Source organism: Sus scrofa, chromosome 1, assembly GCF_000003025.6.
Source record: "Sus scrofa isolate TJ Tabasco breed Duroc chromosome 1, Sscrofa11.1, whole genome shotgun sequence".
Lineage (NCBI taxonomy): Eukaryota > Metazoa > Chordata > Mammalia > Artiodactyla > Suidae > Sus > Sus scrofa.
The window spans coordinates 269,805,253-270,361,656 of record NC_010443.5 but is presented as its reverse complement, the minus strand read 5'-3'; the positions used below and the strand labels follow the sequence as shown (position 1 = coordinate 270,361,656).

Below are 556,404 nucleotides of genomic sequence, written 5' to 3'. Positions count from 1 at the left end.
AGCTCACAGCAGCAGAAGGTCAAAGGGTAGTGCTTGCGGATGCCAAGAAGTCATAAACCTTCACCCCAAGGACCTAAGAGCAGCCCTGGTCCCAAAGAAAGCAAGATGCTTATCCTCGGGCTGATACCAGGAACAAGCAGGACAGTGGATTTGAGTCCCCAAATAGCCTGTGACCTCACAAGGATAGAGTGGGAGCCAAGTCCCTAGACCCAGGTGACAGCAGAACTCATGGTCAGGCTCGTGGTAGGTTGAGTTGGCTGCACTTCTGGCTCTTGATTCCCCCATTTGTGGAATTATTGGAGATGGGAGGGGGCTGACAAGATGGCCTGCAACGGTTCTTGCACCCCGCCCCCACACACACACACTCTCTAGAACCATCTCCCGGGTCTCTTGGAAACACAGGATGGATGCAGGGGCGTGTTTGAGCTCCTCATAGCAAAGCCTCTCCTCCCCCCCATTGCCATGGAAACAAGCCCTGGGAGGGTACCCGTCATCCCATCCAGATGGCCCAGCCAGCCTCCCTGGGTGCTCAGTGATCCCAAGAATGTAACCCCCATCACCCAAGTGACAAGGCCCCGAGGGCCGAGCATGAGCACAGAAGGCCAGAGAAAACACCACCCAACCTCATCCATCAACTTCCATCCCATCACCCCAACTTTACAGGCCACCTGGGAGCCCACATTTTTGAACTCAAGATAATCCACATTTTTCCCCTGTTTCCAGAAGGCACGATCTCAGTGGAATTATTTGTTTCCTAACAGACCACATGTTTGCTATGGAGAGCACCGCAGGGCTGGCCCATCCTCTTAGAGGAAGTACGCATTGCTACGGCTCACCCCACCGCTCTCAGCCTTGGCTTGGCAGTCCAGGCCCGTCCACTGTGTCTACACTGGGATCCAAGACCAGCTGAGGGGTTGGATCAGAACCCAGGGCTCTGGACACATGGCTGGTCCAAGAAAGGCAGCCCCTCCTTACCCATGGGCCTTCCTTATGCTTCCTTCTCTCTCTGTCCCTAAATGCATCCTGGTCTCAGCCACATCGGGGGCTCTGTGGTTCTAGCCACCACGTCTCACCTCGTCCCACCCCAGCCCTCTTCCTGAAGGAAACTGCTTGTTTCCTCTGAAAGGGTAAAAACGCTAGTGATGGAGATGCATTTGTCTGATCCAGTGCCAGACACTCTGAAAAAAACGCCTCCTTAGATCTCTGCTAACAACCGCCCAGCTCAGGATTTACCCTTCACGTGACAGGTGGGGAAACTGAGGCACAGGGAGGTGAGGTCTTGCGTCCAGGCTGGACTTTGCACACACACCTGCCTCTCTCCAGAACCTTTAGGGAGTTCTCGTTGTGGCTTGGTGGGTTAAGAGCCCAAAGAGCATCCATGAGGATGCGGGTTCGATCCCTGCCCTCGATCAGTGGGTTAAGGATCGGGCTTTGCTGTGAGCTGTGCTGTAGGTCGCAGAGGTGGCTCAGATCCCACATTGCTGTGGCTGTGGCTGTGGCGTAGGCTGGCAGCTGCAGCTCCGATTCAGCCCCTAGCCTGGGAACTTCCATATGCCAAGGGTGGGTGCAGCCATCATTTTGAAAAAAAGAATCTGTGATCAGCTCCTGCGCTCCACAATACCTGAAGAAGTGGTGGGGGGGTTGCTAATTTGTACAGGATTCCCAGTAAGCGGAGCTTCTACAGCAACTCCTCAGGCTGGACTCAAGTTTCAGCCACTCAGCACCTTTCAAGGTCCATAAGGTCTTACCCTACCCCTATTTAACCAAAGTGCCTGGGGAAAAAGGGGAGAGAAGCTACCATCTAGATAAGCAGGCAAGTCTGTTCATCCTTCTGTGGTCGCATGCCCAGGGCCGAAGAAGTAGCAGCAGTCTCAAGGCCTTCTTTCTCATTTCTAGAAGGAATTGAAAAATGAGGCAAGGGCCCCTGGAGGACACAGGACTAGCAGGGAGTCGACCGCGCTGACAAACAACTAGAAAGATGCAGCTACTGAAGATAAGGGGGGGAGGAGCCAGGGAGTCAGAATCTGCAGAGCTGTGTGTGGGCTCCAGGCGGCCAGCGCTTGAGTGAGTTACTGCCGAATCCAAGCCCTCTGTGGGACCAGCCTCCGAATCCTAGGTACCATTGGGAAGGACTTGAGATGGTCCCAACAACTATTTCAGCCGCTTAAGAGTTACAGGAACGGTTGCTCATCCCCGTGCTTTCAAGAACAAACACTTCAGACAGCTACACCGCAGCCAAGGACTGGGGGACTCGCTCCCCACCCCCACCCCAGACCTGGCCAGGGGTCCCTGGGATGGAACTCATGGGTCACTGAGCCCCTGATGCTGTCGTCGGGCGGGGAGGGGGGCCGGGGGAGTAGCCGCCTCATTGGCAGGAGTCATTTCTCCCTGTGCTGTGTGCTAAGCCTTGTTGTCACTGATGTCCATGATATCACCTTTGTCATTGTCATCAGCGGCTGGCAAGAATATCCAGAATGACTTGAGGTTTACTGTCTGTCCCTTTTATTCTTTTATTCTCTCTCTTCCATAATTAAAGTTTCCACTGAACTGCTTTGTGCATTTTGGCAAACACCCTTGGCTTCGTACACCGAAGTTTTCCCACTTCTTCCTGGAAAGCCTGGCTTTCCCCCTGACCCCGACTATGAGGTTCAGGTGTCTACGCTCCTCCCACGTGATTGAGGGAGTAGTGGCTCATTCCCCTCTTTAAGGGAAATTCTGATGGGCTAGGTCACCCCTAGGGTCCCATTCCCCTGGCCAGTGGTTGGGCTGGGAGAGGGCATTTGCTGCAGTTCTGGCCAGTGGAACATGAAGGAACCCTGCTAGTGTGTCTCCGGAAGAGACACGGAGGAATGAAGTCAGGGAGCTCCCACTGTGGTTCAGGGAGGTTAGGAATCCGACTACAGCAGCTCAGATCACTGTGGAGCTGAGGGTTCGATCCCTGGCCCAGGGTTAAACATCTGGTGTCAGAGTTCCTGTCGTGGCTCAGCAGAAACAAATCTGACTAGTATCCATGAGGACACAGGTTCGATCCCTGGCCTTGCTCAGTGGGTTAAGGATCTGGCATTGCTGTGAGCTCTGGTGCAGGTTGCAGACACGGCTCGGATCTGGCGTTGCTATGGCTGTGTCACAGGCTGGCAGCTGCAGCTCTGATTGGACCCCTATCCTGGAAACGTCCATATAATACAGGTGTGGCCCTAAAGAGACCAAAAAAAAAAAAAAAAAGAAAAAGTTCTGGTGTTGCCCCAGCTACAGCATATGTCACAGCTGCAGCTCAGATTCAATCCCCAGCCCGAAAATGTCCATGTGCCACAGATGTGGCCATAAAAGAGAGAGAGAGAGAAGGAAGTTAAAGGACTTACACTACCTGCCTTGAAGCCTTATTCGAAAGCAATAATTAAGAGCGAGTGGTATAGCCAAACCGAAAGAGGAATCAGCCAATAGAACGGAAAGGAGGGTGCTGAAATAGATCTGCACATCCACAGGCAATTGATTTTTGACAGAGGTGCCGATGGGAAAAGGAAGTCTTTGAGCTAATGGTGCTGGAACACCTGGAGATCTGTATGGAAAAGGAATGAACCTGGATCCCAACCTCACGCCCCACCCACAAAAACTAAGTTGAGATAATGCATGGGCCAAAATGTAAAAGCTAAACTACAAAGCTTCTAGAACAAGAGGCACAAGGAAGGAAGGACCTCTCTTTCCCTCAGTGATGCTCCCGGAACTTTGCAGCCTGAAACTAGGAGGAAGTCAGCCTGATGAGAAGGAAAGAACAAAAGGAACAGAGCTCTGGAACTGCCCTGCGCCTGCCTTTCTCGCCACACGCAATGATGCACTTCCCTTCAGAGTTAAGCCAATTGCAGAGCATTCTCTGTTACTTGCAGCCGAAAGTAACAGAGACAGCCCTGTCCTTCTGTTTCCCCCTCATATGATGTACAGCTTTACCCAGTTATTTCTACTCAGGCAGTAAGCAAACAAAAAACCAGGTATGGAGTTCCCTGGTGGCTTAGCAGGTTAAGGATCTAGTGTAGTCACTGCTATGGTGCAAGTTCAATACCTAGCCTGGGAACTTTTGGATGCCACAGGCACAGCCAAAAAGAAAAAAAGAAAAAAAAAAAAAGAAAAACAAACCAACAAAAAAACCAGGGACAGTGATCTTCATAGGTTAAAGGAATTAGCAAACAACTTTTCTTTACCAAACTTCTTAGTGTTGTCTTTGGAATCTAGCCCCCAGAGCAGGTGCTGAGGTGCCCTGAGGAAAGAGCCATGACTGTCCACTGCAGGAAGTGACCCCTGAGAAAGTGTCCTCCTAAGGACAGGTACCACATGTGACTCAGTCTCCTCCATGTCCCCAAGCCCTAGCACACAGGGCACATAGCAGGAGCTCAATAAATAAGTGTGGGATGAATGGACAGATAGAACAAGAAAAGTCCAAGCCCTTTCATTTATCATTTGATAAACTCACAAGCTTAATCAGCACAAATAAAACACCATTGGGAGTTCCTGTTGTGGCACAGCAGAAATGAACCCGACTAGGTTGCGGGTTCGATCCTTGACCTCGCTCAGTGGGTTAAGGGTTCAGCGTTGCCGGTGTAGATCGAAGACGCAGCTTGGATTCAGTGTTGCTGTGCCTCTGGCGTAAGCCGGAGGCTACACCTCTGATTTGACCCCTATCCTGAGAACCTCCATATGCTGTGGGTTCAGCCCTAAAAAGACAAAAAAATCACCTTTGGAATTCCCTGGTGGCCTAGAAGTTTAGGGATCCAGCATGGTCACTGCTGTGGTTTTGGTTGCTGCTGTGGCACGGGTTCAATCCCTGGCCCAGGAACTTCCCCATGCTGCAGGTAGAGCCCAACACAAACAAACAAAATAGTATCCTCATTTCTTTAGTAATTCTCCTTAATTTACATTCTCCCATTATTAAAATAATTTCCACCAGCTGTTTGAAGAACGAGATCAGAATTGTGTTGGGGACAGGGGCTCTTTACTTTGTAAACCAACCAAAATTTTAAAAAATTTTCTAAAGCCTGTGATTCAGTTTCCATTGTGACTCAGCAGGTTACGGACCCAACTAGCATCCATGAGGTTGCGGGTTCAATCCCAGGTTAAGGATTCTCCATTGCTGTGTCTGTGGCGCAGGCCAGCAGCTGCAGCTCTCATTCAACCCTGAGCCTGGGAACTTCCATATGCCGCAGGTGCAGCCAAAAAAAGAAAATATATAAATAAATAAATAAATAATTTTTTTAAAGCCGGTGATTCCATAAAGCCCCACCTGCCTCCAAATCAAGCCCCCTCTTGTCACAGCCATAGTTTGCCTCCTATCAGGCCTGCATACCCACCATCAAGACCGTGTACCCTGTGTTAAGTGGCACAGATGAAGAGATACAGCCCAGAAGTCCCAGTGATACAGCCCTTGGCTCAGACGAGACATCCCGAACCCTCTCCCATCAGTACATTAGCTTGGACTCTTCAGCAGACCGGCTCTTGTCAAGCAGAAGATTCTGAAAGCCTGTCTCCAAGGTAATGGAAGGGAAGCTTGACAGCCAAGAAAAACCCCTGCACAGCGTTTCCAGATGCCAGGTCAAGACGAGCAGGGCAGTGGGAATGTAAGATGGAGCAGCCCCTGTGAAACAGTTGGGCAGTTCCTCAAAAAATTAAACACAGAGTCACCATATGGTCCAGCAATTCCACTCCTAGGTGTATACCCTGAAGAATACACAACAGGTGTTCAAATGAAAACTCGTACACCAGCGTGCGCAGCAGCATTATTCACACCAGCCAAAAGGTGGAAGCAGCCCAAACGTCCATCACAAATGGATAAACAAAATATGATCTATCCATACAATGGCCTCTTATTCAACACTAAGAAGGAAGGGGGTACTGACATTTGCTGCATAAGGGGTGAGCCTCGAAAACACTGTGAAAGAAGCCAGACGCAAAAGGCCACATGTTGAATGATTTCATTTATAAGGAATCATATCCATGGACACTGGAAATTTCCAGAATGTAAAGTAGACAAATCTATGGAGACAGAAAGCCAATCAGTAGTTTCCCAGGGCCGGGGGTGGGGACTGAGGGGGGTGACTGCCGCTCTGCAGGCCCGGGGGTTCCTCTTGGGGTGATGGAAGTGTTCTAGAATTTGTTGCACAGGATCGTGAATGTACCATCTGTCACTGAACCGGGTGGTTTAAAATAATTAAAATGGTTGGAGTTCCTGTTGTGGCTCAGCAGGTTAAGAACCCGACATGGTGTCCATGAGGATGGGGGGTTCGATCCCTGGCCTCGTTTAGTGGGTGATGGATCTGGTATGGCCACAAGCTGCAGTGTAGGTCAAAGATGCCACTTGGACCTGGCGTTGCTGTGGCTGGGGTGTAGACCTGCAGCTGCAGCTCCGGTTTGACCCCTGGCCTGGGAACTTCCAGATGGGAGTTCCCTGGGGGCCTATCAGTTAGGAATCCAGTGTTGTCCCTGCTGTGGCACAGGTTTGAGCCCTGGTCCGGGAATGTCTGCATGCTGTGGGCGTGGCCAAATAATAAAATAATTGAAATGGTGACTTTTATGTAGAATAAATTTCCTATTTGTCTCAGCGTATTTTCCATTCCACTTCTACACAGGGAGTCACTCAATCTGTTTCTTCTTAAGATCCAAGATATAATAATCTGTGTGAATGTAATTGTGTTTAAATATATTTTATTCTGTAAAAAAAATAAATATTAAATTAAAAAAATAAAATAAAATGGTGACTTTTATGTTATGTGTTTTTCACTACAGTAAAAAGCTTTGTTTAAAGGAATGGCATGGCTGCCGGAGGAGGGTCGGTGGGGAAGCAGTAGCGCGCTCCCCATGGCCAGGGGGTCTGGCGAAGGCAGCTGGGGCCTCCCTCTGCCCCTGCAGTGAGGGCCATGATTCTCCCACCACCCTGGACCCCGGCCCCCTCATCTCCTTCACCTTCCTTCCAACTCACGCTGCCTCAAGGAACCTCCCCAGAGGGCTCCACAGGGTCACAGAACTGATGTCCATCAAGAAAACAGATCCATCCTAGCAACCGAGTTACGACAGCTGACCTTTGAGTAGAGCAAAGAATTGCCAAAGAAATCAGATTAAAGATGTTTAAATTAATGGTGCCTGGAGCTGCCTCCCCAGAAACCCTGTTTGGAAAATCTGAAGGAGAGAAATAATGCTCTCGCCAGCCCAGACATCAAGTCGTGACCTTAGCATGAAGAGGAGCTGCTTGCCAAGTGCCAAGATTTATGGGGTGGACTCCACTGCAGAAGGAGATCTGATTACCTCTCATCTGACATTTAGTAGAAACAGGCCTACTTCGCAGGAACAAAAGCCTCAGAACAAAGTGGTTAGTGGCTGTTGCACGAATAGATGATATATACCCTGCGGGTACATTTGTTTTGAGTGTTGGCCGCCTGCAATACGAAGATAAGTTACTCGATTTCCTATCCCCTTGCAGCTGAAGCATGGGTATCATAGGCTCTGCCCATTAGATACACTCATGCTGCCCTTTGGGACCAGAGCCAGACACAAAGAAGCTGGTGACCCCTTGGTGGCAGTGGCAGCAAGATAGAGTTCCTGGCATGGCAGAGGCAGTGGTGCTAGCCACAGCCTCTAGCCATCAGACTGGGGCTGCGATGGCGTTAGGGGCTTGTTTCCACCTAGTTAGCACCAAGCGTGATTTGCTAGCTCACGTGTGAACACCCAGTTTCACTGCTGAAGTCAGCAAAAGCTTGCTCCTCTTACCTGCAATTAAGAACACTGCACCACTCCTTCAGGTAATGGACTCCAACAGATTGCCCTCAACCAAAGAGAGTCACGTGACCCAGAGTGAACTAATCTTGTTATCCCGTCTCTCCAGCTCCAGTGGTTGGTCTAAAAGATGGGCATGTGACCCAAGTGGAGCCAATCAACATACTTCCTTGGGATTGGTCCAGAGTCAGGCATGTGACCCAAGGGGAGCCAATCAACATACTTCCCTGGAATTGGTCTAGAGATGGGCATGTGACCCAAGGGGAACCAATCAACATCTTTCCCTGGGACGTTTCTACTGGGGAAGAATCTCTCTTGCTTCTGGGGTGACGTGACTCAAAGGCTGAGAGTGGGGTGGATGCTGGCAGCCATGCTTCCTGCCCCCAAGAGGGAGACCATCTGCAGTAGGAGAGGAAGAAGCCAGCAGAGACCAGAAGCAGAGGGAGGAAGAGAGAGAAGCCTGACATCCTTTGAGTCCCTGCTTTCTCCCTGCTACTTTCTATGGTATGACCGTATGAATTGATAAGTTCCCTTTTCTTGCTTAGGCTTGTTTGGGTTGGATTTCTGCCATTTATAACAAAAGTCTGAAATACTGAAGGTAGAGAAGTGTTGCTTTATTCAGGAGATGGGCTCATGGGCCTGTCTTTCTCTTGAGATAGCAGCTGACAATTAAAAGGAGCAAAATCCCTGAGCCATTGGCAGAGCAGGCCAGTATTAGTCAGTCAGCAAACACTGAGCATCTTCCTAATGTCAATTCCTGGCCTAAGGTCTTTTGCTTCATGTAAAACAATCTGGCATCCAGCAAGCACTCAATAATTTCTGGATACAGCAAGCTCTTGTTATCATTGGTTCTAGTATCTCCTTCCCATTTACACCTCCGCGGGTTCAGGGGGAGAGGCAGGAGAGAGTGAGTTCAGGATCTGGGATGGGTCATTTTCCCCTCTTTTCCCCAACATCTCTAATTAAAGCCCCACCCCAAGTGGTTCCTCCTAGTTACAAGAACTTCACAAAGGGAAAAATATATTTTTTGATGTAACCAGACAACTGTGCTCTGAGGGAGTTGATGACCTGCTCTTGGAGGAAGTGATCCACTTTAAATATGGTACTTTCAAAATTAAGGAGTTCCCTGAATTCTGATGTGTAACCTTCTTGCCAAGTCTCCCCTGCTGGCTCAGGGAGCACAGTTCTGTGCCTTCTGGGCCTGGAAAGAAAGAAAACCTCCCCAAAGCTCCTGTAGGGTGTCCCCAAATTATTGCATTGAATGACAGCTTGACCTTCAAGCCCAAGTTGGCAGGATATCGGAGCCCAAAGAAACACAAGTGCAACCCAAAGGCATCAAAGAGTCAAGTCAGTCTTTATGGAAGACTCTTGGAGGATTGGCAGAGGGGGAATTCTACCTCATGATATCTTGCTCAACTCCCTTAAAGTCCCCTTTCATCATGTTTCCCCTGAAGCTCTCTCATCCTCCCAGCTGCACCTCTAAATTTCTTCTGTCCACTCTCTTCCAAATCAATTCTTTTCTCCTTCAGAGCAATGAGCTTTTCTTTTTAGAAATGCAACTTAATTTAGCCCCTCTAGACTTTTCCCGATTTCTCTATCTAATACCCCTTATCAACTCACAAAATTTTAGAGAAAACAACAAAATGTTCATTAGGAGGTCACGAGGGAGGAGAGGCAGTGGATACCCAGACGCCATCAAGCTTCCCACCTCAACAATGTCATGAGAAAAACATAATGGAAAATAAGTGCGAGGCATTATGTGTATTTGGATGTACAGAGGTGACGTCTGAAACTCAGCTGTTAACCATGAACTTCCTCTTAGGAAGCAGGGGGACTGAGGAGATTCAAACCCACGTGTGTCCGCCTCCCAAGATGGTGCAATGAACAACACCAGTGCAGCCCTGAGAACTCAGCCTTTTGGTGACCAAGCCATCTTGTCCTTCAAAAGTGTCATTTTTGACCCCTGCTTGACCAACTCCTACATGTGGTGACTTGGTCTCTCTTAGCAATTGCTAGAACCAGCAAGGATACAGAATAACTGAACAACATCATCAACCACCAATATCTAATTGACATTTATAAACCCCTCCACCCAACAATATCAAAATATACAGACTTTTTGATTGCAACTGGGACAGTCACCAAGATATACCAGTTCCTGAGTCATAACAAACCTTAAAATATACAAAGTATGTCCTCTAACCATAGTGGAATTAAACTAAAAATTAATAAGAAAATTGAAAAGACAATGTATCAAAATATTTGGGATGCAGGTAAAGCAGTGCTTAAGAGAAAGTTCATAGCATTAAATGTTCATATTAGTACATAAAGGTATCAAATCCTCAAATCAATAATCTAGGTTTCCATTTTAAGAAACTAGAGAAAGGGACTTAAATCCAAAGCATAAGGAAGGAAACAAAGATAAGAGCTGAAATTAATGAAGTTGAAGTCAGAAAAATGATAGAAAAAAAGCAGGGCAACCAAACTTGTTTTTTGAAAACAGCAATAAAATTAATAAACTTCCAGCAAGACTGACAGAGAAAAAAAAAAACAAAAATGTATCGATATTAAGAATGAAAGAAGAGATATCACTACGGGCACACAGATATTAAAAGATTAACAAATAGAACAATTCTGTGCCCATAAGCCCAATAATTTTGATGAAATGGACAAATTCCTCAAAAACAACAAAGTACCAAAACTCACCCAAGATGAAATAACCTGACTCATCCTATAACTAATAAGAAATTAAATTTGTAGTTTAAAAACCTTCCAAAAAGGAAACGTTCCTTCTTGCCCAGATAACTTACTGGTAAATTACACCAAATATTTAAAGCGGGGCGGGGGTGGGGGGGGGAGTTTACCCAGTCAAAGAGAAGGGAACACTCTGAAACTGATTTTATGATACCACCATTATTACCCCGATACCAGAACCAGATAAAGACATAAAATATAAGAAAACTGCAGACCAATAGTTCTCAGGAACACTGAATGCAAAAATTCTTCACAAAATATCAGCAAACCAAAGTCACAAACATATAAAAATAGGAGTTCCCGTTGTGGCTCAGCGGTTAGCGAACCCAACTAGCATCCACGAGGATGCGGGTTCGATCCCTGACCTCGTTCGGGGGGTTAAGGATCCAACGTGGCCAAGCACTGTGGTGTGGGTCACAGCCACGGCTTGGATCCCCTGTGGCTGTGACTGTGGGGTAGGCTGGCGGCTGCAGTTCTGATGGGACCCCTAGCCTGGGAACCTCCATGTGCCAGGGGTGCGGTTGGGTCCATCTCAGGGACATAGGAACAATTCAATGCTCAAAAGCAATCAGTGTCACCCACTATAGGGACAGCCGAGAGGAGAAAACCACGTGATTCTCTCAATCAATTCAGGGAAAGAATTTGACAAAATGCAATATCCATTCTTGAAAAAACTCTCAGCCCGAGAGGAATAGAAAGGAGGGAAGATGGGATTAAGATGGCAGAATAGAAGGACTGGAGCTCACCTTCTCTCCTAAAAACACCAAAATTCACACCTAAAGGCTGAGCAGTCTTCAACCAAATAGACCAGAAACCTTAAAAAGGATATCCTACTCCAGAAGACAAAGAGGAGGCCACGTCAAGAGGTAGGAAGGGCGATTATGCGATATAAACAACCCCCATACCTCCCGGGTGGGAAGCCCACAGACTGGAAACTAACTGGTTCACAGAGACTCACCTACAGCCGTGAGAGTTCTGAGCCCCACATCGAACCCTCACGTGCGGGGATCTGGCACAGGGAGCAAGAGCCCCTGGAGCATCTGGCATTGAACACCAGAGAGGCTTGTGCGCACGACTCCACGAGACTGGGGGAAACGGAGACCCCATCCTTAAAAGGTGCACACAGACTTTCACGTGCACTGGGTCCCAGGGCAAAGCAGAGGCTCCATAGGAATCTGGGTCAATCCTGACGGCAGTTCTTGGAGGACCTCCTGGGAAAACAGGGGTGAATGTGGCTCGTTGTGAGGGAAGAACATTGGAAGCAAAGCTCTTGAGACTCTTCAGCAGCTGCCTTTCTCCGGAGAGGGCCAATTTAGGAAAATCTGGCCCCACCCATCAGCACTGAGAAGCCCCAGGGCAAACAACAATCCAGGTGGGATCACAGCCCTGCCCCTCGGTAAATAGGCTGCCTAAAGACTCCCCAGGCACACAGGCACCTCTAATCCCATCCAGAGACAAAGCCCCACCCACCAGAGGGATGAGAATCAGCTCCACCTGCCAGTGGGCAGGCATCAGACCCTCCCATCAGGAAGCCTACAGCAAGCCCCCATACCGACTTCAGCCAAAAGGGGGGCAGACACCAGAAGGAAGAGAGGCTACAATTCTTTTGTAAAAAGGTCACCACACCAAAAACTTTAAGACAGAGAACTATTAACTCAGATAAGGGAGAAAGAAAAAAAAACCCCAGAAAATCAGCTAAGTGATGAAGAGATTCTCAGCCTCCAGGAAAAAGACTTTAGACCGTTGATGCTGCAGATGATGCAAGACATTGGAAATGAACAGAACTAGAAAGGAACTGACCCACCCCGATAAGTGGCCTCTACAAAAACAAAACAAAACAAAACAAAAAACAAACAAAAAAATCAACCCTACAGCTAACATCCAACTCACTGCTGAGGGGCTGAGTGTCCTCCCCCTAAGACTGGGGGCAAGGACACAGTGTCCACACTTGTCACTCCTTTTCAAGGTCACGTTGGAAGTCCTAGTGAGCAAGGCCAGAAAAAAGTCAGGGGAGAGGGGTGGCCACAGCCTGGAAAGAAAGAACCAAGACGGCCCTTTTCAGATGACATAATTGTCAAAATAGAAAATACCAATGAATTCACCCTCCCTCAAAAAAATCCTAGAACCCATAAGTGAGTTTACTAAGGTGGCCGGGTCAAGAGCCAGGCACAAAAATTCCTCTCCTTTCTATACACTAGCAATGAACACTTGGAAATTAAAAAAAAAATTAATGCTGTTTTGTAATAGCTCCCCCCAAATAAGAGATGTAAATCTAACAAAACATCTATAGGAGCTATATGCTCACAACTACAAAGTGTTAATGAAAAGAGAAAAGAAATCCTAAAGGGATGAAAACACATATTATGTTTATGAAAACATATTATTGGCAGACAATATAGTAAAAATGTCAGTTCTCTACAGATTTATCTACAGAATTAAGGCACTTCCAATACAAATCCCACCAGGCTCTAGATGAAATGATTCTAAAATTTATACTGAAAGACAGGGAAACTAGAATAGCCAAAATTATTTGGAAAAAGAAGACGAAAATGGGAAGATTCATGATATTCAATTTTTTTTTTTTTTTTTTTTTTTGTCTTTTGTCTTTTTTAGGGCCGCACTGGCGGCCTATGGAGGTTCCCAGGCTAGGGGTTGAATTGGAGCTGTAGCCTCTGGCCTACACCACAGCCAAATGGGATCCAAGCCGCATCTGCAGCCTACACCACCACTCACAGCAATGCCGGATCCTTAACCCACTGAGCAACTACTCTAGTGCTATAGTGATGAGAACAGACCAGTGGCTGGAGAGGGAGGGTGTGTCTACAAAGCCATAGCATAAAGGAATTTTTTTTTTTTTGAGGTGATGGAACTGTTCTGGACCCTGCTAGTGACGGTTACACACATTTTTAATGTGTTAAAATTCATAGAACTTTATTTACATCAAAAAATAAGGTTGGGGGCGTTCCCGTCGTGGCGCAGTGGTTAACGAATCCGACTAGGAACCATGAGGTCTCGGGTTCCATCCCTGGCCTTGCCTTGCTCCGTGGGTTAAGGATCCAGCATTGCTGTGAGCTGTGGTGTAGGTCACAGACGTGGCTCGGATCCCCCATTTCTGTGGCTGTGGTGCAGGATGGTGGCTGCAGCTCCAATTAGACCCCTAGCCTGGGAACCTCCATATGCTGCGGGAGAGGCCCTAGAAAAAGCAAAAAGACAAAAAAAAAAAAGGAATTCTCATGCAAGTAAGTAGTGTTGCATGGCCAAGTTCATTGGCAAGAGACTCAACAGAATGCAGAAGGTTGGGGTTGCACATAGCTGCTGAAAGAAGGGACGTGGAGGTAGACTGATAAATTGGATATAACACTGGGTTATTTTCTTTGAGGTTATTTTCTACCTGGTAGAAAAGAAAACCTATGCCCCTTGTCTGAGTCTAACAAATTAGCCTCTAACAGGTTTATGAAATATCTGATCCTTAACTGATGCCCACTAGGAAGTCAAAGGAAGTTACAACTCTGGAGCATCAGTCGACCCTTGGATGAGCTTGTTAGAAAATGCCCTACCATGACATGAAAAGGACGCCCAGCCTTCTTTTTGCCTTATTTCCACTTTTCAAATGGCAGTGGGAATCACTGTTACTTTTTTGCCATGTTCATGGCATGCATAAGTTCCCAGGTCAGGGATTGAACCTGTGCCACAGCGGGGACAGCGCTGGATCCTTAACCCACTGAGCCACCAGGAAAATCCATCACTGCTCTTCTTTTTATTCACCCTCAGTGAGCACACACTGTAGCTGAGTTTCTGCACACATCCATAATTATTTTCAGTGGAAAATTTTCCACAAGCCGGTATCTGAGTTAAAGAGAGTATATTGATGGCTTTTGTATTGTATATTGTATTGGGGGGGGGGTTGCTTTTTAGGCCGCACCCGTGGCATATGGAGTTTCCCAGGCTAGGGGTCTAATCAGAGCTCTAGCTGCCGGCCTGCACCACAGCCACAGTAGCTCAGGATCCGAGCCTCGTCTGCGACCTACACCACAGCTCATGGCAATGCCGGATCCTTAACCCACTGAGCACGGGGTTAATGGATTGAACCCGCAACCTCCTGGTTCCTAGTCAGATTCCTTAACCACTGCGCCATGATGGGAACTCCAAGAAAATACAATTTTAAATCTACCAAGAGCCCAAGTATAATGTTAATGTCCATTTACTCAGCCTGTCTGAGCCTCTGTTTTCTCATCTGTTCAATGGGGATAATAAAACCCAACTCCAAGGTTTGTTACCATCAGTTCCCTGGGATCACTTCCCACCAAACTCTTTGCCCTTGAAGCCTTGACTCAGGACTTTTTCTGGGGGATCTGACATTAAGACAGGGACTAAAGCTCACACGAGCGGTGACCACCCAGCACAGTCCAGAGGGAGAAAACGTCAGCCTTTAGACCTGGAGATTTCGGAGTTCCCGTTGTGGCTCAATGGGGTAAGACCCCGACATAGCATCTGTGAGGTTGGGGGTTCCATCCCCAGCCTCCATCACTAGTTTCAGGGTCTGGCGTTGCAGCAAGCTGCAGTGTAGGTCACAGAGTGGCTCAGATCCCATGTTGGCTATTGCTGTGGCTTAGGCCAGCAGCTGTAGCTCCGAGTCCATTCAACCCCTAGCCTGGGAACCTCCATATGCTGAGAGTGTGGCCCTAAAAAGCCAAAAGGAAAAAAAAGAAAAGATCTGGAGAATTCCTGGGCCCTGCCCGCTAAGTTCCTAGAAAGGAGCTTGAGCTTCTCTGACCCGGAGTCTATTGTGTCAAAGGCCCTTCTGCCCACAGTGGGGCTTCCTGAGGAGGCCTGCCTGGGGAAGGAATAGCAACGGAGGTCATTGTCTCTTTTGTGGGTTGTTTTCTTTTCTTGTTCTCCCATTTTTATGGAGATATAATTGGCACATGGCACCGTAGAAGCTTAGGCTATACAGCACAGTGATCTGACTTGCACACGTCCTGAAATGATGACCGCAATAAGCTGAGTGAATTCCCATTGATAGGGATGCAGTAGACACAGGCATTTTTATTTTTATTCATTTTTTATGTTTATTTTTTTTTTTTCGTCTTTTTGCCTTTTCTAGGGCCGCTCCCGCGGCATATGGAGGTTCCCAGGCTAGGGGTTGAATCGGAGCTGTAGCTGCCGGCCTACGCCAGAGCCACAGCAACGTGAGATGCAAGCCGCATCTGCAACCTGCACCGTAGCTCACAGCAACGCCAGATCCTCAACCCACTGAGCAAGGCCAGGGATCGAACCCGCAACCTCGTGGTTCTTAGTCAGATTCGTAAACCACTGCGCCACGATGGGAACTCTGACACAGGTATTTTTAGCGGTCCCAATAAAGGACCACAGATAAGGAGGGAAACTTAGGGGCCATCAGGAGATCACTGTAAGTAAACGAATTGCTCAAAAAAGCCAGCAGAACAAGACAGTTTTGATTCATTAGGGGAGCCTTTGAGAATGGCCTCCGGTCATTGGGTGGGGGACGGGACGAGGCCTGCATGCATATTCAGACCAAGGGCCGGAGTTTGAGGACCACTCTTCTGTGGATTTGAATCCACACCTTACTGGATACTAAGGAGGAGCTCCTGCTCCCAGAAAGGAAGAGGCGGGCTTTTCCAGCCCCCACTCCCCTGGGTTGAGAAAGCTCTGGCCCACGAGATCCTCCTCGGGGCAGAGCTGCCGAGCCTGCCCACTGGCATCTCTCACAAGCGTCCTCTCCTGATAAATCTATTTCTTACCATCACTTTGTCTCTCGCTGAATTCCTTCTGCGCAGAGGCATAAAGAACCTGAACCTCAATAAGTCCAGACATCGGGTGAGTGAAAACATGGGTTCAAGTCCCAACCTGGGTTTAGGCGGGGTTCGAGTCCTGGCACGTGGGTTCAGGTCCCAGGCTGTGTTCTGGCTAGGTTCAAGCCATTTATGCTGTCAGTTTCACCATCATATCATATAGATACAAAATTAAAGTATATTGGGTGTTTTCTTTCTTTCTTTTTTTTTTTTTTTTTGTCTTTTTTCTTTTTAGGGCCACGCCCGCAGCATATGGAGATTCCCAGGCTAGGGGTCAAATTGGAGCTGTAGCCACAGCAACACTGAATTCAAGCTGCGTCTGTGACCTACACCACAGCTCAAGGCAACGCCGGATCCTTAACCCCCTGAGCAAGGCCAGGGATCGAACCCGCAACCTCATGATTCCTAGTTGGATTCGTTTCTGCTGAGCCACAGCGGGAACTCCAGGTGACCCCTATTTGAAAGATTAGGGAACACGTAATGGGGACCTGCTGTGCAGCACAGGGAACTCTACCTGACATTCTGTGATCATCTATATGGGAAGGAATCTGAAAAAGAAGGGATGTGTCCACGGATAACGGAATCATTTGCGGTACAGCAGAAAGTAGCCCAACATTGTAAATCCATCACACTTCAAAAAAACTTTAAAAAACAAATCTTAGGGAGCACATAAAAAGAAACATGTGGAGTTCCCTAGTGGCTTAGTGATTAAGGATCCCGGGTGGTCCCTGCTGTGGCACGGGTTGCAGCTTTGGTGCAGGTTCGATCCCTGGCCCAGGAACTTCGACATGCCATGGGTGTGGACCCAAAAAAAGAGAGAAAAGAACATGCTACAATATGGGTGAACCTCAAAAACATCATGCTAAGTGGAAGAAGCCAGACACAAGAGGACAAATGCGACCTGACTCCATTTCCACGAAGCATCCAGAAGAGGCAAAGCTGCAGACAGAAAGCAGACTGATGGCTGCCAAGGACTGGGGACAGGGGACCGTGGGAGTGACGGCTGACTTGGAACAAGGCTTCCTCTTTGGGTGAGGACTGTGTCTTGGGACTCGACAGACATGATGGTTGCACGTCATGAAGGTACTACGTGCCACTGAATTGTTTATGCATCAAAATGGTTCATGGTCAATGTCAAGCTGCATTAAAGTTACCTTGTTTTTTACCAAAAAAAAAAAAAGATTCAGGAGAGGAACAACGTGGCTGCCTAATGTCTAACTCAAGTGATCAGAGTTTATACTCCGGTAATTCCTGCTGATGTGTAGTCAGTAATATATCGTAACAGAAGGTAATGCTCAAACGTCATCGGAAAAGAGATCTTTTTTCCTGTGTTTTTGGTATGATCTGTTAACTATTTAAAGTCCATTCCATTGATATAATTCCGTTTGGTCTTTCATACTTGTAGCTGTACCCATGGCACTACAGTGTTAAAATTTTTTTGTCTTTTTTTTTTTTTTTTTTTGTCTTTTTGCCATTTCTTGGGCCACTCCCATGGCATATGGAGATTCTCAGGCTAGGAGTCGAATGGGAGCTGTAGCTGCTGGCCTACACCAGAGCCACAGCAACTCGGGATCTGAGCCTCGTCTGCAACCTACACCACAGCTCACGGCAACGCCGGATCCTTAACCGACTGAGCAAGGCCAGGGATCGAACCCTCAACCTCATGGTTCCTAGTTGGATTCGTTAACCACTGAGCCAAGATGGGAACTCCCTATTTTTTCAATTGTAGAACACACACACACACACACACACACACACACACACACACACACACACACACACACACACACATAAAGATTAGGAACAGAAGCTCTGTCACCAGCTGGTGCTCCTGCTGGATTTGAACCTCAGCTGGTTGACATGAGGCCAGGGCGTGGCTATGGTGACATCCTGCCTGTGGTGGACGGCGGAGAGAGGGACTCCAGAAGTGGCCCTGTGGCTTCCTGGCTGGCGCTCCCTGGAGAAGCTCCTTCCACTTGTAACAAAATCAAGACACATTGCAAGTCATTTCACTTCACTTTATGGGAAAACTTCTATCATCCTTCTCCGCCCCCGTCCCCGGCCTCCCCCATCTACCTAACCCCTCAGCCTTCCTCTGGCCTGAGTGCTGCTCAGCCCACTTTGTGCTGGATATTGATCCGGGGATTTTCCAAGTGTCGATTCTAGAAACAGAGACTGCCAAGCAACGGGGTTGTATCTGATGCAAATTCAGCACAGGCCCTGGGGCCAGCTTCCCTTCGAGTCCTCCGGGCTCCAGGAAAGTGGGGGGCAGGGAGCAGCAAGGTCAAGGTCAGGTCTAACCCCCCTCCTTAGATGCCTTGGCAGTTTTGCCTGTGAGGCAGCAACCATGAACACCCAGGCCCCACCTGAGCCAGGGGCCTTTCTCCCTGTTGTTTGCACAGTGTCCCTCCTGCACCTCGAGGATTCCAGGATGCTACCTGGGCAGGTGTGGGGCACCTGTAGGCAAGGCAGGTGCCATGTTAGCACCTCCCTCTGCTACCTATTGACTCAGCATAGGCTCCCGACTCAAGGTATTTTCCTCTTAGACTTGGTCCCAGATCCGGATCTGGAGGGCAGTTTCTTGCCTTTTTTTTTTTTTTTTTTTTTCATCTTTTGTCTTTTTTTTTTTTAGGGCTGCACCCGCAGCATATGGAGGTTCCCAGGCTAGGGGTCTAATCGGAGCTACAACTGCTGGTCTACACCACAGCTCACAGCAATGCCGGATCCTTAACCCACTGAGCAAGGCCAGGGATGGAACCCGCAACCTCATGGTTCCTAGTCGGATTCGTTTCCGCTTCGCCACAACAGGAACTCCTGGAGTGCAGTTTCTCCAATGGCGGGAGCGGTGAGAAACAGAAGCTGAAAGCCCTATTGCTAGACCACAATTGGATCAAATGAAAAAGCAGCAACTTTGGGGCAGGAAGAACTGGATAATAAAGCTAACAACTTCCATATTTTCATTTTTTTTTTTTTTTTTCCTTTTTGGCCTCCCCACCGCATATGGAGTTCCTGGGCCAAGGATCAGATCTGAACTGCAGCTGTGATCTATGCCGCAGCTTTGGTGATGCTGGATCCTTAACCCATTGTGCCAGTCCAGGGATCGAACCTGCGTCCCAGTGCTGCCAAGACACCACCGAGCCTGTTGTGCCCCAGTGGGAACTCCACAGCTTCCATTTCAAAAGGGCTTCAGACCCATCACTTTATAGGTTCTCAGCGACAACCCTATGAGAAATGGGCTTCTGGCTTCTATCATCCCCATTTGACAGATGAGGAAACCGAGGCTCAGCAAGGTTCATACTCAGGATTAGCCCAGATCCCACAGCTAGTAGGGCCACAGGCAGGACTGGAGCCCAGGGGAAAGACATAACTCCGTTATGCTGGGGAGAAGGGAAACTTTGGCTGAAGAGGGAACTCCTTCCCCACCCCTGGCCTTCTCTGCAGTGTTTAATTTACAGCCAGATGGTACAGCAAGTGGGGTGCCTTGGAGATGTCTTGAAACCAGCCAGAAATGCTGAAGAGTGCGGGCTTTCCCATGCCCCACCCTGCCCCTGGAATTCCAAGCCTCCCCAGGCCACGCAATGGTCCATCCAATCCCTCCTTGTGGAAGAAACCCTTCTCTTGCCCTGTCCCAAGACTGGCCAGGAGGGTGAGGGTGGGGTCAGGGAGTGGCTGGCCCGCTGCCCCCACTGCCGCCGCCACCGCCTCCGCCTCCTTTGTTTCCTGGAGAGTCCAGGACAAGGAGTGGCCAGAAGCCGGCCAAGGACACCCAGCTAGGGGCCAGCAGCTTCAGGAAGCCGAGGAGAGTCAGACTTGTCTTCACATCAAGTGACATTTCTTCCCATGAAGACTTAGCCCATGGCCTAGTGGAAAATTCCAAACTCTGGGAAGTTCTGGTTCCAGGAACCTGGAGAGAGAGGACATCGGGCCAAAAGTGATGGATCACGGTAATGGTTATGGCTTTGTGTCCAGTGAGGCCTGGCCTCAAATCCCTGCTCTTCCATGCATTAGCTGTGTGACTCCAGGCAAGTCACTGAACCTCTCTGGGACTTGGTTTCCTCATCTGAAAATGTGGCTGAGGACGGCAGCCACCTCACTGGGTACAGGAGGACAGCACACAGGTGCCGTGGTGGCAGAAGGGCTGAGGGCTCAGCCCCAGCCAATAGCTCCCTGCTCGCTGTCACATGACGCTGAAGGGAGCACTCTGCAAGGTGAGCCCCGTGATCAGCCGCATGGAACAGCTCCAGGCCTGTCTCGGGGGGGGGGGGGGGGCACCTTGGGACTCTGCCTGGCCGGCCACCTCCATTCCTGCACCCTGGAGGCCCTCCCACCTGCTCCCACAGGTCACACCTGATTGGCGTCCCCAGGCAGGGAGGGCTCTAAGGCTTGGGCACTGTTGGGGACCAGTAGCAGTTAGCAGGTTGCAGGTAGGACCTTCCTGGCTGGGCCCAGCCCATTCTCTCCATCTTTTGTCTCCCCCAACCTCCTGCCTCTGAGATGCTTCTCGGTCCAGATGCAAGCACCGCCCCCCACCCGGCCTCCTCCCCACCCGCCCCGCCCCCGGATGATCCCTCGCTGGGCAGCCCCCCCCCCCCACCAGACCTTACCTCTCAAGCATCTGAGAGAGACCAGAGGCAAACGGCCACTGCACAGACCCGGACATAAAAGAAGCTACCATCCCCCCACATCCTGCTTCTGTCCAAAGACATTTTTATTGGAGTCTGGAAGCTCGCAACAGCCGGTAAGAAGGGACAGGCCCCTTCCTCGCTGGGCCCCGACAGCCTTGTGTGGAAAATGCGGGCTGTAATACTAGAATCGGCCTCAAGGGGGCGCTGCTGTAAGGAGTAAATGAGATGATGCCCGAGATGCTAGCACCGTAATGGTTCTGGTTTGCCGCTGTCTTTATCATGCGCTAGTGTGTCATGATCACTTTGCTGATAGTTAAAATGGGTGAGTTATAGAGAAGAGCCATTAGGTCAGGCTTCCCAAGAAGCACAGAAAGAGGGTGATAAGCTCAGACCAGGCCTGTGCTGGTTCGGACTCCTGGAAGGTGGCCTGTGTCCCTTCTTTCTGTAGATTCATATCGTAGAAAAATCTGATGCTTCACTGCCACAGAGGCACTGGCCACTAGCTCCGTGTGGCTTCTTCCCTCTTCCCCGCGTGGCTTTCTCCTGCAACCCTACCTCCGCATCTTTGCACCTGCTGTTTCCTGCCTGGGATGCCCCTCCCCCCACCCCCTCTTTTCTCTCCCCCCTCCCCGCGCCCCCGCACGCCTCCCCGCCATCTAGATCCAGAAGGTCCTTAAGGCCTGCCTTGCCCCACCTCCTGCATGACGCCCCCTGGTGGCTGCAGGTGAAGAGACCGGCTCAACCTCGCCCCATTGTGGGGCCCTTGTTTGGCACTGCCCATCTGGTAGCTGGCGTTCATGACCTTCTGGGGTGCGCATCCTGCTTCTTGAGCCACAAGCACGTTCATCAAAGGCCTGACATTGTGGCCTAGGGTACACATCCTAGGCTCTGGCTCATCCCTGTAGAAGCCGGGAAGGTGTCCAGTTAGCTTTCAGCTGCTGCCTAGAAATCGCTTAGGAAAGAGCCAGCACTTGTACAGCAGAAATTCACACAACATGGTAAATCAACTATACGTCAATAAAACTTAAAAACGAAAAATTAAAAAACAAAACAAAACAGAAAAGGATTTCTCCTGTGTCACAGTGGGTTTAGGATCCAGTGTTCTCAGTGCAGCAGCTTGGGCCCCTGATGTGCGTGGGTTCAATCCCCGGCCCAGGAACTTCCACGTTCTGTGGGCTCTGCCAAAAAAAAGAAGAAAGAAAGAAAGAAAAAAGAAAAGAGGAGTTCCCGTTGTGGCTCAGCGGTAGTGGACCTGTCTAGTATCTGTGAGGATATGAGAGAGGATCCCTGGCCTCTCTCAGTGGGTTAAGGATCTGTCATTGCCGTGAACTGACGTGTAGGTTGCAGACATGGCTCAGATCTGGCGTTGCTGTGGCTGTGGCGTAGGCTAGCAGGTGCAGCTCTGATTCAGCCCCTAGCCTGGGAACTGCTATATGCCGCAGGTGCGGCCCTAAAAAGACAAAAAAAGAAAAAAGAAAAAAAGAAAAGAAAGAAAACAGCCAGCACTGAGTTAGTTGGTCTGAGGCCTTTGGATACATGACATATTGAGCCTTCAGCACCCTCAAAAATTAAAGTGGACCCCTCCACAATATGATAGAGACTTCTTCCCCCCGCCTCTGGGGCAGCCAACAGTCCAGTGACCAAAAGGGGCCCCCTTGGTCAGGTGGCAATTCTCCACTCTTCCTCCCTGGTCTCTAAACAAAGCTCTTTCACGCTTCATCACATTTGTTACCTCTAAGATCTGCTTATGTTGACAGTTTTCTCTCAGGTCTCTGGGGAAACAGCCCAATTTCTGAAATATGAGTTTGGAGAAACTGTGGGGAGTTCTGCCTGTGCCACCATGCCCCCATCTTGAAGCCCCTGGTGAGGTCCTTCTGGCGCCCAGTGTGCGGCCAGCCTGCAGGGTGCTGGGCTCTGCCTAGCCCTCACGTCCTCGTCCTTCGGCAAAAGAAAGCCCTCCCTCCAGGCATCCTTCCCACTGGGACCCTCAGCCCCCTGAGCCCATGGAGGAGTGGACATGGGGGAAAGATGAAAAAGGAAGAGGGGGAAGGAACGACCTGGGAGAGAAGAGGTCACAAGGGGAGCGCCTTGCACTGCATGGTTTTTTACTAAATCCCTCTGGCAGTGGTGCCAGTGTAGATGCAAACATGTGTAAGCGGCATCCACTCATTTAAAATGACCCAGTGGATCACTCAGTGTATTAAGCTGAGTTCAAATGTGGCCGAGACCCCAGAGGACTTAATCATCTTAGAGCTGTGTTTCCCTCCCTCCTAACAATCCCAGTGCAAATGGTCCAGGGCTGGTGCGGCCGCTTCACGGCGTCACAGAAACAGCCAGGAAAGTGGTTTCGGAATCGGAGGTCCAGCCAGCAGGAAGGGGGAAGAGAAAGGGAAGTTGGGTTCATTGCTCTCATCCCATTGGTGAGAAGCAAGTCACGTGGCCACCCCCAGCTACAAGGGATGCTGGGAAATGTAGTCCTTTCTTCCACAAGCAGCCCTGGGCACCACTGTAGCAGGGTTAAGGTATACGCGAACAAGCAGAAGGCACCATCCTACCTATGCAAGCTCACCTTTTCCTAAACTTGGGACCTTCCCAGCCTCTTCCCAGCCAGGGAACTAGGGGCTACAAAGTTTCTGACCCTGGAGGTGAGCCAGGCGCTGTCACAGAGGGACATGCCCCAGTGGCTGGGCCGGCTGCAGTGGACCCCCCCAGAAAGGTGGCAGGGAGGGGGTGGCCACATCAGGACAGGGGTCTGCATTGCATTCCTCACCCTCCCGCCCACTGCCCACTTGTCTTTTTCTTCTCTTCTCCATGCTTGGTGATGCCCTGAGCTGGGATCCAGGGAGTAAGATTTAGGGAGATGCTGTCTATCATGCAGACGTGCATTTGGGGTTTGCAGAGGGCAGGAGGGATAGGCTCACAGTGGGAAAAAGTGGGGAGGGGGTTCACCCATGCTGTCACAGAGAACAGCAGCCAGTCTGAGCCAGCCTGGTAAATTGGTTGGCCCAGATGCGAAGGAAGTGGCCAGGGCTATGCCTCCTCTGGGCTTCCACCCAGTGATCTGCCCAAGGTAGCCTGAGTCAGGGGGAGGTCAGTGCAGACTGCAACCTGATCCAGAGCAAGGGACGACGACCCATCACGTGCCCACAACATCGGGGTCTCCAAACCTCGTCCCCATAGACACCTCTCAAGCCTGCCTGGAAAAGACCAGAGCCACCACCAGGGACAGCTAGCACCCACTGAGGGCTCCCCATCCTCAGGACACACTGCCCCAGACACCTTCACCTTTGAGCTGGATCCTGGGCTTCCCAGCGCTTTGGCTTTGAATGCTTCAGAGGCATCGTGGCATCTGAGCACGTGTGCATGTAAATTACCTCCAGTCTCCACCTCAATGACAGTCCCTTAGTATTTGAAACACCCTAGTCAGGCATCTGCTCTCCATTAACCTTTTCAATATGCATTGTAATTAAAATCTACACCACAGAGTTTATTCATTAGCCAAAGGATGTTAGGAATCATTTTTCATAAGAGAAGTGTGTGATGGAGAGAAATCGTTGCCAGAAAGATTCCAGGGAACGGAACATCTTTGTACCACCAAGGAAGACAGCCCACAGCCTGAGGTTTTCAGAGCTGTGCTCTGGGGCCCCTGGGGTCCCTGGGGTGCTGGGTCCCCCCACTCTCTGAACAGGCAAGTCTTTTGTACCTTTGCACCTTCTTGCTAGTAAATATTTGAACATTTAGCAGAATTTGACCTAAGATTTGCTTTTGTTGTAATGTTGTCTGGGGGGGGCTGTGGCATCATTGCCTGTCTCTAACTGGGGTCCACATTTTTACCAGAAAACCCCATCAGTTCGAATACACGCCCAATGTCAAGCGGTGGAGGCTGGCTGAGAACCAGGTCTGATTCTGGAAGCTGTGCCCCCAGCCACTCTCCCATGCTGCTTTCCCACGCTGTCTTTGATTCCCTCCCGTGTGTCTTCCAGCACCTTCTCTCCAGGCCCTGCCAGAGCAAGGTAGGACGCTGGGTGCCCAGTGTGGGCACGGAGGGCACCATCGTTGCCCTCCCTTCTCTGTGGCTTCAGCATCAAAGTGAGAGTTATGTTGGGCCCTCTGGCTTTGTCTCCCAGGTGGCATTGGTCTGATGAGTCCTTTCTCAAAACCAACTGTGAAACGCAACCTGTTTTTGCAGGTGGTGGCTCATTCCAACATTGGCTGCTTGATCTCATCAACCCACACATGCAAGTGCCTTTCAAGAGCCTTTGCCCAAGAGCGGTGCCCTGACTCTAACCAGCACCCATGCTCTTGATGGAGCATTGCCTTTTATGGTTCTCCTAACTCATGTTTCTTCAGTAAACTCTAGGAGGCAAAGACCATTGCCTCCTCGGATCCCCCACCCACCCCTAATACCAGGCACATGAGGGGCCCACACCACGTGTATTGATCAATCGCTTGGTTGCTGAACTATGAGAAAGAGGAGGCCCCTCCAAGATGCCAGGGTCCAGGCTGAGGGCAGAGGGTAGCCACACTGACAAAGCATGGGGTGTCTTTCTGAGACAACCCCCCCACCCCACCATGGGAGCTACTCACCTCCCCACCACCCCTCCCAACACACCCTTCCCCTTGGTTGAGTAACTAGGCCCTGGGCTCTCGGTGCCTGACATGTGACAGGTGCAAAAGTCACCGGCAGGTGAATGATGAGCCTGAATCCCTGGCAAGTGGAGGGCGGACTCCTCTTTAGAACCCAGCTGGACATCCCCAGGGGTCCCCAGAGTGGGGTTCCAGACCAGCGGCATCAGCACAGCCAGGGAACTTATGAGAAATGCACATTCTTTTTTTGTCTTCTTCTTCTTTTTACGGCCATACCTGTGGCACATGGAAGTTCCTGGGCAAGGGGCTGAATTGGAGCTGCAGCTGCCAGCCTATACCACAGCTGCAGCAACACTGGATCCAAGCCGCATCTGCGAACTACAGCACAGCTTGCAGCAACACCAGAACCTTAACCCACGGAGCGAGGCCAGGGATGGAACCCACATCCTCAAGGACACTGTGTCGGGTTCTTAACCCACTGAGCTACCACAGAAACTCCCTGAAATGTACATTCTTAAGACTCAGCCCAAACCCAGCTCATCAGAAACTCTGGATGTGAGGCTGGCAACGTGGGTTTTCTCAAGCCCCCAAGTGATTCTGACGACACCCAACTCTGAGAACCACTGGTTTCGGCCAATGTTTTTAAACATCGTTAAATCTTTCGAGAAGCCCTTTAGAGACCCCCAAGTGATGAAACAGGTGGGAATGGAAATGCTGGAGCGATATGGAGGGGAGGGGGTTCCCTCTGCCAAATTCCTGGCTTCCTAGAAACACTCCTTGAAACGTTCTGGGTTAATCATTATTCCCAAGGTTCTCAGTCTGCACATTCTTTCTCTTGGGGAAGCTGGGCAGACAACCCCCAATGCAAGAGGAAGGGTGTCACAGGAGGAAGAAGAACCCTAAAATGAAAACACAGAAGATACAGACAAAGCAACAGGTCCACACAGGGAGGCAAAGACAAATCAGGAAGCGTGTTTAATTGACACGACAGGGATGACACACAACACGACAGGAGCGCAAGAGGAGGCCTGGGCATGCCCTGTGGCCCCTGTCCATCCCGGGGCCTCGCCCTGCCCCCACCTGCACCACCAAGGCAAGGGCCTGCCCCTCCCCCAGAGACACACACTGGTAGATTCAGACAGGACTGCACCCCCAAAAGAGGCTCAGAGAGGGTTGGGAAGGCAAACAAAGAAAACCAAACACCCAGAAAACATTGCTTTTTTTTTTTTTTTTTTTTTTTTTCCGCAGTAACAGTTGCTCAAAATCCATTCCACAGTCACAGGCTCTGGGTGGGGGCACCGTGACAATTCAGATGGCCACAGTGGCCTTTCACCTTGGCCAAAGGCTTTGATGATGATACGGCTCATAGCTGCTCCCCACAATGGCCCTGCGACATGGGCTGAGCAGACTCACTCCCATCTGACGGATGGAGACACTGAGTCCCAATGAGTAGAAGCGACTTGCCCAGATTCCTGGAGAGCGCCGGTCACTGAGTCAGACTGGGAGCCCGTGACAAGGACGCACGAAAACAGAAATGTACCACCTACTGGGGATTCTGCGTTTGTCCCGATCTGGGGGAGACAAAGCCTGCAATGCCTAGATGCCAAGACAGAAGATGGGACGAGCTGTTTATTCAACAAAAGCCTTTTATTCGTTCAAAAATCAACCATTGCGTTTATTCCGCAGATATTAAAAAAGGGTGGGGCGAGGCTTCTCATCACAGCGCCTTTGATGCTAATTCACTTGCCATCCCCCGGGGTTGATCAGGAAGAGAGGCGTCTGGGAGACATGCTGCCAAAAGGTGGGGCAGGAAGCCCAGGGTCTGGGTGAGATCACAGCCCCCTCTTCACCTCCCCATCCGCAGCCTCCCCTCTCAAATCACCTATGCGGCAGGTCAGGGCCCCCACATGCCGTCACGGCTCATCGCCACCAGGGGGCGTGCCCGCCTTCCCTTCCATCCCTTAGACACTGAAACCGCTGGGAATCAGGTGGCTTTCCTCTAGGTGAGCAGTGGGGCTTTTTCTGCCTCTTCCCATCCCCCAACCCCCTAGAGAAGACACAATGTCCCCGAAAGCCCAGGTGCATCTGTCATCTAGGCAGTTGGCTGTCAAAATGAAAAGCGTTTCAGGGAAAGAGGACACACAGGTTTGCCTTTCGACACGACTCTAAACATTGCCTGGTGAAATACTACAAACTCGCGGCGTTCTCTAAGTACCATCAACACGGAGTGAGCAGCGGACACGGTGAGAAAGAGACCAGGGCCACTGCAGATGGGCTGCCCAAGGCTGGTCCCTGCTCCTGGGCTGGAGAGCAAGGGTCAGCAGAGGGACAGAGAGCCTGGCTCCCGGCTGATCAGGCAGCCCCAGAGAGCAGCAGCTGATGGGGGTGGGCCTCAGGTGCAACATGGGGCTGAGGAGCGAGGCCCACAGGCTGCTCAGGGCTCCCAGGGTGCTGCAGCTAGAGATCCGGTCAGAGGAGGGGACAGAACTGCCCCCTGCCAGCAACCTTGGGCAAAAATGGCCAGTGTCCAGCACCCTGCCAGGAAGAAGAGCGGCCTCCGACTGGCAGCTCTGGACCGTCTCCGGGGGTGGACTCGGTGTGCCTGGGGCGTGCATCCATGGTACTGCCAGCTAAGGCCAAAAGCCACACCCATGGCTCCAAAACAAAAGGCCAAAAGGCGAGGAGGTGGGAGGGAAGCCTTGCACGCAGATCTCCCTGGATGCCTGGGGACGGACGCCTCAGCTGGCGGGCCCCGCATGCTTAACCCTGGCTCATTCTCGGCCGCAAGCCCTTTACCGCGATGCCTCCAGGGCAGGCTGCACGACAGCCCCTGCCCACTGGGCCGGAGAGGCAAATCGAGGCTCAGGCGGAGGCCAGAGAAGTCAGCTGACCTGGAGGAAGGCCCCGCTCCCCTCTCCCCGCCGGCCCCAAGCCACCAAGCTCACCTCCTGCCCTAGGGCCCCAGGTCAGAGCCAGGCTGAGGAACTGCGGGATTTGGTGGTGAGTCCTGGGCCTCCTGGGCCAGCGGCCGGAGCAGGTCGGTGACTGCAGGGGCCTCAAAGAACCCAGGCTTCAAAGTCGCCTGTGAAAATGGAACTACTGCACCTGTCTCTGCAGGATTAGGGGTAGGGGGCGGGGGGGGGGCTTCCATTGGAGGCAGAGGGCAGCCAGAGGGCCCGCGAAGGAACGCAAGAAGGAAGAGGTAAGGGCTGGCCTCGCAGTCCAGCCTACAGGAGCGGACACACGAGCCCCCCACTGGCAGAGCTGCTCTCAGGCAGAGGGTCTGCTGGCTGAGGACTCACGAGCTAGAGAAGCTCTGGCCTCCTGGGGAAGAGCAAAATGGACGCCAAAGAAAATTCCAAGTTGGGGCGAGGGCCAGCTTCTCCTCTCCTGGGGCCGCGATGAGCAGAAAAAGATGGATGCTGACTTTGCAAAGGAGAAGCAGGGATTCTAGACTCCGGCCCGGCCCTGCACATTCTGGGAGACTGCTTCTCCCGCTGGAAGCCTTCCCTGGGTGAGGTCGAGCTTGGGGCTGCAAAATAGCTCCCGAGGGCAGGAGGAACCAGGAAGCACCGCGGGGAGGGACCAGATGTGTCATCTGAACCCACACACCGCGACCAGCGGCTGCCATGTCCCTGGAGATTCATGCCAAGGGACAAAACAGCAACCCAGACAGTGCCCACATCTGCTGGGCTCAGGAAACTCAGCCACAGACCGCAGAATCACCAACTGCAGGAAACCCAAGCTTAGAATTAGCATCAACCAGAGGAGAGCCTTCAGATCCGCCAGTCCAGGCTTCTTGGCTCTGCGGCTGGGGCAGCTGGGGCCCAGAGAGGGCAGGGGCGTGCCCCCAGGCACAGAGCAAAGGGCCAGCCTTGGGCACCTAGTTCCTGGTCCAAAGTCATCTGGCTTTCCTGCCGACAGTTCTGAGGCTGCCCTGTCTCAGCGGCAGGCAGGGCTAGAAGCTTCCTGTGAACACACATGGGCCACGGCCCGAGAAGCTACGTGAACAGGATTCTCCAAGTCCCTTCTCTCCCTGCTCCTTCCCAGCTTTTGAGCTAAAAGAAGGAAGGGCAGAGGGATACTGTCCACACTGGATGAGGGAGCAGGAAGGCGGGAGCCCCTATTCTCAAAAGCCGCCAAGGACGGAGAGGCAGCCTTTACACCTGTCACCCCCTCTTCCCTCGCTCCTTAGGTACCCAGGCCCCTGTCCTGGCTCCCAGGCTCAGCACAAGCCCCGCCATCCCCCACGTCACCGCCAACACCAAAGCGAGAGCCGAGAAACTGAGAGATGGTCCCTGTTGGACCCAGAGGACAACACGGGACAGAGAGATGTGGGAACTGGGGGCAGAGAAAGAGTTCTAAAGAGGAGACATTCGGGCTGGGGGAACAGTGCATTAGCCATTTCAGAAGCCCACCTTGCCCCTCTCCAAACATGAAGCACAGTATCTCAAAAGAAGAAAACAAAAAGGTTTTTGGCTTCTTGGCCGCTGCCAGCCACCATCCTCCCAAGCACGTGTAAACGGTGGGCTCCGCATCCCCGGAGCGCTGGACACACGAGGCAGCAGCAACAGTTAACAACCAATAAATAAAAGAGATCAATTAGATAGGTATATATATATAAAAAAAAAAACCCTCACTTTTCCCACAAATAGCACAATACTGTTATCACAAAAAATCAGCATCATCGTAATTCATCATCCTAGCCACACAGGTGGTTTGGCTGCTCGAGGATGAGACGACAAACCCCGTTCGGCAGGCAGGCGCCCCCCGCCCCGCGCCACAGCCCCGAGGGACCGTGGCCGAGGCCATGACCGCAGTGGGTTCTCCGGCTGCAAAGGTCGAGGCGGGAGGCAGAGTTCTCCCCGAGGCCTTCTCCCCATCTGTCAGTCTGAATCTTCTAGGACAGAAGGTAGTTTGTTTGTTTGTTTGTTTTTCCTTTTTCAATTGTCTATTTGAAATTAGAAAAAAAAAAAGCACACACGCAGGAGAGCAGGAGGGACCGAGAGGCTGCCTGCGAAGCAGCCGAGTCCTTGGTTTTGCAGAGGGCTGGAAGCCTTTTCCCATCCGTGGTGGTGTTTTCTGGACAAGCAAAGGATGTTGGCAATTGGAGCCGGTGGCTTCAGGCGGCGGGTGTGTGCGGGGCAGGGCAGAGGAGAGCCGGGCCTCGCCGTCCCGGGGCAGCCCGGCCGGGTGTGGATGCGGAGAAAGGCGGGATGGGCACGGGAGGGTGGCGTCGGGGCGGAGGCGGCCTCATGGCACGGGAGGAGGCGAGTGGTTCCCAGGCATCTGGAAAACACAAGCAGGCGGAGCGGGTTGGGAGCTGGCGGCCAGGGACACAGAGTCAGCGGGAGTCAATGAGGCGACAGGGTGGCATTCCACGTCAAAAGTCCTAAAACTGCTCACACCTTCCGATCCACACATGGGGTGCTTCATATTTATCCCCAAGAAATAAAGCAGAAGCTCCCACTACGGTGCAACAGGATCAGAGGTATCTTGGGAGCACTGGGACGCAGGTTCAAACCCTGGCCCAGCACAGTGGGTTAAGGGTCCTGTGTTGCTGCAGCTGTGGTTTCGGTCGAAACTGCGGCTCGGATCTGATCCCAGGCCCGGGAGCTCCATACTGCCACGGGGCAGCCAAAAATGAGATAAAAGAAAGAAGGGGAGTTCCCGTCGTGGCTCAGAGGTTAACGAATCTGACTAGGAACCATGAGGTTGCAGGTTCGATCCCTGGCCCCGCTCAGTGGGTTAAGCATCTGGCGTTGCTGTGAGCTATGGTGTAGGTTGCAGACGTGTCTTGGATCCCACGTTGCTGTGGCTCTGGTGTTGGCCGGTGGCTACAGCTCCGATTCGACCCCTAGCCTGGGAACCTCCACATGCCGTGGGAGCGGCCCAAGAAATGGCAAAAAGACAAAAAAAAAAAAAAAAAAAAAAAAAAAAAAAGAAGGAAAGAAGGAAGGAGAGAAGGAAATAGCAAAATTAAAAGAGAGGGCGCACGCTCAGGGTCCCCTGTCAGGGGATGGATAAGTACAGATAGAGCCGCAGGATAGAACAGTTTGCACCTGTTAAGAACAAGGTGTGCCCTGGCCAGTAGGCACATGGAAAGATGCTCAGCAGAATTAGTCATCAGGGAAGTTTGGGGTGAGTGGATGCAAACTATTACATTTAGAATGGATAAGCAATGAGGGCCTGCTGTAGAGCACAGGGAACTATATCCAATCACTTGTGATAGAACATGATGGAAGATAATATAAGAACAAGAATGTATATATACGGATGACTGGGTCACTTGGCTGTACAGCAGAAATTGACAGAACATTGTAAATCAACTATACTTTACAAAAAATTTTTAAAGACTTCCCGTTGTGGCTCAGTGGTAACAAATCTGCCTAGTATCCATCAGGGCTCGGGTTCGATCCCTGACCTCGCTCAGTGGGTTAAACATCCAGCATTGCCGTGAGCTGTGGTGTAGGTCGCAGACTCGGCTCGGATCCCGCGTTGCTGTGGCTGTGCTGAGCTCCAATTCGACCCCTAGCCTGGGAACCTCCATATGCTGCAGGTGCAGCCCTAAAAAGCGGAAGAAAAGTAAGTTAAAAAAAAAAAAAAGAATTAGTCATCAGGGAAATGCAAATCAGAACCACAATGAGGAGCTCCCTGGTGGCTCAGCAGGTTAAGGATCTGGTATTGTTACTGCAATGCCCTGGGTCACTGCTCTGGCACAGGTTTGATCCCTGGTCCTGGAACTTCTGCATACAGAAGATGTGGCCAAGAAAAAAACAAACACAAAAAACCACAATGAGACACCACTTCACACCCAATAAATAAACATGAAAATAACAAATGTTGGTGAGAGTGTGGAGATGTTGGAATCCTTGACCAATTTCTAGTAGGAATGTAAAATGATGCAGCTCCTGTGGAAAAGTTTGGCAGTTCCTCAAAAAAATTAAATACAGTTACTATATGACCCAGCAATTTCACTGCTAGGTATGTGCCCTAAAAAGTTGAAAATAGGTCCTCAAATCCATGTACGCCGATGTACAAAGCAATATTACTCACAACTGCCAAAAAGTGTAAACAACTCAGAGGTCCTTCCATGGATGACTGGATAAGCAAAATGGGATCTATCCATACAATGGAATACTACTCAGCCACGAAAAGGAATGGAGTACTGACACATGCCACAACAAGGATGAAACCTGACACATGAGGCTAAGTGAAAGAAGCCAGACACAAAAGGTCACATACTATATAATTCCATTTGTATGAAACTTCCAGAATAGAGGCAGGAAGCAAATTATAGTTGCCAGAAGCTTGTTATGGGGGCAGGGGTCAGGGAAAGGAATGCTTAACCGATACGGAGTTTTACCTTGGAGTGAGGCAAATGTTCTAGACCTGGATAGAGATAGTGGTTGTACAATATTGTGAATGGACTAAATGCCACTGATGGTTTGGTTTGGCTTGGTTTGTTTTTTTTTTCTTTTTAGGGCAGTACCCATGGCGCATGGAAGCTCCAGGGCTAAGGGTCAACTCAAAGCCACATCTGCAACCTATGCTGTAGCTCGTGGCAATGCCAGATGCTTAACCCACTAAGTGAGGCCAGGGATCGAACCTGCATCCTCACAGACATTCTGTCGGGATCTTAACCTGCCAAGAGGACCTCTGAAATGCCACTGAATTGTTCACTTTAAAACAATTAACTTTTGGGGGCGGCAGGGACACCCGTGGCATGCAGAAGTTCCTGGACCAGGAATCGAACCGCATCACAGCAATGACGAACAGTTAACCCACTGTGCCACCAGGGAACATCTAAAATGGTTAGTTTTAGGGAGAGTTCCCATTGTGGCGCAGAGGAAATAAATCTGACTAGTATCCATGAGGTTTCGGGTTCAATCCCTGACCTTGCTCAGTGGGTTAAAGATCCCGTGTTGCTGTGGCTGGCGTAGGCCAACAGCTGCAGCTCTGATTCGACCCCTAGCCTGGGAACTTCCATACGCCACAGGCGTGGTCCTAAAAAATAAAATAAAAGGTTAATTTTATGTTATGTGAATTTCACTTGAATACATTTTTTTTTAAGCAGCAGTACGGGGGACAGTCATGTTTGTTACTGTCTGTACCATCCGCAGTCCTTCCCATAAACTGCTCCGCCCCTCTGTTTAAACTGAATGTCCCTGCTCCCCACTGCACACGTGCAGGTATCTGATCCAAAGGGGCCACTTTCGGAGTTCCCGTCCTGGCTCAGTGGTTAACGAATCCGACTAGGAACCATGAGGTTGTGTTCGATCCCTGGCCTCACTCCGTGGGTTAAGGATCCGGCGGTGCCGAGACTGTGGTGTAGGTCGCAGACGCGGCTCGGATCCCACGTTGCTGTGGCTGTGGCGTAGGCTGGCAGCTGTAGCTCCGATTCAACCCCTAGCCTGGGAACCTCCCTATGCCAGGGGAGTGGCCCTAAAGAGCAGAAAAAAGAAAGAAACAAACAAACCAAACAAAAAAACAACACGTGCAAATATGATGAAACTCATCAAATAAACTGAAATCCATAAATCAATGATTACACCTATTTTTTTAAAAAAACTTCACCAGTCACCTCTCGAGGATGTTAGAAATTCAAACCGTTTTGAAAACCGATAAAGAATCAAGTATTCATCCTGCCTTCCTCAACATATATCCAGACAAATCTACAATTCAAAAGAGGCAGGACACCCCTCTGGTCACGGCAGCACCACTCACAATAGCCAAGACGTGGACACGACCTAAATGTCCATTGACAGATGAATGCATGAAGACGTGGTACATATATATGAAATGGAATACTACTCGGCCATACAAAGAATGAGATAATGCCACCTGCAGCAACAGGGATACAACTAGGGATGCTCATACTAAGAGAAGTCAGTCAGAAAGAGAAGGGCAGATACCATATGATAGCACTTAGATGCAGAAGCCAAAATAGGGCCCACACGAACCTAGCGACAGAACAGAAACTGACTCACAGGCATGGAGAACAGACTTGTGGTTGCCGAGGAGGAGGGGAAGACGGATGGAAACCCAGGGTTTGTAGAGACAGATTAGTACACTGAGAATGGATTGGTAACGGGGTCCTGCTGTACAGCACAGGGAAGCGGGTCTGATCTCTTGGGAGAGGATCTGAGAAAAAGAACGTATATATTGGGTCACTGGGTCATTCTGCTGTCCTACAGAAACTGACAGAACATTGTAAGTCAACTATAATAAAAAATTTAAAAAAAAAAAGAAATTGGCACAACATTGTAAATTAACTATACTTTAATTAAAAAAAAAAAACTTTCTGGAGTTCCTGTTGTGGCGCAGCAGAAGCAAATCCCACTGAGGTTGCAGGTCTGACCCATGGCCTCGCTCAGTGGGTTAAGGATCTGGCTTTGCCGTGAGGTGTGTAGGTTGCAGACACGGCTAGGATCCTGCCTTGCTGTGGTTTGGTGTAGGCTGGCAGTTCCTGCTCTGATTCAACCCCTCGCCCTGGTTACCTCCATATGCCGTGGGTGCAGCCCTAAAAAGCACACACACAAAAATAAAAAATAAAATAAATTAAATTATTCTAAAGAATATCTATTTTGGAGTTCCCATCGCAGCTCAGCGGTAACAAACCCAACTAGTAACGGTGAGGACGCAGGTTTGATCCCTGGCCTTGCTCAGTGGGTTCATGATCTGGCGTTGCTGTGAGCTGGGGTGTAGGCCAGCAACTACAGCTCTGATTCAACCCCTAGCTTGGGAACTTCCATATGCTGAGGGTGCAACCCTAAAAAGACAAAAAAAAAAAAAAAAAAAAAAAAAAAAAGAAGAAGAAGGGAAAAAAGGATATCTATTTTAAAACAAAAAACAAACCAAAAAAACCCCCCTAAGCCTCGAAGTAACCAAGCAGCTGATGAGAGGAAGTTTCCCTTTGTAGAAGTAATCCCACCAAAAGGAAGGAAAAACTATTCGGACGTCCACAGGTTGCATCTTGTAAGCAATGAATGGATGCGGGCAGCGATCAGCAATGCTGCTGACTTTACCAACGTCAGGTGCAGCCGGTGGAAAGGGGACCAAACACAACCCCGGGCCAGCCTGCAGACCAACTGCCATTTCCAGAGAACAGGGAACAGAGAGCCTGTTAATACGACCCTGGGGTCCGGCAGCAAATCCCAGACTGGGGGGACTCTGCAGAATGAGCTTGTCTACAAACAACAAGAAGGAAAGGGAAGGAGAAAAGGTATTGATTAAAATAAGCCTAAGACACCTATCAGGTGCAAGATGGAAATAGCACGGGGATTCCTCAAAAAAACCAAAAGTAGTGTTGTCATATGACCCCCTGATCCCACTCCTGGGCATATAACCGGACAAAACTATAATTCGAGAAGCTCCGTGCACCCCCGTGTTCACAGCAGCACTGCTTACAATCGCCAAGACATGGAAGCAACCTCAATGCTCATCAGCAGATGAACAGACAGGAGTTCTCGCTGTGGCTCAGCGGGTTAAGAACCCAACTAATATCCATGAGGATGAGAGTTTGATCCCTGGCCTCGCTCAGTGGGTTAAGGATCCGGCATTGCCGCAAGTGCGATGAAAATCATGGATGCGGCTTGGATCTGGCCTTGCTGTGGCTGTGGCATAGACCTCAGCTGCAGCTCTGATTTGACCCCTAGGCTGGGAATTTCCATATGTTGCGGGTGTGGCCCAAAAAAGGGAAAAAAAAAAAAAAAAGCCAGATGAACAGGTAAAGACGTGGGATAGATAGATATATATATATATATATATACCATTATTCAATGGAATATTACTCAGCCATAAGAATGAAATAATGCCCTTTACAGCAGCATAGACGGGGCTAGAGATTATCCTACTAAATGAATTCAGAAAAAGGAAGACAAATACCATATGGTATCACTTATGTATGGAATCTAAAATATGACGCAGATGAACTTACCTATGAAACAGAAACAGACGCACAGATAGACAGAACAGACTTGTGGTTGCCAAGGGGGTAGGGAAGCGACGGAGTGGGAGTTTGGAATCAGCAGATGTAAACTATTACATATAAATGGATAAACAGCAAGGTCCTACTGTATATATAGCACAGGGAAATATATTCAATATCCTCTGACAAACCATAATGGAAAAATATGAAAAAAAAAAATATATATATACATACACACACACACAACTGAATCACTTTGCTGTTCAGCAGAAACTAACCCGACATTGCAAATCGATTCTACTTCAATCAAATAACATTTAAAGAAAGAGACCTATCAACCGATTGCCGTCCATGGACTTTATTCAGATTCTGCTTCCAGTAAACAAAGTGAAAAAAATTATTAGACAATCGGTAACTGGACTATCAAATGCTGATGCGAGTTTATTACGGAATTATTGATGATTTTTTGGCCACTGCCTGTGGCATGTGGGAGTTCCCAGGTCAGGGATCCAACCTGCGCCACAGCAGCGATGATACTGAATCCTTAACCTGCTGAGTAACCAGGGAACTCCAAATCGTTATCTTTTAGAAATACGTTTTGAAATATTTGTATATGAAATGATACGATGTCTTGAATTTGCTTCAAAACAACTCAGTGTGGGTGGTGTGTGGGCGAGGGTATAGAGGGTACAAGACTGCTGTGAGTTGGTGTTTCTGAAGTTGAAGTTAAGTGTTGGGTACAGAGAGTTACACATTCTCTCTACTATTGCATGACACTCTTTCCATCATAAAAATTGTTTTAATACACCCTCAAGTTTCCAACAACCAAAGTGCCCCACACTACAAGACTGGTTAAGTGATGGGCCAGCCATAAATGGAATACTATGCAGCTGTTAAAAGTGATGATCTCCAACAACATTTAGTGATGCAGAAAATATGCATGATCTCAGTTCCTGAATAATTCAGTGAATTATATAACAGCAATTTATCTAAGAATTACGATACATGAGGAATCCAAGAAGGCAAATAAATCACAAAAACAATGGAACACAAACTGGATATAATTACCGTCAGGCAGGCTTTAGGGACGTCTGAGAAAAAGAGGATGGCAATTTTCGGCAAGAGTGATAGAAAAGGGGATCTTGCCACCCTGAAAAGCTTGTCATGGAAATGATGTGTTGCTTGGCCTACGTGTTGCTGGCGAGGGTAAGCTATACGTCTACATAAATTGTGCTAAGGAAATCCGGTGTGGACACAACAGCATGTGAACGTTAAGCCAAGCTGGGTAAAACGTGTTAAAAATCTCTTGTAGTGCTGTGTCTCCAAAAGGAAAAACAAATGTTTCCTATAAGTTGTTCATTAAAAAAAAAAAAAAACCGGAGTTCCCATCGTGGCGCAGTGGTTAACGAATCCGACTAGGAACCATGAGGTTGCGGGTTCGGTCCCTGCCCTTGCTCAGTGGGTTAACGATCCGGCGTTGCCGTGAGCTGTGGTGTAGGTTGCAGACGCGGCTCGGATACTGCGTTGCTGTGGCTCTGGCGTAGGCCAGTGGCTACAGCTCCGATTAGACCCCTAGCCTGGGAACCTCCATATGCCGCGGGAGCGGCCCAAAGAAATAGCAAAAAGACAAAAAAAAAAAAAAAAAAAAAAAAAAAAACCAATAACATATGGTTATGAATTCACTGCTGCTGAAGAAACACAAACATAATCATAGGAAACTGTGAGACAAAAACAAATAGGGTGATTCAAAAATAATCACACCCTTTAAAGGGACGAATTACACCATATGAGTTTTCCTTGGGGGGAGACATCAAGAACCTATGTTTGAACCACTTTTCCATGGCCTGGAGGAAATAAAGCAGCTGTCATATGACAGTTGCCAATGAGGCTACTGCTGCTAATTCACAAAAGGGGGCTCTGAAAAATTAGACAATGGATCAGTATGCACCATGGGACCCAGAGCTGCAAACCGAGTGTTTCTAAGATTATAGAAATAACTGTCACAGTTCCCTTACAAATTGGTTTGATTATATGTTCCTATGTGACCTAGTTACTGAGTATTAAGTTTTTGTAAGTGTTCAATTCTTTCTGAATCACTCTGGACACAAAATGTTCACAGTGGTTATTTCTGGGTTATATAAGAAGGTTTTTTAAAAAATAAACTTCTTATTTGAGGTTTTCTTTTTAAACATGTCTTCTAATGTCTCTTCCATGAAAAAGGATGCCTTGTGTAAAATACGAGCAACACTAGACGCTTCAGGACAGCCTTCCTAAGCAAAATATCAGCAAATCAAATCTGATGATACCTAAGAACACATCATGGGTAGCTTCGCATGAAAAAGCAATCAGTGTAACTTACTAACAACAAAAAGTGGGGGGGTGGGGGAGCCATATAAACACCTTGATGAATGCAGAAAGTGTTTTTGATAAAATTCAAAATCATTCATGACTTTTAAAAACTGTAATTAGCAAACTAGAAAAGAAGGAAACTTCCTAAATCTGATAAAAATCTATCTACAAAAGACTTATAATGAACATCCTAACTAATGGTAAATTATTGAAAGCTTCCCCCCACAATCCAGAGTGAGACAAGAATGCTCACCTTCATTACTCCTATGCAACTGGAGAGCCCAACTAGGGCAAGGAAGCAGGAAAAAGGAACAAAAGGCAGAGGTATAGGAAAGGAAGAAATAAAACACAGAAAACCCAAAAGAATCAAAGGCAAACCCTTAGATTAAATAAATGATGTTAGCAAGACCATAGCCATATGATCAATTTAAAAAAAAAAGATTGAATTTAGATAAACCAGAAAACAAACAGAAAACATAACTGTAAAATTACTATTTAAAATACCATCAAAACCATCAAATACCTACAAATAAACCTACTAAAAGATGTGAAAGACCTTTTAGCCAAAAACGGCAAAATGTTATACAGAAAAAAATTTTAGAGACTGAAATAAACAGAGATATACCATGTTCATGGACTGGAAGAGTCAATGTTCTAAAGATGCCAAAATTCTCCCCCAAACTGAACTGTAGATTCAACTCAATCCCAATCAAATCCTCAGCTTGTGTGTGTGTGTGTGTGTGTGTGTGTGTGTGAGGACATTTATAAGTCGTTTCTAAAACATACATAGAAATGCAAATAGCCTAAAGTAACCAAGGCATTCTTGAAAAAGAAGTGATGAGATGCTGCGTCCCAAGATTAGGTTATAAAAAGACTGTGCTTTCATTCTGGGTTCTCTTTCTCTCCCTCCCTCCTAGGAAGCTCACCCTGGGGGAAGCTTGCTGGGCAGCCCTGTGCAGCAGGCCACATGGCAAGGCTGCCACAGCAAACGAGTGTGATTAGGAGGGGATCAGCACCAGCCAAGACTTCAGATGAGACTGCAGCCCTGGCCAACAGCTGATCATTACTGTCCCAGTTTACCTGAGACAGAGGGGTTTCCCAGGACATGGGACTTGCAGCGCTAAATCCAGGACAGTCCTGGACAAACTGGGGTGGTCGGTCACCCTCCTGACAGCTTGACAGCATCTTCATGGGAGACCTTAAGTCAAAGGCTCCCAGTAAAGCTGTACCCACATTCCCGATGTTTGTTCTTCTCAGCTGCTGCATTGCAGTACCACAGTACAGAGCAACAGATTTAACTAAGACAGCGCTTCCCAAAAGATGACGATAAAATGAGGGATGCACAGGCGCCAAGGGGCCCGACCTCAGCAATCATCAGAGAAATGCAAATTAAGGTGACCACAAGCTATTCCCACACGCCCACCCAGATGGCTGAAATTTTAAAAGACAGAGACCATCCAACATTGTTGGCAAGGCTGTGGAGCAATTGGCGGACTCACAGGACATGAGTGGGAGTCGGAGATGGTACCACCACGTTGGAAGACGGTCTGGTAGTATCTCTAAAGTTAAACATACACGTATTCTACATCCCAACAGTTCTCCTCTTAGATATAAATCAGCAGAAAGCATCATTCATCCACCACAAGACACCTACGACAGTGTTTCTAGCTGGACAGGACCCCAGGGGTTAGTTCTCTGCCAGCAGACAGACGCCTCTGTGGGCGTGTTATCATCCAGCAGATCCAAGTGGGTGAGACAAGAAACTCCGTTTGAGCTACTGAGCAAGAGAGCCAGGAGCTGAGGTCTTCAGCCACCCAGACAGAGGAGGGAGGAAGGAGAAAGCCCTCTTTGCCCAGGACCCTGGCCCTGGCCGAGAACTGTGATTTTCAATGGGTTTTCAAGTCAACTCTCAGGCTGAATCTGGGTCTATGAGGAGTTTCCTGCGGGCTCAGCAGGTTAAGGATCCAGCATGGTCACAGTTGTGGCGTGGGTTCGATCCCTGGCCTGGGAACTTCCACATGCTGTGCAGGCAGCCAAAAAAAAAAAAAAAAAAAAGATCAAAGAAGAGTATATTATTATTATTATTATTATTATTATTATTTTGGCTGCAGCCCAAGGCATGCAGAAATTCCTGGGCCAGGGGTCGAACCTGCACCAAGGCTGTAACCAAAGCCACAGCAGTGACAATGCCAGATCCTTAACCCACTGAGCCACAAGGGAACTCCGGAAGCTGGGTACCATTCAAATGACAAAAACAGAGGAGCCCTGGCTGATCTGAAGACCCTGCCTCCTGGTCTCTCCCTACTATGGAGGCTCCAACTGGGCAGACCCCCAAGCACCCCCAGGAAACCCTAGGTGTCCTGTGGCTGGGTTTGCCCCCAGCACCCCCCACCACGCCCCACACCCCCTTCCACTCACCCCACTCTGGGCCTTGGACTATACCAGCCCGTCATAGAGGGACAACGCCTGCACGATGGACGGGTCTGCCTTGGAGCCTTCCTGGAACTCCTGCAGCGTCAGCTTCCCGTCGGCGTTCTGCAAGCAGAGAGAGGAGGCTGGAGGTGAAGGGACAGGGGCCTGGGCCCTGGATGCTCCCTCCTCAAGCCCAGCCCAGGGCTGGTCCCAAGCGAGGGTGGTCAGGCGGGAGGCAACGCCCTTCACCAGGGGAGAGGAGTCAGGCGTGGACAGACCCGGGCCCATGCAGCCTGGGTGACCTTGGCCACACCACCCACCTCTCTGGGCCCTGCTTTCCTCGTCTGGGGATTGCACAAAGTGGCACGGCTTCTTCAGGGCACGGGGGCGAGCACTCCTTGAGCTCAAGCTGTGCACAGTGCTTGGCAGACCGGAATCGCCCCATCACTGCTGTTCATGCCCTGAAAGGGCGGTTAATCCCACAGGGCCGAGAGCCTGATGCACGTCTCTGGGGTCACCTTTGGAAGGGCATTTAAGCCGTTCCTGGAGCACGCAACCCTGGACCCCGGGAGACCGGCTAGCAGGCTGGACGGAAGCCATGTAGAGGGGCTTTAGTGGGTCTCCTGTGGGAGGAAAGGGTTTGGGCCAGCGTCCCGTCCCCTGAAGCATCTTGCAAGGAAACCCATGAGTGCAAAAGAAAAAGGCCTTAGAGACCACCGACCCCACGTCCAGCCCCCAGAGACGGAGAGAGTGACGAGGGTTCCAACAACAGTGTCGACGCCGAGTGCCCCGCTCGTCACCAAGGACGCCTGCTCTCCGGGGTCCTCAGAGCCATCAAGGAGAGGGACCGCTCCTATCACCCTTTTATAGGGGAGGCTCAGTCACCTACCCAGGGTTCCCTGGCTGCTAACCAGGGAAGCCAGCTTTGGGCCCGGTCTGACTCCAGCGTGGGCTTTGCTTCCTAAAATAAGGGAGGTCTGAATTGGGGGCGGGGGTAGATTTCACACTTTGGGTGTTAAAAACTTTGAACGACCCCGCCAGCTCCGCGGCAAAGTTCATGTTCTTTGCTGCACACTCTGTGGACACGCCTGTTGATTCTGACCAGGAGCTCAGCGCCGTCTGAGCCTGCGTGTCTCTGACATGGGCTGATCTCATTTTTTTTTTTTTCAAGTAAGAAAGTAAGGCTTCAGGCTCATAGCTTCCAGGGCAAGCACCTGTACCCAGCCAGCATGTCATAATAAACCCAAGGTCACTGTCATTTGTGTTCTTTTACTTAATTAAGGCAAGCAATACCAGGCTTCCTTACCATCAGAATATCAAATTCCCATTTCAAACAAAGTGATTCCAGGTTTTTAAAAAAGTTTGATAGAGGGAGTTCCCATCGTGGCTCAGTGGTTAACGAATCCGACTAGGAACGATGAGGTTGTGGGTTCGATCCCTGGCCTTGCCCAGTGGGTTGAGGATCTGGCGTTTAGAAAGAAGGCTTTCTTAGAGTTCTCGTCATGGCTCAGTGGTTAATGAACCCAACTAGTATCCATGAGGCCGAAGGTTCGATCCCTGGCCTTGCTCAGTGGATTAAGGACCCAGCGTTGCCATGAGCTGTGGTGTAGGTTGAAGATGCGGCTCAGAGCCCACGTTGCTCTTGCTGTGGTGTAGGCCGGCAGCTATAGCTCTGATTCGACCCCTCGTCTAGGAACCTCCATAAGCCGTGGGTGCAGCCCTAAAAAGACAAAAAAAAAAAAAAAAGAAGGCTTTCTTAACCTGGGGTCTTTGGATAGAATTCAGCAGGTCTGTGAACTAAAATAGGGAAAAAGGAGGTCTTTCTTTTCACTAACATCTAACTGAAATTTAGCGCTTCCTTCCATAATGAATCTAGGTGACAATCCCCCATGGAACCAGAAGTACCTGTGACTTTGTCAGCTGTGGAGATCACAGCATTTTTGTAACACATCACAGCTGCTGCAAAGCATCAAGAAGACAGATCAGCACTTTGAAATTCGGGCTGGTTAAACCCACCACTCAACCTTATCAGCCACCGTTGTGGCTCAGTGGTTAACGAATCTGACTAGGAACCATGAGGTTGTGGGTTCGATCCCTGGCCTCGCTCAGTGGGTTAAGGACCCAGCGTTGCCGTGAGCTGTGGTGCAGGTAGCAGATGTGGCTCGGATCCCTTGTTTCTGTGGCTGTGGTGTAGGCTGGCAGCTACAGCTCCGATTAGACCCCTAGCCTGGGAACCTCCATATGCCGCAGGTGCGGCCCTAAAAAGACAAAAAAAAGGGAGTTCCCGTCATCGTGGTGCAGCGGAAACGAATCCGACTAGGAACCATGAGGTTGCAGGTTCAATCCCTGGCCTCTCTCAGTGGGTTACGGATCTGGCGTTGCCATGAGCTGTGGTGTAGGTCGAAGACACAGTTCGGATCTGGCGTTGCTGTGGCTGTGGTGTAGGCCAGCGGCTACAGCTCTGATTAGACCCCAGCCTGGGAACCTCCACATGCCGCGGATGCGGCCCTAAAAAGACAAAAGAAAAAAAAAAAAGAAGAAGCAGCTCATATAAAACCACATCACAAATACTTTTTAAAAAATATTTTGAGGCATTCTCTTGTGGCACAGAAGGTTAAGGATCTGGTGGTGTCACTGCAGCAGCTCAGGTCACTGCTATGGTACCGGTTCAATCCCAGGCCCGGGAACTTTCACATGCCACAGGTGTGGCCAAAAAAAATGGGATAAGTCTCTTCCAAAATAGCTTTCTTTTTGACCCTACGAATGTTATCTGATGCACTTAAAAACATTCTGAGACAGCTTCTCCAGAATGTCAAAGGGGTCTGTGGCAAAAACTGAAAAGGTTAAGAAGCTGAGTTAAGGAAAAAGGGTTGGACGAACTGACTTAAAACCCTGCATGTCTGCGGGCTGGACCAGTGGCCATCACACCAGGGGTCTCACCTTGTCCATCATGGCAAAGATCCGGTCCACCCTTTTCTCGGGGGTGTTCTCCTCCTCTGGCAGCTCCACGGTGTTGCCCTGTCGGGGACAGGCGAGGTGGGGCCGGCTCCTGGCCCTCTGCCCTCTGGGCCCTTGGCCCCCAACCATGCCCCCCAGACCTGAACTGGTTCCAGGTGAAGACTGCGTCTCCCTCCCACTCCCTGCCGTGCCCCCATCCGCCCTCTGCTCTGGACCAGCCCCATCAGCAGCCCCCGCCCTCCCCCAAGAGGCACAGAGCAACCCCAGGCAGTGACCCTCACTTGCCAGCTCCCACCCCAGGCAGGAGGGCGGCCGCGTGGGGATGCCGCCTCTGGGCCAGGCCCCATCGCTGAGTTTGATGCCCTGCTGCTGCCCCCACCCCCACACCCCCAGGGCCCAGGCCTCTCACCACCATCTGGTAAATGGCATCCACAATGTCCAGCATCTCGTTCCTGGTGATGTAGCCGTCGTTATCCAAGTCGTAGAGCTTGAAGGCCCCTGCAGTCAAGCAGCCAGGGCGAGTGAGCCCTGATCCGGGGCTGGGCTGGCGGCCGCTCCCCCTCCCCTCGGCACCCCGCCAACAGCCCCGTTATTCATCCCGCCAAGACAGACAGGGGACACACACACACACCATGTCACCTAGTTACTGAAAAAGCGTAAATGTAAAAAGGAGGGGGCAGAGCTCTCTTGTGGTGCAGCGGGTTAAGGATCTGGCCTTGTCACTGCAGCAGCTTGGGTCACTGCTGTGGTGCAGGTTCGATCCCTGGCCTGGGAACTTTCATAGGCCGCAGGCACAGCCAAAACATAAACCGAGGGGGCTGGGTCTGTAAGAGCTGAGGCCTCGGAGGCTGATGCTGAGAGACAGAAGGGAGCCCAGGAGCAGCCCTAAAGCCACCCCTCTCCTTCCCCACCCCTGCCTCTGCCTCCTCTCGGCCCACCCCCTTTCCACAACTATGCTGGATCCAGCTAGGGTCAACTTGGAAAAGAAAATAATATGCCTAGGGAGGGGGGAGGAGCTTTGGCATAAATAAAATCCTCTTTTATTCCTAAAAAGAGAAAGAAAGAAATTGCAGTGCTTTCTCGGTGCCGATGCGATGCGGTGAAGTTGTCTCAGTGGGAAGTGAATCCCGGCCCAGCTGCTTTCATCTTCCTGCTAGATCCCCTCTCGCGCCAGCACGGGTGCAGCCTCTCCCCCAGTAGCCTTCTCTCGACCCTCCTCAGGCCTCGCACATGCTGATCCCCTGCCTGGAACCCTCTTCCCGCCCCCCGACCCCCTGCCAGCTTCACCCTTCCCAGCTCGGCTCCCAACTCATAACAGGGTCAGTTCCTCTCTGATCGGCTCACACCTCCCTCTTCCAGCCCCGGCTGCAGTTTTATGGGCTCTTTTGGATAAAGTCCCTGAGCTACAGGGACAGCCACGAGAGCAGGTGCCCCTCGATCTCATACACCTGTGGATTCCGGGCCTCCAGCCCAGCACAGACATGAGGCCACGTTAGGTCAATAACTGTTAGGTGAACCAGTAAATGGACACACGCCGTCAGTCATCCAAACAGCCTCCCGAGTGCTGGATCCAGCCCTGGAACCGGGTCTGAACCGCACGCTGCCCGGCGCCAGGTGCACCTTCGAGAATGCCCTGTGCTCCTGCCCCATCTGTCCACCCGCCTGGCCGCCTCCAGGAAACCACCTCCGACCTGGAAGGGCAGGACGTCTGTGCCACCCTCAGTCCTGGACAGACGGCCTGGCCCAGAGATTTGGCCTCCCTCCAGCCCAGGACGACCCAGCGGCCGCCCGACGGAGCCCAGCGGGCAGGACTTACACCGCAGCTTCTCGTCCAGGGTTCCCCTCGAGGTCACCGACAGCGCCTGGATGAACTCGGAGAACTCAATCCGCCCGTCCTGCGGCAGGGAGAGAGGGATGGGGGTAAATGCTGAGCTGCCCGGTCAGGACGCACCTTGGGCAGGTGGTGATGGGCAGAAGCAGGTAGCTAAGCAGACGCAGGGGTGAGGGATGGGGAAGGAGGGGGAGGGGAGGGCCAGAAATGGGACCGACCAGGCAGGAGGGACAGGGTAAGGCCAGAGGGAGAGCTTGACTCCACATCTGGCGGGAGGAAGAGGCACCCCCAGCGCCCGTGACCCTCTCTGGGCAGGAGCCGCCCAGAATCCCCTCTCTCAGACCCTTGGCCTTGAACCACAGGCACAGAGGCTTTAGAAGGTGGGGCTCTGGACTGTCCGATCCTATTTGTTTTGCCGATAAGGAAACTGAGGCTTGGAGAGGACAGAGTTCTTCCCAGGGCCAGGCAGGGTGGCCGTCAGCAGGGGCCACCTGCGGAGAAAGCCAGGGCGTGACCGAGTAGAAACAACCCACACGCCCAACAACACGGAGTGTAGAAACAAGTTACACTAAGTCCACCGTGAACACCAGGGAGCCAGGAAAAACGCCGGTGTGGGACCGAGGCCGGAGAACCACGGATGCCTCAGCGGTGGACCTGCCACCCGTCAGGGCGTCTGTCACCAGGAGGGGACAGACTCCAACCCAGACAAGCCTCGAAAACACGATGCTTGGGCATCAACGATGCCACATTATGGGATTCTCAGTTTCCTCATCTGCAAAATGGGGGCATTTAAAAGGCATCCTTTACAGGTAGTTGCTTGTTAAGGTCTCGCTACAAACAATCCACATAAAGGCCTTAGTACATAGAAAATGTTCAGTAAATACAAGTTATGATTATAAATCCTGTCATCATTCCTGAAGACACTTGCCTTTTGCGCTTTGTAAGAAAAGAGTCAAGGAGTTCCCATGGTGGCTCAGTGGTAACAAACCCAACTAGTATCCATGAGGATGTGGGTTCGATCCCCGGCCTTGCTCTGTGGGTTAAGGATCCGGCGTTGCCATGAGCTGTGGTGTAGGTTGCAGACGCGGCTCGGATCCCGCATTGCTGTGGCTCTAGTGTCGGCTGGCAGCTGTAGCTCCGATTCGACCCCTGGCCTGGGAATCTCCATATGGCGCAGGTGCAGCCCTAAAAGCAAAAAAAGAAAAAGAAAAAGGTCAAGGCGTACCTATGTGTGCATGGGTGTGTACACACATGTCTGTGCACAATAGGCATGTGCACACATGTATCTCTGTGGGTGCCTTGTACATGTGTGAGTTTATGCAATGTACACACATGCATGCATTTGTATGTTACATGAGTGCACGTGTGTTCGTGTTTGTGCACACGTACATTTGTATGCATCTTTGTATATGCAAGCGTGCATTTGTGTGTGTATGTGTGTGTGTGAGTGCACACGTGGTTGTTCCTTCTGCAGAGGGAACATCAGCAGGTGCGCGTGGGTGTGGAGACGCTGCGGGTACCCGGGAAGCAGGCTGCCTCAGGAAGGGGAGGCTCCGGCTGGTGCAGCCCGTCAATCTCCAGCTCACCTTGTTTTCATCAAAGACATTGAAAACAAACGTGGCGAACTTAGTGGGGTCTCCAAACGGGAAGAACTGCTTGTAGATCTTCTGGAAGCCCGCCGCGTCCAGCTGCCCACTGGGGCAGTCCTTGATGAAGCCTTTGTACCTGGAAATAGAGACCAGGTGAGAGAGTAAAAGAAACGCCAGCATCACGCCCACCTGCTGAGAGCTTGGGCCCCGGACCCAGGAGACTCTGAGTGCCTGTCCAGACAGACAGTGCCACCTGGGCTTGGGAGCCCAGACCTGGACACCACAGGCAGGGGGCTCATCCCACCTCTGCCTCTTGCTGGCTGTGTGACCTGGGACAGGTGGCTAGACCTCTCTGAGCCTCGTCTGTACCAGGAGGATAAGAGTCACTTGGCCACTCAGCCCCCCGTTCCACCCAGGGGACTAAAGCCAAACTCAAACGAACAGCCTCCCTGAAGCCTCGCTCTCTCTCGCACGAGGCACTCCCACCTCCCCCACCTTCTCCACTGAGCCCCTCCCGGCACTACAGAGCCAGGCAGGCTGGCAATGCTGGTGGTGCTGGTGGGCAGAGCCACCATATGGGGCTGGCAGCTGGCTCCTCCCACATGACTGCACCCCCCAGCGTGCACACACCCGCTCCCCTGCCTCTGTTCCCAGGGAACTGTGTAAACAGCAGCCCAGCAAGCTCGTGGCTTCCAGTGCGACCTGTCCACACGGCATTCCCAGTGCCCACCACAGGACACTCAGATACCCGGCCAGCTGAGGGCAACAGGGCTTCGAAGCCCAAAGCCAGGTTCTGCCACTTGCTTGCTGTGCATCCTCAGGCAAGTGCCTCCGCCTCTCTGAGCCTAACCCTCCTCCTCTATAAACAGGAAGAGCTATTGCACCCATCCTGTGGGGACTGGGTAAGATGATGACGTAGCATCCTTGGCACAGGGCTAGACATAAAAACAAATCAATGTTGGAGTTCCCGTCATGGTTCAGCACTTAATGAACCCAACTGGTATCCATGAGGACACGGGTTCAATCCCCAGCCTTGTTCAGGGGGTTAAGGATCCGGCGTTGCCGTGAGCTGTGGTGTAGGTCGCAGATGCGGCTGGGGTACAGCATTGCTGTAGGTCGGCGGCTACAGCTCCAATTCAGCCCTTAGCCTGGGAACCTCTATATGCCACAGGTGTGGCCCTAAAAAAGCCAAAATAATAATAATAATAACCAATATCATGATTTTTAGTGTATGTTTCTTTAAATCACTTCACAAGTTGGCTCCTGCATGTGGCTCGGCAATTCCAGTCGGGCCACACATTCCTTGGAGGAGGATTCCCAGCACAAAGGGAGGCTAGAGAGAAGGATTGATTGGCTGTTACCCGCTACCAGCTACGACCTCCGCTGGGCCTCTCCCTGCCAGAAACACTGCAAATCTCATTCTCCTGGAACGCCCATAACAGCCCCATGAGCCAAGTACTTACGATGAAGCCTATCTTATTTTACTTTATATTTTTTTTTGGGGGGTGCACCTATAGCATATGGAGGTTCCCGGGCTAGGGTTCGAATCAGAGCTGTAGCTGCCAGCCTACACCACAGCCACAGCAATGCCAGATCCAAGCCATGTCTGTGACCTACACCACAGCTCACAGCAACGCCGGATCCCTAACCCACTGAGCAAGGCCGGGGATCAAACCTGCGTCCTCATGGATACCAGTTGGGCTCATTACTTCTGAGCCACAGCAGGAACTCCATGAAGCCCATTTTAAAGATGAGGAAACTGGAGTTCCCGTCGTGGCTCAGCGGTAATGAACCCGACTAGATTCCATGAGGATGTGTGTTTGATCCCTGGCCTTTCTCAGTGGGTTAAGGATCCAGCGTTGCCGTGAGCTGTGATGCAGGTGGCAGACGTGGCTTGGATCTGGCATTGCTGTGGCTGTGACATAGGCCGGCAGCTGTAGCTCCAATTCAACTGATAGCTTGGGAACGTCCATATGCTGCAGGCACAGCCCTCAAAAAAAAAAAAAGACCAAATAAATAAATAAGTAAAGATGAGGAAACGGAGGCTCCGACACGGGGAGATGTGCACGTCTTCGCAGCCCAGACTGGAGCCAAGGCAGGGTTTGACGCAGACGGCTGACGGGGCCTGACACTCAGAGACACGGGCTTGCCAAGGACGTCCCCGCCTGCCCCAAGGTCCTTGGGCCCACCCAGGGCACCCGAGAAGACTCCACGCTGCCCGTCATGTCCAGAGAATTGCTGGTGGTGCCGTGACTGGGGACCAAACAGAAGGAGTGTGTGGAGAAGCCACTGTCCCCCCTCCCGTCAGAGAACCGTCTCAGGGGCCTGGGCTGAGCAAGGGACACACGCAGGGCACCAGAAAGAGGGAGCCTGGGGAATTCTGGGGCTAAGTGACTGAGGCCAGAGGTCAGAAAGGAGCAAGGCAGGACCCAGAACCAGGGAGGAGTCCAGACCTGGGGGCCTGGGCAGGAGGAGGGGACCCATGTGTGGGCACAGCCAGCCCTGGAGGTCCGGATGGGGCCATTCCCCTCCCCTGGCATGTTCCCCCAGACCTTCCCCCCACCCCCCACAATGGCTGTGTTACTTGAGTGAGTCTAAAAGATTATTAGAAACAATAAAGGAGAAAAAAAGGCACCCAGAGCCACTCCTGGCCTGGTGGAGGGGGACGGAGGTGGGGCTGCCTCGACGGGGCGTGCTCGCTGGGAGCTGTCAGCACTTTGAGCGCCTGCGGTGGGCTCAGCAGGTGGGTGCAGGGAGGCTGCCTTGGTGGGGAGCTTTCAGGGGGCCTGTCCGGTTTCCCCTGCAGAGGCTGTCACTGTCACTGCGGGGCCGCAGCCCCCTGGGTGCCATTAGCAGCAGCGCCATCCCCACCAGGCAAGGCCCATCGTGAAGGGTCACCCCAGCCTCCTCTAGCCAACCTCCCCCACCTGCATCCCACACCCAGTCGCACTGTCTACAGCTTGCTCTGCCATCTGGCCTCCAAGCCTGTGGACCTGCAAGTCCCTCTGCCTGCAAAACACATCGCCCTTCTCCTCATCTGGCTAATCCTCTCAGCCACCAGGTCCCAGGAAACCCGCCCAGACCCCCCCAAGGGGGGCCCTGCTCACCTGTCCCCTTCCCTTGACTGTCCCCAGCACAGCAAGAACCACACTGCATCAGGTTTGCCTCCAGGCTGTGTCCCCCACCTGACAGTGAATTCCCTGACACCATGGCGCCCGATGCCTGGCCCGGGGGGGGGGGCTCAGGAAATGTCCAGCGAGCTGAATGAATGAATGAATGAACCCACAAAGAGAGAGGGGTCCGGCATCTTCTTCCTGAGCCTCAGGGACCCTGGAAAGAACCTGAGAACTCCGTGCAGATCCTTAGAGAACCACTGATAGACTCCCGCTCCTCTGTGGATTGATAGGGCTCTGGGAGGCCCAGAGAGGGAGAGAGGCTGGCTCAAAGTCACACAGCAAGTCAGCAGCAGAAACAGAGTTGCTCCCATTTCGTCGGCCCCTCCAACAAGCCAGGTGGCACTGCCCCCACTGCCGTGTAAGGCCCAGTGCCTGCTCCCCAAGCATTGCCAAACCCCGCTGCTCATCATCAGAAGGCAGGGGACACCCCATCTCCCTGGAGCAAAGAGGAGGAGGTCTGTCCCAGACACCCCAGCTGCCCCAGGCCCCTCATTTGCTCTTCATGACCTCGCATTCCCAAGGTCAGGACTTCCTGCCACGGTGGACCCGGAGGAGCAGGCCAGGCCCCTCCCCCACCCCCTCTCCCCCCACCCCACCCCCGATCCAGCTGAGCGGAGACATTCACCCCAGGCACACACCCCCTCCCCTCGGCGGGCACCCAAGGGAGCTACTGCTTAATTACCGAGTTCCCACCCGGAATTCCGTCCCAGGAAGAGAGATGAGATGACTGCACGCCCCTGACCCCCCTCCTCCACCCGGGCTCAGGTTCCAACAGGACTGGGCCCCCTCCCTCTCCTCCCGCAGCCCCCCTCTTCAGAAGCACTGCCGCCTGGAAGCCTGCTCCAGGGCCTGCCCTGTGCTCCAGTCCTGGCCCGTCCTGTCTCACTGTGACAGGGCCCCAGCAAACCCCTACTCTGCAATGCCTCCCAGTTTCCCTGCTGGCAACACAAGTGGCTTAGACTAAATCAGGCTGGTTCTTGGTGATGGGGCCTGGCCAGTGCATTACAGGGTGTTCAGCGGCGCTCATGGCCTCCAGCCCATAGAAACACCCCCACCCCAAGTTACGACAATCAACAGTGTCTCCAGGAGTTCCCTGGCTACGCAGCAGGTTAAGGATCCAGCATTGTCACTGCTGTGGCTCAGATCACTGCTGTGGCACAGGTTCGATCCCTGGCCTGGGGAACTTCCGCCTGCTGTGGGCACAGTCAAGAAAAAAAAGGGTCTCCAGACAGCGCCCAATATCCCCCTGCAGCAGAACCACTGGACAAGATGGTCTAGGGTGGAAGCGGCCCACGAAGTGAGGGGAGGGTTTTCCACAGCGTCTGCCTTGCAGGGGTGGGGGTTCTGCATCACGGCTGCCATCGGGGACCCGCTGAGAGCCGGGCACGGTGCTTCGTGATCTGCAGGCACCATTTCACCCAGGCATCGGGACAAGCCCAGGAGGTGAGGCGCTTTATGTCCATTGCACAGATGGGGAAACTGAGGCTGAGGGCCAGTGAGTCCCCTCCTGGCTCAGGGTCTTACTTCTGCCCCACCCACTCCTTCCCCTCCTCCACCCCGCCTTTCTCAGCTTCAATGCATCTCCCCCAGGAAAGCCCCCTCTGGCCCCCCAAGACTGAGCCAGGTTCTAGAACACACTCTGGTCCACACGCTCACCGCACCCTCTCCCAGCTGTGCCTGTGGCCTGTGTGATGAGGGCACCACAGGGTCCATCCAGGAAGGACCCCAAACTGCAGGGCCCACTGCTGCGCCTGGCACATGGCAGGTGCTCCGTAAATGCCGAACAGCCGCACGCCCAGCAAATGGGGGCCTAGAACTGGAGCCCTGCCACCGCCTGTGTGCAACGAGTCATGGGCCAAGGCCCCAAGCCTGCATGGCCTGCTTTCCTCAGCGCCTTTGCCTGATTCCTGACCAGGGGCGGAAGGGACAGCAGTCCTGACATTGTCGCTGGCACAGGTCAGGCAGGCGAGAAGGGAGCGGCCCAGAAAGCGCCCTCCTATCCCAATTCTCACTGCAAACTGGCAACGAGACATGAGCAGCAGGTCAGGGTTGCAGATCTCAGGGCCCAGCCCCAGAACCTCCGGGGACCACAGGAGACAGAGGGCCCTGGGGTCCAGAGTGACGAGCCACCCAGGAGGGCACCCACTTGAGACAAGGGCTCCCAGCGTGCAGTGGGAAGGAGGAGGCGAGGGATCTGACTATCACTGTTCCTAATTCTGCGCTTAATGTTTCGCTGGCTGCACCGAACATGCGAGAATTCTGTCATATGAAAAAGAGAACTTCATTGTTTTAAATGTAAAGAATTGAAAGAGGAAGGCTCAGGCTTATCCAGTCAGACCTGGCTGCATCCCAGCATCACCCTGCCCTGTGTGCAGCCCTGGGCAGGCGGCTTCCCCTTTCTGTTTTTGTTTTGTTTTGGGGGGGTTGTTTGTTTTTTAATTTTTTTTGTCTTTTTTTTTTTTTTAGGGCCCCACTTGCAGCATGTGGAGGTTCCCAGGCTAGGGGTCGAATCGGAGCTGTAGCTGTAGCCTACACCACAACCACCGCAACACCAGATCCGAGCCACATGTGTGACCTACACCACAGCTCACAACAACGCCGGATCCTCCGCCACTGAGCCAGGCCAGGGATGGAACCTGCAACCTCACTGTTCCTAGTCAGATTCGTTTCCGCTGTGCCACGATGGGAACTCCTGTTTGTTTGTTTTTTGTTTTTAGGGCCACACCCACAGCATATGGAAGTTCCCAGGCGAGGGGTCGAATCAGAGTTACAGCTGCCAGCCGACACCACAGCCAGAGCAACACAGGATCTGAGCCGCATCTGCGACCTGCAGCTCAGCTCACGGCAACGCCAGATCCTTAACCCACTGAGCAAGGCCAGGGATCAAACACACATCCTCATGGATACTAGTCAGGTTCTTAACTCACTAAGCAACAGCGGGAACTCTGGCTTCCCCTTTCTGAAGCTGTTTTCTCATCAGTCAGGTAGGAACCATTATAGCACCGCCTTTCAGGCCCCGAGCGAGCCTTGGCAGCAGTTGTGAATGCTGAGGACAGCCAAGGACAAACCGAATGTCCACCCTCCACCAAACCCCCCCCCGCCCCACCCAGGCCCTCCCCCACGTACCCTCCTGGGCCCTGTCCTGCCAGCTGTCCTGAGAAGGAAGGTCAACACATCCTCCAGAGGCCCCGGCTCTGGCCCCAGCAGTGCTTGCTCATCCCCGACCCCCTGGTACATGGGCAGACCTTTTGGGGCATGTCCTGTGCCAAGGCCCCCACGTCCCCTCTCCCCCAGTCACGCAGCCTGAGGAATTTATAGGGAGACCGCCCCTCACAAAACCTTGCTCAAGAGCAGGGGGTCGTAACTCTCTTTGAGACCGAGCCCAGGACACAGCACAGCCCCTGAGCTCCACACACGCAGGTGCCAGGCACCAGAGCCCAGGTTGACACAGCTGTATGCCTGGGAACCCGCTCTCCACGGCAGGGTGGAGACAAGAGAAGAAAAATCCTGGCTTGACAGCTGCATTCTTACACCTCTTTAAAAGAGAACGGGAAAAAAAGAAGCTGTCATTTAATGAAAACACTTAGGACTGCATGCCACTTACAAAACACTCTCCATTCCACACTGGGCTTCCTCCCCATAAGCCTCCCACCCAGCTTCTGACACCCACTGTGCCAGCCCGTGTCCCCCAGGGGACGCCCGCACCTCGTCTCCCCCAGTTCCTGTTGCCTCCAGTGTCCTGCATGCCCTGGCACATAGTAGGTGCTCAGTAAAGATTTATGGAAGGAATGAACCAACAAATGCATGAATGAATGAGTGAGCAAGTGAATTAATGAGTAAATGAATGAGTGATGCATGAATGAGTGATGAGTGAATGAATGAATCAGTGCGTGAATGAATGAATGATGAAGGAAGGCAGACCCTACTCCTTGACCTTGGGGTCCAGTGCCAGCTCAGCTTCCCATTCTCTGTGGCCCCGAGCAGCCCCAGCGCCGCCAGGGCCTTGGTTCCCCAAAGGGCCCAGCCTGCTAGGATTCTCCAGAATTCACCACTCCTGGTTCCTACAAAGCCTTGCTCTCTGGGACCCAGCTTAAAGCAAGCACCGCGCTGCCCTCCATGCCCACCTCCCTCCCTGCCAAGGGTTAAGTACGGCAGATGCTGCTTCCTGCCTTGTGAAAAGTGGGGAATAAATAGATGGATAAATAATAAAGCATGACCCCCTGCTGCCATCAGCCAGACGCAGCTGGGACCGCGCAGCAGTGGCGGCCTTGGCAAACGGTTCTCCCATTATCTTGGCAAACCCCTCCCTTCCCTGGCATTCCTCTCCCAGAAGATCCTGGAGGAGGGTCCCCAGCACAGCACATCCACGAGGACGGGCCTGTCCCCTCCTCCTTGCCCCTCCACCTGTCCTCTCCTCACTCCCCACCCTCCGCCACCTTCAGCTCGGGGGACATGGGGGGCCTTCCCAGAGCTGGCAGGGCTGAGCCCCTGCAGCCTGAGCCGTGGAGGCCAGTGAGCTGGACCCTTGCTGCCCGTGCGCGCACACACACACACACACACACACACACACACACACACACACACACACAGAGCTGTGTGACTGCGGCAAGGGTCTCCACTGCTCAGAGCCTCAGTTTCTTCATCTGTAAAATGGGCTGCTCCTGGACTGACCCACAGCCTCGGTCTACATAGCAGCACAGTGCCTGGCTCACGGGAGGCGCCTGGGGACCTTCAGGAGAGGTGGCCTCCTTCCCCACACCCGCGACTGGGGACGATGGCCCAGGGTCACAGCTGGCCCCGCTGAGGAGGCTGCAGAACCCCTCCTGCCTCCACCCACTATTTTTATTACTGTATCAGCGGGTTATTTAGTTATTATAAAGGTAATAAGAGCATTTCAGAAAACCTGTCATATAGAAAGTAGGAGAGAAAATAACACCCGCAACCCACGATGCCACCCGCCCCCGACCCCACCACCAGCCCCTGGCCGGCTTCCTTCCATCTTTTCCCTCCGTGTTCTTCTCATCGTGGACCTGGGTCCAGGGCACCTAGAGTGCCCTGCTCTTTCCTCTCAGGAGCGTGCTCCTTCCACTCTCCAGGTGATGGATCGCAATGTCACAGTCGCCTTCAAGGGCCTGGGACCTGCTATAGTTTCCGAGGCAGCATCCACCGTGGTTCCCAATCATCCACTGTGGCCCATCAAGCTCAGAGCAGGAAATGAAACGGTCAGGAGGAAGGGATCTGGGGAAGGGGGGCCTGGGGCTGGCTGCCTACCGATGCTGACCCCGCCCCAAGCCCCCAGCCTCTCCTCCTGCCAAACACAGAGCTGGGAGATGACGTGAGATGACGTCATGGGCGCCTCGCACAAAGCCGGGTGTGAGGTGAGGGCCCAGCCGGCACCAGCCCAGGCTGCCCTTCACCATGGCCCAGCCTGCGCTCCTGACCACCTGGGGCCTGGGCTCTGCCCAGCTCTGCTCACGCGCCCTGGGTGGCCCAGGACAAATCACAGTGTCACAAAGACCCCTGGGCCTGGCTCCTCTTTTGTGCAGCAGCTACTAAAAGTCAGCATAAAACAACACAATCCCACACCAGCCTAGCAACACAGGGGCAAGGTGGTCCGTGCAGAACTCTCCCGGGAGGAGACACTGCAGCGAAGACGGCAGGATCTGGGACAGAGGGAACAGCAGAGGGAACAGCAAGGGTGGAGGCCCTGAGGTAGGAAGGAGCCGGGCAAGGGGTTGGACCTTTATGCTAAGTGCAGTAAGAAGCCACAAAGGGGCTTTAAGCAAGAGAGGGAGAAACGCAGGAGGAAAGTGAAGCTGCCCTGGCTACATCCCCAGCCACGTCACAGGGGGAACAGGAGAACCCTGTCCATGGTGGCCCCGCTGCTCTCCACATGCCCCTCCCTCCTGCCTCTCAATCCACACCAGATGAGCTGGTCCTAAATTGTTTGCTGCCCCAGTCGGCTGGGCTCGAGACCCTGAGCTTTCCCAAGGGAGGGCAGGCACTCCCCGGCTATCAGGTGCCAGAGAGCCATTTAAAATGTGAAGGGACCCTGGCTGGAGGCCATGGTGAGAAAGGGTCCTTTGAAAATGGGCTACCTGGGATGCAGGACAGAGGGGAGAGCAGCCTGCGTGGATCTGGCCTCTGACGCAGCTGGCTTGGTTCTAGTCCCACATGAACCAGTGTGGGCTGATAACACACTGGTTCATTTCACGTACTAAGAATAATTACACTGGATGCCCAGCACACTGGAGGAGACTCATCCAGAGTGCCCATAATCTGGGATCCATTACCGATGTCTGCGGCAGGCACAGGCTGGGAGAGGGTGGTGTGCGTGTCACTCTTTAACCATTCCTGGTCTACCTTTGCCCTGTGGGGTGTAGCCATTCTAGAACACAACAGTGAGGTGGGTGGTGGCCTGACCCAGGAGGAGAGAAAGGCATTGGCTCAAGGATCTCCCAGCCTTGAAGGCATCCCCAACAAGAACCAAAGGGCATTTACTTGGGTGCATACCACTTGGTGGCAAAGAAAAGATTTTTTTTTTTTTTTTCCATTACAAGTTCTTTAGAGAGGGGTCCTCCAGCAAGGACTAGGCATCACAAGGGCTCTGGTTCTGCTGTAGGAGCTTCAACGTCTCTCTGCAGGCCGGCCTCCTGCGCCTCCCTGATGGTCTCAAACTCACCAAGCTTGTCCCCAGCCCTGAGGCTGTCCTTGCTCTTCCATGTGCCTGGAACACTCTCCCATGGCTGAGCCCTGCTGTCCAGGTTGTAGCTCAAGTGTCAGCTGGATGAATGAAGAAAAGCCCCTCCACCTGTCTGGGCCTCAGTTTCCCCAACTACACCACAAGGAGGGGACCCTCCTCTCAGGATGGCTCCACAGTCATCTGATCAGGATTATCAGACTATGAGCAGGAGTTCCCTTGCGGCGCAGTGGAAATGAATCTGACTAGGAACCATGAGGTTGCGGGTTTGATCCCTGGCCTCGCTCCATGGGTTAAGGATCTGGTGTTGCCATGAGCTGTGGTGTAGGTCGTAGGTGTGGCTCGGATGCTGCGTTGCTGTGGCTGTGGTGTAGGCCAGCATACGTAGCTCCAATTTGACCCCTAGCCTGGGAATGTCCCTATGCTGTGGGTGCAGCCCTAAAAAGCAAAAACTAAAAAAAAAAGAAGTATGAGCATTATGAACAACGCAGGTAGAAAGATGAGTAGACTCTGTTCCAAATGCTGTGTACGAACTAGTCATTTATCCTTCACGATATTCCTGTAAAGTTTGACTCTTATTAGCCTCATGCTTTGGATGGGGAAACTGAGTCACCGAGCAGTCCCATAGCTCGTCCAAGGCTGCTCAGCCAGACTGCCAGCCCAAGCCTGGCTCCTGAGCCCGCCTGGCCACTTCGCCTCCCGTCTTTCCCCAGGAAGGCCTGGGGGACGGGGAGGATGCAGGGCTCAGGTGCGCCCCGCACCCCCTGGGGCTCAGGGGCCTCATCTAGGGAGCGCCCCGATGGGACACTCCTCTGGGAGACTAAGGACAAAATGAGGCCACATCTGAGAGCAGGCCTGGCACACAGCGGCACCGTGGAAGCGTCTGCCAGCTCTCAAGGACAGACCTCGCCCCGCCCTGACTTTCTCGGAGCCTCAGCTGAGTTTTCTCATTGCCATGGTGACGATAAACCATGTCAACCCCAGGACAGTGCCCAAAAGTCAACGACAACGCATATGGGATGTGCTTGGGGTGCGTGTTGGGTGCTGAGCACCAGCTGTGACCTGGGGACACAGCAGTGAACAGGGCAGAGCCGGCCCTGGAGGCCAGGAAGGCGGGCAGAGAGGATGCAGGCGTGTCACTGCTGTGTGTCCCAGGCGGTGACACTGGGCTGTGGGAGGTCAGAGGAGGCTCCTAACCCAACTGGGGGCTGGGGGCAGGCAGTATTTCCAGAAAGAAGCCGGGAGGGTGAGGAAGTGGTGGCCAAGCAGAGGGAGCGGGGGAACCGCCTGGGCAAAGGTCAGGAAACCCCAGGGTTAAGGTTAAGGTTAAGGGTTAAGGTTTTGGGAACTGACAGTAATTTGGGCGGGCCAGAGGGCAGAGGGCAGAGGGAAATGGCTGTGAGACTGGAAGGGTCAGCACAGCAGGGCTGGACGGAGCCGGGCCTCAGAACCGCATAACCATGCCAAAGGCGTGGACTTCACCCGAGGTCCAGGGAGAGTTTAGGCAGAAGCCTGCCATTGTCAGAAATTTGTTCAACAAAGACCCCTCTGGCTGCCCTGTGGGAAGGAGGGAGATTATGGTCAGATGGGGAATCCTGGAAGGCTTCCTGGAGGAGGTGACTTGGGTAAGCCTTGGAGGGTAGAACTCAGATGGCCCAGGAAGGCAGGGTGGGGCTTTCCAGGAGGGAAACGCGAGTGACAAAGGCCCAGGAAGGCAGGGAGAGCCTCGGGGATAAAGACCTAGATGCAGGAGTATTTCTGGAACGCTCACCTGGGGAGGTGGAGAAGTGGATAATGAGGTCAGAAGCAGGTCAGGCCCATATGGCGGGTCCTAGGGTGGGGGGAGGAAGAAGGGGGCGGCAGCTGCTCCCTCCACATCTGCTCCCCCTGCCACACACAGCTGGCTCGCCACCCAGGTTCTGCCCACCTGGCCAGGGTCTCCAACAAGGGGTCAGCAGAGCCGGGCAGGGCAGCCACAGCTCTGCCCCTCTGCCACCTGGATTCAAGGGCACAGAAGTCTAGGGGGTGACCCCTGAGGGAGCCTGGCCCTTCCCCCAGCAGCGCTCCCCCAGCGTCCCAGGGCCTGAGCCCTTGCCGTGACCCAGCACAGCTCGCTGTGACAGAGGGCACATCTGGAGGCCTGTTCCCCACCTGAACTGTGGGCAGAATACCACTGTCAATGGCTGTCACCTCTTGGGCCCTGTGCTATGACCTTTACAGGGATTGTCACCCCAATGCCTCATCGTTGCTGTCGTCCACATGGGGAAACAGAGGCTCAGAGGGGTTGAGTCACTTGAGGTCACCAAGATAGGAAAAGGTCACTCAGAGAAAGCCAGGACTCTAGAGTCCATTTCTAAGCCACCAAACCTGACTGGAAGGTCTCCAAACTCACCTCCTGGCCCACTTACCCACCCCTAGCTCGGGTTCACTTTACAGTGTGTGAGTCTCCCATCTGCTCCACGTTCCACAAGGACAGACAGTGCACCACTCTCCCCTCCCTGCCCAAGGCAGGCATCACTAATCCATTACAAATCTCATCAATGCCTCACTGCTAGACCTCCCATTTGCTCCATGACACACAGCCTCAGAATCCTTCTTAACACAGCACTCCAGGCAGCTCCTACAGATCGATTAGAGCTGGCATCCAAGAAGAAGCCTGTTTTGCATCAATCGCTTTATAGACAGGGTGGCTGAACTTCCCAGAGAGGGAAAGAGACGTCTCAAGGCCATGGGATGACTTAGTGACAAAGCCAGACCTGGGATCCAGGCTCTTGACTTGCTTGCAGTCCAAACCCCTCCCTTAAGTGAGCAGGGTCTGGAATTAACACTGGTGGTCCTTAGAGATGCCACACAAGGCAAGGCGTCCCCTCCCCCTGACCCCCGACCCCCGACCCCAGTTCAATTGGACCCATATCAGTCCCTCGTGAGCAAAGGCAGCCAGGACCCGCTTGGGAATAAGCCACTCTCTGGGGAGCCCTGTCCTGGGCAGCTGGACTGCTGTCCCATCGGCACCAAGCCCCCATCCCCGCCCCCATCTGAGAGTTCAGGGAAAAGCAGCTACTCACCACTGCTGGACCTCCTTCTCGGTAACTGCAAGAAAAAAGAGAGAAGAAGATTTTTAGCTCAGGGAGGTGACCCAGGAGACAGACAGACACAGGGGAGCCTCCTTCCCGCCCTCCCTGCCCCGCCCCGTGGTCAGTCTGCCCGTGTCTGGACACCGGCCAGCTCTGAAAGGAGAAGAGGCCTGCACGCTGCCCCTCTCCCCACCCGACGAGCAGTCCCATCGGGAGCTCTGCGTCCCCCTCCCCCCAGGGGAAGACACTGCCGGTCCCCTCCAGACGCCCCCTGCGCCGCTGGGAGGACAAGACAGATCAGCCTCAGGAAGAATTGCTGCGCCCAGGCCAACACTGAAGATAAATCTTCCCTGGGCACAGGGTCAGAGAAGACACTGGCTCCTCCAGGCACTCAGCTGCCACGCGGGCATGGGGCGGGGGGCAAGACAGAAGGGTGGAGCCCCCTCCTTGCCCAAGCAGCGCCCAGAACCCTCCCCGCCTCCACCAGCCCCTCCAGCCCCTCTAAGCAGTCCGTCCCAGGTTTATTTTACAGGCAAAAGGAGAACAGAGCTGTGAACCAGAAGCTGGAACGAGCCATAAAAAGTAGCTGAACCTCCAGCCAAGCCCAAATAGTCATTCTCTACTGAACCATGAAACAAAACAAAACAAAAAAGTGATTTTTTTTTTTTTTCTAAAAAGTACTGAATCAGTTCAGGTTGGAACAAAACCAGTCAATTTCTCTAAAATCACTGAAGGCGAACATCGAACCACCTCAAAGGCCTCACTCCCTCTTGGGGGGGAAGGGTGACCTTGGGAGAGCACCTCTGTCTCCTTGGGCTTCAGTTTCTCGTTGGTAAAGTGGAAATAATAGTAATTGTAGGAGTTCCGTCGTGGAGCAGCGGAAACGACTCTGACTCGGAACCATGAGGTTGCGGGTTCGATCCCTGGCCCACTCAGTGGGTTAAGGATCCGGCGTTGCGTGAGCTGTGGTGTAGGTCGCAGACGCGGCTTGGATCCTGCATTGCTGTCTGTGGCATGGGCCAGTGGCTGTAGCCCAATGAACCCCTAGTCTGGGAATCTCCATATGCTGCTAGTACGGCCCTAAAAAAAAAAAAAAAGAAAAGAAAAAAAATAGTAATTGTACCTGCCACCCGAGCTGTCCTGGGCATTCAATCAGGACAGGTGAGAAAACCCTGAATCCCCAGCATGGGGCCTGGCACTCACATGTGCTCAATGCAGGCTTGTGGGGTGAATGAATGAATGAACAGACGGGAAGGTGGGTGATGGGTGCTGGTTGCAGGTCAGGTGAGTAAAGGAACTAGAGTTTCTTCCCAGTGAAGTGGGAGGGACACCCAAGGGGGTCCCCTGAACCCTCTGTGTCTGATCAGACTGCCGGAGGCCACTTTGTAAAAAACGATTAAGGCAGGTTCGTAAGAGCTGCCCAGTCCTGAGTGCCCTCTGCGCTTTGGTCAGCTGCCCTGACGATGCTCCCTGGGAAGCCATTACTCTGTCCTGGCTCCAAATGGGGAAACTGAGGCAGGAAGGAGGCAGGAGGAGATGTGGAAGGGGGAGGGTCTGAACCCAGGTTTGGGGCTCAAGTCCGGCGCCCTTAAGCTGGACCCTGGGAGTCAGACCCTGGGGTGGGCTGGAAGCTTCTGCCAGGCCCCTCCTCCTGGGTGCTCTCCTCCCACGAAGCCAACCAGAGGCCGAGGAAGAGCCCTGTCCATGAGCAGGACGCTGCAAAAGAATGCAGTTTTCCGAGAGTGAGTTTTGGCAGAGGGTGGGGGTGGGAAGGGAGTCGGGGGCGTGGAGAGCGAAGGTGTCCCCATCTATCGTAAACCAGCCTGGGTCACACTACACCTGTCACCCACACCTGGCAATGAGAGGCAGCAGGGCCCAAGGGGCTCATGTTTAAAGACCCAACCTGCAGACACAGGAGATGTATCCTAGCACAGCTGGGAGCTTAGGGGCTCATACTCTGGAGCCAGACTGGACGGCTTGAGTTTATTATTTTTTTTTCTTTCATTTTTTTTCTGTCTTCTATATGGATGTTCCAGCCTAGGAGTCAAACTGGAGCTACATCTGCAACCTACGCTGCAGCTTGTGGCAATGCCTTAACCCACTGAGCAAGGCCAGGGATCGAACCCTCATCCTCATGGATACTAGCCGGATTCTTAACCTGCTGAGCCATAACAGGAACTCTTGGATGGCTTGAATTTAAACCTAGCTCCACAGCCTACTCGCTGTGTGTCCTTGGGCTAAGTACTCCCCTCTCTGGGCCTCAGTTTCCTCATCTGTTAAATGGGCTTGTTGTGAAGATGCAAGTGCTTAGTGCTCTTCACGGGCATAAGAATCCCATAGATAAGTGTGATCCCGGTTTCCCGCTGAGGAGACAGAGGTTCAGGCAGGTCTGCTTACTTGCCTGAAGTCACCCGAGGCAACTGGGTGGGGCCAGGGGCCAGGACCATGCCTCCAGACCCCAGGATGGATGCCCAGGTGGAGCCCCCACGCTGCTGCCCACCTCAAGTCAGCCAATGAGCTGTGTGACCTTGTGTGACCTTGAGATCAGCTGATATGAACAGCAGGAGCTGGGTGGCAAGGGCTTGAGTGGCAGGACTACAGTTGACCTTAGGTGAGGTCTCCTAGGGTCAGAGAAGGCTTCCCTGGAATCCCCCTGTCCCAGCTCCTAAGTCCCAGCCCTCTCCCGACCAGCCCCTATCCGGTCCCCAAGCAGCCTTCCCCAGCCCCGGCCTCTCAGCCTTCCCTGTGTCCTTCAGCACCCAAGAGCACCCAACCAGCCCCCAGGATGCAGACATGGTTGGCCGTCCCCTCCCCCATTAGAATGGTCCCGACACAGAACACCGAGTGGTCAGCAAGCAGCCAAGCCCCAGGGGCGGGGAGCTGGGGAGGGGGAGACCAGCCCTGCCCCATGCTTGAAGCCGTTCATTAACCTTTCGCAAACAGGTGTCCCCTGGTACCATGCCAGGCCTGGCACCTGTCACTGCTTCACTCCCTGGAGCCTTGGAGCGTCTTGGAGTGGGGTGGGCAGCAGTCAGTCCTCAGGGGGTCCTGACCACCTGTCCCCACAAAGGTCAGGCAAGCCTGCATCCAAACCCCAGCGCCTCCACCCCCAAGTCTAATCAAAGGATAGGACCAGACATACTCAGATGCGGGACACTCTGCAAGTCCATTGGCCAGAATACTTTAAGGAGTCAGGGCACAGAAAGTAAAAAGCAAGCAGGGGACTGTTCCAGAAAAAGACTAAGGAGAGAAGGCCGTTAAATGCAGCTTGCAATGCCTGGACTGGGTCCTGGATCCGGAGTTAAAGACCCGCTACGAGGCGTTCCTGTTGTGGCTCAGCGGTAACGAACCCGACTAGTGGCCATGAAGATGTGGGTTTGATCCCTGGCCTCCACCAGTGGGTTAAAGGATCTGGTATTGCCATGAGCTGTGGTGTAGGTCACAGATGCTGCTTGGATCCCACATTGCTGTGGCTGGGGGCAGGCCAGTGGCTGCAGCTCTGATTCAACCCCTAGCCTAGGAACTTCTATATATGCCTTGGGTATGGCCCTAAAAAGACAAAAAAAAAAAAAAAAAAAGACCAGCTATGACAGGTCTGCCAGATATGATGGGAAGGACGGTGCGGGGACCTGCCCACGTGCGGGCTGTTGGATGCCCAACAGACTCGGGTCAATTTCTTTAGGAGCAGGGACGCACGGAGCTTGGGTGGGAGAAGGTCCTTTTTCCTTGGAATGTGCAAGTATTTAGGATGAGGGTCGGGCTGCCTGCAGCCTCTGTGGGAGGTTCAGAAATACACACACACGTATTTAGAAAGAGAGAGGAAGCAAATGTGGCAAAATGCTGACAGCTGGCACTATTAGCTCAGCCTTGCCCTTGATCTTTCAAAATCAAAGGCTGGGGGGGAATGTCAGTCCTCAGCAGCCCCCCACCTGTGTGCCCCCTCACAGCCCAGTAGGGGCCGAGGGTCCAGCTCCGACCGCCACGGGCAGTGGGAGGGAGGAGGGGGCTGGGGGACAGTCATGGGGTCCCTCTGCCTCCACCCCGATACTAAAGCGACATTCCCAGGCTCGGGCTCCCAGCTTGGCCCCATCCCCCCACCTCCTGGAGCCTCCATCCAAGTGTGAAATTAACAGGCACCCACCCGCGCCACGCTTGGTGGGTCCGCGCTCAGGGCTCAGGGCTTGGCAGCAAAGAAGGGCAACCACAATACTACCAGTCCTGGTCCCCTGCCCACCTTGAACCCCTCAAGCTCCTCTAACCAGTCCCCCCCAGGGGCCTTTGTACCTGCTGTCCCCTCTGCACAGAACACGTGCCCTCACCTCTTTCACCCGGGGCACCCGGCACCCTTTTTGTGTCCCTTTTCTAGGAAGCCCTTCCGAGACTCCCTCGGGAACCACCCTCATGTGTGAGAATCCCTGTTGTCTACACAGCCTGTCTTCCCATAAACCACCCAACAGGGGGTCACGTGGGCGCTGCCTGTGGGGCCAAGCCAGGGAAAGGGGGCCACTGGTAAAACAGCTCTGGTTGTGTGGCTTGGGGTGAATGACCGCACACCTCTGAGCCTTGGTGGGCTCATCTGTAAAATGGGACAGATAACAGCTCTGTCTACCAGGAGGAGTTTGGACTTCACGTGCCTGGCAGGCTGTCGGGCACCCAGCAAGCACCCAAAAGCAGCACATTTTTCCCTCCTCTTCCCAGCTGGATGCCAAGCCCCCAGAGGCCAAGGAGCTTTTCCAGGCGTGTCCTAGCATCACCCTCGGAGCTCAGCCCGGCGTTTTGCACACCAGAGGCAGAGAATAAACCTTTGTTGATTCCACCGTCATCACCAAGCCACTTGGCTGGGCTGGGAACACATCCGAAAACATTTCTCACAACATATTTGCCTTCACAGTTACGACTGGCTTTGGCCAGTTTTTAAAAAACGAGCTGCTTTCCTCCAGCCCGCTCCTGACTCCTGGCCAGAGGCATCCAGGGGCCCTAGGAAACCAGAATTTACAACCACCAGGAAGTTCCCGTGTGGCACAGCGGGTTAGGATCTGGTGTTGCTGCAGCTGGAACTTCCCTGGCCCAGGAACTGCCCCATGCCTCGTTCAGGTGCAGCCAATACATGAACAGGTCCATAAATAAAACCACAAGGCTGAAATGGCAGGGGGCTGACCCCTTGGAGGCTGGGTTGCTCCAAACAAGTTACTGAACCTCTCTGAGCCTCAGAGTCCTCCTCTGAAGGATGGGGTGTAAACTCCTACCAGGCAGAGCCATCGGGAAGATGTCTTCAGAGACGGATAGAAAATTCCCAGCTTACTGGGGGTGTGGGGGGGTGCTGGATGTCCACTCCACGCCCCCCACCCGCTGACCTCCCTGAAAGCCGTGGGCTTCAGAGCTCGAGGGGGCCCAGTCCCTGTCCCCACTTGCCCGCTGACCCCCAGCTGTGGGGGTGGGGGGTGCCCCGGCCCCCCTCTGCCCCCAGAGCAGCATTCCTGAGGCTGGTCCTGCCCCTCCCCTCCTCCCGCAGCTCTCGTCTGCCAGGAACGAACACAAGAGCCAGTCCCTGGAGCCCAGGATAAATGTTGAGTCTGATTTTGATTTCCCTAAAGCAAAATACCTCTCTCCTGATTGAAGCTCAGCTCAAACATGGTGGGAACAGAAGCAGGGGCTGCAGCCCCCACAGCAGCAGCGCCGGTGACAGCAGGAGGGGGGTGGCTCCCCTGGTGCTGGCTCTTTCAGCCCCCCTCCATCTCCGGGGACAAAGGCTGCGTGGTGAGTGTCTATGCCTCCCCCACCCCCACCACAGCCGAAAGAAAACCCTCAGCAAGGGGGCCCTGGGTTTGAGTCACACACAAAGAGAAGGTGGGGGCTGTCTGGACCTGGTCACCCCGCAACCCCTTGTCACTAAATAATCCCACCCTCCTGTTCATCCTGACACCCTTGCTTTTTTTTTTTTTTGTCTTTTTAGGGCTGCGCACACACGGCATATGGAGGTTCCCAGGCTAGGGATCGAATCAGAGCTACAGCTGCCAGCCTACATCACAGCTCACAGCAACGCCGGATCCTTAACCCACTGAGCAAGGCGAGGGATCAAACCCGCAACCTCATGGATCCTAGTCTGACTCCTTTCCACTGCACCACCACAGGCACTCCCGTCCTGACACCTGTGACCACTGACTGTATATCTCAGAGTCCCCACCTCAGCGCCTTCCTCTGGGGGGCAGCGTGTGCTCCGTGCACGGCTCACTCCAGGCTTCTAGCTCCTCTTGACAGCCCAGGGACCCCTCACGCTCCACCTGGCCCAAATGGACCCCCATGGCAGACAGGACCACCCCTCCTGGGTCCCCACTCTGTGAACACCCCTCTTCCTGCCCTAGCAGGCCATCCCACGCAGCTCCCTGGAAAACACGAGAAAATCCCCACTGTCCAGGGCCGGCCTGGAGTCCCCCAGCCCAGCCCAGGGCTGATCCAGCCTCCTCCCAGCCTCCACCTCCATCCCCCCTCCCCTCTGGTCCCCACCCAGCAGCTGCCAGCATCCCCAGTTTGGTCAGGTCCCTCCCCTCCTAGCAAAGCTTCTGCAGAGAGGAGAGGGAGCCTGCTGGTGGGCCAGGACATGCCCTCTGCCTGCTCACAGCAGCCCGATTCCCCACCCCACAGACAGTGACACACACACACACCCCCACCAGGAACGGGAGCTGCCCGTGTAGCCTGGTGGTCTTGGGGGAACAGAGATTGCAGGGCTCTGCCCTCCCTTCTCACGTGACCTGCCACTTCCTGGATCTGGGCCTCCGTGCCCCTGTCCCTGAAAGAGGAAATGCATCCTCCTCCTGCTCAGAGTGGCATTACCTGTGCCAGGTGTGAAGGGCCACACTGGGGAGGTGGGGGAGGGCAAGAGCATTAAATGCCTGAGGGGTTTCCCACCCATAGGGCTGGGTGACGGGACACCTGCCGCTCTCATCCTCCAGGAGCTATAAGCCCCCCCAGCTGTAGAGACCCACGGACCACACCCCGAGGCCAGCCAGCATGGTCATGGCACCTTCGGGCAGGCAGCCCAGGAAAGGCACTGGGCTCCTGGGAAGGGCGGGGGACTCCTGACTGCCCACTGTGGCCACACTGCTTCCCGTGTCTGGAAGCTCCAAAGACCAAAAGGCCTCCCAAGCTCCTGCTACCGCCGGAGTGACCTGTGGGCAGCACATCGTCAATGATGACAGAGGCCCTCAGGCTCCAAGCCCAGGGAGCAGCCTGTGGACACCCAGAGGGGCAGCATGGAAACGGGAGGGTGGGGCCCGCTCTGGGCTGGACAACCCGGGCTGGGACCCAGATGCACTAAATGCCCCGGGTGACCTTGGATGCGGGCGGAGGCTTTTCCGCAAAACGGAGTCCTCCAGTAGAGCTGCCGCAAGATCAGATGTGACGCGGTCACACGGGAGCTGAGTGCCACGGTCACTGCCACTGGGATGCTCGTTCTGTGCCTCGGCCCAGTGGGAAGGAAACAGACCCACAGCCCCGCACCCGCCCCAGGCCTGTTTTCCATAAATGCCCAGCTGCAGGGGAGCTGGGCCCCAGGGCCAGCCTGACTTTCATCAGAAAGGAGGCTTGGCCTCCTGCCCAGAACTCCTGGGCACTCTGGGCTGAGCTGGGTGCTGCAGGAGCCCCCCTGACCCCAAAGGAGCAAGCTCCCCAGGGCCCAGCCCCCACAGCCCTCCCCTGGGGACACAGCACCACCCCCACGGGGGTGGCAGCAGCCCAGCCTCCCTGGCACTCACAGCCCACAGGCCCTGCCTGCCTCGCTCATGCCGCACCCTCCTGGGCAGGCTCGCCCACAGGGACCCAGGACATCAGTCTGCCAGCCGCGGATAGACAAGGATGAGAGCTCTGAGCCACCGCCACTGCCGCCAGCCCTGTGCCCAGCCCTTCACACGCAGGATTCCAGAGACCCTCACGTAGCCCTGGGGTCCCCAGGTTCAGAGGGAGCCACTAAGCTGAGTCTGGGGTCACTCAGCTGACCAGGCTCTGACGGCCTCCAGGCTCTGCTCCTGACCCTTCTCCCCTTACACCCTCAGGGTGGCCCCAGCCTCCGCCCTAAGAGGGGCCAGAGCGCTGGGGTCGCAGGGTGGCAGAGCAGTCCTGGGGCTACTTCATCTGCAGAAGAGACCGTGGCGGAGGTGGCAGGGGAGGTGCTGGGGGAGCTTCAGGCCTGACTTCAGGAACCCAGAGTGGATGGTGGTTCTTGGATGGAGCCAGCACCCCGGCTCCAGGGACCTGCTCTTCATCACCTTGAACTTACAGGCCTAGCGCACCTGACCATGGCCCACAGAACCTGGGCTCTCCCCCACCTCGGGCCTTGGCAGAGACGGGTCCATCCACCATCTGGTCGCTGTGTGACCCCAGTCAATGCACTCCCCTCTCTGAGCTGTGGTTTCCTCCTCCATCGCAGGGCTGCTGTCACAGCCAGCAAGGGAACTCAGCGCAGCACGGGATGAGTGCTCACATGGAGAGACAGGCTATCCTCAGTTTTCTCATCTGGCCAATGGGGTAACAACGTTACTCCAGCTGGCTCACAGGTAGGGGACAGTGCTTGGTCCCTGGAGCTGGGCTCAAGGAGGAGTTCAAGGGCCCCCCATAGGTGCCCTCCCCAGGGTCCCTGAGTGAAGAGGACCCCTCCCAGGAGTGGGAGGCAGAGCCCCAAGAAACTAGCGAAACAAGCTATAGTGCAAATCTTTCTGCAGATGTCACACCCTGGCCATCATCTACAGATGTTTGTTTCACTTTATAAAGTTACACAACTCATTTTTTACTTTTTTTTTTTTTTCGCTTTTTAGGGCCGCATTTGCAGCATATGGAGGTTCCCAGGCTAGGGGTCCAATCAGAGCTACAGCTGCCAGCCTACACCAGAGCCACAGCAACGTGGGATCCGAGCCGCGTCTGCAACCTGCACCACAGCTCACGGCAACACCGGATCCTTAACCCACTGAGCAGGGCCAGGGACTGAACCCACATCCTCGTGGGTCCTAGTCGGATTCATTAACCGCCGAGCCACAAAGGGAACTCCCGATTTTTTGCTTCTGTATAAGCTAACCTTTCCCCAAAAGTTTTCAAGTAAAACTGCAGGAAGACGTCATTTGTCTTGTGGTTTCCAGGAATAGCAAGAAGAAAGAGCTGCCATTTACTAGGCATGACTGTCTGTCCTAAATGAGGCATTTCTCGTGCCTCAATCTCATTTGGTGCTGGGGCCAAGGATTTTGATTATTCCCATTATTTTTTGTTCCCTTTTTTATTTTGTTTTGGCCATCCCTGCAGCATACAAAAATTCCCAGGCCAGGGGTTCCCATCGAGGCGCAGTGGAAACAAATTCGACAAGGAACCATGAAGTTTCGGGTTCGATCCCTGGCCTTGCTCAGTGGGTTAAGGATCTGGCATTGCCATGAGGAGTGGTGTAGGTCACAGACATGGCTCGGATCCGGTGTTGCTGTGGCTGTGGCGTAGGCCAGCAGCTGTAGCTCCAACTCAACCCCTAGCCTGGGAATCTCCATATGCCTCAGTGTGGCCCTAAAAAGCAAAAAAAAAAAAAAAAAAAAAAAAAAAAAAGGGGAAGAAAGAAAGAAATTCCCAGGTCAGGGATTGAACCCATGTCACAGCAGCAACCCAAGCTGCGGCAGTGACACCACCAGATCCTTAACCCACTGCGCCACAAGGGAACTCCATTATTCCCATTATACAGATTGGGAAACAGGCTCCAACCAGTGACGCTGCTTGCCCAAGGACCAAAGTCAGTCTGCAGTGGAGCTGGAACCAGAACCAGGGTCTGTGTGACTCCAGAGCTTATCCCGAAGTGCAGTGTTTGATATAGCACACATAAATTGACTACACTCCAAAAAAAATTTTTTTAATGAGAAAGTAAATAATAAATAAAACATCACACAAACGCATCCTGAAAATTACAATTACCTTCTTTAACTCCTGTCTGACTCCTGAACTGCATCGTCTGGTCTCTTCAAAGAGGCCCTGGATCTTTGGCTTCTCTGAATCCTCAGTAAAGGGCCCCTGTGGCTGGGAAGCAAAGGTCGCCAATACCAGCTGATCTATTAACAACTCGCCTTGGGAGTTCCCATGGTGGCTCAGCAGGAACAAACCCGCCTGGTGTCCATGAGGACACAGGTTCGATCCCTGGAGATCTCAGTGGGTTAAGGATCCGGCGTTGCCACGAGCTGCGCTGTAGGTCGCAGACGCGGCTTAGATCTGGTGTTGCTGTGGCTGTGGTGTCGGCCGGCAGATGCAGCTCGACCCTCTAGCCTGGGAACTTCCGGATACTGCAGGTGCAGCCCTAAATTAATTAATTAATTAATTAAAGGCGTTCATTTAAAAAAAAAAACTTGCTTTGTCTGAGCCACCCAGACCCAAGGCACACTGACGCAGGTTCAAATCCCAGCCCTCCCACGTCCCAGCTCCGCGACACTGGACAAATCAGTTAATCTCCCTGAACCTTGTCAGAAAACTGAGGAGGAGTAAAACCTACCATTGCTATATACACATAGAAAAGACTAGAAGGAACAGGTGAAAACGTTAACGACAGTGACATCAGAGACAGGGTACAAAGAATGGTTTAGTTCTCCTCTTTGTGACTGCCTGTATTTTCCAATTTTGTCCTTCCCCAGTGGCTGGGGGCTCCGTGGGCGGGACCTCCATCTGCCTACATCGCAGGTGTAGAACTGCGTCTGGCACACAGTAGGTCCTCAGTGTGGATTCATTCTTACAGAATGCACCTGTGGATGAAGGCAAAGCAAAGCTTTTCCTGCCTAATAAATGGACTTGCCCTCGTGGCTACACATGCTCTGTCTGTCTCTCTCTTCCACACACACACACACACACACATACACACACACACACACACACTAAGATTCCAACTAGTCTCTTGTTCAAGCCATCTCCACTCCCAGACTCTGAATCTTCCAGAAGAGTCGTGGGTCCTGAAGGGCGTGAACCACACCTTCAGCTTCCTTTGAGACCCTGAGGAGAGGGTGGCATGTGGGGTTTTCTCAGGACTCCTGGCAGGGAACCTCCCAAACATTTCAGAGCTGAGCTGAGCCAAGTGCTCAAGGATTCGGTTCAGCCAATTTCATGAATACCTTCCAAGCACCTGCCAAGGTCAGAGGCTATGGGAGACACTGAGGCACCTGGGCAACAGGGGGGGTCTTTTTCTGAATTGAGTCATTCTTTAGCCCCTGTGTGACCTTGAGAAACAGAGGTCACCTCTCTGAGCCTCAGTTTCTTCACCTGTAAAATGGGGATGGTGGTGGTGACAATACCTTCCTTCCGGAGTGGTTAGAAGGAACAGGCAATATTTTTCGCCCCTTCATTCACCCGAGTAATTTCTGAGCACTCACACAGGTGCAGCAGTGACCCAGACACATGTCCTTGTCCTCCGAGGCCCTGATATAACAGGAGAGACAGACCTACCGCATGAAATGCCTAATTATCTGCTGTGATAAGAAGTGAAAGTGTCCAGTGGGAACCCAACACAAGCACAGAGCGGGTCCTGGCATGCTCCCCAGGGCAGGGCGCTCAGGCTGACATAAAGGACACACAGACCTCAGCGGGCATAGGAAAGGGCTTTCCATCAGGAAGGGGCCGATGTTCAAAGCTCAGAAATGACACAGCGCTGGAAAAAAGCATTAGGCAGAGGGAGCACCGTGTGGTCCAGCAGAGGAGCACAGCAAGGGTTCCAAAATGTTAACAATTGCAGAGTTCCCTGGGGGCCTCGTGGTTAAGGACCTAGCAAGTGTTCACTTCCTAGCCTGGGAACTTCCAAATGCCACGGGTGAGGCCAAAAAATGCCCCCTCCCCCCAAAAAAACAAAACCAAAATAACTCCCAAAATGTTAACCATGGCTGCTATGACTGATAAAGGCGTCACAGCACCCAAAGGCAAGGCTGGATGACCAGGGCCAAGAACAGGAGCACCTGCAAGGGGCCACTAGAAGCCAGGACGGTCGCCCCCCTCCTATTCGCCTCGTCCTGGGTCCCGTGGCATCTGCCTCCGCCCACTCACAGCCCCCACCTCCTTGCTTCATACCCGGCCCTGGGAGGGGGGGGGACATCCCGGGCTGGTCTTCATCACAGCTCAGGCATGAGCCGGATCAGTCACCACCACGGCGGGTGAAGGTCACAACTGATAGAACCGGGAGAATGGGAGCGGGGGCGGGGCGGCGAGAGCCGGGGAAGGATGCCCAGCCAGGGAGAAACGAGGCTACCCTGACAAGGACACGGACATGAATGCGCAGGGGATGTACCTGCAGTGGGAACCTTGCGGTCACGTGGTCATCAGGCCCCAGTGCCGCCCCCACCGCCAGCACTCCCCTCCCCCTGCCGGGCCAGGATGTAGCAAATCCCCTCCAGAGATTAACCAGCCGCACCTGAGCCGCAAGGGGGTGGAACGACTCCAGCAGGGGCCCCCAGACTGTTCCAGGGCACAAATCCCTGGGCATCTGGCCCGAGAAGTGGAGTCCCAGGTGGCACTGCAGGCTCTGGCTCCAGCTCCGACCCTTTCAGAGCCCAGCTGTGCGGGGAGGCACAGAAGTGACCCACCAGGGTCCTTGTCCTGGTCCTGGGCAGCAGGAGGACCCTGGCACTGGGACGCCAAACAGTAATGGCACACAGAGGCCTGGCCAGAACCCACCAGAGGCTGGACTGTGACCCTGACCACAACACCTGCTGGTGCCTCCTCTGGCCAAGGCAGGCCCCCATCCCCCCTAGCATGCCCGGTGTCCCCATATGGCTCACCTGTGTCCAAAGACTGGCCCCAGAGGGTCCCCTCCGGCTGGGGCCCTGCCCTGCAGGTCAGCCGGCCCTTCTGAGGGACAGCTGCAAAGCCTCTGGCTCGCCACACACCCCCTCCACACTCCTGCCCCTTGGGGTTTACAGGGCCCCAGAGCTGCCACACTTGATGCCTCCAGACCCAGAACACGCCATTCCTTCTGTCTGAAATGCTCTCCACATCTCGCATAAACCACCCCCAACCATTCTCAACTCCTACTCCTCTGTCAGGTAGGGCTGCCAGATTTAGCAAATAAAAATACAGGATGCCCGATGAAATTCAAATTCACCTAAACAACAAGTAACAGTTCAGTATGTCTTGCAAGCCTCCCCTCGGGCCTCCAGGAAAACACCGCCTCCTCCTGGAAGCCCTCCCAGGTGCACCCCCGACCCGCTGGACTCTCATAGCCCTTGCGCCATGTCCTGTCGTGTTTCCCCACCAAACCATGAATGCCAAGAGGGCTAGAAATCCATGCACCCAATCTGCCCACAAGACCTGGCACGAGACAGCTGCTCTACAAATACTTTCCGCATCAGGGAGGAGGGGTGGCAGGGCGGCCCTAGGATGCTCTTGGCCAGACTCGCCCACACGGGCACCCAGGGTCCCCAGCCGTTCTCCCACCCCTGCCTGGGCCTCCTTCCCCAAGAGGGACCCACCGCACGTCTCATGCCCATGCCCAGCTCCGTGGAACCGGAACACAGGAGACGCGAATCGAGGTGAGGGCAGCGAGCAGGCTGCTCTCTTTTATTCTGACGGCAACCATTACTTTAAATTAAGATCTGGGCTGCTCGGGCCCAGCCAGGGCCTGCTCAGGGGCAGTCTGGAAACAACGATAGCCCAACGTGGCTGCGTGGGCCACGGAGCCCCGGAGGGTGGCCGGGCCACGGGGATGCGGGGGACAGGAGCCCAGCCAGCGGAGGCTTTGAGCTCCGCGGAGCTCCTTCCTTGCCCAGCACATACACACCATGTATTTTTGAACAGAAGCGAAGCACTGGCTTTTTCCCCCACAGTGCCAAAAATAGCCCCATCTCCCGCCTTTGAACACGAATTTTTTGGTTTCCTACAAAGAGACAGGAGCGCGGGGCGGGGGGGGACCGTGCCGGCTGGCTGGACCCCTCCTCGTCTCCCCAGCCCCACTGGTGGAGAAAGGCTGGGGTCCTCGCTAGGCCTGACCAGCTCAGCCTCCCGGAGCCTGACTTCCCAAGACCCACCCTCCCAAGACATGGCAAGCCCCCCATCACCCAGGCCAGGAAGTAGGAGGAGGCCAGACAAGTGGAAGGCCAAGACTCAAGATGGATGAGAAGGGGCGCTGTTCGTTCACTAGCTGGTTCGTTTATGGATGTATTTTTGCGTTCTTGCCAACGATTGTGCCCCAGGCTCCGGCCTCAGAGCGAGGCTGCAGCCATGAGTCGAGGGGAAACCAGGCGCAGTCCCACCCTCGCGGCTCACAGCGGTGGAAAGAAGGCAGCTCAGACGCGTCTTCACCACCAGGCCAGGGGAGGGCCCTGGCTGGACCCAGGGCGCCTCTGGGAAGGGGACCTTGGATACTGCTGGGCGAGGGGTGCTCCTGCCCAGAGTCTGAGGGAGGAGGCAAACGGAATATGCCAGACCTGTTTTTTTTTTTTTCTTTTTAGGGCTGCACCTGCAGCACATGGACGTTCCCAGGCTAGAGGCTGAATCGGAGCTACGGCTGCCGGCCTACATCACAGGCACAGCAACACCAGATCCGAGCCGCATCTGTGACCTGCACTGCAGCTTGCGGCAACGCCAGATCCTTAACCCACTGAGCGAGGCCGGGGATCGAACCCACATCCTCACAGACACTATGGCGGGTTCTTAACCCGCTGAGCCACAATGGGAACTCCCTGCCAGGCCCTTTTGCCAATATCTTCACACTCACTCCACCCACCAACCTGGGGGGAGGGGTTATCAACATCTGCCCATTTTACAGATGCAGTGAGGAGGCTTAACAGAAAAGGGCCTGGGCCAAGATCCCAGAGTGAATGAGATGAGCTGGGGTTGGCACCCAGGCCCCAGGGGTCCCCAAGAAGGAGCTCCTGACACTGACAAGCCAGCTCAGCTCCTGCGCCCCTCCCCCCCAGGTCCCTAGAAGAGAAAGCAGAGGTTCCCATAGGACATGACCACAGGGCTGGGAAGTGGAGACCAGGGGATTTGAACCCAGCTCTGTCTGCCTCCAAATCCACAGTCCTTTCTGGGACCCGGATCAGCTTTTTAGTTTTTTAAAAAAAAAAAAAAAAAAAAAAGAGGCCACTTCCTGTCCCCAAAAGTTCAGAGCAATGGGGGAGCCAGGGGGGGCTGGAGAAAGAATGCCACTTCCTAGCTGAAAACCCAAGCCCGAAATAAAGAAAGCAGAGTGCTATTTCTGCCTTGGGTTAAACATTCCTCAAAGCCACATTCCTCCGCCCTCCTCCTTCTCCCCTGCCAGGGAATCCGAGCACAGTGGCCTGGATGCCCCGCCAGCTCCCCAGGGCCACTTCATGAGACCAGGAGTGCCGGGACCAGCAGCCGCCCTGCACCCAGCCTGGGCACCCCCAACCCAGGCTCCCTAGGTGGAAAGCACGCCTCCTAGGTGGCACCGTCAGGATCCCCTGGGGGCTGAAAAAAAGTGACATCCCTTCTCACAGAGACGGGGACAGCTGGGGAAATTGAGATGCCGAGAGGGGTACCCAAGGCCACAGAAAGCCAGGCTGGAGCCAGGACCCCAGACTCTTGACTCTCTGGCAAGTCCCCCTCCCATCAGATTGCAGGTCAAGGGCACGGGGATGTCCTGCCCCGGTGGGCAGAGAAGCAGAACAGAGCACCACGTGGACAAACTTACACAGAGGGACTTACAGGCCTGCACTGTGCGCAGCTCCAGGCTGTGCACTGAACAAAAATCCAATCCACCAGACGTGTCCCAAACCTCAAGGAGCTCACAGTCGCCCAGAGCACAGCCACCAGACCTCCAGACCCTAAGGTCCCCTCTGGCACGGTGCCTCTGAGCACCACGTGGCACCTGTGAGGGCTCAGTCTCTTCCTTTGTCCAACAGATGCTTCTTGAGGCAGCCAAGGCATGCCAGGCACGAGCAGGGCAGGACGGCCTCCATTGCTTCATCCTCGTGCTGCCCCCCTTCCCAACCCCAGCTGGCGGGGTCCCCGTGAGGGCAGGGAGCCTCATACGGTGGGGCACTGCTCCAGAGTTCCCAGCTTGGAAGGCTTCCTTGAGGTCAGCACAGCGCCCCCACATGGTCGGCACCCAAGGTTGCCAGAAGGAGCAGAGGTAAGAAAGCCTCAGAGGCCTGGGTGCCACCCGGTCCCTCATCACTGCTCCCTGAACGTCTTCCAACCCTCCTCCTCCACCTCCCTGCAGGCCTCAGCTTGGCCTCCCCCCAGAGGAAGCCAGGCAGGGCTGCCCCAAGGCCCTGGCAGGAACCGGAACGTTAAGACCAAGAGGGCTGTGAGTTCCCAGCTGGAAGGATCCCACCACCCCACTGGCTGACCTCACACCCAGCCCAGGAATCCAGGATGCTCGGCAGTGTCTGACACCCTGGCAGCTGCTTGGATGCTCTCAGAGACGGGGCACTCACTACCCTCGGCAGCCACTCCAAGATCACGAGGCTCACAGAGATCATGGGAGGTGGGCATGTGGTGGGAAGGGCATGGCTTTGGCAAGATCAAGATCTAAGCCTGAGCCCCAGCTTGGCCACCGACTGGCTGGGAGGCCTTGGGCATGTCCTTGAACCTGCCTGGGCCTCCACTGCATCATCTGTAAAATGGGCATAATAGTCCCTACTTCCAGGGTTGTGATGAGAACACAAGGAAGGAAGATCTGTGCTCAGTACACCTGGCACCAAGTGCCCACCGGGTACCCGAAAGTCTTCACGACTGTCTCTCCTCCCAGTGCTATTTGCCCACCGCTTGAGGGCTGAGGGGCTCCTGGAGGCCACCAAGGCCAGGGCAGTAGGGGACTGAGACATGGCAGCCACATTACCTGGCCGAGGAGCAGGCAGTTGCGCCATCAGGCTTCAGATTCGGGTCCCGGCCTGTCTGTGCCTCCCCCCCATCCCCACCCCCGTGTGCATCTGCATCACAACCTGCTCAGACCTGCCCTCACACACACCAGCGTGCCAGCTCACCCACTCCTGACACACGCCACGACCCCGTCACTCACCCTCGAGCATGCCCACGTGAGCCCGGGCTGCACACCCACGCTCGCTCACGCTCCCCTGCACGCCTCCAGCGCAGCTTCTCGGGGCCCCCCCGGGCCCCCCCACCCCCCACCCCCACAGGGCCCCTCACCACAGCCAGGGGTCAAACTCCTCGGCGCCACTCACCAGGTGTGTGGCCCCAGGCCAGCTCCGGTGCTCTCTGAGCCTCAGTTTCCCCATCTGTAAAGTGGGGACCACACAGGATGCCCGGGAGGGGTGGGTGATGAACACAGGAGCACTGGGCTGGGCCTGCGTCACACGTGCTTAATGCCAGACTCCCGGCCTGGGGACAGCCTCTGATCCTTACACATTGCTGGTAAGAGTTCCCCTCGCCACGGAGGAGCTAAGGGGACGCCAGAGCCACGCCCGTACTAGGTGAAGTAAGCCAGAAAGAGAAAGACAAACACCACACGATAGCGCTCATTTGCGGAATCTAAAATACGGAACGGATAATCCTGTCGAAAGATAAACAACAAACAAACACACAAAAACCAAAAATGGATCAGAGCCCAGAAGCGCAGACTTGGGGCTCCCAAGGGGGAAGGGGAGGGAGTGGGATGGATGGGCCTTTGCGGGGTGTGGGCGATGCACACTGTAACATCTGGAACGGATGGACTGTGGGCTCCTACTGTCCGCACAGGGAACTGTGTGTGACCGGGTCACTCTGTTGTACAGCAGACCTGGACGAAACACCCTAAGTCCACTACACTTTAACGATGATGATAATAACGAAGGGGGATAAAACCAAATTCAGTGTTTCAGCTGTTTCTCACGTTACATGCAACAGCCCTGTGTTATGAGACAATTTTTTCTTTCTTTTTTTTTTTTTTTGGCCTCACCCGTGGCATGCAAAAGTTCCCAGGCCAGGGATCGAACCTGAGCCACAGCAGTGACACAGCCTTAACCCACTGAGCCACAAGGGAACTCCTGTTATGAGGCTATTATCATCCCCAATGCACAGATGAGAAAACTGAGGCATCCAGAGATTTAAGATTGTGACGGTGGCTGAGACAGCCTGAGAGCCCAAGTCATCAGACACCAGAGCCCAAGGCTGCTTGGCCCCGGGGGACCCAGGAGCAGCCACCACAGAAGTCTCACCATCTGGGTATCTTAACTCATACAGAGAGGGAAACTGAGGCCCAGAGATTCTTTTTTTTTTTTTTCTTTCATTTTTAGGGCGCACCTGCAGCATATGGAAGTTCCTAGGCTAGGGGTCCAATCAGAGCTACAGCTGCCGGCCTACACCCCAGCCACAGCAATGCCAGATCTGAGCCATGTCTGCGACCCACACCACAGTTCACGGCAATGCCAGATCCTGAACTCACTGAGCAAGGCCAGGGATGGAACCTGTATTCTCATGGATGCTATGTCAGGTCCTTCACCTGCTGAGCCACAACGAGAACTCTCAGGACTCATGGTTATAAAGTGAGTGTCCAGGCTGTGATGGTTCCAGGACAGAACCCCAGGCAGGTGCGTCTCTGGGCCTCCAGACCCACGTCCACACAGGATCCTAAACCCCGCATCCCAGAGCCGACCTTCCCACCCCAACTCCCAGGGCAGAGTAATCCAGCCTCCAACCAGCCAGGCTAAGCACAGAAACCACCCGAGTCTGTCACTCACTCCCAGTTCAGCCAAGGGCCCAGGACAGCCTACCCTGTGACCTCCTGGGGGGCGGGATGGCCAAGACTCCCGGTCCCCTGAATCTGACGGCCATGCAGCCTCCTTCTGATGAGGGCGTTTACTGAGCCCTAACTGCGCGTCAGTCCCTATGCCTGATGACACCAGGCTCCCAGCACTCAGAGGGGTGGGGGGCTCACCGGGGTCCCATGGCCAGCAAGCTGACCCTCAAGCCCTCACCACTCTGCTGTCTTGCCCCAGAGTGGGGATCTGACCCCAACTTCATGTTACCTGGACACTTGGTGTGTTCATTTATGACAATCTCTGCCCTGTAGATAAGCCACACTCGAGATGTGCAGTGTTTCCTATCATAATGAACGGAAGAAAGACCCTCTTTTTTTTTTTTTTTTTTTCGCTTTTTAGGGCTGCGCCCACACCATATGGAGGTTCCCAGGCTAGGGGTCTAATCAAAGCCAAAGCTGCCAGCCTGCACCAGAGCCACAGCAACTGGAGACCCGAGCCACATCTGCGACCTACACCATAGCTCACGGCAACGCCGGATCCTTAACCCACTGAGCAAGGCCAGGGATCGAACCCGCAACCTCATGGTTCCTAGTCGGATTCGTTTCCACTGAGCCACGACGGGAACGCCCCCTCTTTTTAATTTATCTGGTTTTTTTCTTTACTGGAGAATAAGAGTTTTGTAGGACAAGATGAACCCTATCAATTTCAATGAAGAAAGCAAGGCATTCCCATCTGCAACCCAACGGCCAAACCCATCATGGCACCATGAGAGGCACCAACAGCAATCAGCAGTCCATTCCTGCCCCGTGGACTTGCCATGTGACCTGGGAGAGCTACTTCTCTCTGGGACACAACTGGTCCATTAGCAAAATAAGGGCACTGGACTACATGACCCCAAAGTCTCCTTTAGCTCAAAGATTCCAGGATTCCCATCATGGCTCGGTGGTAACAAAGCCAACTGGTATCCATGAGGACTCAGGTTCCATCCCTGGCCTTGCTCAGTGGGTTAAGGATCCAGCATTACCATGAGCTGTGGTGTAGGTCGCAGACGCAGCTCAGATCCGGTGTTGCTGTGGCTGTGGTTAGGCCAGCAGCTGCAGCTCCGATTTGACCCCTAGCCTGGGAACTTCCATAGGCTGCGGGTGCAGCCCTGAAAAGACAAAAAAAAAAAAAAAATTCCAGAACTCCATTTCATAGTAATCAAATAAATGAACATTGAGACAGTGAGCTACTCTTTTCTTCCCCTTAAAGTTGGCCATTATTGAGAAAAACAATAATACCCGGTGCTGGCAAGGATGCAGGAAAACAAGCACACTCTCATCCACTTTTGCTGCAAATATAAATGGGAACATAATTTGTGGAGAGCAATTGAATAAACTTTTCAATCAAAAGCCTTTTAAGATGTGTCCAGCCTTTAATGCCACTACTTCATTTGGGGAACTTTGTCTTCAAGAAGAGATATGTGCAAAGATTTTCTACAAAGATGTTCATGCCAAGATCTAGTACAGACATGCTTGTCACAGCACCATTTGTATCGGAGGAAGCAAAAGTAACCTAACTGTCCAAAGGCCGGGGATTAAATAAAATATGTTGCATTCATATGAGGTCCCATGTAAAAAGCATGTTTTAGAAGGGCAGTTAGCGATGGGGCAAACATTTGCAATTGTCGGATTTTTAAAAGTTCAGAAGTATATAATCCAAAAATAAAAAGGAAGTGATCCAAAATTTACAAGCTGTACCAAGCCCTGTGGAGTCTTCCGTTTAAACACATGTCGGATCTGCCCTTGACGTCATCCCCACGGATACCCCCGTTCATTGCCATGATCTGCCAGCCCCGATTACAACCTCCCCTCGAATCCATCCTTTGGACCAGGGGCTAGGATGATGTCCAAACCCAATCTGCCGTGTCCACCACCTCCGTCCACGAACTCCCACCCATGTTGGGAAAGGACCAAACCCCTTCCTGCGGCCTTTGGGGCCCTGGGTGAGGGGTGGCGTGAGCCTGGCCCACCGGCCTGCTGCATCGCCCTTGGCCTGTGATCTGCCCCAGAAGGGCTCAGGCCTGGCCTTGGGAGCAAAGGAAGCTGCATTTGATCCCAAGGCCAAGGCCAGGAGAAAGGGCTCTCGCCTGACACTGTGAGATGTGAGATGCCAGAACTCTCTGGAGTAAGAGTGGGGACAGATGGAGCCGGAGGAGGCAGAAAGAGCCAGAAAAGGCGTGAGGACGAGGAGGCCCCCAGGGAGTCCCTGCCCCTCTCTGGCCTCTGCTTCTCTCAACAGGGGGTGGGCTTTAAACCACTGGGACCCATCCTGCTCCAGAGGACAGAGGACTTGCCCCCAAGGAGCAGTGGCCACCAGGAGAGGTTACAAGGGTGCCCTCGGAAGCAGGCACCACGCTAAAGCCTTCAAATGCCTTAAGTGGCCCTCCCATCACTGGGGCCCCTGCGATGCTCGTTTTCAGGGGAGGAAGACGAAGCTCCGTGAGACAGGGCTGCCAAGGAAAGGCCCAGAACCTGGACATATCTGGCCCCCGGGGTCTACCTCCCTCCTTGAGGCTCTGTGATTAAACAGCCCCTATGCTCCTTCCGGCCCACGCTCGGACCTCAAAGCCTTCTCCCCTTTAGAATCACAGGGTCACGTGGCCGAGCTCTGCAGATGCGCAAACTGGTGCTCAGAGAGGGTAAATGACTTGCCCAAGGTCACGGAGTCCGAGTGAGGACCCAGCCCCATTCTCCAGGATACTGAGTTCGTTTCTAACATCAGACTGGCGACGTCTTACCCAGATGCACAGCCCGGCTTGCAGAGTCTAACCTCGATCCCTCCTGCTGCTGCTCTGTTTAGCCTTCCGCGGAGTCAGGGCCTCCAGGTCTTACCCATGTGCACACGGGGTGCAGAGGGATTGTAGAAGCCACCTCCCTCCCCACCCCACCCCACCCCAGGGCCTTCTCTCTCCTGGGTGGCCCTGGCACCCTCCACACTCCAATTCCCTCATCTATCTTAAGACGGGTGCCAGATACACCCCCCCACCCCCCAAGACAAAGTCTTGTGCTCTCTGGTGGAGCTGAGTTGGGTGGGGGAAGGGACAATCAGAGAACAGTCCTTCTCTAGGAAAAAACCCTCATGGGACCCTCTGCAAAGTCAGAGAGACCGGTAACATCCAGCCTCTCTCAACCAGCCTCCTAACCCCAAGCGGGGGTCCCGTGGCTCTGGGTCCCAAAGGCCTTCACTGCCAACCCCCCCGACCCCCCTCTCCCTCCAGATGCTCCTCCCTCCACCCTTCTGGGCATCAAGGGAAAGGCCGCAGGGTCTCAAGCAAGGCCAAGGCCGAGCCAGGGCTGACCAAGGGTGACAGGGAGGAGGGCACCTCCTCTGAGTCCTGGACAGAGGGTCCATGGGGAGAGCCAACAAGCTGGACTAAAGTGGACCCAACCACCTTGGGCCCAGAAGCCTTTAAAAAGGATGCGGCTCAGACCACGACAAAGGGCACAAGCTCGGTTTTCCGGACAATCTGGCTGGTCTCCACCTGAGAATAGGATTATGACTCTCTCAATCACGTCTCCATCTCTGTGCCCAGCACAGAGTGGGTATTCAAGGAATGGCAGGTCAGGGCAGCTTCAAAATTACAAGGGGGGGCGGCGGGAGAGGGGCTGCTGCTGGACGTAAAACAAGAACTTGCTAGGATTTGTGCCAACTAAAGGCCCCACCTTTCTTTTTCTTTCTTTCTTTTTTGGGCCAAATCCTAGACACGTGGAAGTTCCCAGGCCACGGATCAAATCCAAGCTGCGACCACAAGCTACACCACGGCTGTGACAACCCAGGCCATGAACCCACTGTGCTGGCTGGGGGGTCAAACCCATGCCTCTGCAACAACCCAAGCTGCTGCAGAGATAACTCCGGATCCTTAAGCCGCTGGGCTGCCGCAGAATCTCCGGGTCGCCCTTCTATGCCTCCTGTGTGCCAGGCACAGAGACCAGGGCAGAAGGAAGCTTCCTCTGCAGAGATGAACTTCACCCACGAGCTATATTTACTACCGGTTCAAGATGAAGCCCAGCCGTGCAGCCAAAGCAACGATGTGGGAGTTCCTGGTCGTGGCTCAGTGGTTAACGAATCTGACTAGGAACCATGAGGTTGCGGGTTCCATCCCTGGCCTCACTCAGTGGGTTAAGGATCTGGCATTGCCGTGGGCTGTGGTGTAGGTTGCAGACGAGGCTCAGATCCAGCGTTGCTGTGGCTCTGGCGTAGGCCGGCAGCTACAGCTCCAATTCGACCCCTAGCCTGGGAATCTCCATATGCCACGGGTGCGGCCCTAGAAAAGACAAAAAAAAAAACCCAAAAATACAAAAAAACAACGATGTGAACGACAAGTGCGTCATGCATAAGGACCCCTTACCATACGCCTCATGCCGTGCTGCATGCAAAGCATCTTGTTGCCTCTTCATGTGCCCTCAGAGCCGGGTACCCTGAGCACACCCATACTGCAGATGAGGAAACTGAGGCTCGGCTAGGTGAAGGGCTGGCCTGTCCCCTAGCCTGGGCACCCAGGGTGACAACATCTCACCAACAAGCTGAACCAAAGCGGGCTGCTGGCCACACCGAGCACTATTCTAGGAGTCCCGGCTGAGCGGGACCTCCATCTCTTGCAAGCTGCCTGTCTCCCCTGGATGGAAACTGGGCCAGGAAGGGTGAGGGCTGGCTTACAGGGCATCAATGTCTTACAAAGTCTTGCCTGCAGGGGAGGGGAAAATATCGGCTCTGCCGTGGTGAGCCTGATGGATGGAGGGGTTGAGCCTGGCCAAATCCAGATGCGCCTAGCGAGGGCCGCACAGCTGGGCTTTGAGACCCCCTTCTGCTTCCTCACACACATACAGCCCACCGAGTCCTTCCCGGAGAGCAGGAGACTCACGACCAAGGCTGACAGCCAGCACTGACTCGGGTGTGCACATCAGGCAGGGGTGGGGGGTGTCCTCTCTGAGCCCCACTCGTCATTGTGGCTGGCTGCGGGACACCCAAGGTGGCCTAGGACACTAGGTGATGCTTACACATGCCAGGACCCCCAGAACCCGTTGTGGGTCTTCCACTGGGACTCCTCGGAACCAGGGTTGGCATGACAAACACTCGTCAAGGATACAAACTCCTGAGCCCGGACTCTTAAGATTCTGAAATCTGGGGGGGGGGCGAGCAGACCCAGGCACCTGGCTATGCACGGGTTCTCCAGGAGATCCTGTCACTTGAGAGGCCTCCCTGGGGGCTCCTCTCCAGACCCGTACGGTACCCAGAATCCCCTAAACAAAGAGCAGATGGCTCCTCGCCCTGTCACTAGGAAGCCCATCTGGGGGGCCTTAGGACAGGCTGCATGGAGGCTTTCTCTGCTGTTCTGCTGTGAGACTTTTCATGCAACAGATACCTGTGGCCCTACTAAGACCGGTGCCACCAGACCAGGGCTTGCGCTGGAAGCTGGTATCAGCCAGGGAGACAGACAAGAGGCTCTTGAGCCCACTCACCTCCCCAGCCCAAACCCTGCAAGAGCTCCAGAGGAAAAGTACCTGGCTAACCATCTCCCTCACCGAAACTGTTCCATGTCTCCAAAGGCCTTTAAAAACAGGCCGGCCCAGCCCCGCACCACAGGGCTGGTTCCTAACCTGGCCTTGTTGACTAACTTCTCCCCAAAGTTGAATGATCTGCCCAGAGAGGGGGACGGGGGACAAAATGGCTGTCCCAGGCGCCTTCCCGTCCAGGGTCCACTATTGCCGGCTTAGAGCAAGAATCGGAAAGAGACGCAGGGGAGAAAAACCCTTCTGCGCATCTCAGCCTGAGCTTGGAGGGCTCCCAAGGGACATGACTTGGGAGCCAGACAGACCTGAGTTCAAGTCCTGGCACCACCCAGGGACAGGCCTGTGGGGTCGTGGGCCACGGGGCGGTGGTGAGGATTCAATGCACCCCTGTGATGCAAGGCGCTCTGCGCGTGATGTGATCCAGAAGCAGGAAGCCTGGCTTCCCTCGGCTCACAGGTGGCTCCCCTGCTCCCCCCATGATGGGCCCAAGCCCACCCCTCCCTTTAGAGCCCCCTCGCCCTCTGCCTCCCCAAGCACAAGGGCCCCGGGAAGCCCCATGAGCAGACAGCTACGGGCCACGTCTGGAGGGAGCCAAAGACCCAGCACATCTCACAAAACAGCAGCCAATCTAGGAAGGCCCGCCCACCCCCCCTTGGGAAGAGCAGCAGGGATGGAGTCCCTGGTCCTCAGAGCCTTATCACCCCTTCAAGGGGGAGCTCTAGGGCTGTGAGCGCCTTGCTGCAGAATTCCACTGGAGAAGGGCCAGCACCCCTCAGCAGACTAGTACCCACCCAGGAAAGCCCCCTTCGGGCCAAGCACATCGGGGCGGGGGGCATGGCGCTAAAGTGTAGGCTTGGACGGACCTGCAGATGTGCCCAGAAGGCCAACGGAGGGGGGGAGGGGGGAGCAGAGGTTGTGCAATGCACCACCAGAAGCTGCCTCCCAAGCCTCACCAACGCGTGGGGTTGGTGGTCGATGGGCCGCCCCCAGGGAGGGTGCCCAGCGGCTGGACCCACGCAGCTGCCTGGGTCCCAGAGCCCCTGCCCCCTTCCAAGCCAGACACCCAGGCAGAAGCCCTTCCAGACCACTCAGCAGCCCTTCTCCTGACCCCCCCCCCCCAAAGAAAGATTGTGCGATCAGGGCCCAGTGCCTTTAACCCCTGGCATGCTGGGGCATCTTCCCTTTGCAGGGAAGGGAGAAGTCTGGTGTGGAGAAACTGGAGCCTGGAGAGGAGCGAAGTTGGGCAGCAGAGATCCTGAGACATCTGAAAGTGACAGACCCTCCTCGCAGGGGTGCCCGGGATGATCAAATGATGCGATCCGCCCGATCACCCTGGGCTGCAGAAACCCATTTCCCGGTCAGGCTGATAGAGACAGAATGGGGGAGGTGAAAGAGGGCCGGAGGAGAATTCAGCCTGTAAATCCTGCAGCCACCAGGGTGCCCAGGACCCTTCACCTCCACCGCTGCCTCTGCCACAAGCTCCCTGACAAGTCTCGCCGTCCCCCCCTCTCCACACACACACGCGATCGGGCCGGGGAGGGGGCGACAGGCCAACCTCGCAACAGCGGCAGCGGCGGCGGCGGCAGCTGCAGCAGCAGTGGCGGCAGCATCGTGATGCATGAATCACCCGCCCGCTGCTGCCCGTGCCAGTCCGCTGAGCGGCCGAGTCGGAGCCACCTCGCCACCAGGCGCCCCCTCCCCGGCCCACCGCCCCTCGCCCTGGCACGGCCCTGCCCTTTCGGACAGCTCTGCAGGGAAGGGGCCGCGGTGGGCTGAGGCTTCCCCCTCCGGCCTGGGGTGGCCCGGCGCACACTGACAGGCGGCACACGTCCCGGGCGCGCGTGGGGGCGGGGGGTGCCCTAGAACAATAGGGCCAGGTGCGGGGCTGGGGGCGCGGCCGCGAGCTTTCCGAGGGGCCCGGGGCGGGGCCAGGGCAGGGGATGGCCTAGGCCGGGCGGCGGCGTCGAGGGCAGCGGACGCGGGGGTGGGGGCGGGGGCTGGGCCCCGCGCGTTGGGGGAGGGGCGCGAGGGGGCGGGGACGCGCCCGGGAGCGCGGGGCGGGGGTCCCGGCGCGCGCACTCACAGTAGGTTTTCCTGGTCAGCTCCTCCACAACTTCAGGCTTCAACTTGCTGTTGGATTTCCCCATCCTCGGCGGCCGCGGCCCCCGCGCCCCGGGCCGGACCCCGTCGGGGCGCCCAGCGAGAGCGGCGGGGCCGGGGCGGGGCGCGCGGGGGGCCGGCGGGCCGGGCTGGGCCGGGACGGGGCCGCGCCTTTGTCTGCACCGGGCCCGCGGGTCCGGGGCGCGGGGCTCCGGCGCGCAGCGCTGTGCGGCCCGGGGCGCGGGGCAGCCGCTCGGCAGGCCCGGGCCGTCCGGCCGCCGCCCTCTCCGGGCGCCGCGGCGCGGAGCTGCGCTGGGCTGGGCGCCGACGCGGCCGCGGTGTCGCCGCGGTCGTCCCTGGTTACTGAGCTCCGCGGCACATGCTCGCTGCTGCGCTCCCTCTCGCCGCCGCCCCTGCGCTCCCCGCCTCCCGCCTCCCGCCTCCCGCCCGCACCGGCGCGCCAGGGGTGGACCCGGAGCCGCCACTCAGCGCCCGGCGCCACCTCCCGCCCCGCACCCGCCCGGCCGGGCCTGCGCCCGCGGATCGGCGGGCCCGCAGCGGGGCGCCCCCGGCCTCCTGGGTCCCCGGGCGGGAGGGCGAGGTCATCCCCGCCGCCTCCCGCGCTGCGATCCGCGGCGCTCCGGCCCCCCCCGCCCCTCCCCCCGGGCGGAGCCGGGCGGGGGAGGGCCCGGAAGAGCTGACGTGAATGAGGCCGAGTCCCTGCCCGGAGAAATTCATTCATTCGACACGGATTTGCTGGGGACGCCGAGGACCCGGACAGGCTCGGTCCCGGCCTCACGGGGCGGGGGCGGGAGAGGGGAGGACACGGCTCTGCAGAGTGTCACATGTGGTGGTGGGGGGCACCTCCCGCGCCTGGAAAGGTGACCTCCAAGCCCAGGGGAGAGGGAGGGGTGGCTGGGAACGCGTTCCAGAACCAGAAAACCTGGAGGAAGGAAGGATGAGGCCCGAACCCCAGGGAAAGCGCCTCTCCGTGCCCTGGGCTGCAGCCACAGGCCTCAGGGTGACAAGAGCCGGGGAGAAGGGCCAGGGCCGGAGGGGACAGGCCTGCCCTCTCCCCCAGGAGCTGGGCCTCTGGAATTTCAGCAAGGAGGTAGCGGGGTCAGATCTGCCGCCTCCACTTCTCTGGCCTCAGTGTGGACAGGAGCTCAGGGCAGGAGCTGTGGCCCAGATCGGTGGCCTCAGGATGGACACCCGGATGGACAGAGGCATGGGGGGGAATCTGCGTGGCTTTCCCCGGCCACCCCACCCATGATGGCAACATGTTGTGACCTCTCCCAGCCCCATCCTGGCTCTCTCTTTTCTTCTCATTAGCAACTATCATAGACCTCACCCTTCACAGTGTACGTTCTATTCTGTTTTTTTTTGTTTTTTTTTTTTTTTTTTTTTTTTTTTTGTGGCCTGTGGAATTTCCTGGGCCATTGACCTGCAGCAATGCCAGATCCTTCAACCCACTGCGCCGGGCCGGGATTGAACCCCCACCTCCTTAGCAACCCGAGCCGCTGCAGTTGGATTCTTCACCCACTGTGCCATAGTGGGAACTTCCGTCTGTTTTATTCTATTCATTGTGTCTTGCTGTCTCCTCTTCTAGAGTATGAGCCCCTACCCCCTGGCGGGGGGGATTCTTGTCTTATTTGCAGACGTATCTCCAGCCCCTGGAAGGCACCTGACTAGCAGTGGTCATTCAGCAAAGGTCTGGGAATGAGTGAAGGGCCGACAGAGACAGGTCACCAGCGCTGGGGGCCTGGGGGTGAACAGAGTGAGGCCGGAAGCGGCAGCCCTCCCTCATGGGCAGTGGGGATGAGGTGGTGGGTGTGGTCTTTTTGTCCCCCCTCTTGGCACCGTGCTCAGACCTCACAGCACCCAGGAAGCATAGAAGAACCTGGAAGACAGAGCCACCCTGCCTCTCAGCCCCCACATGCCTCCTCCCCCTCCAGCCACACTCCATTGAGTATCCCCCCCACCCCTGTCCAAAGGCCTTGACTACTGGGTCTATCTGGGTCGAGCCCCAGGCTTCAGGAAGCCTTCAGATGGGGGTATACTTGCTGGCCTCCTGGGGCTGATTCTGTAAAGGAAATGGGCACAGACCCCCCAAGAGCCAGAGGGATCTGGTTTAGCTTTGGGAACGGGATGTCCCCACCATGAGAAATGACTCAGAATGATCAGCAGGGAGGGACCCGCGGTGAGGGGCTCGGAGCTGGCCGGAGCAGCCCCAGCGTCCTGCCTGGGAGGAGGCAGCCAGCGTGGGGACCAAGGCCTGGTCGCCAGACAGTGATGACAGTAGCAGTCTAAGCCCTGTAGAAATCCAGGGGCTCCTCTGTATTTCCTGCCCACTGCCCATGTGCCAGGCTCTGGGGACACTGCCATGACCATTTCTTCAGGGAGCCCAAGGACCCCTCGCCTGCCTACCTTGCCTGCGGTCCCCAAATCACACTGATGACAAACACCATGAAAGGAACAGGGAGAGGGCTCTGGGGGACCATGCACAGAAACTCCTGTGGGGGCGGGGAGGTTCCTGGGGCTCCACAGAGTCCCTCTGTCATTCGGCAGGTATTCACTGCGCACCCACTGTGTGCCAGGCCTGGAGAACATAAGCAGAACCTCTGCGGTCTTGGGGCTTACAGTTAATGAGGGGAGAGTGATGTAAGCTAGAAATAGGAGTTCCCACTGTGGCTCAGTGGGTTAAGAACCTGACTGGTATCCACGAGGTCACAGGTTCGATCCCTGGCCTCGCTCAAGGGGTTAAGGATCCAGCGTTGCCCTGAGCTGTGTGTACGTCGAAGACAACTCAGATCCCGAGTTGCTGTGGCTGTGGTGTAGACCAGCGGCTACTCCAGTTTGATCCCCTAGCCTGGGAACTTCTATATGCCACAGGTGTGGTCCTAAAAAGACCAATACATAAATAAATAAACAATAAAAAAATTCATGAGTAAGTATATTCTGTCAGAGGTAAAACTAAAATGCTCACAATAGGCAGGGAAGGGGTGGGGTGGGAGGTGTGAGATGTTTACTGGGGCAGAGGCCCGACTCGGGAGGTGCTATATGAACAAGGACCCAAAGAAGCGAGGCGCCCGGCAGTGGAGCTCAGCCTGTGGCCCGACAAGGACACAGCGAGGTGTGGCTTAGGGAGCAAAGCAGAGATGGAGATGAGGTCCCCGAATGGAGTGGATGCAGGTGGGAGAAAAAGAGAGCCTGAATCAAGGTCAAGGACGTTGACTTGAGCCACTGGAAGGATGGTTTCCATTTGCTGCAGTGGAGAGCGGCCAGGTTTGGCGGTGGGGAGAGGAGTCCAGTTCTGGACCGAGAGGTAGGAAGTGCTTTTCATGAGACATCCCGGTGGCGATGCCGAGGAAGCAGGCGATGCCTGGAGGTCACGGACAGATGCAGCCTGCAGGAGTCAGCTGGGAGTCATCCTGGCGGAGATGGAATGAAAGCCCTGCGACAGGATAAGATCACTAAGGGACTCTAAGGGTCGGGGAGACAGAGGGGGTGCTGGCGGGGAGGTAGGAGGGCACAGGAGGCTGGAGTGTCCTGGACGTCACTGGAAGGAGAAAGAACTCATTTCAGGAAGAGGGAGGTGGATACACGGGTCAGGCAAAGGGCGGGCAGGACCCTATGACGTGGGGCCAGCATGTGGGAAGGTTCTGGGCCTTGGGGCAGCCCTGCCCTCTTTCCTGACCTGGATTTCAGCCCAAAGGGTCCCAGCTTACATCCAAATGCCTTATCCTAAGCGGCCCTGGACTAAGCGCTGGGAAGCACGCTCCACGCCCTGGTCGTCCTGAGAGCAGTGGTTCCTGTTCTTTCTGCCGCGGGAGTTTGGTGTTCAGGGTGAAGGGAACTGTGCCGCCAGGTATCGAGCCAGGGTTTCACGACCAAACTCCCACTTTGAGAGCCCCTTCTGGCTGCTGTGGCTTAGAGGGCACAGAGGCCGGTGAGGAGCCAGGGAATCTGAGGGGCAACTGGTTAGATGGGGGGTGTGGGAGGTGGGGGAGAGGAAGGGATGGAATGGACCCCTGGGGGGGGGGGAGGCCCCACAAGAAGCAGATCATAAACCAATGCCTATAGAAGAATTGAATCAAAATTGTTGAAAAAATAGGAAGAAAGGAGTTCCCTGGTGGCTCAGTGTGTTAAGGATCTGGCGTTGCCACTGCTGTGGCACTGGTTCCATCCCTGGCCGGGGACCTTCCAGATGTCACAGACATGGCCAAAAATAAAAAAGCCATCATTTCCCGCCTGGTCTCTTGGTTCCCCACCAAGCTGTCAGCACATCAGGGCTGCCCTCCTCCCCTCCCGTATCACAGTGACCGCCTAGACCTGTGAGGTCCCACCCGTGCAGCCACTGAGCACGTGAGATGTGGCCGATTCAGTGGAGGTGTGCTCTAGGCATAAAGTGCACACGGGATTTCAAAGGTTCATACAAAATAAAAAGAATGGAAAAAATCGCATTAATGTATTTTTATAAACAGTAAGAACCTACTGGATAGCACAGGGGGGCGATACCTAATCTCCAGATAGAGCAGGATGGAAAATAATATTTAAAAAAAAAAGTGGAGTTCCCGTCATGGCTCAGTAGTTAACAAATCCGACTAGGAACCATGAGGTTGTAGGTTCGATGCCTGGCCTCGCTCAGTGGGTTAAAGACCTGGTGTTGCCGTGAGCTTGGTGTAAGTCTCAGATGAGGCTCGGATCCCGCGTTGCTGTGGCTGTGGTATAGGCTGGCGGCTACAGCTCCAATTCGACCCCTAGCCTGGGAACCTCCATATGCCTCGGGTGTGGCTATATATATATATATATATGACTGAGTCACTTTGCTGTGCAGTAGGAATTGGTACAACATTGTAAATCAACTATACTTTAATAATAAATAAAGTAAATAAAATTTGTGCAGGGAAAAATAAAGTTATACTTCCTGGAAAAAAATATATTTGATTACACATTGAACTGATCATACTTTGGATATAGTGGGTCAACCATATTATTACGAGTTCCCATCGTGGCACAGCCGAAATGAATCCAACTAGGAACCAAGTGGTTGCAGGTTTGATCCCTGGCCTCGCTCAGTGGGTTAAGGATCTGGCGTTGCCGTGAGCTGTGGTGTAGCTTGCAGACTCGGTTCAGATCTGGCATTGCTGTGGCTGCGGCATAGGCTGGCAGCTGTAGCTTCGATTGGACCCCTAGCTTGGGAACCTCCATATGCCGCAGGTGCGGCCCTAAAAAAGGACAAAAAATATAAATATATTATTAAAATTAATTCCACCTGTTTCTTTTCTTTTCTTTTAGGGTTGCACCTGCTGCATATGGAATTTCCCAGGCTCGGGGTCCAACTGGAGCCACAGTTGCCAGCCATCGCCACAGCCACAGTAATGCCAGATCTAAGCTGCACCTGCAGCCTGTGCCACAGCTTGTGGCAATTCGAGGATTCGTAACCCACTGAGCCAGACCAGGGATTGAACCCACATTCTCATGGACACTATGTGTAGTTCCTAACCCACTGAACCATGATGGGAATTCCTCCACCTGTTTCTCTCTCTCTCTTTTTTTTTTAAATGAATCTACTAGAAAATATAAAATTCCGCACGTGCCGCATCATATTTCTCTCATGCACTGCTGTCTTGAACATTCCTTTTAGTCTCCATTGAAGTATCCCCTCCAGGGAGTCTTCCTGGGTCCCACAGATGAGCTCATGTTCCCCTGGTGTCCCCCTACGCAGTGGCACCTGGTCCTGGGTTTTGCAGCACTTTCTGTGGTTTAAGGAGGTGTGTCGAGAGAAGTCCTTTCTGGGCAGGTGGCTATACATCCGGCTACCCGGGTATGGCAACTGCCAGATGTTGGCGGGGGGTGTCCTGGAACTTGGTCCAGAGGACGGGGAGAGGGAGGAGGGTCCCACCGGGGAACCTGCGGCCTGAGGCCCGGGTTTAGGCTGGTCCTGGTTCTCTAGGCATTGTGTGGTTTTGGTCGAGCTCATCCCATCTCACAGGTGAACTGGATCTTCTCATGAGGTTTCTAAGGATCAAAAATGCTTTGCCCAAGCACAGGACAAAGAGTTCATAAAATATCTTTACCCTCTTAAGAACTTTCTCAGCTAATAAGAAAAAGATGAGCCCTTGAAAGAAAGTGGGGTGATACAAACCTCCCATCAGCCCAGAAACGGTCCCCCCAAACTCATCAAAGAGACACAAAACAAACTGGGGAGCAAAAAGACAATGATGACAACCCAGGGTTGGCAAAGGAGTAGAATATGGGCGGCGGGGGGGCAGGGGGTGCCCGTTGGAACTACCTTTCTGAACAGCATTTTGGCAGTAAATATTAATATTCTCTGACTCAGCATTTTCACTTGGAGGAAATTATCCTAAGCCAACAATTAGAGCTCTATACAAATGTTTAGCGTCAAAGATGTGACTCTGGCACATTTACAACAACAACAAAAATGGAAACACTGTATAATCCACTCATTCTACTCCTCAGCATTCAACTGGACAGAACTATAATTCAAAAGGATCCATGCACGCCAACGTTCATTCCAAGTGTATTTACCAGAGCCAGGACATGGAAATGACAAGTGACTATCACCAAATGAATGGATAAAGAAGAGGTGGTACCTAGAGACAATGGAATTCTACTCAGCCATTAAAAAGAACGACATAATGCCATTTGCAGCAACGTGGATGCAACTACAGAGTCTCATAGTATGTGAAGGAAGCCAGAAAGAGAAAGACACAGGCGTGCCTGTCGCAGCTCAGCAGAAACGGACCCAACTGGCATCCACGACAACGCAGGTTCGATCCCTGGTCTTTTGCTCAGTGGGTTAAGGATCCAGCATTGCCATGAGCTATGGTGTAGGTTGCAGACGCAGCTCGGATCCCGCATTGCTCTGGCTGTGGTGTAGGCCAGCAAATACAGTTTTGATTCAACCCCTAGCCTGGGAACCACCATATGCCGCAGATGTGGCCCAAAAAAGACCAAAAAAAAAAAAAAAAAAAAAAAGAAGAAGAAGAAGAGAGACAAATACTATATGATATCCCTTATATGCGGAATCTAAAATGTGACACAAGGGAGTTCCTATTGTGGCTCAGTGGGTTAAGAACCCAATTAGTATCCACGAGGATGTGGGTTCGAGCCCTGGCCTTGCTGTGAGCTATGGTGTAGGTCACAGACGTGGTTCAGATCCCATGTTGCTGTGGCTGTGACTTAGGCCGGCAGCTGCAGCTCTGATTCCATCCCTAGCCAGGAACTTCCATATATCACGGGTTCAGCCCTAAAAAAGACCAAAAAAAAAAAAAAAAAGATGCAAATGAACTTACGAAACAGAAACAGACTCATAGACATAGAGAACAGACTTGTGGTTGTCAAGGAGGAGGAAGAGTGAGGGACAGATGGATTGGGAGTTTTGGGTTAGGAGATGCAAATTATTATGCAGAGAATGGATAAACAAAGTCCTACTACATAGCATAGGGAATTGTAGTCAATATCCTATAATAAACCATAATGGACAATAATATGAAAAATAATAGGTATATATGTATAATTGAATCACTTTGCTCTACAGCAGAAACTACCGCAACATTTTCAATAAACTGTACGTCTTCGACCTACACCAGAGCTCACGGCAACATTGGATCCTTAACCCACTGAGGGAGGCCAGGGATCAAATCTTCGTCCTCGTGGATGCTCGTTGGGTTTGTTACCTCTGAGCCACAGTGGGAACTCCCATTTTTTAAAAAAATGGAAACAACCTACATAGCCAAAAGTGAGGGATTCATCTGTCTATACCAGGAATTTTGTACAACAAGGTTAAATTCTAGCATGGATGGAAAGAGCATACGAGACAGACCTGTTAACAGAGCACAAAGATTCCGTCAACTGTGTGATGAAAAAAAAAAACAAAAAAAAACAAATATCATGTTCTTTATTGTATATCTTTCTCTCTCTTTTTTTTTTTTTTTTTTTTTTTTTTTTTTTTTTTAACAGCCATACCCAAGGCACATGTAAATTCCCAGGCTACGGGTCAAATCAGAGCTGCAGTGCCAGCCTTCACCACAGCCTCAGCAACTCGAGATCTGACCCACATCTGCAACCTACACCACAGCTATCGGCATTGCCAGATCCTTAACCCACTGAGCAAGGCCAGAGATCCAACCTGCATCCTCATGGACACTGGTAGGATTCGTTTCCGCTGAGCCACAACCAGAACTCCCTCTTTTTTATTTTTTATTTATTTATTTTTTGGGGTCACAGCAGCTCCATGTGGGATCTCACATCCCAGACTGGGTATTCCACTAAGTATTAAACCTGGGCCACAGCAGTGGAAGAGCTAAATCCTAACCATTTTATACCACCAGGGACGTCCCATCATTGCGCTTCTTAATTAAGTAGCTTTTAATCATATTTCTTTCTCTGAATTACAAAAAGATTGTCAAAAGTGTATAATCCCAGAGTTCCCTGGTGGCTCAGCAGGTTAAGGATCCAATGCTGTCACTGCTGTGGCTTAGGTCGTTGCCATGGTGCAGGTTCAATCCCTGCCCAGATGTGGCCAAAAAAAGCGCATAATCTAGTATCTCCTAAAGAAAAAACGGTCTCGGAGTTCCAACTGCAGTGCAGGTGGTTAAGGATCCAGCGTTGTCTCTGCTGGCTCAGGTTGCTGCTGAGGCGCAAGTTCAGTCCCTGGCCTGGGAATTTCCATATGCTCAAAGGGAGATTCCCCCCCCGAAAAAAAAAAGGAAAGAAAAAGAAAAACCTGTCTGCCTATGTCCTGTGGGGAAAAGGGTTTCCTACTTGAAGGCTTTGGGGAGATATTGAATCTAAGCCTCAGGGCATATTTGCATACTAAAGGCTCTGAGAAGCTCTGCAGGCAACAGGCTAGGGGTCGAATAGGAGCTGTAGCCACCGGCCTACACCACAGCCACAGCAACGCAGGATCTGAGCCGCACCTGCGACCTACACCATAGCTCATGGCAACGCCGGGTTCCTAACCCACTGAGCAAGGCCAGTGATCGAACCCACAACCTCATGGCTCCTAGTCAGATTCGTTAACCGCTGAGCCACGACAGGAACTCCAAGTTGTAAGCATTTCTATGCTTATTTTTTTCCTCTACTCGCCATAGGATTTGAAGAACCGATGTCCTGTGGCATATAATGACCAGGAGGAGCCCGTTGTTTTACGAGTTCTGACTCCCATGGGAGAGATGAGGTCATGAGGAGGCGGGCCAGATGGCACTGAGGCGCATTCACAGGATGGGCACCGCTGAAACGAGTCCATCAGCCACCAGCTCCCTGGCCACCTCAGGCGTCCTGCAGGTGCCCGGCCCGCCGTTGGATCCAGGTGAGGCACCTGCCCTGTCCCCACAGCAAGCTACAGGGGGCCCCCCGACTCCAACCCGTGGGCGGTAGCTGCTGGCGGACCGTGTCTAGAGGAATCAGCCAGGCAGGGACACAGCCGCAGAGAGTGGCGGGGCCACCATGGGTCAAGGTCACTGGGTCAAGATCGCTGGGGAGGAAGATGCCCCATGTTGCCTCTCAGTGTCTGCCCCCTTGGGAAGAATTCTCTGGTATTTCCCACCCTTCTTGCCTGCTGGGGAGCTGGCTCCATCATTCACCCCGCGTGACTGCCACCCAGTCAAGGCAAATGGCGTTTGGAGAGGACCAGGGGCTCAGGAAGGAGCAGAGGCCAGCCATCCATCCGTGTCAGAACTGCCCACCACAATCACAACCTCACTGGGCCCTCTGGTCAGCAGCCTTGTGTTTTAGGGGCCTGTGGACGTCTCTGTTGGGGAAGCAGGATGGAACAGTGGTGAGCACAGGCCCTGGAGCCGGACTGCGCTTACGGCTTATGTGGCTTTAGGTAAATGATTGAAACACCTTAAGCCTCAGTTGCCATATCTGGAAAGTGGGCATAATTAAAAGGCCACCTCGGAGTTCTCCTTGTGGCTCCGTGGGTTAAGAACCACATGATCATGACTAGGATTCATGAGCATGTGGGTTCGATCCCCGGCCTCACTCAGTGGGTTAAAGATCCGGTATTGCTGCAAGCTGCAGCATATGTGGTTCGGATCCCGCGTTGCTGTGAGCTGGGGTGTAGGCCAGCAGCTGCAGCTCTGATTCAACCCCTAGACTGGGAACTTCCATATGCCGTCGGTGTGGCCCTAAAAAGAAAAAAAAAATACTGCTTCCCCACAGAATCGTCATGAGATTTAAGAGATGTAAGGAAATACTTCGCACTACCAGTAAAAGACTGACGGTTATTATTAATGAACAGTACACATGTTTAATGATATTTCATATCAACAATATTAAAATTATGGTTATGGACAAAGAGAAATCACTTAATGACGCTGTGGAAAGGCTCCTGAACCTTGTCCCGCCTGTGTCCTGAGCCTCCGTCTCCTCATTTGGAAGTTGGGACTGTGGCGTCCCCAGGAGGCTGTGGCCTCGCAGGGCTGTTGATGGGCCTTGAAAGTGGGGCTTTGCCGTCGAGGAAGGCGCAGGTGTCACAGGGAGCAGCTGGGCCAGTGGGTCTGTGAACGAGAAGCTGGTGCAAAGCCCTTCCGGCCTGGGGACAAAGGCCCCCTCCCCAGCTTTCTCCAGGGCCCTGGAGGTGAGCAGGGGTCTTTCAGTTCCTGAGTCCGCAACCATCACGACCACCACGCGGCGGGACAGTCATGAACGGGCAGTGTCCTGGTCCTCAGTCTGTGCCCTCTGCCCTTGGGCAGACGGCCCTTCTCTGAACCTCACCCTCCCCAGGGAAGCCTTCAGTGAGGGTCCTGAGTGGGGCTCATCTCACAGCGAGGCAGGTGGACACACACACACACACACACACACACACAGGGGCCAAGGGTCCCCTAGTGCTCGCCTGGCCTTGCCAACCCCACTAAAGGCTAAGGGTGAGTCTTTGGGTCTCACCCCTGCTTGCCCCCTGGACCAGGCTGAAGCAAAGGGGGGAATTTACCAGAAGGTCAGGAGGGGCCAGGGCCCCTCCCTGATGGTAAAAGCAGCCCCGGACAGTACCAGTTTCCCGACGACCCAGCTCCCAGGTGGCTCTCAACAGCCACCAAAGCAGCAGCAGAAGTGGCAATGTCTGTACACACAGAAGTGCTCAGGGGACGGCTGGGAAGGGGCAGGACCAGGAATCTCCAGGCCGTGGGCTCCACCGGCAGAGACAAGGAGACAGTGTCTTCAGGCCGAGATGGCCTCTGGCCTCTTCCTCCTTCTCTGCAGCCCTCTGCCAAAATTCAGTCCCGAGAGAGAATGTCTGATGGCCACACTGGGGTTTGGGGACCACCCTGGATGGGGGGTGGGCAGGGAACTTGCCAGACAGCTCTCCTAGGGCTGTCCCCAGAGGAAGTCCCCAAAGGAACTTGGATGTGTTTTCTAGAAGAATGAAGGAGGCGTGCTGGGGCATAGGGTGCACTCGGAAAAATCCCGTGGATCATTCTCAGGACGCTGCTTCTCCGGGACAGCTTCTGCCTCTGCAGACGGCTTCCCCTCGGCCTCCGGCCCCGGCTCGGCTTGGCCTTAGCTTCCCTCCCTCTCACCTGCCCACCGACCGACTGGTGAGTCACAAGGCCCGGGCCGGGGGAGAGGATCTGATTGGCTCACGTGCGTCAGGTGTTTGTCTGGTCCAATCAGCCCCGGCCAGCAAGGGCCGGTCACAGTGTTACTACAGCATCAGAGGGAAGCAGGACAGACACCCCAGAACCACTGACCACAGAATTCAAGAAGCCTCAAAGCTCAGAGCCACGCTCTGAAGCCCACCAGGTCCAATGCGCCCACCTCACAGACAGAAGAGAGAAGGACTAAGACTCGCTAAGGGGAAGGGTCTGGATCCTGCGGCTTCTGCCAGGCGCGGTGGCGCTTCCAGGACCCAGTGGGCTCTCCCAGAGTCAAGCTCAGACATGCCGGGAGCAGGAGCGGGGAGGAGGAGCAGCTTTCCTGGAGGCCAAGACCTGGAGCCCATGACCACAGGGAGCTGCCCACTGCCTGGCCTGCCCCAGCTCATCAGCGAGATGTGTGCTGGTTTCGGAGCCAGGCCGGCCCCTCCTTACCCCAGGGAGAGCCAGAGCCAAGAGCCAAGATTCGGACTCCTTTGGGCAGATCCAAGGGACACTTCTGAGGGCAGCCCTGACAGCCCCTTGGGCCTGGCCCAGCTCTCCCAGGGTCCCACTGTCCCCCGCCCTCCAGTTATTTCTGCGCCAACCCAGGGGCCCCAGGAGAGATGTGTCTTGTCGCTGCTGCCCGACCAGGGCCCAACCCAGAGCGGAAGCTCAGACAACACTGATGAATGTGGTTGGTGACTCTTCAGCCCCTTGACTCCTCTTTGGCCATGACATTCAGTCCATCCGTCTCTTTGAGGTCGCCGTGCCCTGAATTCACTAACGCGCAGGCCACTGCCTGGAGCCCACTGACTTTTTTCCTGTTCACGCTTGGTCACTCTTATTCCCTGGACCTCAGGTCGCTCATCTGAACAGTGAAGGGCTCCAAGGTTCCTTCTAGCCAGGACATCGTGTGCTGTAACAGTTCCAAACTGGGGTGCAGGTGTTCCCATCGCGGCTCAGTGGAAATGAATCCGACTAGGAACCATGAGATTGCAGGTTTGATCCCTGGCCTCGCTCACTGGGTTAAGGATCGGGTGTTGCTGTGAGCTGTGGTGTAGGTCGCAGACGCCGCTCGGATCCTGCGTTGCTGTGGCTCCGGCGTAGGCTGACGGCTACAGCTCCGATTGGACCCCTTGCTTGGGAACCTCCATAGGCCGCAGATGCAGCCCTAAAAGCAAGAAAATAAAAAAACAAAGAAAAGGGTCAAGGCGAACTGTTTGGTGGAAGAGGCTTTGCAGGAGGAGGGGCCTCACTCCACACAGCAGTAAGGAGCCCCAAATCATGTGCCCCCAACCCCCATCTTCTGCCAGCATTGGCCCAGGGAGCCATGACCACTTCGCACCCAGGCTCCCCCCCCCCCACTGTGCTCGCATGCGATCTGGACAGAGCCGATGGCCGAGCCCCTCCGTAGCGAGTTCGGAGTGGGTCTGGGTTTTTCCGGCCCGGTCCGGAGAGGGAGCTCCATGGGGACACTCGACGAGTGACCATGATGCAGGTTCGATCCCTGGCCTTGCTCAGTGGGTTAAGGATCTGGTGTTGCCGTGAGCTGTGGTGTAGGTGCATACGTGGCTTAGATCCAGTGTTGCTGTGGCTGTGGTGTAGGCCGGCGGCTGCAGCTATGATTCAACCCTCAGCCTGGAAACCTCTATACGCTGCGGGTGCAGCCCTAAAAAGACAAAAAAAAAAAAAAAAAAAAAAAAAAAAAGAACAGCCTCTGCTCCTTCTGACTCAGAAATGCTTCTGGAGCTGGCACTGCCCCTCCCCCACAGGTTAGATGTGGGCTGGGGGCTGGGGAGGGACACCCTCCACCCCACTCTGAGATCCAACAGTGCACCCAACCCCAAGTACCACATTGCTGACTGCTGGTTCCCAGGCGGGGGGCAGAAAGGACAGAAGTGACTCGCGGCTCTGTGGAGGCTGGCCTCTCTTGCCCTCCTGCCAGCCCAGCGGCTCCAGCTCTGGCTCCTGGTGGGTCTCTGCCTCGCACCCCTTGAACGATGCTTGCCAATGCCGCCAAGTTGATGGCAGAGCCCTGCTGGTGACAGAGTGCTACCTGGGCCTGGAGCCTGGGGAGAGACTGAAAACAAGCCAGAGGCAAAGAGCGGGGCAGCTTCTGGCTCCTTCAAAGGGCCTGGTGGCTTCGGGTGACCTCAGGGCAATTGGTCTCTGAGGGCGAGGTCTGGCCCTTAGCCGGGAAGGCCCAGGGCGCCAGGGCAGGCTGTGGGGTTGGGGAGGCCCTGTGACAACCAGGCACCTGATGGTCTGAGCAGCCCCGGGTTCTGCCCTGCTCCGCTGCATGGCTGGGTTTCCCAGCAGCCCCTCCAGAGGAGTAAATACAGCCTTGTTAATAATTGCGTCTGAATCACCCGCACAGCCTCTGGGCGCTCCGTGCTAGGAGTGGCCCACAGGGGCCTGCAGAGGCTCATTATGTAGAGATGATTGAAAATCAATAAAGCCACCCGCAAATGGGTTTTATGAGGCTTGGACCTGGACAGAGAAAAGGCAGGCACCACAGAGACACAGGGAGGGCAAGGGATCCCGCCTGTGGATTCTAGATGAGCTTTCTCTCCAAATCAACAAAGTCAGCTTTATCCCAGGCTCAGCCCTGGGAGGCTTGTTGCTTCCAGCCAAAACCCAGAGCGGTGGGTAGAAAGGACACAGCCCAGGGAGACGGCACAGCTGGCCTTCCAGTCCAGCGCTGGCAGCCTGGCCAGGAGCAGGTCAGTGGCGCCCTGGGACCTCACCTGGGCTGCCTCAACTGTGGACCCAGGCGAGCTACCTCTCATGCTCTCAGTGTTGGGTCTGGGGTCAGGGCTGCTAAAATCCCACCTGGCTGCCTACCCTCAGGGCACCGGTGATGGATGGACGTCATTAGCAGATGCTCAGGAAGGACACTGCATAAATCATGCCCTCCCCTCCCATGACAGCCTTTCCACTTCCTTTGCTAACCATCCACTTCTCATCTCAGAGCCCCAACATTTTCTAGAGTCTTCCAGAAACCTACAGGGAGATTGCAAAGGTTCCTCAGGGCTTCCCAATCCCTTGTGCTTCCCTTCTGTCAGAGTGTTTATCTGCTGGAGCACCTTAGAGTAACAGAAAACCTGACCTAAACTGGCTAAAGCCTAAAGGGAACACTATGGACTCAGGTAACTCAGGAGTCCAGCAGGATCTGCCTTCAGGTGAGGCTTGATCCCGGTTCACAGGCTAAGAGATGATCTGGGTTTCCTCTCTCCACTTCTGGCTCTGCATCCTCAGGGTTTGAGGCCATTCTCAGGAAGGCTCTCCTATTTGTCTGCAGGTGGAAGCTTAGGCATCCCACTTGCTATTTGCATCTTGCCAAGTGACCCATTTCCTCCCCACCCTACCCTGCCAATCGATGTAGGGGGAGGAGGAGACAAGGGACGTGCTGATCAGTTTAAACCAACTGGGTCCAAGCCTGGAGCCAGGAGTAGGGGGTCAGCCTCACCCAAACCACAGGCCTGAGAAATCTGAAGTCCAGTCTGGGATAGAGAAGAGGAGATAAAAGCGTTGAGAGCAGCCAGGCAAGGACCCCACATCACTCCCTCGGGCTGTGCTTACCAGTGCTCTGGCTGAGTAGGGTGCAGTCCGACTGTGTTCCCTCCCTGTGACAACTTGCCCATGCCTTCCCACTGCCCTCAGGGAAAGGCCAGCCTCCTTGGCAGAAGGCCTCCTGGTGCAGCCACATCAGCTTTTCTAGTCTCATCTCTCTGCTCCTGACTTCAGATTCATGATTCCAGCTCTCCTAGATTTGTCCAAGTATGCCAGGCTCTTCCATCACCAGCTAGCACATGCTGTTCCCCCTGCCCGAACACCTTTCCACCACCCGCCGCTTCAGTGAGCTAATTCATCTTATACAAAATGGCACTTCCTCTGTGAAGCCCTTCTTGACCTAGCCAGGGTTGGGTGCGAGGGCTCTATGCTCCCACAGACACCCCTCAGTTTAGATCACTGGTTTTTTGGTTTTGTTTTTGTTCCCTTGTTATTTTTTAAATGGCTGCACCTGCAGCATATGGAAGTTCCCAGGCCAGGCAGGGATCGAATGAGAGCTGCAGCTGCCAGCCTACGCCAGTCACAGCAGTGCCAGATCCAAGCCGCATCTGTGACCTACACCGTAGCTTGTGGCAATGCTGGATCCTTAACCCACTGAGCGAGGCCAGGGATTGAACCTGTGCCCTCCTGATTGCTGGTTGGGTTTGCTGAGCCATGATGAGAACTCCTGGATATTTGTATTCAAGTTTTTCTGTGAACATGTCTTCATTTCTCTTGGCCATGCACCTAGGAAGGAAATTGCTGGGTCATACGGTAATTCTATGCCTCATCTTTGAGGAACCAAGCTTTTTCAAAGCGGCTGCATCATTTTACATTCCATCAGCACATGTATAAGGGTTTCAACTTCTCCACATCCTCACCTTAACCCGCTGAGCCACCAGGGAACTCCTGCAGTGAGTTTTGAAATTGAAAAGTGTGGGCCCATCAGCTTTGTTTCTCTTTGGCAAGGCCGTTTTGCCTACCCTGGAGCACTTGCACTTGCCTATGAATTTCAAGATGGGTTTGTGAATTTCTGCAAAGAAACCAGCTGGGATTTGGGTAAGGATTACACTGAATCCGTAGATCAATTTAGGGGGTGTTGTTGTTTTAACAGTCTTGTTTTTTCTTTTTTCTTTTTTTTTGTCTTTGGCATTTCTTGGGCTGCTTCTGCGGCATATGGAGGTTCCCAGGTTAGGGGTCAAATCGGAGCTGTAGCCTCCGGCCTGCACCAGAGCCACAGCAACGCGGGATCTGAGCCACGCCTGCGACCTACACCACAGCTCACAGCAGCGCCCGATCGTTAACCCACTGAGCAAGGGCAGGGACCGAACCCGCAACCTCATGGTTCCTAGTCGGATTCGTTAACCACTGCGCCACGACAGGAACTCCCAGTCTTGTTTTCTGATCCATGAAGGTGAGATGGCTCTCCATTGCCTTTAGCTCGTCTTTAATTAAGAAATAACTGGTTTTCCTTTATTGACCTGCATCCTCCTTTCTTGCTTTTGTGTGTTTATGTGTAACAGGCCGAGCAGACAGGCACTCCACTGGGGCATGGCAAAGGCCGGAAGTGAGGCGAGAGTGGGGGCCAGGCCACCAGCTGCAAGGCAGCAGCTGATGTAACCCTGGTGAGGGGTGCAGGTGGCTGGCCCGGCCACTGGCAGTGGGGAGAAAGAAACGGGTAGGCTTGAGCCACAGAGCTGGTGCGAGGTGAGGGACAGGCAAGCGTCAAAGAGGACGCCCGTTTTTGGCCTGGACCACACTTACCAGGCGTGGTAATTTCATTTTGAAAGTGTGGCGTCAAAGTGCCTTTAAAACAGTCTGATCTGGCTGGTGCGGAATTGGAGAAGGGGGGTGGGGGCTGCAAGGCGATGGGAGCCGAGGGGAAGAGACCCTCTGTCACACGCTGACCCAAAGGTCGCAGGAGACTCTGGCCAGCGGAACCCAGACTGTGGTGCGGGGGTGGGGGATACCGGAAGGCAAAGAAGCCGGCCTGAGGAGCTTGGCCTATAAGGGTGGGGTGTGGCTTAGTCCAGGAGACTGGTCTTCACACTTGAACCAGCTCTACTGCTGACGGGAAGGGGCCAGCTCCCTTGGAGAGGAGGAAGCGGGGGCAGCGCTCCCCCACAGGCTCACCTCTGCCCCAGGGCCCTACGGTCACTGTCACTTACACGGTGGCCCTGCAGACACTGGCATGTTGAGAAGAACTGCCACCCCCAGTGGGCTCACAGACCACAGCCCCGGCAGGAACGAGACCAGTGGCCACGCCGACTGGGCCTTGGTTCTGCAGATGCTTCCACCAGCAGATTCTCATTGTTTATGAAGTCCAGCAGCCCTGGCAAACTGGGAAGGAGGGAGCTCCTGCCTGGGGCACACCAACCCCTCAAAATACACCCCCAAACCGCAGAGGCAGCTTCTTCTCAGGTGGGGGGGGAGGGATGCTCAGAAGTGCCCGCGGCTCCAGCCTGTGCAAGCGCAGGTCCGTCTGCAGGAAGAAGTCAGCACTTTCTCACCCCACTTAGCAGCCTCATTGCCACGTAGCCCGGGGGGCTGTGCAGCAACCAGCCTGCTGCCCTGACAGATTCCCAGGGAAGGGCAGGTCGCCCAATGGCAGCTGTGCCCTGAAGGAGCCCATGTGGGCGCTGGGAGGACAGAGCAGGGGTGGGGGTGCGCAGGGACTGGGGTGTTGGCTGCTCCCAGTAGCAGATCTGCTCCCCACTTCACCTGCTCTGCTGGCTTATCAGGCAGAGAAACCAGAGGACAAGTGAGCTGTGTTCAGGTCCAGGCTTGAGCTCCCTGGTGGTCTGGTGGTTACGACTCTGAGGTGCAGGCAACTAGGCCTGCCTGGCTTATGTGCAGTCAGGCCTGAAATGCATTTCTAACCAGGGCAGGAGGAAGCCAACGCTGATCAAGCGGAGCAGTTCAGCTGCCCCCCCCAACAGCAACAGCCCCTGCCTGCACCCCCACCCGAATGTCACTGCGACCCCGCCAGGCAGGCTCAGTCAGGACAGTCTTGCCGCTGACTGTGGGCCCAGCAGGAGTCTGTGCGGGTGAGCGCTCGTAGGTGTCCCCTGAATGACGGGACAGGTCTCAAGAAGGGAGCTGGGTACTTCAGCGGTTCTCAAGGTGGGATCTGGGACCAGCCAAGGCGGCACCACCTGGGAGCCTCTTAGCAAGACACTTTCTGGGGTCTCACGAGAGACGTACTGGATCAGAAACCCTGGGCCTCCGATGCTTGCTCAAGCTCGAAAAGCCCTGGATTCGATGGTCCCCAAGGTCCTTGCCATGCCTCTCCTCCGCTGTCCCTTCCCAAGTGGCCTCAGCACCTCGCACCCTGGACAATCTCACCTGATTCCTGGGCTCCACTCTGAGAACGTCCTGCCCCCACTCCTCAGGCTTCAGGCCAGACACCCTTGGAGACCTAAGGGCTCTGCAGAGTCGGGAACAAGCTGGGGGGAGCCCTGGGGAAATGACACGGACTCCGAGGCCTCTTTCTTCTGAGCTTCTGCGATACGGCGAGCCAAGGGCCATTCTAACATTCCCAGGAACACCCAGCAGCATCCAGCAGAGCTCGAGGCCGGGCCCCTGACTCATCCTGAGCACCCCACAAGGTCGGTCAGGTGACCTGGGTGCTGGCCGCAGCTCCGACACCAAGGGGCAGGGGGACGTGGAGGCGGGGACAACCTTCTCTGGCTCCAGGTTTGGCAGGTCCCTGGCCTCCTCTGATTCTGAAGGGGGGCAACCAGCTGGGCTCTCTGATAACCAGCCTCCCAGGGGTGCACCCGAGCCTGTCCCAGAGTCGAGGCTCCGTCATCTGCCTCAGGAGGCAGCAGTGCCCAGGTGCTGACACAGGTGCCCCCTGCCCCCCACCCCCCCGGGGGGGGGAGGGACACCCGTAAATCCCAAGCAATGTTCAGTCTGTTCCCAAACAAAGCCTCTGGAGCTGAAGTCACGTGTGAGTTTCGATAGCAGCTGCCACCGATCTGCTAAGACACAGGGAACTTCTCTAGTAGGTGTCACTATTGTCAGTGGGAGCCAGTGGGAGGCAGTTAACTAATTTAGTGAACAAAAAAGTCACAAAGAAAAAAATTATTCGAGGGAGGTGGAGAAGAGACAGCAGCCCAGAGCCAGCGACTCGCTCAGATCACAAACACACATTTCCGTCTTCCAATCTTTATCTTACACGTTTGCGTCAGAGCAAGAGAACCCATCCCGTGCACCCCCGCGACCGGAGGGCCCCCCCCCACCACTATGTGTACACGAATGCTCTTCAGTGACCTCAGTGTTAAAAAAATACTGAAAACCCCTTCTGCATCCCACTCTAACCTGGAAAGCAAATGATATTTACAGACGTTTTCTCCCCCGAGTGAAACTTATCTCTGGATGAGCTCTGTCTGGGCTTCTGCGGTCACGTGACTGGGCAAATCCAATTTATGATCCGCAAAAGCTGCTCAAGGCGTCAAGAAACCCCCTTGCGTGGCCAGGACTTTGGGATCCACTGGCTTGAGGCTTATGTGCTAAGAAGGCCGACCGTCTGGCCCCTGACTGCTTTGGCTGCCCACACAAGACCTCAAAGCCTGCCTCAAAGTGAGCCTGCTGGCCAGGGAGTGAGCCGGCGTTTCAGCTTCACCGCGGCCTTGACCCGATCCAGAACTCCTTCCGCAGACTTGAGGCCACTGGATCAGATCCTCGCAGTCCGCTCTCCTCTGTCCCCTCCCCCAGGCTCCTCCATCACACAGCCCCTCAGGGGACACGCATGTCCCGAACTAGCCCTGAGCCGTGGAAAACCCCTTTCAAGCATAAGCCACGTGGAGCGGGTAGAGGCACCGCCAGGCGACGGGGAGGACCGCGTTCAGCGTGCCGGTCAAGGATGACGTCCCGGTGGTGGTGGCCACGAGCGTCAGCCTCAACTTTCAAGACCTCCTGCCAAAACTGGAGTGAAAGGTGGATCTTCTAGAACGTGTGCTGTGCTTTCCGATACACCAAGAGGGGTCAAGTCCAACTTCGTCAGTGGTTAATGAACTTACTGAAATCTGAAGAGAACGAATAGCAGCAGGCACAGGGGCCCGGGCCTCAGGGAAGCCGGGGCGAGGCCTGGAGTGCGGGAATGGGAGTGGGGGGCTAGGAGCCACTCCCTGTGAAATTCAGCCGCTCGGCTGCCGGAAGCACAAAACCAGGGGTGTCCTGTGGAGTGCACGGAGCAGGGCCAAGGCCGTCATCGGACAGCTCGGGTCCTAAGAGCCTTCCTGGAAGGAAACGCTCCAGGACGGGGCGAGGGCCAGGGCCCCTCACGATGAAAACTGGCATCTCTGACCCGTTCACGGTCAGGAAGGACTAGACTCTGAAGGAGTGAAACAAGACACATACTCAGTGCGGGAGCAGGACATCACACGGTCCAAAGCAATAATACGCGCTCTTGGGATACAATTCCCCTTAGCTTGGAAAACACACCCTTCACACAGCTGCTGGGGAAAACGCTGCGATGCACCAAAGCCTTCCGCCTGAGCCCACGGGGCGTCCATGGGCGTGGGCTGAAGGGCAGAGGGACGAGGGGGGAGACAAGAGGGGGACAGACACAGGCTGTGGAAGGAGAGAGCAGAGATCCTGGCAGATCACAACGCGGAAGCGGCCACCTCTCTGTGACAACCACGTGGAGGGACTTAGGAAGAGACTGGGTGCCACCCTGGCTGGCTGTACACATCCAAGGCAACAAAGAACTGGAAATTGACTCTAAAGGGGTTCCCTGAAAGAAACTGGAACGGACTCAAGCTACCGCCTTAAAACCCTCTCTCACACTAGAGCAAGCTTCTCCTCCCAAGAGCAGGAGCCGCTGCGCCGCTGGCCACATTCCGCAGCATTAAAATGCACTGCTCCTCAAACTTTACAGCACTGAGGGGCCAGAAATCGGCTCATGGAGTCTTTGGCTGCTGGGAAGAGCCAGATTAAGACATCAATGATTGTTCTCGTTGTCCAAGAAATATTTTGCTAGCAAGATACACACACTTTATTAAAGGATCCATTACTTCCTAAAAGTTCACGGCCTCGGCACTTCCAGTCGAGGGCCCCTTTCTCAGAGGAAGCGTGGGTGTTTCACGTGGGCGGAAACGGAGTGGGAGACAAGGCAAAGCTATAAAGACCAGGGGTCACCCTGTGATGCGCCCCAAGCCCTGAAATCCCGCAGGGGCTTATCCATTCCACCGCTGGGTCACAGGAGCCCACGTGGACTGTGAAAACCAGGCTGCGAGAAGCAGGCTGTCCGCTGGTGAAACTGCAGGGCTTGGGACCCCAACCAGTCATCTTTACTTAAGAGCAGAGCTGACTGCTGGTCCAGCTGCTACTCGATAAAGAAAGAACACATTTTCACAGAACAGGAGGACAGCTCACACACACTTTGGTAAAACCTGAACTACCATCTGTCTTCCCAATCTTGGGCTGGGGCCTGACTTCAAACCTGCAGCTGCAAAACCGGATCCAGGCAGATGACCTGCCTGTTGGGAAGGCTGCGTGTGGCCTGCTGTCACTTCTAGACCACTGCTAGTCTCGTCTGTACCTTCCTGTTCCAGAAGGGACAGGACAGTCAAACCGCGGCAGCTCAGCCACCCTGAGTACGAAGAGGCAGCTGGAGGTGCCACACGGGATCTGAACGGCCGGCTGGCAGAGGAGCCGAGCACCTGCCAGAGGAGGAAGGAGCAGCAGGGGCCGGTATCGGCCCCCAGGCGCACCTCCTCAACCTCGTCCCTCCAGCCCCTGTTTCCAACATGTGCATGAGGACGCCTCCCTGGAGACCCTCTCTGGGGGGAGGTTTCCTCAAACCCTTGATTCTTGCCAAGAAGTCTACGGCCCCATCCAGAGCATCTGCCTGCAAGACAAAAAGCAAGCTCGTTCCTCTGTGGGGACACGGAGGTGGTCTGGCCGCAGCAGGAGACGCGATGCTGAAGCACTGGGGTGGAGCCGAAGCACCGGAAAACCAGGTCTGAACAACACGCCCACCACCCTCCCTGCCACAAGCTCCACCTTCACAGAAAAGGGTCCCTCCGACGAATACTGAGGGCGGACTTCCCTGCCTGGGAAGATGAGAAGACACGCGCACCCTCGCTACGAGCCCCGCGGAGCCTGTGCAGCCGCCTGCTCTTCCTCCACGCTCGGCAGGACTGGCCTCAGTGAAGGTCGCGCTGGGCAGGGGACAGAGGGCTCATCAAAGTGCAGGAAAAGAAAGTCTGCTTCCTCACTGGTCACTTAGGAAGGGACAGTGGCACAGGAGAGGGAGAACAACTGTTTTCGGAGACTCTATGGGCTCCCAAACCAGGGATACTGAGCACCGCCCCTAAACCTCGTGGCTGCTGATTGACCCTTTCACGCCAGAGGCAGGAAACCCACCACCAGACACGGTCGCTGTGCAGCTCCCAGAAGGCCGGACCAGCAGGGGCGATGTGGGCTTCTGACACCTGCCGGCACCCCCCTGCGCTGGGAAGCCTGCCTGATGGAGCTGGGTCTCCATCGCCGGTCTCAGGCCCAGGCAGGGCAGCCAAAGCCTCGGGAAGAAACGACTGGCAAGCCCTGCCACGCCCTCGGTCACAACACACCTGCTGAGCTCGTCCCGTCAGTCAAGTGACTGAGCGTCCCGCTTCTCGGCCCTTCCCCTCGGGAGCTCGCCCTGCTCATCTCCAGGCTCTGAAAGTCTGGAAGGCGCCTCGAGGAGATTCTGCATCCCTGAGCCCTGAGAGCAAAACGGCGCAACCACACTCATCTCCTGCACGTTCGTGCTCCTGGCATCCAGGGCCGGGTCTGCCTCCCGCCTGCTCAGACGCCCTCCCTGGCTGAGAGCAAAAGCTCTTTCCCAGCAGCGATCTCCCTGCCCTTTCTGCCCCCAGCTGCTCCTTAAGGAAAAGTCCTCCCGTTGCCCCGTGCCCCGCGCCGGGCAGTCGGGGCGCCAGATGTTGAGGGGAAGGTTGCGGGGAGGGAGGCTTTTCGCGCTTAAGAGCACACTCCTGCCCCGCTTAGGCAGCTCGGGATCCGCTTCAATCAAGAGGACAGCTTCCCACCACCAGGGAGGGCCCGGACCCGGCCAGTGACCCTGCAGCCCTGGGCGACCGCCGTTTTCCCGGGCGCTGTCAGAATCCGGGAGAAAGGTCTGGGGCGACAGGCAGGGCCAGGCCCACCCACCCAGGCAGGTTCTGACTCTGGTTCCCAAACTGACCTCGTCTCCTGTTTCTAGGCCGCTCCCCTCCCCCTTCTCCGGGAGTCCGTGTCCCCGCTCGGACTTGATCACCGCCACAGGCTGGGCTACGCCTGTGTCTGCCTGAAGAGTCCCAGTTAAAAAACCAGAGATGTGAGTTAAAAACAAAGTCTTGCCTTTCCCCTCGTCTGCAGCCCCGCTCCCACCTGCAGGAGAATCCCAGCGGCCTAAGCCGGCCACAGATCCAGCGTCCATGAAAGAGAGTGAAAAGTTAGGTTTCCGTGGCCCTTTGCTCTCAGCCACGTGCTTGGTGGTGTCACCGCCGGGACGTGCCGGCCGCTCTCGTTGACCAACGGGGCTGTGAATAAATGAAGAGTCTCCTTCGACGGCGCCCGCCTGCCCGCCCGGGAGCGGCTCCGTCAGGCGGTGCCTTCCCAGTCGCCCGGGGGCTCCAGCGAGCCGTTGGTCACCTTCTTGACTTTTTTCACGTTCTCCATCACCCCTGGCGTCGTCACTCTGGATGAGGGCAAACACAGGAAAACATCAGTCTTAAAGTAAAGGCCGTCCTTGGCTCAGCATCGCGGCTAGGAGGGGAACGGGCACTGGCTCTGGATTCAGGCCGACCCAGGTTCAAATCCCGACCCGCCCTTGGCTGGCTGTGTTGCTGTGCCCAAGCCACATGACACCCCTGGGCGGCAGGACAGCACGTAATCCCCAGCTCCCAGACTGTCACGAGGGAAAAGGGAGGCCCTCCACGGGGCAGCGTCAATACAGGCTGTCGTCACGGCCAACCTTTCTCTCTCTGCCGTGGCCTCCGCAGCTCGGCTGCTTTTATGCATCACTCACGATTATGAGCCCACTGCCCATCTGCACCGTCACTAACACTCTGAAAAAAAGCTAACCGGCGGTAGACATTTTAACAACCAGCCACAATGGACCACTTCTGGGTCCTGGGCCAGAACCACGGGTTCAGAGGAACCTTCTGGGCCCAAAGATTCTTTGACCATTAAAGGCAGAGAAGCGACTACTTTCTGCAAACCCAGCCTCCCTGGTCTCCGCAGGGTGGGGCCAGGCTGACGGCTGCCAGTGACCTGCAGCTCTGCCTCCACAGTGCGCTCTCCGGGGCAGGGCCCTGACTCCCGGCGCCAAGGAGGTGCCACTGAGCCCTTCACGGAACACGTGGATCAAAAATGGAAGAACAGGGAGTTCCTGTCGTGGCTCAGCAGTAACGAGTCTGACTAGCATCCATGAGGATGCAGGTTCGATCCCTGGCCTCACTCACTGCTGTGAGCTGTGGTGTAGGTCATAGACGTGGCTCAGATCTGGTGTTGCTGTGGCCAGCAGGTGCACCTCTGATTCGAGCCCTAACCTGGGAACTTTCATATGCCGTGGGTGCAGCCCTCAGAAGCCAAAAAAAAAAAAAAAAAAAAGGAAGAACACTGGCCCCCAAGAGCATGAGCAGCTGAGCGTGGCGGCCCCTTCCAGAGAGAGAATCCCAACATGACGTCTCCTGGGAAAGGGGTGCTTAGCAGGAGAGCCTCTTGCCTCACAAGATGTGAGCCAGACAGATTCTAAGGAGCTCTGTATCCAGGAGGCAACCGAGAGGCTCTGCAGCAGGAAACGCCAAGCAGAGATCCCGGCAGGCAGAGCACCGGGGATTTTCAGGGCAGTGAGGCAGCTCTGATTCTATTAACAGCAGACACACATCTGTCCAAACCCAGAGGGCGTACGACGCCCAGAGTGAGCCCCAGCGTAAACTTCGGACTCCGGGTGAGAAGCATGAGTCAGCACAGGTCCATCAACGGTAAGAAACACAGCACTGCGGACAGGACGCTGACCGTGCAGGAACCTAGGCCTATGGGCAAGGGGACAGGGGAAACCTTTGCGTCCTCGGCTCAATTCTGTCCGATGGTGAGCGCCTAACACTGCTCTAAAAGTAGTCTGTTAAAAACAAAGACCTTGGCCCAGCAGCTCCCTCAGTCCTCCAGGAACAAAGAGGCGCCCACGTCCTCCCATCGTGGACCAAAGGGAACTCCCTGGTCAGTAAAGCGAATTCAATCCATCAACCCACAGGCCCGCTCCAAGGACCCTACCTATCCCCCCACCAGCTTCCAAACCCTGTAACCTACCCAGGGCCCCTATTCGTGACACATCTAGAATTTGCCCAGCTGGACCCAACAGGAGGTTGGTAAGGAAAGAAAATGTTCCCTCCTGTCCTTCCTGTCACCCTGCTGCTGCTGTGACCAAGCCTCAAAGCCATCCAGTCCTCCCCAGAGCTGGGGCTCTTCTCAAACAAGAGTCCTCTGGACTTATGGGTTATCTGTGCTTGTGGTGAAGTCAGGACAAGGTGTGCTGCTGGGACATGGCCCCTGTGGGAACCGAGGGACTCTGGCAGAGGCTGTTAGTGAGCAGAAATGCAGCCCCCAAACGAAGGGGACACGGCAGCTGAGAGGACCCGGCGGCGTGGCTTCCTGTCCCTTGGGGCGCCTCTCAGGCCTGACTGACCTCGCTGGGAAGAGCTCCACGCGCCCCAGGCAGAAACGAGCTCCCGGGGCCGCTTCTGAAGGGGCTGACCTTCTCTAGAAGGGGTCATGGGACGTGGTGTGGCTGTAGGACCAAGAGAACCATAAGCCTTTCCAGCTCCAGGAGAGCACCCTCTAGACTCCTCCAAAGCTGTTTTCTTTCCTTTTGGTAAAGAAAGACAACCTAGAATTTTCCAGAAACACTCCTGGTAACAGCCAGAGGTTCTGTGCTACGGCACCGTGTTGAACTGGACAGAGTCCAACACGTGCTGCTGCTGAGGGCGGCGCACAGGCACCACGGCCTGAGGCGGCCGGAGCACCGGGCTCGGGAACAGCCTCTGCTCCGTTTCTGTCCCTGAGAAAGTGCTCCGTGCCAGGCGGTGGGTGACTGCGAAGACAACGCTCACACTGTCAGGACAGGCCCGGGGTGGGGCAGACAGACAGCCGGGAAGAGCCGGAACTGGTGCTCTGCCCAGAAGGGACAGTCTTCCAGAGCTACACGCGAAGCCACTTCGCACAGACAGGAGTGCCGGGTGCAGGTGTGCTGATGCCTCGGGGTGAGAAGGCCCACGGGCTGGAGGGCCTGGGGGTGCTGTGAAGCCTGTTTTGAAAGACGAGGAGCAGCGGCAAGATTGGAAGGGTGGGAGAGGGCAGGAGAGCTTTTCTCAAAAGAAATCTAGGAGCTCCTGCTGCGGTACATGGGTTAAGGACCTGGCTTTGCTGCAGCTGCGGCTCAATTCCTGACCTGGGAAATTCCATAGGCCGTTGGTGCGGCCAAAAATGAAAAAACAACAAGAACTCTTAACAGGAAAAGGCACGGCAGAAACACAGAAAGCTCCCTGGTGTGGTCAGGGAGTGCTAAGCAGCGGCTGGCGAGGGCAGGAGGCAGGAGAGCGGAGAGCCTCCTGCTGCCGTGCCACCAGGGTGCCGATGGGATGCCTATGCTGGGCTTCAGGCCTGGCTCCCGCAGGAACCCTGGGGGGTTAAGAGAAAAAAAGCAGAGATTGGGAGTTTCCTGGAGGCCGAGCAGTTAGGACTCGGTGCCTTCACTGCTGCAGCCCAGGTTCGATCCCTGGTCTGAGAACTGAGACCCCACATCAAGCCATGACACTAGGCCTCCAAGAAGTGGTCACTTGTCCCCCATGAGCCGAGGAAGAGGGAGGCACTTCTGACGGGGATGGGGTGGAGGGGGCGCCGTCAAGGCCCACAGGGCATGAGGGGAGAGGCGAGCCCAGGATGCCGGCAGGCAGGTGGACAGAGGACCTGAAGCTCAGGACAGGCCGGGGCTGGAGCTGAAATTGGGGAGTGGTCAGTGAGCGGAGGGTGGAGGGAGCCTTGGGAGCGAGTGAGCACCCAAGTGAGAAGAGGCAGAGTGGGTGTCCCGGGCCGGGGAGTGAGGGGCGCCGGCACAGAGGGGAGGCACAGGCAGAGCTGGCGAGAGCAGGGGTCAGGGTGAGGCCTGGAGCAGAGCTGCGGCGGTGCCAGAGGCCGATCAAGACACCCAACAGCGGCGATGCCGGGTAGGCCGCTGCGCCCTGGCTCCCCAGCAGAAGCTCTGGCAAGTCAGAGGGATGCCAGGCGGCCACCTGGCCAAGGGCCGCAGGTACGCCTGGCGGCGGGTGACCCTCAGCCCAGCGGTGAGAGAGGAGACCGAGGGGGTCAGAGGACACGGAAAGACAGCCTCATCCCGGCAGGAGGTGGGGCTTCGTCCACTTGACAGCTGCAGGCACATCGCCCTGCGTGTCCTAGTCTCGGTACAAACTCGGACGGGGGACAAACAGCTGAAGAGCCGCCCTCCGACCACCACTGTGCACCACAGACAACCTGCTGAGAGTCCCTCCATGCAGCCCGGCCGGCTCTGCGCAAAGTTCAGGTCAAGCAACAGGCAACAGTGATTTTCCGTCTACACTCGAATCCCGAGGATGCAGGGCCGCGCACCACCAGACGGGAGAGGGCGAGGCCTGCCCTCCTGCCCACCGCCTGCCCACCCTGAGCGGAGATGCCCTCCTGTGGCTCCAGACGAGCACCTCTGTCGCAGCACTGTCTACGCTGTCACACTGTTCCCACAGGAGCCTGGGGGCTTGGGCATTGGTTGGTGCCCACACCTGTATCCACAGCACTGATGGAGCTCACATCGGGCATGAGCAGACCCCACAAGGGGGCAGGCCAGCCCCTCTGGCCACCAGGTTTCCAGCAGAAGCTGCCCTGCTCAGGGAAATGGCCGAGGGGGCCATTCCTGACTTCAAGGGGGCACTGGCCCCAAGGGTCAGCGGCTCCAGGGCGATCAGAGGCAAGGGGCAACCATGCGAAGGGCTAAGCCAACAGAGGAGCTCCCCGTGGGGCCAGGAGAGCGTGACATGGAGAGGCAAGCAGACCAGAGCTGAGCGGGGTGGGGGGAGGTGGCCCCAGAGGAGAGAGAGAGCAGGACCCGGCTGCCCCCCGCTTTCCTTCCACGGCGAAGTGGTGACCCTTCTTTTCCTTGCAGAGCCCGTGTGTGACCAGCAGGGCCTACGAACGTGGGCTAGACGGGCAGAGGGCCTCAGGGCCGGCTCCTTCTGCCACACAAGACTGCCCGCGGCTGGGGCCGGGCCAGCCGGCCCACAGACGGATCTGCTTCCGGAACCAAACTCAGCCTAAACGAAAACCGTCTCTGGCCTTGGAATGTGGAGACGCGTGGGTGAGAGACGGGTCTGTTGGTCTCTAATCCCCCGTCTCTACATTACTGGCCAACGCACTGGAAGGAAGGCAGGAGGTCCTAAGAGGCTAACGGCAACCCCAAGGCTGGCGTTCTGGAACAGGAACCCTGGAGAGACACCTCCTGGGCCCTGGAACCCACTGCAAGCATCTCTTCCCGCTCGCAGTTCGCAAGATGCTACAAATAATCCCAGAACGATGCAGAGATGCTTCCTGTCCCACGTGGGGGTCAGACCTCGCCCCCTCCTTCAGGAAACACCCTCCGCGTGGCTGACAAAGAGCTCCCGACCCCCGGGGAAGCACGGGCCAGAGCTCTGCTGGCGCCTGGCTTGGGCTGTCTCTGGGCGACTTAGGAAGGGCCGTCCAGGAACAGCTCCCCCTCGCGGAAGAAGGAGAGGACAGCCTGAGGCGGTGGCCCCAGAACCTGGCAGGCCTTGCCCCTCACCTGCAGGTGGGTAGAGCTGGCAGGCTGGCAGCTGCGGCCTCCATCTCAGGCCTGCCCTGCTCTGTCCCATCTCATTCATTCACAGAACACCCCCAACGGCCGAGTTCCCAGTGAAAGAGAAACCCCAGAGCGATGTGCTTGCTGACTTAAAGGTACCCGGCCTCGGTGGGCTCCTCCACTTCCTCTTCGGGGGCTCCGCTGGGCTGGTGCTCAAGGGACACCCCACCCCCGCGCCCCACGCACACCTTCCTTTGTGCAGACTGTCTCTCCAGCTGCTCCCTACGTGGCCCTTGCCACCAAAGAGAGGCTGACCTGACTACTGCAGAAGGGCGCACACGAAGCCAGCCACGGAGGGCGGAGCAGACAGAGCGCGCGTCCCCTTGTAGCAGGAGTGGACACCAAGGCAACCAAAGGGTCACCCTGGCTCGACGTGGGCCCACCTTTCCCAGCTCCACTGGCCTGGGGCCCGTCTTCTCCTTCCCGTGTCCCTCTCCTGATTTTCATATACACAGGCCCTCTGGTGGAAACAGTTACCGTTACCCCTTCATACTGTCCGAGAGAAATGAAAACCGAAACGGAATTTTTAAAAATGTTGCCAGTGGGAGTTCCCACCATGGCTCAGTGGAAATGAATCTGACTAGTATCCCTGAGGTTGTGGGTTCGATCCTTGGCCTCACTCCGGGGGCTAAGGATCTTGCACTTATGTGAGCTGTGGTGCAGGCCGGCAGCTGTAGCTCCGATTCGATGCCCAGCCGGGGAACCTCCCTGTGCTTCGAGTGAGGCCCTATAGGGACTCCTCCCTTGCTGGGGGTGGGGGAACATCAACTGAGCAGAATTCAGTCCAGCGGAAGCTGCTAGGACCCAGTCATTCAGCTTCCCAATGTGACGCCAGAGCAAGCCTGCCTTAAATGTTTATGGAATCGTTTATGGAAACTGAAGGTTCGCTAAGGGCCCCCAGGCAGGGGAGAGGGAAAACGCACCACGTCTCAGGTTACTTCCTGATGCTGCTGCTCACCAAACGGACTCTTTAAAAAAAAAATAGCTTCAGCATTTTGTTTGCCACTAAGCTTGTTAATTATAACTATACAACAAAAATGTACAAAGAACGACGTTGCAGTTTTTGGTTAGATCTAAGTGAAAGGCATTCACTAATAAGGAATCTTTGGATGTGAATACTCCAGAAATTCTAAGCTATCTGATCAGGACAAGGGTCTCTGAATATTACGTTACTCTGGAAGGTACCAGCATACCTTTGATTAAACTCAGAGCTTTTCGAAATAAGCCTTAATTTTAAAAAACTAGGAGTTCCTGTCATGGCACAGCAGAAATGAATCTGACTAGGAACCATGAGGTTGCAGATTCAATCCCTGGCCTCGCTCAGTGGGTTAAGGATCCGGCGTTGCTGTGGCTGTGGTGTAAGGTCGGCAGCTGTAGCTCCAATTGGACCCCTAGCCTGGGAACCACCATACGCCAGGGGGGCTGCCCTAAAATACAAAAAACAAAAAAACAAACAAAAAATTTAAAAACTATTCATATTCAAATTCATTTTATTTATTTATTTATTTTTTGTCTTTTTGTCTTTTTTGTCTTTTTTGTTGTTGTTGTTGTTGCTATTTCTTGGGCCGCTCCCGTGGCATATGGAGGTTCCAGGCTAGGGTTGAATCGGAGCTGTAGCCACCGCCTACGCCAGAGCCACAGCAACACGGGATCCGAGCCGCGTCTGCAACCTACACCACAGCTCACGGCAACGCTGGATCGTTAACCACTGAGCAAGGGCAGGACCGAACCCACAATCTCATGGTTCCTAGTCGGATTCGTTAACCACTGCGCCATGACGGGAACTCCTTTTTTTTTTTTTTTTTTTTTGTCTTTTTGTCTTTTTTGTTGTTGTTGTTGCAAATTCATTTTAAAAGACCTTTTTTTTTTTTTCTGGAAACAATAAAAAGGAAACAACGCACACTGAAGAATGTGGCCCTGAACAAGGCACCGTAAAAAACAAATGTCCACTCAACTCCAGACGAACTGGTATTTGTGCCTCCTCAGCCAACAGTCACTTGCTCCGACTCTGCTACTGACATCTGACAGTTCTCCTGCCCCCCACCTCCGCTCCTATAAAAGGGGGCTTCTTCCTCTATACAGGGGGCTGTTGTTTGGGGACCACCAGTGGGCTCTGCTCCATTTACTGCTTCCACAGAGGAGCTGAGCACATTCCACGGTCCCAACCTGCCGGCCGGCCGGCCCAGAGGAGCCCGCCACAGCCGGAGGCTCAGCCTCGGAACTGGGGAAAGGCCACCGGGGCTGGAGGCAACACACCTGAAAGAGCCCGACAGGAAGGGAGAAAAACTCAGCCTTGAAGCTGATCATCAAACAAAACTGACTGCCCCGGCCCATCACAGGTCATCCGTGAACAAGCAAATATTCTCCATCACTAGTCACTTCTCCAGAAAATGACTGCCCTTTCCCAGAACACAGGACCCTAGAGTCACCGACCCTGTGACTCACTTTACTGCTCAGATACAGGTCTTGTCACTGTGCCAGCTGTGAAAAGCCACTCAGTTATCAGATGGCAAAGGACATGTGAGGATAATGAGCAGACTTACAGATGACTCGAGCGATTGCATTTTCAGAGAGAAGCTCCCAAGAGCAGACCCGACAGGAAGTGGGGTCGCCCATCCCCAGGAGGTTGGGGTTTTTTTGGCCGTACCTGCAGCATGCAAAGCTCCCAGGCTGGGGGCTGAATCGGTGCCACGGCAGCAACCCGAGCCACTGCAGTAAAAATGCCTTAAGCCACTGCACCACCAGGGAACTCTGATCCGCAGAAGTTCTGAATAAGCCAAGTATACCCCCACGTTCCTGCCACTGAGTTATTGGAAGCAAGCTCCAATGATGCCTAATGGGATGGCAAGTTCGACTTTTCCCTGAAAAGACTGAGTGATGCCTGGCAGATACTGTCCCTCAAACTGAACACAAGAGCCTGGGGCTTCAGTGTCCATGCCCTTCTAAAAATAGAGGTACCACCTCTGGAGCAGCGAAATTCAGGGAGCAGCTGCTCCAATTCACACCAGGCGGCTTTGTGGTAATAAAGGGGTGAGGGCAGAAAGGAGGTTTCTTACACAGACTCCATTTCCAAGTCATCTTCTTCCTGAGACAGCTGCAGGTAGGGGTTGTCTGAAGCAGGACGGAACTTATAGCCCGTTAGAACAAAGAACACCAGCGTGGCCATTTCATCCAGGAGCTGCAAGTTTTAAACACCCCCCCCCCCCCCCAAATAAAGGGATTAGAACATTATCATCTTTTTTTTTTTTTTTTTGTCTTTTCAGGGCCACACCCTCAGCATATAGAGGTTCCCAGGCTAGGGGTCTAATCAGAGCTGTTGCCTCCAGCCTACGCCAGAGCCATAGCAGCACCAGATCCGAGCCTCATCTGTGACCTACACCTCAGCTCACGGCAACGCCGGATCCTTAACCCACTGAGCGAGGCCAGGGATCGAACCCACAACCTCATGGTTCCTAGTCGGATTCGTTTCTGCTGCGCCAGGATGGGAACTCCTAGAACATTATTCTCTACCAGGCAGTGGAACCAAACAACCTGACCTGACCCCAGCGCCACCCCGCCTAACCCACCGCTTGCTGATCAGTCACTCAAACGCCAGAGCTGACTGACGGGGAGCATTTTCCTGAGAAGATCTGCCGAAGCCTTAGGCCAGGGGCATCCGGCCCAGGGATGATGTCTGCAATTCCCTGCTGTGCCGGGATCTGCACTGCTGTCTTTTAAGAGCTCATTAGATACAGGCTCACATCTTCCTACGGTGTCCAACGCAGCAAGTGAGCACGTCTAGCAAAAAATCCCCAGATCATCGGATGGCTGCCCCGGTAGTTTAACTACAGTCAGCAGGTTGCAGAGACTTTCTTACTGAAATAAGAATGCCCGGCAAAGAAGCGGGGCGGTCTGGACTCCAAGCTATGCTGAGCCCTAGAACCGAAGGGTGAGGCTGCACTTCCTTTAGCTTTTAATTATCCAGGCGAAATCTTACGCTGCCTGAGGCTTTTCTCTTCAAAGACTTTTAACACTGAAAACTAAAATCAATAACGCAATTACTTCCAGATTTCTCATGTAATCCAGCAGCTTTTCTGGACAAACAGATAATCTGAACTGTAGACCAGAAGAGACAAAAGGTCTTAGTGGCCACTGCCGGATAAATCTGTAACAACCTCAACAATCTCCAGGACCTCGTCCTCAGACAGGAATTGTCTGGCTCGGGCCCCCGGGAGCAGCATACCTGGTAGAGCCACTTCCACTGGAACGGGACAGCAAGTTTGAGGAGAAAGGCAATGATCCTGGTGAAGTATATGTAACACACGATCTATAGGAAGGGCAAGGAAATGAGAGAAAATCAGCAGAGAGATCACAGTACCATGTTCGACAATCTGCTCTCACAAAGTAACGACAAAAGAGAGAAAAGCATTACCTGAAGACAATTACTTGACGCTAACAGCGCTAATTAATAAACGCAGGAAAGAGGGAGCTGCCCTGCTAGTGACCCGCGAGAGGATTTTCTCCCTTTCTCTGGGTGACCAAGACACTGACTGATGACAGTCAGGTCTCGGGGTGGGGGTGGGGGGTGGAGGGGGGCAGGGACGGACCCAAAACCCTTGGCAGTGATGGCTCCCAACTCCCGAGGGACCCCTTGCTCGCCTTGCCCTCATACATAAGCCCTTGATTTCATACCCCCGAGGGCAATTTTTTTTTTATTCCCAGGCTCTAAGAAATGTTTTCCAGCAGGAACACCGAAACAGAGCCACGCGGGAGAAAGAGTGACTTCAGTCTCTGCAGCAGATGCTGTCACCGCTCGCCATCCACGCGCAGAGGCAGTGCCAGCAACACTAAGCACTCCAGTAGGGACAATGTGACGAGGCGCCAGCACGCTGACCTCGAGAGAGTGGACTGCTCGCTGGGACCCTGGCCCGGGGCAGACGGGCTTGCAGGGAAAGGGCTATGCAGTGACAGTCAATGCCAAAAGCACAGACGTAAGACGACAACTCAGACACTTTCGTGTAGGAGTCAAGAAGCAAATTCTGAAAGATCCATACTTTATATATCCCAAGAAATTCTGAACCTAATAATTTGGAGCAAGTCCTGCCTTTGGTGCTAAGCTTACATGGACTTTGCATGTCCATTCCAGTCCTATTTTTATTTACTTATTTTAAAAAATGTTATGGCCACACCCACGGCACATGGACGTTCCCGGCCAGGGACTGAATCGAGCTGCAGCAATGCAGGATCCTTTCACCCACGGCAGGAACTTGCGGTCCTGTTTTCAGATGTGATCACATTTTTGTAAAAAAAGCAAGTCAAAGAACAGCTAGGTGGAGTCCTCCTGTGGCACAACCGGTTAAGGATCAAGTGCTGTCACTGCAGTGGCTTGGGCTGCCGTTGAGCTGAGCACAGGCTCGATCCCCGGCTGGGGAGCTTCCGCATGCCATGAGTGCACCCCAAAACAAGAAAAAGAAATAACTATTGAACTGTTAACCATAATACTTAGGGGAAGAGGAAGGAAAGGGTAAAGGGCAGAAGGTCAGGGTCAAAAAAGGCTTTTGCTACGTTTCTATAATCTTGCATTTTAGAAATATCAACTGCGGGAAGTTCCCATCGTAGCTCAGAGGAAACGAATCTGACTAGTATCCATGAGGACAAGGGTTCAATCCATGGCCTTGCTCAGTGGATTAAGGATCCAGCACTGCCATGAGCTGTGGTGTAGGTGCAAATGCAGCTCAGATCTCACATTGCTATGGCTGTGGTGTAAACTGGCGGCTACAGCTTCAATTCGACCCCTAGCCTGGGAACTTCCATATGTCTCGGGTGCAGTCCTAAACAGACAAAACAAACAACTGTGTGTTGCTTTCCTGAGTTTTTTTTTTTTCTTCTTTAGGGCCGCACCCGCGGCACATGGAAGTTCCCAGGCTAGGGATCCAATTGGAGCTACAGCTGCTGGCCTACACCACAGCCACAGCCACAGCAACTCAGGATCCCAGCCACATCTGTGACCTACACCACAGCTCAAGGCAGCGCTGGATCCTTAACCCACTGAAAGAAGCCAGGGATCGAACCTGCAACCTCAGGGGTCCTAGTTGGATTTGTTTCTGCTGTGCCACGATGGGAACACTGCTTTACTGCGTATTTAAAGCCAAGCTTAAAACTAAAATTTTAAAAGAAGTAACTCGGACGTTTAGTTTTTTTTTTTTTTTTTTTTGGTCTTTTGTCTTTTTAGGGCTGCAGCCTCAGCATATGGAGGTTCCCAGGCTAAGGGGCAAATCGGAGCTGCAGCTGCCAGCCTATGCCACGGCCACAGCAATGCTGGATCCAAGCCGAGTCTGCAGCCTACACCGCAGCTCACAGCAACACCAGATCCTTAACCCACTGAGCGAGGCCAGGGATCAAACCCACATCCTCATGGGTACTAGTTGGATTCATTAACCACCGAGCCACGATGGGAACCCCTCACATGTTTAATTTCGCAAGACCAGAGCCACCGCTTGGTTTTACCAAACGAAGCCCGCGAAGCTCCAGGGAGCACCCTTCCTGGGCTCTGACCAATTCTTTGGAAGTTCACCTGCTCTATTACTTCAGCCAACCGTATTTACAGACTCAGGAACCATGTACTCACCAAGACGTAGTAATGTCTGAAAAGCTTCAGCTTTGCTAAGTTGATAGCAGCTAGGGAGAAGAAAAGGACAGAAGGAGACGCTCGTTAACGTCTCTTCTCATTTTTAAAGCCCATCCCTTTCAGGCACCCTCTTGACTAAGAGGCCGGCCGGCCGGGTCGGGTCCAGCACGGATGAGTTCTGCCTGAGGGCACACCCGTGTTTCTGGAAATGCAGCTCTGCGGGGTCTCCCGATCACCAGGAGCTGAGGGAGCAGCCGGCTGGGGGGTCCTGGGGCTGCACTGTATCAGCCAACCAGTGGGGTCAGAAGCATTAACCAGCCATACTGGGGGTACAGTAACACCACAGAAACTACAGACACTACAAATCGGGCCTCCTCCACCCCAAAGCTGTCATTAAAGACTGCAGCTCAGCCCCTGTGGCTGACAGAGCCGCTCCCACACTGAGACAGTTTCGGGTGGGTCCTGAGCCCCAGCTGCGGGAGCCTCAGCTCACTGAGGGTGTAAAGTCAATTAACCCACCAATGTGTCCTGCAAATTCCACTCAGATTTTCACTAGGTGTCTTGCAACAAAGCCCTTAAAACAGACATCCCTGGCTTTGTCTCACCTTCAAGCTTGCTCAAGGTCAGGGAGCCGGGATAGCTAACTTCCTGCCACTGCCAAAGGCCATGAAATATTGATGACCACAGAGGGCAGCCTGGCTCCCTCCCCATCAGCAATCCTTTCATTCATCATAAACCTTCCCGCAGGAGGCAAATTAATTTTGCTTAATAGCACTTAATTACTGGTTCCCTTTAAGAACGGACTGTGGGTGGTGAAGGATCGACTTTCCTCTGTCTCCTTCCTCTGGCTCATGATTAGTGGGGGGCAGTCGAGCCTAGGATTCCAAAAAGAAACTCCTGGAATCCTAAATTAATCTTCAAGATGATTATCAACTAACGGTATCTGCAGGAACCTCCTCCAAGGTTCCATGTGGGGCAATGAGGGAAGGTTCAGACAATCTGAGAAAATCTAATTTCCAAAATTGAGAGGCTCTAACACCCACGGCTGGAGCTGCGATGACCCCATGCACTCACGCCACCTGCAAAGAAGCTAAACCATGGAGGCAGATCAGCCGAGGCTTTCTTATCTAGCAACCCCTCAGGTGGGTGGTCTTGCTAGTTTTTAAAAAATTATTTTTTTATTTTTCAATAAACTCTAGTTCTCAGTCCGTTTTCATCTCCTCTGACCCCAGGCCAGGCTCCAGGATGCAGCAGAGACCATGGCCTCTGCCCTGGGGCAACTGCCGTCCCCCTGGGCATGAGGGGCCCTGGGTCACTGGCTATCCACCCACAATGCTTGGCGCACAGTGCCGGGCGGTCTGGGGGACAGGAGGACAAGATCTCAAAACTGAGACGTGTTGGATGACTCGCACATTTGTTTAAACCAGTGTTCCTTTCGTGTTCCTTTTCGTGTGCACGTCCCTGCTCCCACTGGCAGCGGTCAATGAGATGGCCAGGTCCTGCTCCACTCTGCCCACAAGCCCAGGTGGCCTCAGAGAGCCGGGGCCCTTCCAAACGAGCAAACCACTCTTGAATTTGGATGCGCCATCCTCTCCTTTGTCAATAACTGAGAAAGAACAGCACCAACAATCAGATCATTTAAACAATAAAAACACGTTAAAAGTCTCTTCTGAATTTTGCTTGCTGAAATATCCCCTGGCAAACCAATTCTGCCTTCGCTTCAACAGAGCCATGAGACCAACAGAGAGACGTGGCCGGGCAAGGGGTGGGGGAGGACAGGGTCCCCAAGGAGGCGGCATCCACACAGAGGCCCAGCAGAGCATGGGAAGGGCAGGGACCAAGGTTCGGAGAGGCCGGCGTCACACCTGGGCCTCGGCCAGACCGAGGGTGGGGCGAGAAACCCGGTCAGACGGAGACGACCACCAGCAGCCTCCTCCTCAGGCCGAGGCCGGGCAGGACCTTGATCAAATCTACACTTCAGCACGTCTTCTGGAGAAGGGGTGGGAGAACCAAGAATAAGGGCCCAACTGAGGTCATGACCCTTGAATTTGTGGAGGTTCCTCTGAGAAGCGGCGAGGCATCTGTCCATACAGAGCGGGCAGGGAGCAGGCGGGCCCCGCCCTGGTGGCTGGCAGGGGAGATGGCGTTGAGGACATCGGAGAGAACTCTTCAGGTGAAGCCTGAGGGGTCCCCTCCCAGCCACAGGGAAGGGAATCAGGGGGCAGAGGGAGAGCTGGCTGAGAGAGAGTGGAGGGGTTAAGGTCCTGCCCCTCACAGCCCCTGGAATCTGGGTCAGACACTCGGAGTGAGGCAGGCCAGGAAGCGCTCTAAAAACGAGCCTGTCCGCCACATCCAGGCGCCGTGAGGACACGCCAGCAAAGCAGTGATGCCATGCCATCCCAGGGCACGAGCCAGGATGGGGAAACGCATCTTGGGAACAACCAGTACTGACTCTGCTCTGAAGCCCCTAGTCAGGACAGACAGCAATTCCAGGCAAAAGTAAGACATTTATTGCAAAAGCTCAGCTCCTGGGATCAGGCTCCTGGGTCCCACATGGTGTTCAAGTTACAGCCAAGGCAGCAAAGGCAGGAAGCAAGCTCGCTTACTGTTATAAGAAACAGGAGTGGGTAACAGCACAGGCCCTGCACATCTGAACAGCTTGGGTTAAAATTCCAACTGCGCTGCTTACTGGCTGTGTGACCTCAGATAACTCACTTAACCTCTCTGAGCCTCAGCTCCTTCATCCGTAAACAAGAATAACACCACCTACCACTAGGGTTGTTGGGGGGATTGATGAAACTACCTGGAACACCAACAGCACACAGCAAGCACTGGATCAATGTCTGATGTGACAGTACTAGGATTCCATTAGGATTCCAGCCGATCCCTGAACAACATGGGTTTGAACTGCTCTGGGCCACTCAAACGTGCACTTTTTTCTCAGGAGTCAACATTACGATACTGTGGGGGCCGCGGTTTGCTGAACGCACAGCTGTGGAACCACAGATACAGAGGAACCGTGATGATGGAGGGTCGACTCTAAGTTACACTTGGATGTTTGACTGTGCAGAGGGCCAGGCCCCTAACCCTGCCCTGCTCAAGGGCCGCCTGTCTGCCTTCTCAGTCCAATGCCAGAAGAGGTGCTGGGGCTGCCACGTCTGGCAGGAACCCAGGCTCTAGTAAGTAAAACAGGACGCAGTGGTGGCCCCGGGATCTCCTGGAAGCAGGGCGGCCACACGCGCACACGCTGGGTGGCCTGACAGCAGAGGAGGACCCACCCCCAGGCTGCGACCTCGCCAGCACGAGGCAACGGGCAGTGAGCAGCAGGGCGAAGCCCGGGATCTCAAGCCTCCCTTTTGCTTTTCTTCCAAAGAAGCCTTCCCCAGAGTTACGCACGCTGACAGCCTGTGCTCGCTGGACCTCGGCTGCGCTGGGCTCCCACGGGAGTGAAGGCTCACCCAGGCTGGGCTGGCTGTTTCTCACCCCGCCACGGGGAACAGCAAATATGGTAAAAGAATGAGCATGGGGAGAGCAGACGTACTTCGGACGGGAGCCAGGAGACCTGAACTCCGGTCCCTGCACCACTGCCAACTCCGGGTGCCTGCGCCTGGCCTGCCTGCCGCTGCCTCTCTGGGGGGCCCTGGTCTCCTTCAGAGGAGAATTTCTTCACGGCAAATGCTTCCTAACCTGGCTGAGCACCGGAATCACCCCGAGAGCGCTCCTGAAGGACGGACGCCCCGGCGGCCTGACCCTGGAACCGAGCCCGGCTGTGAGGCTCGGAGCAGCCTCCCCGGGACGGGAGGGCAGGGGTTGGGGGCAGGCCCAGCTGCTTCGGGCGCGGCTACAGGCTGCCTCGGTGTGGCGTCCCCTTCCTCCCCTCACTCTCAGGCCCGTGGCCAGGACTCCGGGCTTTGGCAAGTGCTTCTTCCCACGAGACCTGAGCAAGTGCCCCCCAGGCAGGAAGCGCCGGCCCAGGGCCCTGCTTCTGACCAGTCAGCTCCGCCGCAGGAGCCGAGGAGCACAGGCGCCCGCCGGGAGGCAGCGTCACGCCTTCCGCACATCTTCCCCTTCCCGCTTGCATCAAAGAGTAACCAAGCGGGCCGTCAAAGAGCCCCTTCCCCGGGCCCCGGTCTTCCCTGGATGGTCCTGGAACTGTGACAACGATAAAAACCGCAGAGCTGGGCGTCCCATCTCCTGAGCAGTAACGGTGCGCCAGGCCCCCCTCACGCACCGTCTCATGAACGCCTCCCAGGAGCCTCTGAGGGCAGGGGCGCTGTGACCACCGCCTGAAGGACGGAGGACTTGGGCCCAAAGAAGTTTAGGAGGTGACCAAGGGCACCCAGCTTGCAGGGGGGGAAGCCAGTGCTCCACCCCAAGTCCCTCCTCCAAGCGCCAAGCTTCTAAGGCCCACCCTTGGTGGCAACCTGGAGCCCTGCAACCCACTGACAGCTCAGGGATGGGCTCGCAGCCCAGAATGCCAGGCAATGCCCAGGAGCCGCCGGCCAGCCTGAGGACTTAATGCCAGGTGATCTATGGGAGGCACGAAAGCAAAGCCCCACGACAACCACTTAAAGGGTAAAACGTCCCCAAACAATCCTTCCCCAGGCACAAGGAAAGACTCGAGGCTTAAAAACATCCGCACCGCCCATCATCTTTCTCTCCTGCATCCTCCCCGCCACGCTTCAGAGGGAATTCTGAGTCCAACACCAAAGTGAAAGAACCCAGTGTGATGGCGAAGCCTGGGTGGCATGAGAATCGCTCTGACTCACCCTCCAGTCACCCCTTCCCACCTCCTGCCTCAGCTCTGGGCCCCAAGCTCACACTGCACGGGACCCACGCGGGCGGCCTGGCTTCCGGGCCTCTGCTTGGCCCCGAGTGGGGGAAGCTGCCCGTGTCCTGCACAGAACCCAACAGCTAAGGGCCATGCACCTCACTGCGGGCAACACTTTACCTGAGATGACTAATAAAAAGTAGCAAAGAAAGAAAGAAAAATGGCCCAAGGGAGTGGCTGCTGACCATCCCACGTGAGGAAAATAACTGCAAGGGATTTTCACTGTCAGGTCAAGCCAGGGTCTCTGACTCCGGACTCCCTTTTGCTCCAGAACTACACCCAAGGCCCTGCTAGATGAGGGGCCGGGGCCACGCTCGTCTCTGACTCCACTCCTGCCAGCCCCTCCTGTCTGTCTCTTTTTTGCTTGTTTTTTGTCTTTTTGCCTTTTCTAGGGCTGCTCCTGCAGCATATGGAGATTCTCAGCCGTCGCCACGGGCCTACGCCAGAGCCACAGCAACGCGGGATCCGAGCCGTGTCTGCGACCTACACCACAGCTCATGGCAACGCCGGATCCTTAACCCACTGAGCAAGGCCAGGGATCAAACCCGCAACCTTTGCTGTTGGCTGAGGATTATATTAACTCCCTGGTTACTTGATTATTTCACACTGTTGATCAGAAGCTGTGATTAGGCTGATGACACTGAAGGAAGCTGGGGTGACCTGCCGAGAATAAGTAATGAAAAGAGCTTTCGGTGATTGAAAGAATTAAAAATCACTGTATTAAGCCAGTCTAACAAAATACACTTTTTTCTCTCATTCTCTCTTCACGACAGTCCACGGCGCTATGGTTTCCATGCTTCCGAGGGTCACGGACTTGCCTGAAGATCTGCCGAAGGCCACAGACCCCTGCCCTGCCCCGTAGGCTGGCACCACCCCCCGGGGTGAGGCCCTCGCGGATGCCTCGGCAAGAACATCGACTCAGGGGCCGCCCCACACTCGTTGGAGGTGGCCTGCGCCCAGGACAGAATCCTCTGAGGGCCTGACACAGGCCCCCTCACCTCACGCCATCGGCCTCGTGCGCCAGGGACGCTCTGCACAGGCGACAGGCCTACCGCCAGGCATGGTGGGTTCCAATACAACTTGATTTACAAAAACCGGTCGGGGATGTTTCTCTTCCTCTCTCATCAGTGGGTTTTTATGAATGTACCCAAATAAAACACTTTTTTTTTTTTTTTTAACCATGAGTTGCCTAGGACATCTTAGAGTCGTAAGAATATGGCCAAGAAAGTCTGAAGTGGACTCGGCAGGCGCAGGAGAAAAGAACCAGGCAGCCCTGCGCTCCTGCTCCCGCTCATCGTGACCGCCAGGCTCAGGAAGCCTGGCCCGAACACACGCCTCTCAAGCTTTCAGTCTCAGGACCCCTTCACACTTTTAAAAATTACTGAGCACCCCAAAGAGCTTTCGTTAGCGTGGGTAGCGTCTATCCATATTTACCGTATTAGAAATTGAAATAAATTTCCGGAGTGCCCACTGTGGCGTAGCGTGTTAAAAACCCAACACGTGTCTATGCGGATGTGGGTGCTGCAGTCACAGCGAGGTGGCACTGTCCCCAAGTTCTCTGCAGGGCAGACTTTAACCATGGGGACGTCACTGCCCTGACTCTGGAAATGTCACGAGTGCAACCATTTCTTTTTGGCTTTTTTAGGGCCACACCTGAGGCATATGGAAGTTCCCAGGCTAGGGGTCGACCTGGAGCTACAGCTGCTGGTCTACACCACAGCCACAGCAATGGGATCTGAGCCATGTCTGTGACCTACACCACAGCTCACAGCAACGCCAGATCCTTAACCCACTGGGTGAGGCCGGGGATCAAACCCACATCCTCACGGACACTAGTCGGGTTCATTAACCGCTGAGCCATGACGGGAACTCCCATTTTTCCAAGTACAGAGTGAGATATGCATTTGTGGATTAGCTCAGAAGCCTCCCACAGCCTAAATCAGCTCAATGAAAGAATATCAGCCAAGAAGGCACTCCTATTCTAATCCCCTCTGTCTCCTTTTCAAAGGGCTTGTGCTACCTACCGACAAGAAATGGGGGCTTTCCTAGTGGTATGTCCCCCCACAATGGCAAATGAAAGCTCTCAGTGCCCGTGTGACCTCTGGCTTTCACGCTGGCTCCCTGCTGAAGAGGTCCTAGGCTGTCACCTGGTGGAAAAAACAAGACACTGCGTGTGCCCCAGCATTCCTGTTCCATAGGGGTCAGGGTTCTCTCTACTACAGACGGTGAGGGACAACTGTGACCCCACCCAGGGCTGCACCTGCTGGGGTAGACAGAACACCTTACTAAGACCCTTAGCCACGGCTCGACTTCCCGTGGAATAAATGGTCACGGAGACAGGTAACTCCCCCAGTCACCCCAAGGCCTCTAAAACAAGGCAGAGACGGCAGAGAGCAGTCAGAGGAGCAGAAGGCTGGAGAAGGGGGGTGGGAGTGCCGAGAAAGGACCTGAGGACTTCACATGGGGACCCGGGGCGGGGGCGGGGGTGGGTGGGTGGGGGGGCGGTAAAGCCAAGAAGAAAAGCACAGATAAAATGCATCAGCTAGAAACATTTAGACACTACCAGCCATAGAGGCAGCAAAATGCACCCAGAATTACTGAAGATGTTAAAGTGAAAATCAATCATCTCAATACACTAAGCTAAGAGACAGACCTATGCATTAAGTTACAGAACTAATGAAATCAACCTTTAAAATAATGTGCATAGAAGGAAAAAAAAAAAAAAAAGACAAGAATATGCCCCCCAAATAAGTACTTCCAGAAGGTGAGGTTTTGTTTTTTCTGTTTTTTTTTGCCTTTTTAGGGCCGCACCCGCAGCATATGGAGGTGCCCAGGTTAGGGGTCTAATCGGAGCTACAGCTGCCGGCCTACGCCACAGCCACAGCCACATGGGATCTGAGCCAAGTCTGCGACCTACACCACAGCTCACAGCAACCCCAGATCCTTAACCCACTGAGCAAGGCCAGGAATCAAACCCAAAACCTCATGGTTACTAGTTGGGCTTGTTAACCACTGAGCCACTGAGTTTGTTAACTCACCAGAAGGTGAGTTTCTATTTTCTACTTTGGCATTCTCTGTTGGCGGCAGGGTGCTAAATTATGAAGCTTCTAATTTGTGTTTTATTTCGTACAGCTTCTCCTTCCCCCACTCCAAGAAGGCAGAAGGGCTCTCGGAGATGCGTGGCTCAGAGGAAGGCCACGTAGCCGACTGAAAAGCAGAAGATTTCTGTAGGCAATGCGCCCGCTTGAGCTCCATGAAAAGAATTTACCCCAGAGGGCATTCCAGAAGGGGACCAGGGGATCCAGGGCCTCTGAAGGAAGAGAGAATAAAGCATAACAGAGCGATTTCCCAGGACTGGAACCAAAGTGAGCTGGCACACTCTATAAGCAGGGAGCCGGGCGGGCTGCGGGAGACCGGGTTCTGAGCACCGCCTGGGGCTCCCAGCCAGCGTGGCCCTCACACACCAGGCTGCTCACAGCAAGGACCCAGACAGCAGGACTCCGGACAGGAACTACTGTGGCCAAAATGCGGACACGTCCCCCCCGGTACTGTGCTCTCAGTAAGAACCCCGGGATCGTGCCTGACACGGGTGAAGCCTTGAAGTCAGGTTTAATTCAACTTAAAGAAAATAAAGTGAGGAGTTCCTGTTGCGGCGCGGCAGAAACAAATCCCACTAGTATCTCTGAGGAGGCAGGTTCGATCCCTGGCCTCGTTCAGTGGATTAAGGACCCGGCATTGCTGTGAGCTATGGCGTAGGCTGCAGAGGCGGCTCGGATCCTGCATTGCTGTGGCTGTGGTGTAGGCCGGCAGCTGTAGCTCAGATATGACCCCCTGCCTGGGGAACCTCCATATGCCACAGGTGCAGCCCTAAGGAAAAGAAAAGAAAAAGAAAAAAAGAAAGAAAGAAAGAAAACGAAAAGAATGTGCCATTAATTGTATTGAAAGCATGGAGCAAGATTTGTACCTACTATCTATTTTCCAAGTTTTCCAGAATGAATCCACATTACTTTTATAATCAGAAAACAGGTCAGCAACAACACTGCATTTAACAAAAACAGATGAAGACTCTGCCCTAAAGAACGTTACTACCAGCACAGGGGGTATGACTTCACGGGTCCAGAGGCAGCTGGGACCTTTGAGAGAACACAGCTCCTCAAGCCTGGGGTCTGACCTCCGCGCTTGGGCCACGGCAGCCTGCAGCCGCGGACCGTATTCAAACAGGCTCAGAAACACACAGAACGTTTTCTCTGTGGAGTCTTCTCGACTCAGGAGGCACGGATGGAAAATCAAGAAGATGCAAAAGAGTTAGAATGGCACAACTATTTTAAAAAGCCAGAGCGTTTTATAGGTTCTTTCTGGCACCGGTCTCTTTTTAAATTAATCCCGACACATCTATTTTGACAGCGTGTTAAATCGGCAGGAAGGGATGCCTGACACACAGCCATCCCCGATCCATTCTACCTCCTGTTCTCACCGGGAAGTGTTAGCTGGTCCTTCCAAGACGAGCTTTTCTCCTCCTGACTCAGTTTCAGGAAGGTGAAGGTCACAGTCACGAGTGGAAATGCCACGAATCACCTCGGCGAGCAGCCACCCCCAAGCCTCTTGCACAGCTGGTGTCAGGAAGGCTCACCGCCTGCCTCACTGCCACCAGCCCCTCTTACCAAGCCCCTAGGGCTCCCCCAACCTGCCTCCCAGGAACACAGCACCTTGAGCCCCGGCCTCCCCCTCCACCTCAGCAGGGCCCAGGCACGTGGCTTTAGGAGAGACGGAAGCTACAAAGCAGCACGAAGGAACTTGCCTTTTCCATCTGTTGCCGATGCTTCTTGTAAATGCCTGATTGACCTAAAAATGAACATGTGGAAAACAAAAGGTTAGCTGACAAGTTTATATTCCTGTTTCCAGTGGTGGTAACTTGAGGCCTTGACTTCTTCCAATGTAGACCTAAAAGGTCGGACTAGATGATTTTAGAGCCCTCTCCCCAAACAGCCGGATCCCTGAGTCAGTGCTTCCGCACGTCTGCCGTTCAAGCCTGAAGGTCAAAGACGCCCTCTGCTGGCTGGAAAAAGCCTGGCAGGGCCTGGGTGTGCCTTTTTCTACCTAACCCCTCAGTCCCACAGCCTTATCCCCAGGCCAACACGACTGAGACAATGGAGCCTCACCGAGCCCACCTGCTACGTGGGGAGAAAGGAGCCTGTACGAAGGTCACAGGCTGACCTCTGATGTCGAGGTCTAGGAGCTGCGCACACAAGGCTTCAGGCAAACTCAGTGTTTCACTGACGAGGGACTTATAACTTTACTGACAAAATGCCAGCCTCCAGGGAGGCCTCTCCGGCTGTGAGGTGCTGGTAACTAACTGCCATCACCACAGTTCAGACTCGGGAACGTGAACATGATTAAAGAAGCTGTAGACCGTAGTTCTAGGCAGAGTTCAAAGGCAGAGAAGGAAGGACTGCCTGAGGTGTGGTGGGGGGTGGGGTGGGCACAATAGACACGGTGCAGGTGCAGGGGGCGGAGGGCCGGGGTCACGCAGGCACAGCTGTCCACTCTCTACGGGACTCCTGAGTCATTTCTCCTGGAACCTGCATTGTCTGCCTACCTGTGAGAACTGAAGGGAGCAACATGTGAAAAGCAGCACAAAGCTGGCTGAATCTGAATGTTTGAAATTTTTTCCATTATTATTTTTTATCTTTTTTTTGGGGGGGGACATACTTGCAGCATATGAAAATTTCCAGGCCAGGGGTCAAATTGGAGATGCCAGCCTACACCACAGCCACAGCCATGCAGGATCCTTAACCGACTGAGTGAGGCCAGGGATCGAACTCATATCCTCATGGACACTAGTCAGGTTCGTTATCTCTGAGCCACGACGGGAACTCCTCAGTATTATTTGTTTGTTTATGTCTGGCCATGCCCACAGCATGTGGAAGTTCCCGGGGTCAGGGACTGAACCCACACCGCAGGTGAAACCAGAACCACAGCAGTGACAATGCCAGATCCTTAACCCACTAAGCCACGAGGAAATTAGTTCTTGAGTTTTCTCATTTTACGCAATTTTCAGAATATTTACCTCTCAGGATCCTGCTGTTTGGGGGTTAGTATAAGAAATGACACGTAAGGACCCCTTGGCGCTCCACGGTCCCTCCGGGGACTATTCCGGGGCAGGATACGGGAGGTTTAGAGAATGAAGGGACTCAGCCCTCTCCTCTGTGCTGCTGCTGAACTGCGACATGCACACGAGCGACGGACGAAGGAGGTGGGTTAAGAGTGACTCGGACTGGCTGGAATGAGAATTCGGCTCCACTGGCGCCACGTTCTAAGTACTTAGAATAACTGAACAATCCGACACACGCCCGAGCCAAAGACTATTAATCCACTGCGCAGGGCACGGTGATGCGGACACCTCCTTCTGAGAGAAGGCAGTAAATCCGCATTTTTAAACTTTATTCCAAAGAACGGATTGCTTTCAAGCAGCCATCGAACTAGATCATTAGGAGGGGGCTTGGTCTCTGTCAGCCCGTCTTCCTCCACTGAAGCAAGAGCTTCCTTCACTTTGACGAGACCTAAGGAGGATATTCTTCTCCAGCCACTGACCTGGCACGAACACCAGTCTACACTCAGAGCGCCACTTGGTTTATATGCTATCAGCACAACAGAAGCCTCTAAAGCCTGCCACCTCCGCGAAGGAAGCAGCCACCCTGAACACATCCAGCCTACACGCTGAGAACGAGCGCTCGTTTTACATTAAGGCCCTTGCTCAGTTTCCATCTCACTTGGTGAGAGGAGGCTGCTGAGGGAATTTTCTCACCTCCCTTTCCATCAGATGCATGCTATTTTATGCTGCTACTCAGCCCTCAGCCCCAGCTCTCCTCCAGTGTCTAAACGGCTACAGGCCAGTCCCGATGCCAGCTGAGCCCCTTCACGGCAACCTGGGCACCTGACAGAGACGCAAATGCCCAGGTCTTGCCCCTGGAAATGAATTCAGGTCAGTCTGGGACCCTGGACGCTGTCCTCTTCCAACGGATGCCCTGTGCGATTCCGGCGGGTCTGGGTGTGAGAGACAAGCGGGCGGCCCAGACGGCCCCCGCCCAGCACTCACCACACCACGGGGAAGAGGATGGCTCCGCAGCACAGCAGGTCCACCAGAAACAGGGAATCCTTCCACAAGCCGTACTCGGTCGTCCCTTCCTCGGTGGACTCTATGATGATGTAGGCCACGTTCGCCAGGACCTACAGGACACAGGAGGTGCTGAGGCGCCAGGGCGTGGGCAGATGGTTGGCATGGGGACCCCCAGGCCTACAGGCCCCAACTTGGGACCACGGCGTGATTTCCAGCTCCACACGCCCGGGCAGAGGTCTGCTTCCCCCCAGTCAAGGCGCCATTTCTGTGCCCTTGTGTTCGGGCCGTGGGCTGCAGCAGCTTGGGGGGGGGGTCTCAGCTGCCAGCCCAGGGGTGGAACCCGGGCTGCAGAGATCAAAGGGCCAAGTCCTAGCCATTAGGCCAGCAGAGACTGCCCGGTGCCCTCTCCTGAGCTTGCCTTGCCCTGCTCCAGGGAACACTGAGGGAGTGATGCATGCGTGCGACCTCTGACCTAGGTCACACGAGGAGAGACTGCACCTGCCTGGCTCTCACGGGACACAGCTCTGGAGCCCTGAGCTGACTTGTTAGGAGTCTGACTGCCCTGCAGCCACCACACCGGGGACCAGGAAGAGAGATGCCTGGGAGATGCCCAGAGGACACCTGGGAGCCTCGCTGCTCCCACCTCACCTGATCAAGGCCTCCCCGCCCAGGAGACGGAGGCTCATGAAGACCTGAAGGTGACAACACCCCCAGCGCCATTTGACTGTAGTTGCACTGATTAAGCCACTGCCCAAGGTGAGAGGGCAAATGGTTACTGTGGTGTGAAGTTACTGGGCTCAGGGCAACTTGCTACACAGCCACAGGCGACCGGGACACTGCTCTCGGGGCACCTTCGGCCTCAGCAGAGTCAGAAACAGGTGGCACTCTGCATCAGATCCACCACGATGCCCATGCCCTCAGGCTGCACTCTCCCTGCCCCAGGGCTCCGGCTCCCAGGGTCAGATAACGGGGTGCTTTATCAGAGACCAGAGCAGCAAGGAGGGCCGGCTTCAGCCCTGGGCGTGCGTGGCCACGCCCATCCGCACAGGAACAACCCGCTCAGCCTGCTCCACAGCGTGTTTCTCCCCACCGCGCTGCGCTCTCAGCATCCACACCCTGCTTCAATTTCCAAAGTGAAGGCTGTGCCTTGTGTGTTCAGTGCTGCCATCAAGCTCTCAGCAGGCCATGCTGGCTAAGCAGACGGCGGTGTTTTAAAAACTGAGGTACGGAGCTCCTGTGTGGCACAGTGGAAACAAATCCAACTAGGAACCATATGGTTGCGGGTTGGATCCCTGGCCTAGCTCAGTGGGTTAAGGATCTGGTGTTGCCGTGATCCTGCACTGCTGTGGCTGTGGCATAGGCTGGTAGCTATAGCTCCAATTGGACCCTAACTTGAGAACTTCCATATGCTGCGGGTGAAGCCCTAAAAAATCAAAAAATAAAATAAATAAAAATTAAAAACTGGTACTACTGAGCATAAGGGAGCATGATTTATGAGATATTCTTTCGAAGATCATCATTAGGCTGAAAGCAGAGATGACAATTCCATGAGAAGTCCACGGTCCCCAATACTCTGTCTCCCTACAGGTAGCTCCCTACACGTCTACAAAAATGTGACACCTGGCGCTAGGACGTGGGAAGGGTAGTTTCTCTTACCATCTAGGACTTAGCAGCTAAATCATCACGGAAGCCATCTTTCACCTAATACAAATGCAAAAACTAGTTTGAAGTTTCACTGTCCTACCTCAGACCCCGCCTCTGGGCTCCCCCTGAAGCCCAGTCGCTCCTAAACGTCTGCGTCTATGACTCCGCCCATGACTGACTCCGCCTATGACGACACATGGGAAACAAAGCCTTTCCCAGCTGAAACGGCTGATGGCACTGTGTGCATAGTTCACACTCTTAATGGGAGGCACAAAATGCCCCCAGAGGGGCTGCTGTGGAACCAAGTGCCAACAATGTCCTTGAAACTCCTTTTTTTTGGTCTTTTCAGGGCCGCACCCAAGGCATATGGAGGTTCCCAGGCTAGCGGTCTCATCGGAGCTGTAGCTGCCGGCCTACCCAGAGCCACAGCAATGTGGGATCCGAGCCGCGTCTGCGACCTACACCACAGCTCACAGCAACGCCGGATCCTTAACCCACTGAGCGAGGCCAGGGATCGAACCGGCAATCTCATGGTTCCTAGTCGGATTTGTTAACCACTGAGTCACGATGGGAACTCCTGAAATTCCATTTTTACTTCGCCCACTCCCTACCCAGAAATGCACAGTGACTCTCTGTAGCCAAAGGGAAACAGCTGCACTTTCTAGGCTGATGTTGGAGGACTTTGCAGGCTAGTCCTTATGTTTAAATACTTATAATTTCCTTATATTTAATTTTTAAATGGCCTTGTGTCCTCAGTGACCTGCCCTGTAACTGTGGGCTGTCTTCCTTCTGGGGAGCACAAGCATTACGTCACAGTTCCGGCTGGGCCAAGAGGATGCAAACAGGAGGGGAAGGGGATGGAGCAGCAGGAAGACGGGGAGGAGGACCGTGGCCCATCACGTCCAAGCTCTGAGACCTTGGCTGGCGGAAGAACTCAGCACAGCAGAGTGGCGGCCCTGGCAGCTGAATGAACGGCCAAGCGCCGTGCAGCCCCTGGCCTCTCCTGCTCACTAGACGGCACTGTCAGGTCTGCCTCTGTCCTGGTTCTTTCCCATCTCTACCACAAAGCCCTTCTGGTCATGCAGAGGGGGGCGAACACTCTCTCCTTGGAAACCTACAGCAACTGGTCTGTACCATTCCTCGCGCACTAACCTATGTCCCTTAGCATTGAATGGGAAGATAGCCCAGCTGCCAACATCGCCAAACTGCCCATCACCAGCGTCGAGCCAGCTGACCTGGGGCCTGGAGAGCCGTCCCCTTCCCTGCGCAGCTGCCACACTAGCCTGGGCTCCGAAATGATCAGCTGTTGCGAACAAGTTTACCCAACAGATGCCCTCTGGTCGAGCAGCGCTGGGCAGCTGTGCATCTCAGCTAGGATCCCCCTGCTGACTCCGCGTCCCTTTCGTCCCTGTTCTATCCCCAGGAAGACTTACACGCGAGCCAAGGCTCCTCCCCTGAAGGGCTCTCAAGCTTGTAAAGCTGGCCTCAGCCCAGGGCCCTACACATACGAAGCATTTAATAAACGTCGGGCCCAATACCTAATATTCTACTCACTGACGTACGTCATTCACGGTTTTAAAATATTTTATTAATAACACCGCCGGGTAGCTGAGTGTCTCTGCTAAGAGGATCAGCTGGTTACAGGGCAAACAGAGGCAGAAAGTAGGCAGCGTGTCTCCCCGACATCTCAGCAGCTCCCTCGTCACCCACCGGCCCAAGGACGGCGGATGGTGTGGCAGCTCCCAGGGCGATGACCCAAGGTCTAGGTCATCAAAACTCAGGTCGAGACGCCCAGTCCTCAATCCCGAGGGCAGAGGCTGGGGTTTCCGGGACAGCCGACGCCCCCTGCCCACACAGGCCTGAGCTGGGCCGTGCTTGGGGTCAGGAGCGAATGAGACCACGGGGTGAGGGCCCCTTTACCTGGAGCGGGATGACGATCATGAAGATCTTCTTGTCTTTATCAGAAAGGATGTGCTTGATGAAAGCCCAGCCGGTGCCAATGAGCGCGATGGTGATGAAGAGCAGCGCCCCCTTCAGGCTGCAGAAGGGAAAACTCAGTGAGCACCAAAGGGTCTCTTAGACTCACTCTAAGAGTGAGAGCTACAGCCCATGCTACGACTTCAGGGATTTCTTGCAGAAGAGAGGCACCACTTCTCTCCAGGCTCCGCACCCCACTATCTGACCGGCCGCTGCTGCAGGGGGCACCCCCCCACGAGCAAGCCGATAGCCCCACGTCCTCAAGTCGGAACGGCCACCTGCTCGCCACACACCTCTGACCTGGCAGGAACCCGCCCCCCACCCCACGGCTCCCCCGGCTTCTCTGGAAGGTCGCGTCACGGCAGGGGCGTCTCCCGGGCCCCCTGCGGACTCACAGGTGAGTGATGTAGTACACCACGGCCCAGCCTTCGATCGGGAAGCCCTGGGAGGAGATGTAGTGGTAGTCTATCTGCAATCAAACAAGCGCCTTTCAGAGGCTGACCCACCACGTGCCTTGCGAAGCGAAGCCGGAAATGCCCCGGAGGACGGCCCTCCTCCCACTGCCGAGCGCTTCACCTGCCCACTCGCAATCAGGCACATGCGCGCTGGCGGACCAACGGCAGGTAGCTTGAGAAACCTGACACAAGGCTCCCTGTCACCAGCACCTAGCAGGATCCCTCTCGTGAGGCAGGGGATCCATTCCGGCAAGTGGCTGCCTGTTCTTTTCTTTAAAATCTCCAAATGCCACAGGCTGTTCAGGGTCCCCGCCAAGAGCTCTATCTTTCCTAGCCCTGCTACTTACATAAGGAAAACGGCCAGTCCCTGAAAAACCTACATGGAATCATTCAGCTTCAAATATGTTTTCCTTGAAAAAAAGACCTGTAAATGAGACTTCCCATCCTGGCTCAGCAGGTTAAGAATCTCATTAGTATCCATGAGGATGGAGGTTCGATCCCTGGCCCCGCTCAGTGGGTTAAAGATCCTGCATTGCCATGAGCTGCGGTGTACGTCACAGATGTGGCTTGGATCCCAAGTCGCTAGGGCTGTGGGTACTGTAGGCCGGCAGCTGCAGCTCCGATTGGACCCCTAGCCTGGGAACCCCCATATGCCACAGGTGCAGCCTTAAAAAGCAAAAAAAAAAAAAAAAAAAAAAAGAAAAGAAAAGAAAAAATATGTACCATTAGAAATTTAGAGCTAACTGAAGCCACAATCCCCAGATGCTTCCCGGCAGGACTCCCACAGCTGACACTGGTGCCTTTGTACATCCTTCATGGCTGTCTAGATATGAAAGCGACTTAAGGATCCTATCGTGCTATCTACATGGTTTCAGGAAGAATCTTTTACCTTAGATCCAAACGGGATTTATCCAAATTCCTGTCATTTCTGAAAACTATAACTGGATATATCATTACCTTTTCTATGACATTTCTTTCCTTTTTTTTCTTTTCAGGGTTGCACCTGAGGCATGTAGAGGTTCCTGAGCCAGGGTCAAACTGGAGCCGCAGCTGAGGGCTACAGCAACACCGGATCTGAGCTGCATCTTAGTTGTAGCTCACAGCAACACAGGATCCTCAACCCACTGAGTGAGGCCAGGGATCAAACCTACATCCTCACAGACACTGTGTTGGGTTAACCCCGTGAAACACAACGGGAACTCTCAGGGCAACATTTCTAAGTGGAGTAGGACCCTGAGCACATGTCTGGAGGCTGTCACCCTCACAGCTGTGGCCCTGGGTGCCTCAGAGGCCCATAAATGGGCACAACTCATTCCCATTTGCATTAGTACTAAACATACAAAGCTTAAGCTCAATTCTTTTTTTTGTCTTTTGTCTTTTCTAGGGCCGCACCCGCGGCATATGGAAGTTCCCAGGCTAGGGATCCAATTGGAGCTACAACTGCCAACCTACACCAGAGCCATAGCAACACCAGATCCGAGCCGTGTCTGCGACCTACACCACAGCTCACAGCAACGCCGGATCCTCAACCCACTGAGCGAGGCCAGGGATCAAACCTGCAACCTCATGGTTCCTAGTCAGACTCGTTAACCACTGCTTAAGCTCAACTCTTATGCCACTGTCTTCAGAGCATCAGTTTTCTCTCAAATAAATATGCTGACACTGAACTTCAAATCAATTGGGAAAGGGGATTACTTGGAAAAATAAGTCATGAGAACAGTTCAGCAGGTGGCACTCCTAGCTCAAGAAATGACGGGAGGGGGCGGTGTGCGGAGTGGGGAGGAGCAAAACCAAAAACATAAAAACCAGCAGGTGTTTGGAGAAACCGCTGAGTGTGCAGGGCATGTGTGAAGAGGTCCTGAGTCTAGTGTTGAGGAGACTTGATGATTTATACCCGTGACCGGTCCCTCCCAGACCAAAGGCGGCTTCAGGACACCCACTGCTGTGCCCTGCCCACTGATTTATTTTTCCTGCTGGTAAAGCCTCTGTCCCTCACTTCCTAAAGGACCCCCGAAAGAAGGATACATACCGCATGGAACACCAAGGAAAGGGACTTGGTGAAAGGAAGGGCCGCCATCAACCAGTGAATTTTAAACACATCGTTCCTAAAAAAACAGAGGGAAAAGAATTAAAGGAACAGGCCATACTCCCAAAGGACAGCCAAAGCTCTAGAAATCTTATATTTATAAGAAGGCAGTGACCATAATCTAAGCAAACCACAACCATGAAGCTTTTTTAAAAAGTGGCTGCTGCCAGCAGCAAAGGCCTGGAACGGAACCCGAAGTCATTTCTGAGGTATGGTTCAATGCCGTGAATGCAACCGAGTATGAACTGAGGGTGGGAGGGAGGGGTTCCCAGCCCTGCCCAGGCCACCCACTTCCTCTCCAGAAACCACCTTGGAAAGCCCACAGCGGTGAGAAGGCGGCAGGTGGACCTATGAGAACGGCATGAAATCCCCGAGAAGGCGGAGGTGACGAGGTATAGCTGCAGGGGAGCCTGCAGCCCCGAGGAGAGTGGGTCTGGAGCCAGGCCAGAGGGATGGTCACAGAGAAAGCGCTGGGTCCTGCCCCCTGGTCTCCTCTCACAGCTGGGACCTGTCCAACACACCAGGCCACTCCTCCCTCGTCCCCCACAGGCACCAGGTCACCTTCAGGCTGCCAGGCATTTGATTCCTCTACCCTCTCCCGTCTCGCCCTGGGTTAACCTAGTGAGACACACAAGACCCAGATGGAGGAAAACTTCAAACTCTATTAAACAAACAAGGATGTGAGTAAGAGCTCCAGGGGGAACTCCCACTCTCAGATAGTGAGACGGCCGGCAAAGCCGCCACAGCAACAATGGGGAACGGGTGAAGCATCAGACAAGTAAACCAACAGAATAGACCAGAAAGCTCAGAAACAGACTCATGTGTGTACGGGAGCTTGATAACATAAGGTGACACCATGTTGGGGGGAAAAGAGCAGGCTGCTTAATAACTGGCACTGAGGAGAAAAAATCAGCTCAAACCTACCTAAGAAATGAAGAAAAAAGTTAGCTTAGGAGCTCTCCTATGGTGCAACGGGTTAAGGATCCCTGCTGTGGCACCGGTTCAATCCCTGGCCTGGGAACCACATGCCTTGGGTGTGGCCACAAAGAAAAAGGAAAAGAATACAGAATAACTTTTATCTTAACTGATAGCTATGTGGGGTTTGTTTATTTGTTATTTTATAGTTTTATTGACATGGGGGCAACCAAAAAATAATAATGGTAAAGTTAGTGCTCAATAGCAAAAAAAAAAACCATGTAAGAAATGAAGAAAGCTGGATCTCTGCTTCACATTTACCCCCCAGGTGGGGTCTCGTGCTATACATAAAATACACATTTTGTGACCCTGGAGTAGGAATGGACCTCTTGGGATCCAAGAGGCACTGCCCAAAAGACTAAACTTAGAGAGCTTCGACTCCATTAATACGAAAGATTTTTTGTCAACAATTCAACTGGGAGAAGAAATTTTCAATGTCTATGACATACAAGGGACTGATACCCAAATACACAAGGAACTCATGCAAATGAACAACAAAAAAAAGGACAGAAAATCCAACAGAAAGAGATGCAAATTCAAGCCGTCACAGAGGGGAAACCCAGAAGGTGAACAAGTCCCTGCAAAGAGAACTCACATCACTAACCAGAGAAATGCAAAGGAAAAGGAGGGACCAGTTTACACCCATCAGACTGGCAAACAAGTAAGAGGTGGGTGTCGGTGGGGACATGGCAGAAGTACAAGCTGGCACAGCTCACGTCCTATCGGCAACCCGGGCACCGCCTTCTGAGAATGTGCCTCTGAGGCTGCACAGAGCCATCCAGGCACAGGGAGGAGGGGGAGTGGGAGATGAAGACAAGCTGGGGGTCCACCATCAAGGGGCGGGCAAGGGCAACGTGGGGACCCCCGCTGTCGGGGACGCGCCGCAGCTGAACGTTAATGAACCGGATGTACGCACGGCCATGGGAGCAGATCTTCAAGAGGGTGCCCCTGAGTGACAGACGTACCAAAGACACCACCCAGGGACAGCACGGTTTACCTAAGCTAGAAATACACGCGCCCCCTAAACACGCCTTGTCCGTGAGACCAGGCAGATGCCCAAGAGCACGTACTAAGCACATCGAGGGCAGGCTGGCAGTGGACGGGAAGGGAGGGAGGGGGGGACAGGAACGGAAGAGGGGAGGGCCTCGCCCAGAACGAGAGGGAGGGCGTGTGGGGAGCTGCCGCACACCCCGGTTCCGGTTCCGGTTCCGGGCTGCGTTCTGCCCTGGTACCTTCCTGCCCCAGGGCCTACCTACCTGAAGGTCACAGGGCAGGCAAGGCCAGAGCAGCAGGCTCTCCTGAGTAGCAGCGAGACTCAGCCAGAGCGCAAAAGCGTCAAGGGCTGTGCGCGCCCGCACGCCCGAGGCCACCGCCACCTGCGGCCGAGTCACAGCTCGAACGGCTGGGGCAGGCGGGGACGCAGAAGGAGAGGACGCGGGCTCTGGAGCCACGCCGGCCTGGCTCAGATGCTGCTTCTCCAGACGACCGTAATCGCGCTCGGCCTCAGTAACTTCTGCTGAAAATGGGCGGGCCCTGACCTCAAGGAGCCACAACACCCAGGGCCTGGCTGGGCACAGAGCGGGCACCAAGAGCCATCAGCTGCCCACGTTTCCTTCCTGTTGCCCCGAGACTCCTCTCCCTGGGCTCTGGGGCCCACAACAGAACTCAGAAAAAGTGGGAGGCCAAGATCTCGAGGCGCCTCCAGCCACGAGTCTCTGAAATGCGCTGCAGCCCTGGAGTCACGGCCGCGATGTGACTGGGTGACCAACCTCACGGCTGGCGTGAGGCTTCTGGAAGAACACGGGGAAGGGGCCGAGGGCTGCAATTAGGCCTTTCTGCAGGTACGTGACACTTCAGCAAGAAGTTGAAAGTATGTTGTACAAAGTGGGTCAGCCTCATTTGACCACAGCTTTTTCAACTGCTGCCACGATTTTCTGTAACTGAACCAGTGACGATGACTGCTGTATCACGAAAGGGAAATGAAAGTCCCCGGACGTCTGGCTGAACTCTTTGGTGAGTACCCCATCTTTGCAAGAGACCCTGATCTGCAAAGCCCTCTCAAGACACATTATTTCGGGGGAGTCAGACCGCAGACCTAAGGATCTAAGCCGTGGGCAGGAAGGCAGGGCAATGATCATCCTCCTCGCTTTGTGGCCAAGGAAAAAGAGATTTAGGGTAAAGCGAAGCACACAGGCAGCAAGAGTCAGGGTTTACACTTGAAATCAGGCTTCTGACTCCTAGTTCTTACTTTTCTGATAAAGGCAAAAGCAAAACTTTCTTTTTTTTTTTTTTTGTCTTTTGTTGTTGTTGCTATTTCTTGGGCCGCTCCCGCGGCATATGGAGGTTCCCAGGCTAGGGGTCGAATCGGTGCTGGAGCCACTGGCCTACGCCAGAGCCACAGCAACGCGGGATCCGAGCCGCGTCTGCAACCTACACCACAGCTCACGGCAACGCCGGATCCTTAACCCACTGAGCAAGGGCAGGGACTGAACCCGCAACCTCATGGTTCCTAGTCGGATTCGTTAACCACTGCGCCACGACAGGAACTCCCCGCAAAACTTTCTTTAAAACAAACCAAGACCTCCGCCATCACCTTTTATGGCCTGAATTTGTAGGATTCTCTTCTTACTAATGACTGCCTAATCTCTAGTCCAAACATGACTATGCGGGGTCCTTCACAAGTAAACAAGACGCTCCTTCCAACAAAGAGGAACTGGCAGCTGCATCCAGCAGAGCCCAGGGCCCAAGCCGAGCATGCCCACTGGAAGAAACTCCGGCCACCAAAGATGAAAGACGCCTCAATTCCTGCCCACTGCTCCAGAGAAAGAGGTATCTGGTATTTGGGGGGGCTTAATTATTGTGTGAATTTATTAAAACCATATTCATATACTGTCATTTACACCGTTTATGAGCCTTACGGTAACAAAGACTTCAGATATTCTTTAACTGCAAAATAGTATTTTGTTTTCAATTTTGGAGGAAGGGATAGAGAATTAAATACTAGCGCCACACATATGCAGCTGCTCTCCTCAGGTACCAAGAACAGGAAGTTAAGGCCTCAGGGGTTTCAGAAGAAAGGCCAGGCCAGGCAGGTGGCTTTGACAAGGTTTTCTCAGGTGACAGGCCTCCGGGGCTCAGTCTGGGCTGGGGCGTTCAGGACTCGGCAGCAACCCCACGCTCTCACCCAGGCACTGGGCCACTGTCACTCTTCTGCTAAGACTGAATGCCCCTGAACAGGACCCCTGGCTTCACTCTGAGTCCTGGATGGTGGTGTCTTCGCTGTGGAAACACTTTGCCTATATACTTCATTTTGCTTGTGTATTACTGAAATACTTGGATTTGCTCTTTAAACAAAGCGATGGGAAGTGAACAAACACCGAGGCATGCAAAGGCCTCCCACAGGCAAAGCTCCTGGACAGCCTCCCTTTGTCTGGGAGGAGAGGCCCTTTGAAGAGAAGGAGGTTGCCGGTGCCGGACCCTCCGGGCTCAAAAGACAGCAGAAGGTCAAAGTACACAAACCCCGAAGCACTCCTGGGTGAGGCGCTCAAGGAGATGACAATTTACCGTCGTTTGCGAAGGATGTGGATCCAGACAGTCCCAGAGAGAAAAAAGAAAAAGGCCATGGAAATGTATAATTTAGGGAGAGGAATCTCTCCCGCTGAGAGGTAGCTGTCAGGATTCTTCTCTGTGATCTCGATCTGAAACCAACATGAAATTAAGTTTTACTTTTCAGGAACACATCACCCACACGCGATCCCCGATCACACATTCAGCCATTCGTAATCCTGGCTGGTTCGCGGAAGCCTAAGAAAACGAGGACCAGAAGATGACAAGCACGTTCTTTTTGAAACTGAGTTAGAGGAGACTGACAGGCACAACCACCACATTCTAACTGCACAGGCTGAAGTGTAAAAACATCCCGCATGCCTTTCTATTTTCTCATTTAGGAATCTTCCCCGGAACCATGCTGCCCACCAAGAGAAATGTTACTCTGGCCACCTTTTCCTCTCACTCTGCTTCAGTGTTGTTAAAACTACTCTTACAGGGAGTTCCCACTGTGGCTCAGCAGTAAAGAACCCGACGAGTGTCCATGAGGACTCGGGTTCGATCCCTGGCCTTGCTCAGTGGGTTAAGGATCCGGTGTTGCCGCGTGGGTTGCAGACATGGCTCAGATCTGGTGGTGCTGTGGCTGTGGTGTAGGCCGGCAGCTCCAGCTCCCATGGTACCCCTAGCCTGGGAACCTCCATACACTGTGGGTTCAGCCCTAAAAAGCAAAAAACGAAAGCAAAACCAAACCACTCTTACAAAGAAAGAAATGCCTCACATCTTACACGGCTGACAAAACGCATGTGGGACAGCTTCCATGTGGTACTCACATCAAGGCTGAATGAAAACTTGTCATTAGACCTTATTTTGCTTCCAGGGCATTTATGAAAATAAAGACTGTACAGGCCTTCTTGGTCATCAGTGCTGATGTTAAAGAAAAACTGAAAGGGAAGAAGAAAAAAAAATTAAGGTGCCAAATCCTCAGCTAAAATGTTTAAATCCTAGAAATAAATCATGAACACGATGAACAGGAGAAAAGAGACCACTTATTTAAATTAATCGAACTCTCCCAGAGCAGAGTCTAAACAGACGTTTTCTAATGTCCCTCCGAATGTCCTGGTACAAACAGTTCCACGCCAACAGGAAAGCTGACGCGACTGTACAGTGAGTACCTATGAACTCACGACACAGATTCCACCATGAGCAGCTGCCGACGTTTGCTTTATCACATCGCTGTCCAGCAGAGACGGGGTTTTGCAGGAGTTTGCAGAGCTAGCCTAAGAAGTAGCTGTCTAGTCTTCAAGACAGCATATATGGTTGTTTTGCTCTCTATGTAAAAACAAAAACTTCTGGGAGCTCTCTTATGGCTCAGCTGGTTAAGGATCAGGCATTGTCACTGCAGCGCCTCGGGTCTCCGCTGTGGCGCTGGTTTGATCTCTGGCCCAGGAACTTCCACATGCCGTGGGTGCAGCCAAAAGAGAAAAGAAACAAACAAAAAACCTTCTGAAAAGAGAAGAAGAGAGTTCCCGCTGTGGCTCAGTGGTAACAAACCTAAACAGTATCTTTGAGGATGTGGGTTCGTTCCCTGGCCCCATTCAGTGGGTTAAGGACCTGGTGTTGCTGTAGGTCACAGACACAGCCTGGATCTGGCACTGCTGTGGCTGTGGTGCAGGCTGGCAGCTGCAGCTTGGATGCGACCCCTAGCCTGGGAACTTCCATATGCTTCGGGTACAGCCCTAAAAAGACAAAAAAAAGAAAAAGAAAGGAGGGAAGGAAGGAAGGAAGGAAGGAAGGAAGGAAGGAAGGAAGAAAAAGAAAGGGAGATTCATCTGATAAAGGTAGAGAACCATATTCTCTCATCAAAATGACCCGTCTGATTTCAGGCCATAGTAACAGAGGCTACATCTTCTACACTGAGACATTTTTCTTTGGTTTTCAACATATTTCATGCATTCAGATGAAATGTAACATAAATCAAGAAATGTTTGGGAGTTCCCTTCGTGGCGCAGTAGAAACAAATTGACTAGTATCCATGAGGATGTGGGTTTGATCCCTGGCCTCGCTCAGTGGGTTAAGGATCCCGTGCTGCCGTGAGCTGCGGTGTAGGTCGCAGACTTGGCTCAGATTCTGTGTGGCTGTGGCATAGCCAGCAGCTGCAGTTCTGATTGGATCCCTAGCTTGGGAACTTTTGTATGCCAAGGCTGCGGCCCAAAAAAAGGAAAAAAAAAAAGAAAGGAATGTTTTATTTACATAATAAGTCCACACAATGTGACTCCTTGGTCAGTTCTAGAGAACATTTTACTGTAAGCCTAAAATGTATGGTTTAGGGCTACAGACATAGGTGGTAAACTGTAAAGAAAATGAGGAAGTGGTTAGGATAACGTTTTTCATGACAGGTTCCTCCAGAGCTGAGAAGAAACAGGAGGACACGTGGAGTTTCTGGGGTGTTAGCGATGGCCTGTCTCCTGTCCCAGGTGATGGTTACAAGGGTGATTATAACTCTCTGTACTCAACGTAAGTAGTATGTACTCTTCTCTATGTACTGTGCCTCCAAATTAAAAAGGATGGTGGAAAAAGGGAGACATCTGACATGAAGACGGAAATAAAAGACCAAGAATATTCAAGCTGAAACTAATCTGTTAAAGCACGTCCCAAACTCACCACCGTAAAGCGAGAGCATGTATTTCTGTCCACCCAAGGCAGCCAGAAAAAGAAAAGTTTTCTCAATGTGTTAGTAACTTTTAACTCCAAATGTAAGACTCAGATGAAGTTTCTAAAAAAAATGTTAAAAAAAACCAAATAACAGAACCATCACGGTGGATCGGAGGAGGCACCTGACCCTTAAAGGAAAAATAAACAGAACAAAATAAAGCAAAAACGAAAACTGCAGAGCTGGGAGAACGCTCGACAGTCCCCTTCCTGCTTCAGGTGGATAAACCATCACGCCTATGCTGAGGACGGCGCAGAAACTCCATCCAAACCTGTACTGTCCAAATCGGGGAGGACCCCGGCTGGCAGAGCAGCGAGAGCCACCTACTGATTCCTCCACAAGGAGAGAGAAGCCAGAGAACAAACACGCTGTCCGTCTTAGGTGCTGCCTGTTTTATGCATCCCGAGACCCCAGTGAACTGGCTGTTTCAACCAATACTCCGAATCACCACGAGTGCTGCTCTCCCCTCGACTCTCACCCTGACACAAAGCATCAGTTAACTGACAAACGTATATCCTACAAACGCTTTCCTTCTGTGACTTAAAAAAAACAACTTTCTGGAGCTTCCGTCATGGCTCAGCGGTTAGCAAACCTGACGAGCCTCCATGAGGATTCGGGTTCGATCCCTGGCCTTGCTCAGTGGGTTAAGGATCCGTGAGCTGTGGTGTAGGGCACAGACAGGCTCGGATTCCAAGCTGCTGTGGTTCTGGCGTAGGGTGGTGGCTACAGTTCCAATTGGACCCCTAACCTGGGAACCTCCATATGCCCTACAAGGTGTGGCCCTACAAGACAAAAAACAAAATAAAATAAAATAGGGTGACTGGGGGGAAGCTTTGTAGACAAGGTAACACTTGAGCAAAGACTTGGAGGAGGAAGAAATGAATCATGCAGATTGCGAGGGACAAACATTCCTCCAGCGGGTACAGCTGGAGCAGAGCCCAAGGTGGCCTGTGTGGCTGGAGCAGATAACAACCAGGGTGGGGAGGAAACAGGAGCTGAGGTCACAGAATTGACAGCAGCCAGACCACGTGGGCTGGGAGGGCAGTGGAGGGGCAGGGGCTTCCACACTGAGACAGACAGGAGGCTGCTGAGGATTCAGGGCAGGTGAGCAGCCCACGAGCTCTCGGTTAGCTGTTACCACCGACACTCAGAGTTCCCGTTGTGGCTCAGTGGGTTAAGAACCCAACTGGAGCCCATGAAGGTGCAGGTCTGATCCCTGGCATCACTCAGGGGGATAAAGATCTGGCACTGAGCTACGACACAGGTGCAGATGTGGCTCAGATCCCGTGTTGCTGTTGTTGAGGCTGTGGGTGTGGCTGGCAGCCGCAGCTCTGATTTGATTCCTAGCCTGGAAACTTTTATATGCCGCAGGTGTGGCCCTAAAAAAAAAAGAAAAAAAAAAATGACTGATGGTCACCAAACTTACAGAACATATAAACTGTTGGGCAAAAGAATCTATGGTGAAAGAAGTCAGGACAGTGGATGCAGGGGTGGGGGACTTTCAGAGGTGACAACAGTACAGACTCCTGAGCGGGTTACATGGGTACATGCACTCAGGACGCATGCATTTCACCCTAAGCAAATGACACCTCGAGGAATGAAATCTGGTTAGAAAAGAGGCAGTGATTCTTATACATTAATGATACAAGATTATTTGTATAGTGCTTGACAAAGCCCTTTATTTTTTTTTATTTTTTATTTTTTTACAATACACCTAAGAACCGTATGAGACAGTGGCCATCATTTTCCACTTTCAGATGATTAAGGAGAGAGGTTCAGAAGTTACGTGAGTTGTCCAAGGTCACCAGCTAGTACGTGGGCTCTGAGAGCCAGTCCAAAGTCCTACTCCACACCCAACACAACCATGCTGCTGCCAGAAGCAACTGCGACGGCTGAGCAGGTCACTCGGGCCTCTGGGTCTCGATGACCCACCTCTGAAGGGACAGCACCACCCAAATGACCACCAAGGGTCCTTTCAGGTGTAGACTTTTGTGCTCCCGACAGACTCCTGGGAGACTGGGCGTGTGCAGGGTGCTACGGCCGTGGACTCTCTGAATGGAATTAAAGAGGCAGAGCTGTGGGGACAGCTGGGAGAGCCGGGTTGGAATCGGGGTCTTGGCACTTGCATTCACATTCGCAAAGTTATTCTCTCTCAGAGACTTACGATGGGATACGTGGTGGGTAAATAAGAGCCACTCTGGAGGTCTGCTATGGAAGGAAGAGCTACCGTACGTATTCAAGTGACTGGACAGGCGGCGTATCTAAATTCTTATTCCCAAAGTCGAAATTCCTTTCAAAACACACCCTTTTACATGGCAGAGATAAATTCCACAAAGCTTTCCCCAAAGAGACTACATACCTGAAATGAAACTGCCCCATCATTATTACGAACGGAAAAGGATTTCTCGCCTGTTGCCTAAAAAAAGACATAACAGCCTATTTTAGGATAGTACTGGTAGACAAAATAGGCTAATAAAAATAAGAATTAAAAAAAAACAAACTCCAAAAGCCTCAATATATTTTCTGGTCTGCAAATGCTTTCCGAAAAAGAAATTCCCCATCTTTTCAAGGTATTTGAAATCCCCTTTCACGGAGAATAAGGTAATTCTTTAACCATTTCCTTTTCTCAGCTACCTCCTCTCTCTCCGGTAACCCCTGATTCCCCACTGGAGCACCTCTCTATTCTTAAGGCTTCGGCTAAATGGCAGATGCCAACCGACAGATCAGTGGTTAGTTAGGGACAAGGGGCTGACAAAGGGGCAGGAGACACTCTCAGGTTGATGGATGTGTTCACCTCTTGGTTCTGGTGGTGGTTTCACAGGAGTACATAAGTCAAAACGCATCGAACTGTCCCTTTAAATATGTGCAGTGTACTATATATTAATTATACCTCAATGAAGCTGTTAAAACAAAACAAAATCAAATACTGCCACTTGGATGCCCCTTCACTGAAAAACCAAGACATCCCAAACCAAACGTGCCCGTTTTTCCTTCTGCTACTTCTACTCCCTACCCCTCTGGGGGGAAAATCCACCTCATCTCCTACCCTCCCGCCACCCCCAAACGGCGCCCCCTTATTTTACCTTCCAAAGCTCTGCTCCAGCTCAGACCGTCATCGCCCTAGGCCTGTATTATCCCGACAGCCTTCGGCCAAGACCCTCCAAGTTCACGGTCCCTCCTCAAGGCTGCCCTGTGAGTTCCCATCAGGACGACGACCTCCCCCTTGGCTTTAAGCTTCACACTAGAGCCTGATCGAGAACACACGCCGACTTCCTATTTTCTGTGCCTCCACACCTTCAATTTTCTGGCTCGCTACCATTTGGGTCCCTCTGTCTGCTGCTTGCAAATACCTACGACCTTTTACTTCCAACAGGCCAGTGCCCGCCTCGCGAGAGGCTCATTTCTGCCGCTGATGCGCTTCCTGCCCTCCCTTCTCCTCTCCCCAGACAACCCCCGACCTCAAGCGCTGCAGACACCTCCTCTCTCCTCACGCCAGGGCTACAGAGCTCAGCGCTCAACTTGACGGTCAAGCTGTCCGAGTGTCATCTGTCCCAAGAGAAGGCCTGCAGACGGATGTGTGTGCAAGTCCACAACTACACACACTACACTCAGCAAAGCTGAGCGCACAGGGTGGGGGTAGTTCTTACCTTTGAATCCACTGTACTCCTTTTGGACTTTCCACTGTCTGGAATCAGAACAATTTAGAAGAGATTATCATGAGCGCTCCTAAGGATATTTAGAATCTCTTTATTAGACTCTAGCTTGTCTAATATCAAATAATTCAAACAATCAAAAAGGGGAGGCCACATGCTATCATGTGAACTGCCATTTCCTCAGAATCCAAAATACCCTTGGGCTATAGAAGCCACAAATAGGAACCTGTTCCATTATAAATGTAGTCTAACAAATGAGAATATTCAGGGAGTTCCCTGTGGCACAGCAGGTTAAGGATCCGGCATGGTCACTGAAGTGCCTTGGGTCCGATCACTGGCCCAGGAACTTCCACATGCTGCAGATGTGGACCCCCCCCCCAAAAAAAGATACTACTCAGCACCAAAGATGGAAATCACTCCCAAATCACCTAGTACAGTTACTGCCAGAGACGCTACGTAGAATGACCTCCCTTATTTTCTATGCAATTACATTTGAAACCATCATTGTTTGAAAAAAAAAAGATATACATATATGAGATGTATTTACATACATAGAAAAACAGCAAATAATATTAGCTTAAAGCACCCTTTTTTCCGCACAGAAAGGAGCGCTAGGATTGCTAATGACTCCTTCATGGAACAGAGAGGGGCATCTGTGTCTCAGTTCTGTTGAAGATACTCCTTGTGAGGAAGACAGCATCTCAAACTCCCTGCAGGAAGGCAGAGAGTTTCAGAATAAGAAGAGGGCAAAGAAGATTTTCTGCCCAGGGAATGGTCATTTGACCCCAAGGAACCTGGACAAGGAGGTGGTGGACATACACGAAACTACCATCACACGAATGTGACACTTCTGTGTGCCCTCCCATCTGGGTTAGAATTTTGACTAACTGAGGAAAAATATAAATAATTACACAATAAATAGCAAGTTATCTTTAAAGAACCCATATAAAATTATGAGATAAACCTGACGGTTAAGAAAAGACATGACCAATATAAACTGGCTAATCAACATACGGAAAAAAGCGCACTGGGCAGTAAGAGCAACTTAAAATCAACCTTTCTGCCCTTCACCTTAGGATTAAAAAACAAAACAAAACGGAGGCGTTCCTGTCTTGGTTCAGCACTTAACAAACCTCACCGGGATCCATGAGGATGCGGGTTCGATCCCTGGCCTCAGTCAGTGGGTTGAGGAACTGGCGTGGCCGTGAGCTGTGGTGCAGGTCGCAGACACAGCTCGGATCTGGCACTGCTGTGGCTGTGGCATAGGTTGGCAGCTGAAGCTCCGATTTGACCCCTAGCCTGGGAACCTCCATATGCCGCAGGTGGGGCAAAAAGTAAATAAATAAAAACAAAAAGAGTGGATAAGCAATGCGGTCCTGTTGTACAGCAGAGAACTACACCGTCACCTGCGATAGAACATGAGGGAGGACAGTATGAGGATGGATGTACATGGAGGGATGACAGGGTCGCTCTGCGGTACAGCCGAAACTGACACAACACTGTAAGTCAACTATACCTTAATAAAACAAACTTTAAAGAAAGTTAAGCTCTCCATGAGAAAAAAGTTCTACAAACAAAGGTATCTGATACAGCAATGTTTCTTTTTTTTGTTTTTGTTTTTTAATAAATTTTATTGGCGTATCGTTGAGGCAAGGTTTCGTGTTTGTTTGGCCAGGCGCAAAGCATGTGGAAGTTTCAGGCCAGGGATCAAACCCACACCACAGCAGTGACAATGCTGGATCATTAACCCTGCACCACAAGGGAACTCTCAGAAATGTTTTATGATAGCATCAAAATGGAAATATGTCTCCTTAAGGTGAAAGGCTGAGCACGTTACAATATTCATTTAATGGGTATCTGATAAGTATGAAATATCTTAACGTTAAGTGAACAGGGATATTTATAAAATTATAAACATGACTATGATTTTTTGGGTTTGTTTTATTTTCTGGCTGTGCCTGTGGCATATGGAAGTTATCGGGCCAGGGATTAAACCTGTGCGGCAGCAAGTGACCCAAGTCACAGCACTGGACAACCCCCAGTCCTTTAACCACTAAGCCACCAGGGAACTCCAACTATGCATTTTAAAAATCGAATGTTTTAGGAGTTCCCACTGTGGTTTCCACAGCTGGGGGGTAAGGCATAGCCCGGATCCAACCCTCACCCAGCCCAGGAACTTCCATGTGCTGCAGGTACAGCAAAAAAATAAATTAAAAAAAAAAAAAATCAAATGTTTTACACTTAGGAAACAAGTTTAGAAGGAAACATAAATTACTAAAATTCTAACACTGGGAGTAAGAAGAGATGACTATTCTTTTTTCATCTTTCCCACTTTTTTTTTTTTAATTTGTTCACCTCGAAAATTAAAAAAATGCTAAGATCGTATTTGATTTTAGTTAGGAACAAAAAGAATCTATACAGCAGGATCCAAAAAAAAAGAGAATGCTAGCTTCTACCTGACAGCTTACCTTGTTTCTTCTGCGTCTGGCTGCCTGCTGAAACAGGGCTAAGGGCAGGCTCCGGGCTCTGACCGAGGACCTTCTCGTCCTTGTTGAAGATGATCTTTGGTAACTGGGTACCGGCTTCTGGGGGAGATTTTACTTTCACTCTGTATTCAAATAAGATAGAAGAAGAAGAGTTCAAAGAAATGCTTATGACCGTGAAATGTCCTAAGCCAGGCATTGGTCCACCAGCTCAAGGGCCACCATCTCAGGCAGACCCAGGATGCCCAAGATGCAGACTCTACCATCCGCACTTGGCAGATGCGGACGCGGAAGCATTCTACCGAAAGCTGGTCGGCAGCGGGACGAGGCCCCGGGCAGCCTCACCCTAAAGCTTAAGTTCGTAGCACCCATATGGTGCTGATGTGTCCATCTCCCCCCAAAGTATCTGCAGTGTGTTCACAAGGTGGTGCAGTGGGGAGAGCAACGGGAGATGAAAAGCCAAGAAGATGTTAAAGCAAAGCCTTGGGGAGCACGCGAGGGGCAGCGAACACTCGTAGCAGCTTGCAACCCCAATTTTATCTGCCCCATCCTGCCTGGGGGGCCGGCGAGCTCCCATGCCTGGGCAGACACGTGACCTCCACCTGCTGGGCCACTTGCATCAAGGGGAGCACTGCCAGCACTGCCTCCCCCAGGCGGGCTGCGAGGCACCTGCGCCGCTGACCGCGTCACGCTATTTCACGCCGCCCTGCCCTTGCACATGACACCCTGGTGCCTGAAGTGCTCTTCCCTTTCTTACTCATCCGTGCCGTCTGTTCTGGAGAAAGTTGGTCGTGCCTACACTTCGCTTCTCTTCCAACCGGTCTCTGCCCGACTCCTAGTTCGCTGTCATCATCTGTCTTGCTGCCCTGGCTGCCTCCCTCATCCATAAACTCCTCCAGGACTGGCCCTCTGTCGCCCCATCTCGACTGTAATCTCCAGGACTCAGCAAAGTATTTGCCGTGGGGCCGACACCCAGTGTTAGCTCCACTACCAAATCCCCCCTAACTCTGCTCAAGGATTGACCGGAAGGATTATTAGCTTTACTTACTCACTTCTGGAGATGTTTAGGATTAGAAGGGTGACAGAGGTGAACTGTTTCTTTAAAATACAATAATCCACATCTTCATCCTGGGAAAGGAAGACCCAATTACACATCACCTTATCCACTCACACGAGAACTAGAACAAAATGTTTTTAGGCACAAAGCAAATAAGGGGCCCAGGCTGCGTTCCCCCAGCACAACGGTGGGTGAAAGCTGCCACCACCTCAAGAAAACAGCAGTGACAGAGGCAGGTGTCCCTCCCAGTGTCTTGGGCATGCGAGTAGAGACTGACCAGGTCGTGCCTTCGATGCTCACCAGGTAAGAAGAAAATCCATCATTCTTTGTACGGTCTAGGCTGAATCCAATCTGAGAGGGTAGAAACAGGAGAAGCAAATAACCATGCGATGCGTCCGCCCTTTCCTACTCCTCGGGCAAAAGCTGACTCTCCTGGCCTGGCCTCCTCTCGGTTATCTCAACATTTATTTTGTAAGAAGGATCAGTTGCTACGGAAATTATTCAAGAACTACAACTGAGGAGTTCCCGTCGTGGCTCTACGGTAATGAACCCAACTAGTATCCAGGAGGATGCGGGTTCCATCTCTGGTCCGCTCGGTGGGTTAAGAATCCAGTGTGGCCATGAGTGTAGGTCGAGATGCAGCTTGGCTCCGGCATTGCTGTGGCTGTGGTGTAGGCTGGCAGCTGCAGCTCCAATTCGACCCCTAGCCTGGGACTTCCATATGCTGTGGGTGCAGCCTTAAAAAGACTAAAAAAAAAAAAAAAAAAGAATTACAACCTAAGTGTTAAAAGTGAAACTATCCAATGCCTGCTCACAAGTTAAGTTTGTCTTATGGTCACACCCACAACATGCAAAAGTTCCTGGACCAGGGATTGAACCTGTGTCACAGCAGTAACAATGCTAGACCCTTAACTGCTATGCTACCAGGGAACTCCTCACAAGTTTCATTTTCTCTGTATTCTGATATGTCTCACCTAAGCAAGAGAAAAGGGTAAAAGCCTTGATCTCCTGGAAAGGCACTTACAGTTGCGTCCTTGTCTGTGGCGCCTTCAGGCTCATTCACTGAAAGGCTACTGACATTCACCATCATGTACCCATTCTTGAAGAATCCAAAAGTGTTCAGATGAACCTTATGCCTCACGTCGTCCTAAAAGATGTGCAGTGGTGGAATTAGTAACATGGAGAGGTGAACGTGATTGTTTAACTTATTCACTTGCTTGAAAAACCATGGTACTGAGTTTCCTGCCAGCCAGCCAATGCTTCCGCACACTCAGTAATACATACAGCTGTGCTTCACATCTTGCCCCAAAAGCTGAAGAAGACTCAACAGAAATGTGTAAGACAGCAACAACTGTTTGCAGGAGGAAGCACACAAGAAATCTGATTCGTTCCAATGTGTCTGTAAGGGTCCCAGAGGCAGACTGGACGGCCTGCTGGAAGGTGCATTCCAGAGAAGGAGAAAGAACGGTTTAGGTAGGTTTAATTGCAAACACCAAGCGCCTATGGCGAGAGGCTGTGGATCAGACCTTCAGCAGAAAAATCAAAGGGGACCCTGCTCATTTTACTGGCCCCCCTCCCACTCAAGGAAGGGAGCTCTGTGAGAGTCCGCCACGACGGGCGGAGGCGACAGGTACAGGCCAGTTCTCTCCCTGCCTGGGTCGAGGGTTTGGCTCCTGCTTCCCGCCAACAGCTGTTCAAAATCCAAGGCTGCGGGTCTAAATCTCCATGCCTCTGGGCAGCCCTGGCCTGTGTTACTCTGCCCACTGCGGTTTCGGCTCCTTCTCTCCCTCGCCTTTTTCTGGTCCTGGGACTGCCCCTGTCTTTCTAGGAGCCCAGCCATGCATCTGCCGGACTTCCACTTCTGGGTGGGACGGCACAGCCCGCGGCAAACCCGAACTCCCAGGGAGGAAAAAAAAAAGGCCAGATAAGAGACTAGAAGTCATCTGCTAGAAGACACTGGCAAGCTGCCAGACCCCAAGACCCGGAGAAGCCAAAGCTCCCAGCCTTTCTCAGGCTTCTGAGGTTAATCCCCACAGAACATGATCTGAGTGGATATCTTCTCAGTTCTCCCAAAGAAGTTGCAAAGCTACTACCATTCTAGATGCGCAAGAGAGAAATTAATTCAACTATATATGATGGATCCCCCAGGACATTAGGGCTTAATATTCTGGCAAAATCCCCAGATGAAACAGGCTACAGAGGAAGAATGAAAGAAAATGAAAAAATTCCTGCCCCACGCAACAAGGATGAATCTCACAGACATAATACTAAGTAAAATAAGCCATAATGACCACAGATATAAGAAATTCAGGAGTTCCAGCTGTGGCTCAGCAGTTATGAACCCCATAAGTATCTATGAGGATGCAGATTTGACCCCTGGCCTCACTCAGTGGGTTGCGACTTAGATCCTGCGTTGCTGTGGTTGTGGTGTAGACCAGCAGCTGCGGCTCCAATTCAACCCCTAGCCTGGGAACTTCCATATGTCGTGGGTGCAGGCCTAAAAAGACAAAAAAAAAAAAAAAAGAAAAGAAAGAAAAACGAAATTCAAACAAGGGGGAAATACTCCATGGTGACAGAGGTCAGGACGGTGGTTGGTGATTCCCAGGAGGGACAGACTTTGCAGTCACTTGCAGGGGAGGGGCCTTAAGGAGCTTCTGGAAGTGCCTGGGTAACATCGCCGGTTGTACAAGTGTTCTTACGCAGTAGAAACTCACTGAGTCGTACGCTTACAAAATGAGTATTTTTTTTTAGCATATATATCATACTTCAACAAAGTTTAAATATTAAAAGCATGCTTGTTCTAATTTATCCTGCATTTAGACGCTGTGCAGGAAAATGGAAGCTTTGTTGTCATTTAGTCCAGCTCGATGTATATTTTCTAGGTTTTTTTAAGGAAAATGTTACAATTTCAACCATACGACAGTTATTTTTTTCCGTACAAACAGTACACTCCTTCACTGTTTTCTCTCCCTTTATTTTTTTTGGCCGCACTCCCAGCATGCGGAAGCCCGGGCCAGGGACCAAACCCCGTACCACAGCAGTGACAACGCTGGATCCCAAACCCACTGAGCCACAAGAGAACTGAGCCTTTTCTTACTTTTATAAAGCATTTCACCTGATAATACAATGCCATTAAAAACATGTTTTTGAAGACTGTTTTAAACAGTCCTACTGGCATCACAACTCCACGGTTTCAGCACGTCCCAAACTGGGTCATAGGCCAGGAGCTTTCCCACGAATCTACTCCTCGCTCAGCCAGGGAGTTAAGAGCAGCGTCCCCACGACAGGGATGAAGACGAGTTCAGAGGTGAAATGACCACCCTAGACCGTGCAGACTGCAAGAGGCAGATCTGAAGTGAAGGCCATTTGCATACCACCACTCCCTCACGTGGGAAAGTAATCACAGCATCACACCAAATGCAGGTTAGATCGCCAGAAGCAATGTCCACGCTCCTAGACACACGCAACATACCAAGGCTCGATCACGAAGAAACAGAAAATCGGAACAGACCAATAACGAATAAGGAGACTGAACTGCTATTCAATTGGTCAAGGGAAAATGAACACTGATGCATCTCCGACTCCTCCAAAAACCTAAAGAGGAGGGAACACTTCCACACTTATTTTACAAGGCCAGAATTATCCTGATACCAAGCCTACAAGGACGCTACAAGAAAAAGAAAATTATGGCATTCCCGTCGTGGCACAGCGGAAGCGAATCCGATTAGGAACCATGAGGTTGAGGGTTCCATCCCTGGCCTCGCTCAGCGGGTTGAGGATCCAGTGCTGCCATGAGCTGTGGTGTAGGTCACAGATGCAGCTCGGATCTGGCATTGCTGTGGCTGTGGTGTAGGCCGGCAGCTACAGCTCAGATCAGACCCTTAGCCTTCGAACTTCCATATGCCACAGGTGCGGCCTTAAAAAGACAAAAAGACAATAAATAAATAAATAAAGTGTACCATTCAATGGCTTTTTTTAAAAAAAAAGAAAAGAAAATTATGAGCCAATATCCTTGATGAACAAAGGTGCAAAAATCTCCAACAAAATACTAACAAACTAGGAGTTCCCGTCGTGGCACAGTGGTTAACAAATCCGACTAGGAACCATGAGGTTGCGGGTTCGATCCCTGGCCTTGCTCAGTAGGTTAAGGATCTGGTGTTGCTGTGAGCTGTGGTATAGGTCTAAGACATGGCTCAGATCTGGCATTGCTGTGGCTGTGGTGTAGGCCGGCAGCTACAGCTCCGATTCGACCCCTAGCCTGGGAACCTCCATATGCTGAGGGAGCAGCCCTAGAAAAGGCAAAAAGACAAAACAAAACAAAACAAAAAAATACTAACAAACTAAATTCAAAAGCATATTAAAAGGATCAGACACCATGATCAAATGAAATGTACCCCTGAGATGCAAAGATGGTTCAACAAATATAAATCAATAAAATGTGGAGTTCCCGTCGTGGCACATTGGTTAACGAATCCGACTAGGAACCATGAGGTTGCGGGTTCGGTCCCTGCCCTTGCTCAGTGGGTTAACGATCCGGCGTTGCCGTGAGCTGTGGTGTAGGTTGCAGACGCGGCTCAGATCCCGCGTTGCTGTGGCTCTGGCGTAGGCCAGTGGCTCCAGCACCGATTCGACCCCTAGCCTGGGAACCTCCATATGCCGCCGGAGCGGCCCAAGAAATAGCAACAACAACAAAAGACAAAAAGACAAAAGACAAAAAAATAAATAAATAAATAAATAAATAAAATGTGCCACACCACATTAATGAAGTGAAGGGGGAAAAATCCTATGATTATTTCAACATATACAGAAAAAGCATTTGACAAGTACAACATCCATTCATGATAAAGACTCTCAACAAATTAGGTATGTAAGGAATATACATGAGCATAATATGGCTGTAACATGACAAAACCACAGTTAACATAATACTCAAAACTGAAAAGATGAAAACTTTCCAAGAACAGAACCAAACAAGGATGCCTACTCTCACCACTCTTAGGCGACAAAGTACTGGAAGTTCCAGCCAGAGCAATAAGGCAAGAAAAACAACAGGTATCCAAATTGGAAAGTAAGAAGTAAAACTGTCTCTATTTGCAGATAATATGATCTTATATGCAGAAAACACTAAAGAATCTGCCAAGAAACTACCGAGGAATTCCCGTTGTAGCACAGTGGAAATGAATCCGACTAGGAACCATGACATTGCAGGTTCGATCCCTGGCCTTGCTCACTGGGTTAAGACCCAGCGTTGCTGTGAGCTGCGGTGTAAGTTGCAGACAAGGCTCGGATCCCACGTTGCTGTGGCTGTGGTGTAGGCTGGCAGCTGTAGCTCCAATTAGACCCCTAGTCTGGGAACCTCCACATGCCCTAAAAAAAAAAAAAAGAAAAAAAAAAAAAAGAAACTATAGAAATTAATAAATTCAGTAAAGTTGCAGGACAAAATCAATATATAAAAATCTGCAGCACTTCTTATACAATGACAACGAAATATATGAAAGAGAAACAGAATCAGTTCCATTTTCAACAGCATAAAAAACAATAAAATATTTAGGAATAAATCTCACCAAAAAGATGAAAGATCTATACACTGAAAATTACAAAAACACTGATGAAAGAAATTGAAGAAGACACAAGTGAATGGAGAGAGAAGCTATTCATGGACTGGAAGAATATTGTTAAAAGGTCCATACTATCCATACTATGCAATGTAATCCCAATCAAAATTCCAATGGCATTTTCCACAGACATAGAACAATTCTAAATTCACAAGGAACCACAAAAGACCTAAAATAGCTAAAGCAATCTTAAGAAGAACAAAGCTGGAAGCATCACACTGACTGATTCTGAAATATATTACAAAGCTGTAGTAATAAAAACAGTAAGGTATTGGCATAAAAGAAGAGACACATAGACTGATGGAACGGAGAACAGAGCCAGAAATAAATCCACTCATTTATGGTCAACTCTCTTAGACAAAGAGGCAAAGAAAACACAGGAGGGAAAGGACAGTCTCTTGCATAAGTGATGTTGGGAAAACTGGACAGTCACATGCAGAAGAATGAAACAAGATCCTTTTCTCATACCATATATAAAAATAAATGTAGAATGTACTAAGGAATTCACTGGTGGCTCAGTAGGTTAAGTATCCAGCATCATCACTGCTGTGACTCTAGTGACTGATGTGATGCAGGTTCAATCCCTGGCCTGGAAACTTCCGCATGCCTCAGGCATGGCTGAAATCAGTAAATAAAATGGATTAAAGACTTAAATGTAAGATCTGAAACTATAAAGCTACTACAAGAAAACACAGGAAAAAAAGCTTCTTAGCAGTGGTCTGGGCAATGATTTTTTTGGATAGAGGAAAAATATTTGCAAACCATATATCAGTTAAAGGGTTAATACCCCAAATTCACAAGGAGTTCAAACAACTCAACAGCAGCAAATAACCTGATTTAAAAATGGACAAAGGATGTGAATAGATATTTCTCAAAAGACATACAAATGGCCAACGGACATATGAAAAGTTGCTCAACATCACTAACCATCAGGAAAATGCAAATTAAAACCACAATGAAGGATCACCTCACACCTGTTACAATGGTGATTATCAAAAAGTCAAAAGGTAACAAGTGTTGATGAGGATGAGGTGCTGGAGGAACTTTTTTTTTTTTTTTTTTGGCTGCACCCTAGGCATAGAGAAGTTCTCAGGCCAGGGATCAGACTCAAGCCACAGCAGTGACAATGCCAGATCCTTAACTTGCTGAGTCACCAGGAAATTCCAGTGGAACTTTTAAACACCGTTGGTGGGAACGTGAATTGGAACAGCCAATATGGAAAACAGTATTGTTTCCTCACAAAATAAAATTAGAACTCTATATGCTCCAGCAATCCCACTTCTGGGTACTTATCTAAAAGAAACAAAACCACTATCTTGAAAAGATAGCTGCAATCTCATGTTCATGGCAGTACTATTCAAAACGGCCACAATAAGAATTTCAGTAGTTGTCAGCAGATAAATGGATTTAAAAAAAAAAAGTGGGAGTTCCCATCGTGGCACAGTGGTTAACGAATCTGACTAGGAACCATGAGATGGCGGGTTCGATCCCTGCCCTTGCTCAGTGGGTTAAGGATCCGGCATTGCTGTGAGCTGTGGTTGGTGTAGGTCACAGACGCGGCTCGGATCCCGTGTTGCTGTGGCTCTGGCGTAGGCCAGTGGCTACAGCTCCGATTCGACCCCTGGCCTGGGAACCTCCATATGCTGCGGGAGTAGCCCAAGAAATGGCAAAAAGACAAAAAAAAAAAAAAAAAAAAAGTGTGTGTGTGTGGACTGTTTTCAGTCTTAAAAAAGAAGGATATCTTGTCATTTGTGACAGCATAGATGAACCCGGAAGATGTTATGCTAAACGAAATAAGCCAGACACAGAAAGACAAATACCTCGCAATCTCACTTACATGAGGAGTCTAAAAAAGTTAAATTTAGAGAGCAGAATGGTGGTCACCAGGGGCTGGGGGAAGGAAACCGGAGAGATGCTGGTCAAAGGGTACAAAGTTTCAGACGCTTGTTCTAAAGTAACTACTGCACAGAGTGGTGACCACGGTTTACAGTATCGTTTACTTGAAATCTGCAGAGAGAGTACATCTTAATTGCTCACACACATAAAGATACAAATGGTGATGTGTATGCTAATGCGCTTGACTGTGGTAATCACTTCCCAACGTATATCAAACATCACGTTGTAGGAGTTCCCATTGTGGCACAGTGGGAACAAATCCAACTAGGTACCATGAGGTTGTGGGTTCGATCCCTGGCCTCGCTCAGTGGGTTAAGGATCTGGTGTTGCCATGAGCTCTGCCAGGAAGGTCACAGACGCAGCTCAGATCCTGCGTTGCTGTGGCTGTGGTGTAGGCTGGTAGCCGTAGCTCCATTTCGACCCCTAGCCTGGGAACCTCCATATGTCGTGGAGTGCAGCCCTAAAAAGAAAAAAAACAAAAACAAAAAACTATCATGTTGTAAAAAAAAACAAAAACAAAAAATCACATTCACACTGTATATTTTAAATACACAATTTGTCAATTTCTACCTCAATAAAGCTAGAAAAAATATTAACTCCAAAGAGCAGAATCCAAACTATATACAGTAAGAACTAAATTTGTTTAAAAAAATTAAAAGGCACATATATTTACAATTATTTATTTATAAAGGATTTGAAAGTAATTCATCAAACCATGAAAAGATTAGTATCAGTAGGATGACAGGTAGTAACTGATTCGTTATATTTTCTAAATTTCTAACAAAGGCCATGAAGTCACTATAATTACCAAAAAAACTCATTTGGGGGGGAAACACACATTCAGCATATAGAGGTTCCCAGGCTAAGGGTGGAATTGGAGCTGTAGCTGCTGACCTACACCACAGCCACAGTGACACCAGATCCGAGCCACAACTGTGGTCAATGCCATAATAGCTTGCAGCAACACTGGATCCTGGGATCGAACCTGCATCCTCATGGATACTGGGAGTATTCTTAACCCACGAAGCTGAGACGGGAACTCCTCAGTTGCTGTTTTTAAGTTCCACCATTTGCCAGCCCTCACCTAACCTAACCTCCAACAGTCCATTTTAGGCTACCATGTCACTGCATCAAATAAGACATATAAGGAAGTGACTCCGTACACTGTATTTCACTATACAAACTGTAGAGATGGAAATTTTGAGATTAAAAGGGACCAGGAAAGTCATACATTCTAATCATTCGTTCACCTTTATTTGATTTAGCTCAAAGTAAATAAACCAATATGTACAAAATATCACTAATGGCTGAGGCCCAAGAAGTGACACTCAGTCTCAAAAAAAAAAAAAAAAAAAACCCCAGAGTTTCTTTTGTGGTTCAGCAGATTAAGTACCCGCCTAGTATCCACGAGGATGTGGGTTCAGTCCCTGGCCTTGCTCAGTGGGTTAAGGATCTGGTATTGCTACAAGCTGTGGCAGAGGTCGCAGATGCAGCTCAGATCCAGGTTTGCTGTGTCTGTGGTGTAGGCCAGCAGCTGCAGCTCTGATTCGACCCCGAGCCTGAAAACTTCCACATGCCGCAGGTACGGCCCTACAAAGACAGGGGGAAAAAAAAATCTCCAACAGCCAGCGCTAACTATCCAGGAACAAGAAAACTTCTCCTTCCACCACAGGGATCAGAGTTCTGGGTGCCCTGGGACAAACGGCCCACCCACTGCGAGTGTCTGAGGATGGGGTGTGAGTGGAGGAGAGAGAAGCCTCAGCGCTCACATCGCTCCCTCCAGATACTCTCTAGGTAAGGGGCAGCGAAGTCAGTCTCTTGGTGGCAGAGTGACAAAGCAAAAGGAGGCAAGACAAGGAGTTGCCCGAGTAGAGTAAGGATGACAGCACCTGACACGAGGAATGAAGACTCAGTTACATTTTCCACACCTACCCTATCATTTCCAACAGCACTGACCCAGCAGTAAGTTTTGTCTGTTTCTCCAAGGATCACAGAGATTTCGAGCACCTCACCTTGAACCCAGGACTGTGCTAGGAAGAGCTTTATCACCATTCACTCTCATTGCAACACTATGAGGTCGTTACTGGCATGTTCATTTTATGGATGAGGAAACAGAGGCTGAGAGTGGTAAAACTTGCTTAAAATTTTCATGGTAGTAGGTGCAAAGCTCATGAACTGGCTAAGTGTCTCTCTGTTTTCACTAGACATATCCATAACCATAAACATCATATAGCATCATTCTATTTTTAAAATTTGGGGAGTTCCCGGTGTGGCGCAGCAGAAACGAATCCATTAGGAACCATGAAGCTGCAGGTTCGATCCCTGGCCTCACTCAGTGGATTACGGATCTGGTGTTGCTGTGCGCTGTGGTGTAGGTTGCAGATGTGGCTCAGATCCCTCGTTTCTGTGGCTGTGGTGCAGGCCAGCAGCTACAGCTCCAATTCCACCCCTAGCCTGGGAACCTCCCCAGGCCTCGGGAGCAGCCCTAAAAAAAGAAAAAAAAAATCTGGATAAACTGTCACAATGCATACTTCTGGCAACTTGTATTCTCAGACAACACTGTATTCTCTGAGGCCCCATCTGTGTTGACACATTGAACACACTCTAATTCCTCACTTCATCAGCGTGTATTCCACCATACCTACATCAGGATACATCCACTTCCCCAATGCATTACCTGAGCATTCAGGTAATTCCCAACCATTTGCTATGGCTCCCTGTACATATCTTATGCATTATCTGCATGGGGATCGAGGAGAGAGAGATACATATCCAGATGGGCAATCCTAGGACACAGAAATGACTGGAGGAGGAGTTCCTGTGATGGCTCAGCAGTAATGAACCTCACTAGTATCCATGAGGATGCAGGTTCAATCCGTGGCCTCGCTCAGTGGGTTGGGGATACAGCATTGCCATGAGCTGTAGCGTAGGTGGCAGATGAGGCTTGGATCCGGCGTGGCTGGGGTGCAGGCCAGCAGCTACAGCTCTGATTCAACCCCTAGCCTGGAATGTCCATATGCTACAGATGAGGCCCTAAAAAGACAAAAAGAAAAAGAAAAGAAAGGAAGGGCAATGAGACTAGAGAGGAGACTGGCTCAAAGGAAGACTAGGAGTCTCAGGGTTTTGAGTACCCCCAGCCCAAGGAGAACTGGGTGCTGCTGATGGGTTTCAAAGCAGAGTGACAGGACTGGGTTTGGCTTTGAGGAAGATTATTCCAGACACAAAACAAAACATACACTGCAGTGATGCCAGGACACCAGGTATGAGGAGGCCACCCTGCTTCAAGAGCTAGAAGAAAAAAAAGAAAAAGGAAGAAAAAAAAGGAGTTCCCATTGTGGCCCAGCAGAAACGAATCCAACCAGGAACCATGAGGTTGGTTGCGGCTTGGACCCCTGGCCTTGCTCAGTGGGTTAAGGATCTGGCGTTGCCATGAGTTGTGGTGTAGGTTGCAGACGTGGCTCAGATCCTGCGTTGCTATGGCTGTGGCGCAGGCCAGCAGCTGTAGCTCCAATTCAACCCCTAGCCTGGGAACCTCCAAATGCTGGGAGGGTAGCCCTAAAGAGTGGGGGAAAAAAATAAAGCTGCAAGGATGGCTTAGACCAAACAGTCACAGTGGTGATGACAGCAGTGAGTGGACTGGAGAGCTGTTTATTTACAGCACACAGCTACGGAGCGTGGTGATGAGAAGAATAAAAGATTTCTGACTTGAGAACATGAGCAGCTGGTGGTCCCAGTTACTGAGAAAAGAAAAACTGAAGAAAGAGTACATATAGGTTGAGGGTGAAGGGAGCCGGAGGACGGGCTGGTTTCTGACATACAGAGGTGCTTAGGAGACATCTAAGCACAAATGGGGGTTAAGAAATTGGATATACCTGCCCGGTGACCAGAACAAAGGTCAGATCTAGAGATGAAAGAAGAAAAAAAACACGGAGCTCCTATCGTGGCTCAGCGGAAACGAATCTGACTAGGATCCATGAGGACACAAGTTTGATCCCTGGCATCGATTAGTGGGTTAAGGATCCGGCGTTGCTGTGAGCTGTGGAGGTCGCAGACGCAGCTTGGATCTGGCGTTACTATGGCTGTGGTGTAGGCTGGCGGCTACAGCTCCGATTAGACCCCTAGCCTGGGAACTTCCACATGCTATGGGTGTGGCCCTGAAAGAAAAAAAAAACATTCCCATAATTGCTAAAGACAACTACTATTTTGGTGTAGTTTCTCCATTTTTCCCTTACTTTAAAAGATTGTTTTACACTGACAATCCTGCTCTTTTCACTAATTAGAACACAGGAGGAGTTCCTTGGTGGCACAGCAGGTTAAGGACACGATGGCCAACCCCGCCACCACCAAAAGAAACCCTAAAAATTAAAAATTAAAAAAAAAAAAAGAAATCTTTTATGTTCCCCAGCAACTTCACATTTTAAACCACTTTCAAATATAAAGCAAGTGGAGTAATGATGCTTTAGTTTCTCTCACAAACTGAAAATTTTTTTTTGTTTTTTTGTCTTTTTGCCTTTTCTAGGGCTGAACCCTCGGCATATGGAGGTTCCCAGGCTAGGGGTCCAATCAGAGCCATAGCCACTGGCCTATGTCACAGCCACAGCAACGTGGGATCTGAGCCACATCTGTGACCTACACCACAGCTCACTGCAACACTGGATCCTTAACCCACTGAACAAGGCCAGGGATTGAACCCGCAACCTCAAGGTTCCTAGTCGGATTCATTTCCGCTGCGCCATGATGGGAACTCCCAAACTGAATTTCAGTAAATACCGTAACATTAACTGAGCTAGCTAACAGTCACTTACCTAACCAATTCTTTATTTTTGGCTTCATCCGAGGCATGAGGAAGTTCCCAGGCCAGGGATCAAACCCACACCACAGCAGCAATCCAAGCAGCTGCAGTGACGCTGGATCCTTAACATAGGAACTCCCTTAGTCACTTCCTTCAAACAGCTCCCCAAGTGGTAGTCCACTGACCGTAACAGCCCACAAATGTGTTATATTTGGCAACCACTGTATGTTGTTTTTGTTTTTATTTATTTACTTTTTTTAGTGGATGCTTTTTGTCTCTTTGTTGTTTTTACATGATGATTTTAATTTTTTTCCATCATAGCTGGTTTACCGTGTTCTGTCAATTTTCTCCTGTACAGCAGGGTGACCCAGTTACACATACACATATACATTCTTTTTTCTCACATTATCATGCTCCTTCATAAGTGACCAGACATAGTTCCCAGTGCTTCATAGCAGGATCTCATTGCTAATCCATTCCAAAGGCAAGAGTCTGCATCTATTAACCCCAAGCACCCCATCCATCCCACTCCCTCCCCCTACACCTTGGCAACCACAAGTCTATTCTCCAAGTCCATGAAAAGGTTCATTTGTGCCATATATTAGATTCCAGATATAAGTGATATCATATGGTATTTGTCTTTCTCTTTCTGACTTACTTCACTCAGTATGAGTCTCTAGTTCCATCCATGTTGCTGCAAATGGCATTATTTCATTCTTTTTCATGGTTTAGTAGTAGTCCATTGTGTGTGTGTGTGTGACATCTTCCTAATCCAATCATCTGTCGATGGACATTTGGGTTGTTTCCATGTCTTGGCTATTGTGAATAGTGCTGCAATGAACATGTGGGTGCATGTGTCTTTTTCAAGGAAAGTTTAGTCTGGATACATGCCCAAGAGTGGGACTGCTGGGTCACATGGTAGTTCTATGTATGGTTTTCTAAGGTACCTCCATACTGTTCTCCATAGTGGTTGTACCAGCTTCCATTCCCACCAACAGTGCAGGAGGGTTCCCTTTTCTCACACCCCTTCAGCATTTGTTATTTGTGAACTTATTAATGATGGCCATTCTGACTGGTGTGAGTTTTTGTTTTTATATTTGACTTAGTTGCCAGCTAATTTCAAATGAAAGCGCTGAATTTCTAGCTTTTCTTAAAACATACACACACTCCAGCATATCTAGGGCACATAGGAAGGAAAGCAGATGAACATACTAAACTATACTGCATGCAGGGAAATAATCAGCAAAATTTAGTCAGGGGGGTGGGGGTGGGGAGTGGAAGGGAGGAGTGAGAACCCCTAAGTCATGAGACTTAAGAATACTTACCAATCATATTGTGAGGACAATATTTAGATTCTGATTTAAAATTTTTTTTGTTTTTTGTTTTTGGTCCTTTTGGGGAGGCATATGTTAAGTTCCCAGGCTAGGGGTTGAATCAGAAATTCAGCTGCCAGCCTACACCACAGCCACGCCAGATCCAAGTCACATTTGCAACCTACACCACAGCTCAGGGCAACGCTGTGTCTTTAACCCACTGAGCAGGGCCAGGGACTGAACCCAAGTCTTCACGGATACTAGTCGGGTTCGTTGCCACTGAGCCACAATGGGAGCTCCTTAAAAAAATTTTTTTCTATTTGGTTTTTTTTTTGGTTTCTTTCTGGCCTCACCCAAGGCGTGCAAAAGTTCTTAGCCAGGGATTGAACCTGCATCACAGTAGTACCCAAGCCACGCAGTGACAACACCAGATCCTTAACCAGATGCACCACCAGGTAACTCCTAAAATGGGTGAATTTTAATATATGTAAACTATGCCTTAATACAACCATTTCAAAAAATTAAAGAATCTAAAGAAAGAACAAAAGAGAAAAAATTTGGAACTGAGAAAACGAGAATGATAGAAAATGTAGCATGGGGGAGTTCTGCTGTGGGCATGGCCAAAAAAATAAAACAAGGAGTTCCCATTGTGGCTCAGCAGAAACGAATCTGACTAGGAACCACAAGGTTGCGGATTCGGTTCCTGGCCTAGCTCAGTGGGTTAAGGATCTGGTGTTGCTGTGAGCTGTGGTGTAGGTCGCAGACTCGGCTTGGATCTGGCATTTCTATGGCTCTGGTGTAGGCTGGCAGCTATAGCTCTGATTCAACCCCTAGCCTGGGAACCTCCATATGCTGCCAGTGCAGCCCTAAAAGACAAAAGGAAAAAAAGAAGAAAGAAAAGAAAATGTAGCATGGAACAAGAAAAGTGAATAAAAATGAAAGGACTTGTTTCTAATTTAAAAAAGAATTCAGGGGGAGTTCCTGTCGTAGTGCAGTGGAAATGAATCCAACTAGTATCCACGAGGATGCGTGTTTGATCCCTGGCCTCACTCAAGGGTCGGGGATCTGGCCTTGCCGTGATCTGTGGTGTAGGTCGCAGACACAGCTGGGATCCTAAGATGCTGTGGCGCAGGCCAGCAGCTGTAGCTCTGATTTGACTCCTAGCCTGAAAACTTCCATATGCTTCAGGCAGGCTCAGCCCTAAAAAGCCAAGAAAAGAATGCAGGAGTTCACGTTCTACAGGCAGTTGAGAATCTTTTTTTTTTTTTTTTGCCAAGCCGGTGGCATGCTAAAGTTCTAGGCCCAGGGATCCAACGCGTGCCACAGCAGCCACTCCAGCCACAGCAATGACAATGACAGATCCTTAACCCACTGAGCCACCAGGGAACTCTGAGAATCATATTAATCAGGATAATTTGTATTTACAAACAACTGATACCCAAAGTATGGAACATGGGTCTGGCCAGGCTTTTTATTCCCGATTATGTATTCTTTAAACTGTACATTCACAAAATATAATGCTTTGTTAAAGAAATGAGTCTTAATAAGACAAACTTTCTACAATACCACACTTCTAAGAAAACTGTCTATTATGAAAATAATGTACAAGGCTTTGGATCATAATGATTTATTCTTCCATTCTCCAGATATCATAACCTGCTGAATCGCCTGGGGGCACGTTTTGAGTTAAAAAGCAAGATCCAAGGGATCATCCTAGGCCTGTCATAAATCTCTTCCCTAGACACAGGAGAGAGAGGGGTAAAAAGGCAGAGCCTCTAATTAGAAACATATTTTTAACGCTGGTTTTAAATTCCTGGTCTCGTCTTTCAAGCGAAATCTGAATTCCTCCCGGAGATTCCAGCTTTGAGCAGTCCAGAGAGAACACGAAGCCCAACTGGGAAACTGAGGCAAAGGTTCGGCGTACCTTCCAACGACCAGGCTCAAGGGGACGGACAAGTGGAGACCGCGGACAATCCAAGTCGGGGATGAAAGTTGGAAGTGACGAGGAAGGACTGGCTGCCTTCGAAAGGAAGCTAGGGAAGCCAGCAAGGATTACAAGCGCGGCCTCCTGAGTCCTTTAGGGTTACGCCGCAGTTCAGCCCCTTCCCCACACTCAGTTCGAATCTTCCTGCCACTTCCAGACAGACGGAGGACTCCCAACATTCCCACAGTTCCCAACAGACGCCTCTCCGAGGGAAGCCGCGCCGGGAGGGCGGGGGCCCAAGAGTCCACAGCCCCTCTCGCCTGGGCCCAAGTCGCCCCCAGTCCCGGAGCGGCCGCGGCCTCCGCCCCCCGTCCCGGTCCTGCCCGGCCGCGGTGGGCCTTACCTTGAGCGCCAGGTGGTGGACGCGGCCCAGGCCGGGCTCGGCCAGCAGCTGCAGCAGCCCCAGCAGCGGGAGCAGCCGAAGTCCGGCGGCCAGCAGAGGACTGCGTGAGCCCGAGAGGCCGACGGGCGCCGGGGCAGCCATGTTTGTTCCAGCATCACCAGTCGCTTCCTCTCCCGCCCACTTCCGGGGTTAAAGGTCGGCGGCCGCCGGAAGCCGGGAAGAGGAGTTCAGCTGCCGGAGACGGGGACCAAGACCTTCTTCGTGGAGTGTTTGGCCCAGGAAGTCGCTGATAGGCCTGAGCTGGCCATTTCGGGGGCCGTTCAGTTGGCCTCTCCTGTGCAGACTTTTGGTTTAGCCCGAAGACGTTGCACACCCGGTGGGGAGGGTGTGCCGGTTGCCATGGCAACGGTCGCTGGGCGGGACCAGCTCAGGCCTCCTCTCCGCCCAGGGGAGCTTTGAAAGCGGTGGTGGATCTGCGCTACTGGGCCCGCGGAGGGACCCGGCTCTCCAAGGGTGGGGATGCCTCCAAGTTGCCTAGCTATCGATGGGACTGACTCCTCGAACAGCATGACTTGTCATAGGTCTTTTGGGTTTTCTGAGGCACGTCACACTAAAATTTCAGACTAAGTGATTGTGATAGGAATTTATTGCGCCCTCATCAGGCACTTGTTAGGCCTGTCGTGTGCATTTAAACTTGGAACAGTCTGATGAGATGGGAGATAATGAGCATTATCCCCACTTTACCGATAAGCAAACTGAAACTCTTGAGAAATTAAGTCATTTGTTCAGGTTGAACAGGGAATTTCATGGGAGCTGCTAAATACTGTGTTATAGTGCTTCATGCTATTTCATCCTTTGTTTCTAATCTTTGGAATTTGGAGGACGATTTTTTTTTTTTTTGTCTTTTTGCTATTTCTTTGGGCCGCTCCCGCGGCCTATGGAGGTTCCCAGGCTAGGGGTCGAATCGGAGCTGTAGCCGCCGGCCTACGCCAGAGCCACAGCAACGTGGGATCCAAGCCACGTCTGCAACCTACACCACAGCTCACGGCAACGCCGGATCGTTAACCCACTGAACAAGGGCAGGGACCGAACCTGCAACCTCATGATCCTAGTCGGATTCGTTAACTGCTGCGCAACGATGGGAACTCCTGGAGGACGATTTTTAATAGGATTCAGTAGTTGGTTCCCTCCAACTCACTATATTTTTTACCAAGAAGTTATAGAACACTTTTATTAAAATTGCCAGTAGACTAGCTAGGTTTATTTATTTGTTTAGGTTCTTTTTTTAGCTTGCCACACACACCACTGCAAGTAATGCATGCTCTTTGTGTGAAGTCATTTAAGCAAAAGAGGATAAAATAAAAACCACCAGGAATAATGGAAAAACTGAAATCATTATTAAAAAAAGGAAAAAGAAACACCAGGAATCACGATACTGAATGATTATCGGTATACTAAAGTGTTTAATGACTGAATCAGATTTTAAAGTTTTTAACTGGAACTAGGACCTGGAATTACTATGATACATTTTAATGGAGATAAAGTGCTATATTCAGGTTAAAAAAAATCAGTTGGGCAAGTAAAGAATAGAGGAGGTGGCGTTCCTACTGTGCCTCAGTGGGTTAAGAACCCGGCAGAGTATCCATGAGGATGTGGGTTCCATCCCTGGCCTTGCTCAGTGGGTTAAGTTTCCAGGACCCTACCCCAAGCTGCAGCTTAGGTTGCAGATGCAGCTAAGATCTGGTGTTGCTCTGGCTGTGGCTTAGGCCGGCAGCTGCAATTCCTCTGGGAACTTCCACATACCACAGGTGTGGCTGAAAAAAAAAAAAAAAATTTCTAGACCTTTTAGTTGGATACAACCTTAGTAAAAGTCATGAATCTATGAATTTTCCCCTTGAATCAAAAACCAGTGGTTTCTGTCACACCCTCTGCAAGGACAAAGGTAGAAGACTAAGGTATCGCCAGGAAGTTAGAAAGGCAATATTTACTAATTGGTGGATTCTTTCTCCAACCTCTGATCTTCAGCCATCTATTATGAATCTTACTTCTTTGAACAGAATTGTCATTTGATCTTAGTACCTCACTTTACAGATGAAGAAACGGAGAACAAGAAACTTTCTGTTTTGGAAATCCACAAAAGAGATAATAGTTAATTTATTTATTGAGCAATTAAATTTGCCAAATATGCTGCTAAGTACTTTGATGTATACATTATCTCATTTCAGATCACAAAATCTTGGTAAGGTCTACATTTTTGTTCCTTTTTAAAGATGAGACTTGTTTAGATGCATTAATGTATTCAGGGATGGCCTGCTCATTTATAAATGACCCAGAGGGACCTCCCATCCAGCCCCACCCACCAAGCCTAGCTCTTAGTCTCTGCCCAGCAACTGTTATAAAAAGTTAATTTCGAAGTTCCCGTTATGGCTCAGTGGTGGTAACAAACCCAACTAGTATCCATGAGGACGTGGGTTCAGTCCCTGGCCTTGATCAGTGGGTTAAGGATCCGGCGATGCCGTGAGCTGGGGTGTAGGTTGCAGACGAGGCTCGGATCCCCTGTGGCTGTGGCTGTGGCGAAGGCTGGCAGCAGCATCTCCGATTAGACCCCTTGCCTGGGAACCTCCACATGCCATGGTTGTGGCCCTAAAAAAAAAAAAAGACAGACAAACAAAAGAACATAGTAGGAGTTCCCTCATGGTCTAGTGGTTAAGGATCCAGCATTGCCACTGCTGTGGCTCAGGTCACTGTGGCACAGGTTTGATCCCGGGCCTGGGAACTTCCACATGCCTCAGGACTGGCCAAAAAAGAAAGAAAGAACATAGCAGACATATAAAACAATTGATACTTTCTTTTAGGTGTCAAGAGGAAATACCAAAGACAGCTGATTTTCACTTCCGTATGAAACTAGTTGTTAAAAAGAATGGGAATTTTCAAGTGCAGTTTCATTTTTAAAGGCAGTTTGTAATTTTTTGGAGTATTATTGTACCTTTTAAAGTGAGGTACATTTTTAAAAATCTCTGGTTGTGAATTGTATATACAAGTCTTCTAAAAACAGAAAAATCAGGTGGGATCTTAACTTTATTTAAAAATATAAAATTGATGAGATGTTTAGCTAGTTTATAGACCCTCTTTATCCTTTAGTCTCTGGAAAGCGGTTTTACAAGGGTTCAAAGCTGGGTTCTTATTCCTTCATTCATTTCCCTTGGGAATTATCATGTGACTTTCACCGGGTCATATGCCAACACCGTCGGTACAGAAGTTTATGAGGAATAGCTTCTTCAGATATTTGAGAACCATAATGTGTTAGTCCTTAGTTTGGATTTGAGAGAAGTAAGAAAGGGAACATTAATCGCAAAGACCTAAAGTGACATTTTTTTTAGATAGTTACTTCTCAAATTTTGTGAAAACTGCTATCTTGGCAATTATATTTAAGCACATGATTTCAGAGTTTCAAGAAAAGATTATTTGCATAATCATAATACTGTAACAGGGAACAGACAAGTTGAGTAACAGAACAAGTTAGGCCTGCCTGTCCCTGGCAACATTTTCAAAGAGGCATTAAACTTTAAGGTATTGGAGTTCCCGTCGTGGCTCAGTGGTTAGCGAATCCGACTAGGAACCATGAGGTTGCAGGTTCCATCCCTGGCCTCACTCAGTGGGTTAAGGATCCAGTGTTGCCATGAGCTGTGGTGTAGGTCGCAGACACAGCTATGATCCTGAGTTGCTGTGGCTCTGGTGTAGACCGGCGGCTACAGCTCTGGTTGACCCCTAGCCTAGGAACCTCCATATGCCGTGGGAGTGACCCAAGAAATGGCAAAAAGACAAAAGCAAAACAAAAAAAAACTTTAAGGTATTGACTGAAAAGGCCTGGAGGGGCTGGAAAGACTCTCCTAAACCTGACTTTCAGCCTTATGCTCTTGGTCAAGTGCCTTTTCTTTCCATTTCCCCTAGCTTTGCAAGATCTGCCAAAGGTTGCCACTAGTAGCAGAATTTGTAGTTTGAACTTAGTGTGATTAATACTATTTGGCATGAGTTAGAAATTTCCGGAAATACTGAAAGTGATCATTGGGTTAATATTCTCCAGTTATGATTGCCGTTTGTCTTTCTTTTTTTTTTTTTTTTTGTCTTTTTGCCATTTCTTGGGCTGCTCCCTCGGCATATGGAGGTTCCCAGGCTAGGGGTCGAATCGGAGCTGTAGCCACCGGCCTACGCCAGAGCCACAGCAACGCGGGATCCGAGCCACGTCTGCAACCTACACCACAGCTCACGGCAACGCCGGATCGTTAACCCACTGAGCAAGGGCAGGGACCGAACCCACAACCTCACGGTTCCTAGTCGGACTCGTTAACCACTGCGCCACGACGGGAACTCCCCGTTTGTCTTTCTTATCAAAAGAGATGACATTTCAGACCAAAAACCTTTGTAAATACCGTATACAGAACTAGAAGTCAAATTGAAGCCTGGCAATACATTCAGAAGTCAAATGTCACTTTCATTCTTTGACTTGAAATGTCATTTCTCAGGATGTGGGGGAAGCCCACGGCCTCTCTTTGCAGAGAGTGTCCTGACACATCTTCAGTCCTTGCAGGTTGAAGAGAAACTTCAAGTTCACTTCTCTGTTGGCACCGTGTATGACTTGCTCGGCCACAGGCCAGCCGGTTTTTCCTGATTTGAGGCACATCTTTATAGACCAGGGGAATTCCATCATCAAGTACAAAAATCGGTCGCAGTTTTAAGATTCTATACACCATGGAGCTCCTACTTTTATCCCACTCCAATTTTTTTCCACTAGACTGCTTTCTTGGGCCCTTAGTAAGTAGTTTGAATGCTGAACAAGTGGAGAATTTTAATCTTGAAACTGATCCAAGCTGTTTTAAAGGGGAAAAAAAAAATCCTGAAAATTTCATTAGGAAGAGTGCTTCAGGAGCTCCCACTGTAGCTCAGCAGTAATGAGCACACCCAACTAGTATCCATAAGGACTCGGGTTCAATCCCTAGCCTCCTTCAGTGGGTTAAGGATCCAGCCTTGCCATGAGCTGTGGTGTAGGTTGCAGGCGCAGCTCAGATCCTGCATTACTGTGGTTGTGGTGTAGGCTGGCAGCTGCAGCTCCCATCGGACCCCAACCTGGGAACTTCCATATGCTGCAGGTGTGGCCCTAAAAAGACAAAAAAAAAAGTGCTTCACCAATGGACAACCAATCAATTGTAGTCTAGGCAGTCTGTCTTGCTGCGTCAGAATGGCTTTAAGGATTGCTTTACTTAATAGGGGAAGGAAAAGTCCTCCAGAAAACAAGAGGAAGGGCAAGGGAACCAGTACCTGTGCCATCATGTGCGAAGTATTTTACATCATTTTTTTTCTTTTATTCTTTGCAGTAATCTTTGAAACAAAGCAGCATTATTTCCATTTTATGGAGGAGGAGACTAAAGCTTAAAGGAAAATAATTCAACCAAAGCTCTACAGCTTTCTGTGCAGGGCTGTCCAGTCAGCCTAACACCAAAGCCTGTGCTCATTGCCAGCTCCCTGCTTTCAGCCTCACAGCCACTTATGAGGTCCTGGGGTGGGGGTGGGGGTTGTTTTTTGTTTGTTTGTTTGGCCATGCCCCCGGCATGGCGACGTTCCCCAAGCCAGGGTGTGCCTGATCCTTTATCCGCTGAACCACCAGGGAACTCAAAGAGTTCCTTGTTGTTTTTGGTTTTTGTTGGTGGTGGTTTTTTTTCTTTTGGACCTTCACATGCATCTTATTTTTTTTTTTAATAAATTTTGTTGGAGTATGGGTGACTTACAATGTTGTATGTTTCAGGTGTACAACAAAGTGAATCAGCCATTCCTATACATATGTATTCACTCTTTTTCAGATTCTTCCCTCATACAGGCTATCACAGCATATTAAATAGATTTCCCCAAGCTATATAGTAGGTCTTTGTTACTGACCAATTTTGTATATAGTAGTGTGTATATGCCAATCCCAACCTCCTAATTTATTCCTCTCTGCATGAAATCCCTGTTTTAAGTGAAGCTCTGAGAGTTTAATTTGCCAAAGGCCACACACCTAAGGAGTAGTGGAACACTAGGATCCCAACTGAACAATTATAAAACCTAACCCCTTTAAAACAGGTTAGAGGAGTTCCCGTCATGGCACAGTGGCTAACAAATCCAACTGGGAACCATGAGGTTGTGGGTTCGATCCCTGGCCTCGCTCAGTGGGTTAAGGATCTGGTGTTGCCATGAGCTGGGGTGTAGGTCACAGATGTGGCTCGGATCACGTGTTGCTGTGGCTGTGGCGTAGGCCGGCGGCTCCAGCTCCGATTCGACCCCTAGCCTGGGAACCTCCATATGCCTCGGGTGCGGCCCTAGAAAAGACAAAAAAGACAAAAAATAAAAAATAAAAAAAATAAATAAATAAAACAGGTTAGAAATATCTATACAGCTAAGCTCCTGAATTAGATTTTTTTCCTTAATGAATTTTATTACATTTACAGGTGTACAACAATCATCACAACCAAACCCTGTCCATCCCAAATCCTCAGTACATCCCCCACCCCCAACCTGTCTCATTTTGAAACCATAAGTTTTTTAAGGTCTGTGAGTCAGTATCTGTTCTGCAAAGAAGTTCATTGTGTCCTTTTTTCAGATTCCACATGTCAGTGATGGCATTTGACGTTGGTGTCTCATTGTCTGACTGACTTCACTCAGCATGATAATTTCTAGGTCCATCCATGTTGCTAAAAATGCCCATTATTTCGTTCCTTTTAATGGCTGAGTAATATTCCATTGTGTATATGTACCACATCTTCTTGATCCACTCCTCCGTCGATGGACATTTAGGTTGTTTCCATGTCTTGACTATTGAAAATAGTGCTGCAGTGAACATTGGAGTACATGTGTCTTTGAGAGTCCTGGTTTTCTTTGGATAGATGCCCAGCAGTGGGATTGCTGGATCAAATGATAGTTCTATTTTTAGTTTTCTGAGGAGTCTCCATACTGTTTTCCACAGTGGTTGCACCAATTTACAATCCCACCAACAGCATAATAGGGTTCCTTTTTCTCCACACCCTCTCCAGCACTTATTGTTTGTAGACTTTTGGATGATGGCCATTCTGGCTGGTGTAAGGCGGTACCTCAGAGTGGTTTTGCTTTGCATTTCTCTAATAATGAGTGATGTTGAACATCTTTCTTTTTTTTTTTTTTTGGCTTTTTGCCATTTCTAGGGCCGCTCCAGCAGCATATGGAGGTTCCCAGGCTAGGGGTCGAATTGGAGCTGTAGCTGCCGGCCTATACCAGAGCCACAGCAACATGGGATCCGAGCTGAGTCTGCAACCTACACCACAGCCACAGCAACACTGGATCCTTAACCCACTGAGTGAGGCCAGGGATGGAACCTGCAACCTCATGGTTCCTAGTCGGATTCGCTAACCACTGAGCCACGACAGGAACTTCTTGAACATCTTTTCATGTGTTTTTTGGCCATCTGGATGTCTTCTCTGAATTAGATGTTCCTTACTTGCAAGCACCATTAGAGCTACCAAACAGCCATAACAGAGTTGTTTACTCTAACTACATGGCAACTACTCAAGGTCTCTATTTGTCTAGATACCTTATTTCAGTGCTAATAACATCCATGGGTTCAGATTATTCAGTGGAGATGTGTATAGCGGCCTGCCAAGATCATAACTTGGTAGATCAGTGTTCTCTGGATGCCACTGAAAGGTAAAAGGGCTGTCTGGAACCCAGTCAGAACCCCTAGATAATTCCAGCATTTACACTGTCAAGATTTACAACATCTCTTGTGAAAACTGACTCCTAAGTAGGTCAGTCCTTTGTTCATAGAATTTTTTATCTTAAAAATCACTCCCTCTTAGGAGTTCCCATTGTGGCGCAGCAGAAATGAATCTGACTAGTCTCCATGAGGATGCAGTTTCCATCCCTGGCCTCGCTCAGTGGGTTAAGGATCCGGCATTGCCATGAGCTGTGGTGTGGAATGCAGATATGGCTCGGATCTGTGGCTGTGGTGTAGGCCACCACCTGTAGCTCTGATTTGATGCCTAGCCTGGGAACTTCCACATGCCATGGGTGTGGCCCTAAGAAGCAAAAAAATAAAAATAAAAATAAATAATAAAATAAAAAAATGACTCCCTTTTACTGTAAAGGAAACTTAGTGGATTTAGTTCTTCCTAAAAAAATTCTGTGCTGTATTTGTTTTATCTTTTTTCTGCTGGCTTATTTCTCTTCATCCTGAATCCTATTGATTTCCATTGTTTTAAGATCAGTGGTGTTTTTTTTTTTTTCTTCATTTCTTGGAGATTCTGACACTTTCAAACCTTTTTTAGTTGCTGCCAAACTTAATGAAGTTAAAGATATTTGCAGCATGGTCTCATTAACCCAGTTCCATGTAGTTCTGCTGCTGTGGCTTTTAATGGGTTCCTATGACTACTTCCTGCTTACTCATCTTAAAAAGTTTCCTTTTAATGTGGTCTCTCTCTCTCTTTTTTTCTGCTGTCCCCCTCCCCTTCTTTTTCTTCTTTGAGCAGGCGCAGGTTGTTTTTCCTCCTGATTAGCATCTTTTCACAAGTGGTCACTGTTTTTGAGAAGTCTTCTAGAAGGCAGTCAAGACTCGATCACTGTATTTGAAAAAAAGAGTCCAAACCTGGGCAGGAAGGGAAATTGAGCATTTCAGCATTTCCAAAGAGCTAACTAAACTGCAATATTGTTTGTTTGTTTTTAAATTTTGATTGAAGTATAGTTGATTCATAAGGTTGTGTGGGTATATTGTTTGAATTTCTAACCCCTCCATCTCACCCTGGCTATTAGTTTACCTGGGAGGTAAGTGGTTGGTGTTTTTATTTTAGGGCTGCACCTGTGGCATATGGAGGTTCTCAGGCTAGGCGTCCAATCGTAGCTGTAGCCGCTGGCCTACACCACAGCCACAGCGACGCCAGATCTGAGCCTCGTCTGTGACCTACACCACAGCTCACGGCAATGTCAGATCCTCAACCCACTGAGCGAGGCCATGGATCGAACTTGCATCCTCATGGATGCTGGTCAGATTCATGTCCACTGAACCACGACGGGAACTCTGGTTGATGATTCTGATGGTTACATATATCTAACAGGCTTGGAGTAGATTTCCCAGACCTGGTAACTGTAAGAACAAAATATGTAAACACACACACTAAAAATGAGGGGTGGAGGGAACTTGTAACTGAAAAAAGACAGACCAAAACAGTTCTGACAGTTTAAATTGATTGTAATTCTGTCCAACAAAGGAAGCCGACTTGGTTTATCTGCAAGAGGAGGAAAACCACCCTTGCTCCACTCTCTCCTGGAGTATGACAAGCTAGCCGAGTCTGAGGGTGGTGGGATTGAAGAGAAGCATCCCCGTGAAATATTTCTAAAATGGGGCCCAGTTTAGAGTCGACGGTTATTCAGAAAAGTTGGTAGCATTGGCTGTGGGAGAAAGAAAACTGGGGAGAAAGGGCCTACGGATTCAGAGGAAGGAGTTGGAACCCAGTTCTCCATAGCTTGTGGGGAATGTAATAATGTGTGGACCCTCGGGATACGGAGAAAGGGAGTCAGTACCTCCCTAGAAATTAGCTCTCAGCTTACCAACCACGGGCCAGGTATCAGGTGCTCTTTCCTTGATCCTTGTCACCACACAGTGACATGGCTCTGTCATTCCGTCCATCTGAGCTTTCAGGAGAGGTGGAGGCATTGCCCGAGGCCATCCAGCCAGTAAGTGCCGGAGGCTGGATTGGAACCAAACACATTATCTGTGGACCCAGCGCCTTTCCTTTTACCCACTAAGTGGCAACGTGATTTCACGTCTGAGTCTGAGAGTTTCTTGGCAGAACAAGTTGGAAATCACTGGTTTCGGAGATTAGAAATCACCGGTTCCGCGCCCCTGGATCCCTTCCCTGGCCACTCGAAGCGGCTGGGTCGCTCTTTGCCTCGACATCCCTCTCTGTGCAGCACAGACATCGCCCCACTCCCAGGCCCCACTCCCACCGCGCAAGGCTGCAGGGCTCCTCGGGCCTCCACGGTTCCCAGGCGGGGGCAAAGACCATCCCGAGCGAACTCTGGTCGGTGTAAATGGCTGCCAGGGAAAAGTATTGTCCTTAAATCCAAAGCGGCCCTCGACGCAGGGGAGCAACCTCAGGCCTCGGCAGAGCACCCTTAATAACAGGGGCCGGCTACGTTCAAAGGCGGGTGGTTGTCCTAGGAGCAAGAGGGTGGCTGCTAATAAGCAATAATAATGAACAAAACCCGGCGGGGGGAGCCCCGGGGTCCCAGGTCCCGGCAGCCCTCCCACCTCCCTCCGAGGCCTTCCGGACCCCCGGGCTACGCGGGCGGGGCGGAGGGCGCCCGGAGGGAGGCTGGGCCGGGGGCGGGGGCGGGGCGCGCGCGTGCGCGAGCTGTCAGGCCGGCCCCGCCCCCGGCGCGCAGCCCCGCCCCGGCCGCCCCTCCCTCCCCTCCCCCTCCCCCTCCCCTCGCTCTCCCGGTGTAGGGCGGGCGGGCGCTGCGGCGACCGCGGCTGCTGCTTCCTCGGGCCATTTTGCTGAGGAGAGACGGGGAGGAGGAGCCGCCGAGGAGACCCGAGCCGAGGAGCGGCGAGCCGGAGGAGGCGGCGGCGGCGCGGGCACGGGCTTTCCTCGATCGCGGGGATCTCCAGGGGCGAAGGGATCGCCGGGGAGCGGGACCGGAGAGCCGCGCCTGCCGCGCGGCGCGCCCCTTCCCGCCCCCTGCACCATGAGCTGGGGCACCGAGCTCTGGGTGAGTGAGGGGCTGGGCCCGCCGGGCGGCGAGGGAAGGTGCCTGGCGCGCCTGGGCTGGGGGCGCGGGCCCGGCTGCCCGGGTGGGGGCGACCGCGCGCTGGTCGGGGTCCCCGCGGCCTGGGGGGAAGCGCGGGACCGGGTGCCTCTCGTCGGCCTTGGCTCGAGCAAGGGGTGCGAGCCAGATTCGCCCTTCGGAGGTGCGGGGCGCTGGTGTGGGTCCCCTGCTGCTCGAGCGCGGGGCGCGCATCTGGGTGCCCCTGCGGCCTGAGCGGGGGCGCCGGCAGGACTCCGTCTCTCTGGCGCCCCGAGGCCAGGGGTGTGTATCGGGAAGAGCCTTAATCCCCCGGAGCGAGTAACCGACGCGCCGCGGACCGACCTCGATGGGGGGCGTGGAGGCCCGGGGATTTTCAGGACTGCGCTGGGCACTGGGCGCCCAGCGCCGAAATCCGAGGGCTGCTTTCTCTCCGTGGAGGTGCTGGCGGGTCGGGCGCTCCCCCGGGGGGGCGGGGCGGCCCTGGCGGGTCTGGGTGCGAGGTCTTGGGTTTGGGGGCGCAGGGACGAGCGACTGGTGTCTCCCCTTTGGTGGCGAGGACTTTTGACCTGTGATGGTTTGGGGTGCACTTGTGGTTCTTTGAGGGGCCGCTCAGATCCTGGATTTGATGTGGGGACTGCGGCGTTTGGCCTGGAGAGGGGAGAGTAGTCGGAGTTAGAGGGAGATCTTGTGTTATCACCTTTCGGAAGGGGCATTCACGGGGTAAATTTTCCATTTTTTAGCTGCTGGGAGGAGAGCGTCCAAAATGGGGTAGGCTGGCGCGGAGGAGCGCCCCGCGGGGTTCCTTAACCTGGGCTGCGGGTGGATAAACAAGTAGATGCACTCCCCGCACCAGGGCGAGCAGAGGATGCCAAGGCCATCATCCTTGGGGAAGAGAGGCTGTGGCTTGTGGAATGGAGCTGATTTCCCTGCCTTCCTCTGGATTCCTGAGGAAATCACTGGGCAAGGAATGGGGCAGAGCAGTGTCCAGAGGGAGGAGTAGATGAAATCTCAGTTATTGCCCCGAAATGTTCTCAAGATGAGACATTTCCCATGATGAACTGGAAAGTGCCTCCCCGCGGAATTCCATTTGTAAAGGGTGTGGAGGAGAAAGTGCGGGGTGGTGGTGGTTGCTCTTTGAGCTGAGGCCAAGAAATTTCACATCAAAATAAAACAAGGTTACAGCAGCTTTAGAAACAGAGCGCATCCTCCCTTAATTTTTTTTTTTTTGCTGTAATTGTTTTTTACATAACCATTTCTTAGGCTCCGAAGCAGCTGCTGTTATCAATACCAAAATCCTGAAGGCAATAACTCCCTTACATTAAGATAATTTTATAAACATCCTTTATCTAAGGGGACTCAAATTTTCGACACATCGTCCTTTTTAAAATAAAGTAACAGATGGTTTTAAGTATTTACATACAGCTGATTAGGCAGACTCTACCGTTTTAAGTGTTGAATGTCTTTCCTCTTTTTTTATATGATTTTTATTTTTTCCCTTATAGCTGGTTTCCAGCGTTCTGTCAATGTTCTACTATACAGCAAAGTGACCCAGTCACACATACATGTATACATTCTTTTTCTCACATTTCTTTCCTCTTCTATTTCTTGTCTGATCTTTCTACCTTCTCTGGGATGGGGGACTAAATCTGAAGTAATTTGCTATTCAAGAGAACAGAATTTTGGGCACAATTTTTTTTTCCCCTCATGTTCAAATAAGAGCAAGGGATTCTGGGGGGAAAATACAGCATATTTCTAAGTGACATAGGCTGTGGTTAAAGGGACTGAACTGGGCATTCACGGTGATGGTGATGAATCTTATAGAAGGTGATCCAGAAGCGGGGGCGGTTCGGTAGCTGTGAGAAGAAAAACAGGAGTGAAATAGCTACAATCACCTGTGCTATTCTGTACACTTCTTTTGGGGGTGGGGGGAAGAGGGTGGGAAGGAAGGCAAAGATGAGGAGTTGTTGAAAATAAATGGGAACGGGAATATATATGAGTGAGAGGAAATTTTGGATTTGCTTGAAAAGAATTTGGGGTAGGTAGTGGATGGAAATATGAAATGAAAGTGGCGAGGGTTGGTCACTGGGGAAGCTGGGTGATGGGTCGTGGAGGCCCTGCAATTCTCTGCCTGTTTCATGTCTATGCTTGGCATTTTCTACAGTGGAAATAATTGGAAAAGATTTTTAAGGTGGAAGATGTGCAAACTGCTTGGCACATTTTTTTCACATGGTAGGGCTTAAGTGGACAAACGCATCCTCATTGTCTATATGCAAATATTTATCAGCGAAGAGTTAAAAAAGAAAGAAAAAGACATTCCACCAAAGCATCGGCCTTTGCCCTTGAGTGGCTTAGAGGTTAACAGAGGGAAAAGAATGAACATGTAATTGGCACTAAGTGCACAGTCTGAGTTTTAATACCAAGAAGTGTAAGGCCTCAAAATGTCTACGTTCAGTGGCCTTGTTTTATTACTCTTTCAGCTTAAAAAATGAAATAATGAGGGGTTCTGAAAAATAAACCTCCAGTTCTCTGGTGGTGAGAGACTGAATGTGGTGTGGTGTGTTGGGCAGTGTTGGGGCAGCCTGGCAGGGCACTGATTGAGGGTTCGCCTTGAATGGTGGCTGTGGGATCATGCACATGTGTAATGAGATAATGATGGGGCGCTCAAGCCGAGAACTTGGCAGAACGATGCTTCTAGATGGAGAGAGATGGAACTGTGGTTTGGTTGGTCATGTGTTATTCCTAACAGGTGGTTGCAGCTTTCATAGACCTTCACAAATGCTACCAGGTTTTACACACATCCTAGGTCGTGCACCAGCGTCCGTGAAGGCTTTTCAAAACTGCAAGTTTCTAACGCACACTTTACATTAAAGGCCTGTTCTTAGCCACATCCTGCTTTGTAGATGGAGTAAAACCTTTCTCTTCTCTTTTTTTTTTTTTTTTTTTGACCTCTCCATAGGCGTGAACTTTGATACTGTAGGACATTTTTTTTAGAAATCATGAAATGTCAGGAAGTTACCATGCAATCATAAAAATGGACTCAACCCATAATTTGTGATCACTCGATTGATTAGATGGTATTTAAATTGGGGCTTTCTATTTTCTATCAGAAGGTCATAACAAAATAGTTTGCTGCACCTGCGGCACGTGGAAGTTCCCGGCCAGGGATCAAAGCCATGCCGCAGCTGTATCCTGAGCTGTTGCAGGAGCAATGCTAGATCCTTAACCCACTTCACCACAAGGGACCTCCTAAATGGCTATTTTAAAGTGATTAGGACATAATAAAATCATTTCTCTACAGCTCTTCATAATACTGCATTTTAATCCATTTTGAAATTTTTTATTGCACAGCTACTGTGTGCGAGACACTGATATGCATCTGTTGTAAGTCACTTTCTATACATTCTACCTATTTCAGTGAATGCATCAAGCAGATTTTAACTCTAGCCTGCAACATTACCGTCAAAAGGGAGATGTGTTTCCAAGACGAAATGAGGTGCATTGACTCAAGACTTGGACATAGAGTAAATAGTTTGCACTGACTCTTTGGAATTGTGACTGGTCATTGGAGAAATAGCAAAGCAAGAATTTCTTATGTTTGAATTCCTGTGTCCTCTCTGCCATCTTTCTTTCTGTTGGTGCTAATAAGAAATGGAGTAGCCCCCAAAAACAAAAGCAAGAAAGCAAACAGAGAGAGCCAAAGCATACATATTGGTTAACATAGCCACCTTTATTGACCGTGCTGGGTTTTATTAAAACCTGGCTTTTAGAAGTTCTGTTGTGGTATAGCGGAAACAAATCCGACTAGCATCAATGAGGATGTGGGTTCGATCCCTGGCCTCGCTCAGGGGATCTTGCATTGCTGTGGCTGTGGTGTAGGCCATTACCAATAGCTCTCATTAGACCCCTAGCCTGGGAACCTCCATATGCCGAGGGTGTGGCCCTAAAACGCAAAAAAAACCCAAAAAAAACCCCCCAAAACACCTAGCTTTTAATGTGCATCCCACAATTTGCTGAACATAGTGATATTGACTCTGATGCTCACTTTTAGGAGGCAGCAGTGAAAGAGTTGTCTACCAACTGTGCCAGGAACAATGCCTGACTCACAGGAGTAGTTCAAGAAATATTTATTGAATAAATGAATGAATCCTTTTTTTTTTTCTTTTAACATTTGCTTTTTTAAAGTAATGAGAGGGTAGTTTTAACACCCTTCTGCACTTTGGCAGTTGTAAACATTAAAAAAAAAAAAATTCCAGGAGTGCCTGCTGTGGCACAATGCATTAAGAACCCAACTGCAGTGGCTCCGGTTGCTGCAGAGGTGTGGATTTGATTCCCTGCTGGGCCCAGTGGCTTAAAGGATCCCGCTTTGCCAAGTAGCAGCATGGGTTGCAGCTGCTGCTTGCAGTCAGTCCCTGGCCTGGGAACTTCCATGTGCTGCGGGTTCAGCCATTAATAATAATAATAATAATAATAATAATAATAATAATAATAATAATTCTAGGCACCTCTTTTTAAAGCAGTTTTAGTTTCCTAGCAAAATCGAGTAGAAGGTCCAGGGATTTCCCATGCACTCCTTGCCCACAAATACTCAATCTAAACCTTTTTAACCTTTAAAGTAGGGCTTAAAAAGATTTCTGTTGTCAGGTTGCTCTTGCCTGATGTATGTGTTTATATAAGAACACGTTAGAGTGTGTTAAAATGTTTAAATGAAGCCATACTGATTCTTTTTTAACATTGAAGTAATGGACTATTAATAGTTGCCGGATTTGGAGAATTAGTACCTCTTCTTACTGGTACATGAAGAAGACTCCTACTTAATGGTACTCGGAGCAAACTACAGACAACAGTTTACAGCTCCTCTGCTCTTTTTCAACCTTTCAGAGATTTCTGTTTGGTATGAAAAGCATAGGAAGACCGTCAGAAGAGATATCACTCCTGGAAATAAGTTGAGCAGAGCAGATCTGCTTCAAAGGATGGACGAAGGGAAGCTTAATTATTATCCCTACCTCTCTATTAAAACAGGGTTTGCAAAGTAGATATTAAACGAAACATGAAGTCTGGCAATTTTTAAAAAATTTTATTAATTGATAGTTGTACACCGCCATCACAACCCCATTTTAAAACATTTCCGTCCCAAATCCCCAGCCTATCCCTCCCCTCAACCTGTCTCCTTTGGTAACCATAAGTTTTTCAAAGTCGGTGAGTCAGTTTCTGTCCTGCAAACAAGTTCATTGTAAATTTTTTTAGATTCCACGTAGAAGTGACATCATATGATGTTTGTGTCTCTCTGTCCGACTAACTTTACTTAGCATGATAATTTCTAGGTTCATCCATGTTGCTGCAAATGCCATTATTTCATTCCTTTTTATGGCTGAGTAATATTTCATTGTATATATATTACCATATCCTCTTTAGCCACTCCTCTGTTGATGGACATTTAGGTTGCTTCCATGTCTTGGCTGTTGAAAATAGCGCTACAGTGAACATTGGGGTACATGTGTCTTTTGTTTTTCTTTCAGGTTTTTTTTTTTTTTTTTTTTTTTGTCTTTTTGCCTTTTCTAGGGCCACTCCCGTGGCATATGGAGGTTCCCAGGTTAGGGGTCTAATTGGAGCTGTAGCTGCTGGCCTACGCCAGAGCCACAGCAATGCGGGATCCGAGCTGCGTCTGCAACCTACACCACAGCTCATGGCAACACCAGATCCTTAACCCACTGAGCAAGGCCAGGGATCGAACCCGAAACCTCATGGTTCCTAGTCAGATTCATTAACCACTGCGCCACGACGGGAACTCCTCCTACATGAACTCCTCCTACATGTGTCTTTTCAAGACATGGTTTTTTTCTGGATAGATGCCCCGGGGTGGGATTGCTGGAGCAAATCGTAATTCTATTTTTAGTTTTTTGAGGAATCTACATAACTGTTTTCCATAGTGGTTGCACCAATTTACATTCCCACCAACAGTGTAAGAGGGTTTCCTTTTCTTCACACTCTCTCCAGCGTTTATTGTTTATAGACTTTTTGATTGCAGTCTGCCAATTTTGTGATTGAAATTTACCCTCAGCGGGTTGCCTTCACTTTATAGACATTAGCTGTAATCCTGAACATTGCATTTTTGGTAGGTAAAACTGTATTCCAGGCTCCATAAGGGAGTATTGTAAGTGTCCATGCAGTTTCCACAGGGGAAATGAATCCAACTAGGAACCATGAGGTTGCCGGTTTGATCCCTGGCTTTGCTCAGCGGGTTAAGGATCTGGCATTGTCATGAACTATGGCGCAGGTCGCAGATGTGGCTCGGATCTGGCGTTGCTGTGGCTGTGGTGTGACATGGAAAGAGCCTCTTAGAAGGACTATTCAAATATCACCCACTTCCTCGCTAAAGCTAATGTTGTGTTTCCTGCAAGTATTACTCATACTTGTTTCATCAACACCACCCACATTTAAAAATAAGGCTTTATTTTGACACTTAAAAATTCTAAGCTACCAAGAATACATGCATACCCTGGGAGATTAATCTAATTAGATTTTGGAATGTGGGTGTGAAGTCTTCTGGAATTAGTGTTTGTAAATGAAATATTTGTTTCCTCATTTAGTAATCTGTATTCATACCAGCTTGAGCCCAGTGATGTGTCTAGATAAAAAAAGGGCCAAATATGTAAATTATATTAAAGAGTTAGGAATATGCAAGCTTTTAATATTGATTGATCACGGCCTTCCAATTGGGACCAACTTTCAACTCACAGCCTCGTCTGATTTGTAAAATTCTATGCTAAATGTATGTAAAACTCCATGGCTTAATACTCGAACCTCAATGGCCTAATCCTAGAACTATGCTCATACCTCCACCACCAGCACCAAAATAGACAAAACTTAATTTCTTGTTGCAAAAGTTATAATACCTCTTCACACTTAAACTATAATATCACATTACCTGTATTGTGCTTTCTTTTTTTTTTTTAATTTAGAACACATCATTTCAGTGATTGGAATGAAGTTTTCAATAAGAATTATTTCTTAGACTAACATCTCTGGGTTTAGTGTACAACAGATCAGCAGCTACAGTTTCCACTTTTACTTCTCTGCTCTTTGTATGGGGTTTAAAAATAGAAATAGATTATAATTGCATAAACTGTAGGTGTAGTATTTTCACACGCACCACCGTGCCTAAACACTGTTGCATAATTGTCATCAACATGCCCCATTATTGAGAGCTTATCATGTCCCGGGGTAATGCAAAGTTTTTCCATCCGTCATCTCCTTTATGCTTCCCAAGAATCCAGTGAATTTAAGTAGCATTTGTGCCAGCAACTGAGAAGATTCTGAGGTGGAGTTAAGAGTGCTTGGCTTTATAGGGAAGTGGCATCTGTGAAAGGAAAAGGGAGCAGCTGTAATGAGGCAGAGGGAGCCATCAGACGGCAATGCTGCCTGACGAAGTCTCCACTAGGCCAAAGAGGAGCTCTAGAGCAAAGGCTGCCCATTCAAGGAGTGTCCCATTGGCAGATATGGGTAGGCCCTTGTACCACTGCCTTGCTCGTTCATTGGTTCATTGGCAAAGGGCTGCTCCTAGAACAGTCTGACCTTGGCTGCCATCTTGCTCAGTCGTTGACTGGGGGCTGTTGAAAGAACACCATGACCTTGCTCCAAAGATGAGGCAGACCCTAAATGAAAGAGGCTGTCTGCTCATCATGCCCCTTGCAGCTGGGCAGCGAGTCCTTTCTGGAAGAAGGATCTGAGCGGCACATCACTGTACCCGCCACATCATTGGCATCCCCTTTCGTAAGAGAGGAAGTGGAAGCACAGAACGGTAAAATCCCTTGCCAAGGTCACAGAGTGGGAAGCAGAGATTCAATCCCAAGTCTTGGGCTCTAGATCCCGCCTTCTCTTTTTTTCAAGTTAATACTGTCAGGATTTATTATTATTGTTTGAATGCTTCATTATAGGAATTTTAAAACATATGTAGAGAAGATATTAGGAATCCCTATGTACTCATCACTCAGCTTCAAGATTATCAATATGTTGGCATTCTTGTTTCATCTTTTTGCCCCCACATGGTTTTTCAGAACCCTTGTCTTCTCTGTCACACACTGTAATGCTCCTCTGTCTCCTCCCTTTCTGAGGAGTCAAGCATAGAACACACATTCTCCTTACATCTTTTTCCTTTTCTTTTTTTTTTTTTGTCTTTTTAGGGCTGCACTGGCGGCATGTGGCCGTTCCCAGACTAGGGAAATTCCTATAATGAAGCATTCAATGGGAGCTGCAGCTGGCAGCCTACAACACAGCCATAGCCACGCCAGATCCAAGCTGCATCTGCGACCTCCACCACAGCTCATGGCAACGCCTGGATCCTTAACCTGCTGAGCGAGGCCAGGGATCGATCCTGCGTCCTCATGGATACTAGTCGGGTTCCTTACTGCTGAGCCATGACAGGAACTCCTCCCTCCATCTTTTAACATATGAAAAGGGAAGAGAACCCAGTTGTTCTGCATCTGATGCACCTTTGCTAGGGGATTTAAATGCATCCTTTCATAACCTGACAAGGACCCTGTGAGTGCATTTCCATTTTATAGACCAAACAATGAATGCTTATGCTGGAATTTAAATATTTTTTTCCTAATACTAAACAAATGCAATTTTTAAAAAAATGCATCTTCTGAATTAGTAGCTCACAAACCCTCTTCTCCCCATTACTCACTCGTAATTCCCCTACCACTTATGTAAGTTTTGCTTTTGAAAACGTTAGATGTTACTCACGTTGAGAATCCCTTAGAACCAGTGACTCACAGTGCTAAGCGCTGCAGATGCAGCAGAAACTATTACGAATGAAGCTCGTGCTCTAGCAGGTGCTTCATATATGTCTTGTGATACCCTCATTCTTGGTTTTTAAAAAAATTTTAGGAGTTCCCTTGTGACATAGTAGGTTAAGGATCCAGTGTTGTAATTGCAGTGCCTCCAGGCAGTGCTGTGGCACAGGTTCAATACCTGCCCTCTCTTTATTTTATTTTATTTTATTTTATTTGTCTTTTTGTCTTTTCTAGGGCCACTTCCGAGGCATATGGAGGTTCCCAGGCTAGGGGTCCAATCGGAGCTATAGCCGCCGGCCTACGCCAGAGCCACAGCAATGCGGGATCCGGGATCCGAGCCGCGTCTGCAGCCTACACCATAGCTCACGGCAACGCCGGATCCTTAACCCACTGAGCAAGGCCAGGGATCGAACCCGAAACCTCATGGTTCCTAGTCGGACTCGTTAACCACTGCGCCATGATGGGAACTCCCCTGCCCTCTCCTTAAATTAGTAATTTTTAAACAATTTTTTTTGACTTTTTTAGGGCTGCACCTGTGGCATATGGAAATTCCCAGGCTAGGGGCCACATTGAAGCTGCAGCTGCCAGCCTATGCCAGCAACACCAGATCCAAGATCCAAGCTGCCATCTGTGAACTACACCAGAGTTCCTAACATCACTGGATCCTTTAATCCACTGAGCGGAGCCAGGGATTGAACCCACATCTTCATGGATACTAGTCGGGTTCTTAATCACTAAGCCAAAACAAGAACTCCCTGGCCTGGGAATTTTTATGTGCCATGGGCGTAGTCCCCAACAATTTTTTTTTTTAATTTTTAAATTTTATTGGCATATAGTTACTTTGCAGTGTTGTGCTAGTTTCAGATATACAGCAGTTATTCAATTATACATAATGATTCATTCCTGATTATTTTCCCATATAGGTTATTATAGGATATTGAGTGGAGTCCCCTGTGCTATAGAGTAGGTCCTTTTTGCTTATCTGTAATGCATATGATAAAAATGTATTATACATTGTACATATTACATACAAACTTCATTATATGTAACATATTAATCCCAAACTCCTAATTTATTCCTTCCCCCACATTTCCCCTTTGGTAGCCATAAATTTTTTTTTGAAATCTGTGATTCTGTTTCTGTTTTGTAAATAAATTCATTTGCATCATTTTTAATATTAGTCCCTCCATTCTTTTAAATCCAAAGTTATTTTTTTCTTTTTAATTTAAAGAAATTAATTTTGTAAAGATATTAAATAGTAAGAGGAATATCAAGTTTCTGACTTGGAGTCTAACGAAATTATGTCTTGGTGAAAAGTTTTTTTTTCCAGCTTTTTAGGGAAAAGTTTTTTTTTTTTGACTTTTTTAGGGCTATGCCTGAAGCATTTGGAAGTTCCCAGGCTAGAGGTCAAATTGGAGCTGCACCTCCTGGCCTATGCCACAGCCACAGCAACAGCAACGCGGGATCCGAGCGGTGTCTATGACCTACACCACAGCTCACAGCAACCCTGGATCCTCAACCCACTGAGTGAGGCCAGGGATCAACCTGCAGCCTCATGGTTCCAAATTGGGTTCATTTCTGTTGTGCCACCAGGGTAACTCCCAAAAAGTTTTTTTTTGACACTTAAACTTTCATTGAAGTAGAGTTGATTTACAATGCGTTAATTTCTGCTGTAAAACAAAGTGACTCAGTTATGCAAATACATGTATCTATTCTTTTTCAGATTCTTTTCCCATAGAGGTTATCAGAAAAGCCTTTTGAATTAAATGGAGAACAAACAAAGAGACTCTAGACATTGACTACTTCGCATGTGCTCTGGCTGTCCTAGGCAGGGCTTCAAAGTTGTGGTTCTTCGGGATTGAAGGCGTCTTGGGAGTGCTGGGATGCAGCTTTGATCCCTGGCCCGTCGCAGTGAAGGATCTGGCATTGCCACAGCTGTGGCTTAGGTCTTGACTGTGGCTCAGATCTGATTCCTGGGCCGGGTACTCCATATGCCACAGGGTGGCCAAAAATGAAAAAAAAAAAATAAAATAAAAACAAAGTTTTGGTTTTTGAGGAACAGGAGGCTACACTTTCCTCTCCTACTGGTGGCAAAAGAAAACTTGGCACCTCTCCAGGGAGCTGTTCTCATTATACCTCTTCGTGCAGAACCAAAGCTGAGAGTGGGTTCCTGAAATGCATTAAAATACCCGAGGGGTCCTTGGGAGAAATGGCGTGGGCGCCCACGGGTGAGTGAGACAGCCTGGAAGGGCTCAGCCCGGGCTGCACGGCTTGCCTGATCTAATTCTTAGGGTTGGGCGAGTCCTCACCTCTGCTCCTCATTTTCCTGATCTGTAAAGGTGTGTGGTCCTGCTTTGCCTGCTTCTTTCCGCAAGAGCATAAAGATGGGTGCGTGTTTGTAAGGTGCTTTGAGATTGCTGAATGAGAGGAGATGGGTAAATATAAGCTAGGATAGTCTAGGGGAGCGTTCAAGGGAAAGAAGAACTCTGCTGGAAGCAAAAAAATGAGAAATTCTGGTTTGCACAGCGCAGTCTGTCCTTTGATTTAAAATTCTGCTTTTAACAATAAAATAGCCTAATAGTAGGAAAATACCTGAGAATCAGTGCTTTGGAAAGGAAATCTGGATTATAGGAGACCATGCATGTTTATCTCTTCTCTTTTTTTTTTTCCTAAATATAAAATGTACTGCAAAACACTAACCATACTAAAAACCATACCTTTTAGCAATATAATTGAGTCCATTTAAGACATAATTTTGGGAGTTCTCTGGTGGCCTAGCAGGTTCATGATCCATCATGGTCACTGCTCTGGTTTGGGTCACTACTGTGGCGTAGGTTCGATCCCTGGCCTGGGGACTTCCACATGCCTCAGGCCTCCCCCCATCCTACCCCCCAAAAAGATATACTTAAATGGTAAACCTCAGGGGGAGATACTTCTCTTTGGCTATTATTTAATTTAAAAAAATTCTACCAAAGTCACATAATTTCCCTCCAAAATCTGGATATTTGCTGCTTGAGATAGCTAATGCGTTATTCTGTATATCAGCTTAGTTTGTTTGAGACTGCTTTCTTCTTAGGAAAGAGAACTAAGAAGTGTACAAATATTTGTGTTAGGACAGATATATGTGGAAAATACCTGGCAATGTTTGGGCAGAGAAATTCAGAATTCATGAGTGTGTATATAAAATAAATTTTTCAGCATGACTCTGAATTTTTTTTTTTTGGCCACATCTACAGCACATGGGAGTTCCCAGGCTAGGGATTGAACCGGTGCCACAGCAGTGACCCAAGCTGCTGCAGTGACAACAATGGATTCTTATAGATGGAGCTCCAGAGAGAATTAACTCTTAATTGTCATTACCTTTTTCAGCAAGAAGGTCGGTGATATTGGTAGCCAATAACTATGACTTTAATACATCAAAGAAGAAACTAAAATTATAAGAATTATACCGGGCAGGAGAGACAAGACACCATGAGAATGACTGAGATATCCGTATCTTGTTCACAGTATTTATTCTTTGAGCATCTACTAAGTGCCAAGTCATGGTTCTTGCCCCCAAATAGCTTACAGTCTAATGTGGCGGGGGGGGGTTGGGACAGAAACATCGATAGGAAATTATCGTGCAGTGTGATAGGGACTAAGGGTAACTACATGCAAACAGGTGCACAGGAGTAGAACTCAGCCGGGAAAGAAATGGAGTCCTAAAGGACTGATAAGGGGTACAGGTGAAGGGGTGGTCCGGTCGGGAGCGTGATCTAGACAGAATCTTCTTGGAGGAGGGATTAAAGGCTGTGTCTGAAGGCCCCTAAGTACAACAGGACGCAGAGCTCCAGAATGAGCAGGGCACGTGAAGAGGAGCCGGAAAGGGTAGACTAGCTGAAGCCAGGTGAGGACAATGGCTTTACCTTGAGGTCCTGCCAGGCACTCACCCTTGAACTGTGGAAAGCAGGTAGCTATGGGGCTAGTTTTTCAGCTTCCTTCTTGCAGCTGGGGAAGGTTGGCAAGGAGCTAGAGAGCTGCAGACCAGACGAGGCTAATTGGCTGATTGGATTAATCATGTGGTTTGGACCCAGAGCACCTCGGCCGGCCGCATTTTTATAGGGGTGGAATTGATGAAAATGAATTGCTAGGGAGTCTTGCTGCCTTAAGAAGACCTGGCAGTGGGCATGTTGAGTGGTGGGCCAGGAGCCAGGGGGTAGCGAAGATGAGGTCAGTTCGTTGCCTTGGCTAGTGGGTTAAATAGTTACGTATCAACCTCAGGTCCTTTTTTTTTTTTTTTTTTTTAACCATTTGGGCACAAAACCAAAAGCTCCAGTCACTTCTTTCTTGCCTGGTCCTTGTTTCTTCTCAGATGGTACAACCTTGCTAGGGCTACCAGGGTCTGCTCCTCAGCCCCCACCCCGGCATATGGAAGTTCCAGCCAGAGATTGAGCCAGGGTTTGAACCTGTGCTGCAGCAGCAACCAAGAGAACTCCTCCTCAGCTCTTTTAAGCTGATAGGTTTGGTATTTTCAGTATGCCTTGGAGGTGACTCACATTCACCAAATTCCCAAAGACTACTGCACACACCAGAATGTGGGTTTCAAATTTATGAGAAGTATATCCATACGGAGACTAGCTATTCATATTTGCTGAACTGCGCATGTTCTCCCCGAAGGCTAATCGTTGTGGAAAGCTGAATTCTATATGAAGTTTCCTGGAGAGCATAAACATCAAAAATAGAGTTGGATGAATTTGATGGATCGTGACACCAAGCTGTGGAAGCCTGGGGCTTCCCTTCTAGAGGCAAAGATCTACATGCAGGATAGAGCTGAGTCTGTTTTACAGATGCTGTGTGGATGATTCCCTTTCCTTTTAACCTGTTCTTTCTTTAGACAGACTCTACAGGGTATTTGGTTACTTTCAGAGCTCTTGCATTCGAATCCCTGGGGAATCCTGGCATCTTTGAGATTACATCCAGGTTTCCAGATCGGATGTTGAGCGTTGAGCATCTTCCCTCGTCCCAGCATTTCCTAAACTGTCAAGTCTGGTCATCCGTAATTTTAAAAACTCTCCGAGGTAATTCTGATGTAGCTTAGGTGGCACAATGGAACACAAAGATTCCTTTCCATACATTCTCAATTTTTGTGGGTGTGTTTGTTTTTGGTTTTTTGGCTGCACCCGTTGAACATGGATGTTCCTAGGTCAGGGATCAAACCAACATCATAGCAGCGACCCAAGCCACTGCAGGGACAACATGGCATCCTTAACCCACTGCACCACAGGAGAACTCCCATATAGTCTCAGTTTTTGGCTCATTTTTGTTCTTTATAATGAAATTTTATTTTATTATTTATTTATTTATTTATTTCGCCATTTCTAGGGCTGCTCCCGCGGCATATGGAGGTTCCCAGGCTAGGGGTCGAATTGGAGCTATAGCCGCCGGCCTATGCCAGAGCCACAGCAACGTGGGATCTGAGCCACGTCTGTGACCTACACCACAGCTCACGGCAACGCTGGATCCTTAACCCACTGAGCAAGGCCAGGGATCAAACCCGCATTCTCATGGGTACTAGCTGGATTTGTCTCTGCTGTACCACAATGGGAACTCCCCATTTTTTTTTTTTTTAACTTTTAAAATTTTTTTGTCTTGCCTTTTCTAGGGCCGCTCCTGCGACATATGGAGGTTCCCAGGCTAGGGGTTGAATCGGAGCTGTAGCCACCGGCCTACGCCAGAGCCACAGCAATGTGGGATCCGAGCCGTGTCTGCGACCTACACCACAGCTCACGGCAACGCCGGATCCTTAACCCACTGAGCAAGGCCAGGGATCGAACAAGCAACTTCATGGTTCCTAGTCGGATTCGTTTCCACTGCGCCACAACGGGAACTCCTATAATGAAATTTTAAATCTAGCAATAATTTGGAGCTCCTGTCTTACTCTGTTATTTAACCACTTACAAACTTAATAGTTCTAAGGAACTCTTTATTCCTTATAGCTCTCTAGTTGTGATTTTCTCAGGGACCCAGATAAGTCATAATTAATTCAGAAAGTATTAATGACCACCTGCAGTGTGCCAGGCTTTGCTCCAGGCAAGGGAAGGATGGCAGTAAACCAAACAGTAAAAAAATTGGGGGAGTTCCCATTGTGGCTCAGCAGAAACGAATCTGACTAGCATCCACGAGGATACAGGTTCTATCCCTGGCCTCACTCAGTGGGTTAGGTAAGGCTCTGGTGTTGCCGTGAGCTGTGGTATAGGTCGAAGATGCGGCTTGGATCTGGCGTTGCTGTGGCTGTGGTGTAGGCCAGTGGCTACAGCTCCAATTGGACCCCTAGCCTGGGAACCTCCATATGCTGCAGGTGTTGCCCTAAAAAGACCCCCCCCAAAAAAAACCCCGTAAACAAAAACAAATTTTGCCCTTGTATACAAGATCTAAGGCAAATAGCAGGGTATATATAATGTATCCAATAATGATAAATGCTGTGGAGAAAAATAAGGGTGTGAGAGACTGAAAACAGTAGGATTAGGGTTGATGGAGTAAAGAACAGAAGTTTAGTGCTGGACATTTCGTGAGATAGATGCCTATTAGGTATCTGTGTATCCAGCGTCTAGGAGATAGTTAGATATATGCTCCTGAAGCTCTGGGAACAGAGCTAAGCAGTTTGAGTCTTTTTTGACCTGATTACCCAGTATAAGTTTGGGTAATCAGAAAAGCTCAAATTGGAATGAGGTAAAATTCTAAACTGGTGGCATAGTTATATACCTGCAAGCACTCTTATTTAACTTTGGAACTCATGTCACTTAGAAGAACTGTCACAATACGTTGCCCTTTTGGACAGTGGCTATGCTTTCTGTGTGCTGGACTGTTTACCTTACTGATTCTCAGTAAGGTAAATAGTTTTAGGTTAGGAGGGCTGTAGGCTATTAAGAACTGATTGGTTTCGTAAATTGTTATAAGAGCAGAATAAACAGATCTCGAAGCTTTGATAGGCTTAGAAGTAAAACTAATGTACCAACTCATAGATGAAAACATGAAAATAAATGGCCACTGGCAGTGCATTGAGTTTTTGGTAATCATCGGAAATTAATATCACGCATGCATCATTTTAATAGGTTTTTGCAGGCAGTCTGGTAGTTTCCATTTTACTTCTTTGAAAGCTGCTTGTGTGCTTTGGAGATGATTAGAGAATGTTTAGAATTACTCAGTTCACACCGTGTTGACTTAGATCTCTGTTGTACCTGATATATTGCTTAATTTTCCTCTTTACATTTCTCAGAAGTAGTTTAAAATCTGCCATACTAGATCACCAAATCAATCAGATTGGTGGGGGGCGGACCCTCCTTCATGCGTGTGACAGATTCCTTTTTTTTTTTTTTCAGATTCTCTTTTGTAAGCCACAACAGTATCTCCCATTCACATGCCCTTCCCGTGCGACCTTGAGACTCTTCAAGGAGAGGGCATGAGGAGTTCCCGTTGTGGCTCAGCAGTAAGAACCCGACTATTATCCATGAGGATATGGGTTCGATCCCTGGCCTTGTTCAGTGGGTTAAGGATCCAGCATTGCTGTGAGCTGCAGTGTAGATTGCAGACACGGCTCGGATCTGGCATTGCTGAGGCTGTGGTATAGCTCCAATTCGACTCCTAGCCTGGGAACTTCCATATGCCACAGGTATGGCCCTAAAAAGCAAAAAAAAAAAAAAAAAAAAAAAAAAAAGTGAGGGTTTAGGGTCCCTTCCCCTTGAGCCTAGGTAGAGAGGGCTTAGGTCCCTTCCCCTTGAGCCTAGGTAGATCTTTATGACTTCCTTGATGGACAGAATGTGGTGAAAGTAACACTGTGACTTCTGAAGCAGGGTCGTCAGTACACCCTGCACTTGGGTTTGCTTTTTCAGGATGCGTACTCTTGGAACCCAGCTCCATATTGCTAGGAAGCCCAAATGGCCCACGGAGAATCCAGTTGGGAAAGTCAACAGTAGGGATTCCAGCTGACAACCCAGTTGAGGTCTTGACTAACTGTCATCATCATCAGCTGCCAGCCCAATGAGTGAAGGGCTTGCTCCGTGCAGTGGAGTCCCCAAAGCCTCTGAGCCTTTCTAGATGGCTCGCTCCAGATGGAGATGCAGAGATTAGTTGTCCCTTCAAATTCCTGACCTATAATTAAGTGGTTCCTTCCTACTAAGTTTTGGGGGTGATTTCTTATACAATAATAACTAGAACAATATCTTGGATGTCATACTGGGTAATATGACCCTTGTTCATTGATTTAAGAATAGGGCTTCTGGAGTCCCCTGGTGGTCTAGTGGTTAAGGATCCGGCACTGTCACTGCTGTGGCTCTGATTACTGCTGTGGCTCAGGGTTCGATCCCTGGCCTGGGAACTTTAAGAAATTGAAAAGTTGAGGAACTTTCAAGAAGTTTATACTTTCTATGAAGATGATGAAGGCGTATAAACTTCTCAAACTAAGTTTGCCCTAAGGTTCTTGTCATGAGATTGTACACTTTGAATATGTTGATGCTGTGCCCTTCTTTACAAAATCTCAAGAGTTCTTACATTATTGTCATAACTCTGAACCCACAGAAGAAGAATGTCATTGCAATTCCTTTTTTTTTTTTTTTTTTGCTTTTTAGGGCTACACCTGCAGCATATGGAAGTTCCCAGGCTAGGGATCAAATCAAATCAAATGCAGTATTTTCTGTAGTTTTTGTCATAAAAAAGAATCAATGTTCGGGAGGCAGTGAATTCATCAGACTAAAGGGTAGCATCGCGATGTCTCTCTTATTCACTCTGGCTTTAGTCTCTGAGCGAAACACGTGGGCTAGGTGGTCTCCAACGGTTGATTATCTTTAAGTTTTTTTATTTTACTCGTATAAGAGTTCTACAATTTCGTCAGTGTGCTGTTTTGTTCAGGAGCATGAGTTTGGAAGCTGATTCCTTGATTCTTAGCCTGATACTAACGAGCTGCATCATTTTGGACAAGTCATCCAACCTCAGTTCCTTCATCTGTAAAATGGGGCTCATGATCATGTCGACTCTGTGGGATTATTGAGAACCTTAAATGAGCTAATGACTACTCGGAGCAGTAAATGTCTGACACAGTAAGTTTTATGAGCAATGGCTGTCATTATCCACTGTCACATGTTGTTGGCTGTGATAGTTCATTCACCTCTTAAATCCCACGTTGAGAAGACGCTGAATGAATGCTTCTTTGTCGCGGGTTTTGTAGACGTGACCAATTGGGTGTCAATGAGATTGCATGACCCGAGTCCCTTCCACTCAAGGTACCACGTGCTAGGTAAATCTGAGTTCCAGGATCAACTGACACTGGAAGTGGGTGTCTCGGGAGTACTGATTCATTATAAATAATAGTAATAATACACGGAGAATACGTCACTGTCAATGTTAATTATGGCAGCGTAGCTACTTCCAAGGCTAGAAACTCTATTTAGAAATTTTATGTATCGTTCCCACACTGTAGCTGAAAGAAATGCTAGTAACGTTAATAGGAGGTCTGTAAGAGTTTCAGCGACTCAAAAAGGGACACGTAAATAGAATCATTAGGCACATTCCTCAAGTTGTCAGTCACACTGGTCGTGGATTGAATGTCCTGGGTGTGACTCCACTGGCAAAAATATCAGGGAGTGTTTTGCAGAACAAAACCTTTCTGGCTGAGAAACCTGAAAGGCTTGCCGTTTAATTGATTTCGGTCATTTGTGGTAGCTGAGCAGGTGAATGGGAAGATAACCGATACCATCCCGAAAACTTAGGCAGACAGGTGCTTCATTTCTGCATAAAAGTATTCAACACCTGATGGAAATGCAATGCAGGTCGATGTCTTCTTTCTGCTTTACTTTCTGGACTATTTCTGGATTATGAAGTGCCAATAATTGAGAAAGTGGAAGGAACAGCCAATTAGATGAGAACGCCCTCAATTAGATGTGAGAAGCTGGAAACAGTTGGCTGGGAGAAAGAAGGTTTCTAATAATTCCAACCAGATCTATTAATTCTTTTCTACAGGGGAAAAAAAAAAAAAAAACACAAAAGATTAACAACTTTCAGTTGCAGAAATGGGCAAAGGATTATCTCCATCAGCTTGTTCAGTGTTCAGTCACCCATACCTGGAAATCTGTAAAAAGATTGTTTTTTTAAAAATACATCCAGTTTGGAGTTCCCATCGTGGCGAGATGGTTAACGAATCCGACTAGGAACCATGAGGTTGCGGGTTTGATCCCTGGCCTTGCTTAGTGGGCTGAGGATTCGGCGTTGCAATGAGCTGTGGTGTACGTTGCAGACATGGCTCGGATCCCGAGTTGCTCTGCCTGTGGCGTAGGCCGGCGGCTACAGCTCTGATTGGACCCCTAGCCTAGGAACCTCCATAGACATAAAAATAAATCTGGTTTGTTTGAGGTATAGACCCCACCCCAGTCACAGGCGTGGAGTGTGGGGCTGGCTGTTCAATGGCTGCCTAGTGTCGGCCAAGCTGAAGATTATGCTTATCTTGATTTGTCGGTGTAGCCGAGACCAGGGTAGCTCGGAGGGAGATTAAAGGATTTCATACACTATTTACTTGGTAGTCTTTGAATTGTGGGCCAGGCCTTGGGACCAGGGACTCTCACAGGGAGGGAAAGTCAGGGGAAAAAAAGGAGAAAAGAGAACAGGAGAAAAAGATTAGCTAGAGGGAGTGTAGGATTTGCTGATGTCAATAGGTTGCCCTCAGGACAGCTGGAAAAAAGGCTAAATGCCCAGAATTTAAAAACGACCCACCCTTCGGATCCTGTGGGCAGCTCCCAGGGGTTCTGTAGGGAGAACCTACCAAGGTCTCAGCATCTCGGAGTGAAAACTGAGTACAGACCAGCCTTTACCTTGTCTGCCTAACCAACCAGCACACTCTCTTCCGGCCACATCTGCCTTCTCATCCTTCCTGCACACCAGCCTGCTTCTTGCACGGGGCTCTGGACGGCTCTGTCCTGGCGCTGCCCTCCACCCTCGCCAGGAACGCTCTTGCCCCACGTCGCTTCCTGCCGCTTCACCTCCTCCCGCCACCCCTGCTGGTTTTGTCACTTAATATCTTTATCCCCCGTGCATTTCTACCCTTAGGGAACTCTGAGAGCTAAGGTCACGTTGGAAGAAGACTCTGAAAGAAGCCACGCTGGGGAAAGGTCATGCCTTCAAAAGTGTGATTTATTTCTTGTTTATGGATTAAATTTATTTATGTATTTCCCCTTTTCCTCCCTGGGGAAGGAACCACTCTTACTAGTTTTTTGTGAATATTTCCAGAGAGCTACCAAACATTTACAAACAAATGCCCCCATACACATGTTAGCATCCTATTCACACTTTTTGGTACCTTGTGTTTATCACTTATAATAGCTTGGTAATCTGTAATCCTTAGCTGCCTCCTTCTTCTTCTTTTTTTTTTTTTTTTTTTTTTTTGCTTTTTGGGGCTGCACCCTCGGCACAAGGAGGTTCCCAGGATAGGGATCGCATTGCAGCTACAGCTGCCGGCCTACACCACAGCCACAGCAATGCCAGATCTGAGCCACGTCTGCAGCCTACACCACAGCTCACGGCAACGCCGGATCCTAAACACACTGAGCGAGGCCAGGGATCGAACCTGCAACCTCATGGTTTCTAGTTGGATTCGTTTCCGCTGCACCACAGTGGGAACTCTCTGTTTATGTTTCAAAGCATTTTTTTGAAAACCGCAAGTTGTCCATTTTTCCTATGTCCATTTTTCAGGTTAATACATTTCGTGTTTATCAAACTTTCCTTGGGAGGTAAGCTCCACGAGGACAAAGTTTTTGATTTGTTTTGTCCACCGTGGTACCACCAGCACAGACTAGTACCTCGTACAGAGCAGATGCGTAATGAATAAGACAGTTGCCAGACTGGGAACAGTCTTGGATTTTGTCCTTTTGACACCGCCAGTTCAGGCTCTCATCAAATTCATGTGACTTTCAAAAAATAGATTCAAGAAGTGGAGCGAGGGGTCCGTTTTAAAGAAAGTAGTAATAATTAAGATTTAAAATCGTTTGTGTTGAGAGTTCCTGTTGTGGTTCAATGGGTTAAGAACCTGACTATTATCCGTGAGGATGTGGGTTTGATCCCTGGCCTCACTCTGTGGGTTAAGGATCTGGCACTGCTGCGAGCTGCCGTGTAGACTGACAGCTGCAGCTCTGATTCAGCACCTAGCCTGGGAACTTCCAGATGCCGTGGGTGTGGCCCTGAAACGAAAAAAATAATAATACAATAAAGTGAAATTATTTGTGTCTGTTGTCCCAGAAGTGGGGAATAAAAGGAGATTGGTTTTCCAAAGAACGCACACAAATGGCCAAGAAGCGTGTGAAACGATGCTGAACATCATTAGTCATTTGGAAAATGCCAGTCGAAATCCCAATAAGATATTACTTCACATCCTCCAGGATGATTATAATTTTTAAAAAGTGTAAAGTAAGAAATGTTGGGGGAAGGCGTGCAGAAATTGGAACCCTTGTCCATTGCTGATGGAAATATAAAATGGTATAGTCACTGTGGGAAACCATTCATTACCATATGATTTATCAATTCCATCCTAGCTATAAACCCCACAGAACTGAAGATTGGTGTTCAAATAAACACATATATGGGAATGTCCCTAGCAGCATTATTTACAGTAGCCAGAAGGTGGACACAATCCAAATGTCCATTGACAGATGAATGGATAAAAATAGGCTAGATCCGCACAATGAAATATTATTTGGCCATGAACAGGAATGGGGTAATGATACATGATACAGCTTGGATGAACCTTGAAAATATTAAGTCTGGTGAGAGAAGCCACACACAATAGGTCCCATATTGGGTGAGTCCACTTTTATCGAATACCCAGAATGAGCAAGTCCAGAAAGACAGAGGCATACTGGTGTTTTCCAGGGGCTGGGGAGGGAGGCGAGGCTAGGGAGTGGCTGCTTAGTGGGTACCCGTTATTACTTTTGGGTGATGAAAATATTTTGAAGTAGATGAATGCAATAGTCGCACAATGTGGTGAACGTACTACATGCCGCAGAATTGTTCACTTTAAAGTGGTTAATTTTATGTTACGTGAATTTCATGCACCTCAATGGAAAAGAAAAAAGGAAAAAGGTGAAAAACCAGACTGGTGCTGGGGATATTTGGTATCTCAAAGATGGAAATGAGCGAATCTGGGGGGCTCCTTGGTCCTGGGAAATTTCAAAGCCATTGTAAACCCTTGTGAAACAATGGAGCTGAAGCTCCTCAGAAAGGTTCTAGATGTTTCTCCCAAGTAATTAAAGGGTTGCCCTGCTCTGTTTGAAGTCTCCTTAATAATTGTCTAAGTGCTGTTGTTGCAAAACAGGTTATAAGAGTATATTAGGTGCTATTCAAAGATATGCCCTCAACATTAGACCAGATTCAAAGAATTAATTGGGAATTGTTCTCTCTGCTAATTAATTTTTCACCAAATCAGTTGTTAAGCTATTTACCAAAACCAGTATTTAGTGGCTTTCGGTTAAATTGGCTAATGGTAGTATTCCCAAGTAGAAGAGAGTGCAGCTGGCAGTGAGCGGTCAAGGTTGACTTTTTTACACTTTACTCTAATTACAGCGTGTGACTGAAAATAACTATCTGGTTCTTTTTTGAAAGGCACTTTGGTTAGAAGAACTATAAACAGCATTCAGTTTACCTGTTTTGTAACTTACTCCCACACACACGCGTTGTGCTCCACACTCAGGGGATGGACCTGAGCACTGACAGCCGTCCTGAAGTTTAATAGGTGTGAGATTTCTAGAAATTGCTATCATCATTTTTCATTAGCGAAAACCCCGTCTGTTCCAAATGACCCCTTGTATGTTATGGCAGAAGCGTTTTGAAAAAGTAGCCAGCAGCTTGACTTCGGAGAAGTCTTTTTTTTTTTTTTTGCTTTTTAGGGCCACATCCACGGCATGTGGAGGTTCCCAGGCTAGGGGTCCAATCAGAGGTACAGCTGCCAGCCTACACCACAGCCACGTCAACATCAGATCTGAGCCACGTCTCTTATCTACACCACAGCTGAGGGCAACCTGGGATCCTTAACCCACTGAGCAAGGCCAGGGATTGAACCTGCAACCTCATGGTTCCTAGTTGGATTTGTTTCCACTGAGCCACAACGGGAACTCCGAGGTCTTTTTTTTAAACAAAGGTGGGTATCTGTGTCTAACTTTTTTTTTTTCCTTTGCTTTTTAGGGCCATATTTGAGGTATATGGAAGTTTCCAGGCTAGGGGTTGAATGGGAGCTGCAGCTGCCGACTTATGCAATACCAGATCTGCCAGCTACACTGCAGCTCTCAGAAACACCAGCTCCTTAACCCACTGAGCAGGGCCAAGGATCAAACCCGTGTCCTCATGGATACTAGTCGGGTTCTTTACCCCTGCGCTACAATGGGAACTCCCTATGTCTATTTTAATTCCTCTCAGTCATAGAGGATGTTATAACTAAATCTGGCTGTGTGCTGACACCCACGATCTACAGGGACCAGTTGGGCTTTATATTCAGAGTTGTTCCTACAGTGGGAAGGAAGGGCTGAAAGCTGTCTGCCACTTGAGAGCATGGCAGCTTTTCAGAGTCCTGGAGTACTAACCTCCCTTGAATGTGTTAAGGCATTCAGAGCAGAGTACAAGAAACTTAAGAATTGAATTGGACTCTCTCTCTGCTGAGTCGGCATAGCATACTAATTCTCTATTCCCGTTGGTAGTTTTTGGTGGTGTTGCTAAATTTTCAGGAGCTTTTAGTTCTGTGCTGATGTGTTACTGAAACAAATGTTTTAAACTTATTACTGACAGATGAATTTATATACAAACAGAAAGACATCGGCATAAAAAACAAACTATGGTTACCAAAAGGGGAAAAGTGTGTGTGTGGGGGGTAATAAACTAGGAGTTTTGTTTTGTTTTGTTTTTTGGTCGTGCCTGTGGCATATGGAGGTTCCCAGGCCAGGGGTGGATCCTACACCACAGCAGCGACAGGGCTGCTGCAGTGCCAGTGCCAGGTCCTTAACCTGCTTCATCACAAGGGAACTCCAGGAGTTTGGGATTAATGTATGCACACGACTGTATATATAATAGATGACCAACAAGAACCGAAAATGTAGCTCAGGGAACTATACTCAATATTTTGTAATCTATGAGGGAAAAGAATCTGAAAAAGAATATATATAGATATATAGATATATATATGTAAATGAACCACTGTGCTGAAACTAACACAACATTGAAAATCAACTATACTTCAATTACAAAAAAAAGTTTTTGGGAGTTCCCATTGTGGCTCAGTAGATTAAGCACCTGACTAGTATCCAGGAGGATGCAGGTTCCATCCCCAGCCTTACTCGGTGGGTTAATGATCCGGCGTTGCTGTGGGCTGTGGTGTAGGTCTCAGATGCGGCTCGGATCCCACGTTGCTGTGGCTGTGGTATAGTCTGGCAGCTACAGCTCCAATTCAAAGCTTAGGCCTAGGAACTTCCATATGCCAAGGTTGAGGCCCTAAAAGACAAAAGGAAAAAAGAAAAGAAAAAACAGTTACTGGAGTTCTCTGGTGGTGCAGCATGTTAAGGATCTGGTGTTGTCACTGCAGTGGCTTGGGTGCTGCAGTGGTTTGGGTTCAGTCCCTGGCCTGGGAACCTCCGCATGCCGATAGCACAGCCAAAAAAAAACAAAAAACAAAAAAACAAAACAAAACAAAAACACCAGGTATTATTGTACAATTAGTCTCAAATAGGCAACACTTAGTAAACCAAAAAGGGGGAAACTGCCTAATATAAGTTAGAGGGCAGTTCAAAATTTCCCCAATCTGTGTTCATGTATATTACTCGTGAAAATAAGCACGTTATGTGGTTTGCCAGGCAGAGTCACTGCTTGTGCCACTTGTTATCATGCTAGGCTTTTGACAGCCAGTGGAAATTTCCCCCTTCGTATTCACATGGAGAAATAGGATTAAAAACGTAGATCTGTTGCCTGAAAGGCAAATCAGAACAGTTTTATTTTATTTTATTTTAATTTTTTGTCTTTTTGCCATTTCTTGGGCCGCTTCTGCGGCTTATGGAGGTTCCCAGGCTAGGGGTTGAATCGGAGCTGTAGCTGCCAGCCGACACCAGAGCCACAGCAGCACGGGATCCGAGCCACATCTGTGACCTACTCTACAGCTCATGGCAATGCCGAATCCTTAATCCACTGAGCAAGGCCAGGGATCGAACCCGCAACCTCATGGTTCCTAGTCAGATTCATTTCCGCTGAGCCATGACAGGAACTCCTCAGAACAGCTCTAGAAGGGACTTGTCATGGTTACTTTCAAGTTCTGGAGTGTTTTTTGTTGTATTTTTCTTCTAGTGGGGTCCTGCAAAAATAGTCCTGTGTTTATAGAGATAAAATCAGCAGTGTGTGTTTGACCACTTGAAAAACTTGAGGTTTCTTCCTGGCCATCCATCATGCAGAAAACCAAAAACAAACAACAAGACAGGCAAGGGTGGTATCGTTTATTTCTTTCCAGTTAATTATTGCCAAATTTGAATTTGTGTGGCAGGTTTTGGCTCCAGATGGAGCAGTCATGATGATCTCTTTCGGAGCTTTTACTCGTTGATTTTTGTAAATATCAGAGCAAATTACAAAATAGATGCTCCAAAATATTTTCTCAAGTTACTCCACGGTGTATATTTCATCCAGCATCAGTTTATGAAAAAACAGTGCAGGAGTTCCCGTCGTGGCTCAGCAGTTAACGAATCTGACTAGCATCCATGAGGAGGCAGATTCGATCCCTGGCCTCGCTCAGCAGGTTAAAGATCTGGCGATGCTGTGAGCTGTGCTATAGGTCGCAGACGCGGCTCGGATCCTGCGTGGCTGTGGCTGTGGCTGTGGTGTACGCTGGCAGCTGTAGCTCCGATTGGACCCCTAGCCTGGGAACCTCCCTGTGCTGTGGGTGCGGCCCTAAAAAAAAAAGAAAAAAAGAAAAACCAATGCATTCTGATTGTCAGTTTAATTCAAAAAATCAACCTAGCTGGTGTATGTTGGCTTTGGTCTGGGGGAAAAATACAACGATTTGATTGTCTTTTTTTGATGTATTATTTTACGACTTAAACTAAAGCTAGCAAAGGATGATTCTTACTTGCTTGATGTAAAAGTCCTCACTTAAGATTTTCAGGGGGCAGAATTTTCTGAGTTTGTAGAGATTCTTCTAGTAAAATTTAGCTACCTTATAGTCTTTCTTACCCCAGCCTTATTGAGATACAGTTGATACATAATACTGCATGTGCTTAAGGTGTACAACTTGCGGATTTGATACCCATATATTACAAAGCGACTATCCCCGTCACCTTAGCTACCACCTCCATCATGCCACATAATTACCAGCTCCTTTTTGTGGTGAGAACATTTTTATTTATTTTTTTTTCTTTTTATTTTTTTGTTTTTCGTTTTTTGTTTTATTCCTTATTTTTATTGTGGTGAGAACATTTAAGATGGACTCTCTTAGTGACTTTTAAGGATATAAAAGATGATTATAGTATTATTAACTATTATCACCATCCTGTACATTCGGTCCTCAGAACTTTTTCATCTTCTAACTGGAAGTTTGTACCTCTTGACCAACAACTCCCCATTCCCCCCAGTAGCCCCCCACCCCACCCCACCCCTTGGTCCCTAGTAACCACCATTCTATTCTTTTGTTTCTCTGAGTTTGGCTTTTTTATTTTTATTTTATTTATTTAATTAATTTATTTATTTTTTGCTTTATTTTAGGGCTGCCCCCACAGCATATGGAGGTTCCCAGGCTAGGGGTCCAATCGGAGTTACAGCTGCCAGCCTGCACCACAGTCACAGCAACCGGGGATCCGAGCTGCACCTGCGACTCACACCACAGACCACAGCTCACAGCAACGCCGATTGTTAACCCACTGGGCGAGTCCAGGGATCGAATCCACAACCGAATGGTTCCTAGTCGGATTCGTTAACCACTGCGCCACGACGGGAACTCCCAGTTTAGTGGCTTTAAGTGTGGTTTTATTATTTTCAGTTACAGACGAGGAAACTGTAACACAGATTATGTGACATCACTGCTAGTGCAGTGAAGCGCTGAGACTAGAGTCTAACTGTAGTGCCTCCTGTTGCAGAATCCACAAACCTCCCCCTGCCCTGCAATGAAACACCGAGTCTGGCCAGCAGTGTTGTATGTTTTTAATTTACTCTCATTTTGGTTTATTTTTAAAGCATGGCTATTCGTGTATTGGTTATATCAGCATTTGCCCAAAGAAATCTGTAACACAGAAATAGGAGCTCAAAACAGTGAAGTAAGTAAGATGCAGCTAGAAATAACTTACAACCACTCAAAAATAGACCCAAACATGGTGGCTTTCCTTCAAAATATCTATTCATGTTTATTTTTAAAACTGGAGTAGCTTTTAGTTATTAAGAAAACTGACTACCCGTGTATAATTAATGAAAAGAAAACACTTGTGTCAGGATTATAGATATCTAAACATTTAGCTGTCTCACATTCCTTGGCAACAGCTTAGGGAAGGCAACTATGTACTAGATTTTTTTTAAACTGTTTTTTTTTGTTTGTTTTTTTTTTTTTTCAGTCGATCTCAGGGCCTTAAGAGTTCCTAATGGTATGATTGGAAGTTTAAAAAAAAAAAACGTTATATTTGTAAAGCCTCATATTATTGCATTTTCATAACTAATATTTGTCATAGATCCATGAGAACAGGGTACTTTTCTCTTCACAGTGGCATCCCCAGCACTTGGCAGAGAGGTTGACACACATTATCCTGAAAACCAGGATAATAAACTATGTATGTGATCTAAACGGACTCTGATCATGAGCACGAAGGAATTAAATAACTGGATGAAGTTTCCATTGACTCATTCATTCATTCCACAAATATTTATCGAGGGCACCGAGGTGATGTGTGCCATGTTACTGTTGCTTGATGGTGCGGGATGTGGTGAGTCAGGCTCAGATGAGCGGCGGGGTGAACTAGCTCATTCCCTCGGGTTGGGATTGCAGGTGAGACTGCCCAGCACACCCTGGGTACATGCATTAGTGTGAAGGTAGCAGCTCTTGGCAGTAGATTTAGAAACTTAGAGGAAAAGACCTTTGAAAGTGAAGCCTGGATTTCTGTTGAATGCGACAGGACACATCATCAGTAGCAATGTTTTTCCCTTTAGTAAAAATAGCAAATTTGAATAAAATGCCCACATTGATGCTCTTTTATCGTGAAGGACGACCTAGAAGGAAATGGTACCACAGTAAAGTGAAGGTAGAAGTTACTTGCAGAATAGATATTTCCTTATGTTATTTCCTTGGGTGCCTTTAAAATGGGAATGCGTTAATTACATTAGCATGGTCCTATATCGATAATTAGGAAAAATGTTCATTGAAGAATATTTGGAACACATGGAGAAGTGTAAAGTAGTGGGGGAACCCTTCTAGTTCTAACCCCCTGCAGGAACCATAGATTTATATTTTTCTGTGTCAAAAATACATATCAGATTTTAAACCCAACAAACTAGAAAAGACAGACCAAATATGACACTTTAAGATATGACGTGTTTATGCGCAACAGTTAAGATAAATTCAAATTTTCTGGTAAGTAAAGATTAAGAAGAGAACAGTTATGCGAGGAAATTCCAAACACTGATGAACATGTCTTAAAGAAGTTAATTTCTTGAGAAATCAAATGCATAATAAAGTAACTTACCTATCAAATAAGCAAAGTGGGTTTTTTTGTTTTGGTTTCTTTTTCTTTTTTTCCTTTTTCGTCTTTTTGTACTTTTTAGGGCTGCACGTGCGGCATATGGAGGTTCCCAGGCTAGGGGTCGAACGGGGGCTGTAGCTGCCGGGCTACACCACAGCCACAGCAACATGGGATCAGAGCTTTGTCTGCAACCTACACCACAGCTCATGGCAACGCTGGATCCTTAACCCACTGAGTGAGGCCAGGGATCGAACCCACAACCTCATGGTTCCGAGTTGAATTCCTTTCCACTGTGCCATGACGGGAACTCCTGTTTTGGTTTCTATTCATTTGTTTTTTGTTTTACAAATGGTGGCTATTCGGTTCTGGTCAGAGTTCAATAAGATAGGGACCTTTACTCTCTGATGACAGGGGGTAACTGGTCATCCTTTTCTGGAAAAGACCTGGGCAACAATTAAGGCTGTTTTTCAGTCAGGTTGCTACAGCACAGCTGGCCTGTTTTTTTAATTTTTTATTTCTTTAATTTTTTATTTTTTTTACGACCACACCCAGGGCATACGGAAGTTCCCAGGTCAGGGACTGAATCTGAGCCCCAGCTGTGACCTATGCCACAGTGGCAGCAGTGCCGGATCCTTTAACCCACTGTGAGGGGACAGGATCAAACCTGCTCCTTTGCAATGCCTTGAGACGCTGCAGTTGGATTCTCAACCCACTGCACCACTGCAGGAACTCCTGGCCTTTGTTCTGACTGGAGGGCGATTCTGTTGATAATTGGTTGTTAAATATTTTAAATGTCATTTCTGCTAATAGGTATCAATGAGTTTTTTAATGTTCCTCGCTGGAGACCTAGTAGTTCTTCTCCTGGGAATGTAAACAAATTAATTTTGAATTAATCTTTCTGAGATTTCTTTGTAGCTTTGTACAGGAAAGATCTACACGTATATAAGCTCCACGAGAATAGAAACTTTATGCTTTCTCTTTGCTGCCCTGCCCTTCCTTCCTAGAATAGTGTTAGACACATAGTAGGTATTCAACACACTATTACTAGATGAATGTGATTTTGGCATAGAGAAGAAACAGCATATGTTGCTTACTTACTATAATAGTTTGTGTTCTCTTAACCTGCATAAACATTTTTGTTTGTTTGTTTGCTTTTTAGGGCCGCACCCGCAGCATATGGAGGTTCCCAGGCTAGGGGGTCTAATCAGAGCTACAGCTGCTGGCCTACACCACAGCCACAGTAACGTGGGATCCAAGCCACTACACCTCACGGCAACGCCGTTTCCTCAACCCACTGAGCAGGGCCAGGGATCAAACCCGCATCCTCATGGATACTAGTCGGGTTCGTTAACCGCTGAGCTACAAAAGGAACTCCTCCATAAACATTTTATTTGCAAGAAATTATTCTATTCTTGTGATAGTATATGAAAAATATTTTTAGCTTTTAGACAGTAATAGTCTTGTATTTCTTAGAAGTTTTTTCCTTCTAAGTGCGAAGTCTTTCTTGCAATCAATAATCAATCCATACTTGGGAACTGAATGTTGCCTATCATCTGAAGGATGCTTTATATTTTTTAATGGGAACAAAATAAGAAGCGTATCAATCAAGGAACAAGTAATAGTTCAATACTTTATGTAATAGATTTTTCTATTGACTTCAGCTTTTTTTCTTTCCTAAGTGTATATTCGTTCTTGATCTCCACTTGGCAGAGGTTCGAGTGATCTTACGTTTCTCTTATTCTGAAAACTTTCTCGTCAATCCAACTGTCACAATTAAATATTTGAGTTCCCTGGTGGTGCAGTGGGTGAAGGATCCTGCTTTGGCGAGGGTTCGAATTTCCACATGGTGCCGACATGGCCCCCAAAAAAAGTAAAAAGAAAAAATTAATTATGGTACATTAAAAAAGAATAGATGGAACAGTGGATGATGGAATGATGTGTACAAAAACAGCAGTAAGATGAACAACCATGGGCATTCTACTCGGGGGAGGAAATAGACTATTAATCCCTTCCAGAAGCTCCCTGTGAGGCCTGATCAGTCTTCCCCCTCATACTCTCCCACCCTCACTGAGTATTATCCAAAATTTTGTATTGAAAATATTCCTTTGTGTTTCTTTGTAGTTTTTCATCACTTATGAATGCAGCAGTAAACAATACATTGTTTCATTTCGCCTGGTTGGGGACTTTACATAAATGGAATCAGATGGACAGCTGGGCTGTTTCTAGTGCTTCACAGCTATGAATTATGCGGCTATAAACATTCCTGTGCATGGCCCACATGAGTTTATTGGTTGTTTGTTTATCGGCCAAGCCCACAGCCTGTGGAAGTTCCTGGGCGAGGGATCAAACCTGTGCCACAGCAGTGACCCTGGCCACTACAGTGACAGTGCCAGACCCTTAACCCATTGTGCCACAAGGGAACTCCACGAGTTTATTGTTTGGATCCTAAACCTTATACATCTCCAGCAGAGGAATCGCTGGGTGTAGGCTCACTTCTACTATGTAAAACTAATCTGTGTTCCAAGGTCCGCATCAGTGTATGAACATTCCCATTGCAACACATTCTTGTTTTCTGAGTTTAAATTTTTGCCAGGCTGGTGGGTGTGCTATGGTCTGTCATTGTAGTTTTAATAAGCATTTTCTTAATTGCTAGTAAGATTAAACATAATTTCACGCTTGCAATTATTATGATTTTTGCCCCCTTTCCTGTTGGGTTATTTCTTCTTTTTGAGAAAATTGATTTAGAGATCATCACACGAAAAAATTTTTTTCATAACTGTGTGATGACAGATGTTAACTAGACTTACTGTGACAATCATTTCACAATATATACGAATATCAAGTTATGTGGTACACCTGGAACTAATATAGTGTTAAATATCAGTTATTCCTCAATTAAAAAGGAAGGGAATTGATTCAAAGGTGTTCCTTCTATATTCTGGATACTAAATCTTTATTGATCATGTGTTATAAATGTCTCCTCCCAGTTTGCCCTGTATCAGTTCACTTTCCCTGTGGTATCTTTTTTTTTTTTTTTTTTAAATACAGTGATTTTATTTCCATCATCTTACAGTATCCAGTATTATATATATCTTATAAGACTCTTCATCTCTATAACACAAACATATTTAAAGAAAGCATGTTACAAGATAGCATATATATAAGCAACAGTTTGGCAGAATTTTATCAATTCTAGTAGTTAAAAAAACCAAATTTTAAAATTCAAAAATAGCAATTAGCTTATGTTACATGTTGCCACATAAAATATCATGCTTTAAATACTTTGTCATGAACAGTGTATACAAATAAAATATTACACAAAATATATTTAAGAAAATGTTTCCTCATGGTATCTTTTAATGAACTGAAGTTTTTAGTTCTTGTACGTCAAATTTATCACACTGTTTTTCTTTTTTTCTTTTTTTTTTTTTTTGTCTTTTGTCTTTTTGTTGTTGTTGTTGTTGCTATTTCTTGGGCCGCTCCCGCGGCATATGGAGGTTCCCAGGCTAGGGGTTGAATCGGAGCTGTAGCCACCGGCCTACGCCAGAGCCACAGCAACTCGGGATCCTACGCCAGAGCCACAGCAACTCGGGATCCTACACCACAGCTCACGGCAACCCCGGATCGTTAACCCACTGAGCAAGGGCAGGGACCGAACCCGCAACCTCATGGTTCCTAGTCGGATTCGTTAACCACTGCGCCACGACGGGAACTCCCACACTGTTTTTCTTTATGGTACATGCTTTTTTGTATCTTGTTTAAAAATCCTTGGGAGTTCCCACTGTGGCACAGTGGGTTAAAGACCCAGCATTGTCTCTGGTGGTGTGGGTTTGATCCTCGGCCCAGGAATTTCCATATACTTAGGGAGCAGTTGAAGAAGAAAAAAAGAAAGAAATCCTTTCCTACCTCAGTATCAGAAAAGTATTCTCCTATATTGTCTCCTGGAAATGTTATATCCTTGCATTTTTATTTAGGTCCTTCATCTACTTGAAATTAGTTTTTGTGTATTATAAGAAATAGAGGGAGTTCCCGTCATGGCTCAGTGGTTAACAAATCCGACTAGGAACCATGAGGTTGCGGGTTCGATCTCTGGCCTTGCTCAGTGGGTTAAGGATCTGGCGGTGCCACAAGTTGTGATGTAGGTTGCAGAGATGGCTCGGATCCCAAGTTGCTGTGGCTCTGGTGAAGGCCAGCAGCTACAGCTCCGATTCGACCCCTAGCCTGGGAACCTCCATATGCCGCGGGTGCGGCCCTAGAAAATACAAAAAAAAAAAGAAAGAAAGAAATAGAGGTTTGATTTCATTTTTCCCCCAATAGCTATCCCAGCGCGTTTTATTGAACAGCTTGTTTTTTTCCCCATTGGCCTTTGGTGATGATGGTTGATGGTGGTGGTGATGATGAAGCTGGTGGTGGTGGTGGTGGTGGTGGTGGAGCTATATGATGGTGACCATGGTGATGGTGTAGCATTCGCACTTACTGAAGGCTTATTTCTATGTGCCAAGCCAAGTTCTAAGTACGAGATAACGTAATTAATCCTTATAGTAACGCTTCAAGTAGATTCCGCTGTTATCCACACTATTTTAGACAAAAGCCAGAAACAGGGAGAGGTTGAGGGACTTGCTCCATGTGACACAGCTGGTATGTCAAAGAGCCAGAGTTCCCACCAATTCATTCTAGCTCCAGACCCTGTTCCCGGCCTTTCAGTTCTTTGCATTCACCTATTTTTCTGTCCCTGGACAATACTGCACAGCCTCTTAATTAACTTTGTAAAGGTTGGTATCCTGTGTGGCTGGTATTCCCATCTTGTTCTTCAAGAGTTGTTTTTTGTGGAGTTCCCGTCATGGCTCAGTGGTTAACGAATCTGACTAGGAACCATGAGGTTGCAGGTTTGATCCCTGACTTTGCTCAGTGGGTTAAGGATCTGGTGTTGCCACGAGTTGTGACGTAGGTTGCAGACATGGCTTGAATTGGGTGTTGCTGTGGCTGTGGCATAGGCCTGCAGCTGTAGCTCCAATTGGACCCCTAGCCTGGGAACCTCCATATGCCATGAGTGCAGCCCTAAAAAAAAGCAAAAAAAGAGAATTTAGAAAGAAACTCTGGAAAATATATCATATAGCAATCTAGTTCTTCCACAAAACATGAGAATAATCACACTAAGTGTGATAAATCAATGTTGTGAATAGGCTTGGGTAAAGTTTGTCACCAGATGAGTTAAGAAAAAATTTGGCTTTCAGGAATTTTTTGATTTTGGGTTTGCACACAAGGCACCTGCATTAAGACAGTCCCATTGGCTCCTCTTGGACACTACCTCAATAAATATCTTAAAATCCAGTCTTTGTACCTGATTATCCCTTCCTGTAAAAGCTATTCTCTCCTTTTAATTCCTCTTTTGAGAATGTCAGAGCCAAGACTTCAGCTGTTTTTGGAATATAGAACTAAAATAAATTATATTTCACGGGATGAACTGGTCAAGCAATAAAACCTTCGATTTATCGTGTGTATATATATTCTATTGTTTGATTTTTTTTTTTTTTTTTTTTTTTAGAGAACTTGTATCAGGTAAGGAGAGACTATTTCCCCATTTTACAGATGAGGAAAATGAGGCTTAAGAGAAAAGGAATTTTGCCCAAAGTAACATGACTTATGACTATTAGGGTTAGAATTTGAACCCAGGTGTCCAGGCTCCCAAGTCCAAAGCTCTTAGGTAACAGTCTCTTGCTTAGGAATGTTTGGGAAGATAGCATTTCAAACTTTTGCTGGGTCTGGGTTATTGGCCTAATTGAAGAAAATATTGATCAATAAGGCTTTTGCTATGTCTCAAAACTTAGGTTGCTCCTCTTTAATGGGCTTCCTCCTATAGTAAAACAAAACCAAAAACAACACCCCCCCCCAAGAAAAAAATGTTCCACCTGTTTTCAGAATCATAGCTCTTATCCCTAAATCTCATAAAGCAATTTTAAAACAGGCTGTAAGCCACAAAGAAGTCTCAGAGAGATAGAGAGATTGTGTTAGTTGGCAAACATCCGTCACGGGTTTTGAAATCACTGGTCTTAGGAAATCCTGGCCACGGCTTCCCAGGCGTTGACTGATGAGCCTGCCTGTCTCCCCATCACTTCTTTCTCTTTCTCCTCATACTCTGGATACACTGGATCTTTCGTTTCCTTCCATTTGTGTTCCTCCCTTCCTGGGGCCTTTTCACATTCCCTTCCCTCTGCATGGCCTGTCTTCCCCTCTCTCCCCTCTTCTCCCCGGTTTGCCCGGCTGACTTCTGTTTACCCTTCTTGTTTCAGTTGAAACATCACTTCCTCTGAAAGGCTTTCTCTAATCCCACATCTGGATTGAGAATCCCTTGCTTACATGCTTCCACTGCTCTTTCATTTTATTTTATTTTATTTTAAATTTTGGGTCTTTTTGCCTTTTCTAGTGCCGCACCTGCGGCATATGGAGGTTCCCAGGCTAGGGGTCTAGTCCGAGCTGTAGCTGCCAGCCTACGCCCAGAGCCACAGCAATGCCAGATCTGAGCTGCATCTGCAACCTACACCACAGCTCATGGCAATGCCAGATCCTCAACCCACTGAGCAAGGCCAGGGATCAAACCCACAATCTCATGTTCCTAATCAGATTCGTTAACCACTGTGCCACAATGGGAACTCCACTGCTCTTTTATTTTAACCCCCATTACGACTCCACTGTTTTCCACTATAATTCCAGTGCCTGTGGTCCGTGCTCAGTAAGAAATGGTTGAAAGCTTGCAATATGAGGAAAGAAACAGGGGTGAGTTAGATGGAAAGTAACAAAAGACCCAAAGGGAAGAGGCTTAGGACACATAATATCTCACATTGCAAGGAGTCCAGAGGCAGGGATGTTCCCGGATTGGTGTTGACCTGCAGTAATTTCATCAAAGAGCCAGATGCTTTCCATCTCTTGTTTCTGCCACCCCAGTGATGCTTCCTCCTCGTGGTTACAGGTGGGTGTCAGCAGTTCTAAGCATCGCAGGCAGCTCTGACCATGTCATGAAGAGGAGGCATTCATTAGGGAGGAGATTCTGAGGGCCACCTGTGGGTATCCTATTTGCCTCACTAGCCAGGGTGATGTCACAAGTTCATGTCTAGCTGCAAGGGAGCTGGGAAAAGTGACCTTATAACAGGAGAGTTGCTCGAGCCCCACGGTGAGTGGCAGGTGACTACTCATACTGGACTGCCAGCCAAGAAGGTCTATCCCAAAGGATATGCTACAGAACCAGGGGCTGGAAGAACAGGCCAGTCTCCCAAAGGACTGGAGTCAGCCAGTGCAAAGCTTGCCAGTACTTTTCAATGCCCGGAGTCACGTTGTCTGGCAACTCTGCTTTATTCTTCATTTTTGCAGACTCGCTTCTTGCCCTAAGTTGGCATGCACGGGGACAGTTTTCACCTCTTACCTCCAGCACCTGTTTCCAGAGAGTTTCTCTCTTTTTTAACATGTTTATTTTATTTTTATTTTATCGAAGTATAGTTGATTTGCAATCCAGAGAGTTTCCAACTGGTCCAGTGTAGCCTGTTACATGGGTCCTTTGGGTCAGATGCTGGATGGTGCACTGGGGTTCAGGTGTGGTATCCCTCGTCTTAAAAAGGGACAACCTCTGGGAGTTCCTGTTATGGCTCAGTGGTTAACGAATGCGACTAGTAACCATGAGGTTGAGAGTTCGATCCCTGGCCTCGCTCAGTGGGTTAAGGATCCGGTGTTGCCATGAGCTGTGGTGTAGGTTGCAGATGTGGCTCGGATCCCGTGTTGCTGTGGCTCTGGCGTAGGCTGACAGCTACAGCTCTGATTCAGTCCCTAGCCTGGGAACCTCCATATGCTATTGGTGTGCCCCTTGAAAAAGACAAAAAAAAAAAAAAAAAAAAAAAAGGAACAACCTTAGTTTGCTTGACCTTCTTAAAATTAGAACGGAGTTCATTGCTGTGAATTCAGATAACCTTTTCATTGGTGTTGACCAAGTTGCGGGTACTAGGGCTTAGACAACTTTTTCCCTATAATATTTCTATAATATTTTGCACCCCACCCCCAAACACACACACTTGGAAATATTTATAGAAGAAATAAGTCAAACTTTAAAAATCTCTGGCTTTTTCCTTTCATTAAAAATTTAGCTTATAAATACTTTACTCTTTGTGAGTCTTTGGAATGCTTTCAAAATTCTTCCTGTTTTTTTTTTGGTGTGTGTGTGTGTGCTTTTTAGAGCCGCACCTGTGGCATATGGAAGTTCCCAGGCTAGGGGTCTAATTGGAGCTACAGCTGCTGGCCTACACCACAGCCACAGCAACGCCGGATCCTTAACCCACTGAGTGAGGCCAGGGATCGAACTCACAACTTCATGGTTCCTAGTCGAATTCGTTAACCACTGCGCCACGACGGGAACTCCCCGATTCATATTTAAACAAAATTCACTATCCGAGCTGATACTCAGAAGCCAGGAAATGCGTGGGGAGATTCCATTCGGGGTCGAGGCCAGTCAGTAATGATTCTAAGTGTTTGCGCTAAAGATGTTCATCTTGTCATAGTTCATCATATAGTTATAGACGTGCCTAAGCTGCTCTTGTGAACATTTTTTCCAGGAAAGACCAAGATTTTGTTCTCTGACTAGTTTAGAAACTAGCCCACCACAGTTACAATCTAGACCTAGCTTTCTGAACCGAGTCTTTATAGCGTCTTCATTTTTTTTTTTAGGGCCGCACTGGTGGCATGTGGAGGTTCCCAGGCTAGGGGTGGAATCGGAGCTGTAGCTGCCGGCCTACACCGCAGCCACAGTAACACAGGATCTGAGCCCCGTCTGTGACCTGCACCACAGCTCACGGCAACACCGGAACCTTAACCCACTGAGCGAGGCCAGGGGTCCAACCTGCGTCCTCATGCGTGCTAGTCAGATTCATTAACCACCAAGCCACGACAGGAACTCCATAGCTTCTTCATTCTTTTTATTTTTATTTTATTTTTTTCATTTTTGGCCACCCCTTGGCATATGGAGCTTCTGGGCCAGGGTTCAGATCCCAGCCACGGTTGCGAAATAAGCCCCATCTACAGCAACACCAGATCCTTAACCCCCTGTGCCGGGCCAAGGATCAAACCCCAGTGCTCCCAAGATGCGGCTGATCCCATTGTGCCACAGCGGGAGCTCCCTTGTTATTTTTAATTTTTAAAATGTATTTAGTTGTAGTTGATTTACAATATTGCGTTAGAATATGTATATATACTTCTTTTCAAATTCTTTTCTTTTATAGGTTATTTCCAGATATTGAGTATAGTTCCCTGTGCTATACAGTAGGTCCTCGTTTATGTCTTTGCATATAGTAGTGTGTATCCATTAATCCCCAACTCCTAATTTATCCCTCCCTGCGCCACGCTCCCCCCCCCCCCATCATCCTTAATTCTTTTCCTCCTCTACTTAAGATGTTTGACCATGCCTGTCTGGAGGGTTACTGTTAAAATGGTCATTGACAAAGTTAGTGGGTTTGGGGGTTTTTTAATGAAAAAAGTAAGTGCTCTTTGAAATGTTTTCTCCTTGGAATTCTTACTCTTTGCTATCTCTTTCATCTTTCGTTCAACCTGTTTGGGGCAGTTACAGATGTTTGTTTTTGTTTGTTGCTTTTGTTGCTATATCCTAAGGAACAGAGGGGGAATGGAAAGCGACTAAGGTGTTCTAAGAACATTGACATACGCCAGAAGGTCACTGCTTCCTGTATTGTATTCTTTTTTTTTTTCTTTTTAGGGCCACACCTATGGAGGTTCCCAGGCTAGGGGTTGAATGGTAGCTGTTACACAACAGCTCACAGCAATGCCGGTCCTTAACCCACTGAGCGAGGCCAGGGATCAAACATGCATCCTCATGGATGCTAGTCAGATTCCCTAACCACTGAACCATGACGGGAACTCGTTGTATTGGTATTCTTAAGAGAATAAGTTCTGCAGCAATTTCCCTTTGCCTCTTATCTGCTCTGCCTCCAGTAGAGAAAAAAAAATCTGGTGCTTTTTCCATGGTTACATTTGTTACCTTCTCTTTTCACTTGGGGTTGCAGTGTAAAATTGTATCATATTTGGCCCAGGGCATCCTGCACTCATTAGTCTTCTGCTTTTGGAGCCTTACATTTGTTGCACATTCAACTTCAGCCTCCTTGTTGCCCTTTTTACACAATATAATTATTGTTATAAAAATTCCAAAATGCAGTTTCTCATATTCTGTGCTCCTTTCCACATTCTTTTTGTCTTTTCAGAGCTGCACCTGCGGCATGTGGAGGTTCCCAGGCTAGGGGTCTAATCGGAGCTACAGCTGCCGGCCTACACCACAGTTTGCAGCAACGCCAGATCCCTAACCCAGTGAGTGAGGCCAGGGATCAAACCTGCCACTTCATGGTTCCTAGTCGGATTTGTTTCTGCTGTGCCGTGACGGGAACTCCTCCACATTCTTTATATCACTAACTTCATCCATGTGCTGTTGCCTCTTAAACTTCAGCTAAAGTTTGTGGGTTTTTTTTTTTGTTTTTTTTTTTGACTCATACATGTATTTTCATCTGTTTACATTTTTACTTCTCGTGTTTCCAATGCTGTTGCTGGAAAGAACCGTGAACATGGACTAATTCTTTAGTATTTTCACCTTCTCAACAGAAAGAGAGAGTTCAGTTGTGATTTGTTACAGCAAATATACCTAAATGCGTACCTTTTGGTTTCTGCTTTTGTTTTTGTTTTCTTTTTATGGCAGTACCTGCAGCATGTAGAAGTTTCCAGGCCAGGGGTCAAATCCACAGTCACAGCAATGCCAGATGCAAGCTGCCTCTGTGACCTATGCCACAGCTCATGGCAACGCAGGATTCTTAACCTGCTGAGCCATAATGGGAACTCCCTGTACCTGTTTTTTATGGCACATTGTAGACTTGCTTTTTAGAGAGAGTCTGAGTTCAGTAAAACCTTTCCTTTTGTGTGAATACCCTAGCTAATTAAAATCCATTGTATACTTGGCTGTCCAACCATGACCCTGTGATATCAGAGCCTCTATTTTTTCAATTATGTCACAGGCTTTTCTTGAGGATGCCTTTTCAACCCAAGGAGAACACTGCCCTTAACTGCAGAGCCCATTCCGGAAACAGCAGGTGTAGATATGATTGCATGGCATCGTCGTCTACTTGTATTGTCAGAACAACTGGCCATTGCAATAAACCCTCTAAAGCTGCCTTTCCCATTTTATCAATGCTTTCTCTGGGCAGACATTGAAGTCACTTGGGCAGTGGTTTTTCCTCACTTTCCAGTTTGACAACTTTGATGTGAAACATTTATTTGGGGATATCTCTGCTCCTAATATATGAGAAAAAGTCTTAATTTGTCTGTGAAAATGAATCTGAAGTCTGTGTTAAACATGCAAGCAATAGAACTGCAGGTGGTACTTTCGGATGACACATTTTTTTGTTTATAAAGTTTTAGGAAACTTTTTTTGTTCCTGGAGATGCAGCCACTGAAATACTCAGACTCAAATTGATTTTTTAAAAGACACTTTAAATGGAGGCGTTGTTTCCTTTGCTCTGTGTAAATCTATACCTTCTGACCCTTTTCCCTCAAAGAGAAGATGAAGCCAATGCCAGTAACGTCATCCCAAGGGATTCTGTTGAAATAGAGCCATTTAAGGTCCACTGCTTCTCAAAGTGCCCATGCCCTTAGGAAAGTGGATTTATCCAAAATCCCAGTATCCTAAAACAGTGGTTTGACAGCCCAGACCGAAGTGGCCCCAGTGATAGGGAGGGGACAGTTCCCTTCCCTGAATAACTTGCTGCCAAGGGAGGGGTTTACCTGGAGGACAGCTGGCCTTTCTCTGATGCCGAGCCGTTTACACAGAGGTAACTTTAGCAACTTAGTTTCTTACTAGATTGGCTTTTTCCAGGGATTTTGAATGTGTCACTTTAGTATACTTTTTTTTTTTCTTTTTATGGCCACACCTGCAGCATATGGGAGTCCCCAGCCTAGGGCTTGAATCCGAGCTGCAGCTGTAGGCCCCCCACAGCCACAGCAACAACACCGGATCTGAGCTCCAGCTTGCGGGAACGCCAGATGCTTGACCCACTGAGCAAGGCCAGGGATCAAATCCGCACGCTCGCCGAGACAACATCAGGTGTTTAGGCCACAAGGAGAACCCACTGAGCCACAAAGACAACTCCTGCTTTAGTATATTTTTTGATTACAGGAAGTATCATGTTAACAATTGACCTACTCTTTGCCCAATAGTCTGTGATGATCTATATGAGAAAAGAATCCACAGCTTTGGAGAAAAACTTCCTTGTGGCTGATCTGAGTCTCCTCATCTTTTTTTTTTTTCTTTTTTCCTGGTTTTATAATAGTTTTATTATTATTATTGCTCTTATTAATAGTTATTTCCTCAATACAAGGGTCTCCTCATCTTAAACAGCTTGTCTGAATGGAGTTCCAGGGTTAGCTCTTTTACATCATTTGGAAAAAAAGGTCATACTTCAGAGGTATTACTGAATAAACAAGAATAGTCATAATAGGAGTTCCCGTCATGGCTCAGTGGTTAACGAATCCGACTAGGAACCATGAGGTTGCGGGTTTGGTCCCTGCCCTTGCTCAGTGGGTTAAGGATCCAGTGTTGCTGTGAGCTGTGGTGGAGGTTGCAGACGCGGCTCGGATCCCTGAGTTGCTGTGGCTCTGGTGTAGGCTGGCAGCTACGGCTCCGATTGGACCCCTAGCCTGGGAACCTCCATATGCTGCGGGAGCGGCCCTAGAAAAGGCAAAAAGAAAAAAAAAATAGTCCTAATGTGCTGACCCAGAGAGACCAGGCTTGACATTGACGGATGGGTTTCTACTGCAGTTATATGGGAAAGCAAAATTTGTTTGTATTAAACTTCATGATTTTTAGAAACTCTGAGGATGTAATGACCCAAACAGATGCCAGAGATCATGCTTGTTTTGCTTCAGTCTTCAGTGTATAAAGGAGCTTAATCCCAGTCTAGGACATAAAACCAGATCTGAAAAACACATGTGAAATACAGCAATCAGACAGTGATTGATACGGTTGTCCTTTCCTCATTTATCTGTTCCGCTTACTCAGCCCCTCTTAGCGGGAAGCTCTTGGCAGGATCCTTTGGTGGTTTGGAATTCAAGGAGCAATGAGAATTCAAGAGGAGGCTTGGCGGTGGGCGGGGGGGAGGAAGGTGGTTCTGGAACAGTACCTGTCGGGCTGTAACCAGCTACTCGCACACATCCATTTGCAGTCCCGCTGGCATCTTTGGAGTTATTCGCTGAGTGTATATATAGCAGGCACTTATAAACGAACCCTTTTCCATTAGGTCATCCATTATCTGACTTTCTTCATCTTTGGGAGTAGGAAGCTTCCAAGTAGAAATTTTAGAGGATGTGTCAAATGGTAGTGGTTCCTAAAGGGTGGTCCCCGGTCCTCTGGAGAGGTCTAGAAACCCTCTCGTGGAGTCCATGAAGTCAGAACTGCTTTCATAATGATCCTAAGACACTGTCTTTTCCAATGCGTGGGCACGGGATGCAGAATCAGTGGTGGGGTGACCGCTGAGGCTCCAGATTGCAGTAGCAGTTATTTTGTTCCTCATCATTAGTTGTTTGTTTGTTTTGGGCAGTTTGCAGCGTGTGGAAGTTCCCTGGGCGGCCGCAAAAGTTCCAGGGAACCTGCGCCAAAGCAGTGACAATGCAGGATTCTTAACCTGCTGAGCCACAGTGGAACTCCACCATTTGTTGTTTTTAAAAAAAATCAGTTTTTTTTTTTAGGAGTTCTTGCTATGGTGCAGTGGTGAAGAATCCAACTGCAGGGCTTGGCTCGCTGTAAAGGCACTGGGTCGTTCCCTGGCCCAACGCAGTGGGTTCAAGGATCTGGCTTTGCTCCAGCTGTAGCATGGGTCACAGCTGGGGCTAAGGTTTGATTCTTGGCTCAGAAACTTCCATATGCTCTGGGTGCGGCCATTAAAAAAAGAAAAATCAGTTTTATTTTTAAATATCTGTGATGAAACAAACACATTATTAATTTTATTGTATCTCAAACTTTATGTACATATATATATTTATATATTTTATATATGTAAATATATATATATATTTTTTTACATCATACATCTCTTTCCTTTTTTTCCCCACCTATGGCATATGGAAGTTCCCAAGATAGGGTTCAGAGCAGTGCTGCAGCTGCCAGCCTACACCACAGCCACAGCAACTTGGGATCCGAGCTGCATCTGCAACCTACACCACAGCTCTTGGCAACACTGGATCCTTAACGCACTGAGCAAGGTCCATGATTGAACACGTATTCTCGTGGATACTATTCAGATTCGTTACCACAGAAGCACAATGGGAACTCAAATAACATTCCAGCTTAGAAGTGGAAATTAGAATTTTGGAAAATGTGTACTTGCCACTGTGAGCTTGAGCGTTTCCAGATATTTAAAGACTCATCAGATAAGCTAGGTGGTGATATAAACATGTGATTTTAAAATATCTTCTACTGAGGAGTTCCCATCATGGCTCAGCGGAAACGAATCTGACTAGCATCCATGAGGACGCAGGTGCGAACCCTGGCCTTGCTCAGTGGGTTAAGGATCCAGCATTGCTGTGAGCTGTGATGTAGGTCACAGATGTGGCTTGGATCCCTCGTTGCTGTGGCTGTGGTGTAGGCCGGCGGCTACGGCTCCGATTCGACCCCTAGCCTGGGAACCTCCATATGCTGTGGGTGTGGCCCTAAAAAGAGAATCAATCAATCAATCAATAAAATATTTATATTGAAATGTGCCAACACTTAGAAGATCTGCATATATTGGTGAAATATTTTCCAAATGACCGATGTGTAGAACAGTCGTGCATAGGTACAGGATCCATTCAAAGTGCAAGACACACAGTGCATTTTATTGTAAGCAGCATGAAAAATTCAGTGCTATGGTTTCAGATTTCACATTGCAGCTAGCCTTTAAGAAACCACTGTTTGTCGAGTTTGGGCATGGTTGTCAAATCAGAATATCGCAGTTACCTAAAAGGAGCTTGGTGTCTGTGTGAAGTTGTATTTTTTGATACACTTCCATCAAAGTAAGGACGCACAACAGACTGAATGCAGAAGAATATCAGAATCCAAATGTCTTCTGTTAAGCCAGGCATTAAAGAGATCTGCAGACATGTAAAACTGCCACTTTTCTCATTTTTTTTGTTTTGTTTTGTTTGGGAAAGTAAAGTTCCTAAAAATAAAAAAAACATAATGCGTGCTATTTACATTAATTAATGTTTAATGTATTTACTGTTGACTTTTTTTTGGCTATGCCCATGGCCTGTGGAAGCTCCCCAGCCAGGCCTCGAACCTAGGCTACAGCAGCGACGTGAGCGGCCTCAGTGACGGCATCTTTAACTGGCTGTCTCAAATGTCCCAAATGGAACTCCTATTGCTGACTTTTTAGATGAACAGATAAATGTTTTAAATCTTTCAGTACATATTGGTACTATATGTACCATATAGGGTACATATTGGTAACTATAAACCACAAAAACAAAAGCTCTTTTGGGTCCTTGATGAGGAGCAAAGGAGTCTCCAAAACTGTCATGTGACCATCAAATAGGAAGGAAGGCATTTCTCTTTCTCTCCCCCTCCCTCCCTCCCTTCTTCCCTCTCTTTTTTTTAATACCTCCAAATTGAGGTATAATTTACAGATAATGGAAGGGACTCAATTTTTGATAATGGTACTATCCGCAGAGTAGCCAAGGCTATTTTTTTTTTTTTTAAATGCTGCACCCATGGCATATGGAAGGAAGTTTCTGGTGAGCTGCACTGCTGAATCTCTTAACCCACTGCACCATGCCAGGGAATGAACCGGCACCTCCCCAGCAACCTGATTCTTAACCCACTGAACCACAGCAGGAACTCCAGCAAAGGGTATTTTAAAAAACACCATTTATAATGTTTGCTCACAAAAGAGTCTGTTTAAGATTTGGAGGTTTTTTTTTTTCCATTAAGTTTTCCACATTTTAGTGAAGAATGTAAGTTGATTAGTTTTTCATCTGTTTTGAATTTTCTAGCGGCTGTCAAAAAAAAGTCCATGTTACGGCGGTCCACGTGACAGCAGTCGTATTTTGGCTTCATCAAAGATGTTTTAATATAACATGAAAAAAACTATGCTATATTCACAACCAAGTACGAGTTTATTTGTTACTGAGTCAGGTTTTTTGTTATTAGGATCTTCTATCTTATTTGAACCCTGTTATTTTAGTAAGGGCTTTATTATAGCTTGCAGAATGTTCTTGCATACAGATAACTTGATTGAAAACATATTGTTTGGTTTGAGGCCAGTAATTTTTAAGGTGGACTCAACTGAAATGTAGATTAAAAAAAAAAAAGAGTTTTGATCTCAAGAGCTGTTGCTTGATATTGTATACATTAGGGCTAAAAGGAATTGCAAAGTAATATAATAAAAATATGAAGTTGCATTGTTCGCAGGATAAGAGAAATCTAAGAGCAGACGGTCTTAGCAAGGTTTCAAGGGAAATATCTATAATAGCTAAAAATAGTAAGGCTCTGAAGATAGGAAATTATACAGAAAGAGGGCTCTCAAATGGAGGGAAGAGTGTGAAAAGGATTTTTTTTTTTTGGTCTTTTTTCCATTTCTTGGGCCGCTCCCGCAGCATATGGAGGTTCCCAGGCTAGAGGTCGAATCAGAGCCGTAGCTGCCAACCTACACCAGAGCCACAGCAACGTGGGATCCGAGCCACCTCTGCGACCTACAGCACAGCTCATGGCAACGCCGGATCCTTAACCCACTGAGCAAGGCCAGGGACCGAACCTGCAACCTCATGGTTCCTAGTCAGATTCGTTAACCACTGCGCCACGACGGGAACTCCTGCAAAGGATTTTTAAATAAATAGGATCATTGTGAAACTATTAACAAAGAGTTACCGATTAGCAGAGAGCTCTAAAGAAGCCTGCTCTAAATAACTAGGAATGATTGTAATCATTACTTGAACTGTTTGTATATTTGTTCTTTCAAGTAGTTTAAAGAGATCTCCAGTCTTGTTTACACTATGATTTGCCCCACAACCCTTGTCCTTGTAGATAACATAAATAAATGACCTTCTTGAGCAGTAATTCGGAAATGAAATCTAGGAGTCTGTGAGGTATATGGTGAGGGACCGAGAATCAATGAAAATCTTAAATATTCATCCCTGATTTGTTATGAAGATAAAAAAAATGACTAGGTGTACAGATAACCATTTTAAGGGATTACTTTTAATTAGAAAACATTGTACTAAAATAGGAGTTCCCGTCGTGGCGCAGTGGTTAACGAATCCAACTAGGAACCATGAGGTTGCGGGTTCGATCCCTGCCCTTGCTCAGTGGGTTGGCGATCCAGCGTTGCCGTGAGCTGTGGTGTAGGTTGCAGACGTGGCTCGGATCCTGCGTTGCTGTGGCTCTGGCGTAGGCTGGTGGCCGCAGCTCCGATTAGACCCCTAGCCTGGGAACCTCCATATACTGCGGGAGCGGCCCAAGAAATAGCAAAAAGACAAAAAAAAAAAGAAAACATTGTACTAAAATAAAACCTGAACATCTTAAAATTTTTTTCATGAAAGTATAGTTGTGTTATAACATTGTGCCAGTTTCTGCACAATGACTCGGCTGTACATGTATATGTTCTTTTTATTTTTCTTCAATTTTAATTTTAATTTTTTTTTTCTTTTTTCGGCCACAACTACAGCATATGGAGGTTCCCAGGCCAGGGATCACACCTGAGCCGTGCTGTGATTGACACCGCAGCTTCGGCACTTCTGGATCCTTAACCCGCTGTGCTGCAGCAGGAACTCCTATGCATTCTTTTTGATATTCTTGTCTGTCATGGGGCATCCCAGGAGATCAGATATGTTCCCTGCGCTCTACAGGAGAAGCTTGTTTATTCTTTCTAAATGTAAAACCCCGAATTTCCTCAGTTGAGTTTCTCAAACTGTCCTGGAGGCCTGGGTCGGGGCGTAAGGTTGAGGAAGTTTTTTTCTTCAGAAGAGGGTCTCTCAGATTTCAGAAAAAGTGTCTTGGGCTCTGCCACCCTTCTGATAGAAGTCAAGTATACAGAACAGTTTCTCATGTTTTACAGATTGCACTGCTCTGAATGGAAAATAGAATCAAAGCATAAAGACAGGTTTTAAATGGAAGATACTGGATCTAAAAAATAAGCTGAAGGACAATGCCGAATGTATACTGTGAGATGGCACATGCCTGGGATGGGATTGCCTTGTGGCTTTGTGGTTTGTTTTTTTTTTTAAATTACTTTTTTAAATTGAAGTATAGTCAATTTACAGTATTGTGTTAGTTCCAGGTGTCCTGCACAGTGATCCAGTTATACATGCATACATATATCTATTCTTTTTCCAATTCTTTTCCCGTATAGGGTATTATAAAGTATTGAGTCTACTTCCCTGTGCTACACAGGAGTCCTTGCTGGTAATCTGCTTTATATTTGGTAAAGCGTCTATATTAATTCCAAACCCTAATTTATCCCTCCCCCATTGGTGACCGTAAGTTTGTTTTCTATGTCTGTGCGCCTATTTCTGTTTTGTAAATAAGTTCATGCAGACGTTCGCAGGCCAGGGATCAAATGAGAGCCACAGGAGTGACAACACCGAATCCTTAATCATTAGGCCACTAGGGAACTGCCTTCTTTTTTCATTTTTTTAGGATTCCACGTATATGGCTTTGTTTTTATATTTGATCTGGCACTTTTTCATTTTACATGATCCTAATGACAGTTTGGTGATATTAGGCAGGGCTTCTGTCTTCATGTTGCAGGCAATTGACTAAAACCTTGAGGTGTTTGGTGGCCTTTCTCTAGTCCCAGAGCTGGGCTAGAACCCTCATCCTCTATTCATTGCCATTACCCTTCAGGAGCCACCCGTCCACCTCTGCCAATTCTCTTCCCCGAAGTCGTGCTAAGCCTCTCTTCACCTTTGGCTTCTGGTCCTAGGCTCGTCCTTCAGATCCACCAGCTCACCAGCCTCCATCCGTGACCTCTGAGTAGGTCTGTGCTTCCAACTCGATTCTGGACATGTCACTCCCTCGCTCAACATGTCACGTCACCCAAACTGCTGCCCCTTCCCTCCGCCAGGGTGCTCACGGGACGCAGAGCCAGGGAGTTGCCCTCGAACCCTCCTCTCCTTCACATCCCTTCCAGCCTCCCATTTAATCAGTCACAAAGACTAGCTGATTCTACCTGATCGTGGTCGGTCACATCCTTCCTTCTGTTCCCACTTCCCCTCCTTTGGTCTGTTGAACACCCCTGACTTCCAGCTGCTGGTGATGTTAAACATAGCTATGGTTGTGCCACTCCCTTGCCAAGCCCTTCAGTGGCTCACTTGTGCCTGCCAGGGTCTAGGCACCCTGGCTCGGCATGATGAGGCCAGGACCCTCTAGATCCATCACCCACCACCAGGCCATTCCACCAGATTCCTGGACCGTCTTTGCCTTCCTGCTCTCATTCTTCCAGACCAGGAATCTCCAGGCACTGCACACATCAGGATTATATTTCTCTTCTTTTTGGTTCCCCAGCCCTAAGCACCATTCTTGGCACAAAGTGTAGGCTTGATGCCTGTTCAGAGGTTGGAATAAAAGTCATGAGTCATTTTATTTGTTTGAGGAAAGCAGGTATTTTGTAACCCTTCTCCCTCCTCGTTCCTCGCCTCTGATTTCAGGGAGCTTACTTGAATGCTAACTCAGATAACGGGTAAGGTGCTGACTGAGTTGTCGCGGGTGTGTGTTCTACCTCGCGGTCCGTGGTGTCTTGGAGAGGACACTTGGCTTTGCGTCAGGACATCAGCTGTATCCAAACACCACGTTTCTAACAGGAATAGGGAACGTGAACGGACGAGTCAGAGGTCAATAGCTCAGGCAGTTTTCAAACCAAATTTGGTAATGTTGAAATCATGAAAAATGTTAGAACTGCTTTCTAGGTACTGATATATTGTTGAGAGACTTGTTCGTTGGAGTTATGCTAATCACAGAGAAAGATTACAAGCTCTCCTCCACCTTTTTTTTTTTTAACAGGATCAATTTGACAACTTAGAAAAACACACACAGTGGGGAATTGATATTCTTGAGAAATACATCAAATTCGTAAAGGAAAGGACAGAGATTGAACTCAGCTATGCAAAGCAACTCAGGTAAGTTGATACTGAGAAAGACTGGCTGTTAACTGCAGAATGGATGTAAGGATAATTCAATATTCTCATTTTGTAGTATAAATGCATAATCCTTGAACTATTTCTTCTTTCACATCAGCTTATTCTTCAATAAAAACAATTGTTTTTAAATATAAAAAATTAATTTTCCTAGGACAGTAAGCCTACAAATCAAGTTATGCTTTTAGAATCTGGTTTCTTGAAAGGATCCCTGCTGCATTTTGGAGCAGCTTTTTTGTTTTTTTCAGAAAACATCTTAAAAATTAACTTTTATTGGAGTGTAGTTGATTTACAATGTTGTGTTCGTTGCAGGTATAGAGCAACGTGAATCAGTTATATATATATCTCCCTTCTTTTTCAGATTCTTTCCCTATATAGGCTATCACAGAGTACTGAATAGATTTCCCTGTGTGTTACTTATCAATTTGAAATATAACGTAGGAGTGCTCTTGTGGCGCAATTGGTTAAGGATCTGGCATTGCCGCTGCAGCATCTTGGGTCGCTGCTGTGGCACAGGTTCGATCCCTGGCCAGGGAGTTTTTTAATGCCATGGGTGTAGCCAAAAAAAAAAAAAAAAAAAAAAGAAAAAAGAAATATTACATACATACAGAAAAGTTCACCGATCTCGTGTACAGTGCCACAAATTTTCAGAGGGAATACGACCATAGGACCAGCACCCAGGTCTAGAAACAGCAAGTTACCAGCCTCAGGGCCTTTTCCAGGGTTTGACCACTCTTCCGATCTCTGACAGCCTGGATTAGTCGTGCCTGTTTTTAAACCTTAACGAATGTGAGCATTTATTATGCACTGTTTGTATTTGGCTTCCTTTGTTCCTCATTATGTCTGTGGGATTCACTATTGTTGCATTTGCTGGTACTTTTCATTGGTGTTTAATATTTTGGTGTATGAATGTATCACTGTTTTTTTAAATGATTTTTATTTTTTCCATTATAGTTGGTTTACAGTGCTCCGTCAATTGTCTATGGTACGGCAAAGTGACCCAGTCACACACACACATATATTCTTTTCCTCGCATCATCCTCCATCGTGCTCCATCACAAGTGACTGGGTATGGTTCCCAGTGCTATACAGCAGGATCTCATTGCTCCTCCACTCCAATCACAGTTTTGACCAATCTGCTGTCACTAGATTATTTCTTGTTTCCAATTTGGGGCTATAAAGTATAGACCCAGGTGTGGAATTCCTGGGTCAAAGGTGTTGTGTATATTTAGCTTTAGTAGATGGAGTTAGTTTTCCAGGAGCTTTTCGGATTCATGCTCCCTCCAGCAACATTGGAGAGGTCTGGTGGAGGCCCTTCGGACACCTTCAGTGATGAAACTATCCAAGAAATTTGTGTTTTTACCCAAAACGTTTAAACGTTGCTGGTAGAACTAAACTTGAAGTGGCAAAATCATGAATGATTTCTTGATGGGTTGAACTGGTTTGTGCAGATTGTTTTAAGACTTGTGAAATGTCTAGATGACTTTTGGTTTAGAAAACGTTTTGTTTTAATCCAAAGACCATCTGGATAAGGTGAATGCCATCTGTCTTTTAAAGAATCTGGGTTCTTTTTTTTTTTTTTTTTTTTTCTGGGTTCTTATATATAGGGTGGTTGTTTATAAATAAGAACCTAAGTGGTACTTATAGTACTCTTTTATGGATGATAAGTTTTGTTTCCAGTGAGTAAAAAACAAATGTAGCATGTGCTGCTCAGGGAAATAGTTTTTGTAAATAAATTTTATTGATGTATATAAATTTCAATAAACTGTAAATTTTATGTATTATTAATAAATTATTTAATAGTAAAAATAAAGTATTAAATATATTGAATTAAAATTTTAATTGATAGGGAGTTCCCATCATGGCTCAGCAGAAACAAATCTGACTGGTGTCCATGAGGACATAGGTTTGATCCCTGCCCTCGCTTGGTGGGTTAAGGATCTGGCATTGCCATACACCGCTGTGTAGGTTGTAGGCGTGTCTCAGATCTGGCTGTGACATAGGCCAGCGGCTAATGCTCCCATTCGACCCCTAGCCTGGGACCCTCCGTATGCCATGGATGTGGCCCTAAAAAGACACATACACAAAACTTCTACATGCCATGGGTGGGGCAAAAAATTAATAAATAAATTTCTTTCAAGATAAGTAAATTATTAAATATAAATAATTTGATAATGCCTTTACTCTTAAATAACTTTATTTATAAAAAATTAATAAATTAATAAATATTATTCCAGATGAATTGTGCCCTGCATGTATATCAGCCTCATTAGCACTTGAAGGCTTTTAAAACTGAAACTGGGACTGGAGAATGAGCTGCTTCATGTTAATTATTTAAACATTAAGTCGTAAAAAGTCTTTTGTGGGAACACGGGTTACGTAACAGCTTTGGCCAAAATAAGCTCTCACCTAATGGATTTATCTCTGTCTGTGGTCTTCTTTTTCTGTTAGCGCACACCCCCTTTTCCTGGAGCTTTAGTCCACTGTTTTGTTTCGCTCTGGGGGTTTGTCATTAGATGTCATCATCTCCATTGATGGCAATCTTCTGCCATCAGTTCTACCTTGTGAAGAGCAGGTGCTTTCTTTGCTCTCCCCTGAAAAGCAGCTGGCTCCCTGCCCTTTCTCATCACCCTCTGTGAGGGAACCGAGGATTCAGGTAACAAAATTGGAGGCTCTTGGTAAAGACTCCAGATCCCAATAATTAAAGGTTCAGGTAATGTTTAATAGCGTTCCACCGACCACTTTCCCCTATTGTGGGATCGTGTTTCACAACTTGAAATAGAGCGGTGATATTCCTGCTGTGATGGCAATCTCTTGGGAAGTACTTTTCCTGAGACTTTAAATATTAGCATTTGTTTCATTACATCCACGAAGTATCTGAAGTTGTAGTTATTGGGAAAAACTGATAAAAGCTTACGAGTAATCCAGCGCTGCCTTACCGGCAATGACTAATCCTTTGGGCTTCTCATCTTTTTACTGAGATCTGGGCGGGGCCCTTGATGCTGATGGGTAGTTGTCCTCTCTCTCCTTGGTTGATGCCCTATCCTACTTGCTTGAGTCTTTCGTAGCTTCTCTTGCCTCAAACCTCAACACCTCCTTTCCCTGCCTACTTCACTGAGAAAACTGAAGCAGCTAGAAGAAAATGGACTTGGACACACTCTGACCCACCTGTCTGTACCTGTTCCCACACCTGGATGTCCCCTCTCCCGGATGCTCCTGTCTACATCCAGCTTATGCCCTCTCCCCCTGTGTCTCTCCGACTCTGTCCTACTAGTTCTCTGCTCTGTTCCTGTGTCATCAGTGCTTCACTCTGGACTGGATTATCCCCATTGGCACAAATGTGCACCACTGTCTCCCATCATTAAAAAAACACAAAGAAAACAAAACTCTTGGAGTTCCCATTGTGGCTCCATGGTAACGAATCCAGCTGGTACCCATGAGGTCGCAGGTTCCATCCCTGACCTCGCTCAGTGGGTTAAGGATCCAGCATTGCGGTGTGCTGTGGTGTAGGTCGCAGACGTGGCTCAGATCCCTCGTTTCTGTGGCTGTGGCTGGCAGCTACAGCTCTGATTCAGCCCCTAGGCTGGAAACTTCCATATGCCTCAGGCGCCTAAAAAGACCGAAACAAAACAAAACTCTTGAGCTCACTTCCCCCACCAGCTGCCACCATTTGTTTGCCTCCCTTTGCAGCGAACTGTCCCAACAGTGTCCTCCCTCGAGGTCCCCACCCACCACTCTGCACTGGAACTGCTCCTAAGGCGCCAGTGACCTTCATCTTGTCCCACCCAGTGGCCTGGCCTCAGTCCTCGCTGGCTTTGACCCCTCAGCAGCTTTGCTGGAGTGCCTGCTCCCTCCTCGAAACACTTGCCACACCTGGCATCGGACTTGGCATTGGAAACCGCAGTCTCTTGGCTTCCTTCCTATCTCACCGGAAACTCTTCTCAGCCTCCCCCGTGGTTCCTCCTGTCCTCCTGCGTCTTTGCCCCGACATGCCCTGGTGCCCGGTTCCTCGTCCTCTTCCCTGTCGTCTATACTCCCCTGGGGATCTCACCCACGGCTTTAAGTACCATCGTTATGGCAGCAGATATGTGTCTCCAAGCTAGATCTCTGTCCTGAACTCCAGAAACAGGTTACACATTTGGGTTTAAGGCACTATTTGGAGACCTTCAAATCACCTGATGTGTAACAAGTCTGAACTGAATCTCTCCACTCAAACCCAGCACCCCCCACCCCGTCTCCAGGAGGGGCGGTTACATCCCTCCTTGCTTCCATTCAAATCCCCAGGGTCCTCTTCGGCTCCTCTCCTTCGCCACACCCCCCCACCCCCATCCAAGCCAGGAAGCCCTGGTGCCTCTGCTTTCCAGATTTATCCAGGACCCAAGCCCTTCTTAGTACTGGAGTACTTCTCGTACTCCACTGTCGCCATTGTGGTCCGAATCCCCATCGCTGCCTCCTGCCTGCGTTATTTTGAGTCTTCTATCTGATTTCCCGTATTCCTCCCTTATTCCCTATTCATCTTTTCCACAAGGCAGCCAGGTCACCGTACTCCTCCTTCAAAACACCAGCGTCTCCCCACTTCACACTGAGTCAATCCAGACTCCTTACTTTGATGTCCTACAAAGCTCTGCACGAACAGGTCCCCCTGCCTCTCTGACAGTGTCTCTTTCCCTTTGTCCCTTCCTTTCTCTGCCCTTACGGGTCTCCTTGCTGTATCCTGCACGTGCCCGGCACGCACTCACCCCAGGGATGTGGCTTTTCATAAAGATGTCATCTAGAGGTTCATTCCTCAGGATCCACGTGGCCAACTCCCTCACCCCCTTCAGGTCTTTGCTCAGATGCCACCTGCTCCACGAGGCCCTCCTTGTCTCCCTGCTGGACTTTTCAGTTTTTCCAAAGCGCTGATAACTGTCTAACCCATCATATGATTTTCCTATAATATTGTATTGTTGACTATCTTCCCTGCTACAATATAAGCCTCTCAAGGGGGGTGCTCATTGAGTCAGGTTTGCTCATGAATCCCCATTCCTGTGTCTGGAACAGTGCCTGGTACGTAATAGGTGCTTAAGTAAATAGTCTTAGGAAGAATCAGTCCACAGGGAACAGGTCTACAGTATTTGGTCAGCACTGCTTAGAGGAGAATTATGTGTCTGCCCAGGCTTATGAGGGCTGAGGAGGGTTTAACAGACAGAACAACTGGGAGTTCCTGTCGTGGCGCAGTGGTTAATGAATCCAACTAGGAACCGTGGGGTTTCAGGTTCGATCCCTGGCCTTGCTTAGTGGGTTGAGGATCCAGCATTGCCATGAGTTGTGGTGTAGGTCGCAGACAAGGCTCGGATCCAGTGTTGCTGTGGCTCTGGCGTAGGCCGGTGGCTACAGCTCCGATTCGACCCCTAGCCTGGGAACCTCCATATGCCTCGGGAGTGGCCCTAGAAAAGGCAAAAAGACGAAAAGCCCCCCAAAAACAAAAAGCCAGAACGACTAACAATGTATCAGCAGAGTTGAGGGGAGGTGGGGGGCTCTGATGAAGGAGACAAAGAAAGTGCCTCACTCAACCTGACAGGCTTACCCTCTCACTGTGGAAAAAATCTGCATGCAAATAAGTAAGGCAATAAATCAATTAAAAAATAACATTTCTCACCCCAAATAAGTAAAACCATTGATGCAATATGGACCAGGATGAGAAGCAGGGGTTACTTAGCCAGACTGACTGGCCAGGGAAAACCCATTGCTTGAGAACTTCCAGACAAGGAGACATGCAAAGGTCTGACAGTAGTTCTTCTAGGCCAAGGAATCAGCACGTGCAAAGGTCCTGAGGTGGGGACATGTTCAAGGAAAGGAGAGGCCAGTGTGACTGGAGTATATTCAACAAAGACTTCCTTGAAATAGCAGTATGACGTTGAAAAACCATCCTGCACTTTTGGGGGAGATGTCTGTCATTAAATAATTTCTGCACTAGAGAGAAATGCTAACTTATTTTAGACGTAGAAGGTGATAATTCAGCCTTTGGGTTTTGTAGGTCATTGGTGAGCAAACTACCAATTACTGAGGCCAAATCCATCAATGCCTGGCTTTGTAAATAAAGTTTCGTTGGAATACAGGTAGATCCATTCATTTCTGTATTGTCTGTGGCTGCAAAACAGTGGCAGTTGAAGAGTGCAGCAAAGCCCACATGACCATGACCTACTTTCAAGTCTAAAATATGTACTGATTTACTATCCAGCCCTTTATGACTTTGCATATGTATGTATATGCAAAGTTTGTTGACCCTTGCTCTAGGTACTATCTATTCAAGGCAAAGTAGGGTCAACTTCTTAATATAATTTTCAAACGTCTTATATGACCTGTATAACAGAACCAACTATTAATTGCCCTTAGCAATTATTTCTTAAAAAAAACAAATAAAATAAATTATTTGTTACGACCAGGTAGTGAATTCATATGATTTAAAAATTCTGATGGTACAAAATGGTTTACCGTGAAGTGTCCCTTCTCTTACCTGTGTCCCAGGGAACAATAACTGTTATCTGTCTCTTATGTAGCCTTCCAGAGATATTATATATACACAGGCAACGAAGTGTGTTTTCTTCCTCACTTCCCCAGCAGTTCAGTTGCCCTGGCCTTTCTGCATCCTGGAGATTATTCTGGGAGTTCATTTTTATTTTTTACAGCTCTACAGTGTTGAATTGGTGGATATGTTGATTGTTTCCAATTGTTTGCAACTCTGAACAAAGTTGCAATGAATAGCCTTGAATAATACACTTGGGCAAAAAGCATATCTAGAGCCCAAGTTCCGAAAAGTAGCATTTTGGTTCTAGTAGAATTTGCCAAGTTGCCCTTCTCAGACGCGGCCAGCCTTATCACCATCCCAGAGTGCGTGGCAGTGCTGCTTACCTTGACCCTCGGTGTTTCTCGTTACCCACTTTTTTTTTTTTTTTTTTTAATCTTTGCCAATTTGATAAGTAAACGTTGCTAAGTCTGAGCAGAAATTTTTGTTTCTCTTACTATGATGTGATTGAATGGGTTTTTATACATTTGAGCCCTTCATACTTTCTTCTTTTCTTCTTCTTCTTCTTTTTTTTTTTTTTTTTTTTTGTCTTTTTGCCTTTTCTAGGGCCACTCCCGCGGCACATGGAGGTTCCCAGGCTAGGGGTCGAATCGGAGCTGTAGCCACCGGCCTATGCCAGAGCCACAGCAACTCGGGATCCGAGCCGCGTCTGAGACCTACACCACAGCTCACAGCAACGCCAGATCCTTAACCCACTGAACGAAACGAGGTCAGGGATCGAACCCGCAACCTCATGGTTCCTAGTCGGATTTGTTAACCACTGCGCCACAATGGGAATTCCTCCCGTTCTTTCTTCTTGATGAACCATTCTTGTTCTGGTCAATTTTAAAAATTGGAGCTCATTGTAAATAGAAAAGGAAACTGTGTAGCAGTCATTTCATAAAACCTCTCATTGCCTTTTGCATACACAGAATATTAAACTGAAATGTACTTGAACAGTGCAAAAAGACCTTAAAGTGAAACTGCAGGATTTGCCGAACTCAAAACATTAAACACGTTTTTACGAGATTTAGCAAAAAGATTATGAAAAATGTGTAGGGTGTCATGACTGTTTTGTTGTTTTTGTTTTTTAAACTCATGGTATAGTTTTAAACAGGCTCAATTGACTCACTGCGAGGAAAGATAAAGAAAATAGTATTTACTTGTTTACTTCCTCTCCTAATTGAGTTATATAATTTGGTCGGTAACATGAGTCTCACAGTAAATCTGTCTAAATTATAGATTTATGCCCATCCCCATTCCTCCTACCACAGCTTCCTCACTTGTTTGTTGGCATCAGGAAAAATAGGGTATTTTCCCCCTAGTAATCCTCGAGTTCTTTTGTTTTGAGAACACTGCCATACCGTCACCCCTTGGTATCTGTTGGGGATTGGTTCCAGGCCCCCTCCTCCCCTTAGATACGGAAATCTGAAAATGCCCAGGTCCCTTCTGTAACAAGGCTTAGTATTTGTGTATAACCTACCCATCCTTCCATATATTTTAAGTCGTCTCTAAATTATTCACAGTACTCAATACAATGTAAATGCTATGTAAATAGTTGCCCGCATAAATCAAAAATCAAGTTTTGCACCTTGGAACTTTCTGGGATTTCGCTCCATGTTGTACTTGACAGCAATCTGAATGGATTATTCTCCGGTGGTACTTTGTATCTCTCCAGACCTTGTTGTTACATTGTTTTCTGGTGGAAAAGTCTGAAGTCAGCTACATCTTCTCTTTCTTTGTAGGTGACTTGCTTTTTGGACCCTGGATGTGAAGAGGTTTTTTTTTGTTCCACTTAGCAGTTATATAACTTCACTAAGCAGTGCCTTGTGGTTGCTCTGTCTTTGTTAGTTTCCCTTCTAGCCCTTTCATGGGCAAAGTCACTTCTTTCAGGGAAACTGCCTTCAATTATACCTGAGTATGTTTTCTATTCCACTTTTTAGGTCATATGCTTCAGGGATACGACGTTTCCTTGTGTTACAGCAACTTGTTCTTTTTTCCCTCTGACTTTGAGAGTTGCTTTTCACCTTATGATCATCTGAAACCTTTCCTCTATTAAATAGGATATCCAGCCTCATGTATTTATTAGCTCCGGAGTGGTGTGTTTTAGTTCCAAGTTCATTTCCTTCACCTCACAGCTCCCTTTTCATCCCATTCTGTTTTATCCTGTCGTCAGGAGGTTGCTGCTTTCTTAGCTTTGTGCTTTTATGGTTTGCTTCTATTGTGGAGGAGCTTGGGTTTGCTTTGTTTCCTTATATGTTTTCTTCCAGATTAGGGTTTTGCTGTCATTTTCTTTTTTCCCTCCCTCCTCCATTCCTCTTCTTCTGTATTTAGTGAAATGGTTACGAGGAACAGATTCTAGAGTCCCAGTGCCTGAGACGGTTCTTCCACTTAATAGTAGTATGATTTGGGGCACATTACTCTCTGTGCTTTGTTTTTTTCATCTGTGGTTTGTGAATAATTATAATGACGATAGTCCCCACCTTATAAGGTTGTTGAGGGAACCTCATGAGAGAAAGCATGTAAACATCTTGGGTTGTTTTTGCTATTAACATAAGCAACACCAGTGCCGTTTATGTATTTATTTGTACGTGAACGTTTCCAGGCCAGGGATCAAACCCAAGCTCCAGTTGCAACCTGCGTCCCAGCTGCAGTAATGCCAGGTTCTTAATCCCTGTACTGCAAGGGAACTTCCAGTGCCCCTTTTTGATCTGATAGAATGCAGATGAATGACTGTTACCATGTTTCTGGTTCCACTGGTCTTTCTCTCTGAGCTTCATTATAGGGTCAGAGCGGGGAAAGTGTTACCAAATCAGGTTTGCCCACACGCAGCAAGCCACCCAAGGTACTGAGGTTTGCAGCAGAGAAAAAAACCAAGGTACTGAGGTTTGTAGCAGAGGAAAGGTTAATTTACAAGGCTGTCAAGGGAGCACATGTCTCAGATCCACCTCCCTGAAGGTGAGGGGCTGGGGGTATTTATGGGATAAAGAAGCAGCGGGTCCTGGGCATGGAGAAAGGTGATTGCAGGTAGGGAAAAGGTAAGCTAGGTGACCCATGCTCTGTGCAGGTGTAGTTGGGGACCGTGCTTCTTCATGGGATGCATATTAAAAAATGCAGGCACCCAGCATGATCCTAGGGTGGAGTTTTGCGCCCTCTGACGTCAAAAGGTCACTCCTCAGACACCTTTGCCAGCTCAGTTTTCAGTGGTTCCAACCAGCCTTAGCTGGCTTGAGCCCCGTCTGGACGCAGCCGACTCCAAGTTCCTGGAAAACAACTCAGGCAAACATTGTTTAGGCTGCATGATGCTCAGAGGACGTGCAAGCCTTTTATAGCCACAGTTTAAGCACGCTTTATCAGTGGAGGCAGGTTACAAGCAGAGGAGTTTTTGGTTTTTTTTTTAATAGGCTGTAAGACAAGCTAAAAAATTTGCTAGTCCCCGGTTTCTGTTAACCTCATGGGGACAGTTTCAAAAGCGCCTGGTTTTGTACATCTTGTCTTTGAGACTCTCCGTTCTGTTGTCTCTTCTCTGAAACTTTGTTAGGGGTTCTGTTTGGGTGTTCCCGTCCTTAGGGCAAAGGTGTCTCCTCTTCCTTGGGAGTCCCTAAGTTTGGGGCGGCCCCCTCGAGAGCTTTGGCTTGCAGCCCTGGGAAGTGAAGACCCAGGTGGCCAGCCGAGTCCTGGAGTCTGGGTGGTCCACCTGCATGTCGTCCTCTCCGAGCCTGTCTGTCACTGTTTCCCGAGTGCTCTCTTGCTTTCTATCTGGATCGATTTTCAGAGATTTCCCTGGTACCTGTGAGGATGGCGGCGTCAGCATCTGTCCTGCACTGTCCCGCTGTCTTCTGTCCCTCATGCCGATCACCACTTCCCAGTGTGTAGACTGAGGTTACTATGTGCCCTTCTGCCCTGGCTTATTTTTCTGCCTTCAAGAAATGTCCTGGCTTTTATTTTTCACCTCTCGTTGGAAAATCACAATTCTCTGATCCGATTTTATTTTGCCATCCTCATCTGGAAATCTTGTGGTGAGCTTTTAAAAATATGAGCGATGGAGAGCAAAAAACCAAACCATCCCTGGGTCCAACCCTGGACCTTCCATTTCAGAAGGTCTGAATGGGGCCCAGGCATCTCCTTTTCAAAAGTCTTCCTGCAACTCTTAGGATCAACCAATTTTTTTTGTTGGTTTTTTGGGGTTTTTTTTTTTTGCCTTTTCTAGGGCTGCTCCTGTGGCATATGGAGGTTCCCAGGCTAGGGGTCGAATTGGAGCTGTAGCCACCGGCCTACACCAGAGCCACAGCAGCGCCAGATCCGAGCCACATCTGCAACCCACACCACAGCTCACGGCAATGCCAGATCGTTAACCCACTGAGCAAGGCCGGGGATCGAACCTTCAACCTCATGGTTCCTAGGCAGATTTGTTAACCACTGTGCCACGATGGGAACTCCAGGATCAACCAATTTTAAAGCCAGCATCCTTATTAAAAGTTGTGTATTTCCTCTTAGCTTTTAATTAGCCTGCTTGAGAAGCAAGTGTTAAAACACTTGAAATTTCTCAGAAAGACCCCATAAATGTAAAGATGTTTTAAAAATTTTTTTTTATAAAAGTATAGTTGATCCACAATTTGTGTCAATTTCTGCTGTACAGCAGAGCGACCCGGTCATACATATATATACATTCTTTTTCTCGTTTTATCATCTATCACATTCTATCACAAGCGACTGGCTATAGTTCCCTGTGCAGGACCTAAAGATGCTTTTTATGGTTTATCCACTAGCTTGTTGCTTTTTATGGTTTATCTGCTTGCTTGTTTTTTAAATAACTTCATACAGATAGGGTGAGAGAGCCCATCTCCAGAAAATGGAAACGAAAGTTGATTTTTTTTTTTTTTTTTTTTTTTAGTGGTCCCTAAGAGAAATAGTCTTAGATCTGAAGTTTCCTTCTAGACCTCTTAAGCTTTTAGTTTTCTGCTGGCATTTTGGTGAATTATTCATTGATGCTTCTAAGAAGCATCGTGAATGCTGCAGACGCTAACATTGTCAAAGTGACACTCATTCCTCAGCACTGAGCTGTCTTCACAGGAGATCACCCACAGCACATCTTGAATCCTGTTTATGATTTGTCTGGTCGAGTGGAACTATAAGGAGTGCTGGGTTTCACCTGGATCTATTCAAACTATGTTTTCTTCAAGGTGATAAAAATTTAAGTTATTTTTAAATGGCTGCCCAGGACAGGAAGCTAAAGAGAAAATATGGATTTAAGTAAATCTTTAAAATAACAGTTTTGAGGAGTTCCTGTCATGGGTCAGTGGTTAACGAATCCAACTGGGAACCATGAGGTTTCGGGTTCGATCCCTGGCCTTGCTCAGTGGGTTAAGGATCCGGCATTGCCATGAGCTGTGGTGTAGGTTGCAGATGCGGCTCAGATCCCACATTGCTGTGGCTCTGATGTAGGCTGGTGGCTACAACTCCGATTCGACCCCTTTGGGAACCTCCATATGCCGCAGAATCAGCCCTAGAAAAGTAAAAAAGACAAAAAACAAACAAACAAACAAACAAATAGTTTTGAATGAGTTTATATATGTGATGTGAATTTAGAAGTGGCTTTCTATTTGTAATTTATAGTTAGCAGAAGAGATGGTTAATATTTAAAATCATGCACTAAAAATATCTCACATGTAACCTCTAGGTTTTTTCAGTACTCTCAATCTCGTATATGCTGCTCTTACTCTATTTGGAAAAGGAGTTATTGATTATCTAGTTATCTGCTTTCCATGGCTTTTTCCTTTTATCCCTGGGACATGTAAGTAGGAGCTATTATTTTTATTAAAATCTACCTTTTTAAGGATGAAGTGTGGTAAACCAACTCAAAAATTCTACTATGCTTTCAATAAACAAATTGAAATTATTTGAATGATTTTTTAATTATTTTTCCTCTAAAGCACATGCTTCCAAGAGATACTGCTTTTTCACATTCTTTTGGGTCTATACCTGTTAACTAATATTTGCCAGGTATCCACAGTATCAGTAGAGAAAACACAGCGTGGTTTGTTTAAGCGTAGCTCACGGGATAGTAACCTCCAAGTGGGTACATCTTTCTTTCATCAATTTGTCTAATTATAATTTTTAAATTGTTATATGCTCATGCCTTCATTTTAAAGTAATTGTGGAGGGAGTTCACACTGTGACTCAGTGGGTTACAAACGTGACTAGTATCCATGAGGATCTGGGTTCAATCCCTGGCCTCGCTCAGTGGGTTAAGGATCTGGCGTTGCTGTGAGCTGCAGTGTGGGTCGCAGACTTGGCTCAGATCCCGCGTTGCTGTGGCCGAATTTGCAAACTTTAAGGGACAGTAGACTCAACAGTGCACCTCGGACTCACAGGTGAAGAGCTGGAAGCAGAGACTTGCCTGTTGCTTTGTCCCAGGTCACACCATCTAGGCACATGGTCTCTGGATTTCTAGAACAACGTCCTTTTTACTAAAGTGTACTGTCTCTCACATCATCCAGTGATACTTGGTAGAGACAAACTCACATTTCACTTTGCCTGTAAACTCTAACATGATCAAAGTTGTTGGATCCAGCATTGCCATGAGCTGTGGTAGAGGTCACGGTAAAGGCTCTGTGCTCTGGCTTTGGCCAGCAGCTATAGCTCCGATTGGACCCCTAGCCTGGGAACCTCCATACGCTGCAGGTGCAGCCCTAAAAAAACAAAATGACCCCCCCCAAGTTGTAAATTTATTATTGTACATTTTTCTAGGTAGAGCTATAGATTCAGGGGAAATGAAAATGAAAGAAATGGCTTGTGGAATAATGAAAGTAGCTGCTCTAAAAGAGGAATAGCAACAGGGAATAAACAGGGAAGTGAATGCTGAGATGCGGTCAAGTGAAGAGTCTCACAGTGGCCCATGTCAGCTCCTTCTAACCATGGAAACCAAAAGCAGGACCCAAGGGAAATCAGCCAGTGGCAGTGATGTTAGTGAGTTTTCTTTTTTCGAGATTACCTCTTAGAACATAGGCAAAACATTCTCTGAGAGACATCATAGCAGTGTTTTCTAAGGTCAGTCTCTCAAGGCAATAGCAAGAAACAAATGGGACCTAATCACACACAGCAGAAGAAAGCTTAAACAAAACAAAAAGACAACCCACGCCGGAGAAAACATGTGCAAATGATGCGACCAACAAGAGCTTGGTTTCCAAAATGCATAAACAGCTCATATGACTCCATAACAAAAAAAATCAAGCAACCCAATCCAAAAATGGACAGAAGACCTAAATAGACACTTCTCCAAAGAAGACATAGAGACGGCTGTATGTTGGCAAATGAAGAGATGCTCAGCGTCGTTAATTATCAGGGAAATGCACAAAACAATGAGGTATCACCTCACACCAGTCTGAGTGACCATCACTAAAAAGTCTGTAAATAATAAATGCTGGAGAGGGTGTGGAGAAAATGGGACCTTCCTACACTGTTGGAGGGAATGTAAATTGCTGTAGCCACCATGGAAAACAGTATGGAGTTTCCTCTAAAAACTATAAATAAAGTTACTGTATGATCCAGCAGTCCCACTTCTGGGCATATAAAACTCTAATTCAAAAAATGCATGCCTACCAATGTTCACTGCAGCACTTATTTATAGAAGCCGAGATACGGAAACAACCCAAATGTCTGTCAACAGAGGAATGGATAAAGATGTGCCATATACAAGAACATCAAATGGGAAAAGGAAAGTCTATTCAGCAAGCATTGCTGGGAAACCTGGACAGCTGCATGCAAAGCAATGAAACTAGAACACACCCTCACACCATGCACAAAAATAAACTCCAAATGGCTGAAAGACTTAAATATACGACAGGACACCATCAAACTCCTAGAAGAAAACAGGCAAAACACTCTCTGACATCAACATCATGAATATTTTCTCAGGTCAGTCTCCCAAAGCAATAGAAATTAGAGCAAAAATAAACCCATGGGACCTCATCAAACTGAAAAGCTTTTGCACAGCAAAGGAAACCAAAAAGAAAACAAAAAGACAACTTACAGAATGGGAGAAACTAGTTTCAAATGATGCAACTGACAAGGGCTTAATCTCTAGAATATACAAGCAACTTATACAACTCAACAGCAAAAAAAACCAACCAATCAATGGAAAAATGGGCAAAAGACCTGAATAGACATTTCTCCAAGGAAGATATACAGATGGCCAACAAACACATGAAAAAATTCTCAACATCGCTGATTATAAGAGAAATGCAAATCAAAACTACCATGAGATACCACCTCACACCAGTCAGAATGGCCATCATTAATAAATCCACAAATAACAAGTGCTGGAGGGGCTGTGGAGAAAAGGGAACCCTCCTGCACTGCTGGTGGGAATGTAAACTGGTACAGCCACTATGGAGAACAGTTTGGAGATACCTTAGAAATCTATACATAGAACTTCCATATGACCCTGCAATCCCACTCTTGGGCATCTATCCAGACAAAGCTCTACTTAAAAGAGACACATGCACCCGCATGTTCACTGCAGCACTATTCACAATAGCCAGGACATGGAAACAACCCAAATGTCCATCGACAGATGATTGGATTCGGAAGATGTGGTCTATATACACAATGGAATACTACTTAGCCATAAAAAATAATGACATAATGCCATTGGCAGCAACATGGATGGAACTAGAGAATCTCATCCTGGGTGAAATGAGCCAGAAAGACAAAGACAAATACCAAATGATATCACTTATAACTGGAATCTAATATCCAGCACAAATGAACATCTCCTCAGAAAAGAAAATCATGGACTTGGAGAAGAGACTTGTGGTTGCCTGATGGGAGGGGGAGGGAGTGGGAGGGATCGGGAGCTTGGGCTTATCAGACATAACCTAGAATAGATGTATAAGGAGATCCTGCTGAATAGCATTGAGAACTATGTCTAGATACTCATGTCGCAACAGAAGAAAGGGTGGGGGAAAAAACTGTAACTGCAATGTATACATCTAAGGATGACCTGAGCCCCTTGCTGTACAGTGGGAAAATAATAAAAAAAAAAAAAAAAAAAAAAAGATGTGCCATATATACTCAATAGAGTATTACTCAGCCATAAAAAAGAATGAAACAATGGCATTTGCAGCAACATGGATGGACCTAAAGATTATCATACTAAATGAAGTCAGTCAGAAAGAGAAAGAGAAATACTGTATGATATCACTTATATGTGGAATCTCAAATATGATACACATGAACTTAATCTATGAAACAGAAATAGACTCACGGACATAGAGAGCAGACATGTGGTTGCCAAGGGCAAAGGGGATGGGGGAGGAATGATTGGGAGTTTGCGGTTAGCAGATGCAAACTATTATATTTAGGATGGATAATCAACAAGGTCCTACTGTGTAGCCCAGGGAACTATATTCAATATCCTGTGGTAAACCATATGGAACAGAATATGAAAAGGAATACACACACACACACACACACACACACACACACACACACACACACACACACACACACACACACACATATATGTATAATTGAGTCACTTTGCTGTATACCAGAAACTAACTCAGGATTATAAATCAACCATACTTAAATTAAAAAAAAATTTTTTTAGGGAGTTCCCCTTGTGGCTCAGTGGTTAACGAATCCGACTAGGAACCATGAGGTGGCGGGTTCAATCCCTGGCCTTGCTCAGTGGGTTAAGGATCCGGCGTTGCCGTGAGCTGTGGTGTAGGTTGCAGACGCGGCTTGCGTCTTACGTTGCTGTGGCTCTGGCGTAGGCCGGCAGCTACAGCTCCGATTCGACCCCTAGCCTGGAAACCTCCATATGCCTCGGGTGTGGCCCAAGAAATGGCAAAAAGACAAAAAAGAAAAAAAAATTTTTTTTAATGTAGAGAATGTACAGGGGAGTGTTTGGATTTTTGGCCTTGGAGTTGGGATTAGGCAGAGAGATTAGGGTGATTTAGGCTGATCAGAGTGGATGCAGTGAAAGCCTGCTAAAGGCAAGTTAAAAGTTCTCCTCCGTAAATGTCCTAGCATGAACATCTCCCAAATATCGTCTCTACTTCCCTCAAGAAGATTTAGTCACAGGTAGGTTTCCTTAGGTCTTTGGGAGGCGGCCCCACGCCTTGAAAACATGCCTTATAGGCACTTCAATGTTTAATTTAGACATTTGGACCCAGTCCGTATGCTTGCCTTGGATTGAGAGTAAAAATGCTCTAAGGATGATAATTAGGAAATAGGGACTGGTAGCCTGGTAAGAAGAACTGTCCTCCGCTCAGTTCTGCAAATAAAAGCCACTGCAGAGAAACACATAGTCCCACTGTCCAGTTAAATAAGGTCAGGTCTTAACGTCTAGGTGAGTGACCGGCCGGCGACCACTTTTGTTCTCATTTGCTCCACCCTTAGGTAAAAGAGTCAGCGCTGTGCAAGTCCTTCCTGTTGAAAGATCGAAGGAAATAAATGGAGTTCACGTCTGGACCTTTTGTGATTTTTTTTTTAACTTCTTTTAAACTTATTCTTCATCTTTTATTCTTTTTTTTTTTAACTTGTAAACAAAAGCATTAACTTCATCTTTTATTCTTGATCTCTCAGTTATCTTTTTGAATAAGGTGACATGTCTGCCTTTCCCTTTTAGGAATCTTTCGAAGAAATACCAACCTAAAAAGAACTCAAAGGAGGAAGAAGAATACAGGTGTGTTTATCAGCGATCATTATGTGATAATATCTATATGCCACTGGTGACGGTTCTAAAGGAAATCTACATAGCTTTGGTAGATACATCTACAAAAACGAGTTGCAGTCCCCATTCCTATTTGTGTTGGCTTTTAAATTGGGGGAAAGACAATAAAAACCTACTCAGATGACCTTTCTTACACCGAGTCACTAGACCTGTCCCACACTGTTTCAGTTAAGGTCATTGGGAAAAGCTTAGACTATAAGCAAATGCAGGAGGTGTGGGCTGTGCTCTCTATGTCTTGATTTGGTTTTGTAGTATCAGGAGTCTCCTTCCTACTGCTCATTCATCTGGGAAATATTTCAGGCATCCATTAAGACATCTTACTTAACACGAATAGCCCCAAAGTATTATGTCTTGGAGTTCCTATTGTGGCTTACTGGAAATGAACTTGACTAGTATCCACAAGGATGCAGGTTTGATCCCTGGTCCCACTCAGTGGGTAAAGGATCCAGCATTGCCTTGACCTGTGGTGTAGGTTGCAAATGTGGCTTGGATCTGGCATTGCCATGGCGGTGGCATAGGCCAGCAGCTGTGGCTTTGATTCAGCCCCTAGCCTGAGAACTTTCATATGCTGCAGGGGTGGCCCTAAAAAAGCAAAAAAAAAAAAAAAAAAAAAAGTATTATGTCTAATTTAGATTTCCATATCCATTACATGTATGTCTTTGTATTAGGGGTCATACTACAGCTACAAACAATGCCAAATATTGCCTTATGTAGAGCAGTTTGGCTTCACAAAATGAAAAATGTTTCGGGTGTAATTAATTCTGCACCATTTTGCTGAGAACACTCTTATGTGTAATGAATTGTCCAGACCCGAGGGGAGATGAAATCAAATTAACGGGGTTTTAATTACTATTTCGCCGAGCGAAGCAGCGTTAGGGTGGATGTGCCTTGTTTGAAAAGGAGCGGTGTGTGTTCTGTTTCCAGGTACACGGCGTGTAAGGCTTTCCTTTCCACCCTGAACGAGATGAATGACTACGCGGGGCAGCACGAAATTATCTCCGAGAACATGACCTCTCAGATCACGGTGGAGTTAGCACGCTATGTCCAGGAACTGAAGCAGGAGAGGAAATCGGTAACAAATTTTTGTTTTTGCTTCCTAAGAGATGCACCAAAGATGAGGGGACTATCTCCAGAAGTTTTACAGTTCAGTGGACTCGTAGGAGATGATGGTGGCTCTTAAATCGCCACCTTTGAGAAGCATCTAGAAATTATGGAGCCTTGGGAGTTCCCTTTGTGGCTCAGCAGGTTCAGAATCGGACATAGTGTCTGTGAGGATGTGGGTTCGATCCCTGGTATTGTTCAGTGGGTTAAGGATCTGGCATCGCCATAAGCTGCAGCGTAGGTTGCAGATGTGGCTTGGATCCCAAGTTGCTGTAGCTGTGGTGTAGGCCTGTAGCTGCAGCTCAGACTCCACCCTTAGCCTGGGAACTTCCATATGCGGCAGGTACGGCTTAACAGTTAGAGTTGATAGAGTTGATTTACAATGTTTTGTTCATTTCTGCTGTGTAACAAAGTGATTCAGTTATGCATAGAGACGTATACATTCTTTCTCAGATTCTTTTCCTGCATAGGTTATCATAGGATACTAAATAGAGTTTCCTGTGCTGTCTAGAAGGTCCGCCTTGACCAACCATTCCACATGCACTAGTGTATGTATATGCAGATCCCAAGCCCCCAATCCATCCCCTCGCACCACCTGTCCCCTTTGGTAACGTCTATGAGTCCATTTCTGTTACTAAGTAAAGGAAAACAGACAGTTAAGGGTTTCTTGTTTGTTTGTTTGCTTTTTTAGGGCTGCACCCAAGCCATATGGAAGTTCCCAGGCTAGGGGTTGAATCAGTGCTGCGGCTGCCAACCTACACCAGAGCCACATCAACTCGGGATCCGAATTGCGTCGGCAACCTCCACCACAGCTCAAGGCAACACTGGATCCTTGACCCACTGAGCAAGGCCAGGGATCGAACCCACGTCCTCATGGATACTCGTGGGGTTCGTTTCTGCTGAGCCACAACAGAAACTCCCAGTTGAAGTTTTAACAGGACTTGAGGATCAAGCAGACGTGGCCTGGGACAAACATTCAGTAGAGGGAGGGGCTGTGCAAAAGCCCTGGGACAGGAAGGTGAAGTTTAGTTCTTTCTGAACTAGAAAGATGTAGTAGTGCATGGCTTTGGGTATGTTTAGAAGTCAGGAGAAGATAGATGCCTTAGGATCAAGCTGCTAAATTAAAAAAAAAAGTTTGATAAACTGAGATGACTTTTTTTATCTATCCACGTTAGAGCAATGGGTTCGATTCCTGTCTTCTTTCTCCGTGGTATCACCTTGTCCTTGATGTCTGTCTTCTTCACCATATTTAAAATTACAAAGCCCCCCTCCCCTCCCCACCCATTTCCACAACCTCTCCCTGCTTTATTTCATTTTTTTCTTTAGTACTTACCAGCTGCAAACATTTTATGTATTTACTTGTTTGTTTTTCTTTCTTTCACACTGTAAGCTCCACAAGGGCCAGACAGACTTTTCTTGTGCACTCTTGTATCCTAAGCCCCTGGAACAGTGCCCACTGTCTTATAAAGCATACCCTCAATAAATACTCTTGGAGTGAAAGAAAGAATTGAGCAGCAGTTTTATTTATTTATTTATTTGTTTTATTATTATTATTATTATTTTGTCTTTTGTTTTTTTTAGGCTCTCGGTATGTGGAGGTTCCCAGGCAAGGGATTGAACAGGAGCTGCAGCTGCCGGCCGATGTCACAGCTGCAGCAACACGGGATCCGAGCCGTGTCATCGACCTACACCACAGTTCATGGCAGCAGTGGATCCTTAACCCACTGAGGGAGGCCAGGGATCAAACCCGCATTCTCATGGATCCTAGTCCGGTTCATTAACCACTGAGCCGGTTCATTAACCACTGAGCCACGATGGGAATTCCTAGCAGCAGTTTCAGACATAGCTTAGTTCTCAGCTAGACTTCGTTTTGCTCATGCCAGATCCCTGTATTTCTTGGCTAAATATGAGCGGGTCCTTTTGTTTATTTACTCACTGTTGATCATATGTCTTTCGACAGTCTGTCATATCTGGGCTTTGAATTCTTTTCCCTTTTTAATCAAAAATTATAGTAGTTTAATTATAGTAAATTATAGGTGGTGCAGATAAATGGTAAATAATATCTCGCAACACGTAATGTTCCTCTTAAGGAGAATTCCAAGTACACGTTTCTGAGTCAGATGTTCTGTTGGGGAGGAGCTGTAAACAGCATGCTCTCTTAAAGGGTTTTGTAATTCTATTAAGACGGAAATTTAGGAAATTCTGAAACCTTTTATAATTCTAGAAAGAATGCCAGTGGGTGCATACACATTTGCGGTGTTTTGATAGAATGCATCATGAGCACTTTTGCTTTTTTTTTTTGTTACAAAGGTAATAGTTACTGTTATTTTGAATGAGTAAATGTGTGGTGTTGTGTTGATGTCCTATCATTTCTAAAATTATTCTGGGAGTTCCCATTATGGCTCAGTGGTAACGGACCCAACTAGGATCCAAGAGGATGCCGGTTCCATCCCTGCCCTTTCTCAGTGTGTTAAGAGTCCAGCGTTGCCATGAGCTGTGGTGCAGGTTGCAGATGTGGCTCTGATTCAGCTCCTAGCCTGGAAACTTCCATATGTCACACCTATGACACTAAAAAGAAAAAAAAATTATCGTTAAAATTATTCTGATTGGAGACCCCTGGAGGCCTAGCCATTAAGGATCTGGCATTGTCACTGCTGTGGTGCAGGTTCCATCCCTAGCCCAGGAACTTCCACAGGCTACAGCCATGACAAATTAAAAAAAAAAAAATTCTAATAATATTAGATATTTAATTGTTTGGCCTCAAGTGTTGCTTTTACAGGTTCTAATAACCGACCTCTGCTGCACTTAATAGTCTGTCCTCACAGCAGCCCTTGATGGAGCAGGGGCATTATCTTGCACATTTTACTGGTTCTCTTACTCACATTTTGCACCCAGGCAGCCTGCCTCTCAGGGCAGTGCAGAGTCATACACACGCTTTTGTTCCTATTGAGCTATTTTCTTGAACTTACTTCCAAGCATGCTGGACCACGTGATGTGAACATCTCCACTGGTCCAGTTCACTGTAGAATGGCATTCCTCGTTGTCAATCAGCTATATCTTAATTTAATTATTATTATTTTTTTAAAGAATGGGGTTCCTAAGATCGTCTCATCCTAAGCAGTGTTTCTCCCTGTGATCTTTCGGCTACCCTGACTTTTCTTATAAGTGATCTCATTTTCATAAGGATGAGTCTCAAAACCCTGGCAGAATGGATTGGTTCCACTTCCCGGCTATGTTACGTATCCACAGAAGCGCCCCCAACAGAACTAAAACTTAAATCAGGCTCTTCTGGGGTCCAGCTCACTTGCCACATTACTCTGTGACCATGAAGTGGGGCCAGTGAACTTCCTTGGAGGAGAAGAGACCCTCGATCAGTAGTTTGTCCACAGAGCCGCAGCTCCCGGGCTCAGGGAGACGAGGAAAGAACCCGCTCAGGACTCCGGCAGCCCCATAGCTGTGGAACCTCAGGCACATTATAAACCTCTCTGAGCAGCCAGTTCTGAGTCCGTGGCTGAAGGCTGATTATAATAAACCGCCTTCGAGGCCTGGGGGAGGAACGTGAGGAGACAGGTCCACACACCTAGTGCCTTGGTCATGGGGACTGATATACAGGCACCTCCCATCCACGCATTCTCTTTCTCAACACGGAATCTCCTTTCGACTCCAAAGGTTTTTTTTTTTAATTTTTACTGAAGTATAGTCGATTTACAGTGTTGTGTTAATTTCTGCTGTACAGCAGAGTGATTCAGCTTTATATTTTTTTTATATTCGTTCCCGTTATGGGTTGTCATGGGATGTCGAATGCAGTTCCCTGTGCTATGCAGTAGGACCTTCTTGTTTATCCCTCCTATATATCATAGTTTGCCTCTGCTAATCGCACACTCCCAATCCTTCCCTCCCCGGTCCCCTCCTCCTTGGCAACCACAAGTCTGCTCTCTATGTCTGAGTTTCCTTCTGTTTCACAGATAAATTCATTTGTGTCATATTTTAGATTCAGTATATAAGTGACATCATATGGTATTTGTCTTTCTCTTTCTGACTGACTTCACTTGGCATGATAATCTTTAGGTCTATCCATGTTGCTATAAGTGGCATTATTCCATTCTTTTTCATGGCAGAGTAGTATTCCCTTGTATATATGTACCATATCTTTTTTATCCATTCATGTTCTGATAGACATTGAGATTGTTTCCAGGTCTTGGCTGCTATGAACACAGAGGTATGTGTATCTTTCAAATTAGAGTTTTATCTGGATATATGCCTAAGAGTGGGATTGCTGGGTCATAGGGCAAGTCCAGAACTTTTTGATCAGGGTTTATTACAGAAAACAGGAGCATATACAGGCCTCCTTGTGACCATATCTCGTAGCAGTATTGTCCAGGGCATTTTTTTTTTTTTTTTTAGGTCTGCGCCTGCAGCATTTGGAGGTTCCCAGGCTAGGGGTCGAATTGCAGCTGTAGCCACTGGCCTATACCACAGCCACGGCAACGCCAGATTCGAGCCGCATCTTCCACCTACCCCATAGCACACAGCAAAGCCAGAACCTTAACCCACTGAGCAAGGATCGAACTTGTGCCCACTGAGCAAGGATCGAACTTGTGCCCTCATGGATGCTAGTCAGATTCATTTCCGCAGAGCCATGATAGGAACTCCTGTCCAGTGCATTTAAAATGTCCTTTCTTGGCGTTCCCATTGTGGAGCAGAGAAACAAATCTGGCTAGTAACCATGAGATTGTGGGTTCCATCCCTGACCTGGCTCAGTGGGCTAAGGATCCGGAGTTACAGTGAGCTGCAGCTCCGATTTGACCCCTGGCCTGGGAACTTCCATATGCCGTGGGTGAGGCCCTAAAGAGCAAAAAGAAAAGAAAAGGGAAAAAAAAAAAAGACCTTTTAAAAAATACTGAATGGGTGAATAGCCTTGTAAACAAGCCACTTTAAAAATTTTAGATCGAGCTCCCACTGTGGCGCAGTGGGATCTGCAATGTCTCTGCTGCTCCAGGACGCAAGTTCAGTCCCTTGCCTGGCACAATGGGATAAAGGATCTGGTGTTGCCAAGGCCATAGGTCACAGCTGTGGCTCAGATCTGATCCCTGGTCCAGGAACTCCATGTGCCATGAGACAGCCAAAAAAAAAAAAAGAAAGAAAGAAAGAAAGAGAAAAGAAATTTAGCTCTAGTGACTGTTTCTCATGGCTGACTACAAATAATGTCTTGCTTAAGTACCATTCTTAGTCCAATACCTTTTGGGCCATTTGATACAGAGGCAAAATCCTCCCGGCCCAAAGGGATGATTTAGAACTCACAGGATCACCGCTGGATCTCGTTACCGTGCATAGAGAGTATTTCCAAGTTCAGTTCAGGATACTAGTAGAAATTTATTTTTCATCTAGATTTTGCTATGTTTGGAGAGACACATCTCCAAGAAGAGTGTGCGGTGAAAAATAGCTCACTATGCCAAGGAGAGAGTTTCTGTTCTCTTTCGAATGGATTTGAAAGGAAGTAGAAGACGGGGAGGTAGTGGGAGAGACAGACCTTCTTCCTGCCTTTAGGACCATATCGTGCTCAGGAGCCAGCTGTTGGATGTTCAAGTCTTAAAATCTCCAGCTGTCCTATAACAGGAGAAAAGATGGTTTTTATGTGGTGGTTTCCATAGGTTCTCGCATTACAGTGCAGCTCGCTCACATAATACTATGAATAACCAGTGTTTGTCCTGCCGCATGAGTCTCTTTGCTCGTTTGGATGACAATGTGTTGCTTTTGTACAAGTAAATTCTGTAAAAGAGAGCTGGGCTTGCTGTTTGCAAAAGCAGAGCCGTGGAGGTTCCCTCCTGCCTGAGGCCTGAGCCAGCGACAGCGGTCATTAAGAAACACCAGCATTCCTGGGAGCCTCGGATGAGGGCTCTTACTTTCTTCACCTAATGGGCTCCACTGAAGGCAACTCTATTTTTGGCAAGATGCTTCCCTTTAGAGATAATGGAATCGCTGGCTGGTCCTTGGAGTGACTATCAGTCAGAGTGCACAGCGACAGTTCCTTTGCTTTGTGTTCAGTCTTCTATTCTCACACGTACATTATCAATGAATCTGATTCTGCGACAAGGTCTGGGATTTACTGGTATTTAGTGATAATGGATAAAATAACTGGGAAATGGACAGTTCTTTCGAAGGCAACATGATTAGTTTTAATGTGTAAAATCTGGAAATGTTATAGTTTTCTAGGTTTTTTACAAATTTGCAGTGAGTACAATACTCATCAGATCTTTAAGCTGACCACATAAATGAGAATTTCTAATTCTTTTATTTACTCTCTCTTTTTTTGGGGGGGGAGGGAGTTTCTGTGATTCATTGATTAGTTTCCAAATGTTTTAAAGCATGTCGTTAAAACTGAATCAAAGAACAAAAGCTCTGAGTTCCCATCATGGTTCAGTGGAAATGAATCTACTAGGAACCATGAGGTGTGGGTTCAATCCCTGGCCTTGCTCAGTGGGTTAAGGATCCAGCATTGCCGTGAGCTGTGGTGTCGGTCACAGCTGTGGTGTCAGTCACAGATGTGGCTCAGATCTGGCATTGCTGTGGCTGGGGTGTAGGCCAGCAGCTGTAGCACTGATTCGACCCCTAGCCTGGGAACCCTTATATGCTGCAGGTGTGGCCCTAAAAAAAAAAAAAGGAGCTATGTGTTATTCCAGCACTGTAATAATTCACTGAACTAATTCTTTATTATTTGATCTACAGGCTATTATCAGCTTTTGATTATTCATTTAGTTATTTAGTTAGTTATATAAATACTGCTGCAATGAATTCTTCCCTTTTGTGGCTGTTTTCTTTGTGTAGGGGTTGGGGGGTTATTTCTCCAAGCCAAATTCCCAGAAATGAGAAAGAGGTCAAAACCCGCCAGATTCATGGTTCCTGAGTAAGCTTTAGCCCTTTGTAAGATCGATGGCCTTGAACAGAAGAAGAGATGAGATTCCTAAGTCACTGAAAGGATCAGCTGGGATATGAACTGCCTTATCCAAGATGCGGGTAATTCAGAGTTGCTGTCAGATTCTCCTGAAAGAACCACTGTAAATACACTCCTACGAAGGATTTTTGCACACTGCATCAAATTATTAAAGAATTTTAGTGAAAGGGGTTCAGCTCCAACCTTTGAGTCTGTGTAGGGTCCGCAGTGATCACCGCTAACCACATTTGAGGGATTTATGGAGATTTATAGCTCCAGGAGGGGAATCAGGAGGTTCCAGCCAACATTTACTGGAACTTCCAAGTAAATTTCTCACGGCAGGTGGAAAGAATGGTTCACGATAAAATATTGGCTAGGAGCAGAATCACTTTTTGGCAATGGTTATCTGAAGAGTTCTAGAGGAAATAATTAGGCAATACCTGCAATGTCTCACTTACATTTTTACCAGCCTCAGATAATGCTTGCAAAACCTCACATCCTTGAGAATTGGCCATATGAAAATTTCCCCCAAGATTTCAATGTTTAAAAATTCAGGCTAAAAGCTCTATCACTTATTTCATTTCTTTTCTTTTCTTTTCTTTTCTTTTCATCACTACACCCATAGCATATGGACATTCTGGAGCCAGGGACTGAATCTGAGCCACAACTGTGGCAATACCAGATCCTTTAACCCACTTAACCAGGCCAGGGTCCAAACCCGAACCTCCTCGGGGACCCAAACCGCTGCAGTTGTTTTTTGTTTGTTTGTTTGTTTTTGTTTTGTTTTGTTTGCTCTTTAGGGCCGCACCTGAGGCATGTGGAAGTTCCCAGGCTAGGGGTCCAGTCTGAGCTGCAGCTGCCAGCCTACACCACAGCCACAGCAACACCAGATCCAAGCCTCGTCTGTGACCTATACCACAGCTCTCGGCAACGCTGGATCCCAAACCTGACTCACTGAGCAAGGCCAGGTATAGAACCTGCATCCTCCTGGATACTAGTCAGATTCGTTTCTGCTTCGCCACAACGGGAACTCCATGCACTTGGTTTCTTAGCCCACCACACCAAGGCAGGAATTCCAAAAGCTTTCTTGTCTTAGAGATAGGTATTGGATAGGTCCAATTTATGAAATTTATGAGGCAACAATTTCCCATAAGGCAGTTGTGCATATGCAGATTCTAATATGTCTAGAAGTGTCTTTATAAGAGATGACAGCAAATAGATAAAACTGAGCATGAAAGAAAGCAAAAATAAATAAATAAATAAATAAAAGGAGTCGATATTGAGGATCAAGCTAATTACAGATGTGTTTGATTGATTCAGTCCTATTGAGACTCAGCCATGGATATGCTGTTATAAAGCCAGAACCTGCAGAAAGAAAACAGAAAAAGCAAAGCAGATTTTAGGGTTCATGATCTGGAAGAAGAACAGTGGGTTTAAAGAGCAGATCTTTCTAACTAGTGTTATTGCATTTATTTAAATAAATCAAAAAGCAGGAAACCCTATCAAAGCTGTGGGTCTGTTGTGTGAGTCATGCTTACGCAACACCCATTAATAGCTCCTGATTTAATGTGTGTCGATTACCAGGAAGGTATATTTTGTTTCGTTATGTCCTCTTTGTTTCGAAAGAACATGTGATCGAGGCATTCTATTAATTAAGACCCTGTACCCCTTGTGATTCCGTCACATGCCAAACCATGGTGCTGGGGAACCCAAGATACTTTATCTTGTCGTTTATGGGATAACATACTTTGTTATCAGGATGCCTAAACTCTGTCCTTGATTTCATGGATTTGAAATGTGACTTTGGGTTTTATAGTCCCCCCTTATATAAGTTGAAATAAGACCTTTTCTTTTAAAAACCCTGAGAATTTTCTGACTCTTTTATCCAGTCACCTGCTGGACAATCTCCCCTTAGATGCCCGATGCAGCATCACCTGTCACACCATTGTCAGCAGAGGCCCTGGAGCGCAGCAATAAAGTGAAAGGTGCCCCAGGGTTGTGTGATGCCGGCCCCTTCAATCTGGCCAAAACCAAGTTTTGGATTCCCCTGAGTTAGTTGTTCCCCTTTTCCTGCTCCTTTCTAATCTGCAATTCCTGCCATCTGTAAATAGCACTCCTTTTCTTTTTCTTTTTAACCTGGTTGTTCTGGCCAAAAAGGTGGGGTACCAAGGACTTATTCTTCCCTTGAGCCCCATCCGTTTGTATAATGTCAGGTGCTGCTGGCTCTGCTTCCTGTAAACGTTTTGACTCCAAACATTTCTCACCACTTCCTCCACATCCAGTCTCATCCTCTCTCGTCTGGAGGATGCCCAAAGCCTCTTATTTTATTACATTTTTCCTTTTTTGGCTACGCCCTCGGCATGCGGAATTTCCTGGGCCAGGGATCAAACCCGCACCATAGCAGCAACAAGAGGCGCTGCAGTGACAACGCTGGAGCCTTAACATGCTGTGCCACAAGGGAACTCAGAAACCTTTTATTTTTTATTACGTATTTAGTCTTTTTAAGGCCATACCCGCAGCCTATGGAAGTTCCCTGGCTAGGGGTGGAATAGGAGCTGCAGCTGCCGGCTTACAGCACAGCCGCAGCAACTGGGGATCCGAGCCATGTCTGCAACCTATAGGGCAGCGCCAGATCCTTAACCCACGGAGCAAGGCCAGGGCTTGAACCCACATCCTCATGGATACTAGTTGGGTTCGTTACCGCTGAGCCACAATGGGAACTCCCATAAGCCTTATATTTTTAATCCATCTCTGCTTCCAGGCTTGCCCCAGAGTCCCCAGGGTCAGTGGTCTAGCTCCCCATCTCCATCTCCACCACTAGCTCACCTTTCGCAGGTGCAGCAGCCTCCTCCCTGGCCCTCCTGCCACCCCCGCCCCTATTCAGTACATTCCCCATACACCAGCACAGCCTTGTCATAACGCAGAACCGACTGTGTCACCCCTCTTCTTAAATTTGTCAGTAGTTTTCCATTGTGCTCAGGTGACTTGGTCGAGCCCTTGCCTTCTCCTGCTTTATCCTTCATCTCAGTCTAATTGCATTGAATCTGGCTGTTCCTTGGACATGCCAAGCCTTGCCCACTTCAGAGCATCTTCATTAGCTGTTCCGCTGCTTGGAAGCGTGTTTCTGAGAAATTTGCAAGTTCACTCCCACACTTGACTCAAGTCTCTGCTCAGGCATCATCGCAGACCACCCTACCTAAATGCCACCTGCATCCCTCTCGAGTCCCCTAACCTTTTTCTCGTGCTGCTGTGTCTGATGAGTTTCACAAGGAAAAGGGGCTTTGTTTTACTCACAAGGAAAGCAACACTCGGCATGTGTGGGAATGCAGTGAATGACTTGGTTAGCTTCTACGACCTTTCAGCTCAGGAATGGATTCCTGTCCCTAAAGTTTCACCCAGCCACCTGGCACTCTATCTAAAGCCCTTATTAAGGGTGATTTTCCTGCTTTGGGCTTGAAAGAACAGTTTCATACCCTTAGAAGAAATCAAGTGAGGAATATGAGTCATTGGCTGCTTAATATTGATCATTTTATTTCATCTTGAGTTACTTGGGACTCTTCAGAGGAAATAGAATTTTAAGGAATGTGAAAGAAAGGATTATTTTTGAAGAACTGGCGTCTAGGTAAAGAGGGGGGACATGGAGGAGTCTGGAGAGTAAAAGCCAGCGAGGACAAGAGGAACGGTGGGGAAAGGGAGAAGCAGAAGGCCTTGGGGTGAAGAGAACTTTGGCGGGGTGGGGTGGGGTGGGGGAGCGGAGTGCTGCTGGACCTGAGGGGAGGGGCTGCCTCGTGCCACTGACAGTCACCGTTGGTCAGTGTTTGGGGAAGAGTTAAGCAACTGAGCGTGACACTGGGAGGCAGGCATTTTAGGAGCTTTAAAATACGTTCCTGGAGAAGAAATGTGTATTAGAAGTGAATCTGGGGGAAACGGGCCTTACTGAATGCAACTCCTGCCGTGAGCGTTTCTGGGTTTCTGGTTTGGGACTTTGGGGGGGCGGGGTGACAAAACGCTCTCTGGAGCAGGTCGGAAGATGCTTCACAGTTTTCTTACGAGGTCCACCTAAATAGCCACACACACAGATTTCTCATTACGTTACTGAGTCCTGAGTCAGGCTTAGACGCTGCTAGTGTTCAAACCCACCACACTGAAGGCTTTGAGGAAGTTCTCCCATTCATCACAGACATATTTTCTGGAAGCTCCTTTTGCCTTGGCCTTTTCAAGGTTTTGTGTGCCTTTGTTTTCATCTGTGGCATCTGAGTTTCATTTAAATAAAGATCCAGATGGCTGACTGTCCTTCATTGAGTGTTTATTCTTTTTTCCTCACCCCCACCTGTTTTTTTTTTTTTTCCCTTGAAGTGGCTGTTCTCACATCAGTGCCATATTTTGCTTTTTTTTAATATAGGTTTTAAAAATTAATGATCTATTATATATAAATATAGTAAAATGAGCAGCCATCATACCTGATCGTAGAGTGTGACTACGAGACAGTCACCGTTGGTCTCTTCAGCCTTAGTGTGATTTCTTGCGGTGCAGTCAGGTCTTCTTGGAAGCTTTGTCATTGTCATTTTGCTTTAAGTTAATGTTTGCCTATTTTAGGTTCCCTCTGATTTTTATATCTGCTACCTCAGGTCCCCCCGGGGAATTTTCTAAAAACTTTTTGAAAGATGATTTTTTTTTTTTAGTATAGATTTTACCTGTATAGTTTTAAGGCTCAACCAAAAAGTTGAAATGAAAGTAAGTTTAGCTGTCATCCCAGATACCATCGGGCATTTTAAAAGGTCTATTATTATGTTTGAAAAGAAACGAAAGCGTCTTATTACAGGAGAAAGCAAGGAGCATTCTTCTGGGTCTCTAGAGATGGCATTTCCTGTCTCTCCTCTGATAGGAGAAAAAGAGCTGCGATGACTTCATTCCGTGGCTCCAAAAGAAGTGCTTATTATCTTTCTCGAGAGAACAATTCTTCTTTATTTGAAGCCCGGAGACACACTTTTTAGAGCCACACTTGCCCACTGTCCAGCCAAGAAATGTTTTGCCTTTGTTTGTTAATAAACCACAAACACATCTGGCAAAAGCTAGTTTGTTTAACTTTGTAACTGTTAAAATAGTTTTTCCCATTAAAGGAGGGGAGATGGAGCCGGCCACAGAGGCTCACCACTGCTTTTTAGGTCATGGGATGCTTAAGACCGAAAGGACGGCTTTTGTTTCCTCTGTTCCTTTCCTGAGGGGATCAGGCAGCACAAGTTTGCTTTTGTGTGTGTGTTGTAGGCAAATTGCTTTTGGAGGAACTTGTACTAGGAAAGAAAAACTAAAAGGGAAAGCAGTGACATCTAGATTTTTTTTTTCTTAAGCCACACGATATGTTATAATCACAATGATTCACTCACGGCGGGGGTCCCATCGAATTGTGGTGTCGTCCAGGGCTGTTGTAACAGGGGTCCGTCCTGGAAACACGCTGAGACCAATAAGGTCAAGGGCCACACCATGCCTGAAAAATAAGTTCAGGAGTTCCCACCCACTGTGGTTCAGTGGGCGACAGACCCGACCTACTCTCCAAGAGGACGCGGATTCGATCCCAGGCCGTGTCCAGTGGGTTAAGAATCCGGCGTTGCACCGGCTGTGGCATAGGTCGCAGATGCAACTCCAGTTGGACCCCTAGCGTGGGGAACTTCCACAGGCCGTGGGTGTGGCGGTACAAAGAAAATAAACATTCATATTTATTATTAAACATTGACGTGAAGATGGGGCAGGAAAATTTCCTCTGTAGATTTTCAATCAAAATTACCCCCTTGCTTCCAAAACATGACCTTTGGGGGGAGACTATTGTCTTTAGAGAAGAGTCCTTTGATCGTAAAGCTGAGCCCACCTTTCCTCTGCCGCATGTCTGTCATTTTTGCGTTTTCTTGATGTGTGTTTCCTCTCCGGTAGAACGCCTCTGGCTGAGAGCGAGCTTTCATTTTGTGAAAACATATGTTTCAGAGTTGCTGTCGAGACGAGGCTCAAGCTTAGGAGCTTGGCTTTGAACTGGGACCATCTTGGACTCTCAAAGTGAGATTTTAGGGATGGGGTGATCTTTCCAGCAAACTCCAGAACACACTGGGCCGCTTGTGATGTGGGGCCCGATCTCCGGACGGTGTGGGCCATGGCCGAGGGTGCCTCGCTGCCGGGCACAGCCGAGCCTGCATCTCCCTCCTAGGCCTCCTGCTCCTCTGCCCCCCCCCCCCCCGCCCTCCCTCCATCCTCCTTTACGTGAGGTCTGTGGCTGTCAGAAAACCTGCCTGCAGGCTGTACTTCACTCTGCTCTCAGCTCGTCTCACTTCTCCCGAAGCCCAGCCCTTTCTTGCTTGTCTGTTCTCCCCTCGACTCCATCTCTTTGCTGTCATATCCCGGTGTCTATTAGGAGACTTGAAAAAAGAAGCCCCACGGGGCTCCTCTTGGTTCATAGAAACCAAAAAAATTTCTGGATGGATAAACTGTGCTGTCAAGAGGCGCTTAAAACAGTGAAATGTGACCTCAGCAGGGAGACGAGAAAACCTTCCCTCAGAAAGGAGCATTGTTCTTTATTTAAAAGAAAAGTTCTGATTTTGCCCCCTCCTGCCTGGCCTCGGCTACCTTTTGCGACTCGGCTAAGCCCTAGGTTCTGACGAGGCTGCACGGAGGGGACCGCTTCGTTTCTGTCACTTTGATCTTGCCTTCTCCACAGCACCCCCACCAACCCTGCTCACCCCGGCCAGAAAACAGACAGCACATTCAAGCCTAGTAACTGAGGAAAGGCCATTTTTTTAGAAGGAGCATTTACCACCCGTGGAGTGGGTTCAGGACAAGCAGTAAGAGGTGGCGCCGTGTCCCAGCCCAGTCACGGTGGGGAGTGGCTGTGGTCCCGGGTGTCCAAGGCAGGGGAGCCTTATACGAACTTCAGAGATTAGCTGTGAGGATGCTGTCTGAGCAGCGCTGTGGCCTTGGGGCAAAGGACCCCGCCAGCCTCCAGCATCCTAGCCGGGGAGCTGCAGGTGCACGTTCCCGCCCTCTGACAGGTCAGAACCTCTCCACGGCGGCTCTAACAGGGCAAGGGCCTCCGTTCACATGGTCCGTACAGGTCAGAACAGCCTCTGACCTCTCAAGATCGCACAGCCCACATCTGATTGGATTCACCTGTGAATCCTGGTCAACGGGCACCTGAGCTTTAGTCACCACCTGCACTGCTACCCCTTGGTCCAAGCCTCCATCATCTCCAAAGTTGAAAAAGAGAAACTCCTACCTGGAACCTTCCTTCACGTCACCTCTCTACTTGGGGTCCTCCATGCCTCCCCAGTTCATTCAGACAAAAACCCCACAAGACCCTACACAGGCTGCCCCTTTCTTCTCTGACCCCTTCTCCTAGTATTCTTGAGGCTCACTTTGGTCTGGCCCACTGGTGTCCTTACTGGCCAATACTAAGCACATACCTGCCTCAGGGCCTTTGCACATGGCAAGGAGGTAAATTTATCTTTAAGATCTAAGTAATGGACTCATCCATCCACACAAAACATTTATCCAAATGCTGGCAGTGTTATTCAAAATAGCCTCCAAACTGGGAACAATCAAATGTCCATCAACTGGTGACTAGATAAACAAAATGTGGTCTGTTCATCCAAAGGAATATCATGCAGCAATAAAAAGGAGAAAAGAACTGATATATGTGATCATGTGGACGAACCTTGGAAACAGTATGCTAAGAACATAATGAAAGAATGTCATTTTTGCCTGTCACAAAAGACCTCATATTGGAGTTCCCTTCATGGCTCAGTGAGTGACAAACCCGACTAGGATCCTTGAGGATGCGGGTTCAATCCCTTGCCTCACTCAGTGGGTTAAGGATCCGTTGTTGCCATGAGCTGTGGTGTAGGTTGCAGACTTGACTCGGATCTGGCATTGCTGTGGCTGTGGCTGTGGCCGGTGGCTACAGCTCTGATTTGACTCCTAGCCTGGGAATTTCAATATGCCAAGGGTGGGGCCCTAAACAGCAAAAAAAAAAAAAAAAAAAGTTCTAAAATTGATGGTGGTGATGGCTGGCTATTGTGACTCTAGTAGAAACCCCTGAATTGTACAATTTATTATCTTTTTTGAGTTTTACTGTTTTTGGTCTTCTGTCGTTTTTTTTTTTTTTTTAGGGCCACACCCACGGCATATGGAGGTTCCCAGGCCAGGGGTCTAATCGGAGCTGTAGCCGCCAGCCTGCACCACAGCCACAGCAACGCGGGATCCTCCACCCACCGAGCGAGACCAGGGATCGAACCCAAAACGTCATGGTTCCTAGTCGGACTCATTTCCGCTGTGCCATGATGGGAACTCCTGAACTGTACAATTTAAATGGATGAATCGTATGGAATGTGAATTACATCTCAAAGCAATTAAAAATAAGGACTGACGTGATTGCTCTCTTCCAACATTCCTGTTATTTCTACAAGTGGTGTCTTAAAATTCAATATTATTACAGCTAAAGTTTGAAAGGGAACTGGGAGTCATCCTATTTTCATTTCCCATTTGTTTTTTAACTCTTTAGACTTCTTTGGAGTGCACACACTAAATATTCAATATTTAAATGTCATTTAAGTGGATGGATTTTTTTTTTCTCAAGTGTTAACATGAGAAAGAGGGGGTAACTAACCACAGGTGTGTTTCCCCCCCTCCAGCACTTTCATGAAGGACGGAAGGCACAGCAGCATATAGAGACTTGCTGGAAGCAACTAGAATCAGTAAGTAAAAAAAAAACAACAGCTCGAGAAATGTCTTTACCGATTTTCTGATTTGTATTTAACTTCAGCTTGAGTCAACCAGTATGTACCAAACAAACAGAGATGTTTATAATTGGAATTTAATTTGTTTCTAGAAATTACTATAGAAAGTAAAATGTTGAGGAGTTCCCTGGTGGCTCAGTGGGGTAAGAGCCTAGTGTTACTTCTGTGGCTCTAGTTGCTGCTGTGACCCGGGCTCCATCCCTGGCATGGGAATTTCTGTATGCTGCCAGCATGGCAAAAAAAAAAAAAAAATAAAGTAAAATGTTAGGCCCAAAAGAGCTCAAGTAGAGTATTTTTCTGACAATCATAAGAAGGGTTTCTGTTGTGGCTCAGCAGGTTAAGAACCTGACATGGTGTCCGTGAGGATGCAAGTGAAGGATCCTAGCATTGCTGCAAGCTGCAGCATGGGTCACAGATGTGGCTTGTGTCCAGTGTTGCCATGACCGTTTCATAGGCTGGCAGCTATAGCTCCGATTGGACCCCTAGCCTGGGAATTTCCATTTGCCTCAGGTGCAGCCCTTTAAAAAAAAAAAAAAAAAAAAATCATATGGAAAGACAAAAGTAGACAGTTTCGATAGAAATGCGGATTTTAAAATAACTTCCTTGAAGGGATGACAGGTAGCAAATCAGTTCAGAAAAGAGTGCCTTTTTTGGGGAGGGCTGTCCATAAAATTACAGCTGCTCCTGGGAATCTCAGGGTTCCATTCCTAGTAACTTTCCCTGCCACCGTGTCCCTCTGCTTTTAGAGCAAAAGGCGATTTGAGCGGGACTGCAAAGAGGCCGACCGAGCCCAGCAGTACTTTGAGAAAATGGATGCTGACATAAACGTTACAAAAGCAGATGTCGAAAAGGTAAGGCGAAAGTGAGAGTCTTTCATTTCCCTTTTTCACGTTCTTCGTGTTGCCTCCCAGACTGCTGGTCCCCAAGTTCTCCTTTCTGATGCCACCGCAAAAGACCTCTCAACTTGGGATCTTTTTCTTTTCATTTTGTGTCCGTGGGGACGTGCGAGTGGGGGAGGAGAAGGTGAAATCTGGGGGGGGGGGAGTCTTCAGCGTTAGGATTTGAGCAGTTTGTCGATTTGTTTAGTCACCAAGATGATAACACGGGGACCTAGAGCCCTCGGACATGTAGGGAGTGGTTTCCGGAGACTGTGGTTCTTTCTTAATGGCTTTTCAAAGAAAAAGTCAGCCTCTTAAAAGCTGGAGCAGACAGTCCAGCGCCATCTGTAAGAGCTTGGCTGCTTCAAGGGCTCCCATGAAAAAGATAAACAGACTCACACACTAGCCTGACTTCTAATGGATTCATTCAGGTTGATAACAGGTTGGAGTGGAGGGCTTGCATTTGTAAGCCCTCTAAAAAGCTTTTTCTCGAAATGCGCTTGTATTGGCTGTTAGGAGCGTGATATGATTATAAAGCTTGTACTGTGTCTTCTTGGGGTTCCCTGTGTGTCTTTTCCCCAGAAGCTAAATTTTCTTTTTCTAAAAGTCATCAATATAGTGTAAACACAATTAGGCTGTTAAATAACAGTATTCATGCCTTAACTGCCCAGGGCTGCTTTGGCACTCATAGCCGCATGTTTTGCGTGGGGAAAAAAGCACTGCATTTTCCTAGATTTCTTTCACTTCTGCCAGATTAATTTGGAGATGAACTCTGTTAGAAAGTAGCGTGAATTAGTTATTCAGTTATTTGCCCAATTCTGCCAAATTCCTTGCTTAAAGCCTAGGTATATATCAGTGCAGCTTCCTGCACAAGTGTCTAATATATTGAAAAACACATTCTCAGTATCTATAGTTGATCTTGACTGGGGTTATTTGCTAAAAGATATATTCATTTGTTGGTAAAGTTAGCATAAATTTGTCCTAAGTTCTTATACAATATTAACTCCCCAAAGTATTTAATATATTGTTCAATTAAAATAGATTGTCCCAAAGTTTAATAAAAAACAAAACAAAACAGTTTGGGGGGAGTTCCTGCTGTGGCTCAGCGGTTAGAACCTGATATAGCATCCGTGAGGAGGCAGGTATGTGTGGTCGCTGGCCTCGCTCAGTGGGTTAAGGATCCAGCTTTGGCACAGGCTACAGGTGTGGCTCAGATCCAGTGTTGCTGTGGTTGTGGCATAAGCTGCAGCTGCAGCTCTGACTCGCCCCCTAGCTCAGGAACTTCCATATGTCCCAGGTGGGGCCATAAAAAGAAGTTTGGGTGAAATGAAATAAAATCTGTACATGTCTGGCACAAATCTATGTATTCTTTTTTCAAATATTTTCTTATCCTAAATAGAAAATTGGAGTGTTTTATTTGTTTTCTTTTTTTTAAAGATATTACTTTTATGGCTTTTTCTTAGTATAACAGCTATCCATCCCCGCTCATTGTAGAAATACCTGAAAATACAACCAACCAAAAGGAGAGGAAAAAAGTTAAAACATCCAACTATAGTAAATAAAAGGTATTTTATCTTTCAGAGCCTTTTCTTTTTTCTTTTTCCTTTTCTTTTCCCAACAACATGCGGAAGTTCTAGGGCCAGGGATCAAACCTGCACCCCCGCAGGGACAATGCCAGACCTTTAACTTCTGGGCCACCAGGGAACTCCCAGAGCCTTTTCTTTAAAAAATGGCTATGTGTACTGCATATGTACAGCATAATAAAAGGAACATCTGCTCATCTATCTACAATCTATCTTAAGAAATAAAATTGTAGTGCTGTCTTTGGAGTCTCCTGTTCTAACTTCATCTCTCTTCTCTTCACCCTAAGAGGTAAACTTTATCCTTAATTTGGTGTTAAGCATCTCTTTGTGTCTTCATAGCTTTACTGCAGGCATGTGTATCTCCATAAAGTTTATTTTATAATTTTGCATCTTTTTCACCTTTATATAGACAAAATCCACACTTTCATTTATTTTCTTGTGACTTGATTGTTTTTCACTTTATGTTTTTTACTTAATTCATAGGGAGTACAAAACACATGACTTTTATATGTTAATTTTAGAGCCTTTAAAAATATGTATATATTAAAGGGAGTTAGTTGCTGTTGTGGCTAAGTGGGTTACAAACCTGACTGGTATCCATGAGGATGCAAGTTCGGTCCCTGGCCTCGCTCAGTGTATTAAGGATCCAGCATTGCTGTGAGCTGTGGTGTAGGTCGTGCAGGTTGCAGACGAGGCTCGGATCCTATGTTGCTGGGGCTGTGGTGTAGGCCGGCAGCTGCAGCTCCAATTGAATCCCTAGCCTGGGAACTTACTTCCGTGTACTGTGGGTGCAGCCCTAAAAAGCAAAAAACTGGGAACTTCCACATGCCGCAGGTGCAGCCCTAAAAATAAAATTAAAAATTAAAAAGTTAAAAAAATATATTTTAGCTATGCCTGTGGAATGTAATAGAAGTTCCCAGGACAGGGATTGAACTTGTGCCACGGTACAACTCAAGCCACTGCAGTGACAGTGCCACATCCTTAACAAGGTGCATCACAAAGAAACTTCCTGGCTAGACTCTTTTTATTTATTTATTTTTATTTTTTGTCTTTTTGCCTTTTCTAGGGCTGCTCCCGCAGCATATGGAGGTTCCCAGGCTAGGGGTCCAATCGGAGCTGTAGCCACCGGCCTACACCACAGCCACAGCAACTTGGGATCCGAGCCGCGTCTGCAACCTACACCCCAGCTCATGGCAACTCTGGATCCTTAACTCACTGAGCAAGGGCAGGGATCGAACTCGCAACCTCATGGTTCCTAGTCAGATTCGTTAACCACTGCGTCACGACGGGAATGCCTAAACTCTTTTTATTTCTATTTTGGGTTTTCCGTAGAGCAAATAGGGACAGTCTTATTTCTTCTTTTTCAATCTTTGTGCCTTTTGTTTATTTTTCTCATCTTGCTCTGCTGGTCACAACCTCCTTTATGCTCGCAGAGCAGTTATTGTGGACTTCCTTTATCGCCTTCCAATTATAAAGAGATTCCAATGTTTCCCAGTTAAGCCCGATTATAAAATACCCTTTATCAGGCTCAGGGATTTCCCTCCTTTTCTTATTTTGCCAAGAGATTTTTTGTTTTTGTTTTTGTTTTTTGTTTTGTGTTTTTAACACTTGACTTGAGACTGAATATCATCAAAGACCCTTTCTGCTTCCTTTAGTTCATTAATAGATTTGTTACATTATTAAATGTTCTTATATTGAACCAAATGAACATTCCTGTGACGCATATATTGAGGTTATGGTGTGTAGGATTTGTTTTGGTTTTTTGTTTTTTAATGGCACTGCCTTTATTACGTTAGCATTTCTTACTTAAGATTTTGCATCTATATTCATTGAAATGGATCTGGAATTTTTCTTTCTTGGCTGATCTGGTTTGCTTTACTTATTAGTTTTGGAGTGTTGCTCTTTCTTCTATTTTTCTGAAATAAAATATCCGAGATGAGATTAACTGCTCCTTAAATGTTCTGCAGTGCTCTACTGTGGGAGAGTTTCTGACTACTGATTCAGTTCTTTTATTGTCTGCTTCTTTGGTTGATACCGGACTGTTATATTTTTCTAGAAATGGGTCCATTTCCTCCTAGATTTCAAGTTTATTGGCCAAAAGTTGCCCATAATATTTTCTTGGCTTAATTTTCTGCTAGATGCATTGCTGTGTCCCCTTGATTTAGTCCTAATATTGTTTATTTATACTTTTTTCTTTGGGGGGGGTCAGTTTTCTAAAATCATTTTTATTAGCATTTTCCAAGAACCAAAATTTATCTTTGTGAAACTTCTCTTTTCTATTTTTATTTTCTATGTTATTTAGTTTCTTTTTCTTCTTCTTCCTCTTCTGTCAGTATCTTTGAATTGATTCTATTGTCCTTTAAAAAACAGCTTTCTTCAGACGCTTGCCTCATTTCAATTTTTCTTCTTTTCTAATATAGGCATTTAAGGAACAAATTTCCCATTTAAGTGCTGTCTTATCTGCAACCTCCGAATTTTGGCATGCAATAGTATTATTATTCACTGGCAGATATATTTCACATCTTTTATGTCTTTTTAATAATTATTTGGAAGCATATTTTACCATTTCCACTTGTATGGCGTATTTAAACTTTTCTGTGACTGATTTCTAATGCAATTGCATCATGGTTGTAGAAAGTCGGAGTCCAAGACTGTTTGTTGAGACCTGGCTTATGACCTAGTTAGTTACCTGGTCAATTTTTATAAATGTTCTCTAAAAACTGACATGACTGTGTAGTCTCCCTTAGCGGTAGAGGTCTGTGTTTTTTCATTACAGCAAACTTTCTGGTTATCCACGTCTTCCCGTCATTACGGATTTTTTTTGGTCTGCTTGTTTTGAGAGAGATATACGTGGCTTCTTTGTGCCTTAATTTTCCTTGTCTGAAAATGGGAACACAGGAAGGGATTGATGTGAGTACCGGTTGAGTTAATAGATACAAGAATCTCAGAGCCCGCTGTGGCAGTGACCAGTGATTCCGATGTTAGCTATTGTGATGATAATGATGGAAGGTTGGTCATTTCCTGTCCATTTTGCTCTTCCATTGTAAACTGCTTTTATTAAAAAAATAAAGTTTAGGTGGAGTTCCCATGTGGCTCAGTAGCTTAAGGACCCAGTGCTGTCTCTGTGAGGATGCCGGTTCAATTCCTGTCCTCACTCAGTGGATTAAGGATCCAGCATTGCTGCAAGCTGTGGGGTAAATTGAAGATGCAGCTCAGATCCTGAGTTGCCGTGGCCGTGGCATAGGCTGGCAGCTGCAGCTCCGACTCAACCCCTAGCCTGGGAGCTTCCATGTGCCTCAGGTGCAGCCCTAAAAAGAAAAAGAACAAACAAACAAAAAAACCCACTTAACTTAAAAAAAAAAAAAAAAAAAAAGAACAACTTGAGATTCGGAACAGTGGGTGCGTGATTATAAATGTATTTCTTGGAACTTCACCTCGTATTTTAAAGTGGGTCCTCCAGAGAGATGGCATTACCCGGGGTCACTCCCAGGCCAGGACCGTATCAACCTAAATATTCAACTTAAGAGTTGGGGAGGAGTTCCTGTCGTGGTTCAGCGGAAACGAATCTGACTAGTATCCATGAGGATGTAGGTTCGATCCCTGGCCTCCCTCAGTGGGTTAAGGATCCAGCGTTGCCATGAGCTTCATTGTAGGTTGCTTTTGAGGCTTGGATCTGGCGTTGCTGTGTCTGTGGTGTAGGCTTTGTGAGTTCGTCCTTCTGTCTGGCTTCTCTCACCCAATGTGATGTCTGAGATTCCTTTGTGGTTGAACATTTTCCAAGATGACTTTTTTATTTTTCTCTCTCGGGTCCAATCCAAGATAGTTAAATGATTGAAAATGCAATTGCTGGGTCCAGTTACAGCTTTAGGACATTTGAAAGGTACCACCAAACTGAATTGCTCTGCTCATCTATTTTAATATTTCCACCGATGTGTTGTTTTTTTCTTATACTGAGAGCATCCTTTTGTTATTTTTATGGAAGTATAACTTACTTCCTCCCCAAGGGTATGATAAACTACTGGATTTTAACATCACAAATGTTGACGCTGATAGAGTAATATCTAAACATTGGAATTCTTCAGTAATTTTGCTTATGAGTGTGACTCGAAGCCCTGTAATTTCCCAGAACAAACAGGGCTTTGTCTGTTAGATCATTTTTTTGTTGTTGTTATCACTGGGGAAGCCTCTTGCCAGTATCAAGCTGAAAGGATGCAGTATTTCAGTTCTTATGCGTACTTAATGTAATTTCCCATTTTTGACTTCTGACAGTCTTTGAATCTAATATAAATGTCTTTGCCTCCAGTTTCTGCAAATGATTGAATTATCCAATTGAATTGGAGATGGCTCCCCCTCCTTTTTCCAGCAGTCCGCCCCGCAACACTCGGATGATATGTCTGTGTTTACAAAGACATTGTAGCTGCTCCCACCGTGACTAGGATGGCCTTTCCTAAATTGTGCTTGTGTTTGATGATACAGTTCTTGGGAACTGCATGGGTATGCCTCTTCTAAGCTGCATAGCATCTGGGCATGAGCCTGATTTTCTTCTTCTCCTTTTGGGGGAGTTAAAAATTCCACATAGGGCAGTTGTCTTGTGATGCAGCTGGTTTCGGATCTGGGGTTGTCACTGCAGGGCTCAAGTCGATGCCGTGACGTGAGTTTGATCCCTGGCCTGGGAACTTCTGCATGCTGTGAGCTTGCCAAAAAAAATAATAAAAATAAAAATAGATTGCTTTCTGGCATATAGGCGTTCTTTATATACTCCAGATACGTGTGTGTGTGTGTGTGTACCTGTGTACAGATGTATATAATTACGCAGTTATCTTTACTTACGCCAGTAACTTTGCTCTGCCTTTAACCAATATGTAGGTGCTCTTTTATTTTAAAACTTTCATCACTGCTCTTAAAATATTCTTGTGCGATGGAAAAAGCCTGGACAGCCACGACATCATCATTTCCAAGTTACACTGTTTTAAGGACCAGGCTTAGAAGTACAGAGAGCCCCGCTCTCCTTGGCCGCATCTCTCAGAAGCCCAGGGCTGTCAGAATGGGCCTGGTGCCAGGGGACCATTGTTCAAAGTCACCTTGAGGAATTAAACGCTTGCCATGTGTATTCTTATTTTTTTCTTTCTTTTTTCTTTTTTCTTTCTTTTTTTTTTTTTTTTTGGTGAGTTTAGAGTATAATATGTAGAGAAGTGGGCAAGAAACTACTTTTAAAAAAATTGTTATTGCAGTGTGGTCGATTTATAGCATTGTTTTAGTTTCAAGAGACTACTTTTTAATGGAATCAGTAGTTCAAGCTTTCTACAGTTTGGAGATGGCTTGTGAAGAATCAGAATTCTAAGTAGCCATTCATTTATTTTAGAGAAATGTTTCAAACTTTTTTCTTGTGGTTTGTTTCCACTTGGTATAGCATTTCAAACTCAGTTCTGAATTTGCCTACTTCTGTTTTCACGTGCCCCGCCCCCATGAATTGCCCTGTACTTTTTTTTTTTAATTTAAGGGAATTCTAATAGAATCATGATTTCATGGCCTTAGTCTCATCAAACAAACAAACAAAAAACCCATCTGGGGGAGTCCCTGGTTGTCTGGTGGTTTAGGACTTGGCACTTTCACCACCACGGCCCAGGTTCCATCTCTGGTCTGGGAACTAAGATCGCGCATCAAGCCACCTTGAGCTAGGGCCAAAAAAATAAATAAAAATCACCTGGGGAGTTCCATTCGTGGTTCAGCAGTTAACAAACCTGACTAGGATCCATGAAGATGCAGGTTCAATCCCTGGCCTTGCTCAGTGGGTTAGGGATCTGGCATTGCCGGGAGCTGTGGTGTAGGTTGCAGATGCGGCTCAGATCCCGAGTTGCTGTGACTGTGGTGTAGGCCGGCAGCTGTAGCTCTGATTCGACCTCTAGCCAGGGAACCTCCATATACTGCAGGTGCAGCCATAGAAAGCAGGAAAAGAAAGAAAGAAAAGAGAGAGAGAGAGAAAGAAGGGAGGGAGGGAGGGAGGAGGAAGGAAGGAAGGAAGGAAGGAAGGAAGGAAGGAAGGAAGGAAAGAAAAGAAAGAAAGAAAGAAAGAAAGAAAGAAAGAAAGAAAGAAAGAAAGAAAGAAAGAAAGAAAAAGAAAGGAAGAAAAGAAAGAAAGAATCAAAAGCAAAATTGCCTGACTTGTTGCCAGAATTCCTGAGTCGTGAAGGGTCCCATCCATTCATTCATTCCCTCCCTCTCACATCCCATGTTGCCTCTGTGCTGGGGAGCTGGGGGACAGCACAGATACTGTCACAGAATCACATCGCCCTTGACTCTGAGGAATTTGCCTTTCATGTTCTTCCTAATGTTTAGTGGACTGTACCGTAGATTTTCTCCTGGGTTCCTCAAGGGCTTCTTGAATGCCGTTTTGGTGACAAACACTTGAAGTAGAGTTCTATCTTCGACTGGGGTTCAGGATAATAGCAGGCTAGACCCATGTGGCAGAGCAGCAGGACGCAGTCTCCGCATCCTGACGGCGCCGCAGCTGGGATGCAGAAGGAAAAGGTTATCAAAATGAATGGAATGTGAACTAATATTTCTGAACAGAGAGAACAGTGTTTTCCAAATGCATGCATTAAACTGAGTTCATCCAGTTCAGGCAATGAATAATTCCCTTTCTCTAATTCGCCCCTGCCTTGTGACTGTTGGCGCTTACATAATTTCTAAATGCAAAATAGGATATTGTTGAACAGAAACTGCGATTCGTGGTTACAAGTAGCTGCAGAAATTGCTAGGGAGTTCCAAGTTAATGGTTTCTAAACTCTAGCATGAATTGCTATGTTTCTTATCGCTCTCCTTTCCTTTAACTTGTGTGCTTCTTTCCCTGGCAGAGGCCTCATTTTCTGGGCAGGTTGTTTGCCGTGAAACAGTTAACTTGGCTTCTTAATTCAAATTCATTGCAATTCTGGGTGTTGACTAACCAGAAGAATTCACTGTACAATGTGAGAGGTGGTTTTATTTGGCTTAATCATGAGTTTTATTGTATGACCTGATTTAAGGAAACGTTTTAAAAGTTAAATTAAATTAAAATGCTGACCATGAGCACTTAAAACAGTGTATCCACTTCTTATGGAGTTTGCATTCCATTTTTGTGTGATCTTACGGCTTCCAAAAATATTTGGCTTTGAACATGATTAGCTTTTAAATTCTCCATAGCCGCCCCATTGTGAAGTCGAATAGGGCATTTTAAGTCATTTACCAATTAAGGTAGAATTCTAAGAAGTATGTGATAAAACCATGTTTCTCATCACAATCGGGTCAGTAAAATATGTATATATCCTTTTTCTGTGTCCTGTGTTACATTATGGAATCTCTTAGAGAGAAAAGTAAAATTTCAGTAAAGAATCTATGTCAATTCTAAGCCGGAATGAAGGAATTTACTTTGAATGATTATCCATTTGGGCATTATCTCGAGAAAACAAAGGCAACTGAGGAGGTAGGATGTTTTCCTCTGTTGGAAATAGGATGCTGGCCCTGTGCAGCCCAGGGAAGATAAAGTTGGTTCTGTTCTAACCGAAGCCAGCCGAGTAGCAGAGGGTTCAATTTTTTTACCATTTGGGGAAACATTCTCCAGCCGAATGACGACGTGAGTTATTGTACGTATAAGGAATGGTACTATTACATTTCTTTCTCTGCCCTCGATGTAACTCTGAAGTTGACATCTTTATTGAGCCTGTTAATATCTTTAGTGGTTTCCCCAAATTTGCTTCATATAAAATATCTGACTGTTTAGCTCAAGGAAGTATTCACTGCAACAGTTTATAAAACATTTTTTTTTTCCAAAAGAGGAAGTGGTTAGTATGAATGCAGGAAATACATTTTGCAACGACAGCTTGATCTTTTCGGTTTGTTTTTTTTTTTTTTTTTTTTTTGCTTTTTTTTTTTCCATTTGCAACAAGAGGGAAATGTATAGACTTAAAAAGAGATCATCAAAAATGGATTTTGTTGCTGTCACTATTCCTTAATGAATGGATCCATGTTCAAATCAAAGATTTACACAAAAAAGTCGCTTTGGTTATCCTCTTTGTTTGTATCTGTCTGTAGAAGTTATGTTTTGTTTACTGTGACTCTCAGTGTGCTTGTATTACGTGAATATCCTGAGTGGTTTCGATTGTTTCGATGCTCAGTGTTTGTCCTGGGGAATAATGGATATCTTTTCTTCTTTTGATGCTTCACATGGGAAATGGGATTTAATGGAAATTTGCTGCAGTGATTAAATGTGGAGTAAATATATTTATATGTGGAAACAGGGCACAACTTTGATCTATGTCCTAAATGAATATTAGTAGGATGAGTTGTTTTTTTAAAAGACTGTGACCCTCAATGTTTTAAAAAGTGAATGTGTGATAGGAGTGTTGAAATGCAAAGTGATTTACTGTGGTTGAATGTTCCACATTTAAATACACTTGTAAATACAGGTACTCTTAAAGTTGCATTCAGCTCCCAGTTTCAGTTCATTTGCTAGCAGTTCCTACGGCCTCTATATTGTTGACCTTAAAAAAGAAACAGGGAAGTCAGGATCTCAGAGTGTCAGAAATGTTGGGGGGGTGCTCCCCAAAGTAAATTTATATAACGTCTCAGTACTTTTGAAAGCCTCGTTAGTGAAATATTTTCAGGATGCATTGTTGTTTACACGAAAATGCTGACGTAAGAATCTGTCTCAGCTTCACTCTCGTACTCCTCAAAGCAAGCCTCTGAGTTAGTGTAGAAAAGAGCAATAGAGCAAAGTAAGATGAGCAGTCATTGTCATGAACAAGGTCGGAAAATAAAAATGGATTCAATAAAACATAATGCAAACATATTCATATTATATGAATATATGAATATAATGTAAAAAGAACAAAATAAATAAAACGATAACTTACTTATACTCTGTGTGTGTGTGTGTGTGTGTGTGTGTGTGTGTGTGTGTATGTGTCTTCACTGTGCCCCTCACTGTTCTAAAGGCTTTTGTATGGGAAATCATTTAGTACAGTTTTTTAATTCTTACTGAGAGTAAATGGTCTCGCTTGGCCAGGAGCTGGCTCTCAATCTTGCTGCTCCCTGGAAGTGGCTTCAGATCTTGGTTCTGTCACTCACTCGCTAATGGTGTGGCGTGATGCAATTTACTTCATCTCTGAGCCTGTTTCCTAGTCCACAAAATCAGGATAATATACTCCTCGAGGGCTGGTTGTGACGCGTGTAACGCAGGGGCCTGTGTTTGGATGCACTTGGCGGGTCGACCCCATGACCGCTGGTATTTTGCCCCTCGGTGTCCTTGGCTTTTGATTACTTCTGGCTCCTCCCGCCTTCGTTCTTCTCCCTTCAACCTACTAGGAATCACTGGACTCTATTTGGAAACATCCTGCAAGGATATTTATCAACCAAATAGTTTAGACCGTCAGTAGGATTGTGAAGAACTGCCTTGGTTAAGGGCCTTGGTTAGCAGATCATGAAGAGATGGAGAGACAAGGAAGACTCCAGTCAGCTGGAGAGTAAGTTCATGCGTATAACATGCCAGGGATCTGCAGCTATTCAGAGCAGCAGCAGTTAAAAAATGGCAGCGAGGTACGTCATAGATGAAATCACCAGGTCCCATCACCAACCAGCAAGTCCTGGGAGCTCAAACTTGTGGTTGCCAAGGGGGGAGATGGATTGGGAGTTCAGGGTTAGCAGATGCAAACTATTATATAGAGAATGGATAAACAACAAACAAAACACCATTTTTTTTTTTTTTTTTTTATTTAGGCTGCACTCATGGTGTATGGAGGTTCCCAGGCTAGGGGTCGAATTGGAGCTACAACTCGCAAGATCCGAGCCGCGTCTGCAACCTACACCACAGCTCGTGGCAACACCAGATCCTCAACCCACTAAGTAAGGCCAGGGATGGAACTCGTAACCTCATGGTTCCTAGTCAGATTCACTTCCACTGAACTACCCCCAAAATATTTTTTATTGAAGTATAGTTGATTTACAATGTTGTGTTCATCTCTGCTTTACAGCACAGTGACTCAGTTATATGTGTACGTGTGTTCTTTTGATATTCTTTTCCATTATGGTTTATCACAGGGTGGTGCGTATAGTTCCCTGTGCTACACGGTAGATCCTCATTTTATATGTAGTAATGCGTCATCTGTTCATCTCAAATTCCTAATTTATCCCTTCCCCTTTGGTAACTGTAAAGCCATAAATTTGTTTTTCTACATCTGTGAGTCTATCTCTGTTTTGTAAAGAAGCCCATTTGTATCTCTCTCTTTTTTTTAGATTGCTGCACATTTAAGGGATATCATATGGTATTTGTCTTTCTCTGTCAGATTTCTTCACTTGGTATGAGTATCTCTAGGTCCATCCATGTTGCTACAAGTGGCATTATTTTATTCTTTTTAATGGCTGAGTAATATTCTTGTGTGTGTGTTTGTGTGTGTGTGTGTGTGTATCTCAGATTTCTTCAGAAATGGAAGTCCGGCATTTCATTTCTTTCCTTGGACTTATATCATGACTAATTCTCTTGTTTTGTTTGGTTTTACTCTACTAAGGAATATATCTTGTGTAGAACTACACTGCAACGTGCTTTCAGTATTTGTCTTTCTCAGTAATGCCACAGCAGTAGAGAATGTTGGTACGTAGGCATTAACTTTCCAGAATTCAGGCTGTTGTCTTGAGCTCTGCATTACAGAACCTTGCGAGTGTCGTATTATTTATTAAGGGGAAAAAGTAAAGAAAAAGAGAGAATCAGTGTCAGCCTCCTGTAACTGAAAACTCAAGTCTCTTGCCATTGATAATGTGTTAGAAGCCAGGGCAGGGAGAAGGGACCAAGTTGGAGGCCACGATTTCTGTTTTACCAAGATCTCTGAGCTCGTACAAGTTTATTTTCACCAGCTGACCTTGGAGGGATGCCAGCAGTAAGATGAGCCCTATTGACAGTGGCTTCTCTCGTAGCAGAAATTGTCACTCAACTTCTAATTCTCCCATCCTTCCTCCCTCCCTCCTTCCTTCCTTCCTTTTTTCCTTCTTTTTAGGCCACCCCTCTGCCTAGGAAGTTCCTGGGCTAGGGATCAGATCCAAGTCACAGTTACAACCCACGCCCCAGCTGCAACAATGCTCCATCCTTAACCTACTGCCCCAGGCCGGGGATGGACCTGCTTCCTGGTGCTCCAGAGATCCTGCTGATCCTGCTGGGCCAGTGGGAACTCTTAATTCCACTTTTCAAAAAAGGCAACTAGAGTGTAGGGAAACAGAAGGCCTTTTCTTAAAACTGTTTAGCAAGTGAATGGCCCATGAGAGATTGAGATGCTGGTCTCATTTGCTATCTCTCCATAGTCTCTCCTTCTATTTCATTGACTGGGTACCAAAGCAACCTACAATACTAGGACTGGAAGTTTAAGCCTTTTTAAAAAAAAAAAAAAAAGAAACTCAGGAAATTGCTGGAATAGTTCAAGCATATTTCTTTGGTTAACTTATTTTGAAGTTTTTCTCTGTTCTGTATTTTCACTGCCCTTCGAATTTATCAAAGACAGACTCATTGTTTTGGCAAGTTCCCGGCCTGGACGTCTCCAACAAAAACTCACAGCACTCTGTCTGAATAGGAATTTTTAAATGCATTCTTAGTCTTGAACTTGAAAATGTATTCTAGATGCAGCAGTTTGCTGGGAAATGGAAACAATGCCATCTATCAGGCAGCAGTATCGCTCCAGACAGAGATTTTTTCCTTTGTTAATCTCTCTCTCTCCTACTATATTATATTCCAGAGCAGTGTGTGTGTGTGTGTGTGTGTGTGTGTGTGTGTGTACCTCAAAGGCAAGCCAGACCTCTTCCATCCTTCCCTGTTTTTGGAATTCTGCACTAGAATTTGTCTCTTTTACTAAGCTTCTTGGCAGAATAAACCATTCCTTCATTACTCTTTGCAGAAGTAATTATTATTTATGTTTCATTTTTATAATAATGAGATGAGGCTGTGAATACTGTTTTGGAAACTTGAAAAAAACTTAAATCATAGATAGCTTTCCCTTTGCCTTATTAAATGCTCTTTCGCGTTATTTTTCTCCTACACCGCAGTCCCTCGAGGGTATGACACATCTAGCCGATCACATTACGGGCCTCTTGTTTCAAATTATTAGCTGTCATAAGCAACGCCGTGTGGCTGTCCTTTATGAACACGGACAATGAGTTCCTGAGAATAAATTCCCAGAAGCAGAACTGCTGGGTCAAAGAGTAGAGTGGAATCAGTTGTACTCCTAAGTGTTGACACATCCTAGAGAAGGCCAGTAGAGCGGTTAGAATTTTCAGGGATTCTCAACGGATTGCTGTTTTTCTGACCTCAGAAATACCTAGAGGCGTTCCCGTTGGGGCTCCGTGGATTAAGAACCTGACGTCGTGTCTGAGAGGATGCAGGTTTGAGCCCTGGCCTCCATCAGTTGCTGCAAGCGGTGGCACAGGTTGCAGATCTGGCTTGGATCCTGTGTCGCTGTGGCTGTGGCCTAGGCCTCCGCCGTAGCTTCGATTCGACCCCTAGCCTGGGAACTCGATGTAGCCTTAAAAAGAAAAAAAAAAAAAAAAAAAAAAAAGAAAGAAAAACGCCAAAACTGGGAAATGGGAAATTAGGTCATACTCTTTGGTGGTCCCCTACCTCCCTTGGATGCTGTGAAAATGTGTTTCTCCTTGTTCACTTCCACATCCCAAAGGCAAGGTGCCCCAGTCGTCAGAGCTCCTGGCGACTCCAAGACTCACCGGCTTTGCCAGCTGTTGCTCAGGAATGGTGGTGGTGTGGGGGTGTCAAGTGGTGATGTCCTCGCAGCTGTGCTCCTGGAACTTTCCTCCCCAGGCTGCTGAGCCCCACCCCTACCTGCACCCCCCGTGTCATCTCCGATCCCTCCCCCCATAGGGACACCAGGTTGCACGGTAAACAGGGATTCTCAGAAGTGGGATGTATGGGGACTTCTACTCGCTAACCCTTACACGTCTGTAAGTTTGAATTACTGTGTTGCAGCAAACACATCTTTGTGACGGGTGAGAAAAGAACTCAAGACGGCAAGAGGCCAGATAACCCAGTTATTAAATTCGTTAAGTTTACCGTTATCTACAATGTTAAGTGGCTCCGGTCGTTTGAAGAGGAGTGGATCAAGAGCCAGGTGCCCTGCTGGATGCTGGCTGTGCCCCTGGCCCAGGCTGCATGCCCTCCTGGCTGGATTCCGGGGCTGGTGGTCAGGCCCATCTGCCCCTGAGTGGCGCCGTCGCAGGTCTCTGGCTATGGGATAATAAATAAGGGCAGCCTGGCTGTGGCGCAGAATAGTAAATTCAGAATAAAAACCTCGGTTTAGCCCGCCTTTCCCTGCCAGCCTGCTGTATAATTGGCCTCTTCTTATGATAATGATGAAATGAAATGTTGAAAGTACAGCTGCTCCAGAGAACAGTTACTGATGTCTGAGCTCCCAGTGATGAAACGTTCTTCATTGCACTCTGCAAATTGTGGGTAATCAAGTTGGGCCGTGCTAATAGCACCACAGACTTGGAAAACAAACACGGTTACCAAAGGGGATGGCGGATAAATTAGGAGTGGGATTAACGTATTTGTGTTACTATATATAAAATAGGTAACCAACAAGGACCCTGTATAGCACAGAGAAAGATACTCAGTATTTTATAATAGCCTATAAGGAAAAAAGAATCTGAAAGAGAATATATATCTTCTCGGAGTTGGCGTTGTGGCTCAGCGGGTAACAAACCCAACTAGTATCCATGAGAATTTGGGTTCGATCCCTGGCCGTGCTCCGTGGGTTAAGGATTGGACATTGCCGTAAGCTGTGGTATAGGTCGCAGACGCAGCTTGGATCTGGTATTGCTGTGGCTGTGGCGTAGGCCAGCAGCTGCAGCTCCAATTGGACCCCTAGCCTGGGAACTTCCATAGGCCACAGGTGTGGCCCTTAAAAAAAAAAAAAGAAGAATATATATATTCTCTTATGTATGTGTTTATAAAACTGAATCACTGTGCTATACACCTGAAATTAACACATTAGAAATCAATTGTGACTTGATTTTTTAAAAATTAAATTGAACCCCCCCACAAACTTGGGCCTTTCTAAGTTGTTATATTACATTGCTTCTCACCACGGGGGGGAAAAAGACTTTCCAAAAGCTCTGAACGCTGCCACAATACACAGTTTTATTATTTAAGGAACAGGAGTGGATACAATTTGATAAGTCTGAGGTCAGGTTCAAAAAATTAATACATCTCATTGTTTATTTACAATAAATGTATAAATAGAACCAGTCCATATTTGCTCATTTTGTTAAACAGTCAAAAGCCATAGGCAGCCCTAATAAAAGATAAGAGGATATAACTTGGTATGAAAATCTACCACAGTCCCTATCTGAAAGTAAGCCCGTTCCCCAGTGCACCCCGCATTCTCTGTTTATGACAATTCAGACGTAGCCAGTCATTTCTCCTTAATATTTGACATATTAAGGAAGAAGTCATATTGCATTGAGCAGAAAGGAGCTACCCGTTTTAGCCAGGCTAATCATCTAAATTTAACAAACAAAATGGATTACAGTATTTTTGTCTCTAAACCCATTAGGATCTAGAAGCCCTGGGCTGCCGCTCAGTTTCTAAAATACTGTTTTCTTTATTTAGAAACTGTAACTCTGACCTTTTAGGCAGCACAGCTATTCTTCCACAGGCCTGTTCAGTTAGACCGTGTTAGGAATAACAAAGCAGTGAAGTCACGCTTAAGCGGTACCTACTTAGGCCTATTCGGATTTATTTGGGGAGATTCCCAAGGATTTGTCAAAGAAATTCTAAAGTTTCAACTCCGTCTTTCTGACTGACAGCAAAAGTGTTGTAGATCTTCCTTAAAGACGGCTATGACTTATAGCCTCGGGCAGTCGTGGTCACTCTGAAAGGTTTTAGAATGTTATCTCTAAATTCTGGAACTCTGACTCATTGAAAAAAAAAAAGCAAAAAACTTCTGAACTCTGCCCTATGGTAATGTTGCATCTTTTATTCTCAGAATGGGAACTTTAGTGGAAAGAAATAGCTTATGGTCTGGCTGAGAATGAAAACACTGTACCTCTTTAAGATAAGAGCTGCTATTTTTAGACTGACTTAAAAAGAGATGAGAAACTGTGATGCTTAAAATCTTCATGTAGAAATTCCTGTTGTGGTTCAGTGGCAATGTACCCCACTAGCATCCATGTGGACGTGGGTTCGATCCCTGGCCTTGCTCAGTGGGTTAAGGACCCAGCGTTGCTGTGAGCTGTGGTGTAGGTCACAGACATGGCTCAGATCCAATGTTGCTGTGGCTGTGGTGTAAACCAGCAGCTATAGCTCCGATTCGACCCCCAGCCTGGGAACCTCCACATGCCGTGGGTGCAGCCCTAAAAATACCAAAAAAAAAACTTCATGTAGCCATAGACTTTAGGAGATAGATTCTCTAAAATATCTAGTTACTTACTCGTATTCCAAATAAGTTTTTGAAAATACTTTTTTTTTTTTTTGGCTGTACCCAACCCATCGTATGTAGAAGTTCCCTGGCCAGGGATGGAACCCAAGCCACTGCAGTGACAATGCTGGATCTTTTTAAAGTAAATTTGTGGAGTTCCCGTCGTGGCGCATCGGAAGCAAATCCGACTAGGAAGCATGAGGTTGCGGGTTCGATCCCTGGCCTCGCTCAGTGGGTTAAAGATCCGGCGTTGCTGTGAGCTGAGGTGTAGGTCACAGATGCCGCTCAGAGCCCAGCTCGGATCCTGCGTTGCTGTGGCTGTGGCACAGGCCAGGGGCTACAGCTCTGATTAGACCCCTAGCCTGGGAACCTCCATATGCTGCGGGTGTGGCCCTAAAAGGAGAAAAGACTAAATAAATAAATAAAAATAAAGTATATCTGTAATAATGAGTAACTGCCTCAGCACTCGTTTTAAAAAGAGACTTGAAGTTCCATCGTAAAATAAACATAACGGCTTAGAAAACAAAATAAATTTCCATAGTAAATCTTGGTCAGAACAATGGCGCATTCCTGGGCCTGGGATTCAGCCGTGGGTATTAATTCAAAGCAGCTGGACCCTGAGGTTGAGAGTAAGACAGTCCTGTCTTCCTGCTGTGGCCTTGCAGAATTTGATCTGGGACAGTATTCTGCTACTTTTAAATCTTGCTTTATCTTTCGAGTGAGTAAGAAAGAGACTCTAGAGAGACTAGGCTTTTGCATACTTATGTTCAAGCTTTTCTTTCTTTCTTTCTTTTTTTTTTTTTTTTTTTGTCTTTTTTCTCTTTTTAGGGCCACACTTGCTGCCTATGGAGGTTCCCAGGCTAGGGGTCCAATCGGAGCTGTAGCTGCTGGCCTACACCACAGCCACAGCAACGTGGGATCCGAGCTGCGTCTTCGACCTGCACCACAGCTCACAGCAACGATGGATCCTTAATCCACTGAGCAAGGCCAGGGATTGAACCTGTGTCCTCATGGATGCTAGTCGGGTTCGCTAACCGCTGAGCCACGACGGGAATTCTTTTTTATTTTATTTTATTTTTGGGGGTCTTTTTTGTCAAGCTTTTTCTCTCAAGAAAACTCCCAGAGTGATAATGTTTCTTTACCAGAAGGTAGACCCATTCCCTCTGGAATCTGTTTGTTTCCCTTTTTTGGGGGGTGGGGTGGAGGAGAGGTGCCTGTGGCATGTGGAAGTTCCCAGGCCACAGCCGTGACAATGCTGATCCTTAACCTGCTGTGCCACCGGGAAACTCCTGTTTGCTTTCTTCTACTCAGCTAACTTTTCAGGCTGGATTTTATACATGTTATTTCTTATCTTAATTTATTTCATAATTTATATCTAGTGGTCCCTAGTTAAATGTCAGGATTAGACAGTGTACAGGGCATCATGAAACTATTGTGAGTTATTATGTTTATAAATGCAATGATACAAAACAAAAATATTATTAAGGATTCTGGGGAGCTTGGAGGAAGAGGGTGACCGTCACTTCCAATCAAATGCTGCTGGGGTACCTCCAGCAGGCTTGCCTCCACTTCCTATGAATGAAACATTCAGTGGTCGTTATGATGGATTTATTGTCAGGAAGCATTAATCTGTTTATGGGGGGGTACATAAATACATACATATGTAATGATGACATTCTTTTTAAAAATTATCATTATTATTATTGGCCATGCTGTGGCATGCGAAGTTCCTGGGCCAGGGATTGAACCCGTGCCATAGCAGCACCCTGAGCCACAGCAGTGACAGCACTGAGTCCTTAACCTGCTGAGCCCCCAGGGACCTCCCTAAGGATGACATTCTCATCTCTGTCTCAGAACTAAGCTCTTTTAAGTTGTTACCAAGTTAGACTCATTTCTCCAGAATGAACATGGAGGTTTTCCATCCTGGTACTCTTGTTACCAAAGAGCCGAGGGAACGTGCTTGCTCTCGGATTTTTCTGAGACTTTCTGGGGAAGATTCGTGAATGAAATAGAGATTTTTTTAGACATCTGAGGTCTACCTGGGATTTCCTCGCTGTTGTTTTTCTTCCCACAGTCATGACAGAGTGATACGTGATGCTCTAGATAATTGAAAGAGTTAAAGGGATTTTTGAGTTGGCCGCATTAGGGGGACAGATGGGCTGCACACAGGTAGCGGGGGAAGCTCTGATTTGAACAGAGGAGGGTTCCTGGTATTGGAAGGGCATGGACGGTGCAGGGTACCCGAGGGCCTGACATGCTGGGGACCAGCGTTAAGGTATTCACTAGCGGACGTGGTAAAGCGGAAGCCGAAGCATATGGTCAGGAAGGGAGTTGACAGGCCGCCGACAAAGAGGAAGAATGTGGCAGTTGAACTCACCGAGGGGAGACATGGTTTTGAGATACCTAAAGGCCTTCGGAAACAAAGAGACCTCAAGTCATAAGGAAATCAGTTTGGAAATATTAATATCACTACCTTCATTTGGGAAGTGTTTACCTATGAATAGGGAAGAAAATTGAGGAAGTGGTTCTGGAAGACTTTTCGGGGATACAGAGATGAGTGAGGCAGGTCACGGAAGTCAGATCAGGTGAAGCTTTCAAGTCGCGAAGGCAGGAAACCGATCAAGGACACTGAGACGTGAAAAACCCATCTCAGTCTGAAACCACTGCTCCGACAGAGAGCGGTGACACAGACCACTCCGGCAGGTCTTCTTTCTGCTGGCATTTGAACGTTTCTCCGTTTTTTTTTTTGTTTTTTTTTTTAACTGTTAGGTTCAGTAAAATAAAACAAAACACAAACAAAAGTTGCCTTGGCTCTGTTGGAACAGGGCCCTTTTCCTGTTGTGTTCTTGGCTCAGGGTATCAGTTTGCCAAGGATACAGGCCAAGCCATCTCTTCATCTGGCAGGGGGTAGTTTTGGACCTCGGTGGGGTTGGAGATTCGTGAGATTATATTTATCAAGGTGCTGGAGGAATCTGAGGAGGTATTACCAGCGAAACCACCTTTGGTATTTGTGGATGACTTTGGAATTTATAGACATTCTTGTGTGAACATTTATAGATCAATTCGGCAGCTTGTTGGGGACAGCCCCTTTCTGCAGCTTGTTTGTGTGTAATTAACCAAAACGTGAATGAGAAGAGAGAAGCAAATTTATGCATTGGAGAAAAGCAATGTGGTAAACACAAAATAGCACACACACATTTAAAAAAAAAAAAAAAAAAAAAGGAGTTCCCGTCGTGGCGCAGTGGTTAACGAATCCGAATAGGAACCATGAGGTTGCGGGTTCGGTCCCTGCCCTTGCTCAGTGGGTTAACGATCCGGCGTTGCCGGGAGCTGTGGTGTAGGTTGCAGACGCGGCTCGGATCCCACGTTGCTGTGGCTCTGGCGTCGGCCGGTGGCTACAGCTCCGATTCAACCCCTAGCCTGGGAACCTCCATATGCTGCGGGAGCGGCCCAAGAAATAGCAACAACAACAACAACAAAAAGACAAAAAAAAAAAAAAAAAAGGACAAAAGACAAAAAAAAAAAGAGCCCAAAGAGGGCTCCGTACTTACTGCTTCTTTAAAGTATATCTGGAATTCCCTCGTGCAGCGTGAGAAGGATCTGGCGTTGTCACTGCAGTGGTTAAGGCCACTGCTCTGGTGAGGGTTTGATCCCTGGCTCTGGAACTTCCATGTGCCACAGGAGCAGCCAAAAAAGAAAAAAAAAAAAAAAAAAAAAGGTAAAATAAATTAAAGTGTATTTTGGAAATAAACATAGTGGAGAGTTATAGAAAGACCCATTTCAATCACTGGTTCACATGCCTTTTTATTCATCAAACTCCATTGAGAACTGGATAAAAAAAATTTATAGGGGAGTTCCCGTCGTGGCACAGTGGTTAAAGAATCTGACTAGGAACCATGAAGTTGCGGGTTCGATCCCTGGCCTTGCTCAGTGGGTTAAGGATCCGGCATTGCCGTGAGCTGTGGTGTAGGTTGCAGACGCAGCTCAGATCCCGAGTTGCTGTGGCTCTGGCGTAGGCCAGTGGCGACAGCTCTGATTCGACCCCTAGCCTGGGAACCTCCACATGTGGTGGGTGCAGCTCTAAAAGGACAAAAGACAAAAAAATTGAAATATAGTTGGTTTATAATATTGTTACTTTCAGATGTACAGCAGAGTAATTCAGTATTTTTGCAGGTGATGCTCCATTACAGGTTATTACAGAATAATGGCTAGAATCCCCTGTGCTATACATAATATCCTAGTTGCTTGTCTCTTTTCTATATAGCGTGTTTCTATAGTGTGTTCTTCCCATACCCCTAATTTGTCCCTCTCCTAAGAGTAACCACAAGTTTGTTTTCTATAATCTGAGTCTGATATTTGTTTGCATTTTTTTTTTTTTTTAGATTCCAAATATAGGTAATCTCATACATATTTATCTTTCTCTGACTGACTGACTTCACTTAGTGGGATAATCTCTAGGTCCATCTGTGTTGCCATGGATGACAGTGTTTTGTTCTGTTTCATGGCTGAGTAATATTCCATCGTATGTATGTACCACACCTTCTTTGTCCGTTATCAGTGAACATCCAGGTTGCTTCCATGTCTTAGCTTGTTGTAAACAGTGCTGCTATGAACATTGGGGATCACGTATCTTTTCAAATTGGTGTTTTTATTTTTTCCCGAATATATACCCACGATTGGAATTGCTAGATCATATGGTGGTTCTAGTCTAGTTTCTGGAAGAACCTCCCTACCGTTTTCCATAGTGGTTGCACCAGTTTACATTCCCACCACCCATCCACTAGGGTTCCCTTTTTTCCACATCCTCACCAACATTTGTTATTTGTAGACTGTGGGATAGCCATTCTGATAGGTATAAGGTGATATTTCACTGTCATTTTGATTTGCATTCTCTAATAATTAGTGATGCTGAGCATCTCTTCATGTGCCTGTTGGACATCTGTATGTCTTCTTTGGAAAAACGTCTTCTCAGGTCTTCTGCCCATTTTTGAATTAAATACTTTTTTTAAAACAGCACCTGTGAATTGCAACACATTGAGGTGAATTTGACCCCCCCAGTCCCTCCAGTTTGGAAGTCAAGGCTTTTATTTATTATGTATAAACATGGGAGTATTCTCATTTTTTGCCCTCAGGCACGACAACAAGCTCAACTCCGTCACCAGATGGCAGAGGACAGCAAAGCAGATTACTCATCAATTCTTCAGAAATTCAACCATGAGCAGCATGAATATTACCACACTCACATTCCCAACATCTTTCAGGTAAGCTGTTCAGACCTTTCAGATTTGCTTTGTGTAGAAACACGTTGCATTCGGAGTTCCCTGGTAGCTCAGAGGGTTAAGGGTCTGGTGGTGTCACTGCTCTGGCACAGGTTGAATCCCTGGCCCCAGGAACCTCCACATGCTGTAGACACAGCCAAAAACAAAAACAAAAACAAAACAAACAAAAAAACATGTTTCCCTGGAATCATGATTTCTGGGCATATAGTCAAAGTATTTATATAATTATAATTATTATTATTATTATTTTGGTCTTTTTGTCCTTTTTAGGGCTGCACCAAGGGCTCATGGAGGTTCCCAGGCTAGGGGTCCAATCGGAGCTGTTGCCACCAGCCTACGCCAGAGCCACAGCAACGCCAGATCCAAGCCGCATCTGTGACCCATACCACAGCCTGTGGCAATGCCAGATCCTCAACCCACTGAGCGAACCTGCAACCTCATGGTTCCTAGTTGGATTTGTTTCTGCTGCGCCATGATGGGAACTCCAAAGTATTTATATAATTCTAAATTTCTTCTAATTCAAATCATTTTTTAAGGCATGCAGATCAAGCATTGACCAGCATTAAGATTCAATATAACATGAATCTCAAGATTAATCAATAGCCTTTGCAAGCTTCTGTGGTTTGCCTCTGCTGCCATTCTTTATGGGTCTTAGAACTGTAACTCATAGATTAATAATACTCTGCTAAAAGGAGCATTCTGGTTACGAAAATGCAAAACTGTTAGGAATCAAAGCAGCATTCAGACAGTTGTAGGATTTGAAGAGATGAATGTTCTTTCCTTTGGATTAGTTTTCTTCTGGCTTCTTTAGGTTGTCAAAAATGATATGAGAAGGGGGGAAAAGATGAAAAATCATATGAGAAAAGATACATACATGTTCTCCCACTTTGGGTCTCTGTCAACTTCAAGTCCAGCTGTAGAAAAAATAAGAAATATTGTGTCATAGCATCTACACACACAGCAAACAAGAAGAGACCGTTGTCAGTCTCAGCCTGTGTTGAGTCAAAGTGGTTCACCAGATACTATGCTTTTGGTAAGGGATGAACTAGTGGCTCAAAGATGGGGGAAATGGGAGTTCCCTGGTGATTCAGTGGGTTAAGGATCCAATGTCATCACTGCTGTGGCTCTGGTTCCTTCTGTGGTATGGTTCAATCCTAGCCCAGGAACTTCAGCTTGCCACGGGGCACAGCTAAGAATAAATAAATAAAAAGGGAGGAAATGTTTGCAATCTAATATCTAATACTAAATGATGTTAATAGTAAAACTACTTGAGTTTGGGTTCTTACTGCAATTGCCTTGGAATTGTGTAAAGTATACATTGAGGCAGCCACATAATTCATAAAATAGGTGTCCAGCTGGCTAAGGAATCGAGGCACAATAAATTTATGGTTGCTCTAACTCTTAACCTTTTGTGTTTTGTTGTTTTGTTTCGTTTCATTTTTCTTTTCTTTTTTTCTGGCCTCCTTTTTTCTTCTTCTTCTTTTTTTTTTTTTTTTTTTTCTTTTTTGGCTGCCCTGTGGCACATGAAGGTCTCAGGCCAGGGATCAGATCCGAGCCACAATTGCAACCTGTGCCACAGCTGCAACAGCACTGAATCCTTAACCCACTGTGCTGGGGCAGGGATCGAACCTGCCTTTTGGTGCTGCAGAGACACCACTGATCCCATTGTACCACAGTGGGAGCTCCTTGACTCTCACCTTTGGATAGGCCTGTTTTCCTCTGGGATTTTTTAGCGGTAACAACGCTGCTGAAAAACAACCTCCTTAAATAACAGTGGACCAAATTAACTTTATGCAAACTGCCATGTTGCAGAAAATACAAGAGATGGAGGAGAGGAGGATAGGGAGAATTGGAGAATCAGTCAAGACGTATGCTGAACTGGACCGGCAGGTGATTCCAATCATTGGGAAATGCTTGGATGGAATAGTAAAGGCAGCCGAGTCAATTGACCCGAAAAATGTAAGTACTGGAGTTTGGACTTCATGTATGACTCAGTGTTGGTGGTCCTCTTATTTCCCGGCCCCTTCCCTGGGGGCCACATTTAATCATCTGAAAGCAGTTGCTTTTCGTGGTCACTAGTACTTGGCAACAGTAGCAACCCGGCTTCAGAGTTTTGTAACATGGCCTCTGTGTTTTGAATTTAGCTCTCAAATTCCTTGTGCAGAAAACACAGGTAAGTAAGTGGTAAGCTGTCTGAAACATTGTAGAATCAAACTGAAATGTTTTGGGAGCTCCCTGGTGGCCTAGCGGTTAGTCACTGCTGCGGCTCGGGTCACTGAAGTATTTTCCTATCAGTTAGCTGAGCAGCCTTTACAATTGGGATCTGACTCTTTAGGGCACTGTGGACATTTTGAGCCAGATTATTCGTTGTTTGTAGAGGCCCTTCTTGCGTTCTCTGGGATGTTTGGCTGCATCCCTGGCTTCTACCCACTAGATCCCAGTAGCCCTCCCCTCGCGGTGACCACCAAAAATGTCTCCAGACATTGCCTAATGTCCCCTGCAGGACAAAGTCATCTCTCATTGAGAACATCTGTGGCCACTGTTATCCATCAGGATTCCTTTCCTAGAGGCCTATTTCCCTCAGCAGATATGTCACCTAAAACATCAGCCCGGGCTTTCACAAACATTTATTAATTTGCAAAACCAAGCAGTTAACGTAGAAGCCCTGCCGTCACTATTCTGTGGCAGAAGAGCATCTTAAAAGATGAGCCCAGGGAGTTCCTGTCGTGGCTCAGTGGAAATGAATTTGACTAGCATCCATGAGGACACAGGTTTGATCCCTGGCCTTGCTCAGTGGGTTAAGGATCCAGTAGTGCCGTGAGCTGTGGTGTAGGTCGCAGATGCAGCTTGGATCCTGTGTTGCTGTGGCTGTGGTGTAGGCTGGCTGCTGCAGTTCCGATTTGACCCCTAGCCTGGGAACCTCCATGTGCCATGGGTGTGGCCCTAAAAAAGACAAAAAAAAAAAAAAAAATACACATACACCCCCCCCACCCCAGGGAGGGGACTTGAAGTTGCCTCTTCCCTGTAAATAGATCTTAGCATACAGATTCTAAGCATAAAGATTCTTCATTGCTCTGAGAACCCTTGCTATATATTAATATTAAGGTCATTTGTGTAAAAAGTTTTTGTTGGTCCAATGTAACAATTTCCAAATGTTAAATGGTAGGCATTTGAGAGAAGGATAGTTCTAAGGTTGTGGGTGTGGGTTTTTTTGGCTTTGTTTTGATTTTGGGATTCCTTGATCTAGGTTAAATCTATTATTAATCAATATAACTTGCTTAGAATAGCCTCTCTATGAGGTCATCCTAGTTCACGGTGTTAAAAAGCATCGGCACGGATGTGAGCGTATTTGTGCGTGATGGGTATAATTTCAGGATTCACAGCTGGTAATAGAAGCTTATAAGTCTGGGTTCGAGCCTCCCGGAGACATTGAATTTGAGGATTTCACTCAGCCGATGAAGCGTACCGTGTCCGACAACAGCCTTTCGAATTCCAGAGGAGACGGCAAATCAGAGCTCAAATTTGGGGGCAAATCCAAAGGAAAGTTATGGCCGTTCATCAAAAAAAACAAGGTACTGATGGCTGGACCCAGCGTCACATGAGTGTTTCTGAAGTGTGGAGATGTTCTTTCTTTCTTTCTTTCTTTTTTTTTTTTTTCTTGTAGTCTTAAAGGACCTAAGATTTTAAGCTTGTAGTTTCAGAATGAAAAAAAAAAAAAGCTCGTGTGCGATTTTATTTTAAACCCGTTCTCTCTTTGGTGGTGGTCCCTTTGCCATGGCCATCTGTCTTGTTTCAGAAGCATTATCACCCGCCCCATAGCACCCACACTAACTCGATTACTGACCTCTGGCCATTTCTCATCACGCCTTTCACTCCTAGACGGCTGGTTACCGGGGCTGGGGGAAGGGACCTGGCGCAGAATTTCTCTAACCATGTGTCAGCATAGCTAACGGAAATCCTTTCCACGGGCCGATAACTTGGGTTTGAACTCATGTTAACATGTGTCTCCATGAACGGTTTTTCGTTCTCTTTTTATGGCTCGAGCCGTAGGTGCATGGCAGCATTAACTTGGGCATAGGGTATGATGGAGGTGCCATTACTGCTTTAACCGTAGAGGAATTGACGGTTTCGTTGTAAGAGACTGTCTTGCTGTTCACAACCTCAGCACTGGCGGCCTTTCCTTGTCTCCTTCGAGCTGCGATGGTGTAGACGGTTTAGAAATACCTTCCCTCCTGGCTTAGAGTAACTGATGAGAGCTGTAGTTTGCATGCGGAGGCGGCATGCGCTTCTTGTCAGATGTTTCTCGCGCTTCTCTGTTGCTTTACTTACTAAAACGCCCACTTTTATCGTATTCTCCATTTAACCTCTCCTTCCGTGTTTTCTTTCGGACCATGGCCTAAACATGTAATTGTTTGTGTTGGACTTGCTTTGGATTTCAAATATTATTTGATGCTTATTTTTGTTTTGTGTCTTATCTTCTCGTTTCTGATTTTTTACTCTGTCACTGCTCCATCTCTTACACGTAGCTTGTGTCCCTTTTGACATCCCCCCATCAGCCTCCCCCTCCCCCTCCTGCCTCTGCCTCACCCTCTGCTGTTCCCAACGGCCCCCAGTCTCCCAAGCAGCAAAAGGAACCCCTCTCCCATCGCTTCAACGAGTTCATGACCTCCAAACCCAAAATCCACTGCTTCAGGAGTCTAAAGCGTGGGGTAAGTTCTGCTCTGGAATCCTGTCTCTCTGGTGCGCTTTCGTTGCATGTTTTGCATAACTTATTTTGTTTGTGAATGACTCCATTGTGTTCTCCCATAACATAAAACAATAAGAACCTATGATTCATTGTAGCCGGAAAGAAGAAGAGCCACAGAGAGAGGAGAGAAGGGAGGAAGCAGGATGGATGGAAGGAGAGAGAGGGCAAGCCAGCCAGCCCAGAGGTCTTCTGTCGGTAGACCTCTGGGGAGCACCTTTCTCCGTGTCCCTTTTAAAACATCTGAGCCATGAATATTTTACTTTGATGTTACCAAAAAGGGAAACTTAGATTCTCTTTCTAAAGCGAGTAGACATATGAGGGATCAGCAGTCTCTCTAGAGTCCGAAAATATTTGCTTCATAATTAGTGAAAACGTGGAGTTCCCCTTGTGGCACAGTGGAAATGAACCCGACTAGGAACCATGAGGTTTCGGGTTCGATCTCTGGCCTTCCTCAGTGGGTTAAGGATCCGGCGTTGCCGTGGGCTGTGGTGTAGGTTACAGACGTGGCTCGGATCCCGCGTGGCTGTGGCTGTGGCGTAGGCTCACATTTACAGCTCTGATTAGACCCCTAGCCTGGGAACCTCCATATGCCACAAGTGCGGCCCTAAAAAGCAAATAAAAAAAATAATAGTCATTACTGAAACAACCTTAGTGTAATGAAGGCACTTCTCTCTGAGCACGCCTCAGGGTTTGAGGGGGAAACGGTACCTTACAGGGGTTTCTTTAGCTATTTTGGTGAACTTATAAGATGTTGATTAAATATCTGATAAAAGATCTCGACGGCAAAAGGCCTGATGCAGTATTTATCTTTAAAGGGTGAAATAATAGCGTCTGACCTTTATTGAGCCCTTGTCATTTGCCAGACTCTGTCCTGTGTGTCATTTCCTTTTCTTAGCCACCCTATGAATCTAGGTGCTAATAGTTCCTTACTTTCCTGGGTAAGAAAACTGGTGCATAAAAAAGGAGGAGTTAGGTAAATCAACGAATTAAATGTCTTCACTTAAAATTTTAATTTATCAAAAAATAAAGAAAAAACATTAAAACGTAATGGGAGGAAAGTAAGATGAAGTTAGGAAGATAGAGAGTCAGGATTTAGAGCCGGGGAGCCTCCTTAGGATCTGAGGTTCTGCTAAGTCTACACTCAGGGAGGATCCGTTATCTTGTGGTTGACTCGTAAGTGGACGTTATTTAGACTCAGCTTTGCCCTCCTCATTAAGATTTTTCCTGCTGAAGTCAAAGGATTTTACGGAACTCATCAGCCACCCAAAGTAGATACCAGTTTGGTTTTTAGAAAAAGATTAGAACAAGGTAATTTGCAGCCTCCCGAATACATCGAAAGGGTCAGTCTAGTCAAAGCCATCCCCAAATATCCTTTATAATAAATCAACAAACATTAAGTGGGTTAACATGCGCAGTAAGGTCTTCCTTGGTCCCGTGCCGTGAAGGTCACAATACGTTGCAGCAGGGTATGTTCCTGTGCAAATAACAACTTTTACTTTGCCCTTCCTCTGTGGGGGGAAAAAAAAAAGAAAAAAAGATATGAGTATAATAGGTAACTATATTGTTACCTTTTAAAATCAGAGATGCAAAATAAAATAAAATAAAATCAGAGATGCAAACCTCATTTCTTTATCTGCAGAGTTCCTTTAGAAATGGACTCTCAGAGTGTTATGCAAAGAATGCTGCTGGTGGGATTATCCTGTTTTAAGATGACCCAGCGTATCAGGTTAGAATTCGCAGTTTAACTTCCTAAGGACTCCCAGGGAGCCCTGGGCAGCAGGCAGACGATCGCCCCAGACGTGGGTGACGGGTGGTGTTCAGGCTCTGTCGTTAGATCTCGCTTTTGCTGGCTGGTGGCACTCTTCACCCGGCTCTACTCCAGGCCACAAAATTCCACATCGACTGTAACTGAGTAACCCCATGTCTGCCGCTTCTAAAACCTTTTCCGAGCACTCACTTATTGTATGTATGAAAATACGTCCGCAGTGTGTTTTGGAAGCTCATGACGAAGTGTGTCGACTGTTTGTGACAGCTTACCGCTTGTGTGGATGTATCCACCCATTCTTCTCTCATCAGAGTCTGTCTGCAGCACGCGGTTTCTGAATCGTGTTTCATGGAGTTCTCTCAATGTTTAGGAAGAGACCAAGAATGTCCGTAATCAATAAGTGTAAGAAAAGATGGCTAGGAAAAATTTAAGATTGAAAAGCAAAAACAGAGAAATGGGTTATTTTAATTCAAAGAGTCCCCCTTTTTTTTAGAAAAATAAAACCAAAAAACAACCAACCGCAATTAGCAAAATAAATTCTATTTCTTACGCCTCCAAAAAAAGGTCCCAGTGTTCTCACTGTGGCACAGTAGGTTAAGAATCCGACTGCAGCAGCTTGGGTCGCTGTGGGGGTTCGGGTTTGATCCCCAGCCCAGTACAGTGGGTTATAGGACCTGGTGTTGCTGCAGCTGCAGCATAGATCACAGCTGAGGCTCAGATTCAGTCCCTGGCCCAGGAACTTCCATATGCCATGGGTGTGGCCATAAAATTAATTTTTTTTTTTTTTAGTTTTAGAAACTTTTAAAAGAATTTCCTAAATGGTGAGTGTCTTTGAGAATAAATGCACACACATACACACACTAGAAGCATCAGTAAATAAACAGAAACATATTTTCACTTCCTTCATTTTTAGTTGATCTGTTCTTAGGGTCAGATCTGAGGTGCCTTCTTCAGGAAGTAGCAGTGTTTTTTTAAAAAAAAAAGGAAAAGAAAAGCAAAAGAAAAGGAAATGCGTCATAGAAGTAAGCTTAGCAAAAGTTTAAAAAAAATCTGAAATTCAGGGAAATAAATTTGATTTTAAAGCATTTTCAAAACGGAAGGTACATAGTTTAACAGGATCTATGACTAAAATGATACAATCCTTGCTACTATGTCATTTATGCTACTTTTTAAGACTATTGTGCCAAAGATAGGAAAAAGATTCTAGGAGGATGACAAACCTGTGATTTTAATGTCTTTTGATTTATCATGTTTTGCAGCTGTCAGATCCAGATTTCAACCATTTGTTTCTATTATCAGAATGTATAAATCCTATGCAAATGTTTCTTTTTTCCCTTTTTTATTAAATTATAGTTGACTTACAGTGTTGTGCCAATTCCTGCTCTACAGCAAAGTGACCCAGTCATGTATATATGTGTATAAGAATGTATATATTCTTTTTCTCAGATCATCCTCCATCAGGTCTCTCCCAAGAGATTAGCCACAGTGCCCTGTGCTGTACAGCAGGACCCCGTTACCACTCCATTCTCAATGCACTAGTTCCTATGCAAACATTTCTTAGCACAACTGATTTTGTGTCTGAGTAACTAAGTAGGATACATTTTTTTTTTTTTTGTAACTCATTCACCTTTGTAAGAAAATGTCGTCTCACTGGATACCCTTGAAGACTGGCTTGACTGCTATTACCCATTATTTCGTCTTTCCGTAAGTCAAAGAAAAATGAAGCTAGAGTGTATGTTCTCAGTTTGCAATCTACAAATGTCTAACTCTAGCGTCTTAAGGAGTTCTTTTTCTAGTCTGAGCAAGGGGCTTCTCCATCTAAAATACGGACGTATTTCCCCCACACTTTAGAGTTAACTGCATGGGAACATCCCAACAGCGTTGATCGAAAGGTTTTGAAAATCCCTCCTGATTGTTTGTCAGATGTTGCAATCTTCTGATGGCTACTCTCATTTTATTTATCTTATCTTGTTCTCTTGCTGATTATTGGCAGACTCAGTCTCTCTGTTTTCACAAAGAACTCATGAAGAGGACGATAGGGAAACCCACGTATGCTTTTGAAGCTAGGGAGTATGTTGTAAGTTTACCTGTGACGGCCAGGTCGTGCGGTCACGGCACAGGCACTAACCCCTGTGACGGCACCAAGACTGGGGACCCAGGTGCTCTCTGACCCGGGCATCGGGAAAAGCCCAGCTGGGTCAAGTCAACCACAGGCTTCTGCATCCGGAAAAGTCGCCTGGAAAAGGGAACCAAACTTCCCAATAATAATCCAGCTTCCTGAAAATGCCAGGAAGCCGGGCTTGTGTTTTCCCTCTTTTCGTGGACTGGAACTGCCATCTGAGACAATGTCACTGAGTATGATTTTACGGCAGCATGTCACCCATAAAACGCAGCTGCAGAGCATGGTTGCAGACGGCAGTGTGTATGTATGTAGCGAGCTTACCCACACTCACATCTGAAACAATGGATCTGCTAAAAAAAAAAAAAACAAAAACAAAAAACCAGCGAAGCCTGAGCAGGGTCATAGAGCAGTGAAATGACTTTCTGTGGCCCTTAAACCACCGTGACTGACATATTCGTGTTCGCTGTCCCCTTTCTTTGCACTCGAGGTTAGTACCTGTGACGGCGCAATAACACATGGTCCCGCTAGCTCTGTGTGCCCTCATGTGTTATTGGCACTTGTGGCTCCCCAGGCTCCATACTTGTTGCCCCAAACTGACGGCTTTTTAGCTCTCCAGATGTCTCGCAACGCACTTAATGCATCCTTTCAAAGTATTCTCTCGGCAGATGATTGGGTGTCTAATTCGAAAGCGTCTAACTGGCGGGCTTACACCTTAAGACCGAAAACCAGTTTATAATCCTTAAAAAAAAAAAAGGATACCAGATACTGTGATGGTGCTTCTCACAGACAATCCATCACTGTCCACTTCAGAAAACTGAATTTGTCCGAGAATCCGATCGTGCCTATTTTTATGGAGATTTGTTCTCGATCCAAATGACCTGTTTTTATTACGAAGTGATCCTATTCCTCTGCTATTAGTTTCAATGTTAGAATTCTGTTTTCCAAATGCTTAAGAAAGAACATGTCACTTTAAACAACGGAAGTAGCCGAATAGAGAGCCGGTAGAGGGCCGAGTTCAAATTCGCGACATTTACACGGTAATGTGGGAGACGATATTTGTATATAGTCCTATGCTTTGTAGGGAAGATATTTGCAAAGTTTTCTGCTGTGCACCATAAGTGTTGTCTGTGAAGAACTAAATTGTGATGAACAGATCTGTGCGAAAGTTTACAAGAGGGGTTCAAGGCCTTAATGTAGCTTGCCCACAGGAGAGTGGTCACAGATGCAATGGTACTTTTTCCCCCCAAAACTTTTGTCTTCCTACTTCTTTCCTTAAGAGGCTTTTTCTGGGTGTTCCCATAGTGGCTCAGCAGAAATGAACCTGACTAATATCCATGAGGATCTGGGTTTGCTCCCTAGCCTCACTCAGTGGATTAAGGACCAGGTGTCCGATTCAACCCTTAGCCTGGGAACTTCTGTATGAGGCAGGTGTGGCCCTTTAAAAAAAAAAAAAAAAGTCTTTTTCAGAGTTCCCTGGTGGCTCAGTGGGTTAAGGATCCAGGGTTGTCACTGCATTGGCTTGGATCACTGCTGTGGTGCAGGTTCAATCCCTGGCTTAGGCACTTCCACTTGCCATGGGCATGGCCAAAAAGAAAGAGCCTTTTCCCTCATAGGAACAATTTCTTTGAACACTTAACACCATTTGCAAAGAAGTATCAACTTTGAGTTAATCTGAAGAATAAGATTTTTTAAATCTATTCGAGGTATTTTTAACACTCTCTACCCAATTTAAAACCAAAAGCACTTTCTTTGGTGATTTGTCTCCAACTTATTTTTGGATCCTAGTACCAGTTGCCTGAACTTTTAGGATTGATAACAGCTAAGTCAGTGTGCCCTGAACTCTCAAAATACTGCTTTTGAGTCAGAAAGCACAGATCAGCTGTTACTCAAGAACTGGTGTTTCTTTTTCTTAATTTTGAGATCACTTTTAATCTGATGGGGGTCCAATAACCATTATGGTTTTGCCAGTCTCCACACCCAGCAGCACTGCAGCTGCAATGTCCTCATAATTACCAGGAAATCCATAGCAAGGCGTAAGGACCCCTTGGAATTGAGATAGTTGGCTCTTTCCTAAAAGTAATTTGCAAGAGCTAGATTTCCTATCGTGGCGCAGCAGAAATGGTTCTGACTAGGAACCATGAGGTTGCGGGTTCGATCCCTGGCTTTGCTCAGTGGGTTAAGGATCCAGTGTTGCTGTGAGCTGTGGTGTAGGTCACAGATGTAGCTTGGATCTGGCATTGCTGTGGCTGTGGTGTAGGCTGGCAGCTGTAGCTCTGATTCGACCCCTAGCCTGGGAACCTGCATACACTATGGGTGCAACCCTAAAAAGCAAAAAAAAAAAAAAAAAAAAAAAAGTACTTTGCAAGAGCAGCAACTTAACAGAAGTTAACTCCCCAGGAGTTGGTGGCCTAGCAGTAAAAGGATCTGGTACTGTCACTGCTGTGGCTTGGGTCACTGCTGTGGCGTGGGTTCCATCCCTGGCCTGGGAACTTCTGCATGCTGCAGGCACACTACCCCTTCCCCCTGAAAAACAAACAAACAAAAACCTTAAAAAGATAAAAACATTACTGGTATGTTGTGCAAGCATTGACTTTCCTGACTCTTTTCGTCTGTGTGAACCTTTCCATGGAAACCTGATGAACTAGAGGCTCTGTGATCATGGTTCAGCATCATGCTGTGTCACAACTGCAAACTCGGTTTATACCCAGACTCATGGAACCAATCCAGAACAGCAAACAGAAACTCTCCTTTTCTATCTCGATTCTGTGCTCCAGCAACGTGGCAGCTAAAGAAGTTTGGATAGATCAGCCCCTCTTGGGAACGTTGGTACAGATCCGCTATAAATCATTTTCACAAAGCGCCAGGTGAATTTATGTCTTAGGTGAATGCAGTGGAACCGGCCAAGTTCCTCTTCTTCTCATGTGTTGTTGTTTCTCTCTCTCTTTTTTCCCCTGTTATCTCTTCAATTTTTACACGAAGCTTTCTCTCAAGCTGGTAAGCACAATTATTCTATGCATGTCCTGACGCTAATCAGGTTCTTCGGGTGTGTGTTTTGTGGGTGCTCTCTCTGCCATGTGCATCTCTTTGAAGTTAACTGTTGAGTTGTGCTTCTCTTGTGTGTGCTTCTGTTGGTAGTTCTTTATTAGACCTTTGGAATACAAAGGTCCAGAGTCTAACAGGGGTGATTGTAAACTTTTCAAGTTGCTAAGAAAATTAACGCTTAACTCATGATTTGGTTTTCTTAACTACTGGGGTCTTAAGAGGATGACAGATGTTGATAAATTTTATTTAAATATGAATATAAATACAAAATATGGACAAATACAAAGATGAAATACAGGAGAGTTTATTTATTGGATTATTTTGAATAAAACCAAATTTTGGTGTTCCCTGATGGCCCAGGGTCAAAGATCTGGTGTTGTCACTGCTGTGGCATAGGTCCGATCCCTGACTCTGGGAACCTCCACATGCCCTGGGCATGGCAAAAAAAAAAAAAAAAAAATCAAATGTAATGGTTGAAAGTTGCTCCTTCCTGGGAGCCACAGAAGCGGATGAAAAATGCTGGGAACCTGAGAGAAATGTGTGGGAATGATACTAGGCTCAAACTCAGGTCTAAGGCACCTTTGAGAAATGAAAACCATGAAATCTTGTAAGGTGCTACAGAAAGACCTTGTAGCATAGCTGATCCAGGGAATCACAAGACGACTTTATGGATGATGAAAAGAGCCTCCTAAGCCTTTCTACAGTGATGTCTCTAGTGTTCAATGTTGTTTCTACTTTAATGGCATAGCCCTAGTAAATAGTCAAACTAATCATTAAGTTTATTAAAAAAAACCTCTTAACCTCGTAACCCCTGTTATACTCAAATATACTCAAACACCGCAGCTGAGAATATCCTAATTCATGAACCGTGATGAACTGTGACAATTCCACCAGGAATAAGATCAGCGTTTTAGGCGCTGCTGTTGAGAACGTAGGACGATATTTTATGGTTACCCTTATATGTTCTTTTATGTGCGTTTGAGTATATACATAAACGTATGTATATACAGGATTTTTTCAGCCCGACTCACTCTTTGGCAATTGATCCAAATCAGTTGGATTTGGAAACGAAAGAAAAAGAATGTTTTACTAAACATTTCTTAGACTTTAAAATGAAATCCCAGGAAGAATTCTTGATGAAGACCTCTGCAAGAAGGAAATATCTAGATGCTGAAATGAACTGCAGTCATCAAAAGTATGAATTTGGGAGAAAATGGATCCATTAAGTGGGAGTCTCTCAGATGCCAGGGTTTCTTTTTGGCCCTTGTTCTTTTGCTGAGGTGCTAGCCGCAGAAGATGGTATAATTAGGCAGTCTTTCTGTTTGAGATAAATCATTTTACTAGCCTGGAATTGAATTGTTGCTCAATACCCTTACTTTGAAGCTAATAAAGAAGTAAACTCTTGGAGTTCCCTGGTGGCTCAGTAGGTTAAGGATCCGGCATGGTCACTGCTGTGGTACCTGTTCTATCCCTGGCCAGGGAAATTCCGCATGCTACAGGCATGGCCAAAAAAAAAAAAGAAGTAAATTGTTACACAAAGACTATTGTTTGGTGTAAAAATAAAACTCAAGAAGCACCTCGTGTCATCGCCCAGGAGCAAGCGCTTGATTCCAGGGGCAATTAAAACAAGATCCCCTTAGAGCCACAGCCACTGAAAATGTACCTGTGTGTGTGCGGGCCCTCTTCCAAACCCCGGTAGGGCCGGTCACTTTGGGGCCACCCCAAAGAGTTCAGAAAATCTTTTCTGACTCAAAGGTAGAAATAAAAATTCCTTTGTGGCAAAATGAATCATAAGTCAGGGTATTGTTTGAAAGAACTCAAGCTTCAAATGGCTAATAGGGTAAAATGAACCTTTGAAGGTACTTTCCAGAAACCTTGAGTTTCTTTGCTGCTAGAAGAAGCTGTTGACCTGAATCTCCAATGGTAACGTGAAGTTTATTTGAGGTACCGTTTCTGAGTCTAGTTTTTAAATAACAATACAGAAACACAGAAGAGCTACTGAAAAGGACCTAATTGGTCAATTAGACTGACTGCTGATCAAGTGAAGGGAGTTCATTTATTTATTATTTTTCGTGTTTGTGGATAATCAGGATTAATTCGTTGTGGTTGGTTGGGATATCTATTCATACATCCTAAGTTCCGTGTGTTTTACGTACAGGTTTCTTTGCAGCTGTTCCTCCAGTAAAAACCTTAGGCCTGTTCACAGTTTAGATCTGTTTGGGCCAATGGGGTATTCCCTCGCCACATGTGACTCTTTACATTTCATTTGATGTCCGTGACGAGTAACTAAAATTTTAAAATTCAGTTCCACGGTTGTCCTAAGCACATTTCAGGGCTCGGCAGCCACGGGTGGCTACTGTGTTGGACGGGGCAGCTGTGAGAACAGTGCCATCAGTGTGGAAAATTCTTTTGGTTTCATAGAACATAGTGATGCTCAATAAATATTCCTGAATTAACATCGACCACTTAGCGCGAGTTGCTGACTTCTGAAGCAGTGTAACTTGCACCATTTTGTTGCATGCTAGCATTCAAACAAAAATGGAAACAGAAACAAAAATCTCAGTTCTAGAAACCTGCGCCTCTGTAACAGTCAGTTCCGCAGGAGACAACAAAGCATGGAGCTTTCAGGCTCAGTGACTCAGTTGGGCAAATTGAAAAGCTCTTCATTAAGGTTTCGAGTATTATGACACACGAGTACATAAAAGAGAAGAAATCCGTCTTTATTTTTATATTGAAGATTAGTTGGCCTCATCTTAGTTTTAGAGGCAAATTGAACTTCCTTGGTTTGGCATTAAGGAATAATCATCCATTCTGGTTTCTTTCAAATCTCGTTTCCCCGCCCCGCCACACACACGCACGCACACACACCACTAGTCTTTGAGAACCTTAGCTGAAAGGTCATTGGGTGACCTCAGTGGTGAATTATTTGCTGAATATGCCACACGTGCAACACAGCAGCCTGGTATTTTCTCATAAGCAGCCCAGGAACTTGAGTCACAAGCCCCCGTGTGAGCTGCTTGGCAAATTCCACCTGATTTTGGAATTTTGGACCCAGTTTTCGGGTTCCTTCTTTTCCACCCACTCCCGGGCAAGCCAGTCTTGCCTTTAATTGGTTCTAAAGCAAAATCTCTTTCCTAAATTCCTGGCTTATTATCCCTGGTTATCGAATACATCTCTCTCTCTCGATGAAAATAGCCTCACTTAACGGAAGGCAATGGATGGCAGCCACCTGGCCACAGCCTCTGCCCTGTAAGCACATGTAAAAGTCTAGAAACTCACAGTTCGTATTTTCTACTTAAATCACATGCATAGAGGAAAGACAGCCATTGCTTTTGAAAGGGATCAGGATATCAAAGGATACGTCTTTTGATAAATCAGAAACAGCAGGAGTTCCCACTGTGGTGCAACGGGATTGGCAGCATCTTGGGAGTGCTGGGACGCAGGTTCCATCTCTATCCCAGAACAGTGGCTTAAGGATCCTGCGTTGCTGCCGCTGTGGCTTAGGGTACAACGGTGGCTCGGGCCTGATGCCTGGCCTGAGAACTCCCTATGCCACAGGACGGCCAAAAAAAATACAAGAAACAGCAGAGGTTGATTTCATACAGTGTGGGAAGCTGATTTTGAAGGCGGGAAAGCATTTTCTATGCATTTTCTGAGATGATCCTGAAAATGACAAAAAGAAGGGGCCAGACTTTAGAGGCAGGGATACATGGGGGGGGATTTTTTTTTTTTTTTTTTTCTTAATGTCCTTTTGACCCATATTCTCTGAGGAACTAGATGTCCCATTTGTCACTTCACGGGGATGGAAACTTGGCCTCAGCCTGTGTGGAGAGACGGAAGGAATACTCGGACGGGGGTGGGGGTGGGAGAGGCACCACCATCTGTGTGGAACAATCGATGGGGATACTGATCCCTGTTTTCTGTAAAGAAAACATAAATTTAAAGCTTCAGTGTTGCCACCGACACTGATAGTTCAAGTGATGCGTCAGCCTCAAAAATTGATCTTCATTCATTCTCTCTGGAGTCAGAAGTATATCTTCCTGTCTCAGTGTCCCCTGCCTTGTGGAGGCGGCTGGGCTAGGGGAAGGGCACCTGAAATGGTTTGCGGGCCTTTTGCAGTTTGCATGCACTGATTTTGCATCTCAGCTGGGTGTCGTGGGAAGGCGCTTTGATTTATTTGATGACAACACACGCAGACGCCTGCCTCGCTCCGGGGTCTGGGCAATCTTTCCTGCAGGTTTTCCTTGCTGTCTTTTTCAAGGGGTACCGCGAAGGCTTTCTGGCTGATTCCTATTTGCATCTGCAGGGGGCGACACCGGAAGATTTTAGCAACCTCCCCCCGAACAGAGAAGGAAAAAGCTGCAACAGAAAGTCGACGAATTAAATAAAGACATTCAAAAGGAGATGGATCAAAGGTACAGTGGATCTGTGGGACTTATTAAGAAATTCGAGGGTGTTCCTGTGGTGGTGCAGCCGGCACGAACTGACCAGTATCCGTAGAGGTATATATGTTTGCTGGATCTTGAGAAGCGTCTGTCCAGGCGCCCACGTGAGTTCCCTGTTTTCTGAGCTGTTCTGTAAGTTTGATCTTGGGGATGGCAGGTTGGTGCATGTGCAAAAAAAAAAGAAAGTGAGGAAAGCTCCAACATCTCTCCCCATTTGCACCGTAACACCTTCACATATTTAAGGGATACTTGCTAACAGTCCTGATTGAAAAGCCACTTTAATAATTGTCTCTTGGAGTTCCCGTTGTGGCTCAGCGGAAATGAATCTGACTAGTATCCATGAGGACGCAGGTTCGATCCCTGGCCTCCTTTAGTTGGTTAAGGATCCGGCGTTGCCATGAGCTGTTGTGTGGGTTGCTGACGCATTGCTGTGGTTGTGGTGTAGGCCCGTAGCTGCAGCTCCTATTCGACCCCTAGCCTGGGAACCTCCATATGCCACAGGTGCAGCCCTAAAAAGACAAAATGATAATAATAATAATAATAATAATTGTCTCTAATCGTCTATATTCTCACTGAGGGAATTAAGTGACTCAATCATTAATGGTGATTTGAACTTAAAAGGTAACTTGAGGTTTTGGGCTCTATAAGTATCTTAAGATCCTACATAAATTTAGTTATATTGAAGCTGGGGTTAAAATTTAGTTATGCAAAAAAATAAATAAACAAATGAAATTGGTACGGCAGCCCAGTTTAAGTATATGCAAAAGAAAAGGAGTTTTTATGTCTTTATCTCTGGTAGAGCAACTCCTGAAAAAATAGATCATTTTAGGGGTTCCTTGGTGGCTCGGGGGGTTAAGGATCCAACATTACTGCTGTGGCTCAGGTCACTGCTGTGGTGTGGATTTGTCCATGGCTGGGGAACTTCCACATGCCTGGGGTGTGGCCAAAATAAAAAAATTAAATACCAGGCACTCTGGACATCGTAGGCTCCAATCTGGTTCTACCTGTTTCTCTTGCAGACTTTGGATAAGCTTCTTAACCTCTTGGTAACTTGGTTTCTTCGCCTTGAGATGGGAATTAATATGCTTGTCTGTATGAGGCTTAAGTTTGTCAGGATACATACAGTGCTGAGGACAATACCTGGCCTGTTGCATTTGTAAAATAAAATATTCAGCCAAGGAGTTCCCATTGTCCGACCAGGAACCATGAGGTTCGATCCCTGGCCTTGCTCAGTGGGTTAAAGATCTGGTGTTGCCCTGAGCTGTGGTGTAGGTCGCAGAGGCTGCTTGGATCTGGCGTTGCTGTGACGGTGGTGTAGGCCGGCAGCGACATTTCTGACTGGACCCCTAGCCTGGGAACCTCCATATGCCATAGGTACAGGCCTAAAAGAAAAAAGACCAAAAAAAAAAAAAAAAAAAAATCAGCCAAGAAGATCAACTTCATAAAATAAATGATTCATATAACACATGGCTCAATTTGCCAAGAAGATATAAAATTTTAAATCTGCGTGACCATAATAGTATCAGCTCCAAATACAGAAAAGATTATGCTATTAACCTTTTGATGTAAGTACAAGAGATACAAATACATTTTAAGATTTTTAAAGCTCTCTTCTCGGTAATTGACAGAATAGATTCACCGAGAGTCAGGACAGAGGACTTGACTGACATAACTAACAAAAGTGACCTAGTGTGCAGACGTCCAGTAACTGCAGATACACATTCTTTTCAAGTACACCTAGAACATTTCCAAAAGCTGGGCAACTTCCGACTTCATAAAATGAATCTCCCCAAACATCAAAGGATAGAGGCCATTCATTCAAAGTCTGTTCTCTGAAGGCTGCAATTAAATTGAATATCATAACAAAAATTTAGAAATTAGGAGATGTGGCTCAAGGAGGTTCCTAGTAGCCTGGCAGTTAAGGATTCCGCATTGTCACTGCTGTGGCTTAGGTTCAATCCCCGACCTGGGAACTTCCACATGCTGCAGGCAGGGCCAGAAAAAGAAAAAGAAAAAAAAATGTTTGGCGTTCCCATTGTGGTGCAGTGGGTTAAGGATCTGGCTCGTCTCTGTGGAGGCGCTGGTTCAATCCCCAGCCTGGCACAGTGGGTTAAGGATCCAGCAGCGGCACAGGTGGGCAGCCTTCCAAACAGGATTTTGGGAGGGGTGTGATGGGGTCTTGCCGTGTGTAGCCTTAAGGCTGTGTTGCCCACCTATCATGGATCCCAACAGTGGGTTCAATTTCTTTTCTTTTTAAAATTATTATTACTATTATTATTTTGGCCACACCCTTGGCATATGGAAGTTCCCAGGCCAGGGACTGAGCCTGTACCATAACAGTGATCTGAGGCAGAGCAGTGACAACGCCTGACCCTTAACCTGCAGAACCAACAGGGAACTCCAGGTATGTTTTTTTTTTTCTTTTTAGGGCTGTTCCCTCGACATATGGAAGTTCCCAGGCGAGGGGTCCAATCGGAGCTACAGCTGCCGGCCTACGCCACAGCCACTCGGGATCCGAGCTGCGTCTGCGACCTACACCACAGCTCACGGCAACAGCAGATCAGTAACCCACTGAGCGAGGCCAGGGATCAAACCTGCAACCTCCTGGTTCCTAGTCGGCTTCACTTCCGCTGCGCCACAAGGGGAGCTCCCAGGTTCGGTTTCTTAATCGTTGAAGTCATGTGTAATGAAAGCCAAAGCCATGAACTGTGCTTCTTCATGAGGTCAACACACTGCAGCCCTGGAGACCCACGGTTTGCACACGGAACACGTGCCTGGCAGTACTGGGCATTCGTCTCTCGCGTGGGGCAAGGGGAGGGCAGGGTTACTTTACGTTTCCCACGCGTCGAAGACTCGGGGACATTGCATTCCGAAAAGGCACCTGGAGTTGAAGTTAGGTCTGTGCGTCGTGCAGACCTTGGTGGCAGAGGTGGCGCAGAGAAGTTTAAGAATGGAAGCTGGCCCAGGATTCCCTTCCGGTCCACACTGCCGTGATCTCCTCCCGCCCGCCCCGGTTCACGAGATTTCCCGGCGGTGGGAGAGGGAACGGGCCGAGGGCATTGACCTTCGCCACGTTGTCCCCCTTGTCTTTTCCAGAGATGCCATCACAAAAATGAAGGACGTCTACCTAAAGAATCCACAGATGGGAGACCCCGCCAGTCTGGATCACAAATTAGCAGAAGTCGGCCAAAACATAGAAAAACTGAGACTAGAGGCCCAGAAATTTGAGGTACGAGAAAGCCGTCGTGGAAAAGCTTGGTTGGGAAAAAAGACGCAGGAGTCGGGGGAGGGTCACGAGGCGTAGACACAGGGAGAGGCTGGCGTTCCGCTCCCCGCGAGAGATGCAGCTGGAGTCGGGTTTCCCTGAAAAAAGGAGGAAGACACGGTCAGCCACCTGCCGTTCTGCTTGTCAGTACCTCCCGTTTTAATCATTTCCCTTAAAACAGACACTGTTTAAGGTTATATTGGGATACAGTTTTTTTGTGTGTTTTTTTTTTTTTAAGTTTGTTCTGCTTTATCTCATGTTGACAGTGAAAAAGACACCATGTAAGGAGTTCCCATTGCAGCTCAGTGGTAACAAACCCGATTTGTATTTGTGAGGATGCAGGTTCGATCCCTGGCCTCACTGAATGGGTGGAGGATCCAGTGCTGCTGTGAGCTGCGGTGTAGGTCGAAGACGCGGCTCAGGTCCAGCGTGGCTGTGGCGGTGGCTGTGGTGTAGGCTGGCAGCTGCAGCTCTAATTTGACACCTAGTCTGGAAACGTCCATATGCCTTGGGTGTGGCCCTAAAAAGACCAAAAAAAAAAAAAAAAAAAAAAAAAAATCCATTGAGCAGTTCCCATCGTGGGGCATCTGGTTAAAGATCTGGTGTTGCCACAGCTGTGACCTGTGACACAGCTTTGGCTCAGATTCGATCCCTGGCCCAGGAACTTCCATATGCTGAAAAAAAGAGAAAAAAAAAAATCCATTGAAATACATTGCGTTCTTTCAGAGGACTTACTCTCAGAAAGTGATAAATGTGGGAGTTCCCGTTGTGACGCAATGGCTTCCCTCAGTGGGTTCAGGATCTGGCATTGCTGTGAGCTGTGGTGTAGGTTACAGACGCGGCTCCGATCCCACATTGCCATGGCTGTGGTGTAGGCTGGCAGCTGTAGCTCCGATTTGACCTCTAGGCTGGGAACCGCCATATGCTGCAGGTGCAGCCCTAAAAAGCAAAGTAAATAAATAAGAATAAATGTTTTTTGGGGGGCACTAAAGAGTTATAGACAAAAGACTTCTCTCCATCCCCCACTCCCCTCACTCCTGCCAAATATAAGGACCACAGAGCCTGGAAAAATAAACGAATTACTGATCATTCCAATCAGAATAGATTAGGTTTCTAGCAATGAAAGCTCAGATATGGTTGTTGTCATTATTTCTGGAATCTGTCAACAAGTTATTAGAGTTTGAGATTTTAGAACCTAGAAATGACCTTTTCTGATCATTTTTACTCTTTCACCTTTTTGACACCATTTCAAATGTTGCTGAAGATATTTTGACCTAGTTTGATTTCCTAGGTATGAGTTTTGTTCACTGTTTCTTTTTTTTTTTTTTTTTAAGTGACACTCCTAGAAAAATGGGAAGTGTGGTTTTCAAACTGAGTCATTGCTTAAGTGTGTGGTAGGAGCGTCATGTTTCCCAGTGTGACCTCATTCAGGGTCGCAGAATTTTTGGGAACCAGAAGGAATGAGAAGTGACTTATCAGAAATCACAGCTGCTTAAAAAGCCCAGGAATATAACAATAGGCTGGTGTCTTCCTACCGCTTCAGGAGCAATGGCTACATGGAAGTTTGTTTGCACTTCACCTTCGGGTGAAACGGAGGCAGTTGCCTCGGGTACCTTTATACAGTCAAGGCCAACAGACGGGAGGCTCCACCCCCGGTGGTCCTTCTTGTACCTGCATCAGTGCCCAATGAGCAGCCCAAACTTGGGGCCTTAATAGTCCGTGATCAGCCGTAGGGCCCAAGGAACAATGTCCAGTCACTCGTGGTGGAATATGATGAAAGAGACTATGAGAAAAAGCATGTGTTTAGATGTGTGACTGGGTCACTTTGCTGTACAGCAGAAACTGACAGGACAATGGAAGTCGACTGTAATTAAAAAATGAAAAAAAAAAAGAGAGAGAGAAAGTCCATGATCCGGCCTTGTGCTGAGCTCAGGCCGGAGACTCTCATGGCTCTCGTTTGCAGGCCTGGCTGGCCGAGGTGGAGGGCCGGCTCCCGGCACGCAGCGATCAGGCCCGCCGGCAGAGTGGGATGTACGACCTGCAGAACCCACCTGCGGTCAACAACTGCGCGCAAGACCGGGAGAGGTACAGTATCTGTACGGCGCCTGCTTTTCTGCTCTGCAGTCATGTCTCTGGCATCACGGGGGAGCACAGGTCCCGGGGAGAGACCGAGCATCTGTGATGCTCGGCCTGTGATTTTTCCCAAGGCGGTGGCGGGTCCGGAGCCTGCGGGGACCTGGTCCTGGTTAGGACGCTCGGGATGGGGGGTCGCCAGCACTTTGCTGCGGGCGGGGGGGGGGGGGGGGGGGGCGAATGGCGTCCTCGCTGGGGGCCGTCGCTATAGTTGCTGTGTGTTTTCCTTTCTTGAGCAGCCCGGATGGCAGTTACACGGAGGAGCAGAGCCAGGAGGGTGAGGTGAAGGTGCTGACCACGGATTTCGATGACGAGTTTGACGACGAGGAGCCCCTTCCTGCCATAGGGACCTGTAAAGCCCTCTACACGTTCGAAGGTAGCCCTGCCCCCCCCCCCCCCCGTCCCCCACTTTTCAGAAACTGTCACTCTTCTCTTCCTGGGATCAGACGTCTTTTGCCGTCTTCCAGAACTTTCTCTCCTTGCTTTTTTGTTCTGCCCATAATATTTATGACAACGATCTGGTTGACATCTGTACATTTTGCCTTTGGGTCTGTACTGTTGCACAGGTTCAGTGAGCTTCGTTGCAGCAGAGAGAATGGAATCATGATTTTTGATATTTCATCCACTCACTCAGTACTCACAGGGCGCCCGTCTTGTAAAGACCCCTGAAGGGGTGGGATGCAGGTGGTAGGGTCTATACCCGCCTTTGGAGGAAATAAAGCGGACACACTTAGAGGGGAGGGTTGCTTGCAGTCTTCACCAGAGGAGGGGTGCAGAGCGATGGGGGTCTCAGGTCAGGATGAGCTCACTTCCTTAAGGGCGTCTAGAGACTCTCCGTACTGTAGGGTACCAGAGGCCCGGGCATGAGGAGGGCTGGAACTTCAGGTATCTTAGGTGGTAACAGTGGACACTTAAGAAGGGAAGGTCGGGGTTCCCGCTGTGGTTCAGCAGGTTAAGAATCTAACTAGTAAGGATGCGGCTTTGATCCCTGGCCTCAATCAGTGGTTTAAGGATCTGGCGTGGTTGCAAGCTGCAGCACAGATCGAAGATGCGGCTCAGATCTGGCGTGGCTGTGGCTGTGGCTGTGGCATAGGGCAGCAGCTGCAGCTCCGATTCAGTCCCCAGCCTGGGAAGTTCCGTATGCTGGAGGTGCAGGCCTGGCGGGGGGGAGGGAAAGGAAGGGAGTTTGGGGTTAATAGATACGAACTATTACATTTAGAATGGATAGACAAGGCCCTACTGTACAGCACAGGGAACTATACCCCATCTCCTGGCGTAGACTGTGATGGAATTTTTTTTTTTTTTTTTTGTCTTTTTGCCATTTCTTGAGCCACTCCCGCGGTATATGGAGGTTCCCAGGCTAGGGGTCGAATCGGAGCTGTAGCTGCCAGCCTACATCACAGCCACAGCAACTCAGGATCCAAGCCGAGTCTGTGACCTACACCACAGCTCACGGCAACGCTGGATCCTTAACCCACTGAGAGAGGCCAGGGATCGAACCGGCAACCTCATGGTTCCTAGTGGGATTCGTTAACCACTGCGCCACGACGGGAACTCCGGAAGACAATATTTAAAAAAAGAATGTATGCATATGTGTGACTGAGTCACTTTGCTCTGCAGCAGAAATTGGCACAGCTTGTGGATCACCTCTCTTTCAATAAAAAGGAAAACAAGGAAGACGGTAGGCCTGTCAGTGGGGGCGGGGATGTTAAGAGAAACAGTTGGGTTTTATTCGGCAAACATCGAGGAGCCGCTGAAAGTACTGGCGCAGTTGTTGACTCGACCAGAGCTGCACCTTAGGACCTGTACTGTCATAGGTGTAAGGTCAGTTAGAAGACAGGGCAAGTGATTCGAAAGATTTGCCTGGTGTTTCTCACACTGATGAGCCTTGAAATGGTTTCCTGCACGTTGCTGATAAAGATACTGCGAAAGAAGCAATCCGGGCTCAGGTCATCTTCAGAAGCCCTGGGATAAGTGAATGTTAGGGGGGTCTTTCCTGTAGGATCCCCCCAGCCCTGCCCCAGCATGTGGAAGTTCCCCCAGCCAGGGATCAAACCGGTGCCACCGCAGTGATCCTTAACCCCCTAGGCCGCTGGGGAACTCCTATCCATCCTCTCTATACCGGTTTGGCTCTGTTAACCCCATCGACCTGGACTGAACAGGAAACGTAAAATACGCTGCTCTTTTGCCTTTTCAGGTCAGAACGAAGGAACCATCTCGGTGGTGGAGGGGGAAACACTGTACGTGATCGAGGAGGACAAAGGCGACGGGTGGACCCGCATCCGCAGAAACGAGGATGAAGAGGGCTACGTCCCCACGTCATACGTCGAAGTCTATTTGGACAAAAATGCCAAAGGTGCTAAGACTTATATTTAATACAACTTAAAAAAAACTTTTTGTAAAAAAAAAAAATTGGAGTTGTTTCTCCCCCACAACTCTGACGGTTCCAGGCAGTTCTTCAAAAGCCCGGACGGGGAGCCTCGAAGCCCATGTTTCCTGTAGCCTCCCTCGCCTGAGTTTCCTGGGCTAGTTTTGACTCTAATCAAAGTTTCGCTTGCTGATGATCTTTTACGCGGAACGCTGCCAACTGCCAGTTCACAGCTGTGTCCTTTGAAACCTGATAAACATTTCTCCTTTGGGCAGCCTCTGTCGATGACAGAAAAGTTGCCCTTAGCTTCTAATCTGTGTTTCTGAATCTGAAAGTCCACGCACCTTCCGATTCCGGGGGTGCCGAAGACTTTAGTTCTCTTATTTATATCGAGTATCTGCCGCAGATCGAACTACGTTAGAATGTTACATTTTGTAACTGAACTACGCTAGTTTGTTAAATTTTACCCTCATTCACTTTGGAGGAAGTCATAAATAAAGTCTAGAATAAGTAAAGAAGATTCTTACGTGGGTGCCCAAGTGTGTGTTTTTTTTTTTTTGTTTTTGTTTTTTTTTTTGTCTTTTTGCTATTTCTTGGGCCGCTCTCACGGCATATGGAGGTTCCCAGGCCAGAGCCACAGCAATGCAGGATCCGAGCCGCGTCTGCAACCTACACCACAGCTCACGGCAACGCCAGATCATTAACCCACTGAGCAAGGGCAGGGATCGAACCCGCAACCTCATGGTTCCTAGTCGGATTCGTTAACCACTGCGCCACGACGGGAACTCCCCAAGTGTGTGTTTTAAACATGTTTCAGATCATTGCACGCTGTTCTCCTGTTGTGTCTCTATGATCCTAAGCAGCCAAGTGAAATATGGAAAACTTTGGTCGATCAACCGGTTGATTTTTGCCTATTACTACTGATCTTTGTTTTGCCAATCGACAGAGTTGAGGAGTTCCTGGTGGCCTAGTGGGTTAAGGACCTGGTGTTGTCACTGCTGTGGCGAGGGTTTGATCCCTGGCCCCTGAACTTCCACATGCCGTGGGCATGGCCAAAGAAAAAAGACAAAAGACAGAGCTGATTGGATGTGCTAGTGCCGTAGAGACAAACCATTGTGTTCTGTTGGAGATTTTGTGGGACGTGGATCTGTACTCAGCTCACACTTGTTTGGGTGGGGCGGTGAGTAGAAGTGGTGCAGCAGCAATGGCTTCTACATAGACCCTGGCACATCACTTCAAGGTTTTAAGGGTTGTTTTTTTTTAATCATTGGCGTCATTAAGACCCAAAGTGTGTGGGGAGTTCCATTGTGGCTCGGTGGTAACGAACCTGACTAGGATCCATGAGGACGCCGGTTCCATCCCTGGCCTCGCTCAGTGGGTTAAGGATCCAGCGTTGCCATGAGCTGTGGTGTAGGTTGCAGATGTGGCTCAGATCCCACATCGCTGTGGCTGTGGTGTAGGCCGGCAGCTACAGCTCCAATTCGACCCCTAGCCTGGGAACCTCCATATACCGCAGGTGTGGCCCTAAAAAAAGACCAAAAAAAAAAAAAAAAAAAAAAAAAGACCCAAAGTGTGAATTTACTGAGAAGGCTTTTTGAATTCCTAGATCATTTTGTATAACTAATCATCTCATGGTTAAAATGTTTCAGGAATCTGGGTCACGTGGGGATTTGCATTTTTTAATTGGCAGCATAGGTAGGGACACGGGACCTGCATGGACGGGTACCGAGCCCAGCGGTTGTGCCCATTTCTAGAATCCTTCCTGAGATCTCAGAGAGTCAACTAAAAATGAGTCAGCATGAAAGTATTGGGTTGAGGATCTCTTTGTCTTTTCGCTTTGAACATGATTTATTCATGTCCTTCCTACTTTTAAAATAGGAAATTAGCTCCTTGCTTCTTAACATCATGGGCTCCTTTTAGGGGCTCAGGCCAATTTAAACCTGATTTTAAAACTGACAGTGACACATCGGGGGTCTAGGACCTTGCAGGAGTTAGGGGCACCTGTTGCAGATTCTAGCAAAAAGGTCTCATTTCCCAAGGGCATCCAAATGGAACTTAGTAACTTAATGACTTCCCGGTTTTTAAAACACTTCTTATCCTAAAAATCACCGTGGATTCTCAGGAAGTTGCAGAGGTAGGACCGAGAGACCCCTTTCACCAGCTCCCCACCGTGGTTACATCTGACACAGTTTTAATCCAATAGCAAAAGCGGGAAGCCGACACTGGCCAGCCTGGTTTTTAAATAACATTTCGAAACTCAGATTGCTTGTGCATTTTTTGACCTTTAAGCCACATGGATTTTTTATTTTTATTTTTATTTTTTGTCTTTTTGGCATTTCTTGGGCCACTCTCGCAGCATATGGAGGTACCCAGGCTAGGGGTGAATCGGAGCTGTAGCCACCAGCCTAGGCCAGAGCCACAGCAATGCGGGATCCGAGCTGCGTCTGCAACCTACACCGAAGCTCACCGCAACGCCGGATCCTTAACCCACTGAGCAAGGGCAGGGACCGAACCCGCAACCTCATGGTTCCTAGTGCGATTCATTAACCACTGCGCCACAACGGGAACTCCCACACAGATTTGTTTTAATGAGCAGTAGGTGGTCACAGCTTTGGACGTGTAACAGAGATGGGGAGACCTAAGATAGTAACCCCCAACTTTCTATCCCATGATGAACTCACTTCCTGACTACGAATTACTAAGAAGGCAAACTAAACACGGCAAAGCCTTAAAATGAGGCAAAGCATTAGTCTTTTAAAAGCCTGGCTTAAAAAGTGCGGCATTCCATTAAAGTAGGGGTTTTTTGTTTGTTTTGGGGGGGTTTGTATGTTTGTTTTTGCTTTTTTTTTTTTTTTTTTTCATTCCTCTGAAATGCTGTGCACGTCTGATTCAGAAAATAGCTCAGCTGGTTTTCAGGGCTGGGCAGGGTGGTTCGGGCCCATCAGTCATGTCATGATTTTAAGTCACACGCCTCAGTACCTTTCCCAGATGAATCTGTGTAATAGTGACTCAACGGGGAAAGATATTTTGTAGGTTGAATGCCATCAAGTCAACGCATCGAGTCAAGGATTAGCAAAGTATTGACATGATTCCCCAGGGAATTGGGAATTCCCTTTTCCACCCAAAGGATACGTTGCTTCCAACAGTTATCTGTTAAAATAAAATGAGCCAAGTCGCAGCTTGTGTATCAAGTTTCTCTTTTTATTGAAAGATCTACTTCGAGGTGAATCACGTAGGTAGAAGCCTTGCCTCGCTCCCTCGTGTATAAATCTGTGCAGCCTGCCCCGCAAACACTGCCCCTGCCCCCGAGCCCATCCCAGGCAGGCAGGGCTGCTGCTTTTTGACGTCAGCCTGTCACTCAAAAGGATTGTTTTACTCTCGGTAATGCAGGTGCACGTTGTGTGTGTGTGTGTGTGTGTGTGTGTGTGTGTACCAAGTGACTATTTAATAATTGCCTAAATAGGCTACAGTCAGTTCTGATGGGTGGACTGGATTGTGCTGTCTTCTTTATGATTTTGTTTTTGCTTTTTTTTTTTTTTTAATTGCTCGCTGTTAAATATGTCCCTAACCGCCACCCCCACCCCCACTGTATATACTGCGATTTAAAAACCAGAGGGGTTACTTGAATTCGTTGTTTTAACGTGTTCCTCTTTTATCTGTTTGTTTTATGGGTGATTCTGCTGCCTAATGACGTTTTGGGTTTTGTAACCGCTGGGGAAGCCAGAAGGACGGTTACACGGGTAGCTAGGTCCCCTGCCGAGCCACCCTGAGTTAAGGGTATAGACGCTTGGGTTCTGAGTAAGTTGTGTTGGAACACGGCCACCGTGACTGCTCCTCTCGCTCCCGGTCCTCCGAGAAAAGAATCTGTCCGGCACCTTTTAGTTGTACCCTCGTGTCTGCCTCTCTAATAAACGCTGTGTTTTTCTCAGTGTTGTGTATTTTAAATGATGTTTCACTTCTCCAAGAAAATGATTCTGTGTAAAATGAGCATTTAACCCTCTTGTCTTCAATCATGGGGGATTCTCTTGCCAAATGCTTTTTAAACAACAGCAAAAATCTGCCCTTTGCCCCTTGTGTGATGACACCACCTTCTACTTCTCACCCCGTTTGCACCTCCTGGGCTTTAAAAGTCTGTCTCTCTTCTCCCCCTTCCAGATAAAGAACTTTCACTGTTTCTTGCTGAGTAAATTCCAAGCGGCCGGTTTTCCTTTTCACCCAAGATTTTGTGTCTCGCTGTCAAAGACCCGGTGGGGGGGGGGTGTCTTTGGGTCGCGGGGAGAGAGCCGGACCTTTGGCATCCTGGCCTCGCCTGGGAAGCTGGTTTCCTTCTGCGTCTCAGGACCCAACTTATTGGCAAGACAAGCTGGGCTGCATGGGGGCTCCCCTTCCCCCCAAGGAAAGACTTGGCTCTGAGGGCAGAAAACCGTGAAAGTTCCTTGTCTGAGACATGCCCTGGGGCAACCACGGCTCTGAAAAGGCCCCCTGCTCCCCTCACCCAGGGCGGTGCCCTCTGCCTGGAGGACTGGTGCCCGCCCCTGCCCTGCGGCCACCTCTCTAACTGCCTTCTTCTTTGTCTTTCTTTTGTGTTCTAGATTCCTAAAGGTGGTTCCGGGAGCCAGAGCCTCGGGTGAGCCCTCCCAGGAGAAACCCTTCGGTCCGCTTGCCTCCACAGGCCTGGGCACCCGGGGAACAGACCGCCTGGGGCTGGGCTGGCACAGTGTGGCCCTCGGAACCTCCGCCTGAAGTGACGTCCCCACGCCGTGCAGCGCTTGCCTTTTTCGCTCTTTGTTTCTTTCTTTCTTTTTTTTTTTGACAGCATGTTCCTCGTGGCCCAGCTCCTCCCCTGGCCCAGGGCGGCCACCTCTGCAGGTGGCAGGTCTGTCCCTGTCCTGGTCCCCCAGCCCTCACGCGTGGTCCCTCCTTCCCCAGGGGCCGTGCCTCGGCCCTCAGTCCACCGGGCGCATCCCGGCCCGTCCAGGGTTCACACTGTGCCTTTTGCAAAAACTTTGCCACTGGTCTCCTGGGGAGACCAACAGAATCTGACAAGGAGGGCCGGGCCTGCGCCAGGGTGACTGGGCGCCCCGGTCCCCGATGTGCTCCCGTTAGAAAATACTCGTCTCTTCCCAAGGCCTGTGAGGAGCCAGGGGTCCCTTTCTGACTGTGGGTCCTCACCTCTTACTAAACGTTGGCCCTTGCAGCGTTTCCCGGCCTGAGAGTGTCCGTGGAGCGCACACACACACACACACACACATGCACACACACATGCTGTTTGGGCTCTGTCTGGAAGAGTCCACCCCGGAAGTCAAATTCCAGCTTTTGTAAAAAGACCAAAAACATATACGTAAAATTCCAGCTCTTGGGCCAGCGCCGCAGTCTTGCCCGTGTCCACCTTCCATGGGGTCAAGGAAGGTGCCAGCCCACTTCGCCCCGAGGTCCCCCTGTTCGCGGGAAGGGCAGCTCGTGACCGAGCGTCTCAGCTCTGCATTAGCTCATTGCCAAGGGCAAACGCCCCCCCTTTCCACCATCTCCAACTCCCGAGTCGTAGCGTTCTAGTGCTTTCCTCACCAAAGACCCCCTGCTTCTCGTGGTCCCATCAAGTGATCGTGTGGTTGGAGCGTCTGCATTTTACCACGTGCTCTCCGGGCCACGCGGAATTCATCGAGTTTGGTTTTGAGCTAAATTTCCTTCCTCTTACGGATCTTTGAGGAAACGTGAGGTCATGGAGCCCGTGGCCACTCATGCCTTAGAGTCGCTTCTCTCCTTTCCTGGTGCAGAAACAGTCAAGGGAGATCCTTGGCTGTGAGTTTCTGGAACACGATGCCGTCAGAAGCCCAGCGATGCACCTGGGCGTCTTTCTCCTTTTGTTCGGCTTTCGGTAACCACGCGGTCACCTGGGGGACGCCCAGGGCTCCCCAATACTTGCGACTCTAAGACCAGGTCTTAGAGGAGCCCAAGGGACAGGGACAGAAAGGACAGGTCCTGAGGGTTGGGCCTTCGTTCAGGGGTAGGAAAAGGGTTCCTTTCAGCAAACCCCAGGGTTGACCACACTCCAGCCTCCGGGAGCGGCTCAGTTAACCCTGGTTGGCAAGAGACCACCAGCCAGCGAACGCCAGGAACAAACAGGGGAAGAGGAAGTGGCTTCCGATTCGAGCAAGCGAGCCTGAATTCTCTTTCACTCTTTCTTCCCCAGCCGTGGGCATCTGGGCACTGCTCCATCAGCACCTCCGGGGGTGGGGTGGGGGGGGCCCATCCTCGCATGCTCCTCGGTTGAGAGAAGACCATCTTGGCTGATGACAGTGAAGCCAGGAGGCCAAAAGGCGAGTAGAGTCAGGGCCTCACCTGTGTCCCTGCAAACCAGCAGGGGCGCGGTCCCTACGGGCCGTCCCAGTGGCCCCACCAAAGGCTCCTCTGTCAGTGGGGTGGCCAGATGTCTCCAGGAACTTCTGAATTTCACCAAGTCAAGCTGCCCACTCTCCACTCCACAAGGATGCTAAATGTTTTTTTTTTTTTTTTAAATCTGATTTTAGAACCTCGGTAATGCATGTGCATTGCGTCTTTCCTATTAGGGGCCAGGATAGATTAATGTTTTCCAACATAGAGGAAAAGATATAAGCGCAGTAATTTGTTCTTTTTGGTGTCCATTAAACCCAATATAGAGTATGCTGGTATCCTCTTGTGTTCCCTGTGCCTTTTTTTTTTTTTTTTTCTCTCCTGTACCACTTGCGTCCAAAAAGGAATGGATAACAAGTGCTTTTCAATGTTAACTTTGGTATTTACTTCTCCACCGTCTGTGTGGCAATGGGGAGAGGGCAGGCCTGTATCAGCTGAGCTTATTAGAGGAAATAAGTTATTATAGGATAGTTGAGATATTACCATTTTCTCTGGGAATCCTACTGTGAAATCATCTATATATTATTACGGAGCAGTTCACTTAGAGTAGAACCTGGAATTTCTCACGTGCTTCTCAGCCCTCCCTCGTCTCCGCTGCCCGTCATTTCTCCTCCGATGCTAGAACATTGTTGTAAGAATGACTCATTTTTTTGAAGAAGCTGCCCTTAAAATAACTTAAAAAAAAAAAGAGAGAGAGAGGAACTTGTCATTTACCCAATTTTTCCTTTGCAGGATGGAAAGCAAGAAAAAGGCATGGGAAGTTGTAATGGGATTTTTTTCCTTTGGGTTTTTATCAGATCATCTTGAAGCTTTCAGGTTGTTAGACAGAGGAGCCTGTCTCCCAGCGGTAGCGCGGAGGCCTCTAAGGCCGTTTGGTCACATCTGTAATTACTGAGGAAAAGTTAACCGAACATGAAAAAGTTATGCTGATGTTAAGTATTTTCCCAGAGAAGTCGATTTCACGCTTCCTAATGGCTCTGCCTCCTGTGCTTCTGTCATCAGAAAACCTCTTGAAGAAGTGATCCAAATTTCTGTTTTAACCTGATCTTGGGCAACCGCTAAACTTCAGGGTTTATTTGTGTGTATGGCACGAATTCTACACTTTGGAGGCATTTCGGTGTTGTGATGGCCCATTGCCGTTGTAAAGGTTCTGGAATGGCCCCTGTGTCTCTGGAGATGGAATTAAACCAAATAAAGTGCTTCCATTGGAAGGCTTCTATTGACCTTGTAACTATCTGTTAATCCTCTAAATGTTAAATAAAAGTATAACTTCTGGCACGGTTATCACGGGACTGTTTCACTGCACAGAGAGGGGACCCTGGTCACGAAAGCCGTCAGAGTCCCCAGGGCTGGAGGCTGGGCTGCCATCTGCATGTCACTGATTTGCTGTGTAAGCCCAGGCCAAGTCACGTCGCCATCTGCTTAGGGCGGGGCCCCGAGACCCAGCGAGCTCTGAATTCCACCCCCACCCACCGGGAGAAAGCGGTTGGGATTCAGGTTGGTTCAGTCCAGGGACTGAGGGAAGCTCCTTATGGCCTGGACTTTTTTTTGGTGCCTGCAGATTCAGCTGGCAGCTGCTCAGGGCTTCCAAGGACCCTGCTATGGGGGGCCATGAAATTGCAGCAGCCTTGCGTTTCACCGGCCATCTGATGTCCCTCTCCTTGGCAGCTTGGCAGGAATCATCTCGGGTTTCTGTGAAGCCGAGGGCAGTGCAGCATTTAAGGGCGAGGATGGGTCCAGCGGGAGGCCCTGTCCATAGCCCGCCCTGAAAGTCTCGCCCCAGGCTTTTGAGGGAAGACAGGATTGGTTTGTGCTCACACCTTCTCTCTAAAGGGTCAAGTCAGGAAAATGGTTGTTGAGGGAGTGAAACATGAAGTGAGCCATGGGGTGGCCTCGCTAATGCCAAGTGTCACTTGCTGAGGGGTGGGAGGCGAGGCCACTAGTAAGACCAGGCCTCAGCCTCCCCCACGGAGGCACGTGACTGGCCTTTCCAGCAAGAAAGTCCTGCCAAGTTCTCAGCAAAGGCTGCTGCCGCCTGTGCTGGGGAGGCCGGGCCGGGGAGCCAAAGCTGAACAATCAAGTCAGGCTTCTCAGGAAGAGATGGGTGGTCCAGGGAACTGGGCGGTCTAGGTGGTGGGGGCGGCTTCCCACTGAGGCCTCCTTGTCTAGGTTGTCAGCAAACTGTTAATTAATCTGGGGAAAATGTTTCCAGCATGTTCTTCCCGGGCTTTTTATCATATTTGGGAGGAGTCTAAGACACAGAATGTCTCCACCTGTCTCACTCAGAACCTTCCTTCCCAGCATCGAGCTGTTAGGAGCTGGGCTCGGTGGGGGCGCGGGTCGCCGCTTCTCTGGCCTCAGTCTCCCCGGCAATGGGGTGAGGACGCCGTGGAGACAGTTGGGAAAACACTTGGTCGACGCCACAGCCACAGCGCTTCACAGATGCCAGCTCTGATTCCGAGCTCACTCCGGCTCCGAGACGGAGCCTGTCCTGGCCCTGAGCTCGCGGGTCCGAAACGCCGCCCACTTTCTCCCATCTTCATGCACCTACTCCGCGTTCAAGCGTTTGGGGAGGTGACACCTCACCCCTCCAGGCACCTCGACCTCTGCGACCCGCTTCCGCCCCTTCGAGGTCGGAAAGCAGCAGCGGCCACGCAGACAGGTGCAGTTGGTGTTCCCGTGGCAGCCGAAGGCAGCCGCGCTGAGCACAGAAACCCCTGACTCACACCGGGCGGTGTGGGACTCTCGGCCCCGCCTCTCCCTCTCGCCCCGCCCCCAGCTGCTGGCCACGCCCAGGCCCGCCCCTGCAGCCGCCGCGCAGAGGCGCTGGCGACCCCTAGTGGGAGAGAAGCGCGCCTGCGAGGGGGGCAGCACGAGCGTCCCCAAGAGGTTGACCAGGAAGGAAATGGGCAGAACCAGGGGCTTCAAGTATGCCTGCTCTTTCTTTTCTTTTTTGTCTTTTTAGGGCTGCACCATGGGCATATGGAAGTTCCCAGGCTAGGGGTCCAATCAGAGCTACATCTGCCGACCTACACCACAGCCACAGCAACGCCAGATCCTCAACCCACTGAGCGAGGCCAGGGATCGAACCTGCGCGCATCCTCATGGATACTAGTCAGAGGTTCGTTAACCACTGAGTCACGATGGGAACTCCTGCCCTTTCTTTTTTAATTAAGGCAAAAGAGACCTCTGAAATTGCAGTATCCAGGAGACAGCAAAAAATGGATGACGCGGGTCTGAGTGAGGGAAGGAGCCAGAAGCCAACGGTAACAAGCAGCTGGCCTAGCCACATGGGGATTAATGTCCCCGCGTGTCCTAGGCAGTGGGGGAGCCCAGGCCCGTCTCTGTCCACCTTGCCTAGAGAAGGCCTCTCCTCCTCCCTGCTCGCTGCTGGCCTCTTCTGAGAAGAGGGGGCACAAGCTGTGCTGCCAGACCTGGGATTCAAGTGCAAAGACTGCAGACTGGCACTCAGCACACAGCCTTTGTGGGTGGGAGCTGTTTCTCCGAGTTGCATGCATTATGCCCTGCTTTAAAGCCTTCTGCCTCTGTCCAGGTGGCTCAGGGAATGGCACGTTCTTAAATGACCTCCCGTTAGCTGGAGACGGCGCTGGGCCACAGGAGGCAGAGCGGAAGCTGAGAAGGCCCCCTCCCCCCGCCCCCCACCCTGGGGCCTCTGGCCTCAGAGCTAAGGGCCCAAAAGCTGTGGGAGGAAATAGGGGATTTCCTCATTTTCCTCTTTTGGGTCCCGGAAGAGTGGGGGTGGGGACGCTCCCCTGGGTGCTGGGGCATTCTGCCCGGGGAGCCCAGTGCCCCTGGTACCCCCAGGCTGGGCCCCAGCTCCGGCTCTCCAGCCAGCCCTCGCCTGGGCTGCCGGCTGGTGTCAGGTGCAAGGAAGGGCTTGGAGGGTGCATCTCAATACGTCCCCACGGCATACGGAAGTTCCCTGGCTAGGGGTCGAATCGGAGCTACAGCTGCCAGTCTACACCACAGCCACAGCAACACGGGATCTGAGCCATGTCTGCAACCCACACCACAGCTCAGAGGCAACCCCAGATCCTTAACCCACTGAGCGAGGCCAAGGGTGGAACCTGAGTCTTCATGGATACTAGTCAGGTTCTTAACCCACTGAGCCACAACAGGAACTCCCTGCTCCCTAGGCCTTTGCTACAACCAACGAGCCCCTCTAGAGCTGCTGTAGATAAAGGTGTAGTAGGAAGACAGCCAGAAGGAGGTGCCATTCCAAACACCCCTCGCTTCCCCCAACAGGGGGACCAGGAAGGCAAGTGGGCTCTCTGGGGCTCAAAATGTGGCACTTGCAGGATAATTGACAATTGCACGGAATTCCAACTAGAACAAAGGTAGGAAACTATGCTTTTGGGATGACTGCCACCTTGCAAATCATTTTCTTTTTTTGTTCTTGGTGGTGGCGTGCAGAGGCTTGATGTGAGATCTTAGTTCCCAGACCAGGGATCAACCCGGGCCACAGTGGTGAAAGCACCAAGTCCTAACCACTAGACCACCAGGGAGCTCCCCACAAATGTATTTTCTGATGCACGTTGTGAGCAGAAGCACAGACAGATGGAAAGGCCTGCAGATACAGGTACCAATTGGCCCACACACTCCCCACTCAGCCAGGTGGCTTTTGGCTGCTGGAGCGAGGCCGGGAGGCCTGGAGGAGCAGCCCGACCACGCGACGGCCTGTGGGAGAGGAGAGGAGAGCAAGGTGGCCTCCCCGGCCGACCGGCACTTCCTGTCTCCGCTCATCTGTGAACTGAGGTGCAACCACACGTTCCTGTTCTGGCTTCACTTGCCAGCAGCATCTCAGTCTGCCTGAGACACTGGAAAGCCTGGTATTTCAAAGGGAAACAGAGAGGAAACATTCCCTTTTTTGGGGTAGTAGGGGGAGCTGTACCTGCGGCACACGGAGGTTCCCAGGCTAGGGGTTGAATCGGAGCTGTAGCTGCCCACTCACGCCAGAGCCACAGCTGCATCTGCGACCTATACCACAGCTCACGGCAATGTGGATCCTTAACCCAGGGAGAGAGGTCAGGGATCGAACCCACGTCCCCATGGATCCTAGTCGGGTTTGTTAACCGCTGAGCCATGATGGAAGCTCCTGGGGAAACCTTCTTAAGGCCACCTGCTCCCTCTCCGTCTCTAGCTCCCACTCCCTCTCTCCTTCCCACAGTACAGACAACAAATCCATGTCTCCAAACCTCCGGATCAATCAACGCTCCTGATAAAACTCTCCCATTCTCACCTTCCATGTTAAACAGGACAAGCCAGTCCCAGAGTCTGTACCACGGATCCCACGGATCCCGCATGCGAATGCGAGAGAAGCTAAAGTGGTGCTCAGACGCACACATACGAGGGCTGAAGGAAAGGCAGGTGAGGAGCTTCCTCTGGGGCAGGACGGGCAGATGTGACCAGGAGGCCTCGAGGGGGCTTCGGCACTGGCCGCGGGCCCCCCTGGGGGCGGGTATCTGTCACTTTTCATGTTGAACACGTTCCTGCGCATGTCTGATGGAATTTCACAGGTGGATGTTTATAAACTCATCCATAAATCTCACGTTCGTCTCTCCCCCAAACCCCCAAAGGATAAATAAACCAACCCCAAGCACAGGGACCATAAAACACCACCGTCACCAAATGTCAGGGAGCTCCTGGTGCCGGACACCAGCAACCACTACATGCCGCGATGCCCAGGCGTGGGGGGAGGAAAGGGACCTCCAGCCCCCCACCCCCTCAAGGGTCCAGGGAGGGGAACCCCTGCTCCCGGGCCATTCCGAGCAGCCCGGAGGCACAGAGCCCGTGCACTCATGCCAGCTGGGGCCCAGCCCCTGGGCTGGGCTGGCCTCACCCCCCACCACCACCCTGTCCACACCGGGGCGCCCCCTTCTCCAGGGACAGGGCTGGTTCCAGGGAAGGAAGACACAGGCTGATGAGTGTTTAAAGCAGTTCAGCCTCCTCTTCGGCTCCTGCAGCCTCCAGATGCGCTCTGCCTTCAGGGAGCCACGCAAAGCCCCTGCAGTGTCCGGTCCCTTGGAATGTTAATCACTGCAGCGCCACACGCCCCCCCACGGGCAGCCAGCTTCACTCTCCCTCTGGGAACAGAATCCACGGCGGCGGACGCAGAGACAACTGCGTGGGCAGCAGGGAATGTTATGCATTTATTATGACATTCTGAGCACAAACTAGACGGCGCAGACGTGGGACGAGATTACAGGCTGCACAGAGGAGTCTACGTCACAAACGGTGCAACATGCGGCCGCCGGGCTCTGCAGGGGGGTCACCGCTGGCTGCAGCAGCAGCTTTCCAAGGACCATGGCAAATGTCCAGAAGTTGCAGCCGTGGCTTGTTCTTTGCTCACATGCTGCCTCAGCGGGGAAGGAACCAGATGCGGTGAAATGAGATCACAGAAGCGAGTGACATGTTATGAGAGCTTGTGGGTGTGGGGCGGGGGCTCTGCCCGAACCACCTGCTGGAATTTCCACTGGCATCTGCTTCTAGGGAGACTGAAGGCCACAGTATGTGGGGGGCTTGGCCCCAGGACTGCTTCCCCACCCCAAATTCACTTTGGCCCTGGCGAGGTGAGCGTCTCACCCCGGCTGTCTCGTCCCAGGGGCTTCAGTGCCACCTGCTGTGCTCCCGGTCCCAGCGGCCTAGCCGTGGCCTCGCTGGACGTCCAGAGGATGCACTTAGGGGACTGGCGCGGGAGAGCTGGCTCAGGACGGCACCTGCCTGGCCCGGGGCTCTAGGCCGCGCAGCAGTGTCAGGGGGCGGAGGGGGGGAGGTGGCGGGCGTACGGCTTCTCTAGCATCGGCCCCCGGGGAAGCTGGGTGAGCAGCAAACACGGCAACGCGAGGTATTTCTGTGCCACCATCTGGGGCCCTGGCAGGGGTGCGTTACAGCCCCTCCACGGCCAGCTCAGCAGCACAGGGCGCAGGGACCAGCTGCCCCCAGAAACGTCCCCATTGAAGGGAAGCCACCCCTGCCCTCCGGTCCCAACTGCGCGGGCGTCCAGAGTCATCAGTCTGCAGGAAGAACACTGACAGCCGCCCAGGATGCGGGGGCTTCGGGGACAACGGGAGGCGCAGGGGCGAAGCGGGGCCTCAGGGGCTGGCTACGGTGACCAGCGGCCGCGTCCTCTCTGCAGAACGCGCAGCACCCTGCTCGCCGGCTCTACCTGGGAGCTGGGTGCCGGACCAGGCACCCCAGGGAGACGCCTGGGCAGCGGGGCAGCTACGCCACCCCGACCCTCCGTCCCAAGGCCGCGGCCCCTGACCGAGCGCTCCAGGGACAGAAGCTGGGCCCGAGCTAGCGAGACGGCAGGTTTGGGGGACACGAGGACGGCAGTGACAGAGGGCACTGCCGAGACAAGGACCCGAGGGACGGTCGCGGAGCCTGGGTCGTTTAAACAAGCCTGAAGTGGGTGTATTTCCGAGCTGCGGCGCTACTCACTGTGAACCAAAACAACTTTCTGCCTCTTTACATCCGCGTTTCCCGGCGGCCGGCCTCTCATCTGGGTACAGACACACCCTCCGGAGGGAGGAGGGCAAAGGTGGGGGCCTGCGGGGACACCAGGGTTTGAGGGGCATCCGCACGGGGCCCTCCCGAAGGTCCTTCTAAGCAGCCTCGGGCTGGGTGTGCTCAGGGCGCACGTCCAACACGGGGGACACGAGTGGGTCTCCGCAGGGGGAGGCGGGGACTTACAGGCTGGCCCAGCAGGTCACACGGCCCGCGTCTCAGCTTCGATTTTCTGCTCCCCGTGTAGGCTCTCCGGGTCCTGGAGCTGGGCCACGCTCTGGCGGATGGCGATCTCGGGGCCGCCGCCGTACAGGCTGAGCAGGTACACCCAGGTCTCCTCTGAGATCTGCCCGTAGTCAGCTCCTGCGGGGCCCCCAGGGTACCGGTCAGGCTGGGCTTGCAGAAGCCGACGTCCTGGCAGGGGGGGTCCGGGAGGGCCAGGCCCCGTTTGGGGGGGTGGGACAGCCCCCGGCTTCAGTGCGCAGCTGTGGATGGCATCCTGGGATTTTCCAGGGGAACGTCCACTCTCTGAGGACCCCAGAGGGCACAACGAGAGTGGCCCCTGGTTTCCCAGGGGGTGGGATTCACACCAAAAGGGCAGGTGGGTGAGGGGCAGAATGGGGGTGGTGGTGCTGGAGGATCCCCAGAGGCCAAGCACCTTGGCCCATCTGCTCAAGCCCTGGCCTGGTCTCCGATGCATGAAGCCCGACTCAGACAGGTGACAAGGAGGCTCCTGGAAGGCCCTGGAAGCCAGGGGGGAAGAGGGGAGCCCGGGGGGCTTGGGAGGCTCACCCTGCTTCAGCTGGATGTGGCCGCTGCCTTTGACCTGGGCGATCCTGCTGTTGTCAATGGGCCCGGGGGGCTCTGGAACAGACGCAGCCTGGCTCAGGGCCTCTGGGCCTCAGCAGCAGCGGGAAGAAGCCCCAGTCCCAGCCCCGCCATGGCCCGCCACCCCCCAACAGACGAGAGCCATTCTCCAGGTGTGATTCTGACACCTGTGATCCCAGAGATGCCTGTGTCCTGGGCCCGAGGGGTCAGGGTCAAGTTCTCGCAGGGTGAGGGGCTCGGGGCTCCAAAGGCTCACCTACTCAAGTCTGACAGCCAGAAGGGACTCGGGGCATCCCTGGACCCAGCAGGGGCCCCTAGCATGGTGAGGTGGGGGGATGTCCAGTGCCGGGTGACCTTGACCTAATCTGATGTCAACAGTCACCTGCTGAGCGCCCTTCCCGTGCACCCCACTAGCTCTTGAAAGCCTCGACAACTGCGGGAGGCGACACAGCTGAGGGAACTGCCGGGCAGGGCTGGCACAAGCCAGAGCCAGGGTCCAGGGGGCTGTGACTCTAGAGCTGGGTTCTCCAGGCGCTTCCCTTCCCGGAGCACTGGTGGTGCTTATGCTCCGAAAGATGAACATCCACCGCCCAGAACCTCCAGGCTCTGCGGACTCCGCCAGGCCCCAAACCCTGCTCCGGCAGCCGGGGGTGGGACTCGGGGGCAGTGAGGGGGGCCGTGTGCAGGGCGGGGCTTGGGTTCTGCTGTTCCCTTCCGAGGACCACGGGGGACTCGGGAGTGGCCCTGTGATGGGGCTGTTTCCACCCCTGTAATCAAGGGGCCAGAGGACGCAGGGTCCAAGTCCTTTGCTAAGAGTCTGAAGCCGTCTATCAACTAAAGGCTGTTATTTGTGCAACAGAATCCCCAGGGAAAGGGCTTGGCAGGAGGGAAGAGCAGCCGCTCCCCGGCCCCGCAGGGAGCGGGGACGCTCCCCGCACCGGCAGCCCCAAGTCCCCCCTGGTGCGGCCCCTGCTTGACTCACCGTTGTCCTTCCCCTTGACAAAGGCCTCCCACTCCCGGAACCACTGCATGCTGATGCAGTAGATGACGCTGGGCGACTCCTCGGCCTGGAACGCCTTGTTCAGCTGGACGGGGCGGAGGGCAGGGGCGGCGTGAAGGCCCCGAACCCCGCCAGTCCTCATCAGACTCACAGAACCCGAGATCCTCAACAGCAAATTCAGACGTGCCAGACAAGCTCACAGAAAGTAAATATCTCCCACAATCCCACCACTCAGACAGCTGCCCCTAACATTTTGGGGACTCTCTTGTCAGTGACTTTTTTTTTTTTCCCCTTTTTAGGGCCGCACCTGCAGCATATGGAGGTTCCCAGGCTAGGGGTTGAATTGGAGCTACAGCTGCTGGCCTACGCCACAGCCACAGCCACAGCCATTCGGGATCCCTACACCACAGCTCATGGCAACACCGGCTCCTTAACCCACCAAGCGAGGCCAGGAACCAAACCTGCATCCTCATGGATCCTAGTCAGGTTCGTTATTGCTGAGCCACAACTTTTTAAAAACGCAATTGAGATCACGGGGCAGATGCTATTCCCCCCACCCCCGCCCATTGAATAGAACCCTCTGGCTCACTCGTTCACTAGTTTGATCCCCTGGCTCACTCGTTAACTAATTTGACGCATCATTTTTGAACAGCCACAAAGCAGAGTGTCTTTTATCCAACCCTCTATGGTTGAATGACGGAGGGTCCCTAAGCCCCTGTTCTTTCTTTTTTTAAAATGAAGCATGGCGACATCAGTTTATTTTTATTTATTTATATTTGATTGTTATTGGAGTTCCCATCGTGGCTCAGTGGTTAACGAATCCGACTAGGAACCATGAGGTTGAGGGTTCGATCCCTGGCCTCGCTCAGTGGTTAAGGATCTGGCGTTGCTGTGGCTGTGGCGTAGGTCAGCAGTTACAGCTCTGATTAGACCCCTAGCCCGGGAACCTCCATATGCCGCAGGTGTGGCCCTGAAAATACAAAAGACAAAAAGAAAAAGTAAAAAAAAAAATAAATAAAGGTTCATTCAGCCCCAAATGGCCGCACCTACGCCTTTAATAGCTGTTCAACAGTCCCCCAAGCAGAGGGATCGACTTCCTCAGCCCAACTCCTGCCAGTGAACACCTTCCAGGTGTGGCCAGGGTACCGGCTCCCCAGCCCGCCCCGCCCCGCCTGCCCCAGCCCCGCCCCCCCCCCCCCCCCCCCCCCCCCCCCCCCCCGCCCCGCCCCAGCCCCGCCCCGCGCACCTTGATGAAGGTGTCAATCTCGATCCGCCTGCGCTTGGCCAGCGCCTCGATCTCCACCTGGCAGATGGAGCACACGTACAGGTGGTTCACGGCAGGGCCGCCCCCAAACCTGCACCCGGGGTGGGAGGGAGAGAGAGACGCCAGCCCTGAGGGGAGGCCCCGGGACCAGCGGAGCCAGGCTCCCTGGTGCTGCCTGGCCCATCCATCGGGCTCCCTGGGCGCCCTGTGCCCGGGTCCTGTGTACCTGTCATTCCCGCTTGACTGTGCCTGAGAGCCCAGGGCAGCGAGGTGCCCGCCCTGCAGCAGGTGTCACAAATATCTGACTGATGAACACTGTCACCGCCTCCCTTGCTTCTGGGCAGGAGCTGTGGTGGTCAAAGCCCACCTGGCCATGGGGTTCCCACTGTGGCTCAGGGGTTAACAAACCCAACTAGTACCCATGAGGATGCAGGTTCGATCCCTGGCCCGCTCAGTGGGTTAAAAATGAGACGTTGCCATGAGCTGTGGTGTAGGTCACAGACATGGTTCAGATCTGGCATTGCTGTGGCTCTGGCGTAGGCCAGCAGCTGTAGCTCCAATTTGACCCCTAGCCTGGGAACCTCCATATGCCCCGGGTGTGGCCTAAGAAGACAAAAGACAAAAAATAAATAAATAAAAGCCCATCCGGCCAGACTCTGAGGACAAAGGGAGGCCTGCAGGTCCCTGGGGGGGGGGGGGGAGTTCCCACAGGGCCTGGGGATGCCTCTCCCTGTGGGGATCTGACCTGCTCACCAGCCACGGGCACAGCCTGGGACTGAGCTGCGGGGGGTGAGGCAAAGCCAGTCCGCCATGTGGGGGCAGCCAGGCCTCCCTGGCTTCTCACCTCCCAGGGCCTGTCTGTCCATCCTCCCGCCTGCCTGGATGCAGAGTGACCCCGACCTGGGCAGGGTCTCTCTCATCCACGAGTCAGCTACATGCTCTAGGTCCTGGCAGACTTGAACCTGGAAGGGCCCAGGCAGCACGTGCTCACAGCCACCCGAGCTGGGCATAGGGTGGGGGAGAGATACCGGCCAGGCTGCCCTGCAGTCAGTGCCCCACCGTCTGTGAGAGGGGCCACTCCGGTCGTTTGGCCTGAGCCGGTTTTCTGTCCCCTGTGACTCGGAGGATCCACAAACGTGTGCATCTCCTTCCATGCAGACACGGCTGCAAGGGGGTCCTGCAACTGCTTCCCGGCCCTTCTGCTGCCTGGTGAGGGCGGCGGGGGCAAGGTGGCAGTCCCTCTCCCGCCCCGCTGAATGCCTGGCCGGGAGGGGACCAGCCTGGCCTCCTGGGACCGCACCTGTTGTACAGATGCTCCCAGACGTTTTGGGGCAGGATCACCACCAGGTCGTCGATGTAGTGGTATTTGTTGGGCGGGATGCCTGCGGAGAAAGGCACAGGGAGCAGGAGCTGGGGGCTCGGCCCGCGACCCCCACCCCGCCCCCCACCACCTCCATGGGAGACGGGCGCCCTCACCTCCGTGGGAGCAGAGGAAGGTGTGGTTGGTGATGGGCCCCGGCTCGGCGAAGGTGTTGAACTTGTTGAGCCATTCCCGGGACACGTAGAACCGCAGCAGGCTGGGCTCCCGCATGGCGGCCAGGGACACCACCTGCTGGCGCTCCCGCAAGGCCTCCTCGCTGCTCTTCCTGGGGCGAGGGCGGAGCGGGGTGGATTAGGCCACGCCCCGTGCAGGAAGCCCCCCCCCCGCCCCTCCCGGAACCCCTCAGCCTCCCTCTGCTCCGCGGCCCCCCCCACCCGCCATCACCTCCCACCAGGACCACGGGAGAAAATCCCACCTGCGGCTCCTGCTCCCCAAACCCTCACGCCTCCGCGGCCGAAAGCCCTTCCAGGCTCCACCACCCCGGCAGGAGGAGGCCCGCGGAGCTTCGTCGGCAGCCCCCAGCCCCGGCGCCCGGGGCCCCCACCTGTAGAAGAGCACGTAGGCCTCGGCGTTCTGCACCAGCGTCTCGTGGACCTCGGTCACGTACTGGTCGTCGAACTCGTACCACTGCCCGTTGATCACGTTCTGGCAGTAGGCGATGTAGTGACCACCTGTGGCAGGAGGGGCCGGCGGGTGACAGATACCCAAGGGGACAGGACGGGGACAGTCGGACTAGGGTGGCTGGGACTCACTGCCTGCCGTGCCGTGGTGGCAGATGACGGAGAGGAGGTCGTAGGTGGTGATCTGGGACGTGCACTCTTTGGCGAGGAAGGGGCGCAGGTCGAGCCCCTCGAGGGGGAAGGAGACGTGGCTGCTGATTTTGAATGAATACATCACCTCGTGCCGAAAGCGCTTCAGGTGAATGCACAGGATCTGGGGGGAGGGGGTCGGTCATCCCAGGGCTGACCAGGGCCCTGTGATCTTGGTAACCCGATGGGCTCCTTGAGGCCTGGCTCTGGGACCTCCACCAGCCCACTATGGCCTGCTCAGGCCGTCGCCCAGGTGAAAACAAGGAACGTAGCGGCCAGAACCTTCCAGAGGCCCCAGCCCCGACTCCATTTGAACACATCCAAGAGCTATGCATGGGAGCCAGGCCAGGTCAGCTCTCAGCCTCTACAGACACACATGGGAGTTCCTGCTGTGGCACAACGGGATCAGCGGCATCTTGGGAGCACTGGGTCACAGGTTTGATCCCTGGCCCGGCACAGTGGGTTAAGGATCCGGTGTTGCTGCAGCTGTGGCTTAGGTTGCAACCTCGGCTCGGATCTGATCCCTGCCCTGGGAATTCCATATGCTGCGGGGTGGTCAAAAATGAAAACGAAAAACAAAATAAAAAGACACATGAGACAACAGAGCTGAGCTCCACTAACAGGACGGGCTGCCAAGATGGGCTGTCCAACACCCGCCTGCATCCTCAGGCCTCATGCAGACACCACTTCCTCTGAAAGGCCTTCCCCCACACCTGCCTCCTGGGCTCCCGAGACGTGCTGAGAGGTGAAGGAGCTGGGGGTCAAGTCGCATGCTGAACCACGAGCCTGCCCACTTGCCACACCTCCCCGGGGTCTCCCAGCCCGAGAAGCAGGGTCCGGAAGGGGCTGGGCCTCCGTCCTGCACGAGGACAGGGCAGAGGGGGCCGGAGGCTGCTCCACTCACCTCGGGCAGCTGCAGGACCTTACAGTACTTCACCCCGTTGCGCAGCCTGGAGGAGAGAGAGCGGACGTGATCGACCGGGGAGGGGGGCCCAAGGCAGAGGAGGGGCCCTCCCTCCCGGGTCCCTCTGGGGGGTCAGGATCGCACTCTCCAGGCGGCCCGGGAGGACGAGGAACACACACAGGTGGACCCCAGCTGGCAATGGGATGTCGGGGAGAGGTCCCCAGGATGCACACACTCACTTTTTACACCGCTCACAGCTGTACATGTTGTCACCTGGGGCAGTAAAATAAAGAGGCAAAGGTGAGCAGGGACGGGAAGTGGGGAGAAGTGCACACAATGACTCACGCTCTAGAAAGAAGACCAACATGCTGCCTACGCGGGACGCGCTGGAGCTACAAGGACCCGGAGAGGCGGAAAGTGAAGGGATGGAAAAAGATATCCCCCTGCCAACAGCGACCAAAACAGAGCAGGACTGGCCATCTTTACATCAGATAAAATACACCTTTGGCCAAAATCAGTTACAAGAGACCAAGTGATAGGTCAATTCGTCAAGAGGATGTAACCATTGTGAACATACATGCACCCAACACTGGGGCACCCGAATATTTAACGGGAACACGAAGACAACGGAAGGGAGAAAAAAGCAGCAATGTGTATTATTAGGGGACTTCAACACTGCACTTTCAATACCGGAGAGCTCAGCCCGAGAGAAAATGGAAAATTTTCAAATCGAAAATGGAATTGTTATTCAGCAGCCCTGAATAACACGATGGCCCAAAGGAACCCAACAGACATACACCGAACATTCGGTCCAAACGTCCAGAACACATGTTCTTCACAAGTACAGACGTTGTCCAGAAAAGATCACATGTCGGGCCACAAAGCAAGACACAACGAATCCACATCACATCTGGTATCTTTTCCAACCACGAGGGTATGAAACTAGAAACCCATGACAGAAGGAAAGCTAAAAAATTCACAAATATGTGGAAATTAAACAGCACATCCCCGAACAACGGCTAGGGCGAAGAGGTCAAAAGGGAAATCAGAAAGCATCTTGAGACAAAACCAAAAATACAGCATATCAGAACTTATGGGATGCAGCAAAAGCACACTTTTATTTTTGGACTTTCAGGGCTGCACGTGCAGCATATGGAGGTTCCCAGGCTAGGGGTTGAATTGGAGCTACAGCTGCCGGCCTACACCACAGCCACAGCAATGCCAGATCCTTAACCCACTGAGTGAGGCCAGGGATGGAACCTGCATCTTCATGGATACTAGTTAGGTTCCTAAGCCGCTGAGCCACCACGGGAACTCCAAAAGCAATTCTAAAAGGAAAATGTATAGCAATAAGTGCCTACATTAAGAAAAAGGAAAGATCTCAAATAAACAACCCAAGTTTACACCCCAAGGAGTTCGAAAAAGAACGAGGAAATTCTGCCACTTGCTACAACATGGATAAGCCTTGAAGACATTAAGCTAAGAGACATAAGTTAGTCACAAAAGGACAAATACTGTATGATTCGACTTAGATGAGGTTCCTAGAATCGTCGAAATCACAGAGACAGAATGGTGGTTGCCTGGGGCTGGGTGGAAGGGGGAAAAGAGAGTTGCTATTTAAGGGGTAGAGAGTTTCAGTTCTTCAAGACAAAAATGTTCTGGAGGTTGTTTACACGATATGAATATATTTAATACTACTGAACACTTAAGAACAGTTAAAATGGTATAATTTATGTTATGAATACTTTATCATAATTAAAAATTAAAAAGTTTTCCAAGGAGCTCCCTTGTGGCTCAGCAGGTTAAGGACCTGGCAGTGTCACTGCTGTGGCTCTGGTTACAGCTGTGGCATGGGGTCCATCCCTGGCCTGGGAACTTCCGCATGCTGTGGGTGTGGCCCCCAAATAAAATATTTTTAAAAATTAAAAATTTTTTCCCGGGAGTTCCCATCGTGGCGCAGTGGTTAAAGAATCCGACTAGGAACCATGAGGTTGCGGGTTCGGTCCCTGCCCTTGCTCAGTGGGTTAACGATCCGGCGTTGCCGTGAGCTGTGGTGTAGGTTGCAGACGTGGCTCGGATCCCGCGTTGCTGTGGCTCTGGCGTAGGCCAGTGGCTACAGCTCCGATTGGACCCCTAGCCTGGGAACTTCCCCATGCCGCAGAAGCGGCCCAAAGAAATAGCAAAAAGACAAAAAAAAAAAAAAAAAAATTTTACCAAAGGTTAATGAGATGGCAAATACCTAACAAAAAAATAAAGACAAGAATGGGAAATATCAAAATAGGAAATAGAGCCAATCCACTTTTATTTATTTTTTTGTCTTTTCGCCATTTTCTTGGCCGCTCTTGCGGCATATGGAGGTTCCCAGGCTAGGGGTCAAATTGGAGCCATAGCCACCGGCCTATGCCAGAGTCACAGCAACGCGGGATCCGAGCCGCATCCGCAACCTACACCACAGCTCATGGCAACGCCGGATCCTTAACCCACTGAGCGAGGCCAGGGATCGAACCCACAACCTCATGGTTCCTAGTTGGATTCGTTAACCACTGTGCCACGACGGGAACTCCGAGCCAATCCACTTTTAAAAAAATGTTCAAGCTCTGGAGTTCCCTAGGTGGCTCAGGGGTTAATGAACCCAACTAGGATCCATGAGGATGTGGGTTCGATCCCTGGTCTCGCTCAGTGGGCTAAGGATCTGGCATTGCCATGACCTGTGGTGTAGGGTGCAGATGCGGCTCGGATCCTGTGTTTGCTATGCGTGGTGTAGGCCAGCAGCTGCAGCTCCGATTGGACCCCTAGCCTGGGAACCTCCATATGCCACGGGTGCCGCCCTAAAAAGACAAAAATAAATAAAACTTCAAGCACATCAGTAATGAAGAAAGTACAAAATTAAAGAATGGTATCCTTTTCGTCCACCAAACTGGTAAATAAAAAGAGGCGAAGCCCTAGGAGCCACAAGGTGGTGGGGCAGCAAAAGCACTCAGTCCCAGGCCCAGCGAGACAATGACAGTAAGTCCCAGACACGCTGATCTGAATGCTGACCCAGCAACCCCCGCCCCAGCCAGCCCCGGCCACTCACCCTTCAGCTCATCAGCAGCGAAGAAGGCAGCCAGGCAGTCTTCCAGGGTGACGACTGGCCCCCAAAACCAGCTGGGGGTACAGGATACCACAAACCTACAGAGACAGAGAGGGAGTGGCAGGGGTGCTGCCAGGCCTGGGCAAGAGTCAGACTCAGGGGCCTTTGGGCTGAGGCCCGTTTGGGCACAGAGGGGCAGCCTGGCCTGGTGGGTGGGATGGGCCAAGGTCGGAAGCCAAAAACCTGGGACCCCCAGCCAGCAGCTGTGTGTCCTTGGGAGAATGACCTCACCGCTCCCCGAGTCTCTTGTGCCCCATCTGCAAAGGGGCCCAAGCCGCACTGGCCTGTCTCCTGGGCAGAGCTCAGGTTCCTGATAGCAGGTGGGTGAAGCAGGCACCATGGTACACAGTGGGGACTCTGGAAAGGCACCCATGGCTCTTTCCGCCAGGCCAGGTCTGCGCTCTAGCTGCCACTTGGTCACACTATCACTACCTGCCTTCCAGCAATCCACAGGCCTCCTGAACGCCGCCATGCCAGTGCGGCCAGGGAACTCCCACCCCACTCAGCTACCTCCCGATGCCCTTCAGCCTCAGGCTCCCTGCCAAACTCTGCCTCCTCCCTGCAAATACTTGCACTTTGCTGTTAAAGGCCTGTCGCCTGGCAGGCTGCAAGGTCCAGGAAGGCCAGGCCAGGGCAGGTGGGCATACCGTCGGATATACTCCACGATAAAGGCAAGCCAGCCCTGGGCGGCGTAGCTGTCCCCACAGGCCCCTGGCTTGGCCGGCACATTCTGGTAGATGGCCGAGTGGAGCTTGGCCAGGTCCTCCTTGCCAGGGATGGGCAGGGACAGGTCCTGGAACGTCTCCACCGTGGTGGACACCTGTAGGGTTGAAGGTCACTCTGGGTCTCCAACTCCCAGGGCTCTGCCCTGCCCAGACCAAGCAGAGTTGCACCCCAAAAAGCAGAACCTGCCTCCCCAAGCCCTGGACACAGGAGCCCCACAACCGGTGGTGGCGGGCGGGGGGGGGAGGCACTGCGGAGAACCAGCGCCCCACCCCCAAGCTGAGTGAGAACCCCCGGGGGCCTCCTGCAGCCCCCTGCACCCACCCTGTCGCAGGTGAGGCACTGCACGAGGCTGAGGATGGAGCCATCGAAGATGTCTGAGATGACGCTGCGGTACTGCTGCTCCTTCCGCCGCCGGCTGCCTGTGCTCGGTACCTGGGCTGGGGGCACAGCATGGGACTAGCCCAGCCCCACCAGCCTGTCTGGGGCAAGGGGTGGGCGCTGGGGCTCATCGGCAGGGACTTGGGGTGGCATCTGTGTGTGCCGCCTCCTGGGGCCTCAGGCACTGTCTGTGAGATGGGCCCCCACTTGTGTCCCCGCGGAGTGAGGAGGGTTCAGAGGCTGCATCAAGAGGGTGCCGCACAGCCCTGGGGAACACGTGCCTGAAAAAGGCGGCCAGGACCCCGATTTCCACCCCCGGCCCCGAGAGCCCACCGGGGGAGGCTGGCCCGCCCTCCCGGGGCGCCAGCTCCTGCGAACCTTTCTTGAGCACGTACGACGGACCCATCCTCACGGGGCTCGCGCGGGGAGGGCTGCCGGCCAGCTTGGCGTGGCCCTCGTGGTGGTGGACGGGGCTGCAGGGGCGAGAGGCACTGCGCATGTGGGCCTCGTTGTCCGGCTCTGGGGGCAGAGGGGACCGTGCTGGGCCAGGGCATCACGCCAGTCCGGGCTGGTCAGGAAGACCTGCCACCCCTCCTGACGGGCCGAGGCCTGAACCACGTGTCTCCTCTGTCCCGCGCCCACCCCGGCCGCAGTCCCAGCCCCCAGGCAGAACGTGCTGTCCATGCACTTCATGTTCTAGGCGGGTTCTGAATCCCACTGCTCAGCCAAGTGAGTCTGCACACGGTCATGTTACAAGGCCGATCTAGCGGGAGAGCCCCCAGGGCAGGGGGGGGGGGCTGCACACACGGGGCTGCGGCGCTCGAGCGGCGGGCTGGTACCTGGCGTCCGGCAGGGGCTGGTGGACCGCGGCGACGGTGGCTGCGTGTCCGTGGGCTGCTGGTCGAGGGCGGCCATGGCGGTGTCCACGTCGGCGTCCTCGTCCACCTGCTCCGAGCTGGTGCGCTGCTGGCCCCAGGAGAACTGCGGTCCTTCCTGCGTTCCTTCTCGGAGATGGCGCGGCCCGCCTCGTCCGGGATCAGCAGCTCCGTCTCGGCCGGCGAGCCGCCCCCGCCACGGCCCTGCCCATCGCCCTCGCCTCGGTCGCTGCTGGAGTCGCAGGACAGGAACTCGTCCTCCGACGGGCTCCGGTCGCCCTCCCGCTTCTCATCCGAGTCGCTCGAGTCCGAGTCCCGAGCCTCCGGCAGCGCCGCCGCCACCCTGGGCTCCTTGAGCTCCTCGTGCAGCTGGTCCATCAGGCAGCGCAGGAACTCCTGGGTGTCCTGGAACCAGGGGCTGCGTCAACAGGGCTTTTCATCGGGCAGACGGCCAGCTGCTTCTGCGCCGAGGGTGCTGGGGGGGCCTCACGGGCACCCCTCACAGGGACCTGGCAGCAGGGCTGTCCTGATCCCCCTTCTATTGAGGAGAACACTGAGGGCTTGAGAGCTGACGGACCCCTCCCAGGTCTTGGGCTGTGAGCCAGAGGCGGTGACCCAGGTCCATCTAAACTCCCCCGCAACCCCCCCCCACCTGCAGCCCTGCTGCCAACTCAGCATGGGAAGGAGCAGGTGTATCACGTTCTGCCACTAAGTCACTGTGCTCCTTAAAGGAGGGGACAGTGTGGGTGGGCAGGGAGCCCACGGAGGACGCAGGTGACACCGTGGGTGTGTGCGCTCAGTTGAGTTCTGCAGGGAGCAAAGCCACCCGCAGGCCAGGCTTTCCACATCCTTGACCTCGACTCTGGCTCTCTCCGCTCACCCCGTCCTTCACCAGCCTCATGCCCACGCCTTCCCCAGCCAGGGCGACCTGTGGCAGAACAGGCGTCCGCAGGCCTGAGCATGACTTGGGCTAAGGTGCCCCTTCAGGTTGGCCCAGTCTCGCATCAGGGCAGTGACACTGTCATTCCGACTACCCTGTGACTAGGTCTCAACCCAGAGGAAGCAGCGAGGCCCAGCCAGGAGCAGTGCACACAGGAAGTGCCTTAAGAGGTCAGAAGATGACAGTGGCCGGCCTCCGACAGCTGGGGGCGCTTGGTGTTGAGCAGGGCCACTGGGTTCCAGGTCCAGTCCTGTCCCTCTCAGTCCCGGACCTGGGTGTCAGAAGAAGGCCCTGGACCCAACTCCTGCCCACATGAGGTGTGATCATGCTATGGCCCCCAAAGCCTCTGGTTACGGATAAGGGGAGAGGGGCCTTGTTTTCTCAGTTCTAGCAGAGGTGGGGAGGGCTTCTAGATGCGAAATTTCCTCAGGCCAGTGTCCAACCCAAAGATCAGAAAATTAACTGCCGGCAACTCTGTAGCATTAGGGAAGGGGTTGGAGACCTGTGTCCTGGGTCAGGCCACTGAAAGGTTCTTTTAAGAAACAGGTCCCCAGAGTTCCGTTGTGGCTCAGCCGCAATGAACCCGACTAGCATCCATGAGTATGAGGGTTTGTTCCCTGGCCTTGCTCAGTGGGTTAAGGATTCCGCGTTGCTGTGAGCTGTGGTGCAGGTCACAGATGCTCCTCGGATCCCAAGTTGCTGTGACTGGGGTGTAGGCTGGCAGCTGCAGCTGATTTGACCCCTAGCCTGGGAACTTCCATATGCTGCAGGTGCGGCCCTAAAACGACAACAAAAACAAAACAAACAAACAAACGAAAACAGAAAAAGAAACAAGCCCTCAATACACATCTATTTTTTCTTTCTGGTTCTTCCTTTTCACAAAAGTACCCTGTATTCACTGCTAAAACCTCAGGCCGAGTGGAAGCAAGACAGCATCCTCTGGCCACTGAGAGAGGCCTACAGCTGCTTGTATGCTTCAGACTCGGAAACGTTCTCCGTGTTATGTCCAGGATGCTTCTGGAAGGCAGTGGCCGCTCAGCCTGCTCCAGGGGGTCCTGGGAGCCTGAGGGCCGGCAGGTGCTCGCACAGAGAGGGCAGCACCGCGGTGAGGGATGGCTCAGCTAGGCCCGGATCCTGCCCCTGCCACTACGCGCTGTGTGACCTGAGCTGGCTGCGGAACCTCTCTGAGTCTCTGCTCCTTACCTGTGTTATGACGGTGATGAGAGTTAGTGAGGATAAACGGGGCTGTGCTTGTGTGGCAGGTACGGACCACTTCATACATGGTGCACGGAGGACTCGGATCACTGCCCTGAAAGGCGGTGCCGAGGCTGTGCTGAGTTTCTCAGGCTGAGGGTGTGAGCAGAGCTAAGGCCCTGCAGCCCTCATCCTGAGAAAGACGGGGCGGCAGGGTGGTGGGGGCCAAAGGCCTCCCTTGGTGACCGCCACTCTGTTCCCAGCCCCCACACTCAGGGAGCAGCATGGGCATCGGCCACGCAAACCGGTTCGGCCCCAGCCATGAGCCCAGCCGTCAGATCCCTGTCTGAGGCAGGACCTGGACCCCGTGAGTGGTCAGCTCGGGGCCGGGGAAGGTGCGTGGCTGCATTCTGCTTCATCCTGGGCCCCCTGTTTTCTGCCATAAAAAGAGATCACTGGCTTCGAAGGGGTTCTCTAGATTTACAAAAGTGTGTCGTCCGAAGGTTTACTTTAGTAAAAGTGCAATTCCACCTGGGTTTGGGGGCAAGGAAGCCGGTGCCGCTGCGCGGGGATGCCAAGGCCTCGGACCCGGAGGCAAGGCTGCCTGAGGTCAGATGTCCCCTCCCCCACTGTGTAACTGGTAGGTGAGGACTGGGCGGGGACTTGGCTGCGGAGCCTCAGTCTCCCCACCCGTCTAGTGGGGAGAACACTTGCTGGGAGGCTCCCACGTCCTCACCCATGTGACGGGCTCAGGCAGCAAGTCCGGTCCAAGGAGACCCGCCTCGGAAGACTGAGCTGCTCTTGCTATTTCCCACGGGGGTCATGGCCTTGAAGCCAGGCCTGGCAGGTTACAGCCCTGGGTGTTCCCTGGGCAGCTCGGACGGCCTACCTGCTGGGCATAGCCTCGGAACATCGGGTTGACCAACTTGATCCCGTGGGACAGGCTGGTGGGAACCACGTAGCTGGGGCTGAAAGAAGACCAGACCCGTTAGCACAGGTGGCCGGCTCTGAGCGACATGGGCCCCCGAGGGCTGGCAGGCAGGCAGCCAGTCAGCCAGGACGGCCCGAGCAGGCTCAGCGAGCCATTTACTGCAACTCTGGGAGGTGCGGACCTGGCCAGAAGCACTCTCTCCTACGGTCAAGGAAGAAAACAACTCATGGTTCGGCCAGGCCAAAAGCTACTGACTGCTATGACAGCGCACCCGGCCAGCCCGTGACAGTCCTACTTTGAAAGTGTTCTCCTTCTGTGGGAGTTCTCCTGCGGCACAGCAGGTTAAGGATCTGGCATTGTCACTGCAGCAGCTTGGGTCGCGGCCGTGGAGCAGGTTCAGTCCCTGGCCCGGGAACTTCTACATGCCATGCGGCCACAAAAAAAAATTGTTCTCATTCTAAAATATTTACTGTGGTTTTCTGATTTCAAAAATAAGACATGCTCCTTATTGAAATCCAGAACATCTTGGAAAAGCGTAAGAAAGAATCATCACCACTAATGGTACCACTCAGAGACAACTCCCATTTGAATTTCCAGATTTTTCCATGACAATACAGACACATACACACAATCATAGGCAGACAAACACTTCAACAAATCTGGCTTATTAAAATTGGGATTATATTGCATCATATTGTCTAAGAATCTGTGTTAAACAATACTTATATAATACTGCGTATAATAATATATTTCTATGTACTCAGTTTAAATTATTCCCAATTTTAACTTTTCCTGGAGAAGCAGATCTAACTCAGACTTTGGTCCTTTTTTTTTTTTTTTTTTTCGGTCTGGTTCCCAGGCTAGGGGTCGAATCGGAACTGTAGCTATCAGCCTACACCACAGCCACAGCGACACTGAGATCCAAGCTGCAACTGTGACCTACACTACAGCTCACAGCAATGCCGGATCGTCAACCCACTAAGCAAGGCCAGAGATCGAACCTGCGTCCTCATGGTTTTTGCTCATCAGAGTCGTTTCCACTCAGCCACGATGGGAACTCCAGGCTTCTGGTCTTTAAATTCCTTTTACGCTGAGCTAAAACCTCTGCCTGCTCAGTGCCAGCCACCACTTCTGAAGCCCTCCCCTCCAGGCACAGATGTGGCTGAGACCTAGGAGTGGTCCCCACATGTCTGGATCTCAGTGCACAGGCTCCAAGCAGGCTGCCAGCTCCAATCAATGCCAGGTTCAAATTCTAGCGCCACCTTTCCCAAGATGTGTTTTCTAGAGCAAGACACTTAAAACTCCCTGAAGCTCAGTTTCCTCAATCTGGGATCCAGGGCTGGCTACGACCTACACCTCAAAGGCCTGCTGGCAGCATCACCTAAGGTAGAGCATGGCACGTGCCTGGTGAGAGGCTGAGAGCGCAGGAAGCGCTCCATCAAGGGGCCAACAGAAAACCCATGCCACCCCCTGCCAGGGGTCGGATCATGGTCACTCACCGTTTTCTGTGCCAGACCTCCGTGACCAGCTTCTGGTAACTTTTGCACAGGGCTGGCTTCTTGTCTGTGCGCACCAGGCCGCCACACTCCAAGAAAAACTGCGTCAGCGGGGGGCTGGGGGTGCAGGGCAGGGATCCAAGTCAGAGGAGAACTGCTTCTTGTGGGGGGACACACTGTGGCCCCCCCCAGAGTCTGAAGTGCCTGTGATGACTTGAAGGATCCCGCCTGTATGGGCCGAATTGCATCCTCCCAAATTCATAGGTTCGAGCCCGCTGAATGTGACAGTAATTGGAGACAGAGTCTTTCTTGAAAGACTGGTGCATTAAAGAGAGGAGCCACCGCCATCACCTCCCCTCCCATCAGCCCCTTCGGAAACACTCCTGAGCCTGAGGCATCTCCCCCACTTCCTTTCTCTTTGTTTCTGCTATCTCATTACAAAGAAACAGTCATTGTGGAAACACTAGGAAATACAGATAAGCAAGCAGTAATAATTTCTTTTTTTGCCTTTTTTTTTTTAGGGCTGCGCCCAGGACATATGCAGATCCCCAGGCTAGGGCTCGAATTGGAGCTGTAGCCACTGGCCTACACCCCAGCCACAGCAACATAGGATCGAGCCATATCTGTGATCTACACCACAGCTCCTGGCAATGCTGGTCCTTAACCCACTGAGCAAGGCCAGGGATCGAACCTGGGTCCTCATGGATGCTAGTCAGATTCGTTAACCACTGAGCACGACAGGAACTCCAGGAGTAATAATTATTGACCTTAATCCTACCACGTGAAGATAGCTGCTCTGAAGATTTGGTGGCATACCTTCTAGACTTTTCTATGCACATACATCCCTCTCTCTCTCTCTCTCTCTCACACACACACACACACACAGAGACACGGTGGGAGACCCTGAGTGCCGGACATAGGAGACCTTCCAGCTTCAGGGCGTTGACAGCCTATCCAGATGGAAATGACTATTTCCCCCCTAAGTGGGGCTGCACCATCCAAAGCTTTATAACCTCCTTTTTTTTCTGACTCATCAGATTCTGAACCCCTTCCTGTTTTAATAAATATTGTGCTGCACCATTTTTTCCTATATTCACTGCAAGGCTGGCCTGCAATAAATTTATAATTTTGTGGACCTTTAAGTGGGTTCCAGTAAACAGCAGAATGAGGAATATCACTGCGGAGACATTTTTCTCAACACCTCTAGGAGCCTCTTAGGAGAAATTCCAAGAGGAGGATTGCTGTGTTTTTAGGCGTCCGGCTGCATAACCAGGGATGGGGCTTCTGTGGGCCGCACACGCAAGCCAGCTTGGGGGCTGCGGCTGCTGCGTCGGGGCCCAACCCCCAGAGGCGTGACACCTACCATTGGACAGCGCCTGCAGGGCCGCGTTCATGTAGCAGGAGTTCCCCAGGTTCTTCATGCCCGTGAGGCCTGGGAAGCCAGCACACACACGGGGAGGCGAAGGTGAGCATCCTGTCTCGGCAGGAGCCCCGGGACCTCGCTGGAGGAGGGCGTGGGTAGCTCTGTCCCACCCCAGAAGCCTGCCGGGTCAGAACCCCTGGTTCCCGCTCCCAGCAGTGCTGGTTACAACTCGGGGTGTGGAACCCATGGACCCCTTGGCCCGCCCCCTCCCCCCAGCCTGCTGTCCGCACTGCGCAGGCGCAGTGGCCAGGCTGCAGAGGGGCCGGCCCGCCCCGGGGCAGACAGCTGAGAGCAGGAGGGGCACGGCCGGGTCTCATCCCTGCGAAGCCCCCACGCTGCCATCCCACCCCGAATGGCACGTGGGACTCTTACCTCGAGGTTTGAGGTCGTCGTCCTCGGACTCGGACTCGCCTTCGTCGGCCACAGCAATGGGGACAGCTTTCAGAGGGTGGCAGGGTGGCGGTGGCGAGTCCTGCGTTCAAGAACCAGAGTGAGGAAGACTGGGGCGCGCGGGGGCGGGGGGGGGGGCGAAGAGGGGTCGGGGGTCAGAGGCCACGTGCTTCTGCGGGGGGACGGGGAGAAGCCCAGGCCCCCAGCCAGCCCCTCTGAGCAGAGGACACCTTGGAAAGAGATGGCACTGGTGGCCTTGGCGAGAGAACTCCCTGACTTGCAGTTTATTACAAGAATGGGGAATAATTATTTATAACAAATTTGGGGAAAAGTAGAAACAAAGAAAAAACAATAGGCAATTCAACTTTCCCGAGACAACCCCTGCAGACAGTCTTTTAAACGGTTCATACATACAAGCCCCCCAAACAGAATGTGCATACACTTTTTTTGGTAATAAATCATAAACATCTACCACATCCATAAATGTACCCCGCAAACACTTATGGGGCACCTATTATGTATGAGGGCATGCCCGGCTTCCCCGGGGCACTGAGAGCCCTTTGACTGATGCTTCTTGCCCCTGGGGCTCCAGGCTGGGCTCGCTGCCTGCCTCCTTTAAGGGCTGCACAGGGTGGGGGTGGGGGTGGGGGTGTTGCAGGTGTTTCCCTGGGAGAGGTGGCTGCAGTGACCATCACCAGGTGCTCTGAGCTGGGAGGAAGAGTGGGTACAACCCCAGGGCCTGCCCCCACCCCTGCTGAGGCCTGTGAGCTCCCTGGGGTCAGCCCTGCTCCCAGTCACCTCTGTATCCTCAGCACCTCATCCAGGCTGTGGCCCTAGGTTGGGGTTCAGTGAGCCTGAGCTGACAGGAGCTCCTCAAAGCCACCCAAAGGATGCTGAGCAGGAACTGACACCATCTGGGAGCCACTGCCCTGCTCTCAACATGTGCCACCACCCGCAGGCCCCCTGCACCCCCTCACCTGCTCTGAGAACTTGGGCAAGGGGCCCGGCGGGTGGGCTGCCAGCCGCTGCTCCAGAAACACCTCCTTCTCACAGGCATAACACCATACCCGGAACGTGGTCAGGTTCACTGTCAGGTTGTGCGTTTTTACCTGGAGGGCAAGACCCAAAATAAGAAGGATATGCTGGACTAACAGGTGCCGCAGGCCTGCATCGGGCTGCCTCAGCTCTCAGGCCTCAGGAAAAGGCCCTGTCGGGCCAGGGGTCTGGAAGCTGAGAATCTGGTCATCCCCCACCCAGCCAAGAGTGCCACGGGCTGCCAGGGTTGCCATTTACCAAATACGTGTGCATGCCAAGTGCCTGCGGCTGTGTTATCTCTCTCTCTCTCTTTTTTATTAATGAATTTTATTACATTTATAAGTGTACAACAATCATCACAACCAAATTTACAGCATGTGTTATCTCTTACTTCTTTTTTTTCTCCTTTTGGGGCTGTATCCATGGTATGTGGAAGTTCCCAGGCTAGGGGTTCAATCAGAGCTGCAGCCGCCAGATCCAAGCTGTGTCTGTGACCTACACCACAGTTCACGGCAACGCTGGATCCTTAACCCACTGAGTGAGGCCAGGGATCAAACCTGCGTCCTCATGGATGCTAGTCGGGTTTGTTACTGCTGAGCCATGATGGGAACTCCCTCTCTTAATTCTTTACTCTGATCATTCCCAGTTGATACCACTGAGCAGGTGGCTCAGAGCACCTGAGCAGGTGGGTGGAGCCAGGGGGTGGCTGCAGAGCCACCAAGCTCACCTGCGCATGGATGGTGCTGTGGTCGGCGAAGGATTCTCCACAGCCAACGTAGGAGCAAGAGACCTGGGGAGAGAGGGCAGGAGAGTGGCTTGGGGCTGGCCAGGAGCACAGCAGGGCAGCGTTCCTGTCTCCACCCAACAGGACCCACAGGGGCCCAAGCTGACATGCCCACATTGCACTGGCAGGGACACTGCCCCTGCCTCTGAGCAAGCCGGGCAGTGTGCCCTGGGCTGCTCCTCTCCTGCAAGAAACCCTGGCAGGGCCGCAGCCAGTCTGGGCAAAGCTAAGGCCCGGCTGCTTGGTACCCAGACCTCTCCCTCTCCCTCGTCCTAAGGGGCCAGTTACTGAGATGCGCGCTTTTGATCGGGGAGCCTGGGCCTCAGAGTCATTTTCAAATGCAGGACACTCAATGGGCAGAGGGAGCGGGGGCCCGTGCTGACGCTGTGCCCCACAGCGGGGCCACCTGTCCCTGGTGACCAGCTTTTGGTCTTGCATTCTCTGATCCTGATCTGCCCACCCTCCAAGGCCCAGCTCAAGTGCCTCCTCCCTGCAGGCCTCCTCCCGGCGACGGGCCGGCTTCTCCACGGGAGCGTCTGGTGTCATGTCCACCTCTGCTCAGCATGGCATGGGCTGGAGGGCCTTCCCAAGAAAGGATGTGCCACTTTCTCATCAGGTCCTCGTGTCTGTCTCTCTGGAGGGTCTGTGGGCTCCCAGAAGGGAGGCCCACTTCTCACACTTCTTGCTGTCCCCGCCCCTGCCCCAGGGTCTTGCAGTGTATGACACACTGAGCGACAGGCCCAAAAGGATGAAGCCAAAGTCCCCTGGGGGCTTCCACGTCTTCTGAAAAGACTTGAACTCTGATGCTTTCGCCTCCTTGGGCTGTCTTTTTTGTTTCTACTTCCACGTGCTTTAAAAGAAATTATACCTAACAGCTATTTTTTTTTTTTTCTTTTTTGGCTGTGCCTGCGGCATGTGGAAGTTCCCAGGCCGGGGATCCCCGCAGTGACAATGCCAGATCCTTAACCCACTGTACCACAAGGGAACTCCAAGTAAGAGCCATTTTTAGTAGGATTATAAAATGTAATACATACTTATGAAAAAGTTGGAAAGTACTACAAAGTTACAGAGAAAAAAGAACTACCCAGAATTCTACCACCCAGAGAAAACTGTCACGTTTTGATACATCCATTGTTACTCTTTTTGGTCAGCAATAATAATCAAATCACAACCAAAATATACCAGACACTTTCTATGGGCCACATACTCTGGTAAGTCTATCACAGGCATCATTTTGCCGAATTCTACCCAAAGGTGGGGTCTGCAATGCGGGGTCAGGCATCACTGTCGTGGCCTCTACTTTCTAGATGGGGAAACGAAGGTCCAGGCTGGCCCAGGCACCAATTGCTACAAAGAGGCACCAGGGCGCAGAGCCAAGGTGCTGCATTGTCTCACAAAACGTTCAAGGATAAAACTTTGTCTTTATGCCACTGCGATCGTTCAGTCCAAAATCTTCTCTAATCTGCTGTTTCCTCTTGTCATTTTTTTTGGCTGCACCCCTGGCACATGGAAGTCCCCAGGCCCGGGGTCAAATCGGAGCGGCAGCTGCCCGCCTACACCACAGCCACAGCAACACCAAATCCAAACCTTGTCTGCAACCTATACCGCAGCTCACAGCAACACTGGCTCTTTAACCCACTGAGCAGGGCCAGGGATCCAACCCCGTGTTCTTGTGGATACTAGCTGGGTTTGCGTCCACTGAGCCACAACGAGAACTCCTCTTCTTGTCATTCTAAATGGCTGCCGGGGCAACCAGCCAGGGACTCCGGAGCCCTCTTGGCTTGGGTACCACACCCAGACATCCAGGCCCTGTGTGCCGGCCCAAGGTTTCCAGCAGTGCCCATGGGGGACTGATGTTCCCAGCCCAGAGTCTAGACTGAGCTCCACGGCCCTAACAGCTGCAAGGATGCTTTACCTGGAGACAGGCCCACAGGTTGGGTCCCGCAACACCGCACGACTGACAGGTGCCCTGTGAATTGAGGAGAGACAGGAAGAGGGGAGTGTGAGTGGCCCACGGGATACACACCGACAGATGTGCCCTGAAGGTCTCAGCTTAGAGGCTCTGCTTCAGAAAGGTCCTGACCAGCCCATGGGGCACTTTTTATTTTTAAGGCCCCGTGGCCTGTGGAAGTTCCCTGGCTAGGGATTGAATTCGCTGTGATTTACAACACAGCTGCGGCCATGCCGGATCCTGAACCTGCTGTGCCACAGCGGGAACTCCCCCTAGGGGCACTTTAAACTTTCTTGCTTAAATTCTGCTTTAAAACGTGCCTATCAAAACATTTTCAACATAATCATTTAAAGCTTAAATAAACAGACTCCTTAATATGCGCCCTCATCACACAGTCTTCCGTCACTGCACAAATTATTTATTTAAGGCTTTCTCCCCACCCAGACTGTGGGCTCCGTGACAGAGGGATGGGGTGTTTGTTTGTAGATCAGGAGATCAGTGTATCTGTCGACCACAGAAAAACACCCAGGTTTCTGGTGGCCTGGAAGATAGAGACGGCGTTTTGTCCACCAATCTCTCTCCTTCTTGCTTTATGGTTTTTTTGTTTTTGTTTTATGTTTTGTCTTTTGTAGGGCTGCACCCAAGGCATATGGAGGTTCCCAGGCTAGGGATCTGATCGGAGCTGAAGCTGCTGGCCTACACCAAGGCCATAGCAATGTGGGATCCGAGCCTCATCTTCCACCTACACCATAGCTCACGGCAACGCCAGATCCTTAACCCACGGAGCAAGGCCAGGGATCGAACCCTCGTCCTCATGGATGCTAGCTGGATTCGTGAACCACTGAGCCACGACGGGAACTCCTCTCCCTCTTGCTTTAACAACAGAATACATGAATCTGGCTAAGCACATGGCCAGGTGCAGGCCATGTTCCCCAGCCCCCACTGTGAGCATGGGGCTCAGTTCCAGTCAATAGGGTGACAGTGCAAAGGGACATGTGCCCCTTCTGGGTTTTGCACTTCCCTTGCTCTTTCTTGTCTTTCCACTGGAATGCAGATGCGCTGGCAGGAGCTGAAGCAACCACTTTGGACTCGGAGATGAAAGCCATATGGCTGAGAATGGTGGAGGTACCCTACCAGTGTTACGTGCATCTGGAGTGTTCAGTGGGAGAAAAGTAAACTTCTCTCTCACTTAAGCCACTGTATTTCAGGGTCTCTGTTATAATTTAAACTGTGTCCTAAGTAATTCTGTCTGTGCCTGTCTAGAACAGCAATTCCCAATGAGCTTCCACAATACCCAAGATGTCTCTACAGTCGTGAGATTAATTCCAACGGCTGGTCTCTGTGGCCACTACAGTGTTTAATCAGAGTGAGGGCTGCTGCCCGGTGAGGGATCACAACGGGCCAATTACCCGGCTGAGTTCTTCTGTGCACTCTGCTCACGTCACCTCCAGCACAGACTGTGCAGCAGGTCCCCTCAAGATCCCCTTTTTACAGATGAGAAACCAAGGCTCGGGGAGGTCACAGTCCCCCCCGACAGGGTCAGAAGGGTAGCGGAGGAGCCGGGGTCATCTAACTTCCCACGAGGAAAGCCCAGTTTCCTCCCTGGGGTGGCCACAAGGATCCCTAGGCTTCCATGGGAAGTTCTACATGCCTACAGGAAACGCCGAGAAGATACAAAAGCAACCAATGTCCATGGCTATCAGAGGGTGGGATGGAGAGGGGGCTCAGGGCCAGAGGGGGACCTGCCGTTCTTCTTCCATTGTTTCATTTTTTGAACCACGTGAAACTGTTGCCTCTTTTTAGATTTTCTTCATTTAACAGACAGACACTGTGACACATCCCCCTATGCAAAGAGACCCACCTTCTCTCTGTGAATCTCCCCGAGCCTTTCTTAGGTCACCTGCGCAAAAATGCCCACGGACGCTCAGTGCCTGGCTCCTTCCCTGCCTTGGAAAGGCTCCCTGCACCTGCTCCGACAGCTAATGGACACAGCAGTAGTGCCCCTAAATGGGAACTAATGGCTGTTAGGACACAGCCCCCGGAAGGCCAGCAAACAGACGCCAGCCCTTCCATTTACACAAAAGCCAGGCAGAGTCTGCCGGGAGCCAGGTCTTCAGCTGCTTCAGAAGTGCTTGTAGCCCAGGAATGTGGAGGCCCTGGGTGGGCCTCTGCCCCGTCAGGTCTGACCCTTTACCTTGGATTTGAGCAGCAAGTCCTCTTTGGTCACCTCCCCTATAGAGTCAAGATGAGGGCAAGGGTCCCTGGAGTCCCCCATGCTGGCCTGGGCTCACCTACAAGAAAACACAAGGAGTCCTGGGTTATGGCACGCTGCTTGCGGTAGGCAGGGGAGGAAGCTAGAGGTTAAGGGCACACTTTGGTCTTTCGTCCCAGCTCTGCCACATATCAGCCGGTGACCCAGGGAAGCTACTTAACTTCTGTGAGCCTCACGTGCTTGCCTGAGACCTGGGGGGGAGATAACGCCTACTGGATGGGCTGCTCAGAGGATGTGCGGAGATAATATTTGCCAAATGCCTGGCACAGGGCATCACAGGAGAGCATCTGTTGAGGTGATGATTAGAAGTCAGGGCTGGATGTGATGATTCGAACTGTCCATAGAGAAATGCAAGGGTCCTGCCTACATTCAGGGAGCTGCGGGTCAGAGAAGCTAAAACCATGGTGCTTTTATTGAAAGAGACCAGATCCATGACCTGGAGGCCACTCTATCCAAGGGAGCAGCAGGGGGCAGGGTAGAGAGGCTGGAACTCAAAACCAAGCAGAAGGGCAAAAAGCGGATGTTGACCGTGGCCTTCGCCTGTGGCATGTAGAAGTCCCGGGCCAGGGATCAGTCCTGCACCAGGGCAGTGACCCAAGCCACCACAGGGACAATGCCAGATCCTTAACCTGCTGAGCCACCAGGGGACTCCAAGGCCCCTCTTCTCAAAAGCTTCTGAGAAGCCAGGTGTCTCAAAGGCTACTTATCTTACTTCCTATGAGAAACCTCACCTAGAGAAGAATCCTTAAATACCACAGTATCAGAGAAGGCGGTGAGAGAAGCAGATGCTCCAGAAAAGGCCTTCTGGGAAGAAGAAGGTCAGACAAACCCCCTAGAAAGATGTCTGAAGGATGTTCACTAAAGCACAAGCAGGGTGATAGATTTCGCAACAGCACCGTTGGGTTTTTTTGTTTTGTTTTTTGGTTTTATGATTTTTCTGCACCTGCATATGGAAGTTCCAGGGCCAGGAGTCAAAGCAGAGCTGCAGCTGCCACCTATGCCTCAGCCACAGCAACACCGGATCCTGGCTACATCTCTGACCTCCACTGCAGCTTGCAGCAATGCTGGATCCTTAACCCACTGAGTGAGGCCAGGGATCAAACCTGCATCCTCACAAAGATAATGTTGGGTCCTTAACCTGTTGAGCCACACGGGGAATTCTGCTTTGCTGTTTTTCAAAGATGATATATGCTCATTATGAAAGCAAAACTCAGAAGATATTACAACAGTACAAAGTGTAAAGGAAAATAAATTGCTGATGACATGGTGACAAACTTCCTTCTTCATACTCTGCTGTGCATAATTTCTCTCTTTTTTAAATCAGAAGGAAAACAAAATCATTTCTGTTTCAAAAGACAAATGCTTCTGGAGTTCCCATCTTGGAGCAGCGGAAATGAATCTGACTAGGAACCACGAGGTTGTGGGTTTGATCCCTGGCCTTGCTCAGTGTGTTAAGGATCCAGCATTGCCATGAGCTGTGGTGTAGGTCGCAGATGCAGCTCGGATCTGGCATTGCCGTGGCTATGGTGTAGGCTGGCAGCTACAGCTCCGATTAGACCCCTAGCCTGCAAATCTCCATATGCCGTGGGTGTGGCCCTGAAAAGACAAAAGACAGACAAATAAACAAACAAAAATGCTTCTGAGTTCTGGCACAGTGGAAACCTGCTGTGTGTGTGGCCCTAAAAAGCAAAAAAAAAAAAAAAAAAAAGCTTCCTTCAAGGCATGCATGTGTATTTTTCTACAAAATGTGAAAAAAGAAAAACAAAAACATAACCACAATTCCATTATTTCACCTAAAAAGAAACCCACACTTCCTCTTCTGTCTGTGCTTAAGGGCTACCCCAGAGTGGGGGAGGCTGTGGGCCTACCTGTATAAAGCGACAGCTCCAGGAAGCAGCCACCATCCAAATTCTCCAGTGACAGCCAACAGAGGTGGGCTGTGGTGGGGCAGGGTGGGTGCAGGCCTCTGGCAGGGAACCTGGGGTGGGGAACAAGCCAACACACTTCATACAGTTTCATTACCTTAAAATCACTCCTAGCACCAACCAGAAGCTAAAAACAGTCCAACATTCCTCTTGGGAGGGAAAGGGAACTTCTGGCCATTTGGGACATCCACAGGCTGGACACAGTCCCCAGTCCAACCAAGGGGACCATGGCTGGGACAGCTAAAGAAGGCTGGGGCAGGCGTTCCCAGTGTGGCTCAGTGGGTTAAGAACACGACGTAGCATCCATGAGGATGCGGGTTCCATTCCTGGCCTCACTCCAGGAGTTAAGGATCTGGCGCTGCCACAAGGTGTGGCCTAGCTTGCAGATGTGACTTGGACCTGGCACTGCTGTGGCTGTGGCGTAGGCCGGCAGCTGCAGCTTCGATGGGACCCCTAGCCGGGGAACCTCCATCTGCTGCAGGTGTGGCCCTGAAACGAAAAGAAGACTTGGGCAGAGCTGGCAAACAGGGCCACCTTCCTGTTGGGCATTACCTCTGTGACCCCCAAGAGTGGAGACCTTGAAGCGTCTGCAGGAGAGGGCCACGGGGCCTAACCACTGCTCCCTCTGGACAGAAGGCCAGCTCCTTGCCCGTGTGCCACTGGGACCTTCAGATCATCCTTTGAGCCTCCCAAGAACCTCGTACTGCTCAGAACCCCTGACCCCCAAGTCTTGGGCAACCCTAGGCTGTAGGCACCACCGGGTTCCCCCACATGTCACCACTGCCACAGTCTTCCAGGCATGGGCAGTGAAAGAGGGAGAGGCTGTTGAAGCTAACATTTAAAATGGTCACATGACAATGAGGGGGTTCAAGGTTCTAAGTTCCAAAAGCCTCCTCACTTGCACTCAGATGTTTAGTTGTTCATTTCACGGAGGCCACGTGCGCTGGGCTGGTGCCAGCTGCACACGATTTTAAGCTGCAGGAGGTAGGGCTTTTCAATGGGTTTGGTGTGCCCGCCATCTCTCCAGCTGGAGGGTGGAGCTGGGTTACGAGCCTGATGCCCAGGGCCATGGACCGTGTCCCAGACAAGGAGGACAGTGACAGGTCCATTCTTTGATCACATGTGCTAGCGGACTGCTTACGTTCCTTCAATGCCAGATGGAAAAAAACAGAACCAAACCCAACCTGGTGGCTAACGACCTCCTGTGTACTCTCCCTGCCCCTGTTTAACAAATAAAGAAACAGAACTGGCGCTTAAGGAGCTAGGAACTTGGCCATGGTCGAGGCTGGGCTAGTAAGTAGTGGGTGGGGGCACGATGAGGCCTGTCCAGTGCTGGGCCCTGCTCTAAATCAGGGGTCGGCAACATTTTTTTTATAAAGTAGTAAATATTTCAGGCTTTGTGGCCACACACATCTTTATCACATATGTGTTTTTGTTTTGTTTTATAATCCATTAAAAGTATTTTTTTTTTTTTAATTCTTGGCTTAAGGGCCCAACAAACCAATCCCTGCCCGCTGCCACCACAATTAGCTGACCCCTGTTGTAAGTCATGGTGCATCGGGCCTCCCCAGAAGCAAGCCTGGTCACTGGCATGCCACATCCCACTGCACACACGTCTCCACCAGTCTAAATTCAGCAGAGCAACCAACAGTCAGGGGGGTTAATGTGGCTCCAGATTTTCTCGAAGTAAGTAATCAAGGGTGACTGCAAAGACAGAATGGCAAAAACATCCACTGAAGCACTGATTAAAATGAGGGGAGGGGTTCCCGTCCTGGCGCAGCGGAAACGAAGCCGACTAGGAACCATGAGGTATCGGATTCAATCCCTGGCCTCGCTCAGTGGGTTAAGGATCCGGCCTTGCTGTGAGCTGTGGTGTAGGTCGCAGATGCGGCTCGAATCTGGCGTTGCTGTGGCTGTAGTGCAGGCTGGCAGCTGTAGCTCCAATTGGATCCCTAGCCTGGGAACTCCATATGCCGCGGGAGCGGCCCAAGAAATGGCAAAAAAAAAAAACAAAAACAAAAACAAAAACAAAGAATGCCACTGCAGTGGGTCAGGTTGCTGTAGGCGTAGGTTCAATCCCTGGCCCTGCACAGTGGGTTAAAGGATCTGGAGTCAGCAGTTGCAACTGAGATTCCGTCCCTGGTGTGGGAATTTCCACGTGCCAAGGGTGCGGCAATTAAGCATGCCCTCGTCATGTGACCCTGCAATTCCTCTCTTATTTTCCCAGGAGCGATGAAAACAAACATCTTCACAAAGACTTGTACACAAACGCTCATAATAGCTTTTACGTAGCAGCCAAAAATTGCAGACCCTAAATGTCCAACAAACAGGGGAGCAAATTGGCAGTATTTCCATGTAACACAGCGGTACATGGCATTACAAACAATTACTGATACAGCAACATGACTAAATTCCAGAAACATTAAACTGAGAAAATCAGAAAAAAGTACATACTACATGATTCTATTTTTATGAAATTTCAAGACAGACAACACTGACCTGCAGTGACAGAGAACCTGGATCAGCGGTTGCCTGGGGCAGATGGTAAGGCTACACTGCAGGGGCAAGAGAGAACTTTCTGTGGTCTTGGGACGTTCTAGATCTTTTTCTTTTTTTTCTTTCTCTCTTTCCTTCTCTTTCTTTCTTTCTCTCAGGGCTGCACCTGTGGCAAGTGGAAGTTCCCAGGCTACAGGCTGAATCAGATTGGAGCTGCAGCTGCTGGCCTACACCACAGCCACAGCAACGCTGGATCTGAGCCACATCTGTGACCTATGCTGCAGCCTGAAGCAACGCTGGGTCCTTAACCCACTAAGCCAGGCCAGGGATTGAACCTGCGTTCTCATGGACACTATGTTGGGTTCTTAATCAGTTGAGCCATAATGGGAAATCCAAAAACGTTCTAGATTTTGATTGGGCTGGAATTTAACCAGCTTTCTATACCTGCCAAATCCCAGGAACTATATCTTTGTTTATTTATTTATTTTCTTTTTAGGGCCACACCTGCAGCATATGGAGGTTCCCAGGCTAGGGGTTGAATCAGAACTGGAGCTGCCAGCCTACACCACAGCCACAGCTGTGGCAGATCTGAGCCTCGTCTGCGACCTACACCACCGCTCACAGCAATGCTGGATCCTTAACCCACTGAGCAAGGCCAAGGGTCAAACCTGCAACCTCACAGACACTAGTCAGATTCATTTCCACAGAGCCACAACGGAACTCTTCATTCACTCATTTTTATTTTTTATTTCTATATTTTAATAAATTTTTTTGGTCTTTTGTCTCTTTAGGGCCACTCCTGCGGCATATGGAGGTTCCCAGGCGAGGGGTCCAATTGGAGCTACAGCTGCCGGCCTACACCACAGCCACAGCAAGGCAGGATCCAAGCCGCGTCTGTGACCTACACCACAGCTCACGGCAAGGCTGGAGCCTTTAACTGCTGAGCGAGGCCAGGATCAAACCCAAGTCCTCATGGTTACGAGTTAGGTTCATTACCACTGAACCACAACAGGAACTCCAGGAACTATATCTCTGAAGCACATGTAATTTTGCTGCATATAAATTATACCTCAACAAAGTCGATTAAAAGCACTTTAAAACATAACTAATCGAGAGTGACAGAAAGGTTATCTGGGGCTAAAATGGAGAGATAAAGACACCACTTATGACAGAACTCTTCAAAAGGGTGTGTTTTATTGGATATAAATTATACCTCAATAAAACTGATTTAAAAACCTGGAAAAACAAAAGCCCACGCTTTAAATAAATAAATGACTGATATCTATACTATCAACACAGATAAATCTCAGAGAATGTTGAACAACAAAAACAAGTTGCACCACCTCACACTCATTAGGATGGCTATTTTTTTAATTTTTTTATTTTTTGTCTTTTTAGGGCTGCCTCGGCATATGGAGGTTCCCAGGCTAGGGGTCTAATCAGAGCTACAGCTGCCGGCCTACACCACAGCCACAGCAATGCCAGATCCAAGCTGAGTCTGCGACCTACACCACAGCTCACGGCAACGCCGGATCCTTAGCCCACGGAGCGAGGCCAGGGATCGAACCCGAGACCTCACGGTTCCTAGTCAGATTCGTTAACCACTGCACCACGATAGGAACTCCCTAGGATGGCTATTTTAAAAAAGAAAAAAACACACCAAAAAAATTGTAAATGCTGGCGAGGATACGGAGAAACTAGAAAGCTGGGCACTGTGTGTGGAATGTAAGAGGCGCAGCTGCTTGGAAGACGGTTCAGAGGCTCCTCAAAGAGTAAACACAGAATTTCCAAATGATTCGGCAATTCCACTACTGGGTGTGTACCCCCAAAGCATCGAAAGCAAGGGCCTGGGCAGATCATTGTGCACCTAAGTTCATATACACAACAGCAGGATTTGTAATAACTCAAGACTGAAGCAACCCAAGGGTCCATCAAAAGATGAATAGGCAGGGAGTTCCTGTCGTGACACAGCGGAAACGAATCCGACTAGGAACCATGAGGTTGTGGGTTCGATCCCTGGCCTCGCTCCGTGGGTTAAGGATCCGGCATTGCTGTGAGCTGTGGTGTAGGTCACAGACGCGGCTTGGATCTGGTGTTGCTGTGGCTGGGGTGTAGGCTGGCACCTGCAGCTCCATTCAACCCTAGCTGGGAAACTCCATTTGCCAGAGGTGCGGCCCTAAAAAGACAAAAAAAAAAAAAACCACACCCAAAAACCAAAAAAATAAGGCATACAGATGCAGACTCTTATACACAGACTGGATTAACAAGGCCCTGCTATACAGCACAGGGTACTCAATTCGATATCCTGTAATAACCATAATGGGAAAAAAAAGTCGAAAAGCTCTAAAACACTGTAACAGTAAAATTCCATTTTGGTAAAATAATTTTGCGCCCACAGAAGAGATGCCTGCACCACAGCGGGAGCTCCCTAACAGGCTACTTTTATTTTTTATTTATTTATTTGCTACTCAGGGCTGCTCCCATGGCATACAGAAGTTCCTGGGCTAGGGGTCGAATCGGAGCTGCAGCTGCGGGCCTAAGCCACAGCCACAGCCACAGAGGATCCCAGAAATGCCAGGTCCTTAACCCACTGAGCAAGACCAGGGATCAAGCCCTCGTCCTCGTGGCTACTAGTTGGGTTCGCTATCCCTGAGCCACAATGGGAACTCCTGTAATAGGTTACTTTTAAGTATAATTTTTTAAGTTTCAAAAACAAGAGGAGCATGTGAGGTTCCCCTCCTGGGACTGTCCGTGCTTCTCCCCCTGAACCCCCGAGAGCACTGTGGGGGAGCAGAACCTCAACCCTTGGAGCTCTCCAGGCCCACGGAGCGTGACCAGGACGCTTTAGGGCCATTTCAGAGAAGAGCAGAAGCACCTGAGGGGGTCCCAGAAGCCCCAACAGAGGGAGTGTCTCAGCTGCTCCTTGGATGGCTTGAAAGGACCACTCTTCACCTTGTGTCCCTTTCAGAAGATTTGCTCTTAACACCTTTGTTTTTGCCTCATTAACTTCCATTTGGGATTAAAATCTGTCATCGTCTACCTATCCTGTAAATAGAAAAAAAACCTGTGTTTGGTTTTAATAAAATTAATATATACCTCTATAGAAGCTGAAAAACATAAACATAAAATGAAGTAAAAATCATCTGTAATCTTCCTGTACAGAAAAAAAAATGGTTAGTGTTCTGATAAGTCTTGTCCATATGTGTGGATATAAAATCTTTTTGTTTTTTTAATTTATTTTTTTATGTTTATGGTCGCAACCCAACAGCATATGGAAGTTCCTGGGCCAGGGACTAAATCCGAGCTGCAGGTGTGGCAGCAATGGATCCTTTAACATACTGCACCTGGCCAGGCATCGAACCCGAGCCTCCCCAGAGACCCAAGCTGCTGCAGTCGGATTCTTAACCCACTGTACCACGGTGGGAACTACTGAATATAAAAATCTTTAAACTAGAGGGAGTTCCCTTCATGGCTTACTGGTTAACGAACCTGCCTAGGATCCACGAGAATGAGGGTTCAATCCCTGGCCTCGCTCAGTGGGTTAAGGATCAGGCGGTGAGCTGTGGTGTAGGTCGCAGATGCGGCTCAGATTCTGCATTGCTGTGGCTGCGGTATAGGCCGGGAGCTACAGCTCCGATTTGACCCCTAGCCTAGGAACCTCCATATGCTTCAGGTGCAGCTCTAAAAAACACGAAAACAAACAAACAAAAAAAAAAACCACCAAAAAAACTTACTAAACTAGAATATAACAGATATAGTGTGTATATACATTTTTTTCGTTTATATTACATACCTTTCCCTGTCACTAAATTTCTTGTCACCAACTTCATTTCTAATGACTGGATGATATTATATTGCATTCAATTTAAGCTCTACAATCCTTAACTGCGTTCATATTGTTGGACACCTAGAATGTGTGCGTGTGTGGTGTGTGCGTGTGTGTGTTGATGTTATTGGAATAAGGCAGTGAGAAATATTCTAGAATATAATTCTCTGACTACATCTTTGACCACAGGAAAAATGACCAGGTCAAAATGTACTTTTTTTTTTTTTTTTTTTTTTGGCCATCCTCATGGCATGTAGAAGTTCCCAGGCCAGGGATTGAAACTGAGTCACAGCAATGACAATGTCTGACCCTTAACCACTGGACCACCAGGGAACTCCAAAATGTACATTTTGAAGAAGGCACTGGATAGAGATTGACAAATTTCCCTCCAGAAAGGTTATATACACTTATCTGCCTCCCAACAATGTATGAACAACACAAAAGTTTAAGGTTTACTAACATTGTAAAAATTTAATTTAAAAAATTATTATTTTTTTTTTATCATGGCATGCAGCAGCTGGATGTGGGATCTCAGTTCTCAGGCTGCAGGAGTGAAAGTGCCAAATCCTAACCACTAGGCCATCCCTAACATTTTTTTTTAAGTTAATCATTAAAAATCAGTTTATATACAGGGACAAGTCAAGCGGTGGTACCAAAAACTGGAGCGCCACACAGGACTCGAAACATCTGGAGTGCCTGAGTCTTCCAGGATTTACTTTACTGATCCCAGCTCTTTGAAAGTTTTCAATTTGGGAGTCCCCGTTGTGGCTCAGCAGTCATGAACCTGACTAGTATCCATGAGGAGGCAGGTGCAATCCCTGGCCTCATTCAGTAGGTTAAGGATCCAGCGTTGCCGTGAGCTGTGGTCTAGGCTGCAGATGCGGCTCGGATTCGACCCCTAGCCTGGGAACTTCCAAGTGCCGCAGGTGCAGCACTAAAAAGACAAAAAAAAAAAAAAAAAAAGGTTTAACTTCGTTTTATGTTGCTGCCCAGCCAACTCTGCCCAAACAGCTCCTCGGGGTGATGGGAAACAAGCCAGGCCTGGGCCCTGTCTCATGGGACACAGAGTTTCAACACCAGGAGACCTGTATGCAGCCACTAAGGACATTATAACCATTAATGGGAGCCACTCTCCACTTAGCTCTTCCCACGTGGCAGCTGCTCCACAGACATCACGCCTGATGCAATTACAGAGCAGGAATGGAGACAGCTAGCCCTGCATCTGGCTCCTTGCAAGCTGTGTGTCTTTAGATAAGTCACTCAATCCTCAGTCTCCTCCACGAAATGGGAACAAGGACAGCAACTAGAGCGACTGAAAGGATGAGGTGGGACAATGACCAGGAAGGATTTGGCACAACGATGTCTGAGCCCGTGGACGTGCAGGGCGGCTCAGAGTTTGTATTGATCTGCCTGCAACAATGTTCAAAAACTGGGCTCCTGTTGTACAGCACAGGGAACTATGTCCAACCTCTTGGGTTTAAACATGATGGGAGATAATATAAAAAATATATGTATGTGTGTATGACTGGGTCACTGTGCTGTACAGTAAAATTGTGGGAACATTGTAAATCAACTGTACTTTAATAAAAAAAACCTTTTTAAACCTGCTAAGCACTATAAATTGCGTCACTGGCCACGTTTTATGGACCAGGAAGCTGAGAGCAGTAGGAGCGTTAAGTCACGTGATCCCCATCAGCTTTTCACTCAGGGCTCCATTGCCCAGAACAGCACAGGCTGCCCAGCCCTGCGGAGAAACATCCAACGTCCAGCAGATAGGACGCAGCAGGTGAGGGAGGTAGCTCTAGTTCTCAGTGACACGTTTAAGACCCAAGCCCACCTCCTGGTGCTTCTGACATCAAAACAAAACCCAGAGAAGAGACCCTGGGGAACGGAGCAGATTCTTTTCATTTATTTATTTTTCTTTCTAGGGCTGCACCCAAGACATATGGAAGTTCCCAGGCTAGGGGTCGACCTGCAGCTGCAGCTGCCAGCCTACCCTACAGCCACAGCAATGCAGGATCTGAGCTGTGTGCGAGACCTACACCATAGCTCACGACAGCGCTGGATCTCAATCCATTGAACAAGGCCAGGGATCAAAACTGCATCCTCATGGATACTAGTTGGATTCTTTTTTTTTTTTTTTTTTGTCTTTTTGCCTTTTCTTGAGCTGCTCCCAAGGCATATGGAGGTTCCCAGGCTAGGGGTCGAATTGTAACTGTAGCCACTGGCCTACGCCAGAGCCACAGCAACTCGGGATCCGAGCTGTGTCTGCAACCCATACCGCAGCTCATGGCAAAGCTGGATCCTTAACCCACTGAGCAAGGCCAGGGAATGAACCCGCAACCTCATGGTTCCTAGTTGGATTCGTTAACCACTGCACCATGACCGGAATGCCATAGTTTGATTCTTAACCTGCTGAGCAATGATAGGAACTCCATGGAGCAAATTCTTAAAATACTGTTCCTGTCCCAAGGCAGCCAGCACCTCTGCTTCTGGGCAGATCAATTCCCTTTCTCAACACAGGCTGAGAAACTGTTTCAGAAAAAAAAAAGCTTCTAAAAAACGCTTGACAAAACTGGACCCTAGGTCAACAGGGAAAAGGAGACATTAGTGGCACAACTGACAAATCTGAATATACATAATTGTTATGGGCTGAATCAGGTCCCACCCCCAAATTCATAGGTAGAAGTCCTAAGCCCTGGTACCTCAGAATGCAATTTTTTTTTTCTTCTGCTTTTTAGGGCCACATCTGTGTCATACGATTCCAAGCCTAGGGGTTGAATCGGAGCTGCAGCTGCTGATCTACATCACAGCCACAGCAACACCAGATCCTTAACCTGCTGAGCGAGGCCAGGGGTCGAACCCGCATCCTCATGGATACAAGCTGGATTTGTTACTTCTGAGCCACAGTGGGAACTCCCAGAATGTAATTAACAGAAGAGAAGGCCCTCAAAGAGGTCTTTAGGGGGGGCCTTGAGCCAACCTGACTGCTGTCCTCATAAGAGGAAGACATTTAGATACGCAAGGCGCCACCAAGGATGCACACAGAGAAAAGAGCCTGGGAGGACACAGCAAGAAGGTCACTGTCTGAGAGGCTTCAGAGGAAACCAAAGCTGCTGACGTCGTGATCGTGGACCTCCAGGCTCCAAAACCATGAGAAAATAAGTTTCTGTTGTCTAAGCCATCCTGTCTGTGGTACTTTGTTGTGGTGGCCCTGGGACATATATGGTATTACATCTACCTTAAAGGGTCTAAGGAGGAAAACCACTTTCTGGAGCTCCTGCTGTGGTGCAGTGGGTTAAGGATCTGGGGTGGCTGCAGCTGTAGCGTAGGCTGCAGCTGTGGCTGGGATCTGATCCCCGGCTCGGGAACTTCCATGGCCGTGGGTGTGGCCAAAGATGGAAGAAACAAACACCAGGAGTTCCCACGCTGGCTCAGTGGGTTAAGAACCTGTCTAGTATCCATGAGGATGCTGGTTCAATCCCTGACATCGCCCAGTGGGTTAAAGGATCCGGTGTTGCCCTGAGCTGCAGTGTAGCTTGCAGACGCGGTTTGGATCCCATGTGGCTGTGGTGCAGGCTGGCAGCTGTAGCTCTGATTGGACCCCTCGCCTGCGAACTTCCATATGCTGTGGGGGCAGCCCTAAAAATAAGAAAAAAGAAAAAACAAAACAAAACAAAATAAAAACAATGTCCTCCTTCTTACATAATTCCTCCTGAAAAATTAGGGGTAATGGCCATGATATCCCCAACTTACTGTTAAATGATCAGCGATAATAATTATGACGATAATCAGTGTATCAATATACGGAGTAAACAGGGAAAAATATTAATAATCAGTGAATACAGGTAAAGGGAATAAATGGGATTTCATTTTATTATTCTTGCCAGTTTCCTGTGAGTTTGATTTTTTTCAAAATAGGAACTTTTTAAACATTCGCTTTATCTCACTTAAGGTGGGAGCAGGAAGGAGAAGGGCAACCCTGACTCAGCAACAGGAGCTCGGGACTGAGCGGCTGCCCAGCGCCAGGCCCGATGCCTAGTGCTAGTGCTTCACTCCCTCCCGTGGAGGGAGGATGAGACTCTAAGACGGAAGCCACTTGCCCGAGGTCACGTGGCATGGAAGTGACGCCGTGGGAAAGGGGGGTCCTACCTTCACAGCCCTTCTTATCCTTCCCTCTGTGCAAATAAACAGAGTGTACACAGCAGGCGCTTAATAAAGACTGAAAGGGAAAGAAACCAGTGCTGCTGAGAGAGCTGGATCCTCCTTGAGAGCAGCAGCTTGATGCGCTGTTGGGAGTCAGCGAGGAGCCCGCCCCACAGCCGGTGCCTGAAATGCCAGCCAGAGGGCTGTGCCTCCACTCCACTGACCCTGGGCACCTACCTGTCCCTCCTGACCCACCAGACCCATCTCCTCTCTCGGGGACAAGAACAGGAGGAAAGGAGGCAGGGGCCCACCCATCGCAGGCCCGGGATGAGACTTCCAAGATGCTTCATTCAGAGTAAGGGCAGGCGCGTTCGCCTCCCCGTGCAGGGACACAGGGGCGCGGCCACGAGGCAGCACATCGGGCTGGGCGCCAGCTGCTGAGACCAGGCTGCAGGTGCCCATCACTCATCACTTTCCTGACTGCGTCCTCCCACCAGCTAAGGGCCCAGCCCCTCAGGGTGGGAAAGGTGAGGTTGCCAGGTCCCTCCGCCAACACAGGGACACTCACCTGCCCTGGCGAGACACGACCTGGCCAGACACACCCCACAGTCCCGTTGGCCCTCAGATCACGTACCCTTTCCCTCCCTCCTGCCTTCTCTCCATTCTACTCCGTTTTCCCTAAATCCCAAATACATCCCTTCCTTTCACCAGTCTTATTCCCCGAGGCCACCGGCCCCTGACTCTCAAAGCAGGACCCTCAGCTCTCCTTCCGGGACGAGTCCTGCCCAAATGGCTCCCTGCACTGGAACGATACTAACAGACCTCACTAAATCCTCATTACCACCCCAGAGGTCGGGCCACACGGACGGCTAAATCCATCTCCACCGCCATCGCTAAAAGAGCTAAGACTGAGGCTGCAAGAGGTGAAGTAACTGGCTGGAGGTCTTACAGCTACTGAGCAGCCAAACCAGGACTCAAACCCAGGATGGCCTGCCCTGCAGCCAGTGCTCTGAACCGTGGGCTCTACCACCTCCCAAACAGCCCCAGCCAGCCTGGAACGGGGATGACCTTGACCTCCCCAAACCCGGAGGACCATACCCCACGGGTAGCTTCCTCTGCACCCCTCCCCCGCCTTTTTTTGTCTTTTTAGGGTGCACCCCCATGGCATATGGAGGTTCCCAGGCTAGGGGTCGAATCAGAGCTGTAGCTGCCAGCCTACACCACAGCCACAGCAATGCTGGGATCCGAGCTGCATCTGCGACCTACACCCCAGCTCACAGCAATGTCGGATCCTTAATCCACTGAGCAGGGCCAGGGATCAAACCTGAATCCTCATGGATACCAGTCGGGTTCATTACTGCTAAGCCACAGTGGGAACTCCCGAGTCATTCTTCACAGAGCATTTTTCTGCTCAATTTAAATTCCTTACATTTAGGATAACAACCTGGTACCGACCGCACTTTGTTCCAGGGTCCATAACTGAGGCAGTCAATTGGAAGGGACACAGGTTTGCGGCTGCCCAACACGGGCAGACCTTGGAGGTTAAGAGGCTGGAGGCACTGACTGGCCCAGGTCACTGAGAAGCCTCAAACCCTGCGTAAGTATAAGCAAAAGCTCAGACGAGGACCCCCTAAAACCACCAAGCAGAAGAGGATCAGAGAGGTTCATGCCGTGGTCACACAGCCAGTAAACAGCAGAGCAGGGGTCTGGTGGGGAAAATGGCTCAGAGAAGGGAAGCCTCCTGCCCAGAGGCACATGGCAAGCTGGCAGGACTGGGACTGGAACCCACAGCCTATAATTCAGGCCACTGCTTTGTTCCTCCTGTTACCCACCAAATCGCAAACCAGAACACACCAATTTAAAATGTGCGAGTCAATCCGCCCTCCCACTCCTCACTCCCTTGCCTTGCTCTGTTTTTTTTTTTTTTTTTTTTTTTTTGGCTGCACCAGTGGCATATGGAAGTTTCTGGACCAGGGATGGAGCCTGCATAGCATCACCTTCTAACATTCTTAACATAGTTATATTATTATTAGAACACAAAGTCCACTAGATGAGGGGTCGTTAGTCTCTTTTGCTCCCTGATGTATTTTAAGCATCTAAAACAGTGCCTGCTCCATATACTGAAAGCTCAGTAAATATGTGCTGAATAAATAAATCAGTCCCACAACCATTTACTGAATACCTACTACGGCCTGGTTGTGAGCTGCGATCACTTTGCTGGATTCCAAATCCATCTGGACAATAAAGCTCAGTGAGCCCGAGACAAGCCCGCACCGCACCTGGCTCCAGAAAGGAGCCAGCGCAGTAACCCAAACTCAAGCCAAACCTGGACATTTCCATCAAGAACCAGACTCTCAAACAAAACTAAAACATGAGGTATCTCTGAACGGAAGAGAACCCAGATTTCCCAGAGGCTCCCGCTGAGAAGCAGGTTCATCCCAGGCCCAAAAAGGCCCCTCAAAACTTAAGAGGATGTGCAGCCCCTCAGCCCGGCTGCATGCTGCCAGATTCACGGCTGCCACTTTTTTCCAGCATTACCTTTTCGTTGTTGTTGTTTTTTAGGGCCGCACCCAAGGCATATGGAAGTTCCCAGGCTAGGGGTCAAATCGGAGCCACAGCTGCCGGCCTACACCACAGCCACAGCAATGCAGGATTAGAGCCACGTCTGTGACCTACACCCAGCTCACGGCAACGCAGAATCCTTAATCTACTGAGCAAGGCCAGGGATCGAACCCGCATCCTTATGGATCCTAGTCGGGCTCGTTAACCGCTGAGCCACGAGGGGAACTCCCCAGCATTACTTTTGCTAAACACGTCTCAATTAGATCTGCCACAGCCCAGGAGGTGGTGGGCACTGCGGCCTTGCCCAGCGGGACCAGCTCATCTGTACCAGATGGTCCTCCCTGGGATGTCAGATGAGACGGAAGACCCAGAAACGTCCTTGGCCTTGTGGCCACCTCTTGAATGCTGTCCAGTAGTCTCTGGGGGGAGGGCTGCTGGGGTGGGCAAAACTGGAGCCAACTCTGAAAGCATGAGAGCTGCAGGCATTGGCTCCCTGGGCTCCTGCAGCAATTCCCAGGGAGCCTCTCCTTCAGCCCGCAGGGACACAGGGCCCAGGGATTCTCCTGGGTTTGGCTGAACCAGACTGCAGAGGGCAAGATTTTGAGATTTTTAAAATACGGCTTTTCATCCAAGCCAAAAGGAGTCCTGAGTCTACTATTTGTCTTGGTCCAAGGAAAAGAACAATAATCTCAGAGGAGACTGTTCCAGAAAAAAAGTCAGGCATTCCAGAAACCACTGCCCTGCTTCAGAATGGTCTTCCAGAAGAGGGAACCCCCAGTTTCATCAGCCCCTCCCCCCAGCCAGGGAGCTGGAATGACAGATGCTGCAGTAAACACTCACTGAACTCTCACTGTGCCAGGTACCCTGCACAAGGTGCAGCAGAGGTAGGCCTGTGACTGATTCCTCCACCACCTTCCCGCTGTGTAACCTGAGGCACATACTGCCTCTCTGAGCCTTGGTGTCCTTGTTTGCAAAATGAAAAACAACGGAATCTACTTCAGGGGCTTGCTGGACTGAGTTCATGAAATAATGCTAAGTCCACTGCCTGCCCTGTAATAAGGACTCAATACAGTTCTTGCAAAGGAAAAGACAGACAGTAAATTGAAAAAAACGAAAACTAAGGGCTTTCTACAAGTCCCATCAGCCATTATGTATGCATTTAGTTACTTCCTAAGTGTTCGCTGATGTCTGTTTTTCAAATAAACTTAATCCTCACGGCATCCTCGGGTAGAAGGGGCGGAGGCCAGAGCGACAGTGCTCGTGACAAAGAACGAAAACAAGGCCCCCAAGGGTCCCGGGAAGCGGCCAGCAAGCACCCTCTCCCTCAAACCCTTCCGAGTAGGTTCCAAACACCAAGACGCAACTCTCCTTGGAGAGAAGTGGCTGGAAGCCATCATTAGTGGGGCAATCTGGGCTGGGACTTTCATTCCTCATCGCTAAGAAGTGGTCATCTTTTGTCCCTAAAGAAAAAAAAGTGCACGTCAGGGCCCAGACTCCGGGAAAATAAAAGCGCTCCGAGACGCCACACGCGTGCTTTCAAGGCTGGGTCGGGCCCAGGCAAAATAAAGAGATGGCGGCCCCTGTTTCGGAGAAGCAACGAGCCCCTGGAGGCTCGAAGTGGGGCGGTGAGGCCCGAGAGGATCCCCCCGGGCGCTGGCCGGGGGAGAGGACAGGGCGGTGGCAGCCAGGGGAGGGTCCCAGGCTCTGCTCACCTGGCCGCGGCGTTCTGCGGACCAGGTAGGGCCAGGACCCCGCCGGCCCGGAGCGGGGCTGGGGTCGCCCCTGATTGGAGAGACCCGGCCCCCTGAAGCAGCCGGCGGCGGCCCGGAACTCACCTGCCGTCGCAACCGCGCCACCGCCGCCTGTCAGTCAAGCGCGCCCTCCGCGGCACGGCGCAGGGTCGTGAGGCCCTGCCGGCCGCGCCCCGCCTCCTCCCCTTGGGATGCCCAATCAGGAGAGGCCGACGCCGCGGTTGGGGGCGTGGTCCGATGGGCGGTGTGGGCCGGGGGCGGGGCCGGACGCTTGGGGCGGGGCCGGGCAGGGCCGGCGCTCTGACTTCACTGCTGAGCGCCGGAAGTACTCAGATCCAGGCGCAGCGACGCAGAGGCTAGTACGTGGGTCCGGCCAGACTATGCCGGTCACCGGGAAGACTTTCCGGCGGCGCCGGGCTGACTCGGAGTCCGAAGAAGATGAGCAGGACTCAGAGGAGGTTCGGTGCGTTTGGGGCAAGGCTTTCACGGGGCAAGAAGAGAGAGACAGGTTAGGGGGACTCACCACCGGCCAGACGCCTTGTTGACACCATTGCTCTGAGCCGAATTGCTATCCCTTTGTGCAGATGCTGAAATTGAAGCTCTAAGGGATAAGGCCGACGCCTCAAAGTCTCATAGGGTTGAGGAGGTGCCCCTGGGTGCGCAGCGGATCGGACTCCAGTTGGGTCTAGGCGCAGTCACCCTCTGGACCCCTGTGCAGGAGGCTTGACAGAGGTGTAGGGGATGTCCACTGAAGCTATCTTTTGACTCTTAAGTTCCGCGGAGGGTTCCTCAGCCTGAATATTGCTTTTCTTTCAGATTAAAACTGGAGGAGACTCGAGAGGTACAGAACTTGAGAAAGAGGCCCAACGGGGTGAGGTGGGTACCGCGTAGGGGAGGGGACCTGGAGGAAGAGGAGGCTGAGATGACAGAGACGCCACGGTCCCTCACCCTCTCCCGAGACGCCGTCACAAATGTCTTTTCAGACATAGCTCCTTCTCTGGACACACTTTACATCTTGCACTGCCTGGAGAGGGAAACGTTTTATCAAATTTAAACGTTTTATCAAATGTTTAGCCAGGACAGGCCGTGAGCCTTGTGGTCTTGAAGTTTGCTCAAGAGGTACAGAAACGGGTTCATTGATTCGTGTTTTTACTGCACCTGATTAATTGTGAAATACATGCTGATTGTTAAGAGTTTGGAAAAATTTAGAAAAGTATAATCAAGAAAATAACAGAGTTCCTGGTGTGGCTCAGTGGATTAAGAACCCAGCTAGTATCAATGAGGATGTGGGTTCCACCCCTGGCCTAGCTCAGTGGGTTAAGGATCTGGGGTTGCTGCAAGCTGCAGGTCGCAGATGTGGCTTGGATCCCATGTTGCTGTGGCTGTGGCTAGGCTGGCAGCTGCTGCTCTGATTGGACCCCTAGTATGGGAACTTCCATATGCTTCGCGTGCAGCTCCAAAAAAAACCAAAAAAAGAAAAAAAAGAAAAAAAAAGAAAAGAAGCAGTACCTATAATCCTCTCTTACGGAGGTAACTAGTGTTAACATTTAACGTTCTTTCCAGTCTGTTTACTTTCTCTTTTGTAAAGACAAGCAGCTCTACTTTTATTCTGTTTCAGTAGTACCCACCCCCAACCCCATCCACAGGGTCTATGTTCCAAAACCCCCAGTGGATGTCTGAAGCCTTAAATATACTGTGTCTCCCCATACTGATGAGTGGGTTATATACAATGTGGATACTCGAGACAGAGGTGATTCAGTTCCCCTGTGGGACTGGATGGCAGAGATTCATTATGGTATCCAGATTGGCCGGTAACTTAACTTATGAATTGTTTATTCCTGGAATTTTCCATTTAATATTTTTGTCTTTTATTTTTTTAGGGCCACACTCACAGCATATGGGAGTTCCCAGGCTAGGGGTCGGATTGGAGCTACAGCTGCTGGCCTACACCACAGCCACAGCAACGTCAGATCTGAGCCATGTCTGAGATCTACACCACAACTCACGGCAATGCCAGATCTTTAACTCACTGACTGGGGCCAGGGATTGAACCCACAACCTTATGGCTACTAGTCGGGTTCTTAACCAGCTGAGCCACAACAGGAACTCCCTGTATTTTCCACTCATGATGCTGTGGGCATTCATCCACATGGTGGGTTATTTTTCCAAAACATTTTTAACAGCTGCATAGTATTCCACCAAGTGTACATATCATAATTTAACTTATCTCCTGGTTTGGGACCTGTAGGCCATATTGTAAAATTTCAGCATCAAATAAGGCTGCAATAGTATTTTCCCACATTTGTCTTTAGTTTCTTTTTCCCCGAGAGCAAAAGCTTACCACTGCTCCCACCTCTAGCATCTAGAGTGTTTGTTGGAGCCTGTTATTCTTGTAGGCTTTTCCAGCTGGCTTTGGTGTCCACCCTCATGTCTCACTCTTCACTAAGGTTGCAACCTCTAGACTTCCGAAGGGTTTCTCATCATTTCTGAATTTTGCCATTTTTCTCTTTTTCCCCAATGTTTTGGTTTTTCTTAGTGCTGTAGCCCTGCTGGTGGGAGAGAAGGTACAAGAAGAGACCACTCTAGTGGTGAGTTGTGCGGTCCTTCCTGGGCAGTGGGAAGAGGTGGTTGTTCTTTAGTGGGTGATTGTGTTTGCTTAAAAACAAAAATGGGGGGAGTTCCTGTCATGGCTCAGCGGTAACGAATCTGACTAGGGTCCATGAGAATTTGGATTTGATCTCTAACCTCGCTCAGTGGGTTGAGGATCCAGCGTTGCCGTGAGCTATGGTGTAGGTTGCAGATGAGGCTCGGATTCTGTGTGGCTGTGACTGTGGCACAGGCTGGCAGCTGTAGCTCTGACTCGACCCCTAACCTGGGGACTTCCATATGCTGCAATGGGGCCCTAAAAAGAAAAAAAAAATTGGGAATTCCTGCTGCGGCAAGACAAGTTAAAGATCCTCTCTTGTTGTCTTTGTCTTGTCTTCGGTTCAATCTCCAGCTTGGCGCAGTGGGTTAAAGATGGTGGCAGGGGTTCAATCTCCAGTTTGGTTAAAAATCTAGCATTGCCGCAGCTGTGGCCTAGATCACAGCTGCAGGATGATATGATCCTGGGCCCGGGAACTTCCATACTGTGGGTGCAGCCATTAAAAAAATTGCCCTAGGAGTTCCCATTGTGGCGCAGTGGAAATGAATCCTACTAGGAACCATGAGGTTGCAGGTTCGATCCCTGGCCTTGCTCAGTGGGTTAAGGATCTGGCGTTGCATGAGCTGTAGTGTAGGTCGAAGATGTGGCTTAGATCCCCCATTGCTGTGGCTGTGGTGTAGGCCGGCAGCTACAGCTCCGATTGGACCCCTAGCTTGGGAACCTCCATGTGCCATGGGTGCAGCCCTGAAAAGACAAAAGTGAAAAAAAATTGCCCTGCCAGTTACATAGATGCTTCCTGCTCTGTTTGCTTTCTGCAGGATGATCCCTTTCAGATGAAGACAGGTGGGATGGTGGACATGAAGAAACTAAAAGAAAGAGGCAAAGATAAGTAAGTGCAAGGCAGGCTGAGATGCAATTTCACCTGTAGCCTCTGCCTGGGTCTGTGTTATTCTAGGGCCTGCAGCATCTTTAATGGGACATCTTGAAGTACCGTTGTGCTTTGTAAACGCTCTGTTGTTTAAAAACAAAAGAAAACAAAAGCTCCAAAGGTTCACTTAGAGTAACATGGCTAGACACCTTTTGTAAAGGTGCATTGTTTATGGTCTCTCCAACTCATATGGAAGTTGTTTTTCTTTTAAAGAAAAACATTTGGGTTCCCTAGTGGCTCAGCAGGTTAAGGATCTGGTGTTGTCACTGCTGTGGCTTGGGTTTGATCCCTGGCCTGGGAAATTCTGCATGCCACAGGTGCAGTCAAAAAAAGAAAGAAAGAAAAAAACATAGAAACACAAGTACAAAAATAATACAAGCAATACGAAAGTGAAAAATAAACATATCTACCCATTCCGCTGAGGCATCTCCAGAGGCCCAGCGTTTGCTTGCGTGCATTTCTGGAGTTCCTCCTGTTTCTGTATTATGTGCTATGTATGTGTATGTGTTTTCTAACCTTAAGCAGGACGTTGTGCTTTTTGTCGCGTGCCTGTTTTACGCGTACCGTTCATTCCCGTCCAGCTCAGCCTCATTTAGCTGCGACTCTAAGGCTCGGCCTCACTTTTTGTAGGATCAGCGAAGAGGAGGATCTCCATCTGGGGACGTCGTTTTCCGCTGAAACCAACCGAAGGGATGAGGACGCCGACATGTAGGTGCCAGCAGGGAGGGAATGGGGGGTGGGCTCCAGCCAGATACCGTCCAAGATGTTTAGTCACTGGGGACACTTCTAGAATTATCCAGAGACAGCAGCGTTGCCCCCACCCCAGGCTTGAGAACTTTGAAGAACTCCGAAAAATTCTTTAAAAGTGTGGTTCTTGGAATTTTAGATTCCCTGAGTAGTAATAACCCCTCACCCCCCCATCAAAGTGCAGGGACAAACTTTGGACTTGCCCATTTCTTTATTTTGCCATCAAGGATGTTAAATAACTACCTACCGTCTGCCGTGTATCTTTTCCTCTTCAAAGAACCTTACGTATGTGGTGGGACAGAATCTCGTGATGTAAATTGGTGCTTTAAGTTGGAAATTTTTAGCTTGATTGAAAAACTCAAGTTATTTGGATTTTTCTTGCTTCTCCATGGAACGATGAAACTTCATCATTAACCATCCCTGCTCGGTGGGCCGGTGTCAGGGACACTAATTTAAAAGATGTGGAGTTCCCGTCGTGGCGCAAGAGAAATGAATCTGACTAGGAACCACGAGGTTGGGGGTTCGATCCCTGGCCTCGCTCAGTGGGTGAAGGATCCGGCGCTGCTTGAGCTGTGGTGTAGGTCACAGACACGGCTTGGATCTGGCGTTGCTGTAGTTGTGGTGTAGGCTGGCAGCTGTAGCTATGATTGGGCCCCTAGCCTGGAAACCTCCATATGCCGCGGGCGCAGCCCTAAAAAGACAAAAAAAAAAAAAAAAAAAGACACCAGTCGTGAGCTTTTCCACCCCTCCCTGAGGCCTGTGGGTTTCTCCTTTCAGGATGAAGTACATCGAGACAGAGCTAAAGAAGAGGAAAGGGATCGTGGAACACGAGGAACAGAAAGTCAAGCCGAAGAACGCGGAGGACTGCCTTTACGAGCTGCCGGAGAACATCCGGGTCTCCTCAGCGAAGAGGACGGAGGAGATGCTGTCCAACCAGATGCTGAGCGGCATCCCCGAGGTGGACCTCGGCATCGAGTGCGTTCCCGAGCCCGGCTCCGGCCTCTCTCCCCTCCCAGGCAGAAGGGCTCCCGTTGAAAGCTCGGGGGACTGTCTCTTCACCTGTCCCCTTGGAAACCCGCAGATATAAACCGCCTTCTCTCTGGCAGCCCGAGCTGGCTGTTGCCAGGCGTTTCTCTGAAGGGTCGGTCAGGGTAGTTAAAGAGACAGGGGACCCCGACTGCCGGAAGCAAAAGTGTTTGTTTTCATTTAGCCTTTGTTCACCGCTCTTCAGCGCCTCTGATCGGGTCCTCGTATTCTGTTTCATCCTAGCAGGAGCCACGACAAAGGCTCACCCACCGGTGATCCCCCTTTCATTTTTAGTGTAGAACATCTGCTCTAAAAGGGGGTTTCGTGGAGGAAATGCAGTGGTCAGAACCATCTTCGGGGGTGGTAGAAAGTTGGGAACTTCTGGCTTCTTGCCTCCCTTGTGGCCTTACCAGTGTTGAGCCTTAGGCAGATCACGTGACCTCTCTGGCCCAGCTTTCTCTCTATCAGCAGAGAGGAACTGCATCTCCGATGCCGCGAGAGCTCCATGAGAATGTGACTGCAGGGGGAGTTGGTAAACTGTAGAGTGCTGTGCCCCAAGGCAGGTGACATCCTCAGGCAGTGGAGGGCTGCCAGCCCCTCCAGAGAGTTCCATCTGAGGCCCAAAGGTTGGGACCATCTAATGGGGTGTGGCTCCTTTCTCCCCATAGCGCTAAAATCAAAAATATCATTTCCACGGAGGATGCCAAGGCCCGCCTGCTGGCAGAGCAGCAGAACAAGAAGAAGGACAGCGAGACATCCTTCGTGCCCACCAACATGGCAGTGAATTACGTGCAGCACAACCGATGTAAGCGTCTTTCGTCCCTGGGGAGGCAGCCCTGCCAGCGCCGTGGGGTCCCTGGGTTCCCAGAGTCTGCCTGACACATCCTCTGGTCTCTTTCGCTCCAGTTTACCACGAGGAGCTCAATGCTCCCATACGGAGAAACAAAGAAGAGCCCAAAGCCCGACCCTTGAGAGTGGGCGACACAGAGAAGCCAGAGCCCGAGCGTAAGTACAGCAGAGGCCTCCAGGTGCCTGGAGCAACCCTTGCCCCAGGCCGGCAGGGTCGGGGGCGGACTCTGAAGGGGCAGCGCAAGGGCTTCGGAGCCAGGGCCTCTGGGTTCTGGTCTGTGCTCTGGACCATGGCCTTGTGCCTTCCCTTTCCCAAGGCTCAGTTTCCTCACCTCTCCATGGGGATGGTGGAGTTGCCATTGTGGCTCAGCGATAACAAACCCGGCTCGTAACCATAAGGGTGTGGGTTTGATACCTGGCCTTGCTCAGTGGGTTAAGGATCTGGCATTGCTGTGGCTGTGGTTTAGGCTGGCAGCTGCAGCTCCGATTCGACCCCTAGCCTGGGAACTTCCATATGCCCCATGTGTGGGCCTCAAAACTGCAAAAAAAAAAAAAAAAAAAAAAAACTGATAAAATAAAATGGGGATGGTAATAAAACTTACCACTAGGGGTTGCTCTAAGGATTCACTGTGCTAGCCAATATACTAGAGACTCAACAAATTAGATTTCAGGAAACAAAAAGAAAAAAGTTGCATAATTTCACCACCTGAAGACGGCCGACGTTAACAACTTTACGTATTTGTCATCCCTCATTCTCCTCGGGGGACTGGCCCAGGACCCGCTACAGATACCAAAATCTGCCCATGCTCATAGTCAGCCCTCAGTATCCGCAGCTTCCAGCCAACCTTGGACTGTAAACGCAGTGCTACACAGCCTGGGGTTGGTTGAAGCCTCAGATGCAGATACCATGGGCGGATTGTATAACCTTCTTGACCTTTCAAAAATACCCATACGTGTATAGGAAATGTATGTTGTATATACTTAACAGCTTCTCGTTGCTTTTTAGTGTGCTCTCCATGTCTCTCCATGACAGTAAATACTTTTTCCTGTTCAGGAGCCATTTCATAGTCTGCTGTGTAGGTAGACGTACTGCAGTCTAAGCCTCTCCCTCTGCTGGGACACTCAGCTCGTTTCCCATTTTATCCCATTTAAACAGTGCTTGATGGTCGCGCCTGACCAGATCATGTCCTTAAGCTACCTTCAACTCGCCAGGTGATGCTTGGGCAGCCTGATGCTAATTTGTTTGCCCACCAGCAGCATCCAGCAGTGCCCCCTCCCACGTGCTCACTGGCAGCAGGTGGCGCCATCCTTTTCATTGACACGGGCGATCCTGAAGAAATGCTGAAGGTGCTGAGGCTTCGGAAAAGCCCGGCTGTTGCTGTTTCTTCCTTCCTGCTGTGGAAATTATTTTCTGTAACACTTGGTCTGTGCAGCCTTTGATTTCCAAAGTTTCTGTTATTAATATCTAATAAGCAGGGACTCTGCAGTCACCAGACTTGGGTTCAACTCTCAGCCAACCTTCACTTTTTTTTTTTTTTTTTTTTTTTTTTTTTTTTTTTTTTGCTATTTTTGGCCTCCACGCTATGGAGTTCCAGGCTAGGATTGAATCGGAGCTGTAGCCACCGCCTACGCCAGACCCAGCACGCGGATCCGAGCCGCGCTCGACCTACACCACAGCTCATGCAATGCGGATCCTCACCCACTGAGCAAGCAGGATCGAACCCGCAACCTCATGGTCCTATCGATTCATAACCACTGCGCCACGACGAACTCCAACCTTCACCTTTTAAGTGACCTTGAGCAAGTCCCCCAAGCTATCTGAGCAGAGATGGTAACATGCCCTGCTGGGATTGCTGGGAGGGTGAAAGGAAGTCGTGTCTTGGAGGTTCCCTTCATGGCTCAGTGGAAAGAATCTGCCTAGCATCCATGAGGACGCAGGTTCGATCCCTGGCCTCATGCAGTAGGTTAAGGATCTGGTGTAAGTAGGTTAAGGGCTGTGGTGTGGGTCGCAGATGCGGCTCAGATCTAGCGTGGCTGTGGCTGTGGTGTAGGCTGGCAGCTACAGCTCCGATTGGACCCTTAGCCTGGGAACCTCCATATGCTGTGGGTGCAGCCCTAAAATGACAAAAAAAAAAAAAAAAGAGGAAAGAAAGTTGTTTCTAAAAAGATTTAGTGCCATGCCTGGTTCACAGTTGAACTCTCAATGACGAGTAGCTGCTGCGTTCCCCTGGTCTTGACACTGAAATCAGCACGTTTTGGCTAGCGTCTGAATCCGCCTCGTTTATCGTCATGCACTTAATAACGAGCATTTACTCAGGCCCTGCTCTGTTTCTGTTCACTAGGATAGGATTGGGGGCTTCTGCAGGGAGTCAGGTATGGTTGTCCTTGCTATTCAGAGCTGAGCCCAGGGGTGGCATCCAACGTGGCAAACAGTTTTCTTCTTTTCCTTCTCAGGGTCCCCTCCCAACCGCAAGCGTCCTGCTAATGAGAAGGCCACCGATGACTATCACTACGAGAAGTTCAAGAAGATGAACCGGCGGTACTGAGGGAGGCAGAAGGGGAGCAGTGCACAGCGGGGTGTTAAATAGTGTCCTCCACTCCCTCTATCCCCATGATAACAGGCTGCCTGGACAGAAGCCTGTGCACTGATAGCAGACGGTTCCCAAAACAGATGCTGCTAACCCTGTGCCTCACATGCTGGATTTTTCAGGCACCGTGTGTGTAACCTTTTGAAACAAGACAATGCATAGTTTTTCTATTTGGGGGAAAACTCTCTTCTTGTGAGCATTATTAAATCTTGTTTGTAAATATGTTGACTTCCTCCTAATATTTGCCCTGGGTCAGGAGGAAACAGCTGTGAGTTTAGAGTGAGATGATACCCTTTAGATTGTGCTTTCATTACATATGCAATCATGTCTCCTACTTGTAAATATCAGGAACGGGGTTCAGAAATGCATCCGTCCCTCTTTACGGTGGAGCCAGCTGATGGCAGAAAAATCTAGGATGAGATCAAAGGGTCACTGGTATTTTCTGACTTGTACAGTTGTGTTTCTTTTCATTAAGAGAGAAAAAACAATTTCTATCGCTTTAAGCACTTAAGTATTAAATATGAAATGGACCCACATTGTTTATCGCTTGTATTGCGTCTCCTTACACCAGCACTAGGTAATATGTTCAGGCCTGGGGGCTGGGCAGCACAAAAGCAAACTTCAGTTCCTGAGAGGGGTTTTCTCATTTAGTTTAAGAAACAGAGTTCCCATCACGGTTCAGCAGTAACAAAACCAACTAGATCGTGAGGATGCAGGTTCAATCCCTGTCCTTGATCAGTGAGTGGGTTAAGGATCCTGTGTTGCTGTGGCTGTGGTGTAGGCGGCAGCTGCAGCTCCAATTTGACCCCTAGCCTGGGAACTTCCATATGCTTCAGGTGTGGCCCTAAAAAAAGAAAAAAAAAAAGGAGCTAAGGACACATGACAACTAAATATAATGTGGTATCTTGGTGGGACCCTGGATTGGAAATAGGATGTTAAGAGTTCCTGAGGTGGCTCAGTGGTTAATGAACCCGACCAGCATCCGTGAGGACGGAGGTTCTATCCCTGACCTTGTTCAGCAGGTTAAGGATTCTGCGGTGCCCTGAACTGTGGTGTAGGACCGGAGGAACCTCTCTTAGCTGGCGTGGCTATGGTGTAGGTTGGTAGTTACAGCTCCATTTGACCCCTACCCTGGGACCCTCATATGCCGCAGGTGTGGCCCTAAAAAGACCAAAAAAAAATAGGAATAGGACGTTAGGTAGAAACTAAAAAAATCTGAAGAAACTAAGTTTTATTCAAAGAGAAAATATCGGTACCCCCAGTGGCTCGGTGCCCAAAGGTGGAAAGGGCTCTGCCCTTCATAAAGATGGCGGACGCCAGCGTCAGGAGGATGCCCGCCCCTTACAAAGATGGCGGCCCCGGCGGGCGGGACCGGAAGTGCAGTTGGCGGTAGCGCCGATCCGCGGTAGGCGCGAGAACGCGCCGGGCAGCGCCGGTCTGGGCATGAAGCTGGGCCGGGCCGCGCTGGGCCTGCTGCTGCTGGCGCCGTTGGCGGTGCGGGCGGTAGAGCCCATCAGTCTGGGACTGGCCCTGGCCGGCGTCCTCACCGGCTACATCTCCTACCCGCGCCTCTTCTGCTTCTTCACCGAGTGCTGCAGCCAGAAGGGGAGCCTCAGCCGGGAGGGTAGGATGGGGCGGGGGCTGGGGGGCCTGGTGCCAGAGCTGGGGCGAGGGTCGGAGGCGGGGGTCCAGAAGGCCCAGGAGCTCGGGCAGTGCTGAGGCCGGCGGGGCCCGGACCCGGAACTGGGGCGGCTTGAGGTGCGGCACCGGGCCTGGCCCTGGCCACGACCACAGGCTGACCGGACTTTGATCAGGCGAGGCCAGCTGCCGTTTGGGCAGCTTCGCCCAAAACCCGGGCGTGGGGACGGTCGGAAACTTCCTCCAGAGAGGTGTGCTCCTTCCTCGGCGGAGACGCGGCTGGTGGGGATTCCTCCGGCGCGGAGCAGCGGGGACCAAACCGCTGCCCTTTTTCTGCCCGGCATGGGTGGAAGGCGCAGAGCTGGGGCGAGGGGCGCGCGCCCCTGGGCACTGGCCCCAAGGACCTCTTCGGGAAGGAGGGCTCGAGAATGGACAGGACTAGCAGAGGGAGGGCCTCCTGCACCTGCCGGTCACCTGGGCCAAGTGCTTGCCCACACATCCGCGTCTCCCAAGACGCTTGAAGAGCTTAGCTGACTCTGCTGGCTTTACCTGAGCCTGTAAACTGGGCCACACTTTGCCAGATGTGTCTCCCTACTGTCCGCCTGACTCACTTTGTTTTTCCTAGCGCTGCAGAAGGATCTGGACAGCAAGCTTTTCGGACAGCATCTTGCAAAGAAAGTCATCTTAAATGCCGTCTCAGGCTTCATCAGCAACCCGAAGCCCAAGAAGCCGCTCACCCTCTCCCTACACGGGTGGACGGGCACCGGCAAAAATTTTGTCAGCAAGATCATCGCAGAGAATATTTACGAGGGTGGTCTGAACAGTGACTATGTCCACCTGTTTGTGGCCACACTGCACTTCCCCCACATCTCCAACATCACCCTGTACAAGGCAAGGGCCGAATTTTGGAATCCTTCCTGGATGGGGCCGGGTTTGGGGTTTGGTGGCCGATGGGATTTGGAATTCCGGGTTGAAACGAGTGGGCCCTGAAAATGGCAAGCACGTGTCAGTTCCCCCTTTGAAAAGTGTGGCAACCACAGAGGCTTAGAGATGCAGGGAGCAATTAGCAAAGCTTGGGGTGGTTTCCGAAAGCAGGCTCAGTGGGATCGTAGGATTTTAGAGAGACACAATCAAACTCAGTTTCAAGATCTTCAACTCTAACGCATTTTATAAAAGAAGAAATGTTTCTTGGGAAACCTAAATTCAATCACAGTGTTGCAAACTGCTCTTAACAGTTTAACTTCCAGATTAACAGCCTGAGCCTTGGTGGTAGATTCACCTGGATTTGAGCCCTAAGGTTCCCACCTGCCAGCTGTGTGATCTTGGGAAAGTTGCCTGACCTCTCTGAGACTCGGGCTCTTTGTCTGTAAAATGGAAGTTGTGAGAAGTTATTGAACTCTGTCAAGTAGGTAACGTGGGGCCTGGCACATACGTATTCAAAGTTAACTCTTTTGCCTTTTTAAATTTTCACCTGTATGAACACATTTTTCCCTTCGGCCTGGGTCAGCCTCAGGATCACCAGCTGTCCAGGAGTCCCTGGGATGTGGGCCTTTCAGTGCTACAGCTGGGAAAGTTCCAGGCGAATAGAGATGAGTTGGTCATCCTAGTTAGCATTCCATCTTCACTGTTTAATAGCCGTGTGACTTGGAGCAAGTTAGTTAACCTCTCTGTACCTCAGTTGCCTCATCTGTAAAATAGGGGCTGCAGTGGTAACTGATGGGTTTGGGAAGATCACGGGAAAACGCTGGGTGAACAGTGCCTAGTACAGCATCTGGCCTGTAGTGAGTGCTACATGTTCAGTGTTACTGGCTGAGTCAGAGTAGCAGAAATTGGGAAGACCTTGGCTGCTGGAGCCTACTAGACCTGACGGAATCCTTGTGGGGTTTTTTTGGTCTTTTTTTTTTTTTTTTTTTAGGGCCGCACCTGTGGTGTATGGAGGTTCCCAGGCTAGGGGTCGAACTGGAGCTGTAGCCACCACCCACAGCACAGCCACAGCAACAGCAACACGGGATCTGAGCTGCATCTACGACCTACACCACAGCTCACGGCAACGCCGGATCCTTAACCCACTGAGTGAGGCCAGGGATCGAACCTGCATCCTCAGGGATACAAGTTGGGTTTGTTAACCACTGAGCCACGACAGGAACTCCGGGAGTCCTTGTTTAAACAGTGACTGGTTTTGTGGGCTCAGGCAAGTCACTTCAGCTCTCCTAGGGTTCTTGCTCTGTAAACAGAGGTTCATCCATCCCTATAGAGCAGAATTTCTGCTTAGGTTAAAGATGTACACATGGAATATTGTCACCATGGTCTGAGTGGCCAAATAAAAACCGAAATCATAAGAAGTCAAGACTTACATTGTAACATCCAGAATTTTCCCCAGAAACAAGTGGCTAATTCGTCCTCTGTACTGGTGTCGCGGGAAAAGGCCAGGAACGCATCATATAAACCACAGCTCAAATTTCTGATGAAAAGTGTCCTGTAGGACGTTCCCATGTGGCACAGCGGGCTAAGGATCTGGTGTGGCTGCGCTGTGGTGCAGGCCGAAGCTGTGGCACCGGTTCAGTCCCCGGCCTAGGCCCGGAGACTTCCACAAGCCATAGTTTTGGCTTTAAAAAAAAAGCCTTTTTTTACCTCCTTACCTTGATTGCATGATACAGGAAATACCAAAATACCTTCATAGGGAATGTTTCTGGGTTTTTTTTGTTTGTTTGTTTTTTGTTTTCTTTTTAGGGCCACACCCATGGCATATGGAAGTTCCCAGGCTAGGGGTTGAATTGGAGCTACAGCTGCTGGCCTACACCCCAGCTACGGCAACTCGGGATCCGAGCCTCGTCTGCGACCTCCACCACAGCTCACGAGCAATGCTGGATCCTTAACCCACTGAATGAGGCCAGAGATCGAACCCACAGCCTCATGGTACTAGTCGGATTTGTTTCCGCTGTGCCACAGTGGGAACTCGGGAATGTTTCTTTTTAAGCAAATTGACATCAGCAACCTCCAGGCACTGTTCTAGAAACTCAAGAATGTTCCCTCACCACACTTATCCCAGAGTGTGTGGGCTCTTGAGTTCTCCTTACTTCCCTCCGGAAAGTTGGAGCACCTTCTCCAGGCTGTTCTAGGACGGACTGAGAGAAGAGGTTGCTTGGTCTCTGCTGGTGTACACAGGATAGGTATTAACGTTGCCATTTTGATGACAAAGGCCCTGCAACTTAGTGACACAGCATTGCTGTGACATGTCACAGAACAAGAACTATAATCAGTGCAGGGCCTTGGAATCAGGCCAGGGGAGGTTCAGATCTTAGTTCTGTCACATTACTAATTTGGGGCCAGTTGCTTATACGCTCTGTGCCTCAGTTTCTTTCTTTCTGTTTTTTTTTTTTTTTTCCGAAGCATATGGAAGTTCCCAGACTAGGAGTCAAATTGGAGCTACAGCTGCTGGCTTACACCACAGCCACAACAATAACAGATCTAGGAGTTCCTGTCGTGGCTCAGCGGTTAACGAATCTGACTAGGAACCATGAGGTTGCGGGTTCAGTCCCTGCCCTTGCTCAGCGGGTTAAGGATCTGGCATTGCCGTGAGCTGTGGTGTAGGTTGCAGACGCAGCTCGGATCCCGCGTTGCTGTGGCTCTGGCGTAGGCCAGTGGCTACAGCTCCGATTCGACCTCTAGCCTCCATATGCCGAGGGAGCGGCCCAAAGAAATAGCAAAAAAAAAAAAAAACCAGATCTGAGCCTCGTCTGTGACGTATACCAGCTCACAGCAGCCCTGGATCCTTAACCCACTGAGGGAAGGCAGGGATCGAATCAGCATCCTCATGGCTGCTAGTCAGATTCGTTTCCGCTGAGCCACGATGGGACCTCTTGTGCCTCAGTTTCCTCTCTGTAAAATGGGTATGACAGTGCACACTGCCTGGGCTTGTGTGAACAGAGGAGCTTGTGTAACCTTCCTAGCACAGTGGGGAGCACACAGGAAGCGCTCAGTAAATGCAGCCTCCATAGTAGCAGTTGTGGCGTTAATAGTGCTCGTGCTGGCGGCATCCATTGCACATGCTGAGAATTCTGTGTTGGCCTTTCCCCCTTGTCATTCAGGATCAGTTACAGTCGTGGATCCGCGGCAACGTGAGTGCCTGTGCCAGGTCCATCTTCATATTTGACGAAATGGATAAGATGCACGCTGGCCTCATAGACGCCATCAAGCCTTACCTGGACTATTACGACAACCTGGACGGGGTCTCCTATCAGAAAGCCATCTTCATTTTTCTCAGGTAAAAGTCAGGGCCAGGACGGGGATGGAGCGCTCTGAGCCCCAGCCTGGGGGCTTGGGTGGAAAAAAGCCCAGTCCTGATTCATGGGAGTTGTGTTTTTTGCAGCAATGCTGGCGCCGAGAGGATCACAGACGTGGCTTTAGATTTCTGGAGAAGTGGGAAGCAGCGGGAAGAAATCAGACTGAGAGACATGGAGCACGCGCTGTCTGTGTCGGCCTTCAACAACAAGAACAGTAAGTGGGGTCCCCCCTCCCCCGCCACGGTCCCCGACGGCCTCGCCTCACCCGGGAGCGTCTCAGAAAGGCAGATTCCAGGTCTCTTCTCTGGACCTACGGGGTCCCAATTCCCGCGGGACGCCGTGCTCACAACTCCGCAGGACCTCGATGCGCAGTGAGGTCCAAGGGCCGCCGCGTTAATGACAGAGGGCATTGCTGGTCATCCAGACCGTGACCGTCCTGTTTTCTTCAGCCAATTCCTCTTCCTCCGGAACAGCAGGTGGCGGAGCCCGGCAGGCGGCCGGGTGCCTCTGCTGCAGGTCGTGGCCTGCCAGGCCCTTCCCATGCGTTGCCCTAGAACTTTGAGGGTCTCTGCTGCAGAGTGACCACCAAACAGGCTGGGTGCTTGTTCTGTGCGGGGTACTGTTGAAACTCTCCACCTGCCTGTTTCCTTCCACCTCCACGATGACCTCACGGGGTGACCTCATTTCATCAATGAGGAAGCCGAGGCTCAGAGAGAGAGTGCATCTTGCCCAAGGCCACCTGTTGGGTATCTTTGATTCTAGAGTCTGAGCAGTTTTTTTTTTGGCCACACCCACGGCCTGCAGAAGTTCCTGGACCAGGGATCGAACCCACCCCACTGCAGCGACCCAAGCCGCTGCAGTGACAATGCCAGATCCTTAACCTGCTGTGCCACAGGAGAACTCCCGGAGCTTTTCACTGCCAAGCTTATTGCTTTGCCAGTGATGTGACACAGTCACCTTTGACCTTGAACCCTTGAACAGAAAGATAGCATGCTGGAGACCGGGTAAAACCTCTGAGTCACGTGGGTTGATCGCCACCACTCCTTGCTCAGGTTTTGCTTTGTCCTTGAGATTATCAAGCAGAAAGTCTCCTCTGTAACAGACTTGCCAAGAAATTCATACTGCTTCAGGGTTACTTGAACAGGAACGGGGTATCTTAGTAAGTGCGTGTGGGGTGTTACGATGAAAGACAAAACACTTTGGAATACATAGAATAGATTCTGGTCATGCCAGAGGTCTACACACGTGCAATAGAAACAGCCCCCAGATACTCCAGCAAGCAAGGCCACTTGCCAAGAGCCCACGTTAGAGGTTGCAGAGGGTTCCCAGAGAATGAGCTTTGGAATAGGGGGGACCTGGCCCAGCTACTTCCTGACTCTGGCCTCAGGCAGCTGGTTGAACTCTTTCGTTCATTCATTTAACCTATTTACTGAGCGGCTACTAGGTGTCAGGCACTGGTCCAGAAACGCGGGACATAGAGCAGAAATCCTGGAGTTCCTGCTGTGGCACAGGATTAAGAACCCTACTGAAGTGGCTTGGATCCCCGGCCCAGCGCAGTGGGTTAAAGGGTCCAGCGTTGCTGCAGCTGCGGCTCAGATTCAGTCCCCGCCTGGAAACTTCCATATGCGTCAGGCGCAGCCACCAAAAAACCAGAAATCCTTACTGTCATGGAGTTTACGTCCTAATGATAAGCGAGGAAGTGCTGGATCCATGTAGTGGTGGAGAAATGGCCTCCTCTTTCCTTCCACTAGGGAAAAAGCAGATCAATAAACAGGAATTGGGGGCTGTGAGACAGTGCTGGGCTGCAGGTTGAAACAGAGGCTCAGGGAAATCTCACTGTGAGGGTGACCTCTGAGCTGACCCGAGGGATGCGCTGACATACGGACACGGGAGGGAAAAGCATTCCATCAGGGGGAACAGCACCTGCAAGAGCCCTGAGGTGAGAATGTGCCCGGGGCCTCGGTGGCTGGTCCAGGAGGTTAGACTAGAGGTGGAGCTTGGGGCCAGAGAGTTCAGAGCTGTGATGGGACCTAGTTTTAATAGGCCCGCCTGGCCACTGGGTGGAGAACAGACTGAAGAGGGCAGGGCAGGGCAGGGCAGGGAGGCCAGCAAGGAGCAGCGGCAGCAGCCCAGGGGAGAGATGCTGCTGGCTTGGCCCACCGTGGCAGCGGTGGGGGTGGTGGGACCTGCTCGGAGTGGAATGCTTTTTTTTTTTTTTTTTTTTTTTTGTCTTTTGTTGTTGTTGTTGTTGCTATTTCTTGGGCCGCTCCGCGGCCTATGGAGGTTCCCAGGCTAGGGGTTGAATCGGAGCTGTAGCCACTTGCCTACGCCAGAGCCACAGCAACGCGGGATCCGAGCCGCGTCTGCAACCTACACCACAGCTCACGGCAACGCTGGATCGTTAACCCACTGAGCAAGGGCAGGGACCGAACCTGCAACCTCATGGTTCCTAGTCGGATTCGTTAACCACTGCGCCACGACGGGAACTCCTGGAATGCATTTTGAAGGTAGAAGCAGTCAGATTTCTTAAAGGACTGTGTGGGAATGAGAACAACGAATCAAGAGTCTGGCCTGCGTGCTTGGCAGGGTGGTGCTGCCCTTCGGGGGAGGCCTGTGGAAGAGCAGGTTTGCAGGGAGGGTGGGGGGTGTCTGGCGAGTGGCGACAGGGTAGAGCCTCGCAGCAGAGATAAGGAGCATCCAGGCTGAGGAGCGGTGGGTCCATGGTTGGTAAAGTCGCTTGTTCCACCAGAGCGCTCCCCAGGGGCCTCCGTGGTGGGTCCTTGGCCTGACCCCCTGGCTAAGGAGCTTCCCCCCCTCGCCTCATCACCCCCCTTTGTGTTCAGGCCCCTGGTACTGCCTGGAATTGTCCCTAGTTTATCGGCCAGCCCCTCAACTGAACCCTGTGAGGCAGGTCCCGTTTCCCTGGCTCTGTGCCCTGCCCCAGGCCTGGGCAGACCTTTGGGAACTGGTGAGGGATGGAGAGAGGGAGCTGCCTGCCTGCTACTGCTCAGCACTCAGTTTTGTTCTTTCCCACGGCCGCCGGCTCCACCCCATCCAGGCAATCAGATGGGGCCAGTCATGTTTGTTGAGCGCCAGTCGCAATACTGTGATTTATAATAAGAAATCTAGGGAGTTCCCGTTGTGGCGGAAACGAATGCGACTAGGAAACATGAGGTTGTGGGTTCGATCCCTGGCCTCGCTCAGTGAGTTAAGGATCCGGCGTTACCACGAGCTGGGGTGTAGGTTGCAGACACAGCTCGGATCTGGCATTGTTGTGGCTGTGGTGTAGGCCAGCAGCTACAGCTCCCATTGGACCCCTAGCCTGGAAACTCCCCTATGCCACAGCTGCAGCCCTAAAAAGACAAAAGACACACACACAAAAATCTGCATTTGCTCTGCACCCCAATTTTTGGCACCGAGCACCTAAAACCCTTGGAGTTTCCAAGTGAAAAGAGCCACAGAGGCGTCTCACTATGCAGAACAAGCGCCTTCCCGCCACGCCTGGGTCTGTGTTAATGAGGTGGCTTTTGGAAAGCACCCAAGGGTGGCGGTTGGTTGCCAGGGGAACCAACCGTTTATTGGAGGGTTGAACCGTTCAGTCTGCAATCCTTTCAGACCTTGCAGGAGGGAGGAGGGGCTGAAGGGCGAATCTGTTGCCAGTGGCCAGTGACTTAACCCGTCAGGGCTGCGTAAAGAATCCTACATGGAAACCCTGCAGGACCGGGTTTGGAGAGCTTCCGAGCAGGTGAACCCTTGGAGCCTCGGGGAGAATGGTGCGCTCGGGGCTCAGGGAAGCTTCCCTCCCGCCTTGCCCCATGCGTCTCTGCCATCCGGCTGTTCCTGAGTTATGTCCTTCTGTAATAAACCGGATATCTAGTAATACAATGGTTCTCTGAGTTCTGTGAGCTGCTCTAAGCAAGTTAATTGAACCCAAGGAGGCGGACCTTGGAACCTCAGAAGCCCAGGTGACACCCTGAACTCTTGGCTGGTGGCTGAAGGAGGGGACAGTCCTGTGGGACTCAGGAGCCCTTGTGGGATCCGACGCCGTCTCTGGGCAGAGTGGCAGCAGTGGGTTGATGTGTAGGCACCCCACTGGTGTCGGAGAATGGCTTGAAGGCGTGGGAAGCAGACAGATTGGACTTGCTGTCAGGGTCAGGCCGGGACACAAGCATAGGAATTAGGCAGCAAAGCGGCAGGGCAGCAGTTCTCGTGAAGAAACGCTGGGTGTGACGAAGCCGCAGCCACATCTGTGCTGGGTCTGGAGGCTGGGAATCTGGGCGGACCTGGGACTGGGCGCAGTCAGGCCTCATCCCGGGAAAGCCTGAGCCCTACGGCCGCTCAAGATCACAGTCTCCACACAGGACTCTGGGGGTTCTAGTTCGTGGTCCCCAAAACACTCTGGACACGTGGCAGCAGCAGTGGGTTTCTACCCTGGTGCTGGTCCAGCCTCCAGCGTACGGGAGGGGCTGGTCCTTCCCTCCCTGGGGACCTCTGTGCAACTGCCAGCCTGTGCCCCGGGTCCCCTTCCTACGCGGCCTGCTTGTTCCGGGGGCCGGGCCTCTTTCCCGCTTCAGGTCTTCAGGTCCCAGGTTGAGAGCCTCCCTCCCCACTGGGGCATCACCCTGCTGTCACAGGAGCATCACTGCTGGCAGTTGTCCTGGGCCCTGGGCAGGCTCACGGTGAAACTGCCCGCCCCAGACTGTGAGCCCCCCCAGGGCAGGTGCGGCCCCACCCTGGTGGCCGTGACTCCCGGCGGGTGTGTGTGGCGGGCGGCGGTGTGTGTGGCAGGCGGACAGATGTTGGATCAACAGCACCTTTCTCTGTTTTGCAGGTGGCTTCTGGCACAGCAGCTTAATTGACCGAAATCTCATTGATTATTTTGTTCCCTTCCTGCCCCTGGAATACAAACACCTAAAAATGTGCATCAGAGTCGAAATGCAGTCCCGAGGCTACGAGGTTGACGAGGACATTGTGAGCAAAGTGGCCGAGGAGATGACGTTTTTCCCCAAAGAGGAGAGAGTTTTCTCGGACAAAGGCTGCAAAACTGTGTTCACCAAGTTGGATTATTACTACGATGATTGATGGATTGCTGGCGCCTGAGTGGTGCTTCCCATCGGCGAAGAAGGAACTCGGCTCTCGGATCTCCCCCCGCCTCCCGCTCCGCTGCCCCGGGAAGAGGAGTGAAATGAATTCTCCCCGAGTGACGGGACAGGAGCTCTCGCCCAGCAGGGCCTGCGGGCCCCACACCTGCCAGATCACAGAGGGAAACAGCTCCCGGAGCCCGAGGGAGAGGGAGGAGCCAGCGCCGGCCCACCCGTGCCAGGGCTCATGATTTTCTCAAAAATCATGTTTTAATTTCAAGTGTTTCTGTTTCAAGGAAGGCTGTTTTACTGAAAAAATGTGATAATTTTATTTAAGATGGTTTTTAACATTACGAGAAACTTCAGACTCTCTAAGTTGTTGGCTTTGTGTGTGTGTGTGTGTGTGTGTGTGTGTGTGTGTGTGTGTGTTCCTGTCGTTCCAGCCTACACGGTGATGTCTTTACTGCAAAAAAGCCCAAGCCCGAGGCCTTGGCCTGTATTCGTGGGCTGGCTAACGGGGGACCGAGGCCGGCGCAGCGAGCACACCTGTCACGGGGTGACCTTTGCCAGGGCAATGAGTGTTTCGACAGAAGGACAGGTTTTGTCAGAGGCCACGCTCAGGCCGGTCGGGGATCAGACCCAAGTGTCCTCCCACAGTTCATCTCGGGAGTGGTGTGAACTGTGGGAATGATACAGCAGCACTGTCAGAAACGATTACGGCCGAAGGAAAAAGCCCTTGGAGCTTGTCCTGTGGGTCAGTCAGCTGCGCCAAGGCTCCGCCCGCTCCCGAATGACCCACGCACTCTGGCCGGTGTTGCCGTGTTTTCTTAAAACCATACTCCTTTATGACAGGTTTTCATTATGTTTACTCAGAACTCCGTGAACCTCTCAGAAAGCTTAGCTGCGCCCCAGGATGCTGAGAAGAGTGTTTTTATTTATTAACACAAATAGCTAGCATTTTACAATAAAGTTGTGTGCGGTTTGTGCATATATTTTTAAAGGTGGAAAAAAAAAAAAAAAAAAAAAAACCCTGGGGCCCTACCTATGTGCCTAAGCTGTGAACGAAGACCTGACAGCGCAGCCCAGGCTGGAGCCGAGTGTGCAGGGGCTCTGGCTCCTTGCCCTGGGTATCCCGTGCTGTCAGGGGGGTTACGGAGCCCCCAGCACCCAGCCGTGGGAGTTCATGCAGGCCTAGAGACAGGCCTCTCCGCCGTGAGGGCAGGAGCACAGAGCACTGCAGGTGCCTAAACCTGCCTGGTTTTGTCCAACACACATACGTCTATAAGCAGACAGTGCAGGACCCCTCTGTCTCAGGGCCACCCACCGCGTCCAGAGGCTCTTTAAGGTCACCCGGGCTCCCTAAGGACAGTTCTCAGTGCTGGCAAGTTGTTGGTGTTGACCTGAACTCACCTGTTGTCCGTCCCCAGGAGTCAAGGTTAGGGCTCCCCATCCCCTTGGAAATGGCAGCCCCGGCGCCTGGGGGGAGCCCCTCGTTTAGGGAACGTGGGCGTCCCCGGCACACCTTGGACAGTTCGGTCTTCATCGATGAGGCCGCGTGGGGTGAAGCCGAAGCGGTGTGAGGCTGGGAACCAGACGGAGGAGGTCAGTCTCATGGGAGGAGCGACTTCACCTGGGGAAGGCGGGAATGGCAAGGTGATGGCCGAGAGGGTCTCAACTTTCTAGAAGGGGCTGCATCCTCAGCCTGGGAAGAGGGGGTGTTCCATCGCTCACAGAGGTAAGAACCCCGCTTTAGGGAGTGAGCCGAGATCCGATTAACAGAACAAGGATCTCATTATCTACCAGTTCCGGGTGGGACGGCCAGGCACGGAGCTTTCCCGATCTGAGCTCAGCGGCTCTCAGGTTCAGAGAGGCGGCAGTGGGCCATGTTTTACTGCCTCAGTTTCCTTCCTACGTTAATTTTAGGAGAACATACTTGTTCAAGAGAGGACCAGCTCTTCCTGGCGATATTTTCATCCGTGAGAATTTGATGGAATAGAAGCCAGCATCTAATCCAATTTAACTTTGTATTTGTTTGCAGAGAGTAGCCTTTAAGGTAGAGAGTGGTTCTGTATGAGGTAAAGATGACAACCAGCATGTCCAGGTTGCAGGGGACCTAACGACACCTGAGTTACTGAAGAGCCTTATTCCAAGCTCAAAATTTTCAGAGCTACAGAATAAACTGAAAAAAAAAAAAAACAAAAAACTGCAAGTGACATCTCACATGTTAAAATTTAGGCTTTATTATTTTATATTCAGTAGGTATAGGTCAATTCAAGCTCGTCCACGTTTTCTGTGGGGTGGGGAGGCTGGGCTGTGGGCAACCCCGCCCTTTTCAAGTGACAAATCAGGAGCAGCCGTCCAAAGGTGGCCAACACATGTTGAGTTTACTGCGTCACTGTAAACAGAAAAATCTTATCTCCCGACCTGAGACTCAAAAGGTTATAAAAGAAATATAACGCAGCAACAACTTGACAACAGGTACTAAAAATTTTAAGCCTCGCCTTGGCATGTTTTAAAGATGGAGCATGATCCTCACGAGGCAGTGGCGTGTCGTAGGGACGTTCATTCTGCTGCATCTTCTATGTGATAAGATGCTCTCATTACACGTGTGCAGGTGCACTGCAACTACAAGACAGAATGATTCCCAGTGGCTGGGACTGAAATCCTGTTTCCCAACCACCAGGGCATCCAGCTCGAGAGCTGCCGCCTAGGGTGTCTTTCTCGGTGACACCCAGGACTAGCCACCACTGTCTGTTTTAATTAAGAGTATCTGATAAAGGAATAGACAATGATTCCACTTTGTAGCCTTCCCGTTTTATTTAGTTATTAATTTTTGGCTGTGCCTGCAGCCCTGGCCCTTCCCATGTTTTAAAACAAGCAATGACCTATATTTTTAAGATTCAGAAGTAAAAATATTATTAAAAAAATATACACATCCTGGCAAACTCTAGCATTTCTAGCGTACGATACTTCCCTTTGGCAACGTCGCGTCTGCAGGCTGACCGCTCAGGGGGCCCGTGTCCTCCATGGAGAAGGAGCACGTCCTAGGGATTCCCAGTGGTTCTGTGGCATCAGGTGAGAGGTTGACCCACATGTAAACTGTAACAGACCAGCACTTCATCGTGGGACCCAAGGACTCAACTTTAAAGCCAAGGGTCTCGTTCTGATTCGACTCTAGGGGTGATGTGGCCGGGGGGTGGGACATGGAGCCACGGCTGATGTTCAGGAGTTCAAGCCATACAAGGAAGGTCACCGTCCCTACCCAAGTGACCCATGACCAGGGCTGCAATCAGCAGCCACAGTGATGGACAGGCGGAAGTCGTGGCCGTCCTCCTGGGCTGCAGGGGCCTGGCATGGAGCCCTGGCCCACAGGCAGACGGTTCACTGGCTGAGCGCTCTGCCCGCAGGCCTGCGTCCTGCCATCGACACTGCCTGAAGGTGCTGCCGGTTTTAAGTGAAAATACGTCAAGTCAGCGAACACGTGCTGTAGAGAAGCAACAGAGCAGCAGAATGTTTCTGGAGGGTGAAAACTCAGTGTTCTCCGGATGGCAGCGGGGCCCTTGAAACTTTCAGTTCAGCTTCTGGGGTGTGGGTGCCACTGGGTCAGAAACAGCCCTAGGTCTCACTTGCACAGCTGTTTCAAGGCACTTGTGTCAAGGCCAGTTAAGTCGGGGGAGGGGGCATTTCAAAAGTTCATCTTTGGCTGCAGTGAACCGTCGGGGTTGCTACCATGTTGCAAAATGACAAGTGCACTTGACAGATGAAGGGTCATTTCCCAACCCGGGCCTTAGAACCTTCCACATCCCCCAAGTTCACAGGTGCCAATGTGCAAACGTGCAAACCCCAAAGAGGTCTTTCAAAGTGCTTGCAAAGGCCAGGCCCCTGGGCCGCGGCGCTCCCAGCTGCGTCTCGGGCCGCCAGGACAAGAGCTCAGTGGAAATCCAGCCGCGTCTGCACCGTCTTGCAGCCCTTGTCTGAGTAGATTTTCTCGTCTTTGGGGAAAAATGTCATTTCCTCTGCCACCTTGGTGACAATGTCCTCGTCGACGGCAGAGCCGCGGGCCTTCATCTCCGCCCTCACACACATCTTCACGTGCCTGTACTCCAGGGGCAGGAAGGGGACGAAGTAGTCGATGAGGTTCCTCTCTATCAGTCCGCTGTGCCACAGGCCACCTGGGAAACAAGGCACAGCTGGGGTCCCCACCTGTCCCTGTCCCTATCCCCTGGCTGGGCTCACAAGCTCACTGCTCTGACAGCGCCTGTTCTGATCCCGCCCCCAGCACAGTCTTCATGTCTGTAAAAGCCTCAAGATTCACTCCCTGTCTCTCCCTCTCTCTTTTTTTTTGGGGGGGGGGGGTCCTTCTCAGATGACACCCAGGATCAGCCATGACCATCTGTTTTAAGAGTATCTGATAAAAGAATAGACCATTATTCCATTTTGTGTCCTTCTCATGGTTTATTATTTATTTATTTAACTTCTGGCCACGCCCATGGCATCCAGGAGTGCCCAGGCCCGGGGATCAAACCCACGCCACGGCAGCGACCCGAGCCGCAGCAGTGACAATGCCAGACCCTGAATCCGCAGAGCCACCAGGCAACTTCTAAGATTCTCTTCTGTCAAGCCTGGTGCCAGGGTCAGGTGGCTACCCCTGCCTGCTTAGCTGGCTTCTAAAATGGAATACGCCCTCGGCAGGAGTCCCTACTTCAGCCAAGCCACGGAGGCGGGTGGATTCGACGGCCTCGTGCAAGGCTTGGAGAGAGAGGACAGAGAGACGGTGCCTCTGCCGGCCCGGGGACACTCACTGTGTTTGTTGTTGAAGACGCCGACAGACAGCACCGGCTCCAGATCCTTCAGCTGGATGTCCTCCCTCCTCTCCCCGCCCGCCAGAAGTCAAGGGCCGTCTTCGTGATGAGGTCCCCGCCTGCATTGCTGAGTTCGCCAAAGGAACACGGGTTAAAATCACGTATCATGACTCCTCTGTCTCTCATCCAGACACGCATCTGCTCTAAAGTCTCTACTTAACCAAGGAATGTTTACTGAGGGCTACTAGACAAAGGGCAAAAAATAGAGCGAGAGCGCCTGCCCTCAGGAGCGAAAAACCTGCTTTTTCAGAACTTGGTGCCGAATGCTCCGCCTCGTCGTGACCCTCAGAGACCACATGTGCAGGTAATGAAATGGCCTTGCCATCACTACCTCTTTCCTTGGTCCATTCCCTCCCGCCCAGGCTCTGGGCCGCGCCGACACCAGCAACCCCAGAGTACAAGACGGCAGCACGTCGCTTTTGCCAGGCTGGCACGTCCGTTCCCGAGACCTGCTGAGGGTGCATGAAGGGCTGTGTGTGCCCCCCCCAAGCAACACCTCCCACTGACCTGAGAAAGATGAAGATAGCTTTCCGGTAGGACACGCCATCAATCTGCTCGTAGTAATCCAGGAACGGCTTGATCGCATCAATGAGCCCCGGGTGCAACTTATCCATCTCATCAAAGATGAACACAGAGTTGGCACAGGCGCTCACGTTGCCCGAATCCACCTCTGTAACTGGTCCTAGACCAACCAGAAAAGACATAGGATGCGGAGACGCAAAGGATGTGCCAAGGACGGCGGAAGCGCCACGCTGCCTCATGCTCAGAGGGGTGAAAAATCAGAGCTCTCGGGGCTGAACAAAGACCCCTTAGAAATTGCTTCTTAACCTTCACTCCCGGGTAACAGCGTTTCCAAAACTTCATCTATTAAAAAAAAAAAAAAAAAGTGGAATCTGGGAGTTCCTGCGGCGGGACATTGAATTAAGGATCTGAAGGATCTGGCATTGCCGCTGGGCACAGATTCGATCCCTGGACCAGGAACTTCCATATGCTGTGGAAGCAGCCAAAAGAAGAAAAAAAAAAAAAAGAATCTGGCAGAGAGACAGGTGCTAAAATGCAAACACGAGTTTTCCTAGCTCAAATGATGCACCAAACGCGACTCTATAAAGATACAAGATACATGAATATTCATCATTTCACTGTTAACCAGCTCGTAAGTTTCACCTCCCTGTGGATGGAAATCTCAGTTTTAGCAGACATCCTGAGGAGAAAGAAAGTAGGTTAAGGCTGGCACAACGTCCAAGGCTACTGCTTTTTACTGACGCAATGAGAAGAGGAGCCGACCTAGGTGACATTTCACGAAATGCATTTATTCCTGTATTTCAAGGGGTACATGAAAGAATCTGGAAAATAAAATTATTCTCAGAGTTCCTGTCATGGCTCAGCAGTAACAACCACAACTTGTACCCATGAGGACGCAGTTTCGATCCCTGGCCTCACTCAGTGGGTTAAGATCCAGTGCTGCCGTGACCCATGGTGCAAGTCACAGACAAGGCTCGGATGGTGTGCTGCTGTGGCTGTGGTGTAGGCCAGCGGCTACAGCTCCAATTTGACCCCTAGCCTGGGAACTTCCAACTGCCAAGGGAACAGCCCTAACAAGACAGAAAAAGAAAGAAAATTATTCTTTCTTTGGCAATCTTCCCTGTCGTACACTTTATGTGGCAAATATCCACTTTCACTTCCTTGCTAAGTTTCTATTCCTTATTTCAGCCCCCATCTAACGGCAGGAACACTAACTTTTACATTTAAATGAGAGCCTTACTGGACCAAACAGCAAGGCCAAGAATTTGAAGGATGGGAGGGAATAAAAGCTACTGAGGAGACAAAAAAATCCTCTGGTCTACACTGCTAAACACAGAGGCCAAGCTGAAGTTTCATTTAAACTTTCTAGGGAGTTCCCATCGTGGCTCAGTGGTTCGTGAATCCGACTAGGAACCGCGAGGTGGTGGGTTCGATCCCTGGCCTCGCTCAGTGGGTTAAGGATCCGGTGTTGCCGTGAGCTGTGGTGTAGGTTGCAGAGGCAGCTTGGATCCCGCATTGCTGTGGCTGTGGTATAGGCTGGCAGATACAGCTCCGATTAGACCCCTAGCCTGGGAACTTCCATATGCTGTGGGAGTGGCCCTAGAAATGGCAAAAAGACAAAAACAAAACAAAACAAAAACCAAAAAACAATAACAACAACAAAAAAAACTTTTCTAAGCCCGCTCCACTTAACCGAGGGCTGCAATGGGGATGCTGAACAAACTCATACATTGCACAACGTGGCTACCCTGTGGACTGAGAGTCAGGAGATTTGCATTCAAGTTCTGATTTGCCACAAGGTCAGAAGGACTGTAAGGAGCATGTCGCCTCGCTGCTCTTGGTTCCATCCCTTTTTTTTTTTTGGCTGCGCCTGCAGCTTGCAGAAGTTCCCGGACCAGGGATGGAACCCGAGCCACAGCTGTAACCACAGCCACGGCAGTGACAACACCAGATCCTTAACCCTCTGAGCCACCAGGGAACTCCTTGGCTCCATCTTTTAATGGAAATAACATCACCTGCCCCGCTGCATTATTTTGGGATCAGTAAGAAAAATGGTGTAGGAGAGCTCAGCAAATGGCAAAGGGTTACCGGTGTGCCTGGACTCGGCAGGGCCTGGGGCTAGGAGGAAAGAAGCAGAAGCCGGAGTCAGTGAAGAGATCGCCCAGACCAGTCCGAGAAGCCACGGATGGGACAACAGAATGCCTTGCCTGGTACAGTTTTACGTGCTGCTCGTGAGGAAAGTGCAGAGTCGATACGAACAAGTGGACAAAGTTGCTCTTCAGGCCTTTCCGGTGAAGATTTTCAGCCACAATCTGGCTGACAAAATTCTTGCCCGTGCCAGCCCAGCCGTGTAAGGAAAGCGTCAGTGCTTTCTTGGGGTTTTTGTTGTTCCTGAAGCCTGTCAGCGCCTTGAGAAGCACCTCTGTGGCCAGATGCTGCCCAAACAGCCTCTCTCCAGTTCCAGCTTGAACGCTGCAGCAGCCAGCCAGAGAACAGAGAGAAAAACACACATTAAACAGGCAGCAGAAGGGCAGCGCTCTCCCCAGCTGGCCAAAGTGAGAGGCAAGGTTAGCGAATGGTCCAGCACCGTCTCCGCCAAACCCCAGTGCCAGTGCGGAGGCAGAAGTGCCAGCTGCAGAGTCACACAGATGCCACCGCCAAGGAAATGGCCTAGATGAATGGTCTCCTCAACACTCAAGTGTCTGAGAAGGAAGGTAAATGCGTTCCTTCATCCGAGGACGGGTCCTCTCTTGACTCAGCTGCTTGCTATTTCCCCAGCCACCCTGTAAGAAAACCAAAGACCAAATGCGGGCTTTCTGGGCAGACGCTGCACATTTGAGAACGACTTATTGGGTTGGCACGGCGTCCCAAGGAATCCCAACTTTTAGAAAGGAATTTGGGGGAGTTCCCGTCGTGGCTCAGCGGCAAGGAGGATGCGACTAGGACCCATGAGGATGCTGGGTCAATCCCTGGCCTCGCTCAGTGGGTTAAGGATTCGGCCTTGCTGTAAGCTGCGGTGTAGGTCGCAGACTCCACTCGGATCCCGCGTTGCTGTGGCTGTGGTGTAGGCCGGCAGCTGTAGCTCCGAATTGACCCCTAGCTTGGGAACTTCCACATGCCGCAGGTGCGGCCCTAAAAACCGAAAAAGAATAAAAGGAACTCGGGCAGAGCCTCACGATCTGGAGAATCTGTCCCCGAAGACACGGCCTCCAGGCTGGAGTCCGGACCCAGGCCCCTCCATGCCCCCTCCTACCCCAAAGGGTGAGCGCGATGTGCCGGGCGCTGACGCCTGCGGGGGCCTGTCCCTCGCGCCCCTCGAGCCCCTCCAGCCAGACCCGCCGTACCCGACGCGTTGAGCGGCTGCTCCTCCCGGCAGCACTCGGCGAAGCGGCAAAACAGCTCGGTGTAGGACAGGTAGCCGGTGAGGACCGATGCGGTCCCGATGGCGATGCCCAGGGTGATGGGCTCGAACGCCGCCGCCACGTGTGCCGCCAGCAGCAGCCGCAGCGCCGCGGTGCCCCCCAGCCGCCCTGCGGGGTGCATCACCGGATTGGCAGCCCGCCGCCGCGGATACGCTGGGCGCCCTTGGGGCCAAGAGGCCGGGCTGACTTCCGGTCTGTGCGTCACTTCCGCCCCTCAGACCCACCCACCCCCGTAGGTCCGCCCTGTTGGCGAGGGGCGTGGCTCTGCGCCACCATCCGCGCGAGAGGCTCCAGGGAGTCTAGCTTTGAAGGTTCTGTTCTAAGCGCTCATCAGACCCTTCACGCTTTGCTTTGTCATCCCTCCCTTCACTTCCCCGGAGCTGGAACGAGCGTTTCGCATTATATACTCCCCACCTGCCTGCCTTTCTGAAACAACTGCGGAGGGCTCCGGGTCCCCAAAGCAGACGTGCCCTGGCGTGCACCGTCGAAGCCCGAAGTCCATCCTTTCCAGCATGCTGCAAGACGGCATCCTGGCTGGTGCTGGGAGACAGCCGTGAGGGAGAGGGGCTTGGCCCCTGCCCTCTCCAGCTTCTAGGCTAGGGGACCCCAGGCAGTGGGCAAGGGCCAATAATGAAGTTGGATAAGCACAGGGGCGGTGGAACAGGGAAGGTTTTTGTCTAAAATGAGAATTTTAAAAGTTATCCAAGCAAAAAGCGAGGAGTAGAAAGTTCTATGGAGAGAAGAGAATTTGCAGAATGTGCAGGTTGGGGACCTGAGAGTATTTCACGTGGTGGAGGCTGGTGAGAATAGGGACGGAGAGCTAGACAGAGACCGGAAGGGGAAGGACTCTATCTGGGGCGGGGGGGGGGGGTGGTAACAGGGAGCCCTAGAGGTTTCACACAGGGAGCGACATGGTCACATCGGAGATCCCTGTGGCTGCTGGGTTCTTCGAGGAGGCTGTTGCAATGCTCCAGGGAACCTGACCCAGGCTTTGCCAAAGCTGGTTGAGTTCATTCATCAGCCAATCTATGGACAAATATTTAGTGAACACTGGCTGTGTCTGATCCAGCGCCATAAGCTGGGGCTAAAGCAGGGAGGGAATAGGGCAGACCCGTGACCTCACAGAGCCTCAGTCTAGTGAGGGAGACATGCCCGCAGAGTCAGGGCCATGATCTGGGATGCTCGGAGGGGGATGGCTCTCCTCTCCACCTCCCAGTTTTTTGTTTTGTTTTGTATTCCTTTTTCATTTGCATCCACAGCATATGAGAAGTCCCAGGCCAGGGGCTGAATCCGAGCGGTAGCTGCAACAAAAGCTGCTGCAGTTGGATTCTTAACTCACTTCACCACAGTGAGAAATCCTCTTTTCAGATTCTTTGCCATTATAGGTTATTACAAGATATTGAAGGAGTTCCCGTCATGGCTCAGCGTTAACAAATCTGACTAGCACCCATGAGGACACAGGTTCAATCCCTGGCCTTGGTCAGTGGGTTAAAGATCCAGTGTTGCTGTGAGCTGTGGTGTAGGTCGCAGACTCGACTTGGATCCTGTATTGCTGTGGCTGTGGTGTAGGCCGCAGCTACAGCTCCGATTGGACCCCTAGCCTGGGAACCTCCATACCTTAGGTGCGGCCCTAAAAAGCAAAAAAAAAAAAAAAAAAAAAAATTGAATATACTTTTCTGTGCTATATAGTAGGTCCCTGTTGTTTATCTACTTTATATATAGTAGTGTGTATCTCTTAATCCTAAACTCCTTTCTCCTTTGGTAACCGTAAGTTTGTCTGCTATGTCTCTGAGTCTTTTTCTGTTCATTTGTGTCATATGATAAGTTCCACATACAGGTGATATCATATGGTATTTGTCTGACTTACTTCCTTCAGCACGATAATTTCTAGGTGCATCCATGTTGCTGCAAATGGCATGATTTCATTCTTTTTTATGGCTGAGTAGTATTCCACTGTATATATGTGCCACATAGATACACATACATGTTCATTTGTCAGTGGATGTTTCGGTTGCTTCCATGCCTGCCTTGACTCTCTTTAAGAGTTTTCAGGCCTCAGCTTGAAGCCTACCCAACCCATGGAAGTAACCCCTCTTCCCTCCCCAGTCACCTACTCTCCTGTCACCCTGTTTGTGTCCCTGTCCATTGCCCATCTTGCCACTGGCCTGAGAGCTTCAGAAGGACAGGGACCTTGACTGCTCCATCTCTAATTCCTGTGCACCACGTCCATAGTAGCACTCCATTCATATGTATTTAACAGTCAGGGATAGAACCTTTCCAAGAGGCTGGCCTCTGATCTGGGGGCCAGGATATACTGCTGTGGACCGAATGGTCTCAGCCTCTAAATACATATCTGAAGCCTGACCCCTGATTTGATGGTGTTAGGAGGTGGGGGCATCTGGGAGGCAATTAGATAGGAAGGTGGGGCCCTTAATCTTAAGATGTTAATAAGAGGAGTTCCTGTTGTGGCTCAGCAGCTTAAGAACCCGACTATGTCCATGAGGATGTGGGGTCGATCCCTGGCCTCGCTCAGTGGGTTAAGAATCCAGCGTTGCCACAAGCTGTGGTGTAAGTAAGATGTGGCTCAGATCTGGTGTGTAGACCTCAGATGCAGCTCAGATTCTATCCTTAACCTGGGAGTTTCCATATGCTGCAGGCGTTGCCATAAAAAGAAAAAATATTTTAAAAATTTTAAAAATAAGACGGCAAATTTTATATTCTGCGTATTTTACCACAACTAAAATTAAAAAAAAAAAATTGGATGTCTCTCTGACTATAAGCCTCTGAATACTGAAATTTTTCTTCTGGATCGAATCATCCTGAAGTCGCCATTTGCCAAGGTAGCATGGATGTTTTTAAATCTTTGACAAGTAATCAACACATTGATGATGGGAGTGGGGGGACCTTGGCTGAAGGAGGCTTCGCTGATCCCCGCAGCTTCAACTTTATTCCTCACCTCGTGTCAGAGCTGGGGTGGCTGAAAGCCGGTCTTTCTTCTGTACGATGGGGAAGGGCAGGTTGAGAAAAGGAGGGAGATGCATCTTAGGAAGGAGTCCGTGGGAGCCGAGGGCCTGGGAGTGGATTCCTTTTCCGTTACTCATGCTGAGCACCCCTTGGAACGTGTGTGGTACCCCAGCCCCAGGGCTGTGCTTCTTCCACGGAGAGGATCCCACCCTACTTGGGCCGTTTGATGTCATGTGACCGAGGCTGTCTGGTCCAGGTCTGCACCATTCAGCCCCCAAAGCTGCCTGACCCCCCCTCCCCTCCCCCGGGGCCACCTGGTCTCTGGAGCCAGCCCCTGAATGCAGTCTCCTGTGTGTCCCCAACGTCCTCAGTTCTGTCTACCTTCCTTGGTCGGATAACCTTCAAAATCGACAGCTCTCACAAATCCCCCTTGATTTCCTGATTATGCCAAATAGTGGATTCCCGCAGTTTCTTCCGGCTCCTATTTCCTACTCAGACCGAGGGCTAGGCTGAGGCCTAAGGGAGGATGAGCCTCAGGCTGGGGGGGGAACGGAGGCTGAACTTTGCTCCGTGGGGGCGTTTCTGAGGGTCGGGATTTCTGGCCCTGCCCAGTCCTCCAGGGGCCCCCTGATGTCCTCTCTGCAGCTGGCCACATCCCACTCTTTCTCTAGCAGAGGCCTGGAAAAGTGGAATTAAACCGCCACGCGGTTCAGCATCCACAGACTCCACCTCTGAACTGGACTCTCCAGAGGGCCTGGCTTTGGAGGCCACAGGAGATTTTTCCAGACGACTCTTCACAGAAAGGCCTGAGAGTCTCTGAGGCAAGATGTTGAAACTGCACCTGTCTTTCCATGGCCTTCAACTTGGCAGTTTTGTGCGGACTCGGTCTCTCTGCTGGGGGTGGGTGGAGAGGGGTGTTGGTCTCAGCTCCTCGGAGTCCTGGAGCTCTTCCCCTTGGTGGGCACGTCGTTCCCAGGGAGTCTGGGTGATGCTGGTTTCGCCGTTTTGCAACTGGGGGCTCTGGGGCTCTCCTCTCCTGGAAGACGGAGGGTGGGGAAGGGGGTGCCTCCTGCAGTGTCCTCCATGCAGGCTCAGGAATCAAGTCCAAGCCCCCAAATTTCCAGCCTCTGCAGCCCGCCTCCCTCCCTGTTTCCAGCTGTGCTGTCAGTTGAAGTTCTTTGCTTCCAAACAATAGGCGGTGACACTGACTGGCTCGGGCTCCTCCAGGGCCCAAGGCTGCCCCCCTGGAAATGTAAAAAATGCTGAGTGACCCCAACTTGGGAGAGAGGATCCCAGAGGTGGGGTGTGTAGGCCCCGGTGGCAGGTGCTTGAGGCCCGGTTGCTCTGGCCCTGGACAGGGACCCTGACTGACCCAACCTGAGCTGAGAGTCCTGACTTTGGATCAACTCGCCGTGGACGAGGGGGAGCCACCTCCCCAGTCTGTGCTATTCTACATTTGGTTTGACATTTGGTTCCCTTGAAAATGGGAACCGGGAGTTCCCCTCGTGCCTCAGTGGTTAACAAACCCGACCAGTATTCATGAGGATGCAGGTTCGATCCCTGGCCCTGCTCGTTGGGTTAACAATCCGGCATTGTCATGAGCTGTGGTGTGGTTTGCAGACATGGCTCAGATCCCTTGTGGCTGTAGCTGTGGCTGTGGTGTAGGTCAGCAGCTGCAGCTCCGATTCGACCCCTAGCCTGGGAACCTCCATATGCCACAGGTGCAGCCCTAAAAAAATAAAAGAAGTTTCTGTCGTGGCTCAGTGGAAACAAATCTGACTAGTATGCACGAGGACGCAGGTTCCATCCCTGGCCTTGCTCACTGGGTTAAGGATCCAGCGTTGCTGTGAGCTGTAGTGTAGGTCACAGACACGGCTTGGATATGGCATTGCTATCACTGTGGCATAGACCAGCAGCTACAGCTCTGATTCAACCTCTAGTCTGGGACCCTCCAGTAAAAAAAAAAAGGGTGGGGTGGGGTGGGGAGAACTTTAGTAAGCTGAGGTCTCTAAGACCTATCTAGAAAATATGCTGCTGCGGAAAATGAAGAAATTGAGGGGAGGGTGGTGGAGAGCCTGTGGTTTATCTTCTTATCAATTGCCGTGATACCGTCCTCCAAGTGGCTGAGGGGCTTTCTTTTGTTTTTTTCCTTTTTTCTTTCTTTTTTTTTTTTTTTTTTTTCTTTTTGCCTTTTCCAGGGTGCTCAGGCAGCACATGGAGGTTCCCAGGCTAGGGGTCCAATTGGAGCTGTAGCTGCCGGCCTACACCACAGCCACAGCAACGCCAGATCTGAGCCGCATCTGCAACCTACACCACAGCTCACGGCAACGCCAGATCCCTAACTCACGGAGAGAGGCCAGGGATCGAACCTGCCACCTCACTGAGCCACGACGGGAACTCCTCCTTTTTTTTTCTTTACAAACACCAGGCGCTGAGGCTCTCACAGGACTGCTGGAAGGCTCCCTGAAGGCTGCTCCATGAATTTTGCTAGCACTGACATGGCTCTTGGGTGACCCATGGCTCTTGGGTGCACTAGAACTGTTAACTCCATCCAGGGTAATTTTGGTTATAAATCTTACCAAGGGGAGTTCTTTGGGGGTATTTAGATCCACATTCTGCTTTTGTAAATTGTCCACGCCCATGGTCGCTGCCATCTCGCATCCCTGTCCCTGGACGCCTGGCTTCTTCACCCTCACCTGTCCCCTCCCCCTTTCTCTATCACTGCTCTCTTGGAGCTTTGCCTACTTGGAGCGTTTTCATTGTTAATCGGAAACATTCAAAACCACCAGCTTGACTCCGTAAGCTCTTGGAAGGGTGCTTCTGCTGTGGGTAGGGTTCTGTCTGCCCTTTGGTCGGAGGCAGGCAGAGATTTCAGGACCAGAGACAGCGCCCCCTGGTCTGCACTGGTTACCCAGGGAGCCTCAGAGTTGACTGTAAGGACAGTCACATTTTACAGGTGGGGTGTCCAGAGAGGTACATAATGCGCCAAGGTGGACCCTCAACCCTTCCAAGGCCCCTCCTGACCTGCCTCTGTCTCTCCCCAACAGGCAGAAAACAAGCTGCCCGGGTTCAAACTCTGCTTCTGCTATGACCACGCATATGACCCTGGCCAGGTTACTCTTGCCTCTAGGCCCCAGTTTCTCATTTGTAGACTGGCTGTCACAGTTATCCCTGTCTCACGGGCTTGCCCTGGGGGTTATTTGATGTGATGCACGTTGGGGCACCTTGGCAGAGGGCTCAGACGAGGTGGATGAGCAGACGTGCGGTCACAGTGGGATGGGAGTGCAGTGACACGGACGTGCAGGGCAGGATGGGAACTACGAGGTAGGAAGGCGGTGGTTGGCGTAGGAGCAAGACTTCTGGAAAGTTCTCTCTTTGAACTCCTGGATGACTTTTGCCTGTTCCACTCATGTCGGAAATGCACTCATTGAATCCTCCAGTGGTCCGAGGCTTCCTTCTGTGCCAGGCACTGTACCCGTCCCCCTAGGGATTTACAATGAGTAAGAGAAACTTGGAGTTCCCGTCGTGGCGCAGTGGTTAACGAATCCGACTAGGAACCATGAGGTTGCGGGTTCGATCCCTGCCCTTGCTCAGTGGGTTAACGATCCGCGTTGCCGGAGCTATGGTGTAGGTTGCAGACACGGTCGGATCCCGCGTTACTGGCTCTGGCGTAGGCTGGTGGCTACAGCTCCGATTCCACCCCTAGCCTGGGAACCTCCATATGCCGCGGGAGCGGCCCAAGAAATAGCAAAAAAAAAAAAAAAAAAAGAAAAAACTTGGGGCCACCCCCCAGCATGCCCATCTGGTGGGAGGGAGGGGGGGAGTCCCAGCACTTATAATCCAGTGTTGTCAGGGCTGTGTGTGTGTGTCGGGGGCGGGGGTAAATATTCTTCCATTTCACTTTCCAGTCCCTCAAACTTCTTTCCTCTGAGTTCTACCAATATTGCCTGACGGCTGCCCCACGGAGAATTCTTCATAAATGCAATATTGTAGGGAAATGCCCCAAGGTGTTGCTACTGCTGTCGTTGAAAAGCCTCTAGGAGAAGTTTCCTGTTCTTTGTGCTTCTACACACCCCCGAGGTCTCTCACTGTTGTCCCCTAAGCAAATGTCTCCTCTAGCCCCCGAGCTACGCACCCCCGAGGTCTCTCACTGTTGTCCCCTAAGCAAATGTCTCCTCTAGCCCCCGAGCTACGCACCCCGAGGTCTCTCACTGTTGTCCCCTAAGCAAATGTCTCCTCTAGCCTCTGAGCAAATGGATGGCCAGGAACCAGGTCCAAGAATGATGTGGCTGATCTGGCTTCTCTGTGGAATGCGTTTAAGCCAAAGCTGGCTTCTTCGCCCCCTGCGACCTAGCCACCCCCTTTGACTTCCCGATGGGTGTGGGCTCAGGGCGGTCAACTCACTTAGTAAGCAAAACACCCAGGGGGGGAAAGAAATCTGCCTCCCAGATGGACCACACATGGCCGAGGCCCAAACCCAGCGTTGTATCCATAGGGACAGGGGGTTTCAAGCTAAAGAAAGCACCAGAGCAGATTAAGCAGCAAAAAGAACTGGGTTATCAGCTCCAGAGAGGTGCCACAGTGCGCACGTGCAGAAGTGCCCAGGGGCCAAGGAAGGACCGAGTCAGGTCCCAGATGCCTGCGTCTCTCCCTCCTCCTCTCCCATCACCTCCCTGTGTGGACCTCCATTCTTCCCTGCGTGGCACCTGGCTGAACGGGTGCGGATCCAGACACCCACGGAGGCCACACATTCACTCTCTTTTTTGCCCTGCTGGCCCCAAGTCCAAACTCCCAGGGAAGGGGTTTGATTGGCTCAGCCTGGGTCATGCCCCTTGATCCAATCAGCTCTGGCCTGGGCGGGGGCAGCATCCCTGACTATGAATGTAGCTACTCCCTCTGTAGCTCTAGAATAAGGAAGGGCCACCTCCCTGAGTTGGCTTTTGAGCACCACTCCCTGCACCAGTGTGGGTGACTCTGCATGACTACTCATAGGGACGTCAAAATGTACAGAATGGGAGTTCCCATCGCAGCACAACAAAAACAAATCCGACTGGGAACCTTGAGGTTGTGGGTTCTATCCCTGGTCTTGCTCAGTGGGTTAAGGATCCAGCGTTGCTGTGAGCTGTGGTGTAGGTCGCAGACTTGGATTCTGCATTGCTGTGGCTGTGGTGTAGGCTAGCAGCTGTAGCTCCCATTCGACCCCTAGCCTGGGAACCTCCATATGCCACAGGCGTGACCCTAAAAAACCCCAAAATGCTTAGAATATGCAGAGGAAGCAACCTTATCCCCAACTCCCTCCAGCAGTCTCCCTGCCTGCCATGCCCTTCTTCCTCTGCCCAGCAACCCTGCTCAGCCTTGGTTCCAACCCCTAAGTCTGTTCATTCACCCAGCCAGGATGCTTTGAGCATCGCCCGTATGCCAGGCACTGTGTTGGGGGAACAAGACAGACCAGGGGCTTCCTCTCAGGGGGCTGTGGAGGGCGGATAATTTGCAAAGGAACAAATGCACTGCTGCAATCACCAGACGGTCATAAATGCTACTAAGAGACATCAAAGAGTGAGGTGCTAAAGTTCCTATCTTTTTTTTTTTTTTTTCAGCTGCACCTGTGGCATCGGTCAGTTTCCACCAAGGAATAGAATCTGAGCCGCAGCTGTGACCTACACCACAGCTGCAGCAATGCTGGATCCTTAACCTACTGTGGCACAGTGGGAACTCCTGAGGTTCCTTTCATAACTGTGAGCCCTTTACTAGTCAGGGTCCTCCAGAGAAACGGGCCAATAAGATATATATACATATATAGGTTTTTTATTTATATGCGTGTGTGTGTATACGTGTATACACACCCATATACACCCACATATAAAATAAGGAATTGGGTCACGTGATTATGGAGGCTGAGCAGTCCAGACCTAGAACTGAAGATATGCCTCCAGTCTGAGTCTGAGTTTAAGGACAGGAAACAGCCAATGTCACCCTTTGAAGTCAGGGAGGCAGAGAGATAGAGAGAGAATTCTCTCCCCCTCAGCCCATTTATTCCACTCAGAACTTCAGTGGATTGGGTGAGGGCCCCCCCGCCGCCCCCCGGTTTGGGAAGGGCAAGCTGCTTTACTCAGTTTCCTGGTTCCGAAGTTAATCTCGGGAGTTCCTGTTGTGGCTCAGCAGTAACGAACCCAACTAGTATCCATGAGGACGTGGGTTCAATCCCTGCCCCCACTCAGTGGGTTAAGGATCCGGTCTTGCCATGAGCTGTGGTGTAGGTCATTGACACGGCTCAGATCTGGTGTTGATGTGGCTGTGGTGTCGGCTGGCAGCTGCCGCTCCAGTTTGACCCCGAGCCTGGGAACGTCCATGTGCTGTGGTTCGGCAATAAAAAAAAAAAAAAAAAAAAATTGATCTTATCTAGAAACACCCTCACAAACACCCCCAGATATAACACATAACCCAATTTATGACTATCCCGTGACCTAATCAAGCTGGCATAAAAGTAACTATGTACCTTTCAAAAGAGGCCAAGGGGGACCCTTCTCTTTGTACCCCATGGGCTCGTGGCAGTTCTTTGCACATGGTGGGGAAGGGGGTTGTCTCGCGAAGGATGGTGAAGGGTCTCAGACTGTGCCCCGCCTGAAAGCTCACAAGTTAGCCTGCCAGTCTGTCGGAGACATGACCGTCCTGGGTCAGAGACAGAGATGCGTATTTATTTATTTTTCCCAAGGCCACACCCACAGCATATAGACATTCCCAGGCTAGAGGTCCAATTGGAGCTGCAGCTGAGGCCTACGCCACAGTCATGGCAACACCACATCTGAGCGGTATCTTTGACCTACACTGCGGCTCACGGCAATGCCGGATCCTTAACCCACTGAGCGAGGCCAGGGCTCGAACCTGCAACCTCATGGACACTATGTCAGGTCCCTGACTGACTGAGCCACGACGGGAATGGAGACAAGGATGTTATTACTCGAGGCACCGCAGGTGGTGGTGTGAACACCTGTGAAAGGAAGAGATGGCAGGATGTGCTCCAGGCCTATAGGCTACATACCCAGGCAGTGGCAATCGGCCAGGTCTCTGGGGTGAGCACGGGCCCCCCTCCCCATGGCGCTAAAGAGGCAGCGGTGAAGCCAAGACCCATTTGGCAGCCCCCCCCCCCCGGTGAAGCTGAATGTACTTACACTGCAACCCAGAACTTCCATCTTCAAGCCTTCATTCCGTTAAGACACAGGAAGAAAAAGAAAGCTTGGGTACCGTCCCCTGGGCTTAGTGGAGGGGCGGTTCAACGAGGCCCTGGCTGCCCCCGGCCCTTCCCTGTACATCATTCATGGCAGGGAGGGTGCAAGGCCCAGCCCTAGAGGGACCCACGCATATGTACACAGGAGTCACGCTCAAGAGGTTTGCTGAGGCATTGTGTGTAACACGAACAACTGGAAGTAAACCTCATTTTCCAGGAGTTCCCATCGTGGCGCAATGGTTAACGAATCCGACTAGGAACCACGAGGTTCAGGTTCGATCCCTGACCTCACTCAGTGGGTTAAGGATCCGGTGTTGCTGTGAGCTGTGGTGTAGGCCGCAGACATGGCTCGGATCCTGCGTTGCTGTGGCTCTGGCGTAGGCCATCAGCTAGAGGTCCGATTAGACCCCTAGCCTGGGAACCTCCACATGCCATGGGAAGTGGCCCTAGAAAAGGCAAAGAGACAAAAAAACAAAACAAAACAAAAAAAGACTCATTTTCCATCACTAGAGGACTGGATAAACAAAACATTGTAATGGAATATTACACAGCAGATAAAATTGGATGCACTAGAACAATGTGTATCAATGTCTATAAATCTAAGGAGCCAGAGTTGCATGAAAAAGAAAAAGTAGCCAAAGGATATGCACAGCACACTCTTTGTGTGTTTATATATTTATTTTATTTATTTATTTTTTTGGTCTTTTTGCCATTTCTTGGGCCGCTCCCTCAGCACATGGAGGTTCCCAGGCTAGGGGTCTAACCGGAGCTGTAGCCACCGGCCTACGCCAGAGCCACAGCAATGCGGGATCCGAGCCGCGTCTGCAACCTACACCACAGCTCCTGGCAACGCCGGATCCTTAACCCACTGAGCAAGGGCAGGGATCGAACCCGCAACCTCATGGTTCCTAGTTAGATTCGTTAACCACTGTGCCACGATGAGAACTTCTGTGTGTTTATACATTTAGAATTCAGATTGTAGGAGTTCCCATCGTGGCACAGCAGAAACAAATCCAACTAGAAACCATGAGGTTGCGGGTTTGATCCCTGACTTCGCTCAGTGGGTTAAGGATCTGGCGTTGCCATGAGCTGTGATGTAGGTTCTAGACTTGGCTCGGATCCTGTGTTGCTGTTGTGGCTGTGGCATAGGCTGGCAGCTGTAGCTCCAATTTGACCCCTAGCCTGGGAATCTCCATATGCTGCGGGTGCATCCCTAACAAGCAAAAAAATAAAAAATAAAGTAAAAATTTAAAAACAAAAATAAATAAAATAAAATTCACATTGTACATGGATACATAATGTGTAGTTAAAGTAAAAACAAAACATAACAAGGTAAATTTCCCATCTTGGCTCAGTGGAAATGAATCTGACTAGCATCTGTGAGGTTGCAGGTTCGATCCCTGGCCTCTCTCAGTGGGTTAAGGATCCAGCATTGCTGTGAGCTGTGGTGTAGGTCGCAGATGTGACTCGGATCTCATGTGGCTATGGCTATGGTGTAGGCTGGCAGCTACAGCTCTGATTTGACCCCTAACCTGGGAAACTCCATATACTGAGGGTGCAGCCCTAAAAAGCAAATAAAAAAAACCCCCAAGGAATCAATGCACTCAGTTTTAGCACAGAGATGACTTTTGGGGAGGATGGCCAAAGGAATGGGCCTTAGAACGCTCTCTTCCTTTTTTTTTTTTTAAAGCTGTGCCCAAGGCATTTAGAAGTTCCCAGGCCAGGGATTGAACCAGGGCCATAGCAGCCACCTGAGCCACTACAGTGATAATACCAGCTCTTTAACCCTCTGGTCCACAAGGGAACTCATTATAGCTCTGTCTTTCTTAGAGGTACAGAGACCCTGATGGAAAAACAATCAAATATAATACCTATTAAATCTAGAGTGTTATGCTGTTTCCTTTGATGAAATAGTTTATAATTAAGTAAGAGAGTGATGGTGGCTTGCAGAGAGGTAGCTTGAACACATCTGGAGGATCTGGCCTCGAGTAACCTGAAGCGTGTTGCTGTTTTTGTCCACGACTCACCGGCTGGAGGGCCTTCATTCTCCCAAACCTTGCCTCACCGCGCGGCTTGTTTCAGGGAGGCTGGTGTACTTCCCAAGCCTCGCCACTAGATGGAGCCAGCACGCAGGATTAGAAATGGGGACACAGGCTCACCTCAGCAACCTAAAAATTTTGCAAGAAGGAGAGGCAGAGAATTATTGAAGATGAGAGACAGGTAGAGGCAGAAAACAGAGCCCAGGTAACAAAAGGCCCCTGGCTTCAAGTAGCAAAAGCATTCACTGGGATTTATAACGTATCTATTTTCTAGTCCTTAAAATTACCCAAGATGCCGTTCTTAGGTATGAAAACAGATGTCAACAAAGGGTTTGGGGAAACTCCCATTCCCACCCCTACTGAACTGATATTCCATCAAACGCCCCAGAGGTGTATTTAGTTTCAAGCGCCTGGGCTTTGAAGGCCCTGAGTTCACATCCTGACACTGCTTCTGACCAGCTGTGTCACCTTGGGTGGCTGCCTTAACCTCTCTGGGCTTCAGTTTTCTCATCTGCAAACGAGGGGCAAAGATTGAATGAGCGTATACCCACGAAGCCCCCCGCACAGAGTAAGTCTTTGGTAAACGGTAGAAACATAAGACCCCAATGCCCAAATCACTCTAAAGTAAGCAATTCCTGGGAACCAAGGCGACAGGGTTTCAACACGGCGAAGCGTTTAACACTCTCCTGAGGGGTAAAGCAATCCGCAGGTGCAGGTGCGGGAAGGGAAAGTGGAGAGGTATTTAATGACGGTGTGAAAAGAGCAGCTAGAAACCCTGCCACTTCCCCGAGGGGAGAATGACACCAGCCCTTCCCTTTTCACTCATTAGACAAATATTTAGAGAGCGGCTTCCCCGTGTGCAGGCCCTGGACACTGTGTGAGCGAGGTGGCCACGCCCTCCTCCCCTGAGGATGTGCAGCCCGGTTAGGGCAGAATGCATGTGTGCTGAAAACTGCAGGGCAAAGGAGATGGGACCTGGGATAAGGTCACGAGAGTTAGACCGATGGGACCTGTGTGTCCCAACCCGCAAAGCCGTTAGTCAGTGGCTTCTAGCCCGGTGACATTTAAAAACAGTCCTCAGGCATATTATTCACTCTTCTCACATGTGCAACTGAGTGATTTTTAGTAAATTTACCAAGTTATGCAACCACCACCATAAATCAGGGTTTGTGTTGTTGTTGTTGGGTTGTGTGGTTTTTTTTGGCCACCCCACCGCATATGGAGTTCTGGGGCCAGAGCTCAGATCAGAGCCATTTGCAACCTAAGGTCCTTACCCCCATGCCAGGTTGGGGCTTGAACCCAAGTCCCAGTGCTCCCAAGACGCCGCCAATCCCGTTGTGCCACAGCGGGAACTCCCATCAATCAGTTTTAAAACATTTCATCATCCCAATGTGATCGCTCATGTGCACTTGCTGTTGGTTCCTGTCCTTCCCCCCCCCACCCCCGACACACCCCGGAAGCCACTCATCTCCGTTCTGACCATGGCTTTGCCTTTTCTGAAAGTTTCATATAAACAGACCATGCAATATGGGATCTCGTCTGTCTGGCTTCTCTTCCTGAGCTTTTTTTTTCTTTTTTCTTTTTAGAGCCTCGCCCTCGGCATATGGAAGTTCCCAGGCCGAGGGCCAAACTGGAGCTACAGCTGCCAGCCTACACCACAGTCACAGCAAAGCCAGATCCGAGCCGTGTCTGTGACCTACACCAGAGCTCACAGCAATGCCGGATCCTTAACCCACTGAGCAGGGCCAGGGATTGAACCCACATCCTCGTGGATCCTAGTCAGGCTTATTAACCTCTGAGCCACAAAGGGAACTCCCAGGAAAAACAATTTTTGAGTCTACAGAAAAGTGGAAAGAATAGTGTGGTCTGCTGTGTCCCCCAAGTGTGACAACTTCCCATCCTGCCTCCTCTCGGCTTTTTTATTGACCCATCGGAAAGTACTTTGCAGACATCATTAAACTCTGGCCCTAAATCCTTCTTCCTGTATCTCCTAAGGTTAAGAACAATGTCTGGGAGTTCCCATGTGGCTCAGTGGTTAACGAACCCCACTGTCATCCATGAGGACACAGGTTCAATCCCTGGCCCTGCTCACTGGGTTAAGGATCTGGCGCTGCCATAGTGTGGTGTAGATTGCAGACTCGGCTCTGATCCCGAGTTGTTGTGGCTGTGGCGCAGGATGAGGCTACAGTTCCAATTGGACCCCTAGCCTGGGAACCTCCATATGCCGCGGGTGCGGCTCTAAAAAGACACAAAGAATAATAAAAAAAAAAAAGGACGTCTGTAAAACCGCAATACCACATCTTACCCAATTTCATTTCCACACAATCATATTATCTGTCATATGGTCCACATTCAAATTCCCCCAATTATCCCAATACGTCCTTGAGGGTTTGGGGGTTTTTGTTTTTGTTGTTTTAATCTGAGTGCATATCAAGGATCAAAGCTTGCATTTGGTTGTCATGAGAAGCCTGACTTCGAGCTGAACCGCAGTGAATGGAAATGGCTCGTCCGTGGGAGAGTTGAACTAGCCAAGCTCCCGAGGGAAGGCTGTGTCCACAGCCCTCAATCCTCAGGGCCAGGGCTATGCCCACATTTTAGGGAGGGGAGGGGGTCGGTGGGCTCCCTGTCAGAGCTGACCTGCTTTGGTAGATGACAAACGCGCCGTCTGGGACCTGGAACACCTTGCCCGCGTCCTCCCACTTGAACCTGGAGGAGTCAAGGTTTGCACCCATGTCCGCCTGACTCTGAGCGCCAAGACGCTGCAGCACCTGCTCTCCCGCTGGCTTTGCTGACCCCGCGCCTTCCTGGCGTGCCACCTCCGGCCCTGTCCTGGCGCCCATCCTCCAAATCGCTCTCCGAGCTCCTGCTGGGCGGGCTCCGCTGGATCTGGAAACGCACCCTGGAGGCCAAGGGTTTGCGCACATCAACACCTCCGCGCTGGGCGCATCTGGCCACGCCAGCCGGTAGCATCTGGCCACGCCAGCCGGTAGCAGACCGGGAGATGGCAAGGAGAACTCAAGCGGACTCCAGAGCGAGAGCAAAGGACGGGCACAGACGGCCCGATTGCGGTGCGGAGGCGAACCCCGGGCGTGAGATTCGGTGGGCGCACAGCTCCGGGGGGGGGGCCCCACCCGCGTGGCTGCTGATTTACTTGGTGGGCACCTCGCCTCCGCTTCCGACCTCACACAGGTTTTGAAAGGCCCGGAGCAACCAAGTGAGGGGGTCTAGCAGGCGGGTGGGAAGCCTTGGGCTGCCACCGGCACTTTTTTGGACTGGAGAGTTATTTTATTTTTTATTTTATTTTTTGTCTTTTTAGTGCCTCACCCAGGGCTTATGGAGATTCCCAGCCTAGGGGTGAATCAGAGCTGTAGCCTCCGGCCTACACCACAGCCACAGCAACGCCAGATCCAAGCTGCGCCTGCGACCTACACCACAGCTCATGGCAAGGCCAGATCCTTAACCCACTGAGTGAGGCCAGGCATTGAACCCACAACCTCATGGTTCCTGTCAGATTTGCTTCCGCTGCGCCACGAAGGAACTCAGAGTTTTTTAAAATAAAATAAAAAGCACCTGTAGGAGTTCCCATCGTGGTGCAGTGGTTAACCAATCCGACGAGGAACCATGAGGTTGCGGGTTGATCCCTGGCCTCGCTCAGTGGGTTAAGGATCCGGTGTTGTGGTGAGCTGTGGTGTAGGTTGCAGAGGTGGCTCGGATCCCGCGTTGCTGTGCTCTGGCATAGGCAGTGGCTACAGCACGATTAGACCCCTAGCCTAGGAACCATAATATGCTGCAGGAAGGCCCTAGAAAAAGCAAAAAGACAAAAAAAAAAAAAAAATGCACCTGTAATATGTGTGTGTATATTTAAATACATATGTCTTAAGAATATACAATATATACTTTATATATTTATGATATATTTTTGTTATATGTACATTTATATATTAATTTATTTTTATTTTATTATATGTATTTACTGAAACAGAACTCGTGCGTGGAGAAAATTAGAAAATATAATAAAAAATCATAAAAAACAGGAGTTCCCGTTGTGGCTCACTGAGTTAAGAACCTGACTGGTATCCATAAGGCCACGGTTTGGTCCCTGGCCTCACTCAGTGGGTTAAAGATCAAGCATTGCCGCTAGCTGTTGTATAGATCACAGATGCAGCTTGGATCTGGCGTGGCTGTGGTGTAGGCTGGCCACTGCAGCTCTGTTTCAACCCCTAGCCTGGGAACGTCCATAAAAAGCAAAAATACATAAATAAATACACACACACACACACACAATCACATCCCTGTCATCCCCGTCGTCATTTGGCTCAAATACCAGAGGCTTCTGGGTCTTTTACTGGGCGTGCACGTGCTCGCATTAGAGTTTCATTTTCCTGACTGACCTCACTCGACCAGATGGCCGAGGTACTGTGTTTTTAGAGCGGAATGTTTATTGTGCTTAGAAGGGCCTATTTAATGATCATGATATGATTTCCTTTGGGGAACAAAATACACTGTTGCAAGAGCTGCTTTGAATCAGTCAGTGATTTCCATTTCTCCGTTTCAGAAAATGTTCATCTTATCTAAAGCACGATTTGAGGAGTTTTCTTGCGGTGCAGCAGGTGAAAGATTGGTGCCGTCCCTGCAGCGGCTGAGGTTGCTGCCGTGGCGAGGGTTGCATCCCTGGCTGGGGAACGTGCACCTGCTTGGGCACGGCCAAAAAAACAAAACAAAACGATTTCATTAAGATTTTCCCAATGAACCCCCAAGTTGTCCTTTCTGGGGGTTTGTGCCTGCTGGCCTTCAATCCAGGGCCATGCATCACGTGTACGGAATGTCCCTGAGGTTCTAATCTAGAGTACACCCCTTTTGGTGACGGTGGTCCTTAGGTGAGACTGGCCAGGTGTTCTATGGAAAGCCCCGCCCTCTAGATTTCGCTCTTGCGGCCTCTTGGTGTCAATCAAGTTGTTCCCCCCATTCCCTTATCTCCTCTAAACTGGAAGCTGGGTTAAGCACCTGCCCGTTGTGGCACCGCTGAAACGAATCCGACTAGGAACCATTAATTTGGGGGTTCGATTCCTGGCCTTGCTCAGTGGATTAAGGATCCGGCGTTGCCATGAGCTGTGGTGTAGATTGCAGACACGGCTTGGATTCCACGTTGCTGTGGCTGTGGCATAGGCTGGCAGCTGCAGCTCCAATTCGACCCCTAGCCTGGGAACCTCCATATGTGGTACCAGTAGCCCCCCCAAAACAGAAAAACAAACAAACCCCCCCAAAAAACAAAAAACAAAACCAAAAAAGCTGCAACCCCCCAAAAAAAACCCAAATCCCTCGGCTGCTTAAAATCCTCCCGTGGTTCGTTCCCGCTGCTCTTGGGGGCTCAAACCTCCTGCCTGGCCCTGCTGCCCTGCCCTGTGCTCCTCAGCACAGGACATTTGCACATTCTGTGCCCTTTCCTGCAATGCTTTTCCCCTTCTGGAGGGCTGTTCCTCTGGAGCCCTGGTCACGCTGGCTCTCTCATGTATCCCTCTCTGACCATGGAGGGAAATAAATCGCTAAAAAAACCTGGCTTCAGGCCAGGGTTGTGGGCAAGCGTTTTCACCCTGTGTGCACTTCAGGGTACAATAGACCCCCTCTGAACAAGAGAGCCTCTTCCCGCTCTGCTTCCTGCCCCGGCCTGGGAGCTCCAGGGAAGCGACAGCAATCTTCCTGTCTGATTTGTCACTGTGTCCCTTGTACCCAGAACAGGGCCTGGCACAGAGAGGGCACTCAGTGAAGGAATGACTGAACAAATGAATGAATGCAGGAGGGAATGCAAATTTATGAAACTTATTGATGGGCGGTCCCGTTGTGGATCCGTGGGTTCCCAAGATACCGTCTGTGAGGATGTGGGTTCCATCCCTGGCCGCATTCAGTGGGTTAAGGATCTGGCTTGGCCACAAGCTTTGGCAGCTGCAACTCTGATTCGACCCCTAGCCTGGGAACTTCCATATGCCACAGGTGTGGCCATAAACAAGAAAAAAACGAAAAAACCTTATCAACAATGTGAGTCAAAAGTCCTAAGGACATGCTTGCACAGTTTGACCCAGAAATTCCACTTGCAGGAATTTATCTGAATGCACGCAGATGTCCATCTCAGCATTGTTTATACTAGAAAAGCACAGGGAACAACCTAAATGTCCAGCAGTTGGTTAAACACAAAACTGAATTTTGTGTGTGTGTGTGTCTTTTTAGGGCTGCACCCTCGACACATGGAGGTTCCCAGGCTAGGGGTCGAATCAGAGCTGTAGCCGCCGCCTATGCCAGAGCCACAGCAACATGGGATCCGAGCATTGGGATTTTTATTTTATGTATTTATTGATGTACAATTTACCTAAATAAAATACACAGATTTTTTTCTTCTTTTTATGGCTGCTTTTCATTTCCTGTGGCACATGGAAATTCCCAGGCTAGGGGTCTATTTGGCGGTGCAGCTTCCAGCCTACACCACAGCCACAGCAGTGTAGGATCTGAGCTGCATCTATGACCTACACCACAGCTCATGGCAATGTCAGATCCTTAACCCACTGAGTGAGGCCAGGAATTGAACCCACATCGTCATGGACACAAGTCTAGTTCTTAACCCTAAAATACACAGATCTGAAGGGACAGCTCAACATTTTTTCTTTTAACTTATGTAGACATCCCTGTAACTACTACTCAGAGGGGGACAGAAATTTCTCAGCACCCAGGAAGTTCCCTGTGTCCCATGGGGTCAGGACCCCTCCTTCACGCAGAGGTAACTGCCTTTCCGGCTTTGCTGACGTTCTGCCTCTAAGAGCCAGCTTCTCGCTGAGACCTGCTGTCTCTGCATAGCTTTCTCGGGTCCCGTCATCTCTCATCTGGGCAACAGCACCAGCCTCCTCGCTTGTTCCCTCTCCTCTGACACCCCCTGCCCGCCAGCAGTCACCACCCTGCCTGAGTCCACACCACGCCCAGATGGGGAAACAGAGGCACAAGCGGAAGGTCAGGGCTTCATGATGGGAAGGGCAGTGGGCAGTGCAGCTGGAAGCACCTGCAAGATGACTCCCCAAGCTCTCAACCGCTCTACTGCCGCTGCATGAATGAATGAATGAATGAGTGAATGACCTATTACCAGGTTCTCTTTCTCAGAAATACAGCTACCCTGGAGTTCCCCTTGCGGCACAGTGGAAACGAATCCAACTAGGAACCACAAGGTTGCAGGTTTGATCCCGGGCCTCACTTAGTAGGTTAAGGATGCTGTGCTGCTGTGAACTGTGGTGTAGGTCACAGACATGGCTCGGATCCGTGGCTGTGGTGTAGGCTGGCGGCTATAGCTCCGATTTGACCCCTAGCCTGGGGACTTCCATATGCCAAGGGTGAGGCCCTAAAAACCAAAAAAGAAAAGAAAAGAGAAAGAAATACAGCTACCCTTTGGAAAAATCATATGTCCTGTTGCTAAACAGTTGAATTTGAGATCGCTTTCTTGGCTGGGACGAGGAAAGGGAGGAGAAGGGAGGGGAGGAGGGGGAGAGGGAGGAGGAGGTCTCAGCCTTGCTGGACAGAGGGTGACTCTGGAAGGCAGTCTTCCTTCCACTGTGGCACTTTCCCCGAAGACTGGCCTTGACCCCCAGCAGCGGAGTGGCTCTTTATTTACCCAGTGTCTGAACCTTGGCCGTCAGAGGGTTGAGAGGCAGCGGAGGGCCCCCCTCCTCCCCCCCGCAAGGCCTGTGGTTTGAGTGAAGAAGGCGATTGCGTAAAAATGGAGAGCCTTACACAGCCCCGGGCCTGTCCCCTCCTGAGTCATGCTTGAGGGAAGGGAGGAGAAAGCTGGAGCCTGAAGCCCCCTCGGGCGCCATGGTGATGGGTGACATCGCTAAAGTCATCCCCTGCTGAGCTCAGGCAGAGGCACCCGGAGGCGGGTTAAGAGGCAGGAGGGAGCGCGGCCAAGGCTGGCTCAGAGCAACTGCAGGTCTGGGTTGGAGAAAGGTCACCAGGTCAAGTGTCTGTCTTGGAGAGAGAACCAAGAGAACAGAGGAACAGGGCGCCTGTGCCATGGTCCCTGGGACCCTGGGACCCAGAACAGTGCCTGGAACACTGACATGCTCAGGGTTTAGGGGCTGAATGGACGAATGAATGAATGAATGAGTGAGGTGTGTAGCAGTGGTTAGGGATTCCTGGTTTGCTGCAGCTGTGGCACAGGTTGCAACTGCGGCGGGTTTGATTCCTGGCCCGGGAGCTTCTCCTTGCTTCGGGGCAGCCCCCTCTCCCCATAAAAGAGAATGAATGAGGGAGCCATTCATTCTCAAGTTCATTCTGCTCTGCTGGGCCCTTGGGTCCCCCACTTTATTCTGCAACCTTTAGAAATGACTGTCCTGGAGCCTCATGTGTCCCTGGTTCCCACAAGGGACTGGCCCTGGCATTCCGGTCACAGGCCGGCATTTTCACATGCTCCGTGCAGAGCCTGGGTGTCACTGACGACTGGGTGACGATTTGGCATCTGAGCAGGAGCAAGAAGCGCTTTTCCCTTAGTGCCAAGCCTGGGGCCCAAACTGTGCTGCCCCCAGAGCTGGAGCGGGGTGGCTCAGGATGAGACAAGAGGGACAGGGTCTTCCAGGATGGCTTAGCTGCCTGGGTCCCCGGCTGCAGCAGGGGGGGTGGGGCGGCAAGGGACACATCGAATCCTTTCCTGGCTCCAGGTTCAGAAAGCTCTGGCCACCCACCCCCAACAGCCCACGCTCTGGGCTGAGCCATCGATTCCAGCCCACGGGCTACTTGGCTGCGGTTCTGAGAGCGAGAGTCCAGACTGGAAACCTGAGATCTGGGGGAAGGTCGGAGCATCCTTCTGGGCCAATGGGCGATCAGCTCCCTTCCCGGCCACGCCCCTTCCTCCTCCTCCGGCCTCCCGAGAGCCTTCTTCCCATACACCAGATACATATGTATACAGATCTCTCCGTGGTTTAGCACAGCCATTAACTAATTACTTCACTCTTCCAGAATCTCAACTTCCTCATTTCTAAAATGGGATTAAGGAAGACCATGGGCTCATGTGTCTATAAAGCACTGGGCACCATGTCTGCCGGCTAGTTGGCGCTTGCTTTTGTTTTTGTTTTTTAAGGAAGGAGATTCACACTTTATTTCTCCAGTGACATGTTTACAGTTGAATATAAATGAAAGGGCTGCTTGCACGCCAAAGCCAGGTCCTATAGGAGGTTCAGTCAAAGAGGCAAAACCCCCAGCTGGCTCACAAGAGAAGTGTCCACTCCTTGGCCCAGGTTGGGGGACTTTGCCCACCTCGAGTTCACCAATAATGTCTTCAGTATCCTCAGGTGTCAGATCCTCATAGCAGCTGTCGTGTATTTGAACCATTGGTGCGTTTACACAGGTTCAAATAAATGACATGCCACTTCTGTAAGAGTGAAAAATTTGTCAGGCATAGTCTCCCCAACCTTTATCCCAGCTTTTTCTGAATGACCTCAAGCATGCTGTCAGTTTCTTTTTGTTGTTGTTGTTGTTGCCATTTCTTGGGCCGCTCCCGCGGCATATGGAGGTTCCCAGGCTAGGGGTGAATTGCAGCTGTAGCCACCGGCCTACGCCAGAGCCACAGCAATGCGGGATCCGAGCCGTGTCTGCAACCTACACCACAGCTCACGGCAACGCCGGATCGTCAACCCACTGAGCAAGGGCAGGGACCGAACCCGCAACCTCATGGTTCCTAGTCGGATTCGTTAACCACTGCGCCACAACAGGAACTCCTGCTGTCAGTTTCAAAGCCTGCAAGGCGTAGGGGTGCAGGCTTGAAGATGACACGTTCATATTTGAACAGGTTTTTGATTATATGTTGTATAAAGTTGCTACTTCATATGCTCTTATGGGCGGTACTTGCAAAATGTCTGCCGCCTTGTTCATAGCAGAGATGGGCAGCCATGCATTCTGGCTTTGGGCTAAATGCAGGACTGGAAGCACAGCTGCTGCTTTCTGCCCTTTGCGGTAGGTTTTTTTCTTTCTCTTTTTAAATACAATTGCCTCTATCCTCTTAGAGTTTTCTGGTATGAAATCAAACGGAGTATCTGGGTTATTCTCAGGAGTATCTCTGTGCACCAGTAAGCCTCCTCCAGCTCCATTCTGCGTAGCTGTCTTATGCAGACTCCTCACGTGCCTTCCCCACTGAGAGATGAGGCCCTCAGCCACCACCCTGAGCACTGCGGAGAGGAACGCAGTGGTTCCAAACTTGGGTTCCATGGTGGCCCAAACTCTGGGCCTTTCTGGCCACGCCAGGAGGAATCCTGATCGCCCTAGTTAGCTCTTATTACCATTAATCTTGTACATAAGAATTATTATTTTATCACTAAGTTTACTGTCCCGCCTGTGTTCCCAGCCGAGGCTGAAGCTCTGTCTCTCAGCTCTGTCTCTTTCCAGGAGATAAGAGTCAGTTCTCTTTGCCAGGTCTTATGCTTTTCTTGGAGGCAAACTGTCCGGCTCCTCCTTGTGGTCTGACCCTGCTCCGGAGAGCGCTGGTCAGTCGCCGCCAACATGCTCCACGGTGACACACCCATGGCCCGAGTGGCCTTTGATGGGTCCACGTGGCCAGAATCTTGCCCAGAGAATGGCCCGGCCAGAAACATGGAGTGAGGACGGGGCTGCTGGTTGAGAGGGGCTGGTCTAGGCCAATACTCTGCTCTTCTGTGCTAAGGACTGGATTCGGGATGAGGTGAGAGCAAGGAGGCCTTCATGGTGGAGGGGCTGGGGTCGGGTAGTGGGCAGGGGCGCAGTGAGAGGCTTGCATGAAAAATGTCTTACCCTGCAGTACTCACAGACAAGCAGGATCTGAAATGGGCTTCTGTGGGGCCTCGGCTTCTGGGGGACCCCAGAGTCCAGGAGAGCAGCTGGCAGAACAGCGCTAACTAGCTCTGGCTGGTTGTGGGTGATTTTGCTGTTGCTGAGGCAGAGCCACGCTGAGGATGCTGGGATGAAGGGACTTACAGTGAGGATGCTACGGTACAAAAGGAAGCTCTCAGGTGGGAATGGAACACAGGTGAGGATCCCAGGGCTGGCCAGGACCCGAAGCAGATTCACGAGGGGCCTGTGTGTCAACGTTCTTTGCTCAGCTCCTATCACACGCAGCCATTCCCTCGGGGCCCCTGAGCTCAGACTCCTCCGGGGGGCCCAGGCTCCTGCACCAGCGGTTCACCTTTCCATCTCTTCTGTTCTACCCTGGGAGCACCTTTGGGGCGGAGCTCTCCCCAGCTGTGGAGTTCATTGGCCGTTGGCTAGCCTCCCATTGGCTGCCTGTGGTCAGGTGCTCTCTGCTGTGGCCAATCAGCTGTGGCCTTGGTCGTCCTGGACCAGGAATTGCCTGGGCCGGTTTTCCGGGGGAAGATCCTGCTACCTATATGTGTTTGCTGTCGGGGGAGACCCTTATGGAGGCTCAGACAAGGCCTAAATTCTGGGCTCGTCCAGTACAAACCCTGGCTTCCAACCAGCCAGTCAGGTTCCTGGGCAACCCAGCAGCGCCCCCCCCCGACCCCCCAACCTTTCTCCTCGATGCATCTCTCCTCACCTGGTACAGACACATCATTGTGGTTCTCATCCTGCTGTAATTAGTTGGCTACCAGTCTCTACCCCCACTGGACTGACAAACAGAGGGCCAGTGGCCCTTCCACACACAGGCATCCGCCGTCCCTGGGCTCTGCCTCTGGAATCAGACTGGCGGAGTTGAATCTCTCAGGTGTTAAACCAGCACCACCAGCATCACTGATAGTTTACATTTAATGACACAATTCTACCTGCTACCTGGGTTAGCTCACTAATTACCCTTGGAGGAAGGCCTATTCTCGTGCCCATTTTAGAGCTGGGGAACCCGAGGTTCGGAGAGGGGAAGGGCGGTGCTCAGGAAGCTATGGTCCCAGCAGTAACTCTGGCCTCTTTGCTCCTTCCGGCTCCTCAACCCCTGGGCCCTGGTGGCAGGGTACTTGGCGTCTCCAGGCCTCAGTTTTACCTTCTCCAGAAGTGGAATAAGAAGGTTTCACATATGCGGTGGTCACAGGAAATCAGTGCTTTTCAAGCTGTAAAACTCTTCCCTGGGAGTTTTAGAGATGGGAAGTGGAATTTGCTGTTCTTTGGGTAAAAAAATTGGGGTTTTCAGAGTTGACCTTTTAAGTCCAACTTGCTCAAAATCAGCGACCCCCCCTCCCGCCCCCCACTTTGGGCACATATTTCTAGGTCAGCTTCGACAGCTTAATTTACAAGTCTTTCCGTCTGAACTGAAAGGCATGAGTTTTGTCTGAGATTGTAATCACATCTGTGACCTCTGTACCATGTGTCTTAAAGACATAAAAAACCAGAAAGACAAGTCTTAGAATAGTTTATGCACAGCTGCCCTGTCATACTGCAGCCGAAAGCCAGATGTGGTCCTTGAGCTCCCAACAGGTGGAATGTCCAGATTGAGATGGACCATGATGGAGAATTCATACCCGATTTTGAAGACCCAATATGAAAAAAAGTTAAATATCTAATTAATCATTTGAAAATAGTGATTACATGTTAAAATGATGATATTTTGGGTCTATTGGGTTGAATAAAACATGTTATGAGAGTAGGTTGAACAGTATCCCCTAAGGATATCAGATGCTAACTCCTGGAACCTGTAAATATTGCTATAATGGAAGAGGGATTTTTCTTTGCAGTTGTGGTTCAATTAAAGTTCTTGAGGGAATTCCCATTGTGGGTCAGGGGTTAAAAAACTTGACTAGTATCCATGAGGATGTGGGTTTGATCCCTGGCCTTGCTCAGTGGGTTAAGGATCTAGCCTTACCATCAGCTGTGGTGTAGGTCGCAGACGTGGCTTGGCTTGAGTCTGGTGTGGCTGTGGCTGTGGTTGGCAGCTGCAGCTCCTATTGGACCCCTAGCCTGGGAACTTCCATGGTAAAAAAAAAAAGGGGGTCTTGAGATGAGGCGATTATCCTGGATTATCCAGCTAAACCCTAAACTTGGTCACATGTGTCCTTATAAGTGGGAGGCAGAAGGAAATTTGACGCAGACACACAAAGAAGAGGAAGAGAAGGAAGCATGGTTGTGGAAGCAGAAACAGAAGGAATGCAGCCACAAGCCAAGGAATGTCAGCAGCCACCAGCAGCCAGACGAGGCAAGGGACAGATTCTCCCCACGAGGCTGTGGTAGGGAGCACAGCCCTGCGGACACCTTGGTTTCAGACCCAGAGCCTCCAGAACCATGAGGGAATACATTTCTGGGTTTTTCGTTTTGGTTTGTTTATTTTTTATGGTCATACCCACCGCTTATGGAAGTTCCTGGGCTAGGGGTCTAATCAGGGCTGCAGCTGCCAGCCTATGCCACAGCCACAGCAATGCCAGATCTGAGCTGAGCTGTGTCTATGGCCTATGCCACAGCTGACAGCGATGCTGGAACTCTGATTACGCATGTGGCTTGCATTCGTGGTGTTTTCGTTGGGCAGCACAGCTCTGGAGCAACAGCCGTCCAGGTGACCTTGGCCCTTTCTTACTCTTCTTTTTTTTTGTTTTTTGCCTTTTTCTAGGGCCGCTCCCTCAGCATATGGAGGTTCCCAGGCTAGCGGTCTAATCAGAGCTGTAGCCACCAGCCTACGCCGCAGCCACGGCAACGCTGGATCCTTAACCCATGGAGCAAGGCCAGGGATCGAACCCGAAACCTCATGTTTCCTAGTCAGATTCATTAACCACTGAGCCACAATGGGAACTCCCCTTTCTCACTCTTCTTTAACCCATAACCAGGGAGGACGCCTCCCCTCTCTGGCTCCTTGTCCACAAACAAGGAGCTGAACCAGGACAGCACTTCCCATCTGCAGTCCTTGGGTCTCTGGGGGTCCAGGAGATGTGTCTGTAGGTTTATTTTCAAGTCGGCAGTATCAGTTAAAGAAATCGTTTTGTCTTTGGCTGGATTATATGAAGTAAGCACTCTCTGGAGATCCAACCAGCAGGGTGGTTTCAATAACAGAATTTTGAGTTTCTGTTTTGGCCCCATGGGATCAGTCGCACCTCTGCAGTGCCAGGATGCGGGTTCAATCCCTGGCCCAGCACAGCGGGTTAAAGGATCCGGCATTGCCGCAGCTTTGGCATAGGTCAAAACTGTGGCTTGGATCTGATCCCTGGCCTAAGGGCTCCTGGCAGCCAAAAAAAGAAAATAAATTTTAAGAAATTAAACAAACAAACAAACAACAGAATTGTATTCCCTCATAGTTCTGGAGTCCAGAGGTCTGAAACCCAGATGTTGGCAGCCCATTGGTTCCCTCCGGAAGCTCTGTCCCACACCTCTCTCCTAGCTTCCAGTGGCTGCTCACAGCCCTTGGGACTTCTTGGCTTATGGCTGCACCACTCCTGTGCCTGGTTCCATCTTTACATGGCTTTTCCCTCTTTTTTTTTTTTTTTTTTCTTTCTCGGCTGCATCCGTGGCATAAAGAAGTTCCTGGCGTTGAATCCAAGCTGCGGCTGTGATCTACACCACAGCTACAGCAGCTCGGGACGCTTAACCCACTGCAGCAGGCCATGTATTGAACCCTCACCCCCACAGAAACAGTGCCAGATCCGTCACCGGCTGTAGCACAGTGGGAACTCCTGGCTTTTCCATCAGAGTCTGAATCTTCCCCTTTATTCAGTCTTTGGATTCAGAGTCCACCTTAAATCCAAGATGATCTCATGGCAAAGACCCAGCTGAAACCGTATCCCTCAGATTAGAACTTGAACCCCCGTGCTGAGACTCTAATCGAGCCAAGACTCAGCTTGGGACTAGAACGTGCTGTTTTTTTAATTAAAATCATACACCTGGTCCCAGGACTTAAAGTGCAGGTTCTTTAGGTCTCAGCACAGAAGGAATTCAGCGAGAGGCAAAGGGATGGGTAAGGAGTAGATTTATTGAGAGATGGAGCAGTGTGGGCCGACTCAGAAGACAAGAGGCCCCAAAATAGGGGGTAGTGAGTTTGTTAGGGACTGGGCGGTTTCATAGGCTACTTTGTGGGAGGATTATTCCAGCTCTTTCTGGGAAGGGGTGGGGGTTTCCTGGAATTGGGCCACTGCCCACTTTTTGGCTTTTTATTGTCAGCCTCTGAACTGTCATGACCACTGTGGGCAGGTCATGTGTGTTAAAATGAGCATGAAATGAAACTCAAGGTCCAATGGAAGTCATGTCATCCACCATCTTGGACCTAGTCAGTTCTAGATGGACCCGTTTTTGTCATATCCTCAAGGATTTTTAAGGGTTTTGCCCTGCTCCCTTCCCTCCTGTTTCATGGTGATGGTTAAATTGATTATTGACTGGCCACTGGGTGCCCAAGTTAAACGGGGTTTCTGGGTGTGTCTGTGAGATCCTTTCTGGATGAGATTAGCTCTTGAATCAGTGGACTCAGGAGTTCCCATTGTGGCTCAGCAGTAACAGACCCAACTAGTATCCATGAGCACACACATGTTCGATCCCTGGCCTCGCTCAGTGGGTTAAGGATCTGCTGTTGCTGTGAGCTGTGTTGTAGGTTACAGATGCAGCTCGGGTCTGGTGTTGCTGTGGCTGCGGCATAGGCTACAGCTATAGCTCCGATTCGACCTGGAAACTTCCATGTGCCTCAGGTGCAGCCCTAAAAAGACAAAAAAAAAAAAAATTGAATCAATGGACCCGGTGAAATAGAGCACCTTCTCCAGGACAGGTGTGTGTTGTGCAATCATTAGGGTCTGAATAGAATGAAAGACAGAATAAAAAGGAAATCACCCCTTTTTCTCTTGCCTCACTCATCTCCCCCAGCCTCAGACTGAGATTCGCACCATCAGCTCCCCTGGTTCTCAGGCCTTTGAACTTGGACTGAACTCCACCCCTGGCTTGCATGGGTCTCCAGCGTGCAGATGGCAGTCATGGGATGTCTCAGCCTCCATAATTGCATAAGCCAGTTCCTCAGACTAACTCCCTCTAAAACTTGTGTTTGCCTAGTGGGAGAGGGGAGGGCGTGGGATGGACTGGGAGTTTGGGGTTCGTAGATGCAAACTATTATATTTAGAACAGATAAGCAAGAAGGTGCAACTCTATACCCCAGGGAGCTATATCCAATGTCCAGGGATAGACCATGATGAAAAATAATATTTAAAAAAAGAATGTAGATATATGTGTGACCGAGTCACTTTGCTGTATACCAGAAATTGGCACAACATTGTATATCAAATATACTTTATTTTTTTTTACTTTTTATTTTTGGAGTTCCTATTGTGGCTCAGCGGAAATGGATCCTTAGTATCCATGCGGATGCAGGTTCAATCTCTGCCCTCGCTTAATGGGTTAAGGGTACGGTGTTGCTGTGAGCTGCGAGGTAGGTCAAAGATGTGGCTCTGATCTGATGTGGCTGTGGCTGTGCCTGACACTGCAGCTCTGATTCAACCCCTTGCCTGGGCACTTCCATATGCCAAGGGTGTGGCCCTAAAAAGACAAAATAAAGAATACTTTTCATTTTATTTTAAGGCCACACCTACCTGCACCACAGCCACAGCACAGCCATAGCCACATGGGATCCGAGCCGCAGCTTGCAAGTCCGGATCCTTAACTCACTGAGCAGGCCAGGGATTGAACCTGAATCCTTATAGATACTAGTCGGGTTCATTTCCGCTGAGCCACAGTGGAAACTCCTAAATCAACTATAATTAAAAGAAAAAAAAGGAAAAAAATAACTTCCTCTAGATAGATAGAGGTATAGATATATAATCTCTGTATACAGAGAGACATATAGATGATAGAGAGATTATAGCTATAGACTCAAATAATCTATTTTATTTTATTTTGTTTTGTTTTATTTTATTTGCTTTTTAGGGCCACACTCATGGCATATGGAGTTTCCCAGGCTCAGGGTGGAATCAGAGCCGCAGCTCCCTGGCCTACACCACAGCCACAACAGATCTGACCCGCTTTTGGAACCTACACCAGAGCTCACTGCAACGCTGGATCCTTAACCCACTGAGCGAGGCCAGGGATCAAGCCTGCAACCTCACGGTTCCTAGTTAGATTCATTTCCACTGCTCCACAATGAGAACTCCCTAGAGTCATATAATTGATATATACATATATATGTCTTTTGTGTGTGTATGTATATGCATAAAGCTAGAGATAGAGAGAGATCCTACTGATTTTATTTCTCTGGAAAACCCTAACTAATACAGACCCTGTTCCCAAACAAGTTCACATCGGCAGGTGCTGTGGGTTAGAACTTGCCCTTGGACATGTCTTTTGGGGAAACACTATTCAACAGGCATGTTACCTCCAGCTTTGGTAGAGGCCAAACTGCAAAGGGGCTCAGGGCACGGGCACTGCAACTGGGTGACTCTGAACTTGAATCCTCCACTTGCGATCTTGTCACCATGGTTGTTTTTCTCCCCTGAACTCGGGAAGCCTCTATGAGGTCACAGTGCTAGGAGTTCTTACCCCAAAGAACTGTTATGAGACCCTTTATTAGCTCTCAGGGCAAGTTACTCAGATGCTCCATACTTCAATTTTCTCATCTATAAAATGGGAATAATAGTACCGACCTTAACTGGTTGTTACAAATTTTTTGGGGTTGCGCCTGTGGTATGCAGGAGTTCCTGGGCCAGGGATCGAATCTGCGCCCTAGCAGCGACCTGAGGCGTTCCCGTCATGACTCAGTGGAAACGAATGTGACTAGTATCCATGAGGATGCAGGTTCGATCCCTGGCCTTGCTGAGTGGGTTAAGGATCTGGCGCTGCCATGAGCTGTGGTGTAGGTCACAGACGCGGCTCAGATCCCTCACTGCTATGGCTCTGGTGTATGCCGGCAGCTGTAGCTCTGATTGGACCCCTAGCCTGGGAACATCCATATGCTGCTGGTGCGGCCCTAAAAGCCAAAAAAAAAAAAAAAAAAAAAAACCAACAAAAAACTTAGCAGTGACCTAAGCTGCTGCAGTGACAATGCCTGATCCTTAACCCACTGTGCCACAGGGGAACTCTCAGTTGTTATACATTTTAAATAAGTTTGATATTTCCCAGACACATGGTGAACATTCTGTAAGTGCTAGTTTTGAAAGGTATTCAAAGATGCCTGGCTCGGGGGAAGTACTAAAGCATGCTAGCTGCTATTATTGCTCACGATATTATTTACAATAAGATGTTAGCTTCCTGAAAGGCGCTATTGAGATCTGAGGTTATCACTTCCCCTGGTTTTGATTAGGACATGCCTTCCTCGCTCAGCCCACGTTGAGTCACCCTGAGCTCACAATAGGGCCAGCTTCGTGCAGTCGCACAGGATCTGGACTCACTTTAATGCCCAAGGTTGTCATCCTCCTGAAATTTGTAACACCTTCCGAACAAGAGCCTTCGCATTTTCACTTTGCACAGGGGCCCACCAATTGTGTGGCCAGACTTGCTGGGAGTCAGAGTTCTTCCTGTGCTTATCCCAGTGAGGGATGGTTTTCCCGCTCTGGTCTGAGCTGGCTCCGTGACACACGGGCTGATGGCCGCTCTACCATTGACCTTTATGAACTGGATCGAGGAGGCTGGGAAACACAGGCTCCGAGGACGAGCTGATGGGCTGGGAGTTGTTTCACCTATAAGAGGAGATGTGGGGTATACCCAGCGTGTCCTCCAATTTCTGAAGGGAGGAGAAGGGGGTGGGGGTGGGTGGGGGCAGATCGGCTCAGCCTTGGGTAGGAATTTTGAACAAAGGGAAAAGCTGGCGTCACTTCAAACCTCCAGCTCTTCCTGGGGGTTAAGAGCATGGTTCCCACTGGGGGCAGGTCCACCTCTGCCCGGGTCAGACCTGGTAGAAGGTCACGCATAGCCCCAGGCCGATTTTTCCGTCTAGGAAATGGGCCTGATAAGGCTCCCTAATACCAAGTGAGAGCCTCGAGATGAAACAAGCCTGGAGCTCTCTTGAGGCTCAGCAGGTGAAGGGTCCTGTGTTGTCACTGCCTTGGCTGGGGTTGCTGTTGCGGTGCAGGTTCGATCCCTGGCCCCGGAACTTCCACATGCTGAGAACCTAAGGTCTAACAGCTGTAGCCTTTGTTGTTACTGCTATTGTTATTGTTATTATTATCAGTGGTAAGTGGTGAGTTCCCCAGACTGGAAGGCTTCACGCTGAGATGGACCAGCCGGGAGCTGTAGAGACGACCCTTGCATCAGAACTAAAGGGCCTGCTTTGCTCCTTTGATGGTTTAGGCATCTGATGCATCTGGATGACTAGTTAACACATCCACAGTCATAAAATGCTGTCGTGGTGACAGAGGTGCTCCCCCGCAAGGGAAAGGGCGCAGCACTTCTTGGGGAGGGAGTTTTGGGTCCAGGAGAAGAAGTAGGAGGGGGGGCCCATTGAAAACCTCAGCCAGCTGTCCCCTGGGCCATCACCCCCGGAATGCAAGCGCTCTTCCCCTCCAGGCCCTCCTCGGAAATGGGTTCCTGATGTGTCTGAGATCCGGACACAGGAAAACAGCATATGGGTGGGTGGCGTGCCTGTGAGGGCGAAGTCGCATGTGCCGACTCGGCTGGATGCCTGCACAGCCCGGCCGTGGGAGGGTCTTGGCCCTGGCTGATCCCCGAGCCTCTGTCCAGAGTCACCCTCGGGGTGACTGCTGCTTCGCTAGAAATGTGCAGAGACAAATATTTCTCCTCTCCCCTTCCCCCACGCCCTCCCCCTTGGGCCTCTCCTGTCAGCTGTGCCCTGTCCCCAAGCTGCATCCAGGAAATGCTGCTGCCTGACCGCAGCGCCGCGCACCAGTAACGGGATCTGAGGAGCAGCAGATGGGCTCCATCAAGGGCCACACTCGGGAGCTGGGAATAGCCTCGAAGTGTTTCTCTCCCCAGGGACAGGGGAGGAGGATGGGCGCCACAAGCAGCCCCGGAAATTGACGGCATCTCAGGCACACGTTCAGGCGGCCGTGCATCTTTCAGCAAATGTTTACCCTGCACAGCTCCGTGCAGACACCGCGCTAGGTGTGTAAATACAGCCGTGAACAAGATGGTAGCCCTGGCTTTTCACTTTCTTCTTCTTCTTCTTTTTTGTCTTTTTGCCTTTTCTAGGGCCGCTCCCATGGCACATGGAGGTTCCGGGGCTAGGGGTCTAATCAGAGCTGTAACCACCAGCCTCCGCCAGAGTCCACAGCAACGCCAGATCTGAGCCCTTTCTGTGACCTACACCACAGCTCACGGCATCACTGGATCCTTAACCCACTGAGCAAGGCCAGGGATGGAACCCGCAACCTCATGGTTCCTGGTCAGATTCGTTAACCACTGAGCCACGACGGGAACTCCCTTCACTTTCTTTTTAACATAAGCCACTTTGTTTTATTTTGGCTTTTTTGGCCACAGCTGTGACTTATGGAAGCGTCCGGACCAGGGATCGAACCAGTACCACAACAGCGAACTGAGCCACAGCAGTAACACAACGGACCCTTAAAACTAGCCATTTTATCATCTATTTTTTTTTTTTTTTTTTTTTTTTTTTATCTTTTGGCCGTTCTGCAGCACATGGACTTCCCAGGCCAGGGACTGAATCTTAGCCAGAGTTTTGACCCACACCCCAGCTGCGGCGGCAACGCCAGATCCTTAACCCTCTACACCAGGCCTGGGAACAAACCCAAGTCCCTGCCACTCCAGAGATGCCGCTGATCCCATTGCACTACAGGGGGAACTCCCCCAACTAGCCACCTTATTGTGTGCAATTCAGCAGCATCAAGTATATTTACATAGTTGTGAAATCATTTTCACCAACCATCTCAAAAACATTTTTCTCTTTCCCCCAAAGGAAACCCTGTAGGTTTCAAGCAATCGGTCCAGCCCCGCTCCACCCGCATCCTGGCAACCACTAGTCTACTTTCTGTTTCTGCGGATTTGCCTCTTCCGGACATTTCAAATAAATAGAATCATTCAATATGTGGACTTTTGTGCTGGCTTCTTTCTCTTAGCTTAATATTTTCCAGATTCATCCACACTGTAGCCTGTGTCAGTATGTCATTCCTTTTTATGGCTGAGTAATATTCTATTGTGTGGGTGTTCAGTCTTTTTTTTTTTTTTTTTTAATCACTGGACTTTACAGCTGGGAATCCAGCTATTCCTCATTCCCAAGAAAGGAAGAACTCCTGGGAGTTTCCTGAACTGGGGAAGCAGAAGAGTGGGAAGGACCTTGAGAGAACATTGTCAATCAACTATAATTTTTTTTTTTTTTTTTGTCTTTTTGCCTTTTCTAGGGCCACTCCTGAGGCACATGGAGGTTCCCAGGCCAGGGGTCTAATCGGAGCTGGAGCCGCCGGCCTACGCCAGAGCCACAGCAACGTGGGATCCGAGCTGCGTCTGCAACCTACACCACGCTCACGGCAATGCCAGATCCTTAACCCACTGAGCAAGGCCAGGGATCAAACCCGCAACCTCATGGTTCCTAGTCGGATTCGTTAACCACTGCGCCACGGTGGAAACTCCAATCAAGTATAATTTAAAAAAAAAAGAAAGAAAAAAAGAGTTGGAAGGACTTTAAATTATATAATCAAGGAGTTCTCGCTGTGGCTCAGAGGTAATGAACTTGACTAGTATCCACGAGGAAGTGAGGCCGACCCTGGCCCCACTTAGTGGATTGAGGATCTGGGGTTGCTGTGAGCTGTGGTGTAGGCTTAGAAACTTCCATAGGCCATGGGTGTGGCCCTAAAAAGACAAAAAAGTTACACAGTCAAAATTGCTGCTTCTGCAGAGCCAACTTGCCTGCCCTCACAAGCGTCTACTCTAAATAAATCTATTTCTTACCTAAAAAAAATTTGTTGCTTCTTTTTGTCTTTTTTTTTTTTTTTTTAAGGGCCACACTTGTGGCATATGGAAACTCCCAGGCTAGGGGTCCAATTGGAGCTGCAGCTACCAGCCTACACCACAGCCAGAGCAATGCCAGATCCCAGCCACATCTATGACCTACACTGCAGCTCACAGTACCACCAAATCCTTAACCCACTGATCAAGGCCAGGGATTGAACCTGTATCCTCATGGATACTAGTCGGGTTCATTATCACTGAGTCACAGTGGGAACTCCCCCAAATTGCTGCTTCTTGGGTACATACCTCATACCAGTTCCTGTGGTCCTGAGCCCACAGCCCTATAGCTAGTTCTGATATTACTGCCTCTGTGACAACAAGGTCCACCTTAGTGAAGGCCACCTGTGGCACCTAGGTCAAGTTCAACCACCGTTGCGGGCCCCAGGCCCCCTGCCCCACATCTCTAAAATGGGTCTAAGCGTCATCTCTCCTCAGGAGAATTGAATACCATGGCATCTGTGATTAGCTCAGGGTCCGGTGTGAAAGCAATGCCCAGGTGACCCTGTGGCCATCATCCCGTCTGGCTGCCTAAGTGGGGTGGTGTCGCCCCTGAAGGCAGGTTTGGCTGTCTCAGGAATGGGTTTCAGGGCCAAGCTGGGCTTGGGAGCCCAGGAAGACAGCTTGGCCTGTAGCCCCAGATCAGCCTGGTTTGCTGATGGGCAGCTTCCTATCCTGACCATGTATCCCTGTCGGTCAATGTCAGCTTCTGTGCTTCTGCACTGCTGGGTGAGTGTCTGTGCTGTCAACACCAAGCTAACTACATTTAAAAATCTCACCTTCAGGGAGTTTCCATTGTGGCTCAGGTTCGATCCCTGGCCTCGCTCAGTGGGTTAAGGATCCAGCATTGCTGTGAGCTGTGGTGTAGGTCACACACATGGCTTGGATCTGGCGTTGCTGTGGCTGTGACATAGGTCAGCAGCTGCAGCTCCAATTGGACACCTAGCCTGGGAACTTTCATATGCTGCAGACTAATCCTAAAAAAAAAAAAAGACAAATAAAATAATTAATTAATTAATTAATTAAATTTTTTTTTCTCCTTTAGAGTTCTCGCTGTGGTGCAAGGGGATCAGCGATGCCAGGATGCAGGTTTGATCCCCGGCCTGGCATAGTGGGTTAAAGGATCCAGCATTGCCGCCACTGAGGTATAGTCCCAACTGTGGCTCAGATCTGGTCCTTGGCCTAGGAACTCCATATGCTGCTGGGCAGCCAAAAAAGAAAAACAAAAAACAAAAAACAAAAAAACTCGCATTCTTTTCTGGTTCTAATTGAATGGTTATCAAAGGCAGGTGTCCTGGAGCAATGCCCCCGTTATCTTGTTTTGGTCCCAACCTGCCCAGCAGGTGTCTCTTGGAGACACACAGTCCTCTTCTCTGACTTTCAGGCAGGAGAGGCAGCTTAGGCTCCCCCAGGGAAATTCCAACAAGTAGGCAGGCAGGAGATACAGGATACAGAAGCAAACCCTGGAGTTTTTCACTGATTTTGGTCTAGACTCTTTTGGTTATTAAACAAACAAACAAAAAAAGAAATCTAAATCCAAGGAGTTTAATTCAGTTCAATCCCATGCTTGTTCATCAGTGAACAAAAGAGAGACCCCTGTCCCAGGAAGCCGAGACTTACACTGTAAGGATACTTAGTCAACGGTATGGTATGTCATGGAGTGATAGATGCTATGGAAGGAAGAGAAATTCGAGGCAGGGAAGTGGCATCTGGAATGCTGGGGGTGGGGACAGGCTGCAGAACTGATTGTGGTGATTTCTGGAGAGGAGGTGACCTCATCCTTCTACTCCGCCCTCTTGTCTCCAATGTGGAACTGACTAAGGTCATCAGGGTGGGCCACGTGCAGAAGGTGAGATTTGAGCAAAGATTTGCCGATGAGGTGTCACCCTGTGGATGCCTGGGGGAAGAGAGTTCCAGGGAGAGACATCCCCAGAGCAGAAGATCCGGAAAAGTGACAGTGTCTGGCATGCTGAGGACTAGCGAGGAGGGCACTGTGACCGGGCTGACTGAGGGAGGGAGGGGAGGACGGAGTCAAAGAGTTCAGAGTGAACCCGATGGACACCAAATGGGACAGGGCGATGGGCCATTGTCCAAACTGTGGCTTTCACTTCGAGTGAGATGGGGGCCACTGTGGAGTTTGGAGCAGAGGAGGGATGGGATTTGACTGGTGTTCTGTTGAAGTGAATAAGGAAACTCCTAGACTTCTAAGCCTGGGTGAGTTAGAGACTGGGGCCTCATTGTATCCTTGAGGAATACAGTCCCCTCCATGTGGGGAGGGGGAAGGCTGCACACGGCTTCATGCCAACACCACGCCAGGGCCCAGTCTTGGAGCCTAGAGGAATTTCTCTATCAGTGTCAGAATATAAACTATTGGGGAAGGTCTCTGATTGGCTCTGCTTGGACCAATTGCAGTGCCCAGATACCAGGAACATTGTGATAGGCTGGTCTGGGTCACATGGCTGCTCCTACTGAGAAGATGGAGTTGTCTGATTGGCTGCCCCACCAGGATCACAGGCAAGAGGGGTGGCAGGGAACAGAAAGGAAGAATGAGATTTCCCAGAAGAAGGTGGAGGGCGGAGGAGAGCTGGCTGACAAAAACAACAGTCCTTCCCTGAACTGCTCATCCCACGGAGAGCCCAGGGGTCCCTCTGCCCCCGGAGGAGCTGCAGAGCCATCAGGAGGCAGTCATTAATCTACGTTTTCCGCTCCCATAGACCACATACCACGTTTTGCAAACATTGCTTCTCTGAGGAGGGCTGATGCCGCTGTGATAACACAACACAAATCCGACCCGAAAGGTCACTTCAGGGACAGTCTCTTTTTCATCACCACGCGTTTCCCCATCCTTGGCTGGAGAAAGCCCAGCAGTATTCATCGAGGTCAGGAACCAGTGGCCGAGGTGGAGCCACTTCCTCCTCTTTCTAAGCCTCCTCTGAAGTCACAGACAATTAAACAGCGTAAAGACCAGGGACGCTGAGCCTCAGGAAATGCCATGGAGAGTGAGCTGGAAGAAGGCTCAGAAACAGCAGCTGCTCTCTGCTCAGAGTTATAGAGTTGGGACCGGCGAACTCTTGTGCGTTTTTTTTTCTTCACACAGTAAAGTAACACAGTTTGTACATCTCAGCGAACTTTGGTGTATATACCCACCTCTGTAACTACTCCCAGGGTGTAGATATAAAACACTGCCAGGAGTTCCCTGGTGGCCTAGTGGGTTCAGGATCTAGCACTGTCACTGCTGTGGCTCAGGTCACTGCTGTGGTGTGGGTTCAATCCCTGACCCAGAAACTTCTGTTTGCCATGGGCGTGGCCAAAAACAAAAGCAAAATTAAAAAAAAAAAAAAAAACTGTCCCAACACCCAGGAGGCCTTCTCCTGGGGTGGACACAGGACCTTCTCTTGCCCTCATTTTTGTGCAGGCACCACTCTATGTTCCAGGGGGCCTGGGATCAGGCCCACATCGAGCACACCTATCCCCTGCCAGTTCCCCCACCCCCTGCAGGGCCAGGGCACCAATCCCATTTTACAGGCAAAGACCATTGTAACTGGAGCTCAGAGAGAAGTAACACCACCGTCACCACCGCCGCTGAAAACAAGGGCAGCTTCCACTGACCGAGGGAAGCTTTAGGGAAATTGTTGGCCAGAGATCAGAGAAGGGTCTGCTGTCTTCGCCGGGCCCTGGCTCAGCCAGTTCATTGCAGCAGATGATGAGGGAGGTTCCCACCACGAAGTCACACACTCTGGTCAGAAGGCTTCCCTGCAAAGTCCCTCTTCTTTTTAGCTGCAGGTAACGGTAGATAATCCTCCGCTCTTTGCCTGCACTAGTTTTCCCAGCTTCTCCTGGTGAGGTTTCTTTCCTTTTTTTTTTTTCTTCTTCTCTTCCTCTTCCCCCCCCCCCCATCCCCCTTCTCCTCCTCCTCCGGCTCCTTTCTCTTTTCAAGGCCGCACAGGCAGCACATGGAAGTTCCCAGGCTAGGGGGCGAATCCAAGCTGCAGCTTCTGGGCTACACCACAGCCACAGCCACGCCAGATCTGAGCTGCATCTGCGACCGCAGCTTGCAGCAACGTGGGCTCCTTAATCCCCTCAGCGAGGCCAGGGATCAAACCCGCATCCTCAAGGATACTGGTCTACTGGTTCTGAACCGACTGAGCTGCAACAGAATCTGCCTGGTGAACTTCCTTCCTTCCTTCCCCTCCCCCCCTCTCTCTTTCTTTCTCTTCTCTTCCCTTCCTTCCTTCTTTCTTTCTTTCGCTTTTTAGGGCTGCAAATGGCATATGGAATTTCCCAGGCTAGGTAGGGGTCGAATCCGAGCTGTGTCTGTGACCGACACCACACCTCACGGTAACACCGGTCCTTAACCCACTGAGCAAACCCAGGGATCGAACCGGAATCCTCATGGATACCACTCAGGTTCTTAACCTGCGGAGCCACAATGGGAACTCCCTGGTGAGTTTTCCATCTTGCCATTTTAGAAGACCAAGCAGGGCAGAGCACGTCCCCTCGTCTCCAAGGAAGGATGGACAAAACGGTCCCCTTTCTACTGTCTCTGGTCCATGATTCTGGAGGTGGTGCTGAAACCCCCGCCCCCTAGGTGCGCTTTTTGATGAGAAAGACAGCCACCTCCAGGGGTTCCCCCGAGCCGGGGGCAGGAGAGGCGGGTGACTTCTGTTCTTAGACAGCAGCACGAGCAAGGAGCAAAAGAGCACAGTCCCTCCCGATGTACTGTCAGAGATAAAACATGTTGCAGGATCTCCAATGTTTTCTATGTCTGCCCTTGACCGTGACCTACCATTTATCTCATGGGGCTGGATGACCATCTGGTAGCCCAGTGCTCCAGAAGCACGGGTGTTGGTTTACGAACACATCCTTTGTACAGATAAAGGAAGGCTTGGCACACACAAACAGACAAGAAGCTACCCCCCCACATCTCCCTCCCACCTCCAGTCCACTGCCTCTTGCAGCAAGGGCAGGGGTTTCCAAGTCTCCCTCCTGGCAAGCCTGCTGGGTAGACAGACATCATTTATTCCCATTTTTTCCCCCTTTATTTCTTCTTTCTTTTCTTTCTCTTTTTTCTTTTTCTTCTTCTTCTTCCTTTTTTTTTAGGACAGAAACAGCCACGGCAGCACAGGATCTGAGCCGCATCTGCAACCTATCACAGATCACGGTAACGCCAGATCGAACCCACATCCTCACGGATACTAATCGGATTTGTAACTTACTGAGCCACAGTGGGAATTCCAATGATTCCCATTTTCAGGAGGAGGAAATTGAGGCTCAGTGGCTCCTACTGATGGAGGGCTGACTACATATCAGAAGCTTAAAATTAGACACGATGCCTCTTAGTTCCCACCACCGCTGTGGGGAGTGTCTGACTATCAGCTTTGTTTTACAGTCAAAGAAATGGGTTCAGAAAGAGACACTGCTTGCCCAAAGCCACACAGGTGCCACAGGGGGCTGGCTCCAGGATTCGATGCCAGGTTCATCTGGTTCCAGAGCTCATAGCCAGTGTCTTTGCCCTCTGGTTGGGCCCTCCCTCAGTCTCTGGTGCTTTGGGGCCCAGAGCAGACTGTAAGCAGGTAGGGCAGGGGGTCCCGAGAGGAAAAGAAACAGAGGAAGCTCTTTGACATGAGAAGTCATTTTAGGAGAGTTTCTGTCGTGGCTCAGCGGTAAGGAAACTGACTAGCATCCATGAGGATGTGGGTTCGATTCCTGGCCTCGATCAGTGGGTTAAGGATCCGGTGTTGCTGTGAGCTGTGATGTAGACCAGCAGCTGCAGCTCAGATTCGACCCCTAGTCTGGGAATTTCCATAGGCCCCCTAAAAAGACCAAAAAAAGAAAGAGAGAGAAGCTATTTTAGGCCTAAACCGTATTGTGATTTAAGCCTGGCCATGGTGCTGGTCCTTGGGAAGGTCTCAGTAATAACGATCCGAAGGGAAGAAAAGAACAAGCTGTTATCAGGCAAGAGACGTAACCACAGCAAAGATAATAAATAGTTGCAAAGACTCCCAGTTCTGTTTCCGAGGTGAAGACTGGCTGGAAGCACTGTCCTCAGCCGTTTTGCAGAATTTAAACCCCCTCAACCACCGGATCAACTGGAACTGAAGGGAGAATGTTACCGTTTTTTGACCCTTGTGACTTCAATCAACCAAAGCTTGGCCTCTGCCCATCTTTGCCCCAATTTTATGCGGAATTCTCCTCTGCTCAAGCCCCTCCATGAATAAGCATGTACCCTTAGCTTAAAACTCCCCCAGTTTAGGAGTTCCCATTGTGGTTCAGTGGTTAAGAAATCCGACTAGGAATCAACGAGGTTGCGGGTTCGGTCCCTGCCCTTGCTCAGTGGGTTAATGATCCGGCGTTGCCGTGAGCTGTGGTGTAGGTCGCAGACGAGGCTCATATCTTGTGTTGCTGTGGCTGTGGTGTAGGCCGGTGGCTACAGCTCCGATTAGACCCCTAGCCTGGGAACCTCCGTATGCCGCGGGTGCGGCCCTAGAAAAAACAAAAACAACACCACCACCACCAAAAAACTTCCCCAATTTAAACAAAGAGAACTTGTGTATCTGTCTATCTATCTATGTAGGACTGGGTCGTTTTACTATATGGCAGAAATTGGCACAACTTTGTAACTCAATCACACTTTTTTTTTCTTTTTTGGGGGGCTACACCCAAGGCATGTGGAAGTTCCCAGGCTAGGGATTTAATCAGAGCTGTAGCCACCTGCCTACACCACAGCCACAGCCATGCCAGATCCGAGCCGCGTCTGCGAACTACACCACAGCTCATGTCAACGCCGGGTCCTCACGCACTGAGCAAGGCCAGGGATCGAACCCGCATCCTCGTGGATATTAGTCAGGTTGGTTAACCGCTGAGCCATGAAGGGAACTCTTCAACTATGCTTTAATTAAAACAAACAACAACAAAAAAACTTTCCCAATTTTGCTCTTGGGAAGGCACTGCTGGGGAAAGATGCCAGTGTTCTCCTTACTTGCTCCAAGTAGAAAATCCTTCCTTCTCCCCATCTTTGGCTAGATGTGTCTTTTAGCTCAACACCTACCAAGAGGTGACCCAGTTTGGGGCTAATAAGATTGACACTGCTGTCCCTCCGCTCCACTTCTCCAGGGAGCCCGCGGTAAAGCAAGCAGTTTCGGCAAAACTAAACAGACAGATCCTGCCTTTCCCGAGGTCCCTCCCCAGAGCTGGGGAAGGAGGCTAAGGGGTGGGGAGGACACGGCACGGAGAGGTTTTTTGGTTTTTGTTTTTTTTCTTCCAGCCATGCCTGTGGAAGTTCTGGGCCAGGGGTTGAACCCACATCACAGCAGCAACCCAAGCCACTGTAGTGACAATGCCGGATGCTTAACCCACGGAGCCACAAGGGAACTCCAGGGTGAGGATTTGAAGCAAGGGATTTAAAGGGATCACAAATTGCTGCTGCTTTCTACTCATGAGCTGATAGATCTTTGGGGAAATTCCTGTAAGGAACAAACAGGCTGTCTGCCTGGGAGTCTCCTGGGAACATGAAACGATACCAAGAAGGGCAGTGGAAGAGTGTGCTAGTTTCCTACGCTGATGTAACAAATGACCACAGATTTAGGGGCTTAAAACAACCCACGTCTGTTATCTCACAGTTCTGGGGCATCGGTTTTGGTGAGCTAATGTCAAGGCATCCACAAAGCTGGCTCCTTCTGGAAGCTCTCCAGAAGGGAGAATTTGTCTCCTTGTCTTGCCCAGCTCCTCACAGCCACCTCTTTGCTTCATCTCCCTTCATCTTCAAGGCTAGTAATGTAACATCTTCCCTCCTCTCTGGCCTCTGCTTCCTCTGCAGCTGGGACCTACGTATGCCGCAGTTGTGGCAATGCCAGATCCTTAATCCACTGTGCCAGGCCAGCCAGGATGGATCCTGCATCCCAGTGCTCCAGAGACACCACTGATCCAGTTGCGCCACAGCGGGAACTCCTGACTTCTGCTCCTGTCTTCACCTAGGGGGAGCAGAGGCACCTGCATTCACCCCTAGAGTCCATCTGCTGCTGTATTCAGCTTGTTTTCCAGGCGAGGGGAACTGTCTCTTGGGAATACCTTCTCAGGTGGATGTTTCTGATTCGGGTGAATTCACACAGATCACCCAGGATAATCTCCCCATGTCCTATCCTCACTTAGTCCTACGGCCAAGTCCCTCTGCCAAGTGCAGTAGCATATTCACAGGCTCTGGGGATTGGCATGTGGGCATCTTTGGGGGGAGGGGTGCTATTCAGCAAACTGGCATTAATGTGTGGTTCAGGTGTCCAGGCTGAATGTGGGGGCGATAGCTTGGGTCTCACGTCCACCACCTGCCCTGACCCTCAGGGAAGTGGGCACAGACGGGTGAATCTGCCACGTGGGGAGGCCCTGCCAGGTGCCTGGCTTTGTGGCATCTCCCAGAAGTCAGGCACAGCCATACACCCCCACTTTACAGACGAAGAAAGAGATTAGAACGTGTTTAAGAACTTTCCAGGGAGGGGTTATTCAGGCCAGGGTTGGGATCGGGATGCCCAAGGACTCTCTTCCAGCATCTGGGGGCCGAAGCGGCTGCCGCCTCGGGGGAGTGGGCGGGTGCAGCCGCCCTCAGCTCTCCCCGCCCCTCCCTGCGCTCGGAGACTTAGCCACGCGCCCGCGCTGGCCTCCGCTGTCTTCCCCAGAGCTGCTGCCCCTGCTCTCCTCGCCGAGATGCCACCCCCCAGCCTGGAGATGGTGAGCGGCCAGGTTCTCCCGGCCTTCCTGCTCTGCAGCACGCTGCTGGTCATCAAGATGTACGTAGTGGCCATCATCACGGGCCAAGTGAGGCTTCGGAAGAAGGTACGTGCCGCCCCGGGGACACCCCAGCCCCGCGCGCGCGCGCTCACGTCTCCGGCCAGGAAGGTGGGGGACGGGACACTTGGCCAAGATGCTTCCGGAGTCTGAGTGAGCCTGGCTCGGAACCAGCTGCCTCTCCCGGTCCTTGGGGATGGCTCCTTTGGGGCCCTTGGTTTCAGCCCGGCCCGCACCTCCTTGTCCTCTGTTTTAAGAGTTTTTACTCACTTGCTCTGCCACCAGGTAAGCTCCCCGCACAGCGAGATCCACGAGGCCCGCTGAGCTCTGCCAGCTTTTCAGAGAGAAAAAGTTCCCCGGGGGTGGCGTGAGGCAGCGTTCAGCCTGGCTCCGACCTGGCGGTTTCCCGCACAGGAGATCTGATGTTTGGGTGGGAACCAGACAAATCCGGGCGGGGAAACATTTAAGTGGAAATTCCCAACTCGCCGCCGGCAAGGTCGCTTACAAACCCACCGCAGCCTCCAGAGGCCGGGTCTCAGCCAGGGCCCCCCTGGAGTTCTCCGGGAGCAGTTTCCCCCACCCATCCGACAGGCCGAGTCCCGGAGCCAAAACAACAATAAAGAGGCCAACATCTGAGCCTGGGGGAGCGGGTGGGTGGGAGGACCGGTTCCAGCGGCTGCTAGCGCGGGGAAACTACCGGCCAAGCTCGCCGCCGCCCGCCGCCCGCCGTCCTGCTAGACGCAGAGATGCCCCGGGGTACCGCTGAGTATCCCTCCCACCCCCACCCCCGCCCCGCCCAGGTATTTGAGAGAGGAATTGTTTCCCACTGTGCCCTTTGTCCAGTTCAAGGGCAAGGCGAGGCTGGTTCGAACGACGTGTTGGGGGTGCACACTGGGGAGCGGGGATCTTGCTCTGAACCGGGCTCAGCAGGTACAGGCAGAACTGAAGGCAGGAAGGCTCCCCAGGTGGAAGAACTCCCGAAGCGCGGGGTGGGGGTGGGGGTGTGTGGATCGTCCTGACTCCTCCCTGTCTTGGTCCCTCCTGGGATGTGGGATACACACACGGAGCAGGGGCAGCTGCATTCACCCCTTGAGTCCTTCCATAGAAGGGGTGGAGGAGGGGCCCTATTCAGCCTGTTTTCCAGGTGAGGAACCTGGGCTCAGAGAGGAGAGGTCTCTGGGAAGGCTGCACAACCCAGTTCAAACCCGGTGGAGCCCACACCCTGCCATGGGTGGGGGGTTGGTTCTCTCCAGGTCCGTGCAGGGGCCAGAGCTTTCCTGTTAATGTGGACTAGGGAAGGAAGAGGCAAGCCTGTTGGGGGTCTTTCTGCCTGGTCAGGAGGGAGCAGGGGAAGGAAACCTGCCTTTGGGCTGAACCCCGGTTCCCCCTACCCTTGTGAATTTCCCTCTCCTTTCTGCTGGCTGCATTCAGTCAGCCAGGGAGGGGCTGGGGAGCTGCGTGCTGGGAGGCGGCTGAGGCTGGTTCTGGCTCCTGCACCCCCAGCCTTGATGACCAGGGGCAAGTCCGAGAGCTTGATTTGCTCACTTGTCAATGGAGGATGGTCACGGTCGTGCCTGGAGAATTCAGCGCTTGGCCCAGAGCACGTGCCTCCTCCCCTCTCTCTGTGCCCAAGTTAGTCTTTGTTATTTATTAACAGTCGGAACGTGAACAGCCACAGATCTCCTGGTGGGAGTGTATCCCGAGGCAGCTAGAGGCAGCGCTCCAAACTTCCAATGCCAGGGCTTTTCTGTCTACACTGCCGCCTCCTGGCTAGACTGACTGGTATTCACATTGTCTTCAGGGGTGAGCAACCAGGCGAACCCTGTGAATGCCCAAGACAGCTGCCTCCCCCACCCCCATATACCAAGACCCTTTGAAGGGTGTCACAGGCGCACGATCTCTGTGCAGGGTCATCAGGACTGGGGACTCTGTGACTTAAGGGCCGGCAGAGGAATTCTGGGCGTGGGGGATTCCAAGCATGAGTGACATCGGGCACGGGCTGCTGCACTCATTCACCTCCGGGGTGAGGCAGGGCCAGACCCACCAGGCAGGACAGACCAGCCCCTGGGGACAGATGTCACAAGGGCTCATGAATCAGAAGCAGCAGGACCTGCCTTGGATAAGCAGTTTAGAAACTGCGGAGATTCAGATTTGCTTGGGGTTGGTGGAGCTGGCTTGCTGCATATGCCCAGAGGGAACGGGGAACTGAGCCATGGGTGCAGGCCTTTGAAGACCAGAGTGTGTGACCTTAAGTCTTGACTTTGCTCTGACAATTCATTGAGCCCCCTCCTGACACCAGGTGTTGTGCTGGGGTCTCCAGTTCTCTCCCTTGTTCTCATGGTAGACGAGCTCTGTTTGGTCTGGAGTTCACAGATGAGGAAGCGGAGACCTAGGGAAGTTCAGAAACCTGCAGTTAGCCCGAGAGGAGCTGGGTTTCTTATCAGGGCCTGTGAAAACCCTCTCATTGCTTTGAGTTCAAAGTCTACGTTTTTAGAGTCCCTCCAGGAAGTCTGCTGACCTCTGCAGCTTCATCTGGGAACTCTGCCCCTTGCTATCTTTGCTCCAGCCTTGCTGGTTTTTCATTCTTCATACATGCTCCTCTGACCCCAGGACCTTTGCACATGCTGTTACTTATGCCTTGAGTGCTGTGGCTATAACCCTCCGTTCTTCTGGTTCATGTGGCTGCATCTTTTAAGCTTCAGCTTTAACGTCACTGCCTCAGAGATGCCTTCGTGATCCCCAGACTTGGTCAGGTCTCCTGTGAACATTCTCGAAGCTAACCCTGTCTGTTCTTAACTGCTCACCACCTGGTCCTCCCTCACTGCACTGTGAGCTTCACAAGAGCAAGGAGAGGAGGGCCTTTTTCTTAGTCTTTTCAGGCTGCTACAGAGCAAAATACCAGAGACTGGCTCGCTTTTCTAAACAACAGAGAATTATTTCTCATAGTTCTGGAGGCTGGACGTCCAAGATCCAGGCACCAGGCAGATGCAGTGTCTGCTGAGGGCCCACTTCCTGGTTTATAGATGACCTTCCTCCTGTGTCCTCACTTGGCAAAGGGGCGAGGGAGCTCCCTGGGATCTCTTATACGTGAATACGCGTGTATTCAAGAGAGCTCCACCCTTATGACCTAATCACCTCCCCAAAGCCCCGCCTCCTAATACCATCACACTGGGGTGAGGTTTCAACATGGAAACTTGCGGGGAAATGGACATTTAGTCCATAGCAGTGCTGTTCCCGGGAGCCCCCGGCACACAGCACACAGTAGGAGTTCAGGGATGCTGGAGAATGGACATCCATGGGCCTGCACCCACCACAGACCTAGTGGATCCAGCGGTCCAGGTCGTGACTAGTAACTCTCAGCTGATATATTCCAGGCTTTTGCCAACCCCGAGGATGCTCAGAGACACGGAGGCCTCCAGTACTGCCGGAGCGACCCAGACGTGGAACGCTGCCTTAGGTAAGTACCGCAAGCCCTGGTCAGGCCCTGCTTCTGGGGCTTGGAGGGTAGCCCAGGGGCCAGGGTCTTCTGCCTTCAGATCCTCTTAGACTGTTTTAATTTATTCATTGATTTAATTTCTCATTAATCGAAGAAGAGTAACACACGCTCAAGGCTCCAGAGGACCACGTTAGAAAAGGATATGCTGTAAATGCTACTCTGCAGCACTGGGACATAGGTTCGATCCCTGGCCTGGCACAGTGGGTTACAAGGTCTGGCGCTGCTGCAACTGTGGCTCAGATCTCTGATCCTGGCCGGGAACTCCATACGCCTCAGGGCAGCCAAAAAAAAAAAGGTGATTCTTGGAGTTGCCTGGTGGTCTAGTGGGTTAAGGATCTGCATTGTCACTGCTGTGGTGTGGGCTTGGTCCCTGGCCTAGGAGCTTCCGCGGGCTGGGGGCGTGGCCAAAAAAATATGGCTGCTTAAAAATTCCATCAGAGACTAAATGTTAATTTCCCGGAACCAGTGTCAATGGTGGGGTTTTTGGAAGTTTCCTCTCCGCTGTTTTACACCAGTGGGCTGGAGGATCAGAAGGAGGCACTTCCCGGGGATGGGGCCATGGAGAGGGATGAGTAGGACAGGAGTGAGAGGGAGAAAAACCTTCACATAGTTCTTATCAGGTCCCATGAGTCACAGGCAGAAATGGGTGGGACGAGGCAGTGTAAATAATAAGAGATTCTTGTATTAAAAAAAAAAAAAAAAAGTCTGTAGAGTTTTTTCCTTGTGTTTTCTTTGGCCATTGAAAAACACAGGTACTTGTGGTTTTTAAAAATTACAGAAATGTGGAGGAGTTCCCGTCGTGGCGCGGGGGCGGAAACGAATCCAACTAGGAACCATAAGGTTGTGGGTTTGATCTCTGGCCTCGATCAGTGGGTTAAGGATCCAGTGTTGCTGTGAGCTGTGGTGTAGGTCGCAGACATGGCTTGGATCTGGCATTGCTGCCGCTGTGGTATAGGCCGGCAGCTGTAGCTCCAATTTGACCCCTAGCGTGGGAACCTCAGTATGCTGTGGGAGTGGCCCTAAAAAGCAAAAAAAAAAAAAAAAAAAGTAATGTAGAAAGTGAGATTCTTTGGTATTTTACCCTTTCCAATATGCCCACACTATATAGTCCTTCATATGAGGTCTGTCCAACCATCCACCCATCCAACATTTAATGAGCACGTACTTTGTGCAAGGTATGTCGTGAGCACTGGTTGTACCTTCATGAGCAAAACTCTCATCCATACACGAATCCATACCGGTGACTCTCATGCCACCTGATTGGCACGAGTCTCCTGGGCAGTGGAGAAAGGCGTGATGAGTAGCAGAGGCAGGTAGCACAGACCAGCCCAGAGCAGGGGTGTTTGGCTTCTCCCAGCGTTGAGAGTTCTGTATAGCAAAGCTTGCTTGCGGCACAGGGGTGGTCACATAGGTTCCCGAACACTTAATTTTTTTTTTAACTGGCTGTAATATCATGCCAGGGAGAGACCACACCCCGTGTGGTGCCAAGACGTTTCCACCCACACAATGCCATTTTTATTTCTGTACAAAATGACCCATCGTCTCCAGTACTGAAGTGCAAATGGCTGAAATTCAATTCAGCACCTTTTTTTTTTTTTTTGCTTTTTAGGGGTGCACCTGCAACATATGGAGGTTCCCTAGGGGTTCAATCAGAGCTACAGCTGCTGGCCTGCAACTCAGGATCTAAGCCGCATCTATGACCTCCACCACAGTTCACTGCAACGCTGGATCTTTAACCCACTGAGTGAGGCCAGGGATCGAACCGGCGTCTTTATGGATACTAGTCAGGTTCATTTCCACTGCTCCACAACGGGAACTCCCTCGGCACTTTTTTTTTTTTTTTTTTCTGTCTTTTGTCTTTTGTCTTTTTAGGGCCGCACCCGTGGCATACGGAGGTTCCCAGGCTGGGGGGTCTAATCGGAGCTGTTGCTGCCGGCCTATGCCACAGGCACAGTCACGCCACCACAGCTCACGGCAACACCGGATCCTTAACCCACTGAGCGAGGCCAGGGATCGAACCCCCAACCTCATGGTTCCTAGTCGGATTCATTTCCGCTGCGCCACGACAGGAACTCTCCCTCAGCACTTTTTGATCACCTCTTATCTAGTGATGTTTTATATCCATTTGGTGAGTATTTATGGGGAAACTCCCATGTACCAGTATTTACTGAAACTACCATGTCAGCGCTGGGGCTTTCATATAACGTCATGCAACCTCGAGGGCGCAGGGCCCAGAGCATCATACATCCTGCCATCCGCTACCCGAGAGCTGGCTGGAACCTGATGGGAAAGGCCCTGGCAGCAGGAGCAACTTAAATATTAGGCCAGAGTTTGTAGTACAGCCAGGGCTGCCTTCTGCACAAACAGGAAAACACTTCAGTGTCAGTTCTCGGAGCATAAATCTGCCTTGCAGCTGAGCATCTGCTGCAGCCCAAACATAAGCCCAGCTCTGGGAGAAGTCGGGGACCAGGTCTCAAGGAAAATGATGGGACCCAGGCACCTCCTTTTCCAGGTGCCTAGCCAAGGCTCCCAGCAGTGGGTATTTTGGTGAAATTCTGAGTTTATGTGAACGTAACTGCAGTGTGTGTGTGTGTGTGTGTGTGTGTGTGTGTGTGTGGAGGGGGGTCCTCCCAGTGGCCCCAAGGAAGGAAGACAAGCACTTGACCCAAGGTTTGGAATATTTCAGATTATTGGGCTGTGTAGACTTAATCTGAGTGAACTGGTTTGTCGGGAGGTTGAGTTTCAAAATCTCAGCCCTAGACGTCCCTTAGACACTCTCCAACACATTCTTTTTTTATTTTTTATTTTATTTTTTTTAATTTCTTTCTTTTTTTTGTCTTTTTGCCTTTTCTAGGGCCACTCCCGCGGCATATGGAGATTCCCAGGCTAGGAGTCGAATCGGAGCTGTAGCCACCGGCCTACACCAGAGTCACAGCAATGTGGGATCCGAGCTGCATCTGCGACCTACACCACAGCTCATGGCAACGCCGGATCCTTAACCCACTGAGCAAGGCCAGGGATCGAACCTGCAACCTCATGGTTCCTAGTTGGATTTGTTAACCACTGCGCCACAACGGGAGCACCCCTTTTTTATTTTTTATTTTTTGGCTTTATTTTTCATTTAAGTTTATTTTTTGGCTGAACCTGGGGCATGCAGGAGTTCCCCAGGCCAAGGATGGAACCAGCCACATGAGCCACATCAGTAACAATGCTGGATCCTTAACATACTGAGCTACCAGAGAATTCCAACACATTCATTTTGTGAATGGTGAACAGGGGCCCATCGCGGGAGAGAGGCTTGCCCAAGGCCAAGGGTCTCACAGAGCTGCTAGACTCGCACACTCCCTCTCCTACACACCGTACAATTTTCTTTTTTAAAGGCTTTTTAGGGCCACACCCTCAGCATATGAAAGTTCCCAGGCTAGGGGTCAAATTGGAGCTTCAGCTGCCAGCCTACGTCACAGCCACAGCCACACCATGTCTGAGCCACATCTTTGACCTACACCACAGCTCATGGCAATGCTGGATCCTTAATCCACTGAGCGAGGCCAGGGATCAAACCCACATCCTCATGGATACTAGTAGGATTTGTTTCAGTTGTGTCATGATGGGAACTCCCAATTTTTTTTGGTGGGGGGAGGTGAGTCACACCCATGACATGTGGAATTTCCTGGGCCAGAATCAAACTTTCATCACACTGACCCGAGCCACTGCAGTGACAATGAGGGATCCTTAACCTGCTGTGCCCAAGGGAACTCTCCGAAAATGGGGTTTTTTTGTTTGTTTTTTTTTAGGCCACACCCACGGCATATGGAGGTTCCCAGGCTACGGGTTGAACCGGAGCTACAGCTGCTGGCCTACACCACAGCCACAGCAACATCAGAGCCAAGCCATGTCTGCGACCTACACCACAGCTCACGGCAACGCCGGATCCTTAACCCATTGAGCAAGGCCAGGGATTGAACCTGCAACCTCATGGTTCCTAGTCAAATTCGTTTCCACTGAGCCACAATGGGAACTCCCTGAAAATGTTTTTATAATTGGCCTGGGCATCTGAGGGTGGTTGGGAGTTTAGCAAAACTAAGGGGAAATCAGCTTTAGCAGTCCTGTCCAGGATAGGGCTGGTGATGGTGGGGACAAGGACAAAGACAGTGGCAGCTAAACTCAGTGCCAGACAGTGTCCTAAGCACTTTATAGGGGCATTCCCTGGTGCCTAGTGGTTAAGGATCGGGCATTGTCACTGCTGTGGGTTGGGTTGCTGCTGTGACGAGAGTTTGATCCCTGGCCCAGGAACTTCCACATGCTGTCAGTGTGGGAAAAAAAAAAAAAAAAAAAAAAAAAAAAAAGTCACTTTATAGGGACCAGTTCACTCTGAGAATGGCACTAGTATCTACAGGGGAAGAAGCAAGTTTGCCAAGGCCATGTGGCTCATGATGGCTACGCTGCCATTGAACCCAGGCCACCTGACATGGGCTCTCCTCTCCTTCTGCAAGGAAGTAATTTAACTCTATTTTGTGCCCACCTTTAAAACTAAGCAGCCTATAGAGCTCCCGCTGTGGTTCAGTGGGTTAGAACCCAACTAGTATCCATGAGGTTGCGGGTTTGATCCCTGACCTCGTTCAGTGGGTGAAGGATCCGGTGTTGCTGTGGCTGTAGTGTAAGCTGGTAACTGTAGCTCCGATTCCGACCCCTAGCCTGGGAACCTCCCTATGCCCTAAAAAGACAAAAACAAAACAAAACAACCTGAAAAAACTAAGCAGATTTTAACTTGGGTCAAACTTGGATTCAAGGGAATCACCTGTGGGGATGGGGAGGGGGCCGGGGAAGAGGAGAGCGCGGCCGGACTGTCGGGGGCTGTGCTGCCCGGAGGCCTGGGGGGAGCTCTTAGACTCTCTCCCAACTCCGGTCAGGTCACCTGATGCGGTAACGCACAGTGGGGTGTCGCAATGTCTGTGGATGGGGAGGGGCAGGCCTGATGCTGCAGGAGGCTGTGCAAGTCCAGTCTAGTGGCGATTTGCTTTGAGTGACTTTTGCCTTAAAAAAGTGGTTATTATGGGAATGACACGTTTTGCCCAAGTATCTCTCGGGTACGTGACTCTGTCCATGTCTCCAGGTGCGGATCCTGGAGGAGGGGCGTGAGCTTTCTTGCATCATCCCTGATTTCCCCCACGTCTCCCTGTCCTTGGCCCCACTGCGGCTTCGTGGGTACCACCGCCCCCCCCCCCCACTGTGGTTTGAAAGGTACCAGAGGAAGGAGGGAGGCAGCCCAGACAGCCCGCGGGCTGAGCTGAGGGTCGGAGCTTTGGGGCTTTCTCAGCGCCCAGCCACCTCTGGCTGGTCACCTCGCGGATGACCCGAGTCCTCAAGTCGCAGTTTTAGAGCCAGGAAGGGGGGCTGCCCCCCCTCCCCGCCGCCCTGCTTCTCCTGACTTCTTTCCCTCACCTGTGCGCTGGGAGTCGGCCAAGGATCCTCTTAATCCTTTTCTAAAAACTGACTCACTCTGAAAATGCAAATACATCCTTTAAGGAGTCGTGCCTGCATGAATGGGTTTCAGTGCTCATTAGGCTTTTCCTGAGAATTTCCGAGAAATACAGAATATGACAAAAATACTCCCAGGTGGCACCATCTCATGAGTCACCTGTGGGAGGCAGCCCGCATTCTGGGACACAGTGGCTTGATGTCAAAGAGGTTTTCCGAGGTGTCTGTCTCAGCACATGCAGGGGGCTGTTGGTATACATGGCTCCATCCCCATGGGATGGGGTGATTTTATTTTATTTTATTTTATTTTAATTTACTTTATTTATTTTATTTTATTTTACTTTATTTTATTTTATTTTACTATTTTATTTTATTTTATTTTATTTTATTTTACTTTACTTTATTTCATTTTACTTCATTTCATTTCATTTATTTTTTGGCCACACCCTGGGCCAGGGATCTCTGGGATGGGGCAATGGTCGAGGAAGCCTTGCTGCCTCTTCCCTGGTGACCCCCGAGTCAGGTGAGAGATTCATTCAGTCGAGGAACCAGGAGTTCCCGTTGGGGTACAGCAGGTTAAGAACCCGACTAGTGTTCATGAGAATGTGGGTTCGATCCCTGGCCTCGCTCAATGGGTTAAGGATCCGGCATCCCTGCAAGCTTGCCATGTAGATCTCGGACGCAGCTTGGATCCCGTGTTGCTGTGGCTGTGGCGTAGGCCAGCAGCTGCCCTCTGATTCAACTCCTAGACTGGGAACTTCCATAGGCTGCAGGTGCAGCCCTAAATAAATAAATAAATAAATAAAAGCAATGAGGAATTGGAGGGGTGGGTGTCAGGCCTCAGCCCCCACCCTCTGCCAACCTCATCGCTGCAGCCAGGGCCAGCCAGGGCCTGCCTCCTGTGAGGACATCCGTGGTATTTCCTGCAGCTGCTGAGACCTACCCTACCGCAGACTTTCTTTCTCTGGGGCTGCGTCCCAAGGCTGAGATTTGGGAGAAAAGGAGAAGGAAGACTCGTGTTGGCTCCAGGATATGGGGACAGAGACACCAACTGCTATGACCTGAGTCTGACCTAAGAAAGACCCAGGCCCTGCTGGGTTTATGGGAGCTTTTTATGCTCAGATTGAATCCCAGACCCCTTATCCTGCTTCATGGGCCCCCTCTCCTTCTTAACCTGCCTCTCTCCCCATGCACCACACTTCAGCTCACTTTTCTGAGCCTCACACAACTATGCTCCTTCCTGCCCCAGGGCCTTTGCACATGCCCATCCTTCTCCCCGCATAGATGGCCCCTCATCATTCAGGCTTCAGCACAAATGTCTCTTTCCCTGACTACACCCACCCTAGCCAGGCTGCAGAGACCCCCACAACACACAGCCTCCCCCCTGCCCTGCCGGCCCAATTTCTCAGCATCTGCATAGCACGGCCCTTGCCTGAGGCTCTCCTTGCAAGTGGGAGGGAAGGAGGGCGGCTCTGCAGCAGGTCCCCACGGGGCCCGCTGTCTTGGGTCTGGCCCCTTGGTGCAGCATTGCTGAAAAACACTCCAGCTGGAAGACTCGGAGAAGGGGCTTCATTTCCAGCAGCGTCCCCATGCCTCACACATGTGGCCTGTCCTTGGGGAAGGTCATGGCCTGGGCACTGCGTTCCTGCTTATTTGTGCCTCCAACACATGCCATCTCTGGCTTCGGTCACTTGCTCACTCTCTAATTTATGGGACTCGACCTCCCCACCCTCCACAAAGGAAGCTGCCCATTAGGGAGAGTCATGGAAAATGTGAGCCAACTCTTAGCAGAAGGGGGTGAGTTTTCTTTGTTGGTCATTTTTTTTTTTTAATGGCAGGATTATACACAGCCCCCTCCCCCCATCAACCACACAGACTCACACATTTGATTATTTTAAACAAAGAAGCAGGAGAGCGTGGATGAAGCGGCTTCTCTGTAGTCCCACTGGGGAGGGCCCAGGAAGCTGCATTCTGAAGGGCAGCTTCAGAAAAGCCCCAGCCTGGCCTTCCTACTGTGGCTCAGCAGAAATGAACCCGCCTAGGATCCATGAGATTGTGGATTCGATTCCTGGCCTCGCTCAGTGGGTTAAGGATCCAGCATTGTCATGAGCTGTAGTGTAGGTCACAGATGTGGCTCAGATCTGGCGTTGCGGTGGCTGTGGTGTAGGCTGGCAGCTGCAGCTCCGATTCGACCCCTAGCCTGGGAACCTCCTATGCTGCATCTGCAGCCCTAAAAGGAAAACAAAAAATTTAGAAAAAGGAAGAAGCCCAGCCTTGGTGGGAAGAATGTGGGCTGGACGCAGTCCTAGGCTCCAGCCCAGCTCACCCCACCCCACTGAGCCCCACTTTTCTCGCTCGGTGTCCAAGGCCAAAGTGAAGGATGGAGAGGCCGTGGCAGGGGCTGGGACCTGGCAAGCCCTGGGGCTTGGTACAAAAACCCAACCAGCAGCCTTTCGTGGCCTCTAGTCCATTAACTGGGATGCCCTTCCTGGGCTGCTCGCGGGTGCCGGCTTGGAGTCCCTGACCCTCCTGCCTCTGGAGGGGGCTGTCTCCCTGTCCTGGCCGTGCTGGATGTGAGTCTGGCATCCCCGAGATGATTCTCGAGGGTGCCAGGCCTTTGGGGGCAGAGAGCCCTGGCTTCCGGGGTGGCCCGGCTGACTGCACCCCCTTGCCTCCCCAGGGCCCATCGGAATGACATGGAGACCATTTACCCCTTCCTGTTCCTGGGCCTCGTCTACTCCTTCCTGGGGCCTGACCCCTTCGTCGCCTGGATGCACTTCCTGATCTTCTTCCTGGGCCGCATGGTACACACCATAGCCTACCTGGGGAAGCTGCGGGCACCCACCCGCTCCCTGGCCTACACCCTGGCCCAGCTCCCCTGCGCCTCCATGGCCCTGCAGATCGTCTGGGAGGCAGCCCGCCACCTGTGACCAGCCACTGACGCCTCCTCGGCCACCAGACCACTGGCCACAAGCCAGTGAGATCATGGGCCTGGATTCCTGGCAACCTGGGATCCCGGGCTCAGTGGGCCTGTGTGTGTGCCCATGTGCCGCCCGGATTCCTGGGTGAAGGGGCTGATCGGTACTGTTAAGAGATTGGTACTTGTCACCATTGATCAAAAAAATCCTTCCATTTCAATAAGAGCATGAAAACCATCACTCCCTCCTCCGTCCTAAGACGGGGAAGCATGAGTGGAGACTCAATTCAGGTTCTGAGCCTAGTGACCCTCCGAATCCAGGGCTGTAATAAACCAGGACCTTTCAGATCCAGAGGTTGTGGTCCAGCTGGTCTAGAGGGGGAGCCTGAGCGTCTGTGTTTTTTAAAAGTCCCCTGTGAGGAGTTCCCTCTGTGGCTCAGCGGGTTAAGAACCTGACAGAATGTCCTTGAGGATTCAGGTGCCATTTTTGGCCCTGCCCAGTGGGTTAAGGATCTGGCGTTGCCATGGCTGTGGCATAGGTCGCAGGTGTGGCTCATATTGGACCTTTGGCCCAGGAACTTCCAAATGCTGCAGGTGTGACCATAACAAATTTGAAAATAAAATAAAAATAAGGAGTTCCTGTCGTGGCTCAGTGGTTAATGAATCCGACTAGAAACCATGAGGTTGTGGGTTTGATCCCCGGCCTCACTCAGTGGGTTAAGGATCCGGCGTTGCCATGAGCTGTGGTGTAGGTCGCAGACGCGGCTCAGATCCGCATTGCTGTGCCTGTGGCATAGGCTGACAGCTGCAGCTCTGATTAGACCCCAGCCTGGGAACCTCCATATGCCACGGGTGCAGCCCTAGAAAATACAAAATCAATCAATCAATCAATCAATCAAGTTGAATAGAAATAAAAATCTTCCCCCGTGAGCCCCTGTGATGACAAGGCCTGGGAGCCTCTGCCTAAGATGGACAGGGTGTGGGTTTCTCTGCTGGTGGGAATTTAGTGAAGCGGGGGTGGGGCTGTGCTCCTTTGTGCCCTGTTGACACAGAATGTGGCCTTGTGGCCTGGCCGCATTCCTTGGCTGGGTCCTCCTCTCCTTGGCCCAGGTGCTGCTGGGAGCGGCCCAGGGTAAGGTCAGCCTTCTCTTCTTTAGCTGCTCCTACGGGCTGTCAGGCCAGGACAAGGGGCTTTGAAGGACCAGCCTCTAAAACGAATATTCTGGCTCCTTCGGCATTTGCAAGGTTTGAAAGCCACAAGTGTGCACCCCTGCAGGGCATCGTGTGTTTCTGGACTCTTGTTCCAAGACATGTGTGGCTTTAATCATTAACGGAGTGTCTGACCAGCTCCACCCCTTGGCTGCTGGTTCCTGGCGGCCACCACTGCCCAGGCTGGCCGAGGCTCCAGCTCGCTCGCTGGACACTTCACTGGCTGTGTGTCTGGAGCCAAACTGACAGCACAGTTTCTGGCAAACACACAGACACACCCTAAATGGGGTGTTAAGTCACGCAGAAGGCAAGCAGGCTGCATAGACATCAGCTCCATTTTTACAGATGAGGAAACTGAGGCTCAGGAGGTGAACTCCCTCAAGGGCAGGATCAGCTCAGAAGGTGGCCTGTCCAGTTCCCCCAACCTGCTCTAACCACTGTGCACACCTGCCTCACTTTCCCCAACCCCCCTGGATGTGACCCCCTCCCACTGCCCTGAATCCCCTGAACTTCTGCCCAGGAGAATGATGGGCCAGGAGAGTGGGGTCCTCAACTGGGGGGGACTCAGGGGACCCTGGGCTCGGCTAGAAATCGGCATTAGCAGCGATCCAGCTGAGCTGGGAACGGGGCGTGTGCAACACTGCCCCCTGGTGGTGAGATGAGCCTTCCTTCTGGAGTTGCAGCTGCGCATCTGGAACTGGAAGAGCCTGATCCTGTATTCAGTGCCCATCTGAAGCATCTGGGCGCCGGGTTTACAATTCTTTTCCCACTTCATCCCCCCACCCTTTTTTTTGGCCACGCCTGTGGCGTGCAGAAGTTCCTGGGATCGAACCTGCACCACAACAGAGACCCAGGTCACAGCAGTGACGATGCTAGCTAGGCTGGCTTCCACTTGCTTCTTAAATGCTTCCCAGGAAGGAGGTATTTCGCTTTTTGGATGAGGAAAGTCAGGCTCAGAAGGGCGCAGTGATTTGTCCCACGTCCTGAGCTGGGATGCGTTGGGACAGAGGGGCAGATCCAGCATGTGTGATTGTTATGTTAGCATTTTTCCTCCCGTGGAAAGAGGGACTGAGAAGGCAAAGTGCCCAGCTCATCTCCTGGTGAGGAGAGCAGCTGGTACCCACGGGGACCCTGTGGCCCTGGGGTGGATGAAGGAGGTGGCCCCTCGGAGCTGCAGAGACAGCAGACCCAGGTGTTCTGGCTCCCGTGATGCTGAGCCCCAACAGTATGTGGGGGGGACAGCAGGACATCAGACAGTGACAACACCAGTGCTCCCTGCCCTGAGGAGGAGGGGTGATGGGAGCACAGAGACGGCCTCCAGACCTCATGGAGGAGGGCTTCCTGGGGGAGGTGGCCACTTACCTGCCATGGGGGGGAAGTCAGGCTAGCTTTTTGGGGGTGCCCCATCAAGCTGAAGGAAATTGAGGTGCAAAGACCAGCAGCGCTCAGATCCCTGGGGTCTTGAGGCTGGACGTGGAAGGTAGGTGTGTGGGGGGAAGGGTGAGGGTGGAGGGGAGACGGGGGCTGGGGGTGTGGAGGGGAATGAGGCGAAAGGGGTGAGCAGCAGCTGGGCCCATTAGAGGCTCCGGGGCCTTGGTGGGGAGTTCGGATCCAGGGTGAGAATGAGCAGGTGCAGGATCGGTGCAGCGGGGTCTGTGTCCTAAGAGGATCTGATCGTTCCCGTTGTGGCTCAGTGGTGAGGAGCCCAACTGGTATCCATGAGGATGCGGGTTCGATCCCCGGCCTCGCTCAGTGGGTTAAGGATCCGGCGTTGCCGTGAGCTGTGGTGTAGGCTGCACATGTGGCTCGGAGTTGTTGGTGGATGGCTGTGACTGTGCTGGCAGCTGCAGCTCCAATTTCACCCATAGCCTGGGAACTTAAATATGTCATGAGTAAAAGTAAAAAAAAAAAAAAAAAGGGAAAAATAACGAAAAACTAAAAGGATCTCAGAGGAGGCCCTAAAAAGTGAAACAAAACAAAACAAAAAACTAAAGAGGACCTCAGAGGAGCCTGTGTGGTGAGCAGCAGGCGGGGTTGACAGCCAGGCAGAGGCCCTTGCTCCCCGAGTAGCACAGATGGTACAAGGATGTGGGAGGGGGGTCCCCCAGACCCTGCCTGTTGATCTGGCCAAAAGTGTTTGCACTCAGCCCCACTCACCCATCACCAGGCCACCCTGGGCACCAGCTTGAGTTGACAGCAGGCACCTGCGAATTCCCCCGACTCCCCTTCTCTGCACGCCCACCCGACCCAGGCTTGCGCCCCCTCTCAGGCTGCCTCCTCCTCCTGACCCGGGACTGGGGACACAGTGTGAGGAGCAGTGGGGGGCAAAGGGGGGGTGCTCCAGAACCATAGCCCTGGGAGCAGGCTGGGACTTTGGGGCCCAGCCCAGGCCTGGGAAGCCAGAAGTGCCCCTGGTAGGGGCCTGGTGTCTGGGGGCATTTTCTGGGCTCTGAGTGCACAGGAAAGGCTGGGGCCAGGCTGGGGGTGTCACGAGACCCCAGGGCCAGGCTGCTGGACTGTGAGTTGGGGCCCTTTCCCCAAAATGCTGCTGGTTTGGTCTAAAACTATAGAGCTTTTCAGCCCCACCCCAGTACACACATGTTCTCAGGAGACAGCCCGAGACAGGTGACAGCCGGTGCCCCATCCACCTGGCCTCTCCTCGCCCATGAGAGCTCCTCCAGGAAGCTCATTGAATGGGCTTCTTGGCTCCAGGCTTCCAAGAGCTTCCCTGGTGTGCGAGGGACATGGAGAGGGCGGGGGGTGTGGGCAAACAGAGAGGCCTGGTTTTCAGTCCTGGAGACAGAACCTGGGGACCCCCTGGGAAGGCAAAGCCTGATTCCCACAGAATTAAGGGCTCTGGGGGCTTACTCACACGTGATGGTCAATATCAAAGGTTTGGAGACTCCAGAAAAGCTCAAAAAAGAAAATGAAAACTTGGAGTTCCCAGTGTGGCTCAGCATGTTAAGGACTGAACATAGTGTCTGTGAGGATGCAGGTTCGATCCCTGGCCTCGCTCAGTGGGTTAAGGATCCGGTGTTGCCGTGAGCTGCGGTGTAGGTCACAGATGAAGCTCGGATCTGGTGTTGCTGTGGCTGTGGTGTAGAGCGGCGGCTACAGCTCCGATTGGACCCCTAGCCTGGGAACCTCCATCTGCAGCAGGTGCAGCCCTAAAAACAAAAACAAAAACCCTTCCTGCACTCTCGCCATGCAGTGTGTCCTGGTCACACTTTGGCTCATTGCAGCAGCCTCACAACAGGACTCCTCAGCCCCCTTGGTCCACTCCCACCCAGGGCCGGAGACTCCTGTTTGCCAAGCCCGGCGGTGGCTGCTCCCCACTCAGAGGAGTCTGGGAAGGCCCCAAACCACCACCCTTACCTTCTTCATTGTCCATCTCACCCTCTAGAACATGCGTTCTGGGGGACAAGGATTGGGGCCTGGACTGTTCCCTGCCATGCCCTTGTCCCCAGGTCTTAGAAGAGGATCTGGCTTCTAGGGCGTTTCTATTAAGTGAATGAATGATGCATAAAAGGACTGTGTGTGTGTGTGTGTGTGTGTGTGTGTGTGTGTGTGTACACATAGTGTAGAGACAGAATTCAGAACTGTTTTTTATCCAGGGTGCAATCCCACAACCAAAAATGTCGCAGAAATTATGACCGCATTGTAAATCAACTACACTTCAAGAAAAATTTTAAAAATGAAAGAAATATTGATAGAAAGTGTTTGGGGGGCGGGGGTTCCCTTCTGGTTCAGCGGGTTAAGCATCTGGCATTGTCACTGCTGTGGCTCTGGTTACAGCTGTGACTCGGCTTCGAGCCCTGGCCTGGGACTTTCTGCATGCCGAGGGCACTGCCAAAAAACAAACAAAAGAAAAAGATTAAAAAAAAAAAAAAAAGTGTTCTGGGCACTGGGGAAGCATCCCTGTGTCACACATGTGGGTGGCATCTGTGCTCCGGGGCTCACAGCCTCGCAGCCACACCTTGGACCAGCCCTTTTGTCATCGTTTGAGATTTTCCTTAATAATACATGTGCACTTCCTCCCAGGGCTTCTGCTGGTCACCACCATGAATTTTAACAGCTCCCCCTGGAAACCCTCATCATTTATTTAATGTGCCCTTATCGTTGGATACTTAATTTTCTGGGCTGCATCGGCACAAGCCATGCTCTCACGGGCACCTTTCTCCAGAAATCTCCGTGCAGGTCCCTTGCTTTAAGGTGTGTTACTAGACGTGAACTGATTGGGCCAAAAGGCATGCCTGTTTTTAAGGCTTGTGATGTATATTGTCCTCTGAAAAGATGGTTCCCGTTTGGGTAGGATTCTAAAAAGGGTTTTGTCAATTTTTAGTATCCAAGTAGGGAAATCGACAAGCGTAGCGATGAAGATTGGAGGCCGCCCCCAATCACACGTCCCTGAGAAAACCACTGTTCATGCTGCGGTTTATGACGTTCCAGATTTTTAAGCTATGCATATTAAACATATGCAAATTACATGCAATATGCATCATGTGTATGGATCTATGCATATTCGGTGTATATTTGTACTCTAAAAAATACATATATCTGTCTCCCAGAGACAGACTGTGAGGAAAGTCAAGTTTTTTCACCTCTACTCCCTGGGGATTCTGCCACCAAGACCACCCACCAGGCAGTGGTTGCTTCCCTGGGTATCTGCGCCCACCAAGAGGAGCGGAGTAGCTGCACTTTTTAAAGTTTGAATTATGAAAATAGGAGGGCTTTTCTTTCCATTTTCCAAATATAAAATTACAACTTTGAATTATCCTTTTTCAAACTCCACACATTTCCCCAGACATGCTGAGGCATCGGCTGACTGTCTAGAATTTAACTTGCTTTTAAGAGTTCCCTGGTGGGGAGTTCCCGCTGTGGCTCAGCGGAAACGAATCCGACTAATATCCATGAGGATGCAGGTTCGATCCCTGGCCTCGCTCAATGGGTTGGGGCTCCTTGACTGCAGTCAGTGAGACCCTGAGCAGAGAACCCAGTTAAGCCGAGCCTGGATTCCTGACCTATACAAATTCTAAGATCGTAAGTGGGTGTTGTCTTCAGCTGCTGCATTCTGGCAACTTGTTACCCAGCATTGATAATGACTGCAGCTGGACATGGAACAGGCAAGTCCACTTGGGCTTGGTCTCCCTGTGCCGGTCGCACCCAAAGAACCCCCAGACCCACAACAGAGGAGACTTGCAGTTTTTGCTCAAATTATCTTCTGTCTTATCACCTTCCAGCCCATTGTACACAAGCTGACAGATTAATTGCCCTAAAACACAGCCTCAAGCATGCCCCTCTCCTGCCTAACGCCTCCTGGGGCTCCCCAGAGTTCTCACAACCAAGTCCCATCACCCAAGCCAGTTGTTTGAGGTCCAGCCCTGCTCTCCCTGTCCAGCCTCAAACCCCTTTGTCCCCTATTCCAGATTTTTTTTTTTTTTTTTTTTTTTGGCTTCTTAAGGCTGTACTCACGGCATATGGAGGTTCCCAGGCTAGGGGTCAAATCAGAGCTACAGCTGCCGGCCTACACCACAGCCACAGCCACCGAAATGTGGGATTTGAGCCCCGCCTGCGACCTACACCCCAGCTCACAGCAACGCCAGATCCTTAACCCACTGAGCAAGGCCAGAGATGGAACCCACAACCTCATGGTTCCTTAGTCAAATTCATTTCTACTGCGCCACGATGGGAACTCCCTCGAGGTGGAATTATTGGGTGAAAGCATGTAAACATCTTCATGGCTGTTGATACATTTTCCAAAAGGCTTGTGCTGCTGTTTGTGCTGTGATTGGGGATTTGCTTGTTTCTTTGTCTTTGAGTCAGGAGCCTGCTGCCAAGGTGTGGGAGAGGACCCTAGTTCTCCCTGCTCTGTGCCCTGCAGTGCCCCCACAGTGCCCCCCAGGGGCAGTAGGCAGAGGTGCAGGAGCCAGGGAGGCCTCTTTGCTTTGTGCCCAAACAGTGTGGGCTTGGAGGGGACAAGGGGTACGTGTTTGGTGCGCAGGGGAAGTGCGATTTCACCCCAGGATGCGGAGTATTTAAATTACACCACAGCCACAGCAACACAGGATCCCGGCTGCATCTTCGATCTACACTGCAGTTCACAGCAATGCCGGATCCTTAGTCTACTGAGCGAGGCCACGGATCGAACCCACAACCTCATAGTTCCTAGTCAAATTTGTTTCTGCTGTGCCACGACGGGAACTCCCTGAATCTATTTTTTCTTTCGCAAGAAGGGCCGCTGTGCCCCCTCCCTCAGCTCCCCAGAGCAGCATGGGTAAATGATTAAGCCAGTTTGTTCTTTCTAGAGCGCCCAAGAGGAAGTGACATTGACACCCCTGTGGCCTGATGGCAGGGCCAGCGCCTCTGTGGGAACAGGACCCGCATCTTTTTCTGAAGCTGGTGTTCCCGGGACCTGCCTTCCAGGCCCCAGGGGGAGCCCCCCACCCGATGTGACCCCATCTCTGCTGCAGGCAGCCCCAACCTGGCAATGCTTCATGGCTGCTCCCTTTGGCTTGAGAACAGGAAAACTGGATGTGCCTCTATCTCGCCGGAGCCTGGCTGGGCGCATCCACTGGCTCGCAGATGGTCCAGTGCTTCTGGGAGGAAAGAGGCCGCTCTTCCCAGCTGCCCCTGAGGCCTGGGGGGTGGCCCAGCACTGGTGCAAACCCCTGGGGAGGGGGTGAGCTCCTTGGGAGGGAGGACCCTGCTCAGAACAGGACGGGCCCAGTGCTTCCTTGGGTGGAAGGGTGGGCCAGCATCTTCCCAGCACCTCTGCCACATGGGTCCTGTTTCCAGGGTCTCTTTCTTCCTCCCGGGCACATCCATGGTCCCCTGGCCTCCCCCTTCTCTCTCAGCCCATCATCGACCCTAAGACACCTCCTGGATCATCCAGTCTTTGAGGACACCTCCTCCAGGAAGCCTGCCTGGATGCCTTAGATCAGGTTTGGGGCTCCCTGTGCTTGGCATGGCCTCTGCAGCCAGGGATCCCGTGTTGAGTCTCTACTTTCTCCTCGGAGCCCTGAACACATCGAGTGTTCCATATTTGTTCAGTGAATGAATGGCAAAAGGAGGCCCAGACACTTACTCAAGGCAGAGACCAAACTGAGCCAGAGAGCACAGCTCTGGCTGCAACCCCCCCTTCCTTCCCCACCCGGACCCCACACACGGTCTAGGGAGGAGCCTTCTCCTTTGCTCTGCACCCCCACCCCCCGGAGTCTGGCAGGCAGAGCCAGCTCCAGACATCAGCAGACCGTGCCCCCCCACCCCTCTGCCTTCGCTCTCCCACTGGCCAGAGTCCCAGCTGCCCAGCCACAGTGTGTGTTCCTGGGCCTGATGGCACATCTTAGGGGGACAAAGCTCATCTCACAAGAACCATGGGGTTTTTTTTTTGGCGGGGGGGGGGGTGTTGGCCACCCCGTGGCATATGGAGTTCTTGGGCCAGAGATCAGACCCCAGCCACAGTAGTGACCCACACCACAGCCGCGGCAACACTGGATCCTTAGCCCACCGTGCTGGTCCGGGGCTAGAATTTGCATCCCAGTGCTCTAGAGATGCCTTTGATCCTGTTGCACCGCAGCGGGAACTCCAAGAAGCATGTTTTCATGGTGGAATTCTCAGTGGAGATTGGGGAAGAATCTCTAGGGCGAACTGGGAGAGAATGGGAAGGTTCTCCCCTCCCTCCGCACGGGTACCGCACCTTCTGAAACAAAAACAGGTTGGGCAGCGTCTTGGGATCACGGGAACGCGGGTTCGACCCCCGGCACGGCGCAGTGGGTTAAGGAGCCAGTGGCTGTGGCTCGGATCTGATCCCAGGAATTCCAGTCCACGAATCCATGGTCACCCACCCCACCCCATCCCGTAGGGCAGAGGAGACCCTCCCTGCCCAGACAGGGTTGGGGTCCTGCCCTGAGTCACACAGCAGGGTTTCTTCCAAACACCTGGGTGCTGGCGGTTCCAGAGCAGGTCGCTGTCCTCTTACCCCAGCCCCCACCCCTGGGGCTCTGCAGGGTGACAGAGGACTTCCTTCGGAAAGAGGCACTGACACGAGGGCAGCCGGCCCCAAAAGGGCCCCAAAAGGGCACACTGTCATTGGCTTGCCACCCTTATCCGCCCTCCTACAACCTTCTAGGGCTTAAAAGATGTCTATTTATTTTTTCTTTTATTTTACTTTTGGTTTTGAGGGCTGCACCTGTGGCATATGGAAGGTCCTGGGCTAGGGGGTGGCATCAGAGCTGCCTCTGCTCCCTATACCACAGCCACAGCAACATGGGACCTGAGCTGCACCTGCGACCTACAGCACAGCTCATGGCAACATTGGATCCTTAACCCACTGAGCGAGGCCAGGGATCGAACCCACATCCTCATGGTTACTAGTCGGATTCGTGTCCGCTGCGCCACAACAGGAACTCCCAAAAGATGTTTATTTCTTGAAGACGACAGCTTTTTGGCTTTAATACGCAAAGTAAGTGAGTCCTCGGTGAGCTGCTGCTCCACCTGCTGGCCCAACCCCTCCAAGGTCAAGGGCTGAAGTCTCTAGTGGCCGTGGACAAGGGGATGAGCCGAAACTGGGCATCTCAGCAGCCTCTTGGGCCCAGGCGTCCCAGCTGGAGAGAGGGGCCAGGAAGGCCCACCCAGCCTGTCCTGGAGACAGAGGACAGGGGAAGGTCACTTTCCTGCGTGGCTGCCCTCTTTTTGGTTGTTCTTAGACCAGGGAGGCAGCGGGGTCCTGGTGGGGCCGGCTGTCAGTTCACTGTGGGCACCTGGCTGTGATGCAGACTGAACTCCTTGGCCTTGAGACGGAGGCTGGCGATGCTGTTGGCCATGTTGACCCCTGGGGTGGCGGGGCCTGAGCCTCCAGGGCTGTACGGTGGCACCGTGCTGGGGGTGACATAAGACACGAGGACACGTTGGTGTGGCTGGCAAGCTGCGCGGAGCGGACTACTTCTAGCTGTCATCCTGAACCCCAGCTCTGGTCCTCCTGCCTCCCCTCCTCGGCTCCTTCTCCTGGGAAGCCTTCCCTGGGGGCGGGGGGTGCCCTGGGGCCGCAAGATTGGGCCCACGGTCCGCACTGGGACGTGGAGCTGCCCGTGGGTTTGTGGTCATTTCTTGCTGGACCAGGAGCTCCCTGAGAGCAGGCCCTAGGTCCTGTTCACCCCCAGCACCTGCCCTGGGCCTGGGGCATGGCAGGATGGAGGTAGAATGAGACCTCTCCGTGGTCCTCCCGCCCTGGGGAAGTCGGGGCAGGGAGGGAGTCGGGAGAGCTGTGAGGTTAAGGTGGACCCGTTAGGACTCAGATCCCATGAGCTGACCCACTGGATCTTGCCTCTTATGAGACCACGGCTCCAGGAGACCTGCTCACACAGACCCCGGGGGTAGAGGCACTCCCTGGAGTTGTGCCGTGCCAAAGCCCTACACCCTGGCACCTCCCTTCCTGCCCTACCACTTTTTCCAGCTTCTTTTTTGCCACACTCACAGCATATGGAAGTTCCCAGGCCAGGGATGGAATCCGAGCTGCAGCTGCAACCTACGCCACAGCTGCAGCAATGCCAGATCCTTAACCCACAGCCCTGGGCTAGGGAATCAAACCTGCGATACGGCAGAGACAGGCTGGATCCTTAACCTGCTGCACCACAGCAGGAACTCCCACTTTTTCCAGCTTTGACCAGGACAAAATTGCCATAGAACTTGGCTCAGAGACCCAGCCTCCCTCTGAGACAGTCCATGAAGGGTGCGAGGTTGCTCTAATCAGCCTAGCCATCTTCCTCGGGATGGACGTGGGCTCTCCACTCCCTCCAGACAGGCCTCGTTGTCTCGCCCCTCCACACACACACACACACACACACACACACACACAGGCGTGCATTCACAATCATACACACCCACACACACATGCACATACTCAGGAGCACGTACAGCCTTGCCCACACACCCCGTGGTGGACCCCAGGTCCCCAGGGCACCTGGGCACCTTTCACGGCTCTCTTCTGATCCTCAAAGGAGTCTGGGCCCTAAAACCCCCCACGGGGTCTGCGGGAGGCTGCCCCTCCCAAGCTGAAGGCGTTCCCGCTCTTACCTGTAGGGGGCAGAGGCTGTCCAGGAGAGATAATCCGGACTCAGGGTGGTGGGCCGGGGCGCCACCGGCTGCTCGATGGCAGCCTCCTGGCTGTAGGACTTGAGCAGCGAGGCGGAGCGGTTGGCCAGCATGGCCCGCTCGTTCCGGCGGAACTTGGCCCGGCGGTTCTGAAACCAGACCTGGGGGAGCGAAGGGGGGGTGAGCAGGCTGCCAAGGAGACCCAAGTCCTTTTGGACCCAGTGTGTGCCTGCTCTGCCACCAACTCTGCACTGGCAGCTTCACCTCCCCAAGCCTCAGTTGTCTCCCCTGTAAAATGGGGGTGATAAACAGCGCCCCCTGCTGGCTAAGCACGTGCTGGGGAACGAGCAAGGGGATGAAGGAAGGAAAGAATACATCCGCATTTAGCTGCTGTGAGGCTGTAATGAGAGAGCTGCTGGCTGAGCGCTCAGCTCAGAGCTGGCACCGAGCAAGCCCGGAACACTTTAACACAGCTGTTATTTATCAAAACCCGCTGTGCCAGGCACTGGCCTCAGCTACAAAGATATCAACTCCTTTAATTCTCATAAGAACCCTATAAAATATAAAATACAAAATCACGCACGTGATCCCCATTTTACAGGGAGGCACCTAAGGCACAGAGAAGTTAAGGAACTAGCTCAAGGTCACACAGCCGGTCAGTGGCAGAGCTTGGATTTGCACCCCAGCCCTTCTGACCCCCTCTAAACACCTCCCCCTGGCGGCTCCTTAAGCCCGGGTGAGAGGTGGCTACACGCCCCCACGGGGTCCCACGGATGGGCAGCGCTCACCTGGACGCGCGCCTCGCTGAGGTTGACTCGCCGGGCGAGCTCCTCGCGCACGAAGGCGTCGGGGTAGTGCGTGCGCTCGAACACGCGTTCCAGCGCCTGCAGCTGGCTGCTGTTGAACGTGGTGCGGTTCCGCCGCTGCTTCTTCTTCCGCTTGGCGGCGCCGCCGCGCCCGGGGCTGGGACACTCACCTGCGGAGGGGCCCCGAGGGTCAGCAGGGCGGCAGGCGGTGGATGCCCGCAGAGCCCCCAGCACCGACAGAGTCATTACTCAGGCACCAGCGCAGCAGTGTGCGCCGAGCGCTATACCCTTGTCTCCCTCAGCAGATGGATGGTCCAGCCTGAGAGCAAGAGTGCCTCCTTTTAATTCACTCCTCCATCCATCCATCCACCCACCCACCCATCCATCCTGCAACACGTAATTACTGAGCCCCTTCTCTGCGGCAGGTGCAGTGCTCCAGCCCTGAGAATATAATGGTGAACAAACGCAGCCAAGCCTCCATCCTGTGGAGCCAGGGGACAGGCACCTGCCGCCGCCATGAGGGGCAAATGACTTGGTTGGTCAGGGAGGGCCAGAAACCCCTGCGTGTCCTCAGCACCTGTCTCAGGCTCTGGGGCATATGGTGAACCCTCCATGGATATTTATCGTTGAATTACATGAATACAATTTTTAAAAAGCAGTAAGAGTCACTGTTCCGAGAGTTCCCCGTATGAAGGTAGGCTTTTTAGCACTCACAAATCACTGGGACTAAAACTGCTGACCCTTCATCCTGTAGAGCCCAGCTCGTTGCTCACTCCTCCAGGGAGCCCTCGCTGACTGTCTGAGTCCACACAGAATCCCCTCTCCTCCCGTGCACTCCCGCAGCACTTAGAGGCAACACTGTCCAGCTCAGTACTTCATGTGTCTCTGAATTTCTTATTAAAAATGCATATTTAATAACCAAGTAATGTCACAGCTAGTCACAGTAACGGATTCAAACCACACAGAAAGGCACAAAGCAAAACAAACTACTCCCTTCTCCTGACTCAGCTCCCCAGGTTTTTCGGAATTAAAAACGTGCATTTAAAAAAAAATTTACAAGCATGAGAGCACGCTGGACATGTTGGCGCTGCAACTCGCCTCTTCCCACTTAATTGATTCCAGAAACCACTCCATCCGACACCACAAACCCAGCCCTCTTTATTTGCATGATTTGCATTGGTTTCCATATGGTATTTTCCCTCTCGTTCCCTCCCTTCACCTGTCAGAAGCTTATTTATTTATTTATTTGGCCCATGGTATGCAGACGTTCCCAGGCCAGGGATGGAACTGGCACCACAGCAGTGACAAGACTAGGTCCTTAACCCACTGTGCCACAGGGGAACTCCCAGAGCCACTTTTTTTTTTTTTTTTCCTCTTTAGGGCTGTACTGAAGTATATGGAAATTCCTAGGCGAGGGGCTGAATCGGAGCTGCAGCTGCCAGCCTACACCACAGCCAGAGCAATGTCAGATCCGAGCCTCATCTATGACCTACACCACAGCTCACGGCAATGCCGGATCCTTAACCCACTGAGTGAGGCCAGGGATCGAACCCATAACCTCATGGTTCCTAGTTGGATTCATTTCCGTTCTCTCTCTCTTTCTCTTCTTTTTTTGGCCGTACCCACAGCATGTGGAAGTCCCTGGGCCAGGGACTGAATCTGAGCCTCAGCTGCAACTTATGCCACTGCCAGATCTTTAACTCATTGAACTGGGCCAGGTTTGAACCAGTGCTGTCACAGAGTCAACCTGGATCAATTAACATACTGCACCACAGCAAGAACTCCAGCTTTTTGCAAATATTTCTTTCGGGGGAGTTCTCCTTGTGGCGCAGCAGAAACGAATCCCACTAGTATCCATGAGGATGCAGGTTCGATCCCTGGCCTTGCTCAGTGGGTTGGGGATCCAGCATTGCCGTAGCAGACCATGCACGGCTGTGCACCTCCTTTCTTCCCGCTGAGCAGTATCTTCCAGAAATTCCTCCATCCAATGCAGATCCGTTCAGCTTGGTCCTCCTCACGGCGCGGTACCACTTGGTGGTTCAAATGTACCATGGTTTACTCAACTAAAACCAAAGCCTTCGGGATGGGCATGTGGGGTGTTTCCCATCTTTTGCACCTAAAAAGATGCCGCAACAAATAACCTCGTGCAGACATGATTTTCTGTTTTTGCCAGTGCATGTTTGGGACATATTCCTAGAAGTGGGATTGCCAGGCCAGCAAGTAAAATGCTAGATGAGGTCGAATCTCCCAGGCCACCCAGCAGCGGTGTAGGGGGAAGGCCAGTGTAGCCCACAGTTGGGCCAACAGATCCTAGCGACACCCTTTGGGATCTGGGTCCCTACCTTTTGCCTCCCCGGTTACACGTTCCCTTTATGCCTTCTCTGCTCTTCGCACAGGGCTGAGAAGTCGTATAGCGGGAGCATCTAGAACTTTCCAAGCCCAGCTGTGGATACCACTCAATCCTAGCTTTTGAACAATCGCCCAGGTTAGTGGGGTTTACTGACTCTTGAGCAACCAACTGATTCAATGGGAGGCTAAACTGTTCCATGAGTCTGATAAATGCTTGCATGGAGCGGGTGGGGGTGTCATCAGGCAGGGTGCCCTGGGAAAAGACGACCTTACAGCTGGGTTTGGACAGGACATCTGGCAATGTCTGAGCCTTTCTTTTTTTCTTTTTTGTCTTTTAAGGGCCATGCCATTGGCATATGGAAATTCCCAGGCTAGGGGTCCAGTGGGAGCTGCAGCTGCCAGCCTCCACCACAGCTCACGGCCACGCCAGATCCTTAACCCAATGAGCGAAGCCAAGGATGGAACCTGCGTCCTCATGGATGCTAGTCAGATTCGTTTCCGCTGAGCCACGATGCAAAGTCCTGTCTGAGACATTTCTGATGGTCAGGACTGGGAGAGGGGGCACTATTAGAATTGAACGGATGGTGGCTGGGGATGCCCGTAAAGACCTTTCGTGCCCAGGGCAGACCCCGCATCAGAGAATTCTCTGGTTCACCTTGCCCATCGTGCTGAGGGTGAGGGGCCCTGGTTTGGAGGGAGGACCAGGAGTTGAGGTGCAGTACGTTTGGGGAAGTGGTGCCAGATGCGGGACACCTGTGGGGGTCGGGGAGGTGACGGCTGGGGACTCGGCGCGGCCCCAGCGAGCTGGCCCCGGGTCCTGGACCCACTGCAGCCTTCACTCCTCACCCCTTTTCCTCCAAGAAAAGGCGAAGACGGATGAGACCCTCGGGGGCCTGTGAATCTCTCTCCACCCCCACCCCCACCCTCTCGAGCGGGAAGAAACCTTAAACCGAAATAACAGGGACGTCGCGATGAAAACCCGTGCGATCCGGAGCCTGGGAGCGGACGGAAGCTTCTGGAACACCAGTCCTCGCGAGCAGATTTCCGCCCCCCTTCAGGCAGCGCTGCTTGGGCACAAACCCAACGCAGGAGGCCTTTCAGCCAAAAAAGGAGAGACTTTTTCGGGAAATTTCTGAGCAAATCAAAACTGAGGGGGTTTAAATGAAAACCGTTTTGCAGCCTTGGCCCCGCCAAGTGGGCGCCGGAAGAAACAACTCGTTCTTTGGTCAAACCGCGTGGTGGCTCCGGAGCGGAAACTCTCGCACAAAGGCCTTACTCTCCCCTCCGCCCCGCCAACAGCCCCAGACGTCCGCACCCCAACTTGACACCAGCGGATCTCCACGGGTCTGGAGTCCCATCTCTCCTGAGTTCTCCCCAAGGCACCTCTGATGGGGTGCGCTCAACAGAAGATGGTTTGGACCCGAGAGGACCAGGCGCCGCATCCGCTGTATCCTGGCATCTGCCCATCCAGGCGTTACCCATTCCGCACATGGGGAAACGACGGCTCTGAAAGGCTTGCCCGAGATCACGCAGCCGGGGCTGGAATCCGGGTCTTTGGGGAGGCTCAGCCGGCCGGGGCTGTGAGCCTGGTTCCATGGGGGTCACCTTCTCATCTTCTCGCTCCCAGGAAAGGGGAGGCAGGGGTGGGTCGCACTCTCTGGACCAAGGTCTGGGAGACGCCATGGGGAGGGGTCTCCAAGGCCGTGTCATCTCCCTGGTGCAGAAATGTGTCTGAGTCTCCATCCTAACCCCAGGAGGAAGACCTCACCTCTGGGAGCCCCCAGGGGGACAGTGGCTTATCCAAGGTCACACAGAAGTCCTGGAGTGGCTGGGTTTAACTCAGGCCAGGAGCACAGCAATTGCTTGATAAATGGCTGCTGCCTTTAGCATTGGCTTTTTTTTTTTTTTTTTTTTTGTCTTTTTAGGGCCGCCCGCGCAGCACATGGAGGTTCCCAGGCTAGGAGTCGAATTGGAGCTACAGCTGCCAGCCTACACCGCAGCCGCAGCAACGCAGGATCTGAGCCATAACTACGACCTACACCACAGCTCACGGCAATGCTGGATCCTTAACCGACTGAGCGAGGCCAGGGATGGAACCCACAACCTCAAGGTTACTAGGCAGATTTGTTTCCACTGCACCACTATGGGAATTCCGCCCTTAGCATTCTTGCGTGCAGGCAACCCCCTCCGTGCCTGAAGACAAGGGTCTTTCTTGCTCAGCCCAGCTCACTGTAGAAAGATGGGTTCCAGGCCCTGCTGCGGGCAGAGGCTCAGGAGCGGCAGCCCCGGTGGAGGAAGCTTCAGGCGCGTCTTGGAGGTGACCCGGGACTCAATCCCACAGCTTTGGACTCTGGCACTGGACTCTGCTTCCCAGCGGATGTGCCGGATATTCGTTACCACGAGTTCCTGAATCACCTCCTGAGAAATGTCCTGTGGTGGGCGTGCGTCCTCTGGGGGCTCCACGCTTGAGCTTAAAGCATTTGGAAAATAAATAAATACTCTCTAAGCCTCGGGCCAGCAAGCACTGGGGCCTGATCGGTCCAAGCCGGGCTGCGCCCAAAGTTTCCTTTTGTTCAGCAAAAGTTCTGCTTTCCTCTGGGACTGAAAAGAAAGCCTGAAACCACCTCCACTGATGCGGGCTATTTAGAGGCTCTTGCGAGGGCTGGATCCGGGAGAGATGAACAGAGTCGGATGGGGAGGCCAGCCATGCTCTCTCTCCTTCGAACCCAGAATGACTTTGTCCCTGAAGACATTTCAATGAAAAAAAAAAAAAAAATGACTGGTGCACAGTTTTCTGCCATTAAATTATTTCACACATACCATTTATTTGGCTGACTTCGGGCCAAAGACATTTAAAAACTCAGCTCTCAGCCAAATGATCAAGTGTTCCTGGCTCCTTCCGCTGCACCCATGGTTTTTCTTATTCCATGTAATTTAAGGCTCTAAATAGTCTGGAGGGAATTAACTGCAAATTCTTCCTAAGACAAATAAACCCAAGCCTCTTCGTTCCTGCCTTTCTCAAGCTGTTGAGAGACACCCTCTGTTTGTTTTTGCTCAGATCATCAGCTTGCGCCTGACCCAGGGGCCACGGCGCGCTCCAATGCAAATAAATAACTTTTATTAATTAGCATTTATTCGGACCAAATAAGCAGCCTCCCCCAGCCTGAATGTGATCTCTGCCAACACGTTCACGAAAATAAACAGCGGGTCCCTGAGACCTTGATGTGGATTTAACAAATTAACACTGGGCCTTGGTCAAAGGAGCCTCGAAGCTGCAGAAGTATTTATAGCCAGAAAAGTCTGGGGAAGGAAGTGGAGGTGAAGGGGAGGGGGCTGCAGGGAGGCTACCCCCTGCCCCTCCAACACCCAGGTCTCTTGGTAGAGATTTGGTTTCCTTTGAACGACCCCAGGGAGAATTCTGGAAACTGTGTCCTTTGCTGACGTCCGTGTAGCAATCCCGACTCAGATGACATGGGAGGAACTGCCTCTTGGCCAGGATGTGAGGGGCAGGCCTGGGGGTGATTCAGGAGGTGGGGCTTCCGGCTTAGGACCTCGGGGTGGCCCTGGCTCAGCAGCCGAGTGGCTGCGTGTGTGTGCCTTTATCCAGTCCCAGGCTCGGCAACCTGACTGAGAAATAAGAGTAACGGGAAAGAGCGCATTGAACAATCCGAGCTGGGGGCGCTGAGCCTGATTTTGCAGATGAGGAAATTGAGGCACGGGGGCCAAGCAACCCGCCAAACCACGTGGCTGGTAAAGGCTGGCGCTAGGACTTAAACCTGCAGACTGGCACAGAGCCTGGGCTCTAACCTTGGCATAGGCTGCACGACCCCTCGTGCAGTGGGATTCTGGGGGTCTCTCCAGGGGCTTAGGGTGTACGAGCCAGCCAAGAGGAGGATACTGAATAAGAAACAGGAACCTCTGGGGGGGGGGTCTGAGCCCGAACTCCTGGCATGCAGATCAGGGGGGGTTTTGAGCAGCAGGGGCTTTGAGCGGGGCAGGGTAACTTTGAGGTGCGGGGCGTGCAGGCTGCTCAGCCTGTGAGATCTGCAAGGTCAGGGCCAGGGTCAGGCTGACACCAAGTGCATCACCAACATTGGAGGGAAGAAAGGAAGCATGGACAGAGGGAGGAGGAAGGAGAAGAAACTCTGGATCCTTCTGGAGCAGGGCACCTGCACTTCTGGGGGCTTCCCCAGGAGGCCAGTCCCACCCCAGCGGGAATCTCAAGCAAGGGGCAAGAGTTGGTTTCTTATCTGACAGACTGGCTTTCTTTCTTTTCTTTTTTCTTTTTATTTTTTTGATGGCCGCGCCCAAGGCATGGGGACATTCCCAGGCCAGGGATGGAATTTGCGCCACAGCAGCAACCCGAGATGCTGCAGTGACACACCGGAGCCTTAAGCCACGGAGCCACCAGGGAACTCGGGTTCTTAGTCTTGAATACTCAGGGACCAGGGCTAAGGCACCAAGGAAGGAGAAGATGTCTCAGCATCACCTCCCTGGCGGTCCCCGGCAACCTCAGGCGGGGCGGCAGGACATCTCTGCCTTACAGAGGAGATGGAGGAAGGCCCGGAGACGGGCCAGGGCTATCCAGGGTCACACAGCAAGTGAGAGCCCTTCCCCCTGCAAACCCAGGCCCTCTCTCTTCTCACTACATCCTTGGTAGCCACTTGGCAGGGATAACGGAGGGAGGAGGTGGCTGCAGCCCCCAGCCCAGCCCCAGGCAAGTCTGACAGCAAACATGACGGAAGGATGGGGTCTGGCTCTATCCACTGGGTGGGGTCCCCAGGCCGCCCAGGCGGGCAGCGGCAGGACAGGGGACCTCAGGCCGTCTCAGCGCCCCTGGCCCAGATTCACACTGGACGTGCACATCCGCTCCCTGCGGACCCCTGCCTATTCCATTCCTGGGCTTGCGCCTTCTCTTCTTTGCCTCCCTGGCTCACCCGCAGGTCTCAGCAGAAGGCTGCCTCCTCCAGGAAGCCATCCCAGACCACACCCCTCGTAACCCTGTCTCACTATAGGGTCCATGTGGGGTCCTGTGTCCAGCAGGGACTGGAACTTACGGTTTCCTGTCTCCCTGGGCCCCATCACAGGGTCTGGGCCAAGGTAAACTCTCCACCAATTGTGGAGAGAACGAATGAATGAACAGACGAATGAACAAATGAGGAGACACTGGAAGAGTATGGGAGGAGTTCAGAGTCTGTCCCCCTGTCCAGGGCTGTCCCCAGGGGCCAGGTTCTTCTTTACGGAGCCATAGAGGTCTGGCCAGGACTGAGTCACGACAGCATGTGTCACAGGACAGGAGGGAGGGGCTGGGGTGATGGCGTGGGGCAGTCAGCCAGCGACACCCACTGTCCAGAGCATCCCTCTAAAGGTGTTTCACCTCAGTAATTTTTTTTTTTTTTTTTTAGGGCCATACCTGCTGCATATGGAGGTTCTCAGGCTAGGGGTCAAATTGGAGATACAGCTGCCGGCCTACACAGCAGCCACAGCAACATGGGATCCGAGCCACGTCTGTGACTACACCACAGCTCACAGCAACGTTGGATCCTTAACCCATTGAGTGAGGCCAGGGATCGAACCCACATCTTTATGGATATTAGTCTGGTTTGTTACTGCTGAGCCACAATGGGAACACCTCACCTCATTAATTTTGAACAAAACCTCAAGATGCTGGTACATTTGGATAACCACCGGTCCGGAGAGGAGAAGGTATCAGCAGAAGGAAGGCGAGGAAGGCAGACTCGGTGGGGTTCAAGGAGTCAGAGCGGTCCCCTGGGGCCCCATCCAGCCCCCACGGACTCACAGGCCTCAGCCAGCATGTAAGAAGCCAGGGTCATGGTCCATCCCAGCCTGGCACTGCTGTGACCCCGCCCCCCCGCCACTGCCCAGCTTGGGTCCAGGAACCAGTTTGGCTACGAGGAGGTCTTGGCTGGTTCAGGCAGACCCTGGGGTCTCGAGGAGCCTGAGGGAAGCTCCGCATGTTCTCTCAAAAGCCTTAGCAGGAGTTCCCGTTGTGGCTCAGTGGTTAACGAATCCAACCCGAGGTTGTGGGTTTGATCCCTGGCCTTGTTCAGTGGGTTGAGGATCCAGCATTATCATGAGCTGTGGTGTAGGTCGCAGACTCGGCTCGGATCTGGTGTTGCTGTGGCTGTGGTATAATCTACAGCTCCGATTAGACCCCTAGCCTGGGAACCTCCATATGCTGTGGGTGCAGCCCTAAAAAGACAAACAGGCAAAAAAAAAAAAAAAAAAAAAAAAAGCCTCAGCAGAGCCCTGGAGGCAGCTACAATGAATTTTGGGTCTCTCGGGGTCGAGACCTCCTTTTGTACAGGTACGAAGGACATGGCGAGCTGCACTCATTTCTATCAGGCCACCAGACCCCCCTCTCCACCCCCGCCCCCTGGCAGGAAACCCCAGTGGGCGGGCCAGTGCTCCAGGAGGACTGCCTTACGGGACAGCACAAGCTCCTGCCACCTCTGGGCCTTTGCACCTGCTGTTCCCCAGGCCTGGAGCACTGCATCCCTCACAATGGACATGGCTAGCTAATGCTTCCCTGCCTTCAGTTTCAGGCAAAGTTGGCCTGTCCTGAGGGTCTTTCCCAGCCCCCAGACCAGGACACATCTCCTTGTTACAGGCTCCTGGGCCCTTTCCCTCTCCCCCGCATCTGTCATTAAGTCATTCTTCTGTTTTGGTACCTGCTTCATGCCTGTCTCGTTCATTGAATCTAAGCTCTAGGAAGGCCAAGGCTGGATTTGCCTTGTCACTGCTGTATCCTCAGGACCAGGCAAGTAGTTTGGTTTCAAAAATATTTCTGGGGAGTTCCCATTCTGGCTCAGTGGTTAATGAACCCGACTAGTATCCATGAGGACTAGGGTTCAATCCCTGGCCTTGCTCGATGGGTTAAGGATCCAGCATTGCTGTGAGCTGCGGTGTAGGTCACAGACATGGCTCAGATCCAGTGTTGCTGTGGCTGTGGCTTTGGCCGGCAGCCGTAGCTCCAATTGGATCCCTAGCCTGGGAACCTCCGTATGCCACGGGTGTGGCCCTAGAAAGGAAAAAAAAAAGAAAAGAAAAAGAAAAAAGATAAAACAGACTTCTCTGAATTAAAAACTTTTGTGAACACCATCAAGAAAGTAAAAAGACAACACACAGAAAGGGAAAGCTATGTGCAAGACATGTATTTGAAAAGAGACTTGTATTTAAGAACACTTGCAACTCAACAATAAAAAGACAAACAATCCAGTTTTAAAATGAGCAAATGATCCAAATAGACATTTCTTCAAAGAAGAAATACAAATGACCAATAAGCACATGAAAAAATGCTCAACATCCTTAGCATCAGGAAAGGCAAAGCAAAATTGTGAGGAGATACCACTTCACACCCACTAGGATGGCTAGAATCAAAAGACATATAATAACAAGACATAGAATTAACATATAATAAGTGGTGGCCGAGTTCCCCGGTGGCCTAGTGGTTAAGGACCTGGCATTGTCACTGCTGTGGCTCTGGTTCCATCCCTGATGCAGGAACTTCCATGCAGCAGGGATGGCTGAGAAGAAAAAAAAAAAAAAAGTCATGGCAGGAATGGGGCAAAATCAGAATACTCATGCACGCTGGCAGGAACGTAAATTGGTGCAGCCGCTTTGGAAAACAGCCTGGCAGTTGCTCAAAATGTTAAAAATAGAGTTAGCCTATGACCCAGCAATTCCACTCCTGGTTATATACTCAAGAGAAATGAAAACACATGTCCACACGAAAATTGGTATGCAAGTGAATATTCATATCAGCATGACTCATAATCGCCAAAAAGCAGAAACAGCCCCAATGCCCATTCTGTACCATGGCATACGCTCTTGGACGGTAAAGAGGAGTGAAGTTCTGATCCATGATCCAAAACACAGATGACCTTTGCAAACGTGGCAATGAGTCAGAGAAGACAGTGCCCGTCACAAAGGGGCACACGAAGTACGTTTCCACTTACACGAACTGTCTAGAACAGGCAAATCTGTAGAGACAGACAGCTGCTTAGCGGTTGCCAGGGGCTGGGGGAAGGTGACGGGCGGGGGGTGTTGGGGGCAAGGACTAAAGGGTGCGGGGTTTCTTTCTGGGGTGATGAGAAAGTTCTCACATTGACGGTGGTGATGGCTGCACAACTGAAGATATAAAAATCACTGAATTGTACCCTTTTTTTCTTTTTCGGCCACTCCAAGGCATATGGAGTTCCTGAGCCACAGCTGCGACCTACCCTGTAGCGGCGGCAGCGCTGGATCCTTTAACCCACGCTGTCAGGCTGGGGATCGAACCTGTGTCTTGGCGCTGCAGAGACATTGCCCATCCTGTTGTGCCACAGCAGGAACTCCCACTTTATTTGGTTTTTTTTTTTGGCTGCGCCCGCCAAAAAATTTTTGCAAAAATTCCCCAGCCAGGGATCCTGCCTGTGCCGCTGCAGCGACCTGAGCCACAGCAGTGACAATGCCAGATACTCCATCCACCACACCAACAGGGAACTCCTAGACTGTACGCTTTAAATAGGTGAACTATATGGCATGTGAGTTATATCTCAAAAAAAAAAAAAAAAAAAGGAATTCCTGTTGTGGCGCAGCAGTAACGAACCCAACTAATATCCATGAGGACGCAGGTTTGATCCCTGGCCTTGCTCAGTGGGTTAAGGATCCAGCGTTGCCCTGAGCTGTGGCGTAGGTCCCAGATGTGGCTCAGATCCTGCATGACTGTGGCTGTGGTGTAGGCGGGCAGCTACAGCTTCAATTTGACCTCTAGCCTGGGAACATCCATATGCTGCGGGTGTGGCCCTAAAAAGACCGGAAAAAAAAAAAAAAAGCGGTGGGGGTAGCAGGGGAAAGGGGCAGAAAGAAATACTGGGATGGGCTGAGAATAGTAAGAAAGGGATGATCCCCTGGGTGCTTGGGGGGTGCAGGAAGGGGAGTGACAGGGAGTTGGGGGGCAGAGTCTCTAAGACCAGATCGCGGCTCAGGCCTGCCAGGGAAGCCCCAACGCCTCTGCGTCAGGGTCTCTGGGGAAACTCTCAGCAAGACAGCAGCCACAAAGCAGGGCTCACGGGACACAACATCTCCATGTGGGGGCTTCCAAAACTTCTTCAGAGACCTAGGAGTCTTTTTTTTTTTTTTCTTTTTAAGGCCACACCTGCAGCATATGGAAGTTCCCCAGCTAGGCGTTGAATTGGAGCTGCAGCGAGGCCAGGGATCGAACCTGCATCTTAAAAGACACTAGTTGGGTTCTTAACCCTTGGAGCCACAACAGGAACTCTGATCCAGGAGCCTCTGAAAGATGGGATCATTAGGCCCAAGTGGGGAGAAACGACGAAGCCTCTGGGCAGAGAACTCAGTGCGGGGTTCCCTCTCCCAGCTCCCAGTTCCTGGGCCTCTCGAGGCTACAGCCAGCACCTGCTGGGAGCCAGGGCTAGGGCTGGGCGCAGAGACAGCCCGCTTTTTCCAATTTCTTGAGGCTTGGTTCTTGAACACAGAGCAGGCTGGGAGGTCAAAGACCACATACCATCTCTGGGGTCCCCGGAACTTCTCCTGGTGCCCCCCAAGTCTCTGGATCCAGGACCTGATCACCTCGCACCACAGGCATGCACATCTGAGACCCCCAAACCGAGCTCTAGAGAGTGGGGGTGCACGACGGGAGTAGGGGTTCAGGGATAAGTGGGGGTCAGGGAGTCATTTAGGAGGAAGAGCAGCCCATTGCTCAAAATTTGGTCTAAGAAAGGGGTTCGTGTCTGTCCCGTCTGGTTTTAATCTAAGGTCGGTGGCCAAATGCCAGATTTATTGTAAAACCTACATTTTAATAAGGGGCTGGTATCTGGACAAAAGCTCATTTAACCATTTCCAGGCCGGGGGGAAGCCGCTGCTCAGGGCTCCGTGCAGGGTTCCCTCTCCCAGCTCCCAGTTCCTGGGCCTCTCGAGGCTACAGCCAGCACCTGCTGGGAGCCAGGGCAAGGGCTGGGCGCAGAGACAGCCCGCTTTTTCCAATTTCTTGAGGCTTGGTTCTAAAACAAAGCTGCAAACAGCTCTGAGATCTCAAGCCTGCTATACTCGCCTTACCAGGACTCAGACTTGGAGCTGAAGGGGTCTACAAATGACCTGTCAATGCCTCTCAGGTTTGCTGATGGGGAAACCGCGGCATGCGGAGGGGCAGTGACTTAGTCAAGGGGTCCCAGCCAAACAGTAAGACCCCAAGTTCTGCCCACAGATGCCCAAGCCCTGAAAACACACATTTTCCTCCTTTCTGCTCCCTCTCTGTTCCTGGGTTCCCTGCAGAGCGCATCCCTGCAACCCAGCAACTGGGCACATTGGCAGGGGGTGGCGCTAACCAGCAGCCCACTTAGAGAGCCAGCGGCTGCCTCCCCTGGCATCTGAGATTGCGGAGAACACCCCCCCTGCGTGTCCTTAGTCAAGAGTTCTCTTGGGCCCTCAATTTCACCACCTGCACACAGGGACTAGAACAGCCTCTCTGCCGCCCTCGCAGGGTGGCACAGAGAGGATGGGACAGCCCAGGGCTTTCCTAAGAGCCTGCTAAACACGGTGGGCTACACAGATGCCCACTGCCCTCACTATTAATTTTCCCCAAATGAAATCTACGTCCTGGCTCATTGGTTCTTTCTTCCCCTCCTTCCATCATGAGCCCCTTGAGGCATCTCAGGAATTCTACGGACCCCTCCCCAGAGAAACACAGGTGCACACAGAAATTTGTACATAACTCTGGGGGGGTGGGTATGGTGATTCACAGACTTTCTGAATCGTGTCCACAGACCCCAAGCTAAAAAGTCAGCTTGATAAGACAGTCGGCTTTTGTGCCCTAGAAGAACCTGCATCTCTGCCTCTGTTTCACCTTAGGGTCCCCTGGCCAGCCCCCGGCCCCACCACAGATAGCAGCTGAGACAAAGGCAGTGCCGTTCGCGCCTCTTCCCGGGCTGACGGGACCTCCCTTGACCCTGACTCCAGGGCCATGCTGTGCTCCCAGAGAAGCTGACCTTTAATGCATCACTGCAGGTTTTTATGACCCATCTGGGAGTTCCAGGCACGCTGGAAAATGTGAGTTTGAGGCTCGGCTCAGAGAAGTTCCAGACTGTTTCGGGTGTTTCAGCTGCTCCGCTCACCACAGTGTGGGCGTGTGGTGAAGACAGGACCCCCGCTTCCCACCCTTTGTTTGGCTTTTCCATTTACTAAACTTTAATTGTGTGTCTGGCCCTGGGTGACAAAGCCCTTCAGTGTGGAAGGCATGGTTAGGAAGCCTCATTCTGGGTCGGGGCCGGTGAGGTTCGGAGAGGTGAAGTAGCTGACCCAGGTTACACAGCTTGACAGTGATGAGGCAGGGGATTTATGTCCAGCCTGTGTGTCCCCAAAGTGGCTGGCATCCGGCCCTGGAAGCTGCCCTCATTAACCCTTTCCAGACCTGGGTGAAGTTGCTGCTAAGGATCTAGTGTGGGTTCTTGGCTCCCATTTAGGAGCTCCCAGGGACTTCCCATCGTGGCGCAGTGGAAATGAATCCGACTAGGAACCATGAGGTTGCAGGTTTGATCCCTGGCTTCACTCAGTGGGTTAAGGATCCGGCGTTGCTGTGAGCTGCGGTGTACGTCGCAGACGTGGCTCGGAATCTGGCGTTGCCATGGCTGTGGTGTAGGCTGGCAGCTGCAGCTCCCATTGGACTCCTAGCCTGGGAACCTCCATATGCCACGGGTGTGGCCCTAAAAAGACAAAAGACAAAAAAAATAAAATAAAAGAATAACAGCTCCCGGGCTTCTCAAAGCCTGCAGCCAGCACCTGCTGAGAGTCAGGGCAAGGGCTGGTGGCCGGGTGCAAAGGCCATTCCACTCTACCTGAGCCAATCTGAGTGCTCTGCTCACCCCCACCCACCAGGATCATGGGCCCTGGTGCCCTCAAGGCTGACGATCCCCTGCTGTGTGTCAACAGGGTGGGCACCTGTCTGTGCCCTGGTCACCACCAGCCTCACCGGCAGGGTGCACTCAGAGCCTGGGCACGGAGCCATCTGTGACATCTCTGACTGGTCCCAGTGACACCCTTGAATGACAGCCAACCCAGAGTCTGGGAGAATTCTGTTACGGCGAGCCACAATCCCTCTCCTGGTGGGTCCCCAGCTTATGCCTCCAGCGAGGGGTGGCACAGGACCCTTCCCCAGGGCCACCTTGCTAACATTTGAAGGCAGCTTTTCCAAGGCCTTCGCCATGACTCTGGGGGCCTTTCCTGCCCCCTCACCATGCCGGTGGCCCCCACTGGAGGGGCTGACACCGATCTTCCAGATTTCTCAAAGAGGTGTCCACTGACAGTTTGCTTCGAAACTCCCTGGGAAGCTTATTTAAAAGCGATGTTCCCATTCCATCCCCGAGGATTCTGATCCAGCAGGCCCGGGACCAGCTGTGGGTCTGCAGCCCAGTCTCCCCCACCGCAAAGTTAGGAACCACGGGATTCAGTGCAGTAAACTGAGAATGACTTGATGTGATGTAAAAAGTACTCATATCTCACCCCCACCCCTGACCCCCGCTAGCTCTGCACTGGCCAGTACCGTAGCCACTAGCTACATGCAGCCATCTAAATTCAAATTTATGTTGATTCAACTTAAGTAAAAACATAAATCCTGGTCCTCAGTCATACCAGCCACGTTTCAAGGACTCAACAGCCACGTGTGGTGAGGGGCTACCAGACTGAATAGCACAGAGAAGGAATATTTTCCTCGTTACAGAAAGTTGTATCAGATAGAGCTGCTCCAGATATTCTAATTTCTTCTTCTTCTTTTTCCTTTTAAAGGAAAAACAACAAAGCCCAGCACCCAAGGACATTTGAAAGGAGAAAGATCATCTCGAAATCCCACCATGCCAGCATGTCAATTTAATTTTTGGCAGACTTTTTGGCCCATGTCCACGTGTATCCAGCTCACACATGAGTCCACTTACAGTGTGCATGAATATCATTTCCTTTTTTGGAAGGGACATGAAGAGGCCAGGACTAAGATCAGACACACCCAGGGAGCGCATGTATGGTTGAGCAGGTTGGGCACTGCACAACTGCAGGGACAGCATCCTCACAGACAGACTACAGTGCAAGTGGTACCCCCTGCAGTTATGCAGTGGACAACCTGCTCAATCGTACCTCGCTTTCCTGAAAAGAGCTGCATTTAAGTCTTGGCTTCACCATGTACCAACTCAGTGAACTCTCTAGACAAGTGGCCTCACCTTCCTAAGACTGGGTTTCCTCAGTGGGGAGAGCAGTACCTGAAGTGCTTAGACAACACCTGCCATTTGGTAAGCATTCAAGTAATGTTCGTTTTTATGTGGGTGACTGTTCTCATCTCTCCATTTTATGGAGCAGATTCAATGTGACAATTCAGGTAAAGTGTTTCTTGCTGTGGGTGCCGCGGACCAGGGTTGAGCATGTGGTGGCTGGTGTTCCCTTAATCTCCACCCAAACCCCACCTGCTTCGGCCAAGTTCTTATGGTCACATCTTCCCCTCTGCCAGGACCTTCTGGGTTCTTTCTCACCACCAAGTTAGTCAGCACAGGCTTCCCCACAAAAGCATGCAAGATCATTCGCCCAGCACAGTGTTACACCCCGGACTCAGGAATTAGCCTGCTCGGGTTCAAATCCCAGCTTTACAGCTATATGACCCTAAGAAAGTGACCACCTTTCTGTGCTTCTGTTTTCCCAGGTAGAAAATGGCAATAACAACATCCTCCTTATAGGGTTTTTGTGGGGACTAAATAAGCTACCGTATGCAAAGTTCTTAAAGCAGTGCCTGGGACATGGTAAGTGCTGAACCACGTTAGTTAGTCATCTATTTATTTGGAGTCAGGTGGGTCTAGGTTGAAGTCCCAGACTTGCCATATATTGGCTGTGCCACCTACTGGCAAGTCACTTAACTTGTCTAACCCTCATGTCTGTACCTGATGCGTGGAGACCTCGGCTATTGAGAAGTCAAGGATGCACTGAAGCCTCGCTTCTAAACAACAGCTGGAGGACACTTATCCCAGAGCCCAGGGCCCACACACGGAGAGGCCGCCCTGAGTGTGCCCAAGAGGTCCATCCTTCACGGATACTTCGGGAGAAGCTGGGCTGGACCAGGCAGGAAGCCCTGCCACAGTCACAGACTGAACTAGCCTTTTTATTATCAGCACTTGGCACATAGTTGGTGCTCAATAAGTACTGAAAAAAAAAAAATGGTTGAACGGATGGGTGCCAATGGGGAAGAAAGCTCAATTCTCTGTCCATCCAAACATGTGAAGACTTCCAGGCATTCCAGACCTGGTAAACTGTTGCAGGCTTTTCCACTTTCTGGACTCTCCTATCCGCAGAAATGAATTTACTTATTTTTATTTTATTTTATTTTATTTTATTTTGCTTTTTAGGCCCACACTCGTGGCATATGGAAGTACCCAGGCTAGGGGTCCAATAGGAGCCACAGCTGCCAGCCTACACCACAGCCACAGCCACAGCAACGTGGGATCCGAGCCTCATCTGCGACCTACACCACAGCTCATGGCAACGCTGGATCCTTAACCCACTGAGCAAGGCCAGGGATGGAACCCTCAACCTCATGGTTACTAGTCTAATTCATTTCTGCTGCGCCACAACAGAAACTCCTATTTTATTTTTATTTTTTGCTTTTTACGGCCACACCTGCAGCACATGGAGGTTCCCAGGCTAGGGATTGAATCAGAGCTACAGCTGCTCGCTACGCCACAGCCACAGCAACATGGAATCCAAGCCGCATCTGCAACCTACACCGAAGCTCACAACAACACAGGATCCTTAACCCAGTGGGTGAGGCCAAGGATCAAACTGTCGACCTCATGGATACTAGTTGGGTTCGTTACCATTGAGCCGCGACAGGAACTCCTATTATTATTTTTAATTTAATTTAGGGGAGAGAACATGAGCCAGAAAAATGCCCTCCCCAAGAGAAAGCCTTCAGCCTGGGACTCAGGGCCAGAGGAATGGAGACATTTTTCTTCCCCTTGGGGAGGCCCCTGGTCTGTCGCCACATCTGCTGAACCTGCTTGAAAGGGCAAGGATGGCTGTACTGCACTGGAGGAGCAGGTGGCTGGCTATCCTGATCCCCTCTCCCTCTGGGTATCTGGTACCCTCCCCCCGCCGCCGCTTCCTAAAGATTGCACGCGAACCACCTTGTTCCTTGAGCCTCCAAATGCAGAGACAATTTGATGCCAAGCCCAGAATTTTGTCTCCAGTGCCCCACAGCCTGAGTTTGAATCCCACCTCCTCCGCTCCCCAGCTCTGTGACCTTGAGCCTGTCTCTGTCCCTCTCTGGGCCTCAGTTTCCTCGTGAAGAGGGCATGTAACAGTTCCCACAGGATGGCCGTGCTGTGAGAGGGGGCAGCCACCGCAGCACGGACAAGTGGCCAGAGCGCTGGCTGCCCAGGTCTCAGGCCTCTCCATCCTGATCCCTGGCTCCAAGGTGCCGGCCCTTCCGGGAGACCTGCCTTTCAGTGTGGACCCTTAAAGGGGCGGACATCTCCTTCCCACACTCAGCATTCCAGCTCTTCATTTCCAGCACAAGGAAGGCTGGCAAGGCCGGGAAAACCCAGTCTTTCCACATATCTTCAAAGGTTTTCTATGAAACACTCTTCTGGAAAGCAAGGGGAAAGCTAAAAACCAAGACGCCGGCACCAGGCCCAAAAGCCCTGGGTGAGGCCACCTCCTCTGCAGCCAGACTGGGCTGGCCCAGCCTGACAGCACCGCCCTGCCCTAAGCCTTCTCTCTGCTCTCACTTCGCCTCCATCTAGTGACACCAAAGCGTCTGTCCCCTTTCCATCCATCGCTGCCGCCTCCCATCTTCCTAAGCCCCCCCTGCTAAAGAGCAGTGGCTGCCGGGGCCTGGGGGGCCCAGCTCTGTTGCTCACTTTACCGGACCCCGGAGGAGGCCGAGAGGGCGAAGCAGGGCACCCCAAGGCTGCCCCGATGTGGGGGCGGGGTAACCAGGGCTGGGGACCACCCTGTGGTTGACAGAGATTTCGTGCCAAGCTGGGACAGGCTTCAATGCAATCCTTGTATTTCTCCCCCGTGGGTGAAAAGCCCCCTTCCGAACCCATGCGTTAAAAAGCCGCCAACCCCTCCATATCCTTTGCCCCGTTTCCTGCCCCCTCCCCCATTCTGGCATTTCTCGGTATGGCCCAAATTCCTCATCTTAGGGGAAGCTCTGACTCAGAACTTTAAAAAAACCTTACACACAAACTTAAGAAAACAAACTTGGGGGGCGCGGCGGGAAGAGTCCCTGGTCCTTGCAGGGGGTGTGGAGGGATCCTTCCCTCCCCGGGACAAGGCCGCCGGGCTCGACGGACCCCACCCGGGGGAGCCCAGAGTCCCGGGGTCGCTTGCCCATCCCGGCGGGGCGCTGTCGGCGCTGGCCGGCAGGCGGGGGCGGGGGGTCACTTTACCGCCCCCGCGGGTCTGGGGTCGGCCCCGGCACCCGGGGGTGGGGGTGGGGGGTGCCCGGCCCGGCGCGCCAGCCGCCGCCCGCCCCGCCCGGCCATGTGCGCGCCAGCCCGTGCGTGCGAGCGCGCCGCGCCGGTGGCGGCCAGAGCGGCGCCGCGGCACATCTGGTTCCAGGCGAGCCCCTGGCGCCTGCCTCGCCGCAGACCCGCGGCCCAGACACACAGACGTTAATAGATCGGCGCGCCCAGCCCCGCGCGGCCCGCGCCCGCCGCCGCCAAGCGGCTCAGCGCGAGCGAGCAGGAGGGTGGGCGCGGTCGGAGGGTGGGCGCGCGGCGGGCGGGGGCGGGGGCGCAGCGCCCACCGTCCCTCCCCACTTCCTGCCGACTGTCTACCCTCCGGCTCCGACGCCTCCCTCCCCATCCCCATCCCACCCCCTCCCCCGGGCTCCGCTAGATCCCGGGTTGAGCTAGCACCCACGTTCCCATCCTGGGAAACCAAGTTCAAGGAAGCAACCCTAGTGAGTAACAGGGGCTGTTCTGGCTCATCCGGCGCGTACTCGGGGTTGTAAGCGTTCAGGGTTGGACTGGACACGGCCCCCCGCTCGTCTCCGCACAATAACCCCATGTGACACAGGTACGCTGCTACTATTGCTGGTTCCCATTTCACAGCCAGGGAAACTGAGGCTGCAGAGGTCACTCCCCCAAGATCGCATAGCCAGAAGGCAACAGCTGAGCTGATATCTAGCAGGGCTCTTGGAACCCAACCCCCAGGGAGATCTGGGCTGCGCCCCCTCCTCAAACCCTAACACACACACCTGGGACCCCAGGTCTCCGAAAGTTAGCAGCAAGGCATGCCTTCATCGGGGGTGCCCCTCCCCTCCCTTTCTCAGGCGGCACCCCGGGTCCCTTAATTGAGGTCCTCCCAGAAATTCGGGGGGATGCTTTCCATTGGCGAGATTCCAAGAAGGCAGCTTATTGGGAATTGTACCCCACCTCAAGCCTTGAACTTGGAGGGTACGCTCCAGGCCCTCTCCTGAGAGAGCCGCTCTGTCGTAGAAGCCCCCCTTTTATGAGTCAAGGCTATGGGAGTTTTGCTTCTGAAAGGTGGCTGTGATCTTCAGCCACAGTCCCTGTACCGGGTGGAAGGGTTATCCGTCAGAGTGGGCTGAAGTGGCTCAGTGAGTGGCTTTTGCCTTTCTCTATTTTCTTTATTTTAACCATGGTCTTTAGCCCCTAAGGGCCAAGCGTGTGTGCTTGCAAATCGTAAGCAAGATGTTGGGTCCAGGTTAATGTTTGTGTCGCCTTCCTTCTAAGAAAGGAGCCCACCTCACAGGGCCACGCTCACCCTTAAACTGGGAGAAGAGCCTTTTTCGGAGATGCTTACACACCCATGAAGGAGTCTTGTTCAGAACCCTCCCATAATTCCCTCTGAATTCACTTGGGGAGGGCGCTTATTAACTCAGGCTGTCAGAAATTCTGGGGCTTCAGCAAAACCACGCTCTTAAAGTTCCCAGGCTGAAGGTAATCAGCTCTGCAACGGCCTTCGTGAACGGACCCGGGCCCTGGAAACCAACAGGGAAAGGAGTCGGGTTGACTTTCCAGCCAAGTCCCTCCATAAAGGTTCTGGGCTGGTGGGGCCCCTCCCCCAAACCCTTGCCCCCCACTCCCACCCCCCCACCCCAGCCCTGCAGCAAAGAGGGGGCAGTGTGGGGAAGAGCAGCACGGTGCAGGAAGCGGGGGCTCAAGCACACTGGGGGCTCCTGATTCAGCTCCCAGCTCTCAGCGGCCCCGACCGCCACAGTGAGACCAGACCCTTCCCCAGCCGGCTCCGGAAGTGGTGAAGGCCAGACCCCTGGCCAGGACTAACCAACACTGGCTCTGGTGTGTGAACACCAAAGCAAAGGAGCACCCTGGGCCGGTGGAGCCTGGAGCAAGTGACAGGGCATTTGGAGGGAAGCCGATTCTACAAGGTATCTGTCACTTCTGCATCCCGTCACTGTACTGGGACTAGACAGGGGCTTGCAGCGATTTCTGGTCACAAGACTCCGTCTCCTTGCCTTTCCTTCCCCTTCTCTCCCCCGAGTCAGAAACTTCTGGAAGGGGTGTTGATTGCAGGCCCTCTGTCTGTCTCTGAACTTCCAGAGCGGCCCTGATCTCCAAGAGGCCCATGAGATGCTGAACCTTCCAGGCCAAAGGCCTGGCCCAGCCACGAAGACGCCACGAGGGCCGTCATGACCTGAAAGGGACTCCCACCGCTGCCCTCCACGGAGCCCCCTATGGGCCAGGCGCTTTCCATACATGACTTTATGGAATCCTCACACCTCTAACCTTAGGAAGCAGGTATCATCAACCTATCATACAGAGGAGGACACAGGATCCGAGAGGTCTAGTAACTTCTCTAAGGTCACACAGCCTATAACGGAAGAACTGGGACTCACCCAAACCCCAATGCACCAGACTCCAGCGCATGAGCTCCCAACCACTGAACACACTGCCTTCTGTTGGGGGGCGGGGCGGGTTCTGCTGAGCATGGGGAGGTCTGTGCTCATCTCCCCCCAGGCAGCATCTTGTACCGAGACTCAGAGTCAGGAGCGGCTTCAGAGAGCACGCAGACCAGGGCTGGCTCACCGTGGCATCCCCCCATCACTCAGAATAATAGCCTGGGGATGGCTGCTTGGAACACTGTGTTAAGGAGGATTCTGGGGAGCACTCATTGATTAGTTTTGTCTGTCATGGGCTCAGGAAGGGGATTCTGACAAGGGATCCTGGTTCCAATGTCCTCATTGCACAGATCTGGAAGATGGAGCCCAGAGAGTACACGTGACTTGTTCAAGGGCACACAGAGTGTTCTGGACAGAGCCGGGGTGGGGACAGGGGACATGGACTTCACGCCTTCCTTGATCAGGGCTCTTTCCATCTCAAGGGACACAGCAAACATGCACCACCCTCTCCCCACCGCTTGTCCCCCCCACACATTCATTTGGCGAAGTTTCATATAGGATAGGAGAATACACTTGAAGACAGCTATGTGGGAGTTCCCGCTGTGGCTCAGAAGTAAAGAACCCAATTAGTATCCATGAAGATGCGGGTTCGATCCTTGGCCTTGCTCTGTGGGGTAAGGATCTGGTGTTGCCGTGGCTGTGGTATGGCCGGCGGCCACAGCTCTGATTGGACCCCTAGCCTGGGAACCTCCATATGTTGCGGGTGCGGCCATAAAAAGACAGAAAGACAAAAAAAAAAAAAAAAAGTTGAGAGAGTTAATGGAGTTAATGCTAAGAGTTCCCATCGCAAGGAAAAATTATTTTTCCATTTCTTAATTTTGTATGTTCATTTCTTAATTTTTGGATGTTCATTGAATATACCGTGCTCATCATTTCATGAGGTGTGTGAGTCAAATCATTACGCCGAACACCTTAAACTTACACAGGGCTGTATGTCAATTAGATCGCAATGAAAGTGAAAGAAAAAAATAGGAACAGGGAGTTCCCTGGGAGAAGGATCTGGCATTGTCACTGTTGTGGCTCCGGGTGCTGCTGTGGCATAGTTTGATCCCTGGCTCTGCGGGAACTTCTGCATGCCGCGTATGCGACCCAAAAAAAAAAAAAAAAAAAGGCGGGGGGCCAATATTCTCTCTCCTGCACAGACATATCACATTGCTAGGTTTTGCCCCCAAGAGAACAGATTTTTTTTTCTTAAGACTATCTATCTTGAGCAAACTCTGTTTTTTTTTTTTTTCCCGTTCCATTTCAAAATCCTTTATTTAATCACGTTAGCAAATTTAGCAGTTATGGGGAAGGAAAAAGATTGGAAAGTTCCTGGGATCAACAGCACCCACAAAAAATAGACACATATACTTAGAAGTACATGAGTCAATAAATACAGGGTTTCATCGGTCTTAAGCCTCCTAGAATCCTTCTTATATTTGGTCCAGCCTCAACTCTGCTGCAGCCTATGTTGAGCAAACTCTTTTACAAAATTAAATGATGAACAACCCGATTAAAAATGTGGCCACAGACCTTCACAGACACTTAAGAAGATGTACAGATAAGCATGTGAAAAGATACCTCACATCATGTGTCATCAGGGGAAAGACCAGTGAAAACAATGGCGTTTGGTGGTTTCTTACAAAATTAAACCAACTCTTACCATACAATCCCGCAAGCAGATATCATGGTATTTACAGAAAGGAGTTGAAAACTTAGGTCCACACAGGAGTTCCCATCGTGGCGCAGCAGCAATGAATCTGACTAGGAACCATGAAGGTTCGGGTTCGATCCCTGGCCTCGCTCAGTGGGTTGAGGATCTGGTGTTGCCGTGAGCCATGGTGGAGGTCGCAGATGTGGCTCGGATCCCACATTGCTGTGGCTGTGGCGTAGGCCGGTGGCTACAGCTCCAATGGGACCCCTCGCCTGGGAACCTCCCTATGCCGAGGGTGCGGCCCTAAAAAGCAAAACAAACAAACAAACAACAACAACAACAAAAAACCCAAAAACCTTAAGTCCACCCAAAAAGCTACAGAGGGATAGATGGATGTTTATAGCAGCTTGATTCGTAGGTGCCCAAACTCAGAAGCAACCAAGATGTCCTTCCGGAGGTGAATGGGTTAAGTATACTGTGGTCCATCCAGACCAAGGCATATTATTCAGGGGCAGAAAGAAATGAATGATAACATCATGAGAAGACATGCAGGCGTTTCAATGCATATTACTAGTGAAAGAGGCCAGTCTCCAAAGGCTCCGTACTAGATGATTCTGGAAACGACACGACATTCTGGAAAAGGCAAAACTATGCAGACAGTACAAAGATAAGAGGCTGCCAGGGGTTGTGGGCAGGGAGAAGGGAAAAGATGAAGAGGCAGAGCGGAGAGGATTTTTAGGGTGATGAAACAGTTCTGCATGATGCCATAATGGTGGGATCTGTCATGACATTGCACTTGCCCAAACTCTACGGACTGTGGGCTTTGGCAGGTCATGACGTGTGCATTTATGCTTGTGGCTGGTAACAGACATACCAGTCTGGATGCTGAAGGCTGTTGATGGTGAGGAAGGTGCGCCTGTACGAGGCAGGGGTGTGTGGGAACTCGCTGGACTTCCTGCTCCACTGTGCTGTGGACTCGAAATTGTTCTTAAGAATAAAATCGACTTCAAAGGGGGAAAGAAAAAAAGAAAAGAAAGCATAGCCGGTGGTGTGCTGGTAAATGTTTCATGACTGGTTCTCTGGGAAAGGGGACTCAGTTTATAGTGTTTGCCAGTTTCCGGGGTATAGACACTTCCACTCTGGCCAGCTTCTAGTGACCGTGTGACATCCAGAGGGCGAAAGGGGCAGAGCTGTCCAGAGGCACGCTAGGATATGCTACTTCCACCATCCAGATGTGACAGAAACAAATCATCCCCAGAACATAAATAATGGAAAAATGTAGTAAAATTACTAGAAAGAGGAGCGTTTTGAGTATAGATTGCCTTTGTTTTAAATATCATTGGTATCAGTGTTAGTTTATTGCATTTAACATTTTTTTTTTCTTTTTTGGCCACCCCGTGCATACAGAGTTCCATCTGAGCTGTAGTTGCCACCTAAGCAACCATGGCAAGGCCAGATCCTTAACCCACTGCGCCAGGCAGGGACCGAACCAGTGTGCCAGCACTCTCAAGATGCCGCCCATCCCATTGAGCCACAGCGGGAACTCCGATATATAATTTAACTTTTTTTTTTTTTGTCCTTTTGCCATTTCTAGGGCCGAACCCTTGGCATATGGAGGTTCCCAGGCTAGGGGTCAAACTGGAGCTGTAGCCACCAGCCTACGCCAGAGCCACAGCAACAGAAGATCTGAGCCTTGTCTGCAACCTACACCACAGCTCACGGCAACGCCGGATCCTTAACCCACTGAGCGAGGCCAGGGATCAAACCCGCAACCTCATGGTTCCTAGTCGGATTCATTAACCATGGAGCCACAACGGGAACTCCTATAATTTAACTTTTGATAGCATCCATGCTTTTCAACCAGCTTCCAAAGTTCTGGAAGTTTTAACAATCGGTTCTCACGAGCCAGCCAAGCTGGTTCTAGACACCACGACAATTTCACCCCCATCAAAAGGAGGTGGTTTCAGTTTTGCATATATCCCCCCATCCTTACAGGCGTATTTTGTCGGAGCTGGCATGGTGGTGCCAGCCCGTTTTGGATCTGGAAACCGGGTATTGTGGTGATGGTGATGGCCTTTAGCAGCCGCCCCCCCAAAGGATGGGGAGTAAGGTGGGAGGGATGGAGGTGGCAAGGCGGAATGGGGGTCCTCAGCCGCAGCTGCTCGGCACAATCACTGGGTGGGAGAGGAGGAGGGGAGCTTTTAAAAATAGAATATGCCAAGGTGCTCCACTGTGGCACAGTGGCTTAAGAATCCAACCTCAGCTGCTTGGGTCGCTGCGGAGGCACGGGTTCAATCAAGCCCCATGCAGTGGGTTAAAGGATTCAGTGCTGCAACTGCAGTGCAGCTCGCAGCTGTGTCTCTGATTCAGTCTCTGGCCCGGGAACTTCCATGTGCTGCAGGTGCGGCCATTAAAAAATATATATAATAATAATAAGATAAAAAAATTAAAAAGCCAAGCCCACCTCTTGATGCTGGAGAGTCTGACTCAGCAGGTTTGGATGGGCCCTGGACATGGCATTCATCCACTCTCCGGGTCATGCTGATGCACAGTCAGGGTTGAGAACTACTCACTTGGACAAGGCCAACGTGCATGGCCTGTGGGTGTTTGACCTAGAGTCGAGTCCCAGGCATAGGCCACTTACCCTAAAATGAGCCAAAATGAGTTTCTTCATCTGCAAGTTGGAGACCGACCCCCAGGTCCTTGTAGCTGATAATTCAGGTAACCAAGTAAGTGCTTGGTACCAGGAGGGAGAAGGGGAAGCAGGGATGGATCCTGGGAATAGGCCTGGAGCATGTCCCACCCGGGAAGTCAGCTCTATCTTTTACTCCCCTATGGATGAGGCCCAGAGGCTCAGGCCAAAGGAGGACTTGCCCAAGATCTTCCAGCCACTGGGGACAGAGTCAGGATTTGGACCGAAGCCGGCAGTTTCATCACTCAGGACGTGCGCGCCCCAGAAGCTCAGAGAAGAGCCAGAGGTGGAGATGGCTGGAAGGCTTGGAAAAGGAGGGCTTTTGAGAGGAGATGGGGGTGTGTTAAGGGGCACAGGAGTGTCTCCTTGGACCATGGGATCAGTACCCCTAAGCCAGAGGCCTCTTTTTTTTTGGCCATGCCCGAGACAGGCAGAAGTTCCTGGGCTAGGGATCGAACCCAGGCTGTGGCAGTGACAACACTGGATCCTTAACTGCTAGGCTACCAGGGAACTCCAGGGGCCTTTTAAAAGCCAACAACATGGAGCATTCCCGGCCTCATGCATATTTCATCTCTTTCCTCTGAGACCCTCATTATCCATAACTTGTAGGAAGTCTCAACACAATTGGCACTTTTCACGCCATCCTATGAATGAGAAGGGAGATATGCTAGGCCCAAAGTCACACAGGCAGTTGGTGATGTGGCATGAACTGGTGAACAGTGGGCTCCTACTCAACTGACAAGACCCCACTTGAAAAGCCCTCCCCTGATGCCCAGAAGCCCTTGTACACATGTCTTCTCCCACTGGTTTCTGGGCTTGTCCTCTATCTCAAGCCATACTAGGCTGGGAGCTCTCCAGGTGCCTCTTTGGACATAGCACAATTTTTTTTTTTTTTTTTTTTTTTGCTTTTTTAAGGCCGCACCTGCAGCATATGGAGGTTCCCAGGCTAGGGGTCTAATCAGAGCTTCAGCTGCTGGCCTACACCACAGCCACAGCAATGCAGAATCCAAGCCGTGTCTGTGACCGACACCACAGCTCTCGACAACACCAGATCCTTAACCCACAGAGCAAGCTCAGGGATCGAACCTGCAACATCATGGTTCCTAGTCGGATTCGTTTCTGCTGCGCCACCGCAGGGACTTCTGGACATAGTACAATTAAACAGAGGAAGAGAGAGCTGCAGAAATGTGGACCCAGAGAGACGTCCTGGCCTTTCTCCTTCAGGGTCAAATAGACATTGTCCTGACCTTGATGGTATTTTTGTTGGAGAAGATGTGAGATCGACGTGCTCCTGCATGTGTTGGGGGGGTGGGGAAGGAAGAGAGAGGGGCAGACACTGAGGTGGGCAGTTCACGGTCAGTGGCCATATGGGCTGGGTCCAGGATGGCTCTTCAGACAACCTCCTTTCACATCACGAGACCCTTCCGGTCCTCAGAGCCTTTCTCATCCATCCTCATCTCATCCAGTATCCGGGGATACTGTTACTAACTTGCTTTACAAGAAGGAAAAAGGCTCAGACAGTTGACGTTCCTGCTCCGCTGGGATCAGAGTGAGACCCGATCTGCTCTTATCTCTGGGGCCATGCTGGATCTCAGGCGGATGTCGTCAGAGTACACCCATCCCACTGGCTTCTTATCATCATTGCGTGGACCCAGGTACGATGCCCAAAGGGGGCTGCGAGTCGGCTGCTGATTCTGCACCCCTGGCAAGTCCCTTCACGGCTCCGTGCCTCGGTTTCCCTGCCTGTGTAGTCACTCATGGTTTGTTGTGAGGATTCCGTGGGACGATACCTGGGAAGTGCTCAAGACCCAGGATGCACCAGTGTCCCTGTGGCTGGCAAGTACCAGCTTGACCTTCTGTACACCTTGCCCATCCGGAGGCGGTGGGCTGCACAGGCCAAACTCCTAGCCAAGCCAGGGACCCATCTCTGCCCTTTCCCTTCCATGAGGCATCCCAGAATGCCACATGCAGCCCACATCTCACAGGCTCCCAGGACTGAAGAAGCCACCCCCCACCGCCCTGTTAGAGTCACTCCGCCCCTGCCCCCTGCAGGGGGCTGCACCGCAGGGGGCTGTCCCTCAGCCAGCACCAATCAAATATGGAAAAGAGCCTGCTGTGGGCTGGGTGCATTTGCTTAATTCTCCCCAACCCCTATCTGAGGCCTGGCCCCCCCTGGGCACCTCTGATTTCATTAGCATTCTGCTCAGGCCCCCTCCACCAGACCTACCAAGGCCCCCTACTCAAAAGATCAGGATGGTGGAGTTTTTTCAGAGAGGAGGGGAGGGGGTGGAGGAAGGGCAGCTGATGGTGAAGGCAAATTCTGTGGCTCCTGATGAGCAGGGCCTGGCACCGAGGGGGCAAAAGTGAGGGAGGCGCTGTCTCAAATGCCCTCCAGCACCTGCGGGGCCCTCACGGTGAGCCCCTCCTTATACTTGGCACCCCTAGGGCCTCGCTCCCCTCCAGAGAAGAGCCCAAGTGCCAGACCAGAGTCTAGATCTTGGACTTAGGACCTGCTGCCCCACCCCTGGCCTCCACAGGTTCCCTGGACCCACCACAAACATCCCACCAGCCACACTCTGTCGTGTCCTATCTTTGCACATGCTGTTCCTTCTGGCTAGAAGACTGTTCCCTCTGACTAGAAGACTGTCCCCACCTTGTCACGAAGCCCAACCCAGTCTTCACCTTTCGCCCGAGGGCACCAATGCCTGTAGGAACTCTCCCCTCACAGCCCCAGAAAGGCTTGGGGAGGGGAGCATCCGTTCCCCTCACCGCCAGCCACCTCACTGTCACTAGTCAAACTCACATAGACGGCAACAACCTGTTTCCACCATTCCCTCTCCAGGGTTCTCTGTGTTCACGTGGTGACTGGCATAAGGCAGGTGCTCACTAAACAGCTGGTGAATGAATGAATGGCTCACAACCCAGCTGTTTAGCTTTTAGGCCCACAATGCCTAAGGCCCCCCCCCTTTTTTTTTTTTGGTCTTTTTAGGGCCACACCCATGGCATATGGAGGAGGTTCCCAGGCTAGAGGTCAAATCAGAGCTGTCGCCACTGGCCTACGCCACAGCCAAAGCAACTGTGAGATCCAAGCCACGTCTGCCACCCACACCACAGCTCACGGCCACCCCAGATCCTTAAGGCACCAGGCCAGGGATGGAACCTGGGTCCTCATGGACACTAGTTGGGCTCGTTAACCACTAAGCCATGATGGGAACTCCCCCCAGGAGCTTTTCAAAGGCTGACCTTTAAGACACCTGAACTAGTTTCTTATTGGCTCCAAAATACAAGCAGAAGGATAATTGACAAATGGTTAATGACATGCTGACCACGCACAATGGCTGTCAACTGGACACCCAAAGTCCACCATGCTCTTGGCTGTGGATAGAGAGTATTTGCCATGGAGTAAATTTGATGTAACCGGACGGGGACAGCGCCACTTAAGGGGGCGGCCAGCAAGACTCTAAGTGGATTAGATGAGATAATACGGATGAAGCACAGAAAGCAGGGCTAGTGCTGGTTAGGGAACTCTTTCTTATAAATGTGATCGCTGTTGCGTCCAGAAGCAAGACTTTGTAGGCAACTTCCCTCCGTTCCTGGTCCTGGGGATTCGGGGAAGCCCCACCCACACGGTCCAGCTCTGGCCAATCAGCACACAGCTCTCCTGTGGCTGCTGTGATTGGTCCAGAAGTGGGCCAGGACACCCGCTGGCACAGTAGGATTCTGGGAGAGAAACTCAAGCTGCTGCATCGTTGAAGCCCTGGATCCAGTCGTTTCTAAAGTCCCACCCCGGGTTTTTCAGTTTCGCTCATTATCTTAGCTTTGCTTAAACCACCTGGTACTGGTTTTCTGTCTGTTGTAGGAGACCATCCGGACTAACACACTGCCCAAGCCCCACCTCTACCTGGACCCTGGCAGAACTAGAGTAGTGTGCCATCCCCCCACCTAAGGGAACCCCTACCCCCAAGGCTACGGCGGGTACCTCACCCGCAGGATTTGTGGACCCGCCTTCGGAATCCTCTTTCCTCTGTCCCAGCCCCACTCCTGCCACCTGGGCTGGTCGTGGATCCCTCTCCCTGCTAAACTGGGATGTCGATCTTTGCAGCCTGTTCAGAATGTTGTGCTGTGGGGAAGCAGGGACGGGAGCGCCCTGGGGTCTCATTCCATCTCTGCCAGGTGCTGGCTGTGCAGCCTTGGGATGGTGACTCCTGTCCCAGAGGCCTTGTGCTTCTCAACTTGGAATTTACCAGAAGTGCAATTATCAGTTAATTGCCTGTTACCTGGAAGCTCCTGAGGGGCGATAGGTGGATACCTGCCCAATGCCCACACATAGTACATGTTGAGTGGAGGAGCCTCTGCTCTGCTTCTCACCTATAAAATGGAATTTTTTTTCCTGCTGCCCTGCAGCCTATGGAGTTCCAGGGTCAGGGGTCAGATCCAAGCCGCATTTGTGACCTACACCACAGCTGTGGCAACGCCACATCCTTAACCCATTGTGCTGGGCTGGGGATCAAACCTGTAGTCCCTGTGTTCCAGAGACACCTCGGATCCCATTGCATCACAGCAGGGACTCCTAAAATGGAAATTTTGATAGCCTTCTGTAAAGGGTGGGGGCAAGCATGTACCCCCTGGTCTTTGTGGGGGCCTCTTCAGGGAGATGATGTGTTACTGTTATGAAGGGGGTCCCAGCAAGGGCTCCCTGTGGACAGTGACTTCAACCAAGTAAGTGACATTAACGGTGGCACAGCCGGCACTGGCACTGGGGGGAGATGGAGGCAACGGTCACGACGGAGCTGGAAGCCCCTCCCCTGGGCTGTTCTGACCTTGCTCTAGCGGCCCAGGCTTTGCTTTATCACCCTTGGCTTTGTCTGCTGTGCCCACCGGAGCAGTCCCCAGGATGGGCACAGCCCCTGCTGAGACAGGAGCAGAGACACTGCCTGCACCCCTCCCCTCCATCCCACCCCCAGTAGACAATGGGAATAAATAAGCCCCACTCACACTGCCTGCAGCAGGGTGGGGCTGGGGTGGAGGGAGAGCTGTTGCCTTAATATGGAGCTAGTTTCAGCCAGGACAGTTCCCGTCCTCATGCTGGGAGATGAGGGACCTTGGGGACCAGCAGCTGCCAGGGATGTGGCTGAGTCCTCTGCCCGCCTGTTCTCAGGACCCGCCTGTGCGTTTTGCTAATAATAGCAATGGCAGTAATGGTAAGAGCAGCAGCTGGCCGTGTGCCAGTACCATGGAAAGTGCTTCCTCTCTCCGTACCTTCACAATGCCCTCGCCATTGTCCCCACTTTACAGGTGGAGAAACTAAGGCTCAGAAAGGGGAAGCCCGTGGCCCCTGGGAGCCAACTGGGGTGGGTCTGACTTACTGGTCTTCCTCTCCCTGAGGCCAATGGGGTCCCACCCGTGGCTCCCAACTCCCTGGAGCTTCTTCCCTCCTGCCAGGACCTGTGGGAAGGTGGGGAGAGGAAACCTGCAGTGCAGAGGGCAGCCCCAGCCTCCCGACCTCTGCTCTTGTTCCGGTTTGAAGGTCACAGAAAACATTCTTCAGGATCCCCACGGAGCCCAAGAAGCTGCGGCGGAGCTCTCTAGAGCCCTGACGTTCTTCTGCGGGGGTTCCGGTCTGGTCCCCGGGTGCCAAAGGGGACACACCCTGCCCTTGGCCTCTTTGGAATGGGGCTCGCCTGGCTTGTCTCCTCCTCCCCAACCAGAGCTCCGTCCCACGCTGTCTGCCCTGTCCGCAGACCCGCTATTCAATTAGACTGCCATCTGGTTTTGGTTTTGGGGCGGGGTGGGGGGGGGAGAGGCAGGGGAGAGTTTAGGGGGGAAGCTGAGAGCTGATGCCTGATGGAGGTTTTAACCTGATATATTCACTTCTTTTCTTGGCGCCCCAAGCTCTGCGCATGTCCCCCAGCCGCCCACCTCCACAGACCCTGGGACTGCTTGATCATCTCAAAACCTGCTTCTGATGGACTCCTGGCCATCGGAGGCCTGGGCAGAGAAAGGGGCCAGCATCAAGATTAGCTTTCCCACCCGTGCAAACACCGTGTCTAAACCAGCCTTGCTGGAGCCAGAGAGCAGTGGAGTGCAACTGTGTGTGTGTGTTCACGTGTGTGTGTGTGCATGTTCTAGACATGTGGTGAGAACCCATCTGCAGTCCCTGAGGGAGCATATCTGATTATCTCAGCCTTCTCCCCAAGCCATCTTATCCACAGACCTTCTAGAAGTTGCAATTAATCTCTAATTTGAATTTGTAACCTCAAATGACACATTATAAAAATAGTTGTGTTGTGTTTTATAGATGATATTTGTCATGAAATTATACATGGTTATAATTTATGCCGTGGAAACTAAAGCAAGATGCTCATTCTGCATGGGAGCAGCGGTCAGTTCCAGCCAGGCTGGGGCTGCAGCAAATCAACACCTTCCAGAGAAGGGACCCCAGGCCACCAGGTAGGGCAGGGCAAGGGCAGAGGGGTCATGGTCCTGTGTGTGTGTTGGATAACCTGTCTCCTTTTTTGTTTGTTTTTTAGCCATGCCCACGGCATGTGGAAGTTCCCGGGCCAGGGATCGAACCTGTGCCACAGCAGTGATCTGACAATGCTGGATCCTTAACCTGCTGCACCACAAGGGAACTCCAACCTGTCTCCTTTTTGGAAAGCATGGTTAGGAACCAGCAAAGCCCACTGGGGTCTGCTCCTGGGACCCAGAACCCTGTTCCCAATCTCAGCTCCTCTTCCTGTGGCACTCTTGGAAGACTTTCCCTTCTCAGTTTTTCCATCTGTGAAGGGGGCCTGACAGTCCTAAACACTGCATCTACCTCCGCCTCCCCAGCATCAAGGAAAGCGAAAGAAAAAATATAACTGGTGTTTCCTGCACACCTACCAGAGGCCAGGTGGGCCTGGAGCTGCGTCCCACCTGCTTGACCTCATTGACGCCTAACGAACCAGGCCCCAGGGACTAGAACTGTGCCCATTTTGCAGATGAGGACTTTGAGGCTCAGAGAAATGAGGTACTTGCCCAAGATCTTCCAGGAATGAGGAGACGGAGCCAGAATCCCACAGCTAAGCCAGGAGGCCCCCTCCCACCACCCCGCAACATGTCCTGATCCTGAGAAGCAGGGGGTACCCAAGGGGACTCTGAGGCTGGCCCCCCCACTTCTACGCCTGTGTGACTGTTGAGCATGGGAACGATGGGGGGGACATCCCTGTCCCAGGATCCCAGCCTGACAGCCTGGATGGAGGAGCAGCTTTGGTTTCATCCGGTAACCCTCTGCCAGGGCGTTATCACATCTTCCATCTATTCCTTTCTCAACAAGCCTGGAGAGGCTGGGCGGGGTCAGAGTGAGCACAGCCCAGGGCCTCTGGGCCAGCAGGGATGGGGAACACACCAAAGATGACGGTCTGAGGCCTGGAGCCCCCGCGTCCTCCATACACAGCCTGTCTTTCTGGGCCTCAGCTTCCTCATCTGGAAAATGGGGCCATAGGACCACCTACCTCTTAGAGGCTGGGAGGAATCAATGAGGTGACCTACACAGAGGGTCGGGCACACAGTAGGTACCCAATAAATGGTCCTGACTCTTGGGGTCTTGGTGATGAGGACAATGATGAGGACAAAAGCCACAGGGCGCGTCCCAGTCATCCAGCCCAAACTCCCTCCACTCTCCCAGGCTGGGCCAGCTTTCCTCATCTTGCTAACGGGTCTGCTAAGGAAACTGTCACCTCAGAGGCCTAGTGTACCTCGTGCTGGGTCTGTGACTTGGGGGCAGCCATCCCCCAGATGGACTGGCAAATGCGATCCTGGGCACAGGGACCCGCCCTGCCCCAGGGTCTCAGATCTCACAGCAGGTGGCCTGGGGCAGCCCAGTCAGGGCTGGTGATCCATGGGGAATCCCAGGAGGCTCTGGGCAGCCAGGACACAAGAGCTGTGCCCAAGTTAACCCTTCACGTCCCACACAACAGAGACAACCAGCTCAGCAAAAGAGCTGCCTGGAAGGCCTGGGTGCTCTGGACACTGCAGACACCCACAGGTGCACAGAAAGCATTCACACCACTCTTAACACAAAAATTGCAAATCTTGGAGTTCCCGATGTGGCTCAGTGGGTTAAGAACCCAAGTAGTATCCATGAGGATGTGGGTTTGATCCCTGGCCTCGCTCAGTGGGTTAAGGATCCGGCATGCTGCAGCTGTGGCAGAGGTTGCAGCTGTGGCTCAGATTCAATTGCTGGCCTGGGAAACTTCCATATGCAGAGGGTGCAGCCATTAAAAAAAAAAAAAAATGCAAATCTTGAAGCAGACCTTGCTCACTGGCCCTCCTCACGGGGCTCCCTCCCACCCCCTCTGCGCTGGCACCTCTGAACCTCTGTATCTGCTTTTCCCTTTACCTGGAGCACCCTTTTTACCTCTTTTTCTGGCTAACTTCACTCATCCTTTAGGTCCCTTCTGTTGCGTGCACTTCCTCCAGGAAGCCCTCCCTGAACCCCCTTATCCAGTCTCATAGCAGCCGGGACACCTTTGCAGCAGGGACCACGCCCCCTTGCCTCCCCGTGGGACCCCAGGATCCAGCCCGCGGCCTGGCACAGCGCAGATGCTAACAGACTTTTGTGGAAGAAAGGACGGAAGGAAGCATTTGCAGGGTGCCTTCCCCATCTTCCTCCCTGGAGCGCCCACCTGCCCCCAACTCGAATCCGCAGCAAGAGCAATAGTTTTCTTGAAACAATGACCCCACTTTCAGCCGAGATAGATCTCTGCCTTTTCTTTTTTCCTTCCCAGTGAAACCAGAGCCGTCCGTTTTTACCTCTTGTCTCCCGCAATTTCCCACTTTGTGCCCTGACACTCTCCTGGCCGCGGGGCGGGGGGCGACAGGGCAGCCCACGCTGCAGGAGAGGCTGGCCTTCCGATTAGAACATGATGTCTCCAGGAAACACGAGATTCCCAAAGGCTGGGGTCTCTCCCTAGACATGCACCCTGCCAGCCCAGCCCAGCCCAGCCCAGAGCCTGATAACGATGGGTCAGGCTCCCCACAGCAGTGTCCCCAGAAAAACGGCGCCTTCCTCAGGCACACTGCAGAGGTCTGGGGGCAAGGACCAAGGATATTGGGGGCACAGTCCCTCCCTGGCAGGGCCTGGGCTGCTTCTAACAAGAGGACACTGCAGGTCCTTGGCCACCTGGGGGCCCAGCATGGGGTGGCCAGCGTTGTACTGGACCCATAGCATATTTCCTGGGTGACTTTGCCTTTCTGAGCCTCAGTTTCCTCATCTGTAATATGGGAACAATGCTTCACCCGCTCACAAGGCTGCCGAGAGAACTCAATGTGAGGCTGCTTGTGAAGCACTGAGCCCGGAGCCAGGCAGGTGTAAAGAGCTGGATATCAGGTAGCTGCCTCCGTGGACCGCTCCCTGGTTAAGGACCAGGTCCCGCCCGTCCTGTGATATTTCCCTGGCACGATGCCTCAAACAACACGCATGTGCACCGACTGAGTGAATGAATGAATGGGAGAAAAATGGATCCCATCCAGTGTTCTCGGAACACAAGCATCTCTTGGGGTGGGCGGGGGGGTGACAGGGAGGCATGGAGCTTCACATACAGCCTCCTGGAGGGGAGGCAAAAAGGCCTGTTTTCTGCAGTTTCATCATGAATGACATGGAACAAAGTGCCAATTTGTTTTTTCTTCTGGGCTGTTTTCCTGGCCTTTCCTCCCTAGCCGGGGAATGCAGCCCCGTTTGAGCTGTGGGGACACTGCTTCAGGTCCTGGGGAGGCCACCTGGTCTCTGGCCATATGGGGAGGATGTCACATCTCCAGGCCCCCTCTGGCTTCCTAGCCCGAGGTGTCAGTGGCCTTGGGACTTGGTGCCTGGCCTCAGCAAGGGTGGGGCCAACCTGCTCTCTCTCAAAGATGAGTTCAGCCTCTGCCGGCAGCTACAGACCGGAAGTTCTCAGGCCAAGGGGGCGTGGCAGATCCACTTCTTTTTTTCTTTTGTCTCTCTCTCTTTTTTTTTTTTTTTTTTTTGTCTTTTCAGGGCCACACCTGTGACATATGGAAATTCCCAGGCCGGGTTCAAATCAGAGCTGCATGATTAATGAACCCAACTAGCATTCATGAGGATGACACAGATTCAACCCCTGACCCCGCTCAGCGGGTTAAGGATCCCACATTGCCATGAGCTGTGGTGTAGGTCGCAGACGTGGCTCGGATCCCGAATTGCTGTGGCTCTGGCTTAGGCCGGGAGCTACAGCTCCAATTCGACCCCTAGCCTGGGAACCTCCATATGCCGTGGGTGCGGCCCTAAAAAGACAAAACGGCAAATAAAAAAAAAATAAAAAAAAATAGAGCTGCAGCTGCCAGCCTACCCCACAGCCACAGCAACCCAGGATCTGAGATGCATCTGCAAGTTAGCAACGCTGGATCTTGAACCCCCTGAGCGAGGCCAGGGGTAGGCCCGCCTCCTCATGGAGACTAGTCAGGTTCTTAACCAGCTGAGCCACAGCAGGAACTCCAGTAGATCCATTTCTGAATGTCCGCCTCACTCAGCACAACATTTGTGCTTCATCGGCTCTGAGGCTCCCAACCCTGCTTCTCACAGGCTGTGGAAACTTGGGCAAAGCACATAACCGCCCGGCCCCTCAGTGTCCCCAACGTAATCAGCACAGCAGATGGCCTTTCTGAGAGATTCCCTCGTGGGTGTTCAGCCGCTCTGCTGCCATCACTTCTCTAGATCCTTCCATCCACCCTGCAAAGGGGCCCATTTCGTCTCTTACGACCCAGGAGACGCTCAGAGGAAACTACTCGCCAAGCCACACAGTGAAGGGCTGTGGCACCCTGTCCAGAGGCACGGTCCCCACGCAAACAGATGACAGGTTCTCATCTGCAAGAGGAGAGGGCTAAAGACTGAGTCAGAGAAGGAGGCCCCCAGATCCCACCGGGGCCAGGGGGCGGGTGTGGGGGGCAAGGGAGAAGCGCGGGCGGGGTGCCAGGTTCTCCCGAGGGTCCTCGCCCGCCTGGGGTGGGGGCAGCCAGAACCTGAGCCCTGGGCGGCCCTGCTGCCCGCTGGCTGGACCGGCCGCCCGCGGCCCCATCTTGAGAGCATTAGGGGCTGCTGTTCACAGATGTTTTCTGTTACGTGTTATTTGTTAGTCTAATGAAAGGAGGTGCACTGGCTTTCAAGACCTCGGCGTTCCGCGGGGGTTTATATGGGAGGCCCGCGCGGAGCTCTGGCGGCGAGAGGAGGCTGCGAGGCCCCTGCCAGGCGCGCCCGGCGGCTCGCTGCTTTGATTCCGAGGTTTGCAGCCATCCGCGCGGTAATTCCAGCTCTGGTTAAATGTCATTTTTAATAACGCCATCTCTGGCGTGTAAACGTCTGCGCCCACGGCAAGAGGGGCGGCCAGGAGGGGGAGGCCAGGCAGGGAGGTGGGTAGGGGGTGGAGGAGGGGGAGGGGGGTGGAGGAGGGGGAGGGGTGGGGGACAAAACCTGGGGCCCCGGGGGATTGCCCTACTCCAGGGGGCCCCTGAAAGGGAGGTCTCCTGGGTTGTGAGAGGCAGGGTGAGGGCGGTCAGAGAGGAGCAGGATGGGAGGGGCCTTTGCTGGTGACAAGTGACAGAGACCCCCAGCTCCCGGTGAGGCTTCTGACACCCTCCCACCCCCCGATGCCACCCCCTCACCCTGGCAGCCAGAGCAACAGACAGAATCTGCCCCTGTGGCAATGCTCCCTTCATTCTAGCTCTTTGAGCAGCCTTGGGCTGGTACCCAGCAGGTGCCCAGTGTATGCTGGCAGATGGTCAGTGGGGACTGAGCTCTCCTAGACCCAGCAGTGTGGCTTCCAGCTCAGCCAGATCTCTGGGGACGCTGGGCATCGGGCTGGGCCTCAGCCGCCCCTACCCCCATGCTGGACCCTTCCAGGTGCTTCCAAATGATGCGGCCGCAGGCCCCCCCGGCCCCCCGGCCTCTCCAGCCTCCTTCCCATTAGAGGACCATTTTCCACTCAGGTAAACAAACGGAGGAGGATGACAGAGGGGCCGAGTGAGCGCTGGGAAGAGCCTGTGAGAGCACAGCAGTGCTCACCCTTGATGCTCATAAAGTGACTGGGCCCCCGCTAAATGCAGAGGCCCAAGCCTGCGCTCCAGAGGGTGTCGGTCCATGGGTTGGGGCCTGGGAACATGCATTTAACCAGCTCCCCAGGGTGATTCCAATGCAGTGATTCCTGGGACTCCCTGTTGACAAACTGATGATCCAACCCCCTCGGATGGGGACACTGAGGCACAGACCAGCATTGCAGGGCTGGGAAAGTCCCAGTTTCCGGACTCTTTGTCTGGAGCCCCTTCTACTGCCTCCTGGGTAACGATGGCACAGGAGGTGACATAGCCTCACCTTGTCACTTCTTAAGCAATGGAGGCGCTTGCTCGGCTCTGGGTGGAAGGGCCTCTGTGGAAGCTTCCAGGTCTTACAGCCCCTGGGCCCCCAGCTCTCACATCCTCTCACCCAGGACCTTCTCCAAAGACCACAGCCACCTGGCAGCCCCTGTCCACCTCTCAGGCCACCAGGTCCCAGCTTCTTGGCTTCTTTGCAACTCAATGCCCCAGCTTCCTTCCAATGTCTCCACTGTCCCCAGACTGGAAGGTCCCAGTTGGCCCTCCTGTGCCCAGGAAAGGAGGAAGGGTCACAAAGGGGGATCAAAAGCAGTGTCTTCCAGAGCCTGCTGCATTTTTAGGACACAATAAAAGCTATCGCTAGCCTTAAAGGGCCCCATGGGGATGGTGTCCTGTCATCACCACGGCCCCTCGGAGCCGGGCCGGGAGCGAGCGGTTTCCCAGATGTGGAAGGGACAACGAGCGAGGCGGCGGGTGGGCAGGGGGCAGCTCGAACATCTGGGTCATTGATTTGGCGACCTTCCTTCATTCCCAGCACATCTGGAGATTCCACAGCTCCCAGGGGCGGGGGGCGGGCATGGCCTCTTCCTGGCATCAGCACTGCTCCTTCTGGGCGGGGAGCCTCCTGCAGCATGCCCCCTGCCCCGGGGGTGGGGGCGCTGGGCACCCTGTCTCCCTGTCTCTGCTCAGCATGGGCGCCCCTCAGATAGCTGTCCTCAACTCTGTCTAAACAGGAAGCACCCACGGTGTTCTCCTACTCACCACCTCGCAAAAGGCACTTGACCCTTGGCCCGTGCAGGCGCGATCTGGCCGCTCGTCTATTTACCGGTGGCTTGCAGCCACTTGGCCATTAAGTGCCTGGACCTGATCATCTGAGCCAGGCTGAAGCCCTCACGATGGGGCGTGAGGATGGGTGTGGGTGTGGGCGCGCGTGTGCGTGTGTGTGAGAGCCTGAAGGGGTTTGCGTGTGGTTGGGGGGGTGTGACTGTGTGTGTTTGGGGGTGTGTGTGCATGTCTCTCTATCTGTGAGCCTGGGAAAGCCAGTCTGCCATGTGCTTCCCAAATGCCAGCCCATGACAGTTTTCACCGACCTACCGCAACATGAGAAAAATCGGGGCCATGTGCAAGTCTTTTTGGTAAGCTAAATTAAGTCTGTTTTGAGGACCATTCTTTACTCTGAGATGAAGATGCTGAAAGATGCCCTCTCGGGGACACGGATGGGGGCAAAAAGATGACCGTTGCTGTGCGTAAACAGCTTTTCTTGGCACCTTTAAAACCTGCCCACTCTAGGCCAGTTGCTCTAAGTGGCTGGAAATTTCACCAGGGCTTGAAATCGGAAAGTCTGGGCAGGTGGTAGGAGCTCCAGTCCTGACGCATCGTCAGGGCCTGGAAAATGACTGCTGAATGGATGAAGAAATGAATGAATGATGAAGGAAGGAATGAATGATTAAATATGGGAGCTGAGGGTGCGCTGGGAAAGGGGTCTGTCCTATGGATGTTCTTCAGAGTCAGGCACCCTCTGCAGCTCCCGTGTCCAGGAGGCCGTTCCAGATGTTTCTGGGCAGGAGAGGTGCAGGACCTCCACTCACTCTCACACCTTCCAACCCCCCCAGGCCGGGCCGTCCCTACGCTGCCAGGCCTGACCCGGCTCCCACATACCTGAGGATGTGGAGGAGACCCCTCCCCTGGCTGCCTCGCGGTCCCCTGAATGCAGCCCACACCAGCCTGGGAGTGGACATTCCTGGCCAGACCACCCAGTATTCTAGGGTCTAAGGGATGGCTTTAGCCAGCAGAAGGGAGCAGGGGCTTCCGGACAGGCCTGGGCTGGAGTCTCATATTCATTGGTGTGATTTTGGGAATGGCTCAGCTTCTCCAAGCCTCAGTTTCCCTCTCCATAAAATGGGGGTGATAAAGGGGTCCCTCTCCATGGCGGGTGAGGCGTGTGGCGCCCCGGCCAGCGAACACCAAATAACTGGTCCCTGGGACCACATCCCAGCGAGGGCCCATCCTTTCAACTCCACTCCCACGGCCTCTAACCCCAGGGCAGCACCCTGGCTGGGTTCCAACACGGATACCCCATTTGTAGGACGTGTTCCGGGGAAGCACTGCCCCCCCCGCCCCAAATCATTCCTAAGACTCCCTTCCACCTGGGGACAGCCATTGCCCCCTGGGTCTGGGACACCCGGAAAGCTTCCCAAGTTTTGCCTCGTCCAGCGTGACCGCACGTCCCTGCCCGGGACAAGCCAGTGCAAACCCTTCCCTCCTGTCTCTATCCACTTAGAAACGGAACACGGCACTGCATCCATCCCAACAGCCCCACTCTGTGCCAGCCCTCGAGGCCCTCTGCCTCCCTGCCCCCTATCCATCCCCCAATAAGCCTTAGCCTGAGTCTCCCCAACAACCCGGAGGGGGCCTTCCCCTCCCCCATTCCTCCAGCCCCAGTGCTGAGCCGTGCTGGTGGAGAGAGGGGCCCGGACTTGCGATCCAAAACCAACTCCGGCCCCCCCTTTCCCGGCTGGGAGAACTTGGGGTGCTTTGCCTCTCTGGGCCTCCCGGAAATGGGAATGGGAATCACCAGCCCTGCCTGAGCATCTCCGGGAGCTGTAACAGAGACGCTTTGTTGAGCACCTACTATGTGCCAGGCACGGTCACCCACACCCACTCAAGCCGACCCAATAAGGGACATCACTGACCAGCACTCCCATTTCACAGATGGCAGCACTGAGCCTCACGGTGCTTTTTAGGCCTCCACGGTGGCGTGCCCGCAGGCGTTACCACTAGTGTTCCAGATTCACTTTTCTGGAGTCTTCTGGGAGGAAACAGAGCTTCTGCTTTGTTGAGTGTCTGCCCACAGGGAAGGGCCCTGGGCTGGGGGGTGTGACCTGGTCTGAGGCCCCTGTGCCGAGCCCCCAGACTCCACTCAGGCGATCTACTAGATAGAGAAGCAAGACCACCCTGGAATCAGGGTGTGAGTGAAATGGCCAGCGCCCCCCAACCCGCCCCTCCCATTGGCTACGCTGGTAAAGCCACCCTCCTCCCGGGCTCTCAGCTTCCAGGCCTGGTTCCTCAGCTCTCACCTCTCCTGTCCAGGACCCAGGCCTCAGAGACCCCCATCTGCGGGAGGAGACAGGCCCATGGCGGGGCAATTTCTCCACCCAGATCAAATCTGATGAGGGCTGGGATCAGCCTCATAAGCATCTGGGTGGGGCCGCCCGTCGTTCGGGTGGGGGACTGAGGCCCCCGGCAGGGATGTGAGGTCATACACAGAGATGGCAGCCATGCCACCCGGGGTGTGCTGAGCCCCCCTCCAGGGCTCAGGCACTGCAGACGGCTCTGGCCTCCCTCCCCCGCCCCCTCAAGGCAGGGATGGAGGAGAGACGAGGAGGCGGGGAGAAAGCAGGGTTGTCTCTAAAAGGCCTGGTTCTGAAGAAACACCCTTTCGGCTTTATCCCCCACCAGCCCTGCCCCTGCCTTGTAGGCTGGCCGCCTTCAGGCTCCCTCTTCCAGCTCCCAGAGCCCGTCCGAGGGAGGAGGCCAGTGGGGAAGAAGGCAGATAAGGAAAGCCGGATGAGCCTTCCCAAAAAATGAAACATAGAATTACCACACGAGCCAGCAACTCCACACCCCGGGAATATGCCCTAAAGAACTGGGAGCAGGAACTCAGAGATACGCGCACACCCGTGTTCAGAGCGGCATCATTCACGAGAGCCAAGTGGCAGAAGCAACCCAAATGCCCACCGACGGATGAACGGCCAACAAAGGTAGCAGGCGTTGGAATATCCTTCAACCTTAAAAAGGAAGGAAATTCTTTTTTTTTTTTTTGGCTTTTTTAGGGCCAACCTGCGGCATTGGAAGTTCCCAGGCTCGGGGTGGAATCAGAGCTGCAGCTGCTGGCCACAGCCACGCCATAGCCACACCAGATCCTTAACCCACTGAGCAAGGCCAGGGATCGAACCTGCATCCTCCCGGTTACTAGTCGGGCTCGTTATTGCTGAGCCACAACAAGAACTCTGGAAGGAAATTCTAACACCTGCTACGACACGGACAAATCTTGAAAACATTTATGCTACGTGAAATAAGCCAGACACAGGAGGACAAATGCTGTGTGACACATACGAGGTCCCTAGAGCTGTCAAATTCGTAAAGACAGAAACGAGAACAGTGGTGGCCAAGGGCTGGAGGATGGGGAATGAGGAGCTAGTGCTTATTTTTATTTATTCACTTATTTTTATGTTTTTGTCTTTTTAGGGCCGCACCCGCGGCATATGGAAATTTCCAGGCTAGGGGTCAAATCAGAACCATAGTTGCCAGCCTACACCATAGCCAGAGCAACGCAGGATCCGAGCCACATCTGTGACCTACACCACAGCTCACGGCAATGCCAGATCCTTAACCCACTGAGCGAGGCCAGGGATCGAACCCGCATCCTCATGGATACTAGTTGGGTTCGTTACCGCTCGGCCACGACAGGGACTCTGAGGAGCTAGTGTTTTCTGGGGACAAAGCTTCAGTTGGTGAAGATGAAAAAGTTCTAGAGATGAATGGGGAGGCTGGTGGTACAACCGCACGACTGGACTTAGAGCCATCGAAGTATACGCTTAAAGATGGCTAAAAAGACAAATCATATATTAGTACCTGTGACCACCAAAAAATTAAAAAAAAAACACCCCTGAAGGCCAAGTGGCCTGTCTCTCATACTCAATGGTCCCTGCCCTCCCCCACTGGCCAGGGGGAGGCGGAGGTCCCCACCCAAACCAGACTCACCCTTGGCCTCTCGTTGCTCAGCAACAGATGTGACTCAGGGAACAGCTCTGAGAAGGGAGCCCAAAGTCCCCACCCGGGGCCCCAGCCCACCCTGGCTCAGCCTGTGCCCGCAGGCTCCCAGCACCCCACTGTCCCGAATCTCCGCGAAGTGGGCCCACTTGGTCCTGCTGTTTTGCGAAACGGGTCCTCCAGCCCCACTAGGCCCAGGAAGCCTCCCCCCCCGGGGGGGGGCCCTCACCCCTGCCTGGCTCCAGGGCTTTCGTTTATTTTCGGTGTGTCCATGGCCTTGTTTCCGCCCTGCCCACAGGAGGGAATGCTTTCAAGAAAATCCCAGTTATTAATGTGGTTTCTTTTGTTGTAAGTCACTGCAGAGGCAGCAAACGAGAGTTTATTTTCCTAACGTGCTTGGCATAGCTCAGCACTCCAGCCCGGCCCTCAGCGTTGGATTTGGGAGAAACCCGAGACCCCAGTTTGCTCTGAGTCACCAGCGAAGCCACAGCCTTCCCGGCCGGTTCCAGGGGGCGCCTGGTCCTGGGAAAAATCATTGGCAAGAACAGGCGATACCCACGGATGGCTTCAGGACACCCAAAGACTGAAAAATAAATATACTTGAATCACGTGGGCACTGCTCACCTGGTATTGAAAATGTATCAACGTTATCAATTCTAGTTTCTCCGTTAACCTTTATTTTTCTTTCTTTCTTTCTTTTTTTTTTTTTTTTTTTTGGTCTTTTTGCCTTTTCTTGAGCCACTCCCGTGTCACATGGGGGTTCCCAGGCTAGGGGTCTAATTGGAGCTGGAGCCGCCGGCCTATGCCAGAGCCACAGCAACGCGGGATCCGAGCCACAGCTCATGGCAACGCCGGATCCTTAACCCACTGAGCAAGGCCAGGGATCGAACCCACAACCTCATGGCTCTTAGTCGGATTCATTAACCACCACGCCACGATGGGAACTCCAACCTTTATTTTTCTAAGAAGGGACACCCCATGTCTCTCTGGGGTCTGTCGCTTTCTTTGGACCCGGGAACAGCTCCAAGAAGCCCCAGGAAAACCCACTTCCGAGAATGTTGAAATCCTAAGTGAGGCGCCAGGCCTCCCTCTGGGTCCAGGACTGGAGGATGAAGTCACACAGCCCAGGGCCCACGCCTGCTGGCCTGGGGGCCAGAGTCCCCCACCCCAGGGGTCTGGTTGAGGTCTTTGGTAAAGGGTCCAGTGTGGCGGGCTGGGCTCCCCAGGATGAGGGGACAAAAGGTCCCTTCTCTCGGCCTCAGAGACTTCACGACTTGGGATCCCCGTGGCAGTGGGAGGGGTGTCCGCCAGAGAGTGGAAGGAGGGAAGAGGGGGGAGCAGGACCCCGTTCCCCTCCATCCACCTTCTGTCTGCAGGCACAGATCCGCCAGGCCAGACAAGGGGTTCTTCGGGGCCTGGGCTGGGCAGGGGCGGGGGCTCCATGGAGCAGCCCCCCTCCCGCCCCCTCTGCTGCCTGGCAGCGGGCACCCCTGGAAGGCGCCCAGTTGGCCTTGGGGAGCTGCTTCACTCGGCATAAAACATTTGGATTTCATGGCCTAGCGATGTTTTCGGTCTGGGGAATGAGTATAGGGTTACCTCCTTTCCATTTTGCCAAGTAAGGACGTTACGATAAAATGATCTCCAGTCGTTGCCCTATGTCCTAAAAGAAAGGGTCTCTACGCCCCCAAAATGAGGAGGAAAGATACCATCCCAAACAGGAGACTCCTCTACACTGGACTTTTTTATTTTTTAGCTTCTCCAGGAATTCTCTGTATTGTCCCAGTTTGCGTCCATCTGCCTGGAGAAAATCCCCCCAAGGGGCCGGGAGCACAGAGTGGGGCCTCGCTTTGGGTCCCTTGTCCCTCACGAATGAGGGAAGGAGAGGCCCACTTCTGGGGACCGACTGACCGCTGCCCTCAGCCCCATCCCACCTGACCCCACACCCAGCGTGTCCTCTGTCCCCCGTGCCTGGGGGATCCCAGTGTGCAAGGGCCACCAGCGCTCTTGGTGAGGGTGACAGCGCCCCAGGGGTCTTCTGGGGAGGCCCGCTGCCCATCCAGCTGCCTGGAGGCTGCCAGGGGCCCTGTCCAGGCACTTGTGACCCCAGTTGTGCTGGGACTCCCCAGAAAAAGAATCCATCTGGAGACCTTTGCTGAGTCCAGAAGAAGTAAGGCCTTCACTGTCTGTCCCCAGGGCCAGGGGCCAGGACAGAAATGGGCACCCCTGCCAGGACTTGACTACAAAATGCCCGGCCTCCTTCCTTCTCTTCCTACCCCTCAGGTCCCCCAAACATCGGGGTAAAATCAGAGCCCTTTCCTCTGCCCTGATGGGGAGCCGGCTCAGAGCCTGCAGCTCCTCCCATGAGACCTGAGGTTGTCACACAGTTCAGGCTGGCAGGACCCACCCCCCACACCAGACGGCACCCCCCTCTACCTTTGGCCCAAACCAGACACCTTCCTTCCCCTCCTCTGCCAGGGACACCCCAATTCCCAAGAGCGGGTCTGCTTGCTTCGCAATCATCCTAGGCGGATGCAGCAATGTCAGTCCTTCTGGTGGGAGGGGGACATCCCCTGAGAAGGAACGGAGGCCGCTGGACACAGGTGGCACCAGCGGGGCACTCTCTCAGGTGCCCCATAAAAGTCGGGTGTGTGCCAGGTGTCCATCACGTGGTGCCAGCGGCACCAGGACAAGGTTTCAGACGAGGAGGCTGTCACCTGTTTTCCGTGCCCCTCACGCAGCCACCCAGGGCTCCCCTGAGACCCAGAGGTTAGTGCGGGAAGTGGGGTGGTGGGGGGTGTTCCCAGGGACAGGTGGAGAGGCGACTGGAGTCAGGTGGGTGACTCTTAAGGGGCCCAGAGCCTCCACCAGGCCAGCCTGCTCCCAGGGCTAGGGGAGCCGGCAGTGGCGGTGGTCTCAACAGACCCCACCTCCTCCTCAGGGCAAGGGGGAGCTCTGGGAACTCTGGGGCTCTGCCTCGCTCCCTCCAGAACACTCTCCAGGCTCGGGATCTTTGCTTATCTTCATTTCTCCTGCTCTAACCACACCCCTCTTCTTACCAATGGCCCAGGACCCTCAGTTTGCTCTGTGACTTCTCGGAAAAAAGTCACTTGGGTGGGTTGTTTGTTTTGAAAGCCCCTTCTGATGACCTTTAACCTCGGCAGGGGAAGAGAGGCCTAGCTAGCCCTTGGGGGCTGGGCCATTCCCCCTAGGAGCTGCGGGGCGGTGTGGGGGGGCGGTGGGGGGCCCGCAAACCGGAGGTGGAGACAGGCAACCCAACCCTAGCCAGAGAGCCCATCTTACAAAAGTCTGGTAGGAGTTGGAATGGTGTCCTGGAGGAGGAGGGGGCAGAGTTGGGAACCCAGCTATGTGCCCAGGAGACTTTGCCCCCCGGAAGCCTCAGTTTCCCAGCTGTAGCAGAGTTATAATCGCACCCACTTCTCAGGCTACTTGAGAGTGGGGCCCCGAGGGCTGTTTCCAGGGCTAGGCACAAGGCGGCATATCTTCCCGCGCCTCCGACGACGGGAGGTGGCTCTGGCCAAATGACAGTGCCCTCCCCCCACCCCCGTGAAAGCTCGGCTCCCCGACGTCCACCCCATCAGGGACGGCCAACTTCAACCGCGGCGGCCAGGCCAGTGGGCTGCCGTGCCCAGCGACCCCCCGCAGCCCGGAGGTCTTGCCGCAGGCCCTCCTTCCCAGCCCGGGGTCCCGCAGAGCCAGCGCCCCGCATCGGTCGCCTGCCCGGCGCTCGCCCCTTCGGGCCCACGAACCTCTGGCCTCGCACCCCTCTAGCCCTGGCGGCCTAGCGCCCCGGGACCCCCGCATTTCCGTTCCCACGGCCCCTGGGGTCCCGCGCCCGCGCCCCGCCCGCGCCCCGGCCCCGGCCCCGGCCCCGCGCACTCACCGTCCTGCGGCGCCGCCTCGCTGCCGCTGCTGCCCCCGGACGGCTCGCGCGCCGCGCCCTCCCGCGCCTCGGCCCTGGCCGCGGGGCGCGCCGCCAGTCGCCCGGCCGCCGCCACCTCCTCCAGGTCCAGGAGGTGGCTGACCGTGAAGTTCTTGCGCGCCTGGGCGCAATCGCCGGGCCCCAGCGCGGGCGACGGCGGCGGCGGCGGCCCCGGGCCCAGCGCCGGCTTGTCCAGGGCGAAGGCGGCACCGGCCGCGCTGTCCATGCCCGCGGGCGGCCCCGGGGTCGCCGGCGGCGGCGGTGGCAGGCGCGGGTCGGAGCGAGCGCGCCCCGGCCGCCCCGCGCTCGGCCCCGCTCCCGGCCGCCTCCTGGCTCCGCGGCCGCCGCGGCCCGCCCGGCGCTGACGTCGGGGGAAACCAACTTTCTTCCCTCCCCTTCTCGGCCGCCTGGCTCGCTCCGAAGTTGCTCCAACGCGAGCTCGTCCGGCCACACGCCCCTTCTTGAAGCAGACCTCGCCCCCGGCCTCTCCTCCTCCTCCTCCTCCTCCCCCTCCTCTCGCCTCGCCCGCCCCACTCCTCCCGCGGCGGGGAGGGAGGGCGGGGGTCCCGCGCGCGTCCCGCTGGAGGCTGGGGGCGGGGAGGCGGGGAAGAAGGGGTGTCCTCCTTTCACCCTCCCCGCCCACGTTTTAAGTTCAGGGCTTGCGGGGGTGTGTTCAATCCCCCAACAAGTGTCTGGGGAGGTGATAGTGGAGGGATTAGCCCTTCCATTTACAAATTCCTCCGCAGAGGAGGGGAGAGGCACGCTGAGCGTTGGCGCGGGAGATCTGGGCGTCCCAGTTCCACCCTCGCCCCCCCCCCCGTGCACCCCAACGCCCATGCCCCTGCCATGACGGAGAGAGTCCTGGGTCCGTCTTGTTTGTGCCACTGGGCCAGAGGCTCTCTCCGCTAGAAAGCAGCGCATCCTCAAGCTTCTGGGGTGTACGCACCCCTACCGCTCGCCCGCCCCCGCCGCCCCGCGCCCATCCACCTGGGAGCCCACCTCCAGGAGGCTCCAGGCCCTCTCCGAGGAAACGTTTCCCACCAGAATTCCCAGTTTACACCCAGAGGATAGATAGCCCGGCGACAGCCAGACTGACAGATGGGTGACAGGGAAAGGGGGAGGCTGGCCTGGGTCTCGGCTCTTGTTTTTGTTTTCCAAGGAAAGCACAGAAAAGATGCCCCCCCCCTGGGGGGGGGGGGGAAGCTGAGACTGTAAGGCCGCCAGATGCTACAGGTCTTTCCCCAGGAGGGCTGCTTGGAGGTGGCCCTCACCATCACTGCCCAGCCATTATGTCAGGGCAGCAAATATAAGGCCACCAGGAGGACCTCAGGATCTCCTTTTGGGGATCCCACAGAAAAGCCACCCTGCACACACCCCCTGAAACCTTGCAGCTCAGCAGCCCAGGTTCTGTATGAGTGAGGATTTTTCCCAGAAAGGAATCACCCGCAAGGCGAGGCTGTGTCCCCCAAGGTGACTTTAGCCACAGCAATCCACAGAGGGACACGTGTGGGTAGGTTGAGGTTTGGAGAGGATGAGAGGATGGGGTGCCTCTTCTTTGGAAAGTGGCCCCAATGAGTGTCCAGTGAGAAAGGCTGGCAAAAGTGGAGGTGGCCTCCCTTCTCCCAAGGGACGGGCAGGACAGCCTGGGCACCTGGGCCCACCATGTGAGTGGCTGAATAACTTTCTGAGCAGGTTGGGGCTGTGACTGGGCTCTGGGGAAGGACCTGGAGCCTGCTGGAGCACACGCCCCCGACCCCCGCAAGCCGAGTGCGGAGGTGGGTGTCCCAGGAAACACAGCCCAGCCTTCAGACCAGCACCGGGGTCAGAGACCAGGTGTGTGACCTCAAACCTGACACCTTCCCTTTCTGAGCCCCAGCCCCTCCCTTGTAGAATAGGTCTAATGAAGTACCCACCTCTTAGGCCCTGTGGGGATTCCATCATGGGTGAAAGCCCGGCCTGTGGCCTAGTGCATAGGACAGTCAGCATCAGCCTGCAGAGCTAGAAAAGCCCTGAGAGGAGTTCCCGTGGAGGCACAGTGAAAACGAATCCGACTAGGAACCGTGATGTTGCAGGTTCGATCCCTGATCTCACTCAGTGTGTTAAGGATCAGGCAGTGCCGTGAGCTGTGGTGTAGTTTGCAGAAAAGTCTCAGATCTGAGTTGCCATGGCTGTGGCATAGGCCAGCAGCTATAGCTCCGATTTGACCCCTCGCCTGGGAACCTCCATATGCTGAGGAGCGGCCCTGAAAAGCAAAAAATAAAAAACAAAAAAGCCTGATATATCATCTGGGCTCAAATCTAGACCTTGTGCTTTCTAGCTGTGGGCCTTACTTGCCTCAGTTGCCTCATCTGTAAAATGGGCTCTTAGGAGGATTAAATGGGTTGATATACTAAGTGGGTTGTATACCTGGTGCCCCTCATACCAAGGGAGGCCTCAACTAGTGTTAACAATTATTTTTGGAGCTCTCTTGTGGCTCAGCAGGTTAAGGATCCAGCATTATCACTGCTGTGGCTTAGGTTCAATGCCTGGCCCAGGAACTTCTACATGCTGAGGCATGACCAGAACCAAAGAATAAAACAAACAAACAAAAATAACGTATTTACTCCAAGAAGCAGTGGAGAGCATGATGGCAAATTCAAGCTCCAGAGCTGGGAGGACATTAGTTTGAATCTGTTCACTGCCATTTACTAACCGTGCAGCCTTGAAGAGGTCACTTTCTGGTCCTCTCTGAGTCTGATCCATCATCTGTATAATAAAGGGACCAAGCCAAAAGGATTCTGGTGAATTTGTCATTGTTACTATGTTGTTTTGGGGGTGTTACTACCCTTGCCAGGCTGGGGATGGCGAAGTGGGGCAAGAGGAGTTAGGCTGTTATTCCAAAGCTCAGCCATTGAGCAAGAGCTCCAGGCCTGTTGCAGCCTGGAAATGCACCCAGGGAAACTCCAGTTAACCCAGGAAAGACAGAACCTGTTACCCCAAATGGATACAGCGAAAAGGTAAATAATTTCCACAGTGATTTAGATAAATCTGGCAATGCTAACTCAGAGTAGAGAATGGAGGGGGAATCAGATGCCTGTTTGGAATCTCTCTGCTCAAGGACTGGTCATGGAACCAGGCTCTGCTCTAGGCAAGGGGGGTGGGAGGAAGAGAGGGCACCTGAGAAGGGCCCCCAATCTCCAGGGAGGATTCCATGGATGAGTTGAACCTTAATTGGTGGCTGTGTTGGAGGTTGGATCCTGGGTCTGAAAATGAGTAAAAACACATCGGCGCCCCAGTCTCAAAAGGTTGCATACTTAAAATAAGTTTTGTCTTTTTCCAGAAGTAATATGCTTATCAAGAGATTTTAGGAAACATAAGTCAAATTAAGAATATAAAAATACATATATCCCACTCCCAGAGATTTCTGAGACACTGCATATATTATATATATATTACATATATAGTTATATACACATACTATATATATTACAGTTGGTTTAATGAAAAGAGATTGAAGATAATCATTATCTATTTATGCAATGTTGAATTGAAAACCTCGAAGAAGCAATAAGACAAGAAAAAGAAGTGAGCTAAAAATAATTTAGATATGTACCTCTCTAGCTTTTATCTATAGTCTACATAGGTGGAAAAAGATAATCACATGTATTATGAAAGTTGAACTATGTCACACCAACTTTTTAACGACTTGCACCCTGTCATTAGTCTTGTCTCTTGTTCACCACTATTTTTTTTTTCCTTTGGCTACACTGGCAGTATATGGACGTTCCCAGGCCAGGGATCATATCCAAGCCACCACTGTGACCTGTGGAGACACTGGATCTTTAACCCACTGCACCAGGTTAGGGAGTGAACCCAAACCTCTACAGCATCCCATGCAACTGTAGTCAGATCCTTAACCCACGGCACCACAGTGGGAACTCTGCCTGCCGCTATTTTTAAGGAAAGCCTAATGACACATTATCCTTATGGTTACACACCCATAGTTACTTTCTTGATTAAAAAAATCCCTAGAAATAGGATATCTGGTAGGTTATTACCTAATAACCCCCCAAAGATGTTCACATTATAATCCCTGGAATTTGTGCAAATGGCAAAGCAGAATTAAGGTAGTAGATGGAAATTGAGGTTACCTGCCCGGTGACCTTAAAATAGGAAGAACATTTTAGATTATCTGGGTGCGCTCAAGGTAATTACAAGCTTCCTTCAAAGTGGAAGAGAGCCATAGGAGTGTTAGTGATGGAAGGGCCACAATGGGAGAGACTTGACTGGGCAGTGCTGGCTTTGAAGGTGGAGGAGGGCACGGACTAAGGAATAGGGGCAGCCTCTAGATGCTGGAAAAGGCAAGACAACAGATTCTTCCCTGGAGCCTCCAGAAAGAAATGCAGCCCTGCAGACCCCTTGATTTTAGCCCAGGACTTCTGTTCTCCAGAAAGGTAAGATCATGTCTTTGTACTGTACTGAAACACTAGGTTTGTGATCCTTTGCTACAGCAGCAAAGAGAAAACTAAGAAGAGTTCCCTGGCGGCTCAGTGGGTTAAGGATCTGGTGGTGTCACTGCTGTGGCTCAGGTCACTGCTGTGATGCGGGTTTCATCCTTGGCCCTTCTGCATGTCACAGGCAAGTTTAAAAGAAGGAGAAGAAGAAGAAAAACGAACACACTGAATCAAAGATACTACAAAAGATTTAAGATTTTTTGAGACTAGTGTCTTACAACCTTCAGAAAGGTTGTATCAATTTCTAACCCTGGAAGTGCCTCTGTATCCTTGCTAGCAGGAGTTATTTTATGTAGTTTCTTTGTTAATGATCGAGTCTTTATGATTTTATGAAACATGAATAAAAACGTGTGCACGAGGGCTGTCTAGTCACGTTCTTTGCTGCACAGCCTCATGTTGGGAGGGGCCACTCAGATGGCCAGCTGGCTGCTCCTCTAGGCTGGCCGGCTCTGTAGTTGTTGGAGGGAACGCTGGGAGCGCTCTCAGCCCAGGAAGATCAGTTGCACACCAGCGATATTGCAACTTCCACCTCCTTGATGCTGTGGGCCAGGAACTTCAGGGAGCTATGGGGTAGCATGTGCTCATTTGCTTGTTGTTCCCATAACCACTCTGGGGCATCAAGACCTGGCCCTGGAATCTTCTCTGGATCCTGCTATCAATACCTCTGAGTTTCTCTTCCTCAGCATCCTACCACACCCTCAGGCTAAGGAAGAGGGATGATAATACTTGATTTTAAATTTCAAAAGGCATTTCCTTCGTTTAATCTGCATACCTTGAATTAATCACTGAATGGGAATAATGTTGGTATTTAATGGCTGCTTATAGTTCTTTTTTTTTCCCCCCATTTTTGGCTGCACCCCATGCCTTATGGAAGTTCCCAGGCCAGGGATCAAATCTGAGCCACATCTGTGACCTACGTCACAGCTGTGGCAATGCTGGATCCTTAACCCACCACGCCACAGCGGGAACTCCATATTTCTCATTTGCAAAATGTCTGTGTGTGTTCACTCCGCATTTTTCTGCTGGAATGGTTCTGTTTCTTATGGAGTTATAATCAGGTCGTTCTTTCGCCATAACAACCTCAGCAAGACACTTAACTGTCAGTCACTAAAGAATCGAGCCCATTTCATAGATGGGGAAACAGGGCAAGGATGAGGTGGAATCCTGCAGCTCTTCAGTTCATGCGATCAGCCCCCATGGCCCCATACCCGAGAGCCTCTTCCGAAGGACACAGTTTAGCAGAGGCAGCACACAGAGGCTCACAGGCCGAACTGTTCATGGCTGCATGTCTGGGGAATCATAAACACCGCAGCCCGATGTGACTCAGATGTGACCAGGCGTGACCGTGACAGATCACAGGGTTCTGTAAATATTGTGTCAGGCTGCTATCACAGCAGGGCTCCCTGCTCACCCCAGACCCCGGTCCACCCTGTGGGAAGCGGAGCCAAGCCCTACAGGGCAGGGTATCTGGCTCCCTGCCTCAGCTCACTGTCCCAGTTTTTCCCAGCCTCAGTTTCCTTCCTGAGGCCTCCTAGCCAGGGGCTCCTGCTGAAGTGACCGGTTCTCTGCACTTGGCAAGAGTTAAAATACTATAACCCTTTGAGTGGTGTTTCTGCTGTACCTGAAAATCCGAAGATACGCTCCGTCATAGCAATGGCTCACGTGAATGAGGGGGACTGGGAGTTCCCGTTGTGGCTCAGCAGAAATGAACCCGACCGGTATCCATGAGGACGTGGGTTCGATACCTGGCCTGCTCAGTGGGTTATGGATCCGGTGTTGCCATGAGCTGTGGTGTAGGTCGCAGATGTGGCTCTGATCCTGCGTTGCTGTGGCTGTGGCGTAGGCTGGCAGCTGCAGCTCCGATGGGACCCCTAGCCTGGGAACCTCCATATGGCACATGTGCAGCCCTAAAAAAAAACAAAGAAAGAGCTGGACTGTACAGCCGGTGATGTACTGAACCATTTTGTCTCAAAGCATCCTCACAACTCCCTTGACAGGAGGGGACACCAAGACACAGAGGCTTAAGTTCTGTCTCCTGGTAAGTTTGGCAGGTCCTAGACAGCATGACAGGTTGTCCTGTGAGAATTTGGGGCTAGGAAGTTCCTTGTTTCCCTTGAAGAATTACGGTCTCTCCTTTAAAAGAAGAAGAAGCAGCAGCAAATAATGAGATCTGGACAATCCATTGCAGTTCCTTGGCTGCCAGGAACCCCAGTGCTAAGGTTAAGACATTAACACAGTAATTTTTTTCCTTTTTTTTTTTTAAGGGCGGCACCCGCGGCCTATGAACGTTCCAGGCTAGGGGTTAATCGAGCTGCAGCTGCCAGCCTGCACCACAGCCACAACATAACACAGTTCCGAACCGCAATCTGCAACCTAGGGCCACAGTTCTTGGCAATGCTGGATCCTTAACCCACTGAGTGAGGCCAGGGATCAAACCCGCATCCTCATGGATGCTAGTTAGGTTTGTTTCTGCTGCACCACAACAGGAACTCCCTGTTTTTGTTTTAAATCTCTCTGATGCGGTGGCCCTGCCTTCGACATCTTCCAGCGGTGTGACATTGATTGGGTCACTTCACCTCTCTGGCACTGAGTCTCCTCATCTGTAAATTGGAGGTACAATGACACCTATCTCACAGGGCAGTTGTGAGAAGCAAATGAAATGATTTATGTAAATAAAAAGCCCAGCACCAGCCTGGCCTGTGGAAAATATTCAGTAAACGGTGCCCGTGGGTGCGAGAAAAGGCTTTGAGAAAGCCAGGGGAGCAGAGAGACCCTCAAGGGAAGACTTGGCTGGATTCAAGGTCAGCCTGCTGTGCACTTGCTGTGAATCTGCTGTGTGACTTCGGGCTGCACACTGCCCTCTTTGAGCCTCAGCTTCCCATCTGTAAACTACTTCCTCTTTCCTTTTCACTATGTATGCCTGGAGCCTGAACAGGAGAAGAGAGAACGGAGGCAGGCCCTGACCTGGCCCACAGTAGGGCTCCATACCCGGTTCTCTGGACAGTGAACAACTGGATGAATGGCTGGTGGTCAGAGCCCCTACTGCCCAGGATAGGCCTGATTGGTGCGGTGCCCTATGCCGGGCTGGTGCCAGGGTGGCATTCAGGTGGGTCTGGGAGCCCGAGGACAGGCCTACATCTGGGTCTGGGGCCAAATGACAAGCTCCTATGGAAGACCTACTGCGTGCAGGGCTCCTGGTGGGCACAGCAGCATGATGCCCACATCACACTTGGACTTGTGGCAACCCCTCTGCTGACCTGGGGGTGGGGGGGGCGCTGTAGGCTTCACAGGGAGATGCACCCACGGGAAACTCCTGAACAACTCCTCCTTCCACAGTGATTTATTGAGCACCTACTGTATACGGGGCCTTTTGGGTGAGCGCCAGGCCAGAGACCTAGTGGGATTCTCTGAGGAGATGCTGCATGTGGTCCAAGCTCAGCAGCCAGCGCACTCGGCTGGGCCAGGCACCCTGTTCCGACAGAGACACCTTCCAAGCCGTGGGCTTTGGGCTCTGGGGACTGATGTGACTCCCTGGTTGGGCAACTGCTTTCTGTTCCAGGTGAAGAAACTGAGGCTCAGAGGGGAAAGGACCAACTTTGGGACCCGCCTCACTCCCCAGCTTTCCAGAATTCTCTCTCAGCGAACTAACTGCCCCTCCCCAAGAGTCAGGGGAAGGATGTCAGGCACCGGGAGGCCTGGTCTAGGCCCAGGGGACGCCTGAGCCGTCACAAGGGCTTCCACCCTTCGGCCCTGCAACATCTTGCAGGTGAAGCCGAGGGGCGCTAGGAGGCTCTTAGCCACACTCAGTGCGGGGCTGAGCATCATGGGGGCGGGCAGTCGAGGACCAGGCGGGGCTGAAGGCTGGGGCCGAGGCTTTCAGCTCCCCGGCTTAATTGGGGATATAATAGTTATTATTATTTATAACTTACACTTGAACCCTCGCCAGGAGCGTGTGTTCACAGTCTGCCCAATCCAGGCAGGCGTTAAATAATTAAACCAAGGGCCTAATCGGCGGTGAAACTCCCCACGGGCTGCCACTTCCTTAGTTCGCTGATTGCTGATATTTTGGGGGTGAAATATGACCATTTTTACGATCAAAGAGATGGGCGTTGCAAAGGAAAGAAACAGGAAAAAAAGGAGGGGGCGGAGGGGGTGTGCCTCTTGCCGGTTTCTTTTCCTTGGGCTTCGAGGTCTGGTAAAGTTTCTTTAGACATACAAAGATTTACACACCTTTCTGCAGGGAGCCTTAAATTACTCGCGCTCCTCACACATCTCCCCGAGCAGCCAGCAACAGTAAGTCATTGAGAAATGAACCGGCCTCCCCGTAATCGCTCTGGCGGCCTTTGAGAAGGAGAATGTCTAATGGCTTTTTTTGAAGTGGAGGTCAAGGTTTTTTAAATAAAACAATCTGTATTAATGCAATTTCCTTTTTAGCTGGAGCATTGGATTCCCCCCCCCCCTTTTGCTCTTTTTTTTTTTTTCCTTTAGGGGGAGGGCTGGGAAGCCGGGGTGGGGAAAAGCATCATTTTTCTCTCGCCAGACAACGCGTCCCTAATGAGATACATTTATTTAAAACTCTGTATATCATCACCCTGTCAGGGCCTCCAAGGGGGACCCCGCGGCTCCCTCTTGGTTTGTTTCGGATTAGCGGGGCGTGTGGACGGCCCCGCAGTCTGGCTCTTTCGGCTGCCACTGGTCTTCCTTCCTCCCTTCGTGGTGCGACCTTGACCGAGGCACCGTGTGCCCCGCCCCCACCCCATCTCAGCACCCACATCTTCTATAGCCCCTTGGCCTCTGGTCCTCTGCCTTTCCGCCCTCGCTGCCTCCTGCGGCTCAGCGCCGGCCCCTTGGGGTTCTGGAGGCCTTCCTCCTGCCCCATGAGGAAATCCGGCTCCCTGGTTATGCCCCAGACCCTGCTGCAGACAGAGCTGAGTTCTAGTCCCGACCTGGCTGCTCTCCAACACCGCCCCCCCCTCCAAGTTTCCCTAAAGCTTCATTTATCTGTCCAGCGGGGGGATCAAAAGAGTCACACAGGCCCCTCTGGGTCACCACGAGGCTGCGAGAAGGGTCTGCTGGGCACCCTTAGCATCTGCTGGGTGCCCCGCCCATAGCACATGTCCACTTACAACAGCGGCCACTGTCACCGCCGTCACCGCTCCCCCAGATCTAGAGCAGAGCCTGCGGGCAGGACCTGTCCTGTTTGACCCCAGCCCCACCCCGGCTCCAGCTCACCAGCCGATGCAGCAGGGCTTGGGACTTCCATCAACACGTTGTTACTGAATGCCTGACAGTGCTGGGAGCCGGCCAGGGTGCTGAGGAGAGAGTGGTGACCCAGTTAGTCCGGTCCTGTAGAGAAGCCAATCAGCCAGGCTCAGTGGAGAAGAGCAGATCTGGGCTCCACGGGGGAGTGGGCTGGGGCAGGGGCCCCGGGGAGGGCTGCCCTCCGGAAGGGGCCTTAAACTGCCTTCTGAAGTTTGAGCAGGATTTCGCAGGTGACGGGGCAGCCAGCCACATGCAAGGGACCCCAGCACCTCCAGCTTTACCTGTTTCGAGGGGCTGGGGTCCTACAGCATCCTTTTTGGTCTCGCTGTGCTTCACGTTCCCTCCAACCAAGAGCTTCCATTTGCCAACCGCTCTGCATGCACAAAGTCACGGGACATCCATTCCACAAAGAGGTACCGCAGTCCTTCCTGCGCCGCCGGGCCTGGGGCTACGGTGGGGACCAGGCTGGAGCTGGCTCACAGCCTGCGGAGCAAGAGAGAAGATGGACATTGAACTCAGGGCTGAACCTCAGTCCTCAGGTGGGGTGGGAAGAGCTTGCAGGCTGGAGGGCAGGGGATAGGTTTTAGGGGAGAAAGGGATTAATCTGGAGGCTGCTTTGCCCAGAGTGGAGACCAGTTCCTCCCCTTGGGAGCCTTTTGGGGCCTGGGGATTCTGGCACCTTGCAGTGGGGAGATGGTAAGCTTGGCGACCCCAAGGAGCTGGCTGGAAGGGGACCAGGCCAGTGGCAACAGGTGGCTCAGCCACAGGGGTCAAGGCTGGGGAGCCGCCCCCTCCCCCACCATTCCCATGCCCATGAGCGCCTGCTCTGGCCCAGCTCGGGGCTGCAGCCTGGGCCTGAAGGGTCCTGGTCCACAGGTGCCAGAGACACCAAGGCCTCTGTCCCCACCTCCTCTCTCAGCCCCTCCTGCCCAGGAGAGCCTCGCCTCCCTAGAGCCTAGCCCAGCCAGGCGATTGCATTCACAGTGACCCACCCAGCACAGCTAGATGGTACCCAGACAGGCCTGGGGTCAAATCCCCACGTTGTCACATGCGTGCTCTGTGACCTTGGGCAAGTCACTTCCCCTCATCTGTGAACAGGGCTAAAACCAGCATCTCTACCCCAGGGGTGTCCAGACGATTCGCCCTGGACAGTGCATGTGTTTCAAGCAGGGCAGAGACTCGGTCAAGGCCCTGGGCGGCCCAAGGGACCCTGGCCCCGGGCGGGCGTGTTGATTTCTGGCATCCTCTGGAACTTTCTCTCTTGTTCTGGGAAGTAGACCTTTACCTCTTGACACAGCGACACTCCGCGCCAACCCCCACGGCACCGCCACCATCCCCCGCCGTGCCTTCGTGGCTCTCGCACCCCTGCCTGTCTCAATGTTCAGCCATCACGTGCCCGGCTGTGTCTCTTTGGCTCCCTGTCTCTCCGTCTGCCGGGAATTGTGTCTCGGAGGGACCCGTGGTCCAGGGCTCCGCGGTGCCCCCTTGCACAGCAGTGAGATGGGAAGAGGGAGGGAGGGAGGGAGAGAAGAGGGAAAAATCAAAGCCCACATATTGGTTCCAGATGTGGCCTCTCTCACAGCCCTCTCCAGCAATTTAATTAAATTCCCCCAGACAGCCAGGAGGGTTTCTTAATGATCAAATTTCCCGGCTCCCCTCCTCGAACGGGCCCACTCTGTCTCCCTGACGTATGGCCGACGGGATTCTTCCTGCCGTCAGCTTGGCCAAGCAGGGCCGGTGGGGGTGGAGTGGGATGGCTTTCCCGGGAACACAAAGGACCCCGCCCTGTGCCCACCTCCGCGCCCCCTTCCCAGGGGCCCCGAGCCCTCTGGAGCCAGCCCTTGGCAGAGCCCGACGGGGCCTCACGCAGTGGCTGGAGGGGGCCCGCTGGTCCCTTCCCCTGAGATCTGCCTCTGGGCCAGCCTCCCAGGGACCGATGCCAAGTGGGCGCCAGCGGGGGTCAGATGGGGAGTCTGGAATCAGGATTCTGGGCTCTGAGACCAGCAGAGGCAGGGCAGGCTCCAACCTCTTGGGCACCCTCCCCAGCCTGTCTGGCAATGAGGCAGACCAAGGCTCAGAGGGGGCAAGGCCTGGGCCAAGATCGCACATATCCGCCTGCTGGGACGAGAGAGGCAGAGGCAGGCTGACCAGCACTTGGGAAGAGAGGATCTCCCAGGGAGGGGCCTGGGACCCCTCCTCACATGAAGCTATGGGTCACTTTTCTTTTTTGCTTCTTGGGGCCACTCCTGTGGCATATGGAGGTTCCCAGGCTAGGGGTCCGATCGGAGCTACAGCTGCCAGTCTACGCCACAGCCACAGCAACTCGGGATCCCAGCCACATCTGCGACCTATACCACAGCTCACGGCAATGCCAGATCTCCGACCCACCAAGCGAGGCCAGGGATCGAACCTGCATCAGGTTCGTTACTGATGAGCCATACCGGGAACTCCTCGGGTCACTCTTACTAGGACCCCCGACTTGTGGAGTGGGAGGGAATCTAGGTGAGCCTTGAGACCCTCAGCTTCTTCTGTAGATGGGACAGTGAGGCTGAGAGGGGTCCAGGCCAAAGCCCAGCCCCCAGACCCCCTCCCATCTTGAGCCGAGGGGCCTGAGGGGCTCCTGTGGACTGAATGTCTGTGTTCCCCACCCTCAAATTCAGATGCTGAAGCCCTTCCTCCAATGGGATGGCATTCAATGGTGGGACTGGAGTTCCCGCGGTGGCGCAGCGGGATCGGCAGTGTCTCTGGAATGCGGGGATGCAGGTTCGATCCCCAGCCTGGCAACTGGATTAAGGATCAATGTCAAGTGCCATAGGTGCCAAGTGCCGCTCAGATCTGATCCCTGGCCCGGGGACTCCATATGCCACGGGGCAGCCAAGAAAGAAAAAGAAAAAAGGTGGGACCATTGGGAGGTAGGTTGGCTGAGGTCCTGAGGGGGACCCCCCCACACCCCCTTAGGGAGATGGTGGCTGCCTACGAGCCAAGAGAAGAGGCCTCAGAAGGAAACCGACCTTGCTGGCATCTTCATCTTGAACTTCCCAGCCTCCAGAGCCATGAGAAATAAGTGTTCGTTGTTTAAGGCACCCAACCTGTGGTACTTTGCATGGCAGCCCAGGCTAAGACAGGCTGTAGGTACCTTCTCACCCTGTTCTACTGGGCTTCTGAATCTCTAAGGACTTACCTTGTCTGGAAGAGGCGGGGAGGGGGCAGGCAAGGGGGGCCTCTGATGCAGACACACAAGGATGTCCGAGAAAGGGGAAGCTCCCTCAGCATCCCCTCTGAGGCTCTGGGCTGCCCACCTGGGGGCTTTGCCCATCTGGGCTCTCACGTCTGGCCAAACTCAGGACCGCCTGGAAGTGTCTGGTGTGGGATGGGTGGGGGGCAGGTCAGAGCAGGGGGCTCTGGCCAGCAGGGGGCTCTGGCCAGCAGGGCCAGGTTTCTCGGAAGGGGCACGTGGGAACACACATGTCCCGGGTGTTCGGATCCCCCCAGTGTCCCTCGGTGCTTCTTAGGAGAGCAGGAAGGGACAGGAATGTCTTTCCGTGGCTGCGCCGAGGCCCTACCACCCTCCCTAGCATCTTCCAGTCCCTCAGCTCCCCCTGAGCCCACAGAGGACCAGGCCTCCGGGAAGAGAGAACTGGGCCCTGCCCTACAGCACAGAGACTGGGGCCCGCGGGGCCAAGCAGGCTGGGCCTCCTCGGGTCAGGGGTCAGGGCAGGGTCAGGTGTGGGGAAGGAGAGGGAGGGGGAGCTGAGCCTGAGGAGGGCCGTAGACAGGGACAAGGACAGGAAGAAGGCCAGGGCGGCGGCCCCATGACCGCACGGGAGAAACAGCCCCCCCCCGCCCCGCCCCTCTGTGCCTCGCGGCCTGGGACGCACCAGGCTCCCCACCCAGGAGACGAGGAAGCCTATTCTTAGGGGCAGATCGCTGTGCTTTCCCAACATCTCTGCCAACTCCAAAAAGAAAAAAGAGAGAGAGAGAAAGAGAAAAATTAAAGGGGGGCCTTTTCCCCAATTTCCCCCTCAAGGGACTTACCAGGGACAGATGTGGCTGCTGCCAGCCCCTCCTGTCCAGAGGGGCACCAGGAAGGCGGGGATGCTGGGAGGGGCCGTGACACCGCCCTCCTTCGGCCCCTGCCCTGAGTGTGTGGTGCGTGTGTATGAATGAGTGTGTCTGAGGAAGTGTTTGTGTGTGCTTGTGTGTGAGAACGTCTCACAAGGATGAATGTGGTGTCACAAGTCCATGTGTGTGTGTGTGGTGTGTGTGTGTGAGCACCTGTGTGAGCCTGTGGTGTGAGTGTTTTTTGTGTGTGTGAGTGTGGGAACGGGTGAGCAAGCGTGGGAAGGGGAGAGAGCGTGGGGGACCGTGGCCGGGCAGGGCTCCAGGGAGACGTGACAGGCCAGGCCCGGGATGGGGTCCCAGCTGGCCCCTGGCTGGCTGGCTGCCCTGGAGCGGGTCAGCTCTCTCTCTGAGCCTCGCTCTCCCAGACTGTGCCATGGGAGTCCCGCTGTCACTTCCTTCCTGGGGTGTTCTGACGAGTCGATGAGACATCCGCGCTGGGTTTCCAATCTAATTCGTGGGGCCCAGATGCCACCCACCAAAGGCTGCTGCTCTTAGCAACGTCTCATTCATATGGTCAGGCTGGGCCCTGTGGTACCGAGGGCCTGGGGCGGGAAGTAAAGGGGGTCTGGGGGTGGGGGGCGGGTTCAGGAAGGGCTCGGGGGAGGTGATCTTCCTGCTGTGAAGAATGTCACCAGATAGAGGGGGCAGGAGAAAAGGCTCTGTGGACAGACGGGGGCCTTGCCCGGCGTTCATGGCCTCGTCTTGGACCCTAGATGTAAGAGGAAGTGCAGGGCCTGATCCCCTGCCTCTGGCTGATTTCGCATTTTGAGTCTCAGGTTAAGTCACATTCATTGGTAAGAGGGTAGGAAATACCCAGAAACACAAAGAAGATCAAAGTTTCCCAAATCCAGAACCCAGAACACCCACCACTAATATCTCAGCCTGGGCCGTCAATAATCACGCCTATCGGAGTTCCCACTGTGGCTCAGTGGGTTAAGATCCCAACTAGTATCCATCAGGATGCAGGTTCAATCCCTGGCCTCACTCAGTGGGTGAAGGATCTGGTGATGCCCTGAGCTGCAGTGGAGGCTTGGGTCTCACATGGCTGCGGCTGTGGTACAGGCCACTGGCTGCAATTTTGATTGGACCCCCAACCTGGGAACTTCCATATGCCGCAGGTGCAGCTCTAAAAAGACCAAAACAAAAACAAACAAAAAAAGAATTATTCCTGCTCATGCACAGGTGCGTGCGTGCGTGCACACACACACACACACACACACACACAAAGAGCTTTTTCCCTAAATGGGATCAGACGGCACCTACTGTTCTATAACTCGCTTTGGTGAGCTGCTATAGGACAGAGTCTAGCACGTGGTTAAGTTCTGTAAGTCGGCTGTTACCATTGTTGGCGTTGGACCACTGGAGTGGCTAAACGTCTCTCCTCATTTTGTTGACAGTTTTCCATCCTTTGTGACTCACTATGCATGTCCTCTGCCCATTTTTTTGTTAGTATTTTTGCCTTCTTATTGTTGATTTTTTTTTAATGGCCAGACCCCAGGCATATGGAAGTTCCCAGGCCAGGGACTGAATTCAAGCCACAGCTGCAACCTGTGCCACACCTGTGGCAACGCTGGATCCTTTTTAGACTGTGCCAGGCCAGGGGTCAAACCCGGGCCACCACAGAGACGGTGCCGGATCCTTAACCCATTGCACCACAGCGGGAACTCCCTCTTGTCGATTTTTAAAAGTGCTTTATATATTAAGGTTACTCCTCTCTGTGCATTGGATAGTCAGAGGGACTCCCAAACTCCCTGGGGAGGAGGAGTCAGGGACAGACCCTGCCAGGGTCTGATCACTGGGTGCTTGGCCCCAGGCCCCCCAGCCTGCTAAGAACGCTGGCGTTGGGTGGCAGGAAGTGGCTGGGCTGGCAGGACAGTGAGAGGCAATAGCAGGGAAAGAAGAGAGAAGGTTCAGAGCTGAAATGAGAGCCTCTGACGACAGAGCCTTAATGGGAGGCAGATGGAGGAAACAGGGGTTGCCCTTACTGACGGGAAGGAGGTCATGGGTCACAGAGCTTTCTAAAGATAGGAGCCTGGGCGACGGGCTGGCGGCAGGGCTGCTCCACTGTGTGGTGCCCAAGGGCTGTGACAGAGCAGGGGCCAGCTCCTCTCTGCGGCATGCCCGGACCCTCCCAGGGCCAGAGCCGGAGAAGCTGCGAGGCACTTGAGCCCTGGAGGCCAGGTACATGGAAGAGTCCCCCAAACTGGGGTTACAATTCCAGCCTAGCTGTGCAACGTTGGGCCGGTACCCAAACCTCTCTGAGCCTCAGGTTTCTTGTTTGAAGAAAAGGTGTTAACACCATCATCGGCTTAGCAGGGTGTATGAAGAGCAGTATGTCAAGCGTTTCGCACAGGGCCTGGCACATCGAAAGGGCTCAGTATGTCAGGTTAACTCGTGATTGTCACTGTCCTAAGCACCAATGATAGTTCTCTTGTTGCCAGAGACCGTCGGTGACACCAAAGACCTCTTTATTGACTCCAGGACTCTCAGAGCTGAAGGGCCTTCAGGTTACAGGTGGGGAAACTCTGGGTGAGGCCCAGAGATCAGAAGGGCCAGCCTGGGGTCACCCACTGAAGCAGCGTTATTGTGTCCACCAAAGAGACACATTCAAATCCTAACCCCTTGAAACCTACACCCGTGATCTTATCTGGAAATAGAGTTTTTGCAAAGGTAGTCAACGTAAGATGAGTCCAGGAGTTCCCGCTGTGGCACAACAGGATTGGTGGTGGAGCACCAGGACGCAGGTTCGAGCCCCGGCCAGGCGCAGTGGGTTAAAGGCGCTGGTGTTGCTGCAGCTGTGGCGCAGGTTGAAAGCATAGCTCAGGTTTCATCTCTGGTCTGGGAACGCCACAGGCCTTGGGGCGGCCGACAAAGAAAACAAAAAAGTGAGTTCATTCTGGATTAGGGTGGGTCCCAAACCCAGTGACTGGTGCTATTTAGAGAGGACAGGGAGATTAGGACAGAGACACAGACACAGGGAAGAAAGCCACTGGAAGACAGGGGTAGGCAGGAATTCCCTGGGTGGCCCTGCGGGTTAAGAAAAACCCGCATACCCGGATACCCGACTAGTATCCATGAGGATGCAGGTTCAATACCTGGCCTTGCTCAGCGGGTTAAGATTCCACTGTTGACGCAAACTGCTGTATAGTTCACAGATGCGGCTTGGATCCGGGGTTGCCATGGCTGTGGCTTAGACAGGCAGCTGCAACTCTGATTCGACCCCTAGCCTGGGAACTTTCATATGCCTCAGGGGCAGTCTTTAAAAAAAAAAAAAAAAAGACAGGTGGGCAGAGATTGGGGGGTGATGTCACCAAAAGCCCAGCAGTACCTGGGGCTGCCAGAACCTTCCCCCAACCCCAGTTCTGCCACAGACCCCATCTAGCTACTGACACACGCTTTTCCCTTTACCAGGCCTCTCAGCCCTGCGCCGTGGAGCAAGTCACCCAGGATCAAATAGGGCTGTGACACCTTTAGGTCGTCTGGGGGCTGCTGTGCCCTTCAGAGCCTTGACCAATTGGAGGGTGGAGGGTGGACCCTTCAAATGGGAGCAGACATTCCCCGACCCCCCAGGGTAACACCTGGGGAGACTGAGGCACATTGGAGCAAATGCCACCTCCAGATGCGCTTCATTGCCAGACGGGAATATGGGCCCGGGTGTCGGATCGCCTGGTTTTACAGGACAAGCTGGAAATTCTCCATCTCTGTGTGAGCAGTCTCCCAATTTCACTCCAGGAGAAGAGACTTCCAGGATCAAGAACCAGGGCAGGAGTTCCCATCGTGGCTCAGCAGTAACGAATCCGATTAGTATCCAAGAGGATGCAGGTTCAATCCCTGGCCTTGCTCAGTGGGCAGTGGGCAGTGGGTTAAGGATCTGGCACTGCTGCGAGCTGGGGTGTAGCCTGGCAGCTGTAGCTCTGATTCAACCCCTAGCCTGGGAACTTCCTTATGCCCTAAAAGGCAAAGAAAAAAAAAAAAAAATGAAGTGTGCTGGGAACCAGGGATGCTGTGGTCTCCTGGCGAACCTAACCTGGGCTGCCCTACTCCTCTTCCTTGCTCCTTAGGCAGTGGGATGGAGGGACAAAAGGAGGGCTTCTAAGGCCTGATGGGGATTTTTAATAGCTTGTCACCTGATCCGCACAACAACCTTATAAACGGAATCATAAGTGCAGTGAGCAATTATCCAGCCCCTGTTCGGTCCCCATAGCCGGACTGAGGACGCTTTGGATTGGGCTTTCTTGCTAAGACTGTTCGGCTCTTGGGGGCAGGGGAGCCCTTTTCTACTCATTTTTTATGTTTAATCATAGACACATGCGGTTGGCTTTAAACTTGTCTCTAAACGTTTTCTACTTTCCTCAACAGCTCTGGTCTCTGGCAGGTGCTGGACAGGAGAGGCTCCTGAGTCCACATGGGAAGGGGTGGGGGCTGGTGAGACCCAAGCTGCCATGTGAACGGCTGGGACTGGCACACCTCTTCATAACGGGCTTTCCAGAATCATGAGGTCATCAGGGGCGTTCCCGTTGTGGCCCAGTGGAAAACGAATCCGACTAGGAAGCATGAGGTTGTGGGTTTGATCCCTGGCCTCACTCCGTGGGTTACGGATCTAGCATCACCGTGAGCTGTGGTGTAGGTCACAGACACGGCTTGGGTCTGGAGTTGCTGTGGCTGTGGTGTAGGCCTGCTCCAATTTGACCCCTAGCCTGAGAACCTGCGGGTGCAGCCCTAAAAAGCAGGGGGGACAAAAGTGAAGTCATCAGGGCTCCCCTGTGGGCCTCGAGGTTGCAGAGGTTAAATGTGAGGCCCAGGGGTAGATACCTAAACTCCAGAAAAGTACCCCAGGCCCGGTCCCCTTCCTGCTAGGCTACACTTCCACCCACAGTAACAGAGCTCTTGGTCTAGGATCTTGCATGGGTTTGATTATCCCCATTTCACAGATGAAGAAATTAAAGTTCATTGAGTCCATCAAGGCAGAGAAAGGGGAAGAAGCCCCCAGCTGGCAGGGAGAGGAGCTTCCAGGGGACAGAGGCTAAGGAATTGCCCCATCGCCCGTCAGGGTGGATGTGGTCCAGTCGGCGGGGGCGGGGGGGGGGGGGGGGCAAGAGCCAGGCCAAGCCGCGGTCTGACCCAAGCTCAGGGGGGCCAGGGGACACCTGGAGTTCGAGACCCCTCCACTGCCGCAGAGAGTTGGGCAGGGGTCCGGCCGCTGTGCGCAACGGGCGGAGTTCGGACGGCGCCCAGCGGCCGCGGGCGGGATCGCAGGGTGGAGCCAGGCCGGACCGGGAAAGGGCGGGCCAGCGAAGGGCTGGGATCCCGGTGGACTGCAGGTCGGCGCCCTCCATTCTCCAGGGACCCCCGCCGCACAAGATACCCCCAAATCGCGCTCCCGAAGGCGCTCGGTCCTCCCGGACGGCAGAGGGCGCTGTCACCCCGACTCTCTTTCCTGGGCCGGAGGGACCGGAAGTGCAAGTGCGAGAGTCACTTCCGGCGCGGAGCAGCGGGTTGGGCTGTGTATGAGGCCGGGTTCGGGGACTGGACCAGTAGTGGCCAAACCTGGCCAAGACCGCGGCTGCCGGAACGCTCGCAGTCGGCGTCTCGGCCTCAGCGGAGGGTGCGGCCGCCGCAATGCCGTTCCTGCACGGCTTCCGGAGGATCATCTTCGAGTACCAGCCGCTGGTGGACGCGATTCTGGGCTCCTTGGGGATCCAGGACCCTGAGCGGCAGGAACCCCTGGACGGGTAACTCGCTCCCTGCCCCCCTCCGACTCGGCACTGCTCCCCCTTCATTGTCACGACAAACATGGCGGGGCGGGCGGTGTCCCCACCTAACAGATGAGACCGAGACGCGCTGGGGGAAGGGTGCTCCGGGCCAGCGCCCGGAGGGCTGGAGGGTGCGGTGTTTGCAGGGCCTTCGCCTCAGGGCCCCACCCTGCACCCTGCCTGTCATGTGCCCTCCACCTGGAGTTGCAGGGCAGCCGGGTGGCATCTGTGAGCAGTGCGAAGTGAGCTTTCTGTAGCCGAGTTTGCAATTGTACATCCAGGCGCGGGTCTATCCGTGAATCTCTGGGAAGGGTGTTAGAAAGTGAATCGTTTGCGGTACATCAGTGAGCTAAACAAACTCCCAGCCTTCACGATGCTTATGCTCCAGAAAAGAGAGACTGACAATCGTTAGTAAAGTGTTTAATGCCTTAGGTGGAACAGAGGAAAGAGGGATCAGGTGTCTGTTTCTGGGATCAGCTGGAATTGGCGGGGAAGCTGGGTGGGTTGGGGCAAAGGTGCAGAAGGCTTTGCTGCTCTCAGCCTTTGGAAGACGGGGAGGCTGACTGACTTTGGGTGTGAGCAGGCAGGAAGTCTGCTGACTGCCCTGGGCTGGTCCCGCAGTGTCTGGTTCTCACTCTTGGCCACAAGGGTTCCCTTCAGTGCCAACAGTCCAGGTGTATGAGGCTTTGTATCCATGCCAGGGGCCAGATTCTCTGGGCAACATGGAAGGAGGCCGAAGACAACCCCTGTCCTTTCTTGGTAAACCCGAGGCATCTGCTCCAGTAGAAGGATCCAGCTTGGCCCTCTCTCTGCCACAGACCTTTTCTGAAGAGACTTTCTGCCCTGCCTTGGGGGAGTGATTTGGGGGGAGACGGGGGGAATGACATCAGGAGACCAAAGGCCACCCACCCACAGGGTGCCCAGCCAGCTGGTCCCACAGCTGTTCCCACCCTCAACTAGTCCCCCCTCTCCTGCCCCAGACCCAGTTATGTCGCGAGTGAGGAGAGCCGGATCCTTGTTCTCACTGAGCTGCTGGAGAGAAAGGCCCACTCTCCCTTCTACCAGGAAGGCGTGAGCAACGCCCTGCTGAAGATGGCCGAGCTGGGGCTGACCCGTGCCGCTGACGTTCTCCTGCGGAATGGAGCCAACCTCAACTTTGAAGGTCAGCTGGAGCCCAGAGGACCTGGGGTGATAGGTGGCTTAAGTGTGGCCCTGCTCTGGATGGGCGACCAAGCCTTCAGGCTTTTCTCAGGAGCTACTTGCCTCATTTATTTATTTCATGGGTGGTGACCAAGGACAGCCACACTGGGTGGCCTCCCGTCCCCTTGTGGGCTTTCAAGTGGCCCTTAGCCACCTCAAGTCCAAGAGCGAGTTTGTCGCTGTTTCTACCATGAGATTGACTTAGCAGACTCCTCCCAGCTCCCAGCTAAATCGCTTCCATTAATGTGAAAAAGTGGCTGCTGGCACTGTGCCCAGAGCTAAGTAAGGAAAAGTAATTTTCTGCCACTCATTCTGAGGCATCTTGCATTTTTGTTCCTGTCATAGGGAGAGGGGAAAACGGAGAAGACACATTAAGCATAAATCACAGCAGAACCATGCTGGCATCTAGCTTGTGTGCTGGGGGATGGAGACGGGGCCATTTTCGGGGGGGGGAGGTCAGCCAGGAGACTTGCAGACCCTGACTTATAGCCACAGGGGTTTATTTATTTATTTTTTTTTCTTTTTAGGGCTGCACCCGTGGCATATGGAAGTTCCCAGGCTAGAGGTCAAATCAGAGCTTTAGCTGCGGGCCTATGCCACAGCCCCAGCAACGTGGGATCTGAGCCAAGTCTGCGACCTGCAGCTCACAGCGATGCCGGATCCCTAACCCACTGAGCGAGGCCAGGGATCAAACCCTCATCCTCATGGATCCTAGTTGGGATCATTAAAAACTGAGGTTCCCCCGACACGGGGGGGGTTTCATGGTGACACAGGATGTGGCCAGGATGTCCCCCCTCCCCGGCGTAGGACAGGCTCTGAGGCTGCTGGGCTCCTGGAGGTTCAGAGAGCTGGGGTGGGGGAGGGATTTCCCTGGTAGTCCAGTGGTCAAGATTTGGCTTTTCCACCACCGTGGCCTGGGTTCAGTTCCTGGACTTGGAACTGAGATCCCACATCACAGTGACCATTAAAAAAAAAAGGAAAAAAAAGTAGCTGAGGGGGCCAGGGTGGTGGGGTGCATTCTGAAGTCAGTCGCTTGGAGACCCAGCTTGGAGAACCTGGTTTTTATCGCAGGGCTGAAGGAGCTGTCACTCTGAGTGTTCTGCCCAGCAAACCCGTTTTGGGTCCCATTTTACAGAAGAAGAAACCAAAGCCCAGATGTAGCACCATGTCCGTTAGAAGGCCCCCAAGACCTAGGCCTGACTCCAGAGCCTGGGCTCTAGCACCGGCTGAGGGCAGCTGTGTCCTGCCCCCTGGTGGTGGCGGGAGCCCGGGCCTCCTTCCATCAGTGTCCCAGAGGTGCTGGGACCTGTGAGAATGTGCTGTCGGGCAGGCAGGGCTGACTGGCTGCGTCTGCGCCTTCAGACCCGGTCACCTACTACACGGCTCTGCACATCGCCGTCCTGCGAAACCAGCCTGACATGGTGGAGCTGCTGGTGCGCCACGGGGCCGACATTAACCGGAGGGACCGGGTAAGAGCCAGGCCCAGCCTGCTCCGAAGGGGGAGGCGGTAGGGTCCTGAGCAGCCCACAGGCCAACCTGGCTGTGCTTTCCTGGCTCAGATCCATGAGAGCAGCCCCTTGGACCTGGCCAGCGAGGAGCCCGAGCGCTTGCCCTGCCTGCAGCGCCTCCTGGACCTCGGCGCAGACGTCAACGCGGCCGACAAGCACGGTAGGTGCCCCCGTGGAAAAGCGGGATGCGCCTGGGCCAGGGGGCCATGGGAGGGCAGGCCGGGCGCATGCTGGTGCCCTTGCTGACTGGCGGGGGCTCCAGAGGCAGGGCACGGCCAGCCCCACGAGGGCCGTGTGGGAGGGAGCGGGGGTGTGTGCTCAGCTTCTGAGGGACAGGCCTTCTGTTGGGAGAGACCCAGCCAGGTCTCAGGTGGCATCTCAGGATCCAAAAATTCCTCATCTCCCGGCCCCCTGTTGCTGTTTTTGTGTGAGTGAGGAGTCCGGCCGGAAACCCGTCACCCTCCACCGTAGCTGAGATGTCAGCTGTCTTTAAAGTTTGTTTTCGGATCCTGAGCGTCTGTCTCCCCGCACCTCCGGGGCCGCCCTGACCTCGGCCTCCTGGCTCCCCGCTCCTCCTCACTCGCTGTCCGTCCCCAGGGAAGACGGCCCTGCTCCACGCTCTGGCCAGCAGCGACGGGGTGCAGATCCACAACACCGAGAACATCCGGCTCCTGCTGGAAGGAGGTGAGGCCGCCCTTGCACGCGGCGGCGCCGCCTCCGCGGCTTCCCCCTGCCGCCCCGAACACGGGTCTAAGGCCTTCTCCCCCCTCTTCTTCCAGGGGCCGACGTCAAGGCCACCACCAAAGACGGGGACACGGTGTTCACCTGCATCATCTTCCTGCTGGGGGAGACGGTGGGCGGGGACAAGGAGGAGGCCCAGCTCATCAACCGCTTCTGCTTCCAAGTGACGCGGCTGCTGCTGGCTCACGGCGCCGACCCCAGCGAGTGCCCCGCGCACGAGTCCCTCACCCACATCTGCCTCAAGAGCTTCAAACTGCACTTCCCTCTCCTGCGCTTCCTGCTGGAGTCCGGCGCCGCCTATAACTGCTCCCTGCACGGCGCGTCCTGCTGGTCCGGCTTCCACATCATCTTCGAGCGGCTCTGCTCCCACCCAGGCTGCGCCGAGGACGAGAGCCACGTGGACCTGCTGCGCAAGGCGGAGACCGTCCTGGACCTCATGGTGACCAACTCGCACAAACTCCAGCTGCCCGAAAACTTCGACATCCACCCCGTGGGCAGCCTGGCAGGAAAGATCCAGGCCCTTCACTTCTCCCTGAGGCAGCTGGAGAGCTACCCGCCGCCGCTCAAGCACCTGTGCCGCGTCTACATCCGGCTCTACCTTCAGCCGTGGCCTGTGGACACCAAGGTCAAGGCGCTACCTCTGCCTGACAGGCTCAAGTGGTACCTCCTCAGCGAGCACAGCGGTGCCGTCGAAGATGACATCTGACGGCTCGGACCGCAGGGAACAGGCTCTGGGTGGCCCCGTCAGCCTGCTGTGGACTTACGTACCGTGGCGGTCGTGGGGGTGCACCTTCGGTCCTGTCAGGAGGTGCAGGTTGGAGGCGAGGCATCGGCCCCCCTGGGCAGAGGAGGCTGGGGGCCCCGTGGCCGCAGGCGCTCCAGCAGGAGAGGCTTCCATCTTCCAGGGAGACTGCCCCCACCTCCCCCTGGTGGCGCCCCACGTCTCAACCCATGGAACCAGGGGCAGGGTTTGGACTTGGGACAAGTTTATAATCTTTGATTTGAGGGGAGCGCCGGGCATTTGCAGAAGCAGGGTTGCTCTAAGACCAGGCCACCTGAGAGCTGCAGGAAGCAGGCCTGGGGTCGTAGCTAAAGCCCAGGGCAGGAGGGGCCTGGAGGGTGCGGCCCAGCCGAGGGCCTTTCCTCTGGCCCCTTGACTCTAGCAACTGTCAGAAAACAAAAAGTGCTCTTGTGGGCAGGGAGGAAGCTGAGCTGCCTCCTGCCGGCTTCTTTACAGCTCTGGGGCCAGGTCACCTACCGCCCTGCCCACCGCTCTAGTGGCAGCTCTTTGTGCCAAATCTGGGGTTTCGGGGACCATGTCTTCTGAAAAACAATCATGCATGACCAGGGCCGTCCTCTCCAGAGGGTCCCATTTTGTGAGGGGCTCATCAGCTGGGCAACGCTACCCAGACTGGAAGCTGAACTCCGCGCTGGGCTGAGCCTTCACACAGCTATTTGCCAGTCACACGAAGGTGGTCCTTGTAAATCGTGTAAGCGCCTTGGAGATTAGCTGAGGCAACTAACTATATTTATGCTATAAAATTAAACTGATTTCTCTCGGCCTTAAAGGTCCTTGTGTGACACCCCCACAGTTCAAGATAAAGGCTCCCGGGGCAGCCGGGAAGAAGGGGTGGCGGGCACGAGGAGAGGCAGCATCTAGAACAGTTGTCAAGTAGCACAGCAGTTGTCCCAGTAAAGAAAAGCACCACTTCAGACTGGCGAGGGCCCTCCCAGCACAGGGGTCACCCTTTTATTTTTGCCTGGAAATGCCCACCGAGGAGGAGCCACGAGGCACAGCCGAGAGGGAGGCTTTAGGCCTCTCCCCTTGCTAGAGGCTGCTGTGACAATCACATCAAGGACACCAGGGCCCTGTCTCCATAGGACTCGGCACGTGGACATCCCACCAGCTGCACCATAGGCAGGTGGCACGAGGGTTCAAGGCAGCTAGGAGGGCACAGAGAGCCACGGGCTCCACCAGCCCAGCTCCCCTCCTGCCCCAAGGCAAAACCCTTAAGCAAATTAAGGAGTAGTCTCTTCCTAAGGCAGCCGGGCCTGTGGCAAGAAGGCAGGGCCCTGTTCCTGAAGACCCTCCGCCTCTGGTGGGCTCACTGGTCCCACCTAGGGAGCACCAGGGGCCTGCGCCGCCCGGGCCCCGCCTCTCACGGTGGCCCAGCCAGCCTCCAGCCTCCCCGCCGGCAGCCCTCCCCGCCCGGGTCCCGTTCTGCCTTTTGTAAAAGAGTCTCTCTAGCGAGTGGACGGCAGACACAGGTATATTTAGTGGCCTCGCCTGACACTCCCGAACCGTCGACGTGGAGCTTCCGGGCCTCGCCCGACTGCCAGTTCCCCCCGCCCCCACTGGTCCCGCGCTCCCGCCGGCCCCGCTCATCTGAGGGCTAAGCTGTAGACGTGGTAGATCTCGTCCGGGAGGTTCTCCTGCCGCTCCTGGGCCAGGAGGCTGAGGCCCGCGCGGCGGATGATCCTGTGCACCACGTCGAGGTCCCGGCACACGCTGCTGTCCACGTCGTCCAGGATCACGCCCTCCTGGGCCATGTTGTCTTTGATGACGATGATGCCGTTGGGCCGCAGGCCCCGCTTGCAGCGCCGCAGGAACTCGGCCAGGTGCTGGTCAGTCAGGTGGCCTGCGGGGGGCAGAGGCCGTCACAGGGAAGGAGGCGGGCACGTCCGCGCCGCGTGTTTCTTTCGTCCACCCCTTACTGAGCACTTGCTCTGTGCTGCTGAACACGGGGCCCACTGGCCCAGAGCCCGGAGGGCTTCACCAAAGCCCATTTCAGCAGGAAACAGGCTCGGCAGTCACCTTCCCGGGGCAATCCGAGTACGCAGCTGGGTGTCGCCCTGCTCGGGGGACTTGCAGGCCCTGCTCAACACCTACACTCCATGCCACCCACCCGCCCCTCCCAGGCCTGGGTCAGGGGAGTGGACCAGAGTTCCTTCGCTGCATTAAAACTCCAAACAGGCTTTTAGGGACCATAGCGTGTTCCCTGCAGCCCTGTGCCACCCACCCTGGCGGAGAAGAGCCCCCTGGGTGTGCTGTGGAGCTACGCGGGTGCAGAGGACAAGCTGGCAAAGCAGGGCTTCCTCAGTGTGAACAGTGGGGAGGCCGCCGAGGCTGCAACCTTCCCTCTTCCCAGCGCTCCCCTTTGCATCCTCCGAAAGCAGTACGTTCCTGGTCATTTAAATTTCTTCAACAACAAACTGCCCCCGAGTGGGCTGCAGTAGGTATTGAGTTGAACCAAAACACGGAAGCAGATGAACCTTCTAGGCGGAGTCCTGGGGACAGGGGAGGACTGAGGAAGCCCCGCTGGCCCGCCTGCCGCAGAAGCCCGGCTCCCAAGGCCCAGGGAGGCCCGGCCTCTGCGCTGCAGACAAGCAGGGAGGCGGCGGAGGGGCCCGGACGCTCACCTATCACCCACTGGATCCAGATCACGTCGTAAGAGTGCGGCTCGGGGCTGAAGTCCTGGAGGCCACAGCAGAAGTAGTTCCTCACTCTCTTGCCCTCCTCGCCCAGGTAGCTCTTCGCCTTGACCAGGAAGTCCTCCGTCACATCCACCATGTCCACCACGCCAAAGAGAGGCAAGAGCAGCCGCTTGGTGATCCTCCGATGCCGGCTCCGCAGTCCAGGGCACACGAGGTCCCCGTCTTGTTGGGGCCTTCCTAAGGCAGAGAGGGCGGGCGGTGAGGAGGGCGAGAGAGCCCGAGGGACTCTCACTGCCAAGAGGCCGTAACTCATGAGCCCTGGAACTACTGAGATGAGCTGGGCACAGGCTGGCAGCTGGCACCTATGGTGGGGGGTGCCAGTGGGTGTGAGCACAGCACATTCTTCTCCCAGATCACACATTTCTAGAGTGAAAAGCCCACCTCCCCTTAAAGGTGTGAACATGAATAGGTGTGTTCATCTCCTCTCGGTCCTAAGACCCGTGAAAATGACAACGGAGAGAAAACAAAAAGAATCCAAGCAGGGAATGGATGGAAGACGGCCATCCGTGAACAGACGGGGAAGACGGGAAGCGGGCAGAGGAGAGACGCTGGGTGGAGCAAGGCCCAGCAGCAGCCTCGGCGCTTGCCAAGGGAGACCAGGAGGAGGTGCCAGCCTGGCACAGAGGAGGGTGGCAGGGGCGAGGGACTAGGAGTCTGTGTTGGGCAAAAGAGCCAACACCTGCAGCCCAAGTGCTTGCAAAGAGCATGAGTGCAAAGGTTTTGCAAGAAGGTGGCTCTGGTTCTGGCTCCTGTCTGCATCCCTGAGCCCAAGCCTGCAAGCTGCCCCCGCCCTGCAGCTCTCAGAGGCCTGGGCAGTGGACACCGACAGGGCACCAGAGACCCTGCAGTGCGAAGGTGGCGGCCCACGCAGACCAGGCAGTGCCACCTGCGCCACACCCTCTCCTGCTGGAGAGCACACCAGACCTGCCTACCCTCAGAAACCTCTGCAGGAACTTCCGGGAGCTGTTGATGTCGATGCTGGAGATGTGGCCATACCCCCCGAGCATGCCGTCCACGGTGGGCGGGACCTCCTTCCAGTACGTCTCGGCCTTGGAATAGAATTGCTTCTCATCTTCAATCACCTCGCTCGTCATGCTGTCACCAGCCACGCCTATGCTCAGGCACCAAGCTCAGCAGGGCGCCTCCTGAATAGAAAAAAGGGGTGAGGCAGCCAGGATGGAGGCCCCAGACTCCCGCCAGCTTCTGCTGGTCACACGATCCCACCGGATGCAGAGGAATGGCCAGTGTCCCCAGTCTGCCCTTCCCCCTCAGATGGCAGTGCCTCCCATCTTGCATTCCCGTCTCTTTGCAGAGCTATATATGTGCTATATATATACAGTTTTGGCCGCCCTGCAGCACATGGAGTTCCCAGGCCATATGCTGGCAACAGACCAGAGCCACAGTTGTGACGGAAGCCACAGCTGCGGCAATGCCAGATCCTTAACCCTCTGTGCCAGGCCAGGGATTGAACCTATGTCCCACTGCTTCCAAGACGCCGCCAATCCTGTGGGAACCCCAAAGCTATCTTTTTTTTTTAACCCCCAACCATCCCCACGGCATATGGAAGTTCCCAGGCCAGGGACTAAATCTGAGGTGGCGCTGCGACCTCCACCACAGCTGCAGCACAGCCAGATCTTTAACCTACTGCAGCAGAGCAGGAACTCCTTGCAAAGCTGTCTTCACGTCAGAGTGGGAGACCCAGAGACCTGGCTTCTGGTTCTTTCCTTACTCTACAGGACACCCGACTTGGCGGCTTCCAACCTCAGGGTACAGAGAACCGCACTTACAGCAAAGCCAAGCAAAGCAAGGAACCCCAGCTGCCTACTGCGGCCACTCCAGCAGATCCTGGCAGAGGCTGCACAAGTCCGTTCCACCCCCCACACCTGTGAAAAGCTCACTTCGGCATCTAGTCCCTGTTACCCGTGAGCTAGACTCTGCCAGGCACTATGCTGTGAACCACAGGGTCAGCCACAAGGACACAGGGGCACGTGTGAGGGTTGTGGAGGGTACAAGGTGCTGGCAGAGCCTGGGCGTCAGGGGGACACCCCGGGAAGTAGCCCAGCAGCTGACACTAAGGCCGAGGAAGTGTTTGCTAAGCCATCAGGAAGAATGCTCCAGAAAGACAGGCACCTGCAGGAAGCTGAGGCTCCTACAGGACATACTGCTGGCTCAGACTTCACACTAACAAGCAGCAAGCTTGAACTTCTCCAGGTTAAGCAGGGAGTGGCCAGAGATGTATGCTTCTGGAAGGATGCGTGGGAGCTGTGTGGGCTGCAGGGGAAAGATCGAGAGAAGACGCCCCAATAGGAGTGTGACAAAGCCATGTCTGGGCCCCGCCCGGCAGAGAGGGTGGTTGGTGATGCTGTTCTGGACAGCTGGCCACTCCAGCCAGCGGGGGACGGAAGATGCTATGTGTCCGGCAGCCCCAGCATTCATCCACAGGTAGTCAGCACGCGTAGGGCTGTTCTGGCCGCCGTGAGGCCAGCCCAGAGAAAGCCCGGCCCCGGAGAGCTTAGGATCCCACTGGGAAGAAATGGAACCAATGAAAACACGAGGCAGAAACTAAAGTGCTACAGAAACTTAGGGGGTACAGGAGTCCTTTCTGAATGGGAGGCGGGGCAGCAGCCGAGAGAAGGCAACCCCCGAGCCAGGCCCTGGGGACAAGGACAGAGCAGAGGTGGCATGATATGCAGGCCATAGAGGGCTGGGTCTGTGGGTTCGTCTGTCAACAACGGGAAACCCAGCAGCTGAGCATCTGGAGGGCAGGGGCTGTGGGGCCCCACCTGCCGCGCCAGTCCAAAGCACAGGGATGGCCGCCATCGCGCTCTGCCCACACGCACTGGGCACCCCTCCCTGGCCACTGGACCCTCACAACTAACGAGTCGGGTAGCCCCCAGCCCCGGGTGGCCAAGGGAGCTGACGCGCAGTTGGCGTCCTACCCAAGGACAAAAGGCCCGTGCACCTGGCTGGCCCTGGGCCTTGTTCTCGTCAGGGTCTCAGCCTAAGTGTCACTTCCTGAAAGAGGCCTCCCTGACCGGCCTGGCTGAGGTGCTCCCCGCCAGCACCATAATCCAGTCCCTGCCGCTGCCGCCACGGTGTTTCTGTCGGAAACGACGCTGCTTATTTACTGTCCGGCCTTCCCCAGAATGGAAGCCCCAGAGGCAGGGCCCCTCTCACCACCGCGTCCCAGCACGGAGCCCACAGGAGTCCCTCGGCACAGGGACTCTGCCCCCCGGGGTTCGCCCCGCCCCCTTGCAGTGCTCCCCTGAAAGCCTGCGAAGTCCCTGGCCCCCGGGACAGTCCCCAAAACACTGAAAAACCCCTGAGAGCGAGGCGTGCTTTTGGAGCTTCAAGAGAAGTCATCAGATAGAAAAGACTTTCGCCACCACGTCTGCTGCCAGCCTCCAACCCACGACTGTCCTCGGAGCTTGTCCTGGAAGAGAAGGAACCTTCCAGAAGCAGCAGGCCCACCCCAGCCAAACAACTCAGAAACGCTGCTCACAGACGCAGATCCACTCCTGCCGCAGTCGGCCCGTTCCAGGGAACCCAGGCAGCCGCTGCGGGCATCGGCAAGGGCCCAGCCAGGCTGCGGAGGGCAGAGGGCGGGGGCCTCCTCCTCAGCCCCGGGCCTGGCTCCTGCTGGGGACCCCCACCTTCCCCGGGGACACGGTCACACTGGCCTTCCGAGGGACAGAAGAGAGCCGACAGCACCCTCATGCCCTACCAGGGTGCTCCTTAGATCTGCAACTTTGCCACTGGTCCGACCCGCAGGAGAACCCATCCGCTCTGCTCCAGCCCCTCTTGGGTGAGCTCAGACGGCAGTGCTCACTTCCCGGCAAGGCTGCGAGGCTTTGCGACCACAGCGAGGCAGCTCCAGTCCCTGCGCCCACCCGGGAGCCCTCCGGGGTAACAGCAGGGGGCCAAGGCGCTAAGTACCGTCGCCCGCCCTGGCTCGAGGCCCCGACCTGCACCAGGGTCCCAGCACCGGAAGCTATCTGCCTGCATCCAGGGAGAGAGGGCAGCTGCTTATGACCGTGAACGCTTGCTTCAACCTAGAGGTACGGGACACACAAAAGGATGCAGAGGCCGGGAATGCTGGCAGTGACAGAGTGGCCATCACTGTAGGCTCCCTGAGAGCTGACGGAAAGGGGGCCACCAGCCTGAATGTCACCAGGCAACTTAACTGCGTTTGGGGGCTGGGTGGGGTCTGAAAGCCCCTCCTGTGACCAGGAAGGACCACACCAGAGCTCCCGCTCGGGCGTGCTCGGCCCTGTCGCCGACTGCCCACCAGGCTTGACAAACTTCTGATTTTGTATCCCCACCTCTCTCCCCAGTGGGCCGGGAGTCCCTCAGAAAGCAGTGGCGACACCCGGAGATGAATTGCTGGATTTCTCCCGCATCCCACGTAGCTTACGGGCATTCAACACAACGTTCCCTTCCAAGCGAGCAACAGACTAAACCTGGGGCCAGATACCAATGGGGCTGTACTGGGCCGCCTGCCTGCCTCCCCCCCGAGGCAAGCGTTCTGAGGACAAGGACACGACCTCACACACCACAGTCTCACACCTGACACAAGATGAGTGTCTACTAACCGGCTGCTGAATGAATCCAAGAAAGACCCATGTACAGCTAGTCACCCCGCACTTTCCAGAAAATCCCACAGACAAAAACCTAGCCGTTTAAACCCAGTAACACTGAAGCCCCTTACTGACAATGCAACTTTTTGCTTTACCAAAATCATACTGTAAAATGATTCCCTTAAAGGTCAAGGTCCCCTGAATAATCTAATTTACAAGAATTCCGCTTACAGGAAGATTCCAGAACAAGCCAGAGGAGGCACATCTAGGCTGGGAAATGGCAAGTATAACTTTGACATTTGCTCTAACAGCTTAGATTCAGTAGTAAATGTGCCTCCTGGGGTCCAGACTTGGGTGGGCAGGCGGTCCGTAGGAGTCAGAAGGAACAGCGGGGTGTCAGTCAAACCACAGGAGGTCCTCCTTCACTCTGTCCAGGCTACAGGGAGGAGCCACGTGGCTGCAGGGATGGGGCAGGGGCCTGGGCACAGTCTGGCTCTGGGTGCATCTAGGCCAGCTTGCAGGAGAGAGACCCTCTGCTCACGGTGAACCTGCGCTCCGCAGCGAGGAGACTGCGCATCCTTCATGGCCACCTCTCCCTCCCCTCCAAGGTGTTCAGGGGACAGCCCGGCAGCCACCCAGGATGCAAGGACGAGGCTCTGTGGGCTCATCCCATCCCCTGTTTACAGTCTCCACGAAAAAGCCTGGAAGCAACAGGAGGCAGGAGCCTGCCTGGAGTTACCGCTCCCCTCCTGCACCCTCCCGGACAGGGCCCGTCCCTGGATCTGTGCGGCCAGCAGTTGGACTTAGGAGAATGGCCGGGTGGTCTATGAAAAAGGAGGGAGGGAGAGAGGAAGGAAGACCCCCCAAAAAAACAGGGAGGTGGGGGTGTTTAAAAAACAAGGCTCTGGAGTTCCCATCGTGGATCAGCAGTAATGAACCCAACTAGTGTCCATGAGGATGCAGGTTCGATCCCTGGCATCACTCAGTGGGATAAGGATCTGGCATTGCCGTGAGCTGTGGTGTAGGTCACAGACGCGGCTCAGATCCCGAGTTGTTCTGGCTGTGATGTAGGCTGGCAGCTACAGCCTCCGATTTGACCCCTAACTTCCATATGCCATGGGTGCAGCCCTAAAAAGACAAAAAAAAAAAAAAAAAAAAAGGTTCTGATGGAATCGAACAAACCAGGTCTGAATCTTGGCTCTGCTTCTCATCAGCTGTGTAAACTGAGATAAGACAACACCTCTTAAGTGTCTTTGGGAGGGGGCTGCACTGGTGGCTTACAAAAGTTCCCAGGCCAGGGATGGAAAACTGCACCACAGCAGCAATGACACCAGATCCTTAACCCACTGAGCCGCCAGGGAACTCCAGTGTCTCTATTTATAAAATGGGAATAGCATTACAGACTTTATAGGAAGGCTGTGATGATTAAATGCAGATAAAAAAGCATAAAGGGATCCACGCACAGCTCGGCACATGTTAATCTCAAACTTAAAACTGTCAATTGAGATTCTCATCAATTCTCTTTGCCATGTGTGAAGATCTAAGGAGAAAATACTCCGAAAGGCCCTCTAAACCTTAGAGAGTTGGCCAAACCTCCAGGATTGTTACTGTTACACAGGGTGGTGAATCCAGTGGACTTGGCAGCTCAGCCAATCCACCTAAGCACAGAAACACTGCAGGTTTGGGAGACGCTATCTTTGTGACTCTGTGGCTTCTGGTCTCCACCAAAGCCAGCTACACATACCTCCAACCCTGCCGCCTCCCCTAGTTGACAGAGAAAAAACCCATTCCACTAATGGGGTGGGGCACACACACAGGAAATCAGACCAAGGAGACTTCTAACCCCGGTCAAGGCCCTGGTCCCCTCAGGGTCTCATTCCATCTCACTGTGCAGATTCTATACAACCAGACGCGAGCAGTACTGCCCAGCCCCACCCGCAGGACCTCGGACACTAGCTGTTTCTACCCCTTATTGTGCAGACGGAGAGTCCACACAGTCGACGGGCAGCCAAGCCTGGGCCTTCTGATATGGCAGCCTCTCTGTCCAGGGGCTGACCTTGGCTTCAAGGGCTCTTGGCGGCCGGCTGTCTTTCGAGCGGCGCCTATGCTGAGCCGTGACTGGGGTCGAGTCCAAAGTGAACTATGATAGCAACTCCCATGTGACGGGCACTAAGCTGTGCTCGGCTCGGAGCTGAGCAGTTTACTGAATCCTCGCGCCCACCCTCCCAGCGGGTGCTCGCCTTACCCCTCGGTTTCAGGAAAGTGCCCTCCTTACCCCCCGTTTCTCACAGGGGAAAGTGAGGCTCAGGGAGGGAAAGGGGCTTGGTGCGGCGGGGGCCGGCGTGGGGGAGTGTCCTGCCCAGGCTTCGGGGGGCCTCGGCCTTCCTCACTGCACACCCGGAGCCCAGGAACCGCCTAGGAGCGCGCACGTGGGGCCCAGCCGGCTGGCGCCTGGGTCACGTGGCGAGCCGGGGACTCAGGGCGCCGAGGCAGTTGGGTGCGGGAGCCTCCCCTCTGCCGGCGGCCGCCGCTCCCGCTCCCCCTCGCGCTACTCACCCCGGGCGGGGGCTCCCGGGACCCGGGAGAAGAGGACGAGAAACAGGAAGGGAAGGAGGCGGCGGCAGGGGTGAGCACCCCAGAAGCCCACGGCCGGCTCCGTCAGACCCAGGTCAGAAGCGACACCTCGCGGCGCGCACCGCCTTTGTCCGCTTACGTCACTTCCGGGTGTTGGGGCGGGGCCTCCGAGAGGCCCGCCCCGCGATTGGTTTGCCCCGCCCCGTGGGATCCTGCCCTCACTTGAGATTTGCCTCCTTAAAGAGCCGCAGCACCCACTCTGTTCCCGCTTCCATCTTGCGCACCAGCTCATTTGGTAGCAAGGCTGGACTTTTTTTTTTTTGGTCTTTTCTTTTTGGGTCTTTTTAGGGCCGCACGTGCGGCATATGGAGGTTCCCAGGCTAGGGGTCTACTTGGAGCTCTAGCCTCCGGCCTATGCCACAGCCATGGCAAAGCGGGATCCAAGCCGCGTCTGCAGCCTTCACCATAGCTCACCGCAACGCCGGATCCTTAACCCACTGAGCAAGGCCAGGGACCGAACCCGCAACCTCATGGCTCCTAGTCGGATTTGTTAACCACTGAGCCATGACGGGAACAACATGACTGGACTTTTAAAAAACCGAACGTTCTATGGGTTTTCCACTGGGTAAAAAGAGGGAGAAAAAGCCTCATTCAAGCCTTAATCCCCTTCTGCCAGATAGATGGAATAATTACTCACCTTCCAGGACTCTGAGGGTTAAATCTGTGGGATACCCTGTGTCAAGGGCTCACCTCTGTGCTTGGCGTGAAGTCTCAATAAATAGAAACTGATGCATAATTTTCATCATAATATTCATCTATGTCATAATATTCACAATATTCACCATAGTCTTTTTTTCCTAAACTGACATTTTATCTTCGATTTACAGTGCCTTCCTCTGGGTGTTGCACATAGGAGGTGCTGAAAGTATGCTTGCTCTAATGAAGTGAAAGGGATGATGGGGGTGCGGTACACTGAAAAGCCTCAACCTGGTTTTGAGTCCCCCACATCTGTCCGTGTTATTTGGCATCCTCTCTAGGGAACTCTGGATTTGACTTGGTTGCCTTGGCCTGGGCGCTCCCAAGCTTCATTTTCCATGTCTCTACGGCAAGTGGATAAATCTTAGATAATCTCAGTTGCTGGAGGTGTCTATAATCTTTTGGGGGCAGCTCTGAGCCCAGCTCTTTTAGGGGTGCCTTAAAACCCGCCCCTACCTTTTTCTCCTATTGATGGAAAACTTCCTTCCCTACACCTGGACTCCAAGGCCTTTCCGGGTCTGGCCAGCCTGCTGACCTCAAAAAGCTTCTCGCAGAGTTCTCATCGTGGCTCAGGGGTTAATGAATCTGACTAGTATCCATGAGGATGCAGGTTCAATCCCTGGCCTCGCTCAGTGGGTTAAGGATCAGGCATTGCCATGAGCTGGGTGTAGGTCACAGACGTGACTCGGATCCTGTGTTGCTGTGGCTGTGGTGTAGGCCAGCAGCTACAGCTCCGATTCGACCCCGAGCCTGGGAACCTCTGTATGCTGCAGGTGTGGCCCTAAAAAGAAAAGGAAAAAAGGAAGGAAGGAGGGAGGGAGGGAGGGAGGGAAGGAAGGAAGGAAGGAAGGAAGGAAGGAAGGAAGGAAGGAAGAAAGAAAGAAAGAAAGAAAGAAAGAAAGAAAGAAAGAAAGAAAGAAAGGGAAATATCTCACCTTCCTCACTCAATATTCTAACGTCCCCAAGGAGGCAGGCTCTTCCATCCCTGGATGAGGAAATGTTTACAGAAAACAAAATACATTGTCTGTGATGTTTCCTTCCAGGCAGACATCTTGTCATTTGAATTCCAAAGCCTTTTTTTTTTTTTTTCATTTTCAAATTGCAAAATCATACCAGGCCAGTGAAATGACTTGTCCAAACCACCCTTGTCCCCCTACTCCAGTTTCACCATACCAGGTTCATCCCTGGCCCCTCCCAGCCAAGAGTCACAGGTGGGGCCCAGCAGTCCATCTTACCCTGGAGCCTGAGAAAGGAGAGGCTTACGCAGCATCACATAGCAAGTAGAAGCAGAGTGCAGTGTTTCTGTTGGGTGTTTTTTGTTTGTTTGTTTGTTTGTTTTTTGCCTTTTAGGGCCACTCCCATGGCATATGGAGGTTCCCAGGCTAGGAGTCAAATCAGAGCCACATATACAACCTATACCACAGCTCACTGCAATGCCAGATCCTTAACCCATGGAGCGAGGCCTAGGATTGAACCCACATCCTCATGGACAATGTGCTAAGTTCTCAACCCCTGAGTCGCAATGGGAACTCCTCAAAACTGGTTCTTTTAGTTTCCGGAGGCCCACTGCATTCTTACTCCCCAAACTTTCAGTGGACGTTTCATTTCCAGAGCCACCCCACCCAAACATGACCCATCTGAGCCTCCTGGATCCAGAGGGGATAGTGGAACCCTGGGCTCTTCATCCTTGGCTTGGGCCTGGCTGCCTCGGCCAGGAGTCTCACAGCCCCTTATGACAGCAGCCTTAGCATCCTGAGCACAGCAGCCCCGCCCTCTGCCCCCGGCCTCAGTGGCCATTTGGCCTTGGGGCGGATCACAGTGACCCTGAAGAGGCCATGGAGGCAGCCGGGAGGGGCCAACAGAAGAACCAGGCCAGGAAGATGGGCTCTCCCAAGGACCAGCCCACCTGTTAGGGGGCTCTAAATTCAGGGGACCGTCCCTGGCCCCTCCCCAAAGCCCCACTAGGGTGAGTAGCTCAGAGCTGACCCTCTGGGGATGGGGTGTAGTGGGGGGAAGCAGGTTCTGAGACCCCAGTGTCAGGGTCTGGGGCTCTGTCTCCCAAAAGAGGAGCTTGTCCAAAAGATGTGTCTTGGTTCCACCCCAGACCTGGTGAGTCAGAAGCTGGGGCATCTGTATTTTCAACAAGCTCCCATCCAAGGCGCTCTGGGGCTCCAGCGGGACTGGGCAGCTGCAGGGCAGGTCACCCTTTCAAGCTGGTTCCAGGTTTCCCAGTTCCCAAGGGAGCGCTAATAACAGTAACAGCAGGTTGAACTTTGCAAGTGCTAAGCTCTCTCTACCACGTGGTGCTGTTTCAGGCACAAAGAATCAGGCTCTGGTTACCTATCCCCATTCCGCAGATGAGAGCACTGAGAGAAGCTTAATTAATTGGCTTGCCCGAGGGTACAGCTGATAAGTAGAGAAACGCAGACAAATAACAGTAACAATTTTTAAATAATAATAACGATGATGATGACGGTAGCTAGTCTTTGCTGAGCAGTACAACGTGCCTGGCGCTGTTCTAAGCCATTTACACGTGCTCGCTCATTTCAACGTCACAGCAACTCAAAAAGGTGGGTCCTCTCACCGTCACCGTTTTTTCACGTGAGGAAACAGAGGATCGGGGTGCTGTAGCCTGAAGCCTCTTATTGTCTGGCGAGCCAGCGGTGGTCCCCCCCAAGCCACACTGCCCCGCCCTGGGCGCTATGGCCTGCGGGCTGGTCTATGCCCTCCTCTCCACTTCACACGGCACCTCTCGTCCCCACTGGCGTGAGGATGCCCTGAGTTGAGCGCAGGGCCAGACATGCCCCGGCGGCACCCCAGTTCCTGGGCCCAGCAGGTGGCGCCCGAGGGGCTCCCCGGCGGCGGCGATCGCACAGGAGAGACCCGCTGCTGCCCGCGCTGCTTCTGCCTGAGCTCCGAGCAGCCTCTCGCGCGGGGGCTTCGGGGAGCACGAGGGCTTCGGAAGGCGGCGCCGAGTGGTGGCAGGACCTGGGGTGTGATTCCTCGCACTCAGATCCCGCTGTGGGCGCCAGGCGCCGCCGGCTACACCTGCCTGTCCTGCCCACCGTGGCCCAGCGGGCGGCGCGCGCCCGGACGGGGCTGAGGTCGCTGCTGCTGCCGCCCCTGCTCTTGGCCGGCGAGCCCCGGGAACCCGCGACCCGGCGCTCTGCGCCTGGACCGTGGGAGGACCCCCTCGGGGGCTCGGCCAGTGAGACCCCCGACTCCTTGGGCTCCCGGCTAAGGGGCGGGTTCCGGCAGTTCCTGCACCAGCTCCGGGCGGAGTGTGCCTGTGCTGAGCAGCCGCAGCCACTGAGTGAGGCCCCTACGGGCCCCCAGGGGGCGGGGCGAGGGCGGGGCCGAGTCACTTCCGGCGGGGGTGGTCCCAGCACCTGGACTAGAAGGGTGCTAGCGTGAGTAAAGTGTGCCTGGCAGAGTCCTGGCAACCACTCCTCAAGGGCGAAGCTGCCGTTGCCCCTAGTGTACAGATGGGTAAACTGAGGCCCAAGGTCATACAACCAGGAAGAGCCTAGTAAGGACTGTCCCCAAGCGAAGGCTCATAACGATTTCCACCTCCTCCTGGCTCCCAGCATCCTCAGCATCGCAACATCAAAGGGGTGTGTCAGAGCATTCCGGAAGGTCTCAGGGTCCCAGCTACTCCTTCCTCCCAGACCTGCGGTAAGTCAGTGATCTGCTGGCGGGCACGGGCTGTTCCCGATGCTCCGACAGTGGGGGGACCCTGACCACTCATGCCAGGTGTGGCCTATTTGTCTTCAAGGGGCCAGCCCTCATACTTCAAGAATAGTCTTAAGAAGATTTTGCTCCATCAGATACCTGCCCTGGGGCCCTTCAGCAGAGGTCATTCACAATTCGCCTCTGTCAAGAAGGCCAACCAGTGAGTTATGGGAGAGGGGGGAGAAGGGAGCGGCGGGGGTGGGGGTGGGCTGCGTGGGGGGAGGGGAAGCATTCCTTCCCTTCTTTTCTTTCCTCTGTCTCTCACCCATGAGTTTACCCAGCTGTCCACCTATTCAACCACCTGTGTCCATCCATGAAACAGATCTTCTCCCAACCTGTTCAAGGGTTATCCATCGACACCTATGAATCCATCCACCCATGAATTAGGTCTCCTCCCAACACAGTCACAATTCATCTATGAGTCCATTTGCATATTCATTCTCCCATTCCCCCATCCACCTTTGCATACCTTTTCTTTGTGAACCAGGTCTTTGGCACCTATTCAGGAATCTCTCCATCCCTCCATCTACCCATGAATCAGGTCTCTTGTCCATCCATCCATCCATCCATCCATCCATCCATCCATCCATCCATCCAGCTGTCCACAAACTCCCACAATTCTGTCCCTCTATTCATGAATCCAATGATCAACCCATCCACTTGTAAATCCATCTAGTCGTGAAGCCATCTGTAAGTCTACGCTCCCTCTACCTAATCATTCACCTGCTACAGGCACATATCTATCCATCCTAAGATCCAGTCCATCTATTAAGGCCTTTTCATTAATTCTCCCATCAATCCATCCACCCTCTACCACGCTTCCATCCTTTTCCCCATCCCAACATTCACTCATCCATTTCTTCCTCTTTCGTTAGCTTTTGTTATATGTCAAATATTGGGAGAAATAAAATAAAGAATGAGGGTAGAAAGGGCCTGGGCATTAGGGCTCCCCCTGGGCCCAGATGCTGAAGCTCTAACGGAGCAGGGAAAGAACCCAGAAAAAATTCCTCCAGCCGAAACAGGCTTGAACATGGGGGCAGGGCGAGTAGGTACGCGCCCACGGGTTTAAGGACCAGGGAGAGTAACTCGTGACAGACCGGCCATTCCTCCTTATCCTGGACCCATCGCAGACAGTACTAGTTGCTCCCAGCACTTTTCCCTCTTGAGCCTCAGAACCCTTCCTGACACAGTTCTCCAGCCAGACCCCACTGACGGATCAGAGTCAGTGATTTGCCCACCCAGGAACTTTAAGGCTCTCAGACCAAATAAGCATACTATTCCTCACGAGCTGTAATAATGAACGCATGGAACTCATTATCTCAAATGGAAGCCACGGCAGTGATGGACACTTTCAGTGCTTTACGTTTAGGAGCTAATTCCTGAGCACCTTACAGTGTGTGGGATTCCAGGGTGGGCCCTGCTGGGGACCCCAGGCTGCATTAGACTAGGCTCCAGCAGCCTTAGAGAGGAGAAGCTGAGATTTCAGGCCAGGGGGCAGAGCTGGAGCGAGCCTTTGTCTGGTCCCGAGGCCAGTGCCACTCAGGCCTGTGCTGAGCAGACACCTGTTGGGTACCCAGGTCTCAGGGCCTGTAGCCGACCCCATCTTGGCCATCTCCTGGCTGCCTGGCTCTTTAGTGGGCTTATGAAAAGGGACCCTTCTGTGTCCACGTGGCTATAAAGATGTGGTCGGATAAATGGAGGCAGACATATCGGTATGCATGAACTTAAGATTGAACTTGGCATTTCCTCTTTTTTTTGGCTTTTTAGGGCCCCACCTTCGGCATATGACAGTTCCCAGCTAGGGGTCTAATCAGAGCTACAGCTGTCTGCCTACACCACAGTCACAGCCACGCGGGATCTGAGCCGCATCTGTGACCTACACCCCAGCTCAGGGCAATGCCAGGTCCTTAACCCACTGAGCGAGGCCAGGAATCGAACCTGCATCCTCATGGGCACTGTGCCAGGTTCTTAACCCACTGAGCCATAATGGAAACTCCTGAATGTGGCATTTCTGAATAACAGAGCAGCCATGAATGGATCAAGCTGGCCCTCTTGCAGCCTTGCCTTGGTGGCTGAAATTTGTAACATAGCAATGAGTGTAACAATAACAGATGCCCTTTATTGAGCACAGGCCCCTTGACAGGCCCTGTACCCAGTGCCTCACATGAGTCGTTTAATACTCACCAAACTCTCATAAGGGTCCTATTATCACGCCTCCAGTACACAGGACATAATTTAAAAGGGAAAACCCTAAAACGGAGACTTGAGGGTGCTTCCTTCCCAGCTGGGAAGGGGGATAACTGAAGTTGATGATGATAAGAACAGTTTCAGAGTTCCCATCAGGGAATGAATCCGACTAGGAACCATGAGGTTGCGGGTTCGATTCCTGGCCTCACTCAGGGGCTAAGGATCCAGCATTGCCGTGAGCTGTACTATAGTTGCAGACGTGGCAGAGATGCTGCATTGCTGGGGCTGTAGTGTAGGCTGGCAGCTGTAGCTCTGATTGGATCCCTAGCCTGGGAACCTCCATATGCCATGGATGCAGCCCTAAAAAACAAAACAAAACAAAAAAAATTTGGTGCAAAGTTCTTGGCTGCAGCAGGTTAAGGATCTGGCGCTGTCATTGCGGTGGCTCAGGTTTGATCCCTGCCCCAGGAATTTCCACATGTCGCAGGTGCAGCTCCCAAAACCAAACCAAAAATCTGTGCCTCAGTTTTCTCATCTGTAAAATGGGAATGAGAATCATGTTTCATAGGGTTTGTGTGGGTTGGGTGGGCTGGCGTGTTGCCCGATGGGCAGGAAGAGCTCAGCAAAGGCCAGTTGTGGTTGTCAGGATCCCACAGCCAGCTCTGATTGGGGGATGTGTGCTGTTGGGGGGTGGCCTGGGGAGCCTGGGGGCTCAGGCTCTGGCCCTTCCCTGCCCCTCTCACCTGTCTCAGCAGGCCCCACGCTACACAGGCCCCCAAGCTCAAGGCCGTGCTCACCCACAACTCCTCGGGGAAGGTTCTGGGCACCGCAGGCGGTGCTGCCCTTTCCGAGTGCGGTTCGCGGACGAGACGCTCCGGGACACAGCGCTTCGCTACTGGGAGCGCAGCTGTGCAGGTGAGCAGACAAGCGTGAGGACCGAGAATGTTCCAAAGCAGAGGCTGTGGACCTGGGTCCTGGGAGTTGGGGGCCGGCCTGCAAAGGCCAAGAGGCCCTGACCCTGTAGAGCAGGCTCTGGAACTGGCCTCCAGGCTGCGAGGGGTGACCTTCAAGGCCCGAGTAGAGGGTCTGAGGTCCAGCAGCAGAGGTGTCCCCAGGCAGATGGTGCCCGAAAGCAGCTGCAGTTGTGGCCCAGGCAACAGTGGCTGCCCAGGCCTGGCTACCATGGAAGGGTCTCTGGCTGCCGAGGGGTCCCACACACCACAGCTGCCCACCCTGGAACCAGCACCCACAGCAACCCACGTCTGGCCCCACCCATGGAGGCAGGTCTCAGGGGCCTGGCTGAGGAGCTGTCCCGAAAGTTCCAGAAGACCACACCTCTAGGGAAGGCCAGCACCGCCTGGTCCGGCAAAGAAGCTGGGAACCAACCACTAGACCCAGGTTCCCAGGGCGGAACTTTGCTCTCGGTTCTTCGGGGTCAGATGTGCGAGGGTCCGTTTTGGCCCAGTTTCCAGTGTTTTCTGAAGTGGGTGGCAGGTGGCAGTGAGGAAGAGTACGGGTCCTTGCTCTGGTGTGACCTTTACCAAGGCCCCCTTTCGCCATCTGCCTGGGCCCTTCTCTTCTCAGGGTCCAGCCGTCCAGTGGCCTCATCTATTTATTAAGCACCAACTGTGTGCACTCTCAGGGAATGGCTGCCCCAAAGCCGCGCTGGGGGAAAGCCCTCAAAATCCAGGACCTTGGCCCATTCAGGAGGAGCCCAATCCTGCCTCCTTAGGGCCACAGGAATTGGAGGTGGGAGCGCAACTTGGCCCGACGTGACTTCCGCTTGTGCCATAGGAAGAAGCCAAGGGCTGGAGAGCAGACGACACAGCAGCCAAGAAGGAAAACCCAAGTACCCCTGGGTCTCCCTGGGAATCGAAGGAAAGGGGGTGCCCTCAGAAAACAGCTTCTTGGAGTTTCCGTTACGGCGTAGTGGAAACGAATCCGACTAGGAACCATGAGGTTGCGGGTTCGATCCCTGGCCTCGCTCAGTGGGTTTAGGATCCGGCGTTGTGTGCTCTGGTGTAGGTCACAGACGCGGCTCGGATCCCGTGTTGCTGTGGCTCTGGCGTAGGCCGGCAGCTGCAGCTCCGATTGGACCCATAGCCTGGGAACCTCCATATGCTGCGGGTGCAGCCCTAAAAAAAAAAAAGAAAAGAAAAAAACTTCTTGGAAACAGCAGTTGGCCCTGGCATGGGAGACACTTCCTGGTCATCCACTGGACACAGGGGCTGCGGTCATGCCCCACCCCACCCCACCCTGGGCATCGGAGTGGGGCTCGGCCAGCTGCTTCCCAGCCCTTTCCACGCTGGGGGATTCGGGGTTCCTGACCAGCTGGAGGGGCAGCTGTTGGACAGCAAAGACTCCCCAGCCCTGGAGGATTCTCAGCATCATCTCAGATTTCCACGGTGGGGTGACTGGTCTTCCCACCGTGGGAAAGGGGGCCCATTTTGAGTGGAGCAGGAGTGGTTGTGAGGGCACAGCTTGGATAATAAAGACCAAAACAAGAGTTCCCATTGTGGCTCAGCAGGTTAAGCACCCAAATAGTATCCATGAGGATGCGGGTTCGATCCCTGGCCTCGCTCAGTGGGTTAAGGATCTGGTGCTGCCATGAGCTGTGGTGTATGTCACAGATGCAGCCCGGATCCTGCATTGCTGTGGCTGTGGTGTAGGCCGGCAGCTGCAGCTCGGATTGGACCCCTAGCCCAGGAATTTCCATATGCCGCAGGTGCTGCCCTAAAAAGAAAAAAAAATTTTTTTAATAAAAAATAATACCAAAAAAAAAAAAAAAATGGAGTTCCCGTCGTGGCACAGATCCAACTAGGAACCATGAGGTTGCGGTTCAATCCCTGGCGTTGCTCAATGGGTTAGGGATCCGGCATTGCCATGAGCTGTGGGGTAGGTTGCAGACGTGGCTCAGATCCCGCGTTGCTGTGGCTGTGGTGTAGGCTGGTGGCTACAGCTCCTATTGGACCCCTAGCCTGGGAACCTCCATATGCCGCGGGAAGCGGCCCTAGAAAAGGCAAAAAGACAAAATAAATAAATAAATAAAAATTAAAAATAAAAGAAATAAAGGCAAAAACAGTCAAGCAAAATAGTTTTAAAACCCAAGCCTTCTTTCTCTGGAGGCAGCCAGAAGGCGCTGGGGAGCCTTGGGTTGCCATGGAGACCAGGCTCTGCCCGGTCTTGCCAGCCAGAGGGAGGAGGGAGCGGGGAGCGGGTGGTACAGGCGCCCCCGCCTGGGTTGAAGTCTGACCTGTGCCCTCTCTCTTTCAGTCCGGCAGGGCATCACCGGGAACAGGCCAGCCGGCCGGTCAGCAGCATCGGAGCGGGTGTTTGGCAGTGTCGGGCGATGGCTGGAGAGTTTGCCCAAAGCCCTGTACGCCAAGGCCAAGGGGAGAGCATGGCCAGCTCATTCGGCTGGGACTTGCCTGGCCTGTGAAGCTTGCGGGGAGGGGTCGGGATTGACATGTCTGCTCACCCTGTGAGCCTCCCTGTCCCCCAGTATTTGCGCCCTCTAGGGCCCCGCTGGCCAGGGTGGACCTGGGACCCAGGGTCCTCGAAGCTCATGGGCTCCTGTCCCCCTCAGGTCCACCCTGGAGCCAAAGGACCACCTCTCTGAGGACACCTGCACGAACAGCCACCTGCCCTTCATCCCCAGGGCCACTGCCCAGAGACAGCGGGGAGACCTCAAAACCTTCCTGGAGCAGATGGAGGAATCACCCTTTTCCTGGACCCAGAAGCTGGTGAGCAACTGCTGGCAGCCAGCCACCTGGAGCCCCTGCCTGGGCTGGGGGTGCTCAGTGGGGTGGCTGGGGCTCTGAGTGTGTGGTCGGCTAAGGGGTAGGCCCTCGGGCTGGGCTGCCTGGGTTCAGATCCCAGCTCCTCATTGCCAGTGGTGGGGGTCTCTTTGCCCGTCAGTTTTTACATCTGTAAAATGGGGCTGATTGAGGCCCTTACCCCCTGGAGCTGCAGTGTAGAACCCCCCCTGGGCCCAGGGAACCCCAGATCCTGACCAGAGGCCCCCCAAACCCCCAGCTGGTCCTCCTTCTGGCTCTAGGAGTCCTTCCTGCCCAGCTTGGTCTTGCACACGGTCCTGAAACGAGGCCGCCCGAAGGGGTACCAGCTCCTCCTGCCTTCGGCATCGTACCGCACTCGGAGGTGAATGGCCGCTGTGCCAAAGCCCAGGCATGGCCATGGGCGGGGGTGAGGAGAGGCCTTCCCTGACCCACAAATAAACGCACATCCCAGGTGGCTGGGACCTGCTGCCAGGTCTCCCCCTACAAGCCTGTCCAGGTGCTTGGTTTCTGATCTTCAGGGGTCCTGGACCCCAGGGGGAGGGAAGGGGCAGAGTCACAGCTGAGATGAAGCTGAGGGGTGGAGGCAAGGCGTCTTCAAGGGTCAGGCTTGTTCCAGTGAGCCCCTCTTCTGGGAGGTGGGAGACCCTGCCACCCACTTCATACCTGGGACCAAGCCTCTGTCACCCTGGATCAGCCCGAACCTGAAGCAGGCACCGACCTGGGCTGACTCCTCCACCCCAGCCACCATCTTTGACTAGAACCAAAGGCTGCTTGCTGACTACCCCGTGGGGTGAGGGCGTCCAGATTTTGACCCAAGGGACAAACATTTGTCTCACGTTCCCCAGGCCAGGTTCTCACCATCTGGTCTGGAGGGCAAGCATCTGGGTAGGCAAGTGCCAGATGTTTCTCTTCTAGGTGGGGCAGAGGATGGGGGGAGTGCTGTGAGGCGGGCAATGTCTAAGAGTCCTATCAGGAGGTGACCAAAGACAAGGAACTGCCTGGGGTTTATCTGACCGCTGCACGGACCCAGCAGTGCTGCCCCCATTCGCCTGTCTGCCGGGTTTGAACCTGCCACGCACCCGCATTCCAACTGCTGGGCAAAGCTTGAGCCACCACCCCCCCCCCCTTCTCAGCAGCTCTTTGGCTCCAACCCCTCGCCCAGCCCAGGATCGAGGTCTTTATCGCCACCTCCTGGGCAGTGAGGAAACAACCACGGAATCCACATCCAGACAAGGGCCTGAATAGGAAAGGGTGGGATTTGGGCTGGACGGGCCCCCGGGGATGTTAGGGCCAGAACAGGTTGTGGATGGAGGAGGCCTGTTTTGAAGGGGTTCCATGGCTCCAAAACATAAGGCTAAAGATCTACAAACCCTGGGGCAGTGCTACCACACCCCTTCACTAAAGACTGGAGTGGGATTTCAATCCCCTGACTTCCGCGATGCTCCCCGCCGCTCCCGCCCAGTATTTCTATTTCTTAGAGAGCCCGCGGGTACCAGAGGAGGCCTGATTCTACTGCATCTCCTCCCCGTGGCTTTGCACAGCGCCCCCCTCGCCCTCTCTGAGCCTCAGTTTCCCCTGCAGGGCCGCGGGGGACCCCAAGCCGGCCACCGGCTGCAGCGCCGCGCCGCGCCCACGCGGGGGCAGTGTTGGCCTGGCTTTGACGCCGCTCGGCGCGGCCGAAACTTCTCAGCCTCTTGCTAAAGGGTCGGAAACTTTTCCCCTCGCGCTGCGCCGGTGTCTCCCGTCCCGCGCCGCGCCGCCTCCTTCCACCTGCCCGAGGTCAAGGCCGGGCCTCGGGAGTTGGGGGGGAGGGGCTCCCCCGACCCCCAGATTCCCTTTCTCGCTTTTTGTTAAACCAAAAAACTGCTCAACTTGCAACAGAGCCGTCGGCCTCGGGCACTGGAAATTGAGGCCCGCGTGCGACGCGCAGGGGCGGCGGGGTGGGTTGGGTGCGTGGGGTGCCGAGTTCGGGTCCCTAAGATGGGACCTGCCGGGAGGGGTGGAGCTGGGCACTCGGCTGGCGGCCACATGGGGTTCCGCAGCCCGGCTTCTCGGGGACCCCTCCCCTCCCGCTCCCCCCACCGCCCCCCCAGCTTCATTTCTTCCTTCCCGCTCCCGGTTCTCCTCCCCTCTCTTCCCTACGCTCCCTCTTTCCCTCCTCGACAAACATGGATTCTGTGTCAAGAGGACCTTGAGCGGCAGCTTCGAGCCTCACCTCCCACCACTCCCAACAGAATCGGGGACACGAAGGGGCAGCCGCGGACCGCGCCTCGGAGACGCGCCCCGCGCGGGCGCGCGCACCCCCCGCCCCCCCACGACACACACACACACACACACACACACACACACACACGACACAGACATCAGAGAAACACGCAACACACATATATGAACACACGGCGTAAGGATGCTCCACAGACACACGCCCCACAAAGACATGTCCCCGGGTACCACCCCCCCCACACACAGCACTTAGAAACATCATATACTCACGGAGGACCCCCACGCACACCCTCCCACTGTTAGGGTCTCCTAGCGACCCCAGCCCCCACATTCCCAGGTCCACTTGCTAACTTCGAGGCCACATATGCAGCCCCCTCCCCCGCCCTCTGCAGACCTTTCCAACACGCCCCTGCTGCTCCTCTGCAGGCAGAGCTTGCACCTGAACGTGGGGTGACTAAGAAGGGGGGGGTGAGAGGAGTGCTGCAGGGAAGGGATGGACCCTCCCCGGGGTCCCTGGCAGGGTCCTTTTCTCTGGTACATTTCCACTCGGGGCTGGCAGGTGGCCAGTCCTTCCTGGGCTCCAGGGAGCAGCCTGGCTGGAAGGTGGGGGAAGCAGCCGTGGCTGGAGCTGGTGCCAACCTCAGATCCCCCTGAATCTCGGGGAGGGGGGAAAGGCAGGTGTACCCCCCCCACACACACACACTGGTCTCTGCCAGTTCCTGTCTGCCCTTCTCGCTCTGGGCAATAGCTCCCTTGCTATTGCACCCCGCACCCCTGCCCAGGGCTGTGGGTGGACTTGTGCCAAACCAGGGTGGGAGCAGGGTCTAGTTTTGGGGGTGGGGAGAGGGAGGAGTAACTCCCAACCCAGGGCAGAAGCAAGCAGTGGGAGAGGCAGGAAAATCACTGCTCCTTCCCCTGGGCAGTCTGGCCTCTCCACCCCCTGCAAGGGCCTCTTCCTCCCCCTCCCCCAGATAAGGAAACTGAGGCCCAGAGAAGACTGGGGGTCTTGCCCAGGATCGGCCAAGGGCAGGAGCTGGGACCAGGTCCACACGTGTCCTCTGCCAGGGCCCAGCCTTCAGCCCCACGTCCCCGCGTTGTCTCATCCAGACGAGGAAACCGAGGTCCAAAGAAGCTCAGCTCTTTCTCAAGGTCGCTTGGTTCTTAAGTGTTGGAGTCAGGATTCAAGTTCAGCCAGAAGAGCCGCCAGCAGACCACCGTGCGGCTCCCTCTCCACGGGGCAAGCAGGGTGGTCTGGAGGACCCTTCCTGCTGGGGGTCCATCCTCCAGCACAGGGGGCACCGCAGAGGCAGGGAGAGCGGCAAGGCAGGAGGAGAGAGGTGTTTCAGGAAGTGGCCTCTGGGGAGGATGCGGAGCCTGGCGGGTGAGAGGGCAGGAGCAAAGGATCCTGGGAGCCTGAAGCCTGGGAATCCCTCAGAGGGCGGGCTGGGCCCCCGGGGGAGTGGAAAGATCCCGACTCCAGGCAGGGACCTGGTTCCTGGAGATGTGGCACTGAGAGAGAACTGGGCTTATTCACTTCCATGCTGCACCTACTGTGGGTCCCCCCACCACGCTGGGGCCCTGGGCACACAGTGGGCACCAGAATAAGCAGCCCTGCCGTCAGGAGGCCACAGTCTGGTGAGGGACATGGACTCAAACAGGCAATTCCAGGGCGCAGGGACAGGTGCTGTGATGGAATGTCCAGGGCTTTGGGGGCACAGGGCAGCGGGGGGTGGAGGGGCGCTGATGACAGTGAGATGGGGAAAAGGTCAGACCTGGACCACACACTCACATACTCACACACACACCCTCTACCCCAGCCCCCCCCCGGGGGGGGTGCTGCCCACTGCTATTTCCAGACCCTCTGCCTCTGCCATTTATCGAATCGCCCCCACCACATCTTCCCCTTTCCTGACGTTTCTGCCTTTTGGGGTCCTGTTGTCAGTCCCCCCCAA

General features: G+C 51.2%; 12 protein-coding genes, 3 long non-coding RNA genes and 1 pseudogene across 22 annotated transcripts; 8 read left to right on the top strand and 8 right to left on the bottom strand.

The window, feature by feature from the left end:
- NCS1 (neuronal calcium sensor 1) lies at positions 26,749-87,153 on the bottom strand. Of its 3 annotated transcripts, none has more exons than XM_021070198.1 (8): positions 73,315-73,963; positions 60,542-60,566; positions 47,598-47,736; positions 45,997-46,075; positions 44,590-44,678; positions 44,163-44,240; positions 41,229-41,345; positions 26,749-30,820 (listed from the first exon to the last, which is right to left on the bottom strand). In XM_021070198.1, exons 1-7 carry the CDS (start codon positions 73,535-73,537, stop codon positions 41,247-41,249), a joined length of 732 nt encoding a protein of 243 aa, XP_020925857.1. In that variant the 5' UTR covers positions 73,538-73,963; the 3' UTR covers positions 26,749-30,820; positions 41,229-41,246. The 3 variants fall into 3 exon arrangements, with proteins under 3 accessions (XP_020925857.1, XP_003122289.2, XP_020925864.1); XM_003122241.5 differs by lacking the exon at positions 73,315-73,963 and adding an exon at positions 86,833-87,153 and having other exon boundaries at positions 27,158-30,820; XM_021070205.1 differs by lacking the exon at positions 73,315-73,963 and adding an exon at positions 67,880-68,084 and having other exon boundaries at positions 27,158-30,820.
- GPR107 (G protein-coupled receptor 107) lies at positions 106,159-171,583 on the bottom strand. 2 transcript variants are annotated; one of them, XM_021070170.1, is made up of 19 exons: positions 170,980-171,583; positions 156,061-156,183; positions 155,337-155,387; positions 155,028-155,107; positions 153,965-154,104; positions 151,491-151,528; positions 150,203-150,259; positions 145,964-146,074; positions 145,152-145,285; positions 140,556-140,631; positions 138,467-138,540; positions 138,015-138,132; positions 134,430-134,560; positions 132,132-132,175; positions 129,358-129,480; positions 122,503-122,552; positions 120,118-120,201; positions 118,952-119,073; positions 106,439-110,693 (listed from the first exon to the last, which is right to left on the bottom strand). In XM_021070170.1, exons 1-19 carry the CDS (start codon positions 171,118-171,120, stop codon positions 110,597-110,599), a joined length of 1,794 nt encoding a protein of 597 aa, XP_020925829.1. In that variant the 5' UTR covers positions 171,121-171,583; the 3' UTR covers positions 106,439-110,596. The 2 variants fall into 2 exon arrangements, with proteins under 2 accessions (XP_020925839.1, XP_020925829.1); XM_021070180.1 differs by lacking the exon at positions 129,358-129,480 and having other exon boundaries at positions 106,159-110,693; positions 170,980-171,352.
- Positions 142,122-170,672, top strand: LOC102158087. 4 transcript variants are annotated; one of them, XR_002337861.1, is made up of 4 exons: positions 142,122-142,255; positions 143,497-143,600; positions 144,238-144,416; positions 170,299-170,672. It is a non-coding gene; the product is annotated as an uncharacterized LOC102158087 (long non-coding RNA). The 4 variants fall into 4 exon arrangements; XR_002337864.1 differs by having other exon boundaries at positions 142,147-142,248; XR_002337863.1 differs by lacking the exon at positions 142,122-142,255 and adding an exon at positions 143,156-143,428.
- Positions 179,206-181,352, bottom strand: LOC110256408. The gene is made up of 2 exons (XR_002337858.1): positions 180,583-181,352; positions 179,206-179,623 (listed from the first exon to the last, which is right to left on the bottom strand). It is a non-coding gene; the product is annotated as an uncharacterized LOC110256408 (long non-coding RNA).
- Positions 181,445-319,290, top strand: FNBP1 (formin binding protein 1). Its single transcript, XM_021070148.1, is given in 18 exon segments — positions 181,445-181,746; positions 230,325-230,440; positions 247,639-247,695; positions 248,668-248,815; positions 264,445-264,507; positions 265,296-265,400; positions 287,583-287,711; positions 289,542-289,688; positions 291,104-291,301; positions 292,256-292,438; positions 299,343-299,357; positions 303,712-303,736; positions 303,739-303,820; positions 306,947-307,079; positions 309,079-309,200; positions 309,488-309,624; positions 311,446-311,604; positions 316,209-319,290. Coding segments are annotated over 18 exon segments (1,851 nt in total). The 5' UTR covers positions 181,445-181,722; the 3' UTR covers positions 316,217-319,290.
- Positions 198,223-200,619, top strand: LOC110256407. The gene is made up of 2 exons (XR_002337857.1): positions 198,223-198,283; positions 198,320-200,619. It is a non-coding gene; the product is annotated as an uncharacterized LOC110256407 (long non-coding RNA).
- On the bottom strand, positions 324,158-366,125 carry USP20 (ubiquitin specific peptidase 20). Its single transcript, XM_021070139.1, is given in 27 exon segments — positions 324,158-325,575; positions 325,720-325,896; positions 326,326-326,397; positions 327,344-327,446; positions 328,608-328,716; positions 329,926-330,007; positions 330,102-330,271; positions 330,551-330,677; positions 330,759-330,939; positions 331,720-331,765; positions 331,959-331,992; positions 334,796-334,890; positions 335,500-335,672; positions 335,900-336,015; positions 336,335-336,475; positions 336,796-336,939; positions 336,942-337,236; positions 339,855-339,933; positions 341,396-341,509; positions 342,752-342,824; positions 343,188-343,287; positions 344,183-344,314; positions 344,968-345,030; positions 346,940-346,993; positions 349,170-349,266; positions 351,116-351,225; positions 366,038-366,125. Coding segments are annotated over 24 exon segments (2,745 nt in total). The 5' UTR covers positions 349,251-349,266; positions 351,116-351,225; positions 366,038-366,125; the 3' UTR covers positions 324,158-325,575; positions 325,720-325,735.
- C1H9orf78 (chromosome 1 C9orf78 homolog) lies at positions 366,263-375,271 on the top strand. The gene is made up of 9 exons (XM_003122220.4): positions 366,263-366,416; positions 366,770-366,829; positions 368,490-368,541; positions 369,416-369,486; positions 370,156-370,233; positions 371,050-371,247; positions 371,967-372,103; positions 372,205-372,303; positions 374,602-375,271. The coding sequence occupies exons 1-9, from the start codon at positions 366,334-366,336 to the stop codon at positions 374,691-374,693; spliced, it is 870 nt and encodes a 289-aa protein (XP_003122268.1). The 5' UTR covers positions 366,263-366,333; the 3' UTR covers positions 374,694-375,271.
- Positions 376,179-385,738, top strand: TOR1A (torsin family 1 member A). The gene is given in 5 exon segments (NM_001105298.1): positions 376,179-376,359; positions 376,999-377,264; positions 380,462-380,637; positions 380,743-380,870; positions 385,488-385,738. Coding segments are annotated over 5 exon segments (1,002 nt in total).
- Positions 387,955-394,738, bottom strand: TOR1B (torsin family 1 member B). Its single transcript, XM_021070119.1, is given in 7 exon segments — positions 387,955-389,909; positions 390,540-390,608; positions 390,611-390,666; positions 391,107-391,260; positions 391,263-391,281; positions 393,329-393,585; positions 394,457-394,738. Coding segments are annotated over 7 exon segments (1,005 nt in total). The 5' UTR covers positions 394,665-394,738; the 3' UTR covers positions 387,955-389,667.
- Positions 415,520-417,039, bottom strand: LOC100521599 (annotated as a pseudogene).
- On the top strand, positions 437,176-449,872 carry PTGES (prostaglandin E synthase). The gene is given in 3 exon segments (NM_001038631.1): positions 437,176-437,395; positions 440,722-440,804; positions 449,002-449,872. Coding segments are annotated over 3 exon segments (462 nt in total). The 5' UTR covers positions 437,176-437,266; the 3' UTR covers positions 449,252-449,872.
- Positions 458,849-508,523, bottom strand: PRRX2 (paired related homeobox 2). The gene is made up of 4 exons (XM_021070097.1): positions 507,994-508,523; positions 461,325-461,512; positions 460,519-460,697; positions 458,849-459,324 (listed from the first exon to the last, which is right to left on the bottom strand). Exons 1-4 carry the CDS (start codon positions 508,256-508,258, stop codon positions 459,189-459,191), a joined length of 768 nt encoding a protein of 255 aa, XP_020925756.1. The 5' UTR covers positions 508,259-508,523; the 3' UTR covers positions 458,849-459,188.
- ASB6 (ankyrin repeat and SOCS box containing 6) lies at positions 527,374-532,679 on the top strand. 2 transcript variants are annotated; one of them, NM_001099937.2, is given in 6 exon segments: positions 527,451-527,641; positions 528,643-528,824; positions 530,225-530,331; positions 530,422-530,530; positions 530,968-531,054; positions 531,150-531,918. In NM_001099937.2, coding segments are annotated over 6 exon segments (1,266 nt in total). In that variant the 5' UTR covers positions 527,451-527,528; the 3' UTR covers positions 531,818-531,918.
- Positions 532,825-541,883, bottom strand: NTMT1 (N-terminal Xaa-Pro-Lys N-methyltransferase 1). Its single transcript, NM_001243457.1, is given in 5 exon segments — positions 532,825-533,750; positions 534,532-534,727; positions 534,730-534,783; positions 535,539-535,751; positions 541,740-541,883. Coding segments are annotated over 4 exon segments (669 nt in total). The 5' UTR covers positions 535,701-535,751; positions 541,740-541,883; the 3' UTR covers positions 532,825-533,493.
- Positions 537,012-552,712, top strand: C1H9orf50 (chromosome 1 C9orf50 homolog). The gene is given in 13 exon segments (XM_021085475.1): positions 537,012-537,048; positions 537,599-537,701; positions 538,134-538,411; positions 538,540-538,664; positions 541,592-541,809; positions 545,306-545,826; positions 546,101-546,188; positions 546,289-546,405; positions 549,185-549,237; positions 549,240-549,347; positions 551,706-551,808; positions 552,019-552,175; positions 552,490-552,712. Coding segments are annotated over 13 exon segments (2,013 nt in total). The 3' UTR covers positions 552,595-552,712.

Bases quoted from the DNA above. Each gene is read 5' to 3' on its own strand.
- NCS1 (XM_021070198.1), bottom strand. From the start codon at position 73,537: ATGCGAGATGTGGAGAGCATTTCAGACAGAAGGAATGGCGTGTTCTGG. The intron at 60,567-73,314 runs GTGAGCCATATG...TTTTTCTTGCAG, and splicing joins GGGCCAGTCTTTGGACACAG to TTACCGAGAAGGAGGTCCAG. The intron at 44,679-45,996 runs GTAAGTCCTGCC...GCTTGACTGCAG, and splicing joins CCTGGACGAGAAGCTGCGGT to GGGCCTTCAAGCTCTACGAC.
- GPR107 (XM_021070170.1), bottom strand. From the start codon at position 171,120: ATGGCTGCCCCGGCGCCCGTCGGCCTCTCGGGCTCACGCAGTCCTCTG. The intron at 150,260-151,490 runs GTAAGAACTACC...GTCTTTTTTTAG, and splicing joins GGAGTACAGTGGATTCAAAG to GCAACAGGCGAGAAATCCTT. The intron at 145,286-145,963 runs GTGAGTACCACA...TGTTGGTTTCAG, and splicing joins AGTTTTCATTCAGCCTTGAT to ATCGAGATCACAGAGAAGAA.
- C1H9orf78 (XM_003122220.4), top strand. From the start codon at position 366,334: ATGCCGGTCACCGGGAAGACTTTCCGGCGGCGCCGGGCTGACTCGGAG. The intron at 369,487-370,155 runs GTAAGTGCAAGG...CACTTTTTGTAG, and splicing joins AAAGAAAGAGGCAAAGATAA to GATCAGCGAAGAGGAGGATC. The intron at 372,104-372,204 runs GTAAGCGTCTTT...CTTTCGCTCCAG, and splicing joins TTACGTGCAGCACAACCGAT to TTTACCACGAGGAGCTCAAT.
- PRRX2 (XM_021070097.1), bottom strand. From the start codon at position 508,258: ATGGACAGCGCGGCCGGTGCCGCCTTCGCCCTGGACAAGCCGGCGCTG. The intron at 461,513-507,993 runs GTGAGTGCGCGG...GCCCCTCCGCAG, and splicing joins CGAGGCGGCGCCGCAGGACG to GTGAGTGTCCCAGCCCCGGG. The intron at 459,325-460,518 runs GTAAGAGCGGGA...TGTCACCCCCAG, and splicing joins ACAGCCTCTGCCCCCTACAG to CACGGTGCCACCGTACAGCC.
- ASB6 (XM_005654566.3), top strand. From the start codon at position 527,529: ATGCCGTTCCTGCACGGCTTCCGGAGGATCATCTTCGAGTACCAGCCG. The intron at 527,642-528,642 runs GTAACTCGCTCC...CTCCTGCCCCAG, and splicing joins CGGCAGGAACCCCTGGACGG to ACCCAGTTATGTCGCGAGTG. The intron at 528,825-530,224 runs GTCAGCTGGAGC...CTGCGCCTTCAG, and splicing joins AGCCAACCTCAACTTTGAAG to ACCCGGTCACCTACTACACG.